The sequence below is a fragment of the Amyelois transitella genome, chromosome 22 (assembly GCF_032362555.1).
Source record: "Amyelois transitella isolate CPQ chromosome 22, ilAmyTran1.1, whole genome shotgun sequence".
Classification (NCBI taxonomy): Eukaryota; Metazoa; Arthropoda; class Insecta; order Lepidoptera; family Pyralidae; genus Amyelois; species Amyelois transitella.
In genome coordinates, this window is record NC_083525.1 from 2,028,381 (window position 1) to 2,510,737 (window position 482,357).

The window sequence follows — 482,357 nt, forward strand, 5'->3', positions numbered from 1 at the left end:
AGATTTTTTTCTTCGTATTTTTCCAGGATAAAAAGTATCCTATTTTATGCCCAGGATAATAAGGTATAATTATACCAAGTTGCATCAAAATCGAACCGTTAGTTTTCACGTGATGCCTGAACATACAGACAGACAGACAAAAATTTTTTTAATCACATATTTGTGTTTGGTATCGATCCAGTAACACCCCCTGCTATTTATTTTTTCAATATTTTCAATGTACAGAATTGACCCTTCTACAGATTTATTATATGTATATATATATATATATATGTATAGATAGATACAGAAGCCTACAATTTTCATCAGAGCAATATTGTAACTATATGTTTTAGGACAAAACTATAACTCGGTACCTAATTATTAATAAAAATTTATAAATTTTCAATTTTTCCTTAGTCTGAACCGTTGCTTCCTTGCTTGCGTTTCATGATTAATAAATTGTCTAAATTTCATTAATTTTTTCTCCTTCTATATTCTATTGTATTTTAGTTCTTTCCTTTTCTAAAATATGTTTACTATTATTACCAACAATTATTATGAGACTGCGAATACGCGTTGTTGCCACCCTTCCCTCTGGACAAATTTCAGGGTTATCTTTTTGCTGGGCTGCGTGACCACGGATGCTGCTGTGAACTCCAACTTCTTAGGCATGTCATCGGGCAACTCCATGCGATATCGCTTCAAGATCGTCATCAATGCCAGAATCATCTGCATCTTCGCGAAACGAATTCCTGTTGAAGGTATAGTTGACATATAAAAATCTTTATTTTTCTTTTTTTTCTGTTGTCTTTACCTAATTATCATCGTTAATACCCCGTGAAGACACAGGCTCCATGATCAAATCCAGGAGTGGGAAGCATAACGCCAAAAAGAAATAATTTATATGTATATGGGTTAGGGTTACTACATACAAAATTTAAATATACATGCATAATATCACGTCTATATCCCTTGTGGAGTAGACAGAACCAACAGTCTTAAAAATATCAAAAGGCCACGTTCAGATTCAGCTCTATGGCTTAGTTATGGAATTAAAATTCAAATAGTGACAGCTTGCTAGCCCACCGCTCACAAGAAGAACCCCAAGTTTAGTAGCCATTCTCTTAGTCGCCTTTTACCACATCTACGGGCAGAAGATGGATTTGTCCTATAAGAGCCGGGAACCACACGGCAAAGCTAAAATTCATTAAATAAATAAGTATACACACCTATACAGTTCCGGGGACCTTCTCCAAATGCGAAATAAGTGTATGGAACGATCCTTTTTCTGTTCTCAGCCAGAAATCGTTCCGGTTTGAATTCTTCTGGACCAGGAAAATAGCGAGGACTGTGATGTATATGATATGCAGGGATATGTATGCGTACTCCTTTGTCTAGAACAGCACCACACGGGAGACTGTAAGGATGGGTCACCTCACGTTTTAAGATACCAACAATAGGGTACAATCTCATAGTTTCTTCAATACAAGCTTTCAAATAAGGCAGTTCTGTAAGACATTCTATATTTAGTTTATTGTCATGATTATTTAAAAACTCATTTATTTCTTGTACAACTTTATCTTGTACATCTGAGTGCTTTGCAATTTCGTATAAAACAAAAGAAAGTGTTGCTGATACACTTTCTAAACCGGTGCTTGATAATACCATACATTGTGCAAGTATCAATTGATCGCTCACTTTTATAATCGCTTTGTTATTACCTCCTTTTAAGTTATCAAATGAATCTCCAACTAATATTCTGTCCTTATTCATTTTTCTAAGCAAATCTGTAAAACTACACTTCTTCACTGAACTATTGGCATCAAACATATTCTGCAGGTAGTTTTGATAGAATTTTGGCACAACGTCTGGTAGATTTCTTAGGCCCATTGGATAGAAATATTTGGGATATACAGACCGGCCAATGTTTCTCATGCCTCTTCCATTTGTAGTTTCAAACATAATATCAAACAAACGAACAAACGGATTATTCCGCCAGTCTTTGTCTAAAGAGTTGATGTCTATGCCAAGCATACAGTTGCCTGTGCCATTTAATAAAAAGCGTAATAAACAACTTCTTACTTCAACACTGTCACTATTTATTTCTTCATGTAGCATTTTCTCAAATGAAACAGCGCTCTGTTTGAAGGTTTCAAACATAGTATTGATGTTAGAAGAAAATATGGGGCCGAAATGTTGTCTCAACACTTTCCACGTGTCTCCGGTAGCGAAAAATAAGCTTCCGAGGAAGGGATCCATGTTAGAGTATTCACTATTTTCTCGGCCGCTAAAGTAATAGAAGTCTTTACTTAAAACCAACTTGATCATAGCTGGATCTTGGATAATAAGTGTCGGGTTTGTCCCAAAGAAAACACCAATGTATGGAGCGAATGGATAGTGATTGCATAGCTGTTGAACTAATTCTCCTGAACACTGTTTTAACAAAATGTACGGGGCATAATTTCCGACCAAAGGCGAGGGTTTTATGTTAGGAACATTTCTCTTTTCCCAATAATCTAAATTTTTTATCGACAAATGATATAGATAATAAACAAGAAGAACTATTGTTAGGAATATTGCAATCATCTTTAGATAAAATGCACAGATATGTATATGAGTGTAATTTACGTTAGTGTGTATTTATATTGTTGGTTTAAGTGATAAAATAGAACGATTAATAATTAAGGTCAAGCTCTTTATATAGGAAACTTATCCATTTTTCCATACTGATTATAGAAAAATGATGAATATTCCCTTGATTGACTTACAATTAAATTACTTAATACAATTTGCAAATTATTAACTTATAGTGTTTAATTTTAAAGATGATTGAAGCAAGCATCCAAAAAATTGCTAATTTTAACAAAACATGTTTGTAAATGTTGTATATTATTTGCGGCCAAAAACTTACCATCCACATAAAAACTGTTGTAAATTCCTTATGCGGTCTACGGGTGCAGAAAGAATCCTCTTCTTCTTCTCTTCCCGAAATTTCGAAATACATATACCTACCGGTTTTTTTATAATTATCGGATATTGATCGAAGTATGGAAATTGTTTTACATACATATAGTCACGTCTTTATCCCTCGCGGGGTAGACAAAGCCAACAGTCTTGAAAAGACTGACAGGCCACGCTCAGCTGTTTGGCTTAATGATAGAATTGAGATTCAAACAGTGACAGGTTGCTATAGTAGAACCGCCTAAATGAGTCCTCGCCCGCGGAGTACAGGGGCGCGGGGGTATGACGACGAAGGGGACCGAGAGAGGTGCGGGCGGCGGGCGCATTCTTGTAAAAACTCAGTTCGCTCGCTACGCGGTTAGCGATCACACGTGTTGACAGTTGCGGACGCCTTGTGAAAATTATACATGAGATTACATTCTCAAGATGAGTCGAAATATTTTCGGACATAGAATTAATAGTCAGTGCAAACAAATGGCGTTTAACGTATATGAATATTTTAGAAAAAAGAAACTCGACCCAAATTCTGATGAATATAAACAAGATATACCTTTAAATAAAACTGTAGCAGAAGTTACTGGACTATCAGAAAAGACTGTATCTAGAATTGTACAACAAGGGAAAGCATTAAATGACAACGAGAGATTTAAATCACCGAGAAAACCAAAACAGGTTCGTAGAAAAAGAGTGGAAATAGACGATTTCACAAAAGGAGTGGTAAGAAGAAAAGTCACTCAGTTTTACACAATTTTCAAAAAAATACCTACTCTGAAAACTTTGAACGCTGTACTTAGAGAAGAGAATATATTACACTGCGGCAGGGAATATTTAAGGCTATTATTACATGATCTAGGTTTTAAATTTAAGAAATGCGGATCTAAAAGGAAACTCCTTATCGAACAGCCAAATATCACATCGTGGAGGTGGAAATACCTAAATACTATTAAAAAATATCGTAGAGAAGGAAGACATATTTTATACCTTGACGAAACTTATGTAAACGCGTCTCATAACGTTTCAAAATGTTGGCAATCAAAGGATGAACTTGGCGTTCTATCTCATATTGGTAAAGGGGACCGTTTGATCATCGTACATTGTGGAGGTCAAATTGGATTTGTAGACGGAGCCCTTGTGATATTCAAATCCAAATGTAAAACAGGTGATTATCACGATTCTATGAATTTCGCAAATTTCAGTAAATGGATAAATGAAAAGCTCATGCCTAATATACCGCAAAATTCTGTCATAGTAATGGACAACGCAGCTTATCATTCGGTTCGAGAAGAGAAAAAGCCAACTATGGCTTCTACCAAGCCAACTATGCAAGAATGGCTACGACGACATAACGTGCCTTTTGATGAAAAACTTAGAAAGGATGACTTATATAAATTAATTAAAAGTAATTTCACAGAAGATATTTACAAAATTGACGAGGTATTGAAAAGAAACGGACACGAAGTATTGCGTTTGCCTCCATATCACCCAGACCTGAACCCAATTGAGTTGGTCTGGGGTGATATCAAAGGACAATTAGCACAAAAAAGTATCGACTCTAATTTGGACCAGAAAAAAGAAATATTAGAGAGATTATTTGCTGAATATCCCAAAGAGAAATGGGAGAATTGTGTTAAACACGTGATTAAAATCGAAGACGAATATTGCAAACATGATGGAGTCCTAGATGAAGTTGTTGATTTTATTATTAATGTGCAAGACGATTCTGATGATTCTGATGATGGCTGTTGTGAAAGTGAAGAATCAAGTTCCAGTGATAGTGATATTATGGACATAAGTGATTGATTTATAATTTTGATAAATTTTGCATAAATAAATATTACATACATAACTTTATTACCTTTTTTTTACCTACATATCATACCTATATATCATAAAATCACATTTTTATCGAATTGTTTTGTATGAAAAATAAAAATTTGAAAATAACAATAATCGAAAAATGCTTATGCTATTTAATTCATGTACGTGGTCTCGTTGATACCATGGAGTTATGGGATAACAAAAGGAACACGTTGTATAGTTTACAGTTGTTTCATTCAAATTTTGTATAGCCATTATTATTTTTTTAATAAAAATCTTCACCTGTTTGCCGCTAACCACTATGACGTCACATATCTCAAGAAATGTCCAGTAACATTTCGCCCCTTGTATTACACGCTACGCTCGACCGCCGCCCGCACCTCTTTCGTTCCCCTTCGTCGTCATACCCCCGCGCCCCTGTACTCCGCGGGCGAGGACTCATTTAGGCGGTTCTACTATAGCCCATCGCCTTAAAGAAGAATCCCAAGCCTAGCGGCAATGTATAATTCATAAATAAATTTTAATCCATTAATTTGACGACGGCCTCTGTGGCTCAGCGGTAGTACGCTTGTCTGTAACACCGAAGGTCCCGGGTTCGAATCCCGGCCAAGGCATGATGAGAAAAGAACTTTTTCTGATTGTCATGGGTCTTGGATGTTTATCTATATTAGTATTTATTATAAAATATAGTATCGTTGAGTTAGTATCTCATAACACAAGTTTTGAACTTACTTCGAGGCTAACTCAATCAGTGTAATTTGTCTCGTATATATTTATTTATTTATTGCATATTTAATTTGGATGGGATCAATTATCTCGTTTTCCTCATTACTGAGGGTGGTGACTCCGCCGCAAGTAATTTCCTTTCTGATGATTTCTCTCTTATCTCTCGGGAGGGACTTATAAAGAACAATATCCAGGGACGATCTATACTGCACTTTAAACAATAAAATGCTAATAGGTAGTACTCAATTTTATGTCATTTATATCGTGCTATATCCATACATCATATTGTGACTCGTGACTGTAAAAGTAATAAAGGAACTAGGCAAGTGCGAGTAAGAAAAAGGTTACACTGAAGGTTCTGTACTATATTATCTAGTCATCGTGTTGAGTTTGAGAATATTTACAAAAAATGGATAGGCAATTGGATTATAACTGACTGAACGTGGCCATTCAGTCTTTTCGGGACTATTGGCCCTGTCTACCCCGTAAGGGATATAGACGTGACTATATGTATGTAACTGGATTATATGGAGAAAGATGTCAAAGGGCCAGAGACGTGGATGTCGCAACTAGGAACACAAAGATGAGAGAGAGAATCTCACTTTCATTAATCTCCTGACTTTTTTTCTCGTCAGTTGCTAATTTTTTTAATAAGTTTTCAGTGTAGCAAAGTAAATATTGTCATTAGAGTTGTAAATGGAATAGGTGCGATACAAAAGTCTACCTACATGAAAAAAAATTGGGTTGGCATTTCCTCTCAGTTTTCTCAGTTGGCAACTCATGGAACCCTTGGATCCCAACATTATTATAAAAGTATTAAACAAGCATTCATACGCAGATTGCTGGACATGGGTAGTTTATTATATCGTTATTAGCTATGTAATATAGGCGAAGGAAGATTATATCTATAGACATGGACGTACAAATGTAACCGCTTTTTATTTACAATAAAAAATCATTTTTCGTTGTCTTAGTATTAAAACTAATTTATAGAAGGCAAAGGGAAATCGCTGAGCCATCCTATTCGGTCGATTCTTACACTGTTAAAGGAATTGCGAAAAAACAAAACAATTATAATGCATGCGTTTATAAAAATTAAAAAGAGTAAAAAAATATGACAATAAATTTTAGATGTAATTATTTTAATTCTATTCTACATCCCAATTAACTATTACTAAAACCCCTAAAATGATTACAATATTCAAACATAGAATTGCGCAAGTCATTGGATCCTTGTCCAATAGACACATTATGTCGACTCATGCGCAGTGCCCGTTTACAAGTGGGAATCGAGGTCAGTGAGAAAAGCGTATGTCTGATGTAGTGACTATGACAACTATAAGTCCTGGGGGGTAATTCTTAGGTCTTTGAAAATAATCACCTTCTCGTTATGTATCGAAAAAACATGGCGGATAACAAATAATTTCGACATTCGGTATTCATGTTAACAAACGCGATATTTATCCAATGGTAGTATTCGTTATTCATCAAGATGGTCATCAGGTCGAGAGCAGCCAATACAGTATTAAAACGTTCATCATATGAAACACTACACACCATCCAATATGGTGTATGTCCTGTAAAGGTTGCGGAGGTCAGACGGGAATCGCTTTGTGTAAAAATCGAAATTATCCAATACAGAATTATACCTACAGGTGCACCTCTCCAGAAAGGTGAGTATGCAACCGGAACTATGGTGGTATATACCAATCACACCACAATCTCTTCATTTCACCTCTGGTTGTGTGTGTCACACTCATATACTTACAGATTATTTGTTTGTTTGTTTGTAAATCTTTATTGCGCAAAAATTTACACAATTACAAGAAATATTACATAGTTATAAAATAAATAAATCACTTGCAATGGCGGACTTATTCCATGAAGGGATCTCTTCCAGTAAACCGGCAAACAATAAAGGAACTGCATAATTAAGTAAATTATTATTGAGAATAAGCAGACTAATATCAGTATTATGATGGCATTCCTTCTTTTTGGCTGTAGTTCCAGTTGCATCTTCACCACTCTGGAGAGGAGTGTGAGGAGGGTGAGTCAGATTTCGACACGAAGTGACTTCCGTCTGACTTATTGTAAATGAATTAGAATACATTCAGAACTTAAAAGCTTAAAGCCGTGAATGTTAAACTGATACTGACGTTGTAAAGGTTTTACGATTTAACGTAACTGCCTTAAAGAAAATTTCATGCAATAGTTGTTAATGCTATGTTTATAGTCACTGTTGATATTCGTAGTATAACGCTAACACCAAAAGGTTCTTATTGATTAGTAGCCACTCCAGAGTAAGGCTCGTTGTCTTAAAGATGATTTGGGTCGTTTAAGCACTGTATTGACGCTGCTGCCAGCCTTCCCTCTCCACGAACTTCAGCTTGATTTTCTCCTTTGGTAAAGTCACCATGGTCGTGGCTTCGAACTGGGTTACCTTCCGAGGCGTGTCCGCAGCCAGCTCCACTCGGTACTTCTTCAAGACCGTCATTATACCAGCTGACATCTGCATTTTTGCAAATCGCATGCCTAGAACGATAACAAATAATTATGTTATTGAAGGAATCAATTCCTAATATTGAACCACTATATAAAATTTCGCAAAATATGACCAGTAATTAGTCCTAGTGTAATGGTCTAAACTAAATAACTGTTATAAAATAAGGACGAACGGACAAGTGAAATGAAATTTTGAGAGAATACAAACAGCCATTAAAATAAAACAAATAAATTGACGTATAATCTTTTCTAACACAGAGACAAACTGCAATAGTTACTAGTATACCAAACACAATATCTATTAATAAGTCCCCCTTTTTTCTCTACCTTTTATGATCTAATCTCGGATATGGACTGATTTTGTTCCTGTTTGTAATGTTGGAAAAAGGTTTTCTAAGGAAACTTTATCTATAAATGCTACCCGTGCAAAGTCGGGGCGGGTCGCTAGTTATTAAATAAAATAAAAGATCCAAACCTACCATGCAGTTACAAAATTCATCATTGTGAAAGACACTAGTTTGGACTAGGGCACCAAAAAATCTGTTTGACATATTACCACCACCCCCAACAACACTTCTGTTGGTTAAATTTGTTTGTAAATTTCGAGAATATCTTTCTTGACTTAATTTAGCAGCGTTAGCGTTGGTAAATGTTTACTTACCCATGCACAGACGAGGTCCTTCACCAAATGGTATATAAGTGTAGGGCTTGATATTTCTCTTCTCATCGCCGTAAAATCTTTCAGGCCTGAACTCTTCCGGATCAGGGAAGAAATCTGGATTGTGATGCAAATGATGCACTGGTATATGAACACGTACTCCTTTCTCTATGACAGCTCCACATGGCAGGGTATAGTCGTCTACCACTTCACGGGTCAAAATTCCAAGAACCGGGTACAAACGAAGAACTTCGTTAAAACAGGCATCAGTAAATGGCAGGTCCGTAATACAATCAAACCCAATTTTATTTTTATGACGTAGTAGGTACTCGTCTATTTCATCTAATACTCGCTGTTGTGCCTCCTGATTTTTCGCAAGCTCATACAAAGTGTAATGCATTGTCGTAGCTGAAGTTTCATATCCAGCGGCGAAAAAACTAGAAATCTGACTTACAAGCAAGTCATCGTTAACTTCCAAACTTACTTTCTCATTTATATCTCCTTTCATATTCTGTATTTTATCTCCAGTTATACAGCTTTCCTTCTTCCAATTCAATATCAGATCAATGAAATCATTTCTGTTTGAAGGTTTGTTTTGGCGATCTGCAAACACTTCTTTCATTAATTTTGTGAACGACTTACCAATATCAATTGGAAAATTTTGCATCCCCAAACCGTAAAATATTGCTGGCCAAATGGCTCTGCCGATGTTCTTAATGTTTCTGTAATACGAGTCTGAAAATATCAGGGTTCCCATCACTGTAAAGGGATTATTTTCATAGTTTGGTGCCATTGTATTTGTTTCAATACCAAAAGCACATGATCCGATGCAATCCATGGTAAATCTTGTCATCAGGGGCCTCACATATTGCTCATTATCCGTTTTCAATTCACGATCTAACATATTTTCAAACACATGAGCACATTTGTCAATCAAGTGGAACATGTTCTTCATTTTTGCAGACGAGAAGATAGGCGTCAGGTTCTGCCTCAACACTTTCCACTTGTCCCCGTAGGTAAAGAATATGCTTTGTGTGACTAATTCTTTGTGAGTGTAATTAGCTATTTCTCGGCTGTTGAAGAAATAGAAGTCTTTGGTCATAACCGTTTTGATCATCTCTGGATGCTGTACCATCAGGGTTGGTTCCGTGCCATAAAACGCTCCAAAGTATGGTTCGTTCGGAAACTTCTCACATATTTCTTGCGCCGTGTGTCCGACGTATTGTTTCTGCATGATGTACGGCCCATAGTTCCCCACGATAGGTGCTGGTTGCAAGAACGGTACCTTCCTCTTTTTCCAGTAATTGAATTTCCATGTGGACGCATGGTATACGACAAATAAAAGTAAAGACAGTAGCGCGAGGACTGCACCGATCATCTTTATTTATTGCTATGAGACATCTCGCTTCGTGTTCAGTATATATTGTTTATTTAATAATTGTCATCAGAGGTTACAAAAATTAAAGTTACATTAAGTGATGAGTTCGATATAAAACACCTATATCTTTGGTTTCGATGATGACGCAGCGTTTTAATCAGTGTTGACTAGCGACTTCATTAAGTAAATAAAGTGTTATGTTTGTAATAAATGTACAAACATTATGATTAGATATGTTTGTACAAAATACATTACTATTATTTTATTCTGTTCCGGCAATTTAGAATAGAATCACTGATGTCTGGCGACTAAGAGATAGGCTTATTAACTTAGGATTCTTCTTTTACCTGTCACTATTTGAATGTTAACTCCGTCATGAAGACATATGTATAGCTGAACATGGCCTTACATTGTTTTCGAGACTGTAGACTCTGTCTTTAGTTTGTACCAGGTTGAAAAGTCCCCTTTGTAGTCCTTCAGAATCTTAATCATATAAACGCAAAATTTCAAGAAGATTGGATCAGAAGGTAACGCGTGAAGAGACAACAAACAAACTTAAATCTTACATTAGTATTTATAATACTGATTGGGATTACATAGTAATGAAAAATAAACAAATTAAAAAAATCATTTGTATCCAAGCAAAACCTAGGTATCTTATTAGTATACTTCAAACCCGCCAACTTTCCTTATCAACACAGCTCAACTTCGGCCTTCTTATCGGCATGTTGCTTAGTCATCGTGAATCTCATTATTCATTATTTATATTTATACAGGGTGACTTTTAATTCAACTTATGCAAATAAATTTAACTGTGTAGTGTACTCATCTAAAGGGTATTTAAAAAAGTTAAAAGTAAAATATCGGTTCATATTTCAGAAAGTACGAAAAAAATAAAAGTATCAAATCCACGATCCTAAATACGTCATATCACCCCGGCCGGCGGAAAAGCGACGAGTAAGATTCAGAGGTCAACGACACAATTCATTCAGCTGAGCGATCTCGACAGCTCTGTACTTTACTTGATCTTGATACTAGAAAAATAATTTATATTTCAGACATTTATTTACATGTTTAGTTTTAATTTCTTTTTGTAGTATTGGTCTTTAATAAAGCGTGTGACGTAGTTTTTGAGGGTTTTTTAAATGTGAAAATGATGACGTTTAATTTAAATAAAAATAGGCTCAAACAGCTCAGAAGCATGGGTGGGTATAGTCAATGTTTAAAAGTATGCAGTTGGTTTAAATGTCAACCTGTATTTAAAACTTTTTTATGAATCACTATCGAAAATTATGCTATTTTATTAGACAAATACATTTATAATCGAGTGACGGTGGTCGAATCGATATTATTACACAGTACTTAATTATCAAAAAAAAATTAATGCTTTGTGACGTGTGAAGTGATGCCTCTGGCCCACTGGATCAATTTCATTAACTAGCAAAAGAACCAGTTAGTGATGAAGGATAGCTACCGTGTGTTTAAATCTATTGAAAAATTGCGTGTAAAATTTTACAGAGAAACAAATAAAAAAAAATACTGGCATGCTGGTGGGTTACAGAATAATCGCAATGTTTTTAACCTTATTATTTGATTATACCTACTAATATTAAAGTTTTGAAAGTCTGTATGTTACTCTTTTTCCGAATGGTCTGAAAGTCTGTTGGTAAAGTTGTGCTGGAATTCTTTATAAATATTTAATTGTCTAAGGTCGAACTATTATAACGAAAAAACCCAAAAACTAATAAAAAATAGACATTAGTGAGTACTTTTTTTGGAATTTCCCACAGGAGCCAAGCCCCGCGCTAAAGCTAGTACATTCAAACATTAATCACGCATCTTTCCCGGAGGGGTAGGTAGAGACTACATCTTTCCACTTTCCACGATCCTTGCATACTTCTTTCGCTTCATTATGATCATAACTCTCTTCATGCAAGGTCGTCAGTTTCGTTTTGACCCTTTGTCAGACCATCTCCGATATGATCAAGGTACGTTCGTCTAGACCTTCCCACTCCAACAGTCCCGTTTACAATCCCTTTGTATATTGGCTTAGTGCCGTGTGGTTCCCGGCACCAGTACAAAAAAGAACAGGACTCCATCTCTTTCCTATGGATATCGTAAAAGGCGACTAAGGGATATGCTTACAAACTTGGGATTCTTTTTTAGGCGATGGGCTAGCAACCTATGTCACTATTTGAATCTCAATTCTATCATTAAGCCAAATAGCTGATCGTGGCCTATCAGTCTTTTTAAGACTGTTGGCTCTGTCTACCCCACAAGGGATATATATGTGACCATATGTTTCTATGTATTTGCTTAGTCAACCAAACCTTCTTTCATTAATCTAAGCATAAAAGCTATCTACATACCTATTTAGATTTATCTAACATAGATATATAACATAGATAATGTAATTAAATTAATACAAAATCACTTTTGATTTTGAATAACAACAGATCATTCAAACATTTTAGCAAAATCATTGTTTTATGATAAGATAGAACTGTCAATAAATTGAATTGCTATATCATCGCGTATCATAATTGACTTCTGATTACATATTGTTTGTTAATTTAGTTTCACAACAACTAAAAACATTGATAAAATAATCGCATCAATAAACGAAATACTGCCTGAGATATAACGAAGTGTGTGCGGTGTGGCTCCATCTCTTTCCCATGTATGTCGTAAAAGGCGACTAAGGGATAGGCTTACAAACTTGGGATTCTTGTTTAGGCGATGGGCTAGCAATCTGTCACTATTTTAAACTCAATTCTATCGTTAAGCCAAATTGCTGAACGTGGCCATTCAGTTTTTTCAAGACTGTTGGCTCTGTCTACCCCGCAAGAGATATAGACGTGATCATATGTATGTATGTATGTAGTTCAAAGATTTAGGCGTGAAAGCGAAACAGATAGAAAGACACACAGAGTAACTTACGTATTAATAATATTATTAAGAACTAGTAGCGATTAGTTAATTAATTAGAATTTAACATCACACCAGATTTCCTACCTATTTTTTCATAGCTAAATAACCATTTAGTGAATAGTTTAACTCAATCAGGCGCTTCAGAGGATTAAATTATGAAGTAAGGTCGCGGTCTGTCTATTTCATTAGAATTTAAAATCACACCAGATTTCCTACCTAATTTTTCATAGCAAAATAACCATTTAGTGAATAGTTAAACTCAATCAGGCGCTTCAGAGGTTTAAATTATGAAGTAAGGTCGCGGTCTGTCTATTTCAGACACAGAGCACAGAAGTCTACCTACGATGCTCTCTCACGTGAACAGAGGATGATTACTCCTGAGATGGAAAGTTATTTAATCAGATCTGATAATAGGAAATTGGAAAAACCAAAGAATCTTTTTGAATTTTCTAGGCAGTCTTGAGGCAGGTCAAGAGACTCGGTCACAGATTACCCCCTGGCCTCGGTGGTCGAGTCAGTAAGGTGACCTGGTTAAAATGCATGATGCGTAGAAAGGCACAGATTCGAATTAATATTTTTGAAAGTTATTATGTAGGGTACATACATACATACATATAATCACGTCTATATCCCTTGGGGGGTAGACAGAGCCTACAGTCTTGTAAAGACTGATAGGCCACGTTCAGCTATTTGGCTTTAAGATAGGATTGAGATTCAAATAGTGACAGGTTGCTAGCCCATCGCCTAAAAGAAGAATCACAAGTTTAAAAGCCTACCCCTTAGTCGCCTTTTACGACATCCATGGGAAAGAGATGGAGTGGTCCTATTCTTTTTTGTATTGGTGCCAGGAACCGCACGGCACATTTATGTAGGTACATTTGTTTGAATACTAACCGATATATTTTTATGTCGAGGGAAAACATCGTAAGGAAACCTGCACATTAAAGCAACTGAATCTGTAACCATGATCGACCCAATACGGGTTAGGTTCCCCTGCAAAAGTTTCGGAGGTCAGACGGGGGTCGGATCCATGGTCAAAAGCATATCCCGGGCTCCTCTTCAGAGAGGTGAGGATGCAACCGGGACTAAAGTCAGGAGAAAGAAGGAGTTCCGGAGGTAAGATAGGAGTCACTTTTTGTAACCTTGCGGGATAGACAGAGCATATCAGTAGCGAAAAGACCAATAAACCACGTTAGCTGTAAGGCTTAATGCTAGCTCAAATTCAAATTCAAATTCAAAATTTTTATTCATTATTATAGGATACTATTATATCGCTTAATAAATTGTCGTATAGTTTAACAACATTGGTTGACGTCAAATAAATTACTTAAAAACTAAGTTTACTGCCGCTTCCAAGGCGTCAGTGCAGCTAGCTAGCCCATCGCCCAAAAGAAGAATCCCAAGTTTATGAGCCTATGCCTTAATCGCCTTTTTCTTTTTTATATTAGCGCTGGAAATCACACGGCAAAAGTAAGTATATTTAGATAATTAATTTCGTTTGTCGATACCAAAAATTCAAATCATTTCTTTGTAAAGATTTTTATTAGTACCTAGATATGATCAATATGCTTTAGATTATCCACGTCACCTGAATCGGTGTCAGAAATCCGGCACGAGGTGATGGCAGACTGTTACTCAGAAACCATTCCAAGCACTCTCGATTACTATGCCATGTTCGCACGCGATTCTTAAAATAGTAATTTAGAGTTAAATCACAAAATGCCTAATTGGCTTTAAGTATTTGATAACTAAAGAAATCAAATATTTACATACCGCACGTAAACCAAACCATCATTGAGCAAAAATAAAAAACAATCAAAATTTAAATCTGTTGCAAATTTTAAAAATTCTTCATTCATATCATATCTTTTACATCCCTTGCGGGATAGACAGAGCCAGCAGTTTTGAAACTGACCGAAAGGCCGCGGTCAGCGGTATGAATTAATGATGGAATCGAAATTTATATAGTGCCAGGTTGATAGCCCATCGCCATAAAAGGATTCCAAGTTTATAAGCCTTACACTTAGTCGACTTTTACGACATCCATGGGAAAGATATGGAGTGGTCTTATTCTTAAGTATCGGGGTCACATTACTCAGCCTATAGGTATGACATGTACATAAGTATTTTTTTCTATATTGTGATGATATGTTTTTTCCATATTTTTTATAATACAAAGCTGAAGAGTTTGTTTGTTTGTTTGCGCTAATCTCAGGAACCACTGGTTCAAATTGAAAAATTATTTTGCGTTGAATAGACCATTTATCGAGGAAGGCATTGGGCTGTACGAGTATAACACCACGCTACACACACGCAACTACAAGGAGCAAAGAAATAATGGAATATGTGAAAAAAACGGGGGAAATTATTCATCCTTGAGGCCTTCAATGATGCCCAAAATAACTATTCCACGCGGACGAAGTCACGAACGCAGCTAGTTTTTTATAAAAATGTTCAAATTCAAAAAAATTCAAAATTCAAAATTGTTTATTTCTTCAAGCAAAGTATACAAAAAGGATGTGATTGGAGTCTCCTTTTAAGCGTGCAAGCCTGTACCAGGAGACCCCACTACAACTAACAAAGTAGTTACAATTTTAAAACGAATAATAATCAAGTCTGTTTAATTTTTAAAATTAAAAAAAACTTTAATTAAATGTACTTACCTATCTTATTAACCTGTTTGTTTTTGATAAACCGCAGGGCAAATCGGCAGAGTAGACGAATAGCGTCAGGCGGTCATTCAATACCCTGCCAACTGCGAGTCATGCCTAATCAGTAATTATACATACTTACGTACATATGGTCAAGTCTATATCCCTTGTGGGGTAGACAGAGCCAACAGTTTTGAAAAGACTGATAGGCCACGCTCAGCTATTCTTAATGATAGAATTGAGATTTAAACAGTGACAGGTTGCTAGCCTATCGCTTAAAAAAAGAATCCCAAGTTTGTAAGCCTATCCCATAGTCGCCTTTTACGATATCCATGGAAAAGAGGTGGAGTGCTCCTATTCTTTTTGTATTGGTGTGGGGAACCACACGGCACAATTTAATTATTAGTCATTGTATAATTACTATTACAGTCATTGTCTAAACACAAGGTCGAATACTTTCACTATCGTCAATCGTTTCCCGGTTCGTACGCGGTCACTCGAAACGAGAATTAGTATCTAGTGAGGAAAAAAACAACACTGTGTTAACTGAAATAAGTACCATCTGAACCTTGGATTTGATACGGTTCGGTCGACTTTTACTTGGGATTCCCAGAAAATGAATCATTCGTATCTCATTTTAAGGTTAGATGCTCGGGAAATGTCAAAAAATTGTTTTTATTATCGTTTACACGAACGTATCTGCGCAGTAGTAAATTTTTTTTATGGCGCGAAAATATTTCAGATGTTGAACCAATCAGAGTGCGCCATTTGAACGCGAACGGAACTCTGCGCATTATGAGCGAGATAGCAGGAGACATTTTGTTTTTGGGTTTTTAATTTTAAGTGTACTTATATTAAGGTCGTTATTTAACTGAGTTTTAATTCGTATTGAATCGGCGGTAAGTTGCGCTTAAACGTGGTAGTACTGTTCCGGGGTTAGAATCTCGTAAGTTCTGATTTATAATAAAAAGAACCCAAAAGTTTGGATGCCGTGTGTTTGCCGGCACTAGTAGAAAAAACAATATGACCATTCTATCTATTTCCCATGGATATCGTAAAAGGCGACGAAGGGATAGGATTATAAACTAGCAGTTGTCCGCCACTTTGTCCGCCTAATAAAATTTAACTTTTTATGTTATTCCAATGTTTTGCAATATGCAATCACTCCATCTCTTTCTTCGTGGATATTGTAGAAGGCGGCTAAGGGATAGGCTTAAACATTTGGGATTCTTCTTTTAGGCGATGGGCTAGCGACCTGTCACTATTTGAATCTCAATTATATCATCAAGCCAAAAAGCTGAACGTGGCCTATCGATCTTTTGAAGACTGTTGACTCTGGCTACCCTGGAAGGAATATAGACGAGACTATATGTATGTTAAATATATTTCCCTACGAATACGGATCTAGGCTCCGGAAAAACTTCCTACTGATCATTTGTTTTTATATAATTGAATTCTCGCATGCGAAAAAACACACATACACATCATCACGCATGTTTTCTATGCAGGTCATCAGACATAGATAACCACATCTTTATCCCTTACGGGGTAGACAGAGCCAACAGTCGCAAAAAGAAACGCTACGATCGGCTATACGGTTTAATGATAGAATACATACATACATACATATAGTCACATCTACATCCCTTGCGGGGTAGACAGAGCCAATAGTCTTGAAAAGACTGAATGGCCACGTTCAGCTATTTGGCTTAATGATAGAATTGAGATTAAAATAGTGACAGGTTGCTAGCCCATCGCCTAAAAAAGAATCCCAAGTCTGTAAGACTATCCCTTAGTCGCCTTTTACGACATCCATGGGAAAGAGATGGAGTGGTCCTATTCTTTTTTGTATTGGTGCCGGGAACTACACGGCACACGGCAATGATAGAATTGCGATTCAAATAGTGATGGCTCTTTACCATCCCATCGTCTATAAAGAAGAATCACAAGTTTATAATTGACTTCCCTTTTCCCTTAATTGCCTTTTACATAATTAATTCTCATGAATAATTGATTAAAATATTAAATCAACAATAAATATAAATAAATATAAAATATAAATATATACGGGACAAATTACACAGATTGAGTTAGCCTCGAAGTAAGTTCGAAACTTGTGTTACGAGATACTAACTCAACGATACTATATTTTATAATATAATACTTATATAGATAAACATCCAAGACCCAGGACAATCAGAAAAAGTTCTTTTCTCATCATGCCCTGGCCGGGATTCGAACCCGGGACCTCCAGTGTCACAGACAAGCATACTACCGCTGAGCCACAGAGGCCGTCAAATTCAGGCCGAGAACAATTGAAATGATAAGATATAGCTGACATTGTACCTACCCGGAACTGATCGGAAGGCAAACCCAGTTTATCGGATGTCTGTTATCATATCATAGAATGCGGAATAATATGTGACTATAGAAATGGCAGTCAGTAAATTCGATCAATTCTAAAGAATTGATCGAATTTACTGCCTGCCATTTTTTTTCATGAAAAAGAAATGCAAAAACAATAGGTTATAAATCTTAATTATTTAATTACTAAATAAAACGTTGAAAATATTTTGTCAAATAAGATGTTTTGATGATATGTTCCTATTTTTATATGAACATATATTTAAAAAGTTAATCGTTCTTTTTCAAAAATGTTGATTTTCATACAAAAACAATATGTAGGTCACAACAAATAAGTATCTATAATTAAACGAAAACTGCGTGCTTTTTCTGACGTCCGTTATTCCCATGATTTCCTAGTATGGCATTTCTATTGTCATATATTATTTTGATTTCTATGTATCGTAGGATATGTCTCGAACTAATAATTTGCACTACAATGCTCTGTTTGTGTCATTGTTTACTTCCGACATGGAATGTCGATAACAAATATGTAAACCTCCAATTAGAACATAATTATTGAATTTTAATACAACTTACGCACTAGGTTTTCTATTCATTAAGTCAGACATAACTATACTACGAGTAACTAACGTATTATAAAAAATCGATAAAATTAATAACAATTTTTTTCAGAGCGATACCTAAATGTTTTTTACTTAATACCGTGTGGTTTTTGGCGCTTTACAAGACGACCTAATCCATATCTGTTATATGGATGTGAGAACAAGCGACTCGAAGAAAGGCTTTCAAACTTGGGATTCTTCTTCTGTTTACATTTTGGTTATAGTTTACGTCGAATTTAACTTTAGCAATGGGTAATAAAATTTTAAACCCAGACCCAATGCTCTGGGTTCAAAATTAATGGTGATGGTAAGACTCATCATTCATAATCAATGATAAGACTCATTGGTGAACGGTCCGCAAATTGTGCTAAGTATACCATTATATTTCGTAAAGATTAATTAAATAAATTAATAAATAATTTTGCTTGAATCAGAACCACAGAGAACCACTCACTTATACATATAATAGATAGAAATAATATTGTCATGTTCAATTGATATATACGACAATGTAATTCATTACCTTATCAATTCGTGACTTGACAGCGGAAGTTCTGAACTTGACCGTGGTCAGAGGCTAGACATGTCGATGGTGACCCCGTGATCAGTAACAATACACACATATAATCACATCTTTATCCCTCTTACGGGGTAGACAGAGCCTAAGGTAACTTGCAAATGCTGAAAGGTCACGTTCAGCTGTAAGCCTTATTGCCAAGAACGGGATGAGATAATGAATACATCAAGAAAACGTTTTTTCAAGACTGTCGGCTCTGTCAACCCCGCAAGGGATATAGACGTGATTATATGTATGTTTGTGGTACGGATATAGATTAGCTTGGAAGTATTGAAAACAATTAAAAAAACAGTAGGTACTAATATACCACAATTAATACTATTCTTTACATGGGAGATATGGAATGTTAGTTATCTGATACATTTATAAGATAGTAATCGTTGTTTCAATAACGGAAATATAACGGCGGAAGTACTTTTATTGTAATTGATAATACTAAACTAAACGTTAGTAAAGTGCCGTGTGGTTCCACACACTTGAGAATAGGCCCACTCCATATCTTTCCCATTGATGTCGCAAAAGGCGACTAAGGTAAAGGCTTATAAACTTGGGTTTCTTCTTGTGGCTAGTAAACTCTCATTATTTGAATCTCAATTCCATCATTAAGCCATGCAGCGTGGGCTTTCGGTCTTATCAGGACTATTGGCTCTGTCTACCCCGCAAGGGATAAAGACGTGACTGTCTGTATGGTATTATTAAAATATATATATAAATGACGGTAACATGTAGACATTTAAAATTTTAACAGAATTCTTACATTGTAAGGTAATACCTATAACTTTCAAAATATATAAAAATAAAGTAATTATTAAATAGAGGCTCCCACGCAACAAAGGTTTGTTTTATAGATGGTACGGAACCCTTCGTGCACGAGTCTGACTCGCATTTCGCCGATTTTTTTTATCACGACATGGCCGGGTATCGAACTAGTGCAGTGCACAATTCAGAAGTCAGAACATTACCAGTAGGTATACCATAGATGAGGAATACATACATACATATGGTCACGTCTTTATTCCATGCGGGGTAGACAGAGCCAACAGTCTTGTAGACTAAATGGCCACGTTCAGCTACTTGGCTTAGTGGTAGAATTAAGACTCAAACAGTGACAGAGTGCCAGCTCATCGCCCAAAATAAGAATCCCAAGTTTAAAAGCCTATCCCTTAGTCGCCTTTTACGACATCCATGGGAAAGGGATGGAGTGGTCCTATTATTTTTTGTATCGGGAACCACACGGCATGAGGAATATCAATAAATAATAAAATATTCCCAACCAATTAAGTTATATCGTTAGGAATCCACCGGTGGTATTCCCCCTTTAAATTAATTAAAAATCAATTTATTATTATTAATCGGTGAATAATTACTCGTACATAATTATTAATTATACGTTATGACGTCATCGTATCGATGTACATATATTTAAATAAGTTCTCTTTTCTTCCTATCATCAAACTGTTCCTGCCGTGTGGTTGGAAGCACTTTACAATAGGACATCTTGGATACAGAGTATATTGGATGTGCCGTGTGGTTCCCGGCACCAATACAAAAAATAATAGGACCACTCCATCTCTTTCCCATGGATGTCGTAAAAGGCGACTTAGGGATAGGCTTACAAACTTGAGATTCCTTTTTAGGCGATGGGCTAGCAACCTGTCACCTGTGGCCTATCAGTCTTTTCAAGACTGTTGGCTCTATCTACCCCGCAAGGGATATAGACGTGACCATATGTATATATGTACATCTTGGATATAGATGTCGTAAAAGATAACAAGGTGAAAGATGACATGATTACATATGTGTTAGGTTCTCCCTTCCGTACTTATTGATAAATGGTTTTTGAATCTTTTGATTATTGCTCTGACTGCCCAGTATGTAACCCAGAAAGACTCACGAGCTTACACGAATAGTGTTATGAATAAAAATGCTGCAGCGCAGTTTGTTACCGCTTCTTCTGCACTGCCTTGGAAGCCGCAGTAAACTTAGGTTTAAGTAAGTAATTTATTTGACGTCAACCAATGTTGTGAAACCAAAAGATTTGACTATTATTAAGCGATATGAAGTATCCTATAATAAATGAATATATATTTTTTTAATTTTGATTTTTTTTTTAATTTTGAATGTGGATGATGGGAAAGAAGTATGAAGGGACCAAAATAAGGTCTAGGCGAAAGGCGTAGTGTCTACTTACCTCTCCAGGAAAGAGGCGTGATTTTTTATGTATATATACATATAATAACGTCTATATCCCCTGCGGAGTAGACAGAGCCAACAGTTTTAACCATGCTAGCCCCGTTGATCACGGAAAGTGTACATAACATCGAACACCACGTCCTCGTAAATCTATACTTATATTATGAAGCTGAAGAGTTTGTTTGTTTGAACGTGCTAATCTCAGGAACTACTAGTTTGAATTAAAAATTCTTTTTGTGTTGAATAAACCATTTATCAAGGAGGGCTTTAGGCTATATAACATCACGCTGCAATTTTTAGAAGCGAAAAAATATTCACCCTGGAGGGCTTCAATGATGCCCAAAATAGCTATTCTACGCGGACGGAGTCGTGGGCACAGCTAGTTTACTAATATGAATCACTTAACTACGAATGCACGCTACCACGAACATTTTAACACCGAAGTCATCGCAACGGTTTTGTATAGCTTCCATACAATATGCAGATAAAAACATCTGCACAATCAGTTACGTGTCATTCTAGAGTATAGTTGACTTTTTCTGGTTAAATTTTTCCGACTAAAAGTACCTAAGTAAGTATATTTTTTACGTTACAAAAACGTGCATCCTGATTTTTTCGCATATCAAGGAAATGTTTTTTTTTATATAGGTATTTGCTTTTTTACCCTCGACGAAATAAATCGAGGAAAGTTTATAAAAAAATAAGTTTTAAAATTTAAAAAAAGAAGACTTTGTCTCTGCCCAATTTTTTTGTCGCTGTGTGTCTACCCAAGCATATTCTACTTAGGATTTTCTTTTTGTTTCTGTTCATACAAATGATTATATCGAATGCTATTTGTGTCACGTTCGTGCGTTGATTAAAAAGTCATAAACCTGAGTTAAAATTATCCCATATGTACGGACGTTTTTGTATGCGATATATTGTCTGCGCTATTTATCCGAATTAAATGATATCCAAGAGCGCTTGCTCTTATTCTACGAAATAACTCATTTGCGTCTTCGGTGTAAAAACCAAGGGACCATACTAAGTTGATCTAATTAATTCTGAAGAATGCGATAGGCGGGCGGGGCTTTCAGAAACCATCAAGGTTGGCTAGGATATCAAACTAACTTAGTTTATACCGCGCACCGTACTACGGCGCACGCGTTCCTGCTACAGCCTAATAAAAAATATATAAAAGGCTGTATACAGAACGCTAAGTACTTAAAATAAATAATAATCTATGACACAAATTCGAAATTCAAATTGTGAATTGAACTCTAGTTTGAAGTTTGAATTTTCGCAAAGTTAATTCGAATTCCGCGCGCATTTATTGGCGGGAGTTTTGAAGTGACCGATAGTTAAAATTTTTAATTTGTGATTTCTTTCACATTCAGCAATCCTAGGTAAGTGCAGTTTTACACATTTAACATTTTTTATCTAATAACTACATACATAACTTTATAACTTCGGACTTTATTTTATTATTCTAAAAAAACTTTTCTTAAGATGTTAAACCAACGGAATTTTATAAACGTTGTTCTTGTATTATATTCAAGGTCCATATTTTTGGTGTCCCATATTCTGAAAATTAGACTGACGTTTTAAAAAAAACTTTATTCAGTGAAATTATTGCTACGGCCTCTTTTTTCACGTAAGTAGTTAAAGTCATTAAGCCCTTTAAATATTTTTTATTTATTTATCTGTTAGCCTCTGATAAACTGCAATTATTTATTAACCACTGACGCTGCTAACTCTACCGCGTATAATGCAATCGTCTATAAATAGACGCTAGTTTAATGGATCATGGATTGATACCTTTTGTTCCCCTTGTGAATCAATATTGGCCAAGGGCAGGTCGGCATGGGGTGGCATTTGGTATCTTTAATTATTTGTAGAGGCATAAGAATAACTATCAATGCACAAACAAAACTTGTAAAAAAATATGGTTGAAGTTATAAATAACTAAATAAATACCTACGAGACGAATTACACATATTGAGTTAGCCTCGAAATAGGATCGAAACTTGTGTTACGAGATACTAACTTGTAAAGATAAACATCTAAGACCTACGCCAATTAGGCAAAATTCATTTCTCATCATACCCAGAACGGGATACGAACCCTGGACAAGTTAGATTGTAATAATTTTTTCTACAAAAGAATACAAGTATTCGCTTTTAGATATATATATTATACTAAATGTAAACTAATTTTCGACGAGCGTACCTAGTGAAAAAGAATATATTTATAACTTCTAATTCAAGTGAAAAGTTAAATATAAGAAAAAACTATATAATTGTAAATATATACCCAATACATCTGAAAGTCGTTCGACGCGAACTTGGAACACACGACCACCGAACTTCGACGCTATCACTTTAATTTTTTACAGAATTATGAATATCTCAAAAACTGCTAAGCCAATTTTGATGCCCAATGAGCCCAAAAACTCTATTGACAGATACAACACACATTTCAAATTTCGATTTGGTGGTTCAAAACGTACTTTGGCCATAGACTAATCACTCTTACGCCGAATGAAAACGTCGTGAGAATCCTGCGCAGCCAGGCATTTATATGTAGAGAACTATGATCCGATGTGATTTAGGTTCCCCAGTAAATGTTGCAGAGGTGAGACGGGAGTCCTTTGGTGTAAAAACTTTGACTCATTCAAACCAGAATCGTGGTCATCAGCGAAGCCCGGGCCAATCTCTAGAGAGGTGACGACGTAAGCAGAATTAACGCCAGGAAGATTATGAATGTATGGGCTGTATGCTACCTTTAAAGAAAACATACGTACATATAACCACGTCTATATACCTTTCCAGGCAGTCAGAGCCAACAGTCTTGCAAAGACTGGAACGCCACGTTCAGCTGGCTTAATAATGGTATTGAGATTCAAACAGCGACAGGTTGCTCGCCCAGCGCCTAAAAGTAGTATGCCAAGTTTCTTTCCCTTAAACGCCTTCTACGACATCATGAAAGACATGGAGTGTTCCTATTCTGAAGTGACGGAAACAAGTTAAAAGGAAGCGATAGTCTTTTTATACTCAGTTATCACGGCATAATACATGGCATAATAAATAAATGCGACGAATAAGCTGTAACAAAACAATGAGTTATTATACCATTTATTATTATATTTATAATTATTATTTAATTCAAATATATTGCACAACCTGACAACAATCCACCGCGGAAGTATTAACCGGTATACCAGGTATTTTATGAGGCAAATGGCAATTTACTGTGGCACGATTTGCATAAAATTAAATTATAAATGATTTATAGAACAAAGGTTGTATGCAATTTGTAAATGCCCTGGTCATTTTTATCCTTGTAAGGCTACAATTCTATTTCGTCTAGTAAGAATATCATAAACTTTAATCTATTATACACTCCAGTATAACCTAGTACGCCTCTCCAGAGTAGCATGGCATATATCTGTATAAATAAGACGAGAAATTATTTCGCTTTTTATTATAACGTGAAAAGGAACATCGATAGTTTTTCGCGTGATAAAAATGGCATCGCACGTGTGTGCTACTTGTAAACTTTATACAATAAAATCTAGATTTTACTTATTAAAACCATTAATCGATATTCGTTTACCTTATTCTAAGCAACGAAATTGTAAAAGCTGTGCTACGAATTATTTTCTATGAAATTTTAAAGTGACTATTGTAAGTAGTTTAAAATTTGCAAAAATAAAACAATTAAATGTATTTTCTATTATAGTCTCGAACTTACTTCGAGGCTAACTCAATCAGTGTAATTTGTCCCGTATATATTTATTTATTTATTTTCTATTGAAAAGATATAAACGCGTTTAAATATTAAAATAACTTATATATTTTTTTCTTAATAAGCAAATATTTGCTACCAAGAAACATACCATAAAGACAGTTGAATACTGTTTTTGTAAAAAGAAATATATAAAAAATATCTCGTCCGTTCGTCCCTGAACTTCACGACTGGGCCTAAGTGAAGGGAGACGGTGTTATGCAACAGCGTACTAATCAGTTGAATTAACAAACAGTGTTAATTGATTTATTTTTTATGCATCGGTTCATTTATGTATTATATTTATTAAATTATACTTAGATATAAACCTTCGTCAGCAAACCCATGGCCAACATTTAAAACGGGAACAAAATCCGTTTACAACTTTACGATTCTAGCGTAAACATACAGACAGAGAAAATAGCGGGACTTTGTAATATATTGCGATGATGATGATGGTGATGAAGTGATAGTGATCATATGAATAAATAAAGCTTTAAGAATATTGGTAAAGAAAGGTGGAAACATTATTTTTGACTAGCTGTTTATTTATTTATTTATGTACCTACACAAAATTATATAAAGAGCATTTAATACAGCAATTCTATAAAAACATACATACGTATCGGTCACGTCTATATCCCTTTCTGGGTAGACAGAGCCAACAGTCTTGAAAAGACTGAATGGCCACGTTCAGCTATGTGGCTTAATGATAGAATTAGCTTACCATCCTCCATGTCGTGAGGCCCGGTTACATCATCTATGACCACGATCCGGGATTAAATAAGTCCGGTTATTACACGAAACGACTCCCGTGTGACCTCCGCAATAATTGCAGAGTTACCTTACCTTTAATGGATGACGTTTCACTAATCTCGTTGCTTAAATGTTCAGATTTTACGATGTTCACCCACACTTCAAGAGGATCGGTTAGCACTCAAACTAATGTACAAAACTCAGAAACGTGTTATAAGGCAGGATTTCAATTAGTACCTCCGTACGCATCATGCATTTAATGTGATCTTAACGGTTTAACCATCAACGCTTTTAAAGTTATTCAGATGACGTCGTTAAAAGTTTGTTTTGTATTTGTTACGTTTGCCACCGTCTTGCTTAATCCCATCCTCAGCTGCATACGTTTTGTTACGGTTATTGACCTGCGTGATACGATCAGTTAACTATCAATTATTGTATGTTTAAACCAGTGACCATTTTTATAATAGTTTCTTGAAATCCACCAGAAGATTCATACTAATGTGGTTTTAATGCAATTGCAAACTAGCTGTTGCCCGTGACTTCGTTCGCCAACAATTCAACACATAAAAGTTGATCCTCTGTATTGCCCCCTTAGATGGATGGAGGAAGAATTATTTGTATACCAGTTTTAAGTTAAACTAAGACCTCTAAGAAAATTCCATGACCATTCATGGGAAAGATATGGAGTGGTACTATTTTTTTTTTGTATTAGTGCCGGAAACCACACGGCACAAAAAAATACCAGCCACTCGTGTAGGAAGATATTGGCGGATGTCAAAAATGGTCAATAAGCCGACAGACCATGGAGGCCGCAACTCGAACTTGACCACAGTTAGAGCGTAATAATTAATGAGACAAGGTTGCACAGACAAACATACATTATGACACAGCATTGTGTTTGATGCAGTTTTTGTTATGATCGTCCGAACGGCCAGTTTCAATGCCGTATAATTTTATTAAAATATCAGTAGTTTGTAGAAGAAATTAATAAGTTGAAACCCTAATAATAGACCTTACTTGACGGCCTCTGTGGCGCAGCGATAGTACGCTTGTCTGTGATATCGGAGGTCCCGGGTTCGAATCCCGGCCAGGGCATGATGAGAAAATAACTTGTTCTGATTGGCCTGGGTCTTGGATGTTTATCTATATAAGTATTTATTGTAAAATATAGTATCGTTGAGTTAGTATCTCGTAACACAAGTCTCGAACTTACTTCGAGGCTAATTTAATCTGTGTAATTTGTCCCGTATATATTTACTATTTATTTTCTGCTTTCCTTCTGTCCTAAGCACTCTGGAGAGGTGCCCGAGATACGGCTTTTCATGTCCTGAGTAGGGATAAGTCAGGTTGTACACAAAGTAACTCTCGTCTGAGCTTCGCAACCTTTGCAGGGGACCTAACTTATATTGGATCAAAGTATGGCTCATATATATATATATATAAGTATCTTATGTGCCGTGTGGTTCCCGGCGCCAATACAAAAAATAATAGGACCACTCCATCTCTTTCCCATGGATGTCGTAAAAAGCGACTAAGGGATAGGCTTACAAACTTGGGATTCTTTTTTAGGCGACAGGCTAGCAACCTGTCACTATTTGAATCTCAATTCTATCATTAAGCCAAATAGCTGAGCGTGGCCTTTCGGTCTTTTCAAGACTGTTGGCTCTGTCTACCCCGTAAGGGATATAGACGTGATGATATGTATGTATGTATGTATAAGTATCTTATGCTCATAAATCACTGACTGACCAACATATGAATCATTTAATTAATCATTTAATACACCGCAAGAAATTCACCTTGACATTGGTAGCCAACAAGTTTAAGGTACAACGTTTTTTTTAAATATTGTGAGTTCAATGTCGGTTATAGCAGATTTTTTGTATTGTTTTTTTTTTATAATTATTTAAATAAGGAATTTAATTAATTCTTTAACTAACCAGATGTATGAATATATTTGTTTAACTAATTATCTGAGCGTCGTTACACGAGTGCGTGAGGTACCCTTGAAAGTGACCTAGGCAGGACACTTTATTAAGCTAAAAAAAAATTAAAGGGCCCTAAGTTATTCCTGAAGATCTAGTCTATCTGTGTGGCATAATATTTTACGAGTTTATGCATTACAAACAAAAACCATTTTTTTTTAATAAATATACTTAAGGCAAATAACACAGATTGAGTTAGCCTCGAAGTAAGTTCGAGACTTGTGTTACGAAATACTAACTCAACGATACTATATTTTATACAGATAAATATTAACATGGATTACGGAAGTATACATTTTCAAGTTAGTTAGTAAGTTAAAAGAAGTTAAACAATTTGAGACATGAGTAGCTTATGTTTTATCAGTATTATCAAACAGAACAAGCGTATAAATTCTACATATTTAAATCTGAACTCCCACAAGAAAATCTATATTCAAGCTATTAGTCACGATTAATAACGCTGATTTACGTAAAGCAGCGTAAATGAAGAATATATAATAATAATAAATTATTATTTGTGATCTTTTTAGTAAAGGAGACCTAACCAGATGCGGTTATCATAGAGTTTATGATAAAAAGACACTGATTAATTATAAAAAATAAAAATGCAACTTTAAAAACTCTATGTTGACGCATACATTTTATTTTGATTAATACTTACCTAAATTAATTTATTTATGAATTCAATAATAAAAAAAAATATTTTATGAAATTTTTTGATTTCCTTGTTAAATTTTAAATCAAAATTCTAAGAGAATATATTTACATGAATGCCTATATTAAACCTGGTTGGTATAAAACTATTAGGAGAGTAGACCGACATTCGACAAAGACCTTTATTGGATAAATCAGGTTTTACACGTACCTTTACCAAATAACTTTTGCATCCAGTTGCCTGAATGTGCAGGTTTTTTCAAAACGTTTGCCCTCACCATAAGAGCATCGATGTAGATGTAGATGTATGTAGTAGATAGATAACTTATTATTAAAATTAATAAATCCGATAAAACTAGAATTGAAGTTTATTAAGATTTATAAAAATTGTAACACAATTATTATAATTTGAATATCTATTCTTTTATGATAGCTATAACTATTATACCTATTGTATTCATCTGAGATTAATTATGAAATCACGACAGGACCGTTGACTTGTATGGTTATGCAATAACTTATTTGCACATAAAATCATATTAATTTATCGTTTTAATAATACCAGTTATCGTTGTTTATTTCAAAGTATTAGCATATTAAATCTTCATAAAATTTATGGCCGTGTGGTTCCCGGCACCAATAAAAAAAAGAATATTACCGCGTCATCTCTTTCTCATGAATGTCGTTATAGGTGACTAAGGGATGGACTTAAAAACTTGAGAAACTTCTTTTAGGAGGTGGGCTAGCAACCTGTTACTATTTGAATCTCAATTCTATCACCAAGCCAAACAGCTAATTGTGGCCTATCAATATTTCAAAACTGTTCGCTCTGTCTACCCCGCAAGGGATGTAGACTTTACTATATGTATGAATGTTACAAAAAAAACCCAACAATATCGGTTAATAATAGGCCGAATGATCGCGCAACAAACATGCAGACGAATTAAGAACCTCTTTTTTACTTCTAATAACAATAAAGTCATCCTTACAACAACATTTTTGTCGCACAATTTTTTTCTACACTCTTAAAGTAGACAATTGAATAACTACAATTATAGTTTTCATGATCAACAAAGAATGAAGTTGTATTATTATCTGCGCACGGTCAGTGTAACTATCCTTGACACAAATATAGTATATCACCGCGGTTTCAGCTCTTAATAATGCCTGGATGCCTGTTATAAAGTCCGCACGACATATTTTTCGCCCTAGAACATAGTTAAGAACAATGTAAAGACATAGTTAAAAACAATTGTTTATAAGTGACCACCTACATTTACAAATCCATGATAATTTAATGAAAAATATTACATTGTGTTTTTTTTTTGTTTGTAGAAAATTCAAAAAATAATAGACCTAGATTGCTAGGCCAACGCCTAAAAAGATATTACATTTTTTTTTTGTTTAAAGTTATGTAATCCTTATATTTTATCAGTTTAAGATCACTATTAAACATTGAAGCTGACCTAAATCTTTATAATGCTAAACTCCAAAGACATTAAGCGTTCGGAAGCGGTAAAGGCGGGAAAATAATATTTCTTTATTAATTAAAATCTTGAAATAATAATACTAGGAATTCATGACTACCTACTAGTAAACAATTAGCAATGACGCGTGGCTAGCAACATATTTAGTATTCGGGTGAAGGATTCAGACATCTCGGTACGTGCATCTCGAGAACAGATCTTTATCGTTGCAAATACTTCACGATTCCTAGTTTTTATGACTAGCTGCATACACTGGCTTCGCACGTTTACAAAGTAAAGGTTTACCGAGGCTTCTGTAATGTAATTGTGATATGTAGTCTTTTATTTATTTATTTAACTGTATTGCACAAAAAATGTGTTCATAGTGCGGTCTTAATGCCAGACAGAATTAATCTTCTTACGGTAGGTAATTACCAACTTGTATGATGAACAAGCGTAAAACGAAAAATACCGGTAATTTGCGCTCCCGTGGGAATTTCGGAGATTCCTGTCTTAGTGCACCGCTAGACTACATGAGAGACCTACGAAAATTCAAATTTAGGGTCTAGACCATCCACAAATCCAAAATTTTTATTCATTATTATAGGATAATATCATCATATCGCTTAATAATTGTCAAAATTTTACTTTCACAACATTGGTTGACGTCAAATAAATATCATAAAACTAAGTTTACTGCCGCTTCCAAGACGTCAGTGCAGAAAAAGCGGTAACAAACTGCACTGCAGCATTTTCTTTACCAACGTCAACTTCACAAATATGGGACAGTTGGGACTGTGCGTTGTCTGTCAGTCACTTAAGTAGTAACAGAAGAGTTTTATAAGCACCTTTAACTCGGTTCGAAATCATTTACCGCTTACTTTTTGCTATTGCAACACCCCAGAACAAACATGTAAGTACATAAATATAATAAACTAAAAAAAAATAAGTACTCCTAGATTTCTTAAAAGTTCATTTAAAAATAACACAACAAACAGGAAAACTTAAACCGCAGCCTATAAGTGTGTTTCCCCGACGACTGTGTATTAAATGATTCCATATTATTTTTCCATTAAACTTTCCACGGACATTCATTCATTTAAACAAATGCGTCAGACATAAGTTGCGGTCACTTAATAGTAGAAAAAATAAGCATTAAATTAATAGGTCATATAGATACTTTGTTAAACGATAAATGTTATTTTTTACTCGAATTAAAAATGGATTTTTTTTTTGGGAATTTTGCAAAATTTTAGTGCAAAGTAGTTACTGCTCTTATTTAGCTATTCATTGTGTGTTATCAGTTATTGAATAAAATTTATAAATTTGACTTAAAGATATAAAGATAATTAATTATAAAGAATATCAGCAAAACCTCTCTCAGTGCACTTCTAAACCCAGCGGTCAGAAACGGAGGAATTTTGTACAAATATATTTAGACTTCACCATTAAAACTGTAACTAGAATTCCTAAACATAACATAACAATAATTACGTCTATATCCCTTGCGGGGTAGACAGAGCCAACAGTCATCTAAAGACTGGAAGGCCACTTTCAGCTGTTAGCTTATTGATAGAATTGACATTAAAATAGTGATAGGTTTGCTAGCATATCGCCTAATAGGGAATTTCAAGTATCCCTTACTCGCCTTTTACGACATCCATGGGAAAGAGATGGAGTGTTCCTATTCTTTTTACTATTGGTGTCGTGGACTTAAAATCGTTTTTGTAATTTTTAGAAATTACATATTTAGAAACAGTCTCTTCAACTAGTGAAAGTGGATGTTTCACAATGGAGTCACATGATGGTAACTGCATCATGTGACTCTGAACGGGGTCAAGGTCACAGCTGATGACGGAAATGTGGAGGGAAGGGTGGCGTCGGTTCGGACTGTCGTGTTTATGTTTGGTCGATAACCTTATAATTGATTCCTTATCGTACAAACCCCGGAATCAAAAACATTCTTGACAAAATTGATCATTGGAGCATTTGATTCACTAGGAAGTTACTAATTTACTAATCCGAGCTAATAATACAGAGAATAGATTTGTATGTTTGTAACTAATGATCTCAGAAACTACTGAATTGATTTTCACGAAATTTGACTCAGTTATAGAATTGACCTTTGAAAGTGACATAGGCTAGGCTTCTTTTTCTGTTGCGAAGTGTCTTAGAAGTCTTAAACTTGCTACCGCCCTTAGATATAATGTACTAGAGGCCGCCCGCGACTTCGTCCGCGTGGAATCAATCCCGCGGGAACTCCAGGATATAAAGTAGCTTATATGTTATTCTGAGTCTTCAGCTACCTACATACCAAATTTCATCGTAACCGGTTCAGTAGTTTTTGCGTGAAAGAGTAACAAACATCCATACTGACATCCTGACATACTCACAAACTTTCGCATTTATAATATTAGTAGGATTCGGTACCTAAAGTAAATTTGTCATACGTTAGTATATTTTATTATCATGGCGACCTTTATAGCGGTTTGCGGTTCCCCCTTGTTGTGGTTACGTCACATGTTCTATTCTAGTTAACTGTCTTATTGGTCAGATAAATCTTTCCGTAACTGCATGCCTACACGACTATTGGCAGGAAATAACTTTAGCAATAATCTTTAAGTTGACTAGAGAATTATAATAGACTGGGAGTTTAGATAAAGACTTTTTGAAAGAAATAAAGAATTTTATATACTACTATTAATTGTTGTATATACTAATATTATAAAGCTGGAGAGTTTGTTTGTTCGTTTGAACGCGCTTATTTCGGGCACTACTGGTTCGAATTGAAAAATTCTTTTTGCATTGAATAGACCATTTATCGAGGAAGGCTTTAGGCTATATAACATCACGCAACTTTAAGGAGCGAAGAAATAATGGAGAATGTGAAAAAAATGCGGGAAAATTATTCATTTTTGAGGGCTTCAATGATGCCCAAAATAACTATTCCACGCGGACGAAGTCGCGGGCACAGCTAGTGTACAATAAAGTATCTACAAACAAACAAATATTATATTTATTTTACTCTGCGCCAACGCCAATCTCCTGTTTGGTTTCCTTCCACCCAAAATTTCATACAAAGTTGACTGGAAGAGATTGCAGTGATAAGTCCGCCTTTGTATCATCTCTGTCTGTTTTGTGCTGTTTTGTATGTTTTACTCATATGGTGCAACTAGTTGACGCCCGCAACTCCGTTTGCGTGTTATTGGAAATACGAAGGTTAAGATTATTAAATTTACTCAAATTTCGGTACATATTACAGTGTAGTTGGTCTACATCTGGCTATCTCTTCATCGTTTTCAATTATTTGAAAATATACTCAATGTACATACAATTTTTTTTTACTGTTTTAGGTATATGTATTGATAAGCAGTTTTATGTATCTAAATATTTATCTTTAATTGATGACATCACACAATTTAGTTATGTAATAAAGAAAGTAGGTTAATTATTAATTATATGAATGTCATAACAGGTCCTCGCTCATTGATATGCTGATCACGTTCAGCACTGATTTTCAGTATTTTTCAGTCAGGACTTATTGTGACATCACGTACATTGCAAAACAGGACTTACTGCGCTGGATTAAAACCTTATTTTAATTGGAAAACCTACCGAGGCTGGCTACCTAGTCAAGGAAAGCTTGACAACTTTGTATACTATCCATTATATCTTTACCTTATCATTAATTTATAATAAACATGACCAAATACATTATGCATTAGATAGGTAGTTGGAATATTATTGCGCTTATTAAGGACCTAATAGTTAATACCACAAAAGTGGTTGACCACGGAATTGATAACGTATTAATCAATAAATTTAAATAAAACTGCCGTAAGATCGTGGGGAACTATATTACATCCCAATTAATTGTATAAATGCGAAGTAGGTAAGTTTATTTGTTTGTTGCCTCACTTGCCTCTTAACGAGTTATCTACTGTACCAATCTTCTTAAAATTTTGCGTTTATATATGTATAATTAAAAGTCTGGAGAATATTAGGTTACTTGCCAGGTTCATTATAATTTTCGTGGAATGAGCGAAAAAACCTGTACCTATTCTATTTTTGGGGGCACTAAAGTCACGTGTGAAGGTGGTACAAAAAGTGTGCGGGCGAAGTTGCAAGTAAAAGGGAATTACATATAGGCCAAGAAGCCTAAACGCAAAAGAAGCCGCGGTCAAAATCTACTTACATGAAAATAAAGCCACGTTGTTGATCATACTGCAACGCAAGGTACATCCCATCACCGATATATATAATGGGTTAAGGAATTTGGAAAAAAATATATGTTTGGTAAGACCAAACATATGTTTTTTTCCATAAGGTTACATTTTTTGCAATATACAAAATTGTAATTGTTAATTGTAAACAATAGAAAAAACATAATATTGAGTCATTAAATTAATTTAATGTCTTATGATAATAATTGCCCAGTACATTTTATTTATTAGCTTCTTACAAATTACACATATAAACGTTTTTGTCCCTTGCAGTGATGATAGAGTGAATAGCTTGATATATAACTGACTATAAATAATAAATAAATAATCATTAGAAAAAAAGCCATCAGTTTTCCGCTTCATTTTGTCCCAAGAATCGGTTAAAATTTACAAAGAGTTCCAATTACTGGGAAAACATTTTTTACTCTTGATTTAAAGAAAAAAAAAGTATAACAATCTATTCTCGCGCTCACGACTAATTGAGTTATTGAAGCGGTAAGATAAATATTGAAGCGGTAAGACAAAAAAAAACAACGGAGTCTGTCAGTACCTACCACACTAGAATTGTTACAAATTATAGATAATCAATAGAGCAGACAGTTCCTGGTCCTTCATATTTTCATGAGGTCATTAAAATATAGGTTGATATTAAAAAGAAAAAAAATATTGGTCGGATCGAGAGCACCCGAAACCGCCGAGCTTACATAGAGAGAGTTATGAATGTGGATTAAGATCAAAGTTTGTATGGTTATAAATAAAGACAGGTACTCTATGAACTCTTGTTTCCTGCTACGTTTAAAAAAAATATATGCTGTTTAATGAAAATTTCAGAACAACTTAGATGTTTAATTATTAAATACAATTTGTATTTAATTTGAGCTCTAACAATAGATTTTTTTTATTAATTTATTAGTGATCTCAGTGTCTGGAAGAAAATATTAAAAAAAAAAGTATGAGGCGGGTGAATCCGCGTGTCCAGTTAGAAGCGGTCCCAGCTGATGGATTCGTCTTGTTAATAAATTTGCGTGCCACAGTCGGGCAAGCGTGCTCTGTTGTTGATTTAACCAGCGCAGGCGCAACAATTATTCGCCTCATTATGGATTCCTCGTAGCCCATTAAAGTCTTTGAACCAAACTATTCTCAGAAAGCTTCCCTCCATTATTTAATGACATAAAGACCACAGAAACCTAAAAGCCGTTTATTAATTGTCTACTTGCGGCTGCTTAATTCTCGGTGTATTAAAGATCTTATTAATTCGTGACTGTATCAATAAAAACGTATGAACTATGGACAATCTGCCTACATACTGTATTGTTCCAGCTACCTTTGCTCGTGAGCAAATGTCAATTTAAAAATCTACGAGTAACTAAATGTTATCTTTCTGGGCTAAATGTATACAATAAGTTAAGTCATCGACGAAATGAAGAGTGTGTGACTCAATCAAAAATGTTTTACTCATGCACAAAAAGCAATTGTAACTTTAGGCATTAGATACTGCATCGTCATCGTGTCTTTTGCATTTGTCGGGTTCAAGTAGACCCTGGAAATGAGCCTATTCCGCCTATTCATACACAGTCGGGTTATACCTACCGTTTAGCCTGCATCAGAATGCGTATAACAGCAGTCGGGTAAGTAAGAAGTAGGCAGCATATCTGTCAAACCAATTTTTTATACAGATACATACATAATTACATATTCTTTTTCTTGCGTCGTAAACCTCATTACTGAGGGTCGTGAACTCCCCGGAGACAAGTCAGTTTAGAGCGCACTACGTCTCTCCACCTTGCCCGGTCCTTAGCGGTGTGGAGCGCCTCATGTAGGTCCTTATCCAGAGTCGAACGTATCTGGTCAGTCCATCTAAGTGGGCTACGTCCCCTTGATCGTTTCCCCTCTACCTTGCCGGTGAGCATCAGCTGTTCCAAATTGTCGCCATCTTTGCGGGCTATGTGGCCAAAAAATTCCAGGATTCTTCGTAAACAGATGGTGGAAAGCCTAGTTTGGATGTTGAGTTCACGAAGAATAGACCTGTTTGTGCGAAATGCAGTCCATGGAATCTGGAGCATCTTTCTCCAGCACCACATCTCGAAAGCATCAATGCGGTTACGATCTGCTTGTTTTATAGTCCATGTTTCGGAGCCATAGCTAAAGATGCTAAATACTAAAGTGGTCACTAGCGAGATCTTCGTCTTCCGAGATATGTTGCGATCCTTCCAGATTCTTTCCAGCTGAGACATTGCATTTTTGGCCATGCCAATGCGTCTCCTGATCTCTTTTTCACATGAGCCTGTGTTACTAATATTAGCACCCAAGTAGATGAAATTATCCACCGTTTCCAGACCCAGAGCACCAGTCAGATGGAGTGAGTTAGCGCGGTCAACTACCATGACTTTGGTTTTAGAGTGGTTGATTTTGAGGCCCAAGTCCATGCTGATCTTTTGCATTTTAGTAAGGAGGCTCATCATCTCGGCCTCGTTAGCTGCCAACAAGGTTGTGTCATCAGCGTACCGGAGGTTTGTGATTCTGGTGCCGCCGATCGTGACACCACCTTCCCAGTTTTCCAGAGTCCGTCTGATGATAATTACATATAATTAAAGTCTATATCCCTTGCGAAGTAGACAGAGCCAACATCAGAGTCTTGAAAAGGCTGACAGGCCACGTTTAGCTGTTTGGCTTAATTATGAATTGAGATTCAAATAGTGATAGGTTCCTAGCCGATCGCCTAAAATAACTATCCCAAGTTTTTAAGCCTATCCCTTAGTCGCCTTTTACGACATCCATGGGAATAAAACGGAATAGTCCTATTTTTTTTATTGGTGCCGGGAACACCACGCACATACCTACATATTATCACGCCTGTTAAAGGTAGGCGAAGACTACGTTATATCCTTAGATGCCTCTTTAAAAAGCTAAGTATCACTGACCGATGTCTTTCGCAGAGCAGATCCCCACCTTGTAAAGACCGCGAGTGAGAAAGCAAGCTTTTATAAGAAAGAGAATGAAATATAATTAAAAAACAGCTGGATAATTCCACTATGCTTTTATTGCGTGTCAAGTAAGGGTGATAACCAGACTATTTGCATTGAATAGCTTATAATTATCGAGTTCTCATTAGCTGATAACGGTAAATATTCAATGTCGTTTTATTGTATACAATTATCATGTTACTGCGGCGCCTCGGCCTGCCTCGTGGTCCAGCGGTCATGGAGCTGAATAATCTGGACGTAGGAGGGTTCGAATCCCGTTTGATACATTTTAAATAACCATTATATTTAAAAAAAAAGTAAAGTAATATTGATTCACTGGAGTATTAACAAATATATATAGTTCTTCCACTAGTTAAACTCCTTTCGTATCTTCTCCCTTTGGGAACGATACATCCGTTTTTAGTCTCGAAACAAATTCGTAACTTGTGTTACGAGGTACTAACTCAACAATACTATATTTTATAATAAATACTTATATATATTAACATCCAAGAGCCAGGACAATAAGAACAACTTCGTTTCTCATCATTCGTGTCCCAGACAAGCGCAATACAGCTGCACTACACGGCACGACATGATATATTTATTTAAACTATGGATGCCAAAAAGCTGAACGTGGCCTATCAGTCTTTTGAAGACTGTTGGCTCTGTCTACCCCGTAACAAATAAAGACGTGACTATATGTTTGTATTATGAATATAGATAGATATGTATATATAGAAATGTTGATCCGTTCAATCACGTTACGCAAACAAACGTTGGTAGATTTTCATGTCGAAATTTACCTTTAGGTTAGTATGACCCGTATATAAATAAAAATCCCAAAAGAGATTATCCTAATTAAACACAGGTTATAACAGGATTAACAATTAAATCAATATCATGACAATAAATTTTCTGAGTGATTTTTAGATACTGCAAACGAGAAGAATTTTTTGTACCATAAAACTGATTGTCCCTGTCATTGAATGTAGTATGTAACTGTCACTGTTGGTGTATCAATGAAATAAATAAATAAATACACTCAATTGTAGATGCATCAAAAAACATCTTTATATTAGTGTTTTAAAAGAACTAAGACTAAGAGCAAATCTCGTCTTGGGGGAGGTTATTCCAATACTCTACTTTTTACTCTCTTGTATTTCTATATATATAAAAGTATAGTACAAAGTTTATATATAGATACACTTTAAAAGCTTCCCCGCGTTACAATAAAACTTAACACATTCTCCCGGTCCCGTAGAAAATTCAGAAAAAAATGGTTTTGATTAACATTGGATAATAAACAAAAACTTATTCATACAAAATTACACCAAAATAAATCAAAAAGTTCAGGCAAGAAAGTGTAAGACGGACAGACAAACTGCTTTTTTATATTAAAGTTTATGGGAAGTACGGATTAATATGGATTTACAAACACATATTATTGTGAATGATTGTCCATTGTCTCGTCATCCCAGCACTAAGTTGACAATGATGGCTGACACGCGAGCTCCACAATTAGGTCATTGCTGTGTTTTGTTACGCCTAAAATAGACTGACACAAGAGACTGACACGAAAATTGGACATGATAGGGACGGATCAGAAAATAAACCCTCTTTTTGGGATTCCGTAGGCATTAAGAAACACGTTGTGTCTGCCCGTAATTATTTATAATATAATATTAAAAAAGAAAACATGCATACATACAATCACGTCACTGTCCAATTACGAAGTACACAGAGCCAACAGTTTAAAAAAAACTGAAAGGCCACGTTCAGCTGTATGGCTTGATGATGGAATTGAGATTCAAATAGTGACAGGTTGCTAACCCATCGCTAACAAGAAGAACCCCAAATTTATTCTTTTTAAATAAATTAATAATAATATCATATTCAGATAGGTTTTGCATTAAAAATAAAATAGAAATTCGTAGTTTTCTTTAACGAATAAAATAAACTGGTTTGACACAGAAATAGGCAACAAAAAGAACCTTTTAAGAAATGATAAACGCTATTTAATCCTTATTATTCCGACGGTAGAGCTGTAGGTGATCCATATGTTATCGGGTAAGGCAACATATCGGTCAAGTTAGTAGACTTGAAAAACCAAAGATTTCGAACAAATAGAAAATGGCGTTGTTTACTATTCATTCTTATTTTTTTTTTATCGCAGCCGAAAAACCTACGTTACGCGTGGCCCAACATGCACTTGACGGGTTAATGAAAAAATATCTATTCTATTTTTAAATCATAGATTGGTACGCAAATTACTTTGTTTGTTATGTCAAATTTAAATATAATGCCAATTACCTAACTACATTATTATGTTTAACTTTTTTATATTTCATACAACCGAACTTTAAAAGAAGGATTGACATTTCTTTGAACAGCCTTTTCGGCGAAATGCTGATAGAACATTGGCTTTACTTCTTTAGCGACTTTCAACAAAATGTAGGCAAGACCTACACACACATAGGACTTTGGTCCTTGTGGTCTTCAATGCCGAAGGTTGCTGGCTCCGTAGCATGGCAGGAGCAATTCTGATGACCCTGGATCAATTAATAGTAACGCAAAAATAGGCAAACGCAAAAGACTCACCCCGGGCTCCTCTTTAGAGAGGTTACGATGCAACCGTGTGGTTCCCGGGCACCAATACAAAAAAGAATAGGACCACTCCATCTCTTTCCCATGGATGTCGTAAAAGGCGACTAAGGGATAGGCTTACAAACTTGGGATTCTTTTTTAGGCGTTGAGCTTCCACCTGTCACTATTTGAATCTCAATATTCTATTATTAAGCCAAATAGCTGAACGTGGCCATTCAGTCTTTCCACGACTGTTGGCTCTGTCTACCCCGCGAGGGATATAGACGTGACCATATGTATGTATGTACGATGCAACCGGGACGCAATGCCAAGAATAAGACACATCATTTTTACTTAATAATTGTTTTATTATTTGTTACAGGAATTAATCACAATGTTTCACGGAGGCATATGGGCGAAGCTGGAGGGCGTGTACAAGTGGTACGTCCTGGGGCTGGTCTCCATTGGCTACATCCTCGGAGAGTTGGGGCACTACCTTATAGGTAAGAATCATCATCATCTAACTGACTGTTGGCTCTGTCTACCCCGCATGGGATATAGCCGTAACGATATGTATGTATCATCATCGTCATCCAATCATTACTTAGTACATACTTACTGGAAGTTAAAGTACATACAGTATTACATCATCGGGGAGTTGGGGCACTACCTTATAGGTAAGAATCATCATCATCTAACTGACTGTTGGCTCTGTCTACCCCGAAAGGGATATAGACGTAACGATATGTATGCACTTTTACAATCAGCGTGTTTGACGTCATGATAATAGATCGGGTGAGGTTTTTTTCACGAAGCAACTCCCGTCTGACCTCCGCAACTTTTTCAGGGAAACCTGACCTATCATGATAAAAGCTGCGTTATATGAATGTGCCTATTCCTTTAGTTGTATTTTAAGGGAAAGTGAAGGAGCGTTTCTATTTTAAAGTACCGGGAACGGGAACAGCTCCAATCCTAACTTTTAAATTAAATACACTGTTCAGTTTAAAAAGTTATATATATGTATATCCTACTAATATTATAAATGCGAAAGTTTGTGACTACCTTTGTCAGGATGTCAGTATGGATGTTTGTTTACTCTTTCACGCAAAAACTACTAAACCGATTACGATGTATGTAGGTAGCTGAAGACCCAGAATAATATAAAGGCTACTTTTTATCCCGGAGTTCGCATTGATTGTTAAGTTATGATAGGGTTTCCACGCGGACGGAGTCGCGGGCACAGCTAGTAAAAAATATAAATAAACAACAATGTGCCACTAACCACGGCAACTTCTTACTAAGAATTGAAGATCGTTCAATATAAAAATGTACAGACTTGCTTATATAAATCACTAAGACCTAGTGATCTAGATAAAATTAGCCTTGGATGACCATACTCGTATAGATGCAGATTGCCTCTAACATATGTGAGGATAATGTTACACTAGCCACCCCACCCGGCTTTGCATAGATTTTAAAGGCATTCGGAGCGTACCCTAAATGTATTTTCGGAACGTACAATTGTAACGTACATACATTTTGGAAATGATAATCGTGTTTTAATGAACAATAATTTGAACATTTGTGCCGTGCCGGGATCTCGAAACTAATAAACAAAAAAAAAAATAGGACCACTCCATCTCGTTCTCATGGATGTCGTATAATGCGACTAAGTGATAGGCTTATAAACTCGGGATTGATTTTTTATTAGACGATGGGCTAGCAAACTTTTACTATTTAAATTTCAGTTCTCTTTGTCTACCCCGCAAGGGATATAGACGTGATTATATCTGTGTAATCTGGAAGATATTGTGAAACTACTGGGCATAAAGATCGCAGCAGAAACCATAGAAATAGGAATACTATACAATAATAGAAATGCCATGTTGTAATTTATTTGTGTTGAATGTGTTGAATAATTGTGTCATAATCAACACGTGTGACGTCACATTCTTTAGTCTTCTTTCTTATGACGAAGAAGTAACACGTAAACTAAAAGCACCATCTTTTGCGTTCAGGGGTTAAACTGGTATTCTGTTTCGTTTTTGCACTACACAATATTACGTCGATAGTTTATAAATTGCGTAATTTTCACAAGTGCGCAATGTCACGGCCGTTTGAACAAAAACTGTGAGGCGGTGTTCAATTAGCTTTGCTTGATTTGTAATTAACATTAATGAATGGTAGTACTAATAATAGTACGTACATAAAATCACGCCTTTTTCCCGGAGAGGTAGGCAGAGACTACATCTTTCCACTGGCCACGATCTCTGCATAGGTACTTCCTCCGCTTCATCCACGTTCATAACTCTTCATGCAAGCTCGGCGGGTAGGTACTCTTGTCAGAAGGAGTTCTTCTGCACAAAGACAATCTTTATCAGAACTAGTTTTACCGTGCCGTGTGGTTCCCGGCACCAATAAAAAAAAGAATAGGACCACTCCATCTCTTTTCCATGGATGTCGTAAAAGGCGACTAAGGGATGGACTTATAAACTTGGGATTCTTCTTTTAGGCGATGGGTTAGCAACCTGTCATTAGTTGAATCTCAATTCTATCATTAAGCCAAATAGCTGAACGTGGCCATTCAGTCTTTTCAAGACTGTTGGCTCTGTCTACCCCGTAAGAGATATAGCCCATGAAAAATCCAAAGATATGTCAATTCTTAAGTGATAACCCACAATAATTAATAAAATTTTTGAATTTGAATTTGGGAAAAACGCCTAACTCCGAAATCAGCCTTAAACAATAAGTCTCTCACTTAAATTCTTGTTCACAGGAACCACATCAAAAGTGACAGCCGATGACCTACATTACGGAGATAAGGCGTGCATGTTAAACGCGACCCATCTCTCTCTCAGCCAACTGCCTGTCATCTGTGAGGACGTCAACTCGTCTGATATGTTAGTTTATTTCTAAATAGTCGTAGAACTAGTACTGTCAGCTGCTGAGAAATTGTACGGTTCTAGATTGTATGAACGGAAGGTTTTGTTTCACTGACGTTGACTGTACATTTAATTTCCAACTAGTTTTCCAGGAAGAAGCAACCTTAAATCCTTAAAAATGTACAAACATACACGTCTAGAACCCTTGCAGGGTAGATAGAGCCAACAGTCTTGAAAAGACTGAAAGGCCACGGTTAGCTTAAGGTGGGAATGATATTCAAATAGTGACAGGTTCGCCCATCGCCATCGAAGAGGAATTCTAAGTTTTTCCCTTAGTCAACTTTTACTATATCTTTTGGGTATATACACTTGGGATTCTTCTTTTAGGCGATAGAATTGAGATTCAAATAGTGGCAGGTTGCTAAACCTGCCACTATTTGAATCTCAATTCTATCGTTTAGCCAAACAGCTGAACGTGGCCTATCAGTATTTTAGGCTCTGTCTTCCCCGCAAGGGATATAGACAAGACGTATGTAAGTATGAATTGAAATTTTAAATATTGATAACATCATATCATCTATAAAACTGGTATTTTTTTAAATTAAATACCTAATTAGCACTAATCTGTCTCAAGTTATAAAAAATAAACAATCGTCTTTTTTTGTATAATACCACTAAACTACACAATCAACCTGTTATACATTAAATTAGCTAAGTAATAAAAAATCTGAAATAATATCTGATTAAAGTTTGTTTTTTTTGTAATAAGTCTGCATTGACGAGTGTCATTATAATATTTTGACACGAACAATTTGAGTACATATAACTATGTTACCTAGTAACTAGTTTGATTACAAAGAAACCGGCAGTAATAAAAAATATATAGCAGTAGGTAATAGTTATTAAAAAAAGATCAAAAATAATACTGATACACGTGCCGTTAAAATTGTAGTAGGCTATTAAAGAAATGAATATCAACCCTTTATCCTTAGATCAGGAAAGCCTAACCCGTTTTCAATGTGAATGTGTTTCTTTCTTTAGTCGCCACTCACGACATCTATGGTGGATAAGGAATGGATTGGTTGGTCATATTTTAAACTAGCTGTGCCCGCGACTTCATCCGCGTTAAATAGTTATTTTGGCCATCATTGAAGCCCTCAAGGATGAATAATTTGCCCCGTATTTTTTCACATATTCCATTTTTTCTTTGCTCCTTATAGTTGCAGCGTGATGTTATATAGCCTAAAGCCTTCCTCAATAAATGGTCTATTCGACGCAATAAGAATTTTCCAATTCGAACCAGTAGTTCCTGAGATTAGCGCGTTCAAACAAACAAACTCTTTAGCTTTATAATATAAGTATATGTATATTAAAAAAACAATGACCGTTCATTATCATATTAACTATTTTTTAATACGATCTTCTCAGAATGTTCGGTAGCAAATATATACCTAAGTAGTTAACTCTTCACAATGTTTAAGATAAAATCGACGTACTATGATATCTTTATTGTTTGCCGACTGAGAACCCAATACGCACGCGCTGCCGTGATCATATCGCGAGCGTACAAATTGATTCTAATAGATCTAGACTAGATCATTAGTCATCTTGTACAATCGCGCGCAGCCCCCGTTGTATGGCATGCGCGACGCCATTTGATCGCGCGAAAAAACTGTCGATGTTTCGCTTTTTTATCATGACGTAAAATGGAACAGCGATAGTTATCGCGCGATAAATACGACGTCGCGCGCGTCATGCTACGAGGGTAAACTCTTGTTTCTGCTTCGAAATTTATTTTTCAAATTCAGTATGACGTAGACCTTGTTGCCGTGTGGTTCAGAGTAGGACGACTCCGTCGTAAAAAGTGACTAAGGGGTAGGTAAATTAACTTGAGATTCATCCTTAACGCGAACGCCTAGCAACCTTTGATTGGAAAAAGGGTTTTCTGAGAAAGTTCAAATGTATTAATTCTACCCGTGCGAATCCGGGCGGATCGCTATTATGCCTATAAAATTACGACTAGAATGTGACGTCATGCAAGTAGGATGTTGATTTTTAATTACACATTTCCTATAATAAATATCAACTCACCTTAAACGATAGGAAATAATTAATTAGAATTTTGAAAATTTTTGTAATTATTCACTGCAGTATACGACGTGACATTGAATTAATTCGTCATTAAATTGATGTGGACCAAAAAATTTTAATGTGATTGTCATTGAAGTTTGGGTCACTAAGTATATGTTTTTGTTCTGGTTTTTGGATTGGTGTGTGTATGTAGGTACATAAACTTATATATTTTGGAATGCGTAGGTTGATATAATTTAGCTTACCTAAGTAAGACGAACTACGTGGAGACCCGCAACAGAAAAAGTTACAAATGATTTTGTTTTAAAACCGATCCCATACATACATAAATACGAATGGTTAAATCATCACTTTAGAATAGAACCACTCCATCTCTTTCCTATGGATGTCGTAAAAGGCGACTAAGGGATATGGTAACAAACTTGGGATACTTCTTTCAGGCGATGGGCTAGCAACCTGTCGCTATTTGAATCTCAATTCTATCACCAATTCATACTTAGGTTCATGGTCAAAAGGCGCATCCAGGGTTCCTCATCAGAGAGGTGAGGATGTAAACCGGATCAATGCCAGGAGAAATAAGAAGGAACTGATGATTTATGTACACGCAAGCTCAAATAATGTCATGACATGATTAGACATGTTCTTACTTGTTCGGGCATTTTATTTACTTATTTATAATTAACCATTGTTTCAGGGCGAACCTATTTATGGCACAACAATTTTTTTTTTATATTTTAGTAAGTAAAAACATACCTACCTAAGCCTATGTTTATCGAGAAAACATTACTTGCAGAATCGACCAAATCAGCGTTAAATTGGTTGTATCTTATGATAATGACTGCCTGTATAGCTTAGTCATGACCTTGGGATGCAAGGTTAAGGCCACAGGATACCAAGGTCAGCCCTTTACTTTCAAACGGATGTTTGCGGTTCTCCTCATTATTGTCAGCATCAGCCCCCGAAAATCTATTGCTGTCCCGTTTTGACGTCATAATAGAAAGTGAAACAGCGATAGTTTTTAATGCTAGAAGTACGAGTCGGCTTGTTTTCTTTCCCGCCTTATACCAACTCTTTAAACAGGCGATATGAATTAATCAGCTTTCTTTTAAGTTTGGATTGAGTCCATGATGCCGGGTTGTCAAACCTGTCATAATTCTTGAACATCGTTATTTTAACAAATCAAGTTGATATTCAATTAAACGATAGGCTGTCTTTACATAAAGCACATAACTTACTTCCTACTCATCATCGACCACTTCTTTAGTTTTTTCTACTGTCAAGCCCGTAATTTTTCTTTTTGTCATGTGTATTTCCTGTCTATAACGTAATAATTTCAATCAATAGGTACATTATGTCAGAAATACACCTGTTTTTCAGTCGGTCAGTTTCATTCTAGACCATAATACATTCAGTCTAGATTTATAAAATATCATCATCGCACAAAAAGCTGATACAGTGAATTTTTTCAGAGCACAAAGAACCAATTCATTTGACTATTTATTACTGAAGTAAAAACTCCATGTTGCGCTAAAGAAATATTCATACAAGAAAAATCAAATCGAATATAGGAAGCAGAACACAGACAAAAAATAGTCTGGTTAAAATGCCTAGGAGCAGAAAAGCCATAAAGCCAATAAGTACGTAGTAAATTCTTAAATGGCAAACAGCACATTTTAATGATTGAGTAGGTACCTATTCAGTCCAATCTTATCTTCTTTTCATCTATACTAATATTATAAAGCTGAAGAGTTTGTTTGTTTGTTTGAAAGCACTAATCTCAGGAACTACCTACTGGTTCGAATTAAAAAAATATTTTTGTGTTGAAAAGACCATTTATCATCACGCTGCAACTATTAGGAGCGAAGAAATAATGGATAATGTGAAAAAAATCGGGGAAAATTATTCATCCTTGAGGGTTTCAATGATGCCCAAAATAACTATTCCACGCGGACGAAGTCGCGGGCACAGCTAATTTTGGATAAGGACAATTTCTTGCCCCCGTGGCATGGCACGAATGACGCCGTTATCGCTCGTATCCCGTTTCATTGTCATACTATAAAGCGAAACGGCGATAGTTTTTCGCGCGATAAACACGGCGACACGCGTGCCATGGTACGGGGTCTCTCATGTCTCTGCTGAAATTTATTTTTCAAATACAATAAGTCGTAAGCCGTATTGCCGTGTGGTTCAGAATAGGACGACTCCGTCTCTTTTTCATTTATGTCCTAAAAGGTGACTAAGGACAGCCCTACATTCATCTCTGTTTCTCGATAAAAAAAGAATTAGAAATCTTCATAGTATGAATAAGCATTAATTGAGATTGAGCGTCTTAGGTGACTCTTAATCTTAAACCACATGTTAACCACATGCTTAACAATTTTCTAAGATTAAAATGGGAACAAAATTTTAAATTAAATAAAAACTAATCTATAAACTACTTCCTGGATGTCAAAAAATGGGTCATTGTTAACGTTCTACTCGAAGCCTTGATAAAAATTAGTATGGTACAAGCCTGTACCACGAAATTAGTAGATAATACTCATTATTAGTAATGATCTAAGTACTTCTTGTTTTTTTTACAAGTTTCTGAGAAAATACGTTGGAAATTCCTGATTTTTCCGAAGGCAGCTTAATATTTGGGCCGCGTTTACATCTTAGGAAGACCTAAAAACAACAACATTGTACGTAATGCTCAAAGCATTGCCCACCAGTAAATTTCTAGAAAAGAGCAAACAGATATATCTTACAGGTTCATAATAATAATACTAGGTGTAGCGGGAGCGATGATTCGGCTCGACCGCAACCAAAGGGAAGATCTTCCGCCAGGCTAGGTGTTATGCCTGGGGAACCGCGCGACAGACGATGTTGAGACGGAGGTTGTATTTATGCCAATCCATGAAACCTTTGTTTGCGCGATTTAGATTCTTCGCTGCTATTGGCTGAGCGCGTCATTTTTTTCGCTATGATCGACAGTTGTTGTGTAATTGGCAGTTGTCTGTGTTGAAATGTCACCACACTAGGTGTCAATTTGAGATCGAGTTACAGAACAATCTCAAAAAAATGTATTTAATAGAAATCCTACTTATATTTAATAGATACATAAATATTATATTATTTTTATCCAGGTGTTGTGTGGTTCCCGGCACCAATACAAAAAAGAATAGGACCACTCCATCTCTTTCCCATGGATGTCGTAAAAGCCGACTAAGGGGTAGGCTTATAAACTTGGGATTCTTCTTTTAGGCGATGGGCTAGCAACCTGTCACTGTTAGAATCTCAATCATATCTTAAAACCAAATAGCTGAACGTGGCCTATCAGTCTTTGCAAGACTGTAGGCTCTGTCTACCCCGCAAGGGATATAGACGTGACTATATGTATGTATGTATGTTTTTATACAGATGCGAGACGCTAACGCTGAACGGCACGAGGTACTGCGAGTGGGGATACAATGGCCTGGGCATTGACTACCAGATCCTCGCCGGACCAGCCTTCATGGCTGTCTTCACTGTCGTCGGCGTTATACTGGGCGTCGTAGCTGATAAGTAAGTTCACGAATTCCAAGCTGCAAGACCTGGATCCTCCCGAACAGAAACTCTTAGTAGAAAAACGTCTAAATATCAAGAGTTTAGGGTAGAGACTACCAGATCTTCGTCGAACTAGCCTTGATTGATGTCTTTACTGTTCTCGGCATTATATTAGGCGTAGCTGATAAGTTAATTGACAAATTCTAGCCGAGAAAACCTATAGTGTCGTGTGGTTCCCGGCACCAATACAAAAAAGAATAGGACCACTCCATTTCTTTCCCATGGATGTCGTAAAAGGCGACTAAGGTATAGGCTTATAATAATAATAATAATAAAGGGGCCCATTTAGTGAGTGGCGAGTCACCACCTGCCACATAATAGTCACGTATTCATGATTATGGCAGGTGTCCGAACTTCTCCAGCAATAGCCCAGTTTAAATCCATCCAAACGTCAACTCCATAACCCATCATCCTTTTCCTTATTTTGTAATAGCTCCACCTCCTGCCGAGACCTGTTCATGGACATATCGTCTATTGGTATGGCCGGGAACGGGTTTTGGCAGGAGAACAACATAACATCAACTTCTCCAAAGGGCCTCTACGTGTTGGATTTATATCCCCACGCAAGCCTCTCAAAAATCCGGGGTGTATAGACCCGTGAAATCCAAGCGGAGAAACATAATAATAATAATAATAAAGGCGTCGGGACGTGACGACCCCATCGCCCTCTGTGGAAGGGTTTCCTTCCCAGTGCAGGCAGTCTCCGCGGGGCGGCTTGTGGCGAAGCCGTTGGTGAGTGGCGACACCACGGACCCTACCTCCTGGGGAACATACAGACATGCGCCATACACACACATACACACAGTGACACTTTCCCCGCCTCTGGCTTGCCTTGGCCGGCCGGCCAGAGTGGAGTCGCAAGAGCAGATCCTATGCTCCAGGATGGAAGTGTATTGCACGTAATGGCGTAATAGCGGGGAAACCAGCACGGGGTCATGCCTCGTGCTCGTGAAACCGGGGCCGCACCTCTCGGCATCCTATAGCTGCTTTTAACGTGTTGCGCCCTGGCCGCCGCATAGTGGCTTATTTAGGGTGCCCACAGGCTGCTGTATAGCCAATGAGCAGCGAGTCACCATCTGCCTAATCAAAATTATGTGAGAGATTTTCGAGGCAGATGTCCGTATCTCACTCCATAGCCCAGAAATCCAATCCATTAGCATCCCATCCGCATGACCCAAATTAAGTAAATCCCTTCCTGGCAATAGTTTGGCAGCTATGGAGGGCTGTCCGTTGGTGCATCCCAATGGTTCATCAAGGGACAGATCTCCACAGCTGCAGCCATCTCACTTTAGAACAAAAGGTACCAAAGGGCCTCTTCATGTTGGCTTCGGCCCCATGAACGCCTCCCAAATGACCGGGTCCCTATGGGCCCGTGCACATTTTACATGTACCAACATAATAATAATAATATATATCTTTATTTCACCATAAACAGAGTTAGGTAAATAAATATAAAAGGTAGGTTACAAAATGAATATGGTGGGTTGACACCTGAACTAGGATAAATCCTGTATCTCAGGTTGCCAACCCTCCACCCCATATAATGGTCTTAATAACTAGGTAACATTATTTCTGATCTTAATACAGTAATTATGATTATCATTTATTACAAAGCTTGGAGGGTAGCAGCACATTTGTTCATCAGTAAGTACCAGACATCGCATACACAAAGTGCGCAGCGCAAGTGACTTCTGGCGTATGGTACAAGTTATAAGCTGTTAGTTTTAACAAACATTTTCAATTTTTCTTTTAAGAAGTAGTAACTCAATTTACTACCGTTATTATTATTTGTCTTTGCAAAATTGACAAAGAGAAGAAAAAAAATATATAAAAATAAATAAAAATTAAACCATACAGAACTATAAAAATATATAATATACATAATAATAAAACAGTGAGTATTCAAAAATTGAAATTTGCACTATCTAAATTAACTTGTAATCTTAAGTATGTTTTCCGTTTCAAGGTAGTCCAATGCTATCAAGTTATTTTTCAATGACGTTTTTAGACTTTTTCTATTCATATTGAGAATTTTATTTAAATTATTTAAGTGTCTGTATAAGAAGGGACCAGTGAATGAAGCTTGCCGTTGGGCGAATGCAGATTTGAATGAAGGCACATTGGTTCGTATTCTTCTTCTATGTTGATTTATTTGGGAGGGTACAATTGTTTTGTGATGGCGGAGAACTGACTGAAGAATAAATAATTGTCTTACCGTAAGCATTTGAGATTCTTTGTACAGTGTATCTGTAGGGTATCTTCTGGGTTTGCGTAACATAACCTTAATAACAGCTCTTTGAGCTCTCTCTAACTCTGATAGGTGTGTTACAGCAGCTCCACCCCAAACAGGTATACAATAGGTTAAGAGGGATTGAACAAGGGCAAGATAAATATTTTTAATTAAGTTAATGTCAGCAGATTCCCTAAGATTTTTGAATATATGGAGCAGTTTACGAACCCGTTTACTGAGCTCAGAAATATGTGGTTTCCATGTAAGGTTTTTGTCCATTACAATTCCTAAGTATTTGTGGGTGTCTGTATGAATAAGATTCGGGCAGTGGCAGGTAGTGTTCGACTGGGGGTCTCTGGTACAGCTTAAAGTGTGGGCTTGAATATCAAAATCTGGTGGTGGTTTAGTTGCTTCTGAAATTCGAAAGCATATATATTTCGTTTTAGGAACGTTCAATGTTAAAAGGTTATGATCTAGCCATTTCATAACAGTAAGTAAACCAGTTTCTGCCGCTTCTTTTACTTCTGTCCACGAATCACCCCAAAACATCAAGGCAGTGTCGTCCGCGAATGCTAGAATATTACCGCTACTCAGTTTAAGATTACACAAACTATTAACATAGGCTAAGAACAGAGTAGGACCAAGTGTGCTACCCTGGGGTATACCGTATGTAATAGGTAGACTTGTGCTTTGAACATTAGACACTTTAACTACTTGACTTCTATTTGACAGGTAGTCGCGGAACCACTCGAGTGCCACTCCCCTTATCCCCAAACCCTCCAGCTTTAGCAAGAGTAATGGTATTGATACGGTGTCGAATGCCTTTTTTAGATCTATAAAGATGCCTATGCATCTCTTTCCACTATCCAAGGCTTTAGTGACAGTATCCGAAAGATTTGCGACAGCGTCCTCTGTGTTTCTACAAGAGCGGAATCCATATTGGTTATCAGCTAACAGTTGCTTATTTTCCAAGAAGCTGGTTAGCCGGGTGTTAATAACCTTTTCAATAATTTTACTAATGGAGTTCAATAAAGAAATCGGCCGGTAGTTCGACACCGATTCATCACCTCCACCCTTGTAGACGGGTACAACTTGAGCACTCTTAAAAATACTTGGGAAGACACCAGCCGAAATACCAAGATTACAAAGATGGGCAATCATCGTACATAGAATTGAATGAGAATTTTTAAGAATTGAGTTAGTTATGCAATCTGGACCAGGCGCACTGTAGTTTCTGAGATTTAGAATGATTTTATCTATTTCAATAGAGTCTGTGGGGTATAGGCACATTGAGTCCATATTTCCAGAAGAGGATGTAGCTTTTGTGAGCTGACTCTCAGTCATGTCTAATTTTGACAGAATCTCCGTTGCAAGATCTTTACCTACAGATGTAAAAAACGAGTTGACATGATTAAGTGACTGTTCTGGACTTGGTGAAATTTTTAGTAGAGGAGTTGCCTGTGAATTTTTCTTTTTGATATTACACATTTCCTTCACCGTGTCCCATGTGCCTTTGGTGTTTTTATAATGTTGGCTGAATTTATTTTTGTAATAGTTTATTTTGAGTAATTTTGCTGTTTGGTTGCAGACATTACGATACCTAATGTATGTTTCTTTAATAGTATCATCATTAGGATTCCGTTTAGAAAGTCGGTGTAGTCGAATTCTCTTCTGGAAGCATTTAACAATGCCTGGCGTAATCCACGGTTTTATGGGTCTTTTCCTTTTAGTAAAAGTTAAAGTGTTTGTGTGACAGGCAATCAGCTGTTGGAGCGTTTCGGTTAGAATTTTAGCGGCTTGGTCTGGATCCTTAGTTAACAGGTATGGGTTCCAATCTATTGTTTCAATTGCTTTTCGTATCGCTTCATAGTTAATCCTGGTCCTGGTTAGAGAAGATACTCCAGCAGAGTGAAGGCCAAGAGATGTGGAGATCGATAGAAAGATCGGTAGGTGGTCTGTCGTATCTGATAGAAGGATGTATGTTTTAAACTGACCTACGAGTTTGCACATGAAGTGGTCATAACAGGTACGTCCATGAGTAGGTTTATCTATGGTGTTTTGTAAACCATGGGAACCTACAATTTCAAGATAATCACTAACATGGGAGTTATTAGTGTCTAGAGTGTCAATATTTATGTCGCCTGTGAGAACAATATTTCGTGATCTGGTTGTGAGTAATAGGCTATCAAGAGAATCAAGGAAATTACTGGGGTTAGCAAATGCCCAGGGGCGATAAAGACCAAACACAGTTAGGTTACCTATTTTAGCGGCAAGACAATTTGCTTCTTGTAACTCAATTTCCTCGACAGAAGCTCTGATAGCCTCGCTAATGTACATTATGACACCATCATTTTGGTTGAAGCTTTTTTTGGTATAATAAAGAGAAAAGCCGTCAAGTGTTGGGGGGATAGAGTTCTCGTCGCACCAACATTCAGACAGAACTATTATGTGTACATTTGTTTTCAAGCCAGTGAGGAATACTAAGAAGTTGTCCAGATTTTTGTTAACACTTCTTATATTCAAAGATATGATATTCAGTTTATTTTTACAACCTGGTACAAGGTTATCCAGGTCAGCTGATAGTTGTTTGGGGTCCTCTATCAACGTACATGAGGGGGAACAAGCTAAGTCAATTTCTTCGGATAAGTCCGGGCTATTCATATTAAAAGTAATTGCGTGAGAAGTTTCTGTGAAAAGGAGGGTTTCTGGAATAAACTTCTTGTATGAAAAACAAAACTAATTGAAAAGAAGAAGTATCGGGAAGAATCTTGTGCGCTTAGGGTTACTTTAGAGTTGTATGGGTATGAATGGGGAGTTTGTTTTACTGCTTTGGAAAGAGTGTGCAATTTCGTGAAATCAATTGAGTGATGTGTTTTGCTGTGTATAAAAGTATAACAAATAATAATTAAAGTAAATTTTGTTACATGCATAGGAGAAACATTTAGATTGTAGTAAATAGTAAATACATTGAAACCTTTGGCTAGTCATTTCGATTTCAAAATTTGTAGTTGATCTTCACTTTTAACCAAGATATAGGGGTCGCCTTGTTTTTTACGCAAATAAACTAGGCCATTTGATGTCCAGCAGAAGTCATATCCCATGGTTTTTCGGAATTCCCGGGCTAGGTAATACAGGCGTGCTGCACGTGGGGTGAGGTGATCAGAGAGGTATATCTCAGTTTTCGGCCCAACCAAACCCATGTGCGACGTATTTAGTTGCTCCGTCTTGAATCGGATTGAATTCAGCTTGTGGTTTTTTGCTGCCGTAAGGATGTTAGTTTTTATAAACTTGGGATTCCTCTTTTAGGCAATGGGCTAGCAACCTGTCACTATTTGAATCTCAATTCTATCACTAAGCCAAACAGCTGAGCGTGGCCTATCAGTCTTTTCAAGACTGGTGGGTCTGTCTACCCCGCTAGGGATATAGACGTGATCATATGTATGTATGTATGTACGTTATCTAATTGTAGGTATTGAAAATAATTTTGTTTCGGTAACTGGCAGAATAAACAAAGCTGACAGCGATCTCCAAGCTCCGAAATATAACAGATGAGACTAGTTCAAAGAGGACACGCTAAGACGAGGGAAATTGTCTGCAAGTCGACCTGGCTGCCATTTTAACCCTCAACCATCATTTTGCCTCATAACCCACCCATTAGTCCCAACGAGCCGATCTTTTAGTACCACACCACATATTGTTTTGTTCAGTAGATAACTTACTGAACAAAACAATATGTGGTGTATAGCGGGGCGAGATTGAGAAGTAAACGCCAACTACGGGATAACAAATTTACTTCGGTAACTTATAAAAAGAAATACAAAACTCGCTCGCTAATAAGAAGTGCATACCGCACCGGTCCGCGCGTTGTTTAAAGACTGACTTGTTCAATGAGGCGCGCGGGCGGTCCTCGGCGCGGGCGCTGGGAACGGCGTGGTATGGACGAGGGGGGCGGAGGTTGACGCAATGTCTCCCCGGAAGAGCCTACAATGTTGCCCGCTATAGGTGCTTTATGAACCTCTTACTTCTTCACATCAACAGGTACAACAGAGCCAGGGTCCTCTCCGTCTGCACCCTGGTCTTCGCCATCGCTATACTCCTCATGGGGACAGTCACTGAGTACTGGCATCTAGTTGTTCTGAGGTATGTTATGTTTATTTATTGCTTCGACGAGTGGTACAAAAAAAGAAAAAAATAGCCGAAATTCTCCATAAGACGATTCTTTAATTTAATTAATATTGTGAAGTTGATGTTGTTGAAGAAAATGCTGCAGTGCAGTTTGTTGCCGCTTCTTCTGCACTGACACCTTGGAAGCGGCAGTAAACTTAGTTTTTAAGTAGGTAATTTATTTGACGTCAACCAATGTTGTTAAACCATACGTTTTGACAATTATTAAGCGATATATAGTATCCTATAGTAATGAATAAAAATTTTGAATTTGAATTTGAATTTGCTTCGACGACTGGTACAAAAAAGAAGACAATGGCTGAAATTATCCATAAGACGATTGATGATGCAAGGCTTTGATTTTTCCTGTTAAGGGTTAAAGGAATTTGGGCAAAAGTCTCTCCGTGTCAAATCCTTTTTTATTTGGGATATTCGTAATTTAATTTGGTTACATACATACATAAAATCACGCCCTTTTCCCGGAGGGGTAGGCAGACTATATCTTTCCCCTTGCCACGATCTTTGCATACTTCCATCGCTTCATCCACATTCATAACTGTCTCTCTTAATTTGGTTGACTGTAAGAAGAAGGCGACTGAGGGAAAGCCTTTAAACTTCGGATTATTCCTGAAGGCGATGGGCTAGCAACCTGTCTCTATTTGAATTTCAATTCCATCATTAAGCCATGTAGCTGGATGAAGCGTTTCAGAATTTTCAAGACTGTTGGCACTGTCTACTCCGCAAGCATTAAAGAAGTGACCATTGATATGTAGTTTGTTTAGTTTAGTATATATGTAAGAGAAAATCTTATAAAGTTATGATTCTTCTTTTGGGTTAGCAACCTGTCACTATCTCTGTATATCAATTCCATTCAAACGTTGCTTGTGACTATAAGCTCTGTCTACTCCGTAAGAGCTAAAGACGTGTCATATGTTTACCTATGTGTCACTGAAATGCCATATAACTAGGAAGCTTATTTTAGAAGTAATAATTGAAATAGTCCAATAAAAAAAACCGTTTTATTTTGCTACGACAGAATGATAATGGCAGCAGGAGAATCCGGGTGCAATCCGCTAGCTACCGGCATCTTGACGGATCTGTTCCCCGAGCACCAGAGGGCGCTAGTGCTGTCCATCTTCAACTGGGGCATTTACGGGGGATACGGGATCGCCTTCCCGGTCGGGAGATACATCCCTGAGGTCAACGCGTGGGGATTGGTGAGTTATTTTTATGTTCGTCTTATATTTATATTGTAACATTAATTATATAACTTTGAACCGTGACTTTTTGCCGTGTGGTTCCCGGCACAATTGAAAAAAGAATAGGACCACTCCATCTCTTTCCCAATTATGTCGTAAATGGCGACTAAGGGATAGGCTTATAGGCTTGGGACTGTTTTTTCACTATTTGAATCTCAATTCTATTATTAGGCCAAACGGCCGAACGTGGCCTGTCAGCCTTTCATGATTGCTGGCTCTGTCTACCTCGCAAGAGATATAGACGTGATTATATAGATGGATGGATTATATAACTTTGACATAGTCTTTTTTAGAGCGTAGGTATATGGTCAAATTCTAAAGTGTACCGGTTCAAAGTGTTCCATCATACGTTCAAAGAAAAAATAAAGATTCAGCGATTTTAACCTGTGAAGGTATCACTATTGCGTTTTCTTGTTAAGCCAATCTTAACTATTCGACCACTGAAACTTGTAAATCCTAAAAAAGTAACTACTTATTATACTTCCAAGCTTCATTATGATACTTCGATATCATGTTACATTTCCTGACTTTTTGCTATCATAACATATATACGTACATGTAAGTATATGTATATGAGTAAAACAATGTGGCTTACGACTAAGGAATGATCCGGTTATGATCAATCAATAATAACCATAGAGTTATCAATCGATAGAGCGCGCAACACGCTTATTACGGTGCAGTTGTCCGTTTAAACGGCAAAGGAGAAATAATAAAATACAGAAGTAGGTACTTTAAAAGACGCAAATATGTAGGTATCGCTAATAATTATATATTTGAACCTTTTGGGGTAGAAACTCTAGGACCGTGGGGCCTATCTGCCCATCATCTTTTCCGACAATTTACACATCCAGTTACCTGAATATTTAGGTTTCCTCACGATGTTTTCTCTTAATGTAAGAGCATCGGTTTGCGCTCTCTATAACACACATATTCATTACTCTATGCATAATAACATTCTCTTGTCTATATGGAATTTAAATTGTCATTAATTGACGTTTCCTTTTGCGATATATCGTAGGACGTTGGTTATTATTTACACCTGTGTTATATCCTTTAGTCTCAGATATATCATCCGCCAGTCATATGTCTTAGAAGGTTTTGCCCAAGACTCCGCTTCCGTTGGGATTTCCTCCCTTATATACCTACATCCTTGTAAATGTTTACTATAGATTCCTTTAAAATCAGTTAACTACTTAACCTACATACAAATGGTCACTTCTATATCCCTGTTTGTTGAAAGGTTTACCATTAATTTGACACACGCTTTTGCTTCTATATTTTCAGTCGTACGAAAAGTTATTTTCAATACTGTTGGCTCTATCTACCCCGCAAGGGATATAGATGTAACTAAATGTGTGCGTGTGCTTTTTTTTCTGTTTTAAAAAAGTTAATTAGCCCTATATCCACGTACGTTTTTGATTAGTATCCACAATTATCGACATTTTGTGTGTATAGATATAAACTTAATATTGGTGATAGCTTACATTACGTATGTAATCGTAATCCATCATTCATTCACCAAATATAGGATGATTAATTACAGTAATTAAGTCGTGTGGTTTCCGGTAGCATAAAAAATTAAATCGAAATCCTAAGTCCGTATCATGTAAATATGTATATAAGTTAAACTAGCTGTTGCCCGCGACTTCGTGCACCTGGAAAAGTCTATTACGGTACAGAATTCTGTATTTGGGTAAGTCAGGTATTTAAACGAAGCGACTCCACAACATTTGCAGGTGCTCACTTATACTATACTAGCTGTGCCCGCAACTTCGTCCGCGTGGAACAGTTATTTTGGGCATCATTGAAGCCCTCAAGGATGAATAATTTCCCCGTTTTTTTCACATTTTCCACTATTGCATTTATCTTTACAACTTATAGTTGCAGCATGATGTTATATAAATCCTTCCTCGATAAATGGTCTATTCAACTCAAAAACAATTTTTCAATTCGAACCAGTAGCTCCTGAGATTAACGCGTTCAAACAAACAAACTCTTCAGCTTTATAATATTAGTATAGATTGTTACGATTACATATTAAGTTTTTTGGATGTGGAGGATTTGTCACAATATTTTTATCGGCGATGTTGTTTCATGGGATATTGTTATTTATTTTTACAATTGAATAAAGCGACAGAACTATTCAGGAATCGTGGCAAGTCACCTCTACAAACCGCACACATCACGTCATATCACGCCTCTTCCCTTTCCCTGAAGGTACATCACTCATACACAGAGACTACATCATTCTATTTGTGACTTTCCCTGCATACTTCTTTCGCTTCATACTTATAGTTTCATCTTTAATACTATCTATAAATGATGATGATGATAATAATTGGCACAGAGTTGGCGAGTGTGCTACTACGGAGCTGGTATCGTGGGATTGATCATCGCTTTATTCACGTTCCTCACGCTGAGAGAACCGCCGAGGACCACAATTGGAGAAGAAGGTAATATTCTCATTCTTATTCCACAATGTATAAGTGTATTCCCCTTAAATCTAATTGTTTATTTTGTGAACATAGGTTATCACAGGATGAACATTGGGCATACAAAATTAATATTTTAAACTAAATAATAAATATTACATTGCCTCATATCAATTAAAAAATAAATATTTATTGGGTACTGTGTTTAAATCGGTTGTTTAATTGTTTAAAAAAGTTGATCAAAGGTTTATGTCTTAAATAATTTAAGATCACTAGCTTACACTATCGACTGAGTGAAATAATTTCGAATTAAATTTAAATAGTTTAGATAGTTACGATCATTTCAGATTCAGACCGCTTTTTCAGACCGACTTTTTGAGACAGAGAAAGCTACTTGACTCATACAGATTAAAAAATGAAACTGTTTTTGTTATAATAATGTAGGTATAAATACGAGTAATATGTCCAAAAATATCTCCAATTCTAAAAAAAAAACTTGTGTCTTTAAAGGTGCGGGCAACACCAACAAAGCACGCGATGCCGCCTTGGAGTCAGGCAAGAAGATGCCTCAGATCACCATCTGGCACGTGATAGCCCAGCCCAGGATCTTACTTCTCTGCTTTGCTGCATCTATCAGACATTGCGGTGAGTTCATTGTCTTGACATTATTTTTTTTAATTTAAAACAGATCGAGTTAGCCTCGAAGTAAGTTCGAGACTTGTGTTACGAGATACCAACTCGACGATACTATATTTTATAATAAATACTCATATAGATAAACATCCAAGACCCAGGCCAAACAGAGAAAGTTCGTTTGTCATCATGCCCTGGCCGGGATTCGAACCCGGGACCTCCGGTGTCACAGACAAGCGCACTACCGCTGCGCCGCAGAGGCCGTCATTATCATTATCATCACCATCGCCCTCAGAATGGACAGGACAAACACCAGAAGAATGATGATGATCTTCAAAATTAATAGATAAAAGTACGTCGCAGCCTTATAGGCGCAAATAAGGAAATTGTTTTTCTAGAATTTCAATTTACATAATAATACGGTTGAATTGAGAAATTCCACCTGTTTTTGAAGTCTGTAAAACAATGGGCAATAATTTTAATTGATTTTAACTTTAAATCTCCAGATTTTCCTGGTATAAACGGGTGTAAAACGTAATGAAGTAGAAATTTTTAATTTTGGGCGAGACGAGCTCACTTTCAAACATTTTCAGTAATTAAGCAGTGTTGAAAAAAATTCTCGGGTATAAAATATGAAAATTCGACGAAGTTCAAACTTTGTATCCCTCGCTAAAGTTTTAATGGAAACTGGAATCTGCTGTTGATTATGTAATTAAATACTTACTTAACCGGACTCGCTTTAAGCAACTCTTAGATGCGTCAATTTCAGTATATTCTGGACTTAATAATGGCAGGGCTATTATTAAATTAAGTGATAAGGAATAAATAGAGTCCTATAGACAGAACGCAGTGATTACACTTTGTGTTCTGTGGTCCCATAAATACATATACATATGTATCACGTCAATATCCCTTACGGGATAAACTGAGTCAACAGTCTTTAAGACTGAAAGGCCGCTTTCAGCTGTATGGTTCGATGGAACTTCTAAAATAGTAACAAGTTGCTAGCTTATTGCCTGAAAGAAGAACAGAAAGTTTCCTGGCTTTCCCTTAATCGCATTTTACGATATCCCTAAGAAAGAGATGGAATGGTCCTATTCTTATGTGGCGGGAACCACACGGTAATATATCACTTGGATTTAATTATTCCCACCGCATGTCCTTCTAAATCCTTGATTTTTTACCAGCAAAATGACGCTTCAATTTTTTTGCTTCTCCAAAAAATTTGTCACCTTCAAAATTTATCAACGTGTCAAATCTTTTACGGCAAAGTCGATTCTGTCTCATTACATTCAGGGTTTAAAACATTAAGTCTAGTTTTGAGACATATTTTGCATACTTGAGATCATTCCTTTCCAGTCACGGCTCCATACATTTCAATTCAAGGTTTTCTTGCCACCACGCTCAGATTTTGAGCCGGAAATTAGCACCAAATGGCCGCTCCCTCATGCTTTGTTCTGTTAGTAGGCCAATTTCTGTTCCGACCGTCAGAATCGTGACAAAATATTAATAATAAAATATATTCTGGTTTAAATAAATATAATTATTATGTTTGACGTAACTAGTCTGGCCTGACGCTAATTTTGTTAGCTCAATTTGTTTTTGATCTTCCAGACCCGATTTGAACTTTTGATTTGAATTTGAAAGGCTTCCCAATTCCAAGTTTACTCCATTCCCTTAGTCGCATTTTCCGACATCCATGGGAAAGATAACAGTAATCCATGGGAAGTTACACATTGGGTTGGGGAACATGTGGTAAAGATTAAGCTTTAACAGCGCTCTTGAATCGACTCCTTCCTTGGCCTTCAAATAATAGGTACATATTCATTCATTCAACAGGAGGTATGTGCTTCGCCTATAACGCTGATCTTTACTACCGCGACTACTTCCCAGACGTGGATCTAGGTTGGTGGTTGTTCGCCGTCACCGTCGGCATCGGATCCATAGGCGTAGTGGTTGGAGGGGTCGTCTCTGATAAGTAAGTGAGCCAGTTTATTTGTTAAAATCTATAATACTGCTGCAACAATTTGGGTAAGACTAACGTTATTTCGTTCTATTAGCTGATATATCCAATCATAGAAACATGTATATATTGCTAGTCCATCGCCTAAAAAAAGAATCCCAAGTTTATTAGGCTATCCTTTAGTTGCCTTTTACGACATCCACGGGAAAGAAATGGAGTGGTCCTATGTTTTATATTTTATACTAGCTGTGCCCGCGACTTCGTCCGGGAATAGTTATTTTGGGCATCATTGACGCCCTCAAGGAAGAATGATTTTCCACGATTTTTTTTCTCATTCTCCATTATTTCTTCGCTCCTAATAATTGCAGCGTGATGTTATATAGCCTAAAGCCTTCCTCGATAAATGGTGTATTCAACACAAAAATAATTTTTCAATTCGAACCAGTAGTTCCTGAGATCAGCGCGTTCAAACAAACAAACTCTTCAGCTTTATAATATTAGAATAGATTGGTGCCGGGAACCACAGTGCAATATATAATATATATAATATATACTAGCTGTCCCGGCAAACGCTGTTTTGCCATATAAATAATTTTAAGGGTAAAAAATGTTAAGGGTTGACAACCCTTATCACTAAGGGGTATGAAAAATAGATGTTGACCGATTCTCAGACCTACTCAATATGCTCACAAAATTTCATGAGTATCGGTCAAGCCGTTTTGGAGGAGTACGGGGACAAACATTGTGACACGAGAATTTTATATATAAGATCTATATATATATATATATCAATCTTTATCAATATATATCAAGAGTTTACAAACAAACAAACAATATGTATGTCATCCCTTCGTTTCAGATTCGTAGCAAAGATGGGCGTGCGCTCTCGAGTGCTGGTGCTGGCGCTGTCGCAGCTGGTGGCCACGCTGCCCGCCTTCGGCTCCGTCGTGTTCGGCCCGCTGTGGGCCATGATCACGCTAGCCATCTCCTACTTCTTCGGTGAGATCACTTTTATCTGTTCTGTAATTTACATTACAGAGTACTTACGTAAAGCTTCTGAATTTTCGCTTACGTTCGCAAATTCCATTAAAAAGTGGCCTATGTATTGTTAACTCTGAAGGTCTAATCAGGCTGGTAGTTTTTGAATTTATTCGTTACAAACATCCCTACGGAAATCCAAATCATTTTTCTACAAGTAAATCTGGTTTTTAAAGAAAATCCCGCCATGTCCGTGACAGGTTTGACATTGACATTTTTAATAAGCAAAGCTGCACTTGCACGATCGTTTTTTATAATTCTTATTTCACTCATCGCCCTGGAAAAGAGTTGGATGAGTCAGATTTTTACACGAAGCTACTTCCGCGTGACATCGACAACCTTTTCAAGGGATTAACCTTGCCCGTAGGTATTGGATCTTGGTTTAATCTGCACTAGATCATTGTTAGCCTATTCCCTTAGTCGCCTTTTACTATATCCATGGGAAAAAGATGGAGTTCTCAAATCCTGGAATATCCTGAACTCCCGAGAACCACAAGGTTAACAGTCATTTTAAAAAAATTCTGGTTTCAATGGCATGATCAACTTTACAGCTGAAATGTGGTTCGGCATCGTATTCGCTATCCTCGTGGAGATTGTCCCGCTATCGGTGCGCTCCACCACCGTGGGGGTGTTCCTGTTCGTGATGAACAACGTGGGGGGCAACCTGCCCATCCTGGTGGACCCTGTCTCCAAGGCCATTGGCTACAGGGAGGCCATCATGATCTTCTACGCCGGCTTCTACGGAATCAGTAAGTTTTTTTTTATTCAATTTTGGATTAAACATTTGTCTTCCATCTCACCTGATGTTAAGTGAAGTATATTCATATGTTGGCGTATAGATAGGGATATAGATCCCTTGCGAGGTAGACAGAGCCAGCAGTCTTGCAGAACCGATAGGCCACGTTCGGCTTAATGATAGAATTGAGATTCAAATAGTGACATGTTGCTAGCACATCGCCTAAAAGATGAATCTCAAGTTTACAAGCCTGTCCCTCAGTCACCTTTTACGACTCTATGAGATATATGGGAAAGAGATAGAGATGGAAGTGGTCATATTTTTTTTTCTATTGGTAACTTACTTAGAAGTCATATTAAATTACTTAATTTGACTTCCAGGCAGCATCCTCTTCTTCCTTACCATGTTCCTGATGGACGGTCCGGTGGAGAAGAAGCCTGAGGAGCCCAGCCGGAAACCTTCAGGGCTCGACAACACAGCGTTCACCCACGATGAGCTGCCCGCTAGAAACGGCGCAAGGAATCTACCAGCTATTGACAGTAGTAGAATGTAAAAACTACAATATACCACTTAAGTTAGGTTCGTTAATTGAATGAAAACAATAAACTACTCGTAACTTCGTCGATCGAATGAAGAATGTAATAAAATTGATGAGTGAATGACTGAATGAATTCAATTAGCAGTCAACAATCGTAAAACCAAATAAAACTACTCAGGGTTGCACCAAATCACTCTATAAGTATGACAAGCCGTCAAATCTCCGGATAAGAAAAAAATTGTGTTAATTTATACCGACGACGAGCTACCAACTCGAAACGGAGGGAGGAATCTTCAGGCGATTGATAGCAGAATATGAAAACAAGAAACTTGAATGTAAAAATGAGTGAATGAATTCAGTAGTAAATATAAAAATGAGTGAATTAATTCAGTACAAATAAGTAATCGAGAATCGTCAAATTAACTAAAACTGAGCACTCTGCAGAGAGTTGAGAATTTGCCCAGTACTAACCTAAGGACCTTGAGGTCTCCGTCCAAAAATGCAGTTTTTTTTTTAATGAATTATAAACTTAGATTCGCGATATAAATGAACTTTTGATACATAACCACAAACACACTAATATTAAATCGTTGTTCAAGTGACCGAATGAATGAATGGAAAATGAATGATTAATTTAAGGTCTAGAATAACACGTATTAAAAAAAACTTAAGATTTTATTCTTGAGTTCCTATTAAGTGCCTCACTTTACTTGAACTATTTATGTAAGTTTGCCTAAATATTAGTCTCTTTTTAAAAAATCTCTTATTTAATTTAGAACTCTTTAAGTTTTATAAGTAGTCCTAAGCATATCTAATAATATGTCTGCCTACATGATTATTTTAGACAAAATCTCAAAGGTGTTCTTAACATAAAAATATTTTCACTCACGAAAATTATGACAAAAGCAAATAATCAGAAATTTTTATGTATACCCCTCCGCGAAAGAGGCGCGATTTATGTATACATACATACATAAAATCACGCCTTTTTCCCGGAGGAGGGGTAGGCAGAGACTACATCTTTCCAATTGCTAAGATCTCTGCATACTTTCTTCGCTTCATGCACATTCATAACTCTCTTCATGCCAGCTCGACGTCATTTCGTCGATTTATGTATGTACCTATGTCTAAAAACATTACATTTCATGTAATCACGTCTATATCCCTTATGGAATAGATGCTCTAAACTAAAATAGAACTAAAGTACTTTCCATGACATTAAAAGTCTGTGTTCACTTAGTATAAAGCAATTCTAAACAATATTTAAAATAGGTCTGCCTCCGTAGCATGACACGCGCGACGCCGTTTTTATCGCGCGAAAACTATCGCTGTTTCGCTTTTTCTTGTGACGTGAAACGGGACGGCAATAGTTTATCAAATTCAAATTCAAAATTTTTATTCATTATTATAGGATACTTCATATCATGTGTGTCAGAATGGCGGGTGTACCTCACGGATTTTAATATCTGTTTTGGATTAAAAACGTACCTGATGTGTACCTCAGTGTACCTATCCTAAAAATCTGTGTACCTTCTTCTATGTAAAGATTTTTAATAAAATAGGTACACCCGCGGTCCTGACGTCAGGACCGCGGGTGTACTTCTAGTTAGCATATGTAGGTAAGTTAACTGTATATGTAGATTTGGTACCTCTTGTGTACCTGCAGAAACAAATATTAAATAAATAAAAAATATAAATATGCTGAGAAAATGTAAAAAAACATTTTTTTTCATGTTAAAATTTTCTTTTTTTTTTATGTAACTGGCCAGTTATGACACATTCTGAACAAAACAGAAAAGAAGTTGCACAATACAAATTATAATTAACATATATCAACAACAAAATGTTTATGTATAAATGATCTAGTTCTAGTTCATTACTACAGTATATACTTTTATGTAGGTATCCTTCCGAGGCAAGCGATGGGAGTGTTATGACGATCTTCGTAATAATGTAAGAAAAAGCTAAATGTATGATTTCAGAATGTGACCTTTATAGATTGAAATATTTTTTTGTAATATACATAAAAATATATTTTGTGATTTAGGAATGTTACAATTCTGTACATAAATGTGTAATCACATACAGACAGATACTAGAGTGATCCTATAAGAGTTCCTTTTTTTTATTTTATTTTTTTTTTCATTTTCTCAGCACCCTTAATATTTTTTATTTATTTAATATTTGTTTCTGCAGGTACACAAGAGGTACCAAATCTACATATACAGTTAACTTACTTACATATGCTAACTAGAAGTACACCCGCGGTCCTGACGTCAGGACCGCGGGTGTACCTATTTTATTAAAAATCTTTACATAGAAGGAGGTACACAGATTTTTAGGATAGGTACACTGAGGTACACATCAGGTACGTTTTTAATCCAAAACAGATATTAAAATCCGTGAGGTACACCCGCCATTCTGACACACATTTCATATCGCTTAGTAATTGTCAAAACTTTTAGTTTCACAACATTGGTTGACGTCAAATAAATTACTTAAAAACTAAGTTTACTGCCGCTTCCAAGGCGTCAGTGCAGAAGAAGCGGTAACAAACTACACTGCACCATTTTCTTCAATCCAGCCCTGTAGCAAGAAACGCACGAAGCTGTGTTTATCGCGCGATAAAGAAGAATCCTACAATAATGAATAAAAATTTTGAATTTTGAATTTTTTGAATTGCTTCACACAAACATAGATATTGAGCGAGTGACTGGACTATTATGACCAATAAAGGTTATACAGTATCGAAGAATAAATTGATGATTATTAAAGACGCCATTTGTAAAATGATTGTAGTTTAACGATTATGCAGTTATTGATGTGATACTGTTGTTTTGTAAATATTTAATTGTTAATTTAGTTAGTAGTGTAAATAAAACGTGTAACATTTATTACGTTAGTTTTTATTTTAGTTTTAGTCTGCTTACGCCCTTCTATCCATTATGGGAATACATATTTAATTATCCTTATTGTCATACCAGTATGACCAAAGAAATAATTTAAAAAAATAAAGGTACATAAGTATCTACTTAATCTTATTTGATTCCCAATTCTATGGATATGACAACCACGAGAAAATAGCGGTTCAATTATTTCCTTAATCGCCTATTATAACCATGGAAAAGCAAGCGTTTGGTTTCTACACAATTCTAGATTCCCTATATTGTCTCAAAGAAGAAAAGTTATATATTTTCAATATACTCGTTTATTCTACTGCCGTCAAAACATTACCATTTTCTTTGTATTTAAAAACTTTCTCTTTCCGCCTCGATTTCCAATGCTTTGTTGCTTCTTTGGATATTATATACGCGCCATCCAGAGCAACTGCTTTAATTTTGTCTGAAAAAAAAATAAAAAACAATATAACATATTCCCAGCATTAGAAAAAAGAATAGGACCCACACGGATGTCGTAGGAAGCGACTAAAGGTCGGGCTTATAAACTTAAGATTCTTCTGTTAGGCAATGGGCTAGCAACCTGTCACTATTTGAATCTCAATTCTATTACTAATCCAACTACCAGTCTACCCCGCTATGGATAAAGACGTGATTATATGTATGTAAAACATATATTTTACCAAAAATTTGCAATGTCAACTGTGCCAGGGGCAAAAAGAAAAAAAATTACAGTGAAATCCAGCTGTTTGTCTAACAGGCTAGATTGTAAAGTCAAGGCAATGGGGGTAGCAATCTGACACTATATTTCAGATTCAATTCCATCATTTGACCCATACAGTCAAATCTGACCTTTGAGTCTTGTGACTATTGACACTCTACCCCGTAAGAGATATGTGATGTGTGTCTGTGAATTCCAGCAGATTTAAAGAATCACTCCTCTTGTCCTTTTTTTGTCTATAAAATTCAGTTATATTAGTTTCACATAATCATTATGGTGGATTCAAAACAGGCATATTACGAATATTCTTATTATTTTTAATTTTATATCTTTAAAGAAATATACCAGTTAAAAATGAACATGACAAATATGAAAAGGTAGATACCTAACAGCCTTAGACCAATAATAACATACTACGATGCTACATAACTAAATAATACACACCATTTTCATTTTTATCATCTTCCTCAATCTTCCGTTTCTTCTTATTTTTCCTATACTCGGCATTGTGGACAGCCGTGTATGTATCCTTCGGATCTTCAGCGCTTAAATAACTTTCTGAATCTCTAAATAGCTTCACTCCTCCTTTTATTTTGCGATTTCTGTAAGAAAACATAATATAGAAATAAACACAGTCTATGATTGAAGGATTTCCATATAAAGTAGTACCATGTGCAATATGCATCAATACTTCAAATTGTAATGTTGTCACAAGAAATGTTTTTGATTAAGTGAATACAAATTTATATACAAATAGTATAAGAATAATAATTCTGTTACAAGTAAGCAAAGACAGGAAATTTGATACAAAATGAGTATTTATGTCAGTATTTGATACAAAATGAGTATGGCGTGCATTACTAGAGGCCTACATCCAGGAGTGGATGAATATGCGCTGAAGAAGAAGAAGAAGAGAGTATTTATAATCTAAATTATAATTTATGAACATGATAGGGTGCTCACTTGAGAGCAATAGGTTCTGCATCAACAAATTTAATATTTTTCCTTATCAAATCCGACACTTTAGCCCCAATCCGTTTCTGCAGTTCCTCGGGAACCTTCACGTCATTGTAGTGGCTTGCTTCCTCTAAATATCTTTCAGACTTTGGTTTAACTGTAATCAAATAAAACAAATGTTTAATATAGAAGCATTGGAGTTGTCTCTATTATATCTTCAGAAAAACTAGTCATAAGATTTGTTGTAATGGTTTTTGACACAATAGTATGCTTTCTCCATCTTTCTCAAGGCTAAGATGATAAGAATGAGGAAGAATGACAAGAGTAATAATTTTGGACAAGTGTAATAAGTTTATTAACACTGGACTACGCGTCTCCTGCATTGTCATACGCAAATGTGGGAGAGGAGTCAAACATACCAAAAGAATAAAGTGTACATCTATAAAAGACGGGTGGGTATTATGCATAAAGAAGCAAACAGTCGACCCCAATGCATACACGTAAAGGTGTTTTCTTGCCACTGTTGATGTTGAAACCAACCTCAAGCCCTAATGTTTCTAAATATAAAAAGAATACGAGTAGTCTGAGATCATACGAAAATTACCTGTGTCCGTGTGTGTTGTTGAAGTTTTATTTCGAGAGTCATTGATTAATTTCGTAAAAGAAGTGTCTACTGCTTCCCGAAATCGCGAGAGGTCTTCGTCCTCTGAAGAATCTGACATTATAACAAACACTATATCTGGGTTTTAAATTTTAAACCTAAGTTTTTAAAACATGTGCGCATTTATTTGTTTATATTTTGATGTTTGACATTTGGTTTGGTAAGGTTAGGTTAGGAATTTCGGATTGTCGATATCGATAAATATTATCATTTTATGAATGTATGTTTTTAATTAAATCAAAGAAGTGTACAAAGTTACATTAACTTATTTTTTTTTATTTTAGATTAAGTATCAAAGTCAAAAAGTTATTTTGTAAGTTTTCAAATTCAATCTACCTATTTGTTATTTCTTTTTTTTATTCTCAAACTCATTAATTATTATGATTATGCTCAATGGTTTTTATAACACATTCTAAGTTACCATAATAAAACTGAAATAAATCTTTGATTAATATTTGTTATTAGTGTAGATTAAAAAATAATTTCGTGGTAATTATACCATAACATATTATACATCTTTTTTCACAGCGACTTTTCACAAAATGTAGGTGACTAAAAACTGTAAACTGAAAAAACGGGAAATAACAACGCAGTCAACAAAATTCAAACCTTCAGCAAGGTTATATTTTGTTTAAAATATCTAAAAAGGGAATGTTTTATTAAAACTAAAATTGGTCAACACAATATGTAATTAGAACTAATTAATAATTTTTTTTGTACAATATTTATGATCCTCTTTGATGCATATAATAATCAATAGCTGTTGAGAATGCTGCAAATCCTGCTGCTCCAAATATACCAGCTTTCAGGCCACCTGAAAATAAAACATCATATAATTAAAGGTGACATACATAAAACAAAAATTAAATGTGGTTCCCAGTGCTTTTAAATAGGATATAAAGCTGACGAAGAAATAGCCTAATAAACTTGGGATTCTTCTAGTAGGCGATTCGGCTAGCAAACTGTAAATATTTTATTCTCAGTTCCATCATTAACCCATACATCTGAACATGACCTTTCAGTCTTTTAAAGACTGTAAGGTAAATGTAAGGTAGATGGAGCCACCATCTACCTTACAAGGGAGGGATATATATGTGATCAATGTATCACTACATATTATAAAGTAAATGATCTATGGCAAGTCTATCTTTCAAACTCAAATGAGATATGAGTGGTTGATTGGTACAGTGGCTGGAGCAGAGCACGTAAGTAGATTGTAAATGTTTTAGCTAATTTAATATTATGGGTATTGCACATTTATTTTAGCGATATTCACAATTTGTATGTATAAAAAATTTTGTATTTACAATGTGTAAATTCACAGCGATAGTTCAAATCACTTCACATACCTCTCAACCCAATCAAACCACCCGTAACACCTCCAGCGTAAGTACCATTCTTCCAATCGGATTTCCCCCTAGCTGACTCTATGCAGCATTCGACTCCAGAAAAAACAGCTCCAAGGATGGCAAAGTTCTTTGCGTAACTCAACATGGCTCCTTTCATTTCGCGAAGGATTTCTCTGGCAGTTTGCGTCTGTGGCGCTGTTGTGTCCGTAACGTTTGGCATCAGTGAAGATGTGAAGAGACCTACAGCTGCCCCGAGGCCATAACCTGAAGAAGAACAGTAGTGAAATGGAGACAATGTAAAAAAGTATTGAGCAAAAATTCTTTCAGGAAGAAAATGATGATGATGAAATTAGACATTTAAAATCATGAGAGAAACTGAAAATGAACTTATCCTGAGGATTGGATTATTTTACATCCTCACAATAAATGGGGATTACTTTAACTCTAAATATACTTAGCCCATTAATATAACTTTAATGAGAAGTGCCTAAGAAAAACGAAGTCCGTAATCGACTTACCAATAATGCAGCTGGTCAAAGATTTGAATGGACAGCTCTCAACTGTAGCTTCAATCATTTTCTCCTCATTTGTCTTTATTACGATGGGTCCTAGGATCCTCGGTATGATAATATTCTCACGGAAACGACTGTGGTTTCCAACTAAATATTTTGCAAGGGAATCGTAATCATTTTTCTCCATAAAGTCTTTCAAATCAGGATCCACGGGAACCTTTTTATATTCTGCCATTTTGAATATACTATTCACACTTATTAGTATTTTAAGTTCAGTTCACTTTATCTATTTCATTTTATAAAACTTTGCCTGAATATTTATTAAATATGTTACCTACTCATTCATAACCATTTTAACCTAAAAAAATATCTATATTGACAAAAACTCTTAACTGACAAACACTCTGACCGTGAAACTGTCGCCTCTGCGTCACTGTCAGTTTGAAATTCTTGGGGTTACTGATATCCCCCTAAAATCAAGGAAAATTAAAAAAAGATGTGTCGATATATCAATGCATTAAATAGCAAAAAGAAATGTCAACAATTTTGAATATTTTTTTATACACATTTAACGACGTGACAGAGATCTTGTGTAAAAATTATTAATTGATTATACTGTCAATGTGATTGAGTGGTATGTGGTGTATTTATGAAAGATGATCTTGTTTTTGTTTTACCCTGCGGTTAAACTAAAAGATAAGTCCAAAAAAAATTAAACATGGCCTGTGAATTAAGAGGGTGGTTAATTAAAAAAAAAAGGTAGTTCATTATAGTGCTTTGTTCGCAGTTTCTTTTGTTTAATAAGAATTATAATTAATATTTCGAGGGTAAAGAATTTGGAAGAATGTGAGGGTAACACTCGACTTCAGAAAGTCAATGTCAAATCACCAACCGTCGTTGCGGCACGGTCCGCACGCTAAACGCGTTGCGTGTACTATACGATTCGATTACTAAGTCGATTATTTCCGAAATAGATCGATTTTTAAATCACAAGCCTTATGTATCGATTAAAAAAAAAACGTTTTTTTTTCAAGTTAGAATTTATTTTGGACATATAAATTCATTATACATTATATGGATAACAAGATAGATAACATAATAACCGATCTCTCAACAGTAAAATCAGCTTTATTAATTCAGGGAATTCGATAATAACAATCATTCTATCTTATTGTATTCTATTATAATTCTATTACAATATCAAAGACAGATCAGGTATGTAAGAAGACATTGTAGCGGGAGCGATGATTCGGCTCGACCGCCACCAAAGGGAAGATCTTCCGCCAGGCTAGGTGTTATGCCTGGGGAACCGCGGCTCCGACGATGTTGTGTCGGAGGTTGTATATATAGCTCCAATCCGTGAAATCTTTGAAATCGCGTTCTAGATACTTCACAGCTATTGGTTGAGCGCGTCAATTTCTTCGCGATGATTGACAGTTGTTGTTGATTTGATGTTGTTGACGAGTGGCGTAGAGATGTCGCCACAGTACTCCCCCCCAAGACCGAAGGTCTGAAGTCTTGATCTTGCTGTGCAATCTGTGCTTCAGTAGCTTGCAAGTTGCCAGTTGTCTTCCAGTGAGTCGGAAGTTGCTCGAAGTCCTAGTGAGTCAGGAGTGAGCCGTTGCGTTGCTCGTAGTCTGCGGTGAGTCGAGACAGTAGAGAGCGAAGTCGACTTGTTGGCGCCGGGAGAAATCGTGCAGAGCTGCCACGCTGGAGAGAAGAGCGGCCGTCGAAGAGATCCAGGCGTGGGCTGCGGTAGATGCGTCGGTCGCTGAAGTCGATGAGAGCGAGTGTGGGTGGAGACAGGACCAGGTAGCTCGTTGCGTTGGCTGCGATGGACCTGCTGCGATACCCAGTTGCTGGCTTGCTGTGAGACTGCTTGCAGAGTGAGGAGTGATGCTTGATAAAGGCTGAGAATCGTTACCCGCAGTGGAATAGAAGCCCGCGTAGCACACAATAGATTTTATACTTTTATTTTAAATACACTACACAATATAATAGATATATTTTATTGAGTTATAAAGATATTAGAATATTCACACATCACAGTTTTTTTTCAGAAGTCACGAGTGACATGACAGTGTCTTTCTTTTTATTTCTTGCTTGTGCTATACAACCTTAATACTTTCCCTCACTAGCTAGAAAAGTTTGTAGCCCCAAGTTGGCTCTTAACTTGATGAGCCTGGGCTTTGGAACAGCCTTCGTCAATAAATCAGCTAATTGTTCAACTGAGCTTGTCTTCATAATATGAACCAGTCCCTCTTGCACTGTCTCTCTAACAAAAAAGTGTCTCACTCGGATATGCTTGGTTCGCTTATGAAATACGGGATTGTTTGCAAGCTGAATGGCTGCTTCATTGTCTACTTTTAATGTTGGTACATTTTCCAAGCATGTTAGTTGACTGAAAATTCTTTGAAGCCAGACCAACTCTCGTGCTCCTTCACTTGCTGCAACAATCTCAGCTTCAGTCGTTGAAATCGCTACCGATGGTTGCCGTTGGCTTAACCACGAAACAGCTCCTCCAGCAAAAAGACAAGCGACTCCTGTTGTTGAACGTCCAGTCATATCATCACCTCCGTGATCTGCATCACTATAACCTTCAACCAAGTTTCTAACAGAATTTGCTTCATATCTTAAGCCAAAGGATATTGTTCCCTTCAGATATCTGAATATCCTTTTTACTCTTAGCCAATCACTTTCGGTTGGGTTTTCCAGTTTTCTAGAAACTACTCCAACAGCATAAGCTATATCAGGCCGTGTGCCTGTCATAAGGTATGCTAAAGCACCTACTGCTTCTCTGTATGGAAATTGCTTCTCAGAATCTCCATTTCGCACTTTCCCTAATTCAGAAATCTGATTTCTTTCAATTGGTGTCGATACTGGATTACATTCTGACATTCGAAATCGATCCAAAATCTTCCTTGTATAAGCTTCTTGTTTAACATATACAGAACTGTCTTCAGATCTCTCAATTTCCAAACCTAGATAGTAAGAAGCAGGTTTTATTGTGATTTTTATTGTACTTCCTAATTCTTTAAGGAACTGGTGTGCCAAAGCTTCATCTGTTGTTGCTACAAGTCCATCGTCCACATAAAGAGTTATCAAAATTTTCTTGCCTTTCATAATCTTTGTGAATAGACAATTATCAGAAGAACTCTGTACGAAACCTTTTTCTAGCAGGATTTCCGCAAAGCAAGAATTCCAGCAGCGTGGTGCTTGCTTAAGTCCGTATAGGCTTCTCTTTAATCGACAGACTTTTGATGTGCCATCGCTAAATCCATCAGGCTGACTCATGTAAATCTCTTCTTCGACCTTGCCATTTAGAAATGCAGTCGACACGTCAAATTGCATCAGATGTAGTTTTTCTTTGGCGCTGACACTTAACAAAGCTCTTATTGTAGCCATCCGGGCCACCGGACTATAGGTCTGTTCATAGTCAATCCCTTTTCGTTGCTTGAACCCTTTTGCTACAAGTCTTGCCTTGTATTTGTCTATTGTGCCATCTGGTTGGCGTTTAATTGTAAAGACCCATTTACATGGAAGCGCTCTTTTGTTTGGCGGCAAATCACACAACGTCCAAACTTCATTATCTTCAAGAGACTTAAGTTCACTAGCCATGGCCTTTTGCCATTCAGCTCTATCTTCTCTCTCAAGAGCTTCCTTATAGGTCTCAGGAAATCTCTCTACACCCACAAAACACACATAATCATCAAACTTCTTAGGACGCAGAATTGTTGATCTATCTCTCAGATTATAACGAGGCTCCACTTCTGTTTCAAGAGGCTCTACTATTTCCAACTGATTTTGATCAGCATCAACAAATACTTCTTCCTCGTGTAAGCTTTCCCTTGAATTATAATGTGGATTGTCAATCATCGTAGGTGTTACTTCAGAGTTCTCTCTATCTTGAATTCTTTGATCTTGGTCTTCTCTAGTTAGACTATTTTCTCCCTCTAGACCATGATCAAGACGATCTGCATTTTCAGGCAATTCTTGAATGTTTTCACAATAATCGTTGTTTGGCGCTCCCTCTGACGAAATAGGATTATTGATGATAGTCTTGAATTCAACATCAGATTCAAACGTTATGTCCCTCGACTTCAACGTCTTGACTCCATCCCAAACACGATAGCCATCATCATTCTCGTAGCCGACTAAAATGCCTTTAATCGCTTTTTTCTCCATTTTCTTACGATTCTGTTTTGGAACATGTGCGTAACATGTACTACCAACAATCTTAAGATGGGATATCTTAGGTTTTTTCCCAAACCACAGTTCATATGGTACCTTATCTGCCTCTCTTGTAGGCCCGGTCCTATTTAGAAGATATGTAACTGTGTTAATTAATTCAGCCCATAGTACTTGTGGTAACTCTCCTCTTGCATGCATTATCGATCTAGCAGCCTCTACTAATGTCCGATTTTCTCTCTCACTACAGCCATTCTGCTCTGGCGTGTATGGCATTGTTAATCGCTGCTGAATACCATATCTCTGTAATATTTTACGAACGTTTTCATTATTGAATTCGCCACCATTGTCACTCAGAAGAGTTTTGACAGTATGCCCAGCATTCTTTACTTCTTGAAGCATTAAAAGGAGTTTATCTTTAACTTCCGATTTGTGTCTAATGAAGTAAACCATGCGATAACTCGAATAATCGTCCTTAAATAAAACGTAGTATTGATATTTCGAGATGCTTTTTGCGAAGGGACCACAAACGTCTGTGTGAATTAGCTCTCCAACTGCTTTAGCTCTTTCCCTTGTCCCAAACGGCTTTCGGTGAGACTTTCCATAAATACAACCTTCACACGTCATTTTATCTGGACTAAGTTGAATGCCTAACTCACGTTTTACCACGCGAATAACATGTCGTTTGTCCTGGTGCGCAAGTCGTTCATGATATAACTGTAGCAAATTAGAGCCTGTCACAGCGTTTATTTCTATAGCTGAATGCTTAGTCGGAACAATTGTCTTTATTTCTAACTTATAAAGTCCACCACAATGGGACCTGCTTCCAACAACTTTAGTCGTGCCGGCAATATCCAGCTTGCACTCTCTGGTTGTAGAAGTAAACACACTATTTTGCACCTTATCTTGTGCAGCCAATGGTGAAAACAGATTTTTCGTTAAGGATGGTACTAGCCACACGTTGTTCAAAGTTATTATTTCTTTCTGCCCATTGACATTTGATTCCACCTCTACAGAACCCGTTCCTAAAGCTGGTATTGTAGTTCCATCTGCCGTATTGACAGTGTGATCTGAATCAAATTCATGAAAATCATTGAAGAAACTTTTCTTGACAGCAATGTGTACCGTCGCGCCGTTATCAACGTACCAATTTTCTCTATCTTGCATCTGATTATTAGAGCAAGCATTTACCATTAACGAAATCTGTTGCACTTGCTTAGACTTTGAACTGGATGCTGATGTGCCTGAAGTTGGTTTTGGTGGCCTCCCGTCCTTAATCCACTTCTTACACTTCCGAACTCTATGTCCTTTTCCCGAACAATAGTTACAGATCAGTTGTTCATCCACAGTCTTTTTTCCTTTACGTTCATTAGGTGTAATCACTAGCGTCTCTTGTTTTGAGTCTGACTCTTGACTACCTAACTCTCTTTCGAACGTACACAGATGACTCGTCAAACTATCGATCGTTCTGTCTGACTGTTTGAGCATTAGCCAACTTGACTTAAAGTTAAAATATTTGTCATCAAGCGTATCTAAGACTTTACATATGAGGAACATTTCAGGGAGTTTAGCGTCAGGGTCGATTTTTGAAATCTCTACCTTTAATTCTGTCCATAAATTTTTGAGATGTGACATATGTGTTGGAATGTCATCTTCTTTCTTATGCCGAAACCCAAAGAATTCTAAACATAAATTATACGCTCTGTCGTCTGTTTGTCCATCAAATAGTCTATGCAGCTCTTGCCAAACTTCATGTGCGGTTCTAAATCTCATAACTTTTTTGAGTGTATCCTCTGACATATTGGTTGTTAACATGAGTAGAGCACCACTCTCAGTCCGCCTATATTTAGCCATCGCAGAATTATAGGTGCTGATTTCGGCGTCACCTGCTCCGTCATTAAGAATAGGTTTCATAAGCTTACCCTCTACTGCTTCTAAAGCACCTTCCGTGCCTTCAAGCATAATAGAAATTTTATATTTCCAGGTAGCCCAGTTTTCCTTTCCTGTTAACTTTCCAATTTCAATTTTTGTAGAAAAATCCATGATACTTCGCTTCGATCTTCCAGTGGGGCACAGAACCTGATAAAGGCTGAGAATCGTTACCTGCAGTGGAATAGAAGCCCGCGTAGCACACAATAGATTTTATACTTTTATTTTAAATACACTACACAATATAATAGATATATTTTATTGAGTTATAAAGATATTAGAATATTCACACATCACAGTTTTTTTTCAGAAGTCACGAGTGACATGACAGTGTCTTTCTTTTTATTTCTTGCTTGTGCTATACAACCTTAATAATGCTGAGGATTGGAGTTGATGATGATGGAGAAGGTTGCTTCCAATCACGTCGGGGTCACCAATGTAGCGGGAGCGATGATTCGGCTCGACCGCCACCAAAGGGAAGATCTTCCGCCAGGCTAGGTGTTATGCCTGGGGAACCGCGGCTTCGACGATGTTGTGTCGGAGGTTGTATATATAGCTCCAATCCGTGAAATCTTTGAAATCGCGTTCTAGATACTTCGCTGCTATTGGTTGAGCGCGTCAATTTCTTCGCGATGATTGACAGTTGTTGTTGATTTGATGTTGTTGACGAGTGGCGTAGAGATGTCGCCACAACATTTATTTCTAAAATGTTTTTATCGCATGAAAAAGTTAATACTCCCAACGCTTCATATCTAAATTTAAAAAAAAATTCTGGATTGAATCATTAACATATTGCTATTAAAAAATCGATATTTATGCCTTGAATAATCGATTATTCAATTAAACGATCTCAGATCGCCATCCCTAGCTAGTAACGTTCAATAAAATAACGGACGAACAAAGGAAGGATTTAAACAGTGTGAACTTCATGCAATTGATTTTTTGAAGAACAATTTACTGAAACCTTTGCTTATTCATCTATTATTCGGAAAGTATATAGTTAAATATTATTTAAGTGTTATTGACTCTAAATATCGCCTTATTACATTGAAAATGAAGGACCCTTTTGCATCGGACGCTGGGATCGATTCCCCATCACACAGCCTGAAAAATGTTGATGGATGTTATAATAATAGCCTTTTTAAGGGAAAAACATTCGCTAATTCACGCCGTGCCTTGCAGTCTGGCGCTGAGAAGATTTCCAGAACATTTAGGAGTGTCAGGAACACATTTGGGAACTTGTCTCAGGTAAGATATACCATATAATGAAATAATGAAAAAATAATAAATATTACATACATACATACATATGGTCACGTCTATATCCCTTACGGGGTAGACAGAGCCAACACTCTTGAAAAGACTGAATGGCCATGTTCAGCTATTTGGCTAAATGATAGAATTGAGATTCAAATAGTAACAGGTTGCTAGCCCATCGCTTAAAAAAGAATCCCAAGTTTGTAAGCCTATCTCTTAGTCGCTTTTTACGACATCCAAGGGAAAGAGATGGAGTGGTTCTATTCCTGGGCACCACACGGCACACATAATAAATATTGACGAGAAGATTTCTTAGGGAGAACTTATAAACTACCAAAGTACTGAGTAGATTTATGTAACATAGGTTCTCTGTTTTACAAAGCAGTTTCTTAAGAATTCAATAATGTAGTACAATGTGAATGTGGGATCCATCAGCAATCAGCTTTTTTGATTTTTGTTAAAAAAATCTGATCTTTTACAATAAGAATATACCAGTGAACTGGTTTGTTAAACAAAATCTTATTTGTTAATATGTTTTGTATGATATTAGCATTTGAGGCTGGCTGGCAGACGCAGGCATCGGTTAGCTGAGATGGGGTCACCATGCCGGGCTCCTTCTACGCCTGTTATGAAGAAAAAGGTAAATATCCATTTTTATTGAAATTTAACATATAATTATTTAGTGAGGATTCCCGTAAACCCCGCAGGAATGAAAATTATTATTAGGATTTTTCTAACACATACAGGCAATACTAGAGTTTGGATAAACCTGCCGTCTTACTGCCATCATTATTTTCTTTTTAATATTTCAGGTTCTTGGCAGAAGTCCAGCCAAACTGTACAGCCCGTTTGGCATTGAAACGCCTCACAGCCGCGACTTCAGGATGTCTCCGTACATGCCCGACACTCCAGAACATGGGTTTGTATATGATTTCGATTCTGGTATAAATATTTTTTATTTAATGTACCATCTTTATTTGTATTAAGTAATAAAGTATATTATTTAATATTAACTTAAATTTAAGTACTCCATTGTTTACTCCTGCTTTATGCATTTAATAGTTAAATATAAAGACCATAAGTGATTCTATCTGTACTTTACTATATGACAATTTAATAAATTAGATGCATCAAATGACAATTTATGGAGTGGACGTATAATTTAGTTAAAGCCACGCCCATCACGGTAATTGGTGGTTACTTATTCAAAAACTGGGCTCCATTCTGTTCTACTTAAGCACTTATTTTGTAACTTAAGGCTTATAAAGTTAGATTTATGAAGTTATGAACGATTTAAGTGATCGCTTGCACGCAATAACGTAGTTGAAATAAACTTGATTATTTTGTCACTTATTCTGATAAACAGACAAATAAATATACATAGCTCCGTACATGGGCAGGAAATACGTGTATGTTTTTATTTTTATTTCAAAAGTCGATTCCGGTGCGTATGTAAGTAGTCTTGCTGTAACTGGCACTATGTCACGCCTCTTTCCCGGAGGGGTAGACAAGTTATTTAATTTGTAAATTTTTCAAATACTTACCACTAACCTAGTTAATAATTTGCTGGCTGTTGTCTTTGATTAAAAAAAACTGGAATTAAACAAATAATGCGCAACATTACAACAAATATGTGATTTTTTCAGTTTATCGCCGAAACGTCACAAAAGCATAGCGCAGTCATGGCATCTGCTGTCCAAGAAACGGCCGCGGGTTCTCTTCCATTGATCCGTCTAATGTACCAAAACAAGAGGTGAATTTATATGTAATGTTTCCTAAATTTTGAAAGATTTCGAAATATTTCCAAACATTGTTACAATAAATATTATATAACATGAATACCTATTATCACGTCTTTACCCTGTAATGGAACAGGGTAGGCAGAGCCAACAGTCTCGAAAAGAGAGACAGATAGCTAGCCCATCGCCTAAAAGAAGAATCCCAAGTTTATTATATAAGTTATATAATATTAGTTGAAATATATACGGGAGAACAGATAGAGCTAGCCCCATAGTAAGTTAGAGACTTGTGCTATGGGTTACTGGAAATTATTTTTAGAATGTAGAAGTTTATCAGACAAAAAAATATTTTAAATGCATTAGATTTTAAAAGTTTATATCTTTTATATACAATGAGAAATCTTTATAGAAATTTAGGAAACTTACATCATCTCTTATAATATTGTAACCCACCGTTTAATTTAAGATGCTTTGAATGGTTTGTCGAGTGTAGTGACGTGCATAACATACAAACAGACTGGATCTACCCTATTCTACCTTTTATCCCTTATGGGTTGGACAGAGCCAATAGTCTCGAAAAATATAGAGACAGGTTGCTGGCCCATCGCAGAATATTTTACTGTAGAAACAAATTTTAATCCTAAGTATGTATAATTTATTCGCTTTGCCAAATATTTAATTGAAATCCAAATTTTCTCTTAGAAATGAAAGCGAAAACGATTTTTTTTGTCAAAGCAACAAATGGTAGATTTTATGCACGTCACAGGAAGGCTTGATAGAAGGCTGGAAGGAAATAATCTAATTCAAAATATTTTTATATAATTTTATTTATCATCAATCCCAAATGAACCTCTATTGTTCATTCGTGTTATTTTATTTCTGAATAAAAGTATTTTTTTAAACCATAATTTTAATGTTTTTATAATAGCTTCAAGCCTTCTATAGCCGTTTTTATGCAATTGGTGCTAAATGTCATGTAATTGTATTAGCTTCTCTGCTAATGCATCTGGAATGGGGCTTATGTAATATATATTATATTCTATATGAAAAGGACTGAACATTATTCTTCCTGAAGTTTCAAGTATATTATGTAAGTATGTAGAATTTTTATAATTCCCATTTTCATAATTTCAACAATTATTGTTCAATGTGAAAAGAAAAATGAATCAGAAATAACCGGTTATTATGTTAATGCCTTGTTTTTCTCATTGTGGCAAGTAAAATTCTAAATTTCTTGTGTTTGAGTAAAAAAATAATAACATAAGCACTTACACTAAATTACATCTGGTTTATAGCTTATTTTGCAAGCTGGCATTTGGCAAACTATAGAATATATTATTTTTTTATTAATATTATTATATGGTATATTAATAACAACAAGTATTAAAGTCATATCCAGTATTAAAAATGCCAAAATTGTATCGTAAAATTGCGAGAAAGGTGATGTATTTACTACGCTTCGCTACGACAATATTAGTCTGCTAACGCTTAGTTTTAAGTGGTATAAGATGCCTATAATATTTTATAATTGATGTAATAATATTTAGGTTTTTTAAAAAGTTATTTATTAAGAACAAAAGTAGTCGCAGGAAAATGTTTTTCCAACGCTACTTAACAGGTTTTAGTGTTTTTGTAAAGAGTGATTTTATTTCGTAGGTATCCAATAATAAATTGTGTAAGACTGATTTATCAGTAATCGATATACACATAGCATTTTTTAGATGTTTTTCAATAATTTGGCAAATTTATTTTTGTATAGATAGGAGTATGAAATACCAGTCATTAAATTTGTTTTTTTTTCTGATGCAAGTCTTCATTTATTCAAGACTTATTTTTATTCTTTAGGTAGTTGTCTAACTAAATATAATTACAATTTCACTATTAATTTCAACTATTTCTATATAATGCTGCAGAAACGATAATATAAATGTACCTAAATCTTTTCTTACAATGCTAGAGTAATACCAATTTATGTCATTATGTCGAAGGGTTTATTTAACCCTGCCAATGTGTGTATTTATTAATTAGTAAAAGGCGTCTTTATGAAAAGTACTTATCTAAATTTTCACAGCAAAATTATGAAACAGAATAATTTTCCTTAGAAATCGGAAGAATCGATTTTTTTATTTTTTAAATACTTACATAAAATCACGCTTTTTTCCGAAGGGGTAGGCAGAGACTACATTACTTATTATATTAATTACTAGCCTCGATCTCTGCATACTTCTTTCGCTTCGTCCACATTCATAACTCTCTTCATGCAAGCTCTGCGCTTTCGGGTTAGTACTCTTGACCTGACCTTTTGCCAGGACTCCACACTCTCCTTGTATATTTGCTTAGTCAATCAGCTTTCTTGCTCTCCAAATGACCAAACCCTTTTCTATTCCTTGTACTACATCTTCTTTCACATCACAACATCCCTTCTCTCGCTGTTCCTTATCCTGTCACTCAATTTAACACTGATCATACTCCTTAACGCTCTCATTTCCGTATTCTGCTTTCGTGCTTCTTTTGCCACACCCAACTTTCACTCCCATACATTAATGTCGGGATCAACATGCCCACATGCACAGCCAGGCGAGTCTTTTTGGACTATCTCTGACTGTTCGCAAAAGCATGTACCTAATGCTCCATTCACCAAGTTTACCGCGTTCACTCTCCTTTCAATATCTATCACACTTTCTATCTGATGTAAACTTTGATCTTAGATATACCTACAAACCTCTTTCACTTGCTCGACTTTTTCTCCTCCAATATTACTGCTATTATCTCCTACAATATGCTGAAATTTTCTTTTCCATTTAAAAAAAAATATTATTTTTTTGTATGGTATTTATTGATCTTCAACACACTTCTGTTTTTGAGTAATTACATATTATAGTTATTAATTTTGGGATGTCTTATGCACAGAGCTGTGAAAGTTTAGATATTGTTTAAAAGCCATCATTATTCAAGTTGAGGCTGCTCGTGTTTAGTAAAAAAAAGGCTGTATTTGTAAAGTAGCGGACTGTATAAGATATGCTTATTTTTTCAAAGTAGTAGGTATGTGGTATATGAGGCTCAACATCACTGATGTACTTATTTGTTTATTTCTATATTGAATATCTACAATGTAATAAGACATTTAATAATATAATGTTTTTCTACGATATGAATTGTTTTATTTTAAAAAAAACTTCTTTATATTATATATTTTTATTACAAATTATATCCAGTTTGGCGCTGATAAAATTCAACAATTTTTACGTCGATAACAAAAACACCTAACTAACGTAAACCTATCAAACATTTACTTTTAAATTTTACTTATAGTTAAAAGTATGGCAAAACGAAAACCACTGGCGGCCTGCATAAAAAAAAAATAGTACCTACATACTTTTGTTCGTAAGTGTACCACAAAATATGTTAATAGTTAAAAAAAAAAATACGAAATTTTGCCTTAAAATTACTAAATTCAGACGCCAGTGAATCTTCGTCCATGAACTGTACAACATAACATTATTTTATCACTGATTCCAGGCAAATATCCTTTACTTATTTTAATACGTATGTATAAAACTTAAAGAGTGTTACCTATTAAAGAAAACAGTATTTTTACAAATCTAAGAGTTCCTAATTAGTTTTTATACAATATGAAATGAATGATGAAAATATTATCAAACTGAAAATAATTACAAATGCTATAGTGACTATGAAAGTGAATATGAAAAAAAATATATTTATACTACCTAGTCATAAATGCGTAACCTGTGTCTCTCACAAACTTTGAGGACTAAACTTCTGAACAGTTATTCTGGAGTGGCAGTTGTAAATTTATTTTGTAACTATATGTAGCTTTTACTAGAAAACAGATTTTTCGCAAATTCCACTGGAACTTTATTACGCAACCATTTTGAGTATTCGCTGCGTGGCCGTTTTAAAAAACGTTTGCAATACGCCAGTGTGGCATGGCCCTTATTCATGATCAGTCCAAAAAGGCCATTAATTAATGCGTCTTAAATTTGATTTCTGATTTCTCACTGATGTTATTGTCACAAGATATCTTTACAAATTGAATAAATAAAAACGAATATTTTTGTTAAATGAACTTATGTGTAGCTGGTTCGGGACAAGTTATAGGTTTGGTAGAGTATCTTAGACTGCTTCTATTAGTTTTTCGTTCGTTTACATAAAACATGTTTACATAAATCACCGATTCATAAATATGCTATTGTAAAATAGAATTGATATATACTATAATAATATAGCTAGAGAGAGCTTTCTATATTATTATATTTCCAAATTTATTATAACAATTAAAGACTTCTTAGACTGTCTCAAACTTAAATCTATTTATAATTATGAAACATACATAATACAGCGTTAACAAATAAGAATATTTAAAAAACCACTAATTGGTACTAATGGTAAGAAACTATGCTCGTCTTAAAATAATGTCATTCTGTAATAATAGGCAGTTCTACAGTCAAAAGTGAATATACAGGGTGTCTGGTAAATCGCGTTTCATAATTAAGGACAAAGTAAACCCAAACATCATCAACCGAGTCTTTACAAAGACTGTTGGCTCTGTTTACCCCGCAAGGGATATAGATTTTATGTATGTATGTAAACCGCACACCGACTAACCGACTCTATTTAAAAAAATTCAATAAAATTCTCTCTAGTACATACATACATACATATAATCACGTCTATATCCCTTGCGGGGTAGACAGAGCCAACAGTCTTGAATAGACTGATAGGCCACGTTCAGCTGTTTGGCTTTTTGATGGAATTGAGATTAAAATCGTGACGGGTTGCAAGTCCATTGCCTACAAAAAGAATCCTTTGTTTATAAGTCTATCCCTTAGTCGCCTTTTACGACTTCCGTAGGAAAGACATATTACCCGAAACGAGAATCATATACTGAGTGTCCGCTTTTAATATGCGACACTATTTACCAGTACCACGTTATTTTAATAAAACGTGTTAAAAATTTGAGGTAGATTTATATTATGATACTTAATTCAGGCACCACTTCTTCACAACAGGTCATCCATAAAATATATGTTTTTATCTATAATATTGTTTAGAAAGTAACTGTTATATTGTGGAGAATTTTTTTTTTAATTTACCCAAATTGTGTAAAAATACTTTCATTTGCCAATAAGATCACTCAATTAAGAAAGTGTTTCAAACTTATAGCACTGACATTATGCCCGGTACAGTTGCCCACAGATAAACTTTACTCTCTTAGTAATATAGGTGCCAGTCTGAAACTTGTATAATACCAAGGATGTTACACTGATTTTCCAAAAATACAGTATTATAAGCTCAGCTTCAGACAAGTAAATTTTTCAACAACGTATTTTGATTCGAAGCCTTTTATCATAAACTTACTTTATAACAATTGCAGTTTGTACTTAAAGAATAGGATCGTATCAAAATATCTCGAATGAGATATACAAAAAACTTAAAAATAATTTTCTTAAAAATATATAGTAGGAACGTTAAATTAACGTAACAAAAATACATAAACGCTAAAAGAAATCCGGCCCGGGTCGTCTCGGGAAATTCTGAAACAAAATTTTTGCATTAGAATGTAATAAATGTCAGAAAGCGCACCCTGGGCCCCGTTATCATGCGCAAAAGGTCTTTTCGTAAAATATCACTTTAGCAAAATGTCTTTTTTCGCAGATTGTCTCTGTCGCAAAATATCGCGCCAGGGACTTAGAATAACATTTGATTTTCAAAGCACAATCATTTATTGGAGTCATCATATAAAATTAGAGATACATTTTGCGAAAGAGACATTTTGCGACCAGGGGACATTTTACGAAAGAGACCAATTGCATAATGAGCCGCCCCAAAGCATATTTTGGCGGCGGAGGGTGCAATTAGAAATAACTAATTATGAGACAGAAAAAGCAGTGTCCAGCACGTTTGTATATCTGACCAGTCGTTGATTAATACTCGACTTGAACAACATGGTAAAAACAAAATGGCGGCCTAGGCTTGATCTAAATCTTGTCACCACTGTGGGTAAGTCAACAAAATTACTGAGCATTTCATTATATAGATACTTAATTTAAAATCTTCGCAAGATAATAGATATGTATCAAAATATTTTAATTTTTATGATTATAAATGATTTAAAACTTTCGCATTGCATCACACTAGGTATTTATTAATAATACAGATATTAAACGCGCACGATACGAACCTTTATAAAAATAAATAAAGATACAATAAAGGTATGTTACGCGCGTGTTTAATACCTTTATTATTCATAAATAGTATTTTAATGACTGATACTAATGGTCCAAATTGTGATAAGAATATAAACACAGATATTATTAACAAGTTAAGTTACCTTTAAAGGGTCGTAGTTGAAACTTTATCAAAATACTATGACTCATTCATTCATTGATTTAGTGAACATGTTCAATATTTGTTGAGAAATTCATTGATTTAGTGAACATGTTCAATATTTGTTTATAAAAATAAATAAAGATACAATAAAGGTATGTTACGCGCGTGTTTAATACCTTTATTATTCATAAATAGTATTTTAATGACTGATACTAATGGTCCAAATTGTGATAAGAATATAAACACAGATATTATTAACAAGTTAAGTTACCTTTAAAGGGTCGTAGTTGAAACTTTATCAAAATACTATGACTCATTCATTCATTGATTTAGTGAACATGTTCAATATTTGTTGAGAACATTGGTACTCAATTTCCGGAGCTACTTACCTCATTTTATCCAAGTTTAGACATAATAAAATCAATGCACTTAGTGACTTCACTCAAATAACCAACATACAAACCACCTTTTATCTGTAGTCGGCTAACAAAAAGATATACATACGGAAGTCCCCCCATACGTGACCTGTCGATCCGTTCTTCGCTTCCGGTACCGCTGTGCGGAGCACTTATTGAATATACTCTTGTTCTTCCACGAAGCGAACAGATTACTAGGCTTGGGCGTTCGTGGGTAGTCGTCAGTGCTTTCGCTTGATGACGAATTGTAATTCGAGAATGTTCTATCGAAGTTTATAGTCCTCTTTATGACTGGCTCGTTTGTTGGTTTGTTCTGTGAAAGTGTTTTATATATTTGTTACATACATACATATGGTCACATCTATATCCCTTGCGGGGTAGACAGAGCCAACAGTCTTGAAAAGACTGAATGGCCACGTTCAGCTATTTGGCTTAATGATAGAATTGAGATTCAAATAGTGACAGGTTGCTAGCCCATCGCCTAAAAGAAGAAACCCAGGTTTTTAAGCCTATCCCTTACTCGCCTTTTACGACATCCATGGGAAAGAGATGGAGTGGTCCTATTCTTTTTTGTATTGGTGCCGGGAACCACACGGAATATATTTGTTTACAGAGATATACGAGCTTAAGTAGCGAGTAGCGTCGGTGGTCAAATCTGTAAGGTGTCCGGCTAAAATGCATGATTCGCATGAAGACATGACCAAATCCCACTTCAGCCATATGACCAATGACTAATTTTCAAAGTTACGTATATTATTATTTTTAATACTAACAGATAAAGTGGAGGGATAGGTCGGAGTGGGAAGACCTAGACGAACGTATCTTGATCTAAATAAGAACGTCCTGGTAAAGGGTCAGGTCAAAAGTATCCCGAAACCGCCGAGCTTGCATGAAGAGAGTTATGAATGTGGATGAAGCGAAGGAAGTATGCAGAGATCGTGGCAAGTGGAAAGAGGTAGTCTCTGCCTACCCCTCCGGGAAAGAGGCGTGATTCTATGTATGTATGTATGTTTAATACTAACCAATGCTCTTAGAGTGAGGGGAAATATCGTAAGGAACCTGCACATTCAGGCAATTGGATTTGTAATCATGATCGATCCAATAAGGGTCAGGTTTACCTACATAGGTTGCGGAGGTCAGATGGGAGTTGCTTGCTTCGTGTAAAATCCTGACTCACCCAACCAGGGTTTAAAGTCGGCGAAACCCTGGCGAAACTCTCCAGAGTGGTGAGGATGTAACCGGTACTAAAGCCAGGAGGAAGAACAAAGCAAGCATAAAGAAATAGAAATGTTTTATTTTATTTTAATTTATAAAAATTAAATTGGCAACTCTTAAATGTAGTCTTGAGTCTAATACGAGTACCACCTTTGATTTCGGTGACTGTATACATGCAACATAGGTAATACAAACATACATACATAAACTTCACTGTCACTATTTGGGTCTCAATTCCATTATTTAGCCCACAAAGCTGAGCGTAGCCTTTCAGTCCTTTCAAGACTGTTGGCTCTGTCTTCCCCGCAAGGGATAAAGACGTGACTATATGTATGTATACATAAAATCATGCCTCTTATCCAGAAAGGTAAGGTACTACAATTTTCCTTCTTTCAAATTTATCCACATCCCAGCTTGCCTGTTTATGGTAGAGTAACCTGACTTTATCAATATGGAAATTTAAATCTATTAATGTCAACTCACCATAGTGTCCAAATGCGTGGTATCCGGCGACGTGTACCTTTTTACCCCGTCAGGGTACATCGGGTTTGACATCGGCCGCTCCATTTCTTCTCGTCTCATCATAGAGGGCGCCACGGGGACATAAGGTTGGCTCACAACCGGCCGACTCATGCCAGCCATCTCTTTCACCATCATGAACTCCCGGTGCAAACCCTCATTTGAAGACAACTGCTTCTCAAACTGAGCCATCATTGAATTTTCAAATATCACAACATCCGTATGCTTTATAATACTTATCAACGCCCAAGCCAAAGAATCATTGAACGGCAGAATCGCCACGCGTTCCAATATATGCGTAGCGACGTCCAAACTGAACGCCCTCTGATTCTCAATCACAAAGTCGGTCAATTTTATGAAAACCGGCTTGAACCGCGTAAAATTCTGCGTGTTAGCTATCGTCTCCATAAAATAATCACACAACTGTTTACCCTGTATCACATATTTCAGTAGCTCTTCACAATTACTGAGGTCTATATTGTTTAAATGCAACAATGCCTCTTCTAAGACGTGGATTTTGAGCTCGGCATCGTCCTGGGAATTCGGATTTGCTTTTGTTACGAAATCTAGTGCCATTTCTACCAATAACTTAGTCAAGTCCCGTCTCTTACACTCATCAACGAAGCAGATACCGAACTTTCTCCTCAATACTGGCCAACACTTCAACAACATGTATTCTTGAATGAATACATCTTCACTAAGTTTGATTAATTTCGCGCACACATCGATTGGTAATGGCTCGACATGAGGAAATCGACATCTCAATTGATTCTTGCAACTCCCTATCAGAAAGAAGAAACACATTCCTTTGAAAACAACACTCTTCACTCCTGGAGACGGCTTGAACAACGTTGCTAATAAACAAGGCCCTTTTTTCACTATTGCTGGCTTAACACTGACATTGGGATCAGGTAACTTCTCAGTACAGTCAATTTGATTACTACCTAGTACTCCTTCTCTGACAACAGACGTAGAATCCGCATTTTGTTTTTCACACACTATTGTTGTTGGTTTCACATTTGGAACATTTTTAGGCGCCGGAGTAGTAACGTTAGTAATTTTAGTAGGATTATAGACAATAGTGTTATGAGGTACATCTCTTGTTACAGATTGTGGGATGTATTCCTCATATTCAGGATTATTGTATAGAGGTGGAGAACAAGTGCTGTTTCTATTAGATTCAAATCCTATACTCTCTGCATATAATGATAGAGCATCTTCATCATCATTTTGGTCGAAAGGAATGTATGCGATATTGTCTGAAGCAAAATTCTCATTTAAATCAAATTTACGATCTCCATAATCATTTTGGTCTCTGCTATGGTTACCATTGTCTAAACCGGAATGTTCAGCAGATTTATTTATATTTTTCGCCACGACAACATCGGTTGGTTTGACAAAAGAATCATTAATATTATCCGCTTTTTCTGCATTATTTACTTCCGTTTGTGTTCCATCTTCATTATCAGTCAAAACTTTATTGATATGTCTACACTGAAGAATAATATTACTTTCCTCTTGTAAACTTTGATGTATTTTGTCCTTTAATTTTTTAGAGTTAACATTGGTGTCTTCATTCTGGTAACCAACCCAATTTATCATTTCTAAATCTATTTTCTTCAGACTCATTGATAGTTTATCTAATGCCTTACTAATTTTACTAACATTGCTATTCATGGTGTTAATACTGATGTTTTTTTGAGTGATTATTGGAGACATATGAGATTCGGATGAAGTGCTCAAATTTAATGAGTGTTTACTTATTATTTCACTTTCCTTGTAAGACTTACAATTTGTGCTACATTCAGATTCAGAGCTGTCACTATCTGAAGACAAAGAAGACTTACTAGGAGTTTTAGGGGTAAGCCCTTTGGAATCTATTTTGGTCAATTTGACTTCTGGCAATTTTTTGTCAATCAGTACGAAATCTGACGAGGTGACGGCGTTCAAAGAGGTTGTGTTACTGGAATCCGATATATCTTTGGTCCATGATAGTTCTGAACAGACAGACGTTTTACGAGAATCTATTGCTCCAGCATTATCGAAAGTTCCATTGTCCTCTTTTTTTACTGCAACTTTTGGTTCATTATTTGGTGCATCTTTAGCTGCAATAGATGGTGTATTTTCTTGAACGCCTGCTATATTTTCAGCACTTTTCTTACCTCTGGGTGTTCTTTTCCTGACAATTTTTGGTTTAGCGACTGTGACGGTACGAGTTTTGTTGCTGTTGTCGCAGTCTTCAGAATTCCGTTTGACGACGATATTCATTTCCGTTATTCTGGATTGCGTCCATTTACGTTTGGGTGGGTTGACGATACCTGAGATTGAAGGAGAATTATATTGGAAAAGTGTCATGGGTGTTCAAAATATTTTGTTATCAAGAATTTTAATCTATAAGGATACAAGAATGTACAATGAGATTTTAGGACCTGGGTATCCACAACAAGTTATTTACACTTTATGAGATAGTTTTGACAACTTGATCACGCATAATACTCCTGACATTGCCTGGTTTCCGCATTTGACCAAAATTCGAGATTGGGAAAGACACTTAAATTCTGAACTAAAGTGACAGTGACAAGTTAGTTAAAAGTTCTAACTTAGTAAGATTCCATGCTGGTTTAATAACTAAGAAAAAATAAAGTGTACCAGCTACTTCACTTTAGGGAAACGCTAATAAACTTGGGATTCTTCTTTAAGGCTAGCAACCTGTCACTATTTGAATCTCAATTCCATCATCATTAGGCTTTGGCTCTGTCTGCCTCATAAAAGGAATTAATGTATGTCATAATTTACCCTCCGAAGGGCTGACTAGTTTTCTCTTCTTAGGACCTCTCTTGACAGGGTCTAGAGGTAGTTGCATTGCTGTTTTTTTCGTCAGCGTTTGCTTAACCGGGCTGGTAATCTTCCTAATAATCTTTTGCTTTGGCTGCTCAAAAACATCTGAAAAACATAATATTATTTTAACATGGTGGAGAAATAGAAAGAGATTTCAAAATAGGATGTCTCCATATCTTTCCCATGGATATCGTAACAGCGACTAAGGAACAGGCTTAAAAAACTTTAAAACTTTGGATTCTTGGGATGGCTAGCAATAAGCACCTTGTCACTATTTGAATCTTTATTAAGCCATACAGCTACACATGGCCTTTAAATCTTTTCAAGACTGTTGGCTCTGCCAACCCCGTAAAGGATATAGATGTGAGTACCTTCAGTGTCTGTACTGCCAGTGACTGGCGAGCTTGGACAAATATTCATGTTTGATGTTTCCGGAACATTTTCCACTTCTTCAACTTTCTTTTTTCTCCCTCGTTTCCTTCCCACTTTAGTCACAGTCTGGACTTCAGATTGCGAAGGAAAAACGATTGGCTCCGATTTGTTCAGTTGTGCTCTTGCAACTTTAAAAAAATAAGGATGTTTAATATATTTATATATGTTCTAGTTTTTGCGCAAGGCTTCGGAAGCAGCCGTAAACTTAGTTTAAAGTAATTTATTTGACGGCAACCAATGTTGTGAAACCAAAAGATATGACAATTATTAAGTGATATAAAGTATCCTATAATACTGAATAAAAATTTAGAATATTTTTGCTTTGCTCCTGTCCTGATTCCAGAAAAAAAGCAACAAATATACTTCCAAAGGTCTTTTCTATATGTGTGCCAAATTTTGTCCAATAGTTTTTGAGTTTATTTGTTACAAATATACAAAAATACCAATCTTTTTATTAATAGTGTGGATAAAACTCTTCCATTAATCAGTGACTGAGTAATGAGTGATGCACAGCTCACACCATTGATTTTAGTTAGTATGTTATTTCCCTTTGTATGTGGTAGACCACTAGGAGGGCATGAAGGGAGGGTTTCCCGTTTCTAATACCAATTCCAAGGTCCTCTTACTCTTCCTTGGAAGCCTTTAATCCATGTTCATAGCTAACCAGATACGGCCCCAGGCAAAACATGAGTAATAAACCTATTTAAGAAATTAGTGTAGTAAGGTTCCCAGCACTTTAATATGAGGACTCCATACACTTGCATGACTGTGCATGGTATATAAATATTTTTTTTTAACAAACCTTTATTTGCTAACTCAAGCTTGTCTTTGGATGTCAGATATTTGCTCTTTTTTTCCAGTAAACTTTGATTTGGAGATACTAGGTTTTGGACTGATCTGCTGAGGTCTGAAAAAATAAAACTAGTTTCAAGCAAAAAGCATAAAGAACAATCAGGATGTGCATTGTTCTCTTAAATCAAAGAGTGTTAACATTAGAAACATAACAAAATACCAAAGAAGCAGCTTTTTTGGTATACGATTTCGCTAATAGTCACTTACTCTTTTTAAACACTTTTATCTTGATAGCCGTTGGTGTTTTCAGTGTTTCCTTATTTTCTTTAGGCTTTTGAGGTCTTCCTTTAGCAACTGCTTGAACTGTTTCAGGTTTAGCAGCAGCTTTTCTTGGAGCCATTTTAGCACTGATATATTCAACTATCGATGAAGTCAAAGTTTCAAGACATATTTATTTACCATTGTAGAATCGCGTAATTAACGCCAATTATTAACACGTTTTTTTGGGGTATCTTACTTTCTCAGTCAAGATAAAATTTCTTCGAGGTTAGGTTTGGAATTTTGGATAACAAACTTTCATTTCAACAAGAACAAGAGAGAGAGAGAAAGAGATAGATATAGATACCGGAAACGATACCCAATGACAGCGACAGCAGAGAAAAATAAAATATTTTTAGTTTAAACTCAACTACGTAAAGTGGAAGCAAAAGAATTTCAATCTTACGGCCTTTGATCAAAATGAATGTGCATTTACAAAATTAAGTAATTTATTGAAACACCTGAGGTACATTTTCGTTTATACCTACCGTAGGTATTTATTTCAAAGCAAATAAAATAGCTAGGCTATCAGAATCGATGAATAACCGTAGAAAATACAAACGTGATATTCTTTACTCTGTGTTGTCGTTGTAATTAGTTTATTAATAATGCTGGCTACACCGACTAAAGGTCGAAAAGGTCGTTTCTGTCAAACTAATAAATTGTGAAGGTCGTCTGCTGAACCGGGGGAATTTATCAAAACTTTAAAAAAGTCTATCAAAAATGCCTGCAAAATATAAGATTGTGATGATTCGCCACGGCGAAAGCGAGTGGAATCAGAAAAACCTGTTCTGTGGCTGGTACGACGCTGATCTCAGTGATAAGGGTAGGTTGCTGTAATTTTCCGCTTTATTGTCACTTATTTAATATTTTATGAAAATAAACTGGCTGTAGGCTGTTGATGTTAATGAACATTTTAACCATTTTGTAGGGCGTGAAGAAGCCGTGGCTGCCGGCAAGGCCTTGAAAGCCGAAGGTTATCAGTTTGACGTCGCCCACACATCGGTTCTGAAACGAGCTCAGATTACCCTGAACACCGTTCTCCAGGAGATTGGGCAGCCAGACTTGCCTGTGAACAAAACCTGGCGTCTGAATGAGAGGCATTATGGTGGACTCACTGGCTTAAACAAAGCTGAAACGGCAGCCAAATATGGCGAGCAGCAGGTATACTTAATTTGCGTGGTACATTTTTTTATTGGGACCAACAGTCTTGAAAAAACTGATAGGCCAAGCTCAGCTATTTGGTTTAATGAAAGAATTGAGATTCAAATAGTGACAGGTTGCTAGCCCATCACCTATAAAAGAATTCGCACATGATAGAATAATATTAGAATTGTATAGTGGTGAATAGCAGAATACATTACAATATTTTGAAACAAATACCCTTACTTGACAAAACTTATAATAATATTCTTTCATGCTTGCAGGTCCAAATTTGGCGCAGAAGCTTCGACATCCCTCCCCCACCAATGGAGAAAGACCACCCATACTACGACACCATTGTAAATGACCCCCGCTATGCTGGTGATCCAAAACCTGAGGAATTCCCCATGTTTGAGAGCTTGAAACTGACTATTGAAAGGACATTGCCGTATTGGAACGATGTTATTGTGCCACAGGTAAGATGCTTCTCTAAAGGCACATTGTCAAAAGAATACTTACTACAAGTAACTGATAAATGGGATATTTTTGTCTCACTGTCATAATATCACTTATTTCTTTTTATCTGGAGCTGAAGCCGAAGAACACTGTTGTTCTTATTATCACTCTTCCTCATATTTTCACTGTATACAGAGACACCATGATAGGACTCAATTATTTTTATAATGTATCAACACTAATTAGCATATTTATTTATAACAGTCCACTTTCTACAGATCAAAGAGGGAAAGAGGATAATCATCGCCGCTCACGGAAACAGTCTCAGAGGCATCGTTAAGCATTTAGATGGTAAGCAAACAATTAATTTTTGATATTTGTTACATTATACATAGTGATTATTTTGTTTTGTGTGATAACAGTTGACCTTGGGTCATCAAAACAAACAAGAGCTTTTTCAACAATCTTAAAAATTGTTATCTCAGACATTTGGCTCCAGGAAGAATGCTAAAGCAGCCTTATTTTATGACAAAAAGGGTAAATAAATAAATAAATAAATAAATATATACGGGACAAATTACACAGATTGAGTTAGCCTCGAAGTAAGTTTGACACTTGTGTTACGAGATACTAACTCAACGATACTATATTTTATAATAAATACTTATATAGATAAACATCCAAAACCCAGGCCAATCAGAAAAAGTTCTTTTCTCATCATGCCCTGGCCGGGATTCGAACCCGGGACCCCCGGTGTCACAGGCAAGCGTACTACCGCTGCGCCACAGAGGCCGTCAAGGGTAATTCCAGTTCTGTTCAATGTGCATTTTATATAAAAATGTAATAATAAGCACCTTTTGTTTTTTCCTTTTATTAATTTACCAAATGTTTTTCCTACCCAGTAAAAGTTTTTCCTAAGACTTTTATGCAATATCTTATACACATTTGTACTCTTCAGAGCTCAGTGATGCTGCCATTATGGAGTTGAATCTGCCGACCGGCATTCCTTTTGTCTATGAACTCGATGAGAACATGAAACCTGTTGACTCAATGGTCTTCCTCGGAGACGAGGAAACCGTAAAGAAGGCTATGGCTGCCGTCGCCGCCCAGGGGAAAGCCAAGTAAACCATAGACAATAGTGCAACTATAGACAATCGTGTAACCATAGATAATAAGGATAATCTGTTATTTATTTAAGGAATGTGTCGCTGAACTTATTGTAATTAGAGTTGATCACAAATTTTAAATTAATCCTTTGAATTTATAAGTCAGGAATACAATAACATGGATTACCCAGTGATTTGAAAGCATAATTTTTTTTATAAAAAGATTTCTTAATGTGATAAATCTATGTGCAATTTTTAAAAATGTTTTCTTAAAAGAAATGTTTTAATTTTATAGCTGGATCTATGCCAACAGCTGTTACGATAGAATATTTATTCTAGTATTGCGCTTTCGTGATGATAATAAAAACAAATTGATGATATTTCTTGCTTTTTATTTTTATTTTATGTGTATTAAAAGATTAATCTATTAAAAAAAATTGCATTTAATATTTGTCGACATTGAGGTCCCAATCTAACAATGAATGTCCAATTAATGTAAGCTGGCCACTATGGTTGCCAGTTGTGAAATTTTTGACAGTTTATACCAATTCTCCACAGTAGTAGACAGTATAAACCCCCCGTCGTCGTCTTGTGAGCAAGATTCACAATATCCTGTTTTAAACCATTTTAGTAGTGCAGCAGTAGGATGGCCCGCGTGAACGCTTTTTTACCGCGCGAAAAACCATCGCTGTTTCACTTTTTATTATGACATGAAACGGAACAGCGATAAAAACGGCGTAGCGCGTACCATAGCATAGTACGGGGACAGCACTTAGATGCTCTGTTGAATGTCTGTGTAGTTCACAGGTCGGAGTAAAAACGAGGCCTGTTTGATAAATCACAATAAAGCCTATAGTTATAGATTTGATATATTTATATATGCTGATTTTCTCAGTGCGCGCGTAGTAACTACAACATTACTCTGATGTTACCTATAAATATGTTGTTTGTTGGCGCCCGGGCCCATAACCTGACGCGCCACCTGGACTTTCAATGCTCTGTGGGGCGTTCAAAAAACATACTTCGCCCATCTCTCTCTCATTGAAGTTAACCGAATTGCTAAATAGAGAGGGGAAAATATTTTGGTTGCCTTGTCAGCCTTCGTGAGTAAACCGGTTAAGAATCAGGTAGACTTTCTTTTAAGTCCTCCATCACCACATCTATATTAACATGTCTTTTTGATTTTTCTTCATCGTTTTTTGTAAATTTCCTGCCAGTATACGTGAATTTTTGCTTGCCATTTATAAAACTAAATTGTTTCTGGTCTTTTGAGCTTTCACCGTCCACCTCCATGGCTGATGACCTTTTCTTAATCTTTTTTTGTTTTTGAAATTTACAATTTGTCTCGAATCGGAAATCTTTTGGTAGTTTATGTATTTTTACGCAGTGCGATTTTCTCTCTTCGGCGTTAATGAATTTCTCCTTGCACTCTTCTATATAGCAGCAATACTGAAAATTTTTAACATGTTATGTTAAAAAAATGAAAATATATACTGAGCAAGCTGTCTTACTTCATTGGTAAAATTTAAATTAGCAATATCCATGGTGCCGGGAACCACACGGCACGGTATAAAATTAACCAATTGTGTGTGTCGGGCCACGCCCGTTGTATGCTTCCGTAGTTGGTTTTATCTTTTATCAGCTAAAAACTTAGTAAGTATTTAGTCAGGTCTGTTTATGCTTCTCTGCACAGATGCTCTCTGGACGATAAGCATATACTGACGACCTTACATCAAAACATTGATGAATGTGGCTGAAGCAAAAGGATCTTAGGTGCTTAACAATTGGCTTGGAAAAAAAAGCTTGAGCAAATGAAAGTTTTTTTTTTTTTTTTTTTTCAAAAAAAGAATGCTTACCGAAGGTTTTTTCTCGGCCATGACAGCGAAGAACGAATCGTGAGTCTCTTGTATATGCAAGTCTAATAAATGGGGTGACGGCATCACTTTCTTACATTGGGCGCAAGAGTATCTGTGTGACGAGTTGTAGTGGTTCTCAAAGGATAGCAGAGATTCTGTGGTGTAATAACATCCTGGGACTGCACACGTTGTTGTTATGCTGCAAACATGTGATCAGGAATTGGTAAGATAATAAAAAAAAAATATTTAAAATATATGTATATAATTCCGACGCCTTAAGAGGTAGAATATGTGTGCACAAAAACTGTAAGTACCTAATTAATTTAGACCTATATTGTAACCATATTCAATGAATAAAAAATATGATTAAATGCGGTTTGCACGTTATTTATGTGGTAGGTAAGTAAATGTCAGAGCAGTAGAAATCGAAATGAGAATTGCAATTTTGAGCAGATAACTGCGTACTAAGCAGTTATTGCCATTTCGGTATCCATCGCATTATGAGCATCGAACGATAGGATTCAAACCTGTGAATTGTGTGTATCACGAATTTTTAGTCGGTTAACTTAACCGTTCAACCGCCAACGATATCGAGGAATCCAAAAATGAGTTATTTTCGTAGCTATAATGTGCAAACATAATTTTAATCGGTCGATGGGTTTAGCCATGAAATCATAAGCAACAGACTTCCGAATTTATAATATCAGTATGGAACACTTACACCTCATGGCATAAGTCCTCGTCATCGACGTCGTAAACTCCGAGCCTGGGAAGCGGTGGATCGTCCTTGAACAAGTGGTCATCTAACTTCCGCCTACCGACGCCATATTTGTCCAGCTGTTCTAGAAGTGTGCTCATGTCCATGTTTCTGAGAAAATAATTTGGTATATATACATATAATATAAAGTCTATATCCCTTTCTGGGTAAATTGAGTCAACAGTCTTGAAAGTACTGATAGGCCGCATTCAGCTGTTTGGCTTAATGATATAATTGAGATTTAAATGGTGACAGGTTGCTAGACCATCGCCTAAAAGAAGAATCCCACGTTTGTAAGTCTATCACTTAGTTAATAAGAAGGTATATATATACCTATAATAAAATAATGTGACATTTCCTAATTTTGGATATAGTTACATCAAAAAATATAGTATTGCTTTAAAAGATCTTATCGGATACGCAGACACCGCGGCTAGATTATAACTTTATATCTATATATACCTAGGTACTATGCAATATTAAAACGATATTTCACCCATATAATCAATCATCGTCATACTTTAATATCTCCGGGAAAAAGAAAGAGTGACTCGTATTCTAATGTACCAGCCACCGGGAAGCACATGCTCCATAATGAATAATAGTATGTTACCTATACATACCATTATCCCTTATGGAGTGGATAGACTCTGAAGGTCACGTTCAGCTGAATAAATATATACCCGACAAAGTTAGCCTCGAAGTAAGTTCGAGACTTGTGTTACGAGATACTAACTTAACGATACTATATTTTATAATAAATACTTATAAAGATAAACATCCAAGACCCAGGCCAATCATGCCCTGGCCGGGATTCGAACCCGACACCTCCGGTGTGTGTCAAAGACAAGCGCACTACCGCTGCGCCACAGAGGCCGTCGAAATTGATAATCAGATCGTGATAAGTTGCTAACCCATGAGCTAAAAGAATAATACCCATGTTAAGGCATGGAGCTAGGCGACAGCCTGTGTTATAAGCATTTACCAAATTCAAATTATAGGGCACTTCATGGATAGATAGATAGATTCTTTATTGCAACATAAGAAAAAGAAAATCAGAAAAAAATAACTGGTAATGAGGTACAAAGGCGGACTTATCGCTAAAGCAATCTCTTCCAGTCAACCTTAGGGTGGGAGGAAATTAATTAAAATGGCAAGGCTATCATATTAATTGATAATTGTCATATCTTTTGGTTTTACAATATTTGTTTACGTCAAATAAATTACTCAAAACTAAGTTTACTGCCACTTTCAAAGCGTCATTACCTTCAGTGAGTAATAATCTGCGTGGAAAGAGAAGCAACTGGCACAGTTATTTCTTCGCTAGATAAAAGCGCTTATAACCATGATGATGCTTATGAGCAGATGGAGTGATACTCTTCTAAAGTGCCGCTAACCACACGGCACGTTTGTTATAGTCAAACATTTTGTATCTTATCTCTAGAATATAGTATACTCAACCTCACAGATAACATCTATACTAGTCGTAATGCCAAATCATTGTGATTAAGTAATAATAGCTTGTCTTTATACCTAGTAATCATGATGTGATGACATCATGATTTGTATGATCATTATATGTTAAATTCATGTTCATCATTGATGAACGATGAACATGAATTTTACATAATGATCATACAAACATACATGTAATCACGTCTTTATCCCTGCGTGTATGGCATTGTTAATCGCTGCTGAATACCATATCTCTGTAATATTTTACGAACGTTTTCATTATTGAATTCGCCACCATTGTCACTCAGAAGAGTTTTGACAGTATGCCCAGCATTCTTTACTTCTTGAAGCATTAAAAGGAGTTTATCTTTAACTTCCGATTTGTGTCTAATGAAGTAAACCATGCGATAACTCGAATAATCGTCCTTAAATAAAACGTAGTATTGATATTTCGAGATGCTTTTTGCGAAGGGACCACAAACGTCTGTGTGAATTAGCTCTCCAACTGCTTTAGCTCTTTCCCTTGTCCCAAACGGCTTTCGGTGAGACTTTCCATAAATACAACCTTCACACGTCATTTTATCTGGACTAAGTTGAATGCCTAACTCACGTTTTACCACGCGAATAACATGTCGTTTGTCCTGGTGCGCAAGTCGTTCATGATATAACTGTAGCAAATTAGAGCCTGTCACAGCGTTTATTTCTATAGCTGAATGCTTAGTCGGAACAATTGTCTTTATTTCTAACTTATAAAGTCCACCACAATGGGACCTGCTTCCAACAACTTTAGTCGTGCCGGCAATATCCAGCTTGCACTCTCTGGTTGTAGAAGTAAACACACTATTTTGCACCTTATCTTGTGCAGCCAATGGTGAAAACAGATTTTTCGTTAAGGATGGTACTAGCCACACGTTGTTCAAAGTTATTATTTCTTTCTGCCCATTGACATTTGATTCCACCTCTACAGAACCCGTTCCTAAAGCTGGTATTGTAGTTCCATCTGCCGTATTGACAGTGTGATCTGAATCAAATTCATGAAAATCATTGAAGAAACTTTTCTTGACAGCAATGTGTACCGTCGCGCCGTTATCAACGTACCAATTTTCTCTATCTTGCATCTGATTATTAGAGCAAGCATTTACCATTAACGAAATCTGTTGCACTTGCTTAGACTTTGAACTGGATGCTGATGTGCCTGAAGTTGGTTTTGGTGGCCTCCCGTCCTTAATCCACTTCTTACACTTCCGAACTCTATGTCCTTTTCCCGAACAATAGTTACAGATCAGTTGTTCATCCACAGTCTTTTTTCCTTTACGTTCATTAGGTGTAATCACTAGCGTCTCTTGTTTTGAGTCTGACTCTTGACTACCTAACTCTCTTTCGAACGTACACAGATGACTCGTCAAACTATCGATCGTTCTGTCTGACTGTTTGAGCATTAGCCAACTTGACTTAAAGTTAAAATATTTGTCATCAAGCGTATCTAAGACTTTACATATGAGGAACATTTCAGGGAGTTTAGCGTCAGGGTCGATTTTTGAAATCTCTACCTTTAATTCTGTCCATAAATTTTTGAGATGTGACATATGTGTTGGAATGTCATCTTCTTTCTTATGCCGAAACCCAAAGAATTCTAAACATAAATTATACGCTCTGTCGTCTGTTTGTCCATCAAATAGTCTATGCAGCTCTTGCCAAACTTCATGTGCGGTTCTAAATCTCATAACTTTTTTGAGTGTATCCTCTGACATATTGGTTGTTAACATGAGTAGAGCACCACTCTCAGTCCGCCTATATTTAGCCATCGCAGAATTATAGGTGCTGATTTCGGCGTCACCTGCTCCGTCATTAAGAATAGGTTTCATAAGCTTACCCTCTACTGCTTCTAAAGCACCTTCCGTGCCTTCAAGCATAATAGAAATTTTATATTTCCAGGTAGCCCAGTTTTCCTTTCCTGTTAACTTTCCAATTTCAATTTTTGTAGAAAAATCCATGATACTTCGCTTCGATCTTCCAGTGGGGCACAGAACCTGATAAAGGCTGAGAATCGTTACCTGCAGTGGAATAGAAGCCCGCGTAGCACACAATAGATTTTATACTTTTATTTTAAATACACTACACAATATAATAGATATATTTTATTGAGTTATAAAGATATTAGAATATTCACACATCACAGTTTTTTTTCAGAAGTCACGAGTGACATGACAGTGTCTTTCTTTTTATTTCTTGCTTGTGCTATACAACCTTAATAATGCTGAGGATTGGAGTTGATGATGATGGAGAAGGTTGCTTCCAATCACGTCGGGGTCACCAATGTAGCGGGAGCGATGATTCGGCTCGACCGCCACCAAAGGGAAGATCTTCCGCCAGGCTAGGTGTTATGCCTGGGGAACCGCGGCTTCGACGATGTTGTGTCGGAGGTTGTATATATAGCTCCAATCCGTGAAATCTTTGAAATCGCGTTCTAGATACTTCGCTGCTATTGGTTGAGCGCGTCAATTTCTTCGCGATGATTGACAGTTGTTGTTGATTTGATGTTGTTGACGAGTGGCGTAGAGATGTCGCCACAACATTTATTTCTAAAATGTTTTTATCGCATGAAAAAGTTAATACTCCCAACGCTTCATATCTAAATTTAAAAAAAAATTCTGGATTGAATCATTAACATATTGCTATTAAAAAATCGATATTTATGCCTTGAATAATCGATTATTCAATTAAACGATCTCAGATCGCCATCCCTAGCTAGTAACGTTCAATAAAATAACGGACGAACAAAGGAAGGATTTAAACAGTGTGAACTTCATGCAATTGATTTTTTGAAGAACAATTTACTGAAACCTTTGCTTATTCATCTATTATTCGGAAAGTATATAGTTAAATATTATTTAAGTGTTATTGACTCTAAATATCGCCTTATTACATTGAAAATGAAGGACCCTTTTGCATCGGACGCTGGGATCGATTCCCCATCACACAGCCTGAAAAATGTTGATGGATGTTATAATAATAGCCTTTTTAAGGGAAAAACATTCGCTAATTCACGCCGTGCCTTGCAGTCTGGCGCTGAGAAGATTTCCAGAACATTTAGGAGTGTCAGGAACACATTTGGGAACTTGTCTCAGGTAAGATATACCATATAATGAAATAATGAAAAAATAATAAATATTACATACATACATACATATGGTCACGTCTATATCCCTTACGGGGTAGACAGAGCCAACACTCTTGAAAAGACTGAATGGCCATGTTCAGCTATTTGGCTAAATGATAGAATTGAGATTCAAATAGTAACAGGTTGCTAGCCCATCGCTTAAAAAAGAATCCCAAGTTTGTAAGCCTATCTCTTAGTCGCTTTTTACGACATCCAAGGGAAAGAGATGGAGTGGTTCTATTCCTGGGCACCACACGGCACACATAATAAATATTGACGAGAAGATTTCTTAGGGAGAACTTATAAACTACCAAAGTACTGAGTAGATTTATGTAACATAGGTTCTCTGTTTTACAAAGCAGTTTCTTAAGAATTCAATAATGTAGTACAATGTGAATGTGGGATCCATCAGCAATCAGCTTTTTTGATTTTTGTTAAAAAAATCTGATCTTTTACAATAAGAATATACCAGTGAACTGGTTTGTTAAACAAAATCTTATTTGTTAATATGTTTTGTATGATATTAGCATTTGAGGCTGGCTGGCAGACGCAGGCATCGGTTAGCTGAGATGGGGTCACCATGCCGGGCTCCTTCTACGCCTGTTATGAAGAAAAAGGTAAATATCCATTTTTATTGAAATTTAACATATAATTATTTAGTGAGGATTCCCGTAAACCCCGCAGGAATGAAAATTATTATTAGGATTTTTCTAACACATACAGGCAATACTAGAGTTTGGATAAACCTGCCGTCTTACTGCCATCATTATTTTCTTTTTAATATTTCAGGTTCTTGGCAGAAGTCCAGCCAAACTGTACAGCCCGTTTGGCATTGAAACGCCTCACAGCCGCGACTTCAGGATGTCTCCGTACATGCCCGACACTCCAGAACATGGGTTTGTATATGATTTCGATTCTGGTATAAATATTTTTTATTTAATGTACCATCTTTATTTGTATTAAGTAATAAAGTATATTATTTAATATTAACTTAAATTTAAGTACTCCATTGTTTACTCCTGCTTTATGCATTTAATAGTTAAATATAAAGACCATAAGTGATTCTATCTGTACTTTACTATATGACAATTTAATAAATTAGATGCATCAAATGACAATTTATGGAGTGGACGTATAATTTAGTTAAAGCCACGCCCATCACGGTAATTGGTGGTTACTTATTCAAAAACTGGGCTCCATTCTGTTCTACTTAAGCACTTATTTTGTAACTTAAGGCTTATAAAGTTAGATTTATGAAGTTATGAACGATTTAAGTGATCGCTTGCACGCAATAACGTAGTTGAAATAAACTTGATTATTTTGTCACTTATTCTGATAAACAGACAAATAAATATACATAGCTCCGTACATGGGCAGGAAATACGTGTATGTTTTTATTTTTATTTCAAAAGTCGATTCCGGTGCGTATGTAAGTAGTCTTGCTGTAACTGGCACTATGTCACGCCTCTTTCCCGGAGGGGTAGACAAGTTATTTAATTTGTAAATTTTTCAAATACTTACCACTAACCTAGTTAATAATTTGCTGGCTGTTGTCTTTGATTAAAAAAAACTGGAATTAAACAAATAATGCGCAACATTACAACAAATATGTGATTTTTTCAGTTTATCGCCGAAACGTCACAAAAGCATAGCGCAGTCATGGCATCTGCTGTCCAAGAAACGGCCGCGGGTTCTCTTCCATTGATCCGTCTAATGTACCAAAACAAGAGGTGAATTTATATGTAATGTTTCCTAAATTTTGAAAGATTTCGAAATATTTCCAAACATTGTTACAATAAATATTATATAACATGAATACCTATTATCACGTCTTTACCCTGTAATGGAACAGGGTAGGCAGAGCCAACAGTCTCGAAAAGAGAGACAGATAGCTAGCCCATCGCCTAAAAGAAGAATCCCAAGTTTATTATATAAGTTATATAATATTAGTTGAAATATATACGGGAGAACAGATAGAGCTAGCCCCATAGTAAGTTAGAGACTTGTGCTATGGGTTACTGGAAATTATTTTTAGAATGTAGAAGTTTATCAGACAAAAAAATATTTTAAATGCATTAGATTTTAAAAGTTTATATCTTTTATATACAATGAGAAATCTTTATAGAAATTTAGGAAACTTACATCATCTCTTATAATATTGTAACCCACCGTTTAATTTAAGATGCTTTGAATGGTTTGTCGAGTGTAGTGACGTGCATAACATACAAACAGACTGGATCTACCCTATTCTACCTTTTATCCCTTATGGGTTGGACAGAGCCAATAGTCTCGAAAAATATAGAGACAGGTTGCTGGCCCATCGCAGAATATTTTACTGTAGAAACAAATTTTAATCCTAAGTATGTATAATTTATTCGCTTTGCCAAATATTTAATTGAAATCCAAATTTTCTCTTAGAAATGAAAGCGAAAACGATTTTTTTTGTCAAAGCAACAAATGGTAGATTTTATGCACGTCACAGGAAGGCTTGATAGAAGGCTGGAAGGAAATAATCTAATTCAAAATATTTTTATATAATTTTATTTATCATCAATCCCAAATGAACCTCTATTGTTCATTCGTGTTATTTTATTTCTGAATAAAAGTATTTTTTTAAACCATAATTTTAATGTTTTTATAATAGCTTCAAGCCTTCTATAGCCGTTTTTATGCAATTGGTGCTAAATGTCATGTAATTGTATTAGCTTCTCTGCTAATGCATCTGGAATGGGGCTTATGTAATATATATTATATTCTATATGAAAAGGACTGAACATTATTCTTCCTGAAGTTTCAAGTATATTATGTAAGTATGTAGAATTTTTATAATTCCCATTTTCATAATTTCAACAATTATTGTTCAATGTGAAAAGAAAAATGAATCAGAAATAACCGGTTATTATGTTAATGCCTTGTTTTTCTCATTGTGGCAAGTAAAATTCTAAATTTCTTGTGTTTGAGTAAAAAAATAATAACATAAGCACTTACACTAAATTACATCTGGTTTATAGCTTATTTTGCAAGCTGGCATTTGGCAAACTATAGAATATATTATTTTTTTATTAATATTATTATATGGTATTAATAACAACAAGTATTAAAGTCATATCCAGTATTAAAAATGCCAAAATTGTATCGTAAAATTGCGAGAAAGGTGATGTATTTACTACGCTTCGCTACGACAATATTAGTCTGCTAACGCTTAGTTTTAAGTGGTATAAGATGCCTATAATATTTTATAATTGATGTAATAATATTTAGGTTTTTTAAAAAGTTATTTATTAAGAACAAAAGTAGTCGCAGGAAAATGTTTTTCCAACGCTACTTAACAGGTTTTAGTGTTTTTGTAAAGAGTGATTTTATTTCGTAGGTATCCAATAATAAATTGTGTAAGACTGATTTATCAGTAATCGATATACACATAGCATTTTTTAGATGTTTTTCAATAATTTGGCAAATTTATTTTTGTATAGATAGGAGTATGAAATACCAGTCATTAAATTTGTTTTTTTTTCTGATGCAAGTCTTCATTTATTCAAGACTTATTTTTATTCTTTAGGTAGTTGTCTAACTAAATATAATTACAATTTCACTATTAATTTCAACTATTTCTATATAATGCTGCAGAAACGATAATATAAATGTACCTAAATCTTTTCTTACAATGCTAGAGTAATACCAATTTATGTCATTATGTCGAAGGGTTTATTTAACCCTGCCAATGTGTGTATTTATTAATTAGTAAAAGGCGTCTTTATGAAAAGTACTTATCTAAATTTTCACAGCAAAATTATGAAACAGAATAATTTTCCTTAGAAATCGGAAGAATCGATTTTTTTATTTTTTAAATACTTACATAAAATCACGCTTTTTTCCGAAGGGGTAGGCAGAGACTACATTACTTATTATATTAATTACTAGCCTCGATCTCTGCATACTTCTTTCGCTTCGTCCACATTCATAACTCTCTTCATGCAAGCTCTGCGCTTTCGGGTTAGTACTCTTGACCTGACCTTTTGCCAGGACTCCACACTCTCCTTGTATATTTGCTTAGTCAATCAGCTTTCTTGCTCTCCAAATGACCAAACCCTTTTCTATTCCTTGTACTACATCTTCTTTCACATCACAACATCCCTTCTCTCGCTGTTCCTTATCCTGTCACTCAATTTAACACTGATCATACTCCTTAACGCTCTCATTTCCGTATTCTGCTTTCGTGCTTCTTTTGCCACACCCAACTTTCACTCCCATACATTAATGTCGGGATCAACATGCCCACATGCACAGCCAGGCGAGTCTTTTTGGACTATCTCTGACTGTTCGCAAAAGCATGTACCTAATGCTCCATTCACCAAGTTTACCGCGTTCACTCTCCTTTCAATATCTATCACACTTTCTATCTGATGTAAACTTTGATCTTAGATATACCTACAAACCTCTTTCACTTGCTCGACTTTTTCTCCTCCAATATTACTGCTATTATCTCCTACAATATGCTGAAATTTTCTTTTCCATTTAAAAAAAAATATTATTTTTTTGTATGGTATTTATTGATCTTCAACACACTTCTGTTTTTGAGTAATTACATATTATAGTTATTAATTTTGGGATGTCTTATGCACAGAGCTGTGAAAGTTTAGATATTGTTTAAAAGCCATCATTATTCAAGTTGAGGCTGCTCGTGTTTAGTAAAAAAAAGGCTGTATTTGTAAAGTAGCGGACTGTATAAGATATGCTTATTTTTTCAAAGTAGTAGGTATGTGGTATATGAGGCTCAACATCACTGATGTACTTATTTGTTTATTTCTATATTGAATATCTACAATGTAATAAGACATTTAATAATATAATGTTTTTCTACGATATGAATTGTTTTATTTTAAAAAAAACTTCTTTATATTATATATTTTTATTACAAATTATATCCAGTTTGGCGCTGATAAAATTCAACAATTTTTACGTCGATAACAAAAACACCTAACTAACGTAAACCTATCAAACATTTACTTTTAAATTTTACTTATAGTTAAAAGTATGGCAAAACGAAAACCACTGGCGGCCTGCATAAAAAAAAAATAGTACCTACATACTTTTGTTCGTAAGTGTACCACAAAATATGTTAATAGTTAAAAAAAAAAATACGAAATTTTGCCTTAAAATTACTAAATTCAGACGCCAGTGAATCTTCGTCCATGAACTGTACAACATAACATTATTTTATCACTGATTCCAGGCAAATATCCTTTACTTATTTTAATACGTATGTATAAAACTTAAAGAGTGTTACCTATTAAAGAAAACAGTATTTTTACAAATCTAAGAGTTCCTAATTAGTTTTTATACAATATGAAATGAATGATGAAAATATTATCAAACTGAAAATAATTACAAATGCTATAGTGACTATGAAAGTGAATATGAAAAAAAATATATTTATACTACCTAGTCATAAATGCGTAACCTGTGTCTCTCACAAACTTTGAGGACTAAACTTCTGAACAGTTATTCTGGAGTGGCAGTTGTAAATTTATTTTGTAACTATATGTAGCTTTTACTAGAAAACAGATTTTTCGCAAATTCCACTGGAACTTTATTACGCAACCATTTTGAGTATTCGCTGCGTGGCCGTTTTAAAAAACGTTTGCAATACGCCAGTGTGGCATGGCCCTTATTCATGATCAGTCCAAAAAGGCCATTAATTAATGCGTCTTAAATTTGATTTCTGATTTCTCACTGATGTTATTGTCACAAGATATCTTTACAAATTGAATAAATAAAAACGAATATTTTTGTTAAATGAACTTATGTGTAGCTGGTTCGGGACAAGTTATAGGTTTGGTAGAGTATCTTAGACTGCTTCTATTAGTTTTTCGTTCGTTTACATAAAACATGTTTACATAAATCACCGATTCATAAATATGCTATTGTAAAATAGAATTGATATATACTATAATAATATAGCTAGAGAGAGCTTTCTATATTATTATATTTCCAAATTTATTATAACAATTAAAGACTTCTTAGACTGTCTCAAACTTAAATCTATTTATAATTATGAAACATACATAATACAGCGTTAACAAATAAGAATATTTAAAAAACCACTAATTGGTACTAATGGTAAGAAACTATGCTCGTCTTAAAATAATGTCATTCTGTAATAATAGGCAGTTCTACAGTCAAAAGTGAATATACAGGGTGTCTGGTAAATCGCGTTTCATAATTAAGGACAAAGTAAACCCAAACATCATCAACCGAGTCTTTACAAAGACTGTTGGCTCTGTTTACCCCGCAAGGGATATAGATTTTATGTATGTATGTAAACCGCACACCGACTAACCGACTCTATTTAAAAAAATTCAATAAAATTCTCTCTAGTACATACATACATACATATAATCACGTCTATATCCCTTGCGGGGTAGACAGAGCCAACAGTCTTGAATAGACTGATAGGCCACGTTCAGCTGTTTGGCTTTTTGATGGAATTGAGATTAAAATCGTGACGGGTTGCAAGTCCATTGCCTACAAAAAGAATCCTTTGTTTATAAGTCTATCCCTTAGTCGCCTTTTACGACTTCCGTAGGAAAGACATATTACCCGAAACGAGAATCATATACTGAGTGTCCGCTTTTAATATGCGACACTATTTACCAGTACCACGTTATTTTAATAAAACGTGTTAAAAATTTGAGGTAGATTTATATTATGATACTTAATTCAGGCACCACTTCTTCACAACAGGTCATCCATAAAATATATGTTTTTATCTATAATATTGTTTAGAAAGTAACTGTTATATTGTGGAGAATTTTTTTTTTAATTTACCCAAATTGTGTAAAAATACTTTCATTTGCCAATAAGATCACTCAATTAAGAAAGTGTTTCAAACTTATAGCACTGACATTATGCCCGGTACAGTTGCCCACAGATAAACTTTACTCTCTTAGTAATATAGGTGCCAGTCTGAAACTTGTATAATACCAAGGATGTTACACTGATTTTCCAAAAATACAGTATTATAAGCTCAGCTTCAGACAAGTAAATTTTTCAACAACGTATTTTGATTCGAAGCCTTTTATCATAAACTTACTTTATAACAATTGCAGTTTGTACTTAAAGAATAGGATCGTATCAAAATATCTCGAATGAGATATACAAAAAACTTAAAAATAATTTTCTTAAAAATATATAGTAGGAACGTTAAATTAACGTAACAAAAATACATAAACGCTAAAAGAAATCCGGCCCGGGTCGTCTCGGGAAATTCTGAAACAAAATTTTTGCATTAGAATGTAATAAATGTCAGAAAGCGCACCCTGGGCCCCGTTATCATGCGCAAAAGGTCTTTTCGTAAAATATCACTTTAGCAAAATGTCTTTTTTCGCAGATTGTCTCTGTCGCAAAATATCGCGCCAGGGACTTAGAATAACATTTGATTTTCAAAGCACAATCATTTATTGGAGTCATCATATAAAATTAGAGATACATTTTGCGAAAGAGACATTTTGCGACCAGGGGACATTTTACGAAAGAGACCAATTGCATAATGAGCCGCCCCAAAGCATATTTTGGCGGCGGAGGGTGCAATTAGAAATAACTAATTATGAGACAGAAAAAGCAGTGTCCAGCACGTTTGTATATCTGACCAGTCGTTGATTAATACTCGACTTGAACAACATGGTAAAAACAAAATGGCGGCCTAGGCTTGATCTAAATCTTGTCACCACTGTGGGTAAGTCAACAAAATTACTGAGCATTTCATTATATAGATACTTAATTTAAAATCTTCGCAAGATAATAGATATGTATCAAAATATTTTAATTTTTATGATTATAAATGATTTAAAACTTTCGCATTGCATCACACTAGGTATTTATTAATAATACAGATATTAAACGCGCACGATACGAACCTTTATAAAAATAAATAAAGATACAATAAAGGTATGTTACGCGCGTGTTTAATACCTTTATTATTCATAAATAGTATTTTAATGACTGATACTAATGGTCCAAATTGTGATAAGAATATAAACACAGATATTATTAACAAGTTAAGTTACCTTTAAAGGGTCGTAGTTGAAACTTTATCAAAATACTATGACTCATTCATTCATTGATTTAGTGAACATGTTCAATATTTGTTGAGAAATTCATTGATTTAGTGAACATGTTCAATATTTGTTTATAAAAATAAATAAAGATACAATAAAGGTATGTTACGCGCGTGTTTAATACCTTTATTATTCATAAATAGTATTTTAATGACTGATACTAATGGTCCAAATTGTGATAAGAATATAAACACAGATATTATTAACAAGTTAAGTTACCTTTAAAGGGTCGTAGTTGAAACTTTATCAAAATACTATGACTCATTCATTCATTGATTTAGTGAACATGTTCAATATTTGTTGAGAACATTGGTACTCAATTTCCGGAGCTACTTACCTCATTTTATCCAAGTTTAGACATAATAAAATCAATGCACTTAGTGACTTCACTCAAATAACCAACATACAAACCACCTTTTATCTGTAGTCGGCTAACAAAAAGATATACATACGGAAGTCCCCCCATACGTGACCTGTCGATCCGTTCTTCGCTTCCGGTACCGCTGTGCGGAGCACTTATTGAATATACTCTTGTTCTTCCACGAAGCGAACAGATTACTAGGCTTGGGCGTTCGTGGGTAGTCGTCAGTGCTTTCGCTTGATGACGAATTGTAATTCGAGAATGTTCTATCGAAGTTTATAGTCCTCTTTATGACTGGCTCGTTTGTTGGTTTGTTCTGTGAAAGTGTTTTATATATTTGTTACATACATACATATGGTCACATCTATATCCCTTGCGGGGTAGACAGAGCCAACAGTCTTGAAAAGACTGAATGGCCACGTTCAGCTATTTGGCTTAATGATAGAATTGAGATTCAAATAGTGACAGGTTGCTAGCCCATCGCCTAAAAGAAGAAACCCAGGTTTTTAAGCCTATCCCTTACTCGCCTTTTACGACATCCATGGGAAAGAGATGGAGTGGTCCTATTCTTTTTTGTATTGGTGCCGGGAACCACACGGAATATATTTGTTTACAGAGATATACGAGCTTAAGTAGCGAGTAGCGTCGGTGGTCAAATCTGTAAGGTGTCCGGCTAAAATGCATGATTCGCATGAAGACATGACCAAATCCCACTTCAGCCATATGACCAATGACTAATTTTCAAAGTTACGTATATTATTATTTTTAATACTAACAGATAAAGTGGAGGGATAGGTCGGAGTGGGAAGACCTAGACGAACGTATCTTGATCTAAATAAGAACGTCCTGGTAAAGGGTCAGGTCAAAAGTATCCCGAAACCGCCGAGCTTGCATGAAGAGAGTTATGAATGTGGATGAAGCGAAGGAAGTATGCAGAGATCGTGGCAAGTGGAAAGAGGTAGTCTCTGCCTACCCCTCCGGGAAAGAGGCGTGATTCTATGTATGTATGTATGTTTAATACTAACCAATGCTCTTAGAGTGAGGGGAAATATCGTAAGGAACCTGCACATTCAGGCAATTGGATTTGTAATCATGATCGATCCAATAAGGGTCAGGTTTACCTACATAGGTTGCGGAGGTCAGATGGGAGTTGCTTGCTTCGTGTAAAATCCTGACTCACCCAACCAGGGTTTAAAGTCGGCGAAACCCTGGCGAAACTCTCCAGAGTGGTGAGGATGTAACCGGTACTAAAGCCAGGAGGAAGAACAAAGCAAGCATAAAGAAATAGAAATGTTTTATTTTATTTTAATTTATAAAAATTAAATTGGCAACTCTTAAATGTAGTCTTGAGTCTAATACGAGTACCACCTTTGATTTCGGTGACTGTATACATGCAACATAGGTAATACAAACATACATACATAAACTTCACTGTCACTATTTGGGTCTCAATTCCATTATTTAGCCCACAAAGCTGAGCGTAGCCTTTCAGTCCTTTCAAGACTGTTGGCTCTGTCTTCCCCGCAAGGGATAAAGACGTGACTATATGTATGTATACATAAAATCATGCCTCTTATCCAGAAAGGTAAGGTACTACAATTTTCCTTCTTTCAAATTTATCCACATCCCAGCTTGCCTGTTTATGGTAGAGTAACCTGACTTTATCAATATGGAAATTTAAATCTATTAATGTCAACTCACCATAGTGTCCAAATGCGTGGTATCCGGCGACGTGTACCTTTTTACCCCGTCAGGGTACATCGGGTTTGACATCGGCCGCTCCATTTCTTCTCGTCTCATCATAGAGGGCGCCACGGGGACATAAGGTTGGCTCACAACCGGCCGACTCATGCCAGCCATCTCTTTCACCATCATGAACTCCCGGTGCAAACCCTCATTTGAAGACAACTGCTTCTCAAACTGAGCCATCATTGAATTTTCAAATATCACAACATCCGTATGCTTTATAATACTTATCAACGCCCAAGCCAAAGAATCATTGAACGGCAGAATCGCCACGCGTTCCAATATATGCGTAGCGACGTCCAAACTGAACGCCCTCTGATTCTCAATCACAAAGTCGGTCAATTTTATGAAAACCGGCTTGAACCGCGTAAAATTCTGCGTGTTAGCTATCGTCTCCATAAAATAATCACACAACTGTTTACCCTGTATCACATATTTCAGTAGCTCTTCACAATTACTGAGGTCTATATTGTTTAAATGCAACAATGCCTCTTCTAAGACGTGGATTTTGAGCTCGGCATCGTCCTGGGAATTCGGATTTGCTTTTGTTACGAAATCTATTGCCATTTCCACCAATAACTTAGTCAAGTCCCGTCTCTTACACTCATCAACGAAGCAGATACCGAACTTTCTCCTCAATACTGGCCAACACTTCAACAACATGTATTCTTGAATGAATACATCTTCACTAAGTTTGATTAATTTCGCGCACACATCGATTGGTAATGGCTCGACATGAGGAAATCGACATCTCAATTGATTCTTGCAACTCCCTATCAGAAAGAAGAAACACATTCCTTTGAAAACAACACTCTTCACTCCTGGAGACGGCTTGAACAACGTTGCTAATAAACAAGGCCCTTTTTTCACTATTGCTGGCTTAACACTGACATTGGGATCAGGTAACTTCTCAGTACAGTCAATTTGATTACTACCTAGTACTCCTTCTCTGACAACAGACGTAGAATCCGCATTTTGTTTTTCACACACTATTGTTGTTGGTTTCACATTTGGAACATTTTTAGGCGCCGGAGTAGTAACGTTAGTAATTTTAGTAGGATTATAGACAATAGTGTTATGAGGTACATCTCTTGTTACAGATTGTGGGATGTATTCCTCATATTCAGGATTATTGTATAGAGGTGGAGAACAAGTGCTGTTTCTATTAGATTCAAATCCTATACTCTCTGCATATAATGATAGAGCATCTTCATCATCATTTTGGTCGAAAGGAATGTATGCGATATTGTCTGAAGCAAAATTCTCATTTAAATCAAATTTACGATCTCCATAATCATTTTGGTCTCTGCTATGGTTACCATTGTCTAAACCGGAATGTTCAGCAGATTTATTTATATTTTTCGCCACGACAACATCGGTTGGTTTGACAAAAGAATCATTAATATTATCCGCTTTTTCTGCATTATTTACTTCCGTTTGTGTTCCATCTTCATTATCAGTCAAAACTTTATTGATATGTCTACACTGAAGAATAATATTACTTTCCTCTTGTAAACTTTGATGTATTTTGTCCTTTAATTTTTTAGAGTTAACATTGGTGTCTTCATTCTGGTAACCAACCCAATTTATCATTTCTAAATCTATTTTCTTCAGACTCATTGATAGTTTATCTAATGCCTTACTAATTTTACTAACATTGCTATTCATGGTGTTAATACTGATGTTTTTTTGAGTGATTATTGGAGACATATGAGATTCGGATGAAGTGCTCAAATTTAATGAGTGTTTACTTATTATTTCACTTTCCTTGTAAGACTTACAATTTGTGCTACATTCAGATTCAGAGCTGTCACTATCTGAAGACAAAGAAGACTTACTAGGAGTTTTAGGGGTAAGCCCTTTGGAATCTATTTTGGTCAATTTGACTTCTGGCAATTTTTTGTCAATCAGTACGAAATCTGACGAGGTGACGGCGTTCAAAGAGGTTGTGTTACTGGAATCCGATATATCTTTGGTCCATGATAGTTCTGAACAGACAGACGTTTTACGAGAATCTATTGCTCCAGCATTATCGAAAGTTCCATTGTCCTCTTTTTTTACTGCAACTTTTGGTTCATTATTTGGTGCATCTTTAGCTGCAATAGATGGTGTATTTTCTTGAACGCCTGCTATATTTTCAGCACTTTTCTTACCTCTGGGTGTTCTTTTCCTGACAATTTTTGGTTTAGCGACTGTGACGGTACGAGTTTTGTTGCTGTTGTCGCAGTCTTCAGAATTCCGTTTGACGACGATATTCATTTCCGTTATTCTGGATTGCGTCCATTTACGTTTGGGTGGGTTGACGATACCTGAGATTGAAGGAGAATTATATTGGAAAAGTGTCATGGGTGTTCAAAATATTTTGTTATCAAGAATTTTAATCTATAAGGATACAAGAATGTACAATGAGATTTTAGGACCTGGGTATCCACAACAAGTTATTTACACTTTATGAGATAGTTTTGACAACTTGATCACGCATAATACTCCTGACATTGCCTGGTTTCCGCATTTGACCAAAATTCGAGATTGGGAAAGACACTTAAATTCTGAACTAAAGTGACAGTGACAAGTTAGTTAAAAGTTCTAACTTAGTAAGATTCCATGCTGGTTTAATAACTAAGAAAAAATAAAGTGTACCAGCTACTTCACTTTAGGGAAACGCTAATAAACTTGGGATTCTTCTTTAAGGCTAGCAACCTGTCACTATTTGAATCTCAATTCCATCATCATTAGGCTTTGGCTCTGTCTGCCTCATAAAAGGAATTAATGTATGTCATAATTTACCCTCCGAAGGGCTGACTAGTTTTCTCTTCTTAGGACCTCTCTTGACAGGGTCTAGAGGTAGTTGCATTGCTGTTTTTTTCGTCAGCGTTTGCTTAACCGGGCTGGTAATCTTCCTAATAATCTTTTGCTTTGGCTGCTCAAAAACATCTGAAAAACATAATATTATTTTAACATGGTGGAGAAATAGAAAGAGATTTCAAAATAGGATGTCTCCATATCTTTCCCATGGATATCGTAACAGCGACTAAGGAACAGGCTTAAAAAACTTTAAAACTTTGGATTCTTGGGATGGCTAGCAATAAGCACCTTGTCACTATTTGAATCTTTATTAAGCCATACAGCTACACATGGCCTTTAAATCTTTTCAAGACTGTTGGCTCTGCCAACCCCGTAAAGGATATAGATGTGAGTACCTTCAGTGTCTGTACTGCCAGTGACTGGCGAGCTTGGACAAATATTCATGTTTGATGTTTCCGGAACATTTTCCACTTCTTCAACTTTCTTTTTTCTCCCTCGTTTCCTTCCCACTTTAGTCACAGTCTGGACTTCAGATTGCGAAGGAAAAACGATTGGCTCCGATTTGTTCAGTTGTGCTCTTGCAACTTTAAAAAAATAAGGATGTTTAATATATTTATATATGTTCTAGTTTTTGCGCAAGGCTTCGGAAGCAGCCGTAAACTTAGTTTAAAGTAATTTATTTGACGGCAACCAATGTTGTGAAACCAAAAGATATGACAATTATTAAGTGATATAAAGTATCCTATAATACTGAATAAAAATTTAGAATATTTTTGCTTTGCTCCTGTCCTGATTCCAGAAAAAAAGCAACAAATATACTTCCAAAGGTCTTTTCTATATGTGTGCCAAATTTTGTCCAATAGTTTTTGAGTTTATTTGTTACAAATATACAAAAATACCAATCTTTTTATTAATAGTGTGGATAAAACTCTTCCATTAATCAGTGACTGAGTAATGAGTGATGCACAGCTCACACCATTGATTTTAGTTAGTATGTTATTTCCCTTTGTATGTGGTAGACCACTAGGAGGGCATGAAGGGAGGGTTTCCCGTTTCTAATACCAATTCCAAGGTCCTCTTACTCTTCCTTGGAAGCCTTTAATCCATGTTCATAGCTAACCAGATACGGCCCCAGGCAAAACATGAGTAATAAACCTATTTAAGAAATTAGTGTAGTAAGGTTCCCAGCACTTTAATATGAGGACTCCATACACTTGCATGACTGTGCATGGTATATAAATATTTTTTTTTAACAAACCTTTATTTGCTAACTCAAGCTTGTCTTTGGATGTCAGATATTTGCTCTTTTTTTCCAGTAAACTTTGATTTGGAGATACTAGGTTTTGGACTGATCTGCTGAGGTCTGAAAAAATAAAACTAGTTTCAAGCAAAAAGCATAAAGAACAATCAGGATGTGCATTGTTCTCTTAAATCAAAGAGTGTTAACATTAGAAACATAACAAAATACCAAAGAAGCAGCTTTTTTGGTATACGATTTCGCTAATAGTCACTTACTCTTTTTAAACACTTTTATCTTGATAGCCGTTGGTGTTTTCAGTGTTTCCTTATTTTCTTTAGGCTTTTGAGGTCTTCCTTTAGCAACTGCTTGAACTGTTTCAGGTTTAGCAGCAGCTTTTCTTGGAGCCATTTTAGCACTGATATATTCAACTATCGATGAAGTCAAAGTTTCAAGACATATTTATTTACCATTGTAGAATCGCGTAATTAACGCCAATTATTAACACGTTTTTTTGGGGTATCTTACTTTCTCAGTCAAGATAAAATTTCTTCGAGGTTAGGTTTGGAATTTTGGATAACAAACTTTCATTTCAACAAGAACAAGAGAGAGAGAGAAAGAGATAGATATAGATACCGGAAACGATACCCAATGACAGCGACAGCAGAGAAAAATAAAATATTTTTAGTTTAAACTCAACTACGTAAAGTGGAAGCAAAAGAATTTCAATCTTACGGCCTTTGATCAAAATGAATGTGCATTTACAAAATTAAGTAATTTATTGAAACACCTGAGGTACATTTTCGTTTATACCTACCGTAGGTATTTATTTCAAAGCAAATAAAATAGCTAGGCTATCAGAATCGATGAATAACCGTAGAAAATACAAACGTGATATTCTTTACTCTGTGTTGTCGTTGTAATTAGTTTATTAATAATGCTGGCTACACCGACTAAAGGTCGAAAAGGTCGTTTCTGTCAAACTAATAAATTGTGAAGGTCGTCTGCTGAACCGGGGGAATTTATCAAAACTTTAAAAAAGTCTATCAAAAATGCCTGCAAAATATAAGATTGTGATGATTCGCCACGGCGAAAGCGAGTGGAATCAGAAAAACCTGTTCTGTGGCTGGTACGACGCTGATCTCAGTGATAAGGGTAGGTTGCTGTAATTTTCCGCTTTATTGTCACTTATTTAATATTTTATGAAAATAAACTGGCTGTAGGCTGTTGATGTTAATGAACATTTTAACCATTTTGTAGGGCGTGAAGAAGCCGTGGCTGCCGGCAAGGCCTTGAAAGCCGAAGGTTATCAGTTTGACGTCGCCCACACATCGGTTCTGAAACGAGCTCAGATTACCCTGAACACCGTTCTCCAGGAGATTGGGCAGCCAGACTTGCCTGTGAACAAAACCTGGCGTCTGAATGAGAGGCATTATGGTGGACTCACTGGCTTAAACAAAGCTGAAACGGCAGCCAAATATGGCGAGCAGCAGGTATACTTAATTTGCGTGGTACATTTTTTTATTGGGACCAACAGTCTTGAAAAAACTGATAGGCCAAGCTCAGCTATTTGGTTTAATGAAAGAATTGAGATTCAAATAGTGACAGGTTGCTAGCCCATCACCTATAAAAGAATTCGCACATGATAGAATAATATTAGAATTGTATAGTGGTGAATAGCAGAATACATTACAATATTTTGAAACAAATACCCTTACTTGACAAAACTTATAATAATATTCTTTCATGCTTGCAGGTCCAAATTTGGCGCAGAAGCTTCGACATCCCTCCCCCACCAATGGAGAAAGACCACCCATACTACGACACCATTGTAAATGACCCCCGCTATGCTGGTGATCCAAAACCTGAGGAATTCCCCATGTTTGAGAGCTTGAAACTGACTATTGAAAGGACATTGCCGTATTGGAACGATGTTATTGTGCCACAGGTAAGATGCTTCTCTAAAGGCACATTGTCAAAAGAATACTTACTACAAGTAACTGATAAATGGGATATTTTTGTCTCACTGTCATAATATCACTTATTTCTTTTTATCTGGAGCTGAAGCCGAAGAACACTGTTGTTCTTATTATCACTCTTCCTCATATTTTCACTGTATACAGAGACACCATGATAGGACTCAATTATTTTTATAATGTATCAACACTAATTAGCATATTTATTTATAACAGTCCACTTTCTACAGATCAAAGAGGGAAAGAGGATAATCATCGCCGCTCACGGAAACAGTCTCAGAGGCATCGTTAAGCATTTAGATGGTAAGCAAACAATTAATTTTTGATATTTGTTACATTATACATAGTGATTATTTTGTTTTGTGTGATAACAGTTGACCTTGGGTCATCAAAACAAACAAGAGCTTTTTCAACAATCTTAAAAATTGTTATCTCAGACATTTGGCTCCAGGAAGAATGCTAAAGCAGCCTTATTTTATGACAAAAAGGGTAAATAAATAAATAAATAAATAAATATATACGGGACAAATTACACAGATTGAGTTAGCCTCGAAGTAAGTTTGACACTTGTGTTACGAGATACTAACTCAACGATACTATATTTTATAATAAATACTTATATAGATAAACATCCAAAACCCAGGCCAATCAGAAAAAGTTCTTTTCTCATCATGCCCTGGCCGGGATTCGAACCCGGGACCCCCGGTGTCACAGGCAAGCGTACTACCGCTGCGCCACAGAGGCCGTCAAGGGTAATTCCAGTTCTGTTCAATGTGCATTTTATATAAAAATGTAATAATAAGCACCTTTTGTTTTTTCCTTTTATTAATTTACCAAATGTTTTTCCTACCCAGTAAAAGTTTTTCCTAAGACTTTTATGCAATATCTTATACACATTTGTACTCTTCAGAGCTCAGTGATGCTGCCATTATGGAGTTGAATCTGCCGACCGGCATTCCTTTTGTCTATGAACTCGATGAGAACATGAAACCTGTTGACTCAATGGTCTTCCTCGGAGACGAGGAAACCGTAAAGAAGGCTATGGCTGCCGTCGCCGCCCAGGGGAAAGCCAAGTAAACCATAGACAATAGTGCAACTATAGACAATCGTGTAACCATAGATAATAAGGATAATCTGTTATTTATTTAAGGAATGTGTCGCTGAACTTATTGTAATTAGAGTTGATCACAAATTTTAAATTAATCCTTTGAATTTATAAGTCAGGAATACAATAACATGGATTACCCAGTGATTTGAAAGCATAATTTTTTTTATAAAAAGATTTCTTAATGTGATAAATCTATGTGCAATTTTTAAAAATGTTTTCTTAAAAGAAATGTTTTAATTTTATAGCTGGATCTATGCCAACAGCTGTTACGATAGAATATTTATTCTAGTATTGCGCTTTCGTGATGATAATAAAAACAAATTGATGATATTTCTTGCTTTTTATTTTTATTTTATGTGTATTAAAAGATTAATCTATTAAAAAAAATTGCATTTAATATTTGTCGACATTGAGGTCCCAATCTAACAATGAATGTCCAATTAATGTAAGCTGGCCACTATGGTTGCCAGTTGTGAAATTTTTGACAGTTTATACCAATTCTCCACAGTAGTAGACAGTATAAACCCCCCGTCGTCGTCTTGTGAGCAAGATTCACAATATCCTGTTTTAAACCATTTTAGTAGTGCAGCAGTAGGATGGCCCGCGTGAACGCTTTTTTACCGCGCGAAAAACCATCGCTGTTTCACTTTTTATTATGACATGAAACGGAACAGCGATAAAAACGGCGTAGCGCGTACCATAGCATAGTACGGGGACAGCACTTAGATGCTCTGTTGAATGTCTGTGTAGTTCACAGGTCGGAGTAAAAACGAGGCCTGTTTGATAAATCACAATAAAGCCTATAGTTATAGATTTGATATATTTATATATGCTGATTTTCTCAGTGCGCGCGTAGTAACTACAACATTACTCTGATGTTACCTATAAATATGTTGTTTGTTGGCGCCCGGGCCCATAACCTGACGCGCCACCTGGACTTTCAATGCTCTGTGGGGCGTTCAAAAAACATACTTCGCCCATCTCTCTCTCATTGAAGTTAACCGAATTGCTAAATAGAGAGGGGAAAATATTTTGGTTGCCTTGTCAGCCTTCGTGAGTAAACCGGTTAAGAATCAGGTAGACTTTCTTTTAAGTCCTCCATCACCACATCTATATTAACATGTCTTTTTGATTTTTCTTCATCGTTTTTTGTAAATTTCCTGCCAGTATACGTGAATTTTTGCTTGCCATTTATAAAACTAAATTGTTTCTGGTCTTTTGAGCTTTCACCGTCCACCTCCATGGCTGATGACCTTTTCTTAATCTTTTTTTGTTTTTGAAATTTACAATTTGTCTCGAATCGGAAATCTTTTGGTAGTTTATGTATTTTTACGCAGTGCGATTTTCTCTCTTCGGCGTTAATGAATTTCTCCTTGCACTCTTCTATATAGCAGCAATACTGAAAATTTTTAACATGTTATGTTAAAAAAATGAAAATATATACTGAGCAAGCTGTCTTACTTCATTGGTAAAATTTAAATTAGCAATATCCATGGTGCCGGGAACCACACGGCACGGTATAAAATTAACCAATTGTGTGTGTCGGGCCACGCCCGTTGTATGCTTCCGTAGTTGGTTTTATCTTTTATCAGCTAAAAACTTAGTAAGTATTTAGTCAGGTCTGTTTATGCTTCTCTGCACAGATGCTCTCTGGACGATAAGCATATACTGACGACCTTACATCAAAACATTGATGAATGTGGCTGAAGCAAAAGGATCTTAGGTGCTTAACAATTGGCTTGGAAAAAAAAGCTTGAGCAAATGAAAGTTTTTTTTTTTTTTTTTTTTCAAAAAAAGAATGCTTACCGAAGGTTTTTTCTCGGCCATGACAGCGAAGAACGAATCGTGAGTCTCTTGTATATGCAAGTCTAATAAATGGGGTGACGGCATCACTTTCTTACATTGGGCGCAAGAGTATCTGTGTGACGAGTTGTAGTGGTTCTCAAAGGATAGCAGAGATTCTGTGGTGTAATAACATCCTGGGACTGCACACGTTGTTGTTATGCTGCAAACATGTGATCAGGAATTGGTAAGATAATAAAAAAAAAATATTTAAAATATATGTATATAATTCCGACGCCTTAAGAGGTAGAATATGTGTGCACAAAAACTGTAAGTACCTAATTAATTTAGACCTATATTGTAACCATATTCAATGAATAAAAAATATGATTAAATGCGGTTTGCACGTTATTTATGTGGTAGGTAAGTAAATGTCAGAGCAGTAGAAATCGAAATGAGAATTGCAATTTTGAGCAGATAACTGCGTACTAAGCAGTTATTGCCATTTCGGTATCCATCGCATTATGAGCATCGAACGATAGGATTCAAACCTGTGAATTGTGTGTATCACGAATTTTTAGTCGGTTAACTTAACCGTTCAACCGCCAACGATATCGAGGAATCCAAAAATGAGTTATTTTCGTAGCTATAATGTGCAAACATAATTTTAATCGGTCGATGGGTTTAGCCATGAAATCATAAGCAACAGACTTCCGAATTTATAATATCAGTATGGAACACTTACACCTCATGGCATAAGTCCTCGTCATCGACGTCGTAAACTCCGAGCCTGGGAAGCGGTGGATCGTCCTTGAACAAGTGGTCATCTAACTTCCGCCTACCGACGCCATATTTGTCCAGCTGTTCTAGAAGTGTGCTCATGTCCATGTTTCTGAGAAAATAATTTGGTATATATACATATAATATAAAGTCTATATCCCTTTCTGGGTAAATTGAGTCAACAGTCTTGAAAGTACTGATAGGCCGCATTCAGCTGTTTGGCTTAATGATATAATTGAGATTTAAATGGTGACAGGTTGCTAGACCATCGCCTAAAAGAAGAATCCCACGTTTGTAAGTCTATCACTTAGTTAATAAGAAGGTATATATATACCTATAATAAAATAATGTGACATTTCCTAATTTTGGATATAGTTACATCAAAAAATATAGTATTGCTTTAAAAGATCTTATCGGATACGCAGACACCGCGGCTAGATTATAACTTTATATCTATATATACCTAGGTACTATGCAATATTAAAACGATATTTCACCCATATAATCAATCATCGTCATACTTTAATATCTCCGGGAAAAAGAAAGAGTGACTCGTATTCTAATGTACCAGCCACCGGGAAGCACATGCTCCATAATGAATAATAGTATGTTACCTATACATACCATTATCCCTTATGGAGTGGATAGACTCTGAAGGTCACGTTCAGCTGAATAAATATATACCCGACAAAGTTAGCCTCGAAGTAAGTTCGAGACTTGTGTTACGAGATACTAACTTAACGATACTATATTTTATAATAAATACTTATAAAGATAAACATCCAAGACCCAGGCCAATCATGCCCTGGCCGGGATTCGAACCCGACACCTCCGGTGTGTGTCAAAGACAAGCGCACTACCGCTGCGCCACAGAGGCCGTCGAAATTGATAATCAGATCGTGATAAGTTGCTAACCCATGAGCTAAAAGAATAATACCCATGTTAAGGCATGGAGCTAGGCGACAGCCTGTGTTATAAGCATTTACCAAATTCAAATTATAGGGCACTTCATGGATAGATAGATAGATTCTTTATTGCAACATAAGAAAAAGAAAATCAGAAAAAAATAACTGGTAATGAGGTACAAAGGCGGACTTATCGCTAAAGCAATCTCTTCCAGTCAACCTTAGGGTGGGAGGAAATTAATTAAAATGGCAAGGCTATCATATTAATTGATAATTGTCATATCTTTTGGTTTTACAATATTTGTTTACGTCAAATAAATTACTCAAAACTAAGTTTACTGCCACTTTCAAAGCGTCATTACCTTCAGTGAGTAATAATCTGCGTGGAAAGAGAAGCAACTGGCACAGTTATTTCTTCGCTAGATAAAAGCGCTTATAACCATGATGATGCTTATGAGCAGATGGAGTGATACTCTTCTAAAGTGCCGCTAACCACACGGCACGTTTGTTATAGTCAAACATTTTGTATCTTATCTCTAGAATATAGTATACTCAACCTCACAGATAACATCTATACTAGTCGTAATGCCAAATCATTGTGATTAAGTAATAATAGCTTGTCTTTATACCTAGTAATCATGATGTGATGACATCATGATTTGTATGATCATTATATGTTAAATTCATGTTCATCATTGATGAACGATGAACATGAATTTTACATAATGATCATACAAACATACATGTAATCACGTCTTTATCCCTTGCGGGGTAGACAGAGCCAACCGTCTTCAAAAGACTGAAAGGCCACGTTCAGCTGTTTGGCTTAATTATATAATTTGGATTCATATTCATTACAAATTCAAATTCAAACCCATGGCGTAAAAGATGAATCCCACGTTTATAAGCCTATCCCTTAGTCGCCTTTTACGACATCCATGGTAAAGAGATGGAGACAAACAATTCTTCAATTATATTTTTCTTCTTCCTCATAGCGTTAATCCCGGTTATATCTTCACCTATTTGGAGAGGAGCCCGAGGTGTACCTTGACTATTGAATTCTTTAAACCCTACTTCTTATTATAGTGATGCAAAAGCAATTCTGTTACGCTTTCACGCTTAATTTTTTGAAGAATTGGTGAACAGATATAGAGTTCACCCTGAGGAAGAACATAGGCTTCTTTTATTGCCAAAAAAAACCACGCAGACGAAATTGCGGGCTTTAGTTTTGTATAACCCAAGAGTCTTAACTCGTAAAACGAAGTAGCTACGTAGCATAAAGTACCCAAACAATGACACTGCAAGATATCTATTTGATTAAACCTCTGGATTAAAAGGGGATCCCGGCACCAATACAAACAAGAATAGGACCACTCCATCTCTTTCCCGTGGATGACGTAAAAGGCGACTAAGGGATAGGCATACAAACTTGGGATTCTTGTTTTAGGCGATGGGCAAGCAACCTGTCACTATTTGAATCTATCATTAAGCCAAATAGCTGAACGTGGCCATTCAGCCTTTTCAAGACTGTTGGTTATGGTTGTATGTATTTAAAGGAAGTGAGATGCTCAACTATTCAACTTTTGACAAATAGCACTTTTTTATTTTTCGAACTTTAACATTAATAATAGTAACGCTGTTTACGACAGATATAATAAGCTTATAAATCAATGATTATAAATTTATGGCTCCATAATACAACATAGTATTTGATAAGACACGGTGTTATCAAGAGCGCGCTAAATACAGTAAGTATGATAAGTTTGAGACTTCTTCACAACCAGTTTTTAAATGGTGATTTTTTCAACCATTTTTTTAATAAACAGGTTAAAATAGATATCGACTAAATAGAGAGGGCTTGGTAATAAGAGGATCAACTCAAAATATCATTATGCGATATTTGTTCATGATAGTATTCCTGAATAAAGATCATGCATGTCGCATGGTTAGTAATGTCAATAGTTGACTTGAAGATATTTGTGCAATGAAGTTGAAAAAAATAAATAATACGATACGACCACAGTAATCCTGTGAATAAAGCAAGAATATGGGAATAAGAACTACACCATTATAATTATTAGAGGGGGCCATTTTGTTTGAATTGGACCACGGAACTAGCGCAAGGTGCTGTACTTATTCGCAATTTTTTTTTGTTTGGCTGACCCATTATACGATTAGTAGAATGGAGCACTCTGGACCACTGTCTCCGACGTGTCCATCTGGATTAGTAATATAGCCCAGTTTACTCAGTGCCATCATGACGCAACCCATCCCTTGACGGCCTCTGTAGCGCAGCGGTTGTACGCTTGTCTGTGACACCGGAGGTCCCGGGTTCGAACCCCGGTCAGGGCACGATGAGAAATTCCTGATTCTGATTGGCCTGGGTCTTGGATGTTTATCTATATAAGTATTTATTATAAAATATAGTATCGTTGAGTTAGTAGGTAACTTGTAACGCAAGTCTCGAACTTACATCGAGGCTAACTCAATCTGTGTAATTTGTCCCGTATAATATCTTATCTTTGTCTGCCGACTGCCTTCAATCTTAAACACAGTTCTCCTCTCACATAGGCGCCACTCGAATTTTCATAGGATTTCAAACACAAAAATTCAGTACTCAAGACTTCAATATGCGCGTAAATACAAGGAAGTAAGTTCAGCACTAGCTTTTCTCCGAGGCCTACTGGTAAAGGTATTTTCGTCAAATTATTTCGTAAGTGTCATAAGTTAACTAATGCCAGTGGGATTTCTTCTTTTTTTCTCTCTCTCTCTCTATTGAACAGAGAGAGAGCAAAGATAGAGAAAAATAAGGCATAGGATTTCAACTTTCGTAAACAGACCCACAGTGCACATTTGCTCCATTTTGGGTAACTAACTATACATGGGACGTTTGAAAACTCAAAATAAGGAGCGGAAAACTTTATGATCTATCCACGCATACTTCAATCCTTCCTCAGAACGGCGTCACATGAGACAAAAATACAAAACTTAATAAAAAAAAAATGAACAGTCTGAACTTGACCTTAAGTTGTAGATTACGGTACCACATCAACCAATGGCACAATCTACAACGCAGTGTCAGTCATTCATGTAATTTATTACGTCTTGGTCATTGGAACATAACGTCCTGCCTGTCCTAATGTTGTGTAATAAACTTGTTTAATCGTTGAGTGACATTAATAACTTTTTGTCTAGCATATTGTGAAAAGTGAATGAAAAATACTTTAAAATGACTGTACGACAAAGAAAAGTAAGTGATGCGATGTTTTTTTTATTGTACTAAGTCTTTAAATTATTTCGCAAGACAGGTTAAAATCTGTAAACATAACCTAAAATTAGTGGGTTAAAAATGTTTTTTTAATTTGTTCGGTTAGAATAAAAAATATTCAATCGAATATTATAAGTAAATAGTTATAGATATTTTAGCTTAAAAAAACCTTACCTTAACAAATGAAATAGATTAAAACCGAGCGCGAAGGAACTTTTGGTTTAGTTTAAGAAAACGTTTTACTTTGAATTCTTGTTTTTGTGATGGCTGGAATGGCGTTTAGTTTCGCGTTTTCTTTCGAGTTGAGTATTTTAAACACATTTTCCTAACAAAAGTACTAAGGAAGACTTGTCATATAGATTACTATTCTACTATCCGATTCTATCGGTCGATTTCAATCGATTTAGTGTTGTGCTTTGACTGACACGGATATTAGTTGAAACACTTTTATTGCCAAACTTTTACAGCTATTAAAGTATAACTCATATTAATTAATTTATAATAAAAAAACCTTTTCTAAATTACAGACAAAAATATTATTATTTAAATTTAGATTCCTAGGAAAATGTTAAATGTAAATAAGTGCCAAATGTTTAGTCCAGTTTTACAATTAAAAATAAACAAGTAGTCTCTGAAAAGATTAACGTTTGATTGATTTGACATTGACATTTAGTTAGTGTCATTGGTTGTCATCTGAACATAGCCTGTGAAAATAAAATAGCTTGTTTTCTTCGTGAAGGTGACATGATTTTTTAAATCATTTTTTTCTAAATTACAAAGATTTTTCATGATTAAATTATGATAAATGACTGCATTATAACAAGCACATTTATTCTTTAAATGTTGTTTTCTGGTTGTGATGTTATTTTTATCTCGATATGGGAAAATTCAGTACTTACAGGTATTTAGAAGTAAGTGCTATTATTATTGTTTGTTTAAATTAATAAACAGTATTATTTGATATTACCAATATGAACATGTATACAATAAAGAATGGAAGAGGTGAAGTTCTATACAATATATAAAACTATATTATGAAAAGTGCACAGAAAATGCAATCTTTTTGAAGGTACCTATCCAGGCAATTTACTACTGAGATTTATTACAAACCGTTCGCTTACTGATAAAAGACAATAAAAGCCATTGAATGCGACTTTGAGAAGACCTTGGCAAAGCATATTATTATCCTAATAATGTGTTTTGGTCTTACTATTTTAATATTTTTAAACATATTTGTTTAGTTTAATTAATGGCCTAATGATAAATACGAGTATTGGAAGGAAATTTTGGACAAAATCCAGAAGTAGGAAGTAGTACTGTCTGCAAACATTCATGAGTAGAATAAATGGGTAACTTTTGGATAGGTATGTAACATTTTCGTCTTCATCATCACTTACCATCAGGTGAGATGGAAGATAAATACCTAAGTAATCTAATATTGTATAAAAAATAAGTTAAAATAATCATGGCCTCAATTATCATGCTCCTGCCATGAGTTGTTTGTTCCCCATTGTATCCTCAACTCTCTTGAGAGTAACCCAGGGTGCACCTTTAACATGTTTTAACAAAAAGCAACTTGTGTCTAATGGCCACAACCTTTCCAGGGAACCTAACCTGATACAAATCCATATGCCTGAATGTGTTAATATTTTATAAGTAAAAACTTAATTGTTTTAAAAATATTTAAACAAAATAAAAAATAAGCATTTATTCTGTGCTTAGCTTTGCAATCTTAATACTTCCATTCTACAATCTGTGTTTACTATGTAAATGTTTTTTCTGAAAATGATGAGAATAGATCAGAATAAAAATTGTGAAGATGGTACTAAGGCAGGCCTAGAGATCTGTTTTACGCAACTCTTCTATGTCGCTATAATTTTTAAATGTCTTGTTTTCCAGTTAAAAGATGATACCTCAGCGCCACATATCAACGTAAGGTCTAGAATACTCAAGCAGCCTCGCCGCTTCAAGAAAGTATTCATCCTCCTCTTAATATTAGCATTATGCGCCACTTATTTATTGGGTATGTATTGTTTATTATCAATTATATGTAGGTATATTATTATTATTTATGTGTGCCGTGTGATGTCGTAAAAGGCGACTAAGGGATAGGCTTACAAACTTGGGATTCTTTTTTAGGCGATGGGCTAGCAACCTGTCACTATTTGAATCTCAATTTTATCATTAAGGCAAATAGCTGAATGTGGCCATTCAGTCTTTTCAAGACTGTTGGCCTGCATGGGATATAGACGTGACCATGTGTATGTATGTATTATTTATGTCAAGGATTATGTATGACTCCATAGTCTTAAGCAAAGTCTCTTCCCATGGCTGTCCTCATATATGTATGCGTCGATCTTTAAAACTACACAACAGATATAGAAGCAGATTTTATTTTTAAATAGAAAGAATGATTCAATAGTGATTTTTAAATGTATAAATGGTACCCATGCGAAGCCGGGGCGGGTCGCTAGTCGTAAGATATGTCACAAGGTACATCCAAGGGGATCCTATAGATTAGAGAGTTCAATTTCAAATTAAAATCTGATACGTAATTCGACTGAAATTCGATTTACGAAGTCTCATATTCGTTTTTCACGCTACTGGCCAGTCACGCAATGTCAATATTATCGTTTTATCGTTGTTTTGGCTATTGTGTTTTAAATCAATCAAGTATTAGATAAATGCCAGTATTTCAGTGAAGGTAAAAAGGGTTGGTTTTCTTTTTGGCTAAATATCAATTTTACTTCTTTGATCTGACACCACCATACGTATGTTTATGATTTTATGTTATTACTATAATCAGTTTGTCATTCTAGGGTTACGTAGCCAAATAGCGAAAACGACGCCCTTATATATACATATATTATATATATTACATATATTATAATATATATATATATATATTATATATATAAGCTGCCAATCTAAGGTCTGCCGCGCCGATGGATGCATGGCTAGGGGCGAGCCTAGTCTCGAGCGTGCCACTTCCGCCATGGGGTTGGGCGACCCCCAGGTAATGGCTAGCCTTACCCTGGCATGCGGGGCTCTGCTGGGGCGGACAAAATTTTTCCCTAGCGTCTCGTGGGAATCGCATGGATGCAAATTTTTTGAAAGAGCACCTAGATGGCGGCGATGGTGTCCGCACCCCATCACGTCTCGTTCCCGGCGGGAGCGGTATGCGGTCTGCTGAAAGCCGCTTTGCGACAAGGAATGTATGAGGAGGAATGAAGGATAAGATTGAGGAAGTATGCCAGATGATGGATGAAAGACGTTTGGATGTGTTGTGCGTGAATGAAACGAAGCGGTAAGGATGCGACGCGACGCAGCACGGCCCTTACACGGCGTATTGGTCTGGAATTTCCAGTACCAGCCGAGGCTGTCAAGGGGTCGGTCTAATTCTTTCTGCACGAATGGCTGAGTGCGTGAATGAGTATGAGTGTGTCAGCCCTCGTCTTCTATGGATTAGGCTGAAAGTTGGAATCACTCGGATCTTCGTTCTAGGTGTTTATGCACCTTGGGATGTGGGTTCGAGGGGTACAACATCAGCAAAAAGCGAAAACGAGGAGTTCTGGAATAGTGTAAGAGAAGTATTGAAAGTTACCAAGCCAAATGAGAAGATTATTATATTAGGTGATTTTAATGGATGGGTGGGTGTAAAGCGTGATGGATATGAAAAGGTGCTTGGTGCGTTTGGTGACGAAAAGGTGAATGATAATGGAAGAAGTGTATTAGAAATTTGTCTAGAATGGGATCTTTTTGTGTCGAACTCAATGTTTCAACATAAAGAGATCCACACCTACACAAGAGTGGAAGGTATTTTAAAAAGTATGATAGACTTTGTGATTGTAGATGAAAGATTGAAGAACAAAGTGCTGGATACCCGTGCATATCGCGGTGCTGGCATTGACTCGGACCATTTACTGGTGATATCCCGGATAAGGGGTATCTTCAATCGCTGGCGGCACAGGGTAAGGGAGCAAACCAGCGCTTTGGAAAGAGTAAAAGTAGAAAATTTGCAAGATATGGATGTAGGTAAGAAGTATATTAATAGACTGAAGGATGAATTTGAAGATTTAGAGGAAATGAGCGATATTGAAGATGGATGGAAGGAATTTAAAAAAAGAATTGTGAAAGTAGCTGTTGAAGTGTGTGGTGTAAGTAGAAGAAGGAAAGGAAAAAATCACAAAAATGCGTGGATGAGTAAAGATGTGCAAGAACTTGTGCGATTAAAGAAGAAAGCATGGCTGGATTTGTTAGCAGCAAAAGCTAACTTAAGAATGCAAGAGGTTATAGATGAAGATGTGAATGAAGCACGTAAGGAATATAAGAAAATGAAAGATTTGGTTAAGAAAGCTGTGATTAGAAAGAAAGAAGAGTATAAAGAGGATTTTGATAAAAGGCTATCAGAAGACTTTCAGTCAAATCTGAAAGTATTCTGGAAATCCGTAAGGTCAGCCCGAGGAAATACTATAACCAGAGAGCTGACTAGGATCAGATGCCAGGATGGTAGCGTTGTGAAAGGAGAAGAATGTGTACTAAAGATATGGAAGGACTATTTTGAAAGTTTATTTGAAAAAAAGGAAGGAAATAAGAAAGATTTCTGCTATAGCGAAGAAAAAGAGAATGAGATGGAAGGCGAAATTGAAATGTTTGAAATTGTGGAAGCACTTAAGAGTATGAAAGCGGGAAAGGCTGCTGGGTGTGATAGAGTGTCGGTCGAGATGCTTAAAGCAGGAAAAGGCGTAGTAGCTAGTCAGTTGTACTGCCTTTTCAATTTGTGTTGGAGAAGCGGCCGAGTACCAAAAGATTGGTGTAAGGCTGTTATCGTGCCACTTTACAAAGGAAAAGGGTCACAGCTGGACTGCAAAAATTATCGTGGTATAAGCCTGCTTAGCGTCGTCGGCAAATTGTATGCTAAGGTATTGATTAATAGAGTCAGGAATGAAACTGATGACAAAATATGGGATGCTCAAGCGGGATTTCGAAAGGGAATGGGATGTACTGATCAGGTCTTTTCCTTGCGGTGCATAGCCGAAAAGTTTTTGGCCAAGAGTCAAAAAGTCTATTGCACATTCGTAGATCTGGAAAAGGCCTATGACAGAGTTGAGAGGAATGAATTGTGGTCAGCACTTTCTATGCATGGGGTGAGCAGTCTCTTAATACGAGCACTGAAATCCTTATATGAGGATTCGAGTGCTTGTGTCAGGATAAACGGAGCGCACACTGAGTGGTTTAAGATTGAGAAAGGCGTTAGGCAAGGATGTGTTGCGTCACCGTGGCTGTTCAACCTATTTATGGATAGCTGTTTGACAGATTTGAAAGAGTCTAAAAGTGGATTAAGGATGAATGAGTTACTCGTCAAATGTCTGCTCTATGCCGACGATCAGGTTATACTGGCGTCATCAGCGGAGGAGTTACAGGAGATGGTAAACTGTATGCATGAAGCTTTAAAAGAGAAAGGAATGAAAGTGAACGTAAGTAAAACTAAAACACTGGTTTTTGAAATGGAGAAAGAAATGACAGCATGTAATATTTTGATTGGAGGAGAAAAAGTGGAGCAAGTGAAAGAGTTTGTATATCTAGGATCAAAGTTTACATCAGATGGCAAGTATGATAGTGATATTGAAAGGAGAGTGAACGCGGGGAACATGGTGAATGGAGCTTTGCATGCCTTTATGAGCAGTCAGAAACTATCCAAAAAGGCTCGACTGGCTGTGCACAGGGGCGTGTTGGTCCCGACATTAATGTATGGGAGTGAAAGTTGGGTATGGCAAAAGAAGCATGAAAGCAGAATAAATGCAGTGGAAATGAGAGCGTTAAGGAGTATGATGGGTGTGAAATTGAGTGACAGGATAAGGAACAGCGTGATAAGGGAATGTTGTGATGTGAAAGAAGATGTAGTTACAGGAATAGAAAAGGGTATGTTAAGATGGTTCGGTCATGTGGAGAGGATGAATGAAAGCAGGTTGACTAAGCAGATATACAAGGAGAGTGTGGAGGGAAAGGTCGGAGTGGGAAGACCTAGACGAACGTATCTTGATCAAATTAAGGACGTCCTGGTAAAGGGTCAGGTCAAAAGTACCCGAAACCGCCGAGCTTGTATGAAGAGAGTTATGAATGTGGACGAAGCGAAAGAAGTATGCAGAGATCGTGGCAAGTGGAAAGAGGTAGTCTCTGCCTACCCCTCCGGGAAAGAGGCGTGATTTTATGTATGTATGTATGTATGTATATATATATATATATATATATATATATATATATATATATATATATATATAGCATCCTTCGAGCGCGTGTTCAACTTGCACTTGACCAGTAATCGTCTCGATAGCTTTCTCGTAAACTAATATTAAACATATAATTCATTCATTCATATGATCACGTCTAATATCCCTTGCCAATACTAGATAGTAAGGGACAAAGACGTAAGTGTTGATGTAAGCTGGCATGATTCTACGTATGTTAGCTGTATTATCGTCATGAGTCTCTTGACGCCTTAAGTCCTGATCGCAATGATTTGCTATATCCTAAATCGTGACTAATGATTACATAAGTAATAAATCGGCAATATAATGATTAATTAGTAATTATAATAAAGCGTTAAAATTACAACACACGCTTTTTCTCTAGTGAGCAAGCAAGCATGAGGTAGTCAAAATTAGTTTCGGTCGCCAAGCGTCATAGTGACTCGTTTTATGAACATGAAATTATTTTTAATACTAGCATGACTATTGCATATGTTAAGATACGTATCTTATGAATTATATTATAAATTAACATATGTTATTGTAACTTAACGTAACATTTTGCCTATAATAACTAGAAAATCCGATTTGTTGACGGACTGTCATATCTACGGACATCTCAAGCTATGAGGTTTTTAGATTGAAATTTGGCATGGTTCCATATGGTCAAGGTTTTCACTGAGAGAAGATTTCCCGAAATTTCTGCGGAAACGCAAAGTTTGTACGGTTTTTCAGTTTACGCGGGTGGAGTCGCGGACGTACTCTAGTGCAAACATAAAATATTTATTTCTGTGACAAATTTCATGAACAACCATTGTGAATTACTAAAAACGTGTTCTTTTTATAGCTGTAAGATTATAAAACACACTCAAGTTATCATTTAGTTTTATCTTATCTGTATTTGTGAAATAAAAGACAAAAATTACTCATCCTAATCGTTATTAGTCGTATTTTTTTTAAAGTAGACACATTTTACCCTGTTACGACCCTATGGTCTTAATAGGGTATGACGTCATATCCTGACTCTTTTATGTCTGAGATAGGTACATTACTTTGAGTGCGAACCGCTTTTACGGTAAGGGAAAACATAATGGGTAAACCTGCCCATTCGAGCAACTGGATGTATTATGATGATACCATGATCCAATATGGGTGAGGTTCCCCACCAAATGTCGCGGAGTTCAGACGGGAGACTTCTTCAATCAGCCCCCATAGTACGCGACGGTGCTGTTTGTCGCAAGAAAAACTATTGCCGTTTCGCTTTTTGTTATCACGTGAAACGGGACAGCGATAGTTTTTCGCCATGGTTCGGATTATGGTGAAAAGGCTCATTCCGGGCTCCTCTCCACAGAGTTGAAGATGCTAACGTGACTAGCCAAGAGGAAGGAGACAAAAGAAGTAGAATTATGCTACCCACGGGATTTGAACCCACATCCTTCTAGGAATTTAAGTGTACGCCTAACATTGGACGGTTACTGCATCCACTAAACGCTATATCTTTTACGTTCTCCGTACTTCTATGTACCCGAAACCACCGGGGTTGCATGAAGAGAGTTATGAATGTGGATGAAGCGAAAGAAGTATGCAGAGATCATGGCGAGTGGAAAGATGTAGTCTCTGCCTACCCCTCCGAGAAACAGGCGTGATTATATGTATGTTTCTTATGTGTAGTTGAGGTCAGATAAAACTAACCTATCAGTATTTACCAAAGCTATGTCCAAACTATCCTACTTCATTTGTAAGGATGTGTTTGTTTGTTACTTATTCACGCAAACATTACTTAAATAGTTTTCGCGAAACCTTGCAGTAATACATTGAAATAACATACATATAACCACGTCTATATTCCTTGCGGGGTAAACAGAGCTAACAGTTATCAAAAGAGGGTAAGTTTAGCTGTGTGGCTTAATGATAGAATTGAGATTCAAATAGTGACGGATTGCTAGTCCATCACCTGAGGAATCTCAACTATATAAGTATATCCCTTAGTCGTCTTCTACGACATCCACGAAGAAAGAGATGGAGTGATTGCATATTGCAAAGCATTACATAATAACAAAAAAAGTTATTTTATTAGGACAACTGCTAGTTTTGTTTTTAAATACGTGTACCTACTTGATTAAAAGTTTATTAAATCTATTATAATCTCAATATATTTTATCCCAAATATAAACTGGCTGCCAGTTTAGCAAGCACATTTTACAAATCTATATTACATTTTATCTAAAATAAAAAGTATATACATATGCCTCCGACTGTACTTAACCGATTTCAATTATCGTTTAAAACCTCGTTAAGATGTAATTAATAAGTAAGTATTAAACAATATTAATATTTTTTTATTTGAATTAAGCAGTATTAGAAATTGTTCGTGCGTGTTCTATTAAAAAGTTTAATTCAATTTTTTATTTTTTTTATAAAGATGAATTTTATTACTGTGACTCTGATCATCTCAATGATGATTTCAGGTGCATTAAAGAACTCACCCAATCAGTAATTTAACAGTGTTTTCCCCTGGTCCCATTGAGTCGGACAATCCAATGGGAACCTTAGATGTTTGAAATCGCTTCTCAGGTGTATCTTATGCAATTTTTACTCATATCAATACTAGAATACATTTTGATAATAATTATTAGTATGTAATTAATTAATTAATGTTTATTAATAAACAAAGGAGTTCCTTTAATATTGTAGGTTATTACCTTAATAGCTGCTGATATATAGAGAAAGTTGATACATACATTATAGTAACGTCTATATCCCTTGCGGGGTAGACAGAGCCAATAAATAGTCTTGAAAAAACTGATAGGCCACATTCAGCAGTATGGCGCTACGATTGAATTGAGATTCAAATAGTGACAGGTTGCTAGCTCACCGCGGGGAATCCCAAGTATATAAACTCATCCCTAAGTCGTGACATCCATGGAAAAGATATGGAATAGTTATATCCTACAGTGCCGGAAACCACACGGCGTATATTAATGATAGATGTTGCTAAAATTAAAATAAAGTGTATAATTGATATTTAATTTAGGCTAAAATGAATACATATATGTATGTATAGACAAGGTGCGCGGCAATGTTATGATATATAGTGACTCATGATAATGAGCAGTTTCCAAATTACACAAAATATACAAAGGTTAAATCGCTGATTGTGATATGTGCAACTATTTTCGGTTAATCCGTACTTATAAATAACTTAATAAATAACTTACTTACTTATAAATAACTTATTATAAAATTAAGTTAGTGTGTGATTTTGTCACTAACTTATTTTAAAATTAAGTTAGTGTGTGTGTTCTGTTTTGTTTGTAATGAAAATGCTGTATCTTATATTAGGTCATTTATATGCCAGTGTTAGTTAGTTAGTTAGAGTTGGAATTGTAGTGAAATGCAATCAATAACTTTATTGATTGGGTTGAAAATAAAATTGAAATTAATAAAAAAATATGGAAACAGAAAAATAGATCCTACTCTGCATCGTACGCAATGCGGTCAATACAGTTGCAATTACTCGAATTGGCTTCTTAAATTACTCTGCTATCTTAAACCCACACAGTTACATATACACTAGCTTCCCGGCTTCTTATGTCGTATCATTTATTTATATGAACCTTCCGCAGAAAACGCTATCTATTCCCACAACTTTTCGAGATTAGCGCATACTTACAGACAGCGAAAAAACTTAATTATATCTATACTAATATAATAAAGTGGAAGAGTTTGTTTGTTTGTTTGAACGCGCTAATCTCAGGAACTACTGGTTCGAAGTGAAAAATTCTTTTTGCGTTGAATAGACCATTTATCGATAAAGGCTTTAGGCTATATAACATCACGCTACAACTGTAAGGAGCAAAGATATAATGGAATATGTGAAAAAAAACGGGGAAAGTTATTCATCCTTGGGGGCTTCAGTGATGCCCAAAATAACTAATCCACGCGGACGAAGTCGCGGCCACAGCTAGTGTGGTGATAAAGATAATTTTAAAATAGGAATCAATTGTGTAACTCTATATTACATAGTACGCAATGCAGCGTCAATGCAGTTGCAATTTACTTGCATTGGCGCCTTAAATTCCGTATCCGCGATCTTAAACCCACACTGTACAAGTCGTGCGGTCAGTTCCCCGAGATAATCGACCCGTGTCGCATGTTTTCACCGCGCGTTTAAGTTTGAATTTCGAAAAATGAATTCCACCGCAATGCACGTGATTGGCTCGATGATGTTGACAGGTGTGTTTGAAATAGGAAATTGTTCTTGTTTTTGAATTTTTGCTCGTATTTCGAAAACATTATGTTCTTTGTGTAGTTACATTATGTATTTTACAGTCTTTTTTTTAGAATCGAGTAGGGAATAACGGGAAATGGAACGGTGTGCAGTTGTTATCCAACAAAGAGGTACATAACAAGATGTTTTGCACCTTTTTTTGGTGGAATTGTTTGCGATTGCGACCACAGTAATATGAATTACTTAGAAATACTTTTGTAATGGTTTTAAATTGAATCGATTAATGGGATATTAACTAGGTATGGGATAGTGAAGGATTGCATTAAATTTTTGCGTTTATTTAAACGTTTATTCTCTCTGTTATTTCGTTTAAAAGCTTTTGCGATAATCACTTTAAATATATTCATAAAATCACGCATTTTTTTCCGGAGGGGTAAGTAGGCACTATCCTTGCTTATTTCTTTCGCTTCATCCACATTCATAACATTTAGTATAACTTAAACTTTTTTTTTATTTGATTCGATACTAGTAAAAGCGTTAGCAGTAATTGGCATTATTTGCTGTTTATATTAATTTACTTATGAAGTCATAATACCACTGTGACAACATATAATATTTGCTGTCATATCTTGGGTAAACTGTAGCCAAGACAATAATTTGAGCCGACCTTGAACTGTGTCAAGGTTTAGGAGAAATTCTTCTATTATTATGAAACCAGACGTAAATGGTTTGATTTATATTATTATATTCAACGGCCTCTGTAGTTTTTTAATGCCCAGCCATTAAGATTCTATGCCGAATCCACTTTAAAAAACCAGGTATTGGTCCTGACCTCCAGCGCCATTCTAGGCACTCTCCCGATTTTATGCCTCACACTGAAAGGCACACAGCTCTCGTAGTATTTGATAGTGAAGTCAGGGTGAGGGGAGTGGTGAGTTAGTATCTCATAACACAATGCTCGAACTTACTTCGAGTCTAACTCAATCTGTGCAATTTGTCCAGTATATATTTATTATTATTTTTAATTATTATATGGGTATGGCCTAGAATATGAATATGGCCTATAATGTCCGGGGTATGACTTTGACCATGGATTCTTAGATTGGGTGGGACAGTTTTTTACACGAAGCGGCTCCCATGTGACCTTAGTAAACTTTGTAGGGGTACCTGACCTGTAATGGATCCATAATGGTTACACATGTCCACTGCAGGATGTTTTCTCTTACCGTAAGAGCATCGGTTAGTATTCAAACTAATGTACACAACTTCGAACATAGTCGTCGGTACACGGCCGAGGTGGGATTTGAATCTGTTCCTTTATGCGCATCACGCATTTTTACCTTTACCTTACCAATATAAATTGGAGTAGGTACTACATAATTTGATTGATTTTAATATGGATGAATTTGTCTTTTCTTTTGTATTACGGGCCTATCAGTAGCTTGAAATAAATGGATTTTAATTTATTTTAATTCGACCACCGATGCTCTTACCTGAAAATACATACTTACATACATACAGTCACGTCTATATCCCTTACGGGGTAGACAGAGCCAACAGTCCCGAAAAGACTGAATGGTGACCTAAAAATACCTACTGTTTAATAGTTAATTTAGAAAAACCAATCTCATTACAGAAAATGAAAAGTACTGAGGAGAGAGAACGTCATAAAAACTTTATACCTTGTTATGCAACTAACAATAGCCAATTTATGGTTTTAGTAGTGTTATCTACATATCGTACACCCATAATATGTTTTTTGTTTTGCCTGATAGAAAAATAAAAAAATCTTGTCCTGTTTTCTTACAATTAAAAAAAAACCAGTGAAAACACACTTAGTCGCCTTTTACGACATACATGAGAAAGATGTTGAGTGATTCTATTCTAAAGTGTCAGGTACCACACGGACTTATAAGTTGTCTATTTAATATTATCATGCCATACAGCTCAACGTGGCCTTCGAGACTGTTGTCTCTGCCTGCCCCATAAGAGGTTAAGAAACTTCATACATATCTATATTGTTTGTTTGTTTGTTCGAACGCGCTAATCTCAGTAACTACTGGAAACTCGAATTGAAAAAAAATATTTTTGCATTGATTGATGCATGAATAGACCATTTAGCGAGGAAAGCTTCAAGCTAATCAACATCACGCTGCAACTATTAGGAGCGAAGAAAAAATGGAAAATGTAAAAAAAATACGAGGAAAATTATTCATCTTCAATGATGTCCAAAATAACTTTTCCACGCGGACGAAGTCGCGGGCCCAGCTAGTATATAAACAAAGTAATAAAAAGACCTCGTATGTGTATGTAAATAAATAACCCATGGAGTGTCCCATTCCCTGACTCAGGAACTAACCTCTATGAAGTTAGTTCCTGAGTTAGGAATTTGCATCGGTCAGGGGATAAGCAATGTACGGTAAAACACCCAATCAACGAACTCTAGTATTTTTACAATATTTGTTTAATTTTTATTATTTTATCATATTTTGAAGTTTTCAGTAAAATTTTAGGGTATTTTGCATGATATATTAAAGTAGAAATGAATGTGATATAAAAATTTACAAGATATACCAATATAGAAATATGGTATTTTTGGCCTAATATTCGACTGCAGAAATCCAATTACCGACAACCGGTTTTCGACATGTTCCAATAATCGAGATCTAGTCTAAATCGACATGTTCTATTTATGGACACCCAATATTTAACGGTCCATTAATCGTGCACCCAGCCTAAAATTTTCAAATGGTAGCTTTAAACCGAAAAAAGTTATGAGCAATAAACCTTACTCACCTCCTTAGTGATTTCACTAATAAAACTGGCTTTCCGTTAAAAACTTCTGCCGGTCGATATTTAAAGCTCCACCATTTTTTATCAAAATAACCGAATGTAGAAAGTGACACTTGCAATGAGAGCTGGATGAACCTTGTGTATAACCTATGCTTCATTTACGTTCAAATACACAACATTAGTATATCCTTTTTTTATTTTACTTTTTACGTGTCGATCATTGGTGGTCTGTCGGACATTGGGTACTTTACGCTATTTGAGAACAATGCTAAAAATATTCATATCTCCCTTTTGTAGGCATGTTCGCCGGTCAATCCCAATGGCTGGACGGCATAGCCAAAAGTCTGGGCTACGAGAGCGAACACCACTACGCCGTGATCATCGACGCTGGCTCCTCGGGATCCAGGGTCCTGGCGTATAAGTTTAGGGTACCGTTTACAGGTAAGTACATACATACATACATATAGTCACGTCTATATCCCTTACGGGGTAGACAGAGAAAAAAGTAATGAAAAGACTAAAAGGCCACGTAAATCCTTAAAATTTTTACGCTTAGTTTAGTTTGAACGCGCTAATCTCAGGAACTACTGGTTCTATTGAAAAATTATTTTTGCGTTGAATAGACCATTTATCGAGGAAGGCTTATAACATCACGCTGCAACTTTAAGGAGCACAGAAAAAATGAAATATGTGAAAAAAAACGGGGAATATTATTCATCCTTGAGAGCTTCAATGATGCCCAAAATAACTATTCCACGCGGAATAAGTCGCGGGCACAGCTAGTTAAATATGAACTGCTTATCATACATGGTATATGGCCCACAGAGCATAGAATACCAAAGTGACTTTTGATATAAGTCTTTAAGATAGAATATACATATAAGATAGAAGAAACAATTTACAGATTTTAACAATATATTTTTTTTATATTTCAGTATTCGGCCAAGGTAACTTGGATCTAGTAGAAGAATATTTTGAGCAATCCAAGCCGGGCCTGTCTTCTTTTGCGGACAATCCAGAACAGGTATTGTTATAATTTCAATGTATGTATATATATATATATATATATATAAATATAAAGACTGACACTTAAATAAAGACAATAGTATTGTTGATTGTCCTGATATTCTTGCAAAAATAGGCTTTAAAGTCCCACCTAGAACTATGCGTAGTAATCCATTGTTTAATACCCCCTTCGTCAACACTAATTATAGACAAAATTCTTATTTATGGAGAACCGCTCATCTGTACAATCGAATTTCAGTAGACGCTGATATTGATATCTTTGATTTTAGCATTCCTAAATTGAGGCGGACTCTTATACAATTCTTCTTTCCAAGCGATGTGGTTGATGGCTGACCGGAGATGATATCACAATAATTTATATATATTTAACTGTCGATAGAATTAAGTTCTTTTAAATTTAGTAACTAGACGTTAACTCATAGATTGTTATTGTTGATTGTTTAGAGATTGATGTTCCTTTTTTTTATTGTATTAGTGTTTTGTATCTGTGAGGACCTATAATTGACCATTTGTTTTACATATGTGACGCTATTTTTTGTAAACGGTTGTTGGTCTTCCAAATAAATAAATAAATAAATAAAATAAATAAATAAATAAGACTGAAAGAAATTCCAATTGAGATAAGTCAGCCATTGTACATGTTCTCCTAAATCCAATGACTGTTTTGTTATTCGGTATATTTCTTATTTATTGAAAGGAGAGTGAACGCGGGGAACATGGTGAATGGAGCTTTGCATGCCTTTATGAGCAGTCAGAAACTATCCAAAAAGGCTCGACTGGCTGTGCACAGGGGCGTGTTGGTCCCGACATTAATGTATGGGAGTGAAAGTTGGGTATGGCAAAAGAAGCATGAAAGCAGAATAAATGCAGTGGAAATGAGAGCGTTAAGGAGTATGATGGGTGTGAAATTGAGTGACAGGATAAGGAACAGCGTGATAAGGGAATGTTGTGGTGTGAAAGAAGATGTAGTTACAGGAATAGAAAAGGGTATGTTAAGATGGTTCGGTCATGTGGAGAGGATGAATGAAAGCAGGTTGACTAAGCAGATATACAAGGAGAGTGTGGAGGGAAAGGTCGGAGTGGGAAGACCTAGACGAACGTATCTTGATCAAATTAAGGACGTCCTGGTAAAGGGTCAGGTCAAAAGTACCCGAAACCGCCGAGCTTGTATGAAGAGAGTTATGAATGTGGACGAAGCGAAAGAAGTATGCAGAGATCGTGGCAAGTGGAAAGAGGTAGTCTCTGCCTACCCCTCCGGGAAAGAGGCGTGATTTTATGTATGTATGTATGTATGTATATTTCTTTTTATGTGCAATAAACAGTTTACAAAAAGTATGCAGAGATCGTGGCAAGTGGAAAGAGGTAGTCTCTGCCTACCCCTCCGGGAAAGAGGCGTGATTTTATGTATGTATGTATGTATGTATATTTCTTTTTATGTGCAATAAACAGTTTACAAACAAATATGTATAATAAACAAACAAGCAATAAATACAAATTTAGATATACATATAAATATATAGGTATATATGTGCAGTGCAAGTAAGTTGCCATGCTTGTCTGGCTGGCTGTAGCGAAGAAAACCATAGTGTGTGCCAAGCTGCCACTGTTTGAATTTCAATCCTATTATTAAACCATACAGTTGAACGCTTACAGTGCATTCGAGACTTGTAGCTGTGTCTACCCTGTAAGGGGAAAAAGACGTGATTGTATGTATGTATAACAAATAGAAATCTGTAAAGATGTAAAAAAATATATATAAAGATGTAAGCAAGAAAATGTACCTACTTACGCCTGCATGAAACAGGCGCATGTGTGTAGATTATGAAGAGGTATGATTCAGTTGCTTGTTGATTTACGTAAATGACGTGTCAGAATTAAAGGAAATTGTATGTAAGTAATTTCATAAATATTTGTATGCATGAATTGTGGTTACTATCCATGTTATCATGATCAAAATAATCTTGGACGCAAAAAGAGACAAAGTATTGCGTAAACATATATAGTATATCTACATACATATGATCACGTCTATATCCCTTGTGTGGTAGACAGAGCCAGCAGTCTACAAAACTGATAGGCCACGTTCAGCTGTTTGGCTTATTGTTATAATTGAAATTCTAAAAGTGACATGCTGCTAGCCCATCGCCTAAAAGAAGAATCCCAAGTTGGCGCAGAGCAAAAAGATTAAGTCTCTACTACCGCGATTAAAAGTTAGCGGTTAGTCGCTAATATTAACACTCTTGTTAACGCGATATGTATGTTCATAATGCGTAATTTATTATTGTGATGTTTGTTAAGTCTTCTTTCCTGTTTACAATATATGTTGTCTTGGTATATTAGAATGTTTATAAAGTGCCTGTATAAACGTATGCCGTTATTATGAGTAATTAATCCAAATAAAAGTTTTTAAACCATTAAAAATCAAGTAGATAATTATTTCTAAGATTTTTGTACACAAAAGAATATACAGGAGCATTGAACACAGAAATTGTAGTACAAAGGTGCTATTTATTTGAATAAAATTGTCTTCAAGTAGACGTGACACGTGACGTGAAATATCAGGATATTTATAGTTATAATTATAATTTATATTCTGTTAACATGTTCAACTAATTAATAATTTTAATGATCAATTGATTCTAATTATTTTTCTCATGAGGTTGACTGTCGATTCATGTTTTTACTGCATAAAGTTCACCTTTTTTCGTTTTAAGGCCAGCTAGTTTTAATTTAAATAAATAAATATATACGGGACAAATTACACTGATTGAGTTAGCCTCGAAGTAAGTTCGAAACTTTTGTTACGAGATACTAACTCAACGAATTATATTTTATAACAAATACTTATATAGATAAACATCCAACACCCAGGCCAATCAGAAAAAGTTCTTTTCTCATCATGCCCTGGCCCGGATTCGAACCCGGGACCTCCGGTGTCACAGACAAGCGTACTACCGCTGCACCACAAAGGCCGTCATCATTCATCATCATCATTTAAAAAAGTTTAACAATAAATTCTCTTACAGGGTGCCGACACGATAGTACAACTAATTAAAAAGGCTGAGTTTCTCATACCCGCGGAGAAGCGTAAGGTGACTCCGCTAATAGTCCGCGCTACAGCCGGACTTAGGTTACTGCCAGAGGATAAAGCCCAAGGTCTTCTTGACCAAGTATACAAGGCTATATCCAAGTAAGTCTAAACATCTGTACACTACAAAGTTTTTAATTTTACATTCATACATAAAATCACGCCTCTTTCCCAGAGGGGTAGGCAGAGACTACCTTATATTTAATTTTATATAAGCAAAGTTCAACCTGGACAGGGTTGCAGCATATTCACTACCGCCGACTTCAACTTTGAAGCCGCGGTTCCCCAGGCATTCAGTCTAGCCAAATAAGTCTAGTCATTCAGTATAGCGTTTTGTGGCGTTCAAGAACGAAACATTGTTCCTGCTTTATCTTCAATTGTGATTAAAATGTACTTATACATAAGACAACACTGAGTTTCTCATACTGCCTCAAGGTATTTCTCATACCAGATTTAAAAAGGCTGAGTTTCTCATGTTAAGCAAACTTTAAGTAATCCCCGATTGAATCTAAGTGATTTTTTATTCAAAGAAGTTGTCCAATTTTGATTGAAAATTTACTATGCATGAAAAAAATCTGAGTTCCTCATATCAGCAGAGAAGGGTGAGAGCATGTTTGCAAGAGCCCCCTTATCGCAGTACATGGAGACTATAAATTATGACCTGCAGGTTTATTCGCTTATGAGTAATCTTCGATTGTATCTAAGTGACTTTTTATTTAAAGAAGTTGTCCAATTTTGAGTGAAAATTTACTACACATACATGAAAAAAGTCTGAGTTTCTCATATCAGCGGAGGCGTGTAAGAGCATGTTTGGAAGAGCTCTCGACCTCTTATCGCAGTACATGGAAACTATAAATAATGACCTGCAGGTTTGTCTTATCTTTTCTCACTCTATCTTAACTCAACATGTGTGTGTGTGTGTTTGTTCCGTATATATATATATATATATATATATATATAAATATAAATACTTATTTCCTCTGTTTAAGGCTTGGTTTTGACGTGGCAAGCAACGGCGTCGCCATTATGGAAGGCTCAGACGAGGGCATCTTCATTTGGTACACACTTAATTTGTTGCACAGTAAGTATATGTTACACTAGCTGTGCCCGCGACTACGTCCGCGTGGAATAGTTATTTTGGGCATCATTGAAGCCCTCAAGGATGAATAATTTCGCTCCTAATAGTTGCAGCGTGATGTTATATAGCCTAATGCCTTCCCCGATATATGGTCTATTCAACGCAAAAATAATTTTTCACCAGTAGTTCCTGAGATTAGCACACTAATTTACGTTTAAACATTTGTTTGTTTAAACGAAAACAACAAACTCTTCAGTTTTATTTCGTATAGATAGTTCGAAGTGCGCATACTTCTTTTTCTTCTTCTTTCCACTGGTGTAAATTCCATTTATCTGTGAGCGAGAGGAAAGGAGCCCGGGGTGCGTTTATCCATGATCCTGGATTGGGTGATTCGGATTTTTACACGGAGCTAGTCTGACCTCCGCTACCTTTGCGGATAACCATATTGGTTAAATTGGTGAGGAAATTTTAATCTTCTTACCCTTACATACACATATATATATAGTCACGTCTATATCCTTTGCGGGGTAGACAGAGCCAACAGTCTTGTAAAGACTGATAGGCCATGTTCAGCTTTTTGGCTTGATGATAGAATTGAGATTCAAATTCAAATAAGGGACGTGATTATATGTATGTATGTGACACTTCTATCTTTTTTCCAGACCTGATGGGCGGTCAAACTATGGCCGCGTTGGATCTCGGCGGTGGATCGACACAGATAACTTACCAACTGGACGAGAGCGATAAAGATTCGTATCCGGCCGGCGATCAGTACATCGTGCCTGCCGGGGACAATATAACGCTATATACACACAGGTAACAAATAACTATTAAGTTTATATTTTGGCCATTTGCATATGGTCTTATAATTTTTCAGTGACTTATGCATATTATATTAGAAGAACTATATGTTTTTGTAACGAATAAACTCAAAATCAACAATTGTAATATGACTCATTCTTGCATAATAAATCATTCATTCATCGAACGATGAATGAATGATTTATTAATTAGCACTACTATTTTCAAGATATTAAGCACAAGATACAATGATTTCTTAAATAATTTAGTCCGATTTTGTTTTATACATGTGTACATTAAACATAAATATAAATACCTAATGTTGCCACATTGTTTAATTTTCGTTCTTTTAACATTTTTAAATAAATAAATGCCGTGTGGTTCCCAGCACCAAAAAAGAATAGGACTACTCGCATCTCTTTCCCAAGGGTGTCGTAAAAGGCAACTAAGGGATTGGCTTACAATATTAGAATTCTTTTTTAGGGCGATGGGCTAGCAACCAACCAGTCTTTTCAAGACTGTTAGCTCTGTCTACCCCACAAGTGATGTAGACGTGACCATACATACATATAATCACGTCTATATCCCTTGCGGGGTAGACAGAGCCTGACCATAGACAGAGACGTGACCATGTGTATGTATAAATAAATATGTAAATGTTAACATTATTGTCTGTATGTTTACACCCACAGTTACCTGAAACTCGGCCTCCTGGCGGCTCGCTACGGCATCTTTCAGCTGGAGGCGGGCGACAACAGCAACACGACGGAGTTCGTGTCCGTCTGTCTCGAGCCCATACTGACCAAGGAGCCGTGGACGTACGCCAACAAACAGTATTATGTCAGGTGAGCATGATTATCTTGATAAGAAATATTTTAGTGTTCTAACCCTCGAAGGACTTGTATCCACGGCTGTTAAAAAAAATAATAATTAAAAACGCTTGACGATGACTAAACATGTCTTAATTAAATAAAAAGCTAAAAATATAAACGCTCGACGATGACTAAACAAATCACAATTAAATGAAAAGTTTATAAGGAATGTAACAAATAAAACCTACTCAACACCTTAGGAACCGTAGTTCCTATGACGTTACATAGATAGATAGATAAAACTGTTTATTGCACCATAAGAGTAAAACATACAAAATAGCACAAAACGGACAGAGACGGTACAAAGGCAGGACTTGTCGCTTATTCAAACTATTCTAGTCAACCTTCATCTTATTTACATCCAGCCTGACAAAAAAATTTTTTTTTGGTTGAGACAAAAGATAATACTGGCCAAAAATACACTTAAAAAGACATTTTATAACTCGACAAAAATTTTGCCGTTTTTATTCGATTTTCAAATAGCGAACAGAAGAAAATTATTTGTTGTTTTATTGGTCTACTGGCCGCTCGATACGGTATCTTACTACTATAGGCGATAACAGTAACATGACAGACGTCGTGTCTGTCTGTCTGGAGTCCATAAAAATAAAGACTAAATACGCCACAATTAAACGAAAATCTGATTAGTTTGTATCTCTCCAAGCATTTCATCCAGCCTGACAAAATATGAATATCTGATATCTGATTTAAATATAAATTTCACATGCCGTGTGGTTCCCGGCACCAATACAAAAAAGAATAGGACCACTCCATCTCTTTCCCATGGATGTCGTCAAAGGCGACTAAGGGATAGGCTTACAAATTTGGGATTTTTATTTTTAGGTGATGGGCTAGCAACCTGTCACTATTTCAATCTCAATTCTATCATTAAGCCAAAAAGCTGAACGTGGCCATTCAGTCTTTTCAAGACTGTTGGCTCTGTCTACCCCGCAAGGGCCATAGACGTGACGATATGTATGTATGTTTCACATTTGCAGTGGAGCCCGCCGCAGTGAAGGTATGAAGCGAGAGGCGGCCATGGCACGTTGTTACGAAGTGGTGAAGCGTTACGTCAAGAGAACTTTGGATTGGGAACCTAAACAGGCGCCTAAGGGTGCTGTGGCAGCTATGTCCTACTTCTACGATGTGGCTGCCGATGCCGGATTGATTGGTGAGTCATTCAGTCATTCAGTCATTCATTCATATAGTCAACTCTTTATCTCTTTTAGGCGTGACGGAGCTAGCGGACTTGAAAGACTGATAGGCTATGTTCAGCTGTTGTTCAAGTTTGTGAGTATGTTTGTATGGATGTTTGTTAATTTTTCTCGGAAATGTTGCTGAACTAATTACGATGAAATTTCGTATGTAGGTGGCTGAAGACCCTAACACAGGCTACTTTTTATCCTGGAGTTCTGGAGCAGGATTGATTGTTACGTTAGGGATTCCACGAGGACGTAGTTGTTCAATTCAACTGCATAAATTTAACTGTTAAGTGTAAAGAAAAATATCGGTTCATATTCCAGAAAGTACGAAAAAAATAAAAGTATCATAATCCACGATCCTAAAAACGAGCCGGCGGAAAAGCGACGCGTAAGATTTAGAGGTCAATGGCACAATTCATTCAGCTGAGCGATGTCGACAACTCTGTACTTTACTTGATCTTGATACTAGAAAAATACTTTATTTTTCAGACATTTATTTACATGTTTAGTTTTAATTTCTTTTTGTAGTATTGGTCTGTATTAAAGCGTGTGACGTAGTTTTTGAGGGTTTTTTAAATGTGAAAATGATGACGCTTAATTTAAATAAAAATAGGCTCAAACGGCTCAGAAGCATGGGTATAGTCTATGTTTAAAAGGATGCAGTTGTTTTAAATGTCACCTTGTATACATTAGCATCAGTATATCATACTTGTTACTTATAAATAGTAAACCAACGCGAGAGTTTAAAATCGGAAGCTCTCGTATCAACGAAGAGCTTATTTGAACAGTTTGACTCTGACATTCTTTCTACATTTCTTGACCGTTTCTTTATTTTCATCTCCAGACGTAATGAAAGGCGGCACGGTTTCGGTGAGCAAGTACCGGGCGGCCGCGCTGCGCGCGTGCTCCGACTCCAACGTGGAGCAGCCGTGGGCCTGCGCCGACCTCGTGTACGTGCTTACGCTGCTGCGGGACCTCTACCGGATCCAGGACGACGAGCCGGTCTCGGTGAGTTGTTATAGTCGGATCGTGCTCCGACTCCAACGTGGAGCAGCCGTGGGCCTGCGCCGACCTCGTGTACGTGCTTACGCTGCTGCGGGACCTCTACCGGATCCAGGACGACGAGCCGGTCTCGGTGAGTTGTTATAGTCGGATCGTGCTCCGACTCCAACGTGGAGCAGCCGTGGGCCTGCGCCGACCTCGTGTACGTGCTTACGCTGCTGCGGGACCTCTACCGGATCCAGGACGACGAGCCGGTCTCGGTGAGTTGTTATAGTCGGATCGTGCTCCGACTCCAACGTGGAGCAGCCGTGGGCCTGCGCCGACCTCGTGTACGTGCTTACGCTGCTGCGGGACCTCTACCGGATCCAGGACGACGAGCCGGTCTCGGTGAGTTGTTATAGTCGGATCGTGCTCCGACTCCAACGTGGAGCAGCCGTGGGCCTGCGCCGACCTCGTGTACGTGCTCACGCTGCTGCGGGACCTCTACCGGATCCAGGACGACGAGCCGGTAGAGGTGAGTTGTTATAGTCGGATCGTGCTCCGACTCCAACGTGGAGCAGCCGTGGGCGTGTCTCGATCAGTTTGAGCGCCATCTATTGTTCCTTCGCGGTACCATTTAGTATGGCTAAGTGGATTTATAAAGCATGCTCGGACTGCAACGTGGACCTCGTGTACGTGCTCACCCTGCTGCGGGACCTCTACAGGCTCAAGGATGATGAGCCGGTAGAGGTGAGTTGCAAAAGTAGCCGTTACATAGCGAACAGTTTGAGCGCCATCTATCGTCGTTACGCGGTACCATTTAGTATAGTTAGGCGGCTCTCTAAAGCATGCTCAGACTGCAACGGTTGCGAGTAGTTTGAGCGCCATCTATTGTCGTTACGCGATACCATTTAGTATGGTTAGGTGGCTCTCTGTGCAGTGGGTTATCACTGCTTAGGCGCACTTGTCACTAGTAAGTCGCCTTTATTAATTCTGATCTCTTATGAATTACTAAGAATCTAAAATTTGTACGAAGTTAATCGATACTATGAATAAGTCTAATTAAAACGTCGTGAAGAAACTTGCACATTTTGGCAACTGTATTTGTAACCACGATTGGAACAACCTGCACAGGTTGCGGAGGTCAGATGGGAGTCGCTTCTTGTAATATACTGACTCACCCAATCCAGGATCCGGTCAAAGGCGTACCCCGGGCTCCTCTCCAGAGAGGCGGGGATGCAACCGGGACCGGGATGGATAAAGTCAGAAGGATGAAGAGTCAATATAGCAAACTTTTCTTTTTTTTTCAGCTGTTCAAAAAAGTGAAAGGCCATGAGGTGTCATGGGCTCTAGGTCTTGCCTACACGACGGTTATGAATCGCCTAGCGGCCGCCGCCGCCGCCGCAGCCGCGTAACAGTGAACCTTATGTCGTTGTAAATAAGGTATATTTTTTAACATAGACTCTCTTCTGAGAACAATGGTCAGTCTGGTGGTAAAAAAGGTTGGATGTATTGCATTTATTTAATTTCAAAAATTCAAGAAATATCTTCCTGGAAAGCTATGAATTTATTATTGAAAAAAAAAAATGTTGACATAAAAATAATGATGTGTAACCATGGTTGATTCCAGTACGGGCTAGGTTCCCCTGCAAAGGATTCGGAGGTCAGACGGGAGTCGCTTCGTGTAAAAACTTGACTCACCCAATACAGGATTGAGGTCACAAGACTCCGGTCACCTCACCTGAATATAAATAAATAACATAATCTAAAGGAATTCTTTAATTAATTAATTGACGGCATCGTTGACTCATCCAATGTTTTCAGAAGATGATATTTGTCAATCCAACTATTACCTCTACGGTTCTTTGTGATATACAAGTGTTATGTGATTTTTAGTATGTTTTGATTTGACAACAATGAAGGATACTGTAACGCGACATTGTAAATTTTCATCTATTTCGGAATAATATAAGCAATTAAATATTGTATTTGTTACATCGACGTTACTTTCTATAGATTCATAATGCTGCTGAAAAAGTGTCCGAAAGAAATTCATTCGAATATGGATCTAAATGTATTAGAATAAGGTACACAATTCTAAATATTATTGCAATACAATATGATACATTTTTGAATGGCAAATATTAATTAAATTACAAACTACATATTATAAAGTCCCCCTATTTTCTTTGTCTGTATAATATCCATCCTTATCTCGGAAAGTTGTGGACGAATTTTGTTCTTTTTGAAAAGAGGTTTTTCTGAGGAAGGTATATTTATGTCTAGAAATGTCATTGGTTTTTGAATTTTGTGCAAGTATATAAAAATAAATACAATATCAATTTATATATATTGACTGAGTATAATATATTATATTATATATTATCTCCAACTGAGTAAACTTTACTCAGTTGGACTGTTGATCTCTTACTTCGACGACAGTCGACTAAACGTATATGCTTTTAGTCGACTGTCGTCAAAAGGTCATTAATTAAATCACTTTCTTGTCTTATATTATTCCGACTTATATTTAGAATTATCTTATTTGAATAATTTTTTTGGGACGTTTTAATGTGGTCACTGAGTGGTCACATGATAGTCACACGATGATTCCTATAAACTCGGTTGTAAATCTGTACAACTACTTAAAGCCAATATATAATTATAATTTAAATATTTATTCTTGACTTTATTCTTTTGGTCTTATTCACGAATGTTGACGGGATATGCGTTTTGTTTTCTCTCCCTGTCTATATGTTCGGCTAACCCTAGTGGTAGAATGAGAGGGAAGCTTCTTCCATAATTTATATGGACCAAGAAAGTGTAACTGTATTTAATTTAATAACAAAATATATTATAATTTGTATTAATAACGCACTTTTGTTTATATTATGCACAATGTTTTTAATAATTATGAAGTTTAGTGGATGTTAGCCCGTGGGATACTAATATATTTCATAGTGACGTGCAAAATTAATATTTCACAGATTCACGATTAATTTCTTGAAGTATGTGATATAATTGTTTATTTGTGGCATACATACTCTTCCCTGGAGGAGTAGGCAGAGACTACATCATTCCACTTACCCACGATCCTTGCATACGTCTTTCGCTTCATCCACATTCATAACTCTCTTCATTCAAGCACGTTTAGGGCCCTCTTGATCCTGAACTTTGTTTGTTTGTAAGATATACATACATTTAATCTCGTCTTTATCTCTTACGGGGTAGGCAGAGCATACAGGCAATGACTAAAGGCCACATACAATTTCAAGTTTAGCCTATCACTTGATGGACATATACAATATGCATGGGGACAGAATTAGCACATTGCACATCAGCATGGAAACTTGCACTAAATGCATATGCGTGGATGTCGTAGAAGTCAACTAAGTGAATATGAGCATATTCACTTAGACGACTTTTACGACATTCACATTTTGCAAGATTTAATGTAAAAAAATTGAGTAATTGCCGTTTTTGTAGTGCCAAAGAGTGAATACGCTGGAAATCGTTTCCATGGACTTTTTTGGCAAATTACGATTGTTGTGATTAGAAGAATATGTGAATTTAATTTTTTTTAGCTCCAATTTATGCCGAGTGCAATATTATTTTATTTTCTTTTAATTTAATTTCAATAGTGCTGATATTGTTTATTGTTTTAGTTAATTCTATTTTTGTATCCTTAAATTAATTTATATATTTAAATTTTACAAAATGGTAACCCATTGAACAGATTCTAGTTTTAACAATTAGTAATTACATATACATACCTCATCAACTTCCAATATTATATTTCATGTAAGAAGTGGGATGCATGTAAATCGCTTCCAAATATATGTTTATCGTAAATTAATTTCATTACAGGATTAGCTCTATCGTGAGTTTTGTTTGTTGCCAGTAAATTGGATTTTTTCAAAATTGCGGTGAGATTGATAAGTAGTTAAATCTGCACATTCAGACAACTGGATGTGTAACCATGATCGATCCAATACAGGTTAGGTTTACCTGCGAAAGTTGCGGACGTCTAATGGGAGTCACGTTTGTGTAAAAACCTGACTCACCCAATCCAGGATTCATGGTCAAAGACATACCCCGGACTACGCAACCGGGACTAAAGCTAGAGAAGAAGTCACGATGGTTTACTAATAGCTATACTTAACCAAATCATGGTAACCTTAAATTTCATTCATAAAATAGTCGGTTACTTTTTTTTGTACCTACATCAAACGATTTAACTCATATGAAACTGAAACGAAATTTTTGATGATTTTGTAATAAAACCGTTATGTTATACGTATAACTTATATTTTTTTCAACAATTTGAGTTTTGAATTTCAAAGTCTTACTGAATATTAAATGTTAGAATTCCCTTACAATTTTTACCAAAAATGCAATAGTATCTTCAAATTTTGAATATTATATGGATCAATTTCTTTATAACATGTAACGAGTAAAATTTTTAAGAGCGCAAAATATATATATGTATAAATTTACAGAACGTATAAATTCCTTTTGTACTTTTACAATATTTTTAATAATGGTTGTATGGATGGTACTCATATAGTGTATTTACCTCTAAAGAGTTTGTTAGTCTAATTTGAGAAATATATTTTTAATAAAATAAATATATAGAATATATAAACGGTATAACAAATAATTTCTTCTTATTATATAAATGAAAATAATTCTAATTGATTTTAAACTTTCGCGTTGCATTAATCTATTTAATTATAAATAATACATATATTGAACTTGCATGTAACGTACCTTTATTTTAACTCGGACGTTTTGAATCATGTTACAATATAATCCGTGGCTACCTAGCGCCTCGAAAATATTTGAAACGACTGAGATAAAATAAAGGCACGATACGTGCGCGTTTAATACCTGTATTATTTATAAATATAAAAGTAATTTTGTTTATATTATGCCTAATTGTATTTTGAAATGAGTAGTAAAGGTAACTTTTTTGTTGTATCTATGTCATTTGTTATTTTTATTACGTAGGCAAAGACTACATCTTTCCACTTGTCATGATCATAACTCTCTTCATGCAAGCAATTCGTCGATTTCGGGTACTCTCGACCTGACCTTTTGCGAGAACATTCCCAATTTGATCAAGACGCGTTCTTTTTATTTGTTATTTGTGTTTCTTTATCAATGGAGTGAGAAAGAATATGTCAAGAGTATATGTATATTTTTCAAAATAGGCGCGCCGAACTCTTACTATAAAAAAGCTATCCAATATTTTTATGATCTATGTCTTTCCCATTTTTGACGCAATATATAAAGTTTTCTATAGCTTTCTGCACTTGGTATATATGTACCTAGCGATGTGATTGGTGTTAATGTGTAAATTGTACAAATTTAATAAATGTTGGATTTAAATTAGTGGTTTTATTGTGCTCTTGAAGTTTGTTTTTTTTTCGTTGGCTGCCTTTATGTTGTTGATGAAAGTTTTGCCGTGAGGTTCCCGGCACCAATACAAAAAAGAATAGGACCACTCCATCTCTTGCCCATGGATGTCGTAAAAGGCGACTAAGGGATAGGTTTACAAACTTGAGATTTTTTTTAGGCGATGGGTTAGCAACCTGTCACTTTTTGAATCTCTATTCTATCATTAAGCCAAATAGCTGAATGTGGCCATTCAGTCTTTTCAAGACTGTTGACTTTGCTACCCCGCAAGGGATATAGACGTGACCATGGTCGAAATAGTATTATAAAAAATCTGATTTTGTATAATTGGTTACTTGGTTCAGGAGATAACGCGTGAAAAGAAAACAAAAATTACTTTTATTATATTAGTCGGGATATGACTGATTGAAAGAAATAAAACACTTGGTAAATTTAATGTTTATTAAGAACCATTTAGTAGGTACAATAAAAATGTTAATCTAACACACTTCATACTTCACACTTGAGTCGTTCAGTCTCGTCTAAAATGATTAGCTACAGAGTCATACATCTTGCGTTTCCAAATAGTGCACAAATTACTCAATTCTCTATTTCTTTCTATTCCATTCTAGGATATTCTTACATTTAACTCGTAATAGGTAATGAGTCTCTGCCTACCCCTCCGGGAAAGAGGCGTGATTTTATGTATGTATGTAAAAAATATAAAAAACATACAAACGTACATATCGTCGTTCAAAGGACCTCCTTTTTAGAAGTCTGAAAATTAGTGGGTTACCGAAATGTAAGATTATATTTAATAAGTATCCAAAGGCGTTAATCTTTCGTAACTATCGCTGTTTTGTAATTGTGTAAGTATTTGAAAATACAAGACATCAACTTCGGATGTAGCACAGCCAGTTATTCTAAGGTTTTGATTACATAATCTAATTTATTAACGCATAATCAACGAAATGCATGATATTCTGAGATCGCTCATTTTCACTGAAAATTACCTCAAGCATAAACTCAAACGTTATTTGAAAAATTTTATGCGAAAAAATAACATATAAGATCATATAGAGTCTGTTGTTATCTACTGAAAAAAAAAGGTAAAAATCTTGATGCGAATATTTTTTATTGAAAAATACATTTTTAAATAAAAATTAGGATAAGGAAAAAAAATGCAAACTGAAATTTCACATTCCTCAATGGGTAATTAACAATATTATAATTAATTGAAATGTATTTTTCAATAGTAGAACGTAGGCATCACGATAGTTTATTTTTTAAAGAAAAAGTCTACGTTCTTAATTTCGTTTTGAAAACTACCGTACTTATATTAAAACTAGCTTCTACCCGCAGCTTCACCCGCGCGAATTTAGCGCCACTTACAAAAGAATAAACGTTTTTCGCAAATCCCACGTGAATTTTTGTTTTTACCGGAATGAATAGTAGCCTAAACCTCTAGACTCTTATATACACGCAAAAGAAGAATGAAGAATTCAAGAAAATTGGTTCAGAAGATAACGAAACAAACAAACTAACTTTCGCGTTTTTGTTATTAGTTGGTAGGTATCCTTTTAAATTCTGAATTGCGAATCCTTACCGGAATTCCTTACTCGTCTTGTACCTTGCCTAGTATCACTTGCCCTCAAACATCCTATTAATTTACCTACATGTTTTTCTCAGAAAATATGATACAATATCATTGATTAGGCGCTAGTATTAAAAGATTCAAAATTGAGAATTGCTTATAACACGAATCTAACAGCTATTTTACATGCTAGCTACCACATGCGAAGATATTGCTAAAAGACTAAAACATTGGTACTTTTATCGACGAATTCTTGTAAGATGGTCATTAAGAAAAGGTTTTTAATTATTACCTAAGTAGAATAAATGCATGAGGTATTACACACAATATAAGGTTACATTTAAATTACATGCATTGTGAATCTGAAACTTGAATGGAATAAGAAAAGGATGGCAACAGCCGTTATACTTTTCTGAAAGCATTGTATTTTGTAATTTTTAGGGATCATTCTCATTATTTTGCCAAGTCAAGATTCCACGTTTTATTATACATAGAGCAACAGGTATTTTATTGTAATGATACGATAAAAATAACAATATTTGAGTATAGTTTACAGTTAAAGCATTATTGCACTTGTCAAGTTTAAGTAAGTAAGAACTAGTATTACTTAATCAAATCAGGAGTGTAAAATGACACATATGGTACATTAGAAAACACAGTGGCGATTGAATTATATCAGAAGATTCCAATTCTGCAAAATAATCTTTTTCTTATTGGTAGATGTTATTTTTAAATCCGTCCCAAATGCCATTTTACAAAATTTTTATTATTTACAAAAATGTTTTGGGAAATGTCAACACAAATCAGCAAAATAATCTTTGGTTTTCCCTCTATTCTCATACTCATTGGCCTAAGAAATATTAATGATATGATGATATACAACGTTCACATTAATGAAGAAATAGGTTATAAAGCAATTTCTGATTAATATCACTCCTAGACGAACATATAAGTCCTTAGTCTGAGATTTCTATTACAAAATTTAACTTAAAGAAAAAAAAAAACTATGACGGGTTATTAAATAAGACTGCACCAGTTGTATCCATTCTATGCCAATTTCCTTTTTCAAAATTTGAAACTTTTGAATGAACTACTTTTTTTAAATTAATTTTAATAACCAACCACAGAAAAAAAACAAACAGGTTTCAGTACTACCGACGTAGTCATTGCTCATGTTCTATAATTAATTTCATCTTAAGTTTACTAAGGTACCTAACTTAAAATAGTCCTACTATTCTGAAGGTCTATCTAATGATCACTGGAGAGGAAGAAATAAGGAGTTTGATTGAAGGCTCTGGAAGCTTACAACTTCTTGTACCAGAAAAGGTAGTGTTCCCCGTCTTCTACCAGGAGATCGTCGACACCTGAAATGAAAAAGGAGTAATTAATAACTACGTCGGAAAAAATAAGTAAGTATCTATAAGTATCCATTATTGGTATCCATAATTGTCATCATTCATTTGGCGTTAGTTTAGGTTGCATCCTCACCTATTTCAAGAGGAGCTTAGAGTTCACTTTTGACCACGCTACCAATCACCCAATCCATGATATTCGGTAGCTAACGTTTTGCACAAACTCCCGTCTGACCGTCGTAACCTTTTCAGGGGAACATAACCTATCATCAGGATCATGGTAACACAATCAGTCGCCTGAATGCGTTAATCAGAGAGTGACTGATAATCAACACAGCCGTGCAATATGTGCATATTAGTGTAGAGTTCAAATTTTTACGGGATCGAGAAATTGAATTTTCTTTCTGTTTAAATAACTTACCAACAGGGGCGACCAACTGATTTCCTGGTGGGCTGAGAGGGTCTGGTATTTCTGGAAGGCGGTACAGCAGCCAGTAGTGATATCCCATGGGTTCTTCCTTATGTCCAGCCAGAGTGTGGACGTAATGCCCGTTCGGCCATTCGCTAGCTTCGAATTTGAATTTAGGGTTCTGTTCCGCCGCCATTTGCATCACGTGGTAGAATGAGACGTTGCTGTAAAATAGACAAAATGGTTATCGACCTTTTAGTAAAGATTTTCAACTGAGAACAGCGTTGAATTTAATGTAACATTTTATAAGAGCTACTGAACCTTTGTCTCTTTTGCTTCTTTTTCTTTTTTGACTTTATCGTTTAAAAATTGGTAGCAGCGGTGGGATTCGACCTTATGGATAAGACGGAATTTAACTAGAGAGATTAATTCATGGATTTTACTACAATAGTTTACTTGTCAGTGCTATTCCACTCTCCCCAAATTGCGTGGCTAATCTGTTTGTCTGTTTGTCATTCCCACGTCTTTGTACTAAAACTGAATGTACATAGATAATACAGTTTTATTAACTTAAATTAAAACGGTGTAGATACATACCGAGGAGCTACCATATGAAGGGTGAAGTTTTCAGTGACATTGGTGCCGAGCCATAAAGTGTAGGTGAAAGAAACATTGCGCGCGTCCGAGTCATTGCTAGTGTGTGATTGGTGATAGGCCAACTTCAGACTGCCGTCTCCACCGTTGCTGTCTGCGAAATAGTGGGAAATAATATAATAATTTGTGCAAATGTTGTCCAATACTCAATATTTTTATTTGTACATACATACATATGGTCACGTCCATATCCCTTGCGGGGTAGACAGAGCCCACAGTCTTGAAAAGGCTGAATGGCCACGTTCAGCTATTTGACTTAACGATAGAATTGAGATTCAACTAGTGATAGGTTGCTAGCCTATCGCTTATAAAAGAATCCCAAGTTTGTAAGCCTATCCTTTAGTTGCCTTTTACGACATCCATGGGAAAGAGATGGAGTGGTCCTATTCTTTTTTGTATTGGTGCCGGGAACCACACGGCACATTTTATTTGTCTCTTAAAAATTGCAGTAAAAGAATATAATCTAGTGTGACTTTAATAAGCAAAAGCCTGTCTACTCCATGCCTGGCAGTCGCGATGATAACATGGACTGGATGTGAGTATTGTATGCTAAGAGTAAGACTCATTTTATGCCACAGTCGGTATACTCAGGTACTTAAAGGCTCTTGAAGACTCTCAAGCAGCTTATCCCTGCAATGGGAAGGTCGCACAGTAGCCAAAGCTACAGAAGCGGGCGCTGCCACTGCGGGGGCAGTATTGGCCACATGGGCTTTGCTGTCTGGGTTTTGTCGCTTTACTCTTATCACGTTTAAATGTTCCTAGTACTTTTACTATCTTTGAGATAATAAAACAGGAATAAACTCCTCATAAAAAGAGTCTTCACAAAGAAAAAGGATAAAAATGATAGAAGAAAAATTCTGTTACGACGAATCTACCTTCGCAACTTTTTAAATGGCTTAATTACCTACAATGGTTACTCTATTGGACCTTTACCTAAAGGCTCATGGCGACTCTCAAGAAGCTTATCGCTGCAATGAGGCGGTCTCACAGCAGCCAAAGACGCAGGAGTAAGAGCTGCCACTGCTGCAGCAGTTTTGGACACGTCTCCCCACCCCCCGTCTGGGTTCTGCCTTTCTAGCAGCCATTTTCTTGCCGCCGGGAGACTCCAGTGTTGATGTGCCCCTGGACCGCTGTCAGAGTCTTCTAGCGCCTGAAAATTTTAAAACATCCCGTAAATATAGTTAGACTTGTCATTATCGTCAAAAATTAACACCACTTAAGTTATATAATAATATTTGAAGAAGAGTTGTCTTTATCCTGCAATAGATGATGAATAATCATTATAAATTATGATGTGTACCCGAAACCGCCGAGCTTGTATGAAGAGAGTTATGAATGTGGATGAAGCGAAGGAAGTATGCAGAGATCGTGGCAAGTGGAAAGAAGTAGTCTCTGCCTACCCCTCCGGGAAAAAGGAGTGATTGTATGTATGTAATTATGATGTGATAGGTCATTCGTGCGACTGGTGGGAACTAGTGTGACAAAAAGTTTATCAAAATCTTACAGACATACATAAATCCCGCTTCTTTCACGGAGGGTTAAGCAGAGACCACAACTTTCCACTTGCCTCGATCTTTACTTCTTTCGCGTCATCCACATTCATAACTCTCTGCAAGCTTGGTTTTAGGAGTTGCAGTGAACTGACCTGTATAGCCAGGGCGGTGGTGGTGAGACTGCCGAAGCTGCCATCAGGGTGCTGCTGCCGAGCGAGCCCAGCCATGGGGCGGCGGACGAAGTGGATGAGACTGCGGTGACGGTGGTCCTGTACCACGCAGCGGAGCGCCAAGATCACCATTGATATGGTGTCTGTGAAATAAGGTTTTCCAAGTTTATGACTGAAAATTAGGGTTCCCTAACTAATGTATCGTTGTCTTAAAAGAATCCCGGACTGACATCCAAAGAGATCGCAACCAGGATAAATGGTTGGATGTCATAATAATTGACTAAAACAAGGGTGAGTTGTAAAAACAGGATAACTGAAAAAGTTCAGCAAGTAAACTTGTATCAAAGGTAGAACTTTCCCACAAATATACTTAGGTTAGATGTCACGCTGGAGATACACTCAGGACAGAACAAAATGAGATTTCTGCCGTGGAATCCATGTAGATCTTTGGCTAAGATGGGGAATAGGTTTAGACAATATATGTATGTATCCAAAAGTTTCTCAACGTAGCACCTTCTAACGTGGAAAGATATACTATTGTCTGCCGTAATCCTTTGCAAATAGCTTCTTTATTAATAACTAAAGGATAATTTTCGGTGCCGTGTGGTTCCCGGCACCAATAGAAAAAGAATAGCTGAATGTGGCCTATCAGTCTTTTCAAGACAGTTGGCTCTGTCTACCCCGCAAGGGATATAGACGTTATGATATGTATGTATAATTTTCTTAGGTTACCAAGACTATGATCAGCAGCTGCGTTGGCGATATCCAAAAGTCTCCTAATGTGGCGTCTTCTAACGTGAGCCGCGGAAGAACAGGCGGCGAGGGTAGCGTAAGCGAACTCCAAGTCGTGAGGGGGTTCCCTGTGGAGTAACGCGGTGACCAGGTCTCGGCCGTGGAAGCAGCGAGGGTCCTTGCAGAGGGCGCCCAGGGCGAGGGTGTAGGCGGCTAAACGGCCAAGTGGTGGTGGTGATTCGTGATGTCTGAAAGATGATATAACTATAGAAGGAAGAATATAAATAAATATATACTTACGGGACAAATTACACAGATTGAGTTAGCCTCGAAGTAAGTTCGAGACTTGTGTTACGAAATACTAACTCAACGATACTATATTTTATAATAAATACTTATATAGATAAACATCCAAGACCCAGGACAATCAGAAAAAGTTCTTTTCTCATCATGCCCTGGCCGGGATTCGAACCCAGGACCTCTGATGTCACAGACAAGCGTACTACCGCTGCGCCACAGAGGCCGTCAAGAAGAAAGTTAATGGAACATACATGTATATAGTCAAGTCTATATCACTTGCGATGTAGACAGAGCCAAAAGTTCTGAAAAGACTGACATGCCACGTTTAGCTGTTTGGCTTTATGGTAGAATTGAGATTCAAATAGTGACAGGTTGCTAGCCCATCGCCTTAAATAAGAATCCCAAGTTTATAAGTCTATCCCTTAGTCGCCTCTTACGTTATTCACGGAATGAGATAGAGTGGTCCTATTCTTTTTTTATATTGGTGCTGGGAACCACTCGGCACAATAAAAAAGAAAATAAATAAAAAAGTATAGATACGGAAAGGCTGAAAAAACAAAACAGCAAACATCAAACAGCTAAACGTGGCCTATCAGTCTTTTTAAGACTGTTGGCTCTGTCTACCCCGCAAGATATATGGACGTGATTATATGTATGTATGTATGTAAATCTATCGGCTAGCACTTTATATCTGGATAGACTCATTAGAATTTAATATATATTACAATAATATATATTACAAAGATAATTTGTCTACTTACATAAAAACAATGTTTGATCACATACTTGGATATCATCAGTAGAATCTCGATCTCCATTTGCTTGGCGGACAGCTGCATTTCCAGACCCTGCTGCTCAATTTCCTTGCCGGTGTTGTTGGCCAGCTGAAACATTTAAAAGTAATAACAAAATCATTTGATCTAGCTTCAACAACAAACCTATATAAAGATCTGTAATTACTGAATAAATTCTTTTTTCATTTTCATTTTCAGTAATTTATGTTCCAGTATTTTTTTTATGAATATATAAATGAAAATACGTTTATTTGTTGTTAAACCAAATATTAGGAGATACGTAAATATTATGAAATAAATATTTTGGCTTCAAATCAAATTTGCCCTGATTTACTTAGCTCGTTTATTCAAAAAAGTTGTAGGTACGTTTATAAATATTGGTATACTAAAATCACTGGCAACGTAACATATCAATCAAAATTAAATTCTGAATATTTTTGTGTCGTGTGGTTCCCTGCACCAAGAGAAAAAAAAAGGATAGGACCATTCAATCTCTTTTCCATAGATATCGTAAAAAGCGACTGAAAGATAGGCTTATTAACTTGGGGATTATTCTTTAAGGGGATGGGCTAGCAACCTGTAACTATTTGAATCTCAATTCTGTTATTAAGCTATACAGCTGAACGTAACCTATTGTTCTTTTAAAGACTGTTTGCTCTGTCTATCCCTCAAGGAATATAGACGTGATTATATTTTTATATGTAAATTTTGAAGAGAACTAAGAATATGGGATATCGAGAAAGAATGCAGGGACAGTGGCAAGTGAAATAACGGAGACTCTACCTACCCCTCCGGATAACATACATACATACATATAATCACGTCTATATCCCTTGCGGGGTAGACAGAGCCTACAGTCTTGTAAAGACTGATAGGCCACGTTCAGCTATTTGGCTTTAAGATAGGATTGAGATTCAAATTGTGACAGGTTGCTAGGGTTATAAACTTGGGATTCTTCTTCTTCTCCGGATAACAGGCGGCATATTAACTCTAAATTACCTGCAAAGTAAGCATCACGTGGTGCGTATCATTCCCCCACCCCCAGTCCGGCTGTCGTTGCTGTAGCAAATACTGCAACGCTTTCTGTATCGCCTGCCCCTCGTTCAGAGTCTCCTCCCAAGCTATGGTGGACGTGGAGGTCACCACCGTGGTGGTAGATGGCGCTTTTGTCGTCCCTGTCGTCGGCGGCTCCGTCTCTGTTGGTAGGTATAAAAGTTTTGTTCGTTTTTAATAATAAGTATGTATAAGTACTTATATACGGGACAAATTACACAGATTGAGTTAGCCTCGAAGTAAGTTCGAGACTTGTGTTGCGAAATACTAATTCAACGATACTATATTTTATAATAAATACTTATATAGATAAACATCCAAGAGCCAGGCCAATTAGAAAAAGTTCGTTTCTCATCATGCCCTGGCCGGGATTCGAACCCGGGACCTCCGATGTCACAGGCAAGCGTCTCACTTAGCATTGTCTTGATGATATCTGAAACTTAATTTTTTGGTTTGAATGACAATAATTAAGAAAAAAAATAGTTACCAGTTTGCGCATGAGCAGTAGTTATGGCAAGAAGAACACATAACAATATGTTTATGTGGCCCATGTTTATCTGAAACAAAATAAAAATATAATCATTATTTAATTTTCATTATACATTACAACAGCAAATTTAACAATATTTTAGAGCCAATTACAGGGTTTCACATATAAAGACAGTAGATATTAAAAAATGTATTTGTCAGCAAATTGAAAATCTATACTAATATTATAAAGCTGAAGAGTTTGTTTTGTTTGTTTGTTTGTTTGTTTGTTTGTTTAAACGCGCTAATCTCAGAAACTACTGAACCGATTTGAATAATTCTTTCACTGTTAGATAGTCTATTTATCGAGGAAGGCTATAGGCTACATTTTATCCCGGATTTCCTACGGGAAACGTCAACAATGCTGGTGAAAGTTGAATGAGTCGGCCATCTGCGAGCTTTCCACGCGAACGCTGCGCAAACCAACGAAGATATAGTAAAACAATGTACTAAAGATGTGAAGTACTCATTTTTTGCCACAAAAAAGTCCGCGAGAGCATATATCTATCTCTTAAGGTTTACTTACAATAACCACTTTTATGTTCATTTTTTAAGATTATTTTTTCATTATAAACATAAGTTATTTTGAAACCAATTTTCTTTAATTCAGTATTAATCCTTATCCAAATAAATATGTTTATTACTTTCGGCTTTTCATGTAGACTAAAATTGCCATTTACAGTATATAAATCAGACGAATAGGTTTTGAGATATAGTCGTTATAAGCAATTTGCAGCGAAACATTTAATACGGCGAACCAGCGTTCTTTCTAATACGCGTGACCGCCCGCTATTAAGCCGAGGAGGATGTTTGCAAAAATAAATATGATGCCCAAATAACTATTCCACGCGGACGAAGTCGCGGGCACAGCTAGTAATATACATAAGTATAATTCTTTAAGTGCTACATACTACGAACAGAGGAGATTATCAGAAGATAATTTTAATTTTGCGAATTTTAAAGTAAAGTAAATAAATACTTTATTACATTAATATAGTCATGTCTATACGCCTTACGGGGTAGACAGAGTCAACGGTCATGAAAAGACAGGGCTACGTACAGCTGTATGGTTTATGATGGAATTGAGATTCAAATAGTGACAGGTTGCTAGCTCATCGCCTAAAAGAAGTATTCCAAATGAAGCCCATCCCTTAGTCACCTTTTACGACCTCCATGCCAATGAGATGGAGTGGTCCTATTCTTGTTTTATCGGTGTCGGAACCACAATGCATAATTGCTGATATCTATATGGAAAATTCCTGCCAATACATTCTGTAAGCCATTGTATAAGCTACCGAAGGAAAAACATAATAATCGACGTATTTCTTTGGTATTTTGTTGGCAGGTCGGAATGTGCAACGTCAGTGTTGGGGGATAAGGAGTAATCAATAATATTGGTGCTATCAGTGTTTTGGGTACATACAGCAAAGTATTTTTCTTTGTTTGTAGATAAAGTAGGGACGTATTATTAAGATTGGCAGAAAAAAAAATCACACAACTGTCGCCGTTTATAATATTATTTATTTATTTAAACTTTATGCACGTTAAAAGTACAATAGGTGGACTTAATGCCACAAGACATTCTCTGCCAGTCGAACCTTTGGACCAAACTGAGATGGATGTACGGGTGGTGCGATAACATTAAAAATAATATAAAAATGAATACTTAATAGGTAATTTTTCGAGATTTACCGATGAGGAGAGGTACCTGTATTAAATAGCAGGTACCCATCGCCTCATCTCATTCGATACAATCAACTTGTAAACCTTGAGTATACTTCAAAAATTGGTTTGCCAACAAAGCACGATAGTGTTAAAATAAAAAAGGTAATATTTATTAGTAGGATTGAGGAAATATGTATAAACATTTTTGTTAGTATCCCTGTAATTAGGAATGGGTGTACAAGTATTATTTATTTAATAAATAAAAAAGCAAGTTATCAGCAATAAACACCCTCAAATGACGAGAGAAATTGGCAAAGAGAATATATATTCTAATAACTTTTACTAGCTCCATCTCTCAGAGCCAGGTAAGTATGCAATATATATCCTAACGGCCTATTTCCGCCATGAACTTAACCAAACATTTCGACGGCTTATCTCGTTATATATATCTAAGTAATATACGGTCGTGTGTGTTCGTACGTGACGTACACAGAGCACGAAATTGGAACCCCGAAAATACTTATAAGTCCTTAGATCAAGATGGTATTTTTTGGATCTACGGGCGAGAACGCGTTTCTGAAGAAGTAATTCAAATCTTTTATAAAGAGGGAGTATCTGATAATCACGCATAATTTTTAATCTTCTAGACAAAGAAACTTGTGCCGTGTGGTTCCCGGCACCAATGAAAAAAGAATAGGACCACTCCATCTCTTTCCCATGGATGTCGTAAAAGGCGACTAAGGGATAGGCTTACAAAATTGGGATTCTTTTTTTTATGCGATGGGCTAGCAACCTGTCACTATTTGAATCTAAATTCTATCATAAAGCCAAATAGCTGATCGTGGCCATTCGGTCTTTTCAAGACTGTTGGCTCTGTCTACCCCGCAAGGGATACAGACGTGACAATATGTATGTATGTATGTAAAAAGAAACTTCTAGAAATTGTGTTAATTTCCCTTCTCAAGAAATACCTCGTCGATATGTCATTGGTGAGTGAGTCAGAGTTCAATGAAAAGTTATATTGTCTGATTTTATTCGTTAGACAAACGACCGTCGTAGTACTGTTTCAGATTTAAAGCTATAGTTACGGAACCGTAGAATTAAAACTGTTTTAGGAAGACATCGACATCATAAGCATTTTTACTATAAAGCCTATATCTATAAGTCATTATATAGCCTTATTCCCATATATTTATGTTCGTGAAATCTAAAGTGGAACCAGGGAGAATCACGTCAAACAAGAAAGTTTACTCATAATACCTACTGGCGTATTAGTTTAACACTTGACCCCGGTCAAACATTCTTCTTCGTGCCTCATCTGACCTGACCCGACTTGACTAGTCCAAGTTGCCGCATTAAAAAAAAACAACTCGTTAGAAATGCTTTTTTAATATTTTTAAACTCATGCGTGCATGCCTCTGTAAGTAAAGTTATGAATATGCATTATCACGATCGTTTCAGTGTCACAGTGATAATGAGCGGTTGATACATACATAAATACATACTATCATCACGTTATCATCATATAATATAATCACGTCTACATCCTTTGCGGGGTAGACAGAGCCAACAGTCTTGAAAAGACTGATAGGCTACGTTCAGCTGTATGTCTTTATAGAGGAATTGAGATTTACAATAAATGTGCCTTTTTGTACCTTACATACATACATAAAATCACGCCTTTTTCCCTAAGGGGTAGGCAGAGACTTCATCTTTCCACTTGCCACGATCTCTGCATACTTCTTTCGCTTCATCCACATTCATGACTCTCTTCATGCAAGCTCGGCGGTTTTGGGTACTCTTGACCTTACGGTGTAGGCAAAACCAACAGTCTCGAAAAGACTGAAAGGTCACAATCAGCTGGATGATTTAAAGCTAGCCCATCGCTAAAAAGAAGAATAACAATTGCACGTGAAGAGAAAAAGCCAGATAGCAAAGAAGGAACATAGTGTGTAACACACAGCACGCATGAAAGTTTGCACCAGATGAATAGAATAGAATACGACTTATTTTCAAAATTGGAACCAAAGTTTCACTTATTGACGTCACATCACTTAAATCTCATTATAACTACTACGGCTTCCAAAGCGCATGTGTTGAAGAAGCGGCGGAACAAACTACACTGCAGCATTTTCATCGGACGTCAATTTACAAATATAGATCTCTTAAATCAAAATCAAATGTGTACACTCCCTAACTAGCCTTTTACGGTTTCCACAGAAAAGTGATGGACCAGTCCTATTACGTAGTAATAGAAAGTATTTTTATCAATACCGGTAACGGTAATAAGGATGAAATTACATTTTTTTTATAATTTTCCGGTATGTTGATACCAAGGTAAACTTGTAAGCAAATGCTCAGCGCCCGACGTATTCACGGATGGTCGCGCAGACGCCCTCATCAGCTCAGCAGACGGAAAATTACCACTTGCTTTACCGTGGCGAGAGTTATTAACCGTTAGATTAGGTACACAATTTTAATAACGCAAGCTGTTTATATCACGTTGAAATTGTAAGAGGATTTTTAGGATTTCACGCGTACGCAAACTAAAGAATTTGGTTTAATTTATGACTAAATATGTGTAATTTTGAATGTGTTGTGTAACGTTGCTAATGACACTATAAAGTTTTTATCTGGTATCTTTTTTAAGATAGATAAAAGCGACTAAGGGATATCCTCATAAACTTAGGATTCTTTTTTTAAGGGGATGGGCTTGCAACCTGTCACTTTAAATGAATCTCAATTCTATCAATAAACCAAACAGCTGAACGTGGCCTATCAGTATTTTCAAGACTGTTGGTTACGTCTACGCCGCAAGGGATTTACACGTGATTATATGTATGTATGTGCCCTTGCCACCGAATATTCCATTGAAGTCGTTTAAAAAAATAACATGTCTCTATAAGAAAATAAAGGTACATTAGAACCGTACGACTCACATTCAGGAAAAAGGGAAGTAAAGTAGCAAAAAGGAACATCGCTTAATTCCATTGTAAATGTACACATGTAAAGATTAATCGGTCTGTCTTTCCATCCATCATGCTCACAAAGATAAATCACTTCTTCTTTGATATACCTAGTTGTATGTTATATTTCTTTGTGAGTATATTTAACAAACACACCGTATTTAATGTTGTTGTTATTATTTTAAATTACCCTACATATATATAAAATATAGGTTATACCTTTGAATAAATGTTAAATGTTATCTGAAACATATAAACATGGAGATTTCATAAAGTTGGCTCTAAGTATTCAGTATGAAGTTTACCAAGAGTACAGAAAACCACGCTTTTTAATGAAAAGGTAGGTATAGACTGCTATAGATACATAGGTACATAAATATATTCACGTCTATATCCCTCGCGGGGTATACAGAGCCAACAGTCTTGAAAAGACTGATTGGCCACGATTAAAAAGACTGCTATGATCTCCATATATTTCTTCTCAAAAACGGCTTCCGAGTTGCCAAAGTTAAAACATAACTCAGCAACTATCACGATCGATACCGCTTGTCTATCGCGACAAAACGCTATATACCGGATGGAAAATTTTAACTATGTTTTGGCAAAAAATATTGCATGACATTCAGCGACAGTATGTTTCGCAGATACGTTTCCGCCCGAGGGAATGTATGCTGACCATTGACATCAGTGGATATCCACTAGACTGAATAAATGCTAGGTGTGATACTCGTATACTACCATAGTGAGTTCGAAATTTAAGCTTTAAACAATTGTAGTCTTAAATTATATATTCCGCAAACATACTTATATATAATCACGTCTATATCCCCTATTATAATAATATCTCAATCTCAATATATAATCAATAATTTTGATCTGTATCTTATATATAAAATTCTCGTGTCACAATATTCGTTCCCGTACTCCTCCGAAACGGCTTGACCGATTCTCATGAAATTTTGTGAGCATATTGAGTAGGTCTGAGAATCGGCCAACATCTATATTCCATACTCCTTAATGATAAGGGTTGTGGTGTTTTCCGGGACAGCTAGTTTTGACATAAAATTATCTTTTTGCTATTTTTCAAAAGTTGATTGGTACATAATGATAATAGAATATAAGTTCACATGTTCAAATTTGATAAATAAATTGAAATTTTAATCTTTACCTTTAATTTTACATACAACTTCCTTTCAGTCTAAAAATTTGAACATATTATTAAGTTTAACATGCGTCCATGACTCCTATGGTCAAGGGAACAAGCTAAACCAGATTTTTACTTAGTCCAGCACACCAGAATAATTGAAATCAAAACCCGACCCTTCTCGACAGCACTCTGCTATTTCGACGCTTGCCATTTCATATTTTTTTTTGTTTATTCTTTTTCTGTTATAATTTCTAACAGTTAAAGATAAGCGGATATTTAAATAAGTCAAATTATAATAGATTCTTGGAAACGTTTATTTTATTGTGATTAGTACTTACTGGCGAGTTGGTTTGATTTTTAAAAAGTATTTTTTGAATTATATACATTAAATGAAACGAAAGATGAACATCTTGCTGAAGAACTTTTCAAAGAATGTATTTATAAGGTATTCATAACAAACAAAATAATATTCTATAGGTTTGTATAATAAATAACATTCTGTACCAGTTTATTTTTAGTAGATTTAAGAAAAGAAAATTATACGAGTCCAAATAATTCTGATTTCTATAAATGATGCCACTTTATAAATTTCCTACTAAAATATTATTTTTTCGCCATCACAATCCAACATTTGATGTTATGTACATCTCATTATTTATGGGCTAATAGAAAATCTCAGTCTGATAGACATTCGGGAATTTCCCCCGGGAGTTCTGAATTCGGGAAACAGGACGTATGCCACGCATCCTATCTCTAATTCGCCAGGGATTAGACAAAGGAACAAGTTTGTTTGCCGAACAAATTAAAAAAGCCACGACTTTCATTCATACATATTTATCTCTTATTAGTGCCGTGTGGTTCCCGGCATCAAAAACAAAAAGAATGAGACCACTCCTTCTCTTTTCCATGGATGTCGTAAAAGGAAACTAAGGGATAGGTTCAAATAAACTTGGGATTTTTCTTTTAGGCGATGGGCTAGTAACTTGTCACTATTTCAATCTCTGTCACTAATTCTATCATCAAGCCAAAAGGCTGAACGTGGCCTTATCTCTGTCTATCCCACAAGGGATATAGACGTGACTACGTATGTATGTATATTTATCTCTAGCGAGGTAAATAGAGCCATAGAACTCAAGTCTTTGAATGTTGGTATAAAAATATAGCTTAAAACCCGCGTTCTTTCTTTAAAAAAAGATAAAACCCAATTATACTAAAATGGGGGTTTGTATGTGTGCTGTAGTGCGAAGCCGGCGCAGGGCTAGTATCTACAGTAGTAGTACTAGTAATAAACATACACACATCAAAAACCAACATTAAAAATATAACACCCCTTTTTTCTGCCGCGGGATTTAAAAGGTTCCGAGATATGAATGAACTCGTTAACTTAGCGGTACAGACAACCGAACATCATGTTACCCCTTATGGAACTCTATGACGCAGTAATAGAGGCGAATTTGCAGTAAAGGGTAGGTTGATGTGCGGTTGGCTGTACCAGGGTACCATAACAGCGCAGAGAGTCGCAAACGGGGCGCATCACAAATGCAAATTGTCTTATCGACACACGTTATAATATGCAAAGTGTGCATAGAACATTCGACGTTAAAGCTTTTGACAATTTACATTTTTAACCCCAGAATTTATTTTTGAAACAGGTTTTTTTTTTGCAAACGTAGCGAAATTTTTATAGGTACCTACACATTAAGGTTCATTGTAGAATTGTCACTTTAAGTTTTAAGTACTTAATTTTTTTTCATGAGTGCCGTGTGGTTCCCGGCACCAATACAAAAAAGAATAGGACCACTCCATCTCTTCCCCATGGATGTCGTAAAAGGGGACTAAGGGATAGGCTTACAAACTTGATATTCTTTTTTAGGCGATGGGCTAGCAACCTATCACTATTTGAATTTCAATTCTATCATTAAGCCAAATAGCTGAGCGTGGCCCATCAGTCTTTTCAAGACTGTTGGCTCTGTCTTGCCCACAAGGGATATAGACGTGACCATATATGTATGTAATTTCGTTTCATAGCAATTTATAAGGTAGTCTCGCTCAATATAGGTTGTAATGAAGAATGCCCGCGACACCGCTCGCGTAAAGCTTAAAATTCCATTAATTTCACTCCTCACGGGCATTCCTACGGGAATGGTAAAAATTAAAATTAAATGCTTCAAACTTCTGGTAGCAAAGAAAAACTTCCTCTGCTTGCTTCTCTTCCCGTGCAGATTTTAAAAGCCTATAAAGGGAAAGGCTAATTAATTTGGGATTCTTCTCGAAGGCGGTAGGCTAGCAACCTGCCAATATCTATCATTAAGCTATACAGCTGAACGTGGTTATAGCCTTTTCCAAAGACTGTTGGCTCGGTCTATCCCGTGACGGATAAAGACGTGATTAAACGAAATGCGGCCGGAGGATACATACATAAATATAATCACGTCTATATACCTTGAAGGTCAGTGCAAACTGTTTGTTTTGCCTCGCTCCATCGTCTACAAGAAGTTTTTAAGCCATTCCCTTGGTCGCTTTTTACGTCATCCATAGGAAAGATATGGAATGGATCTATTCTTAAGTGGCGGGAATCACACGGCTCATACAAGCAAAGCTTCCATTATAGTTATCTACAAAATTTATATTAGACTAGAGGCCGCCCGCGACTACATCCGCATGGAAACACTATCAATCCCTCGGGAACTTCGGGATAAAAATGTAGCCTATATGTTATTCTGGGTCTTCAGGTACCTGCATACCAAATTTCATCGTAATCGGTTCAGTAGTTTTTGCGTGAAAGAGTAACAAACATCCATACTGACATCCTGACGTACTCATAAACTTTCAAATTTATTAATAACTAGCGACCCGCCCCGGCTTCGCACAGGTGCAAAATTCGGAAAAAATTATACATAAAAACCTTCCTCTTGAATCACTCTACCTGTTACAAAAAACCGCATCAAAATCCGTTGCGTAATTTTAAAGATTTACGCATACAGACAAACACACTAAAATAGCGACTTTGTTTTATACTATGTAGTGATATTATTAGTAGGATACCACCGATTTTGCTTGTAATTTCAAAACAATCACGCAGAATCTTGCATGTTCTAAGTGTGCATCAAGTAACTTACTTACTCTTCTGTGCAACGTTGCGAGTTATGAAGTTCTGAAATAATGTGCTTTCCCGCTAGTAAAGTAGGAACTTTTAGCAGAGTCAGCTATTTTGCGAAACTAACACAAATTTATTTGCGCGTTAGACAATGCTTTCAGGATAACATCTCCAAAATTTCTTAGAGTTATTGTTTTCAATTTTCAAACGGTTTAAATTTATATATGTATGTGCCGTGTCGTTCCCAGCAGTGCCGTGTGGTTCCCGGCACCAATACAAAAAAGAATAGGACCACTCCATCTCTTTCCCATGGATGACGTAAAAGGCGAAAAAGGTATAGGCTTACAAACTTGGGATCCTCTTTAGGCGATGGGCTAGCAACCTGTCACTCTTTGAATCTCAATTCTATCATTAAGCCAAATAGCTGAACGTGGCCATTCAGTCTTTTCAAGACTGTTGGCTCTGTCTACCCCGCAAGGGATATAGACGTGACTATATGTATGTATATCTGACTTGTGGCGTATAAATTAATCAAAAATATTTGCACCTTCCCGAATACTTTTTAAACATTGGACCAAATGCGTTCAAAGGCTCCGATTATTATACCAAAAAATATTTCCAACGATAGCATTTCGAACGTTATAATTGAAATGTTCTTCGAGTATTGGCAAGCTGAAATGAAGTTTGTTTTGTAAATCATTTTCTCGTGAAGGCAGACATTGATTGATGCTGAGACGGTTTCAAACAGATCGTAATCGCCGGCCGTTCCTTTGTGTATCACATTCAACAATTTTGGGGCATGCAAGTCATACTAGGACGCCATTGGAAATGGGAGAAAAAATTTGTCTTATATCCTGTAACTAAGTAAGATACTAAGGACATTTATGTTTAAGTTAGTTTAACATAGTATGTCTTCTATTTGTACTGTATGTCCCGGCTTTGCCGTGTGGTTCCCGGCACCAATAGAAAAAATAATAGGACGACTCCATCTCTTGCCTCGTGGATGACGAAAAAGGCGACTCAGGGATAGGCTTATAAACTTGGGATTCTTTTTTGGGCGATAGGCTAGCAACCTGCCACTTTTTGAATCTCAATTCTATTATTAAGCCAAACTGCTGAACGTGGCCTATCAATCTTTATAGGACTGTTGGCTCTGTCTACCCCGCACGGGATTAAAGTATGTATGTCTACTATACATAATGCTTGCAATATCTGAAAGAGTTAATATGAAAATCTGTTACATAAATTAAAAACCTTGTTGTACTCATAAAAATTTAAATTTAAAACATGTGTGGATGATGGATGAATACTCGTATAATGACTTTTGAGACGATGAGTTGACGGGATTCTGTAGATAAAACAAAAAGAAAATGGCCTAAAGAAAATCGCTAGCACATTGCCTATAAGGAATAGAAACATACTTTTATATTTTTAATTAATAAAAAAAGAGTAATGCACCGTTTCGAATCTTACCCCGCGCGACAATGGCGCCCAACATTTCGGGTAGTTTTCCTTTGTTCACGAGATAAAATGTGTCCTAAATTGCGCGGACAAAATGAAGTTTTGGCCTAAGTTTTAACGAGCTGGCTTCAGAGAACAAATTGACATTGACGAGTCAACACTTCGTGAGTGAACTGTTGGACGAAAAGATATCATGATTTCACGCTTCTAGTGTGTAGTAAGCATTATCTTATATATAAAATTCTCGTGGCAAAATGTTCGTTCCTCCGGAACGGCTTGACCGATTCTCATGAAATTTTGTGAGCATGTTGAGTAGGTCTGAGAATTGGCCAACATATTTTTTTCATACCCCTTAGTGATAAGGTTTGTCCACACTGAATATTTTTTTTAACTAGAATTTAGTTAAAAATTATTTATATGGCAAAACAACTATGTTGTATTTATTAAAATATCCCTTTAATTTCAGCTTTCGCAATAATTTCGAGAAATACTTTTTACATACAATAAGGATCCTAGACCTCATAAAACACCTTTAGCCCAAATTTCTAATTTTTTGGCCCAGAGATATGGCTATATAGATATGGGCTGTGCATTGCATAGGCTTCGTTCCCGTGGGAAATTTCAGAAAAGAAGAAGCCTATGTTACTTCCGATGGTCTAAAGAATGGACCGGATAGATTCGTGCAAAATTTCATGGAAATCAGTTTAGTAGTTTTTGAGTTTCAAGCTTGTAGTTTATATGGTAACATAGGCTGGGCGATGATGAGCAAGTCACTATTGTTCTTTTATATATCCTGCTAATATTATAAATGCGAAAGTTTGTGAGTATGTCAGGATGTCAGTATGGATGTTTGTTACTCTTTCACGCAAAAACTTAATGAACCGAATACGATGAAAATTTATATGTAGGTAGCTGAAGACCTACAATAACATAAAGGCCGCTGATTGATTCTACGCGGATGATGTCGCGGGCGGCTATTGAAGAATAATAGATAGAGATATTTTAAATATAAAAAGGTTTGTGTAAAAAATAGGCACACAAAAGATGTAGTATAACAACGAGATTCCAATAAACCAGGAACAAGAACAAACTCAATTCTGGAAAGTAAACAATATCCATCTCTTGGTGACGTTATTTCGCAAACAAGTCTTTAAGCGAACTCGGTAAAAATACTATATATATATATATAATCACGTCTATATTACTTGCGGGGTACATAGATCCAACAGTCTTAAAATACTGATAGGCCACGTTCAGCTGTTTGGCTAGCATATAGAATTGAGATAAAGTGACAGGTTGCTAGCCCGTCGCCTAAAAGAAGAATCTCAAGTTTATAGGCCTATCCCTTAGTCGCCTTTTACGATTTCCGTTGGAAAGAGATAGTGTGGTTCTATTCTTTTTTCTATTGGTGCCGGGAACCACATGGCACAAATAGTAGTTCTATTAATATATTGCTAGCTCTTGCTTGCGGCTTCCCTGGCGTATGTTTTTGTAAAAGGACATATCACGGGAACGTAGGTGTTTATTGAGATAAATAAATAATGCCTACCCCGTGGGCGACAGAGACGTGATTTCTTTTCTCATTTTGTTGTTATGCAATGTCTCTGAAAGCTGTCACTGTCCCAGGGTTTTACTTTACTCGCCGTGTGTCGTAAAAGCCGACGACACAAATTTTGCTATAACTCTAAATGTATGGCTGCGGTAACACGTTATGACTGCTTTTACTAGCGCCTCGAGGCAATTTCTAACTTTATCGCGAGATATGGTCTACATTAGGTATGTATATAGCTAAAGAAATAACTTTCATACATATCGTCACAGTTATATCCTTTGTGGGGTAGACAGGGCCAAAAGTCTTGGAAAAACTGTAAGGTCACTTTCAGTTAAGGTTAATGGTGGAATTGAGATTCAAAAAGTGACGACCAGCTCATCACCCATGAAAATAAAATAAGCCTGTGTCGTCTTTTACGACATCTATTGGATAGAGATGGAGTGGTAATATTCTTAAGTGCCGAAAACCACAAGGCACAGGGGAAAATAGTCTATTAAAAAGAACAAATAATGGGATATTAATTTTTTTTCCTTAGCAACGTATAAACAAGGGTTTTAGAAAACTAACAAAATCATTTTACGCAACCTTATCACATCTTCATAATATTAATCCGATTACAAAATAAAATAGTACAGAGAACATTTAAAAAACGAATTCTCAAATGAATTTTGATTTTTTCTTTCTTAATATTTTAATACTTCTAACTCAGTGAATCTTAAAACATCGCAAAAAGGTGAAGAGAAATTACAATTTAAAAGTTCCAATGTTCCGAATTCAGAATGATGTTTTTTTTCTTTTTATCTGTTGGAAGGTCACAATTTTAAATTTTATTCCAATGGAATATTCAACGTAAAGCTGCGTATACACAAGGAAGAGTAACTTATGGATTTTATTCGTCTTACCTACTTGTAAGTTTAGACGAATGGCAACCCCTTCATTCGCGAGCAAACGAACATGCATCGTAATGTTTGTTCGCCTTCGTCGGCCCGATATGTACGTTGCTTTATACGAAACTGTTAAAGTATAAAATAAGTAAGGCTAAAAGTACATATGTTTAAGTATAATAAGGGTATTATGCTTATAGCACATTTTAAGATTTAATGTTATTTCGCGCTTGAGTACTTAGCTTTATCTCTTAATGTTTTAATTAATAGAGTAGCTATATTTTTGTAGGAATCAGGTCAGGTCAGGTCAAAAGTTTAACCGATGAGATTGCAAAAACACGTTGATGAATGTGAACGAAGCAAAGTATGCAGGGATCGTGGTAAGTGGAATAAAGTAGTCTTGTAGAAGTATGTATGTATATTCGTTAATGGTTATATCCTCCATTATCTTCCTCCTGGTTTGAGTCCCAGTTGCATCATCACCTCTCTGGAGAGGAGCCAGGGGCATGCCTTTGACCATGGATCCTAAATTGATGATCCTAGAGTGAGTCAGGTTTATACACGAAGCTACTCCCATCTGACCTCCGCAACCTTTGCAGGTAAACAAACAAAAAACAACAAATTTATTAAAAGTAAACAAAATAATATGATAAAATATCGCAATTTAAAAAAAAAATGTATTTAAAGATTCCCATTCACACATTTCAAAATTTCAATAAGAATTGGTGGTGCTTGATTTTGTGTGGAAAAAATGTATTGAAATATTTATATTAACCGCAAACATGTGAAATTAAAAACATCTCAAAGGCGACTAAGGGATAGGCTTATGACATATATTATAACTTGGGATTCTTCTTTCAGGCAACCTGTCACTATTTGAATTTCAATTTAACATTGAGCCAATCAGCTGAACGTATCAGTCTTTTCAAGACTGTTGGCTCAGTCCACCCCGCAAGGGATACGGACGTGATAATATGTATGCATGTAGGACTGAAAAATATAGCTTTTTCCTTGAGCTGCGCACTTCTAAAGAAACAGACTTTTGATACTGCCTCTGTAGTAGCAACTAATAAACGGATTAGCAGTCTAGACCCGTATGTTGACTCTTTCCTCGTGCCATGAGTAAATTTTAGTATACCGAGGATATGCGTAGGTATAAAGCGTCTTTATATGCCGTGTGGTTTCTGGCACAAATAACAAAAAAGAATAGGACCACTCCGTCTCATTCCTATGGATGTCGTTAAAGGCGACTAAGGGATAGGCTTATAAACTTGGGATTCGTCTTTTAGGCGACGGGCTAGCGACCTGTCACAATTTGAATCTCAATTCTATCATTAAGACTAACAGCTGAACGTATCAGTATCTCAAGATTGCTGGCTCTGTCTACCCCGCAAGGGATATATACGTGATTATATGTATGTATGTATCGCGTCTTTATCCCTTACTGGGTAGACAGAGTCTTAAAAAGACTGGAAGGCTAAGGTTCGCTGTTTGGCTGAATTATATAATTGAGATTCAAATAGTGACAGGTTGCTAGCCTATCTCCTACAAGGAGGAACCAAAGATTATTCATCATTCCATTGGTCGCCTTTTACGATAGTGTAGGTGAAAATGACAAAAAATATATACATATAGGGCCAAATCGCACAGATTGAGTTAAGCCCTAAGTAATTTTGAGACTTGTGTTATGTATGTAAGTTATTATCCAACTGAACGCTGTCATGTTTTAGAGTAAATACATAGAAGAAATTATAATAGAAGATCTGGAACATGTGAAGCAGCAAATCATTCAGCCACGCGAACGAACTTGTGGGCATCAGCTTGATATATATACATACATACATATAGTCACGTCTATATCCCTTACGGGGTGGACAGAGCCAATAGTCCCGAAAAGACTGAATGGCCACGCTCAGCTGCTGACCTCAATGATGGAATTGAGATCCAAATAGTGACAGGTTGCTAGCCCATCGCCTAAAAACAGGATCGCAATTTTATAAGCCTATCCCTTAGTCGCCTTTTACGGCATCCATGGGAAAGAAATGGAGTGGTCCTATTCTTTTTTGTATTGGTGCCGGGAACCACACGGCACTTGATAAATATAAATACTTATATGAGACCTAGACTAAACAGAAAAGATCTTTGTTAACCATGATATGAAAGGGATGAATTTTAAAAATGCGTTTTGATTATGGTGGCAAGTAAGCGCGTAGCAGTGCTACGACTGTGCCTACGACGCCGAATCAGTGCTACGAGCCGTAGCGTTGCTACAAACGGTTCTACGAGATAAGCTTATATGCTTTTAGACACACCACATACACCCATGTTGTCAGGTCTATATGCCTTGCGGGGTAAACGGAGCCACGCACATCTTTATGATGGAATTAAGATTTAAGAAGTGAAAGGTTGCTTGCCCATCGCCTACAAGAGGAATCTCAATAAGCTTAGTCGCCGAAATCCTTGGCAAAGATATGGGGTGGTTTTATTCTAAAGTGCTGGAAACCACACGTCATCCTTTTAGACAGCATAATAAATTAGTAAATTAAAACATAATATGTTATATTTTTTTCACATACCTTTTTAAAAGTACATTCGTTGTCACTCAAAAAATAAAAACTGACACGTGAACAAACGCGTGTAAATATTTGCAACGTTGAAAAAGAAACCGCAGGACCCACTGGAACAAAATATGGAAAGAGTAGAAGTAACACTGTTTTCATTATATTAAGAAAAATATGTTAATCAGTCATAAAAAAAAAAAAACATAAAATCACGCCTCTTTCCCGGAGGGGTAGGCAGAGACTACCTCTTTCCACTTGCCACGATCTCTGCATACTTCCTTCGCTTCATCCACATTCATAACTCTCTTCATGCAAGGTTTCAGTTACTCTTGACCTGACCCTTTACCAGGATGTCCTTTTTTTGATCAAGAATCCGTTAATCCGTCATCTACAAGATAAAACCGGCCAAGAGTGAGTCGGACTCGTGCACGAAGGGTTCCGTACCACCATTACGTTTGTTACTGAAATATTTATTTTTTATATTCACGTTTATGCAAATAAAACAACTACCGAATATTTAAAAAAATAATTTAAGATAGCAAGTTTGTTTTTTACTTCTTGATCATACCACTTCATGGAATTTTGCATACATATATTGTGGAGTAGGTATGAAGAAGGGCATCATGTCACGCAGGTCGTGCCGCAAGCGACAACTAGTATAATTAATTAAGCTTCCTTTCTGTACTGACATTGTTTTTATCAGTAATCAAGCGGCGGCGGTGTAATTATATAAAATTGTACGACTAAAATTTAAATTTTAAAGCTTTTGTGAGCTTTTACTGCTTGTCTTTGTTATAAAATGTTGTACATATGTACATACATATGGTCACGTCTATATCCCTTGTGGGGTGGACAGAGCCAACGGTCTTGAAAAGACTGATAGGCCACATTCATTCTACTTGGCTAAATGATGATTAATTGAGATTCAAATAGTGGCAGGTTGCTAGCCCAAAAAAAGAATCCCAAGTTAGAATGTAAGCCTATCCCTTAGTCGCCTTTTATGACATTCATGGGAAAGAGACGGAGTGGTCCTATTCTTTTTTGTATTGGTGCCGGGAACCACACGGCACATTAAATGTTGTTAGGTTACTAACCCTGAACTTGATCTGTACAAACGTATATATTAACGTGTTGTTAAAATATAAAATGTTTGTAAGATCCGTCAGTAGAATTTTTAAGTTCGTAGGGCATCAAATTCGATAAAGTACATACATACATACATTATAATCACGTCTATATCCCTTGTGGGGTAGACGGAGCCAACGGTCTTGAAATGACTGATAGGCGACGTTCAGTTGTTTGGTTTACTGCTCGAATTGAGATTTGCCGAATTCAACGCCATCTACAAAAGAATTTAGTTTTTTCGCAATTCCCACGGGAATTATACTTTTCACTAGGATGAAGGGTAACCCTTTATCCTTAATGAGACTTAATTATGTGTACGTTATATTTCAAGAAGATTAATTCAGTAGATATCCCGTGAACAGGCCACTAACAAACAAATAAATTAACTTATATTCCCATTTTAACGAGTAATAATATATGTAGTTGGGATGGGGTGATAGGTAAATATGCTATAATTTACATCCCTGAAAAGTCTACATACATTCTATCATAAATTACTCACAATTTATAACTATTCGATTAATATTCACACATTCATTCGTCCTCGATGTGTACCTACATAATGGATTCACGAGTTCATTTGTGAAATGGGCAGCACGAAAAGTTAATCCTGAAATGATATTTTAATTGCATTGCTGATTGCATGTCATCAGTTTGTATTTATTTATTTTCGGCTTTAGATAGACTTGTTTATGCCAATATCTCCGGACGTATTATAATAACAGACATTTTGACATAACATAACATATAATCATGTTTATATCCCTTGCGGGGCAGACAGAGCCAACAGTCCTTGAAAGCTAAAAAGCCACGTTCAGCTGTTTGGCTTAATGATAGAATTGTGATTTAAATAGTGACAGGTTCCTAGCCCATCGCCTAAAAGAGGAATCCCAAGTATATAACCCTATCCCTAAGTCGCTTTATACCACATCAATTGGAAAGAGATGTATGAGTAGTCCTACTCTTTTATCTATTGGTGCCGGGAACTATACGGAAAAGACATTTTGATTAATTTTTGTTATTCTAACAAACATCGCCCAAAAGAAGAATCCCAAGTTATACATTCATAATCCTAACCCTTAGTCGTCTTTTACGGCGAATGAATAATACAATGTATTGAATCCTCAAATTTGCACAGTGCTCATATAATTTAATTTACAATTCACGAACCGCATTCAGAATTAGGATTTATATTATTCACGAAGTTTTTGGAAGCACTGCGTTGTAGTTCTAATTTGATGTAGTAAATGTTAATAATTCAGTATTCCGAGTGCATAAATGGGTTAAATTATTGCAGGGAGATTATGTTCTGCTCATTGAACTTGGTAATTTGAATGTTAGTTACGATGATGACGTCATATGACAGTATAATCTGGTGCTTGTGTTGGGGAATTGTTACAATTATTATTAGAAGTTACTAAAACAATTGTAGCTCCTTCTTTTTCCTGGTTTAAGTTCTGGTTTTCATCGTTACCACTCTAGATGGTAGTCCGGGGCATACCCCGGAATCCCACCTGGACCATATGGTCCAGGTGGGATTCGAACCTGTGCCTTGTGCGCAGCACGCATTTTAACCGGGCACCTTACCGATTCGCCCACCTACGCTCTAATACTAAAACAATTGAAACGTCACCTACAAAAGAATACAGTTTTTTCGCAAATTCCAAGGGAATTGTAGTTTTTGCCGGTCTGAAAGGATATATAAGTGACTAGAGGCCGCCCGCGACTTCGTCCGCATGGAAACCCTATCAATCCCGCGGGAACTCTGGGATAAAAAGTAGCCTATGTGTTATTCTGGGTCTTCAGCTACCTACATACCAAATTTCATGGTAATCGGTTCAGTAGTTTTTGCGTGAAAGAGTAACAAACATCCATACATCCATACAAACTTTCGCCTTTATAATAGTAGTAGGATATTTCAAGAAGATTAATTCAATAGATAACGCGTGAAGAGCTAACAAACAAATAAACTAACTTACGCATTTATAATTTGAAGCTGGGATAAAGATAGAGGATAATAAAAATTTAATTAAAAAATTAACAAAACCCCGACTTCAATTTAAGTTCCCTTTAAAAAATAAGAAATTATAAAAGAAATTCAATGTTAAGGCACATAAGTTTGTATTAAGTACTCATTTTTAATAAATTATATAATTTTTTTTTACATGCAATTTTTTTATAGGTAGGTAGTCTTTTAACCAAGTCTTATTAATATTTTTTTATAGTTTTAGTTATAGATAAAACTTAATTGCCAACGCTTTATTCGTTTGTGAGCTATGATGTCACAGACAGAGAACTCAAACTTATAGCACTCCTTATTTGTCGTCGGGGGTTAAAAGGAATATTGTGACTCACTTTAACTGTAAGTCTGTTTCAAAACACAGTTCTCGCCCGGTTGTTGACCCCAGGGGCTGGAACACTGAAATGCAGTTTCACAGGAAATTGCACTTCTGCACACTGCTAGGTACTTTTACTGGTCACCTTTTTACTCTACTTTGAAAGAAGGGGTATGGTTTTCTTGTGTGGTTTCTTGCCGTAAGTATTAGAAAAAAAAGTTGTTTGAGAGAAGCACTGTACACACTTACTTATTTCATTTGTAATATTTTCTACTAAAATTGGAATCTAGTTAAGAAAGTTTAAAAGTTTTAATGTCAATTTATATAGTGACAGGTTGCGAGCTCATCGTCTAAAAGATTAGTCATCTTTTAGGACATCCACGGGAAAGAAATGGAGTTCCCCAATTTTTTTTTGTATTAAATATTATTATTATATTAATAAATATATTCTATCACTAAGCCAAATAGCTGAACGAGGCCATTCAGTCTTTTCAAGACTGTGTTGGCTCTGTCTACCCCGCAAGGGATATAGACGTGACCATATGTATGTATGTATGTATTATATTAAATCTCTCTCTCTCGTCTCTGCGTGTTCCCGGTTGCACCCTCCACAGAAGTGTTTCGGGGCCCGGGGTCCGCCTTCCGACTGTTCTCTCTCCACTTGGTCCGGTTTTCGGCGTCCTCGGATTTCAGTCCATAGGCTCGCATGTCATCTTATGCGACGTCCAGCCGTGATCTTCTCGGCCTGCCCCTTCTACCTGGGCCCGGCGGTAGCGGCATGGTCAGACATCATCAAATATTATTATATAAATTATAACACATATATATACATACATACATTCGTAAAATCACGCCTCTTTCCCGGAGAGGTAGGCAGAGACTACCTCTTTCCACTTGCCACGATCTCTGCATACTTCCTTCGCTTCATCCACATTCATAATTCTCTTCGTACAAGCTCGGCGGTTTCGGGTACTTTTGACCTGACCCTTTACCAGGACGTCCTTAATTTGATCAAGATACGTTCGTCTAGGTCTTCCCACTCCGACCTTTCCCTCCACACTCTCCTTGTATATCTGCTTAGTCAACCTGCTTTCATTCATCCTCTCCACATGACCGAACCATCTCAACATACCCTTTTCTATTCCTGTAATTACATTTTCTTTCACATCACAACATATAACATATTAAATGTCTAAATTATAAAGATAGAAGAAGAGAAGAGGATTTAATTTTTGCTTGGATGGATGAAGTCCTTAAGTTGTACCACCTTAAGCCCATAACATTACATCCCCACTTGAGCGATATAATCCAGGCAAGATATTATAATTTACAACGGAAAAGGTATTTAAATACGGCAAAAAAGCCTGAACAAAGGCCTCTCTTCCCTTCGAAATCGCAATAGTATCGCCGGTTGAGAACGCCCGAGTGTACTCGACATGGATTCAGCGGGTGTACTACAGATTCTCGAACAATCAGACGCAACTCGAAACGAACTCACGTTTGAGTCGATGACGGGCATATTGCTGTTTGTCGTTCAAAGATTGGCGACGGGCTGTAACCTCATTTTCAATTCAAGAATTGAGTTGACACTGTCTACCGACTAAGGGATAAAGAAATGATAAATGTGTTTTGTTCCGTTCTGAGATTTGGATTATGCTCCTTAATACAAGTTTAGTTTAAAGTAGATTTTGAACCTGTGTATCATGCTTTTTAGTCGTAACCACAGGGCATTACAACGAACTCGAAAATTTTCAAATAGTATATTTTATTTTGGTACTAAAACCAATGGTAGCGTAGCTCGTTATAACGAACGTTTCTGGTACAACTGATGGCGGCACGAAGCAGTTTTCACAATCCTTACGATTGTTCGGGTAAAAATCTTTGTTGTACGGAAAAATAAATAGAAGCGTTAGAAGCAAGTATGGCGGGATCGTGGAAAGAAGAAACATGTTTCTAACTATTTCTTGGGAAAAGAGGCGTTAATGTATGTTAAAACTAAGTTAATACATAAAATTTAATAAAAAAAATATAGTAGTTCAGGATACGTGCTAACGTTGTATGTTTAGTCCAAATAAGAATTCTGTTATTATAACAAGAAAACGAATGAAGTTTTACAAAGTGAAAGTATTTTTGTTTGTCACGAATAAACTCACATTAAGTGCTGAAAGAAAAAAAACTACTGGAACGATTTTTAATGACATTTATATCCAGTAGTTCGTGCAGAGACCGGCAAACTTTCTCAACTAACATATAGGCTAGTTTTTTCTAGAATTTCTCACGAAGCCATACAACTTCACTTTGCTTAAATTATCTTGTTTAGATAATAACTAGCCGGGATAAAAATAAAATACTGTCAATAAAGAAAAACTGTATAAAATAAAACTTAAAACATAAAAAAATATCTTAACTTATTGCGTCTTAGGAATCATTGTTGTGAAAAATTAACAAAAGACGATCGTACTTTTTTGATACGTAAAATTGTAAATTAAACAATACATTTTTAAACATATCATATTGATTCTGTTTAAGAGGTTTTGCGTTTTGTTCCGTTTATAAATATGTTCGTTCGGATCTATGGATTATAACTATACTGAACTCGGCCTTAAAAGGTTAGGATGGTGTGTCGTCGTGACGCTGCGGTATCTCCTGGGCTGTGAAGAGAGTCAAGCATATAAAATAATCGCCTTTGGACTACTACAGCGCTCACCAAATTAAGTAGCTTGCTATACTCTAGCGGCTTGCTGGATCTCGTTATTGTTAAACCCACGCCCTCTAAAACATTGTTGAACTAGTACGCTAATAAAGGTTGTAGTTATTCTATAAATCTTTAAATTATCTTTCATCTCTCTTACATGCGATGTTTTACCTTAACGTCACATAGGTTAGGATTGAGAAAAGATTTATTTAGATTTTTTTTATCGAACTCTATACCAAACTTTAGCCGACTAATAGTTTCATCGGATGTACCTATATGTAGTTAACAAGACTAAACCAATTTCCCTGTAACTGTATAGTGTAAAATGCTATAGCATGACGTAACAATATTCCGGTAAAGCCTTTGTGTTGGCATTTTAGGAAGGCCGTTGTGGCTTGTTTGCTTTCAACGGTTATTGGAATAACATATTTGTGGAGGAGTCAGTGTGGAACTTGTGTACCCGATTGTAAATCCAATACCTCATGTGTATATGTGACCATATGTATGTATGTGTTATATGTATCATGTATAACACATACATACATATGGTCACATCTATATCCCTTGCGGGGTAGACAGAGGCAACAGTCTTGAAAAGACTGATAGGTCACGCTCAGCTGTTTGGCTTAGTGATAGAATTGAGATTCAAATAGTCACAGGTTGCTAGCCCATCGCTAAAAAAAACCCAAGTTTGTAAGCCTATCCCTTAGTCGCCTTTTAAGACATCCGTGGGAAAGAGATGGAGTGGTCCAACTCTTTTTTGTATTGGTGCCGGGAACCACACGGCATTTGTGTACCCAATTATAAACCTAATACCTCATGTATTTTAATCCGACTTCAAAAAAAGGATTTAATTCGGCCAGTAGTTTTTCTTCGAATATAATTGCGGCCGAGTAACAAAGATATGAGTTCAGTACATTAGCGACATTCTTCTTTTAGGCGATAACATAGGTATATACTTCACGTTTGCATGACATACGGTGTATATAGAGCCAACAGTCGAGACAGGATAATGACTTGATATATATTTTGTTCATTCCTTAAGGTAATAAAGGTGAATAATGTCTTTAGATCAAAAAACACATTTTTAAAATATCATTTGTAAGAAGACAGTGTGAGTTATTTATTATGTTATCTATTATTTCATATTGCTTTTCCATCGACTTATGAAAATAAATGTTTGCCTTTTGTTTGCCTCTTTTTGCCTTTATTTCGATACCTAAAGAAATGTACCATATACACTTACTAGCAACTCGCCCAGTCTTCGCACGGTTATAACATATAAACCATTGTCTTGTGTCACTCTATCTATAAAAAAAATCTGCATCAAAATCAATGTAGTTTTAAAGATCCAACCATGCATACATACATACAGACATAAATTATTTAAACTGGGATTAGACTAAGAATTGAAAAAAAAACCGGGCTCACTCGAGAGAAAATTAAGGTAAGAAAATTATTTATTTACTTTAAAGCTGGTGTAAATCTCTAAGTAAGATTTATAAACGCTCTTCTTCATGAATACATAAAAGCGGATCTTAATACTGCCACCTGCTAGAGTTACAGGTTAAGCTCTTACGTAAGTAACCGATATGACTCCCTTGTACGCCGTTTACGTTCTACGGTTTCTTTAGTAAAAAGCTTTATGTTAAAGATTATAAAACCTTTGTGCCGTGTGGTTCCCGGCACCAATACAATAAAGAATAGGACCACTCCATCTCTTTCCCCTGGATGTCGTAAAAGGCAACTAAGGGATAGGCTTCCAAATTTGGGATTATTTTTAGGCGATGGGCTAGCAACCTGTCACTATTTGAATCTCAATTCTATCAATGAGCCAAATAGCTGAACGTCTTTTTAAGACTGTTGGCTCTGTCTGCCCCGCAAGGGATATAAACGTGACCATATGTATATGTATGTAATACCTTCAATGTTTATGTAAATTACTACGGAATTTCATAGAAATTCAACGACTTATCCATATCAATACTCGTGATATAAGAAGATGTAAAATGACGTGAAAAAGTGCCTGCAAAGGCCTTTTTCTGGATAAAATATTGATTTTGATTTTGGATTAAAGTGATTGCACTCTTTCAATCATAATAGACTGTTGGCTCTGTCTTTGTCTGACCCCACAAGGGACAAAGTATGTATGTATGATTGTGAAAGTGCAGCATTTGCGGGAGATAAAGGAGAAGGAGAATAAAAACGGGGTAGAAAAATAGCGGCCCTATTTTCAAATGCCAAGAGCCACTTTGCACTAAAAATATAAGATCAATACATTGTACATTTCCAACAATGTGAAATGGTATTTCCTCTTAAAGATTTTATTCCATGTTTGTACGGAAAACATTTTTATATCCCGGTTGGTAATGCAAAACATATTCGCCGTCGATGTTTCTAAAATATGCTCTCAAAGCCGCGATATCTTTTCCTCGGAGATACTTTCAATAAACGTGTCGGGCACCAATGATATATTACTAAAAACGTATAGAATTGACGATAGTTTAAACATATTTGTGTGAGTTGATGCCGTGTTGGCATTAAAATATTAGTGATAAAGTCATCGGCCGAAGCCCATCGCAAACGTAAACTTACCAAGATTGTGACGTCTCTCTTCCCCGATTTAACTTGAATTTCTTTTTGCTTTGGGGATTTTCAAGGCAAGAGTGAATAGGCATTATTTGAGCTTGCGACATTATGTCTCGTCTTGCTTACCATCAGGCAGATAGTGGACAAATGCACTCAAATCTTTACTTAAAAAAAATTACCATCATTTTTGACGTAACTTTATGTATGTATGTACAATCTTTTCGTTACGGCTCATGTAAATAGGAATGAAACAAGAAAGTAAATGATGATCGCGGCGAGAGGAAAGATTCGTCTTTCAGATTAAGTCTGCCTTTTATTCCTTCCTCCAGGAAGTATAATATGTTATGTAACTACGTAGGCTGTCCGCCATTTTGGGAAATCATGACACGTCAATATTGCCCGTGGTTTTTCAGCGCTGCTATGACCTTATCGAATTGATTTAAAAAAAAAGTGACTCAAATTTATTTTATAATGGCTTCTCTAGCCGTCAGCACATTTCACCTCAATGGAATACCAAAAGGAAATAGAATGTCATTGTCGACCCTCGGCACGAATCGATAGGGCTGTTTATTTTAAATTACCCACTTCGAGCGGCTAATAATACGACGGAACGGGTAAGTGTGAGATTCACAGGTTTCAAAATGGAAGTTGTTCATTTATTTATCATATTAGATTCTTTTTTATAATGCCCGGTTTAAATGCTTGATGCTCAGAAAGCCACAGGTTCGAATCCCAACTCGGCCATGTACCAATGACTGCTTTTAAAGTTATGTACATTCGTTTCAATACTAACCGATGCTCTTACGGTACGGGAATACATCGTTAGGAAACCTGCACATTCAGGGAACTGGATGTTTAACCATGGATCTAATACGGGTTAGGTTTACCTGCAAAGGTTGCGGAGGTCAGATGGGAGTCGCTTTGTGTAAAAACTTGACTCACCCAATCCAGGATTCAGGGTCGAAGGCATACCCCGGGCTATTTTTCAAAGAGGTGAGGATGGAACCGGGATTAGGATTATAATCGAAAGTAAAAATGTAAATTCGGTCACAAGTACTTTTTTTTTATTTGTCCCAAAAAACGCCTGGATCGAAGATATATCTGTATTATACATACATAAATGTATCACGTCTATATCGCTTGCGGGGTAGACAGAGCCAACAGTCTTGAAAATACTGATGGGCCACGTTCAGCTATTTGGCTTTAAGATACAATTATAAAGAGGTAAACTTTGATTAAGATTGTTTATTTCAGAACTACTATCACGAAATTTTTTCGCAGTTAATAAGGACATTTGGGCGAAGCCGTGGCAGGCCGTTCTATATTCAAATTCGTGGGTAACTACTATTATTCTACGTGAACGTATTTTTTTTTCTATGTATTCGTACGAGGTAGCAGTATCACCATTTGTACTAGGCAAACATGAGCACAGCGGCGGTTCCTTTATTAGCGTCGTTAGGAGACTGGCACGAACTCTCGTAAAGTAGGTACTCGCGCGGTCGCGGTAATAGAATAATATACTAGTTGTTGTTGATGTCCTAGTACTTTCTCCCTAATTAACTTTAGGTTTTTTTTTGTAATTAAGGTAAAACAAAGTTAACAAAAATATTGTATTGATATATAATTTTCTGTCGGCTAAGCTTATACTTAATTTAGAAATTGTTCATACGTATACCTATTTTATTTTTTTACGTGGTTATTCACCTTTTTTTAATATTTCAGTCTATGTTAGGTTCACTAAGGTATTAAATATACTACTATTCTAAGAAAAAGTATAGTCCATAAATGTACGTAGGATATAAATGAAAGTGAAAAGTATGTGCCTCATGTCTCTTTAACATTTATGAAAAACATTATGTTATAATTTTGTATACATTTACGAAAAACATGATGCGAAAGTTTAAAAATAAAGGCGTGACAAACTAACATTCACATTTATAAATAAGTATGAATGGATATCGTTACATAAATTAGTATTTTGCCAGAGGCTAATTAAATAATACTAGTCGCAATCAGAAATTATGGCATCCAATATCGGTAACTAAACGTTAATCATAATATATTGCTAATAATGATATGTGTTGCTATGTGTCAGAGTGATTAATCGAGAGAATTATGTTCAGATTAACCAATTAGTATGCGCATGAATAAATTCAATTAAACATACAATATATCGATGCATTTAGGTCAATTTATATTATCACTAGCTTTTGCCTTTGGGAATTTCCCGATAAACCTTTTACGTGACCTCGGATCAATTATCTTTATAGAAACCCCGCAAGGGATAAAGTAGGGCTTATAATATGTATAATATATAAATGTCGAATCTTCTCTCTTCTGGCATTAGTCTTGGTTAACTTTTTTTTACCACCAAGTTTCAAGACGCCAACTACATTGTACGAATAAAACAAAAATAAAAAAACATTGCATTTCAAAATGTTGGCTCTTTCGTAACGGTATCTTCAAATTAACTTATTCGTATAAAATACCTGAGAAACAGTATTACCGAAGCAAGGTTTCCGACCCGCTGGCCAGAAACAAGATAAGCCTGCTTCTGCTGGGTGTATCGATTTTGGATAACACGCTCTTCACACTCGCAATAATCCTTGCAGTTATTACACTGTACAATTTTAGGAAATAAGTATCTATCAGTATTTTCAAGACTGTTGGCTCTGTCTACCTCACAAGGGATATAGACGTGAATTCTGCAAATTATTTATTTAATCACTGTTTTACCTTTAATGAAATCTATCAAATCTTTATGAACACAAAGATGTTCTGCCGAAAGGTCAGGCCAAGAGAAACCTACACCGAGGAGCTTGTATAAAGAGAGATGTGAATGTGTTTGAAGGGAAAGATATATACAGGAAACGTTGCAAGTGGAAATGTGTGGAGTCTCTGCTTGCAACTTCGGGAAAGAGGCGTGATTTTATGTATAAATATTGTAAAAAGTAATAATTAATTACAATTACTGCCTGTCCTACTCAATGTGACCTACGAGATTATACAAGACTTGTGGTTCTGTCTACCCCGTAAGGTATAAAGACATAACATAGAAAGGGGCACACTTCCTGATTCGAGTCATCTCACAAATTTATTTATTTATTTTAACTTCATTGCAACAAAAATAATGTTCAATACGGACATTCTTTTTAAGGCCAACCTTAACATCAAACCAAATTCAGGGACGAGAAGTCTTCCTTATTTAAATTCAGTGATTGTACTATTCAGTTCCCTAAATCGGTTCCTAAAAATTGCAGAGTGTAAGCCTTCAAATATATTACGAGGTATCGGAAATGCTCTTGATATAACTGATTTTCTTCGTTATCCTTCCCACAATGTGTACATTTTGTAGGTCTTTTTGCTAATATAGTATTCCTTAATTTTATTGGAAGCGTTATATCAAAAGATTTTTTTAAAATTAGATGGAAGAAGGGTAAAGACGTTTAAATCTTATCTATTGTCTTATTTCTATTTTAGCATCCCTTGCTAAAATTATGAATGTGGAAGTCTGTCTGTCTGTTTGTATGTTCAGTTTTCGCAGCTTAACCGCTGGACCGATTTGATGGTCGTGTGGTTTAAGAACATGGCATGAAAATGTGGTCTTTGTGGCAAAGACCTTTGTAGACCTATCAATATATTTTTTAAATATCGATGACTACATCCACTTAATTTAATAATTCATTTAAATTAATGCATATGCATATACTTAATACGTATTGAACTGAACAGACAGAAACTACTTAAATCAAAATGTTTCATTTACTAAGGAAAACTAAAAAAAATATGATTGTTTTTATTATTCAAATGAATTTTCGTAAGTACATTCAAACAGAATTTATAAGCCTCTGACCTAGTTTTTTAGCATATAATTCGCTTCATCTGACTTGAATTCAACGAAAATAAGATAAATGAAACACGGACGTCTAAAAATAAATCGTGAACCTTAACACTCAGACGTAAGAGTCAAAATGTTTTTAGACTAAAATCCTCACATTCACTGCAGTCTACATAAATATGCCTTTATAATTCAGAAGCATCGTATATAAAATCTACTAAGCCTCGAATTTTTCACCATTCTGAAAAGCGGTGTAGGAATAAAGGCTTCTATTATGCAATCCAAATATGATTTTTCACAAAATCTGCTAATATTAAAATACGTGAGTTTGTATGTATGATTGTTACAAGCTTCACGAAGAAACTACTCAACGAAAATGTATGAATGAAATTTTATTTCTTATACATATGTATGTAGCAATTAAAGGTAAAGGGTCAGGTCAAAAGTACCCGAAACCGCCGAGCTTGCATGAAGAGAATTATGAATGTGGATGAAGCGAAGGGAGCATGCAGAGATCGTGGCAAGTGGAAAGAAGGAAAGGTAGTCTCTGCCTACCCCTCCGGGAAAGAGGCGTGATTTTATGTATGTATGTATGTAGCAAATAACATGTAAGCCGCAATACACACATATCGCCGCAGTACATACATATCGTTACGTCTATATCCCTTGCGGGGTGGACAGAGTCAACAGTCTTGAAAAGACTAATAGGCCACGTTCAGCTGTTTGGCTAAATGATCGAACTGAGATTCAAATAGTGACAGGTTGCTAGCCCATGGCCTAAAAGAAAATCCAAAGTTTTAGCTTATCCCTTAGTCGCCTTTTACGACATCCATGGGAACAGATAGAGTGGTCCTATTATTTTTTCCATTGGTGCCAGGAACCACACGGCACACGGAAATAGTGTGGTGTTCTAACCGGAAATTAAAATATTACTCGTATAAGCCGTTGAACGGGTTCAAACAAAAATTTTAAGACAATCAACGAAGCAAGGGACGGGACGGGAGGAAGATAAAACCGCGATAAGAAATAAAAAAACGGTCAAGTGTGAGTCGTACTCGCAAAAGGAGGGTTTCGTTTCATCCATATCATATACGTACATTTTTTCATTCACGTACGTTTATATCCCTTGCGGAGTAGACAGAGTCAACAATCTCGAAAAGACTAAAAGGCTACGCAGCTGTATGGCTTCATGATGGAATTTAGATTCAAATAATGACAGTTTTCTAACCCATCGCCTACAAGAGGAATCCCAAGTTCATAAGGCTATCCCTCAGTCGCCTTTTACGATACATCAGATACACACATATAAACACGAAATTACTTTATTTATAACGGTTTAAACTGTTGCCATTATCTATATCGAGCAAAAAAAAACACGTTTGTCATATGAGAGAAATTTTTAGGACGAGTGTTTGTTGTAGTAGCGGCAATAGTAATTAAAATTGTGTTTGTTTGTATGTACTCGTATAGATGTATAACGGTTCAAGTTCACAGCATGGTGACAGAAAAACGGACAGCAAAGTCTCAATAGGGTCCCGTTCTTACCTTTTGCGTACGGAACCCTATAAAGAGCGTAATAATAACGATAACTCTCTTCCTTATTCTCACACCTGAGAGGTTATAATTATAAGCTTTAAAAAATATAAACCGTAGGACCCTGAAAGCCCTGAATAAAATAAGGAAGTTACAGAAATCGTACTGTTAATACTGTCTACCCCGCAAACGATATAGACGTGACTGTATGTGTGTAATACTGTTTTGGAAATGGTGAAATTAATAATATAATTTTTAAATCCCCCAATTAAATACGAAAGTTAAAACAACGAACTTGTATGAAAATATTGATATGTTTGGATGAAACACATTTATTTTATGCAAGGCGATCACAATTCTTTCGAATCAAGGCGAAGATAAGATCAGGCGAGATAAGGTAAGGTATTGGCATACATTATATTCTGGAATCATTTCAAAGTGATCGTCATTCAATTCCACCATTTAGCCATCCAATTGAACGTGTCCTCAGAGTATTTTCGATCAGATTTTCAACCTTTAAAGACATGATATATACTATTCTAGCGACCCGCCCGACATCGCATGAGTAGAATTTTATACATATAAACCTTCTTCTTGAATCACTCTATCTATTAAAAATACTGCATCAAAAGTAGTTGTGTCGTTTTGAAGATCTAACCATACATAATTACAGATATATGGAGAGACGCGAGAAGCGATATTTCTATGTAGTGATTAAAATAAAGTGGTATACACATGAGACTAACTTTCTGTTCCCTCTTTATGTTATAACCATTCCGTGCCCGCCGAGGTGTTTCACACACGCTCCGACAGATAATCGTGTTTGATCAGCACTCATGCGTTAGAACGCTCGTGAGCGCCTACCCTTATGTTCTATTTTTAAACGTTATACGTACGATGAAATATGCAAAGTGGTGAGAGCGGCTCATATACCTTCAGTGGATTATGATTGCCTGGTAAATGTTACACCTTTGGTATAAAACGTGAGAAAAATCCTTAAGTACCAACGACGATGAAAAAGGAGAGATACTAGAAAACTTACCTAAGAAAATTATAATTTGTTTGTTTGTTTGTAATATGTATCTTTATTGCATAGTAATTTATAACATATAAATTTCATAGTAACAAGAAAATAGTACACTTATTACTTGCAATGGCGGACTTATCCCATGAAGGGATCTCTTCCAGTCAACCGGCAAACAATAAAAGAATTAGATAACTCAGTAAAAAGTGACAAGTCACTGTGTTTTTAGCAACAATATAATAATATACTAACATAAATTAAATTTGCTGGTTTACTTGTATGCGAAATTTTTCTTACTTTGAAAAGGTCTATTTTTAATTATTAAACTGTTTCCACTGCTTAACTCTTACTCATTAACTTCCATAACTTTTTCTTACGAGCATACGATCTTTTACGATCATAGGATGACTAAAAACAGTAGATTGATTTAGTAAATATATAAGGGAAGTGTAAATGGTAACCAAGGAGAAGAAAGGTTTAGACGAACGTACCTTAATTAAAAAGGGACGTCCTGGCCAAAGGTCAGGTCAAGAGAAGCCGAAACCCACGAGCTTGAAGGAGTTAAGAAGGTGGGCGAAAGAAAAATAAATGCAGGGATTGTGGCAAGTTGAAAAAAGTTTTTGTCTACCCCTCCAGGAATGAGGAAAACAATGTACTCTCCTCTTAGGTACTCAAAATCATTGCCCATTGCAAACTGTGTCAAAATTATAACACCTCTATTTTGCTTATGTTATCAAAACCGCATTTACCAGGATAACATAAGCGCACAGGTGTTCATAGTTACGGTGCGTCAATATACGGACCGCACCTGCATTTTGAAAGGGTCAGCTATGAAAAGGGTTCTATCAACAAAGGTTACCAAAATAGTCGTTTGTAAGGCAGACAGGTCTTCAAAGTAATTAAATTGTCGCCTTAGGGAACAATTTGAAAGAAATGCCACTGACTATAGGGATTTTGTATCAGATTAGACTTTTGACCTTTTATTACGAGTATTTATCGAAAAATTTTAAACAGAAAATCAATTCGTACGAAATAGGATTAGTTAATATTCATGCCGTGTGGTTTCTGGCACTTTTCAATAGTACCACTCCATATATTTCCCATGGATGTCGTAAAAGGTGACTAAGGGCATAGGCTTCTAAACTTGGGATTCCTCTTGTAGGCGATGACCTAGCAACCTGTCACTATTTGAATTTCAATTCCGTCATGAAGCCATACATCTGAACGCTGCCTTTCAGTATTTTCAAAAGTTAATTAATTTAAGTTGACGTTGTTGAAGAAAATGCTGCAGTGCAGTTTGTTACCTGTGTGTTCTTCTGCACTGACGCCTTGGAAGCGGCAGTAAACTTAGTTTTAAGTAATTTATTTGACGTCAACCAATGTTGTTAAACCATAAGTTTTGACAATTATTAAGCGATATGAAGTATCCTATAATAATGAATAAAAATTTTGAATTTTTTGGTTTGATAAACACGTATAGTATGTATGTTATAGGAGGCGATAATTTCGTCGCTTTTTTTCGTAGATGGCGTCAAATTCGTCGCATTTTAGATTTGTAGGCAACCTTCTTGGTATACGCCATAGCAACAGTTGACATGGTATTGTTTGATAGAAAAATGTAAGAGTATAATATTATTTGTCAAATATTTATATTTTATGTTTAAAAATTATAGAAATTGTAAAACAACTTTGTGACTATACTTCCTACATATTCACCCGAACGACGCTGCTTTAACGGCCTCTGTGGCGCAGCGGTAGTACGCTGTCTGTGACACCGGAGGTCCCGGGTTCGAATCCCGACCAGGGCATGATTAGAAAAGAACTTTTTCTGATTGGCCTGGTTCTTGGATGTTTATCTATATAAGTATTTATTATAAGTAATAGTATCGTTGAGTTAGTATCTCGTAACACAAGTCTAGAACTTACTTCGAGGCTAACTCAATTTGTGTAATTTGTCCCGTATATATTTATATCAGCTAGTATAACACATAGGCCGCAATGTACACGGGAATAAAACCGCGGGCTGCTATTCTATTTTTAAGTGATCATGATAAAAAGTGCCCAGTCCCATCGCAATGGGGGGAAAATACGTGTTTTTCTCTGCGGCAAGGAAAAACTGCGAGCATTTTTAGCGATAGAAAGTTTTTACGACGCTCAAGTAAGCCTCTTGGCCGGAGCCTTTTGTTCAATTGGGATAACGAAGAGTCGTGAAATTTCAAATATCTCATTTCTTAAGCACAAAAAAAAAAAATTGTACATCACGCCAAAATCCCTTAAGGTAGGCAGAGCCACGTTCAGGTGTATGGCTTATTGATGAAATTAAGATTATAATAGTGACAGGTTGCTAGCTTGTCGCCTAAAAAAAGAATCTCAAATTCTCGGTCTTCAGCTACCTACATAGCAAATTTCATCATAATCGATTCAGTAGTTTTTGCGTGTAAGGGTAACAAACATCCAAACTGACATACTTACAAACTTTCGCATTTATAATATTAGTAGGATTGTAAGTACGGATGTTAAATCATCTATATTTATATATACATAGTATAGTTATAGAAGTATGAATTTTGGTGTCATTGACCTGTGCTGTGTGATGTGACCTGTTTGCATATGACCGCCTAAAATATTGTGTACATATCATTAACCTGATTAGTTGAGTTTCACGGTGAAAATTTAAAATGTTTGCGTACATTTTCATATGTCATACTTGTATTTTTAGAGGCGACGTTATGTTAGTATAGAATAGATTTATTTTCAAAATTGGATACAAGGTTGACGTCACATCACTTAGATCTAATTATATCTTTCGTTTCCAAAGCGCATGTGAAGAATAGGTAAGCGGCGGAACAAACTACACTGCAGTGATTAAAAATGGGAAATATTACATCCTTCCCTTAATATTTACGAATATATCAAGTTTAATAAAACATGCATACATATAGTCACGTCTATATACCTTGCAGGGTAGACAGAGCCAAGTCTTGAGAAAACTGAAAGTCCACGTTCAACTGCATGGATTTATGATGGAATTGAGAATCAAATATATTCACAAGTAAAATACTATATGAATAACAAAATTAAGAACAGCCTTAAAATATATCTACAATTCAACCAAATTTAACAATTCCTTCTTCCCAAGAAAATAAATGCAAAGATGAAAATTCAGTCTCAACTATAAGCCGACAAAAGCTGGCTTAAATTTTGAAACTACATTCAATGACGGCTATAATAATCCAGGCAGACTTATGATTTACGTCTCAAAGCTAGCCCCGACAATGCGGAGGAAATCTGCAAAAATATAGCGTTTGAAAGAGCGTTTCAGCCGCGTCTCAGCCGTGCCATTGTTAGCTCCGCAAAGTTTCTGATTTCCTGGTACAATTCAGAAAAGCAACGCTCCTTTTCGTTAACTTTTACCGCTGAAATTGGTTGGACAAGCTCGCGGGCGGGACAAAATTGCGGAATAATTTTCAGAAAATGCATTTTACTTATTTATGTATGTTATCCATTAAATAAATATTAATATATAAGAACAATTTGTTTGTATGTACGTATACTGTTAGCGTGACTTTTCCAAATAAATAAATTAAATCATACAAAGAGAAGACAAGTCATGCAAACATTAATAAAAGACAATTTATAGAGTAGAAATCTAACAGTATGGCAAAAGTGAGCACAAAGAGATATTAAAATAAAGAGAGATAATAATTTTTTTATCAATAGCATGAGGTTTTCTTTTACACTGAATGTTAGTTTTTTGGTTTTGTAAAATACTCAGATAAGCAGAGGAAACCGAGATGACGAACCCTACGTATTACGATTAATATAATTTTGTGCGAAGTTTTGTCAAACCAAGATTACAAAAAGGTATCAAGAAACGATAGTCCCTTGCCGTGTAGCTCCCGGCACATTAGAATAGGATATCTTTCCCGTGGGTATCGTAGAAGGCGACTTAGGGAAAGGCTAATAAACTTAAGATTCTTCATGTAGACGATGGGCTTGCAACCTTTCACAAATTAAATCGAAATTGTATTATTTAGCCATATAGCTGAACGTTTCAGTCATCAAGACTTTCGGCTCTGACTACCATGCAAAGGGATATAGACGTGACTATATGTGTGTACTGATAGGAATCAATCAGGCACATATCTGCCGGCTTCCAGCACACCGCACCTGCGCTCCTGGTATTAATTAATAACAAGACGCGTAGCCGCCCCGTTATTGCCAATCAATCGTCGAGCCTGATCCACATTGCATTTGCATTTATGATTCCCTGGTAGTTCGATTGCGTATTGTACAGGAATACATGCAGTATTCTAGGTTTTTACATAGTTTATCTTTTCTTTTTATTCGAGCACAAGAAAATTTAATGCCGTTACAATATCTAAATTGACAAAAACATTTTGGAAGTCTACTTTATATTATTTAGACACGAAAAACTATTTGAACAATAATAACGTAATAAAAAAAAATTCAACAAATGTAAAAAAAAAAATATTGCCTGCGTCTTCTTTTTCAGACACATAATTATTTAAATGTCGGCTTTTCTCCTCGCATTTTTCATAACGGTGCAGGCTAAGCCGCGAGCGAAAGTTAGTTTTAAAAGAAAACTTCTAACTAGAAACAATTACAAATTACGATGAAACAAAATGGCGTGCCAAAGGCAGCTCGTAAACAAACCGGCGATAAACAGTTTCATTAAAATCGGGAAACGAACAAATGGTTGAAAAAAAAATGTGGATTAATTTATGTCCGATTGGCGCAGATCTGACACGATGATTGATGTTTCGGGAGCAAACAATGAAATAAATATAGATTATTTTAAACGATCTCCAATCGACGCCCAAATGAATTATTATACATACATATAATCACGTCTGCATTCCTTGCGGGGTACGCAGAGCCAACGGTCTGAAAAGACTGAAAAGCCACGTTCAGCTGTTTGGCTCAATGTTTGATTTGAAATTGAAATAGCGACAGGTTGCTATCCCATCGCCTAAAAGAAGAATCCCAAGTTCATAAGCCTATCCCTTAGTCGCCTTTTACGATATCGTATCCTATCCTATATCGTGGAACCTGACTTACTTATCCACGGTCATGGACAAAAGGCGCAACCCGGGCTCCTCACCAGAAAGGTGAGAATGTAATCGGGACTAACAACAACAGAAGAAGATTTATTATAAGAACTAGCTGTGCCGGCGACTTCGTCCGCGTGGAATAGTTATTTTGGGCATCATTGAAGCCCTCAAGGATGAATAATTTTCCCCGATTTTTTCCACATTTCCCATTATTTTTCGCTCCTAAAAGTTGCAGCGTGATGTTATATAACCTATAGCCCTATTCAACACAAAAATATTTTTTCAATTCGAACCAGTAGTTCCTGAGATTAGCGCGTTCAAACAAACAAACAAACTTTTTAGCTTTATAATATTAGTATATATAACATAGTGAATGAACGATTGATAAAAAGAAGTGAGGATGTTGAAGATAGGTCATATGTCACTATGTTCTCTCCTAAAAATATCATCCCTGTCTTAGAGAGGAAAGATTTCTTGGAGCCCCTAAAAAGCACTAGGATTAGTTTAGTAGATTACTAGATTAGTAGTGGAAATCTTACCGACTAGAAAACGAATCCACAACAAAAATTATCATATTCAAATTAGGCCAATTACAAAATGATCATAATTTTTTGTTATCCGCAGAGTAGGTTGGCGGTAATTGAAATAACGATAGAGCGAAATTTTCAAGGCCATTTTTTTCCGTCTGATCTGAAGCTTGCTTATAATTTTTTTTTCCAGAATGTTTAAATTACCATAGACTACCACGACAATTAAAAAAGAAATTATCATAGAAAATTTTTAATCAAGCCAGTGTCACTCGGAAGCAGCAAGTTTATCTTGTCGGATAGAATAACTCCAAATTGGAACGTGAAATAAATTAATGCAACTGACAAGTCTGATTGTTTTTGTACAACTTCTGTGTTCAACTTTATTGGTATACAAATTTCAGACATAATGGACAAACGTTATCAAATAATACATAGATACATATATAGTCACGTCTTTCTCTCTTGCGGGGTAAGCAGAGCCAAGAGTTTTTAAAAACTAAAGGCATTGCTTACAAGTGGGATCTCAACTTTTAAAGCCTATCCTTTAGTCGCCTTTACGACATCCATTGGAAAGCATTGCGGTCTCTGCGGCGCAGCGGTAGTGCTAGTGTAGTCTGTGATACAGTAGGTCCCGGGTTGGAATCCCGGCCTGGGCATGATTAAAAACGTACTTCTTTCTAATTGGCCTGGGTTTTGAATATTTATCCATGTATGAATTTATTATATAAAGAAGTATCGTTGATTACGTATCTCATACTTTCATAACACAAGTCTCGAACTTCGAGGCTAACTCGATTTGTGTAATTTGTCCGGTAAAAAAGTTATAGAATGGTTCTATTCTAAAATGTCGGATACCACACGGCACTTCTTGTGATTACAATCTGCCGTCTAAATTCTGGAAAAATAAGTAGAGTATCAATAAACAATGGTGTTTGTTTTTCTCCAATCCGCCGGCAAGGGGCAAAATTTTCCCGGACTCACCCGTCATCGCCAGATGCGCGCTTTGCCCCTCCACATCCACGTCTATCACTTGCCATTTTATTAACAGAATAGTTTTTATTTGAATCTTTCTTTTTTTTTAATCGAAACTCCATGCTGTAATAGATTTTCTAGCTTATCTGTGTTTTTTCGTATTTTTCAAAACTAAGCCTTATCTTTTGTGATTCATACTTTGAGGTTATTATTTCTAGATGATATTCTTGTAAGGTAATAATTAAAACAAGAGAAAGAGAGGAAAAAGAGGCGACACTGCTTCTACTGTCTAAAATGATAATAGCATAATGGTTGTGAATTTATAACCGATTTCAAAAAAGAATGAGGTTCGCAATTCGACTGAATTTTTTTGTGTTAATGTATGTTACCGGATATCATATACACTCGTATTAATGTTACTTTAATTAGGTACAACTATACAATATAGTTAGATTAAGGAGTAGTTAGTTAATGAACTTGTATAAAGTTCCAAAATTTAAATTCAACTGTTACCAGGCGAACAGAGGGACGGAAGAATATATTAACAGACTGTCGCAGATAATTATAGGTACTATCTTTTAAATTTATTCCGTGGCCATGCTAATGAGTTCATTCTAGTGCTCTCGTGCCGCTATGATCGCCTGGTACATCTTGCTAATTGTCCTGGAAGTTTGGGAATTTAAAAAAGTTGATATTAATTGGACCAAAAAAGTACTTAAAATCCCACTTAAAAAGTACTTAAAATCTTTCACGCAAAAACAACTGAACAATAGATTACAGATAGGTATGTAATGGTTTAATTTGTTATTTTTTCTGTTTTAGGACCACTATTGATTCCCTGGTAATTCGATATTTAGCGGAAACGGAACACGCACCCTCGCTCAATTTAATTTGACGAGCTAATCAAGCAAATTGACGCTCAATTTGCAGTAAAATTTTAATCCTCTGTTAGGTTATGCGGACCTGGTAGCTCGATTTTCGCAGCTCAAGGTCATTTTATGTTTTCTCTGTGGCTGTAACCATTTTTTGTTTGAATAACAAGCAAATTTATGATATGACTAACTTTGTTCGTAAGGGAATTTTCAGAAAAATTATGCCAATTAGGTTTTGTGTGTCTTTGCGCTAAATATAATCAAAATAGGTGCAATAGATTTTGTGTTTATACATGAATACATTACAGGTGAAACCGAGAATCACCCGTTTTTGAAGGCGTTTAAAAAAAGTGGAATAAGACTAGGTAATAGACTACATGTTTTTACTTGCTACAATCCCCTGCATACTTCCTTTGCTTCATCCACATCCATCAATCTTTTTTTTTTTAAATATAGACGCGACGCGATTCTCTCCAAAAAATATAAATTAAAATCCTCACATCACAAAAGGGTGTGACTGCCGACTGCCCACGGGAAATCCCCGCTGACAGGACAAGGGGATCGGAAAAGGGGGGATAACGGGAACCCAGCGTAATTACATTATTAATTTGCCAGCCAGACAGGCAAACAACAATGACCGTTTATAAATGTTATAAAATGCAGCCGTTGCATCAGCCGGCCTTTCGGCGCATGACCTCACCTGATAATATTATATATTTACTAGGTTTTACCCGAAGCTTCGCCCGAGTGAATTTAGCGCCATCTACAAATAAATACGAAATTGCACCACCTAAAAAAACAACGAATTCGTCATTCACAAACGCGAAAAAGCCACATACAAATTTTTCGCAATTCCCACGGGAACTATAGCTTTTACCGATATAAAAGGTACCTGCCCGATTTCCTTTTCCAGACTCCTAATTATATATACGTGATATATCAAGAAGATTAATTCGGAAGATAAACTGTGATGAGGTAACAAACAAATACTTAAATAAACTTCCTTTCGCATTTAAATGTAAGTTGGGATAGACTAGTCTTTCACCGCGAACTTTGACCACGGGAACACGAAATTACCCTTCGAACTTGAAAAATGATATTGACAGAACTTATATACCTTTTAAATTTTATCAAAATCAGACCAGCGTTTCGAAAAAGTTAGTTTAATACAGATAGCTGATGTGTTACTTTCTTAAATCAAAAGATCTAGCCATTTTCGTAGTTCACTTCACGTTTTCGAGTCGTAAATCATGGAGAGAAAGCTGTTAAAAACTGCTCCGTATGAGTTTTACGATATGCTATAAATTTTATAAATTGTTTTAAGATATCTGTATAAAAAATAAAGGATTCCGTGTTCTGTGTTTAAAAGGGGATCCAAAATAGAAATGTCAAAGTAACGAAAATATGTAGACGTTAGTAATAATTAGTAAGTAAAATATAATACCCCGTAAGTACCAGCGGCTTTTCGATCAACTTAGAAAAAAGAAGGAGAGGAAAGATATTTTAAATAATACAGGTATTAAATGAGAGTTGGTACCTTTTTTGGACGTTAAGATCAGTTGGCAGATGGAGCAGTTTACTTTATTTTTTATCAATTCGGAGATGTTATGATCTCAAGTTTTTACTACGCCGGTAAGAAGGCGTGATTTTATGTATGTACAGAAATAATGCATTTTTCTCTTATTTATTTTCGATACGCACTGTAATAATATTACATCATCGATCGTAAAAGCCAGTTTAAAAAATACGTATCACATATCAGAACGGTAAAAGTGCCGTAAATATGAAAATACCTTTACGGAACAATTTCATGGGAAAACGTCGAAATTTCTTTTATTTACATGATAAAATAAAGTGAGTATAAACAGATAGGCTTCAGAAAGATAACATATATTGTAATTATTACGTATGTAAACTACGACATCCCAACTATATCAGAACAAGTTTAAGTTAACCTGCAATATACCAGTTGAAAACTTACTTCTAACCTAATTTAATTAATCCGTAACAAATATCCTGTTATGCATAAAGTGTGTTGCACCAATAGTATTGCCTTCCTGTAAACCGTAACGGCATTCGATTCCCGATTTTCCTATAAATCAAATTAAAGAAAATTTATTCTATTCCAAATCAGAAACAAATGAATCGATAAAATAAAGTTAAATTAAAAAAAAATACAGATTAGTGACAATGTGTAACGACAAACAAAAACACTTAATTTTTAGCTCTAAATTTGGTTTTCATTTTTGATCTTATAAAAGTACCCTTAATCGTCCAAAATGTATGAAGAATGATGAGAAAGATGGAAGAGGGATCTGTAGGGATCGTAGCCAGTGGAAACCAACAGCCAATGTCTTCTCACGTGGAGAACAGCCGATAGGTAGGTACTTTCCTTATTAATGCACTAGTCATGTTAGCTACACTATGAATATTTTATGTTAGTACTAGCTGTCCCGGCAAATGCTGCTTAGCAATATAATTTTTAAGTAATTTCTAGTTAAAAATATGTTAAAGGTGGTAAATACCCCTTATTACTAAGAGGTATGAAAACTTGATGTTAGCCGATTCTCAGACCTACTCAATATGTTAACAAAATTTCATGAGAAACGGTCAAGCCGTTTCGATGGAGTACAGGAACGAAAATTGTGACACGAGAATATTATATATATAGATTTTCCTGCACTATAAATATTTTGTGTTTCGCATCACCCACAATAGGTTATTTAAATGGAGAAGAGGTTGCCATAACGGTAAATACCTGTCGTGCCGTGTATAAATCTTCATGAGACGCCATCTTGGATATGTATTTTACGTAGCAATTTTCAGCCTGGCAACATTTTATCATCATTCGTGTTGTGTGGCCAGTTATATGATATGGTTTTCTTTTGAAAAATAACGCTTTTCAAATAACAAGGTAAACATAGATTTCAATTAATATTTATACTTTCTTCGATATAAAAATTGCTAGTTCTGTTTTAAAGAATGAGTGAGGTGTTGATTTCCATTCCATCAGTTAAATGTCGCTACTCGTTACCGCCTAGAAATATAGTTTCGATTAGATATTAATACAAATTATATTTAAATTAATTATCCCTTTAAATCTGCATCTGTATCATTAAAATAATAAAAAAAAACTATTTTATACCACGACCTAATTTTAAATCCTTCCCGGCACCAACAGAAAAAATAATAGGACCACTCCATCTCTTTCCAATGGATGTCTTAAAAGGCGACTAAGGGATTGGCTTATATACTTGAATTCCATATTAGGACCATAGAATTGAAGTGCAGGGCTCTGCGGCTAGAATTTCTGAGTGTTTGTTAAACGAATCCCTAAAAGCGCCCGAATATCAGTAGCTGAAAATTTATCACAATGCATCAAAAATACCATAATCCGAAATAGTAAAGAAGCTTGGGAATGCTTACTTACATTCCCATATCGAATTCTACATGTTGAGATAAAAGAATCATCCTGTAAAAAATCACTATCTTCCAAAATAAAATATAATTGTTCTCATGAGTCAATTCATTTGCCGACCACACAACCTTTTCAGCACTACAATAAAAATAATAATTCATCATTATCTCAATATGTAGAATCCAAAATAGGTGATGGTGACATCAAAGGAGCAGCACGAATTCTATTTTCCGATGATGCTGTCGCACCCAATACGCCGGAGACTCTCTCTGCTTTGCGAGATAAGCATCCACTTGCCGAAAATCTCAACCTTCCGGACAAACCTAACGACAGCGACACCCCTCTGTCAACTTCTCCGGAGGAGGTTTACCAGGCGGTGATGTCTTTCAGAAGTGGCTCGGCCGGTGGTCTCGACGGTTTGTCGCCTCAACATCTTAAAGACTTGATTGGCGGCGATTGCGGGACCGCCGGCAGCGAGCTTCTGAAAGATCTTACTAACTTGGTTAACCTGATGCTAGCCGGAGAAGTGACAGCTTCCATTACAGATATATTATATGGTGCCAATTTATGTGCCTTAAAAAAGAAAGACGGCGGCGTCAGGCCTATTGCCGTTGGGACGTCTTATAGGCGTCTCACTTCCAAAATTTGCTGCAGATCTATCACATCTACTCTTGGTAACTATTTTCAACCTTTGCAGGTGGGTTTTGCAGCCAAGGGTGGGTGTGAAGCCGCCGTCCACTCTGTCCGAACCTTTTTAGATAACCAACAGGGAGAGATGTTACTGAAAGTGGATGTAAAAAATGCTTTTAATTCTGTGGATAGAGGCGCTTTGCTGACAGAAGTAAAGAACAAAATTCCCTCCATATACAAATATCTTTGGCAATGTTATAGTGAAAATTCTAAATTAATGTTTAAGGACAACCTTTTACTCTCCTGCGTGGGATGTCAGCAAGGCGACCCACTTGGGCCAGCCATATTCAGCCTTGCAATTCACCCCATAGTTGAGCAGTTAAATTCTAAATTAAACATCTGGTATTTAGATGATGGGACCTTAGGGGGTGACTATGAGACTGTTTTGAATGATTTCCAAATTTTAACCACCAACCTTAGTAAAATTGGCCTGGATCTTAATTTTAAAAAGTGTGAACTATATATTTCGGATAGCTGTAATTACAAGGAAAAAATTATTAACGATTTTAATACTTTTGCTCCTGAGATCAAAATTTTAGACAAGGACTCACTATACCTTCTTGGGTCCCCTATTTTTGATGAATCTTTTTCACATTTTATAGATAATAAAATTCAAAATTTTCAATTTGCTTCTAGTCGCCTTTTGGATATACAGTCACAGTTTGCTTTCACTATTATTCGACATTGTCTTTTCGTTCCAAATTTTACATATAATCTTCGCTGTAGTCATTTTTGGCGGCATCCAGAGCTACTCCACAAATTAGATGAAGTTATCAAAAATTCCCTTTCGTCTATTTTAAATATAAATTTAAGTGATCGTAATTGGGAACAAGCCTCCTTGCCAATCAGGTGTGGAGGTTTAGGTATCCGCAAAATTTCCAGTGTAGCTCTCCCGGCTTTTCTGTCCTCCGTGTACAGTGTGGAAGATCTTTTTAAAAAAATCAACCGGAATTGCTCTTTCTGCAATATCTCGTATGCACTGGAGGCCAGGAATGCCTGGTCTGTTTTACTTCCAAATTCGAAATTCCCTTTAAACCTATCTTCGCAAAGGCAATGGGATGAGCCGCTCTGTAGAATTGCACAAGATAATTTACTAGAAACGTCTAGCAATTCTGTGGAGCGCGCTCGACTATTGGCCGTAGCGGAGTGGGAATCTGGTCTTTGGTTGCAGGCATTACCATCGGCCAACCTGGGCACTTTGCTTCATGGGGACTCTTTCCGTCTGGCAACAGCATTGCGTTTAGGTGCGTATTGTACGGTCCCGCATAGTTGTCCTTGCGGGGATACCGTTGACGGCTATGGACACCACGGCCTCTCATGCCCTAGGAGTGCCGGCCGTTTAGGGCGCCATGCCGCCCTAAATAATATAATCCTCCGTGCTCTTGCCACCATCCATGTTCCAGCCGTTCTAGAACCAAACGGTCTGGCTCGGGATGATGGCAAGAGACCGGATGGTATGACTTTGGTACCCTGGAGATTGGGGCGGCCTTTGGTGTGGGATGCTACTTGTGTCGACACACTTGCGCCGTCTCATCTTCAGGGTACTAAATCTAAGGCCGGTTCTGCTGCAAATGAGGCAGAAAACCTCAAAAGGCGCAAATATGTAGGTATCGGTAATACCTATACCTTTGAACCTTTTGGGGTGGAAACTCTGGGACCGTGGGGCCCATCTGCCCATCAGCTTTTCCGACAATTGTCGAAAAAGCTGATTGAGGTATCTCGCGACCGGAGGGCTGGAAATTATCTGGCTCAGAGAATCAGCATTGCCATTCAAATTGGCAATGCTGCCAGCCTTCTAGGCACACTCCCGCATGTTGATGCTATGCAGGGACTGTACAATTTATAAATTAAATTTTAGTTTGTAGTCATATTTTTTTTCTTTATTTTTATAAGTAGTTTTAGTTTTAAATTAATTAGTTTGTAAGTATCTTTTTTTCTTTCTTTTTATAAGTAGTTTTAGCTTTAGTTTTAATTTGATTTAATTATTATAATATTTATATAATTGTTAATAAAATATTATAAACTTGAATTCCTGTCACAATTTGAATCTCAATTCTATCATTAGGCCAAGCAGTTTAGCGAAGCCTTCCAGTCTTTTGATGACTGTAAGCTCTATCTTTCCCGCAAGAGATGTAGACGTGATTGATTATATATGTTATGTTACTATCTTATACCTACTATCACCAAATGAAAACTAGGATAAATCTTTCTGTAGGTGAGATTTCCGTCAATAAAAGTACACAAAAAAAGCATAACAGTAAAAAATCGGTAAAAGATTTTACAGTTATGTACATTCGACGTCACATAAACCCGAGCCCTCTTTCCAAAGAAAGTAACGCCATCAAAAATGGTGTCACTGGCATCGAATTTCTATCAAATACCTCAAAAAGAATAAAAGTATTCATAAATCACCTTAACATAAAACGACTTTACCTCACCAAAGAGCGAACATAGCGAATTAAAATAATGAAATATTCGAACCGCGCTTTGTAAAGGCGCGTGCAATTTTAATTCTTTCTTAAGAGGCAGTTTTATATATCCTCGTAAATTACACTTCAGAATTAATAACGCCGGTGTTCCTCAAGGAGCCTTTGTGAAGGAATTTAGCGGCTTTTTCCGCGGTTCCTGATGAAATATTATGAGGTTTACTTACGGGAACGTTACTCTCGGCTGACAGCTTAATACAGAAACTGATAACCTGCAAAGAAGATTTTTTTTATTAGATTTTTTGTTGTGAGGTAGGTGTGGTACGTAAATAACGCTCAGTAAGCACTTTATACAATTGAACATAATATCAATATCATATCACGACTTAGTCACGACACGATGAAGTCTCTGCCTACCCCTCCGGGAAAAAGCGTGAGTTTATTTATATTGGGTTAAATAGAGGCAATAGCTACAGTACACGATTAATTTGATGGTCTAATAATTGAATTAAGGTTTATATAAAAACAGAAACCCAAGCTTATTAGCTCTATCCGCAATTGACTTTAAAAGTCTATGTTTTCTGCGCTGCTAAACGAAGCAACATCGGAGAAACCATTTTCTTGCGCTTGGAATCGAACCTGTCTAGAGATTGTGATCAGCCCTCGTTTTTAATGCACGAAAAACTATCGCTATTCCGTTTCACGTTATAATAAAAAGCGTAATGGCGATAGTTTTTTCAGAAGATGTCGTTGAATATATCCGCCAAGTGTAGGCTTTTTATGAAAAGCTATTAAATTTATTATATAATAATAAGTCTCACAAATAGGTATACAAGGCGAGTATAAATGGGAATTTACCTTGATCAAACCGAGGACGATTTGATGATTGGTTAGGTAAAAAATCCCCAAAACTGACCATTTCAATGTAATCATCAACCCTTTGTGATGAAATAAATTTAAATAAGACAAAAGAAGTATGGACATATCGCGGCAAGTGGAAACATGTAGTCTCTGCCTATCACTCAGGGAATGAACCGTTCTGTATGTGCTATAAACCTAACATTTAAAATACTTATGACCTCAATTTACAGCGAGTTCACCCTGATTCCCCCGAGCTCAGATATTATGCCCGAAAATTTGAAATCTGAGTTCACAGTATCGAGGGTACATATGAGCCCTTCATTAATGATTTTCTTGATAATCATTTGTAAATTATCATCCTTTGTTAAGACCTCTGCTTTCTGCCTACAAAGATAATAAGAATTGATCCAAAGAAAAAATAATATAATTCCTTCCTCCATCCTCACCTTTTTAGAGAGAATCCCAGGATGCAGTTATAAAACTGGAATAATAGATTGGGTAAGTCAGGTTTTGACAGGAAGAGAGTCCCGTCTGACCTCCGTTACATTTGCACGACCGATATTTTTTCTGTTATCGATATTGATCATGGTTACAGCTGCACTAGATGACTGTGCCTATTCCCTTAGTCGCCTTTTATTACATCCATAGGAAATGTATGAAGTAGTCCTATTCTGGAGTAATGACAATCACTCGAAAAGATTATTGAATTGATTCTTTTTTGTATTGGTGCCGTGTGGCTCCCGGCACCAATATAAAAAAGAATAGGACCACTCCATCTCTTTCCCATGGATGTCGTAAAAGGCGACTAAGTGATAGGCTTACAAACTTGGGATTCTTTTTTAGGCGTTGGGCTAGCAACCTGTCACTAGTTGAATCTCAATGCTATCGTTAAGCCAAATAGCTGAACGTGGCCATTCAGTCTTTTCAAGACTGTTGGCTCTGTCTACCCCGCAAGGGATATAGACGTGACCATATGTATGTATGTGTAGGTATGTAGATTATTGAAATGACTTCCTAAAATCTAGTGCCCAATATTTTATATTTTTTCAATAATTAACTCATCAAAATATATTTTTATTCTTATTTAACATCTGTAACAACCTTATTTTGCAATTGAACCGACTGAAATTAAACATTTCAATGTTACACATCATGTTTAATAATAGGCTGAAATAACGCTCTGGGAATAGTTTTGATATTTGTTAAAATTTTATTGAAATTTCGTTTATTGCTTATCAAATTACAGTATCAAAGTGAATGACAATAAATGGCAAATACTTATTCTTCCTCCTGGCTTATGTCCCGGTTCCATCCTCCCTGGAGAAGAGTCCATAGTATGCCTTTGACCATTAATCCTAGATCAGGGGTGAGTCAGGTTTTTACACGAGGCGACTCCCATCTAACCGCCGCAACCTTTGCAGGTAAACCTAACCCGTATTGGATCCATGGTTACACATCCAGTTGCCTGAATGTGCAGGTTTCCTCCCGATGTTTTGCCTCACCGCAAGAGCATCAGTTAGTATTCAAACTAATGTACATAACTTTGAAAATAGTCATTGATACACGGCAGAGGTGTGATTTGAACCTGTGCCTTTCTGCGCATCACGCATTTTAACACCTTACCGATTCAACCATCGATGCTCCTTACCTTAAAAGGCAAATACCTATATCCTACATATTGTATCATGTCGTTATCCCTTTCCTACGGGGTAGACATATCCAATTGTTAAATAAAATTTACTTTGGCGCTCAATGTCAGTTAAATAAAGTTTGTATTATTTTAGGTTTCCTCTCTAGTCTGTGAAATTATGAGGTGTAAGCGTCCTGTAATTTTTAATCCAGAAAAATAAAGTGTTTCTCAAAGTAAAGCATTTCCATTTATTGAAAAGATATCATCAAAATCGAAATATTCGAAGGCCACGTTCTGCTGAATGTTCTTTTAAGGAAAATAACAACCTGTAACTATTTGAATCCCAATTCCATTATAAGAATTCTTATACATACATACATACATATAATCACGTCTATATCCCTTGCGAGGTAGACAGAGCCAATAGTCTTGAAAAGACTGATAGGCCACGTTCAGCTGTTTGGCTTAATGATAGAATTGAGATTCAAATAGTGACAAGTTATTAGCCCATCGCCTTAAAAAAGAATCCCAAGTTTATAAGCCTATTCCTTAGTCACCTAAACGACATCTATGGGAAAGAGATGGAGACGTCCTATTTTTTTTCTATACTTGAGCGTTGAACCACATGGCACAAAAAGAAAAATATCAAGTTTTTGATTCTAAGTCTCGTCTAAATCTGTTACTTACTAGTTATACTCGTAGTTTTGTGTTAATAAATGACTAAAAGTTTGATAACTAGTTAAATAATATTCGTGTAGCTATTATGATGGATGTTAGGGTGACGGGTACAAGCTCTCACATTATGGCGACCACAAACGACCATTTGGTGGTAACATGTTGAAACACGTCGTGTGGTTTCGTGGGTTTTACACATATTTCATTTAAGTACCTACATTTGTAATTGCAATTGGAAATATTGTTCGAAAATTATTTTAAGTCAACATTTTTGCATCTAGTAAAATTATTTTAAGTAAAAAAAATTACTATCTAGTACAATCACATTGGAATGTACTTGTTAGAAGTATACTCCTTTATTAGCGTGTATGTACATACATTAAAAATAGTTTCTCGAAACGTAATAAAAATACGATGAAAACGGAATTCTATGGAATTCAATTACCCAGGTGATTTTTAGAAATGACAATTATTGTTTTAGTCTTGTGGATTTTGATGTTCCAAGTGATTTGCCATTTGGTGATATTTCAGGACACAAAAATTTGGCATTTTATCACCCAGGTGATCAAAGTGGATAATTCCAACCTTTGGTATGGTAGTGATAACAAAACTGGTTCCCGTGTGATTTGTGAAAGTACTAGGACTAGGACTTTATAACTAGTTGATGGATGAGCTGGAATTATTCTTTTATATTTTTGTATTAACGGTTTCATCAGGGACATTATGTATTTCATTAGCTCAGAGTCCGCTAAAGACTGGACTCAAATGAGATGATGATGAAACCGTTATGTTAATTAGAATACAAAAAATAAAAGAAAAAAGCTCTTACTTTTCTAAAAGAAACTTTTAGGTACCAGGATATCATAATTTAGGAAGCGTTCGCATGAAAATCGATCAAATAAAATACGCCCTTGTCTGAACGGAACTGCGATATCAATATTTATTGCGCCGCGCGTGTGACGTGACGTCATTAATTGTAATGATACAGTTACAACAGTTTTTATAAAATAAAATCTCCCTGCAGACTCTTGAGTATATGATACAAAGAAATATAATAAACATACATATAGCCACGTCTATATCCCTTACGGGGAAGATAAAGTCAACAGTCTTGATAAAACTGATATGCCACGTACCTTCCCTTATCCCTTAGTCGCCTTATACAACATCCACGGAAAAGAAAAGGAGTGGTCCTATTCTTTTTTTAATTGGTGCCCGGAACCTATTTATTTACAAATTATGTCAATAATATTATGTCAATTATAATTATTTTACAGAATTAATGGTTATTTATAAACTTCTTGTTAAGTTTAATGTATAACAAAATGTACAAAATCAAATGTATATTTTTGTTTATATTTCTTTATTTAAAGAAAACATATAAACATTTTGAATATCCGCGTCTCTTTTGAAACGGATCTTTGTAATTTTTGTTCGCGCATTTTCTATAACCCGACCGAAACGTGTAGCAGCCTACCTTCATCGTATTTGTACGCGCCGACATGCTCCCGCATAATTCAAACTTTTATCGCAGCGCACACGGCTTTGTAAGGATTTGTTGTCTGAAATACATAGAATGAATTCAAACATTGTTGTTAATATAACCTTTCAGAAGACATAAGTGCGTTCTTTCATAAGTTTATTCATATTCATCAATCTTTCATGCGCAAAACACAGGTTCAAATACCACCTCGGCCATGTACCAATGACTATTTACGAAGTTTTATGTACATTAGTTTATATACTAACTCTTACAGATCCTTTTACGGTGAAGGAAAAGATAGTTTATAGTAGATAGTTTTATATCTCCTAATCTACAAAACAACTAACTTTAATATAAAATAGTTTTCTCTAAAGCTTCACTACCGCTTATAGTTCATCCCTATATTAACTAATTACAAAAGGAATTTATACATGAGAATAATAAATATTTGTAATTAGATATTGTTGAGCTGACCTTTACGTCCTAAGCCGATTACAAAACTACCACATCACGAATGAAGGTACCTACTCTTATTTAATTCTGTGAATATCATAGCAGGCCCTGAGGCTGAGGTCTTATTTATTATTTAATTTATTTATTTATCCACAGAGATACAATTACAAAATAGTTGCACTGCACTGAGAAAAGCTTTTAGCTCAGAAGTCCAAATGACATTTATAATTTTCTTTATATATAATTTAATTATAACAGAATAAGCTTGTTGGCGGTTATTTTGGGCATCATTAAAGCCCTCAAGGATGAATAATTTTCCCCTTTTTTTCACATTTTCCATTATTTCTTCGCTCTTAAACGTTGCAGCGTAATATTATATAGCCTAAATGTGATATTATAAAGCTGAAGAGTTTGTTTGCTTGTTTGTTTGTTTATTTGAACGCGCTAATCTCAGGAAGTACTGGTTCGAATTGAAAAATTATTTTCGCATTAAATAGACCATTTATCGAGGAAGGCTTTAACTTTATGCTCAACTATAAGGAGCAAAGAAATAAAGGAAAATATGAAAAAAACGGGTAAAATTATTCATAATTGAGGTCTTCAATGATGCTCAAAATAACTATACCACGCAGACGAAGATGCGGGCACAGCTAGTTAAAAATATGTATCTATCGCATTCGCTACAGCTATCAACAAAGCCGCAGCCTTACAAAGCATCTCAGATTAAGTATGTAAATACGAAAATCCTATTATACATTATTAAAATAAAGCTAGTGATCCATAAAAGGATGCTTTGATGTTTGCATGAGATATTACATAAACACAACCATACACATATTTCATATTTTCATACCTAGACGGGTAACTTTGACTTACAAAACTCGAAGGTCACAAGTTGTTGCAAAGATAGTGACAGCCCATCTCCTTAAGGATAATATATACATACATACCATTACACCTGTCTCCCATTGGGGTAGGCAGAGACTATGGATTTCCTCTTGCTATGATCCGTACAGACCTCTCTCGCTCCCTCCACATTCATTACACTTTTCATGCATATTAGACGATTACGGGTACTCCTTATACCTCAAGGATAAGTCCGAGTTTATAGCTTCGACTTTGATTAGCTTTTACAATTTGCACGGGAAGAAAGACACACACATCATATTTTTCTTCGCCTTGAGACCAGCATTTGGCCTTGATGAATGTGCTCCTAGAATAGATTTATTTTCAAAGTTGGATACAAGGTATCACTTATTGACGTCACATCACTTAAATATAATTATATAACTACTGCCGCTTCCAAAGCGCATGTGTAGAAGAAGCGGCGGAACAAACTTCACTGCAGCATTTTCATCGGACGTCAATATACAAATATAGATCTCTTAAATCTAAATCATGGACGAATGCATATTGTCTACATTAAAAAACATGAATGAATGTAGAACTAGTACATAAGTCGCCTTTTACGACATCCGTTAGTAAGATATGAAGTGGACCCATTCTAAAGTGACGGAAACCACATGGCACTGAACTTTTGTTTCTATGTTTAAAATAAACTGTTTTTAATGTATTTTTTTTTTACCAACTCGTTAAGTTCCGTACAATAAATAATCTTTTAACCCTCGCATGTCCCACACTGAAGTAATAGTCCCTTGCATATTCATGATCTCCTGGTAGCGGAGTGGCATTTAGCATTATTAATTACGGATTTTCTTCTGCCTCCATTTAAAAATTAAAAGTTTTTTTTCCTTTTTTATAACTGTACCACTTTTACAATTAAAATTCAAGAACCCGACCGAGTTGAAACTGACTGATATATTTTTTTAATCTATACATATAATAAATCTGTAGAAAGGTCAATTCTGTACATTGAAAATATTGAAAAAATAAATAGCAGGGGGTGTTACTGGATCGATACCAAACACAAAAATGTGATTAAAAAATTTTTTGTCTGTCTGTCTGTATGTTCAGGCATCACGTGAAAACTAACGGTTCGATTTTGATGAAACTTGGTATAATTATACCTTATTATCCTGGGCGTAAAATAGGATACTTTTTATCCCGAAAAAATACGAAGAAAAAAAAATCTTAATTTTTCAGTTTATCCATAGACGTTGTTCTGTAGAACCGCGAACACACGTTGCGTTACCCGCAGTGGATTTAGCGCCGTAACCTGTAGCGCCTAAAGTCGGCTTTAGCTTGAACGGTTTGCTGCACAAGCGGGCCGCTACTAATTACTATTAAAAAAATACTACATAGCTACATTAATTCCCATCAAGCTGAAAATGAGTATAATTATTTAAAACACAATCAAAAGCATTATTTCAAAATTCCCCATGATTCCGGTTTAAGGAAAAAAATTTACTCACGGTCAAAGGTAAAAAATGGGTGTATCGCAATTTTCTTTAAAACGGTAAGTTTTTCAAATCGGAAAATTACCTCAGACATAAATTGTAGATCATAAAGTTATCTATAAAAAAGGTATCAATAATTTTTTTCAACAAAGCTACCGTTTCTGTGATATAACGATGCAAAAAGTTGCAAGCGTCATAATATGCATCCGTTTCCTTGCCACCTCTGAGGTAGTGTACTATTAGCGCGTTTTTTTTTTACATTTTTATTATTAAACTTGAAAAAGTCTGAAATAGGTTAGAATAAACACGTGTTTTCACTACGCAGTGGCACTCAAGACTAACTTTCGTATTTATTATTAAAAAAAAAATAGAATAACCCTAAGTGAAGAAAATCATCTTAGGACAATAATAGAGGTTACAATTATCAAATTCAATGCAATAATCAAATTAAAACTAAAGCTACTTATAAAAAGAAAAAAAAAAGATGACTACAAACTAAAATTTAATTTATAAATTGTACAGTCCTTTCATAGCATCAACATGCGGGAATGTGCCCAGAAGGCTGGCAGCATTGCCAATTCGAATGGCAATGCTGATTCTCTGAGCCAGATAATTTCCAGCCCTCCGGTCAAGATATACCTCAATTAGCTTTTTCGACAATTGTCGGAAAAGCTGATGGGCAGATAGGCCCCCCGGTCCCAGAGTTTCTACCCCAAAAGGTTCAAAAGTAAAGATATTACCGATAACTACATACATACATAAAATCACGCCTCTTTCCCGGAGGGGTAGGCAGAGACTACCTCTTTCCACTTGCCACGATCCCTGCATACTTCCTTTGCTTCATCTACATTCATAACTCTCTTCATGCAAGCTCGGCGGTTTCGGGTACTTTTGACCTGACCCTTTACCAGGACGTCCTTAATTTGATCAAGATATGTTCGTCTAGGTCTTCCCACCCCGACCTTTCCCTCCACACTCTCCATGTATATCTGCTTAGTCAACCTGTTTTCATTCATCCTCTCCACATGACCGAACCATCTCAACATACCCTTTTCTATTCCTGTAACTACATCTTCTTTCACATCACAACATTCCCTTATCACACTGTTCCTTATCCGGTCACTCAATTTCACACCCAACATACTCCTTAACGCTCTCATTTCCACTGCATTTATTCTGCTTTCGTGCTTCTTTTGCCATACCCAACTTTCACTCCCATACATTAATGTCGGGACCAACACGCCCCTGTGCACAGCCAGTCGAGCCTTTTTGGATAGTTTCTGACTGCTCATAAAGGCATGCAAAGCTCCATTCACCATGTTCCCCGCGTTCACTCTCCTTTCAATATCACTATCACACTTGCCATCTGATGTAAACTTTGATCCCGATAACTACATATTTGCGCCTTTTGAGGTTTTTTGCCTCATTTGAAGCAAAACGGCCTTAGATTTAGTAACCTGAAGATGAGACGGCGCAAGTGTGTCGACACAAGTAGCATCCCACACCAAAGGCCGCCCCAATCTCCAGGGTACCAAAGTCATACCATCCGGTCTCTTGGCATCATCCCGAGCCAGACCGTTTGGTTCTAGGAGGATTATATCATTTAGGGCGGCATGGCGCCCTAAACGGCCGGCACTCCTAGGGCATGAGAGGCCGTGGTGTCCATAGCCGACAACAGTATCCCCGCAAGGACAACTATTAACGGTATTTCATGTGTTGAGCATTCTGAGATAAAGCAGCTATACGACCCTAGCCACGTACACAATTAAACAGAGAGACTGATGTTGTCTCAAGGTTTCACTACAGTATAAATGAAGGGACTGGGTTTCATTATACTTATGTATATTTTATATTTTGAATTCAAGTTAAAATTACCGACAGAACAATATTTTTACTTATATTACTGCTACAAAGAGTATATACGAGACGTGCTTATGCATATTATGACGCTTGCAACTTTTTGCATCGTAATATCTCAGAAACGGTAGCTTTATTAAAAAAATATATTGATTCCTTTTTATAGATATCTTTATGATCTACAATCTATGTCTGAGGTAATTTTCCTATAAAACTTACCGTTTTGAAGAAAATCGTGAAAATCCCATTTTCTTACCTTTGACCTTGGGTAATTTTTTTCCTTAAACCGGAATCATGGGGAATTTTGAAATAATGCTTTTGATTGTGTTTTAAACAATTATACTCATTTTCAGCTTGATGGGAATTAATGTAGCTTCATTCCTATTTTTTGGTCTAAATTGACCAGACTGAAAATAAAATGGAGAAATAAACCATCTACGCGAAGACCGACATCCGCGCGGACGGAGTCGCGGGGGAAAGCTAGTATGTAATAATTATGGACACTTTATTTATTTTTTTCGAAGATATTTTTTTAAGTCATAAATTATGTGAAAATTAATTGAACTATAAAGATTAGATTAGAAGTGTCTCCTCAAACTTGACTGTCTTATTTACTTGTATTTTACATATGTTCTAGATGATAAAGTTTAGACAGTAGGATAAAAGATTTTATTTCAATTCCATATTGGATGGAATATTCCATATTACACCATAATTGTTCGAAAGATCGATATCTAAAGAGCCGTCAGAAAGCAAGCACGTAGAAGAAGTTAGCACGTTTAGAAATTCAGTTAACAATGGGCTTTCTCGAATTTCCCACAGGGGCGGAGCCGCGGGCGACAGCTAGTTTAAGTACACGGTAGGACGAGAGGCAATGCACTGTAGACTGTGATTTATCTATTAGAGAATCAGAGATACGGCCCTGGCACTGCGCCAACGACTTACGTATTCATGGGGGACTAAACACAGTACGGATAGCACAAAAACCTGTATATAATCTAGTTTTTGGTAGTATACTGGTGAAAGGTCAGATTTAAACGAAAGTACATGAAAAAAAAGATGCATCGTCACGTAGCAGATGTTGATTCTCTGCCAACCCCTCCAGGAGAAAGCAAGGGGCGTGATTATGAACATATTTTTTTTTAAAGAAAACGTTATTTTCTATATCAATAACGGGCTTCGATTTTATTTACAGCAAATGCCAAGGGAAGAATACTTTTTAGGAAGGATAATATTACAAACCTTCCTTTTCCTCAGAGAATTTGTAAAAGAATACTGACCAAAAAGTTCTTGAGGAGATAAGAAAATATTTGTTATTGTGGATTGATAATGATCATTATCATATGGCAGTCAATAGATTTGCGTAAAAATGAGAATGCCGAAGACTGGATAAATTATATAAGACGCCGGCTCCCAATCATATCGGTGAAGAGTCCCGACATGAACAAAAATAAAAAACATTGGAACAATACTAAAAACTGTTTTGCGGACGCTACCTGTCTGCAACAAGCGTCACTATATACGAGTCTCAGACAATAGATACGCAAGTGGTGGTAGTCGAATGTTTAGCTCTCCACCTGAATGTTTGGATTGCCGACCTCGGTGGCGTACTTGTCAAAGAGATTGTCTGTTTTTCCTCCTTCTTAAAGTAGACCATAATGCTACCTAGTGTCGGGGTGGTCATGGCTTTATCAACCAGTAATAGGAGCCGAAACATGGGGGGAGTGCGATGCTCTCGCGTCTGTCCTCTTAAACAGCTTATTCTTCACTTTCTACAAAATCTTACCCAGCAGGCCAAGAACTGGTGGAGTACCTAGGTGACCGAGCGGTGCTCGGTGGACGTCAGAAAAACCATAAAAAAAGTAGTAAAAACAAAAATCGGAGGACGTCACAAAATCTTTCCCAGATCGCAAGTGTAGAAGTCGAATGTCTGGCTCTCCATTATAACCGACCTCTATGGTGAAATAAAAAGCTTGCCGCCAGCTCCACACGGTGTCCCGTTTCACGTCGTAACAAAAAGCGAAACAGCGATAGTTCCTCGCGCGATAAAAACATCGTCGCGCGTGCCTTGCTACGGGAGCTGTTAAGTACAAAAAAAAATAATTAAGGGTATAAACACACGTGTGAAGATCATTACCTACTCAATATAAAATATAATCACCTTAGTTTATCAGAGAACCAGGCTAGTTCTTCTGAAACTTTACACATGCCACGAATACATGCAAAGAAGTATGCCGTGCATACTCCTTTCGCATCATCCACATTAATCACTCACTCACTTCATGCATTTCGTCAGCTTCTTGCACTTCCGACCGGACCTTTCAAATATACCAAAATAAAAATAACCTATACCAAAATTGCGTATGGTCCCAGCAAAATTTATGAGCACAATTTCGTCTAGAGTAAAACATACATACACATTTTTCGCGCGCAAACGGTTTAAACCCGATAGTCGATGACGGCTGTCATAATTCATGAAAAAAAAGCGAAAAAACACCTATGAAATATGACGTCGTTAAATAAATATTGTTCGAACAACATTATATGAAGTTGTTAACGTTAACTAAAAATATACAGATAGAAAAATTAAAGAAGGTTGCTCATTTAATAACACAGATAAGAGTATTAATAAATCGCTCTTAATTAAAGGAGAAGCTACAAGAAGAAGAAAAGGATTTAAATGTGTGACAGAATACAAGTAAGTTTTAATCTAATATTAAGTGTATTTACCAAAAGACAATGTATGGTATTAAGTTGCGGCAATTTGCATAAACCTTTATTACCAAATTTTACAAATAAAATCCTTCCCTTTAATTTTACAAATTTTGAGAACCTAATAATGAAATCCCTATTTATTTAGAATTACGACCACAGAAAGCACATTTGTATTCACACAGCGCACTAATTAATATTTAATAATCATAGAATGTATAAACTTCGTAGACTGTATAATGAACGCTCTCTTCTGATTTAAATCTGGGAACATACGGGTGAATATGTTTATGACGAACGACTCAAAATAATGACGGTAGAAGGCAAATCATAAAAAGTGTGTGAAACCGTTTCCCGTTAAATAAATAAAATTATGCTTTAAAGTATTATTAATTTTATAAAATTTTCGACTAAATTAATTAAAAAAGCACTTTCAAATAACCAAACATAAGTAAAATCATACTATGTTTACCTATCGCTTTTTGAAAAATGTAAGTTGTAAAAATGTTTTAGTTTTTGGGAAAATATTGAACTAAGTACTTCCCTGTTTATTTTTTGTTCATTTTCAGGGATTTAAAAACCCGAAAATTAAAACAATTAGCAAAAAGTAAGTAAGTACTTCTTAAACTTTCTTTTTTTCAATTTGAAATTAAATTTCACACGCGCGCCTGTCCGCAATTTCTATTCGTATGTACCCACAGGGTATTTATGAGATTTACGTTTATCTACCCCGGGACCTGAGTCCGTCCTGCAAATCATAAATTATTCCCCGTTTGAAACATTATAAACTTTATATACAGCTACAGTTAAGTGTATATTCGTGTGTATTTTTGTGTATGAATTAATCGCGGGAAAATACAAAGCAACACATAATTAATGGCCACGTAAGTGCATTTGACGTTTTAATTGTTTGACTTGCAAATTTTATAATTTAACATAGAAGCATGAGGTACTTAATTCTTTTAAGATCAATATAAAATTAATTTTTCAATTTCAAAATCTTTTATAGCAAAAAGAATAGGACCATTCCGTTTCAATCCCATGGATGTCGTTAAAGGCGACTAAGGAATAGGCTTATAAATTTGGAATTCTTGTTTTAAGCGATGGGCTAGCAACCTGTCACTATTTGAATCTTAATTGTATCATTAAGCCAAACAGCTGATCGTGGCCTATCAGTCTTTTGAAGAAGCTTTCGTTCGCTCAGTCAACCCCGCAAGGGATATAGACGTGTTTTTAATTATTTTTTAAGTTTTTTGATTGTGATTTATCTTACAATATGAATAATATTGCTATTTGTCATACTTCAGTAATATTGTTTGAAAAAATATAGATATATTTTCATTAATATCATAGTCGAAATAAGATTGATCTTGTTTCTAGCAATATCTTTTTTAAACGTAATAATTATAGCTAATAAAGAAAATTATTAAAAATCTTCGTAATTTCCAAATCGGTTCATTGGTGTCTTCTATGCGACAATATGTTACCGACTTTAACGATACAAAAAACCAGTCAAGTACCATCTTTTATTTATCAGCAAACTAGCGACCCGCCCCGGCTTCACACGGGTGCAAAATTCGGAAAAAATTATACATAAAAACCTTCCTCTTGAATCACTCTACCTGTTACAAAAAACCGCATCAAAATCCGTTGCGTAATTTTAAAGATTTAAGCATGCAGATAAACAGAATAAAATAGCGACTTTGTTTTATACTATGTAGTGACGTTGTCCACTCCCAGGCCATTACTTACAGGCCTTAATTCCACATAAAGTGAGTTACATGCAATGTGCAATGTGCATAATATGGCGTAGTGAACGAGATTCACCGTAAATTGCAGCCGTAACTGAGCTCCCTTTGGGCGTATGGCGCGAGTTAGCAACTTTACGAGGTGTAAAACCGCTGAGCAAAAGCGCTCTGCGCTCTGTGTTTGAAATAGTTCCGAATTGCACCAAAACTTCGTTTGGATTTATGATTTAAATGTTTGTTCATTCTGAAGTGGAATTTCTCATCGTGCATGTTTAGCACAGTATTATAAGTACTAGTAATAAATAGTAACGTATGTTGTTTATACATTGGTGCCGTGTCGTTCTCAGCACAAATGAAAAAAAAAGAATAGGACCACTCCATCTCTTTCCAATGGATGATGGCGATAAGGTTATGAACTTGGTATGTATTCTTCTTTCAAGCGATGGGCTAGGACCTGTCACAATTTGAAACTCAATTCTATCATTAGGCCAAGCAGCTGAACGTGGCCTTTCTGTCTGTTGATGATTGTTGGCTCTGTCTACCCCGCAGGGGATATAGACGAGATTATAAGGTTATATGTTATGTGATAATGTATATAACGGACACTCAAAAACCCCACTTGTTCTATTCTGATGAGCTCCAAATGAATAATAGAATTCCTCTCGATATAATAACAAACATACATACCATGACGTCTCAACGATTATACAGCTAAAGTCTTGCGAGATTGTTGACGCTATATACGCCGTGAGGGAATATAGACGTGATTATATGAATGAATGAATGATCCCAATTTTTTTGCCTTTCATGACTTGTTCCATACTTCAGCATGTTACGCTGCAAACGAGATAAATAGCTAATGCAGTTAAGCGTCTCTCTTATTCCCTGCTCACATTGTGGAATCTTTAGCGTCGACACTGATTTCTAGGAATATCACAGTTATACATACATACATACCTACACATAGTCATGTCTTAATCCGTTGTGGGGTAGACAGAACCAACAGTCTTGAAAATACTGATAGGCCACGTTTAGCTATTTGGCTAAGTGATAGAATCGAGATTCAAATAGTGACAGGTTGCTAGCCTGTCCCCTAAAAGAAGAATCCCAAGTTTATAAGCCTACCCCTTAATCGCCTTTGACGACATCCATGGGAAAAAGATGGAGTGGCCCTATCCTTTTTTTCTAATGGTGCCGGGAACCACACAGCTCATGCATCTATATATACGGGACAAATTACACTGATTGAGTTAGCCTCGAAGTAAGTTCGAAACTTGTGTTACGAGATACTAACTCAACGATACTATATTTTATAATAAATACTTATATAGATAAACATCCAAGACCCAGGACAATCAGAAAAAGTTCTTTTCTCATCATGCCTTGACTATCTATCTACCAAATGTGTGATTCCCGGTAATTTAGAACAGAATTACTCCATATCTTTATGGTATAACCAGTTTTGCATATCAGTTGGTCCACGAGGAAAAAGTAATTTCTTTATTTACTAGCTGTGCCCGCGACTTCGTCCGTGTGGAATAGTTATTTTGGGCGTAATTGAAGCCCTCAAGGATGAATATTTTTCCCTGTTTTTTTTTTCACATTTTCCATTATTTATTCGCTCCTATAATAGTTGCAGCGTGATGTTATATAGCCTAAAGCTTTCCTCGATAAACGGTCTATTCAACACAAAAATAATTTTTCAATTCAAAACCAGTAATTCCTGAGATTAGCGCGTTCAAACAAACACACTCTTCAGCTTTATAATATTAGTATAGATATTTTTACATATGTTCATCAAGGAAAATAAGAATAAGACAGAATTTCTCTTTATGTTAAAGAGAAATTCTGTACAAGGGCACTACTTATTCCTAGGGAAATTTCTTCCAGCAGGCCCACGTGTTCCCACGGATGCCTAGAAAAAGGTTTACTCAGCCAACGGTATACAAAACCCAGATTCCTAACCAAGCGAACATCCGCAAACAAAGGAAGGCTGGCATAACTCAAATCCGAGACGGCTGCCGGTTACCGGTACCCAGCCGGTAACGGTACCGGTACCGGTTTGAGCGCTAGAGGGCGCAATATCCTGTTCCGCTGAGAAACTTGTATTTTACTCCGCTTATAACTGAAGTAGGTACCGATGGATTTTCATTTGTTAAAAGATCTTTGGTCTGTACTGAGAATTTAGCTGTGGTAGTTTGAGAAAGCGTCCGTTATCTGTATATTACTCGTACAAAGCTATTAGTTTAAAATGCAATGTGCTTTTTAGCTCATGCATTAGGCATTAGTTATATTTTAATTCATTCATTTAATCACGGCCATATCCCTTGCGATGTAAACAGAGAAAGCAGTCTTGAAAGACTATAGTCGAGATATAATTAGGATTCAAATATTGACATAGGTTGCTAGCCCACCGCCTAAAGGTATTCCAAAATTAAAAGCCTATCCCTTAGTCGCCTTATACGACGACATCCATGGGAAAAGGACCAGTCTATCTCACTGGTCCTATTCTTTTTTTGTACTGGTGCCGGGAACCACACGGCCTACCTTTTTTGTGAACCTATATTTGTGAAATGTATTTTTTTTTTTATATCAAAGTAAGTACCATGGCAAAGAAAACACTAAGTAGGACTGCCTATTGTCGGCTTTCCAGTGGATTGTGTCTGACGCGTCTAATTTATTTCCTTGCGGGTTTTCCCGCATTTCTTTTGTTAAAGGTTAGTGACCGCCATTGTATTTGATTATTATTTTTATTGTTGACTAGCTTTTTCCGGCGGTATCGCGTCTAGTAGTTGTTGGTTGTAAAAACAAGGAGGAGAGTTCTTTTTCCGGGTTGCAAAAGCACTTTGGCCTTTCTTAGCACTTTTGATAAGTTTAGGGAAACTCTTTGGATAGAGTATAAAGAAGTAACAAAAACAGATATTATAGCACTATTAAAAAAAAAAGTAAATGAATAGTGATACAAAGTTCAAACACTGGCTGTAAAAAATTCAGAGAAAATGATTAAAAAAAAGTTAGAATTATTTAAAAAAAGAAACATTAAATTGGCGCGCAATCAGGGAGGCGCTGGTATTCTACATTTTATATAGTCTGTGTTATATCAACAACTAAGATAATAATATTTTTTTTTAAATTATAAAATGAAAAATGATTGCAAAGAAGACATGTAATATGCAGTAATTTATTATTAAAGCGACAGAAAATAAACTACATTAACTTGACCGCAGCTGCGGGCCTAATCTAGTTACATAATTTTAATTACTTTTATTGTACCTTAGGGTGTATTTTTGCACACGTAAGAGCCCATTTCGGCGTTCTTGCTAAATTGTCGCAAAGAACAGACGCGAATCGCGAATTTATATCACCCCTCGTTTTGAGCCGGGAGTTAACAACCAATTGAAATAATCGGTGCGATCTTCGACTAGGCCATCCATCCACGCCGCGATTCAGGTCATTTGTCTCCCGGACTAACGTTCGCTTGAGTACAGCCGGCTGCATATAAACATATACACGTACAGTATAAATTCATTTCATTCTAAATAGTCGCTCATAATCTCAAAAGCTGAGTTAGATTGCTGTTTTTATAGGTCACGGAGGTCAGACGGGAGTAAAAAACTACTAGTAATAAAAGTGGGAATTTCCGGATCACATATGCAATCCTACATATATATATCCCTTGTCTATATCCTTTGCGGGATAGACAGAGCCAAAAAGATGAAAGGCCACGTTCAGCTGTATAACTTTATGATGAAAATGAGATTCAAACAGTGACAGGTTGCTTGCCTATCGCCTACAAGAAGAATCACAATTATTAGCCATTCCCTTACTCGCCTTTTACGAATGGAATCCTGCATGTTAAATTTCAAATATCTAAATAATAAATTTGACGAATTCAGCTGTGCATTGATATTGTCGTAAATTTTTCTTTCTTCTTTTATATGTTATGTTACGAGTATATATAATACTAGCGGCCCGTCCCGGCTTCGCACGGGTGGATCAAGCGCACGCACGGAAAGATTTTCGGTAGCGCTTTTTTTCCCGGATTACTTTATGAATGTTGAATAATCTACCTGAAAACTAATTTATTTCAAAACAAATTTATGCCTATGTCACTTTTGAAGGTCTATTCTATATTTGTGCCAAATTTTATTAAAATCGGACCAGTAGTTTTTGAGTTTATTCCACACAAACATACAAAAATACAAATCTTTCCTCTTTATTATTAGTGTGGATTAGCTTTTACACTTTTAAATTTAGCGGCACCTACAAAATAATTAAATCTCACTATTGTACCACGAGACATACGTACAATAACGTCTTTATATCTGGTTAGACAGAGCCAACAGTCTCGGAAAAAACTGAAAGGTCACGTTCACTGGATGGCATAATGCTGGAGTTGAGATTCAAATAGACCTTCATCGACCGGTCGTCCATCTGCCCACACTTTTTTTTATTAACGTTTTCGTTGAAGGTACATACATACATATAATCACGTCTACATCCCTTGCGGGGTAGACAGAGCCAACAGTCTTGAAAACACTGATAGGCAACGCTCAGCTATTTGTTGAAATTTCTAACAACTATTTATGTCTTAGGTCATGTTCAGGCCTAAAAAATATGACATAGTATATTTATGGATCCTAGGTCTGCTATCCCAAATTGGTATCATAGAAATTCATTTCCGTTACCAAAATATTTCATCTGAATGAATTTGTTCATGCTAGTAGCTCAATCGGCCCATACCGAAGAATAATTATTACAAAGAATTATTTATTTGAAGGAACGCTAGACTTGCCTATTCTAACTTATAAAAACGTACATACATACAAACCATCACGCTTGTCTCCCATTGGGGTAGGCAGAGACTATATACTTATCATATAACTTATAAAACGTACGTCGTATAAATTCGTAAGTTATTGACTCCTGAATGTCGTCTCGACCCCGGCAATTAAGAATATGACCACTCTCTATATTTCCCATGGATGTCGTAAAAGGCGAGTAAGGAAAAGGCTTAAACTTGAAATCCTTTTTAAGACGATGCGCTGTCACTATTCGAATCTCAATCATTAAGCCAAACAGCTGAACTTGGGTAGTCTTTTAGAGTATGTTGTCTCTGTCTGATAGATACGCGATTATATGTATGCAAGAGAAACAAAACTAACTTCACTTATTTCCATTTTCCACACCGGCCGTACAAAATTTCGATTCAGAATCTGTATTTAATGATAATGAAGACACAGAAGTGGTCTTAAACATTTGGAGTGCCGCCAGCGATGCACTGCTCAACTCGGCTTTTATAGCTAGAACCATACTTTATACTTTTTTTGTTTTTTTTTTTTTCACATTTTTTTATTAATGTAGACAAACAATATGAATTCGTCCACGATAAAGATTTTTAAGAGAACTGTATTTGTAGATTAACATCCCTTAAAAAAGCTGCAGTGTAGTTTATTCCGCCGCTTCTTCTTTACGTCTATATCCCTTGCGAGGTAGACAGAGCCAACAGTCTTGAACAGACTGATAGGCCACTCTTAGCCGCTCGGCTTAAGGTCAGAATTGAGATTCAAATAGTGATAGGTTGCCATGCCATCGCCTTAAAGAAGAAGCCCAAGTTTATAGCCTATCCCTTAGTCGCCTTTTGCGACATCCATGGGAATGAGATGGTCCCACTCTTTCCTTCCACTAGTACTGGGAACCACACAGACAATAATAATAAAACCTTTCCATCATGTCTCGTATCTCAGGCCTGCTAAAAAATATTTCTTTAGAAATAAGCAGAACCTTTGTAATTTGGTTTCATGTATTTATCATTCTCTATATTTTCTATGTGTACATAAATAAGTAAATAAATAAACTCAAAAAAAAGAATGAAAATACAAAAAAAGATTATCACCGCCATTTTGCATACTCATATGTTGCGAGCCCTTATCATATATTCAAGATAACAATTTTCCGGTCCATTTGCGTTCCCCACACAATGGCTGGCGGTTTTGAATTTTTGTCGGAAACGTCTTATATTTCCACCACTAAGGTTAAAATTGAGAGAGAAACTAAGTAAAAATCTTTATCTAATGTGGTCTAACTAACTGATTATGTCGAAAACGTTTACAGTTGCAGTGACAGGTTGCTAGCCCATCCCTTAGTCGCCTTTTACGACATCCATAGGAAAGAGATGGAGTGGTCCTATTTTTTTTTATTGGTGCCGGGTACCACACGGCACAAAAAATATACCTACACTCGTAAAAAAATCGTATTCACATTTAAATAAACGAAATAAAAAGACACAGCTCGTTCAGTCAAAACATCTGACAAAATACAAAAAGATCTGCTGTGAAATCAGCCTGAAATCATTCCGTAGATATCTCTGTGCTCTCAAAAGGGACGCCGTAACAATATTTCCGAAGTAAATATGTACAAAGGATTCCGACAATGCACCCAATATTTTATTAAATGGATTCGTCCGCGTTTTTTTTCCGTCCGCCCTGTAGGTGATATCCCTAGCGTTGCGTTTGACATACCAAAAAAAAAAAAACAATTTTCTTCAAATATTTTTTTTTTTCAAATTATATCTATTAACCTCTGCGCGGAGCTCCGCTTTCGTTATAATTACAGAAAAGAGTAGCGTATGTTATTTCTGAAAGTTTATCTGTTTCTGTGCCAAATATCATCAAAATTTCTCCAAGTTTCAAATTTATCTAAAAGCTTGATCTTTTCATACAGTATTTTTTGGATTTTTTTGTAATTGTAGGACCGAATAAATTTTTGTCAGTGAAATAGAAATACACCATCTTTTGCTTTATCTACATTTAAGAAAAACAAAAAGAAATTTTAAAAATTATACAAATTATAACAGCTGAACATGGCGTTTTAGTCTTTATGAGACTGTTGGCATTGTCTACGCAGTAAGGGATAAAGACGTGATAATATGTATGTATGTCTGTAAATTTGAAAATTACATACATATGTATTTGTCGCCCCACCGACTCTAAATCATGCTAGGACCGGCACTGCGATGAGTTTACGGATTTTTTGGTACCATTGCGGAGTTCTTTTAAATAATTCATTGATTATTAACAACTCATTACCTTTTGCGTTTATACTCTGCATTATATAAAGAAACTAGAGTACGCCCGCGGTTTTGCCCGCGTAAAACTAAAAGACCCGTTAATTCCCGTTCCCGTAGGAAGGTACCCTTAGACCTCATAAGTAACCTACATGCTAAATTACATACATACATGTAGTCACGGCTATATCTCTTGCGGGGTAGACAGAGCCACCAAAAGACTGACAGGCCACGTTCAGCTGTATGGCTAAATTTCAAATTTACTAAATAGTAGTTAATATAATAATAGACCCGAACGTAAAATTACTGGACCGGTTTTAATGATTTTAGCGAATTTACAAATTGAAGTAATTGGAGCTACAAAAAAAAAAATTAAATGAAAATAAGACTTCATGTTATAGGCGGAAGAAATTTTTCGATTAAAAAGTTATTTAATCCGAATACGATCTATTCAATGCGTAGGTAAGTACCTAACATCAAAAGGCCAGCGGGTTTTCAAAACCCCTTGCTTTTAAATTGACTTCACATAACGTGGTGAGGTTGTAAACTCTTGGTTGTATAATTAGTAAAGTAAAAAAGAATTCATTCAGAACACCATTACAAAAAGACAAAAAAGGAAACAATAATATGTACAAAAATAAACATGTAGTATGGTGCTCCTGAAAGGGTACCCCCTCAGCATAATGCTAAAAAAGCTAAAAAATAAAATAAATGCTAAAAAATACGAAATTGGGCGTTGGCAGGGCCTATTGTTAGCTATGCTATTATAATTTGTCCACAATAAATATTAGATAAGGTGTATAAATATAAGGTTATGTATGTACCACAAATATACCCTTTGCTAATAGTCTTAAGGAGACTCCGCGCATCAATAGGTACCAAAATATGATGATGACGTATAAAAGACCAAACTCGGTATAATTTCGGTTATTCGTTTTTTTTTTGTAAAACTAAGAATAATACACGTACATCCCAAACATAGATCAATATTACAAGTGTCCACTATAGCTGATATCTTTGAGAACAAACATGTCAGATGTATTGATTTACGACTCAAAACTTCTGAAGCAAAACAGCGAGGGTACAAATAGAAAGATAGATAGAATACCCTTGATGGTACTTACATAAAATTATACCGAGTAATTTTTCCTAAACTTATGTTAACGTTATGTACAAAAGACAGCTTCCAGGCAACCACAAAAAACATTTCGTGATAGAGAATTACTTACCCAGGTCATTCAGGTGATATGGTGATATACCTGAGTGATCAAAGTGGAATAAACCGATTTTATATAAAGATATGTATGAATTTATAAATATTGATTTAACATACATAGATACATACATATGATCACGTCTTTATCCCTTACGGGGTAGACAGAGCCAACAGTCTTGGAAAGACTGATAGGCCACGTTCAGCTGTTTGGCTTAATGATAGAGTTGAGATTCAAATAGTGACGGGTGGCTACCCTATCGCCTAAAAAAGAAATCCCAAGTTTATAAGCCTATCCCTTAGTCGCCTTTTACGACATCCATGGCAACGAGCTGGAGTGGTCCTATTCTTTTTTTATTGGTGCCGGGAACCACACGGCACCAATATTGATTTAACATTCGTCAAATTATGATTCTTTGTAACATGGTCACAAGTTGGACCCCACTGACCCTTAAATTGAGGGGATATGTTGGGAGAAAGGGCGATAGATTAATTAATTACTATAACTTTTTCTAACTATAGTTGTTCCCAGCCTGCTACTCCTTTTGAAATAAAAATACATATTTGTAATACTATGAAAGATGGCTGTAATTGTACAACTATCAAAAAGACTGATAAGATAAAATATTTAGGAGTCATTATTGACCAGCGTCTTACCTGGCATGACCATCTGGACCTTATTATGAATAGAATTCGCAAGATGATATGGATTTTTAAGTCATTAAGACATGTCGCAGGCTATAAATTATTAAAACAAATATATCTATCACTTGCCCAATCCATTATAGTATATTGCATCCCTGTATGGGGTGGTGCCACCAAAATGAAAATGTTGGAGTTGGAAAGGTCCCAGAGAGCGTTGTTGAAAGTTATGCGCTTTAAGCCGTATACCTTTTCTACATCCTGTCTATACGAGATCTGTGATCTCCTTACCGTTCGAGGGTTGTATATTTTGAATATCGTTCTAAGGTTTCATAGGACTACTGTATTTGATCCAAATGTGTTACGAAAACGACGGAATCATATGGTTGTGCCGCTGCCTGTTGTTAAAATTCAATTTGCAGGACGACAATATACGCGACAATCGGCACTATTGTATAATAGATTAAACAAAATGCTAAAATTTTATCCACATACTAAATATATTACTAAAAACATTCTGACTACATATTTAAAATCGCTAGATTACGACGAAGTTGAATCCCTATGTTTACAATTATAATTATAACTTGTATTTTACTACACACACAGTACACCAGTGCATTATACAGTTCCTAAACTATGTATGGGTAATGTTTTGTGTTGTTGGTTGTGTATTTGTTTATTGTATTACTATAATAAAATAAAATGTTAAATGTACTTATCTACACTAATTGTTACTGAAGAGCGGGATCTCCTAACACAGGTAATTACTTACTTAAAAGGAGATCCCGGTCACAAATATGCTCATGTAAACCATGGTACAGAAATAAAGATTTATTATTTATTTATTTATAATTACACATTGTGTGATATCTGTTCCCTCTTTAAGTTGATTGACTTCTCTTTGCATCGTGATTCGAATACCATTCAAAGACCTTAGACAAATTGCTTATATATTTCGATATGTTATCGATCATAGCACAATTTTCAAACTAAGAAAAAAGATCTCTTTATTTCCCTCAATACAAACTTTATAATTTGTTCTTAACATAAGCACGATTAGAAAATGGCAGGGAATCGTGTCTCGAAAAAATTAAAACGTTCAGCTATATGCTTTCTTGATGGAATTGAGATGCAAATAGTGTGTGGTTGCTAGCTAACCTTACCTCACTCATTACTTACTTAGTCGCCTTTTACGACATCCATGGGAAAGATATGGAGTGGTTCTATTCTAACATACATACATATTATCACGTCTATATCCCTTGCGGGGTAGACAGAGCCAACAGTCTTGTAAAGACTGATAGGCCACGTTTAGCTATTTGGCAGTGACAGGTTGCTAGCCCATCGCCTAAAAAAGAATCCTAAGTATGTAAGCCTATCCCTTAGTCGCCTTTTACGACATCCATGGGAAAGAGATGGAGTGGTCCCATTCTTTTTGTATTGGTGCCGGGAACCACACGGCACTGGGCACTGGTTCTATTCTTAAGTGTCAAAAACCAAACGTACTTGATAGAAACTATTTAGATTGAGTGACAATAAAACTGTGTGTGAGTTCTTATACAAAATTCAGTGAGCCGCGCTGGCTAGAACTTGCCTAGACTTCTTGAGACCGAGTTGAGAACTAAATAATGCAAGTCGATACACTCTCAAAGGATGAATGTAATAGACCGACTTGTTTGTAAGTATCGTTTACTAACCGTCGTCTGCGGTTTTGTCTGTGTTTCGTTTATTTGTTTACATACATACATATAATCACGTCTATATCCCTTGCGGGGTAGACAGAGCCAACAGTCAGATAGATAGTACAGATAGGCCACGTTTATTTAGATGATATCAGAACAATAGTGTTACTTCTGAAGGTTTTGTCTATCATCGTGGCGAATATTATCAAAATTAGTCTAGTAGGTTTGAGTTCGTTCGTTACATATAAGAATCTCTTTCTAATTACGAGTAGTTCACCGTGAACTTAGTGGTTTCTTTTTTTAAACTTATTTTTTGTTGCCCCATGAACTGTAAAATTCTAGTGACAGATTTTACGTACCTTTTAAATATCAAAATACCTTACACACGAAAAAATGTAAGTATTTAACGTAACTTGGTGCGAAAATATTTTTTTTGTATAGCAACAAATTTTTATACACCTTGCAATGAAATAACATATAATCACGTCTACATCCCCCGCGGGGTAGACAGAGCCAACAGTCATCAAAACACAGAAAGGTCACGCTCAGTTGCTCGGCCCAATGATAGAATTGAGATTCAAATAGTGGCAGATTACAAGCCCATCGCCTAAAAGAGGAATCCCAAGTGTATAGGTATATCCCTTAGTCACCTCTTACGACATACATGGGAAAGAGATGGAGTGGTCCTATTCTTTTTTCTATTGGTGCCGGGAACCACAAGGCACAAATAAATAAAATCCATACACACATATTTTCACGTCTTTGTCCCTTACGCGACAGACAGAGCCAACAGTCTTACAGACTAAAAGTATACGTTCAGTTCAGATTCAAATTTGTGCTAGCCCATCGCCGTTAAAGTAGAGTTAAGAAGAGTCATAAAAGTAGATACCCAAGTGTAATAAAATGCTTTACATAAACTTAAGGATACTTAATCCTTCCATTATAATTCGCTTCAGTTTAAAAAACCCGACTAACTACAAGTTAATAGGAGACTTGGTAGTTGAACAATACATATGAATCCGGAACCGGCCATTAGTCTTAAGTAGATGTAGACAGCTCTGTTAGTAGGTAGCATAGACTTAAAAATGTATAGAGAGATCAAAATCATAGTTTCGATATTACTGCCTGCTTCGTCCTCCTTAAAATATTTATATATTTTGACCTATTATATTATTAATATTTTAGGTACATTACAGCAAATTTGCTGTGTAGTTTTTGCGTAAAAGTGTAACAAACAAACGCAAATCCGCGGGAATTTCGGGAACTCGTCTATTAGTATAATATCGTAAACGAGATTGAGATATATAAGTAAAGTGTATACTTCCTACATTGTCAAAAAATTATAAAAAGGGTATTTATTGTCTCAGGTCACTTTTGGTAATTTTTAAAACGAATAATTGAACAATCAATAACATTAATAATAATTGTTTAATATTGATTTAAGCTCGTTCAAACAGACAAATTTTTGCTCTACTAGTATTTCTTCATCGACTAATTTTACTAATATATAATGTACAGAAATTTCGTTTTTACTGATATACTCGTAAGTATTACATATTTTAGAGAAACACAGCTGCCGATTCATTTAATGAGGACATTAACGACTATAACAATAGTATAACACAACTCAATAAAAAACATAAAAGTCATTTATTCCACATTTCTAAACGGCTCTTTACTCTATGGTCTGATATACAAAGGGGAAGCTTTGTTATAGTTGGCGTTTAATTCACAATCATCCCACGTACATCCCAGGATTTAAGTTAGGTATCGAAAGTTGGGGGTAAACTTTCTTACTGTCCGAAGGCTGATCAGGAATTTTAAAAGGTCCAAATACATTAACTCACTTCTTCTATTTGTTTTTATCACTTGTACATACATACATACATATAATCACGTCTTTATCCCTTGCGGGGTAGACAGAGCCAACAGTCTTTATCACTTGTAAACAACTATTTTAGGAATAGGAAGAGAATGATTAAATGATCATGAAAGGGTCGGTCATGAAAGGGGAACGTTGTCCATTTTTTTTGTGTTGAATAGACATTTATCGAGGAAGGCTACATAACATCACGCTGCAACTTCTAAGAGAGAAGAAGTAGTGGAAAATGTGAAAAAAAAACAGGGTAAATTATTCATCCTTGAGAGCTTCAATGATAATGAGGGCCCAAAATAACTATTCCACACGGACGAAGTCGCGGGCACATCTAGTACTTACGTACGTACATACATACATACATATGGTCACGTCTATATCCCTTGCGGGGTAGACAGAGCCAACAGTCTTGAAAAGACTGAATGGCCACGTTCAGCTACTTGGCTTAATGATAGAATTAAGATTCAAATAGTGCCAGGTTGCTAGCCCAACGCCTAGAAAAGAATCCCAAGTTTGTAAGCCCATCCCCTAGTCGCCTCTTACGACATCCATGGGAAAGAGATGGAGTGGTCCTATTCTTTTTTGTATTGGTGCCGGGAACCACACGGCACAGTACGTACGTAATATCAGAATTCTCAAACAGGATAAAATCATATGATACCCGTTTGCCGTGCACTTGCGATGACGTTCAAGGCCCATCATCTCATTCAGTGGTCATTTGCCAATTGCCAACTGTTGACCCCCGCTGAACTGGATTGATGGTCATTTCGTATGTTCGTTTGCTCGACTGACCCACTCGTTAAATATGAACTTTATTTCATCGAGAGACGGAGCTTATATTAAGTCAAATTATAAAAAAAAAATTGCCCAAATTATACTTAGACAGAGCTCACAGAGTGTAGAATTTGAAAAAAAAAATTGTTTTCTTTTCTTTGTAGGTTTTGCTAAATTAGCTTGGACGAAGCTACGGCTAAAAGGCAGTTAAAAATAACAGGAAAAATAAATCCCAATTTATATTTAAAACAAGACAGAGATGAAGAATTTATGGGTTGGTGGATTGCATAACACCACAGAAATTACAATATTTTTAAGACTAGAGGCCGCCCGCGACTTCGTACGCGTGTAATCAATCCCGCGGGAACTCCGGGATAAAAAGTAGCCTATATGTTATTCTGGGTCTTCAGCTACCTACATACTAAATTTCATCGTAATCGGTTCAGTAGTTTTTGCGTAAAAGAGTAACAAACGTCCATACTCACGTCCTGATATACTGACAAACTTTCACATTTATAATATTAGTAGGATTATGTTCCGATTTCTGTGCCTAACACACAGTTTATTGCGCATATGTTCAGTTTTATTATTATTCCATCGCATTTCCCAGAGGGGTAGGCAGAGACTACATCTTTCCACTTGCCACAAACTCTTTCGCTTCATCCATATCAATAGTATAATAGTGTTGATGATATTAAAAACATACTTTCTTCATGCAATTTCGTCAATGACGGGTACTCCTGACTTAGTCTTTTGTTAGGACGTGTCTGATATCGTCGGGGATAGTTCAAATCCGAGTAACTAGCATTGGATAATTCCGCGTATATGACAAATATAGCCATTTTAAGCTTTCGCGGGAAATTCACGAAAAAACTTGATAGGCTGCCACCGACTTGAAACTAGTTCATTTCGACCAAGAGATAGAACAAATTACAAATTACTTTTTGTGTAAAAATGAGCTTAAAATTAATTGAAGTAATAAAGTTATTAAGTTTTAACCTTCCCCTGTAAAACTGGATCTATTGCAGATACGCACCTTTTACGTATGGTAGATTCGCGGATTTGCACTATCCCCGACGATATACAAAATCAATTTTTCACAGATAAAAGTGGGTTTCTATAAAAACTTAAGGGTAGGGAAAATCTTACTATTTTTACCCAAACTCAACACATATTCGTAATGTACCTATGTTTCAACTATATATGTAATTTTCTAACGGCAATAAAGAAAATTAGTAATTTGTAATGTATGTATTTGTATTATCTGTGCTAGGCGCACATACATTAGTGATAGGAATAATTAATGATTCATTAAATATGCCATTACTGTCTGCATAGTTATGTTTATACTAGCTTTAGAATGCGTATTCACCCACTCACTTTGTCATTTATCGAAAATGACAGGTGGTAGTCTTTTTAAGATAAAAGGTACCCCATGTCCTTTTCACAACTAGTAAATTTCTACGTGTATTCTAGCTGTACCCGCGACTTAGTCCGCGTGGAATAGTTATTTTGAGCATCATTGAAGGATGAATAATTTCCCCCGTTTTTTTCACATTTTCCATTATTTCTTTGCTCCTTATAGTTGCAGCGTGATGTTATATATCCTTTAGGTTATTATCCTCGATAACTGGTCTATTTAACGCAAAAACAACTTTTTAATTGGAACCAGTAGTTCCTGAGATTAGCGCGATCAAACAAACAGACAAACTCTTCAGCTTTATAATATAAGTATAGATGATGGAATTGGAATTCAAATATTCTTAGAAGAAGATTTACCTTTCACCCTTAAGTTGGGATGGAATTTTTTAGAATCTGTCAGACTACGACTGTACAAAACCTGCAATATATTCGGGCAATTTTTTCAGCTACCAAGTTAAGGCTGTCGACAAATAGCAAAGGATTCACGGACATACATGTATATATTCCGCGGAGCGACGTAACTTCTTGCAAGCACCCTCATCATTCATTCTCTATGGTAATGGTGATAGGAATGTGCATATTTTGGTCAGGGCAATGAACTTTAAAGTGTTAAAGTTTATCTAAATAGGTATATCTTGAATATAAACTATATAAACGTGTATAAACTATATATACATATTTATATATAAGTGGCTCTGTCTACCCCGCAAGGGATAAAGATCTGACCATATGTATGTATGTATATAAGATCTAATGTAAGATCTATTAAGTGATATTTATTCATTTACTAGCAGTGCCCGCGATTTCGTTCGCGTGGAAAAGTTATTTTGGGCATCATTGAAGCCCTCAAGGATGAATAATTTTTCCCGTTTTTTTCACATATTACATTATTTCTTCGCTCCTAATCGTTGCAGCGTAAAGCCTTTCTCGATAAATGGTCTATTCAACACAAAAATAATTTTTCAATTCGAACCAGTTAGTTCCTGAGATTTGCGCGTTCAAATAAACAAACTCTTCAGCTTTATAATATTAGTATCAACACAAAAAGAATTTTTCAATTCGAACCAGTAGTTCCTAAGATTAGCGCATTCAAACAAACAAACTCTTCGTCTTTATAATATTAGTAGATGAATATAGAAGTATGGCTTGAAAATGGATTATTATTCCAACCGTAATACGAAACTTAACAGAACAGTGGTTTACTTAAAGCGATAACACGGGTGAACCAATTTGTGGAACAGCCATTGTCATCCCGTAAATGATGAGGGTTCGGGAATACTATCCCTGGACATTATCACACTTTGTTTTACATGCTGTTAGTTTAGTTTTTTTAATTCTGATTAACTTAATTTAAGAAAAAAAAATATAATGGGTCTTTTTAGGGTCAATAGAAGCCAAAACAATTTTTTTTAGAATTTTTGTCTGTCAGTCTGTCTGTCCGTCTGTCCGTCTGTCCGTCTGTCCGTCTGTCTGTCTGTATGTTTGTACGCGCATCACGCAAAATCTACCGAACGGATCTGAACGAAATTCGGCACAGATATAGTTAGTAACCTGGATTAGAATATAGGCTACTTTTTATCCTGAAATTCTATCCCAAGAGGATGAAATAGGGGGTGCAAGTTTGTATGAAACTTCGTCATTTTTGAATCGATTTAAAAAGCTATAAATAATTAATTATCTATTATATTTATTACTAGAAATTTCTTTAAAATTATTCATATGGCAAAACAACGTTTGCCGGGGCAGCTAGTGTCATAATAAATAAATATTTATCATATAATATATAATTTGGTCATGTGGTTTGGCACTACATTTTCACAAAACAAGCATCAAATTTTTTTTTTGTCGTTATTTAAGATTAATTATTTATACATCATGTCATCCAGAAGAAGATGGTTTTTGAGTATTTTCGAGACCTTACTCTGTCTATCCCATGTTAGTTTAAGACGTTATATATATATAAATGTTTTTACATATATGTAAGCCGTTAGCTAGACGTCCTTAAAAGGATTAGTAACAATAGTCTTTGTGCGCCGTAATGAGACAGAAATGCAATATGACCTGTGCAATCTTCCCTAAGAAGTGCAGTTAAAATTATTCAATGTCTTATGAAGTCATAAATATTGAAGTGTCTTTGTATAAATTGCATTGCATTTTATATAATTAATTTTATCCCGACTAATATTTTAAATAGCTCATTGTGGAATATCAGTCTTTTTAAGACTGATGGCTCTGTCTACCCCGCAAGGGATACAGACGTGATTATATGTATGTATGTATGTAATATTTTAAACCGAAAGTAAGTTTATGTGTTTGTTCGTTTGTTACCCCTTTACGGGTTAGCTACTGAGTGAATCTTCTTAAAATATCACGTATATATAATTCAGAGTCTGGAAAAGGACATAGGGTATCTTTAATCCCGTTAAAAGCTAAAGATCTCGTGGTATTTTTTGACACTTTTGTATAGAAACTATCTCTCCCATGAATGTCGTAAAAGGCGACTAAGGGGTAGCCTTAACAACTTAAAGATTCCTCTTCTAGGCTATACAGTTGAACGTGGCCTTTCAGTCTATTCAAGAGTGTTGACTCGGTCTACCCCGCAAATGATAAAGACGTTTCTGTACTAATGATAAAGCAAAAACAAAATTTCTGAAAGCAAGAAAACAAAATTGACATGAAAGTTCTTTCGGGAACGAAAAAATAGATTGGATTTTCCAGAAATCGCTTAAAACGGGAAAAAACGAGGATGACTTTGCCCGTAAGACTAGACATAGAATAAAATGAACAAAACTGTTGAAAAAATGCTATATTGCTACAAAGCCACGCTGTCCTATTGTCCTCTAACTTTGAAGTTCTATATTTGGACCTCTTAGCCTGCCAATGTCCTTTCCCGTCAAAGACCCCACTCAGAAATGACAGCAATTACATCGGCCACTCAGTTAAGTGAATATTAAATGCACATCAACCCTAATAAAGTCACAAGTCGGCCGTAAAATTTAAAATGTTCCTAGATAGCTTTTTAAATACCCATTGGAATACAACTTTTTTAATAAGGCCTCCCGCGACGGATTAACTAGGCAACTTCTGCCGTAAAAAAGTAAAAATTCAAATTAAGAAAGTGTACTTACTGCCAGTATGTGAGTTATACCTCCGTTTTAAAAAAAAAATGGAACACGGATTTAAAATTGTATTAGCAACTTTCCGGTGTCAGAAAATCGGGCACGCGTCCGCCCATCCGCGCGTCTGAGCAAAGACTGGAGGTTTGTAATTCAGCGAGATAGAATAGCAGGCCTTCTCTATATATCCTTTTGAATTGCAATACTCTTTTTGATGGCAATAAAGCGGTTATTCACCTAATTTCGGGCCAGAGTTTGCGCTGACCCTATGCGGTTCGGATACACGCTGTTTGAATTAATATGCGCATCGTATAATTCCCTAATTTGATAATTATTTATTATGTTTTATCGAATTTCATTGCAAACTTTGTTTGATTACGGCCTAAAAAAATATAAATTTTATGCGTTTCTATGTATGTTTGTGACATGACTGTAAAAGGTCAAGTCAAAAGTAATATTAACTAATTAGCTTATGTAAAAGTATTGATTAAGTAAAAGATCTTTATGTATTCTGCCTCTAAAAAAAGTGGTTTGTTCATAATGTATTGTTAAATGTATCTCAATTCTATCATTAAGCCAAATAGCTGAACATGGCCGATCAGTCTTTCAAGACTGTTGGCTCTGTCTACCCCACAAGGGATATAGACGTGACCATATGAATGTATGTGTGTATGTATGCTTAAATGTAGAAATATATATTACTAGCTTTTATCTGCAGCTTCGCACGCGCAAATTTGGCGCCACCTACAAAATAATAGGAATAAAGACGTGATTATTATTAGGTTTGTACGTTACTCAGTAAATTATGAACGCTTCAAAAGTACTGTTATTAAAAATTTTGATTTCATCAATAAGCCAATAGTGGCCTTCGAGTCTCTTCGTGACTTTTGGATTTGCCTACCCCGTAATACTGGAATTACGATAACAATGCGATAGAATTCCCTTAATTCCCACTGGGAACTAATTAGCTTTAAGCGACTGAATGTCCGAGTTGCGAGACTAGAATTATGCTCTTCGCAGTCGGTAAAAAGGAGGAGTTCTGAATATGCTAAGTGCAGACTGAGCAGGTGTTACATACCATTCTTTGTAGGGTTGTCGAGAATTTGTTTATTTAACATTTAAGAGTTTAAAAGATTGGGAAGGCCTAGACCTAAAAACGTACCTTGATAAAATCGGAGACGTTCTAGCAAAAGGTCAGGTCAAGAACCCAAAACCGACGAGCTTGCATGAATCGTCGATCGTGGTAGATGTGGTCTCTGCCTACCCCTCCGGGAAAAAGGCGTGATTTATATATATATACTAGCTTTCCGCCCGCGGCTTTGCCCACGTGTAATTCGGTTATATATATCTAGCGTTTTTTAATGATCTCGACAGGGCTTTTTCTTCCACAGGCTGAAATCTTGTTACAACTGGAATTAAATATAGCCTGTGTTACTCAGGGATGATGTAGCCTCGTGATAGTTAATAGAAAATAAAATTCGGGTGTTTTATTTATGCATACCGATTACGCCGAGATTTATGGACCGATTTACGTGATTCTTTTTTTGTTCGGTAGAGTATACTTTCAAGTTGGTCCCGTTGTTACCTAGTCAGGATCTGATGATGGTATTCCAGGGAAATCAAGGGCAAACCTCAAATTTACAGGCAATTACGTTTTTGACAATTTCATAGATCTGTTTAAGTATTTGCGTCTGATAGTCATCATCCCATGTGAATGAGCTGATGATGGAAGGTACAACTCCTCAACGGTTAGGAGTTGAAAGAAAATTCTTACGAAGTTATACGTACATGTGAGGCTATTAGGTTGACCTGATAATAAAAAGTAAATCTCATTAACGTTAAGAATTTAGGTGAAAATGGATGCGGACAAATTTCGTCTCTTCACTTGTTTCCTTTTAGCTGTTTGTATGGGTAGTGTTAACACAAAATAGGGATTTAAAGGCGTGATGTTATTAATGTTATGCATGTATATACATGTATGTTATTATGTATGTTAAAGAGACGACTGAAAGTTGTCATACAAAGTCTTTTTTTTTAAGGATGGGAAATCATCAAATGACCTCTCCCGCTCTGGGTGGAACGGAAGGGAGTGTCAGACTTTTACTGACTAAAACCCACCTCGTTCCTTCAGTTGCCCTTTGCGTTCCGGGGCAACGGTATCTCGTTAGAACTTTCCCGCAGCCCCGGCTCAGTTTATCCCGTTTCCCCCCCTTGGGGGTTGACATTTCAAAAATCCCTTCTTAGTGCTCACTTATGTTACTAAAGGAACCTCTGTTCAAAATCTCAGACTCCTATACCGAGCGGTTTCGGCTGTGCGTTAATAAATCAGTCACCCAATCGCACCCCCTAAATCACGATTGGAGGGTAGTTTGAAAAAAATTTATAATGTCAAACATATTTACTTGCCTATGTACGTGTTCATGCCAAGTTTCAAGTTAATAAACCCAAGGAATAAGATTTTTCATAGAAACGTTTTTACCCCTTTTCCCCCCCTTGGGGGTTGAATTTCCAAAAATCCTTTCTTAGTGCTCCCCTACATATCCCAAGGAACCTACATTCCAAATTTCAGCTGTCTACGACCAGTAGTTTCGACTGTGCGTTGTCTGTCAGTCAGTCACTCAGTAACGGAAGAGTTTTATATATATAGATATGTATAAAAAAAGATAAAGGATAAAAATTTCAGGAATAGAAACGGTTTAGATTCACAAAAAAAAGGCGAGTAAAAATGCAGAAGTTCAATCCTATCGTGGCTTTATCAACGACTACTTTCTGATTTTGTACAACATTAGTTTGAATGCTAATCGATCCTCATACAGTGAGGAAAACCTTCATTATACCTGCACATTCACACAACCAAATGTGAAACAATGGTTGACAGTCTGACATCCGCAAACTTCACCCTTTTTTTTTGAAGGCGGTCAAAAAGCTCTACGCGCCTACGCCGTAGACGTAATGTAGCTACGATGCTACGAAAATGTCTACAACTTAGCATTTATGTCTTCCATATTGCGATTTTCCATATTATCATTTCAGATGAAATGAGAAATGATTGCTCCATCCATTTTATCATCTATCGCATCTTTGCAAATTGAATATGTAACTTGTTGAAACAAAATCCCAACTTTATAAGCCCATCCCTTAGTCGCCTTTTACGATATCCATGGGAAAGATATGGAGAGGTAATTTTTTTTGGCGTCGGGAACGGCACAAATATATGTGGGAATGAAAGTGAAACAGTGCGGAATTATATCGTAAATCTTCTTATTTTATTGGACTTCTTAAAAACACATGTTATAACGTCTCACATCGTACCACAGACCCACTATCCTATCTCTTAATGTTGCCAGCGTAAAAATAAGTAAGAGGTCAGCTAACAAAAAAGATTTAAATAAAAGCACAAAAAAAAACACTTTATCCCACATATATGTGTATATATTATCATGTATTTATAACGAGCCAGCCCTAGCAGCGCCGGCGCAGACGGAGTCATTTAATATGTATGAGTGGAGACAATTTGCGTGGCGGCGGCTGTCCACCGGCCATCGTACACCTATTGTCTGCTATTCCACGCCAATGTCGCCAAAAGTACAGGGAATTGTATAAATTGAATGAATGAATTGTTAAAATATTCTCGCTACATACATATTTGGCCGGCCTATGTGACGCAGCGGTAGTACGCTTGTCTGTGACACCGGAGGTCCCGGGTTCGAATCCCGGCCGGGGCATGATGAGAAAACAACTTTTTCTGATTGGCTTGTCTTGGATGTTCATCTATATAAGTATTTATTATAAAATATAATACAACGATACTATACTATAGTTAGTATGTTGTAACACAAGTCTCGAACTTACTCCGAGGCTAACTCAATCTGTGTAATTTGTCCCGTATATATTTATTTATATCACGTCTCTGTCCCAGAGGGGTAGGCAGATACTACATCTTTCCACTTGCCACGATCTCTGCATACTACTTTAGCTTCATCCTCATTTGTCTCTCGTCCAAAACGCCTCTTACAAAACGCTACTCAAGTGTGACGTAACATTTTAGTATCTTGTTCGCGTTAAGAACTTTATTTGTAAAGCAATAGCAACCCTAATAACTACCTTAATTATTGCGTTTATTGATATGATGTCTTAATAAAAGTTATTCTATATTTTCACTCCTGGTATAGTTCTTCTTCTTCTTCTTCAGCCCATATTCATCCACTGCTGGTTGTAGGCCTCTAGTAATGCGCGCCATTCTCGACGGTTTTGTGCTTTTCCATCCACCTCCTTCCAGCAATCTTGACCAGATCGTCCTTCCATCTGATAGGTGGTTTACCCACATTTCGGCGACCAGTTCTGGGCCTCCACTCCAGTACCACTTTGCCCCAGCGGTCGTCTGTGCTGCGGCATATATGGCCCGCCCATCGCCACTTTCTTTGGGCTACTTCCTGAGCAATGTCGGTAAGCCTTGTCCGTCTTCGGATTTCCGTGTTTCTAATTTTATCCCGGATAGAAACATCAAGCATTGCCCGCTCCATAGCCATCTGTGGCGAAGTTATTATTAAATAATATTGAATTTTTTAAAAAGACTTTCCCATTGTACTTTGAATGAATATAAAACATTTAGGACGTGAGAATTAAAAATAAAAACTTACGTAACGTATTTAATTACGTGTATTCTATCATGTTTTTCACTGATTAATATTGTTTTAAGACCTTGTCATCATCCGTATTAGAATCTCAAGTTCATGAATCTATCTCTTAGTCGCCGTTTACGACGAAAGAGATGAAGTAGTCCTGTTCTAGGGTGCCGGAAACCACGCGGCAAACGTTCATTCATATTCTTACATACATATGAAAAGAAATGTATGGAATTATGCATTGATAGTATTGGAAGTATTTATATTATTATACATACATACATAAAATCACGCCTCTTTCCCGGAGGGGTAGGCAGAGACTACCTCTTTCCACTTGCCATGATCTCTGCATACTTCCTTCGCTTATCCACATTTATAACTCTCTTCATATTATTATTTCTAATAATCACCATATTATTTACATGCGCGACCTAAAACCAATCAGAATTAATTTTTTCCATCACGACCTGACCGGGGATTGAACTCGAGACCTAACTTAGAACAGAGAAACTTAACTAAATATATATCTTTTTTTTCTTTTTTAAATATATACGGGACAAATTACACAGATTGAGTTAGCCTCGAAGTAAGTTCGAGACTTGTGTTACGAGATTAGAATCTCAACTATAACAAAATAGAAACTCAACGATACTATATTTAATATATATACTGTTTTCTTATAATGTATTCGTATTACGGTACAAACTACAATACAGCATTGCGAGAGCGCCATTAAAGTATAACTTAACTTTGATTAATAAAGTTGTAGCGAGCATTCACACTTACAAGTTTGTGTATTAAGACTTGTGTTGGGAAATCAGTTGGTATAACATTATGTGTACAACAATTATTTAGCTCATCAATACAAAAATCTTTGGTGTGCCGTGTGGATTAAGGCACTTTGGAATAGGAACACTTTATATCATGCCTATGGAGGTCGTAAAATGCGACTAAAGGTGAGTAAGGCTTGTAAATTTAAGTTTCTTTTTTGGGCGATGAGCTAGCTATATAATTCGCAGTTATAACTGATTTAAATTTTATGCCATCTAACAGAAAAGCGAAGAAACCTACACGATGTTCAAAAAACATCATATTAAACGCCACCTACAAAAAGCGACGAATTTAGCGCCACCTACGAAAGAATACAAGCTTTTCGCTAATCCCGCGAAAACTGTAATTTTTATCGGAATAATAAGATATGTCCTTCTCCGGGCTCTTAATTACACATTCGTGGAATTTCAAGAAGATTAATTTACTAAATAACCCGTGAAGAGGTTACAAACAAACAAATAAACTTACTTTCGCATTTATAATATTAGTTTCGATTTAAGCATTCAATTTTTTAGCGAAAAAATATGATAATAATGTAAAATTTTAGTCTAAAACCTTTAAATTATTGTCATCTTCCCCTATTGTATCTGAAGCTTGTGGCTTCCTTCAGACTAAAACTAAAGTCTTAACTAAATTGTAAAGTACTTCGCGCAATTAATCTCAAGTTAGCAACGCTGTGATACTAAAACTTGAACTATCTAATGCCAGAAACTTTGCACGCGTAAAATAAAATCAAACTAGATTATTCCCCTTTGTCATGGGAACCACTGTTTGTTCCTTTTGTTTTCCAAGAAGAATCCCATGTTTATAAGTGTATCCCTTATTCGCCTTTTACTACATCCATGGGAAAGGGATGGAGTGGTCCTATTCTTCTTTCTACTAGGGAACCACACAACACCAATTCAGTTTTCAAAATCAAATCAAAAAAAAAAACAACATTCTGTGGCAACGCGTCTTTCCATTCTATACAAGGCCGGAACGCAATGGTATGAAACTAATCACGTACATATTGGAAAAAACTTTTCTACAAAATTGTTTCAATCTATACAGGAGCAGTACGCAAATACTCGTGTATACTTTGTAGTGAACTAAGTTAGTATAGAACTCCAAAACGTACAGCGTCAGTACGCATGCAGACTTATTGTGTACGTTTTAGAAAAAAGCGCGCTAATGTCGATTACAAATTACACGTGAGCAGTTCATGAGCGCCATTTTGATTACATACATACATACATGATCACGTCTATATCCCTAGCGGGGTAGATAGAGCCAACAGTCTTAAAAAGACTAAAAGGCCACGCTCAGCTGTTTGGCTTTGTGATAGAATTGAGATTCAAATAGTGATAGGTTGCTAGGTCATCGCCTAAAAGAGGAATCCCAAGTTTATAAGCCTATCCCATAGTCGTCTTTTACGAGATCCGTGGGAAAGAGATGGAGTGGTCCTATTCTTTTTTGTAATGGTACCGGGAACCACACGGCATTTTGATTACCTCTCATTCTATTTCATGGTAAAACTTTAAAGTTATTAGGGTTGCTATTACAATGACATTGAATGAATACTAGCCGATGCTCTAACGGTGAGAGAAAATACCTACATGTGTCATACATAGATGTAGCGATAAGGAACTCTGTCTACCCGTAAAGGATAAAAACGTAATTGTATGCGTATACAAATTTATTAAAATCAACTTTGTTTTATGTATTAAATTTATTGACTTATATCTAAAGTATCCATAATCATTCACTTAGGTACACAATTAATTTCTATGTAAAGTTAGCTTAAAAAAATTATATAATTATTAATTACGTTAAATTAAGTGTCGTATCTTTGGAACTGTATAAGTATTACTAAGTACGTAGTCACTGCTCCTAATATCTGAAACAAAATAAATTACATTAATCTTATATATAAAATTCTCGCGACACAATGTTCGTTCCCGTACTCCTATGAAACAACTTGATCGATTCTCATGAAATTTTGTGAGCATATTAAGTAGGACTGATAATCGAACATCTATTTTATATACATACATATATTACCCTAAATTACTTAAACATTATTTATATGGCAAAACAACGTTTGCCGGGACAGCTAGTACATACATACATACATAAAATCACGCCTTTTTCCCGGAGCGGTAGGCAAAGACTACATATTTCCACTTGCCGCAATCAGCATACTTCATTCGCGTTGTACTCCACTCCTAATAAGTCCAGAGAAATTAACTAGATGGCGCTGTCGATAGACAATGTTAGAGCGTTGGTTACCCGTGAAAATTACATACATACATATAGACACGTCTATATCCCTTACGGGGTAGACAGAGCCAATGGTCCTGAAATAACATATCTATTTATTTCAGGAAAGATTCCGATAGGTAAAGTAACGTGAAAGAAACATTGGTATATGGCCACAATAGGAAAACTGGTAAAAGAGTGATGGTAAAGAATTAAAAATCACAAATTAAATAAAAAAATATAAATAAATACAGGACAAATTACACAGATTGCGTTAGCCTCGAAGTAAGTTCGAGACTTGTGTTACGAGATACTAACTCAACGATACTACGTATATGTTTTAATAAATACCTATATAGATAAACATCCAAGACCCAGGCCAATCAGAAAAAGTCCTTTTCTCATCATGCCCTGACCGTGATTGGAACCCGGGACCTCCGGTATCACAGACAAGCGTACTACTGCTGTGCCACAGAGGCCGACAAATGCTTCCTTAGATCTGTTAAATTATTCATAGGCTCTGTCTTACCGAAGCAATCAGAGGTCTGTCCAAAGTGCACATGCCCATGGGAGCATAACATGTGGTCTGCAGCATCAGCTGTCGAGAGAACAGCTCTAATCTTGAAGGTAACGAGCTGGTCAGGGGGGAAGCCATCAGCAGGCGGCAGACCAGGTTTTCTGTTCTTCGGCCCTGTGACGGAGGAAGAAGGAATCACAGTTTTAATAACCTTGGCCCTGTGATGAAAACACAGTTTTAATAACCTTTGTAATGTGGCGTAGGCGCACTAATACAAAAAAGAATTGGACACACCACTCTTATCCATGGATGTCGTAAAAGGCGACCAATGGGGTAAGGTTATAAACTTGGGATTCTTTTTTTAGGCGATGTGTTTTCTATTTTCTAAAGGTTGACTGGTAAATGCTATTAGCATAAGTTCAGCTATTGTACCTTTGAGGCTCAATAAAGTTTTAAATAAATTATAAGGTTCAATGAAGAAACTATTTGAATCTCAATTCTATCATTAAGCCAAATAGCTGAGCGTGGCCCATCAGTCTTTGCAAGACTGTTGGCTCTGTCTAGGGATATAGACGTGACCATATGTATGTATGTTCAATAAAGTTTAAAATATGAAGTATTCATTAAGTCACCTCATAAATAGTGTAATGACAGGGTTCCACGACAACGATGAGCCTCATCATGTGCGTCACACACCACAGAAACTGCAGCACCAGGAAGTGTAGCCTGTGCGTGGAAACAACTGTAAATAAAGAAAAAACGGGAATTTAGCCTGTGCGTGGTAACAACTGTAAATAAAGAAAAAACGGGAATTTAGCCTGTCCGTGGAAACAACTGTAAATAAAGACAAAACGGGAATTTAGCCTGTGCGTGGTAACAACTGTAAATAAAGAAAAAACGGGAATTTAGCCTGTGCGTGGAAACAACTGTAAATAAAGAAAAAACGGGAATTTAGCCTGTGCGTGGAAACAACTGTAAATAAAGAAAAAACGGGAATTTAGCCTGTGCGTGGTAACAACTGTAAATAAAGAAAAAACGGGAATTTAGCCTGTCCGTGGAAACAACTGTAAATAAAGACAAAACGGGAATTTAGCCTGTGCGTGGTAACAACTGTAAATAAAGAAAAAACCGGAATTTAGCCTGTGCGTGGAAACAACTGTAAATAAAGAAAAAACGGGAATTTAGCCTGTGCGTGGAAACAACTGTAAATAAAGAAAAAACGGGAATTTAGCCTGTGCGTGGAAACAACTGTAAATAAAGAAAAAACGGGAATTTAGCCTGTGCGTGGTAACAACTGTAAATAAAGAAAAAACGGGAATTTAGCCTGTGCGTGGTAACAACTGTAAATAAAGAAAAAACGGGAATTTAGCCTGTGAGTGGAAACAGCTGTAAATAAAGAAAAGACGGGAATTCGTTTAGTGATTTAGTGCATGTAATAAAGGGGAAGACCTAGACGTACATAGGTCTTCTTCTTCGTAAGCTTTAGTGCCGGTTGCAACCTCACGTGGTTCCTAGTACCAATAAAAAAATGGGACCACTCCGTCCTACGGATGCCGTAAAAGGCGACTAAGGGATAGGCTTACAAACTTAGAATTCTTTTAGGCGATGGGCTAGCCACCTGTCACTATTTAAATCTCAATTGTATCATTAAGCCGAACAGCTGAACGTGCCCATTAGTCTTTTCAAGACTGCTGGCTCTGTGTCTACCCCGCAAGGGATATAGACGTGATTATATGTGTGTATTGATAAAATACTTACTAATCTCCATGATGAGGAAGTAAGGTGTGACAATGAGGTGCAGCAACGTAGATATTAACACGACTACGAGTGGTATTCCGTAATTCTCATCGATACAATGCACCACATCGCAAAGAGATCCGTGGAGTAAAGACAGCCGGTGGACGGCATCGCTTGGAGACATTAGGAGACGGGGCTCACCGTTGACTGGAAGGAATGAATTGCGTGTCATTGTACATACATACATACATAAAATCACGCCTCTTTCCCGGAGGGGTTAGCAGAGACTACCTCTTTCCACTTGCCACGATCTCTGCATATTTCCTTCGCTTCATCCACATTCATAACTATCTTCATGCAAGCTCGGCGGTTTCGGGTGTTTGCGTGTCATTGTAATGGTGATAAATGGTTGTCGTGAAAAGAGACTAAGATAAATGCTAATAAACTTGCGTGTTTTCTTGTAACCTGTCACTATTTGGATCTCAATTCTATCATTGAGCTAAATAGCTGAACGTGGCCATTCAGTTTCCAGACTGTTGGCTCTGTCTACCCCGCAAGGGATATAGACGTGACCATATGTATGTATGTTTTCTTGTAAGCAATGGGCTAGCAACCTGTCACTATCTGAATCTCAATTCCATCGTTAAGTCCTGCAGTTGAACTTGACCTTTCAGTCTTTTCAAGACCATATGATAGGCTTAATGATAGAATTGGGATTCAAATAGGGACAGGTTGCTAGCCCATCGCCTAAAATAAGAATCCCAAGTTTATAAGCATACTCCTTAGTCGCCTTTTACGAAATCCATGGGAAACAGATGGAGTGGTCCTATTCTTTTTTTATATTGGTGCCGGGAACGACACGTTATATGCTTATATTAAAAATACCGTGCCGTGTGGTTCCCAGCACCATTAGAAAAAGGAATAGGGCCACTCCATCTCTTCCTCATGGATGTCGTAAAAGGCGACTAAGGGGTAGGCTTATACTTGGGATTCGTCTTTTAGGCGACAGGTTAGCAACCTGTCACTATTTGAATCTCAATTCTTGCATTAAGCCAAACAGCTGAACGTGGCCTATCAGTCTTTTTAAGACTGTTGGCTCTGTCTACCCCGCATGGGATATAGGCGTGATTATATGTATGTATGTATGTTAAAATTACCTGCTTTCTTTATGATGACAGCATCTCTCTCTGGAAGACTTTCCATGAGCAAGCTGACGCTGGCGCGGGAGTCGGCTGGTGCTACGCGGATAGCGTAGATGTTCAGCTCAGTCGGGGTATTTTTGGGTTTCTCCACTGAAAAAAAGCAAAACAATAATATTTGTGCCGTGTGGTTCGCGGGACTAATAGAAAAAAGGATAGAACCACTCGGTTTCTTTCCAGTGGATGTCCTAAAAGGCTACTAAGTGATAGGCTAACATAGAATTTTCTTCATTTAGGCGACGGGCTTACTATCAAATTGTCACTATTTGAATCTCGATTCGATCATAATGTTAAACAGCTGAACATGCCTATCAGTTTTTCAATTGCATTAATTGCTGGCTCTGTCCACCCCGCAAGGGATACAGACGTGACTATATGTATGTACGTCCGGACCAACTGGTTTTCCTACAATATGCTTGTCGCCACACTATTATTCGCTATTCGCTAATCTGTCACTATTTGGAACTCAATTCCATCATTAAGCCGAGCAGCTGAACGTGGCCATTCAGTCTTTTCGGGACTTGAAGAAAATGCTGCAGTGCAGTTTTTTACCGCTTCTTCTGCACTGACGCCTTGGCAGTAAACTTAGTTTTTAAGTAATTTATTTGACGTCAACCAATGTTGTTAAACCATATGTTTTGACAAATATTAAGCGATATATAGTATCCTATAGTAATGAATAAAAATTTTGAATTTTGAATTTGAATTTGACTATTGGCTCTGTCTACCCCGTAAGGGATATAGACGTGACTATATGTATGTATGTATGTATGCTTATCGCCATTTCAGATCATGTTACCCCAAAGACTGTTGGACTTACATGGCACAGATATATTCTTAGCAGTAATAGCGAGTGCGTCGTTGACAGCTTGAAACCTCGCCCGTATGGACAAGGCTGTGAAGGCAAACTGTAGCTCCAGGAACATCACCACGTACCACAGCAGGTAGTAAGTGCTGTAGTTGATGATCACGGACCCTGGAAAAAGGAAGAAGGTGATTAAAAAGGTGATTACTTGGATGGATCATTATTAAACTATTTACAAGCTGCCGTGTGGTTCTTGGCATCAATAAAAAAAAGGACCACTCCATATCGTTCAAAGGCGATGGGCTAGCAACCTGTCACTATTTGGATCTCAATTCTATCATTAAGCCAAACAGCTGAACGTGGCCTATCAGTCTTTTGATGTATGTAGGTAGTATGTATGTATAATGTTACAAGCTGATCACCACGAATTTGTTCGCATGGCTGAACAATTCGTAAAAATGTAATTTCTAGATTTCCTATAGTTTGGCCGGACCATCATGGTGCTGCATCAGTTGTTCTAGATAAAAGATGATACATTACACATTTATACAGTACAAAAATGGGTGAGTCAAGTCAAAATATTACAGGAAGCGATGGCTGTCTGATCACTGCCTTCTGACTTACGAATGTTGAAAAGCAAATTATATCCACACTCGGGATGGTATAGAAGATGAGAATATTCTCTCTCTTTCTACCATGCAAGTTAACCTCAAAACTAGAAAGGGACACAAATAAGACAATTTCTACTGTCATAACATACATACATACATAAATCACGCCTCTTTCCCGGAGGGGTTGGCAGAGACCACATCCTCCCACTTGCCACGATCCCTGCACACTTCTTTCGCTTCATCCACATTCATAACTCTCTTCATGCAAGCTTGTCGGTTTCGGGTACTCTTCACCAGACCTTTTGCTAGAACGTCCACGATTTGATCAAGGTACGTTCGTCTAGGCCTTATTGTCATTATATTTTTTTATTACTGGAATTAAAGTCCAACTTACACTGTCTGTCCACCTTCTTAGCTTGGATCGCGTAAAAACAAACGTCATCCACAATCAGGATGGTGAAGAATATGAGAATCGACATCAGGATTGCGCAGAGCTTGCGTTCCGTTGCCACTGAGTATTTTCCACCTATACTATTGTCGACCTGAAAACGAAAAATATTCAGTTTTATGCAAAGAAGTATGCTGAGATGGATGCTGGACGGAAAGATGAAGTCTCTGCCTACCCCCTTCGAGAAAAGCGTGATTTAATGTACTTGTGTTATGTTTATGCAATACCAAGTTTTGTCAAGAGCTTTCGTTTTGTAAAAAGAAATTTCGCAGAGTGTGTTTACATCATCAATACCAAATACTTTAATGCAGTTATTGAAGATCTAGTTTTTGCCCGGGTTTGCGCGAATAACGCTTTATAGCACATAAAAAAAAAGAACAACATACTTATACTAACGTCTATTTCCCTTGCAGGATAGACAGAGCCAGCAGTCTTGAAAATACTGATAGGCCACGTTCAGCTGTTTGGGTTACTGATAGTATTGAGATTCATATAAAGTGACAGGTTGCTAGTCCGTCGCCTAAAAGAAGAATCCCAAGTTTATAAACCTATTCCTTAGTCGCCTTTCACGACATCCGTGGGAAACAGATGGAGTGACGGCCTCTATGGCGCAGCGGTATTACGCTTGTCTGTGACACCGGGGGTCCCGGGTTCAAATCCCGGCCGCCCTGGCCGGGATTTGATGAGAAAAGAACATTTTCTGATTGGCCTAGATCTTGGATGTTTGTAAAATATAGTATCGTTGAGTTAGTATCTCGTAACACAAGTCTCAAACTTACTTCGAGGCTAACTCAATCAGTGTAATTTGTCCGGTATATATAAAAAAAAAAGTGATCCTATTATTTTTCCATTTATGCCGAGAACCACACGGCACAGGGAGAAGAACAATGTAGTCGAAAATAACAAATATCGAGATGCACTACAATGATTGGAGATTATAAAACAATTTTTCCTACCGAAGCCACGCTGTCCATAAATTTAAGCATATTCCTCATTCTCCTCGGGGCTCCGTACACCCCGGCACTGGCCGTCATCACCACGATCATGACGTCACAGGTCGACACCACCTGGGACATTGGCGATGACATCCTGACGGACAACTTGACGCCAACGTTGATTTCTGACACGTGGCCGAATATCGTCGTTATGACTGAAACAGATTATTTTTATTTGTATAAATCCACAGTTTTGGTATATCTGGATGAGATGATGATACATACATACTTACATACATATAATCACGTCTATATCCCTTGCGGGGTAGACAGAGCCAACAGTCTTGTAAAGATTAATAGGCCACGTTCAGCTGTTTGGCTTTAAGATAGAATTGAGATTCAAATAGTGACAGGTTGCTAGCCCATCGCCTAAAAGAAGAATCCCAAGTTTATAAGCCTACCCCTTGGTCGCCTTTTTCGACATCCATGGGAGAGAGATGGAGTGGTCCTATTCTTTTTTCTGTTGGTGCCGGGAACCACACGGCTGCACGAGATGATGATGGAGCATCTAAATCCCAACTTATATTTTAAATGCGAAAGTAAGTTTCTATTTGCGAAAAACATGTATTCTTTTGGCGGTGCACGACTAGTTATATAATTGCTAGTTGATAATTATGTGCAATTATTTGTGTAATGGTTTGCATTAAACATTTGTCTAATTGCGTGTTCCAACCCCTCTACACGGAGAAAAATATATATGTACATATATGTATATATGTATATAAACTAATATATATGTGGCAGTCCAAGCATAAAGGTACCACTTGGGTGGTATTGAGTTAAGGCCATATTTGGATAGTTAAATAGTTGGTTGATCATATGGAATAAAATAAAAATTAATCATAATAACATTTATTGGAAAAAAAAATTTTCAAAGTTCACACTTACAAAAATCAAATTGTTGGGAAAGGGGCATTGAAAGTTTAAGCTGTATTATCTAAAGATCTAGTTGTCAGTTACATAGATTATGATTTATTATTATAGAGCAATATGTTTAGTATAAAATCAATTAGTTAATGTTATGGAAACATTATCGAATAAAAAAATAGAAGCTTAAAACTAACTTTATAATAAGTTTAGTAAAAGGGCCCAGTTGAATACAATAAAATTTTAAATTGTAATAGCTAGAGATCAAGATGTCAGTTACATAGATTCTTATTTATAATAATAGAGAAATATATTAAGTATAAAATCGACTAGTTTTTATTATGGCAACACTATCGAATAAAAAAATAAAAAATTAAAACTAATTGGTAGTTATGTTAAGTTTAGGAAATGGGTCGAGTTGACCGAAATTAGGTTATATTTCGCGTACATTGTAACACACATTTATTAAGAATATACTACTCGTAGGACATTATACAAAAACAGATTAAATTTACGTCAAAAGAATAAAAATTAATGAATTAAAAGTCATTAATACGACACATTACAAAAAAAAAAAGAATTAACCTATTACAGGTTTCAAAAGTCAGAATTAAATCTCAAATATTTTCTGACCTGCGCTTTGGACAAAAATATGACCCGTTTCTTACTTGATTCCTATGACCGACTTCCTTGCAGTATGAACAAGTTGGCGTTTTTCTAACACTCTTAGCAATTTGATTGGATGATGTATTAGAAGTAGAAGTAGGTAGTTGTTCCTTCTACTACACTACATTGACTAGGAGTGGATATGTCGTCTAAGACTATTGGTTTGGGACACAAAATATCTTTAGATTCTTCTTCGACAAATTTACGTATTTTGTTATACAAATACCATTGCCTTTCTATAGTCATACCTGACGGGAATATTTCTGTTGGAAGTTGGTCATATACTTTATTTGGATTTAAAACTTTTGCCACGACCGATGGTAGCATTTCAGAAATATTTTTGTAGCAAAGCATGTGCCCTTTGTTATTTGCGTTAGATTCAAAATGGGAAAATGTTAATAGCTGGCTTATGGTAGAAGCATCTGATTGAAAAAATTTTGCCCAGTCATACATTTTTATAAAAGTATCACCTTTCTCATTACCTGTGAGAACAGCTGTTAGCGTTAGCCCCTTTACTTGTATGACATGATTCAGGGATAAAATATATAAGACAAATTTCTTTAATGGCTCTACAGCAACACCAAATAAACTGACTTTGAACCCTGTCAAAAAATATAATGGCCCTATCTGTTGAGAGCTATGTGGTAAATGAACTTGCTGAGCAAAATCAAAAGAGTAATGCATAACACCATCGTAACGACAAGTAATATGAGGTCCAAGTATAGGGAAAGATTCAGAGAATGAATCCCTTACACATCTGATTATATCACTGTAATATTTTCTTTCAATTTGTACTAGGTCTAAATGTTGCTTTGATTTAATTATGAGATTTAATTTTTCTTCTTCACTCAAAGCGTTCATTTTTCCTAATGTTGTTACATTTTTTTGACAAACTGCGCAAAGGTCAGTTTTCGGTTTCTGCACAACAACATTTGGGCAAAATGTTTCCCAGAGGTCGTACCAAGTACTCCTACCAACAGGAATATTATTCAGTGAAATTAGTAAATCACAATATGTTTTATAAACGTATGATTTGGTCATACTGCAAGGAAGTATTACTAGATCAGAATTATATCGGTGACCTGGTAGACGGCCAGGTAAAACTAAACCATTATCATTGGAGTACTGTTTTATATAATTAACTGCATCAGCTCTGGTTTGTAAATTATAACAATTGTAAGGAGCTTTTCGTGACTTATGGACATTTGGCGCGACACCGTTAGAAGGTTAGAACATTTCTGGGGATTTCCCGTCTAATTAAATTACGAAATGTACCTATCTAAGTAAAAGTCCCCACTACTCGCCTAAATAAATGCCGGGGAAATTCTCTATTATAAAATATCGCTGTTGACAGTAGATGTCTTTGTGGTTGGTTAAACATCGACATTAGTTGTTATTTAACTCATTATCATTATAGAATTCAATTTCAATCATTCAATTTAAAGAGTGTTGATAACTGGTCCCTTTTCACTAAACATATAATTGCAATTTTCTCACGTTATGTTCGTTATTTACAGACGATTATTATACGAAAATGTAGCCCATTGCATGTTGCATTAAAATCCATTAAAATCGCATAATGCCAATTTTCCACCTTTTTTCACAAATCATCAATCAAATATCTCGGAAACTAGAAAGTGCTCAGTGGGCCCTTTTCGCTTGGACGGCCACATATTTTTTTTTCGTAATCTTATTATTAATTGTTTATATAGGTAAGCTTTAAATTAGTATAATTTGCCCGAATTCACACTCCCGTGGAACCTTTAAAAAAGTTAACTTTTTTTGACATCGGGTAATAAGGAAATTACCTGAACCAATTTCAGTGAAATTTCGTTCGGTAATTGTGCTTCTTATTCTTCCTCGTGACAATCACTATATACTATAACTACTTTCTAAGATATGTACATTAGTTTGAATACTAACCGATGTTAGTTATTCAGGCAACTGAGTTTGCAGCCATATGACCCAATACGAATTAGGTTACCCTACAAAAGGTTGCGGGAATCAGATGGGACGATAGGAGTCGCTTCGTGTAAAAGCCTGACTCACCTAGGGTTGCCATCTCTAAAATTTGGAAAACCGGACAAGACGCGTGAAAACCCCGGAATTAAGAGTCTGAAAGCCGGACGCCGGACATGTTAACAAGATCTTTTAAACATATACAATGCAATAAAAGACATTTGAATATTAAACAACAAATCAGAACATTTTTAAAGTTTAGACCTACAGTAATGTTTTTTTTTATTTATTAATTTTTTTTATTTATTAATATTTTAAAACCCGGTCTACAAATAAAACCTTCCCCGGACGCTCCCCGGATGCCCTCTAAACTAGGACAAATCCGGGGAAACCCGGACGGATGGCAACCCTAGACTCACCCAATCCAGGAACCATGGTCAAGGGCTTACCCCGAGCTCATCTCCACAGTGGTGAGGATGCAACCGAGAATAGTCCCGGTTTCTACGGTTTCTACTATTACTGTCTTGAAGTGTCGATTACTACTTTTGGGATTTTTAAAATAAAAATACGGAGCTGTTTTTGAATAAAATTAGACTATAATTCGAAAATCGAAAAGTAAAAAAAAAACAATCGTACGCGTGCATTGCGTCAATGCGGCACTAAGGAGGATGAATAGGAGCTTCAACAATTACTATGGTACTTTTTTTTTTCTTCTGGTTATAGAGCCAGGATTAAGAAGATAGTCAACTTACCCAGTACAGTGACCAGTATATAACTGTATATACACATAGGGTTTGATATAGACACCGTAAAGCCTGTGTTGCAGTTCTCAAACCTCAGAGGAGCCAGTCCGAAAAAACTTGATATCTGAAATAAAAAAAAAACAAAAATCTAAGTAATAATTGTGAGTTCGGAAGTGCCTCTGCATTAAATCTAAAAAAGATTATGTATGACATTACATATTTTGAGCCATCAGCCTATAGGTATGTGAGGAGATACATCTTCTGTGCTATCTTTAATCTAAGCCGTCAAATTGATTCATAAATAAATAACAGTATATTCTTAAAACTTTAAGTTTTTTTTTAATTTCATATTAATTTTGACCTATTTATGTTGTGTATACATGTAGGATTCTGACGTCAATTCGCTTATGAATAAATCGTTCTGTCGGCGACTCGTTCGTAGTAGAAAGGTTTTGTCGTTGAACAACTCATAAACGAACCATTCTGTCGGCTGCTCATCCGGCACAGAAACATTTGTCGAAGTTAAGTTTCAGACTCGATAACATTATATCCAATTGACTGTCATTTCGAGACTGTTGGCTCTGTCTACCCCGTAATGGAAAATGACGTGATTATATATATATTAACAAACTTCTTACCCTGAGTATGAAGGCATGCGCCCCACCGACCACAGAGTGAGAGGCGTGATCTCGCTGTCTCGTCGCCACTGTTACATTATCTGTGCCTTCTGTGTTTGTGTCAGCGCCTGAAACAGAAAAGGGGAGATGGAGTGGCCCCATTTCTTTTTTATATTAGTGCCGGGAACCACACGGCACTAATAGGCAGGGATAGGTTAATTAACTTGGGATTCTTCTTTTCACACCCCATCTGGAGGGGAGCTTGGGGTATTCGTTTGTGACACCAATTTATATTATTTGTACTTCTTACTCTACTTTATCTTCTTTGTAAATATTTCACAATTAATTAAGTTATCAATAAATGTCATTTCTGCGGTGAAACTTTTATTGAGTTGTGTTAATGTTGTTGTGTTAACAGAAAACTTTTAATTACTTTACACTTTGATGATGAAAGAACTTTTATTTTGCTCGTGTAAAGTATAAGTTAAGATTGATGAAAGTGGACGAAGCGAGAGTGTGATGGGTTCACGGCAAGTAGGAAGATAGTCTGCCTACCCCACGTGGAAAGCCTCCTACACACCTACCCTCTTGCGTCAGTCTCGGCTGTATCCTCACTTTTTTGTAAAGGACCCCGGGGTGCCGTGTGGTTCCCGGCACCAATACAAAAAAGAATGGGACCACTCCATCTCTTTCCTATGGATGTCGTAAAAGGCGACTAAGGGATAGGCTTACATACTTGAGATTCTTTTTTAGGCGATGGGCTAGCAACCCTATCACTATTTGAATCTCAATTCTATCTTAAAGCCAAATAGCTGAACGTGGCTTATCAGTCTTTAGACTGTTGGCTCTGTCTACCCCGCAAGAGATATAGACATGATTATATGTATGTATGTATGTACCCCGGGGTCCGCTTCATCTATATTTTGGAATAAATTAATCTTATTTTACATGAAGCAACTTACCTCTGACCTCCGCAACCTTTGTAGCGAAACCTGACACACATTGGATCATGGTTACACATCCAGTTAGTTACCTGAATAAGCAGGTTTCCTCACGACATTACCTCGTCGAAGGAAGATGTGTGATTTTATGTATGCATACATACATACATATGGTCACGTCCATATCCCATGTGGGGTAGACAGAGCCAACAGTCTTGAAGACTAAATGGCCACGTTCAGCTGTTTGGCTTAATGATAGAATTGAGATTCAAATAGTGACAGGTTGCTAGCCCATCGCCTAAAAGAAGAATCCCAAGTTTATAAGCCTATCCCTTAGTCGCCTTTTACGACATCCATGGGAAAGAGATGGAGTGGTCCTATTCTTTTTTGTATTGATGCCGAGAACCACACGGCACATTTTATGTATGGTTTTCATTAAGCGAACCGACTCGCACTTGGCCGATTTCTTATCTCTGGTAAACAGCTGAAAGTTCCCGATTCGCGGGTGGTGTAGTGCGTGAGTAATAAAAGTGTAATAAATGATATTACGATACTGAAAGTAATAAACACTCGAATCCACTCAACTATGTAGCAGATTGTGCGAAAAACAAGTCGAGATTATTCGGCAAACTTGTTGGTCTTGCGAAAAAAGGGTGATTAAAATAAATTACAATTATTTTTTTTAAAAGAAAAACTCATCCATGTGATACACTCCTTTTCTAAAATCGGTTTTTCTAAACCTCCTTAATGTAACAAACACTTTTCTGAAGACAAATCAAAATCGGTTCAGCGAAACGCGAGTTAATTGCGGACGGCGGACGAACATATTACAAACAGAACTATAAACCATCTTTTTTTTTGAAGTCGGTTAAAAATCAGACCTTACTGCCCTTCGTACAATTCATTCTTAGTTAAGTATATTTGACAAAATCATGAAGAAACTTGCAAATTTACAACTGGATGTTGCCTAGTGTGGGAAAAATGTCTATAGCAAGTGTGGTTTTTATATTACTGCCGTGTAGTTCCCGGCACTAATATAAAATAGAATAGGACTACTCCATTTTTTTCTCATAAAAAGCGGCTAAGGGATAGGCTTATAAACTTGGGATTCTTCGTTTAGGATTAAAATATTTTACTGACAATTTAAAGTTTCCTTGTTACTTTATGGGTGAAATCTTGATATAAACGATTTTTATTTATGTTTTTATTATATTCTAGTCTAGTAGGAGAGAACTACACCTAACCTAGAACCTAGTAGAACATGACTTTCTATGTCAGCATGCGTTCGAGAAAGACATAATACTTATATCACATGGTAACAGTAAGACTAAGAAAAATCTTAATAATAATTTACTCTACGCACTTAAAACGGCACTCCCCTTATGCGTAGCGTCAGTTAAATCAACATGCATTAGGGTTGTCGAAAATTTCCTAAGGCGACATTAGTCTAATCACTTCTCAACATACGTAGATATACCTCCCTACTGCCGTGAGGGTGGGAAGTCCTAATTGATCATAAGTATTTGTCGTATACGATACCCTCTCTATATTACAGATATTGTATTTGCGCCGTGTGGTTCTCGGCACCAATAGAAAGAGAATGGGACCATTTGTTTCCCATGGATGTGGTAGGGGACTAAGGGATAGGCTTATATACTTGGGATTCCTCTTTAACGCGATGGGCTAGCAACAGCTATTAAGCCAAACAGCTGAACGCGGCCTTTTAGTCTATTGAGGGCGTGATTATATGTTATGTTATTAACAGATATAATATAGGACTTTTGACTGTTTAAAAAGTAAGAAAAATAATTCGAAATTCAAATACAAATAGGAAAAATTAAAAACTTTCAAAATTTTCCGAAAATCTAAATTTTCTAAATTTGTCTTCACTTATATTCTTATTGCCGTCTGGTTCCCGGCACCAATACAAAAAAGAATAGGACCACTCCGTTTCTTTCCCATGGATGTCGTAAAAGGCGACTAAGGGATAGGCTTGCAACCTTGGGATTCTTTTATAGGCGATGGGCTAGCAACCTGTCACTATTTGAATCTCAATTCTATCATTAAGCCAAATAGCTGAATGTGACCATTCAGTCTTTTCAAGACTGTTGGCTCTGTCTGCCCCGGAAGGGATATAGACGTGACCATATGTATGTATGTATGTATATTCTTATTCTTATACATATTCTCTTTTATTATAATATTCAAACATTTTAATTTTGAGAGTGATTTTGTAGAGTAAGCGATAAAACTTACCCCTGTTTCTTCCAGTGTATATAGGCGTCAAGGTGAAGCAATATTTCTGCGCGTCTTCGTCGATTACCGCCATTTTTAACCGACTTCAAAACAGTAGGTTCTCAATTCGACCGTTTTTTAAGAACAATAATTTCTAAATATTGTATACACAGGCGTCCCTTCTTCCGAATGATATTATAATAACTTAATGAAAGTCGTGATACATGATTATATGATTTTCAATTATGGTGACACGCGGATGGCGAAATCGCGTGAGTGAATATTAATTTAAATAATTGGTTTATTTATTAATACCCATGACTTTCATTTATTTCACATACATACATATAATCACGTCTAGATACCTTGCGGGGTAGACAGAGCCAACAGTCTAGACAACACTGAGCTGTTTGGCTTAAAGATAGCCCGTCACCTACAAGAAGAATCCGAGGTTTATTAGCCTATCCCTTGGTCGCTTTTTACGACATCCGTGGTAAAGATATTGAGAAGTCCTATTTTTTAATGCCGGGAACCACACGGTAACTTTATTTTTCTACTAGCTTTAACCCGTAGCTTCGCCCGCGCGAATAAAGCGCCATCTACGAAAAGGGACGAACAAGCAACACCTACAAAAAACATCGAATTGAACGACACGTACCTTACGAGGTATTGGGGTGCACTAAAATTTATAATCCTGGAATTCCCTCGGGAATAAGAATTCCGTGCCGTGTGGTTCCCGACACCAATACAAAAAAGAATAGGACCACTCCATCTCTTTCTCATGGATGTCGTAAAAGGCGACTAAAGGGATAGGCTTACAAACTTGGGATTCTTTTTTAGGCGTTGGGTTAGCAACCTGTCACTATTTGAATATCAATTCTATCATTAAGCTAAATAGCTGAACGCGGCCATTCAGTCTTTTCAAGACTGTTGGCTCTGTCTACCCCGCAAGGGATATAGACGTGACCATATGTATGTATGTAATAAGAATTCACGGAAAAACGTTTGAAATACCTATAAATATAAGGGTTACCAAAGCATTCTCACACTCCGTAGGACACCGTTCAAATAGATCTTAGCATAATGAGTTTATAATAGGTGCTAGACCAACCTATAATTTGAAGATATTGACAGAAGTCGCAAGAAACAATTTACGTGTTAACTTCCAAACAATAAGACTGGTCTAATGTTGTTTACAAACATGCATACATACAGTCACGTCCATATCCTTTGCGGAGTAGACAGAGCCAAAATTCTTGAAAAGACATGAAAGGCCACGCTCGGGTGTATGGCTCGGTGATGAAATTGGGATTCAAATAGTGACAGGTTGCTAGCCCATCGCCTACAATAGGAGTCTCAAGTTTATAAACCTATCCCTTAGTCGCCTTTTTACGACATCCACATGAAAACTATGGAGTGGTTCTGTTCTATTCTATTTATCTCTAAAGTAACAATACTATATGGCATTTTTTTAAAACTCTCACATATTTACAAACATGATTTAGAGGATAAATATATACGGGACAAATAACACTGATTGAGTTAGCCTCGAAGTAATTTCGAGACTTGTGTTACGAGATACTAACTCAACGATACTATATTTTATAATAAATAAACATCCAAGACCCAGGCCAATCAGAAAAAGTTCTTTTCGCATAATGCCCTGGCCGGGATTCGAACCCGGGACCTCCGGTGTTACAGACAAGCGTACTACCGCTGCGCCACAAATGCCGTAAGATACATACATACATACATAAAATCACGCCTCTTTCCCGGAGGGGTAGGCAGAGACTACCTCTTTCCACTTGCCATGATCTCTGCATACTTCCTTCGCTTCATCCACATTCATAACTCTCTTCATGCAAGCTCGGCGGTTTCGGGTACAAAAGACCTGACCCTTTACCAGGATGATGCCGTAAGATAAAGTAAATAAATGAATTAAGTACAATCTAGACAGTTCAATCACTAATTGTAAATCGATAAATAGTGAAGCGCTTTGTTTAAGATTCTTTAACGTTAGCAAACTGTCACTTTCTGAATTTCAATAATATCATTTAAGCCGTCCAGCTGAATGTGGTCTTAGTATTTTCAAGACATACATACATTATAGACAACCTGTGACTATTTGAATCATACTCGTAATTCTATCTTAAAGCCAAACAGCTGAACGTGGCATATCGTATCTTTTCAACACTGTAGGCTCTGTCCACCCCGCAAGGGATATGGACGTGATTATATGTATGACAAGGTATTTAACTCGACGCATTTTATTAACGTACATACATATAGTAGGGGTAGACAGAGCCAACAGCCTTAAAAAGAATGATAGGCCACGTTCAGCTGTTTGGCTTTATGATAGAATTGCGATTCAAATAGTGACAGGTTGCTAGCCTGTCGCCTAAAAGAAGAATCCCAAGTTTACAAGCCTATCCTCTAGTCACCTTTTACGACATCCGTGGGAAAGAGATGGAGTGGTCCTATTCTTTTTCCTAATGGTGCCGGGAACCACACGGCACATAAATACCTGGACAATTCTAATAAATCGTATTTCGTTTTAAAAACAATGACTCATACTAGACATTTTCAAGTACCTAGTGATTGTATCAAAATGTTTTCTTTCGCATTCGACGTGTTACATTTGAATTGACACCCTATATGTGGATGTTAAGGCTAAATTTCCAGTGAAAGTTCATATTGTTTTGATCAAAGCCGCTATTTGCTTTGTTATGACTGGATTGACATAAGTTTGGCATTTGTAAAGTTGATAAACAGCGTGCGACAGCGACTTCGGTCGCACCGACTCGGACCGATAGGGTTAAACATGTATGATTAAATGGCTTAGTGCAGTCTGCTCCGTCTGACGACTAGTGGTCGTACGACCTGCAACGGCAGTCGAATCGACTGCCAGTGTCGCCAACTAAGCTCTTTCAACGCTGTCGTAAATCTGGTGTATTTTTTACTTTTGATATTCGTTTATTTTAAGACAGTTTCGAAGTTGAAAACGGAATACGCGAACAAAAAATAAAGGTCGTTGAAGAAAGATTTACTCTTTATTGTGATTAACTATTATTTTTGTATAAATAATGCCGTGTGGTTCCCGGCACCAACAAAAAAAGATAAGGACTACTCCATCTCTTTCCCATGGATGTCGTAAGAGGCGACTAAGGGATAGGCTTATAAACTTGGGATTCTTCTTTTAGGCGTCAGGCTAGCAACCTGTCACTATTTGAATCTCAATTCTATGATTAAGCCAAACAGCTGAACGTGGCCTATTAAGACTGTTGGCTCTGTCTACTCCGCAAGGGATATAGACGTGATTATATTTATGTATGTTTTCCATAAACTTAATAAATGCCTTTTTATACGCTTATCAAAATTTTTCAAAAAAATTGGCGCCTTTAAAGACAGATTTCGCGCTTTGTCATCAGTGACAGTTGGCAACGTTGTCGGTCGGTCGGAAGATGTCGCTGCACTGCTTTTGGCCGCTCGAGTCGATACGACCCAGGTCGTAATAAGTCGGCGCCATGCCGTACGAGCCCTTATATCGAAAGTAGAATAGAATGACAAAGGTAGCTTTGTTGAATGAAGAAAAGAACCAAATCTACAACAATATCACTTGGATCACTCAATAGACTGGAACATACATATATACATACAGTCACGTCTATAATCCTAACGGGGTAGGCACAGCCAACAGTCTTGAAAAGGCAGAAAGACCAGCTGTATGGCTTAATATTAATAGCACATCGCCTACAAGAAGAATCTCAAGTATTTTAGGCTTTCCCTTAGTCGCCTTTTACGATATTCACGGGAAAGATATGGCGTGGTCCTATTAAGATAAATAGAATAGCAGATTAATTAAAAATCAACTGAAATTTACAAATTTGGACCTCAACATCTCCAAAAGCGTTGGTACAGATTTCAAAGGATTCTTTTACAGTTACTGAAAGCTGATCTTCCACAAAATTTAAATTCAAATTTAAAATTCTAAATTCTAAATTTTTATTTATTAAGTATTATATTAAAGGACACTTCATATAGCTTAATAATTGTCAAATCTTTTGCTTTCACAACATTGACGTCAAATAAATTACTTAAAAGTAAGTTTACTGCTGCTTCCAAATCGTTAGTGCAGAAGAAGCGGTAACAAACTGCACTGCAGCATTATCTTTACCTCCTACCTACCACCGATCTTTTTGTATGTTTGTTGTATATTATTCTACGTAATAAGAGGCACTCCCCCTCATCCAATTCTTCCCTCAAACATGCCAATCACAAAGTGATATGACCTTTTCCGTTATAGATACGATTCTATATAGCTCGAACATTTAATACCATACATACATTTAATCACGTCTATATCCCTTGCGGGGTAGACAGAGCTAACAGTTTTGAAAAGACTGAAAGTCCACGTTCAGCTGTTTGGTTTAATGATAGATTTAAGATTCGAATAGTGACAGGTTGCTAGCCAATCGTCTAAAAGAAAAATCCCAAGTTTGTAAGCCTTTTTCTTAGTCGCCTTTTACGACATTCATGTGAAAGAGATGGAATAGTTCTATTCTTTTTTCTCTTGTTGCCGGGAACCACACGGCATATTTAATTTAATACCAATACTTCCTATTATTGCACTTTTGCACACAAAGCATTTATTGGTGTATTTTTTTTTATTACCTATACTTTCCTTGTCTCTGCCCGCGTTAAGCTTAAAATTCGTGAGAATTTCTATAAAAAAGAAGCCCATTTATGACCTCCTATATACATATAATGTAGTTTCCTTTTATATAGAAGATATTCTGAAAATTTTCGCTGGCGCTTTTCATTTTACGCGGGCGCGGCGACTCTAGGCGTGAAAGCGTATCAGACAGACAGACAATTTTCACATACAGACTAGATATTAAAATCGGTGACGTGTTATGTTTGATTGATAGAATCTGTTTATTGATGTGTTTACACTGAGAATTCTAGCTTATTATAACCATTACTGAAAGTAGCCACTGTCTATTTGTGAAACTACATTAGCTCGCGACTTCGGTTGTAAAACTTATATTAAAACTTATGGTAGGTATATAAAAAAATATTTATTATTACGTCTTAAATAAAAATTAAAAAAAAAAGTTTGGATTCCGACATTCGGGAACTTTAATAAATTTTTAACATAGATTTCGTAAGAGCCGTGTGGTTCCCGGCACTATTACAAAAAAGAATAGGACCACTCCATCTCTTTCCCATGGATGTCGTAAAAGGCGACTAAGGGATAGGCTTATTAACTTAGGATTCCTCTTTTAGGCGATGGGCTAGCAACCTGTCACTATTTGAATCTCGGTTCTATCATTAAGCCAAATAGCTGAACGTGGCCATTCAGTCTTTTCAAGACTGTTGGCTCTGTCTACCCCGCAAGGGATATAGACGTGATCATATGTATGTATGTGTATGTATTTCGTAAGAGGTGATTAAGGGATTAAGCACTTAATCTAATGTAACAGTAATATAGTTACGTCGTTATCCTTCACGGGGTAGTCAGAGCACACAGACTCGCAAAAACTAAAAGGCCACGTTCAGCTGTATGGCTTAAAGATGGAATTGAGATCCAAAAGGCCATATTGCCTGCAAGAATCCCAAGTTTGTTGTTAGGCTTTCCCTTAGTCGCCTTGATTACATTGGCACGCTATTGCTAAGGAACAAAATATCCTTCAATTACAGGAAAATATCTCTAATTGTATGAAATCGCCAGGAGTGTAATGATGAAAAACATAGATATAACTTACCCATTATTCTAACAGTCGATCACAAATTAGTTTAGAAACTAGAATCAGTTGAGTTTATTACAAAATCACATAACATTACATAAAATAACTTTAATTTTACTATGTTATTAAAAACGCAAAATTTTTTACACTTAATTATCCAAATGTTTAGTCCAACTTTATAAAGCTATTAGTAGAACTGACGTTATAAATTTTTATGAAGAAAAATAATAAATTAGTTAATAAGTATTTAGAGATTAAATTATTTAAGTAACAGAAAAGGCGTTCTCCTGTTGGGCGGGCGGTTGGCGTACTAACGGATGTTTGTCAAAATAAGGTACAGATAGCAAAAAAAACACTCACTAATTTCTAAATAAGATGTAATTTCCGCCTACCTTTCCAGGAAAAGATGTAGTTACCACCTCTCTCTGTGCCGTGTGGTTCCTTAGACTTTGGAAAAGAACCACCCCTTATATATTTCCTATGGATCTCGGGTATCACGATCTTTCCCAGAGGGGTAGGCAGAGGCTACATCTTACCATTTGCCACGATCCCTGCATACTTCTTTCGTTTCATCCACATTCATAACTGTCTCCATGCAAGCTTGTAGGTTTAGGGCACTCTTAACCCTACCTTTTGCCAGATCGTCTCCGATTTAATCAAGGAACGTTCGTCCAGGATTTCCCACTCCAACATTCTCGTTCACACTCCCTTTGTATATTTGCTTAGTCAACCTGCTTTCATGTACCTAAGCATTCCCGTTTCTATTCCAGTAATTATAAGTTTCTTCTTTCACATCACAACATTCCCTCTCTCACGTTGTTCCTCATCCTGTCACTCAATTTTAACATGTAAATTACTATAACTTAGCCATATTATTGAATTAAAAATAAATCCTCCTTTCTACTTCTGCCAAGAGGAAAGAGGTTTTTTGCAAATCCCACGAAAACTTTAATTTTTACACGAATGTAAAAAAAGTTGCCCTTTGTCCTTCTACATATCTACTCTTAGTTATATATTTAAATATTTATTTATATATATTTGAATAATTATAAATATATACTTGCATAATTTCAAGAAGATTAATTCAGTAAATAACTCGTCAATTCATAATATTTGTTAAGATTTGAATAGATAATATTTGCGTAAATTGGAATGTGGAATTAGATCTATAATATCTTATCATATCTATATCTTATCATTTTTTAAATTGAGCTTTTCCAAGCGCCATCTGTCCGCCATAATACACATGAAAAATATCACTTCTTTACATTCGTTGTTTTTGTTATGTATGTGATGGCGTTTTTGTGAAAAAACCTTTATTGGTATGAGTAGATGTCGCTACTGTCAACATTAATTAGAAGTAGGTTGATTATAGCAATAAATTATTATTATTTATTTTATGTCATCCGATTTTAATTTGTTTGAAAGAAGTAACAATAACAGCTCTTCTCTCCACGCAGATTTCAAAATCCAGCAAGGGAAAGGCTATATTGGCTAAGTAGGTACTTAAACCTTTACTAACTATAAAGGTTTTTTTTAAATAAATGTCTTATCGAAAAAGCCTTATACTTTTTCAATGATTCAGAGAGACTTTTATTCATGCACTAATTTTTATCGTTGTCGACGCGTGACAATATTTTATGAAGCTATTTTATTTTCGTAAAGAACTGTCTTTTCCTACGAAAAAAATTAATAATGAATTCAAGGTATAAGATGGGATCTTAAATAAACCCACACATCTTAACATAAAGAAAATATAAACAAACTTATATTATTCAGATTGCTATAATTTGATGAAAATACTTCCTCAGTTTTATTGCAAGATCATAATCTATCACTATTAAAGAGTATGAAAAATACCAATCTCAAAAATTTTCTTCATAATTTCTTATTAAAAAGTCTAGTGGAGGAGTGTTAGTAGTACAACTTTGCCTCTACAACCCCCCGATTTTACGTTTTCGATGTGACAAACATCGATTTGTGTCTTTCGATGTAATAAATTAGTCCCTAGATTCCATTCTGTACTATGTAAGTATTATTATATTTTATGATTCAGACTGAATTCCATGAATCCAAAGCCTACTAATTACTGCATCTATTTCAAACTGTAGTAGAATTTTCAAACAAATAAGCCATCCAATTACATAGTACTGTACATATAAATTACTTATTAGTACATAAAACATAACATTAACCTACGTTGTCCATTTTTTATGCTCGTGTGTTTTAAACACATTCGAGTTTTATATTAAACAGGTAAAGATTTGGAAACTATGTCGAAGATAGATACATAAAAAGTGAGTGTTATTAGGAATATTCCAACCCATCATACTCCTTAACGCTCTCATTTTCACTGCATTTATTCTGCTTTCGTACTTCTTTTGCCATACCCAACTTTCACTCCCATACATTAATGTCCAGTAGAGCCTTTTTGGATAGTTACTGACTGCTCATAAAGGCATGCAAAGCTCCATTCACCATGTTCCTCGCGTTCACTCTCCTTTCAATATTTCTATGACACTTGCTTACCTTATTGAGAAACTTATTCTCAAGGTATTCAGAGAAATAGCTACTTTTATGAAAGAATGACGACGAACTTCTGCGCAGCATTTACATCTTCATAGTGCGCAGGTTAACCTTGTGCCGTTTCCAACTGGCCACGTGTCACTATCGTAAAAACATTTATGGACTTGGATAGCTTATATCATCATTGGCTATACCTGCTTAAGTTCAAATTCAAATTCAAACTTTTATTTGCATAATATGAGTACAACAAGGTCTTAAATATTATGTATAACAGATCTTCATATTTACCCTTTCGGATGTTGCAAACATTAGCTTAAAATAGACAAGATATTTATTCTAGAAATGGATACGGCAAAGCCTAAAAAATCAGTCTCACCACCACACCAGCCTGAAAGTGAACAGTACTTTGTGAGCGGTGCCTACGCCTTCCTACTTAGGGTAAGAACTTCAATGTGATTCCATAATATAGCTACATACATACATAAAATAATCATGTCTATATCCCTTGCGGGGTAGACAGAGCCAACAGTCTTGAAAAGACTGATAGGCCACGTTCAGCTATTTGGCTTAATGATAGAATTGAGATTCAAATAGCGACAGGTTGCTAGCCCATCGCCTAAAATAGAATCTCAAGTTTGTAAGCCTATCCCTTAGTCACCTTTCACGACATCCATGGAAAAGAGATGGAGTGGTCCTATTCTTTTTTTAATAAGTGCCGGGAACCACACGGCAAAGTGCCTATTTGTACATAAATTTATTAGAACAAATTTTGTTGGTCAGACCTTCACTGTTTCAGGTGTCGAGCGTCTTCGGAGTAGCTCCTCTGCGGTTCAAGTCTCAAGGCAATGGTTATGTCGTCTCTCTGTCTATTCCTATGTGTATATACAGTTACACATTGATGACTATTATCGGTAAGTTACTTAATCTGGAATACTCATTAAGATTATCTGTGACCATTTCGATTAGTATAAAAAGTATTGAATGCCATATAGAATTCGTGTGTTATGTCTATATAACTACTACTATGAGTTAAGTTGAGTTGAGCATGGAGTTCTTAATATTGAAGAGGTAAAGGTGATTGCTGCATCAAACGGACTGTGGTTAGATAAAATTTGACAGGTCTTCCCTCTAACTAGAGAAAAAGTCAAATACATATCTTCTTAAAATACAGACTATCCAAAAAGTAGATTAAAAAAAGTGGACATAGAAGAAACAAGAGAAAGAAAGGCTATAAACTTTTAGACCTCAGCCCTATAACACAAACATTATTGAGGTAGAAACATTAAAAAAATATATTTATGGTGTACGCCATAATGTTTAGTTTCTTTGTTTAAATGCCTTGCTTATATATACTTGGTAAGTATAACAATAGCTTGTTCCCACAATTTTTATAAGGCACTAGCTGAACCCGCGACTTCGTCCGCTTGGAATAGTTTTTTTCCCTTATTAGTATATATCCCTCAAGGATGAATAATTTACCCCATTTTTTTCACATTTTCCATTATTTCTTCGCTCCTTATAGTTGCAGCGTGATGTGATTCAACACAAAATGAATTTTTCAATTCGAACCAGTAGTTCCTTAGATTAGCGAGTTCAAACAAATAACCAAACAATCTCTTCAGCTTAATAATATTAGTATAGATAATTGTAACAGCTTTGATTGTTGATTATGGTACGGAAATAAACATAATTCTTATTATTTTATTATTATCTCAGTTTCTGAGGAAACGGTTATATTTTATCAGCAGTTTCATCATTCATCAATGCGCTGGCAGGGCTTCGGTCCGTCCATTTCTCCACACACTTGTCACGAGTTGTAACATTTAGTACCAGAATGCTTCTCACTATCACGGCAAGTATTGCTGTTTATGAAGCACCTAGTCGTATGAAAAAGGTGCTTAAATTAATGAATACCATTGCCACGGTGAGTATGTGGGGATATGTCGCCATTAACTCTTTGATTTTTAAAAGATACATACGTAAAGTCACACCCTTCGGGGGTGGACAGAGCTAACTGTCTCGAAAAAATTGAAAGGCCACGTTTATCTCATATCATAAAGCCAAACATCTGAACGTGGCCTTTATGTCTTTTCAAGACTTTTGGCTCTGTCTTCCCTACAAGGGAAAAAGACGTGATCATAAGTATGTATGTAACAAATAAAGATGAGATAGAGAATTATACACCAGTAAGGGAATATTCCTTATATTTACGAGATAAAAAGTACAAAAAGATGTTTTATATCGATTTATTTTTAGAGTTGTTAGGTATAGATAGATAGATAGATAAAACTCTTTATTGCACCATAATAGAAAACATACAAAACAACACAAAGCAGATATAGATGGTACAAAGGCGGACTTATCGCTAAAGCAATCTCTTCCAGTCAACCTTTGGGTGGAAGGAAACCAAACAGGAGATCGGTATAATGGCATTTTGTCCTAAGAATAAAATTCAAGTCTTGTCCGTTTACAGGTGGATAAGAGTATATGCGCTCAATACTCACACGAGAAGGAATATAAATTGTGGCCTGCCCTTATTTTGTTCTCTTGCATTTTCTTCGTCAAAGCTCTTGATGAATTCTGCGAAGCCGCTGTGAAAGCAATAGTTGACAATAAGGAATGTAAGTCTAGCTATGGAACAGTCCGATCATTATTCATTTATTCCTCTTAATGATTTTGTTCTTTCTTTTATAAGGGAAGTTAGTTAAGCCGTGTGGATCCCGGCACCAATAAAAAAAATAGATAATAGGCATCTTTATAATATAAATCACTCCATCTCGTTCATTTGAATTCAATTCTGTCATAAAGCCAAACAGTTGAACGTGGCCTATCAGTCTTTTCAAGACTGTTGGCTCTGTCTACCCCGCAAGGGATATAGACGTGATTATATGTATGTATGTATGTTTATAAGGGAAGAACAAACAACAAACAAAAGAACAAACAAACATAATATCAGCTTTATAATATTAGTATAGATTAGTTGAAATTGGGATTAAGATTAGTGCCGTGTGGTTCCCGGCACCAAATAGAAAAAAAGAATAGGACCACTCCATCACTCTCCCATGGATGTCGTAAAAGGCGACTAAGGGGGCTTATAAACTTGGGATTCTTTTTTGGGCGATGGGCTAGCAACCTGTCACTATTTGAATCTCAACTCTATCATTAAACCAAATAGCTGAACGTGGCCATTCAGTCTTTTCAGGACTGTTGGTTCTGTCTACCCCGCAAGGGATATAGACGTGACCATATGTATGTATGTATGTGGGATTAACTTCTCAATTATTCATTCCTCAGGGAAGGAGGCGGTACCGATCCTGCTCTTTTATCTAATTTGGTTTCCGGTGATGATTCAGGATGTACAGTTTGCTTTCATCTCTATGTCGGTGTATTTAAGGTTCAAAGCTATAAACAACGTTCTGGATTATGCTGCCCAACATGTATCCGACCCGTTTGGTATGTTTTATACCTCTTGAATGATGGTTGTCGTGTGTGTGTGTGTTGGTGTCGTATATTTATGCCGTGTGGTTCCCGGCACTGCCGTTTGGTTCCCGGCACCAATAAAAAAAAGAATAGGACCACACCATCTCTTTCCCATGGATGTCGTAAAAGGCGACTAAGGGATAGGCTTATAAACTTGGGATTCTTTTAGGCGATGGGCTAGCAACCCGTCACTATTTGAATCTCAATTCTATCATTAAGCCAAACAGCGGAACGTGGTCTATCAGTCTTTTCAAGACTGTTGGCTCTGTCTACCCCGTAAGGGATAAAGACGTGATCATATGTATGTATGTATGTATGTATGGATATTGGTTCAAAAGCTATATGGATCTCAGGCTTCGAAACATTGTGACAGAGGGTGAAAAAGATGGAAGACAGTTTGTTGAAAAACTGATTTATCATATCATTTATCAGCCCAACGTTTCTTCAATTACTGCTGTCATGGTAAACTTTCAGGGGAGGTGAAGAATGTGGCTAATTCAACATATTACCGCGACATTTCCTTACACACTGCAATAATTTACATTGCTGACTTAGTCATCCTGGCAGGGTTGCCTTGAAATATCTTGAAGGTGTGCGTGTGGAGAATTAATAGAAATCCATAAGAATCAATTATGAATTTATTCGTATAACCATATCAAAATAATATATCTGGAACTAAGTTTAACGCTTAGTGGCGGTGTAAGTAATTGAAGGAGTATTGAATCTCTATGATATAATTCTGCTGCGTTGTATAATCACTAAACACTTGACGGCCTCTGTGGCGCAGCGGTATTACGCTTGTCTGTGACACCGGAGGTCCCGGGTTTGAATCCCGGCCAGGGCATGATGACAAACGAACTTTTTCTAATTGGCCTGGGTCTTGGATGTTTATCTATATATGAATTTATTATAAAATATAGTATCGTTGAGTTATAATAGTATTTCGTAACACAAGTCTCGAACTTACATCGAGGCTAACTCAATCTGTGTAATTTGTCCCGTATGTATTTAATTACTTTTTTTCAGTTCAAAAAGTGATGAATTTAGACACACTGAATATTTTGGCGATACAAGTGGCTCCGGCTAATGCTGAAGCTGAGCCCAAGGAAGGAGTTATCGTGAGGAAATCTGGTAAAACTTATTCTATGAACTCGATCAGACAATTTAGCTAGTTTCCATTTACTCGAGTCTAAATCTGTGGTTGCTCATAAATTATACTATTATTATATTTATTTATTTATGTACACGAAATTATAAACAGGAGCATTCAATACAGTTATTATAGTACAAAGGTGCTACTTATTTCAAAAGAAATCTCTATATATTATACTTTGCAGCAAATGGGGAACCTCGTCTCATAGTTCCCCTGCCTGATGCCGTGCACCGTATAGCTTCTCTGCGCTGTTTTCTCTGCGAGGTGGTGCATCAGTTCAACAATTATTACAACATTTCCTTAATCTTTATACTGCTATCCATTATGATACATCTTATCGTTACCCCGTTCTATAGCTTTTGCGAATTTGGTAAGCGAATTTTGATAAGACATATCATTTTCTGTTCGCGTTATTATTCACTTCACAAATTAGGTATATTAAGAAATGAGAAATAAGAAATATTTATTTAGAGCACAAAAAATACATACATACATATAATCACGTCTTCAATACAAGTTTTTCCAAGACAGTTGGCTCTGTCTTCCCCGCAAAGGATACAGACGTGACTGTACGTATGTTCAGTTATGTATAATGTGAGAAGATCTTGCAAGTTACACGAGAAGAATTTCTTTTTGATACACTTATAGAATTGACCTTTTCAAAACATTTCACTCTCTCTTACAGTTGTATACGATAGAGTGTCAGACATCCGCGCTTCTTTGATAGCCATCCAATGTTTGATCTGGGGATTTGTTAATTTGCTAAGGATTATTGCGTTAGTGGAGCCGTGTCATTATACTGCTGCAGAGGTGATTACATTTAGCTGCTTTATAAGTTTCTCTGAGGATTATTCAAGTCATTAAAGGTGATCTCGGAAGCAGAGATAAAACGAAACGTGTTCGCAACTTCTCAGTATTTGAATCTTAATTCCATCCCGGCACCAATAGAAAAAAGAATAGGACCACTCCATCTCTTCCTCATGGATGTCGTAAAAGGCGACTAAGGGATAAAATATTATAAACAAGGCTTATAAACTTGGGATTCTTCTTTTAGGCGACAGGCTAGCAACCTGTCACTATTTGAATCTCAATTATATCATTAAACCTTTGGCTGTATCTACCCCGCAAGGGATATAGACGTGATTATATGTATGTAAGTAATTAATACATTTTATTTTCTAAATGCAGGGTCAAAGAACAGAAACAATAGTGCGTAGGATGCTGACTGTGTGCCCAACGAAGGGCGAGCTCGCTGCCCGCCTGGACCTCTTCTCCCGTGAGCTGATGCTCCACCCTGTCTGCTACAAAACAATGTCCTTTTGCACTTTGAATCGAAACCTTTTGATAACAGTAAGTGAAAACTTTAATTATTAACTACTAGCGACCCGCCCCGGCTTCGCACGGGTGCAAAATTATACATAAAAACCTTCCTCTTGAATCACTCTACCTGTTACAAAAAAACGCATCAAAATCCGTTGCGTAATTTTAAAGATTTAAGCATACAGACAAACAGGCTAAAATAGCGACTTCATTTTATACTATGTAGTGATAGTGATATGTGAAAACCCACGCTCTTATCATGATGGTTTAAACTAACCACAGTATTATTTTTGCAGATGCTTGCAACAGCAATTTCGTACCTGGTGATTTTGCTTCAGTTCCTGAAAGATGAATCGCAAAATTAAGAGATATAATCTGTATGAAGAAAAATATAATTAAAAGAACTTTACTTATTTACTAATTAACTTATGTACACAGAAAACATCGAGAATGATAAACATGAGAAACAAAATTACATAGGTTCTGCTTATTTCTTAAGAAATCTCTTCCAACAGACCTGCGATAGGAGACATGATAAGAATTTTGTCGACACACTTTATAAAGAATTATTTTTAAAAAATGTTTAGTTTTCTTACTCATGTAAAAGAAGGTTATCGTGTGACTTAAGTTAGTTATAACAATGTAAAAGTAATAATGTAAAGTTTTACATGTCGTTTTAAAAATACTTCGGCTTAAAGCGAAAATGTACTTTAATATAACCACTGAATTTCAAGCATTAGATTTGTTTATGATATTAAAAATTTGTCGTTATTGAAATCACTTTTTTTCAGAGGTTAAAGTACTCAACTCAGAAGCTGGAAGTGTTCCAATGACCCTTTCCAGAAAAACGTACCTACAGTGATTCGCTTGCCGGCTTATCGGCTCTCAGACACACATGCTCACTGTACCTTTTATCATGAAATGCTGTCCGAAATTCATCATGGTAACATGTGTGCTAGAGACGGCATAATACTTTCTTCCCTTTCACTCTTATAATGCACATACACTACAGTACCGTCAACGGCAGAATCCATAAATCGAGGCAACCTGAAGAAAGTCTTGTTTGTGCAGTGTAGTTTGTTTCGCCGCTTCTTCTTCACATACGCTTTGGAAGCGGTAGCAGTTATAATAAGATTTAAGTGATGTGACGTCACTAAGTGATACCTTGTATCCAATTTGGAAAATTAATCTATTCTACTCTATTCTTGTCACCGAATATTTCACATAATTGTAGGAAAACTTATCGTGGGCGTTAATAAAAAGTGATAGCCTTTTTTGGTAATAAGAGTCTATTTCGTTTGCTTGTTAATTTGAATGCTTGAGAGAAAGTCGCAGTAGGGGAAAATATGTGATGAAAACCGCATTATATAGAATAACTAAATAGAATAACTTAACTAAATTAATAGATACAAATAGGAATAGATTTATGCGCAATTATTGACGTATACATAACTTAAGTATAATTATATCTGTTACTGTGCCGTGTGGTTCCCGGCACCAATAGAAAAAATAATAGGACCACTCCATCTCTTTCCCATGAATGTCGTAAAAGTCGACTAAGGGATAGGCTTATAAATTTGGGATTCTTCTTTTGGGAAAGACAGAGCCAACAGTCTGCAAAAGATTGAAAGGCCACGTTCAGCTGTTTGGCTTAATGACGGAATTGAGATTCAAATAGTGTTTTAGAAGAATCTGACAAAATTGAAACATGAAAATAATACACGGTTCAGTTAACATTGTAATTATACCCAACGAAATTTTAATTAATGTGGATGTGCATTGTAAATAATCGTTTTATTATTTCGTGTAGATTTTTTGTTTTTACAGTATCTACTCATCTAATTGGCACTTATGTTCCCAACATTGAGTAATTACGACTTATCTACGGCATGTTTAGTAAACAAGCTAATAAATTTAACTATACAGGTAAAAAAAGAAAGCAGTTTTATGGTCAGTTAGTCATCTACGAGTTCGATCGTTTATATGTAATTGAAGAATTTAAATGTAAGTACTTTAGAAATGGACCACTCCATATCTTACACATGGATGCCGTAAAAGGCGGCTAAGGGGAAGGTTAATAAACTAAAAATCATTATTTGTTCAGCGACTTTCACTTCTAATAATATATATGTCATTTAGTATATAAGCTCTTCCCCTTCTTACTTTAAGACACACATATAGTCGCGTCTATATCCCTTGCGGGGTAGACAGTGTCAACAGTCTTGAGGAGACTGAAAGGCCACGTGCAGCTGTATGACTCTAAGAATTGTAATTCAAATAGTGACCGGTTGTTAGCCCATCGCCTAAAAGAAGAATCCCAATTAATAAACTTAGTAGCCTTATAAAACATTCTTGAGAAAGAGATGGAGCGGTCCTATTCTTTTTTTTTTTATTAGTGCCGGAAATCACTCAACCTTTTTGCTGATTTGAAAGTTGATTTTTATTTTGGTTTTATTTAGAATGGACACAACAAATTCCAATGATCCATCTGCAGATACAATCACTGACAAGGAACAGTTTAAAGTGGCTGGTGCCTACTCCAATCTACTGAGGGTGAGTAATTTCATGATCGATCACAGAGTTATTTTCTTTCCGTCTTAATTCTGTTATTGTATTATAAAAGTCGGAATTATACGCATTTATGAGTGTGGAGACGGCGACATAACTAACGTTACATGCCATCTGTCAATCATAGCGAAGAATGTGACGCGGGCAGCCAATAGCGGCGAAGAGTCTAAATCGCGCTAGCAATGTTTTGACGGATTGGAGCATAAATTGAAACTCCGACTTAACATCGTCGGAGCCGCGGTTCTCATAGCATAACACCTAGCCTGGCAGAAAATCTATCCTTTAAGGCGGTCCAGCCCGACTTACTCGCTACAATAACATGCAATGCTTTTCTCTGCTACACTGATCGCCTTTTATTTTAAAAATGCTTGGCTATGTTGTCACACATAGACCTCATATTAATATATGCTTTATTGTGTCATTCTGCATCATGTTCTATATATTGTATATCAAGACTCACTCTGTCTTGCTGCGATGTACTTACGTGTACTAGACATTTTCAAAATACAAGAGAAAATCATACTATCGCAATATGTCATGAATAACGCAATTTTATCGTAATTTTTTTCAGTTATCTGCCCTCTTCGGGTTAGCTCCACTGCATTTCAAGAAATGCGGCAATGGCTATAATGTGTCCTATTCAATCCCAATGTGCATATACAGTTACTTTCTGATGACCGCCTTGGGTAAGTACATTTACATAGTGAAACAACATACGTTCTTACGATAGTCACGTCTATATCCCTCGTGGGGAAGAGAGAACCAAAAGTCTTGAAAAGACTGAAATGCCGTTCATCTGTGTGGCTTTATGATGAAATTGAGATTCGAATATGTATCTCATCGCCTACATGAGGAATACCAAATTTATAAGCCTATCCCTTAGTCGGCTTTTACGACATCCATAGGGGAGATTGGTTTCTAAAGAACCAGAAACCACACAGCCCATACTTAGATTATGTTACCGGTCTGTCATTAACAGTTGACGCGATGGGAAACCACTCTCTCTTTCTTTTTTGCTTTAGGTATACTATGAGTTAAGAATAAGTCTGAAAATCATATTCTTAACATAAATGTAGAAACAATAAATAAAATTAACTCAAATTAAAGCAAAATATACCAATAAAAAAGAAAAAAAAAGATGACACACTCTTTTAATTTCAGGATTAACATCGTTCTTCAACGTACTGGTAAGGGCGAAATTCGGTAATGGTTATCCAGTCCGCATATCACAAGTGGTGGAATTCATTAACAGCTCTCTCATTATATTAACGGCGAGTACTGGGGTCTACGAAGCTCCCAGACGTATCAAAAGCATGCTCAAACTTGCGCACCGGTTGGAATCAGTGAGTCTTTTTGTGTTTCTTAATCTTTGTTCTACAGAACAGCCTGGAGGCAGCCCATTAGTGAATCCGACAAAGAATTTAAGGACGGACACAGTCTTCAGTAATGAAGAACACGATAAATAAATATATACGGGACAAATTGCACTGATTGAGTTAGCCTCGAAATAAGTTATAGACTTGTGTTACGAGATACTAACTCAACGATACTATATTTTACATACAATAAATACTTATATAGATAAACATTCAAGACCTAGGCCAATCAGAAAAAATCTTTTCTCATCATGCCCTGGCCGGGATTAAAACCCGGGACCTCCGGTGTCACAGACAAGCGCACTACCGCTGCGCCACAAAGGTTTTTCATATGCGAATGAAAATCTAGAATCAAGTTCGAGACTTTTAATGTGGATTGTGGATTGCTTCAAGATACTTCGTGTTGCATCAAATTTATATTTAGGTATATGGGTATCCAAGGAAAAGGTCATCTTAAACAGACAAGGCGTGGAACGCAAGATCTTGGTGGCAAACATACATATACTTACATATAGCCCCTTCTATAACCCTTGCGGAGTAAACAGAGCCATTCGTCTCAAAGAGACCTAAAGGCCACGAACGAATGTATAGCTTGAAATTCAAATAGTGACAGGTTGCTAACCCATCGCTTACAAGAAGAATTCCAAATTTATTAATCTTTTAAGGAGTGGTCCTATTCTAAAGTATAAATATTTATTAGAAAATATATATATGTAGATGGGTTTATATGCCATAAATTAATTAAGGGCTATGTGAATCTAGCTTTCTTTTATTTCTTTTCATGAATGTTTGTTTGTTTGTTTGTAAACTCTTTATTGCACATAAAAACAAATATAACAAAATCAGAACAGTCATTGAATATAAAAGAATATGTACAATGGCGGACTTATCCCAATCGGGATTTCTTCCAGTCAACCAAAATAAAAAGGAAAATCCATAGTCAAAGAGGCAGCGCAGATTAAAAGCATTGAGGATGCGTTACAACAATGAATGTTTAATTATTTGGTGGGAAAGATTAGCCAGCAGTGGTCTTCATGCAGATAAGATTAAGATGTAAATTTTCAGGTGGATAGAGATATCGGTGTTCAATGTTCAAAGGAAAACAGAGTGTGGCTTGGCATAGTTTTTTTCTTCCTTTTCTTCTTATTGATGGCTTGTACGGAAATTGGCTTTGCTTTAGTGAATAATGTCGATAATGAATGTAAGTACTATATTATCCACATAGATTTCGTAACATACGTATAATCGACACTAAAAATAAAGAAAACATATTTGAAAGAATGATGGGAGCTCTCGCGGTAACTGATCATGGCGCGCTGTCGTATTTTCTTCCTTAAACTGCGCACCCTTTCTTGACTCCGTATCAAATCTCTTTAGCGTCTCTTTCCGCAGAACTGTGTCAGTCGCTCAGTCAGATGTTTTCGATCAAGGGAAAAAATAAAGATACCATATTTTTTTCTATTGCAGGGTATATATCTGTCTCGTATATAGTTTTCTTCTGCAACTGGTTTCCGATTATGATGACCGAAGTGCAGTTTGCCTTTATGGCAATGTTGGTGTACACGCGCTTCAAAGCCGTCAATAAAGTTTTAAGATTAACTATAGAAAAAACAACCGTATCGCATGGTAAAAACTATTTTCAAATGCACCTACGTGCCAAACAGAAAAACATCATCCAAATACATAGTTGGCCCTGTCAAGTCTTTGAGCTCAATTTGAAAATCTTATGATATTATTTATAGTTTAGAATATTCGGACGATTGACTTGATGTTTTGATAGTACCTAATCCCACAACATTGTCCCTCACTATACAGTATATACTGTAAAGATTTTAATGAACATAGTGAGTAAGATTTTAATGAACATAGTGAGGGTAAATGATAAAACCCTACGTAATGGCGGATGGAGAACAAAGTGATAATCCTTATATCCAGACTGATTTATGTAATAACTTTATCATATTTTAATGTTAAAATTCAGACAAACCCCCTGATGATCCATCTAGAATAACACAAAATGCCATCATAGGAAATTCTGGTAACAGATATGCTTGGCTGCCCCATCTGTCTGTTTGTTCATATTACACTATGTCTACGTGTGTGTGTGACATTATGATCTAAGTCTAATTAAATTTGAGGTCATAAAAGTAATAGTGTTTTATCACGTCTCATATGGAGTAGACATAATCAACAATCCCTTAACTCGAAGACCTAGTTTCAGCCCATCGCCTTAAATTATCATAAGTTTATAGCCTTCCTCTTGATTGACTTTTACAATTGTTTGGAAATTGGTTTTTTATTTTTAATTTATGTAATGTATTAATTAATATATTTTGATTTAAGTTGATTAGAAAATGTTATTGCAGATTCTGGTAATTCACATCTAGAGGTTCCTCTCGCAGATGTTATTAATCGACTTGCTTCTATTCATGATATTTTGTGTGAAATGGTGCATATTGTAAACAGCAGTTACAATATATTTTTAGTCTTCATTTTATTGACTATAGTGCTCAATCTTATTGTCACGCCGTACTTCGCTTTTCTGTTTATTGGTAAGTACTTCTTCATCTAATACATTTCTGTAAAAGATCGTAAACATTAAAAATTTGTTACCAAAGAGTATATATTTTTTTTGGACAAATTACACAGATTGAGTTAGCCTCGAAGTAAGTTCGAAACTTGTATTACGAGATACAAACTCAACGGTACTATATGACAAATCGCCTTTTTATCAAATTAGAGGATCATCGGTGTTGCGAGGTTAAACTAAACGTTACCAACAATTTTGTCCATTTATACTAATATAATAAAGCTGAAGAGTTTGTTTGTTTGAACGCGCTAATCTCAGGAACTACTGGTTCGAATTGAACTTTTTGTGTTGAATAGACCATTTATCGAGGAAGGCTTTAGGCTATATAATATCACGCTGCAACAATAAGGAGCCAAGAAATAATGGAAAATGTGAAAAAAAAACGGGGAAAATTATTCATCCTTGCAATGATGCCAAATTTCAATGATGCCCAAAATAACTATTCCACGCGGACAAAGCGGACACAGCTATAATTTATAAGTGTTTAGCTAATGGAATTATTGCTGTATAAAAAAATATAGTGTGGTTTGTTTTATTTTTCATATTGCTTCTTTTAGTAAACCTATTATTTTTCATGTGTTTCATGTTTTATTGGTTTAGTCGATCGAGCCTAAGATTTATCCGCAGTCAAATAAAAACACATTTCTTTTTCTGTTATAGTATCATACGATGCATTTGAAAAACGTACCCTTGTGGTAATCGTCCGACTGTTCATATGGGTGTTTATGCATCTGCTGAGATTATTTGTGGTGATAGAGCCATCACATTATACTATCATAGAGGTATTTTACATACAAACATACATATAATCACGTCTACATCCCTTGCGGGGTAGACAGAGCCAACAGTCTTGAAAGACCGATAAGCCACGTTCAGCTGTTAGGCTTAATGATAGAATCGAGATTTAAATAGTGACAGGTTGCCAGCCCATCGCCTAAAAGAAGAATCCCAAGTTAATAAGCCCATCCCTTAGTTGCCTTTTACGACATCCATGGGAAAGAGGTGGTGTGATCCTATTCTTTTTTTTTTGGTGCCGAGAACCACACGGCACATATTATATTTATTAATCGACCACTACGACCTACGCAGGATGAAATACAAAACAGAACAACATCCTTTCAGGACCACAACACGAAGGCTCTCGTATGTCACATGAAGACAATTCACCAGCAAAGTGACGGCACTCTCACCTCTCGTCTGCAGATGTTTTCTCATCAGCTGAAGATGAGGACCCCCTGCTACACGGCTAAGGGATTTTGCATTTTAGATAGGATTTTTTTTGTGACAGTAAGTAAAATTCCCAATAAAGCTTCCCCTAGTTTTTTTTACGTAAACGTACGTTTTTTTCTTAAAGACTAGAAAGTTAGTTTAAGTAAAGCTAAAGGTTGAGTTGTTAGCCTAAAAGTTATTTTATAGATAGTCTGCGCGGGATGAGAAACAGCTGGTACGCACTATATTTATTTTCTTTGCCACCAGAGCAACTAGTTCCCGGCACCAATGGAAAAAGAACAGGACCACTCCTCCCATGGATGTCGTAAAAGGCGACTAAGGGAAAGGTTTACATATTTAAGATTGCACTTTTAGGCGATGGGCTAGCAACCTGCACTATTTGAATCTCAATTCGATCATTGAGCCAAACAGCTGAATGTAGCTTTTCAGTTTTTTCAAGACTGTTGGCTCTGTTTACCCCACAAGCGTAGTATACCCGCGTAGACGTGATTATATGTTATGTTTACAGACCAACTATTTTATTAAGACTACAGCCGATGCGATATTAATCAAGGCTTAATTATTTTTTACTTAACTTATTAGGGGTTGAATCCCCGTAAAGGTTATAAAACAGTTGATATAATAACATTTCGACAAAAATTAAGCTTAGCCGATAAGAACTAGGTGTTATCAAAAAATTATAAATAAATAATAAATATATACGGGACAAATTACACAGATTGAGTTAGCCTCGAAGTAAGTGCGAGACTTGTGATACGAAATACTAACACAACGATACCATATTTTATAATAAATACTTATATAGATAAACATCCAAGACCCAGGCCAATCAGAGAAAGTACTTTTATCGTCATGCCCTGGCCGGGATTCGAACCCGGGACCTCTGGTGTCACAGACAAGCGTACCGTTGCGCCACAGACCCCGTCAAATAAATGAACCGCCTTATATTTATAAGATTTTATTTCTGTTTTTTTTTTATGACAGGTGACAGGAATCGCCACTACGTATGTCTTCACACTGATACAGTTCCAGTTGGACGCATCACAAGAAATATCTCACATAAGAAACGAACAATTTTGATGCAATTTGTAACAATAAATAGTCATGTATGATTTATTTTGCAATGAATGAAGGTGGTTCCCGGCACCAATACAAAAAAGCATAGGACCACTCCTCCCATGGATGTCGTAATAGGCGACTAAGGGATAGGCTTACAAACTTGGGATTCTTTTTTAGGCGATGGGCTAGCAATCTGTCACTATTTGAATCTCAATTCTATCATTAAGCCAAACAGCTGAACGTGACCATTCAGTCTTTTCAAGACTGTTGCCTCAGTCTACCCCGCAAGGGATATAGACGTGACCATATGTATGTATGTATGAATGAGTCATATTACAGTTGTCACATATGTTTTAAGCACTAAACACTCAGCCGCAGTTGGTAAGCAAAAATATAGTAAAGTCACTTAATGTGTTGCAACTGTTTTTTCATTTGAGAATACCTATTCCATCAAAAACAACATCGTATATTATTACAGTAAATTCAGAAAAGATACTAGAGTCACCGTTGGATTACAATATTGTCGCAAATAATATGTGGGGCAGCGGTAGTACGCTTGTCTGCGACACCGAAGGTCCCGGGTTCGAATCCCGGCCAGGGCATGATGAGAAAAGAACTTTTTCTGATTGGCCTGGGTCTTGAATGTTTGTCTACATAAGTATTTATTATAAAATATAGTATCGTTGAGTTAGTATCTCGTAACACAATTCTCAAACTTACTTCGAGGCTAACTCAATCTGTGTAATTTGTCCCTAAAAAAATAAATAAAAAAAAATCATTACGAGAAAATTGGCCCATGCAGGTAACCGGATATGTAACCGTGATCCAATACGGGTAACGCTGCGGAGGTCAGATGGTAATCGCTTTGTGTCAAATGCGTCAAACTTTATTAAGAAGAAGAAAATAAATAAGTGCAAGGTGACCCCGCCAGGATTCACTTCCTTCAAATTAGAGCAAAACTACGTTGTAATAAAAATTGAGACATGCAAAACGTTTTTCTCGTTATTATACAAAAAAAAATTAAATAGTCAACTTTAAATACATAAATAAAAAATAATAAGTCACAAGATTTAATTACAAACAAATAGTACGACCATTAATTTAATGATTATATACCACAGTTGATTTTAAGTATCACCTGTTTTCAAATTAGTATTTCAGTTTCAAATTTGTCTTTGATACTGATCAGGCATTTGCATAGTACTACATAGAATTTGGAATGTCATTTCCATAGTACTCGTATCTACTCGTATCTCCCTTGAGGATTATCCGTTGGCTTTAAATTAAAATACGTGTAACAAATTAAGATTTGTTCAATTACTAAAAACAATATAATTGTGCCTACTGATGGTGAACTTACTACAAAGGAAAGGTAAAGAAAAGTCAAAGTTCTTTGTCACGCCTCTTCTCGTTTGTACTAAGATTTATCGAATCGAATGATTGAATTGAAATTCTGACAAGTATTATAAACTTCTTGCTGTTGGTTGAAATGCTTGAACTTCATCGCTAGATGCGAGTAGCTTACTTGGTTTTGAAATTAAATAAATTTTTCAGGTGTTCAGTTTCGTCGGCTTGGCTCCATTGCGTTTCAAATCGTACAGAGCGAATATACCTACGACATCCATGGGAAAGATATAGAGTGGTGCTATTCTTTTTTCTATTGGTACCGATAACCACATTACACTGTTCAAAATCTTTTCCTTGGAGCCAACATCATTAAAACTTACGGAATCCCAGAAAAAAAACATTCACAGGCATTTACTATTTCAGATAAAATCTATATACAAAGGCGGAGCTAGCACAGTCGGGTTTTTTGACCATCCAAATAATGTTAATAATATTTATAATACTTTCAGAACAAGCTGATAAACAAGGATATCCATCCTTAAGCGAAGGTTACTTAAACATATTTAAAAATATGCCGTTATTATACGAATATATTCACGCTACGCTAACTAAAAATCCTGAATGTTTTAGAATTTAGCCAAGCATATTATCCAGGAGCGAATATTTATGATTACGTTGTGAACAATGATGAACCAGTAAACGATGATGATGATGAAAATATGAATACCGAAAATAATGCTAAAAGAAATGCAAATATTGATTTGACACAAGAAGATATAAGTAATAGTGATGCAGAAAACTATTTTGATGAAAGTTACGACGATGTGTCAAATAGCAAACATTTGGAATTAGATAATTATAAAGCAGATTAATAAACGTGAAAATGACAATCATGATGAAGACAGCTCTGTTGATCCTAACGAGATTAAGGAAAAAGCGATTTGGGCTGAGGAAGAGCTGGAGAAAAATAATTCCTAGTTAAAGTACCGAAAGTAATGAAGTTTTAAATAAAATAATATGTTTCAATTATTGTGATGAAGGAACGTAGGTGTGTATTACCAGAATTAGATCGTCATTGCTTGATTCGTAATTGTTATTTTGGTAGGTTCATGTTTTTTTTTAATTATACAAGTAGTACCTGTTATTCTGTATTGAACGGCGGAGAACTGGCATAAAATGAAAGAAAATAAAATATTTAAAAGCGTCGTTGCATTATTTTCTAAGGTCGGTGCAGTTTCGTTAAAATTTCAATCGTGGGCGTTCTAATTATGTTTGAATATTTAATTAATCGATAGCATTTTTATCTATAAGAGCGCTTTGTTTAATAAGCAACACCAAATTAAAGAAAAATGGTTTTCTTATCACGCTATACCAGTTAATATAATGCATTAAGCCCTCATTATTTTTAAAACGCCCTGTGGTGGGTATTATGATGATTTATTATTGATCTCCATAAATTCTGTCTACTTTTCTTTCTTCTTCTAATCTTTACTGGAAAGATAGAAAGAGACCATTTCTTTCCACTTGTCGCAAGCCCTACAAATATATTTCTTTCACTTCATTCTTTTCATGTAATTTCGTCAGTTTGAGGCAGCCTTAGCCTTAGCCTTATTCTTCCAACCTTCTCATTCACACTCTGTAAAAATTAACATTGCTAACAAGGTCTTGCTCGTACTAAATGTTATGTCTAAAATGAAACACAAGAGTTAAAGATACTTAATATTTATTGCTACAAATTCCCACCCTATTCCTATAACACGTGATCGAATCACCTAACCATTGACTAGGATAAAGTATGATGCTAAAATTTCCCGTGAATGTGAAGTCCCATTAAAAACCGTGCGGTAATTTTTACATAAAGAAAAAAGCATAGAATACTCTTACGGTGTAACTAATAGCTTAAGATGTTAGTTATTCGTGTTCTGGAACTGTATTAGTACAACCAGATACGAAATTGCTGCTCCAAGGATCTGTAAAATATATTAAGTTTTAGAATGAAAACCATCCTTAGGTACCTGTTATAGTGGGCCTGCTGGAAGAAATTATTAATATATTCTCTAGAAATAAGTAGTGCCCTTGTACTGAATTTCTCTTTATTTTAAGTTTTTTTTTTGCTAATTTTTCTTGATGTACATAAATATATAAATAAATAAATAAATAAATTATATAATTTTTTGAAATTAGAATTCCTGTATAATATATTTTTTGCTTCACTTACTGAAGAAATCAGCCGTCGATCAATAGAGCACAACCCCATTGGCCTGAAGCAGGGTGATTGCATCTTGAGCTGATGAGAGACCAGCTCCAGGCGAGAGGCCAGCGTGCCGGTAACTGGGGATACCGTCGTTATGTGGCAAATTAGGCTTTCGGTCATCGAACCCTGGAAGAAAAAGCGGTTTGACTGGATTTTAGTATGTAAGAATAATACTAATCAAAAACTAAAAAACTATATACATATATACATGTACATATAATGACGATATCCCTTGCGGGGTAGACAGAAACAAACTTTTAAATCTGATTTAAAATAAATCATTAGGATTTCTACAAAAGGAGCAACAATAAATAAATTAATATCACCTCTTCGACGATCCGATGACACGGCTCCACTAATATAAACAAGGTCAGAGAATTCATAATGACCCACAATGCACATCGAATGATTGAGTAATAAATGTTGGTGGTGCGCACTTCATGACCTGTAAGAAAAAAATTTAAACTCTTTAGGTCATACACAAAGTAAACCAGCAGTATGTGTTTCTTTGAGAACACGTAAAAGTGTGCGTGTATAAGAGAGCTATCTGAACAAACATAAAAAATACGAAAGTAAGTCTTTGTTTGTTTATTTGCTGTCTCTTCACGCATTATCTACTGAACAATCTTATATTACATATATAGATAGTAATTTAGAGTCTGCAAGAGGACGTTACTTTACTCGTACCGGTAAAAACTATAGTTGTCGTGGGATTTGCGAACAACTTGTAGGTTCTTTTGTAGGTGACGCTAAATTGTGCGTGTAGTTGAATTTCCCGCTATAAATTGAACTACTCACTTATGTCCATTAAGCTGAAATATGGACCAGTGATAAAGTGGAGCAATAAGGAGATCAGCATGAAGATCAGAATAATGCTGTAATTAATATTGATGCGATGCACGACGTCACACAACTCGCCGTAAAGAGAAGCAACGCGCTGCACGGCGTCAGTCAGAGGCACTACTAGACGACGGTCGCCGTTTACTACAACCAGTTATATTGAGAATCAGTAAATCAGTTCAGTATTATAGTCAGCAAGACGACTTATGCAAAATTATACCTTATCAAACCCATTAAAAATTACATAAGAGAGAAGACGCAACGTTCGTAAATAAGTTTTTTTTTCTGATTATTTCAATGATGATGGGCAAAATATTGTAGAGGAGCCGCCGTTTGGAGCAGCCACATCTACAACACTCAGGATTGATGACCAGACACTGCATATTTCCAAATGTCACGACTCTTCTTGCCTCACCGGTTTAGGGTACTTTTGACCTGACTTACACTAGGACTTCCCCTGCTGTATAATTGTGGGAACTTTTGGGTCACATTTAAAATCGGCGCTTTTCTTATTATAAATAAATTAATTTTCTTTTAAATATAAATAAATATATACGGGACAAATTACACAAATTAAACATCCAAGTCCCAGGCCAATCAGAGAAAGTTCGTTTCTCATCATGCCCTGGCCGGGATTCGAACCTGCGACCTCCGGTGACACAGACAAGCGCACTACCGCTGCGCCACAGAGGCCGTCAAAATTTTAATTAAGTTTTTTCGAAATACCATGATCTAATATACGAAAGGGTTCCATGAAAAGGTTACGGAGGTGGTCGGGAGTCGCTTCGTGTAAAAACCTGACTTACCTAATCCAGGATCAAGGATTAATGCCAGGACAAAAAGAAGTATCGGTCAAAATATGTATTCTTCTTTATCTTACCAGATGTCTTTACCATCGCTGTATGGGTTTTTTCAAATGTCGATAGATTGTCTACTTGAATCGCGAAAAAAGGTAATGTGTTTGGATTCTTTTCTCTATCAACTGAAAAAAAAATGTTCATTGTGCTGGATTATTATTAGGAAATTTTTACAGAACAAAAATACAAAATTTGGCAGTAATATATAATTATAATTTTCCCCTTAAATGCAGAGAAGCTTTGCATCCATGAGGTAAAGGTGGAGAAACCAGAGAACTTAGCGTGTTGTACACCGTCTTCTGTGCTTCAGGATGCTGGGAGGGCTGAAGCAGAACTGTTCCACCCGAAATCTTATCCATAAATCGAAACGAATATTGTAAAGACAAATGATTTGTATTTGTCGTCTTTGGTTTGTAACGAATAATCTCAATAACTACTGAATATATGTATCATAACATCCACAGGAGTAACATAAGCTACTTCTGTTTATTCCATGAGAGTGACGCCTCGCGCAAGAAGTAATAAGGAAAAAGTCGTACCGTTGCGTCCAGATAAGCGGTTGGCTGTGAAACTCAAAATTTCGTTTATAGCTTTGAACCTCGCATGTACTAATGTCGTGATGACCGAAAATTGTAAATCTTGCACAAATATTATTAAATACGAGCTATATGCCACGATGAAAAAGATAACTGAAACATATAAAAGTTAATGTGTGTAGAACAGACTTTTTCTAGATTGAAATTCATCTGCACTATTTAGAGATTGGAGTAATTATTCTTTATAACAAATAAAATCAAGAAAAAATAAAACATACTGTTTTAAAAGTCCGTAAGGTTAGAATTGAGATTAAAATACCACTTCTACTTACTTCTGATATTAAATTTTTGCTCCCAAACAAACCGCCGCATATTAAAACATAAGTCACTTGTGGTCACCGCGATGACAAACAATGCGTAGAAAATGACGCCGGCCCAAAGTCCACGTTCTTTTGTCTGAGAATATGGAGCACCGATATTTCTATCTACCTGAATCAACAAACATCATCAATATTATTAAAAATCTTGCGTTACAAATGGGCGAGTGCCGACTTACGAAATCATCCATTTATTCAGCGCGCGGTCGTGTTGCACAGCATAGACATAGAATCGCGTCTATATCGCTTGCGGAGTACACAGAGCCAGTTTTGAACAACAGTCAGGCTATGTTCAACTGTTAGGCTTAGTGACTAATTAAGTGTATAGATAAAAATAAAATTCAAGCAACGTTTGACGGGTATCATATGAAGCTTTCGTAATTAGTATTCCTATTTCCGGAACACTAAGAGAATATTTCCCACGGAAGGCGTTTTATCCTACTACTATTATAAAGGCGAAAGTTTGTATGGATGTTTGTTACTCTTTCACGCAAAAACTACTGAACCGATTACCATGAAATTTGGTATGTAGGTAGCTGAAGACCCAGAATAATACATAGGCTACTTTTTATCCCAGAGTTCCCGCGGGATTGATAGGGTTTCCATGCGGACGAAGTCGCGGGCGGCCTCTAGTGTAGTTATATTCTAGTAATTTTATTACATGTTTGGTTATCTGGTAAAAAAGTCTATGGACCATCGTTGATATCAATACTTACGCAAGCAATTTTGTCCATATTTTTCAATAAGCTCTTCATACGTCTTGGAGCTAAATAAACCGCAATGGCGGCCAAAATGGTTATTATGGATATTTCCGAAATTATCACTATTTTTAATAAGTTTGAGGACCAGTGCCCTAAATCTTTATTTAAATTCAGACCAAGGTATGTTGTCAGAACTACTGAAAGATAAAAAAAAACATTTAAGTTAAATTAGGATACAAATAGCATAAAAAGAAAGAACTGTCAACAAATTTATTTTCTTAACTAGAGGCCGCCCGCGACTTCGTCCGCATGGAAACCCTATCAATCCCGCGGGAACTCTGGGATAAAAAGTAGCCTATGTGTTATTCTGGGTCTTCAGCTACCTATATACCAAATTTCATGGTAATCGGTTTAGTAGTTTTTGCGTGAAAGAGTAACAAACATCCATACATCCATACAAACTTTCGCCTTTATAATAGTAGTAGGATTAATATAAAATTGATTCATGAAGAATTGAAAATGAAATTCTATATATTTTGAAGTCTATTTCTGTCTCTATTAATATACCAAGTTGCAATCCAGCGAATAATAGCCAAAAAATTTCTGAATATGTTTGAGAAATGGGAGCACATAAAGATTTTCTTAACCTAATGTTACATTCATTACTCTAGTTGTACGCATATCATCATTTATGGCTTTTTGATGAATGAACAAAGAATAATATAAATATGTTATGTCTGGAGGAAGACCTCGTGGATATGATTGATAGATTTGTGGGTAGAATAACTGATTTAACTGATCCATGACTTGTCGCAGTTTGTCTGGGCGGATCAGGTACACTGAAGGATATAATATATGTTTGTTTACCTATAGTTGTTATCAATATGTAACCGTATATGCACATAGGGGTAGATATAGATATAACGTAGCCATTGCTGTGCCGCTTAAACCGCAGTGGAGCCAACCCTATGAAGCTCGACATCTGAAACATTTCTTATTTTAGTTAAATGCTGATGGTCACAGCATAATGTGAGGCTTGTGTATGTTGAGTTATTTCAAATAAATCTTTTATTCATCCATTCATCCATACATCCATCCATCCATTCATTCATTCATTCATTCTTAATTTTAACGGTGATATTTTGATAAAAATCTCTGGATTATTTACTTACCCTAAGTAGAAAAGCGAAGGCGCCACTCACGATAAACTGTTTATTGTCAGTTGAATGATGTTCTGTAGGAAGTGAGTTAATGGGGTGTGTTTTATCCATAACTAGAAAAAAAAGACTAATTAAAATATGTATATTGTACAAAGTTAGAATTATACTAAGCATGCTTGGCAAGCTTTCTCAAAGTGGTCGCAACCGCACTAATACTGTTGGACTGGACTAGACCTTCGTTATCAATGAATCTCTAGAATGAATCATCAATCACTTTATATAAAACTCTTCCGTTACCGAGTGATTGACTGACTGAACAACGTATAGCTGAAACTACTGGGCATAGGAAGCGGCAATTCGCTGTGTAGGCCCTCTCTTGGGGGGTAGGGGGAGTGAGCATTACGAGGGGTTGTACTGAAATTCCCGTGAGAACGGAAGTTAACGTGCCGTGTGATTCCCGGCACCAATTTAATGAAGGATTCCATCTGGATGTTGTAAAAGGCGACTAAGGATAGGCTTATAAACGTGAGATTCTTCTTTTAGGCGATGGGCTAGCAACCTGTCACTATTTGAATCTCAATTCTTTAATTAAGCCTAAATGCTGAACGTAGCATATCAGTCTTTCAAGACTACCGACTCTGTCAACCCCACAAGGGCTATAGACGTGATTATATGAACGAAAGTTAACGTGATTTCGGAGCCGCGTTCTCTAGTAGTTACATATGTAAGTTCCCAATAATTTCAATTATACGTTATTATCATACGGGATACTAACCCAGCTCTTTAAGATATATCGATGGGAAACGATTTTGTGTCTGCGCCGACGCATTATTGTGAGCCATTTCAGCACTACAACTTTCCCCTAATTGTATCATCGATATTTATTTTCTACTTTTTGGTTTGTATTTTACTATTATTTAGAAATATTAAGATATTCTTATGAACAATTGTGCCAGTTAGCTTAGCCACGAAATAAAACTGTGTGTCTTTATTCTATCCATCAAATAATAAGCCAATGCTACGCCAAATGACACCTAGTAGGTACTCAACCAATCCCAAATTATACGACCTACTAATCCCAACACACATTATTATAAAATTAACTAGATATGAATCATGTTATTGTTCTATTTGTTTTAGATGGTTCGTAACAGATAGTTATGGAACGGCCGTGACAAAATGATTAGTACATACATGTATTAACGTCTATACCCTTTCCGAGGTAGATAGAGCCAGCAGTCTTGAAAAAACTGAAATACCTTGTTTAACTGTACGGTTTAACGATGGAATTGAGATTCAAATAGTAACAGGTTGGTAGCCCATCACTTACAAGAACCTCAAAATAATTTGAATTCTTCAATTATGCCGTGTGGTTCCCGGTACCAATCAAAAAAAGGATAGGACCACTCCTTCCCTTTCCCATGGATGTCGTAAAAAACGACTAAGAGATAGGCTTATAAACTTGGGATTCTTCTTTTAGGCGATGGGCTAGCAACCTGTCACTATTTGAATCTCAATTCTATCATTAAAGCAAAAAACTGAACAGGCCCGTTCAGTCATCAGTATTTTCAAGACTGTGTCTACCCCGCAAGGGATATATGTCTATATGTATGTATGCATATATGTTTATCTGTGTAAATAAATGATTATCTACCAAGTAATGGCTTCCAATGTCGGTATTGTAAGTATTCATCATTGGTAACCTAAATTAGTTCTAATGCAAACTGTAAACAAATTGTGAACTTGGTACTTATCTAAAAAAAATCAAATAGATTTTTTTTAGATAAGTACCAAAAAGGAAAAACGCGTGTTGTCTAGTAAGAACTTGTTTTAACTGATATTTAATTTTGAGCATTAGTTAATTCTAGTTTTAACAAAGGCATTTAGTAAAAACTAGTTCTAACTAGAAAAAACGCGTTCTATCTAAAAACTAGTTTTAGCTGTAACATATATAAATGAAGCCAATAAATAATACAACTGTTCTTTTAAAACATTTATTTTTTTATACTGAAAGAAGAACGATCTATAATAATAATCTATTAGTTATCTTTCAATAAGTTTCTTTTCAAGATAAGCTATAAGTTGGCTGTGAAACGTGCTTTGTGAATTACGCTGAAGGAAACAAAAATATATTCTGTATCCTATAAAAAATGTGCCCTTTGCTATAAAGCTACAAGTCATTTTAACAATTACGAGTATTATTTAAAAGAGGAATTTAAGATGAATAAACTTATGTCTCAAATTGCAACAGTAACACCAGGTAAGCGATCACTGCTCCGAATATCTGTGAAAATACAAGCTATGTTTTATTTAAAAATTGAACAATATAAAATCATGAAATGATGATAATATAAAACAAGATACATATATCCGATTTCTGTGTCTATAACTGAGTTCAGGACTGTAAATGACAACAAATGATGGGAAGCAATGTTTGTTACTTCATTTTCTATGAAATCAGAAGATAAGTTATAGACCAATTAAAGGAAAAATAGTTATTTTGGGCACATTGAAGCCCTCAAGTATGAATTTTTTTTTCACATTTTCCATTATTTCATCGCTCCTAATAATTGCAACGTGATATTATATAGCCTAAAGCCTTCCTCGATAAATGGTCTATTCAACACAAACAATAGAATTTTTCAATTTGAACCAGTAGTTCCTGAGATAAACAAACAAACTCTTCAGCTTTATAATACTAGTATAGATAAGTTGAGCTCATGACAAACCATAAACACAAAGAAATAAGTTTTGTTACAACCATGTTAATACATACAGAAGTTACAAGTGGTCGATCGAGTGTGCAGAAACCCATCGGACTGTAAGCGGCGGGCTGCAGTGTCAACTGGCGAGCGAACAGCTTCAGACGAGTCGCCAGCGTGCCGGTTGTGGGGGAGACGGATATCAGGCGGCACACGAGGCGCTTGCTCCAGTTGCCCTGGGTTTAGGAGAAACGGCTAGTCAAAGGCATGCTCTTACAGTGAGCGAAACACTAATTAGACAACTTGCGTATTCAGGCACTAGAATGTGTAGCTCATGAATTGACTTAAGTTACGACTGCTCCATCCCCGGATTCGGTCTTAGTCCCTAGCAGTTTGTTATTTCTCTTTGCTGTACACTCATAGCATGGAATTTTAATTTCTTTAATAGCTATGTGAGATAAAAGTTCATTAGCTAATCAATACACACTATTCAGTTATATCTTGTGCAAGTATTGGAATAGGGGACAGCATGGTCGGTGTTCCAATCGTTTCAACCTTGTCAGACTAGTTCAAGCTTTGATAGAAACAATAGCACATATCCAACGATAAATTTATCTGACACTAAGTAAGTAGTGTCAGTATATATGGTATAGTAGTATTTAGTAAAGGTTTATACGAGTAGTATATATGGTGTAGTAAGTATGTTTATTATACATTATTATTATCAACAATACACAGGTTCTCTGCTTAAACCAATTAAGTCCGCCTATGTACCTACTTTAAAAAATTGTAATTGTTACAAAAAATTAATATTTAAAATAAGTTCCTCTCTCATCGAGTTGCTGATAGAACCGTTGTACGCAATGTGTCAGTAACTGATAGCTTTTGCCTTGTCTTTGTTTTTTGCTAAGCCAGTATGCTGAAAGCGAATATTATACGTCAATTGTCACCTCTGTAACGGTGTAGTAGCATGGCTCTACCAACATAAATAGTCTCAGCAAGTGAACGATGCTCCAAGCGAATTTCATGATTGCAGAATAATGGTAATTGAAAGAAATTCTTTCACCTATAACATAAATTGAACATTGTTAGGTATTGATAATTACCTTCTATTTTACTGCTGTGCATAAACTTTCAGAGACTTCATTACTTTTTATTTGCCTACCATAAACAATAATACTCAAAGTCAAGATCTTTAGACACCCTATTTAATTTTATATGAATTACAATGTTAATGAAAATTAAAAAAAGAGCAAATTTAAGGATGCAAAAGGTAATTGATGAAGATGTGAATGAAGCACGTAAAGAATATAAAATAATGAAAGATTTGGTTAAGAAAGCTGTGAATAGAAAGAAAGAAGAGTATAAAGAAGAATTTAATAAAAGGCTATCAGAAGACTTTCAGTCAAATCTGAAAGTATTCTGGAAATCCGTAAGGTCAGCCCGAGGAAAAACTATAACCAGAGAGTTGACTAGGATCAGATCCCAGGATGGTAGCGTTGTGAAAGGAGAAGAATGTGTGCTAAAGATATGGAAGAACTACTTTGAAAGTTTATTTGAAAAAAGGAAGGAAATAATGAAGTTTTCTCCTATAGCAAAGAAAAAGAGAATGAGATGGAAGGCGAAATTTAAATGTTCGAAATTGTGGAAGCACTTAAGAGTATGAAAGCGGGTAAGGGTGCTGGGTATGATAGAGTGTCGGTCGAGATGCTAAAAGCAGGAAAAGGCGTGGTAGCTAGTCAGTTGTACTGCCTTTTCAATGTGTGTTGGAGAAGCGGCCGAGTACCTAAATATTGGTGTAACGCTGTTATCGTGCCACTTTACAAAGGATAAGGGTCACAGCTGGACTGCAAAAATTATCGTGGTATAAGCCTGCTTAGCGTCGTCGGCAAATTTTATGCTAAGATATTGATTAAAAGAGTCAGGAATGAAACTAATGACAAAATATGGGATGCTCAAGTGGGATTTCGAAAGGGAATGGGATGTACTGATCAGGTCTTTTCATTGCGGTGCATAGCCAAAAAGTTTTTGGCCAAGAGTCAAAAAGTCTATTGCACATTCGTAGATCTGGAAAAGGCCTATGACATAGTTGAGAGGAATGAATTGTGGTCAGCACTTTCTATGCATGGGGTGAGCAGTCTCTTAATACGAGCACTGAAATCCTTATATGAGGATTCGAGTGCTTGTGTCAGGATAAACGGAGCGCACACTGAGTGGTTAAAGATTGAGAAAGGCGTTAGGCAAGGATATGTTGCGTCACCGTGGCTGTTCAACCTATTTATGGATAGTTGTTTGACAGATTATAAAGAGTCTGAAAGTGGATTAAGGATGAATGAGTTACTCATCAAATGTCTGCTCTATGCCGACGATCAGAAGATGGTAAACTCTATGCATGAAGCTTTAAAAGAGAAAGGAATGAAAGTGAACGTAAGTAAAACTAAAACACTGGTTTTTGAAATGGAGAAAGAAATGACAGCATGTATTATTTTGATTGGAGGAGAAAAAGTTGAGCAAGTGAAAGAGTTTGTATATCTAGGACCAAAGTTAACATCAGATGGCAAGTGAGATAGTGATATTGAAAGGAGAGTGAACGCGGGGAACATGGTGATGGAGCTTTGCATGCCTTTAGACGAGTCAGAAATTTTCCAAAAAGGCTCGTCTGGCTGTGCATAGGGGCGTATTGGCGCCGACATTAATGTATGAGAGTGAAAGTTGGGTAAGGCAAAAGAAGCACGAAAGCAGAATAAATGCAGTGGAAATGAGAGCGTTAAGGAGTATGATGGGTGTGAAATTGAGTGACCGGATATGGAACAGCGTGATAAGGGAATGTTGTGATGTGAAAGAAGATGTAGTTATAGGAATAGAAAAGGGTATGTTAAGATGGTTGGGTCATGTGGAGAGGATGAATGAAAGCAGGTTGACTAAGCAGATATACAAGGTGAGTGTGGAGGGAAAGGTCGGAGTGGGAAGACCTAGACGAACGTATCTTGATCAAATTAAGGACGTCCTGGTAAAGGGTCAGGTCAAAAGTACCCGAAACCGCCGAGCTTGCATGAAGAGAGTTATGAATGTGGATGAAGCGAAGGTAGTATGCAGAGATCGTGGCAAGTGGAAAGAGGTAGTCTCTGCCTACCCCTCCGGTAAAGAGGCGTGATTTTATGTATGTATGTATATCATATCAGCTCAATTCCGTGCTAACATATAGTGATAATGTCAGACAGATAAAAAAACAAAAGAACAAAATACTTACTGATATCCTTCAGGAAGTAGAACGGAGTGACAATGAGATGGAGAAGCAAAGACATCTGAATCAAAACTAAAGATATCCTGTAGCTGGTGGTGATGTGATGCGCCACGTCGCTCAACATGTTGTGGAGAGTCGCGATGCGGTGGACGACGTCACTGAAGGGCATTGCTAGACAAGTCTCACCAGTCACTAAAATTTCAAATGAACTATTGTCACAAGAAAAGGTTATGGTGTCCTGCCACATTACCCGATTTAATTGTAAAGAAAACGGAAAATTTTGCCAGTCTTAACGGTACTTTACAAATATTTTATCAAACCAATAAACGGATTTCGCTGTAACAAAAATCAGACGCCACGCCAACAACGGTGTTACGAGTAGTTAGAAGTTAGATTTAGACAAATTCTCATGGGGTACAAATCATAAAACGACAAAAAATTAACAAATAATGTAATGTTATTTTACCAGATTTCTGTATGATGGGCCGCATTGCTTCAGATTGTACATCGGTTGGCACCGCCCGGATCATCAAAACGTTCAGTGTATCAGATCGCATTGTTTTCTGCTCTGGAGGGTTAAAAATATATCATCGAGTTAGTTAAAAAGATGATATGTGATAAGATAGACAATAGTCTATCTAGTTAAATTTGAGGTTAATAATAATTAACCTCAAATTTAAATTTGTTTAAAATTGTAATTTAGTTACCATTTTAGGCACCTTTCTTAGCAAAATAGAACTTTCTACAGATAAACACAGTAGTTTCAAAATAAGCTTACCATGCAGTGAGGGTATGTCTTTAACTGTGAAATTCAAAATTCTGTTGATAGCTTTAAAACGAAAATAGATTGAGAACGCGGTGTAAGAAAACTGTAACTCTAGGAGTATGACCTGAACCCAGGCAACGCTGAACCACACGCAGCAAACTAACACAAGCCCTGAAAAATATCATAAAAAGATAAGAAAATTACTATATTTCCATAATTATTCTGTTTTGCTCCCGGTTCAGTCCTAGAAAGAATCCCAGGACTGGCTTCAGTTACCGTCCGAGTGGGATAGCCATCGTTTTACCGAGTATGAGTGGTTATGGAGACCAAGACTTTTCCCTCTTTTCTAACGTATGGAAAATAACAACGAGCTTGGTTTGGAATAAACCTTCGATCTTAATCATAATGAAACAAAATATTGAAATTTATATAAAACTTACAAACTCTAAGATCGCCTTGGACTTGTAGCACGTAGAAGCAAACATTGCTAAGAAGCAATATCCAGTACAAGATCATGAATATAGTGAGCCCAGCCCGCAGCTTGGTTTCTTTGGCGCGGCTGTATTGAACATCAATACTTTCGTCCACCTGAAAATCATTTACTGCCATCATCATCATCTTATAATCTTTGCATTTTGTTTTGCCTCTACGCAGGAGAGAATCAGAGTTCTACTAATAGTAAATTTACAGAAGTAAACGAAGTTCGATTGAAATTTTACAATGGCACTGGATTTTCTGACAACATTTAAACATGTAACTCATTTAATAGTCATTGATAGGGAAAAATTTACAAAGTGCCATTGAAATGTTCAAGGTCGCAATTATATAAAATCGATGATTATCTATCATCGGCTTAATGCAAGTAAAGACGTATATTTGATTGTACGTCGATATTGAATTATTAATCTTAAGACACTATTGTCGTTTTGAAAAAAATAACCCAGAGACTTGTAATTAAATACCCATGACTTACCGCTACTATAGTACTCACGGCCCGAAGAATGTTCCTCGTACGATTCGGAGCAGTAAACACACCAATGCTAGCAATACAGATAAGAAAACCTAGATCAACACACGTCACTAGATGCGAATTGTTCAATAAGGAATCATTTTCAATATGCAGCTCCGACACCAAGCCAAAGATAGTTATTGCGGCTGAAAACACAGAAAGTTAATTTAAATCTACTACAGATAGTTAATGCTGCTGATTATCCTGTATTCCCCTTGGTCTGCCCGAGATCCATTATCGTGGATTGAGTGAGTTAAGTTATTACCCGAAGCGATTACCGTCTGACTGCCTTAACTTTTGTAGGAAAACCTTTCATATATTAGATCCTGTGTACACATCCACAAGAAGTGCAGATTTCCTTTCGAAGTTATCTCTCACCGTAAGAGCATTGGTAAGTTTTGCAATCACACTACTGAACATGACCCAGCAAAGAGTCATTTGTATATGGGTGCAGCAGGGATTGCACGTTTGTGGACTGTATAGGAGTCAACAGCCGTCGGACTACTAAATCTTTTCACAACAGTTAACGCCTATATTTCGAGATATAAATGTAATCGGCATTATGAGAATAATAGATAGATCTGTCTTTACACTTAAAGGGTGTGATGGAGGTTTACCCGTAATGGTTACGAGTGCATAACTGTAAATGCACATCGGAGTTGATATGGACACAAAATAACCATTGGCATGCGATTTGAACTGCAGTGGAGCCAGACCGCAGACACTTGAAATCTAAAACATTTAAATTTTATTTTACGTGACTCAGTTAGATATTACTAAAGACGCAAAAGATAACTTATGCTTTACTCATAAAATAATTGAAAATATTTTTTTAAATTGGGTTAGCAACCCTTCATTCACCATCTTATTCTGACGAAGCCATTTAACTAAACATGTCTTAGTCTTTCTACTTTTCTACTCCTTAGAACATGTTAGTGACAGACTAAATAATACGTGTGTAGTACAACTTTTGGAATCGAGTACCCTTAACAGATAAGCGAAGGCACCTCCTACGATGTACTGATCATTAGTGGTTGGATGAGCTGATAAATCTGCATCATTAAGCGCTCTATGAGTAGTATCCATTTCTGCCAAAAAATGAACGAAATAAGAGACTGAAGAAAGAACAATTGAACAAAAGACTAGTTCTTTTGACTTCAGTAAAATGATGACTGTTTATTTCAGAATTCTGTAATAACCTTGACATGCTGACAGTTCCATACATTATCTATTGGGCGATATCTAAACAAAATAAGGATAATTTCATAGCATTATGAATAATTTTCCCTCCCTTCAAAACACATATCTATTCATTCGCATGATAATCACGTGTACTTTTTGATATCGTATCTGTGATTGGCAATATTCCATTTCATACATATATACATATTATCACATCTTTGTCCCTTACAGGAAAGACAGAGCCATTATTCTTTTGAATGACCGTTAGTTTTTTTTCAATTGCTTCTGTCACTTGCCATCTTGCCTTTCCTATTCAAAATTACCTTTACGCTGTCCATCCATCTCTTTTTCGGTCTTCCCCTATTACTAAAACCTTTCACTTCCATATTTAAAGCCCGTAATGTGTTCGTAATAACCCAACCTATCGCCATTCAGTTCTTAATTTATTAGTTCTATTTTCATACTTAATCTTCATCATTACAATCGCTCGTCTTCCATCCAGGGTTGATCCAAGGGTAACTTTCAAAACTCCTTACTTTGGAGTCAGTGGATATGCTTTATTTTCCTTTGCCATATCACAAAACGCAAAATTTGCTGGCAGGTTCTAGAAATTCCCCCTTGATGGTGTCATGCTCAAAACATCTGTAAACCTATTTGTATATATAATTTGTACGTGGTTGTGTACTTCAACGTGTTCTTTTTTTTCTTCAAACATTAAAAAAAACATGATGATAAAACCTGTACTATTAAAATGTATATATGGTATAGTCGTAAATACAGATTCGATGTTTTCTCCGATGGAAAAGCATAATATTCAAATAAAACATGTGTGTTCAAGCAACATCAAAATTTTATTATGTACACACATCAAACCACTCTTGTTATTTAAAAGCAATTTTTGATAGTTTCGCGGTGCATTTTAAATATTCTAAACGGGAAACTGGAATAATATCACCAGATATGTTATTACTGCTCCAAGAATCTGTAAAAAATGCAAAAAAATAAACAGGCTGCAATGAAAATTGACGAAAGAGAATCGTTGGGGTCAAATGAAGTTAAGAATAACTTTGAAAACAAAAAAGAAAAAACGGTTCTCTTTGTCGTTTTTTCTTTTTCTAGAAATATATATATAAGATATTGTTTCTTTATTTAAATAGGTTGATCTTCTTTATGCTTCTATATGCGTACCTATACATTACGTGTGTGTTGCTCCACTATTGATATTCAAACCGTGACAAATTATCAAATTCAATTGGGGTTTCACTATTTTATTAATATATTATATTTTCAGGGTATGTTCTATATTGTTACCGCTAAAGTCAAATTTAAATGTTGCAATTCATACTAAGCAAGACTTACATACACTAGTATGTATGTTTGGTATAAACCAAACGGATAGAAATATTGCACACATAAGAGTGCCGTGTGGTTCCCGGCACCAGTACAAAAAGGAATAGGACCACTCCATCTCATGGATGTCGTAAAAGGCGACTAAGGGATAGGCTTACAAACTTGGGATTCTTTTTTTAGGCGATGGACTATCAACCTGTCACTTTTTGAATCTCAATTCTATCATTAAGCCAAATAGCTGTGCATGGCCTATCAGTCCTTTCAAGACTGTTGGCTCTGTCTACCCCCCACGAGACTATATGAATGTATAAAATTTATATTACAAATCAACTTACAGAAGTAATCAAAGCTCGATCTAGAGTGAAAAATCCCATGGGTATATAACAGATGGGCTTCAACAGCAACTGAGTGGAAAACAGTTTTAGGCGAGAGGCCAGCGTGCCAGTGGGAGGGGACATCGTCATCATGCGACACACAAGGTGCTTGGTCTTATCTCCCTGTAAGTATACCAACTGAAGTGGCAATGGGCAGGCCACATTTTTCGAAGGTTTGATGGCCGATGGGGATTCTCATAGGCGATGGGCTGGCAACCGGTCACTATTTGAAACTCTGTTCCATAATTTAGCTATACAGCTGAACGTGGAGTTTCAGTCTTGTCAAGACGGCCAGACGGGAGTCGCTTCGTGTAAAAACCTGACTCACTTTATCCAGGTTCCATAGTCAAAGGCATACCTCGGGCTCTTCTCCAGTGTGATGAGTATGCAACCGGTTCTAAAGCCAGGAGGAAGAAGAAACCAATGACAATACTGAGAAGTGCCTGATGGATTGCAAGACATACACCTCTATATGAATACTGAATCTATATACCAAATTTATAAACCCTAGACTCATGATTTCTCATCAGTCTGCCCAGTCAACCAATATCCTCTATTAGATTTAATTTTGACATTACAACTAAAAGTTTACCTCTCCAATGGTATGATAGCATGGCTCTATCATCAGGAATAATCTCAAGACGTGCAAAATGTTCCAGAAAATAAATGTGCTTGTTATATAAATATTGGCAGGTTCACCTCCAAAGCTGGCTGAAACACGAATTGGATTTCAAAATTTCCACCCTTCTGATGATTGTTTGTGGTTTTTTCATTTCGTGATTGGATGAAATGATCTTTTAACAAATATTGTTAAGAGCCTATTATGTTAACAGGGCATTTAACGCCTTCAGCTATAGAGCTTCGTAAATTTTCTTATTCTTAAATAACCACGAGAGAGCTCCACTCCCCATTATAACATGAGATCAAATACTTTACAAAAGGACACCTTTTTCTTTAAATAAAAATTTAATTCCTTACTTGTCTCCGTGATGGTATGGTACCAGATGACAATGACATGGAAAGTCAGAGATGTCAGCACCAATATCAAAGCAATACCGTAACTGCCGTTAATATGATGCACAACTTCAAACAGCTTGAAGTGGAGGGAAGCTATGCGTTGTATAGCATTAGTGAGAGGCGTTACTAAATGAGATTCACCAGTTACTGCAACAGCGGATACAATTATTTCAGAAAGAAAAATCAGAGTACTTAATTCAGGATAATATCATATTGCACTTAAAACCCATTGGAATGATGTGTTTTTTAAATAAGGTGAATACGTAATGGTGCTGATTACCATCAGATACATTCACAAATGCTTACCACTTCTATAGTCTCATATTATTCCGAATCTTATGTCAGTAATGTATTTTCACGCTTGGTAAAATGACATATAATTCATTAAAGACATAACAGTATTATGAAAGTTACAATAATGATACTGGAATCACAATTACATATATCACAACAGATAGTGTCCGGCTTAAGGGCGCCCATTGAACTCACGAAGTACTTTTGCACCATCGATTTGCCATTCCAAGCTTTCGATTTTGTGCACTCATGATGTGGTACACTTTTGATTCTATAATCCCTCGGTGCTCATATTCGTGCCTCTGAATGTCATTAAGTCTGACCACAATGCCATTTAGACATTATGGTTAAAAAGAGTTACTTTTTCGAACCATAATGTCTGATTGGCAGGTCTCCGATTAGCATTTAATACTTTTGTCTGTAACTATAGTCGTGTCTTACCAGACTTCCTTATGACGACTGAATGAGTATTTTCAAATTGTACATTAACAGGCACCACTGGGAGTGCAAAAATGTTCAAGGTGTATGTAGGCATGGATTTTTGCACTGAAATATAGAAATTGCCAAAATAATATTTTGCAAATGGAGAGACAATTTTTATTATTACTAGCAATTGCGTGCATATAATGACGTGATAAAGATAAGTATTCAGTTTTTGCGGAGATTATAAGTCAATCAAGATAGTAAATTTACAATTCTTCTGTTAAGCAACGAACTAGCAGCCTGTCACTATGTAATCTTAATTTAAAACTGAACGCGGCCTTTGACACTTTTAAAGACTTTTGGCTCTGTCTACCCCGTAAGGGATAAAAGACATGATACTTTTATATTTTTTATTATAAAATATTCCAAACGGGACTCACAATAAGGTCCGGTTAAGTGCTGGACAGTTAGACTCAAAACGTTATTGACAACTTTAAGACGTCCGTAAATCGACATCGCAATGAAGGCAAACTGTACTTCCAGTACCAAAACCAGGAACCAGCAGAAATGAATGCTTATGACATGAAACATTACGTTCCCTAGAAATAACTGAAAGTTAAAAATCAAGGTACTCGTAGAGACAATAGCACGCTCTTTTCTCAGAGCACAGATAAATAATGCACATTGATTTCTGTGATGTTGAGTTTCTTTTTGTTGTACAGAGTCAGATAAACTAAATAACTGTAACTATGTATATAAAAGAGGACATATCGAAGCACATCCCGAACCGCTAAGTATAGAAATTTTTTTAATCTGGCATGTAGGTACTTTATGTGATCTAGACTTTCTCACTCGAAATTTAATAACAAGCAGCCACAGACATATAAGTCTAGTTATTATATCAAGCTCTAATGAACATACATTCTTCACTCAAGTCATGAAATTCCAATGAACATAACAAAATGCTGCTGACGATAAACGCAGCGAAGACAAGCAAAACAATGATGAGACCTATCAACAATCTGGCTTCTTTCACACGAGAGTATCGAGCATCGATACTTTTGTCCACCTGAAAATAATTTTATAGATTACTATTTAAATCAATGAAATAATATCAACTGCACATTTTAAATCACTCTTAACTTAATAATGATCTAATATAGATTAGGTTCCCCTGCATAGGTTGAGGAGGTCAGAAAAGAGTCGCTTTGGGTAACCATCTAGCCACCGAGGAGGAAGGAGAAGAAGTGTTCTCTTATCACATTAAAAAATCTACCAAAGCTTCAAAAGCCATATATATTTATGAAAAACATACACCGAGTCAAGCGCTTACCAAAGCCATCGTAGACATTGATCGAAGAATAGTCCTCATCCGAGTATGGGCTCTACACACTGCAACGATAGCAGCCAACATAATTACAGTTAGATCACAGAATGTCGCAGATTGGGAATTTCTCACGAAAGACCTTTCGCTTTTCACGAGCCCTTTTTCAGTTATTATGCCGAAGGCTACACATGTTGCTGTAAGAAAATAGTGTTGTGTTAGTTACAGCTTTGAATATAATGATTTATAAGATAGACTTTTAACTTTTAAAATATGATAACATTGAGAATGATCTGAAGAACGCATATGATACACATGGTTATCTAATTTGGTTTCTGATTGTCTCTCTTTTTCCTGGCCTTTGTCCCAAATGCATCCTCACCACTCTGCCTGGGATATGTTTTTTTGATCAGGGATTCTGAATTGGGTGAGTAAGGTTTTAATACGAAGTGACACCGATCTGACCTCCGCAACCTTTGCAGGGGAACTTAACTCGATACGATTATGGAATAACTAAAAATTGGGTCTTGAATGATTTTAGTTTTTTTAAATATGTAACAATGTCGATCTTTAAAAAATCGCTCAGTAACAATCTTCTTATTTTAATTGGCATACCCATTAATGCTCCCAAAACGTAGCTATATATACACATTGGTGTAGATATAGACACAATGTAACCATTTCTGTACGATTTGAAGCGCAACGGAGCCAAGCCGACGAAACTGGACACCTGAAAAATTTATTATATTTCAATACCAAGTAAGCTATCTAGCGATGAAGTTCAGGCGTTTCAGGCAGGCATAATACTTGTCAGAATTTCAATTCAATCATTCGATTCGATAAATCTTAGTACAAATGAGAAGAGATAAATGCTAGATTTCAAAAGTAACCCTTCTTCTTATGATGCCTTCTCCTGCCGGTTGGCTTTCATTATAGCTATTCTAATTTTCATTGCTGCTCCTCTTAACAGCTTAACTTCCTTAGGATTTTGAGCCATGAGGTACGTCTTCTTTCTTGAGGTTTTCTTTCCTGGATTATTTCTTTCATTAATGTAACGTGTGATGTCATAACTTGGAAATGTCTTACCCTCAATAGAAAAGCGTAAGCACCAGCTACGATAAACTGTTCATTGTCTGGTGACTGTGGCTGTACTATTATAAGAGGGTCCTTCAGTTTTGTGGTAACCATGTCTGTAAAATTATAATAATAAGAGGGTACTTTAGTTTTGATAACTTAAGTTTGGTATCAGTTCTCTTCATCCAGAAACTTTATAATTCATTGAAGAGTTCCACTCGTTGATCACGGACTCAGACTCCTAGAGTTAGTTTCATATATTTATAGATTTCTATGATTAGCGTTGACTTGTAAACCTGGGCAATGAATGATTATGGATAGAAATGTCGGAAGCAGAAATAGATAGACAGATGTCGTAAAAGGGAACTAATACTCAATAATAAGGATAGTACATAGACGTAGAAAAAAAGGCGGACGGAGTTTTATTATACGGCAAAATGAAGCACCAATAATATGCCCACTGTATATATATATATATATATATATATATATATATATATATATATATACATTCGAAGCGCTACCTACAAAAGATTACAGGTTTTCGCATGGGAACTTTAATTTTCACAGGGGTGAATGTATACCTATATCCTCCTCCAGACTTTTAATTATATGCACGAAAGAAGATTGGTACAGTAGATAATGCGTGAAGAGATAACACATAAAACTTTAGCATTTATAATATCAGTATATCTAGATTAAAAATGTGCTGTACAAAATGCAGGTGAGTAGCACAATAGGCGGACCTAATGCTAAAAGCATTATCTACCAGTCAACCATTAGGCGTGACACAGAACTTTGACTTTTTTTTACCTTTCCCTATAGTAAGTTCACCATCAGTAGGCACAATTGTATTGTTTTGAGTCATTGAACAAATCTTACTTTGTTACACGTATTTTAATTTTAAGCCAACGGACATATCCTGAAGATAGATAGATACTTTGGAAATGACATTCCTAATTCTATGGAATACTATGCAAATGACAGATCAATATCAAAGATAAATTTGAAACTGAAATACTAATTTGAAAACAAGTGATACTTAAAATCAACTGTGGTATATAATCACTAAATTAATGGTCGTACTATTTGTATTCTTGTAATTAAGTCTTGTGATAGTCTTGTGACTTATTATTTTCTGATTATGTATTTAATGTTGACTATTTAATTATTTTTTGTATAATAACAAGAAAAACGTTTTGCATGACTCAATTTTGCCGTGTGGTTCCCGGCACCTTTAGAAAAAGAATAGGACCACTCCATCTTTTTCCCATGGTTGTCGTAAAAGGCGACTAAGGGATAGGCTTATAAATTTGGAATTCTTCTTTTAGGCGATAGGCTAGCAACCTGTCACTATTTGAATCTCAATTTTATCATTAAGCCAAACAGCTGAATGTAGCCATTCAGTCTTTTTAGGACTGCTGGCTCTGTCTACCCCGCAAGGGATATAGCCGTGACCATATGTATGTATGACTCAATTTTTATACGATGTAGTTTCGCTCTTATTTCGACGGCAGTAAATCCTGGCAGGTTCGCTATATACTTACGCCGTTCGCCAGTTTTTCTTCTTTTTTAATACCGTTTGTCGCATTTTACACAAAGCGATTACCATCTGACCTCCGCAGCGTAACCCGTATTGGATCACGGTTATATATCCGGTTACCTGCATGGGCCAATTTCCTCGTGATGATTTCCCTCATTGAGGTAGTTCTAGGGTCGTGAAGTGATGGAGGCGACTTTATAAAACGACGCATGAATTAAGATTACATTTATTGTTATACTAGCTGTTGCCCGCGACTTTGTACGCGTGGAAGAGTCGCAAATCCCACAGGAATTATAGTCTTTGTGGCATTTATGAAAAGTACCCGACGTCATTCTCCGGACTGTTCTTAGTCCACGCAAATAATAAACCTCGCAAGCCACGCCTCTGTTCCTGGCAGCGTCATGTTTTGCACATCATGCGGCACGGGTGAATTTTATATCGGTGTTATCTCCATTGATTCAAAATTCACTCCGCGCATTTAGCGCCATCTATGTAAGAGTGCACAGGTTTTTCGCTAATCCCGCGGGAACGATAGTTGATTTCAGAATGAAAGGTACTCTATGTCCTTCTCCATACTCTGAACTATATATGTATGTATATGTGAAATTTCAAGAAGATTGGTTGGGAAGATAACGCGTGAAAAGAAAACAAACAAACAAACTTACTTTCGCATTTATAATATTAGTTGGGATGGGATAGTTGGGATTACTAGTACAGGTTTCAATATCATGTTTTTTTTTCAATGTTTGAAGAAAAAAAAACACGTTGAAGCAGTGACTACCACGTACAAATTATATATACAAATAGGTTTACAGATGTTTTGAGCATGACACCATCAAGGGGGAATTTCTACAACCTGCCAGCAAATTTTGCGTTGAACATGGGCAAACGGTAGCCTTGTGATATAGTCCAAGATCCCAGAGCCGTAAGACACAACTTATTTTCTAAAGAATGGATCATTCGGTTCTCAGTAGTCTTTCATGTACTTTTAATACCTGCATGTTTGTGAGACTTGCCCGGTGACACCTGCGCAGGTACCAGGCGAGAAAGGTAACTAAAAATCACAGTTACTTAACTTAAATTTTTATGACTGATTTTTATATATATTTTATAGACTATAACTCTGAAGTCATATCAGAGAAGTCAGACGCTTTCCATGCGCCAGAACTTTTGTCAGACGCTTTAAAGCTCTATAAAAAAGAATTAACTTAATTTATTTTTAAATGTCTGACTTTTATATATGTTATTCAGATAACTATTACAAAGTTGTATTAAATCAGTCAGACAGTTTGTAATGACCAAACACCCCTTAAACACAAGAATTACTCAGCCTCGAGTATGAGCGCGATAGCACAATGCGCATGCGCGTCAGAGTAAAATATCTAATATTTGAAAAGTACTTACTGTTTTCAATTTCATATTTTTGCATATCTATTCAAATACGATGAAATTTATAATTAAAATAATAATTAATCATTTTTAAAATAATATAATATATTGCATACTAGCTGTTGCCCGCGACGTCGTCCGCGTAAAGTTCGAGTTGAATCTTAATCATACAGTCTGATACAGACAGACAGACAAAAAATGTAAAAAAAAATTCTCTATTTGTTTCAGTCAAAATATTAAATGTACAGACAAAATATTTTTACCGTATGATTATATGTAGTATTTTGATTTTCAGTTTTTTTAATAAATACTCAAACAACACAAAAAAACACATTTTTAACCTTTAAGTACCGACGTGCTATTTTAGTTACTTAAGTACCGACGTGAGGTCTGCTAGACCACCATAGCTTTAATAAAGAAATCTTTTATGTTTATTAATATTATATGTAAATAAATATTTCTCAGAATTCTATATGTATTTAGTTATTGAATAAATGAAAAAAAAATAGTAGTACAACCATTATTTATTAATAATTTAACTACTAAATTACAGTCTCAAATTCTTTGGATGAAAAACGTTACTTTCATTTTACTAATTATTATTAATCAAACAAATATAAAAACATTTTAAATGTCCTTTTTTCTTAAAGATAAATAATCACATAAGCAAAATAATATATAATATTATATGTTAAAGACAATTTTCTTGTAAATCACAAGGCACCAAATGGTAGGAACTATCAAAGTTTACAAACACTCTTTGCAAACAGGTTTGCTGCATTGTAGGCACACATGTTTCTTACAAGAGTCACATTTGTAAGGTTGTGACAGAGTTTTCTGGTGTGACTACCCTCTTCTTCATTTTCTGTTACATTGTCTGGTTTTGCTGACCTAAGAACCCTTTTTACGGACAAACGTAACTCTCTTGGTAGATGTTTATTTAGACAGCGGCGCTGCATTTTTGGAACGACTAGAGATCTTGCGAGTAGTTTCAAGAAGACAGATCTGTCTTCTATTTTTTTATGCGAGTTGAAATTGTACGAAATACCTACATATATGGCGCTTAGGTCTAACATTCGAAAAAATATTGCCATTGACCAACGCCGTGTTCGCCGACTAGTATTATAAATGGAAATAACTCCACCCTTTGTGGAATTATAGTTAGATATAATTTCCGGTTTATTGTTTTCTTCATTTAATTGTTCGTTGTGATGCATAGATGAAAGGGTTTTCGGGTCAATTTCATCACAGTCGGATTCTGAACTCTCATTTAGCCATTCCGTTAAAATTTCTTCATGGTCTTTATTTTGAGGCCTTGTTTGGTAAGTTTTCTTCATGGGAGGAGCACTTTTATTTTCGCTAGTGGTTGCTCATTTTATGCCCGAAGTACCTGGTTTATCCATTTTTATAAGCAACTGTATAGAAAAGAAAAAAACTATATTATCTGACAAAAGTCATATTCAAAAATAGTTACACAAGTACAGACGAGTGGTCTGACAGACCACTCGCGATCTTATAAAGCCATTAACTCACCGGAACCGCTTGCGCCGACATAGCCACTCTCCATGAACGCTGCCGGGCGACTGACTGAGGGGTAGAGAGAAGCGCAGGGAGATACGTATTCGCTAACCTATGTAACTAGACTTCCTGACCTACGAAAGTGTCTGTCAGACCACACGTCGGTACTTAAAGGTTAATAAACATTAATATATATCTTGTTATTGTTGGGACTCGAACTCGGACCGCCAACTTCACAGTCTCACGCGCTAACCACTGGACCATCGAAGCCGTTGCGGTGGTGTCGAAATTAAAGTAGACTACATACATATGGTCACGTCTATATCCCTTGCGGGGTAGACAGAGCCAACAGTCTTGAAAAGACTAAATGGCCACGTTCAGCTATTTGGCTTAATGATAGAATTGAGATTCAAATAGTGATAGGTTGCTCGCCCATCGCCTAAAAAAGAATCCCAAGTTTGTAAGCCTATCCCTTAGTCGCCTTTCACTTATATTTATATGTTATAGGTTTACTATTACTATACTATTTTTTAATTGTTTATGATTTTATTTTTACGGAAAATTCTGCCAGCAACGACAATCTAACTGATGATGAGGACGATGACTTGAGTGGACAGTATAGAGATTTAATAAATGATGAAAATTCAAATGATTATTTTGATGATGAAGATGATAAAGAGACAATAAAATAATTATTCAATTGATTAATCATAATTAATTATTTTTTTATTGAAATTATTATAATAGATATATTTTTTAAATAAAATAAAAATCATTCCTTTTGAAAGGCTATTGCTGCAAAAAAATTCATTTTCCCCTATTTATATGCAATATATTATATTACTTTAAAAATGATTAATTATTATTTTAATTATAAATTTCATCGTATTTGAATAGATATGCAAAAATATGAAATTGAAAACAGTAAGTAATTTTGCAAATATTAGATATTTTACTCTGACGCGCATGCGCATTGTGCTATCGCGCTCATACTCGAGGCTGAGTAATTCTTGTGTTTAAGGGGTGTTTGGTCATTACAAACTGTCTGACTGATTTAATACAACTTTGTAATAGTTATCTGAATAACATATATAAAAGTCAGACATTTAAAAATAAATTAAGTTAATTTTTTTTTGATAGAGCTTTAAAGCGTCTGACAAAAGTTCTGGCGCATGGAAAGCGTCTGACTTCTCTGATATGACTTCAGAGTAATAGTCTATAAAATATATATAAAAATCAGTCATAAAAATTTAAGTTAAGTAACTGTGATTTTTAGTTACCTTTCTCGCCTGGTACCTGCGCAGGTGTCACCGGGCAAGTCTCACAAACATGCAGGTATTAAAAGTACATGAAAGACTACTGAGAACCGAATGATCCATTCTTTAGAAAATAAGTTGTGTCTTACGGCTCTGGGATCTTGCTCTAATATGGCAAAGGAAAATGAAGCATATCCACTGACTCCGAAGTAAGGAGTTTTGAAAGTAACCCTTGGATCCACCCTGGGCGGAAGACCAGCTATGACGACATTATTATGTTTGCTAATAACGATTGTAATGATGAAGATTAAGTATGAAAGTAGAACCAATAAATTAAGAACTGAATGGCGATAGGTTGGTTTATTACGAACACATTTCGGGCCTTAAAAATGGAAGTAGGAGGTTTTAGTAATAGGGGAAGACCAGAATAGAGATGGATAGACAGCGTAAAGGAAAGTATGAATAGGAAAGGTAAGATGGCAAGTGACAGAAGCAATTGGAAAAAACTAACGGTCATTCAAAAGACTGATGGCTCCGTCTTTCCTGGAAGGGATAAAGTCGTGATTATATGTATGTATAATAGAATACTGCTAATCACTGATAGGATATCAAAAAGTACACGTGATTATCATGCGAATGAATAGAGATGTGTTTTGAAGGGAGGGAAAATTATTCATAATGCTATGAAATTATCCTTATTTTGTTTAGATATCACCAAATAGATAGTGTATGGAACTGTCAGCATGTCAAGGTTATTACAGAATACTGAAATAAACAGTCGTCATTTTACTGAAGACAAAAGAACTAGTCTTTTGTTCAACTGTTCTTTCTTCAGTCTCTTATTTCATCCATTTCTGTTTTTTGCAGAAATGGCTACTACTCATAGAGCGCTTAATAATGCAGATTTATCAGCTCATCAAACCACTAATGATCAGTACATCGTAGGAGGTGCCTTCGCTTATCTGTTAAGGGTACTCGATTCCAAAAGTTGTACTACACACGAATTAACTCTTTCACTAACATGTTGTAAGGAGTAGAGAATTCGAAAGATTGAAAGAATTGGACGACTTCGACAGAATAAGATGGTGAATGAAGAGTTGCTAGCCCAACTTAAAAAATGCTTTCATTTATTTTATAAGTTATCTTCTTTAGGAATATCCAACTGAGTCACGTAAAATAAAATTTAAATGTTTTAGATTTCAAGTGTCTGCGGTCTGGCTCCACTGCAGTTCAAATCACATGCCAATGGTTATTTTGTGTCCATATCAACTCCGATGTGCATTTACAGTTATGCACTCGTAACTATTACGGGTAAGCCTCCATCAGACCCTTTAAGTGTAAAGATAAAGACAGATCTATTTTTTCTCATAGTGCCGATTGCATTTATATCTCGAAATACGGGATCCATTAATATAAGCGTTAACTGTTGTGAAAAGATTTAGTAGTCCAACGGCTGTTGACTCCTATACGGTCCACAAACATGCAATCCCTGCTGCACCCATGTACACATGACTCTTTCCTGGGTTATGTGCAGTAGTGTGATTGCAAAACTTACCAATGCTCTTACGGTGAGAGATAACTTCGAAAGGAAATCTGCACTTCTAGTTCTATGTTTACACAGGATCGAATATAGGAAAGGTTTTTGTACAAAAGTTAAGGCGGTCAGACGGGAGTCGCTTCGGGTAATAACTTAACTCACTCAATCCACGATAATGATCATGGGCATACAAAGAGGAACAGAGGATAATCAGCAGCGAACAATATCAATACGAGACTTGGTATCTTTCCTGTCTGTCGTAGATTTCCATTAACTTTCTGTGTTTTCAGCCGCAATATCTATCTTTGGCGTGGTGTCAGAGCTGCATATTGGAAATGATTCATTTTTTAACTATTCGCAACAACTGACGTGTGTTGATCTAGGTTTTGTTGTCAGTATTGCTAGCATTGGTGTGTTTACTGCTCCGAATCGTACGAGGAACATTCTTCGGGCCGTGAGTACTATAGTAGCGGTAAGTCATGGGTATTTAATTACAAGTCTCTGGGTTATGTTTTTCCAAACGACGATAGTGTCTAATGATTAATAATTCAATCTCGACGTACAGTAAAATAAACATCTTTACTTGCGTAAAGTTGATGATAGATAATCATAGATTCTATATAATTGCGACTTTGAACATTTCAATGGCACTTTTTAAAATTTTCCCTTTCAATGACTATTACATGAGTAACATGTATAAATGTTGTCAGAAAATCCAGTACCATTGGTAAAATTTCGCTCGAACTTCGTTTACTTCTGTAAATTTAACTCTGATTCTCTCCTGACTAGAGGCAAAACAAAATGCAAAGATTATAAGATGATGATGGCAGTAAATGATTTTCAGGTGGACGAATGTATTGATGTTCAATACAGCCGCGCCAAAGAAACCAAGCTGCGGGCCGGGCTCACTATATTCATGATCTTGTACTGGATATTTTTTCTTAGCAATGCTTGCTTCTACGTGCTACAAGTCCAAGGCGATCTTAGAGTTTGTAAGTTTTATATAAATTTCAATATTTTGTTTCATTATGATTAAGATCGAAGGTTTATTATAAACCAAGCTCGTTGTTATTTTCCATACGTTAGAAAAGAGGGAAAAGTCTTGGTCTCCATAACCACTCATACTCGGTAAAACGATGGCTATCCCACTCGGACGGTAACTGAAGCCAGTCCTGGGATTCTTTCTAGGACTGAACCGGGAGCAAAACAGAATAATTATGGAAATATAGTAATTTTCTTATCTTTTTATGATGTTTTTCAGGGCTTGTGTTAGTTTGCTGCGTGTGGTTCAGCGTTGCCTGGGTTCAGGTCATACTCCTAGAGTTACAGTTTTCTTACACCGCGTTCTCAATCTATTTTCGTTTTAAAGCTATCAACAAAATTTTGAATTTCACAGCTAAAGACTTACCCTCACTGCATGGTAAGCTTATTTTGAAAATGTGAATTTTCACAATTTTTGTAGTTCTTGCCGTACTGTGTTTATCTGTAGAAAGTTCTATTTTGCTTAGAAAGGTGCCTTAAATGGCAACTAAATCCCAATTTTAAACAAATTTAAATTTGAGGTTAATAATATACAGAACATTGACATTTTTTTATTGATTACCTTAATCATCTTTTTAACTAACTCGATGATATATTTTTAACCCTTCAGAGCAGAAAGCAATGCGATCTGATACATTGAACGTTCTGATGATCCGCGCGGTGCCAGGTGATGTACAATCTGAAGCAATACGGCCCATCGTACGGAAATCTGGTAAAATTACATTACATTACATTGTTTGTTTATTTTTTTGTTATTCTATGATTTGTATCCCATGAGAATTTGTCTAAATCTTACTCCTAACTACTCGTAACACCGTTGTTGGCGTGGCCTCTGACTTAATTGAAAGATCTTTTGTTACAGCGACATCCGTTTATTGGTTTGATAAAATATTTGCAAAGTACCGTTAGACTGGCAAAATTTTCCGTTTTCTTTACTATTAAATCACTCACAGCTTGTGGTGCGCAGATGTCACTTCGGGTAATGTTATGTGGCAGGACACCAAAACCTTTTCTTGTGACAATAGTTCATTTAAAATTTTAGCGACTGGTGAGACTTGTCTAGCAATGCCCTTCAGTGACGTCGTCCACCGCATCGCGACCCTCCACAACTTGTTGAGTGACGTGGCGCACCACACCACCACCAGCTACAGGATATCTTTAGTTTTGATTCTGATGTCTTTGCTTCTCCATCTCATTGTAACTCCGTTCTACTTTCTGAAGGAAATCAGTAAGTATTTTGTTCTTTTGTTTTTTTATCTGTCTGACAATATCACTATATGCTAGCATGAATTTAAGCTGATATAATATACTCATTCAATAACTAATTTTCATTAACATTGTAATTCATATAGAATTTAATTAAGTGTCTTAAGTTCTTGGCTTTGAGTTTTATTGTTTATGGTAGGCAAATAAAAAGTAATGAAGTCTCTGAAAGTTTATGCATAGCAGTAAAATAGAAGGTAATTATCAATACCTAACAATGTTCAATTTATGTTATAGGTGAAAGAATCTCTTTTAATTACCATTATTCTACAATCATGAAATTCACTTGGAGCATCGTTCACTTCCTGAGATTATTAATGTTGGTAGAGCCATGCTACTACACCGTTACAGAGGTGACAATTGACGTATAATATTCGCTTTCAGCATACTGACACCATATATATTACTCGTATAAACCTTTACTAAATACTACTATGCCATATATACTGACACTACTTACTTAGTGTCAGATAAATTTATCGTTGGATATGTGCTATTGTTTCTTTCAAAATTTGAACTAGTCTGACAAGGTTGGAACGATTTTTAAGCAAAAGGTTGGAGCAGCGACCATTCCAATTATTCCAATGCTTGCACAAGATATACCGAAATGAATAGTGTGTATTGATTAGCTAATGAACTTTTATGTCAAATAGCTATTAAAGAAATTAAAATTCCATGCTATGAGTGTACAGCAAAGAGAAATAACAAACTGCAAGGGACTATGACCGAATCCGGGGATAGGGCAGTCGCAACTTGAGTCAATTCATGAACACATTCTAATGCCTGAATACGCAAGTTGTCTAATTAGTGTTTCGCTCACTGTAAGAGCATGCCTTTGACTAGCCGTTTCTCCTAAACCCAGGGCAACTGGAGCAAGCGCCTCGTGTGCCGCCTGATATCCGTCTCCCCCACAACCGGCACGCTGGCGACTCGTCTGAAGCTGTTCGCTCGCCAGTTGACACTGCAGCCCGCCGCTTACAGCCCGATGGGTTTCTGCACACTCGATCGACCACTTGTAACTTCTGTACGTATTAACATGGTTGTAACAAAACTTATTTCTTGTGTGTATGGTTTCTAATGAGCTCAACTTATCTATACTAGTATTATAAAGCTGAAGAGTTTGTTTGTTAATCTCAGGAACTACTGGTTCAAATTGAAAAATTCTTTTTGTGTTGAATAAACCATTTATCGAGGAAGGCTTTAGGCTATATAATATCACGATGCAATTATTAGGAGCGAAGAAATAATGGAAAATGTGAAAAAAAAATTCATACTAGAGGGCTTCAATGTGCCCAAACTAACTATTTCACGCGGACGAAGTCGCGGGCACGGCTAGTATGTTGTTTACAGTCCGGCACAGATTTAGAATTGAATCACTATTACTAAAGTTCAGACTCAAACTAAAGAATCTCAATAGTATAGCACGCACGAGTTATGAATGTGGATGAAGCGAAGGAAGTATGCAGAGATCGTGGCAAGTGGAAAGAGGTAGTCTCTGCCTACCCCACCGGGAAAGAGGCGTGATTTTATGTATGTATAGCACGCGCGACGCCGTTTTTATCGCGAGAAAAACTATTGCTGTTGCGCTTTATATTATGTCGACCGGGACAGCGATAGTTCCGCCGTCGCGTCCAGACTCCGAGATGGCAGTTTGGTCTGTTGAAAGCAGGCTGCATCTAACAACTTCATGTCAGGTCACTATGGATGGTTTTCATACATTGCGCGTTCCTTTAATTGGTCTATAACTTATCTTCTGATCTCATAGAAAATGTAGTAAAAAACATTGCTTCCCAATATTTGTTGCCATTTACAGTCCTGAACTCAGTTAGACACAGAAATCGTCATCGTTCGCTAAGCGTGCAGAGCAGACGTGTAGCAAAATTATTTAAAATGATTTAATCAAGTCGTTAATTGTTTTGAACTTTATTGCATTAAGTTAAGACAGTGTTAACATTGACGGACATCAGCTTGTGGCTATTTTTAATTGAGCGTGCTCCCCGCACTCCGCTGTGTGAAGTTGGAAGTTACTCACCAACATGAACATACATCGATCGCCTACTAGAAGTGGCATGAACGTTGAACGCAGTGGATCGCAACCAAACTTATCTACTGCAGGTATGTCTAGTCCAACTGTGTCCGAAGCATCAACTATCACATTTCGGAATAAGCGGAAACATTTGGTGGAGGATGATGACGTCCGATCGCAGCTTACAAGTATGCAAACACAAATGACAGCAATTATGGAATTATTGCAAACATCTATCAGTGCGCAAAACGAAAGTAATGCAAAAATCAAAGAAGACATTGCAACAATCAAAGACCAGATGATCGATATCACGAAAGGCTTAAACTTAAATGAACAAAAGTTAGCAAAGTTGGACAAGGAACAGACAGGGATTAAGGAAGAAATAAAAAGCGTTGTAAATTCCATTCAAAGCACAGATACAAAACTTGCCTTGTTGGAGTCTGATGTACATTCATTGAAAATATCAAATAGCTCACTCCACAAAGTCCCGCAATGTGAAAAACTTCTAGCTGAATTTCATGATCAAAATTCTAGGAAAAAGAACATAATTATAGCAGGTATCCCAGAGCCAAAATCTAGTGATAGCAAAGAACGTCGAGATATCGATAAGGCAGAAGTAAACAGCGTTATTGAAAATATTATAGAGGACCGCTGTGATTCTATTAGAGTTATGCGTGTTGGTAGGTACAACCCAGACAAAACCCGTCCAATTAAGGTTTGCTTTGAAAATGAAGAAACGGCCAGACGGATACTCCGTTATAGAAGCAAAATTAATAACACCGAATACAAAATTTTCCCTGACCATACACCTTACCAGCAATCCAGATTTAAAGATTTGAAACATGAACTTGCTCTTCGAACCACAAATGGAGAAAATAATCTAACCATCAAATATATAAAGGGCATGCCTCAAATTACTCAAATCTCTTCAAAAAACTTTGACAAGGACAGAACTCCCAATCAGAGATAACATACCATACTCTTACTACCTACGACAAACTCAATTACAATAATAAATCAAATTTTTAATGGTGTAAGATACAAAATTTTAGACCATTAAAAATTAATAATATACCAATTAATAAATCAGATAGCGAAAAATTTTTAGGAGTAACTTTGGATAATCGACTCTCATGGAAATATCATATTAAAAATATTAAATCAAAATTATCATCCTTAATAGGAGCCCTTTGCAGGATAGTTAAATGTTTGCCACTTAATGTACGATACAATATATACAATTCAATGGTGAAGCCACACATTGATTATTTGATTGAACTCTGGGGATCCGCGGCCAAAACTAACCTCCAAGGCATTCAAAGATCTCAAAATAGACTGGTTAAAACACTATTTCATTGCGATTACCTAACGCTGACAATAAAAATATACAAAGAAACCAAAATAATGGACATAAACTAAACATATAAATATTACTCATGCATCCTAATTAAGAAAATCTTAATGAAAGAGATATTGAGTAGTATTACTTATAAAACTAATTACGAACGTCCCTATCTAAGACGACTAAGAAATTCCAATAAGTTAATTTTGCGTCTTCCACGAACAAAATATGGTAAAAATAATGTAACATATGACAGTGTCCAGCTATATAACAAATTACCGAATAGTATACAAAATTTCAAAAGTACAAAAACATTTAAAAGACTTCTTAAAACTTACATACTTAATACTAACTAAATTCGCCACAATAATTGGTTACTTCATTTTTCAGATACCTTATTACTATAATATTTTATATACTATAAAACAAAACGTGTGTATATATATATATATTTAAATACACATATACTTATTATTATATACCAAATTTAAAAAATATACTCATATCGTAACAACTTTATAACACAGCACGCTAGTCACATCTAGTCGTGCTTATCTTTGTATTATTGCGATCATAAAACATCGCTGCTTAGTACCACTGTTTGGTGAGCCGTCCAGTTGTAATGATTACTTACTACCCTACATGTTTTTTTTTTTATTAATTATAAACTAAACTTGTTTCTCAATTTACCTTTAAATGTACTTATACTGCATCTTGCACGCAACGACATACCTACATTTGTATATTCTAAGCCTAGATTCTAAGTTCTCATGTAAGTGAATATTTTTCTTATGAGAATAAAGATTTCTTTAACCCGAACCCGAAATCGGATATTATATCTTGTTTTTTATTATCACGATTTTATGATTGTATATTGTTTAATTTTCTAATAAAACATAGCTTGTATTTTTACAGATATCCGGAGCGGTGATCGCTTACCTGGTGTTACTGTTGCAATTTGAGACATAAGTTATCTTAAATTCCTCTTTTAAATAATAATTGTTATAATGACGTGTGGTTTTATAGCAAAAGGCACATTTTTTATAGGATACAGAATATATTTTTGTGTCCTTCAACGTAATTCACAATGCACGTTTCCCAACCAACTTATACCTTGAAAAGAAACTTATTGAAAGATCGTTCTTCTTTCAGTAAAAAAAATAAATGTTTGAAAAGAACAGTTGTATTATTTTTTGGCTTCATTTATATACACGGTTCGATTAACTATAGAGTTATTTAATTTAGGAGGCTATAAGAAATAAATTGTGTACCTATAAGTGTATGGAATAAGCTTATAAACGGGATTCTTCGTTTAAGGCGACAGGAACCTGTCACTATTTGAATCTCAATTCTATCATTAGGTAAGCCAAACAGCTGAACGTGGCCTATCAGTCTTTTTAAGACTGTTGGCTCTGTCTACCCAGCAAGGGATATAAACGTGATTATATGTATATATTGGGTAAATAGACAATAGGATAAGAGTCGTTGAAGGTGGTCTTTGTAAACGACTCTACATTCTTCAAATGGGTTTCAGAGGCCGTATGCCCACTGCGGCCAACATCCTGAATTCTAGGTGATGTCACACGAACTAAGGCACTTAGTGATGCAACTATAAGATTTTACTAGCTTTTACCCCAGTTCTGAATTTAGCGCCACCTACAAAATAATACAGGGATTTCGCAAATCCTAGGGAACTAGCATTTACCGAAATGAAATTAATTATACATATATGTATACGTGAAATTTTAAGATTCGTTCAGGAGATATTGCGTGAAGATATAACAAACAAACAAACTTACTTCGCATTGATTAGTTAGGATAAGAATAATATATATAGGAGCTCGAATAAAACATTTTGAGGAAGTAATTATAATAACAAAAAATACAGGTTATAAATGAAACAGTAATTTTCACTCTCAAAAATCAGTAACATTTATTTATCAAGAAAACTTGTTAATAGAATAAAATAAAGGTTTGCAACCTTCTGTGCATTCGACAATTTATCGATCACTGCGAAAATTGCCAATGAATTATATTAAAGAGAAATTCAAACGAAAAATAACAGTATTATCCGTGCTAACTTACAATACAACATTCGGTAGCAATGAGCTGAAGTCGAAAAATACATCAATTGTTAGTACTGAGGTAACAACTCCTCAAAAGTTACTTGAAATATTTTACTTAAGAATCACAAATATTGATAATGATGATAATGAAAAAAGCAGTGGGTATACCAGTGTATTTAAGTTTCATAATTTTGAAACTGTATCAGCATAACCAAATAGGTGATTACAACTCCGAATACCTGTAAAATGGAAGCAATGATTTTCTTTATTTTATTTTAAAGATTAAGAATGCCGTGAGGTTTCCGGCAGGTTTAGATGGTCGTAAAAGGCGACTTAGGGATGGGCTATAAACTTGGGATTCTTTTAGGCGATGGGCTAGCAACCTATCTTATTTATTTGCCTATATCATTAAACCATACAACTAAACGTGGCCTTCTAGTGTTTTAAAACTGTTAGCTCTGTCTACCTTGTAAGAGATAAAGACGTGATCATAAGTCTGCATGTATTAAAGCTAATAATTTAAGCATTCAAACTTCTATCATCTATATTTATATAGGTATTTATAGAAAAAATTCATGAACTATCTTCGAGGTGTATGGAACCAAGTAATAACTTTATAATCATTTTATACAACATATTGTCTTAAGTAGGCTTGAATACTTACTGCAGCTAAAAGAGGTCTGTCCAATGCACAAGCAGCCATCGGCCTATAGGAGACTGTCCTCATCATGAGCTGGCGAGAGAGCACCTCTAGATGGAACGCCATCTTGCCAGAAGTCGGGGCCGCCGTCAGCATGCGACATACTATACGTTTCATGTTATTGCCCTGTATTGTTCAAATGACAAAAGATCTAGTCAATACGGCATTTTGTAACTCAACTCCATTCTGGAGCGAAGTCCTTTTAATTTTCTTTAATTATGTATGTAATATATATAAATTATGGCAACAATATCTTTCTAAAATAGCGAAGGATTTAGCGTTTTGTTTTTTGCTAGATAATATCGGATTGCTACTCGTATATCTCTCACTAGGAATTTCATGTGCACAGTGCCGTGTGGTGCCATCTCTTTCCAATTGAGAGATAACTTGGTTACTTACTTAATAAGGCTTATTAACTTAGGTAACTTCTTTTAGGCGATGGGCTAACAATCTGTCCCTATTTGAATCTCAATTCTATCATTAAGCCTAACAACTGAATGTCGCCTGTCAGTCTTTCCAGACCAACCCGAGAAAGTTGGTTTCTCACCATGCCCTGGCCGGAATTCGAACCTGGGATCAACAGCGACACAGACACGCACCACCGCTGCGCCACAGAGGCCGTCAAGTCGGTTGGCTGTTTATTATTACCTACTATACAAATGTGTTAACAAGTCCCCAGGTAAAGTGTAACTGAAACAAATGTAAGTTTCAAGAGACTATGTTATCTCACCTCTGCTGTGGTGTAGTAGCACGGCTCCACCAACATCAACAACCTCAGCAAGTGGAGTGAACACGACATAGCTTGCAATATAACAAACGTCATCATGCCATTATCGTTCACATCTGGAACAAGTTTTTTAGGTAAGTCTTATTTTTCTTTACGTGCTTCACTTATTCTTCCTCTTGCCTTTAGTCCCGGTTGCATCCTCACCACTCTTAAGCTTATAAACTTAGGATTCCTCTCATAGACGATAATCTAGGAACATGTCACAATTTGAATCTCAATCCCACGACGAAGCCATACAACTAAACGTGGCCTTTAAGTCTTTTCATAACTGCTGGCTCTGGCTATCCCGCAAAGGAGATAAACATGACCTATTTGTATGTAAGTACCTATTTATGTACATGAACAACTTACTGAATTGTGTAATGCCAAAGTAGACAGTGGTGATGAGGTGAAATTGCGATGAAATAACTACTAGGACCAAAGAGATGCTGTAGCTATTTTGGACTTGGTCCACCAAATCGCACAAGATGCCATGAATCGAAGCAAATCGCTGCACGGCGTCAATGGGAGAATTGGACAAGCGATCTTCACCAGCAACTTGAAAATAATAAATTAACGACAATTTAATATATCTTTACTTGCAACTTAAGAAAATTATGTTTTCTGGGTTAAGTTGTTCTGAATAAGCTCTGTCTGAATATAGTTCTATTTTGTCTTCTACTTCTCGCACTATGTCATTTTTGTACGTGTCCTTTCTTGTTCGCAGAATGATGGCACACTCTTTGACTTTTTTATAGCTTTTAATAAAATATGAAAAGACAAAGAAAGTTATGAAATACAAAGAAACTTTAAAAATTCAAAACCAATATTTTTTCCAGTAGTTAAGCAAATTTACGAATGCTACTAAAGAAATAAAAATTATTATAGGGTAATAGTTGATCATAATTTAAAATTGGTCGGAGTAAGCAAAAAGATCATGTATCCTAGCTCGGGTCTGCTGGGAGAGTTTTCTTTTGAAATAAGCAGAACCGTTGTAATTTTATTTCTTGTGATTATCAATCTCGATGTTTTCTGTATGCATAAATTAGTAAATAAATGTTTATTGAACTCACAAAATATACATACACATTTCTTGAAATATGATTTGTAGGCGTCGTGAAGAAAACTGCAGAATAAGCTACGTAAATTGCACTGTATTATCGCAACACTCTTAAGAATATTTTAACAATATGTACTGATGAACTAACTATTCAAGTTAAAAGGACTTGAAATAATAATAAAATAAGTTAAACTAAACAATAAACACGAACTTAAAATTTGGTTTGGATCTAATAATCAATTTTTTGTTCCTTTTTTTAATTTCATTTGCTTCCCAGCCAGTAATAACTACTATCCAATGAGATTGTGTTTCATTTTAACTGCCTGTTTGACCAATAAATTATGATCTTGAGTAATTATAGCCATTTACCATACATTTATTTATTCAGTTTGAAATTGACACCTGATTAATTTATTTGTTTGCTAATTACTAAAGGTTCACTGGTAGAGAATGCTATTAACATTAATTTCACCTATTGTACCTTTTAGGCTTAATAAAAATGTTTAGAAAAGTCTGCGTTTTGGCTTGATATATAATTATTTCCATAATCAAAAGAAGTCTTACCATATGGTTTGCACAGGATTGTAGCAGTGCGACTCAAACTTTCATTAATAGCTTTAAATCGGTCACATACTAAACTCACAGTGCAGGCAAACTGGGCATCAAGAAGAATCATGATTTTCCATAAGATACAGTACATTAGGTAGTACAGTAAATCAACTGAAACATAATTGAGGTTATAGCAAAGTGCACAATTCGGAGTTGCAAAATTAAGCCTAACATTATCATAACGAGCTCATAATTTATTGAAACTAGATGAAGGAAGAACGGAATAATAATATGCAGATTTCTGTGGATGGGAATACAGTTTATAAAATTTTAATAAACATCAATGTTTATACATAAATAATATCATCTAGGTTTGGTGATGACATCTTACTGAACCCTGCTAAAAAGCAACTAGAGCATTATTTTGACCCGATTTTATATTATTGAAGTTACATTCTTTTACACTTTACCAGATATTATGCAGCCACTTACTTGCTTCATACTTATCTTCATACCTCGCCCAGATACTAACAAAGTAACAGGATAAAACAATGAAACACCACGATATATAGATTATAAGACATGCGCTCAGGCGGCGTTCCCTCGCGCAAGAGTATTGAAAGCGAAGGTTATTGTCCACCTGGAAAATTTCATTAATTCAGTCATATAATCACTTCTTTATCCCTTGCGGAGAAGATAAAGCCAGCAGTCTTGAAAGACTGACCGGCTACAACTATTAGGCTTAATGATATAATGAGATGCAAATAGGTTGCTAGCCCATCGCCTAAAAGAAGAATCCCAAGTTTACAAGCCCATACCTTGTTTATCACCTGAAAATTACTCATAATTGCCTTGAACTTTGGTCAAGTGAGTATAAATATCACTATTTCAGGACCGAAACCGCCGAGCTTGCATGAAGAGGGTTATGAATGTGGATGAAGTGAAGGAAGTATGCAAAGATCGTGGCAAGTGGAAAGAGGTAGTCTCTGCCTACCCCTCCGGGAAAGAGGCGTGATTTGATGTATGTATTTTAGGACATGATTAAGTTAATTTATAAAGAGAATCCAGAGCTAGACCTAGAAACGTGCTTTTAGCAAATCTGGGACTTTCTGGCCAAATGTCGATCCACTCAACCCGCGAGCTTGCATGACAGGAGTGTGTGACCTTACCAATCAACTAAAGAGCAGTGGACCCTGTTTCTGAAGCAAATAATTTATTATATGTATAACTAGCTGTCCCGGCGAACGTTGTATTGTCATATAAATAATTTTTAAGTAATTTCTAGTTTAAAAAAAATGTTAAGGGTTGTCACGTCTATTTCCCTTGCGGGGTAACAGAGCCTTGAAAATACTGATCGGCCACGTTCAGCTGTTTGGCTTACTGATAGAATTGAGATTCACACAAAGTGACGGGTTGCTAGCCCGTCGCCTTAAAGAAGAATCCCAAGTTTATAAGCCTTTCCCTTAGTCGCCTTTTACGACATCCCATGGGAAAGAGATGGAGTAATTCTTTTTTCTATTGGTGCCGGGAACCACACGGCATACTATTAGAAAAGATTATGAAAAAGAAAGTACTTACCGAAGCAATGGTGTTCATAAACTGAATCATGATTCTCATACGACCGGGCGCTCCGAAGACCGCAGCGCTCCCCATGAAAGCGGCCATTACGGTATCAGAGATTAACAAGAATTTGGACAAAAGTGACGACGCGTAGAAGTCATTTATGGCGCTCTGCATGTCTGCTATCAACCACGTTATACATATCGCTACTGTGGATAAAAATTTAATTTACAATCAAGACACTATGATATTATCTGACAAAAACAAGTTCTCTATGTTTCTTTGTCAGCCGGCCGCCGTATTTTGCTCTCGACATTAATTCAACAAGGACCAAATGAAAAATGTTAATTCATCATTTTCGATAACTAATCTTTTACATTCTAAACACAAAGAAAGCTTAATTATGACTTGGTTTCATTACTTGAACCTAAAAATATTGTTCTAGTGTCAAGAATGCTTATAGAAAAACCCTTTTTACAGTGAAGAACTGATCTAATTAATAGTATTAAATCAATTAATAGTTTTTTTTTGTGCCGTGTGGCACCAATAGAAAAAATAAATAGGACCACTCCATCTCTTTCCTATGGATGTCGTAAAAGGCGACTAAGGGATAGGCTTACAAACTTGGGATTCTTTTTTAGGCGATGGGCTAGCAACCTGTCACTATTTGAATCTCAATTCTATCATTAAGAAAAATAGCTGAACGTGGCCATTCAGTCCTTTCAAGACTATTGGCTCCGTCTCCGTATAGACGTGACTGTATGTACATATGTATGCAATTAATAGTTTATTCTATGAACTTACTCATAACTGTTACAATAAGGCAGCTCCATATGCACTTGGGGACTGACAAGGAGACGACATAGCCATTCTTATGAGACTTGAACCGCAGTGGAGCTACGCAGAAAAAACTCGACACCTGTCACATTATCTCGTATAAAAATGTTATGGCCCAAACACAAGTGAATGGTTTCTATGTAGGTAGATGCCTTGTGGTTACCGGCACTTATTTCAGCTAGTGACCTTTTTCTAACAGTCGAATAGCGACTTACTACATTTTATTAAATAAGACAATTGTGTGGTTTCCGGCACCATTCGAAAAAAAAGAATAGGACCACTCCATCTCTTTCCCATAGATCTCGTAGGCGACTAAGGATAGGCTTACAAACTTGGGATTCTTTTTTAGGCGAAGGGTTAGCAACTTTTCACTATTTGAATCTCAATTCTATTATTAAGCCAAACAGCTGAACGTGGCCATTCAATCTTTGCAAGACTTTTGGCTCTGTCTACCCCGCAAGGGATATAGACGTGACCATATGTATGTATGTGAGATTCAATTGTATTGACTTTCTTCCGCAGACGTGTGTATTCTCTTGAACCTACCCTCAGTATCATCGCATGAGCACCAGTCACGGCACACTGCTTCAGCTCGGTCCACTGCTCAGACCGTGATTTCCAGCCGATGGGCGTTGTCATACTTGTACCTAAAAATAAGGTAGAAATTCCAAATCATCATCGATTGTCCTCCCAGGGGACGCTGCCGTGCGGTTTCTAGCAGCTTTGGATTTTGGCGATAATCCTGGATTGATTAAGTCACTCCCGTCTGACCTCCGCAACCTTTGCAAGAGAACCTTACCCATAATTGATCACGGTAAAAGCTGCATCAGATGAATGGTCCTGATCTATTCCAATGACCTATTACTTTAGTCAATGCCTTTTCTTTTAAGACATCCGAGGTAAGAGTTGGAGTTATTCTATGGTTTAAAATCATATTTTATTACAACCTTAAGCCATACAGTGGAATTTGGCTTTTCAGTCTTTCGAGACTTGTGCCTCTCTACCCCGTAAGTGATAAATGCGTAGTCATGCATTACAATTTTAGTGATGGGGAAATATGCAAGCCTGCATTCCAATTAGTCAGATTTTTACCCATTTCTTTTCCATACAATTGCGATTTATTCCCGTACATTATAATTATACGAGACTGTCGTGTCCTTATGAGCTTTCAATAAAATGTTTAGAAGTATTTCGACTAACGTGAACTCAAAATGATGTACTTTGAGTGAGTAAAATACAATTTTTACCAACGTCATGGAAATTATTAGTAACGCTATGAAATTATTTGATAATTGTTTTTAGATAAGTACCAAGTTCACAATTTGTTTTGTACAGTTTGCATTAGAAGTACGAATTTAGGTTACCAATAATGAATACTTACAATACCGACATTGGAAGCCATTAGGTACTTGGTAGATAATCATTCATTTGCACAGATAAACATATATGCATTCATACATATAGTGACGTCTATATCCCTTGCGGGGTCGGCAGAGCCAACAGTCTTGAAAATACTGATGACTGGAGCATGTTCAACTTTTTGCCTTAATGATAGAATTGAGATTCAAATAGTAACAGGTTGCTAGCCCATCGCCTAAAAAAAGAATCTTAAGTTTATAAGCCTATCTCTTAGTCGCTTTTTACGACATCCATGGGAAAGGGAAGGAGTGGTCCTATCCTTTTTTTGATTGGTACCGGGAACCACACGGCATAATTGAAGAATTCAAAAGATTTTGAGATTCTTCTTGTAAGTGAAGGGCTAGCAAACCGTCACTATTTGAATCTCAGTTCCATCGTTAAACCGCACAGCTAAACATGGTATTTCAGTCTTTTTAAGACTGCTGGCTCTGTCTACCTCGGAAGGGGTATAGACGATAATACATGTATGTACTAATCATTTCGTCCCGGCCGTTCCAAAACTATCTGTTACGAACCATCTAAAACAAATAGAACAATAACATGATTCATATCTAGTTAATTTTATAATAAGGTATGTTGGGATTAGTAGGTCGTATAATTTTGGATTGGTCGAGTACCTACTAGGTGTCATTTGGCGTAACATTGGCTTATTATTTGATGGATAGAATAAAGACACACAGTTTTATTTCGTGGCTAAGCTAACTGGCACAATTGTTCATAAGAATATCTTAATATATCTAAATAATAGTAAAATATAAACCAAAAAGTAGAAAATAAATATCGATGATACAATTAGGGGAAAGTTGTAGTGCTGAAATGGCTCACAATAATGCGTCGGCGCAGACACAAAATCGTTTCCCATCGATATATCTTAAAGAGCTGGGTAAGTATCCCGTATGATAATAACGTATAATTGAAATTATTGTAAACTTACATATGTAATTACTAGAGAACGCTGCTCCGAAATTCCGTTAACTTTCGTTCATATAATCATTCATATAATCACGTCTATAGCCCTTGTGGGGTTGACAGTACGATATCTGAACGTAGCATATCAGAGTTGAGATTCAAATAGTGATAGGTTGCTACCCCATCGCCTAAAAGAAGAATCCCACGTTTATAAGCCTATCGCTTAGTCGATGGTCCTATCCTTTTTTAAATTGGTGCCGGGAACCACACGGCACGTTAACTTCCGTTCTCGCGGGAATTTCAGTACAACCCCTCGTAATGCTCACCCCCCCTACCCCCCAAGAGAGAGCCTACACACCAAATTGCGCTTCCTATGCCCAGTAGTTTCAGCTATCAGTCAGTCAATCACTCGGTAACGGAAGAGTTTTATATAAAGTGATTGATGATCCATTCTATTGTGCCGTGTGGTTCCCGGCACCGATACAAAAAAGAATAGGACCACTCCATCTCTTTCCAATGGATGTCATAAAAGGCGACTAAGGGATAGGCTTACACACTTGGGATTGTTTATTAGGCGATGGGTTAGCAACCTGTCAATACGAGAATCTCAATTCTATCATTAAGCCAAATGACTGAATGAATGGTGACCATTCAGTCTTTTCAAGACTGTTGGCTCTGTCTACCCCGCAAGGGATATAGACGTGACCATATGTATGTATGATTCATTCTCGAGATTAGTTGATAACGAAGGTCTAGTCTAGTCCAACAGTATTAGTGCGGTTGCGACCACTTTGAGAAAGCTTGCCAAGCATGCTTAGTATAATTCTAACTTTGTACAATATACATATTTTAATCAGTCTTGTTTTTCTAGTTATGGATAAAACACATCCCATTAACTCATTTCCTCCAGAACATCATTCAACTGACAATAAACAGTTTATTGTGAGTGGCGCCTTCGCCTTTCTACTTAGGGTAAGTAAATAATCAAGAGATTTATATGAACTTTTCGCCGTTAAAATTATGAAATAATGAATGGATGGATGGATAAATGAATGAATTAATGAATGGATTGATAAATGAACGAATTTATGAATGAACGATTGTAACAGCATTTAACTAATATAAGAAATGTTTCAGATGTCGAGCTTCATAGGCTTGGCTCCACTGCGGTTTAAGCGGCACAGTAATGGCTACGTTATATCTATATCTACCCCTATGTGCATATACGGTTACATACTGATAACTACTATTGGTAAACAAACATATATTATATCCTTCAGTGTACCTGATCCGCCCAGACAAACTGCGACAAGTCATGGATCAGTTAAATCAGTTATTCTACCCACAAATCTATCAATCATATCAACGAGGTCTACCTCAAATATAAATATTATTAATTGTACATTCATCAACAAGGCATAAATGATGACGTGCTTACAACTACGGCCTCTGTGGCTCAGCGGTAGTATGCTTGTCTGTGACATCGGAGGTCCCGGGTTCGAATCCCGGCCAGGGCATGATGAGAAAAGAACTTTTTCTGATTGGCCTGGGTCTTGGGTGTTTATCTATATAAATATTTATTATAAAATATAGTATCGTTGAGTTAGTATCTCGTAACACAAGTTTCGAACTTACTTCGAGGCTAACAAAAACTGGACTAATAAATGTCAAAATAGGTTAGGAAAGTCTTTACGTACTCTCATTTCTAAAATATCTTATATAAAATATATTCGCTGGATTGTAACTTGATAAATTGATAGAGACTGAAATAGGCTCAAAGTAATATAGAATTTGTTTATACTCTTCATGGATCAATTTGATATCATCACATGTCACAGCATGTTTATCAATTTTATGATTTTTTTTATGTTACAGTAGTTCTGACAATATCCCTTGGTCTGAATTTAAATAAAGATTTAGGGCACTTGTCCTCAAACTTATCAAAAACAGTGATAATATCAGAAATGTCTATAATTACCATTTTGGCGACCATTGCTGTTTATTTAGCTCCAAAACGTATGAAGAGCTTGTTGAAAAATATGGAAAAAATTGCTTCTGTAAGTATTGGTATCAACGACAGAACGCCTTCCGTGGGAAATGTTCTCTTAGTCATTCAGAAAATAGGAATAATTATTATGAAAGATTCATAGGATACCCGTCAAATGTTGCTTGAATTTTATAAAAAAAATTACAATTAATTAGTCATTAAGCGTAACAGTTGAACATGGCCTGACTGTTTTCAAGACTACTGCCTCTGTCTACGCCGCAAGTGATATAGACGTAATTCTATGTATGAATGAGTCAGTCGCAAATGTAGTCATTTTCAATTATATGCTGTTTAACACAACCGCGCGCTGGATAAATGGATGATTTCGTAAAACGGCACTCGCCCAATTATAACGCAAGTTTTTTGATATATTGATGATGTTTGTTGATTCAGGTAGATAGAAATATCGGTGCTCCATATTCTCAGACAAAAGAACGTAGACTTTGGGCCGGTGTCATTTTCTATACATTGTTTATCATCGCGGTGACCACAAGTGACTTATGTTTTTATATGCGGGGATTTAATTGGAAGCGAAAATCTAATATCAGAGGTGGTAAGTGGTATTTGAATCTCAACGGACTTTTTAAGACAATACGTTATATTTTTTCTTCATTTAATTTGTTATTAAGAATAAGTAAAGGACTCCAATCTGTCAATAGTGTTGCAGATGAATTTCAATCTAGAAAAATCTGTTCTACACACAATTACTTATATATGTTTCAGTTATCTTTTTCATCATGTCAAATAGCTTGTATTTAATAATAATTGTGCAAGATTTACAATTTTCGGTCATCACGACATTAGTACATGCGAGGTTCAAAGCTATAAACGAAATTTTGAGTTTCACAGCCAACCGCTTATCTGGACGCAATGGTACGACTGTTTACTTATTACTTCTTGCGCGAGGCATCACTCTCATGGAATAAACAGAAGTAGCTTATGTTACTCCTGTAGATGTTATTATATGTATATTCAGTTGTTTTTGAGATTATTCGTTACAAACCAAAAACGACATACTTATACTAATCTTTTGTCTTTACAATATTCAATTTGTACAGTAAAAATTTCTTAAGAATAATCCAGAGCACAAAGCTCATTTTTTTTCAGTTGATAGAGAAAAAAATCCAAACAAATTAACTATTTTCGCGATTCAAGTTGATAATCTATCGACGTTTGAAAAAACCCATACAGCCATGGTTAAGACATCTGGTAAGATATTTTGACCGATACTTCTTTTTGTCCCGGCATTAATCCTTGATCCTGAAGGTTTTTATACGAGGCGACTCCCGTCTGTCCTGTGTAACCTTTTCATGGAAACCTAACGTGTATAAGATCATGGTATTTTGACAAAACTCAATTATAAGAGAGAAATTGATTGATAATAAGAAAAAGCGCCGTTCTTAAATCTGACCCAAAAGTGCCCACAATTCTGCAGCATTGCTCCTTACATAGCTAAAGAAATTAATTGATTCAGACTTAAACCTAAATAGTTATAGAAAATTATAACAGCAGTATTGAGAACTGATCAACAAGACAAACATACAAGACCAATTTTTAATTATTAAGTTGAAAGGGGAAAACCATAAAGATTAAAAGATTAAATGGGGAAGTCCTAGTGTAAGTCAGGTCAAGAGTACTCTAAACCGGTGAGGCAAGAGGAGTTTAAAGAAAAAAAGGGGGATCGTGACGTGACGAGTGTCAGGTCATCAATCATCAGTATTGATGGCGGTTCCTATACAAATTTTTTGTCCATCCTCCTTTAAATAATAAAAAAAAAACTTATTTACGAACGTTGCGTCTCCTCTTTTATGTAATTTTTAATGGGTTTGATAAGGTAGATATAATTTTGCATATTTCGTCTTGCTGACTATAATACTGTACTGATTCTCAATATAACTGGTTGTAGTAAACGGCGACCGTCGTCTAGTAGTGCCTCTGACTGACGCCGTGCAGCGCGTTGCTTCTCTTTACGGCGTTTTGTGTGACGTCGTGCATCGCATCAATATTAATTACAGCATTATTCTGATCTTCATGCTGGTCTCCTTATTGCTGCACTGCATCACTGTTCCATATTATACCTTAATGGAAATAAGTGAGTAGTTCACTTTATAGCGGGAAAATCAGCGCCTTATACACGCACAATTTAGCGTCACCTACAAAAGAATACAGGTTGTTCCCAAATCCCGCGAAAACTATAGTTTTTTCCGGGACGAAAAGTAACGTCCTTTTGCAGACTCTATATTACTATATCTATACTAATATTATAAAGTTGAAGAGTTTGTTTGAATTGAAAAAATATTTTTGTGTTGAATAGACCATTTATCGGGGAAGGCTTAAGGCTATATAACATGACGCTGCTACTATAAGGAGTGAAGAAATAATGGAAAATTTAAAACAAAAACAGGGTAAACTATTCATCCTTGAGAGCTTCAATGATACCCAAAATGACTATTTCACGCGGACGAAGACACGGGCACAACTAGTGCATAATATAAGATTGGTTCAGTAGATAATACGTGAAGAGACAGCAAATATACAAACAAAACTTACTTTCAACTTACTTTCGCATTTTTTATGTTAGTAAGGATAACTTTCTCACACACGCACACTTTTGCGTGTTCTCAAAGAAACATATAGACACTGCTAGTTAACTTTGTGTATGACCTAAAGCGTTAATTAAATTTTATTCATACAGGTCATGAAGTGAGCACCACCAACATTTATTACTCACTCATCCGATGTGCATTGTGGGTCATTATGAATTTACTGACCTTGTTTATATTAGTGGAGCCGTGTCATCGGATCGTCGAAGAGGTGATATTAATTTATTTATTGTTGCTCCATAGAAATCCTAATGATTTATTTTATTTCAGATTTCTTAAGTTTTTTTCTGTCTACCCCGCAAGGGATATAGACGTTATTATAAGTATCAATGTATGTATATATACTTCCAGTTTTTGATTAGTATTATAACCAAATCTATCCGCATTTTCTTCCAGGGCTCGATGACCGAAAGCCTAATTTGTCACATAACGACGGTATCCCCAGTTACCGGCACGCTGGCCTCTCGCCTGGAGCTGGTCTCTCATCAGCTCAAGATGCAATCACCCTGCTTCAGGCCAATGGGGTTGTGCTTTATTGATCGACGGCTGGTTTCTTCAGTGAGTGAAGCAAACAAAATATATCAGGAATTCTATTTCCAAAAAATTATAAAATGACAATGGTTTTCATTTTTTTTTTTTCAATAAGAAACCTTTTATAATACTACCCACTTTATGTAGATGTTGTGAAGGCGATTGAAATAATATAACATTAACAAATAGTGAGACGACAATAATATTTCTAGACAACTTGGTGCCGTGTGGTTCCCGGCACCAAAAGAAAAAATAATAGGACCACTCCATCTCTTTTCCATGGATCTTGTAAAGGGCGAATAAGGGAGATGCTTATAAATTTGGGATGCTTTTTAAGGCGACGGGCTAGTCTAGACTGTCACTATTTTAATATCAATTCTATCATTTAGCTAAACAACTGAACGTGGCCGATCAGTCTTTCAATACTACTGGCTCTGTCTACCCTGTCTAACTTGGTATCAGGCAATCAGATGACCATAAAATACATAGCCGTAATAACAAAACTTTTTATTTTACAGATCCTTGGAGCAGCAATTTCGTATCTGGTTGTACTAATACAGTTCCAGAACACTAATAACTAACATCTTAAGCTATTAGTTACACCGTAAGAGTATTCTATGCTTTTTTCTTTATGTAAAAATTACCGCACGGTTTTTAATGGGACTTCACATTCACGGGAAATTTTAGCATCATAACTTTATTCTAGTCAATATTTGAGTGATTCGATCACGTGTTATAGTAATAGGGTGGGCATTTGTAGCAATAAATATTTAGTAACTGTAACTCTTGTGTTTCATTTTAGACATCACATTCAGTACGAGCAAGACCTTGTTAGCAATGTTAATTTTTACAGAGTGTGAATGGGAAGATTGGAAGAATAAGGCTAAGACTACCTCAAACTGACGAAATTACATGAAAAGAATAAAGTTATAGAAATAAGTTTGTAGGGCTTGCGATAAGTGGAAAGAAAGAGTTCTTTCCACTTATCGCATATATATCTTATATCGCATATATATCGCATATATATCGCATATATATCTATATAGGCAGAGGCCTATCTTTCCAGAAAAGAGGTCAATTTAAGGAGGTCAATAATCATCCTGATACCTACCACAGGGCGTTTTAAAAATAATGAGGGATTAATGCACTATATTAACAGGTATAGCGTGACAAGAAAACACACATTGTTCTTTAATTTGGTGTTGCTTATTATACTTACAAAGCGCTCTAATAGCCTACCAAGATAAAAAAAAATGCTATCGATTTATTAAATATTCAAACATAACTAGAACGCCCACAATAGGCTATTTGACTGTATTAAAAATATACATTTCTTTTATGTCATCAGTCTTAATATTATTTTTTTGGAGCAATTTGTAATAACGCGAGATAAAAATATTGCATTATTTAAACAAAATCCGTCTCAGAAAATTAGGTTTTTATATGCAGCTGTCACGTGACTAAAAACGAACGTGATTGGCTATTTCTATTATGACGTCAATTATCCATAAACAGACTGTGGATCGTACCGTTCCTTAGTGTTCGCTATTATTTTTCAAGATTTTATAAGTGTTTGATCGCTCAGGATTACTCAGATAACATAGGTATTTAATAATGGAAACCCATTCCGCGAAAGCTGACAGTCGAAACCTACCAAAAGTGGACGCAATAATGGTTGGAAGAAGAAATCTGGATTGTCTTCTTCAAAGACAATCCAGATTTCTATGCTGAAATACGAACTGAGGAATGTGAAAACATCATTGTAAGTATATCTTGGTAACCACTGATCTTAGATCATGATCTGAAACCACTTCTAGCGAATATTCAAATCCATCGGCATAGAAAAAACAGTTTCGTAGGAGATTTTATTGTTGTATTAGTGCATTGAGGCACTGCACAACATTTATAGGAACTCATTTTAATAATTTTCACACATATGACGTGGCACAAGTTAAATAAAACAAGAGAAAATCAAAACTTTTCGAAACACCAACAAACTTTGTATGATATTTACACGGAATTTACGTCACTGCATGCCATGGCCGCCATATTGCTAAAAGTCGCGTTTTGGCGGCATATTTAAATATTTCATTTTCTTTTTCGATTTTTTAATAAAATAGCTGTAATAAAGGCAGAAAAGTATTTTTGTAGGGCTCCTTATAAACAAATAAATACCCTAAGATAGTTTTTAGAACTTTGTCAAATAGCCTATTGGAATTTGAACGAAAATGCACCGACCTTTGAAAATAATGCAACGACGCTTTTAAACATTTTATTTTCTTTATTTTTTGTTCCATTTTATGCCAATTCTACGCCGTTCAACACAGTATAATAGGTACTTCTAATGTAATTAAAAAAAAAATACATGAAGCTTCCAGAATAAAAATTACGAATCAAGCAATGACGATTTTCTTCCGGTAATACACGTTACGTTTCTTTATCACAATAATTGTAACATATTATTTTATTTAAAACTTCATTACATTCGGTACTTTAACTAGGAATTATTTTTCTCCAGCTCTTCCTCAGCCCAGATCGCTTTTTCTTTAATCTCGTTAGGATCAACAGAGCTGTCTTCATCATGATTGTCATTTTCACGTTTATTAATATCTGTTTTATAATTATCTAATTCCAGATGTTCGCTATTTGACACATCGTCGTAACTATCATCAAAATAGTTTTCTGCATCACTTTTATTTATATCTTCTTGTGTCAAATCATTATTTGCATTTCTTTTAACATTATTTTCGTTATTCATATTTTCATCATCATCGTCGTTTACTGGTTCATCATTGTTCATAACGTAATCATAAATATTCGCTCCTGGATAATATGTTTGGCTACATTCTAAAACTTCAGGATTTTTAGTTAGCGTAGCGTGAATATATTCGTATAATAACGGCATATTTTTAAATATGTTTAAGTAACCTTCGCTTAAGGATGGATATCCTTGTTTATCAGCTTGTTCTGAAAGTATTATAAATATTATCAACATTATTTTGATGGTCAAAAACACAACTGTGCTAGGTCCGCCTTTATGTATAGATTTTATCTGAAATAGTAAATGCCCTTATCGAAACTGGAATTTTCTAGAATTCCGTAAGTTTTATGTTGGCTCCAAAGAAAACATTTTGAACAGTGCCATGTGGTTATCGGCACCAATAGAAAAAAGAATTGCACCTCTCCATCTCTTTCCCATGGATGTCGTAAAAGGCGACTAAGGGATAGTCTTATAAACTTGTCATTCTTCTTTTCGGCGACGGGCTACCAACCTGCCACTATATGAATCTTAATTCTATCAAACAGCTGAACGTGGCCTACATTCAGTCAGAAAAGTATCGGGAATGGATTATTTATTTATGGTTCCAAATTCAAATTTTTGTTTTTTTTGTTGTTGTTAGATTGGCACAACTGTTTTCCATTTTGGCGCGGAGTTTGAGTTGCATCTGTTGTTTACATTAAATACAGTGCTATTTTTAGTTATATCATATCTAGTGTGTATTGCTAATTTCATAATGGATAAAAACATCGAACAAAGAGTTTGTCTTAAATTTTGCATTGCCAATGGAATATCGTGTTCGGAGTCACTGAAAATGTTACAGAAGGCTTACGGTGAATCGACTTTATCAAAAACTCGTGCTTATGAGTGGTACAAAGCGTTCAAAAGCGGTCGAGATGTGATGGAAGATTTGCCTCGCTCTGGTAGGCCATCAACGTCTGCAACTGAAGTTAACATCGCAAAAGTGAAGGAAATAGTGACTGAAAATCCTCATTCAACTTTGAGAGAGATAGCCACCGAACTTTCTGTATCTCACGAGTCGATCCGTACCATTTTAACTAATAATTTGGGTATGAAACATGTTGCCGCTCGGCTAGTCCCAAAAGACCTGAATTTTTTTCAAAAACTCAATCGCATGAGAGTCGCTGAGGACATGCTAGAACGAGTCAATTCCGACCCAACATTCATGAAACGCATTGTTACTGGTGACGAGACGTGGGTTTACGAGTTTGACATGCAAACTAGTCAACAAGCTTCGGAGTGGCGCCTTCCAACTGAACCGAAACCGAAAAAACCACGCCAAGGTCGTTCAAAAGTCAAAGTCATGTTGACTGTTTTCTTTGACTATCGCGGTGTTGTGCACTCGGAATTCTTGCCGGAAGGTCAAACGGTAAATAAGGAATATTATTTGAGTGTTATGCGGCGTTTAAGAGAGCAAATCCGACGAAAAAGGCCAGATTTGTGGAAAGAAGATTCTTGGATTTTGCACCATGATAATGCACCTTCGCACAAGGCCATCATTGTGAACGAATTTTTAACCAAACACTCAACAAATACCATCGAGCAACCACCATATTCACCAGATATGGCTCCAGATGACTTTTTTCTTTTTCCTAAACTCAAATTACCACTTCATGGCACCCGTTTTCAATCGGTAGAAGACATAAAAGAGAATTCGCGGCGAGAACTGACCTCAATTCCGGAAACAGCGTTTAAAAAATGTTTTGATGATTGGATTATTCGTTGGCGTAAGTGTATCGTTTCTAAAGGAGCATATTTTGAAGGTGATAAAATAAATTTGGATGAATAACAAACAGTTTGTGTATTATTGATCTTTTCCTGCTACTTTCTTGACAGAGTAGTATCAATCTTTTCAAGACTGTTGGCTCTGTCTATCCTGCAAAGGATATAGGCATGATTATATGTATGTATGTACAACAAGAACAAAAATTAAGAGTTTGTTAGGGTGTATTACGGTAACGGACAATATGTATATAACAAGCATTTTAGTGAACACGATTATACGTCAAATTTTTATCAAATATTCTTACCATCTCCTGACACCGCGAGCAAACTAAATGTATAAAAAACACAAAAACGAAAAGATCCCATTTTCATTATTATTGTAGCAAATAAATATTTTAATATATCATCTCACCCAAAATTAGAATTGTATAGTCAGTTATGCCGCCTTACACGGTATGAAGTTCAAACACTCAGGCCTATCTGAAATGCTGAAATTTAGGTCTAAGAATGATGTATTGTTGATGATAAGCTATGTTACAGTTTCTTGGAATAGTTTACTGAGGCTAATAACTATGTAAATTGAGCACTGTGTAAAATTGTAAGAGATAGCAACAATTTTGGTAACAATTGAAGTGGTTTTTCCGTAATCAGTGTATGGATTTTCTCTGCTTTCCAGCGAAGGAGGAAGTAGGAGGTTCATTTTAGACACCCCTATGATTCAAAATCCTAAGGTATGTCCCATTCTGTATGAAAATTTTATGAAACAAAGACAAATAATATTTTTACTGAACACAATAAAGTTTCATAACTAAAAATTTCACATTCTTAAATGCAACAGAAGCCATACTTATATTTTATAAAGAAAACGATTTGTGTTTTTGAATTTTTGTTTGTAATGAAAAACCTCAAAAACTAGTGGACCGATTTTGACGTATTTTGGCACAAAATTATATATACCTTCAGGAGTAACATAGACATTTCTGCTAATTTAAAACGCAAGGGCAAAGTCTATTGTTTTTTTAGTTTATCATCATTTTGTGGCTAGTTTCAAAGTATTATTCTTCAAAATAGTCACGAATAATGTTTCTTATTATATTTTCGTTTGCGTGATGTGAAACCCGTTATTTGAAGTTTCTTTAACTGACGTATTTACTACTATCTCATTTAATAATACGGCAAAACCTCCTTTATAATGAATATCAGAAAAACGGCCAGCACACTTCACAAAATGAAAGACCGTCATTCAACTATGAAAGAGATTAAAATAATGATATACATAATTGTAAATACCATAGGTGTTTATAAGTTTTAAACTTTTTCGTATCAGATTAAACAATTTATGTAATTGAATATCAAGGGTTTTTTAATACTGATACTAGCTTTTGCCAGTAAAAACAGTTACGCCAGGAGTAAGGCTAGTTTTGACGCCTTAGTTCATTATCGTTTATAGCACATTCTGCAATAGGCACCTTATGATCTTCACAGTACTTACTTGTATGTGTATGCAGATTTATTTTTAAGGCTTGTTGAAATATTTAAAAAAAGCGAGTATAGGAGACAAACGAACAGTTGGGATAAGTCCGCCATTGTACATGTTCTTCTAAATCCAATGACTGTTTTGTGATTTGTTATATTTCTTTTTATGTGCGATAGAGTTAACAAACAAATAAACAATGTTATTGTATGTGTTTTTTGTTTAAAACTATAGTGAAGCTATCACTATTTTCCACTAGCATATATACGCTCACTTTGTAAAAAAAAATACCTTGATGAATAAAAAAGAGATTGACTTTCAAATATTTATTATTTAAAATTTAGTACAATGACAAATAAAAAAACGTACACAAAACACAAATTCGACTAGCAGATCTTTTGGTAACTTATCACCACAGAACAAAGGGCCGCGCCACGAAGCGCTCGCTCTGTTCTGTGTTTCTTAATTCTATCTTATTCTGTATCGTTCTTTCCTATTCCTAGAAGATTCTGGAAAAAACTGCCAATAGGGTTGCCTCCCTGCTGTTCTGCATTCTCGGCTTGAACTTGGGAGCCACTGGAAATAAGACGTGAAATTTTGTTTTATTAATAAAAGCAAGTTGACTTAGAGAAACAAATATATTATATACGGTCGAATTGAGAAACCTCCTCCTTTTTTGAAGTCGGTTAATAAACAAGGAAAATGAAAGTTGGAAAGTATAGGCTTGAATAAACGTACCTATCTTGATAACATACATACATATAGTCACGTCTATATCCCTTACGGGGTACACAGAGCCAACAGTATTGAAAAGACTGAAAGGCCACGTTCGACTGTAAGACGAAATTGAGATTCAAATAGTGACAAGTTGCTAGCCCATCGCCTACAAGGGGAATCCCAAGTTTATATAAGTCTATCCCTTAGTCGCTTTTTACGACATCCAAGGGAAATATATGGGAGTGATTCTATTCCAAAGTGCCGGGAACCACACGGCACCGAGACTTACGTTTTCTTGCAATTGTACATGGCGTTGACTTTTTTGACGTCACCACGGCTTAGACCTTCCCTCTGACCTAACTTGAAGCCTCCCACCTGTAACATTAAGATTTTTAGGCTTTATGACTGATTGACTGACATATCAACTCGCAGCTCAAACCGCTAGATCTACATAATAAATAATAATATACATATATATACGGGACAAATTACACAGATCGAGTTAGCCCCGAAGTTAGTTCGAGACTTGTGTTACGAGATACTAACTCAACGATACTATATTTAATAATAAATACTTATAAAGATAAACATTCAAGACCCAGGCCAAACAGAAAAAGTTCGTTTCTCATCACGCCTTGGTCGGTCACGTCTATATCCCTTGCGGGGTCAACATAGCCAATATTCTTTAAGGATTGTTTTGCCCCATAGACTCCAAATTTTCACAGAATATTTAGTTGTATGAAGTTAGTTACCTTTCAATATAAATAATAAAATAAAAATAAAGTAATTATATAATGGTTATGGTAATAGAGAATAAAAGTATAAGAAGATTAAGGTAATAAGAGTAAAAAAATTACGGATACTACTTTTAGAAGATTGAATAGCATAACCTGTCACAATTCCAACATTAAGCCATACAGCTGAACATAGCCTTTCAGTCTTTTCAAGACTGTCTAGCCTGCAAGGGATATAGACATGATAATATGAATGAATAAAGTAATTATTGAAGGCAAAAGTTCTCCTATACAACGAAAAATTTTTTTATAGATATATATCCTATCGTGCTCGAGTCCATCTCGTACCGAGTCGGTTTTTAAAAGAAATTGTTTCTAGCGGGTATGTTAGAGCCTACCTTTGGCTCGATGGTCTTCTGCCGGTTCTTGGAGAAGGCGTACTCTGAATAGTGCATCACGCTGTTGTAGTCGTAACCCACGCCGTAATCGTTGACGCTCTGCTTATCCGCTTTCTTGAAGTTATTCTCCGACCCTGATTAGAAATGAATATAACGGGTGGCCCTCTATACATACATAAAACCACGCCTCTTTCCCGGAGGGGTAGGCAGAGGGTTTAGTTGACAGCTCGTCATTTTACGTATTTCGGCATTACGTCGCATTATTATCACGTCTCTTGACTTAACTAGACAACATCTTCTACTTGCTGTATTTCGTCACTTTCGCAATTCGTCCGACGAGCATGTGCAATCAAGTTTATAATTGTTAACCATTTTTTCCTATTAATCTAAGAGACTACCTCTTCCCACTTGCCACGATCTCTGCATACTTCCTTCGCTTCATCCACATTCATAACTCTCTTCATGCAAGCTTGGCGGTTTCGGGTAGTTTTGACCTGACCCTTTACCAGGACGTCCTTAATTTGATCATGATACGTTCGTCTAGGTCGTGAGCCTCTACCCTTTTTTTTGTTACCAAAAAAAAAATTCAATCATAAAGCCATACAGCTGAACGTGACCTACCAGTTTTTTTTTTAAGACTGCCGGCTCTGCCTTCCCCGCGTGCGATATAGACGTGATTATTATGTTTCTTTATTTGACGAAATATTCGTATTGAAACAATTAGTTCTACATTCATTCATGTTTTTTAATGTAGATGTGCGTTCGTCCACGATTTAGATTTAAGTGATCTATATTTGTAAATTGACGTCCGGTGAAAATGCTGCAGTGTAGTTTCTTCCGCCGCTTCTTCTGCACATGCGCTTTGAAAGCGGTAGTAGTTATAATTAGATTAAAGTGATGTGACATCAATAAGTGATACCTTGTATCCAATTTTGATAATAAATCTATTCTATTCTAAATAGATTTAAGTGATGTGACGTCAATAAGTGACACCTTGTATCCAATTTTGAAAATAAATCTATTCTATTCTGATTTAAGTTATGTGACGTCAATAAGTGATACCTTCTATACAATTTTGAAAAAAATTCTATACTATTATATTGTATTATATGTATGTATGTCGTGTGGTTCCCGGCACTAATACAAAAAAGAATAGGACCACTCCATCTCTTTCCCATGGATGTCGTAAAAGGCGACTAAGGGATAGGCTTACAAACTTGGGATTCTTTTTAGGCGATTGGCTAGCAACCTGTCACTATTTAAATCTCAATTCTATCATTGAACCAAGTAGCTGAACGTGGCCATTCAGTCTTTTCAAGACTGTTGGCTCTGTCTACCCCGCAAGGGATATAGACGTGACCATGTGTATGTATGTTATTTTAGAGATCATATATACGTACCTGGCTTAACATTGCTGTACCAGACGGTGACGAAGTCGTCTCTCTCAGGGCGGCTCTGCTCGTGCATGAACCCTATAGCGTGGAGCAACTCGTGGAGGACGGTGCCCTTCTTCGTGAGGCAGCCGGGGGACTGCAGGTTCACTTCTTGGCGACCACCTGGCATTTATCCGTTTTTGGTTAAATAATAAGCCAAATAGCTGAACGTGGCCTATCAGTCTTTACAAGACTGTTGGCTCTGTCTACCCCGCAAGGGATATAGACGTGATTGTGTGTGTGTGTGTGTGTTAAATAAATAAATATATACGGGACAAATTACACAGATTGAGTTAGCCTCGAAGTAAGTTCGACACTTGTGTTACGAGATACTAACTCAACGATACTAAATTTTATAATAAGATTTATAATAACATCCAAGACTCAGGCTAATCAGAAAAAGTTCTTTTCTTATCATGCCCTGACCGGGATTCGAACCCGGGACCTCCGGTATCACAGACAAGCGTACTACCGCTGCGCCACAGAGGCCGTTAAAATGCCAACCGGGTGTTACTCTGGTCAACTTTCGCATTTATAATATTAGTAGGATTTGCATCATGACCTGACCCCAAAGCATTGAACGCGCGATGCCGTTTATATCGCGCGTTAAATTACCGCTGCTGCGTTTTTTTGTTGACGTGATTCGAGACAGCGATAATAACGGTGACGCGCGTGATATTTGGGAGTTAGTCAGTTAGTTTTGAGAGTTAGTTAGCGATAGTTTGGGAGTATGTCAGTATGAATGTTTGTTACTCTTTTACGCAAAAACTACTGAACCGATTACGATGAAATTTGGTATGTAGTTAGCTGAAGATCCAGAATAACATATAGGCTACTTTTTATCCCGAAGTTCCCGCGGGATTGATTGCACGCGGACGAACCTGCCATGCCTTGTCGTATACCGGGAACCACACGACACGGCAGGTTAGTAAACGTGTTCATTATCATTGGCCGTGTGGTTCCCGGCACCATTGAAAAAAGAATAGGACCACTCCATCTCTTTCCCATGAATGTCGTAAAAGGCGACTAAGGGATAGGCTTATAAACTTGGGATTCTTTTTTTAGGCGAAGGACTAGCAACCTGTCACTATTTGATTCTCAATTCTATCATTAAGCCAAATAGCTGAACGTGGCCATTCAGTCTTTTCAAGACTGTTGGCTCTGTCTACCCCGCAAGGGATATTGACGTGACCATATGTATGTATGTTCATTATCATACCAATCCGGCCTACGGAGGACCAGCAGCCGGTGTTCTTGTTCTGTATGACGATGTAGTCGGTCTGCCTGCTTCTCGGCACGAAGTGGAGGCAGGTCATGCGGTGGTAGTCGTCAATTGCTTGCATGATCAGGTCGCGTTGCTCAGAACCTACAGGTATATATAGTGTAAATATTATGTAAAAATATATAAGGAATAATAATAAATATATACGGGACAAATTACACTGAAAGAGTTAGCCTCGAAGTAAGTTCAAGACTAGTGTTACGAGATACTAACTCTATTTAAGTAATTAACATCCAAGACCCAGGCCAATCAGGATATATTAATATATTTAAGATTCAAATAGTGACAGATTGCTAGCACATCGCCTTTATATATTTTTTAATTTACGCGTTTTTATATTCTGTCAACTTACTGAAATACCCCTCGAGAGAGTAAGGTATGACACCATCAGGCCACCTCATGGCTTCGTGTCGGATGCCGTTCCTCCCCTGCGCCGATGTCTTGGGGATCAAGATGTCGCCCTCGGCATACTCCCCCATCTCCTCAGGGTTCATTAGAGAAGTCTCGTTCCATGTTGAGAGACTCTCTCCTGGAAAGATATAAAAAAGGAATAAAAAGGTAGCAAACACATACATAAATCACGCCTCTTTCACGGACAGAGACTTCATCGTTCCACTTTCCACGATCTCTGCATACTTCATGTAACTCGACGGTTTCAGGTACTCTTGACCTGACTATTTGCCAGGACTTCCTTAATTTAATCAAGGTACGTACGTTCATTCACAGTCAACCTGCTTTCATTCATCCTCTCCACATGATCTTACCATCTTATCATAGGCTTTTCTATTTCTGTTACTATATCTTCGTTCACATCACAATGTGTGGTTTTATTTATTTTATAACTACTTTTTTATTGTTATTCTGAGGTCCACCGAGCACCGCTCGGTCAGCCAGGTAGGTACTTTAATTTGTGAAGAAACATATCCTTTTAAAATAACTTCACTGCCATAAAACTTTTGTCTTCTTCTTACTTCACAAAGTTATTTATATGTTGTGACCCAAAAACCCGAATTACAATGCAACTGAAATGCAGTTAGGATGTCATAACAATAAAGGAAATAGACCTCAAAGAGATATCAAAAGTAATATTTCAATACTATCAGACCACTGTCACAGTAACACTAACGTTTGTTAACAATAAACGGAATTCCTAATCTTTCGCTAATGAGAAAAGGTGCTAAAATGTTTCTAATAGTAAGAGTATGAAGTTCGGTTTTAGGAAGAAAATTATAAAGATCTCATCATAGTGGCATTTTTACTTCCTCCTGGCTTTAGTCCCGGTTGCATCCTCGCCACTCTGGAGAGGATCTCAGGGTATGCCTTTTGACTATGGATCTGACATGACAGCCAAACAGCTGAACGTGGCCTATCAGTCTTTTTGTTGGCTCTGACTACCCCGCAAGGGATATAGACGTGATTATATGTATGTAGATATGTATCTGACATGATAGCATCTGACCCGAAAAGCTTAACTCTGATTCTATTTTAAAGACGCTCTTGCGCGGAGCTATACTCCTTGCAGGAATTTACAGAAGAAATAGAGCCGCTTACTCTTGTAAATCTTTTCTATCTCTGCACCAAATTTCACTAAAATCGATCCAGTTGTTTTTGAGTTCATTCGGTACAAACTAAAAATCTTTTCTCTTTATAATAAGTATGGTGATCTTATCATTTTTTTACGATCATCTTCCTTCAAAGTGGCTATAGTGATATCATGAATCCTCTACCTCTTACCCGTTTTTGGGATATTTTGTACAATTTTACACGTTTTCTTTAGTTGCCACTTAAGGCAACCATGGAAGAAACGATTTAGTTCTCTCTAGTATCTCTACTCTATGATGAAAACCAAACTGATTAAATTTTAAGATTCTTAAGTGCCTTTGTACCTCATAAATTGTATTTTTTTTCTGATTTTCTTTATCTTTTGATGCAATAATGATTGTATCTATCTATCTAATTTTAAGAAACAAACAAATCAGTAAATCGCTTGAATTTTAGGAATACCAAAAATTACTTATAAAAACAGTTGCTCGGAAATTGGAATATATACGTAAATTATTCAGATTTCTATATGATGATGCTATATACAACCCAAGGCTTCGTTCGCGTACGGAACTGGAAAAAAAATAAGTCCGTTATAAAAATAAAAAAAAAATCACTTACCACTCTTATTACTGGGCGATCCAAAAGCTTCTGGTCCCAACTGAGTTAAATCTATCGTATCACTGTCAAAATTATCAATACTGTTATCATCCATTGGAATTAATTCAACCGTATCCACGTCCCCCACTGGCCAAGAATTTGCCGCCAAAAAGCAAGCCAATAATATGGCTCCATGTATTAATTTCATGGCTTACTATTTAAAAATTAAAAATAAATTAAAAGAACGATTCTTTTTTTTTTTAATTCAAAAAGAATGGAAGTATGATAAAGCAAAAGACGCTGGTAAGGTACCAGACGTACAGAAGTCTTGAGAAAATGTGAAATGAAAATTCTTGGTGCTTGTATTTATATGGTGGTGGACGTGCCATAGGGTAAACACACGGCAAGGTTCGTTACTCTTCCTGATAAAGGATACGAAAATATGTAAACTAATCGATAAGGCGAGCCTTGTTTTTCCGTTTACATTTCCTATAAAATTTATGTTTATCAAGTTTCAAGATTGTACATCCGCGTTAACATCGGATATATATACGTTATTTTGATAAGAACAAATAAATCTTTTATGATTTTTACATAAGACATTATAACGAATAGAAAATGGTTTTCGGGTGAGTACCTACAAATATAGGGACAACTTCCTACTTCTTACCTCTTCGTGGTGTTTGCGTCTTGCGTCTCGCCTCGCCTCGCTTTTTTATAAACGTCATCTCCATAAATTTAAACTAATTTTAATAATTCAATGTCTAAGCTATGTTACTGCAAATTTTCATGAAAATCCGTTTCATATTTTTTGTGTGAAAGTGTGACTCACCATATTTATATCATACATCAATATAGTCACGTCTTTATTACATTGTTTTGTGATAGAATTGAGAATCAAATAGTGACAGGTTGCTGGCCGATCGCCTACAAGATGGATCCCAGGTTTAAAAGCCTATCCCTCAGTCGCTTTTTATGACATCCGTGGGAAAGATATGGAGTAATTCTATTCTAAAGTGCCGGTAACCACACGGCAAGGCGATTTACATCAAAACAATAACTATCAGACGACGTGGACCTTGTATCGGTTGATGCAATATGAGGTAAGCAAAGCAAACCTTCTTATCACTCCGCTGACCAATCTGTGAGATTTCCTGACTTTTCAAGATTGAAGATAATATTAATTTACATAAATATATAACTATTATTATGGTCATACACGGGATGAAAAAAAAATGACAGCATGTAATATTTTGATTGGAGGAGAAAAAGTTGAGCAAGTGAAAGAGTTTGTATATCTAGGATCAAAGTTTACATCAGATGGCAAGTGTGATAGTGATATTGAAAGGAGAGTGAACGCGGGGAACATGGTGTATTGAGCTTTGCATGCCTTTATGAGCAGTCAGAAACTATCCAAAAAGGCTCGACTGGCTGTGCACAGGGGCGTGTTGGTCCCGACATTAATGTACGGGAGTGAAAGTTGGGTATGGCAAAAGAAGCATGAAAGCAGAATAAATGCAGTGGAAATGAGAGCGTTAAGGAGTATGATTGGTGTGAAATTGAGTGACAGGATAAGGAACAGCGTGATAAGGGAATGTTGTGATGTGAAAGAAGATGTAGTTACAGGAATAGAAAAGGGTATGTTAAGATGGTTCGGTCATGTGGAGAGGATGAATGAAAGCAGGTTGACTAAGCAGATATACAAGGAGAGTGTGGAGGGAAAGGTCGGAGTGGGAAGACCTAGACGAACGTATCTTGATCAAATTAAGGACGTCCTGGTAAAGGGTCAGGTCAAAAGTACCCGAAACCGCCGAGGAAGTATGCAGAGATCGTGGCAAGTGGAAAGAGGTAGTCTCTGCCTACCCCTCCGGGAAAGAGGCGTGATTTTATGTATGTATACACGTGATAATTTTAAAAAAAGCCATTCTTACGTTCGAGACGTGCTCTGGTGAGACCAGATATTTAATACTGGCTCCCGTGGGCACTTCGTAGTAATGAATACCCTCTATGTTGTTTCAGGTAATATTCTACCCGTGTACTCAATATCATCAAAATCCGTCCAATTTTGCGAGAAAGAGAGACACGTCCTTCCTTACAAACTTTCGTATTTATTATATAGTAGGATGAGTTTTTATGAGATTGCGAAGTCATTAAACCATTACAATGTGCATTCGTCCACAAATTAGATAGCAGAGATCCATATTTGTAAATTGACATACATACATATGGTCACGTCTATATCCCTTGCGGGGTAGACAGAGCCAACAGTCATAAAAAGACTGAATGGCCACGTTCGGCTATTTGGTTCAGCTATTAATGATAGAATTGAGATTCAAATAGTGACAGGTTGCTAGCCCATCGCCTAGAAAAGAATCCCAAGTTTGTAAGCCTATCCCTTAGTCGCCTTTTACGACATCCAACATCCACATATTGTAAATTGACGTGCGGTGAAAATGCTGCAGTGTAGTTTGTTCCGCCGCTTCTTCTGCACATGCGGTTTGCAAGCGGTAGTAGGTATAATTAGATTTAAGTTATGTGACGTCAATAAGTGATACCTTGTATGCAATTTTGAAAATAAATCTATTGTATTCTAATTAACAAATCAATTATCTTAACATTTTCTTTTTAATTAACATGACCCCACGGGTCAACAAACGCGAGTTTTTGTCAACATCGTTCAAGATCATTAACTATTGTGAATTACACAAAAAGTAATTTTAACTATTATCTATTTACTAAAACAATTATGGGGGTTCATATCTTGGGTAATTAAAAGTTCGCTAAATTACTCCGGTTAGTAACCTAGCAATAATGATACAAACAAAATCTAATAAGATGTCTATTTTTTTTTGTTACGGCTAGGAAAATTACACATACTTGGAACTACTATAGAAAATATAAATTGACCCCACCTATGTTTGCATTTAATACATACATAAAATCACGCCTCTTTCCCGGAGGGGTAGGCAGAGACTACCTCTAATTAATTTAATTTATTTTTGCATTTAATTTTTTAACAAATTTCAATGCATATAAATCCAAATAATATAGGTATTCTTATTCTTCCTGGCTTTAGCCCTGGTTGCATCCTCACCACTCTGGAGAGGACCCCGGGGTGGTCAGTCAGGTTTTTACTGGAAGCGACTCCCGTCTGACCTCCGCAACCTTTGCAGGGAACCTATAGCGTATTGGATCGATCATGGTTAGACATCTCAACTGGATGTCCAGGTTTTCTCCCGATGTTTTCCCTCACCGTAAGAGACATCAGTACCTCTACCCCTTAATAAAAACGTGATAGTGATGAATGATATTTAAATGATATACTTGATCTCTGACGTAATTGCACTGACCTTTATGATACACTAAACTAAGTACATCACCGTAATCGAGCAATGTCTGCACTGTCAACAAAATTAAGTCCGTTATATTAAAAGGAAGGTAAAATGAAACATAATAAATATGTAATTCTTGTGTATTTCTAACATATTATTACTTTATACACTACGTCATTTTATGTACATGAGCATTTTCGCTTCATAATATTACAATTAAAATAAAATTCTCTCTTTATATTTATTTATACACATTTTCATACAGCCTTTATTTAGGCGACCTTTCAAAACTCTCGCTTCTAAAAGCATGATACATAAAAATACTGCTTCTTTATTTGTTAACATTTAAAATCTCGATCATGGAGCGGGCCTCGTTACAAATAGTTTCAAAGAAACATTTTTATACTTAGATTTGAGTTTGGTGAGTAAAATTGTTATAATCGATTTGGCAATGATTACAGGCATGCCAAGGGTCCAATTTTCATATTTACATCATTATTAGTTTTATATAGAATGAGAATTTAATCTTTATTGATTGGTTTCTGTATAAAAGCATTTCGCCAGTTTTGGGCCTGAATTGATAGATATTCAATAGGAAATTCACAAACTAATAATTTAAAAAAATGTAAAGTGGAGTAGAATAAAATTGATAACAATAATTTTGATAGATTTGTAACAAGATATTTATGAATAAATAGAATTGTAATGATGTTAATGTGATGATCGTTATTGTTATCATTAATTTCACAAACAAATTTCTTGCCAAAGACAAATTAACGAAAAATAAATGCTGTTACTCACTGAAAATCATTGACAAAAGATATTACTTTTGGATACTACTTTAATTTTTTTTTGTTTTGAGTAGTTTTTTGAAGAATTATTTGTGTTGAAATTTTTCCTTTTTTTTAATAATTTGAGATTTACAGAAAAATACGTTCTACTTCGAGTAGTTCATTATTCGGTGTTGAACGATTTTACACGCGTCAACAGTTTTAAAAATGGTACTCCATAAGTATGAAATTACTTGCCAGCGTATTACGGCAAGCTACAATAGATCCTAAAACATACAATTAAAGCTCAATTCACTTTAACTTCTTTTTGTTATCTGCTTCGTACACATCGTGCTTTATTTATTTTGTTACAACATTTTCTCTTTTATTAGTACATATTAATGTTCATTTAATTCATTTTTATTACATCATTTTAAAGTACTCTGCATCTTAAGTGTAAAGCCGAAAAATAAAATATAAAATACAAAAAAATATTGTTATTTGATTTTTAATTAATGTTCATACAAGTTTGTATGGCGATGTTGACCATTCAAACAAGCGTAAGCGTCACTATTTTGTATAGCCTGTCTCATCTTACTAGAAGAGTTATTAAGGGACATCGTTATAAAAAAAATCGAATAAAAAAGTTCAAATATACAACGTATTCATATGGACAATTTAATACAAAAGAGGCATTAACAGATTGTTAGCACTGTATCGGTTATGTGGCCCTAGTACATGAAGCGCAAATAGTAACACATTCTCATGAATTTGACGTCACAGCTAAAACAGCCAGGAAGCATAACCATAAAGAGCTAGTTTTATTTAAGATAGCGGGTTAATCTTACTTTTCATCAAATAAAATTACATTTAAAAGGGTCCATGGTTGACCGGCCGTTAAACCTTGGTGTGGCAAAATACATTTCTTTTAAAATCATCACAAACAGATAGACAGTACAGATTATTAAGATTTTGCGCTATAAAAAATCTTATCAATTATAATCTTCAATAGTTAAAGACAGACTAGGGCTAAACACACACTTAAAATACGGTAATTTAAAAAGTAAATAAAATTGATATAGCTAAGTAGGTAGTTAAAAATTGATATAAAAGTACCATTGAGCAACGTATTGTTTACTTAATGTTACTCTAATTTCAATTTGGAAAAATTTATTTTACTGTAGAAATTGCTCAAGTAATGCGTAATTACGAAGAAAATTTAAAACTGACTGAAAAATATTCAAATGTGTGTATACCCCAGTCCAGTAGGGCTATTCAGGAACTATGGCATATATCTCCTTACTTTTTTCGGTTCCTACATGGTTCCGACAGCAAAAGATATGCCTTATCTAAGTCCTGAATCACCTGTTTTCAACATCGCAATAGATGATCAACGTTGACAGACAGCAAAACTTAACAACGTAAAAACAGAGAGCTTAATCATAAACATCCAAATCTACGTTCTATTAAAAAAAAATCGACTATACAGAAATTAATGTAACGCCTGTTCTTTTTGCGTTAAATAATTTCTATAAAAGTCATAGTCACAAGTTTCATTTCAGCCAAGCTAAACTAGCTATCGAAGTACTAAGACAACATAAACTACTGATAGGTAACACTATCATATTATAATTTTTGTATTCGAACACTACAAAATTAACCTACACGCAAATTCAATGTCTACGACCTTAAGAATATAATGTTTTAAGAAAATATATAAAGAGTTTATTATTTCTGAAAATAACTCTTTTGTAGGCCAGAATTTATTTTTTTCTTCTATAAGTCGGGTGTCTAGCTTGACTGAGTGAATTACATGGGTAAAAATTAAGTTTCAAAAAGGTAAAATAGGCACACAGTGAGGACGGCCGCTTGGCCCGTGCCAGCGCTAGAGGCCAGGGGTATTCAAATATGAAATATCAAAATATTGCCGTCTCTTTTTATTGCATAATAAAGATACAAATTGAGCGAGATGCTATCTCTATACATAAAGCACTTTCTGTAACTTATTGTGGAATTATTATTCTGTTTATTCAACATTACCTATAGGAAGTGACAGTTATGACGTCGTTAATGAAAATGTATATAACCTACCATACCTGGCCTCCTAGTGCTTTATGCCAGCTATCACATGAATTTTCATTAATATTGCATTTTACACGTATAAGCCACATATTTTAAATTTATGTTCCTAATCATTATTGACTTTTTAACACACGTTTGTTAGAATTGACAACACCTATAGATTTTTGTACAGTTTTGTTTTACCTACAAGTAACTAACTGTGAACATCACAGATATATTATAAAAAAAATAAACTTTTCTCCCGTTTTTTTTTTCTATAGGTACACAACAAGTACACTTCTGCTCTAAGTCTACATTTTCACAGTTGATGGAAAGTGATTTTCAAATTAGAACGGCTATTTGTCGTCAGATAAGCCTATATCCATAACATGAACTGTCGAAGAAAAAATATTTAATTACTCTTTTTACTTGAATAAAATTAAAATCAATAAATTTCTTTTAAAATCACCTTACAATATTTTGGATATCATGAAACGTCATCAGATGGCGCAATTTTTGATTTTATTTTTTCTACCATCAAATCGTACTTAATATCGACGAAATTCGACGTATTTTTAAATTAAAGGTATGGCATAGGCTTATCTGCCAAGTATTATTTAAAAAATGAGTTTTGGTAAATCACCAAAGAATCCCACCAATCATTAATTCCATCTTTTGGCACGTGAAAGCAAAGAGATAATTTATTTATTATACACAATTCTAAGCTTTAACATTATGATATTAAGATCGTCAAGATAACAAAGGAATCCGCTCCAATCCATATAGAAATTTCGTCTAAATTTTTGCTCCCTATTACTCCTAAGAATAAATAAAAAATTATAATTAAATAAAATTGTCAACATTCACTCCATTCTATAAAATATGCAATTAGATTGCGAAATTGAAATTATTTATATATGTTATTTTTATGCATTTAGCCTTAAGAAAGTATTCTTGTTAAATTGAAAACATGAAAGCTATTGATGAAATATATATGGGGAACATTCATAATAATTATTTTTGGGAATATGAAATTTACATGTCATACTTTGAGGCTGTAAGCGTACTTTTCAACGTCTACGCTCTAGCACGATGCGTCAAACGAATAATTTATTCAGATAGACCACTGATTGGTTTACTTTAAATGTATTGCACAAAAAATTAAATATATACAAAACACCGACTTAGTCCTTTATATGTCTATCGTAGCTTACGTCATCATTCCCAATTTAAAGAGAATACTTTGTAATTGTTAATTAAAAAAATAAATATGTATTTACTGACACTTTTTGTCCATGAATGTTAGGCATCACATGTCACTTCGCAAGCACTCCTTTTATAAAAGTGACCATAAGAAGATGTGCATTTTTAATACATTTTAACAGACGCGATCTTCACTTCAGATGCGTTACGTTAGTCTCTATTCACACTTAGTTTTACTGTAATCTCTAAGAACTTACCGACGTACTGTGGACAAATAACTTTGTATAGAAATGGATGGACCTATTGTCATTACGCAACTTGTCATTGACATTTCCCGATTCGCGGCGCAAGTGTTCGAATACGCTACCAGAGGTCATTAATATTGCGCAAGTTATCAAACATGTAGCCATCTCTTTCTAGAGAATATAAGTGTGAATGAGACTCATATACGACCGATGCAGACCTTTTGACCGGTGTTCACGGAATGATTGCAGTCACATCCGGGTGAGGTAGCAAACGCACAGATATTTGTATGGATGTGAAAATAGAATAGACGCATATTTGTTTATCGATATATTGATGTCCTAGACAATGTACTTATAAAATAAGGCATAAAAGTTAAAAAAAAAAACAACTAATCGTAAAAATAAAATTACTTACGTCTTACATTTTAATATGTCTATTTTTTTACAATTATATTATAATAGATTTTGCAAATTTATCTGAATTTTCAAGAATATGGTTTTCAATTACTGACAATGTAGACTGAAACAAGATATAATTCGTTTTATGTCTGTTAAAAAACGTACACAAATGTAGTTTATTGTGTTTTTTTTATTAACTCATTCACCGCTTAATACGTACCTACAGTGATTTAATTGGTACTAATGATTTATCATAAGAATTCAATATATATCGATAAACAAAACCGTGCCAATACAGAGTAACATTGTAAGTATTCAAACAGTTCAACCATTATTCGCAGTCTGAATTATTGCTAAAAAAATATTGGCAGTACATATTATAAGTTCCTAACCACGTAGATAAACGCAGGCACTGTCGGATAATTCCAACGTAAAAGAGCATCCAAATTATAATTCAGAATCACTATTTTAATTTCACTATATCAGTTAATGGTTAACTCACGCGAATCGGTCGAGTGAGTTGATCTTTAACAAATATTATGAAGGTCTTAATATTAACTGAAACTATTTTGAAGGTAAGTTACAACATTTGACCTGAACATTTTCTTCATACAGCTAATTGAAAACCTCTCCTTGTTTTATCTTCTCAATGCTTCGTCACCTCCACGTGGCCATTCCGAACTTCGCAGACTGTCTATCTCCTGAACCAACCCTAACGAGACTCTGTCTACTCCGTCAGGGTGACTTTCACGACGGACCCTCAAAATAGTATCATCAACATACACTGTTTTCACATGACTTTCAATCACTTTCAAGTCTCAAGTACCAGGCGCCTATAAGACGCCAGGAGTTTGACACGGGCGGATCACGTGTTGTGCGAGGTGGCGGGGGTGGGGAGGGGAACGGAAGGGGGGGTGGCGTGGGCACTGGACACCACCACTACGGGTTTCACTATAGTGGTCGCGCTGAGGTACTGCGTGCTCACCGTTAGCGGCGCCACTGGGCCTTTCACCATTTGGGTTTCGACCATCTGAAAAGAAAACATGAACGATCATCATCTAGTTAGTCCCGATTGCATCCTAGCCTCCTTGGAGAAGAACTTCAGAGACCGCTCACTGACCACGATGTTGGTAGGTCACTCAAGGATTGTAACGAAATCCTTTTTCTATGAACCACAAATTTTGCATTTTACAAGCTTTTTTTACTTTAACACTTTATGTAGCGCACACTTAATTTAGTTTAGTATTAGAAGAAGGAGCATTGAGGTTCAGACACAGTTGCAAATTACTGTACTATTATATTAAGTACGAGCTGTGCCCGCAACTTCGTCCGCGTGGAATAGTTATTTTGGGCATCATTGAAGCCCTCAAGATTGAATAATTTTCTTTGCTCCTTATAGCTGCAGCATGATGTTATATAGCCTAAAGCCTTCCTCGATAAATGGTCTGTTCAAAGCAAAATTTCAGTCTAGTAGTAGTCAGTCATTCACTTCAATTCGAACCAGTAGTTCTCGAGATTAGCACATTCAAACAAACCAACAAACTCTTCAGCTTTCTAATATTAGTATACATGCACTGTTTGGTTGGTCAATAAAGAAATCATTATATAATTATACCTTGTGTGTTAGTGTGTGCGTTTGTAACAAATGCGGCTGCGACACGACTATAGGTGTAAGACCGCTCACCACCACGCTGCCGGCTTCTGAAACCAATTAAACCAATTAATCACCCTTGTCACGGTCGATTTTGAAGAATGTAGATAGATAGATAGATAAAACTCTTTATTGCACCATAAGAGTGAAACATACAAAACAGCACAAAACATATATGAAGATATATGGAGTTCCATAAAAATAGAATAAAATTAAATATATATATAAGCGTGATTTAATATATATATCATTGACGTACTATAAACAATGTTGTTTATTGTTGATCGAAGATATATAGATATTAAATCACGCCTATATCCCTTTTGGGTAGACAGAACTAGCAGTCTTGAAAGCAGATAGCTCAGCTTTTAGGTTTAATGATAGAATTGAGATTCAAATAGTGACAGATTGCTAGCGCATCGCCATAGCCATGTGGTTTCCGGCACCAATATAAAAAAGGAAAGGACCACTCCATTTCCTTCCCATGGATATCCTAGAATTCGACGTAGGGATAGGCTTATAAACTTTGAATAAAATTTAATTGTTAAAAAAAATACTTTTTAATGTAATAAATAAGTAAGTATATTTTATGGGTCTGTCTGAAGAAGTACAAAAGAATCACTACATAGTATAAAACAAAGACGCTATTTTAGTCTGTTTGTCTGTATGCTTAAATCTTTAAAATTACGCAACGGATTTTGTTGCGGTTTTTTGTAACAGGTAGAGTGATTCAAGTGGAAGGTTTTTATGTATAATAACATTTATAATTTTGCACCCGTGCGGGTCACTAGTTTATTATAAAATCTAGTATCTTTGAACTAGTATCTTGTAACACAAGTCGCAAGCTAACTTCTAAACTAACTCATTGCGTTTCATTTATTTCGTATACATATACATATTTATTTATTGACTCACCAGTGGAAACGGGCGTTGGTGAAATAATCCCGTTCTCTTTGGGTATCCGACCGGGGTCATTCGTGGTTATACCTGAAATGCACAATCACGTATTTAATTTAAGGCAACTAAGGGATAGGCTTATAAATTTGGAAAGTCTTGAAAATACTGAACGTGACCTATCAGGCTGTTTCAGACTGTTGGCTCTGTCTACCCCGCAAGGGATATGGACGTGTTTATATGAATATAAGAATGTGACATACCTATTTAACCTGCATATTGTCGGTAAAATTATGTCAAATTTATTGTTTGGATTCCAAGACACTTACACTCAAGTCTATTGGTTTTGGGTCGATCCCATCAAATTTAAGTAAATTGATATGAAGATACCTCATTCATAGACGTTGAAAAAAAGGCGGATAGAGTTTTACTATACTTACAGCAAAATTAAGCACCAATAATATTTATTAACGCCTCACGCACCCAATACTGAATACTCCGCACCACCCATAGATGCGTCATAGATTTATCTCATTATCTGTCACTCACACATGCGTACAATGCCGCCATTACGATGCTTCACTTTTTTTCAAGTCACACAACCGCCTTTTTTCTACATCTATGTCCAAATTATAATGATAAAGATATAACAAACTTACATAACATATCATAATACAAAACAAACTCACCATTAGTATGGATGGTCGGCGCCTGTAAGACCCTAAGACCTCCACTAGTTGACAGAAGCTGTAACGCCGCGGGACCCACTACAAGGCCTCCACTGCCTACCATCTGAAAAAAAAAAAAATTTGACATTCATGTAATTATTTTTCATCTAAGATATTCACAAAAGACCTATTCTACAGCCGAAGCTTACAATTCTCAACTGCTACGTCAACAAGCTTCAAAAAAACATAAGATTTACATACATTTTTTTTAACAAATAAATGACGTTATCTATCTTTTTAACCTTAGTTCTACATGTTCGTTACTCGTCTACATATTCATTATACATAGATTTTGTTCATTAAATAAATAAATATATACGGGACAAATTACACAGATTGAGTGAGCCTCGAAGTAAGTTCGAGACTTGTGATACGAGATACTAACTCAACGACACTATATTTTATAATAAATACTTATATAAGTATACCAATACAAGACCGAGGCAGGACAATCAAGAAAACGTTCGTTTCTCATCATGCCCAGGCCGGGATTCGAACTCTAGGCAGACTGTGTCCGCTGCGCCAAAGAGGCCGACATATCCGATTAAGATCTCATGAACTTGCGGAAACAGATGAAACTCACCTGAGATATAGGTAAATGTATCTGAGCAGGATGCACTAACGTCGTGCCTAAACCATTTGTGACTCCATTTTCTACAGCTTGTCCGTTCTGGAAGATAAAGAAAAAAACATTTTGTAATTAATTTGGAAAAATGTATTGTATTCAAATGACTTAATTTTTTTATATACTATAAAACCCTGGGAATGGCTTTATAGTGTATTAAAATACATTCAATCTTTGTCATATCTATGCACAACGTATAACGCATGCATTTGAAATGACCCCAAGCTGAGAATACTCGTATAATTGGAAATGCGCTACCCTAAAAGAGTTTTGTCGTTAATAATCTATAACCTATCAAAACAACTAATACACCTATGTATAAACCATAGATTGTTTCAAGATAAAAAAAATACAAAGGGTAAATTCGATTAATGTAATGTACTTAAACTTATGCCGCAATCCAAAACTTCGACATATTTGCGCAGACGTCGCAATAATGTTGAAACAAAAAACAAAACACATTGTAATCAAATGAAAACTTTGAAAACAACAATCACAGTGCGCTTAAACATTTCTACGAATAGGTAATTGACGACAAGCAAACCTTTCAACAATTCAAATTTCATTGATTTCAAAATTTTTTATATTGAACTTTGATTTTTACAAAGGCACACAAGTTAACATTTATGTTTCTATATAAAGTTCACTTGTGTGTGCTGTGTAATACTATGTGCGGGAGGGCTAGTCACTGAGTTTGATAAGATATACGTTTTATCTTATCTTTCTTTCTACCCCTTGTTATGCTAATTGATAGAAAGAGTGAGATGATAAGTTATAATGCTTTTTAATGTTCGTGAATAAGGGGGTTGAGCTTTAGAGTCTTTAAATCTGACTGCAGCGCGCATCTTGCTCGTAATTTTTATTAACTTAAATATCTCACAACTGTATGAGTGGATAGAAATAATCTTTTTCAGGTGGGGTTCTAGACAAATGTTAGCTCTTTATTTATTGTGCTAAATCTTCCTCCTGGCTTTAGTCCCGGTTGCGTCCTTATCACTCTGAGAGGAGCTCGGGGTATGCTTTTGACCATAGACCATGGATTGGGTGTGTCAGATTTTTATACGAAACCACTCACATCTTACCTCCACAACCATCGCAGTTAAACCTAACCCGTATTGTATCCATGGTTACGCATCCAGTTGTATGAATGTGCAGGTTTTCTCACGATGTTTTCCCCTCACCGTACAAGCATCAGTTAGTATTCAAACTAATGTACTTACATAACTTCGAAAATAGTCAATGGTACATGGCCGAGGTTTGGATTCGAACCTTTATCTGCGCATTACTCATTTTACCGACTTTACTGTGTTAATCTTTACTCAAATTTATCGATAATTAAAGTAAAAGGTTCCGCCACCTTACTCACAGTATCAAGTAACGAATCAAAATTTAACAAAAAAAACAACAATATTTAGACATACCTACAATACAATTGCTAGTTTAAAAAAATAATAGTTTAAAAAAAACTAAAAAACTACGCTTTTATTGCTAATCAAACTAAAAAATAGAAAATAAAAATTAATGACAAAGGAATTCAGTAGTAGCAAGTCGAACAATCAGTTATAGTCAGTTGTAGTAGTAATTACCTCGGATTAACATATAACAAAATTAAATTTATAAACAAAACAATTTAAATCAGAGTAAAAAGCGTGGGGTGCCTGATGTAGTAAATATTAAAATCATTCTATTAGCATATATTTATGACAAGAGAGTTATGAAAATGAAGTAAAATGCACCCCACGCTTTTTACTCTGATTTAAATTGTTTTGTTTATAAATTTAATTTTGTTATATGTTAATCCGAGGTAATTACTACTACAACTGACTATAACTGATTGTTCGACTTGCTACTACTGAATTCCTTTGTCATTAATTTTTATTTTCTATTTTTTAGTTTGATTAGCAATAAAAGCGTAGTTTTTTAGTTTTTTTTAAACTATTATTTATTTTCTATTTTTTAGTTCGATTTGCAATAAAACGGGTAGTTTTTTAGTTTTTTTATACAATTATTTTTTGGAAGTTAACACTTCTGGTATAACTATCTTACTAGAAATGACTTTCGCGACCATGCGCCCATCGCCGGAGGTTTTCACAACTAACTTTCTTAAAGTTATATGTGGCCTGATTGGATTAAATCTCATAATATTCTCATCATCATGATTCTTTTTAAGGCGATGGGCTTGCAACCTGTCACTATTTGAATCTCAATTCTATCTTAAAGCCAAATAGCTGAACGTGGCCTATCAGTCTTTACAAGACTGTTGGCTCTGTCTACCCCGCAAGGGATATAGACGTGATTATATGTATGTATGATGATTGTTTAACCCAGTTGAAAAGAATTTTATAGTGATAAATCACTGTTAATAATATTTTTGACTATCCAGCAAACGTAATAATTTTCGATTGTGGCCTTGCCAGGAATCAAACCACAAGATTAAGAGGCAGATTGATACAGGAACAAAAATATTTCAAACATACCTCCACTGCCTTTACAACCAGGAACGCAACAAAGTTTATCTGAAGACATCGTGGCACTTTTGTTGTAAAATTTGTCTTTCACAAAAACAAACACAAACTTGGGACTCCTATCTCAAATAATAAGGTACTTTTTACAGGAGTCCTATCTCAAAATATCTGCACAACACAGTAAACACAGTCAGAGTCCAATCTCAGATGATAAAATCACACGAATATCCGAAAGAACAAAGCTCGACTCAACGGAAGATTCCAAACTCCAAATAACGACAAGTTATCAGCACAAAACAAAGTGCAAATAGGTAAATACACAGGCACCGGTAAAAAACAACAGAAAGAAAGTTTACAGGTGTTCGAATCGAATTCAATCAAAACTTACTGCAAAACTTATTTGACATAAACTGTCACTCATTTTCCAAACGAGTATTACAGTGTTGCTATTATAAATAGGCAAAAGATACCTAATGTTAATTCAAGAATTGCATTAGTATGTTAAATACGTATTAAATATCGCAAAGTTCTGTAGGTAGTAACTTTATTCTTGTATTATTGTAAATTTAGTTGTTCAATTTTCATTTATTACTTTTGTTTTATTACTTATATATTTTTTATTGTTTTAAAATATTCTACTAATTCTACTATTGTTTCTAATGGTAATTCTAAATGGAGCAATGCGATGAAATAAAGAAGCCTCAGGTTAATAGTAACATTATGTGGAAATATATTACATCTCTTTTTGACTCATTATACGTCAGAACTTCTTGGTTTCTTGTATGGAGATTACTGGCACTGGTGCTATATCTGTCTCTCTTACTCTCATACAAAGGATCTAAAAATGAATTTATTAATCCTGGCAGTTTTAATAAGGATAATGAGAAACTTTTATCAAAATATTGCATTGTCATCGGTCCTTGATACGTGTGCAAAGTTCCAAGTTGATCAGACGTTTAGAAATCAGTGAAAATTAAGCTCAAAGATTCCGTTACATACATACATACATACATACATACAACCCAAGCTAATAAAAGCGTAGTAATAAAAATTAACAGAATAAAAATGAGGCATTTGCAAAGCAGAAGGCTAGAAGAAATACAACAGAAATTTGCATGTCAAATGGACTAGGCACGAGTGCGGAGTAAATTGGCACGTGTGTGTATGGTAACTCGCCTGTATACGTTTGTGGCTGCATATTCCTCTCGCTCTACATTTCATTTAATATATTGTATGTTAAACAAGGTTACAGATCGCTCTGTTCGCTTTGACGTCTCTCCCGAGGGTACGGGATTTCTCGAGGCGAGAATTACTATTATTAGTTGACATGAGAAATACTTAGTTGCTCAAAAATTCAAGAAATAAAATTAAAAAATTTTGCGATACGCTTTATATATAAAAGCTATTCTTTGTGCCCTCAAGAAATATTGGTTAAATATTCTCGTGAATCTTGACTATGTTGACTACAATAAAATACTTACTACCTTTTATTAATTTTACAATTATTTTAATGATCTTTAAAGATTCATGTACCTACGTAAACGAGTTTGAGTATATTTATTTGTAGCCGCTTCACACATTGTTTTAAAATCGGCATGCACAATTCTATCTAAAAAAAATATCCTAGCAGTAAGGTTAAAGTGATATTTTCGATGAAGCTACTACGAGAGAAGCCGCGGGCAGTTGCTAGTTAATAATGTTAAGTACCTGAGCGGCTTCAGCTGGGGCTAGTGTGGTCAACGTGAGGGTGTTGTGTCTCGTGCCGTATGATGTCCTCACTACCTAACGTACAGAAAAAACAAACGGTTTTCACACAAATATCGTATTTTAGAAAACAAATTTTTATTCAATTGCAGAAAACAACGATGCGCATTCTAATCGAGATTAAGAATTCTGAAATTAAAAGTTTCGTCAACTTTTTAAATCTTACTTGTGTGTACCATTTATTATAACATGAATATTACAGAATTAAATTTTGGAGCTTTGTTTGGACCAAATTGAGGCAAAGCCAACTTTATAATCTTTAAGCTTATTTAGAAGATTTATTTAATTTTATAGTTTAGTATCAGAAGTTAATTTCCATGTCATAAAATTTTTAGCAAATTCACAAAAATTACTTCGGATTGTGTACACATCAAACAAAACCCTATTTATAAGTGGGATAAATAACATTTAGACCGAATGAGACAGGATCTGTTGATTTATCTAAATCATTCAACAACACTTTCTACTCAAACGCCATCTACAGTAGAATTCAGATAGTAGGCAGAGTTCCCAAAACAGCTGATAGGTGGCGGTAAGCTATCTAAACGCGAACACGTGGCGACTAAACCCCTCCTAATCCAAGATTAGGTCAGCTCTGATTTCTAACGTTGTACTAGGAGAGCATACCTGTGAAGTGGTCGGTGTTATTTGTATAGGCAGCGTACGCAGCTTCGTACTCAGGTTTAGAGATCGGGGTGGAGACGCCTCCATTCTTGTCACTACAGTATGTGGCGGTGAAGAGGTAATCTGAAGATTAAATTGAAATGATTAGAAAACTTTTTCAAGTTTAATTATTATTATAAGGTGATAAACTAATACAAATTTACTTACGCTTATGGGAATTCCTATAACTTGTCCGTTGATATTGTCACCTTGCTCTTCAGACGCGGAATCTGTAATAAGAAAAATCATAATTAGGTCATTGAAAATAATTACAGTGCCAATGTAAGTACTATACAAACAAATACAATTAAATTATTATCAGTATAAAAATAACATTATGACTTATCAAATCAGAATCTGTCTCCGTGATACATGTCACAATCGCAACAGTCAAACAACACGAAGATGGCAATCATATTTTGCGGTAATGCCAAATATTAAATATTCCCGAGTGAATGTACTAGGAGCGCATAAACCGCAGTAGCTTACCTATACTGCGAGGCCGCACAGTCGCGCGTACCGACACCTCTCTCTTCAACGCAGCGAGTCTTTGTTGGGCGGCGATCTTCTCGCGAGCCAGCCGCTCCATTTCGTGTTCGCACTCGCGCTCCTTGCGTCGCAGCACCTGCGAACAAAAGTACCAGGCTGTCAGGAATGCTGAAGAGGTTCGAGTTGCAAAAATAGTCGTTGTAGACGCAGAAAGGTTACATAACAAAACATAACGGTGAATCAGTAAACAATAAATATAAAATCAAAAAAAATATGTATATTTATTTATGAGAAACATTCGATGAACAAATGCTTGAAGCAATGTAGACATTTCAGATAAATTAGTACTCAAAATCGTATTGAGTCAAGGATGTTCTAGTTTGTTTTTGTGTCTTAAATTTCATTCCAATCTATTGTTCTTGTATTATACCTACAACAAAGCCGTCAAACATCGTGCTATTACCAATCATTGCGTATAGATGGCGCACTATACCGTTAAGGTTAGTGTCGCTAGTTTGTCAGTGTATTTCCATATGACCATATGTGAATACTATTGATACAGTACTAGGTGTGAGAAGACCTGTACTTATATGCTGAAAAATGAATTAAGGTTGCAAATAATTACAATACTTTTATTAAACTTCTTGACAGGTGTACCTCCATCAAAGGAAAATTTGGTAAAATAATACAAAGTGAAGTTGACAATCGCAAAGTTTCGAAAAGCAATGGTCAGAGTAATACAAACGATGTGGTTACGCGATCAAGAAGTTTTGCAACATTTTGCGCGCTCTGAACTTCGGAAGCCATACGCGCTAATTTCATTATGAAAAAAAAACACAATGCAGCGACTGGCGTTAGTAAACTTTTCAACAGTAAGCCGTACAATCTACAAAGAATAAGATTGCGGATGACATGGGCTTCTGAATCGCCACCCGAATTTTGATGGAGCTTTCAAAACTAAGTTTTTGTGTACAAATAATGAACTTTCGAAAGCTTTGTTGTAAATGAAAAAGAAAAGCAATCTATAGCGAAAAGTTGAGAAACCCTATTTCTCAATAAAAAACGAAAGCACGTTTGTGTTTCACAAGTCTTTGCAATTTTACTCCCTATTTTTCTTGTAAATGTAATTTCGTTATGATTTTAGTGCATACATTATAAAACAATTGGGTCTTGTAGTGTCCATTTTCATAAATTAATTAATTACTTTCCTAAGATTGAAAAAAAATTAACATAACAAATAGATATTTATTACTTATGATGAAGCGAAATTTCAAATTTCATTTGCATTGCATGAAGAGTTATTACTTAAACAGTTTAAATGTGTAGTGAGAAGAATACCTTGATCTATAGCAATTTTATACTCCAAGTTGTTGCGATATGAGCTAACACTAAAATGAGAATTACTTTATTAATTGCCATACATAAGACTAACTTACCTAATTGCGGATCCTAGTATCCACAGATTAGAATATTTTATTTGAGGTAACAGTTTGAGCAGTTCAAAGCATGCTTTCAGACGAACTCTCCTGTTTTTCTTTTCGTGGTTAGAATTACGACAAATTATTACAGGATTGAGGAAGAATTTCCTTTATATTTTGGTTGACTGGAAGAAATCCCATTGGGGATAAGTCCGCCATTGTACATATTCTTCTAAATCCAATAACTTTTTTGTAATTTGTTATATTTATTTTTATGTGCAATAAAGAGTTTACAAACAAACAAACAAAGAAACAAACAAAAATAGGAAGAGAAATGATTGAGTTACCTGTATATATCTAATTGCGGACCCTAGTATCGACAGATTGGACGTCTTCTTGTCATCAGGGGTGCCTGGTAATTGTCGTTTGAGCAGCTCAAAGCATTCCTTCAAGTGTGCCCTCCTGTTCTTCTCCAACTTATTGTGGACTTCCCTAGTCCCCGCCCTGGGGACGCTGCTGTTGCTACTGCTCCCGCTTCCGCTGCCATTGCTGCTGACCGAAGGTGGGGAGGGGATTTGTGGAGGCCTGTTGACAAAGAAAAATAAAGATAAGAATTTTTGACGCCAGCTCTTTAGGTGATACCGTCATAGTTTTTACTTTTGTCCCAGTTGGACACTCAATGGGAAGGAATCTGGTATCTACTTTTGACTGAGATGCAGGAATAAGTAAGTCAGATTCACACAGAAAGACTCCCGTCTGACCTACATGACCCTGCTTGGATTATGATTGTTGCACTAGATCAAAGTGGTTATTCCTTTATTTTTACGACGCCTAATATAAAATAAATAATATATAGTAATATATAAAAAAAAATAGTCTTAATAATTACGGGAACTATTACACGGCAACATGAATTTTTTAATCTAGAATCATTACAAAAATGTATTAAGACGTTGTAGACCTTGGATTACAACAATCCAATTATCAAATTCATTTAGAAGATTTATCTAAAGTAAGTATAGATCCAAAAAGGTAAACTTAGCAAAATATACTTATATTTGTTGAAGGCAACGCTAAAAGCGGTTCTGAAGTCAACGACATTTTTCCTCCCCAAGGTGCAATTTATTGTTCAAAGCGAGTTAGTAACGTTGCTGTTACTATGTGGACCACAGAATTAGGAACAATATAAGACTATAGAAGTGATAAGGACTGGTAAATGTGTCGTCGCAATCGCAACTTATGGTAGTTACCACTAACAGTCAGTCGCCGTAACGTTTTTATATTACATCTCAAGTTCTCATCTTATTTTTTTTTTTTTTGGTAACTTAAGTAATACATTTATTTTCAGACCAATTACCATAGGGTTAGTGACACTTTCTTCAGCTTTACAACAACGCAGAAAACAGCGTTTCAAGGCGGCGGTATATGAAATGGCATTTCTTTCAACTTATATTATTCCGATTACTACGACGAGAACGGATGAGCGTGGGCGGTGCGTTAAAGCTCCGTTGAGAGCTTTCTAGTACCAGGGTCGTATGAACGCTAGGGAGTAGTCTGTCTGCCCATTGATGTGCGGGGGAATATGTGTTACCATGCTTTTGAACCACAGACAAGACTGTATTGTGTTATGAACTGATCAAGTTGATAGTAGCATGTTTGTGTGAATGAATTAATGTTGAATTTCGAACAACTGAATAGTCCTTATACTTTCATGAATTAATGTTTTGAACAGAAAAGAAAAAATGTGTTTTGCGTTTTTATTTTCGTTTATAGTATTTTTTTTTTTATAAAATTAATTAAAGATAACATAGTGCAAAATGCAGATCAGAGAGAAACACCCAGAAAAGCATTTATAAATCGTTAATATTGTCTTTAATACTCTAATGCATATAAACAAAGATAAGGAGGTAACTCCTAATCTAATTGTTTATTCAACTCACATGTGTAAAATCGGTGCCTTGAAAAACATGCCTGTAAGTACTGGACAAGGATAAATTACAATTACTATGGTGACCTGTTTACATTTGTGTATCCATGTAAGACCTAGAAACAATATTAACTATGTATATAGAACGCGCTATGATTTGTCCTTGCGTAAAAGAGTGCTAGAAAATATCTGCTTCAAAGGATAAATTCTATATATGAGCTCAATATCACTACACCAAGGGGATGGCTAATAAACTTGGGAAACTTTTGGTAGACGATGGGCTATTTTAACCTGTCACTATTTGAATCTCAATTCGATCATTAAGCCATGCAGCAGAACCCTGCCTTTTTAATCTTTTTAAGACTGTTTGCTCTGTCTACCCCGTAAGGGACATAGACGTGATTTTATGCACGTATATCGCTGGAAGACTGATTCTGCAATGAGGGAGTGTGAAGACTTTACTGTTAGAAATTATGTCTGGTAAACCCGCTGATTACGGAATCAGCCTACTGTGAATAAATAATAAGTAACAATTAATATTTCTTTGTTTCTCACCAAAACATTTGTTACATACGAACAAAGTGGGTAGGTATCCTATATTGGCTAAAATTAAACATGTTGCAATCAAAATTTGATGCGAGTGAGAATGTAGATACGAGTAGAACAATTAATTTTGTGGGATCCTTAAGCTGTAAATCTGATAACTTTTATTATTATTATGATATTTTGTCTAAGCCTAATTGTAATAATATAATAATTATTAACACTCCACAAAACATAAATGAACAATGTGACTTTTATCCACCTTACTCATCTTTCATTTTTAGGTTATTTTTCACCTGAACTACTGTTTGTACTAAAATATTTTTTATTTCAAGAAATAGATAAAGTTAACTTTTTGTTTATTTATTGTCTCCTAAGGAAGTCTATGGAGAGGATTTTTTGTCCCCTACTGTACAAGCACATCGATTTTATTAATTATGGCATACCCCGGGTTCCTCTCCAGAGTGGTGAGGATATAGCCAGGATTTATTAATTATTATAATAACTCATATACATAATTTCCTAATAGTTCAAGCAAACCATGGTGTTATATAATTGTATTATTTATACTTTATTATGCATACGCTCTGAAGGTCCAAGTATAATTGTGAAACATTTTTTATACATTATTTATTAGTTTTGTTAAGTGGCTACGCAAGTCCTTAAGGCTATGCACTTTGTCAACATGTGACACAAATGATACCACCATCTTGTTTGAAAAGGATGATAAGATGCCTGCCTACAATACGGCAATATAAGATAGGAGTGTGATGATCGATTCTTTTATAAAGATTATTGTATAAACTTATAAACGTTGTACATTTATAAACTTGCATGTCTATCATAACGTAACATAATAATTTTAAATGTACTTCTGATGAAACAAAGACGTGCAAATCGATTTTTAATAAATGGGTCCCTCAAATTCTTAAATTCTATAATGCAAACATTATTTAGAAGTAAATTCTTAAAAAAAAGTAACATGACCCGCGTGTAAAATTTTTAAGCATAGGCTTGCTGAAAATTAAATGGATGTAAAAATTTACATCTCAGTAATATCTCTCAATTGGCTTACGCAATTGGCTAATTATCGGGTAGGATCATATAATCAGGGACCAAATCATTAGGTACCACCTAATTACACAATTACTTCAACATAAAATCAACAACAACAATCGATTTAACCGCAAAAAACAATACTTGTGCGAATCCCCAGCTGTTTTAGACACCGCGTGTACCAGGAGAACATACCCGTGACTGTTGCTCGTAGTCCGAGGCCTGGAATGTTCTTGTACGAATTCTACGGGCGCGGGCGTGGGCGCCGGCTCCACGGCGACCGGCGGCGGCACCGGCGCGGGAAGACTTGGGGGCGCCACCGGAGGCACCGGCGACAGAGGGCGAACCACGCCGTTGATACGAGGAGCCACCGGCACTATTCTCACCGACACCGGCGACTTTGGCTTCTCCTCTGTGAACAAAACGTTCAAATTTAAACGCGAAGTTTAAAAATACATAATTTCATAAACGTCACACTATACTGTAATAAAGTCTATTTTGCAATAGCATGGCACCATACGGTGTCGGCACTTGTCTCAGTCGTGTCAACCGCTCGTCGGCGGCTGCAATACGTGGCGGTAAAGTACCAGGCGAGCAGAATAGAGCAGGCGTTGTTTTGATACCGCGGGAAAGAGATAAACTCAGCGATAAGAATGGACAAACTATACAAACACCAAATCGCTTAAAACCATTCTCGTGCAACAATGAATCTTGTAATTAGAAGCATAAGATCGAAATTTGAAAAAAAATAATGTAATCTGTCACGCTGCATTGGCGAGCGAGACGGATCGAGAAATGTTAGCGTGGTAAAAGAGACAGATATATGGGGCGTGGCTTGAGCGTCGAATGACGTCAGTACATGTGGTTGCGCGCGTGTCTTTACGTCCGTAGTTGCCACGCCGAAAATCAGCTGCTTAAAATGTCACAAAAACTTTAGGCGACAGCGGTCGGTAACCGGTTACACCGTTCAGTTTATTTTCCTAAATGAATATATTTACTTCATGTCCAATTAGAATGATTGATGACATAATTGTTGACAATCATATACTCATTTTATCTATGAAATTACGTGTCTCGCTACCATATTTGTTACAAAATATAATTCATTGTTGTTAAGTATTATGTTATTGTTGGTATATCTACATCCTATTTTATGTGACTTAAACCTTTGTACAGCTATATGAGAAGAGGTACATTCTGTACTGCATATGAATCAAACTGTTACCACAGAATATATAATAGTAGACGTATACTTTAAAGGTTTATGGATAATTCAGTGAAGAACATCTATTTATTTCAAACAACTAAGCACTAAAATACTACTGTTAAATTAAATTATCCAAAAGTATCATTCCACCTTAAAATGATGGTTGAAGTGCACATTCCTGGAAAAATAAGACAATTAAGACCAATATGTTTATGGTCTCTAGTCTTGAAGTGTAATGTAAACTGAAATAAACTGACTTACTATAGATAACAGCATCATTAAATCACAAAAGTTATATAAGATGTTATTAAAAAATATATTTAAACGTTAAGCAATATAATAAATACCGGTTAATACAGGAAAGAAATGTAATAAAGTTACGTTGGAAAATAAAACACTTGGTTTTAACTATAATAAGCAGTATAATAACTATAATACTAATCGACTTTTTTTTTACTTTTTTTTAAGAACATCACGATAAATTCCGAATTGAATATTTTTTAAAGAAAATTTATCGTCACGTTCCTATAACATGTAAGTATAAATCAATAAGGGCAATTTCTCTTTAATCACAATTTACTTTCCGTATCCCAAAAGGAAACAAAACAAGCTTATAAACTCATGTGACTTTTCTTTATTTGACTTGACTTTATCGAAATCTAATGAACCGATTGAGTTACAAGTAAGTACAACCACAGAATGAATCTTGGTAAATGCCTATGTACATATGATATTTCAAGAAGATTTGACTTAACAAACAGTAATGTTTAACAAAATTTCGATAGGTGTGAATTACTTCAATTCTTCCCTGTTCTTTTTCAGATTGTATTTCTTTATAAAATATATATTGCATTTTTTTTAAGACAAATAAGAATATTTGAATTCCCAACACAGTATACAGGTAATCGTCCTTCCCAAGAATTATTTAACCGCGCGCAAAGGTGAGTTAGGTCTACGACTGTTGCACTTATGACTTTCAAAAGCACGCCATTGCTTTATCTAAATTTTAAGAAATGTGATATCTTAGTAATCTGCTTCATTATAAAAAAAAAACTTTTAAAACATTTTCAAGAAACCCTATACTTCCCTTTCGTTTCGCATCGCACGAAATAAAATCTACATTATTTTCTGTATCGCGTTGGCAATTTAAAAGTAGGACACGCGAATATTAAGCGCAATAAATTAAAAAATATACAATCTCGAATCAATATTTTCGTATAGCATGTTTTAACGAAATCACCCGATATCTGAAGTTCAGGACGAACAACACGCCATTTTAAATACATAATTATGTAAATGTAACCTGATCAGCTCCGAGAAGATACAGTGAACTAGAAAAACAACAGGTTTTTTGCAATGCTTTTTGAGAAAAAAACAAAGAATTTTTCTTTTAGTAACAAAATAGTTTTTATGTTAATACGTAATAACTTTAATTTTCTGTTTTTATAATACCTAAATACAACACATACAAATTAATGTTTTTAGTTATACGGTACAAATTTAAGTTATATTGTAACCTTAATATTTAAATTTGTTATAATATTTTAACAAAATAAAAAAGTATGCTCAAGTATGCTCATATCACGATGTCAATTACAAGAATCGCTGTCAAACACAGACGAGATGAGTACCAGAGTCACATAAAAAGAAGAGCAGTTACGTAACTTGTACTATGGAATAACTTGAATTACTTTATGAAATTTTGAACCTGAAAAAACTATGGAACTATTTTTCATTTAGTTTTTTAATGCAAATTGATATTTCATTCCAAAAATAAATCCTCAGACTACCTATAATAATTACAAACCGCAACTGTCCCAGAAACTACAAAAACGCAGATAAGCAGACAAAGCCCTCTTGTACTACGCAATAATTGTTGATAAATTTACGTTTGTATTACTATTTAACAATGATCCCAAAAATGTAAGTGTTCATTTTACATTTAAGGCTAGACTGACTAGTCTCTTACCATTTCCTTACACCTCAAACACAAGGTTTTGTTATTTAAACTGATCTCATTAAAATCAAGTTTAATTTCTATCTAGGTATAGGTGACATTGTAAGCAGTATTGAATAATACCTACGTATTATATTTAAAAAAAAAAAACAAGACAACACAAGATTTCGAAATTCAATTTGATAAATATAAGTCTGCATATTGTGTGATTGTAATCACTATTGAATAAAACATTGAAATTAAAATAAAGTCATCCGTTCTAACAAGTCTAAACACAAAACAAAACCTCTTCACAGTTCATGGGCGCCTGGTAGAATAGCGTATGGCGGGCGCGCGCGGTTGCGGAGAACCTTGCAAACAGGCGGCCGCGGCTCCCGCCAAGCGGAACGACCACACGTGCCGGCTCCAGACGTGAAAACCAGACCAATAGAATAAATTTATCTATTGGCAAAAAAAAACATGTGGCGTTTGATGATCAAGGGCAAATATAACGGAGAACAATAATAATTAGGATAAGTTAATGTAACAAACAGCATGTAATTTTTAATTTAATGAAGTAAAAGTAAAAATATTTTACCAAACGACTCGGGGTTTGAAAAATGTTTATAACTTGTTTTGTTTATTTAAATTCAGAAGAAAGTAGGACCTGTGGGAGTAACAGTGTGCATGTACAAAACACAAATGTAGTCTACAAGCGAAGTTATTTAAAGCCTTGATATTAAAGATTGCAAAATGCATAGGTCAAAAGTAAAATTCTAAAGTGCCGAATTACAGGTAAAAACACGTCGCAAATATGTGGTACAATAAAAGTCTTAAACCAGCGATCCCAACGGCATCTCGTATCCAGGTGAAACCGGTATCCGGCAGATACCAAATGATGCAGAAATACTTATGACGATTACTCGTGAAGTTGCAACACTAGCTACTCGTACATCAATGCAAAAAGAACCAAACCAGACCAAAACTAGTTCTAAAGATTGGATACCTTATATTGATATACATATTTTACGACTAAAACAAAACAAACATATTGATGACACAAAAATATGCCTACCAGAAATATCCACAGTTACCGAATTCATTTAAAACAGCCGACATGATGCAAACAGAAGACTTAGAAATGCTTATAGAAGGAAATAGACCAAACGTAGGAAGGTTGAAAGGCGGATATAAATTAATGTTCAATAACAACAAACCAATAAACCAAACAGATCTTAGAATTAAAATTAATATGCGTAAATTGGCTAATCTGTGTGTGATTTGAAAAAATATGGGAAATGCAAAAGTGCTCATTTTGAAAAGAAAATAAGCTAATTCTAGAGAGAATACAAACTGTAACCAACAGATGTAATAACTTACATAATCCAGCATGATATAGGAAAATATATCTAAGGTCCGCAGGTCATATTTGGGAAATCCAAAAAAAGTTTTCGTACAAATTCAATATTGCGATATGGGTGTGAGTGGGGAGCCAAGGGAGGGAGGGAGTCTGGTAGTGGTGAGAGGGGGAGGGGGAGGGTGCGGCCACGTGACAGCACGTCACGAGGCTCGGTCGGTTACCCGAACACACAGCCAGTCGATGCAACGATGTAGCAGAGCTTACTTTGAGCGTTCCATGGAGATAAGGGTATTGAAAAGCTCTACAATTTTGGTTACTACAATATTAAAACGTTCTATTCAGATAACTTCTGAAACACTAGCCAGATTTTTATAAAAGCCGTTTACACATATAAAATCACTTATCCTGGAGGGGTAGGCAGAGACTATAACTTTTCACTTGTAATATAAAATACAAGTATAAAGTAGTTTAAAAATATTAATTCCGCCTACTTACAGTACTGATTAAAATAAACAAATTTATCATCCTGCTCTGAACAAAGAAAATTACAATCACAACAACAAAATTGCCGAATAATCATTTCACTAGATATCTGAACATTACAGATTGCATAAGTTAATCTTATTTCAAACACCATGTAACGTAATAAGTTGACATCTAAAGTAAGTTTGTGTCACTGACTGAGAGACCAGTGGGATGCTATTGTCAGATGATGGAGTTATTCGAAACAGCACAAACAAACAAAGTATATATATCAACTGCTTTTCTGCTAACGCAATGAAAGTACTGCGGAAGAGAGAATTTTTGTGATTGAAGCTAGAAAAAAAAACATTACAACCAAAAAAAGAAAAGAGCTAAGCAGAGCCTCTGTCAAACAACCTGAATCCCTCTCTCATAAGGGTTAAAGACGTGACAATTACAGTGATGTATTTCTTGACATCTTAACTTTCTAACATATCGATTATGTAGGTCATGCGATAAAATCGATCTAAGCACAGGAATTGATTAAATGAAGTTTACGTAAGAAGCGATGTGTTTATCATGAAGTCAATAACCCTAAACATTGAAATCTCATATGAAACGGTTGCGTTGATTCGCTATTTATGACGCCACGTGGAGATTTCGTCATTTGACAATCAGTTTTAGGTAACATTTGCCAGTGACAAACGTGATGTGTGTGGGCGAGATGATTCTACTTAGCACTAATTTGAGAGAACCACTCGTCTGAATGATGAAGATGATGAAGACATTCATTTCTCACCCGTAACGTAGTAAGAATAAATAAAATATATATAAATTGTGAAATACAATAACAGAAGATACCTATTTCTCATTATAGAAAAGAATAAATATAGTGCCGTGTGGTTCCCGGCACCAATACGAAAAAGAATAGGACCACTCCATCTCTTTCCCATGGATGTCGTAAAAGGCGACTAAGGGATAGGCTTATAAAATTGCGATCCTTTTTTTTAGGCGATGGGCTTGCAACCTGTCACTATTTGGATCTCAATTCCATCATTAAGCAGAGCAGCTGAATGTGGCCATTCAGTCTTTTCGGGACTATTGGCTCTGTCTACCCCGCAAGGGATATAGACGTGACTATATGTATGTATGTATGTAGAAAAGAATAACATACGGATACGCTTAATAACTTGACGTGTGTATAATAATCGCTACTGAAGTTACGCAAGACATGCCCCAGAGAAGCCGAGACTAGCTAGATAGAGACGGAAACTCGTGCGCAAGGTCGTCGATATCCGTGTTGTTGCGTTGTCACAGAAATTAACTTTTATAGTGACAGCCATAAGACTGCAATTGATGAACCAAAAATACGAAAACATATAAAGGGAGAAAATAAAAGACTCCAAATAGATAGGAGTTTTTTAACCGACCTGATACAAAGCATACTCTAAACTCAAAACTAGGAAATAACAAAAGAAAATTTAATACAAAAATGTATGCGGCTTTGGAGTTGAATCCGAAAAAATACTTTATCTCAAAGTAGTAAGCCCTACTAAACTAGGTAAGAACCAAAATATCAAACCACAAGTATTAATCATCAAAATGCGTATATAAAATTAGTCACTTCATTCAGCGCGAATAATTCGATTGGTGCACTATCGGAACGCAGTTTCTAGAAGCTGAGTCACAGCAACACATCTCCGATATGTAATAGTTTGTTAGCCCTTGCGTGAACAGAAAATTTTCCTTAGGTTCCATTGAAAATAGTAAACACTGATCTTAGAGAGATAAAACTAGTAAAATGAAGTGAAACAGGCACAGCCTCACGACAGTTACGGCATGTTTATCATTTTAAGAAAGCATGATTTACGCTGATAAGTAAAGCCTACTTTACATAAATTTCTTGAATCCTGCTTACCATTTACTCGCGAAAAATAACAATTTGAATCCGTGTCCCAAAGAAAATTTTCCTAAACATTATATAAATTGGTAACCACAATGTGTGTGCGAACGCAAGTGCCGTCAAGCATTCAAGAAACATGCGATATAAATCAAAGGAAACCCAGCTGTATATTGATATAAATAAGGTACACAACGAAGAAGGGGACAATGTGACGTGTATGGCCAGGTAATCACGTTCAGAACAAAGAACTCCGATAAGATATACAAAGAGTAAAAACAAAGAGCTACGATAGGCGTGAGTTTTGGCTACCTTGACGATAAGCCAGTTACAAACATAATTATAGTGGCGACTGAGACAAACAATGATCGAATTTATTCCATCACGCCTAATGAGGAATCGAATGAATAAAGTTGAATTTCAATCATATGAAAATCTGAATAAATATCAAAGCGACATTAAATAATTACAGAATTTTGCCTCAGGCAGTACTAGATTAAAATTTTATCGTTACTAATAAGCTTAGGGCATATGCTGGCGACGCGCTCTAAATTGTTTTCTTTACTTGGCATCTTTTTATTTTATATTTACTTTTTTTATTTACTATGACTTTTAATCGTATCCTTTAATACTAAACTTTCACGTTGCATGATTACTAATGTATGCATCATCATACGAGTACATATAATAATTAACCTATCACCACGGTTAGTGCAACCCGGTCGAAAAATCAGGAAACAATAATATCCACAAATGTAGGTATAAAATTGAATTTTTGTGCAAATATTTTCCGATTAATATGAACAGTTATTGTTAATTCATCCATAACCGTTGTATCATTAAAAACATTAACATTAACGTTACGTTTCTCATCAATGTTTTCGAGAACGTGTTCGATATGAATAATGTCTGCGATAACGCCGTCACAGTCTCGTAGTTTATCACGACGGCTGTTGTTTTCATTATTATTATCATTATTATCTGTCGTTAGTTAACGTACACAACTAGTTGCTTAGAGGAGACAATTTAATGTCACCCAAAAATAAAATACGACTGATAAAATTTTACACATGCTGGTACGGATAAATTTATCAACACGAAGTATAAATAATTGGAAAGTATCTGAATTTCGTATACTCAATGAAGTCACTTTTTTGAAAAGTAAGCGAAAAATTAAAGTAACGTATTAAAGAAATAGTTATTATATATTTTTTTAATTTTTGTATGTCTGTACTTTCTTCTGTGAAACAACTACAAAACCGTAAGAAAATGTTGATGAATTCTAACCTAATTCATATTTTATATCTAGTAAAAGCCTGTTTCCTTTTATCTCTTCCAGCAGAGTAAACATGATAAATTGTTTTCCTCTTCTGAGTCTATCTACAGAAATAAGCAACAGCACGACTATCTTTGTTAATGTATTACCTCTTTTAGTCTGTGTTGAATAATTTTTTTAGGTATAATGAAGACAGATAAACCTGACCTCCTGTTTTTATCAACACCAAGGGGTTCAGATTTATTGGCTTCTGACTGTACCTCGGTACATACGGCATCGTACACACGTGTCGACAATTCAATTAAATCCATTCTTCAACGAGGTCACTTCTTGGAATCATTTCATCCTTGCGTTAGCCATAAAAAATATTTTATGGAACTTATTACTACGACGTTAGTTCAATCCACATGCTTTGTATGGTATTAATATTAGACAGAGGCAATACAATAATGAAACAATCATATTTATCTTTTTTCTTTGTGTTTCTAGTCCAAAAAGACCAGCCGCCTGACTGTGGATAAAGCAACAGTATGTAAGGGATTGCCAATCTAAGGTCTGCCGCGCCGATGGATGCATGGCTAGGGGCGAGCCTAGTCTCGAGCGTGCCACTTCCGCCATGGGGTTGGGCGACCCCCAGGTAATGGCTAGCCTTACCCTGGCATGCGGGGCTCTGCTGGGGCGGACAAAATTGTTCCCTTGCGTCTCGTGGGAATCGCATGGATGCAAATTTTTTGAAAGAGCACCTAAATGGCGGCGATGATGTCCGCACCCCATCACGTCTCGTTCCCGGCGGGAGCGGTATGCGGTCTGCTGAAAGCCGCTTTGCGACGATGAATGTAAGAGGAGGAATGAAGGATAAAATTGAGGAAGTATGTCAGATGATGGATGAAAGACGGTTGGATGTGTTGTGCGTGAATGAAACGAAGCGGAAAGGATGCGACGCGACGCAGCACGGCCCTTACACGGCGTATTGGTCTGGAATTTCCAGTACCAGCCGAGGCTGTCAAGGGGTCGGTCTAATCCTTTCTGCACGAATGGCTGAGTGTGTGAATGAGTATGAGTGTGTCAGCCCTCGTCTTCTATGGATTAGGCTGAAAGTTGGAATCACTCGGATCTTCGTTTTAGGTGTTTATGCACCGTGGGATGTGGGTTCGAGGGGTACAACATCAGCAAAAAGCGAAAACGAGGAGTTCTGGAATAGTGTAAGAGAAGTATTGAAAGTTACCAAGCCAAATGAGAAGATTATTATGTTAGGTGATTTTAATGGATGGGTGGGTGTAAAGCGTGATGGATATGAAAAGGTGCTTGGTGCGTTTGGTGACGAAAAGGTGAATGATAATGGAAGAAGTGTATTAGAAATTTGTCTAGAGTGGGATCTTTTTGTGTCGAACTCAATGTTTCAACATAAAGAGATCCACACCTATACAAGAGTGGAAGGTATTTTAAAAAGTATGATAGACTTTGTGATTGTGGATGAAAGATTGAAGAACAAAGTGCTGGATACCCGTGCATATCGCGGTGCTGGCATTGACTCGGACCATTTACTGGTGATATCCCGGATAAGGGGTATCTTCAATCGCTGGCGGCACAGGGTAAGGGAGCAAACCAGCGCTTTGGAAAGAGTGAAAGTAGAAAATTTGCAAGATATGGATGTAGGTAAGAAGTATATTAATAGACTGAAGGATGAAATTGAAGATTTAGATGAGAGGAGCAATATTGAAGATGGATGGAAGGAATTTAAAGAAAGAATTGTGAAAGTAGCTGTTGAAGTGTGTGGTGTAAGTAGAAGAAGGAAAGGGAAAAATCACAAAAATGCGTGGATGAGTAAAGATGTGCAAGAACTTGTGCGATTAAAGAAGAAAGCATGGCTGGATTTGTTAGCAGCAAAAGCTAACTTAAGAATGCAAGAGGTTATAGATGAGGATGTGAATGAAGCACGTAAGGAATATAAAAAATGAAAGATTTGGTTAAGAAAGCTGTAATTAGAAAGAAAGAAGAGTATAAAGAGGATTTTGATAAAAGGCTATCAGAAGACTTTCAGTCAAATCTGAAAGTATTCTGGAAATCCGTAAGGTCAGCCCGAGGAAAAACTATAACCAGAGAGCTGACTAGGATCAGATGCCAGGATGGTAGCGTTGTGAAAGGAGAAGAATGTGTGCTAAAGATATGGAAGGACTATTTTGAGAGTTTATTTGAAAAAAAGGAAGAAAATAAGAAAGAGTTCTGCTATAGCGAAGAAAAAGAGAATGAGATGGAAGGCGAAATTGAAATGTTTGAAATTGTGGAAGCACTTAAGAGTATGAAAGCGGGTAAGGCTGCCGGGTATGATAGAGTGTCGGTCGAGATGCTTAAAGCAGGAAAAGGCGTCGTAGCTAGACAGTTGTACTGCCTTTTCAATTTGTGTTGGAGAAGCGGCCGAGTACCAAAAGATTGGTGTAAGGCTGTTATTGTGCCACTTTACAAAGGAAAAGGGTCACAACTGGACTGCAAAAATTATCGTGGTATAAGCCTGCTTAGCGTCGTCGGCAAATTGTATGCTAAGGTATTGATTAATAGAGTCAGGAATGAAACTGATGACAAAATATGGGATGCTCAAGCGGGATTTCGAAAGGGAATGGGATGTACTGATCAGGTCTTTTCTTTGCGGTGCATAGCCGAAAAGTTTTTGGCCAAGAGTCAAAAAGTCTATTGCACATTCGTGGATTTGGAAAAGGCCTATGACAGAGTTGAGAGGAATGAATTGTGGTCAGCACTTTCTATGCATGGGGTGAGCAGTCTCTTGATACGAGCACTGAAATCCTTATATGAGGATTCGAGTGCTTGTGTCAGGATAAACGGAGCGCACACTGAGTGGTTTAAGATTGAGAAAGGTGTTAGGCAGGGATGTGTTGCGTCACCGTGGCTGTTCAACCTATTTATGGATAGTTGTTTGACAGATTTGAAAGAGTCTGAAAGTGGATTAAGGATGAATGAATTACTCGTCAAATGTCTGCTCTATGCCGACGATCAGGTTATACTGGCGTCATCAGCGGAGGAGTTACAGGAGATGGTAAACTGTATGCATGAAGCTTTAAAAGAGAAAGGAATGAAAGTGAACGTAAGTAAAACTAAAACACTGGTCTTTGAAATGGAGAAAGAAATGACAGTATGTAATATTTTGATTGGAGGAGAAAAAGTTGAGCAAGTGAAAGAGTTTGTATATCTAGGATCAAAGTTTACATCAGATGGCAAGTGTGATAGTGATATTGAAAGGAGAGTGAACGCGGGGAACATGGTGAATGGAGCTTTGCATGCCTTTATGAGCAGTCAGAAACTATCCAAAAAGGCTCGACTGGCTGTGCACAGGGGCGTGTTGGTCCCGACATTAATGTATGGGAGTGAAAGTTGGGTATGGCAAAAGAAGCACGAAAGCAGAATAAATGCAGTGGAAATGAGAGCGTTAAGGAGTATGTTGGGTGTGAAATTGAGTGACCGGATAAGGAACAGCGTGATAAGGGAATGTTGTGATGTGAAAGAAGATGTAGTTACAGGAATAGAAAAGGGTATGTTGAGATGGTTCGGTCATGTGGAGAGGATGAATGAAAACAGGTTGACTAAGCAGATATACAAGGAGAGTGTGGAGGGAAAGGTCGGGGTGGGAAGACCTAGACGAACATATCTTGATCAAATTAAGGACGTCCTGGTGAAGGGTCAGGTCAAAAGTGCCCGAAACCGCCGAGCTTGCATGAAGAGAGTTATGAATGTGGATGAAGCAAAGGAAGTATGCAGGGATCGTGGCAAGTGGAAAGAGGTAGTCTCTGCCTACCCCTCCGGGAAAGCGGCGTGAGTTTATGTATGTATGTATGTATGTATGTATGTAAGGGATCGTGGCAAGTGGAAAGAAGTTGTCTCTGCCTACGTCTTCGAGAAAGTTCGTGAGAATACGCACGTAATTTTGGTTTCATCCAACAGTTGTATCCACATTTCTAAGCTTTTCTTAGTCGGCAACGTTCGCTTTGTGACAGTCGCATTATTTCATATCTCGTAAGGTTTTACATTGTTGCATCAATTTGTAAAACTCATTTCTTAGTTCTTTATGAAAATAGAAATTCTTTTGTGGTTTCGCTAACTTCATTTCTCTTATTGGGGGCAAAGCTATATTTTTAACACTACTAAAATTAGCAGGAATAGAAAAAAGAATAGGAACACTCCATCTCTTTCCTATGGATCTCGTAAAAGGCGACTGAGGGCCTATCCCTTAGTCGCCTTATACGCCTCATAAACTTGGGAATCATTTTTAGGCTTTGGGCTAGCAACCTAGCCTAATCAACCAAGCCTAAACAGAAAATATTTTGTTTTTTATTTTCATACTTTGAAAATGAGATTCAAAAGAAGAATCTCAAGTTTATAAGCTACTAAGGAATACTTATAAGTTTTATACTAGTAAATTGTTAAACTAATTTAATATTAATCGCTTCAACTTAAAATTTCACGAATATTGTTATACTGGCTAATCGCTTCCACGCACATTTCAACGTGTTTGAGTTAATCTTGTTACGTCGTTACGCAAGCTTCCAGTCTGTCATTGGATTGTGGCTGTCGATGTATGCAACCATAATAATTAAATAAACAATGAATAATTACCGTAATAAGATATCTATTTAAGAATTAATAACACAGTTGATAATACCGACATCATCAATCTTTTCAATTGTTGTTCATATTGCCTTAAAATATAAATCCAGTGCGGTAATTTAGACTAGGACAACTCCATCTCACTTGTGATTTTTAACGTGTTTAGAAGCAATATAATCTAGTTTCTGTAACCCTTCTCGATCCCAATTATTCAAACGATAGATATTCTGATAAAGATTTTCCACAACTCTACTCAAAAATGTATCAACGCTGTCTTAAATTGAAAATATAGTATATAAAAATTCAAGAAAAAGGGATGCCCCGTGTTTATTCTTGCAAGAAGTGGCACAGAATTTTTACTGTGTGGTGATTCAATCAAGGGTAACCTAATAAACTTGATTCTTCTTTTAGGCGACGAGTTAGCGACCTTTCACTATTTGAATCTCAATTCCATCATTAAGCTATCCAACTGAACGTGACCTTTTAGACTTTTCAAGACTATTGGCTCTGTCTATCTCGAAAGGGATAAAGACGTTATTATATGTATGTGGTGAATCAGTATAACCCTAGTGTCACTGTGCTGTTCAACCGTGTGTACAACCGTAAGCGTGCAAGCCTCGACCTTGCCGAGAGGACTGCCTTGAAGCATTTCTGGCCACTAGACTTTATGTTTTCCTGTTACCTGACTCCAAGCATTTGATCCTTCGCTATTTTTTTTTTGTTTGTTTTCCTCGTATCATTTCAAATTTCATTAGATCACGTAATGCTTTGGAGGATCAGAAAATGTTCTGTTTTAAAATACAAGAAATATGTCAGTTATATCAGCAGAACAGTGACTTTTGAATTTACCAACTACCAAAGTGCATTATTAGTTTTATAAAAAATGGACTACAATAAATATGTTATAAAATAGCATTGTGGCATTGAATTTATCTAACAAAAACGAAAGAAGGCGAATCTACCGAAAAATTACATCATCGCAGTCAATGCAAATGGCACATTTGATGCATAAATAGCGATTTGTTTATACTGTTGTGCAAAAAGAATGGATAAAACAAGGCCATACATTCCAACTACGTCAAATGTTTTTGACCTGAAAATATTAGAATTCATTGTTGTTGTCTGCAGTTGTATTTGACACCATGATTAGATATAAGAATACTGGCTTTATTTTTTTACTTTACTTACCTAAATATTCTTTGATCCACTTCTTCTTAGGTGGGGGTCGAGCAACGCTTTCGTTTACATCTTTGGTTTCTTTTATGAATGATTCTTTGATGGGAGTCTGAATGAACGTAGAAGTGGAGGGTAATTCAACTTCAGGCACGCGGGGAGCAGCGACTAAAGAAGTCAGCATTTGCTGCGGGGGGTAGCCGTACCCGTTCATAGAATGTCCATGGACATGGAATGGTTTGTACGTTTTGAGCGTTATCGGGATCGGCTCGACAATACTGCCAAATTCTGTTTGTCTTGTATTTATAGCGATGGTGTGCAATGTGTCCGTGTAATACTCTGCCGGCGTCTCCATCGCGCTATACAGTTCCGGTTCCCCTTTTCTCCGGCAAATGGCAGTACCCAGAATCCCTTGGGTGATTTCCATCTGTATACCCATTCTATGATGGGAAACAACTTGCGTCAACCACAAATCTCCATTGTCAACTGTTTTGCACTTTCGTCCTGTTCATTTTACTGTATTTTAGTTAATAACAGTTCACACAACAAATACCGAGAGTTTTGTTTATCACTTCATAGTAAGGATTACAACAGCGCGACGGTAATTTGTACCTCTTTCACCTAAAATCAATATAATTCAGCGGATGCCTTCACAAGGACTGTCTGTACTAAATATGTAATTGGCGTCCGAGCCAATGAACCATCACTTTACGATCATGATCCCAATCGAACAAATAAAAAGCCTTTAATAAAACGTAATAATTATAATGAACTCCAAGCTCCATATGATCGTAGCGAAGAAATACATTCCACAACTTTTTTCGCAGAAGATAAAGAAACCTACTAACTTGGACTAAGACCAAATATGATTAATGAAATCAATACGATAGTCTGTGTTGCTGCCTACGCATACCAATCTTTCCGAGAAAGAGAGAGAGCGGCGAGCGAGGCTGCCTGGAGAATGGGTGATATGAAACAAGTTAGCATCGCCGCCGTCGGCAAAGGACGCGGCAACGCGGCGTTCAACAAGTAGGGAGGGCGCCGAACGCATGGCAGAGCGCGCCGGCACGTGCACTCAGTGTCGCCCTCCCCCCGCTTGCCACCTGCAGACACTGACAGTTACACTACCTCCTACTATAGCATGCGACCCTGGTACCGCGGCCGACTGAATTGGCAGACATAGTGGATTTTCTAACAAACAAAGGAAGTTTATTTTCATTTCAGTAGATGTTAAAACAATTTTTACAAATATTGTGAATACAGATATTGAACGAAACTGCAATGTCCACTAGTTTCATGAAAATTTGTCTTAAACAGATTGATATGATACTGTTTGTCATAAATTACCAAAATATTGAAAATATGAAGCTGGTGATGCGATCTTAACGCCAGTTTTATAGGTAATATTATCGGTTTAGTCAGACTTCAGAGTTTACACGTGCTTAGAAGCCATTGCTGATATCGAACAATAACATATGACGAAGTACAACAACGCTGAAACATTCTAGATGGACGATAAAATTGTTATTGGCCGTGCCTGAAAATGTTGGGTTATTTGGACCTAGCAACATTGGGAAAGTAGGTCGGTGATGGAAATGTAAGATAGGAGACGAGTATAAGGTCTCGGACTTCCCGATAGCGAAATGTATACGACCATACACGCGCCAGTTATGTAAGAGCAACGAGCGTCGACATGTGCCCGTGTTTATATTATATAACTAGGTACCGACCGGAGTTCCAGCGACGTACTATGCGCAAGATTACAATTCTATCGCTCGTGCTATGCGATAATTGGATTGCGATGGTAACAAGATTTTTCTAGAACCCTCGTCAGACTATTAAAGACGTCAGACGCATTATAAGTAATTTCTCAAGATTTTTCTGTAATGGACAATTATTATTTATGTCTGATGAACTATGCAACAAGCCGACTGAAAGGAAACCAACTTTAAGTTGCGCAGTACACATACAAATAAAGATTGACGATCAAGAGTTATCACGGATACAAAATTAATGAAATGAGGTTACCAACACTGAGACAATAGTGAAATATAAATAACATTAACTGCATGAAGTCATTAAAAAATATTATGGACAATTGAGAACGAGTAAATAAATTGAAATCGATACACAAATAAATATATAATTTACTGCGCCGTCGTAGTATTGACTCAGCAGAGAGATGTGACGTCGGCAATACAACAGATTGCATTTAAAACTTGAATTGTGCAATGCAATTTTGCACATCCAGTAAATTTTAATTTCAACAGGTCAAATACTTAACAATCTTCTTAATATTTAAAAAAGATAGATCTTTTCATTTCAAAATTTGAAGCTTTAAATAACACCCCAACAAGAAGTTAAATCATTAAATGAAACTATAATTCAAAATAAAAGTTGGGCTGCTACACATAAAATCAACATTTTAACTTAGCTTGTTTTCCTGTCTCAAAGAAAGCATATGTAATCAGGTAAATTAGTTTTATATTGTACTACTAGCTTTCAACATTCAGAAATGTGACTTAAAAAACATATTAATCATTGTAAAGCCAAAAACGTTATCATGTTGATAAGCAAACAACTGCAAGGTAACATCAATGCAGTAACCAAACAATATCCAATTAAATATGGGTAATTAGCAGAAGAAAGGATTATAATATCGGAAATGACAAGCTGCTTTGGAGCAGACATCTTGGAATAATATCATGATATGACACAGAAAAAGATAAGAGAGGATTTGTTTTCCTACGAGAAACGAAATGATAATAACATCACTTAATGACTGACAACAATTAAAGTGACTGCTGGGAATTAAAAGGACAAACCAATACCAAAAATTAAGAGAAAGAACACACAAATACACAAAGATTTGCAAAACTTCTGTGAAGATCAGAACAGGTTCGTATAAAACCGAAAAATTATCTGAGAAAGTTTCTAAATTTGATAGAAATTGAACGTAATTCTTCCACACAATTAGTACAGACAGGTGACTTATTTAAAAGAGCCGAAAAAATTGTTGTAGACAATATCTTTGATAATGTTCAGGATGCGAGCGGCGAAAGGTGGAAGAAAGGAAAGAGTTACGAGTATCAAAAGGAAGTTTCCGAGTGGCGAGGCCGTTCGCGGGGGCTTGCAGAAGGATGCAGGACGGAAGGAGGCGTCGTCGTGAGGCTCCCGCTAATTGCTGCCTGCATCGGCACGTGGGGTGCGGCGCGCAGGTGCCGCCGACCTCACACTATCTCGTCTCGCCACTCGAGGCCGCAATGATAACGCACGCTATTTTCAACCGTCGTCGACGACCCGACCGCCGAGCCCATCGCAAACACAAAATTACCACAAAATCTCCCGGATCGAAAGCGCTGTCAGCTGAATCCTCGGCGATTCACGCGAGCCGACTCGGCAATGGCATGTCGCGATAGCGGATAGATAAGACAACGATAATCGGTCGCGAAGTCGACCGTCGTCGACGCAATCCGCTCGACGACTGAGTGACCGAGGATAGCGAGCGGCTCCGTCTCGGAGGAGGGAGGGAGGAGCGCGACCTCCGGAACCCCGCGCCGCTGATCGTCGCGAGTGAAACCAGCGGACGAAATTGCGAGGAGGAAAAGGCGCGGGGGGCGCGCACGCGGTCGAGCGCAGCGCTCACTGCACCGCTCTCGACTTTACATAATGCTACATGGACGAGGAGCATGGACGCACCGCGAAACGAGGTCGCCTCGGCGGCCGCGGGACACCCGAAGAATTTAAAGAGGCGCGTGCGTGATCGGGTATAGGTGATGAAACGGCAGCATTAGCACGCAGATGACATGTTCCTAGGAGTAAGTCGGTCGCCGACGGTGTCACTGAACCTCGTGGCCGGCCAATAAGGTGAATGGAACATTGCAATCGAACCGAACGGCACAACGGTGCAAAACGTAGGTGTTGACTGCCGCGTAGCAGAACCAACATTTCTCATGCACAAAGCCATATAGCTTTCTAATGAGCCGAGCGAGACGTGGCTGACGCACTCACCAACTAGGTATTGACGAAATACAAACAAATGAGCAAATTGAGTTTGGGAGTAGTGATTTTCACAAATAGTAAGATATGAAGCAAACGGAGTAAACATGTTGTTGCAGGCAGCACACATAAGCCGGAACATTTTACATTACGTCATGTATCACTAATCTCAATAGGTTTTCTACATGTTAGTACTGTTTATGTGTGTTGTGTGGATTCGTTCTACTCCGGCCTCCTACGCGTTCAGAGCGTATGGCACGTGTGGAGCTCTCTTTTATCCGTGCCTATTTTACTACAACACCAACTTTACATAAAGTCAGCTCAGAGCATGATAATGTGAATAAATTGCTAAAACATATTCAAAAAACCTATTCAAAAAACCTTTAATGTTACCTACTATATTGTAATAGAGTTCATTCTAGAATAAAGGAAATTTCAAAAGTGCTCGAGTGTAAGAGGGACACGACACCACGTAAGCAGGCGCATAAAGCTCAACATTGTCGAGGGAGTGAGCATTATTTGGAGTGCAACACACAGGAACACAAGTACGGGTGCAGGTTCCGATAAGGTGGCCGCCGGGGGGTGGGAGTGCGGCGTGGTGGGGGAGGGGGGGACGGGACGGCGACGCATGCGTGCGGCGGATGACCTTGGTGCGATTGCAGCGTGCAGCCCGGGCCGCGTCCCCCGCCCGGGGATCTCCACACAAACACTTCCCCCGCCCTACCGTGCCTTGAAACCACACCTGCCGGTTTAGCAGGTTGTTGCGACCTAGCATCGAGCCTAGATCCTATTTCTGGAACTCAGGGTTCTGATTCCGTCAAACTTTTAGAAACACTGGCGAAAGTTCTAGAAGCCGTATCGATACGATACAACGTTGAAGTGATTGTTCGACAAGGGCACCGGGAGTCATCAGCAATCGATAATAAAACATTAAGCGACATGAGAATCGAAGTGGAAATATCGTGGAGGTAGGACCTCCCACCGGATGTAGAGATATGAGCAGTCTGGGTCGAGAGCCTCGGGTTCAATGCAGTCAATTTATAAATAAGGTAATTTAAATAGAAAGCATACATTTTTTACCATTAATGAATGATTTATAGAAATAGTTCTAGAAAAACAAAAAGGCTACGAATAAAAAAGCTTAGAACGATCTAACAAATTGTAAGTAAATGAATTTGAATTACAGTACATGGCTTGAAAGATCTCTGTATGGGGATTCACGCAGTCTACAAGCTATTTTTAATCAAGTACATATAAATGCCGTCAAAACGACGCTTTTACCCGTTACGATTACTGCAAGAGAATCGTTTTTTCGTTTAGGAGTATAAAACATCATATCCAATTAGAGCTCATGGACTTAAAAGAGATATCGAAAGATCATTAAAAATGTATTAACGTATCAAAATTCTACCAAATCCCCGTGACTTTTTGAATAATTTTAAAAATTTAACATTGAAAATTTTAAAACGTAACGGTACTTGAGTTTAGGCACCGTTGGAGGTCTTATACATAGGCAATAAGTATTTAATGTGAAACATTTCATTTTATTTTCTTCAGTCCCGTCTATTTACAATTCTAATATTATTTGCCAGAAAAGTTTCAGAAAAACAAAGTTAATGTGTAAGATGCTGTTTTGCAAAGTTATACGCTATTATGATGAAAACAATTTGTTATTCAAAATCCGAATAACAGTTATTTAGGTAACGGCAATGATAATGCAAAGAAGAAATGCTTTTTCTTAACATTGAACAGTAATTATTTTCCTAAACCACCATTGCTATTAGATAATTTTAAATCAGACGAACTAAACGCACTCACAATAAATTAAGCAACAAGACCAAATCAAGAACAACAAAACGCAAAACTAAAACGTTGCAACAATTCGCATTCGTATTACGCGAAAAGCAGAATCAAATAAGACGTCTGCGCAGGTTCAATATACTACAAGCGGTACAACACGTCCTCAGTCGAGATGGCGAGGTCAGATCCCTTTCACCGTTCTGAACGCCCGGTACCGACCTTACTTACAATTACAAGCCTTGATGGTGCGATTGTCTGTCGCGCCTACGGTAGGTATTTTGACGGTACTAATTAGAAACGCGTTAAACAAGAACGGAGGGGTGATGGGACAAATAACAATTAAGGTAGTAACAATGTAGTGAACGTAGTTACAGTGTTTCATATACGTGACACTGAAGTATAAACTGATACAGGCTACTGTTAGTGGCCGATTTGACCTCACACAGACAGCAATGCACAACAATATTGCAAAAAAAATTAATGGTTATTTTTAGATATAATTGTCTCTATTTGGGGACAGGAAAGGTGATGGTTACATCAAATGCAATCAGACGGCTAGCAATAATGATGAATCATTGATCAATCAAATAATTTAAATTCAAAAGTGTTAGGAAGACATGATTTCGGTTTAAGACAGGTTTAGACAATTTACTTCGTAATATGTAACTACTTACAGAAAACCGGGAGGAATCTAATCAAGTATTTAATGGTCGAAAATAACATTATTATAGAAAACCAGCGCGTGACTCAGACAATTACAAATTGACATTGTTGGATGTGAACACATAGTGCCGACATTATTGAAACTTGTTAAATGTAAATTAAGTTACCTTGTTGGTATCACGAGGACAGCGTTCAAACAGCTATCGTTTTAAATATCTGATATTCGTTGAAGTAATAGGAAATTAGTCATAAATACTCGATTGTTGTTTTCTTTAATATTGAATAAAATTCAAAAAAATACTCAATAAAAAAGGGGGAATTTGCACAAAACGAAATTGAAATTCGGAATATAGTCAAAATGGACATAAAATCATGACTCGATCTCCGAGGGGTAGGTAGAGACAGTTATTTTGACTTGCCACGAATCCTGCATTCTTCTTACACTTACATCACTCTCTTCATGCAAGTTTGCTGAATAAGAGAATTATTCTTCACGCTCAACAAGTATTTATATATAAAAGTGAAACAAAAATAAGTAGAGATAAAATAAACTTCCTTTGGTACAAACTTCATCGGTTATTGGAAATTCTCTTATAAAATAAGTTTATTAGTAGTTATTATATCGATTCAAAATAGAATCAGTAATACCTAATAGCCCATATTCTGTCCAAGACATGTATTGTTTATGCCAGAAACAATAAATTATGCATTTGTGAAAACACAATTCTCTTCGAAAAGTGCGAAAGTTTAACAGTGTACAAATAATTGACAAATTTCACACGACAAAGTACACTCGGCAGCACATCAGGCTACTCTTGCAAACACCTCTTTGTCGTAGTACCTATATACCTTAGGGTGTGGCCAGACTCATCAGTCTCGAAAAGACTCCTAGGCTAAATTCAGCTGGATGGGCTAGTGATGGAATTGAGATTCAGATTCTGATAGTTAGAAAACCCATCGCTTACAACGGTATCCATTATAGTAATAGATGGCAAATTAATTTAGAGACCACTCGATACGCTTTCGGCAAAATTTACTATAGTACAATCATCATCTTTTTACATATACCGTATTGCCACAAAACTAGATATCAAACCTAATGTGCTGTCACCAGTAAACAACACATCAACCTATCCAAATTTACTGCAAATTTGCACCTACCGCGTCATAGTTCCAAGCAACTTGATATTCAGTTGACTGTACGATTGGCGCTTGGAAACGCATTTAGAAAGTGGCCTGCGTCTTGTCGCGTCGATAGCCGCTGCGTGGCGGCTGATAAGCGAGTTAAACACGATAACGACTGCCGTCTGACACGCTTCCAAATACACGGGGCTTATTTTGATGATTATTTCATGCTTTAGATTTTGTATATTCACTATATAAAAGTACAGATTCATGAAAGACACGACTTAATGACGCTCCAAGATCATTGTGAAAAGGAACGCTCCGGGCTCCTCTTCAGAGAGGTCAGGACGTAATCAGAACTAACGCCAGGAGCAAATATAATAAAATTTCTGAATTTTAATATTAGATCGGTATGAAAATGGGATCATTGGATTGAACGTCGCTAATAATGTGATGAAGCATTATTAAAGGAGAAGTGCTTGTAACCGACGTGCTAAGGCAAGGAGAGAGATATTTGGTCACTCAATCTCAATATTATAATATTATAGCTCTGTCCACCCCGCACGGGATAAAGACGTGATAATAAGTATCTATATTATATCTTTGCAGATTATAAAGGCGGAGACTCGTCTTCATTATGTCACTACACGAATTAACGACAAACAGTGTACTTGAGCCAACATTTTACCTCTTCTATCCATTACAATTATCAACCTACACAAATCCATTGCAAGTTCACCTCTAAAACCGCTTCATAGAGGTATTATATACATTCCATATAAGGTAACTTTATATGTGGTTGACAGTAGGTACTTTTAATAATTCTGTATCTATACTTATTAGTATTGTAGTGAAAAGGGTATTTTTTATAGATTTAGTAGTATATCATCTAAATTCAAAAGGCAAGATACCTTTTGAATCCGTACACTTCCATAATTAGTTAGAGACAAATTATAGAATTATTGCATTGAGAGAGCATCTATATTAGAGCCACCTACGATGTCACGTTGCAAGCAAACGATAGGCTAACGTTCGTGGCGATAAGACTTCAATAAAGATAACAATACTCGTTAATGCAGTAATCCAAATTGTAGTATCTATTTTGTTTGATCATCGTCCATCAGTATTTTTAAGATGAGAGGAACTGTTTACTCTAAAAACCGCTTTAAATTGAAAATATTATTTTATGGTTTATGGGGGTATCAATGTGATTAGCCTGAGAGCTTCAAACCTAGTGCATGCTGTGTTCGCTCTAAGAAGGTAGGCAACTTTATGCCATATTATGTATATGTATGTTACTCACCTTATTTGTTATTTAGCCAGTTGGCGGACCATAAAATAAAAAAAAACTTTTATGATGCCTTAGATAGAAGTTAATCACTTATAAATAAATTTATCTCATTAAAAAAAAAAAACAGAAAAATCCGTTTCTTGACTGAATTAAGTTCAAAGAAGATTGGGTCCAAGAGGATGAATTAAATACGGTTTTGGTACAAGGAAAATTATTATATTCATTCAAAAAAAGTCTATATCAATGGAATATTTGTAAAGAGGATGTATTTTGAATCCTTCAAATTGCATAACATGCAGGACAAATAAAAATCATGCATGAAGGAATATGGAATTCATCTTTCATGATTAATCCTTCCTTCCTTCCTTAGATGATTTATATGAATTTATATCGAATTGTTGCCACTAATACGATCAATTCATGAATCTGCAGTATTAGTCATACCAATGGCCATGTTTGGCATTGTACGATCATTGTATAAAGGAATTGATGACTTGGCTTATTAGAAATTAATGTAATTTAGTATGACTGGTAACAGAGTTCGGTGTTTTGTTAAACAACTTTGGAAAAGTTTATAAAGACAGATCATTAAGAACTCGTTTTGCGCAGTAAATGTTAACAGTTTTTTCTCATACAATATATTGTGTTCATCGAACAGAATAGCTACTAAACAATGGATAGGCACCAGTGAGGCACGCACACGACCGTTACGCAATCACGCCTTGTGCCAGTTTTTCTTGAGGTACGAGTAAACATACTCTAAAATCTGTGTACTTGAGTCAAGTGACTAGGCATAGAATGCATCGAGTTAAACGCATTTGCCGGGCCGTGGCTCACGATGCGTGTGCACATGGTCCCCCCGCCCGACCCGCGCCCCGCGATCAGCTGACCGCACTCCCGAGCGCCCCCTGCCTGCCTCGCCTCGACAATGCGTCATGTTCATGTTGACTAACCACGCTTCACGTACACAACGCTCGAGCGCTTACCTGCCACCAAGGTGATACGCGACACGAGGAGCTCTCCTATAGTTTCGATACATTTACGCCTAACTTCTGCGAACTCGGGCACGCAAACAAATTTTACGACTGCGTGGCTACGAGCAATATGCCGAATGTAGACGTAAAGGTGTCGTAATAGGGGTAATTTAACGAATGTCGGATTATGTACAAAGTGTGCGGCGTGGCGAGCGGTGAATTTCAGGCTTCCTTTGTTTACGTGGGGCGAGGCCGGGCGGGGGGCGGCGGGAGCGGCGCGGCTGCGTGCTGTTCAAGGTCAAGAGCGTCGGGCGTCGGCTCGCTGCACCGGCGCGCCGGCGACTGGACCGACTCGCGAATCGGCGCACGACCAGGGACCGGTTTCACTCGTGACGTGGGCCGGCGATAGCGGGTAAACACTATATCATGTACCGGCTGCGACTCCCCGGGACGTATACGGACATAATACGCGACTTACCGGCCTGGAGGCGCCGCTCCTCCTGGAGCTCGATGAAGCGCGCCGCCTCTAGTAGCGTATCGAGGAGGCTCATGTTGGGAAGCGGCACAGCCGCGCGCGATACGAGCGCGCCCGCTGTCACGCCGCGACTGACCACGCGCGCCGCGCGCCGCTCACGTGGCCGCCGCCACTATCGGCCAATGGCGGCGCAGCGCGCGAGTCACGTGACCGGCGTTATCGGCCAACCGCGGCGCGAGTTGTAGCGACGTCGCATGGGGCGTGCGCGATCGATGCCATTGCAGCGGCCGGCGATCGAATGCATGCGCCCGCCCGCGCTGTGTGACGTGGCGAGCGGCACGCTCTACACATTGCCGCTCGCTCCTCTCGCTACTGAAATTGATAATAAGCACTTTATGTTCTGAGCGGCAAGGGTTTCGTTGTAGCAAAATAAAGTTTGTTGAACTTTTAACTTTGTTTATCTAATACTTTTCCTGTGTAGCTAGTTGAGTTTTATGAAGTAAGCGTTGTATTTAGGCACATGTTGGTGAGTGAAGATGGGCATATATTCTTGTTCGGTGTTGTAGACGTGGCCGGCGGTAACGGTGTCGGCGACGCCGCGCACGTGCTGCGGACTTTCACTTCCTCTCCGCACTTCACAAGTTGTTGGACTCAGTTTTCCTAACAACGCGGCACATTTTCTTTTGCATGCGTGGTTGAATAGCAGGTATATTAAAAGCATGATGTTCTACTCAAATGTATACGTCTGTATCGTTTCTTAAATTACAATATCTTAATTTTGAAATCTTTAACCAGTTTTAATAAATAAAAAAAGACAATAAAAAATTGTATCTTCCAGCATCAACTCAGAACAAAAATTTATAAAAGTAGATGAAAACGTTAAATTCAATTATAAAAAAAAACTAGCCAGCAAAGCTTGCTTCAAAAAATCACTACTCCAAAGTAATAAAAAATAAAGAAAAATTTGTCAATGCAAAAAGCAATAACAGTTATATCGGAAACTTTTATCTTAGGTAAATTAAGTTTGACTTGAGCGAAGCAATCATTAAAAGAATATTTTTCAAGAAAGCCGCCTCTACTCTACTGCATGTATATTATAACCTGAATAAGCACTATTTATAAAAGTACAATTTAATTTTTTTTGTGGTTTAAGAACTTTATTTCTCATAAAGAATTACATTCACTTACAATGAGAACATTTAAAAAATAACAAACATTTATGTACAATGTTTAAGTGCGCTTACTTAAATAAAATCGAACACTTAGTGGGTAGAAAATAAAATAATTGTAGTTCAAACAGCAAAACATGAATATTAACATACTAGATGTGGCAAGTAGTCAGTACCTATCTTAACATAGCGGAATTACTTTGAATGTGAGATTTTAGTGTTTTTTTAAATAACGAAAGTGTTTTGATTTCTCTAATATCTAACGGTAATTTATTATACAATTTTGTTCCTTCATATAATAAAGATTTTTTTCCGTAATGTGTTCTGGGAGAGATAAGATACAAATTATTTGCTCGACGTGTAATCTTTTTCTGTATTTGTGAGTTTTTTTTAAAAGTGATATTACAGTGTAAGTCTTTAGTCAGAATTTTTCGTATTAATAAACAGGTATTATAAACGTATGTTTGTTTGACACTCATTAATTTAGTCTTAGCATATACTTGCGAAGTAGGCGTTGAAAAGTCGAGGTGAAAGAGTAGTTTGACTAATTTATTTTGTGCTATTTGGATCTTGTTCAAGTTTGTCATTGCGGCAGTTCCCCATAATTCTATTAGGTAATCTCTGTTTTTATAAATTATATAGATTATATATAATTACAGCATGCTATACATGTATTATAAGTACCTACATGGGAAAGTGAGTTTGTTTGTTACCACATCACAGTTAAACCTCTTAACTGATCTGCATGAAATATGCATAGGTACCTACATACATAAAATCACGCCTCTTTCCCGGAGGGGTAGGCAGAGACTACCTCATTCCATTTGCCACGATCTATGCATACTTCCAAGTAAACTTGGATGAAATATTGCACTCATATAGTGTGGAGTACAGAGAAGAGCATACCTTACATCCTGATAAAAAACTATAGTTGCCGTGGGATTTGAGAAAAACCTTTATAACATTGTAAGTGGTGTAAATTTACGTGGGCGAAGCTGCGAGCAGAAGCTAGTTATCAAAAATTTACAAGTTATCTCCCAAGGTTCCATGTTTCTCATCATAAGTTTTAAATAATCTGAATTCCCCTTATTCAGATCAAGTCTAAAAACCGAGATTTTATCTAATTTTTCGGAGCTAAAAATAGAACCGCAATCATATGGAAGTAACCTTTTCGCTCACTTTTACAGGCCTGTGGCAAGGCCGTTGCGTTGTGTACATAGCAAACTGAACTTTATTCTTTTAACATTTAGATCTAAATCCTCTAATAGATATATAAATGCGTAGTAGTAAATATTGTTAGCTAAACATAATAAATAGGTAGGTACCTACATATATTACTCCATTTTGAAAGTTTGTATCATACAACAATATTAAATATTTTTTGCTTATCTCTAACTAAAATTTGTCGGGACAGATATTTTGGAGCCATTTAAATTTCCTGGGTTAAAATATAGGATACAGCTGCCGTGTGAGATAACAATTTTACGCGAGGGATCGCGCGAATATTTGCGCTAATACCGGAATATTGTGTACTGATTTGTTCCTGTTTGACATGTTGAAAAGAAGATTTTCTGAGAGAGTTTTATATTTATAAATGCTACCCGGGGCGGGTTCCTAATGAAATATATGGTCGTTGTGTTAGTAGGTATAAGTATCACACAACAAGTGTTGAACTTACTTTGGGTCTAACTAAAACTGTGTAACTTGTCCCGTATATACACATATATACATACATACATATGGTACCGTCTATATCCCTTGTGGGGTAGACAGAACAGAACCAACAGTCGTGAAAAGACTGATAGGCCACGTTCAGCTGTTTGGCTTAACGATAGTTGCTAGCCCATCGCCTAAAAGAAAAATCCCAAGTTTATAAGCATATCCGTTATTCGCCTTTTACGACATCCATGGGATAGAGATGGAGTGGTCCTATTCTTTTTTCTATTGGTGCCGGGAACCATACGGCTATACACACATACCTACATAAATAACGCCTCTTTCCCGGAGGGGTAGGCGTAGACTACATCTTTCCACTTGCTCTCTTCGTGCAAGCTCGTCGGTTGCGGGTACTCTTAACCTGACTTTTTGCCAGAACGTCTCCGATTTGATCGTCTGTCCCTTATATAAGTATTTTTTAAGGTTCTGTCTCCGACTTACCCATTCCTAAATCGTTGTGACAGGCGGACTCCGGGTTCGTCTCCAGACAGGACGCGCCCAGGAATTACCCCAGGAGGAAGACTTCGCTTGCAAAACCTAGACGGTTATCAATTTAAGTCAATTAGTCATGAAGTCGGAGGACGTTTTTTCATGTATTAAATCAGGAAGTCGTTTTTCAAGCTCTATAGTGCTGCGATTTCCTTGTGACTATTGTTATCAAACAGATCTTTATAATACTAAGTACATTAGTAGTTATGTTTTAAATGTTTTTATTAAATTGTTTGATTATGAAAGCCGTTCTGAAAATTTATCTACATACATACATTTAATCACGTCTATATTCCTTGCAGGGTAGACAGAGCCAACAGTCTTGAAAAGACTGATAGGCCACGTTCAGCTTTTTGGCTTGATGATAGAATTGAGATTCAAATAGTGACAGGTTGCTGAAAAAAGCACAATTCAAGCTGCTTTTCAATCACCGCAGATTGAAAGACACTCAAGGGTTTATAAACTGAACGTTGTTCTTGTAGACGATAGGCTTGCAACCAGTTTGTATATCTAAATTTTAATTCCATCATCAAACCTTCAGTCTTGTGACAATTGGCTCTGTCAAGCCTGCAGTGGGAAAAGACGTGATGTTTGAAAATTTATTGCCTTTAATATCTTATGGACTTTTTTTATTCATAACAGTCCCATTGTCAATTTAAACTTGACTATGAATTTCATGAAAGAAAAACATTTAACTTGCCCGTTTTTTCTCTCTTAAGGCTGTCTAATAACTAATGATAATGTTTAGTAGTATTTTCAGGGATAAATACTATTTGAAATAAATAAGCTACTATGTTTTACTAACTATGCTATCAACTACTAAAAATATTTAGAAGTTAACAGTGGAGTTCGCAACTTTGCTGTTCATGTAAAATCTGTCAAAATCGCCAAAATACGCTTCTATGCATCACCGCGCTCGAGTGGTGTAAACGTGCACTCCGCACAGGTAAACTTACATGCCGACCACTCTAAAAGATTCACCCTCTTTGATAACTCATGGATTGAAAGGAACAAAATATAAATTACCTATAGTTTGATTTATCGTATAAATTTTAAATACCCCTCATGGGTTTTAGAAGTAAAACAAATTGAATGCACTAAGTTGGAAAGAAAGCAATGCGTTAATACTCTTATCTCAATCATCAATGATAACTAAATTAAGTTTGGGCAAAATTTATTTCCTTTATTATTGAGACGTTATCCAAAATATATGTAACACTTCTTTCTCAGTATATATAATAAAAATTATCATGGGTCAACTGCAAGAGGTTTCTATTAAAATAAGTAGCACCTTTGTACTACAATTACTGTATTAAATGCTTCTGAATATAATTTTGCGTAAATACATAAATAAATAAACACAAAACATTAAAAATGCCAAACAATCGTCGTGTATTTATTTTCAAATAATGACCAAACAATCTCAGCAATGAGGAAAACAACTAAGACACAAGTAACATCATCAGCAATCGTTTATTTTCTATTAATGTATAGGGTACAGTCACCACAACCCCATTTTGTTACAGTTACAATGAACAAGGGGTCATGTTTTTCTGCAGACGACTGTACTTACATGCAAATCAAGAACAAATTTTTTTAAAGATAGATTTAAACAAATAAACTCACCTTTTTTCTCCCATATTCAAGAGAAGAAACAATTTTTACTATTTAAATCAGTTCTTATACATATAAATTAACAAAAAAAAAATTGTTAGGCTGGTATTATTTACGGTTTTTTTATGATTTTTTGATTAAAAATATTCTATGCTGACCCACGCTTTAAAATATTTTGTACTTGATTTAACCGATCCTTATATAGGACGTAACAAAAAGAGTGTCTTACGTCAGTGTAGGCACTCATTAGAAAAACAACTTTCCCTTGCAAAATCACTTGAAAAAAAATACATATGTCAAAAACATACATTGTTTTTGACATATTTTTAACAGTAAGTTGACTTCATTTTTTTATGTCGATATTTTCGCTCCCTTTTTGTTATATCTGTAATAATTAAATCAAGATCTGTGCAGACTTACTCTTATAAACAGGGTAAAACTTTTGTCACAAAGTTATAATAGTAGGTGTCCCAGATCACTTAAATTATTTTTGACTTGTAATTTTTTTACATAATACAGGTTATTTACAAAATATATTATCGCATACATTCAGAATCGGTGCAGATGGAAAGTTCAACTTATTTCAGTAGCTACTTTCGGATCAGGGCGCTTATTCGTGATACTTGACAAGGTATACGTCTTATTTAATCTCTCTTTCTATCGTTTTGGCTATTCGAAATGATAGAAAGGGAAAGATGATATGACATATGCATTGACAACATCAGTGAATAAGGAAGAAGGGTCACATCAAATGCTTTGTAGAAAATCGTGATTTAAAAAAGTAGAAAGATTATACGCATAAGTACTACCGTCTGCAAAGACCTTGAAATAGTTTACACCACTGAATAAATATATAGTGATTGTTTTCAATTCAACCTGTCTTCCTCTATAAAATTTACTTTGTGAAAAAACCTAGAGTTATGTTATGGACAACACCTATTTTAAAATTACATAGGTGACAATCACCACTGGTGTTTTAAAAGGCAAATCTCACAAATTCGTATCTACTAATAGCATTAAAAATGTACTAGACACGCAAAATCGATATCGTTAATAAGTCTATATTTACAATAAATATGGCATATTTGCATTAGTCCCACTGTCCTGAATTGAGACACGATATCTTTCCTAAACTCAAACCGGCATGCCTGAGCGAATTTCGGTAATAACTGGCAACATTGATACAATGCATGTACAGAATAACTTTTTAAACACGATCCATCAATCAAGTTCAATAAATGTACGATGTATTTTGTATTAAGAGAACAAAATTTATGTGGAACAAAAAAAAACATGCTGATCACATTTTAAACATGTTCCTGAAATTAGGTTGTTTAAAAAATCATTCTGTATATATTTAAAAAAAAAGTTGTTTTGCCATGGCGGCGTACCGTGGATGCTTGGTTTAAAAACACACTCTCAATTCTTAATACGATATTTTTGCACCGAGAACTTAGAAGGCACCTTACTATGAGGTCTCGTAGGTTTGAAAATTTGAACATGAAATTTTTGTACACCTAGGACTTTTGCGATAATTTCTGCCACCAGAGGTTGAGAACAGTTTCAAATATTTTCAACCAAATTTTTGACCAATGGCAATACTGCATTGGATATGATGCTTACTTAAGTGCTGCCATTTGGTATTCTTTTTATTTAAAAAAGAAACCTTCATGTGGCCTTCTATGGCTGTTGTAACGTTCTTGTCTTTGAGCCTCATGACACCCGGGTCTTTTTTTCTAATTTAAACTGAAAATACAGTCGCCTGAAGAGAAAAACCATCACTTCATATAATTAAAAACCATTCGCGGTGAAGTTTCTCGGCTAGCGTCTGTACATATTTATTTATAATACATAATATGTACCTATTACGGTTGAGTTAGTCTCGTGAAACATACTTTGAAGCTATCCCAAATCTTCTATTTGTTCCTAAATCTTTTGATAATATTAAATACTAAAAAGATATTTTAAAATCTCACTTTCTGCTGTGGGCTGCTAAAACAACAAAGTTGACATTTGTATTATTTATAAAGCAGTTTGTTTAAACCTCACAGTGAATTAAAATTACCACTGAAAATGTAAAGCTGCCTTTAAATCAAAAGGTGAAAATTGTTTTGACAATTTTTACGTGAAATTTTTTTTTTGGGGGTAGCCTTAAGAAAATCAAGGAAAATTTTGATCAATTAGTGCCCTGTGATTGATGATTCGTGGGTCATGAGTAAAGGCAAGCTAAAAAAATTTTTTTGTAAGACCAAAACTTACTAAGTATACAAACAACAAACAAATTTAGCAATTTGAATTACTGTTATTCTCAAAATTAAAATACCTTTTCCGTTTGTCTTTTTACGAATATTGTTAAGTAAATTTTTAGTTTGATTTAGAGTTATAACACAAATAAAATCATCTTTATAATTTTGTTACTTAAAAACACACTTAAAAAATCGGTTTTTTCCACTTTGATCACCTGGGTGATCAAATTCCACATAATCACCTAGTGTCACAAAACAATTTACAAAAATATAGGTATCTACGTCTTTTGATAGTTATTTACTATAATACAATAAACAGCGATTCATATAAAAGATTAAAACATCATCTACATCAAAACAACGGGGCATGTTTGTGTAACTCGAATTCAAAATAATACTAAATTACGCTTAAACTGTGAACCTTATTTAATGAGAACAAAACTCTACATCTCTAATCTTTGATTTCGAATATAATGCAATTATTGCTTCACAATCACACTCCGTTTGTAAAACTTATATAAAAACATACGTTAATCAACGTACTGTTATAAATAATAACTGCTGTAATTAAGCAGTCGATATCGAATAATACAAATTGAACTAATGTAGTAGGTCTACTACGTGGGTTGGTAAGTTTCTACGTACGGCTAACCTACAAATCGATGACGCGATTCGTAGCATTTTGACGAAACGCCTCCTGCTGTTTCTGCTACCCTGGTATGTGCGATACTCCTGTAAAAGAAAAGACACAGACTGTTATGTCGAGAATTCATAATTTCTCTGTCGTTTGTCCCTGTGAGGTTATGCTCTTACGGTAAAGGAAAACATCGTGAATAGAATAAAATAGATTTATATGATTTTATAGACGTTGTCATAAGTTTCGTTTATGTTTGGTAACTATTTCCGTTCTGAAATAAAATAGGATGTCAAAGATCGACATGAGTGCGGAATAGCGATACAATAGACTAAATACGATGCGGTTCTTTAGGGTACGGCAGGGAAACTGCTATCAGTGATTAGTCCATCATATTCTTACGTGTACGAAGTGTTCCCAAAGAATAGTGCATGAAAGAGCAGCAGCCTTTGGCTCAGGTTGCTCACATAGACTTTTCAACACGACTTCACTACTGATAACATTCTGACCTGATGAACAAGGAGATCAAGAGTAGCAAGGAAGTGAATACATACATCACACCTTTCTTCCGGATGGGCAAGACCACCGTGAAGCGAGAAAGCTCAGTCTCGCAAGGGGTAAAGGCGTGCTTATATGAATAAATGAATCTTTGAATACTTCTTTTGTTTCAACTCAATATCCACCTTCATCAATTCATCATTTCACCCAAGCGTATCGAGTGATATTGACCTGACCTTTTACCAGGACGTGATAGATTTGATAAAGGTATGTTCAGAATAATATAAATAAATATATACGGGACAAATAACACTGATTGAGTTTGCCTCGAAGTAAGTTCGACACTTGTGTTACGAGGTACTAACTCAACGATACTATATTTTATAATAAATACTTAGGTATATAGATAAACATCCAAGACCGAGGCCAATCAGAAAAAGATCTTTTCTTATCATACCCCGGCCGGGATTCGAACCCGTGACCTCCGGTGTCACAGACAAGCGTACTGCCGTACCGCTGCGCCACAGAATCCATCAAAAGAAAGTTCAGAAAGAAAGTACCTAAGTGCCTGGTCCGTACAATCCTTACCTGATGACTAGGAGATCAGGAGCAACGAGGAAGTGCCCCGGGGGTGCAAAACAGAGCAGCTATCGGCTCAGGTTGCTCACGTAGAGACTCTTCAATTCCGTCTTGGGCGTGTTCTCGAAGAGAGCCGCTCGGTTCTGCCCTTCGCCCTTCTTCACCCAGTGGCCGTAGACTCGGAACGCGCATCCGTCAATGACCTAAAAGATAATTGTGTGATTTTAAAAACCCACGCAATTGATGAAAATTGCCTTGTCTATTGAGCAAAAAAGGAGCATATTTTTATATATAGATTTCAGTGCGTTCGACTTCAATTTGACTGGTAGTAAGCAAGATGAGTACTAAGGTGCTCGCAAGCTCAAATAGTGCTACTATTCATTCTTGCCTTGAAAATTCCCAAGATCCTTTTCCTGTGCAAATTGTAAAGTCAATCAAAGGAAAGGCTAATAAACTTGGGATATTACTTTAGGCGATAAGACTAGTCGCTATTCAAATCTTTATTTCATCAATGAGCCAATTGACGTGTCTTTCATTTATCTTGAAACTGTTTGCACTATCTGCCCCATAAGTTTCTCTTTAAGTACCTTTCTCAACACTACACAATAACATTGAAACAACATTTACAACAATTTATTGTATGTAAACAAACTGTACATACCTTTCTCAGCACTCGCATAGTGTACGGATCCCGTAGTGCATCATGCAGCGGTAGTGCCCTCGTCGAAGTATGCGGCAGTCTTTGTAAACGCACCGCGGCACGAACGGTCACTAAACCGACGCGTAGTTTCGCGCGAGCATTGAAACCGCCCGATTTTATTGCCTGTAAATTTATAATTAATTACTAACTTAACCAATAGCCTTTTTATTTATAATTTCTAGTTTAACCTTTTTTGTTTGCTTGTAAATTTATAATTTCTAACTTATCCTTTTTTGATTGCCTGTAAATTTATAATTACCAACTAAACCAATAGAATAATAGTATGGTGACCACATCTGTATTTATTGCACCGTCTGTCTGTGAAGAATCCTAACGCAATTCATATACATATAGAAAATCTAACATAAGACTCATGTTGGATTTTCAGCCTTGTTAAAAATGCTAATAAGATATAAGTAGTAGCCATAGTAGTAGTAATAGCATTCACCAATTTTTAGGATAAAAAGAAATATCTGATAGAACATTTTTTTAATAATAAAAAAAACAGGTTTATTATTCTCCGTTTGCCTGTCAAGAATATTTGTCTAGTTAAAATTCAAAATTAAAGTTAAAAAAAACTAAATAAAACTGCAGTGAGATTTCTAGCTTTCATAGAAAAATCAAGCATTTACATTATATATTGCAAATCCAAATAAAGAAGACAATTACAAAAAGACATGCACAAACATGCAAATAAAAAAACCCAAAAATTGCTTGCGTGAAATTAATGTTGTGCGTGTAAACGTGTTTAACCCTTAAAAAATACATTGGTAGTCAATAACCCAAACTTATTCATATAACATTTCTTAATTACGAAATCTTTGTGGAGGCCAGGATTTGAATCAAGATAAAAAGCCACACGAATACACCTTGGCGAATACAAAATTGCTAACGCTACACATAGTTTAACCCATCATTAGCCATAAATAGTGAAATTTGTTGTTCCTTTTTAAAATAAACGCAAAATCCAAATAACCCCAAACCACCATGGTAGTTACTACATAAGGATCTGGCAATTCTTTCTACCTTACAGCAAAAGCTATGATAAAGGACGAGATAATATTCTATGGATAAGTTTTACCCAATAAGCTACCATTTTATTGTGATGTAAACAAGAAGAAATATGTTATGTGGTTCGTTTGTGAGAAGCAGTTTAAATGCAGATTGTGTATTATTTGTAGCTAGTATTTAAATTTTCCCAGTAGTTTAATTACATCCCAGTTGTTTTTTAGAACCTATGATATCAATGACTTTAATAATTCCAATTCATCTAGCGATCTGATAACAAATAATTTAACACATCTGTCAATGAAAAAATATTATTGCGCGCCATTTCACTCCCACTGCGTCGACTGCTCAAATTCTAAATAATGCATTAAATTCGTGATTTTTTTCCAATACATTCATGCATGTACGCATCCGACCATCAAAACCCATAACCAGCAAAATTCCCTCTGAAAAATCACATATAAAACCCCGCACACAATATTACCATGGTCAACTGTTCGATCCTCGACATCTTCCGGCTGGTGGAAGACAGCGACCTCTTGAGCGGCGTCATGTCCTGCTCCCACAGCTACCAAGGGGCGGAGAACATTGTAGTAGTGTCATTTGATATAACATGTTTTTGGGTTATGCGATCCTAGTTCAAACGTATCCAAAAAAAATGCCGTGGAAAATATTGTAATATTAGTTATTCTAAATGGTCGGCTTCCTGCCTTGTGTTCCATAATTTTGAAATTTAAATGTCAACTCGACGTTATGTCAAATATGACGTTTCAAATTTTGACGGTCACTTATCCAATCAAAATCGGAGAGATCAAAACACTTTTTTGTGATTGGCTGATATGAAAACTGATAATTATGGTAAAAAAATCGTTTGAACTAGAATCACATAGAAAAAAGAACGTTGTCTTTACAAGCTCTACAATGCTTCATACACTTTTTAGTGTATTTTCGAAGGATATAAGCCAAGCGAAAAAAATATTCGTATATTAGTAACTACATTTGAAATAAAAGGAAGCAACAATTAAAGAAGCCTAGAAATTAAAATGAAACTAAAAATTTTTAAAAGCGGGGTAAATATTAAAAAAACCTACTTATTACAAATAAAAACATTTTAAATAAATGTAAATGTAACGTGTAAATCTGTGGTTAAAAGTGACACTGAATGCACAGTTCTAACTATTCCATATTTATGTAATCAAGTTTTTTCGTAGAAATTTAACTGAACGTGGCCGTTCAGTCTTTTCGAGATTTTTGGCTCTGTCTACCCCGCAAAGGAAAGGCATATAGACGTGATTTTATAAGTATGTATGTATGTAACCTGAACTAAAATAAAAGACCGTTCTCAAAGTAGGTCAGTGCACATATCTATACTTTTTATTTTTGTCACCATTAAAGTTAGAGTATTGAGTACCAGGAGATAATAAAAAACAAAGAGTTACTCACAACGGTGTTGAAGAAGGAGTGGTTCAAGGCATCTTGTATGCCGATTCTCTCGCTGGGCTCGACGACTAACAACCGCCTGATGAGGTCTTTCGGGTCCTCTGCAAACACATTATTTACTTATTAATAACTATAAAATTGGTTATACATTATTATACTCTCTTAAATGACTGACTGACTTAAAATTTTGATTGTAGGTTCCTTATTTGGTCAAGAGGGATGCACTTAGGAAGGATTTCCTGAAATTGCCGCGGGAACGGAAGTTAACAGGATTTTTCGATTTACGCGAGTGGATCTGCGATAATTCTCCATAGATGCTACCAAGGAAAACAGTAATCTGTTTAACATCACTTAGAATATTTCTTACAAAACCTTTTTGTTTACTTGTTTTTAAAATACACAACCGCCTTGCGATATAATTGGACTGTAATTGGTAATTTTATGGTTATTACGAATTTAATTTAGTCATAATTAGCTTGTACTTAATCGTTCTAACAATTGTTAAATAATTTATCTGTTAATCAAACAGCAATGACTCGTTAACTCATCGGGACGATATTAAACATACAAATCTGTAAGAAAATTAGTGCACCAATTGCTTTGAAAAAAAAACGTAACGAAACGTATATCTATATCATCCACACTCGTAACTCTCTTTCGATTTTCGATTACTCTTGACCTTACCTTATGCGAGGACGTTCTTAATTTATTTACAAGTTTATTTACCTGATATATCAGCCCACTCGGGACTGGTGAAGGAATATTTCCCCTCCATGATGTTCCTGAGCATGACCATCTGTTTGCGATGCCAAAATGGCGGACAGCCCACCAGTCTGAAAGTTTACGATATTTTTATCAGCTTCAGTTTACACAACTTCCCACAAACGACTGACATGCACTCGATATAAACAAGTTGCCACTTATTGTAACTTTTGTTGTTTTTTCTATATATTTTTTTATTGCAAATTATATATATTACCGTCACTTTTTAGCTTAATCCTATAGTATACTATTGTATGTTGATGCCTTGGATTTATTTAACTTACATATGTAATTATAGGTCTACTTTAGAAGAACGGATACTCCGAACACAAGCGCATTATGCACTATAAATGGAGGCGCCAGCCACTAATTTGTTACCCGCTTGTAAGTATAAAATTTCCTCCTTATCCGTTCAGAGTTTTGGCGGGAATAGACAAGTCATTCATTTTTTATTACAACCACGATCAGCTGATCTAGTTCCGCCATTTTATTAGCGTTATCTTTCAGACAAAGGACTAATGTTATCTGCAGGGTCCGAGCAAGCGACAAACATGTATAAGAAACGTTCATTATACACTTAATTTTTAAACGTGATTGTTTTTGGACAAAATATTTAAAAAAACTTACAAAGTGAACATGATGACTCCACAAGCCCATCTGAAATAAGTAATAATTTAATTAAAATACATTGTGTAGCTACTTAGTTCCTATACTAATAGGCTATTTGACTGTAATAAAAATATACATTTCTTTTATGTCATCAGTCTTAATATTATTTTTTTGGAGCGATTTGTTATAACGCGAGATAAAAATATTGCATTATTTTAACAAAATCCGTCTCAGAAAATTAGGCTTTTTTATGCAGCTGTCACGTGACTAAAAACGAACGTGATTGGCTATTTCTATTATGACGTCAATTATCCATAAACAGACTGTGGATCGTACTGTTCCTTAGTATTTGCTATTATTTTTCAAGATTTTATAAGTGTTTGATCGCTCAGGATTACTCAGATAACATAGGTATTTAATAATGGAAACCAATTCCGCGAAAGCTGACAGTCGAAACCTACCAAAAGACTTTTGGTAGGTCCACTTTTGCCAAAAGTGGACGCTATAATGGTTGGCGTCTTCTTCAAAGACAATCCAGATTTCTATGCTGGCGAACTGAAGAATGTGAAAACATCAATGTAAGTTCTTATAATATAATATCTTGGTAACTAATATCTTGGTAACCACTGATCTTAGATCATGATCTGAAACCACTTCTTGCGAATATTCAAATCCATCGGCATAGAAAAAAACGATTTCGTAGGAGATTTTATTGTTGTATTAGTGCATTTAGGCACTGCACAACATTTATAGGAACTCATTTTAAAAATTTTCACACATATGACGTGGCACAAGTTAAATAAAACAAGAGAAAATTAAAACTTTTCGAAACACCAACAAGCTTTGTATGATATTTACACGAAATTTACGTCACTGCATGCCATGGCCGCCATATTGCTAAAAGTCGCGTTTTGGCGGCATATTTGAATATTGCATTTTCTTTTTCGATTTTTTAATAAAATAGCTGTAATGAAGGCAGAAAAGTATTTTTGTAGGGCTCCTTATAAACAAATAAATAGCCTAAGATAGTTTTTAGAACTTTGTCAAATAGCCTATTGGGACTAGGAAGGTACCTATATGTATATCACAGAGGTCTAATATCAGGCTAATCTATATATATATATATATACAGTACGTCAATATCCTTTGCGGGGTAAACAGAGCCAACAGTTTCGAAGAGACTGAAAGGCCACGTTCAGCTGTAACGCTTCATGATGAAATTGAGATTCAAAAAGTGACAGGTTGCTAGCCCATCGCCTACAAGGGGAATCCCCAAGTGTATGCCATAGTCGACTTTTACGACATCCATAGGGAAGTATGGAGTGGAGAGTTGGTGGTATATATAGATAAACATCCAAGACCCAGGCCAATCAGAAAAAGTTTTTTTCTCATCATGCCCTGGCCGGGATTCGAACCCGGGACCTCCGGTGTCACAGACAAGCGTACTACCGCTGCGCCACAGAGGCCGTATTCTTCGTTCATCTAATAATTTGTTTTTACAGAAGATTGGTGGAACTTACCGCCTTACTTGTGTGTAAAAACGTTCAAAAAAAGAATCTTGTTCTCATAACAACAAGGATGTCAAGATTTTTTTTTAACAAGGAAGTCTCAGTATTAAACTGCCAAATTAGGAAGACAGACAAACGTGCCCGTCTTATCTTATCGTTTAAACTTGACACGAGCGCCGTGTCGACCAACAGCGGATAACCCGGGGGCTCACGTTACAAAGTTCACCAGACTATACCTACCTACTTCAGATATTGTGAAGTTGACGTTGTTGAAGAAAATGCTGCAGTGCAGTTTGCCACCGCTTCTTCTGCACTGACGCCTTGGAAGCGGCAGTAAACATAGTTTTAAGTAATTTACTTGACGTCAACCAATGTTGTTAAACCATACGTTTTGACAATTATTAAGCGATATGAAGTATCCTATAATAATGAATAAAAATTTTGAATTTGAATTTATACATATAAAGGAGTAACTCCGGACGTCAAAACCGTCGTACTCGTAATCTTTGAGTTAAATTAACCCTTATCTACACTATTAAATCGGATAACTAATACAAAAAAAATACGACCAATCCATCTCTTTCCCAGAGATGTCGTTAAAAGCGACTAAGGGAAAGGCTTATAAATATAGGATTATTTTTTTAGTCGATGAGATAGCAACCTGTCGCTACTTGAATCTCAATTCTATCATTAAGCCAAATAGCTGAACGTGGCCTATCAGTATTTTCAAGACTGTTGGCTCTGTCTACTCCACAAGAAATATAAGACTTGATTATATGTATGAATGTATAAATTTGCAACAAACAATAGTGAATAATTAAATTAGATTTTATTGCGATTACATCTTCTTATATAAGTGTTATTTTATACCTATTACATTTTACCATCAGACATTGTTGAGTCACAGTATGTACCTTTTGCCGGAGATTACGCTTCCGCGGGCTTTTTCACTCGTGTTGAATCATAACTAGGTAATACTCATTATAAATGCTAAAGTAAGATTATTTGTTTGTGTGTTACCCCTTCACGCGTTATCTACAGAACCAATCTTCTTGAAATTTTGCGAGTATATAATTAAGAATCTGGAGAATAACGTAGGGTACTTTTCAACCCTTAGAAAATAAAGTTCTCGTGGAATTTGCGAAAAGCTAGTATATTTCTTTTTTGTTTTGGTGCCGGGAACCACACGGCACTTTAGATGCAAATGCAAAAAAAAATTGCAAATTTAGTATATCAAAAGTATCTAGTTAAAAGTTATAATAAAATAGATATCACGACTGTAGTTCGTGACATTCTTTTCATTTTTTTTATTTTACTTAGCGATATTAATTTTTTTTATCCTCTTATCAATATAAGTTGTTTATTTACTGATGATTCGAGATACAACAAGTTTTTTTTTGTGTGCGTTTCTTTCCACGTGATGATACCCGCCAAGATATTAATAGAAGAAAACTAAATAAATAAAAAAAAACATCTTTCAAATTCAGCCATCTTAAATTAATTATTTTAATTTACATAACTCGAACAAACAGACAGACAGCGGAGGCTTAGTAATAGATTCCCGTTATTACCATTCAGGTACCGCTCCCTAAAAAAATTTACATAAAAACTTAGTGGTACTCACATATCGACCTCCAGACCGTAGCCCTGCGCGTCCTCGAACATGTTGGCCTTCAGCGTCTCCGGGGCGAGGTAGCCCGGGGTCCCGCATAGTTCTGGAGGCGTTAAGATATTGTTACAGCCATTGAAATACAAACATCCACACATACAATACTACTACATACAAACATATAGTCTAGCCTTTATATTCCTAGTTGGGAAGAGCATAGTTCTGGAGGCGTTGAGATATTGTTACAGCCATTGAAATACAAACATCCACACATACAATACTACTACATACATACATATAGTCTAGCCTTTATATTCCTAGGGGGGTCCCGCATAGTTCTGGAGGCGTTGAGATATTGTTACAGCAATTGAAATACAAACATCCACACATACAATACTACTACATACAAACATATAGTCTAGCCTTTATATTCCTAGCGGGGAAGAGCATAGTAATGGAGGCGTTAAGATATTGTTACAGCCATTGAAATACAAACATCCACACATACATTACTATTATACTATAGTGTGCATACAATACATATAGTCACGTCTTATTTATTGTGGGGTAGATAGAGTCTTGAATAAATTGATAGGCCACGTTCAGATGTACAGCTTAATGATGGAATTTCGGAGATTCAAATACCACCATTCCCATAATATGTTCTTCGGCAGAAGGGAGTTTGCTAGCTCATCCCCTACAAATCAATCCCAATTTGATTCATTCATTCATAGGAAAGATATAGAATGCATCTTTTCTTTCTTAAGTGATGGAAATCACATGGTAAAGTAACGGCGCTATAGTGTAATGGGATACTAACTCCATTCGTCTTCATTCACATCGTCATTTTTAGATATAACAAAAACAGACTGTACCTATAGTGGAAGGCCCCATACATTTTTGCATAAAATATCCGAGACCGATGCGGGTAATAGATTAAAAAAAGAAACTATTACCTTGACCAGTATATTTCAATGTTATAACAATAATGATGTTCGGTACTTAATACTATGGACTAGTCTTTGTGTCCCTATGTAGCGTGTCGTATTGTTTTCAAACTAGTTTGGAAAACAACACCGTATTCATGTCAATGTGAAAATAAAACCAGTGTAAATAAATGAGTAACATTTATACTAGACTAGACTTCAGCCAGGGGCTTTGCTTCCGAGGGAATTACGACAAATAAAATCAAACATATGTAAATTCAGACACAGACAAATTGCTAGCATATCGGCTTAAAGAAGAACCATCAGTTTGTATAAGCCTTTGCTTTTTAAAATCAGAAACGCAAAAGAGCTCCTATCCCAACTAATCTCAACAAAAAAAAATATAATTTCGAAAGTATGTTTGTTACTTTTTCACAGTAAAACCACTAGACCCATTTCTATGACATTTTACATACAAATACTTCTTACGCGGGCGAAAGCTACTTGAATATATACCTATACGTTACCAGACCAGCATGGAATCTTGTAGTAGAAAAATATCTATGCTAATTCTCCCGCCTTTTAAATAACATAGAGACCGATTCAACAAGTCGCGCGAACCACACAGCAATTTTGCTCTTTACTCACCAAAAAGTTTCTCCCCCTCTTTCAATATCTTCGCGAAGCCAAAATCGGTGATCTTGACATTGAGCTGGTCGTCCAGCAGGATGTTCTCCGGCTTCAGGTCCCGGTGGACTATGGACTTGCTGTGCACGTACCGGACCCCCTCCAGCACTTGCCTGTAATAGAAGATTATGATAAGGGAAATTGCCGATTCGAAATACTCTAAGAATGAGAAAAAGGGCATTATTTTTGGTAAATATAACTGGCAGACTAATACATGGATATACATGGAGAGTGTGGAGGGAAAGGTCGGAGTGGGAAGACCTAGACGAACATATCTTGATCAAATTAAGAACGTCCTGGTAAAGGGTCAGGTCAAAAGTACCCGTAGTAGTAGAAGCGAAGGAAATATGCAGAGATCGTGGCAAGTGGAAAGAGGTAGTCTCTGCCTACCCCTCCGGGAAAGAGGCGTGATTTTATGTATGTATGTATGTATGCAACTGGCAGACGGCAAAAATATATTTATAAGCATTGTTTATAAATAATATATACATGTAAATTCTGGATTTTCATGTTCTCTCCGTCATTCTATATGCGGATTGGTAGTAAAATTAAAGATCGGAAAAGTAAAAAAAAAAAATACTGGCGAAATTGAAAACCTCTTTTTTTTAAAGTGAATGTATAGGTCCGTTACCCAACCACACCCACAGACCCTGAAACAAAGTGGGTGAGGTTGCACCTGGAAAAACGCAAATATAAGACAAGACGAGAGTCTATGACTTAAAAAATTAACGTTTCAATCCCACTACAGTTAGTTCTTATTCTGTAATACCATTGTTCGATGAAATGCTTTAACATAATGAAGGGATATTAATTTGAACACGACATACGAGTACATGAGGAGCTTAATACAAAGTTCAAGGATTGAACCTTTATGCTGGGCGTCGACAAATCAGGCGTAAAGGGCCTTGTTCGGTGTTATAGTAACCTTTGCATAATCATGGTTATTAAAATTTATATTATGAATTTCAGCAAAAAACCTGAATATAGAAGACTAATAATAACGCTTCTTTTTGTCTTAATGAGATGAGGTTTTATAAGAACTGAATTATATTTTATTTTACCCAGATATCAATATCACGACAAAAATAATTAGTTAAGTCAAATAGTTTGACACAAATTAATTTATAACTCTTATATTCACCTCAGTCATCGTATAAACAAAAACTAAAACTACATTTAAAATAAATTCAACACACTCTAATGATTTCCTCCGGCCGTAGAACTTTTCACTCACACCACCGTCAAAAACACTTAAAGCCATTGTTCGAGAAATACACCAAAGTGTATTTTTTATTTATATCAAAACGAAAATATAACGAAACGTTTTTTAAAATCAAAAGAACTTTATATACTTTGATACTCTAAGAAAGAACTGCGTTAGATCCACAATATTTTTTTTACACTTAATATTCTACACACACCAATTCAGATTAACAAACGGAGAATTAAAAAAAATATATTTTCTTCAGAAAACACCATCATTCTCGCGCGCTATTTCCACTAAAAGTACCAGGAGCTTATGACAGCCCAAGAGAGGTGATTTACAATTGTGGTAACCAACTAGAATTTACGCGAATCTCGGCTGTCGACGATCGCGAGTAACACAATAATGCTGTTTACATTGGACCGTGGTCATATGCGTTCCTATCTTGTATATGGAATATATACAAGATAGGATGAGATGATACTAGATTAAATAGGTAGGTACTTTAGCTCTCGGAAACATTCTAGAAAGATGCTGTAATAATTTATCTTGAGGTCTGTCCATTTGTGACTTGTGGCTAACAAATAAGACCACTCCATCTGTTTTTTGACATGGATGTCGTAAAAGGCGATTAAGGAAATAGGCACAATCATCTAGTTCGGCTTTTACATGCAAACAAATGAAAAACCGTTGTTTACGAATAATTACGAACACCAAGTCAAACATAATAATTCACACTTTGTTTTCATCTTTGTAATCAGTTTGTAGACTAAAGTCCAGTGATATATAATATTGCTATATAAAGAGATGCTATTTCGTTGGACAATTAGGTGTATTTTTATCTGCTTTCGAGTATTTCACTGGTTGAGAAAAGATTTTGTCACAATCAAGATCTGAACAATTTTTATATTTGTTTCTTAAATGAATAACAACAAATTAACACACAAATATCAACAGAAATAAAACATTACGATTCTCATTAGTGTGCGTTGCAGTATGGAATATCATACACAAACTATACCTAGTACTTTACTGCTCAAATTGATAAGTTTACGTGACGTATACGAGTTGATTTAAGTGTGCAACGACCAAAAACTCGAAAAAATCACTTAAAATGAGGTCAACTGGACATCCTACAAGTTGGAGTAATCGTGGTCTCAAAACAATGATAAAAATTTAACATACTCGTATACGTTTTATTCAAAACAAGACCCAGTTTCTTATCTCTGGCTATCATCAATTTTAAATTTTATGCAACAGGAAAAATGTAATAACGCACACGTTACCCTTGGTATAAAAAGTAGGTCAGTAAGTGCATACAAAAATACTAACTTGTATTTTCATTGAATTTTATGATACGACAAGCTGTTCCCGCGACTTCGTTAGCGTGGAATAGTTATTTTGGGCATCATTGACGCCCTCAAAGATGAATAATTTTCCCCGTTTTTTTTTCACATTTTCCATTATTTCTTCGCTCCTAACAGTTGCAGCGTGACGTTATATAGCCTAAAGCCTTCCTCGATAAATGGTCTATTCAACACAAAAATATTTTTCAATTCGAACCAGTAGTTCCTGAGATTAGCGCGTTCAAACAAACAAACAAACTCTTCAGCTTTATAAAATTAGTATAGATATCATTTTAGGTTTCTGTAGTTGACAATAAACCATTATAGTTTCGACATGTCTGTCTTGTCTATAGTCTAACTCTAACTAGTTACTAGATCTTCTAAGGGTCTGCGGCCTTTGGCTCCTGTGACTATTGGCTCTGTCCCCGTAATGAAGAGGTGACATGTGTGTACATTTGTACATTAAAAGTTTTTGAATCTACCTGAAAAATCAAGAAAAGCTAAAATAGCTACACTTTTAGTATATCTTCCTCGTCTTAGCGTGTTTCCAGTTGCACCCTCAGCTGTTTCGCTTTGGGACCTTAATCTGCTTAATATGATATAACTCTTAAAATAAAGTAAAAAAAAATAACAAAATACCTCATAATGTATCTAGTCTTCTTCTCTGAGAGCGTAACAACGGACGTGAGGTAGTCAAACAGTTCACCGTTCTTGCAAAGCTCAAACACAAGGAATATGAAGGTCTCCGACTCAAACACATCCTGAAGTTCAACTGGAACAATACGCTGACATTTTAAAAGGTTACAAAATGATATTGTATAGGTCAAAGGTTACATATTTTATTTTTATTCTGTGCAGAGGCTGCTATTTAAGGATAACAAAATTGACCCTTGTGATTGGGTGAAAAGGTTTTATAACAAAATTTTAGCATATTTTAAAGGGTAAACCAATTTTTGCGCTTTTACCCAGCTGGGTAATTTCTTGACCTGACACACTATTGAGGATCCATGGTCAAAGGCATACCCCGGGCTCTTCAACAGAATGGTGAGGATGCAGCTGAAGTAAAGCCAGAAGGAAGATGTGTTGTGTATTATATTAATATTAAATCAACTGGATATATTAAAAAATTGATTACAATGCTATAAATATTGTGTTTTGTTATACTACTAGCGACCTGCCCCGGCTTCGCACGGGTGCAAAATTCGGAAAAAAATATACATACACAAAACCTTCCTCTTGAATCACTCTACCTGTTACAAAAAACCGCATCAAAATCCGTTGCGTAATTTTAAAGATTTAAGCATACAGACAAACAGACTAAAATAGCGACTTTGTTTTATACTATGTAGTGAAATAACATCATCATCTTTATCCTTTGAGGGGTAGACAGGGCAAATAGTATTGAAAATACATTCTGCCGAATAGCTTAAAGTTGGAATTTAAATTAAGATAGTGACATCAGTAGAAATAATAATAATTTGCAAAAAATATAAATTTTGCCTACAGATTCTTTTCTGAAGCCCAATGTCTTATGATGATGAATAATGTAAGAAACTCCTGACCATATCAGACAACTGATCATAAATTCATTCATATAATCATGTCTGTATCCCTCTATAAAATATTCTTTTTTAAATAATGTATACATAATTCAACTGTTAGATTCCTCTTTTTTAAAACAATGAAGGCTAAAGGGAAACCCAGACTTTTATATTCCTCTTTTCCGTGGAACGAAAATACCACCAAGAGGTGAGTTTAGTTATAAATAACAACCTACTTATAGCTATGAAGTGTCCAGCTACCATCATAAGAATTAAAAAAAAATCCCTACAGGACTAGTTAATAAGGCTAAAGATACTATCTTATACATAATAATGTTTTGGTTGAAATTTAACAAACTTTTAAACTTTTCCTCAAATACCCTCTGTTAGTTGACCATTTTTTTATGTGCAATAAAGAGTTAACAAACAAAGAAACAACTTACTTATATAAGGGTGCCCAGCGACCATTCTCAGAATGTGTATCTCCTGTCTAGTCGCCTCCCTCATGGTGTGGGTGTCCACACCGTCTTGGGACTCCTGACTAAGGTCAATGATTTTGGCTGCATATTCTTTACCAGTTTCTTTTTCTATGCATCTTCTGACTGTTGAGCTTATGCCCCTATAAACATATATATATATTTTGTGATATGTCAACAAAATTATATGTGATATGTCACATGGCATAATTGATAAAGGATTTAGTGAGCTTTGTGCAAATTGTATCATAAATATTTAAATTACCTATTACAGTTTCCACTATTAATAAATTTTTCAACTGAATTATAAGGTTTTCTTTTTCATAAAGCCTTCATAGTAACAGCGGAAGAATCTCTTCAAGACCATTAAGAAGTCCGCGAACTTTTAAGCAAAAACAATACCTATGAAAATTCCGACAATGAGTAACAACAGAAAATTGGCAATAACGCAATTCGGAAGTCACGAATTCACATCATGATAACTATTACCTTACCTTCCTATTATCTCTTTTGGCTCATATTTTGCATAAAACTCTTTCGCCGCATCTTTATCCGGTAAATTATCATCGTCTTCTTCTTTTGCCATATTATTCACTATTTTGGATATACTTTCTTTATTTAAGCGTACTAATCAACAATATCCACAATGACGAAAGGTTATTGTAGTTGTAAGCATTCAACGTTCACGTTAAGAAAGCAAATAAATGTCTAGGAGAGTCGTAAAAATATATTGTTTCGTCGGAAATAAAGTTAAATTTAAAATGAAATTTAAAAATTGGCTAATTCGAATAGGTCAAGCAGAGCAGTAAATTAAAACTAAAGAAAAAGAAACGACGTAAGTTGACTGTTGTTGGTTGACAGATAACTAAATGACATAAATGACATAACGTAAGTGACATTTCCTTCGCAATATCTGTGTCATAGACAAAGTTTTAATTATTCTCATGCCAGTTTCTTGCTCAATAAAAAGATTTTGCAGCTTTGGAAATGTATTTATTTAGGCAGTTTAAATGTACTTACCAACATCCACCATACAAAAGAAATCCTCGCAGTGAGCCGAACCAGGGCTCTGGGAGGCTTCCAAGTTTGCCAGCCGGCTATTGTAAGGTCCTTGATAATACGAATCACATCTATTGTTTATATTTCCACTTCAAAATCAAAGTAGAATATGACTAGCGACTAAGAAAACTCATTTATAACAGTCCCAGACGAGAAATTGTGATAAGTTGGAGATAAGAAAAATCGGTAGATTCCGATATTAGAGATTTTTGACGTTAACATTTTAAAAATAACACATGCGGCCAGTCACTCGTTTTACTAAAAAGGGCTTTTGCATTAAGTTTTAGTAGGTGGAACCTAATGCTAGCCTTGAATGAAGAACTTAAAGAAATGGATAAATAAAAATAATAATGAAAACAAGGGACCTATCGGGCCAAACATCCTCCCGGGCTTGGAAGTTCAAAGAACTTTCATTTTCTGTTTTTGATTATTATTAGTTCCACCGACTTTTGCAACGATCAAGGCATTAAAATGGCAAAAACTAGTAGAACAATTAATAAATAAATAAATAAATAATAAATATATACGGGACAAATTACACAGATTGAGTTAGCCTCGAAGTAAGTTCGAAACTTGTGTTACGAGATACTAACTCAACGATACTATATTTTATAATAAATACGTATATAGATAAACATCCAAGACCCAGGCCAATCAGAGAAAGTTCGTTTCTCATCATGCCCTGGCCGGGATTCGAACCCGGGACCTCCGGTGACACAGACAAGCGCACTACCGCTGCGCCACAGAGGCCGTGTAAATTACTTATTATTTCACATCGCCAATAATTTATTGACCGGGTAAGAGAAGCGAGTGGGGTCAATCGACCCACGGTTTATGTATCAACCAACTTGGGACGAAAAGGCGTTTTGTATTTTGTTATCTTTGAGATTCAGAGTATAAATACCTAGCGGAAAATATCCACTTAATTTCAATAATCTTATTGAAGGAACTAAACAGCTGAGCAGTTATTTGTCTATGGATATATAGCTTTCTTTGTTCCACAAGTACAATATGACATAAAAGTTGGAATTCTTTTCTCTTTCATACATTTAATTTGTTCGTGTATTTTTACGAACGTCAAAACGAGTTTTCGCTTGTTGTTCCGTCCGATGTCAGATTGTCTTGCATTTTTGGAGTGCTATGAATTTGTTTAAATAACTTTATTTGTGCCATTATAAAACATTTTCTCAATTGAATTGGATTTCGGTGTTGAGATCTAGATTCGAGTGCTACGTAGAAGGTAAGTTGTTATTGCGCACTCAATTTTAAGCCAAATGACATTTGTGATAGATACGTACAGTTTGGTGCTGCTATCATCATTTTCAACCTTGAGACTGTAAAAAAAGCAATTTCTTTGTTCTACTCCTATGCCCAATTTGATTTCTTTTCAGTTAACCTGTAGCAAAAATTTAAAACTACCCTATTTGTTTCCTTGAAAAAAACATTGATCGTCCATTTCGACCCTATATTGGTGTTATTTATCATTACTGCAGTAAAATCCATCTTCCTAGATGAATACATGAACTATGTACCTTTGTTTAATGCAAATCCCAAAACGATTAGTTCAAAAATCCTGCTCTTTAATCAGAAAATAATGATTTTTGAGACAAAATATTATTTTTCTACCGTCGTTATATGGATGTTATGACCGCGTGATTCTTCTATTCGTAGATATAAGTATGTGCTTCGTAAAAATGTCAATTTTACCAAATTACTTTTACCTTAGTCCAATTGTTATTTTTGAATGTTTTTATGATTATCTGACTGTCCGTTATAAATTGAAACCTTTGCTAGCGTGTCTCTATTTAAGTATTTATTTATTATATATGCTACAATATTTAACACAATAAGAAAAGTTTTAATCATAATCATGTTAACAATATATTCCATCACACCTATTTCCCATTGGGTAGATAAAGACTATGAATTTCCAATTGGAAACAAATTTCATTTTGTTATCTTAGTTCAAGTTCATATTATAAATGTGTGATTGTATTTGCTTGTCTGTCCTTGACAACAAAACTGCTTAACTGATCTACATGAGATTTTTAATACAAATAATGTGGAGTACAGAGAAGGACTTCATGTGGGTAGAACCACAGGCGAAAGCTACCGATAGAATAAAGAAGTAAGCAGACTGTCATACATAGGGGTTATCATATTTTGTAATTAACATTAAATTAGCAATCATTCGAGTGATAATTAATTATGTATGTTTAAATGTCATGTATTACAGGACTACTTAATTCATGAAAATTTTATTTTTTTAATGATAGGTAGTTCATAAAAAAAGTTTGAAAATTGTTGTTTAATGAATATCCATTGTTGTTTAATGAATATCCATACTGCTGAAGATATTGCTATTAAAAATGTGAAAGTCTCTGCCTACCCCACCAGGCAAGAGGCTGATTACTACCTGTATTATTTTTAAATAGTAAAATGCAACACTATATTTTAAAAAGTTTCACTGTACCTACCTAACATTCTTAAATAATTGGCACAGATAACTGATGTGATGAGCTCTGGTGGATTTGTAATTACTGATATCATATAGCATGAAGATATTTTTAAATTGTTGCTTTTAAATGTAGAATGTGAACAAAAGTAAACATAAGACTTACCCCTCCAGGAAAGAGGCGTGATTTTATGTATGTAGTAACATAAGAGTATTTTGGGCAGACATCTTGGTTGACCTAAAACAGTGACTTGGTCACAATATTATTTTTTTACACCTATATAAACATCACACATACATACAACCACGTCTTTACCACTTACAGGGTAGACAGAGCCTACACTCTTGAAAAGACTGAAAGGCCACATTTAGCTTTATGGCTTAAAGATGGAACTAAGATTGAAATGGTCACATCTTTCTAGCCCATCACCTTAAAGAATTCCATGTTAAATTACGTCTTAAATTAATATTTAAGGATAAATTAAAAAAAGCCTTTAAACATAAACTTACATATAACTGAAACTTTAAACATTTTTATTCACTTGATATAACAGTTCTACAAACTTTAGTGTCTTTTAATAGGTATTATTTTTCCGAAAATAATGACGGTCGTCAGTTATATTCGGAAAGGCACCTTAATGTTTATAATTAGAAAAAAAAATTTGCATACTTATACCTACTTCGTTTTTATGCTTTTCAAAATTTAACTATGTATATGTTATTATGTATGTATATATCTCATACCATCATTATCTTGCTTTCTAGTCTTGTAACTACAGGCTCTATTCATCTCGTTAGTGTTTAAACGTGAGTAACGAAATGAGATGTTGATCAAGCTACAACGCCTTTCGTAATAAAATAGTTATTACGCAAGATAGCGGTTATGCGCTTATAATTATAAAAGGTATTTATTACGTATTTGTCTTCTTCCTCCTGGCTTCAGTCCCATTTGGATCCTCACCACTCTGGAAAGTAGCCCGGAGCCTTTGACCATAGACCCTGGTTTGTGTGAGTCAGGTATTGACGCGATGCGACTCCTATCTGACCTTCGCAACCTTTATAGGTATACCTGACCCATATTGGATCAATCATGGTTACATATTCAGGTGCCTGAATTAGGACCTTAAGAGCATCAATTAGTATTCAAACCCGACTTATCCAATCCAGTGTCATGGTCCAGCGATCCAGTTTTCAGATAGTTGAGGACTTACACCAGAAGGAAGATGATGCAGAATAAACTGATATTTTCAGTGCCTAAAATTAACAAAGAGATGGTCATCTTTTACATCAGTCCGCCCATCGCATCGATCCCCGACCTGACCTCTTGGCAAACTGCCCACTAGCACAAAAGTTTTTGTATTCTTCTTTGTTTAAGTTAAAGCAGAATTTCCGCCCAATGGTTGAGATTCAAATTCTAAGCTTACATAGATCGTCAAAATCTTCATGATGAGACGAGTTAGCATATGGCTTACGTTTTTTCTTCGCAAGGAAACCATTATGGTAGTTACGGTATAGGTATTGTTTCATTACTCCCATACAATTTATTTATATTTAAATTCCAGGCGTCTGGAACAAACAGATTAGTAATACGGTTATTGTAACAGCGTGAACTGAAATGCGTACGGAATACTTAGTGCAGTAAGGAAAGGACGTTGACCCAAGGTAGATCTATTTTCTAACAGCGTAGAACTAGTTTCTTATGGATATATTGAATTTATTTACGACGCCTTTAAAGTTCGAAATGCGTTAGGTAGCTATAGCTAGGACAAGAGATGCACCTTATAAGAGGATCTTACACCAACTAATGCTTACCGGTCTGACTCTGATATGAGTGAGAATAAACACATATGTTTTCTCCCATAAATATCAAAGCCGTATATTTTGCACATAAAATTACCCCTCTTTCCCGGAGGGGTAGGCAGAGTACCTATTTCCACTTGCCACGATTCCTATCCTACTTCGCTTCATGAGCTTTCATAACTTCATCCAAGCTCGGCTTTTCGGATACTCTTGACACCTTTAGATTTCATAGCTAGCTCATTTAATGTGGTTTGTCAGTATGTATTTATTTCAATCGCTAACTCACCACGGGTGACCACTTCTCCTAAATGCCAATGTCCCTTTCTTACGTCCTTTGCTTTCGCTCTGATCATAACTGTAGCTTTATAAAAGAATATTTTATGCTTCACTTGCATGGTTTGCTTTAAAGATTCAGTACGTTCACAACGAACTTTGTTTGATTAAGTCGCTAGCGACAGTCGTGAATTATTTGTATAGTAAAAGCAAGTTCCTTAACTGTGTTATTAATTTATTGAAAAAACTACGGCAAATCGTAAATAAGTTTGTTATTTAGGTCGTTTGTATCTTTTTCTTAATCCAAAATAAATCCAAAGTCATTCCCGGTTCTGATGCCTTCAAACTTCGGCGTCTGCTAAAATCTAAGCCGAGTGATATTTTCTTGGAATGATTTTGCTAAGTATCACAGTGCCAGTTGAAAACGTTATTGGTATCCTTCTGATACCAATAACGTTATCAACCCTTGGGAAGACGACATGATTTGCCTTGACCCAAATTTTGATATAGCTAATGACATGAATTCACCAGCACGTGTGTTCCGCCAACGGATTTCAATAACAAGATAATTCAGTTTACAGATTACAAAGCATATCATTGTCAGTGCATGTGACCTATCGTAACATAATTGTTGTGTTCTCTACAAATGCTATTTTTAACCGACTGTGTACTAGTCGTTATCTACTACATAATATAACATGGCGTCACGTTTCCCAGTCACAAATGTATTTACATGAAATATGTATGTAAATTGATTCACGAGAGTTTACAATTATCGAAGAAGAATTAATATTAACCGACCGATTGGAAAACAACAGGCTTTTTGAAAACACTTGCGATAAAATACTTTTAATTGACACTGATTTGAATGCTGCTATGACCATTTCTTCAGGGATGATCATCATCTTCCTAGCGTAAGGCCTTGTCTCTAAAATAAGCACAGGTTTTTTCAATACGCTAACAGCTCGACCAGCGATTTTCAACCAATTTTTAAAATATATTTTCATAGGCCGATGGGCGTGAAGACCCGAAGCAAAGCAGTGGAAGGTGCAATATAACCGCAATCAACAGAAATTCTAAATACTGCTTGTATTTTAATTAAAATAAGGAAACGTTGCAGTTTTATATATAGCTCTTCTCCATTGACGATCTATGTAGTTTAATTAGTCCTCCTCCTATTTCTTCTCATCAAAATGATACCAATAATGTCCTATCCACTCCGTTTCCGGTCAGCTCCGCAGCCTGCAGGCAACGATCACTATATTTGTACCGAACTATGCATTGCAAAGTATGTGCTCTGTAGTTTCCGATGCCCGTGGGCTCACTGCCTTCAATTCTGACCACGCACTATCTATAAATGGCGTTGGATCGCAGCATATTTTATTAATTGCATCCTTCACAGCGTTGAAAATATTGTGAAAACCGTGACGAATTTCAGTAGATATAGTAAACTTTAGGACCCTATTATGAGTCCCATAGATTTTCCTTATTTGAGTCTCAAAAATACATTTAAATTATCGAACTTGTTTCCTATCGTGTTTACTATTGATTTTAATTGCTGTGATTCTTGTTTTCCCCACTACGATCATTCTCTTAATACAATCTCAGCGATTTATAATAGAATTTATATAGTAATTGTCCTAACCTGCATCTTTTGCTTTAACGCCTCATTTCGAAGCATTATGTAGCCTGTTACAATTTATTGCAACGATATAGGCTACCGCCTTGTTTATATCATAAAGTGCATCAGATATCTCGAAGCAGTCGCAAACAAACGCATTTTCATTGGGGCCATTAAACACTGCACTTGAGCGTCGCAACTGAGTAGCACGGCTATAAAAAGCATCAATTAATATTCGAACTCGCTCTCCAGTGGTGCGCATCCAAGCAATACCGATCCAAGGCCACCGCATCTTCATTATTCCCATTGCATTGGGTTTAGGGTAACCAGACAGCAGGATTTTAAATTTAAGACATGAGGACAGCCAGCTCTATCGCGTAATAACTTGAAAACACAATTGAACCTCGATCGTTCTGAATTTTTTTACCGTATTAGAACCAGGACATAGTTTCATAGATTCCACTTACCTAATATGTAAACTAATATTCAGTCATTGGATTTAGAAGAATATATACAATGCCGGGCTTATCCAATTCAGGATTACTTCCAGTCAACCAAAATAAAAAAGATATTACAGAATCAAAGAGGCAGCACACATAAAAATGGTTTTTATTGTTACCTTTTCCCATTCTTTACATGAGTAGGTACTGCTTATTTTAGTTTTTCCAATTGGTGTCCAATCGGCAGAACTTATCTCACTAGTCACTTTTTATTAGCACTCCCTCTAGCCTAAATCCCCGAAACTTTATTCTGTTTACAAGATTTCTGTAAAATCTTTGGCAGTAAAGTCTTAGTATTTTTAGTTTATGTATTTTTAAAGTAGTCCTTTAATCTTTTATTACTGTTTTAACTAAGTACAAGTCCGGTAGTTTCTGAAAGTGCATTTGTTGTTATTTATGTGTGGAGTGTCTTAATAACTTATCAGTTTACTGTTTCTATGTTATTGTCTAGTTTTCACAATATTGAGATTGATCAATGATATGATCTCTACTTGAAGTCACCAGCTTTAGGGTGTGGATTGGCAAATTTAAATTATAGGAATAAAGTCTTTGGATTTTGTATTGTATTCATGGGTCCTAAAAAGATGGCTGTAAGAATAATATTAACATTGCCATTTACTTCGGAACCATGCTGCTTTTTTTAATTTATAAACAAGTTTCCCCTCCACATCTAGAGCAGACTTTTAAAGTATCGCAACTTCAACAACAGCTTTAACTTAACTGACATTGTCATTGAACTTTACAATGAATCTCCGGGATCTTTTTCATATTTACCAGTGACTTGGAAATTTTCTCTTGTCACTGTTTCTCTCTTGTTTGCATGATCTCAGTTTCACCCTCTGCTGTCGTCATTTGGAATCATCAATTATCCAATATCATTTAATCGACGTCTTCTCTATTTTAAAGTCCCTTGGTTCGGCTTAATCATCATACATGATATCAAGACTTAGATATTATATGATCTAAGTACGAGTATCATGCATAAAATACTATTGTATTAAGTATGACAGTCTTGAACAAACTTTACACTACCCAAAACTATGTGATTTGTCCGATTGTCTTTCATCTGGACCTATCGTTTCTCCTTTAACATAATCATTGGCAGTAACAAGTCTTGAATCGACCTTCGGACTTCCACCCTATAGCGTTACTTAAGCGCATGCCGCCTTGAATGCAGCACCGTACGCAGGTTATTTTTATCCAGCCGGTCTGCGTGAGGCTCCATATTTGTTACGAGTGTATAGGAAATTTTGGAGTTAGCAGTCTGGTACATTAGTTCTTTGGTACATCACTTAGTGGCAAGAGTGAATAAGCATTATTTATTTGCGTGTCAATATAGACTGCATCTTGCTTACTGTTGCTGATTAAGCTCAAATGAAACATACTCGAAATTCCAATAAACAATTGTAGATTCAACAGATGCTAAACACGCTATGTCAAACATTCTGACTTTTCTAAAGTTACTTACTTCTTATTCTGACTGATCATCCAAATGAAGTAAACGCTAAGAATAAAGTTGGATGATGATAATGAGTTCATGAAGTAAGACATCACTTTCTTAGGGGCACATAAGTTTGGCTGTACACGTAATTTGATAGTTTGAAGAATCTTGTTTTTGTTGGTTACTTTTTACTTTATTTGCAATGCTTCTTCAATTCCGTTCGTTATCCCTTAAATGCTTGCACCGTTATTAACGTAAGCCAGCTACAATTTTTAATTTGAGAAGTGTATAAAACAAACAAAAAAAATTATCAAGGTTATATAAGTAACGATAAGTGTAATTTAATCAAAAGTAACATAAACAAATAATTCTAGCCAATCGCCCTTGACTAGAGATGCGAAGGTCATCGTTGTATACATACTACAGATAAGGAGTGATAAGGCTTATCACAAATTATTTGCTTCAATCGAAAATGTTTGATTCGCTTTACAAAGTAGGTATGTCAGGTGTTCGTGCAAACATTTGAAATGTTCTTCGAGTTTGTCTGAATTGTTTGTTGTACAGTTTTATACATTGATTAGATTCTGCCAGTCAGATAGTTATCCTAAAGATCTGTTAAAGTCTAAGACAAGCATACGTAGTGTGTATCAGATGCTTGATATATATTATCTACCCGCATTGATTTTTGTTTTTTTTAGTACATATATAAATGTAGTGACGTCTATCTTTATCTAATTTACATATTTTAAATGTAGTTTTATTTTAGTTTATGTTTATACGATGCTTGAGGTAGGAATATAAGAGTTAAAACTAGTTAGCTAGACTAATTATTTTTGTCATCATGTATATAATCTCGTTTATAACCCTTGCGGGGTGGACAGAGTGAACAGTCTTCAAAAGACTGATAAGCCACGTTCATCTGTTTGGGTTAATGGTAGAATTGAAATTCAAATTTTAACAGTCTTTTTTTTGTCGCCTTTTACGACATCCATGGGAAAGAGATGGAGTATTCCATATTCTTTTTTTTTTATATTGGTGGTATCTACAGGTTTGTACTTTCACATTTATAATATTATTGTAGAATTCTTAACGTGTACCGTACACAATACATATCGACCTTTTTTTTTTGTATTTAATATATTGTGAGCGAATCAAGTACACAATTTAATATATTCATTCGTTACAAAGCCCAAAGCTACCATAACGTGCCGGTTATTTCAGTGTTGCTAGCCTTGGTCCAGACTTATCGCACGCGACGTGCCATTGAACCCACTGTAAAATGTGGTGTGCTTATTGAAAATAACAATGTTATTATGATATGTAACATATAAAGAAGAAAAAAACATAGAAAGAAAGAAATTTTACTCTTGTCGTAGGGACAGGTTGTAAATCTTAGTGAACCAAAAAAATATAATCATCAAAGAAAGCGGAGTTATCGCTAAAGCAATCCCTTCTAGTTTCAATTTAAGGGCTGGAAGTACTTTGAATCTCGGATAAGTCAAATTTGTTTTACGTCCACCACCTTAATTGTTCATACTATGCAAACCATTATTGTTATCGCTAAATTTATTTCTTATACAGTACAAACCTATTACAAAAGCAAAGATTCGGTTGTAATAGGTAATTGTCATTATTATAGCGCCCCCATTTTTAAATACAAAACAACACTGATATCAAATAGATAGGTTATTATTATCTATCTAATTGATAACATTTATCTATAAATTTACGAGTATTTTGATAACTGATTTGACTGTTTTTATTTTATCTATCGTGGCGCCATTGCGGTGTGTGCCTGAAGACATATAGATTTAATTTTATCACGTATTATAAATCGCATGGCATAATTTTAATATGATGTAGATAACGAGGAATGTTTCTCAAATGTTACAGCTGAACTGTTGTCTGTTGCGGTAACTTATTATAAGACCTCTGAGGAACATTAGAAGGGGACAGTTATATTATGAGTTTACTCTACAACACACAAATGTTTATTAACGGCAGTAATTAAAGTTATCCTAGCATGCTTAAACCCCCTAAACCCAGTACTGCTAACAAGTAGTCTTAGTTCGTAGTTTAAGTACTTACTTGGATTTTTATAAAAATAACGAATAACGAATTCACATGAATTTCTGAAATTTAGGGAATTCAAGCTAACCGCGAGTTCTTGTCCTTTAGGCAGTATTTTGATCTAACAATACGTACTATTGAAATTAATTCTTTTCTTACAGGTAAGCCTCGTGTTTCTGTTATCGCTTAGGTAAGTTGTGCGTGCAACCGGCGAGCTAGCGACGAGGTGAGTAAGTATAACTTCACGCATTCCTGAGTAATGCCGGTTATGCCATGGAATTCTTAACCGATAATTTCGTTTTTTTCATACCATCTGTCCTTAACTTCGATGGAAATTAAAATAAATATTATTTGATCTGATCGGGCAACTGCGAATAAAAACAATACATTTGCTGTATTGCAAACTGAAATTAGATCATTGTTTAAGCATTTTCTGCTTTAAAAGGTGATACAAAAATATACCTGTTTGAAGACAAAGTTAGGTTTACGTTATCGTAGACAATAGTAGTGCTGGTATTTTAACTAAAGTAAGTTATAATCACTAAGGTAGGTACTAAAATATTGTACATTAGACTGCTAATAACCTTTAAAATAAGAAAACCAAATTGTAAAAATACTGACTAGGTTTTACCCGCAATTTAGCGCCATCTATAAAAAGAATAAAAAGTTTTGTAGCAAATCCCACGGAAACTATAGTTTTATCGTGATAAAAGGTACCCAATGTCCTTCTCCAGACTCTTAATTATATATTTATTTATGCGAAATTTCAAGAAGAGGTTCAGTAAATAACCCGTGATGGAGAAACAAACGAACACAGTTTCGCTTTTTGGAATAAGTTGAAACAAAGACCAGAGTAGTATTACAATACAATGTTGTTATTACCAATAGAAATAAAAGCACAATTCCCTGATCTCGCTTATTTACGTCAGACATTCAATTTTTCTCACTCCAATCGAGAGTAACCTGACACAACGACCAAGGTCACATCCACATCTGCCGCTATTTGTGACGCAGTTCTCAGGACAAAGGGAGGGAGGTTCGTTGTAAACATGAGGGTTCGTTTGGCGCTTTTATTGAATCTTGTTTCAACTTATTTTATTTTGATTAGAAATAGCTTTCTTAAACGATTTAATTGGTCCTTAATTTTTATTCATTTACTACAGGCCGCCCCGCTTCGTCCTCGTAACAATCAATCCCGCGGGAACTCCGGGATAAAAAGTAGCCTATGTGTTATTCTGGGTCTTCAGCTACCTACATACCAAATTATGTCGTAATCGGTTTAGTAGTATTTGCGTGAAAGAGTACCTTACAAACTTCCATTCATATTCACAAACTTTTGCATTTATTATATTATGAGTAGGATTACTCTATGAATTATTACACTCGAGTATTTTTTAATCTGTCATATATCTGATTTTAACTGATATTTAACTTTAGCGTTGCATTACTCTGTATAAAATAATTTAATATATCTACCTACTTTATTATCTTTACAATTACTTTTTAATCTAAAAGAGAATTTGGTTTATTTTTAAATTTATTTTAATCTTCAATCAATCAAATTGGTTTTTCCCCTGATTCTTTGTCTAATCTCTCATATAACTTTACTACTTGGACTTAAAAATTAAGTTTGGCTGCTTGCGGCACATCAGGAAATTTAACGTAATTCTAGTAGACATGATCTGTTTGTTTTTGCTCTAACTCTATTTATGTGGTGCGTTCACGTGTATTTTGCACGATTTTGATAACCTTTTTTTCCTCAATCCTCGTGTAAGTAAACGTTCGTAACCCTGAAAATCGTTGCGTATATTTATATCCACTTTTTTATTGGGTCGCACTCGCACCCCAGACGCCAGACGTCCTTCGCGCGTCACAAAATGGCGGCCGTTATATTGTGACTCGTGTCCGAAGTTAATCAACTCATCCACGGTTGGAGATTGGTCTGCTGAAATCTGTACTTGTCTGTCATCTGTATGTCAGCAATGATGTACTAATCTCTTAACAATATTTTCTGCTTTGCCAGTTATTAAATTTTCATAATTTAACAACTTTGTATTCCGATTGCTTATAAAAATTTCTTTTAGTCCTCCACCCTGTACGGAACATTGTAAATTTTTCACTGGAACCTTAGTCATTTCACAGATAACATTCTAAGAAGTAGTTAGCGTATGCGTCAGTTTTATCAATTAGTATATGACAGTTCACTCCACTCGGTTGTTTATCATTCCTACAAACCATACCTATATCATCAGCGTAAGGACTTACATAATCCTTCTATCTATATAATCTTTCTATCCTCTAATTAGTACCTTTGAAAATTATATTTTGATTGAGTTAATTGATTGTATCGAAAGTCACTCACTTTTTTATATTATCAGACCTAATTATACAAGTGACGATGATGATCATTAAAATCTTACATTCAAGCGGTAATAAATTATCGTACAAATAGGTTGTTTACAATTATAATCTGTGGGAAAGTGAGATGTTTCCCATACTCCATACTTTCACTGGAAAACGGCGACGATGATTTAATGTAAACAATGTTGAGAATGTGTTAAAAACTAATGAAGCAATTAGTTTAACTTAATTAATTAGTGGCTGTTAATTACTATAGAAGTGCACAAGTCAATCTATATTCACTTCATTCACGTAATGATAAAATCGATTGAAAATTCTCTTTGTTCTTTTGTTGCTATTGTGTTTCATTAATAAACTAGGTAAGCAGAGGTCAGGATCCGTGAAAATTTCAGATTTAGGTACTCATTTAGGTAAGCTAGGAGACCCTGGGCTCTGAAGCGTTACCTACTCCTATTATGAAGAAGGTATGAACTGTTTTAAACGTAACATTCTTCTGCGGGGATTCCTTGTACACGTTTATCTAAGTTGTATTGCATCTCACCCTTCTACTTTTTAAGTATAAAGCAAAAATATTTGCCTAGAACATCTTCAGTCAAACGTTGGTCCTCAACAAAATTCATGTTGTTAGTTCAAAAGGTGAAGGTGACCCATGAAACAAGTTATATAAACAAACATACGCCCCGACACGTGACGTGAAGCCGCATAATTCATACAATTTGTTATGCCTTCCAACAATGTCAGACTTTTTTTTATCAAATTCAAGGGTATCTGCGAAATCCTTGATCTTGGGGTCGAAGTAGGCTCTGTCAATGATAAACCAACCAACCAAAGTTACAACTAAAATTTTGTTTTTAAACATAGAATTTGTATCGAATAGTTGTAACCGTATTTTTGGATGTTTGAACAGATTTGTCAAGGTTTACATGTTTTGCTCTTAAAAACATTTCCGATTCTTAATTTCATGTAAGTTTTGCCAGTCTGCCTTGATTATTATTTACCATGTTCAATTATTTATCAATTCCTTGCACAATACGAGTATTATTATTTTTTTGGCCAGTGCTTTCGTGATCTTAGGGATTTTTCCACCAGTTCGCTATTGTTCTGTGAAGGACCATGCCTTGACCATTTATTGTGTTCTAATTCTAGTAATTTGTCTTCTATTGTGATCTTTCGTTTCTATAGTTTTAATTGTTTTTGCAACGAAGGTTGTTTGAGATAATTTGTCAGTTCTGATTTAGGCAACAGTTACTTTATTATTATTTTCCTTTATGTATGTATATAATCTAGCACTGGACTTTTGGAATCTAGGTTGAACTGAGAATTTCTCGTGAATCATTGACTATTATCACCGCATGTTATTGTATGCCGTAATGCCGTGTGGTTCCCGGCACCAATAAAAAAAGAATAGGACCACTCCATCTCGTTCCCAAGGATGTCGTAAAAGGCGACTAAGGGATAGGCTTATAAACTTGGGATTCTTCTTTTAGGCGATGGGCTAGCAACCTGTCACTATTTGAATCTCAATTCCATCATAAAGCCAAATAGCTGAACGTGGCCTATCAGTCTTTTCAAGACTGTTGGCTCTGTCTACCCCGCAAGGGATATAGACGTGATTGTATGTATGTATGTATGTTATTGTATTCTTTGAATTAGTCAGTGTACTCGCACAGCTGATCATAAAAACTGTCAATTTTTATCACAGCCCCCAAAAGTTACCTGCTGCAAGATGAAATTTTCATTAATTTTTAAAGACACATTGGATTTAAAGCTGAAAAATAGTACTATATTCTTCAGATGATGAAGTCTTAAGAAAACATTATGTCTTTCGCTGACCCAGAGTTCAAATGTCAACAGTTGAAAATGTAATTATGAAAGAAAAAGATGATAATGATGGCGGTGAAATATGATACGAGTAACTGAGTATTCCACTATGTGTCATTGCTTGCTTTGTATGGAGCGCATTCGATACATATCAGACCATGAACAGAACGACTTTATAGCCTTTTGCTACTTGCATGCAAATCGGATCACAGAAGTTTATAGAACTCTGAAATAAAATCGCACTTTTTGCGGTAGCAGGAATACCTACCAGTAAATAATATAGTTGCATGTAGTATATACTCGGCGAGGTTACTCCACTTTTCACAATTTACCTTAGTATATAAGCTGTTGATTAATCTTAATACATCATTAATTCTTCCCATATTGTTAACCTGTCTTTGAGGTTAAATTTACCATCGCCATATCACTATTACCTAGTTGAGTTTTTTAATCATAAAATGATAATCCCATCTGCTGTGAAAGATAAATCGCTATATATATACATAATTTCTGAATTCATTTTATAAATTCAGAAATGTACTATTACTCCCTAAGAAAATGGATTTAGTTGATCACATATAGGCAGGCCGCATTTTGAATGGTGAGCTACGAGCGTCACTTGTGAGTCGATTCGGGGTAGCACGACTAAATTATCGTTACCCATAATGAAAGTAAGAGGGAGGGTTAGGTAATTAAAAATTTGTCCTAGGGCAAAGATTTATAAAATGGAAAAAAAAAACTTTCAAATGCAATAATATCAAATTGTAATAAACTTCCGTACCGTGTGGTTTCCGGAACCAATAGAAAAAAAAATCGGGCCAATCCATCTCTTTCTCTTCGATGTCGTCAAAGCCAACTAAGAGATAGGCTTATAAACTTGGGATTCTTCTTTTATGAGCTCAATAAGCTACCAACCTGTTTAATTCCATCAGTAAGCACTTCCTATTCATTTTTGGCTCCGTCTACCCCGCAAGGTATATAGGCGTGATTATATGTATGCATGTATGTAATAAACTTCCTAAACAAACAAACAAATAAACACAATCTTAAACCACAACACTACACGTCGAACATTCCATCTCGTTGACCCAAATTTTTCTCGTGAGAATGGGACAGATATAGGATTGAGAAGGTGCGTGGCAACAAGCACGTACGCATGGAGACGGTTCTGGTTCTCTAGGGCAAGGCCGCTAAATCCGATTTCGGTTGTTTGTTTTCCTCGTGGTAAGTATTGGACTTAAAAAACTGTAGATAATCTGTGTAGTTTACATTTAGTTTTGTTTATGTTGCTCCTCTGTTGTCTATGAATTAATAGATTCCCTATGTAGGGTAGGTACATTAAAAGGATTGTGATCTTGAATTAATCTTGTTTAAAATTATTTCTTTTCCCATTCTTTTAAAAAGACTGTGAATTATTTTAATTGTAATTTTTGTGTAATGGCAACATTACTTACCCTCTCTACTCTTTTATATCTTGTACATTAAAGTACGTTTGCACGGTTAAATTAAATTGAAAATATATTTTTGTTATTTTCTTGTTAAAACCTGACTAACTCAATCCAGGATCTATGGTCAAGGGTTTACCCCGGACTCCTCTCCAGAGTGGTGGGGATGCAACCGGGACTAAAGCCAGGAGGAAAAAGATATTTTTGTTGTATTTTTAACAAAGTTTTGGTGCCGAAACAATTTTATTAAGATAGAATGCATTATTGCGGAATTTCTTGAAATTTTCTTAATAAATTGTCTCAACAACAATAAAAACAATGCATCAAAATCGAAGTTAGTAAATTTTTGCGAAAGGCAGAGATGGTGGGCGATTTTGTTTTAAATACTATGTACTTAATGATAAACAAAACATACTTGCCAAAGTTTACTTACATACACCCAAGGTAAGTACATACAGGTAGTAAAATGTAGTAATTGCTTTAAAGTTATCTCTTTTGATTCTTTATTCCTCTGATTAGATAAGACATTGATAAATGAAAGAAAACAAGGATCTCGTCTTCGTAAAGCCTCTGCCTCATCAAGATTATTATATATATATATATACGGGACAAATTACACAGATTGAGTTAGCCTCGAAGTAAGTTCGAGACTTGTGTTACGAGATACTAACTCAACGATACTATATTTTATAATAAATACTTATATAGATAAACATCCAAGACCCAGGCCAATCAGAGAAAGTTCTTTTCTCATCACGCCCTGGCCGGGATTTGAACCCGGGACCTCCGGTGTCACAGACAGTGCGTACTACCGCTGCGCCACAGAGGCCGTCATTATTAATCATATTATCAATGTCTCTCAATTATAAGCAGCAGCTTCTGCATAATATTTCTTGATTTTAAACCTAATTTCTTTTGAACTTAAGTTTTATTATTTAGTCTCGCTTTATCGAAGTTTCAATCACGTCTCAACATTGTATCACGTGCTAACCAAACAATGCATTTATGCTAAACGTTCCGTGAGACTGGGAATTTGTGGCCGCGATAACTTATTAAACGTTCAGATCTTAATTTCTTTGGAACTGAGATTAAACATTTTAATCTTGAACCGACTTCTTATCAGTGAGTACTGCAACAATAACGTACGTTTCTAAATTCTAAGACACAATAAATAAAAACAGGAAAAATATATTTTTTTCTGTGTAGGTATCTAAATGCGGACATATCTTTAATTCAATAAAATCCTTGAAAAGTTGATTTCAATAAAATCTTTGAAAAACATTGGTTGGCTGGAAAATATCCCAGTTAGGGATAAGCCCGCCTTTGTACTGTAAAACTGTTTTATATTTTTAATGAACTACTCCTTTAGTGACCAATAAAGCATTTACTTACTAACATTAATGGAATTGTGTTGTGTAAACAACAAGTATTTTTAACTGATTATACTACCAAATCATCTGATGCAATGACCGTGTGGAATTTTTTAAGGAACGAAACAGTTATTTCCATGTAGGCATTTGAGTTCTTTTCAATTTTAAGTTCATTATCAAAATGTTACTTTTGAAAAACGTTTTTATTATTTTTGTTTTATTTCTTTTTTTTAATAACTGAAATCTGTCCAGATGTAAAAAAATGTATGTTTTTCATGCCGATTTGTTCTTCATCATATTAAATTTAACAAAATTGGCGATTCTATGACCCAATGTAGTTTTATTCTGTTTCTACATAAACATACATACCTATAACTTATTATCACGTCAATGGGGGTATATACCGTTGCAGGGTAGACAGAGCTTAAAGTCATCGAAAGACTGAAAAGCCACGCTCAGCCGCTTGGCCCAATGATAGAATTGAGATTAAAATAGTGATAGGTTGCTAGCCCATCGCCTAAAAGGGGAATCCCAAGTGTATAAGCCTATCCCTTAGTCGCTTTAAACGACATCCATGGGAAAGAGATCGAGTGGCCCTATTATTTATTCTAATGGTGCAGGTAACCACACGGCACTCACTTTATAAACTGTTGCTACCAATACTGCTATTCATATGTAGGTTAAGTTTTCTATTTAGTTATTTATATACAACTATTTTCTACTACATAAAAAAAACGCAGTGCAGTATCGATCCAAGGTCAGGAAAACTTATTCCACTGTTGACTATGATGTCTCTAACAACACCGTACTTAACTTCTCATGTGTCGTGAGGGTCATTATTTTCTATGTTAGCAGGTTGTTTACGGAAGTGCGATAGGAAATGACTGTTCGCAACCAAAGTGAGCATCATGTGTGCATTGATTTGCACCTGGTCTCACGGCCGTGGCAGATTGTCTTATATGGAGACCTTGTTTGTTTTTTAAAAGAACATAATTTTGTGTTTTATACGGAGACCTTGTTTGTTTTTTAAAAGAACATAATTTTGTTGATCACCGTTGTTTTAAGCGGTGATATAATTTATTTAGGTATAAGAATATTTTCAAAATTTGTTATATTTCTTGATTGAAATAATTCTAGAAAAAAGGTTTCTTGCCAAATTGATTGATTGATGTTGCCGGTTGTTTGGTCATGATAATGACTTCCTCTAAATTTAATTTCAATATTTATTAAAAATCTAAGAAGTGGTAATCCACCCGTCATTAGGATTAGTCCTTAGTATCCTATAATGGATAAAAGGATATTATTTCCTTTCATTTATATTTAACCGACTTAAAAAAGGAGAATGTTCTCAATTCGAGCGCCTATTTATACGTTTAACTTATACAGATATAACAACATACAGACAGCTTAACATAATTGAAACGGAAATTTGTATGCCATCATAATTACTGTAACTCAACATGAAAAATTAAAGATTCTACCAAACGGTCAGAGATTACTAACGACACACTAGTTCAAACAAAGCCACCAATGATCTGGGCATGCTCGTGAATCTAGAATATGCAGCCTACGCCCAAAGTCTTAGGAATTGGGGCCAGGAAAATCGATACAACTCTATTGGAAGACGCCTACTCGTTGTACTTACTGACATCTAATACCATTAACGCCTACTTTGAAACGAGTATTTTCCAATTAATGAAACAATCTACTTGGTGGGCATTACAGTAATTGGGTTTTAGAAAATAAATTTACTTCAGCACGAGGCACCAAAAGACGTAATATGGTGTTGTAAGTAACACGTTAATGTTAAAGGAAAAGACTTTCTTTGTGAATCTGTTACACAAACAAACATGACATAACAGTTATACGATAAACATTTTATAATTAACTTTCCCCGGCAAATGTCGTTTTGCCATATAAATAATTTCTAGTTTAAAAAAATATATTATGGGTGGACAACCCTTATCACTAAGGGGTATGAAAAATAGATGTTGGCCGATTCTCACACCTGCTCAATATGCACAAAATTTCATGAGAATCGGTCAAGCCGTTTCGGAGGAGTAACATTGCGACACGAGAATTTTATATAGGTATAAGACTATATATTATGTACTTGTGTGTCTAATAACTGAGCATTACATTAGTCCAAAAGCGATGGTTCAATTGCTTATTTCCAGCTGGCAAAAGACGTCTTTTAAATAAGAAAAGAAAAGTATGAGCTGGTTCTTGTATTAATTCAACGTCGATCACATGATCATTTTTTTGGAAGATTACTGATTTACCAATAAGTTACCAACTACTCGTCACTTTCTACTCATCACTATTTTCTTCCAAAAAATGGCAGATATCGCGGTGACAATAAATGAAATGTATTGTCACCAATTTGCGTTATACAAACAGGCACATTAGTTATTTCACTAAACACCGACAGTGGGCGACAGTGTGGGCGTACAATCGGACCCACGTTCACTGTTGGTCCACCCACGTTACTTGCATTTCTAATTTTCTCAGTTCTCTCTGAATTATATACAATGCTTTTCGGATTTCACTCTTCGTTTTCAATAACGAAATAAAACTTGCAATCATAAGGGTACTACTACATTTCGTATATATATTTTGTTGAAACTCGCTGTTCTTTTATCTATGGCCTTTATTTTATTTTTGCTGTTATTCTCATTAACTGTTTGATATCTGTTTTGTTCTTGATTAACTTTATTGCGGATTGTTTTTTTTTCTTTTCATTATTTCCATCTCCTATATTATAATAAAAAAAATAATAATAATTTAGGTGTCTTAAATTGGAATACCAATAGGTAATATCAATGAACCACTGGATAAAATATCACAGTGTCTACAATAACATCGGTTGGTAATTATAATGCCGTAAGATATAAATTGTAACTGAACAAAATATACTAAACTTTTTAATACGGTGCATAAAACTGTCGACGTAGAAAAATTGCACGTTGCACACACGTTCGTTATCGAAAGTTATAACAGTTATTTTGCAATAAGCCATCGCCATAGCGACCGCAATCGTGTAACCTTGGTAAATGAAAATTGATAACAAAAAGAAATTCCACTGCGTTTCAAGCGTCGAAATCGGTTTGTAAACTCTTTCAGTACTGAAGATATATTTTTTTTTAATTTTGTTTATACAGAGTTGTTTTGTTGACATGTTTGACTAGTAAAGATTTCCCGGAGGCGTAGACATCTTTCCACTTGATCCATGCATCCTTATTTTGCATCGTTCACGTTGATAACTTTCTTCATGCTCGTCAGTGTAGGGCATCTCTCCGATTTGCATCATCATGTGTGTGTTCGTCTAGGCCGTTCACTTTCAACAGTCCCATTCACATTCTTTCTGTATATTTGCTTTCATTCGTCCTCTCCTTATAACTAAACAGTCTGAGCATTCCCTTTTCATTTCTCTATACCTTCTTTACAATACAGCAATCCCTTGTCACACTCTTCATTATCCTGATATCAGTTTAATAAAACTAAATCAGCGATGTTAGAAATAGTGGCGATAAAGATTAAAGAATTAAAATGTTATTTGCGATATTTATGTAATTGGTTTTATTGAACATACATACTTATCACTTTATCCCTTACAGGGCAGACAGAGCCAACAGTTAGTTGTAAGACCACGCTCAGCTGTAGGGCTTAATGAAATGTTGTTTTTTTATAGATATCACAATTTCAAATCTATTCTCAAACACGGCCTGACCGATTTGGCTGCTCTTTTCACTAATGCACACAATAAGAATAACACACTTTCCATATGCTATTAAGTTCATGGTTTTTCTTATCAAAATCAATTACGGTTCTTACACTAAGGTATTTATTGTTTCATAATTCGTCATTGCTTTTAAAACACACATTCTTGTGTTATGAATAATTTAGGTGAGGCTTTAAGTTTAGGTCCGTTAATCATCATGAAAATTCTTATTTTTCATTCAGATCAAGAGTAAGCTTTTGTAAATCAATAACATGAAGCTTTGGAAGATGTTATATTATTTCAAATGAAGACTGTATTAAATAAATCTGCAGTTCAATCACTCGTAATCAGTGTAACTAGAATTGTCCCTGCTGTGGCGCCATACATTCAATTTAAAGTTCATTTATGCTGTCATCGATGCTGTCATCCAAATTTATAAATAATCTCGGTGCACAATCAATGGTGACAAATTCTGTTTGTAAGCGTTAGCGTCACTTTCAATAGAATTTTGGTATTACGTTTTTAGTTTTAATAACAATATCAATTGATAAATCAATATTGGAAGACATCAATTTGGTAGGATATATCGAAGATTGTTCCAAGTGTAAAGTTTTGTGAAAAATTTGTCTGAAACGGCTTAACTGAAATTCATAATTCAAAAACCATTTTCCATTTCCACATTGCTCTTCATGCGAATTTAATCAATTGCTTTGTCGTACTTAAAATGCATAAACTGTTTTGAAAAAGAAATACTATTGTCTGGAATGACTGGCACAATAAGCATCTTTGATTGCAACATCCTTCAATTCTTAACACCGCATATCCGCTCGATGTAGTAGGGTTTTCGTATTTTTTGCGAGTTGTTCAATCGTTAACTACAAAATGCTAGTCATTATTTTAACCCAAAACATTGGTGCTGAGGCTTACAAAGGTTATCAGACTGTTGTGTGGGTATTCGTGGAAGCGGATGAGTCTTCGAAGTTTTTTGTGTCTCCGCTGTTAATCGTGCAGTCTCGGTGTCGCATGTCGGGGCGCCAGATGAGGTAAACACGAGTACGCACGCGCCTGCTGACGTTGCACAATTCACGGCGGCCCTACTAGCGACATGGGAGACTCGGTTCAGACGCGGCCCCCTCGCCGGCGCCCGCCCCCCGCGACCCGCGACTCCCGCCGGCGCCGCGCCTTCAGTCGCTCCGCAGCTGCCGCGCGCGTCCGTCGCATACTCCATGCGACTCCGTTGTCCCTCTACCGTAATATGGATATACAGCACACCCGCGCTCTTATCATCATCAAGTTCTCATATTTGTGGTTTCGCGAAGTATTCGACAAATATAAATGGATTATATTGTAAAGTGCCACAGACGATTAGTACTATAAGGTTCGCATTGGTGTTTGTAAAAAGGCATTCATGGCGCGCCGACGTGTGCGGCACATGGCTTCATAAAAATATGTTGCTGGTGTAATATTACACTTGAATTCACTACTGGCTGGTCTATTTGGAGAAAAGGATGTAAATGGTGTAGTTTTGATCATGTAAAGTTCAAGTTGTCTCTAATATTGAATATGAGTGTCGCGACGGCATGGCGCACTCGTGGCGTCTACGTCCGCGGTCCACGCTACGTTATGGCGGGTTTTAGTTTCAATCTGCCCGTTTACTGTAGGAATGTCTAGCGGTTTTATACATTCGAGAGCTCATAAAATCGACGTGTTACATTAATGTTTAACTTTAAACGGTTACTTTAAAAATGAATAACTTCTACCAACTTACCTTAATTTTTTAAGTGGCTCAAAATGTTAACTAACTTTGTGTTCTACCGATTTTTATAGCAATCGTGATGCTTTGTTCAAAGTACGATTTCGTCCGAGGTCACTGGCTCAACAAAACATTGCCTAATCACTTTGCCTCAATGAATGAATCGCTTGCCTTTAGTCACGATTAAAGTAAGATCTCTAACTTTATCATTGTCTAGGATTTCCTAGGTCGTTCTGCTTCTAATATAATATTAATTAACCAATTGACATCTATATCAGGTGTAATTGTTTTAAAAAATGGCGAGCATACTTTGCGCTTTTTTATTCTGTCACGTCAATACACACTGCCTGAGCAGGTTATGATGCATGTACAAGATGTGTGCATGTGTAGGTGTTGTCATAGTGCAAAGTGTGGCAATATATCTAACAAGTACCTCTACATAGTAGGGCCCTAGGCGTGGCTAGAGACATTCTCTTGATAGTTGACTTCCTGGTTTCTACCGGTTACATGTTTCCTATTGTTTTATGTAATTGTATAAAATAATATTTTTTTTAATTTGACTTAATTATTTTATTTTTGGTAAGCATTAGATATTTATTATTGTAAGTTCAAGCATACGGGGTTGACTTGGAAACATCTTAGTCTTAATAGTACATTCTTATTAGAGTGGATAGAAAATTTGTCATGAGATTTTCTTGCTGTCGAAAATCAGAATTCGGAAAACAGTTAAAAAAAAAATTCTCTCTAGAATCTTTTAAAAAAATCTGATGTAGGTACCCTCATTTCATTGAGTTAAAGGTTATGCAACGGGATTCTGCCACGTGGCCATATCATGATTTGTGCGCATGCCCGTGCAAAAGATCTATGAACTTGCTCTAAATTTCCAGCACGTTTTAGATTTCTAGAAAAAACCTTTAATAAATTTAAATAAAAATCTGCAGGATCACGACAACACCACTAACAAAATTTAAGTTAGGTATCTGGTAATTATGCTAGGAATCTAAATCGGCATAATTTATTCTTATAAGAACATATATTCCAAACAATAAAATACATATAAGAATGGGTAATATGGCAAAAAGATCCCATAAAATATAGACGCTGGTAATCCTAACATTACTACAACTTAATACAATTAGTAGATTGCCACGTGGTGTCTAGCCTTTATGCGCATGTCCACAAATAACAGCTGTGTCTAGAAAATCGTTACCAACGTCTAACGCGTTCATTTTCGCATAATGCACATCTTTAATGATATTTGGGTTATTATAATTTCAGTCATTATTACCACTGTCCCTTACGATTCAATCTTATTTCACTAAACGCGGCCTAACAACCCATTAAATGGATTACTTATTTGTACATGACCTTTCTTTTACTAGGCGTTAATGTGATTCAGTAGTTCTTTTTTATGATTTAATGACTTACTTCATTTTTCATGTTCCAAATTTATCTTATCTTAACAATCTTTGTACACACAACATGGCCCACTTTAATAAGATTACGATAATGATAAAAATTAAAATAATTGTTTATGGTTATCTTATATAGTTTGTACACCATATTTTACTTGAATTTCTTAACAACTTAAACTTAAAATCTTGGAAAATTAATCTGTGATATATTTAACAAATAAGTTTATTTATATGTATGTAGCAAATAGATTATAATAAAAAATTGTACTTTAAATTTATGACAGTCATGAATCATGATATCTCTTCGTAGTAACAATGTATACACCTAGTTTATTGTCTTCAGGTATCCATTGATTTAATTTGGTTGCTATTGAGTGCATTACCATATTATTGATCAAACTATCTGCATATTCATTGTCATTAAAGATTTTAGCCTTCACAGTTACTAAGTAAATTTACCATTGTAATTTTGATAAAATTCAAGTTCTTATCACTGTATTTTTAGGGCATAGTTCCATCAAGAGTCGTCATTATCTCGTGATATTAGCAGCCTATTTAAAAAAATATATATTATCTGTTTACAAGTTTGCAAATTACACAATGTGACATACTATTTTTAATCACATTAAGGCTATTGTATGTTTTGTTTGACCTTAAACGTTGCCAAATTATTTACAGTAGTACTTTTATCATCTTTCACGTGATTTATTTTGATTTGTAGTATGAAACGCTTTTCACTTGTGCTGTGATCGTGTGCCGTGCCAAGACTTTCTCCCAAAGTATCAATTTCAATTTCAATAAATTATATAAAGCTAGTTTGTTATAAATCAGATTTGATCATAAGCAAAGGCTATCGGGACGTGGCATTGTGGTTCATAAAACCAAATGGGAATTCACTTGATTTACGATACCACACCACGTTTATTTGACGTAGTTCTCGATTTATTGTCAGAAAGGTGCGACCTATATAAGATAAGAAAGCAGCTTGGCTATAAAAGGCAATAGTGCCTTCGCCGAGATCTAGCTACGTAACAAATATTTCATTATGTATCATACTTTCATAAACTATCTCCGTTCTTTACCAGTTCTCATGTTTTGGTGATACTATTTCGGCCTTGCCTTGTTGTATTCAAACGACCTTGCCATCAGCGAATGTCCGTTCTACGTCCGTATCAATTATAGAATCTCAATCTAGCTCTGCAATACTACTGACATTTAGCAGGCCGTGAGACTACTTTCCAGAGTTAATTAGAATCAGTCGTTCTGCGTTTTATGGCTGATGCGGAAATGTCTTATTTATACGTCGGCCGTATTAATGTTATTTCATCTCATTTTCACGTTTGTGGAAAATGTGCAGCTCAAAATGCAGCTAATTAAATGGATATTTCAATTTATTTGTTGTTCCTTTTGTTCCAAGAAGTAAATCAAAGACACATCAGCAGTGTTGTCATAATATTAACTGTTCCATCAAAAAGTGTTTTTTGTAGGAGTACTGGGGGTAATAGTTTTATACAAGTTTCTTTCATAGCGAACACTTTCTAACAATCAGTATTGGTTACTTCACAGAAATCCGTCAGTTTTGTGGTGCACATAGTGGTGGACATGCGCGTCTAACCGCCTTTTCCTTTATACTTATATATTAAGATTGTTCTTAGTTCCAAGATCAATCATGAAAACTTTTAAGTCACTTTTGCATTCACTGGCATAATGGTATGCGTTGCAGTCGGGCGAAGGTCATGGTCGGCCCCGGCGCCGTGTGTCGCTCGCCATCACATGACTACGATACGTGTATCCACGTCATTGGTTGTTCGCACTGAGCTTCAAGTATGTGCGATCGTATACGTGTGAACGTCAAATTTGTACCACACTTAGATATTGAACTTTGTTGTTAGTCGGCTTGAGTTTACAATCTTTTAAATTTGTTTGATGTTACTATGCTTGTTGATGTAACCAACAGTTCTCGTATTTTGAGACGAGTCACTGGACTCATAACATAACTTTAGTAATTAGAGAAGTGTCTGATATAACGGCAGCTATTTAAGCCGGTACTACGCCCTGTAATTTGAATCCCAGCACATCAGTCAGAACATAAATTTTTATTTCGCCAATCAGACAATATTATTGTGTGCCGCGTGTTATTTTCTTGTTGACAGGTCGATTTATATGTAATTATCTATATCACAGTTAAGTTAAGGAACCCTTTCTTTTTCTGGATTTTCAAGTTTTTTTTAAACGATTCTGCGACGTAGAGACATATATCTATGTTTGTACAAAAAATACAAATATTATTGTTATATCTGTATGGTAACAAAGGGCGTCGAAACTCTCATTTCGCAAGGTTGTTCATTTCAGGTGATTCCTAAGGCTTTGCCCTGCTAGCACATAAAACAAGTAGGTATACCTACCTGCCTGAAAAAATTGTTGACGTAAGAACGAGCACAATACATTGTTAAATATGTACATATGTCACATTTTTAAAATGAACTACAAGGCGGATAATACAGTAACTGGACATTTACTTTAAGATAAATTTATGTATGTTAACAAAATTAAATCTCTTATCGCTATCTAAGGCCACTAAAAGTTCATGATCTTTGTTTATTTTCTAGTTTTAATTTTCTGTATTATTACATAATTTTGACTAAATAATGTTTTCATAGCCGTTTGGTTCCCGGGCACTTTAGAATCCCTTTCCCGTGGATGTCATACAACCGACTAAAGGGAATAAGATGATTAATTTAGGGCAAGCTTCCGTGCGAGGCTGATTGTAAGGGCCAATCAAAGGCTTTTAAAGTTTACAACTTTTTTTTGTCACTATTTTTAAATCTATCTTAAACCAACCTGGAATTTGATTCTTTAGCTCCTTCCAGTCGTAAGAGATAAAGACAAGACGTGTAAATATGTAAGTACAATGTACGGTTTGTAGTTTTTTTTTCAATTATCTGTCTTTATTACATCATTATGTTTATAATGATAGGATCGCGAACAATTAAACTCTCCATAATGAGACATACGAATGATCTATGTCGCACATTTCCTTCTTATTGCTTATTCAATATCAAATTCCGATACCGTAATAGCCATAATGTTGCATTATAAAGCTAATTATCACGGATCTAAATCATGCACAGTTCAGTCCACTTCTAAGACATGTAAACAAGTATCAAGGATGTCTGTCCTGGTTTTTTGGTTGTAAAAAAAATGTTTATCCAACTTGTTTCTCATACATGCTTCAGCTGATTGAGTCGGTAGTTGGTTGAAACTGAAATATAATATTACTACTTTTTGTTGATTTATCAAATTTTTTATCACTCTGGTATAAAATTCGTTATAACTAGTAAAATATGCTTCGAATTTACTCTTTATCTTTGCTGTGTATTATTCCACCTCTCATCAAAATTTGCCAATATCATTATGAAATTGAAAGTATGAGTATGAGATTGAAAATGATAATCAAACCTCCAAGAGTTAACTATTTGTAGAGCTTTTGTCTGGAACTATCCACAGACTTATACCTATCCTATTCTGCCGGAAACCGCATATCTAACTTGATCATATCAAATATCTGCATAAAAAAAAACAAATACAGCTCTATGCCATTCATGCGTTCCTAGTATATCACGATTCTAATGCCGACAAAAAGTAGACGCCGCCAATCTACGTCTGTGGCGCTCGTGAGAACGACCTTCTCTCTGCACACTCGTAACATGCGGGTTGGCTAAATACATTGAACATTTCGTTCACTCGGATTGGTGATGTGGCATGTGAAGCAACCAATGGACATTTAACGGCTGTGGCTGCACATTTTGAATACCATGTCTGTAAAAGGAAAAGTGACTGCTTTATTACTGATGGTCGGTCAGTGTATCTTTATAAATAATGTTATTGAATTTAAATATCTATCTATCAAGGCGCAGTAGAAACTATTGAATCAAATGAAACTTACGCTTACGGTTTGGGTAACCGCTAAGAAATATTTCAATAGGTATTTTAGAATAGGCCAGGCATATTACAACAAGCATCTAATACACCAGTTTCCTAATGAATTATATTCGTATCGCCAACCATTCCGCATTTTCCTTTGCTTTCAAAATCGTGTACTAATTATTCATTAGCGTCATTCTTGTTCCTTGTTGCACTGAAATCTTTTACGTTGAGAAACATTTACGTGATTAATGCGAAACTCTCAACCGTAATATCTTCCTGGTTATTGCATTTTATATTTTCTATATCATATTATACTGATATACTTTGCATGTCAATTCATAAGATCGTGTTACATGCAACCGTAAAATAAACCGCAACATATAATTTTGCACGATCATTAATGGATTTTCTATATGCGACACTCTGTATCTGTTGTCTAAGAGCGAATTTTGAAGGAAGTCCATCTTGTTTTGTGATGTTAACATCTGGGCCGGAGGTAATGTGAGAATGTTGGCGAACGGGCGACAGTGTACGCAGTTGCGGTCCCGGAATACGATACGTGTGCTTTGTACCCTCTATCGATTTCATCATATTCAAGTATTTCTAATAAATTGAAAAGATTGGCTGTATTTCTTAGTCCTATGTTCTCTATTGCTGTCTGTGCTATTTGCATCAATGGATTTAAGTTCTTTGTCGTCTTCATCAAATTAAAATTGTGTTTCTTCGTCGCATTTTCACTGTTATGTGAGATACGGCAAGAATAATGTACTGTCCAATACAGACACCCCACAGAAGGAGTCTTTCAAAATTTCTAAATCTTACCATTTTCCTTCGCATCTAATAGTAACTTTCATACATGCATTGTTACATAAGTTATTGAGATTTAAATACCACTACCCACGATCGATGCCACTAATACTTAAAATTTTACAAACATTGCACAACTTTTATGCAGGAAATATATGTCATATTCATATACATAACTAACATTACTTAATACGTGTGTTCAGAGTCCATGGATATTTAACTTCGACCTTGTACAATATTTTTATGGTAAAAAATTTATATTTAAGTGATATTTTGAAATGCTTAAGTTTTTAAAAGTACACATACAGCAATATTCATAAAGGTAAACAAAGAAATATATTTACTGCTGCAAATGTATAAATTCATTTCGAGTTGACGATTAATTGGCATTTTGCTTGCTTACGATTGCTTTCACTGGACATGCAAGAATGAAGACTAGGACAATATAAATTAGCAGATGTAACACTCGGTGGACTGCGATGGCCGCATTCCGCATAGTGCCTTCTATTCCGAAAGTAGAGCAAGCATCCGTCGAGTGCCTATAAGATTCGCCTTGCTACGTGATACCACCTCTTACTTCGTGACAACGTCTTTTATTTAATTTACTGGTGGATAAACATATAAATTTTGTTTACCAGTAAAATAGCAATTATACTCGGATTGAAGAGACTTCAATCCGAGTATAATTGCTATTTTAGATAGATAAATTCCGAACGTTGTGTCTTAAGGGTTTCCTTTTGATATCTTAAGACTTTTTGTGTTATTTTTTATTTGTATACAAAATTATTATGCATTCTGTTCAGGCAAGTCATTGAGCAAAGTGCATCGATCGAATAAATAGCAACTTAAGATTCATGAATGAAATCCTGCCTATTGTTTACAGCATATTAATATTCCCAATGTACTAGTTTTGTATGACTTTTTGACTTCCATATGTTTTTTTAGCTATTTTTATTCCACTTCTGTGGGTTTCCAACAATGGCCTAGAAAGTTACAGGTTTTTTTTTGGTTTATCGTTCTTGTTGTGCAAAAAATATAATCAAAGCGAGGCCGGACAAAGAACAGTCAAAAATTTGGTAGGTTCCTCTTAGAGTGTTAGAGATAATTAAGAAATTCTTGTGCTAATTCGTGGCTTAAAACATCCTACAATGTTATTGTTTTCATTCCACCTGCACATAAACAAACGCATTTCTTTGTTCGAATTTTGTTTTGGTTTATTTAGAGATTGTGATTCATCATTATCTTCCTGAACTTGGACTTTCATTGGACAATAAACACAAGGAAAAGCCGCCTTCGTCTCAGCTACTGATTCACATTTGTTTTCACATTCAATGGTATCAGTGTCTGGCGGTGTAGTATCGTTTATCTCACCATCAATACATGTCACTGTTTTTGTTGATACCATTGTTGTTCTCTTGTTATGACTATCCTTGTTATATCTGATGAATGGTATGTTGCTTTAATTACTGTTTTATGACATATATATAGATCAAATTGCAATTTGTGCGTCGGTGGTCGAAACAATAATAATCGATTTTAACTTTATACACATATGGAGTCACAGGTTCATATTCCACCGCAGCTATGCAATGACTCTTTTCTGAATTATGTACATTAGTTTGAGTGCTAACCGATGCTCTTATGGTGAGGAAATATAGTGGAAGGAGGAAGAAGCCTGTATATTTAGGCAACTGAATGTGTAACCATGATCCAAAACGGGTCAGGTTATCTGCTTAAGTTGCGGAGGTCTGATGGGAGTCGCTTCGTGTAAAAACTTGACCCATCTATTCCTGGATCATAGTCAAAATGGCACACCCCGGGCACCTCTCCAGAGAGGAGAGGATATAACCGGGACTAACGCCAGGTAGAAGATTTGAGAAAATCCTTCTTTAGCAGTGACTTATACACTAGAGCTTCTTCCGCATTATAAACCGTGTTCCCCGTTTGTTTCAATGCAATTACATTAATTTTTGTATGTGTGTTGCTTAAAGTGTAATGACCTGGAATCGGCAAATAATGCAATTTGTTCCGATCGCTGTGTGGGGTAGTAAACAAAAGATTAACAACGTAAACACCGAGAACGAAGTTCAATGTGCAGTGTTTTCTTGTGGCCTGTTGCGTAACTGTTTTATACATTGATTTGAAGGAGTATTGAAAATGAATTGATTCTCGTTAGCGTACAATAGAGGTTAATAAATAAAATCTTTTTTATTTTTCTTCATATATAATTACTGAAAGGAAAACAAATTCAACACGGTCGAAATGACAACAATTACGTTTCGCCCTATATACTTTTATCCAAAAGTTGGCATTATTAGCGACTTTTTGAGGTTGTGTGTTCCTAAAAATACTTTCTGCATATTTGCCGTCATCACGGTAACAATAAAAGTATTTAAAACAGTACAAATATTACATTAGACTAAAGACCAGTACAGTTGAACAAACAGCAACATATTGTTATGATTGACGTCAAAAGCTAATTTTGTGTGTATTCACATTGGATCATTCGATGATAAATAATATTTACATTTGACTGTATCTTACCATGGATACCATGGGAACTTCAATAAAATCACAATGTTGTGTGATATCTATGTGAATATATCACAAAACAATGACAACACGGCAGTGTAGTGATGTGGAAACGATAAATTGTGACGCATTAATTTTATGGATGCAAGATCTTACTATATATACTTCCCTGTTAATTGGGTAATCCTGTGGGTTTGTCAATGTTTCCATGCCACTACTTTGTCATAACATGAAACATTCAATTTCAGATAATTTACACCTCTACGGTCCCGTTGTTACTAAAACTGTAGACATAAGATGGAACGTAACAAATCGAAAATGTATCGATGGTGTGTGCTTCCTAAAACAGTGATGTAATATATTTCTAGTGTTAGTGCCCAAAGTCTGATCTTTAGACTGCGTTAAGTTATTTATTATAGATAGTTTTATATAGTGTGGATTATGCTGATCAATACTTATTTGGACACGGAGGATTTCGTGTATTTACATTACCCGGAGGATGAACCGCCGCAGACCCAAGGGTGTGGTGCTGGCGCTCGAATGGCGTCCAAGTATCCACCAAGACCACCGTCGCCGGAGTATTCTCAGGTTTGTAGCGTTTCTTGTACTTGTATAACCACCTACAATCTTACTTACTTCAACTTCAATAAAACTTCTTAACTGACGACAAGTACTTTTCGTTCAAGAGTGTAGAACCACTACTTGTATAATATTTATTTGCTAATGTTGGTTTGATTATAACAGATTATTCTTAGGGATTCCCCGAACAGTTTTTCTTAGTTTAATAATTGTTATGTGGTTCAAATTAATCTTAATAATTCTTTGCATTTAGACTTTACTCATGCATAAATTATGCTATCTAATTACGCACGCTTCTTTTTCAAGGCGACTGCTTGCATAAATTACAGACTTGGAAATTAATTTGAATAATCATCTAAAAACAATCGGACTAAATCTGACGTATCTTTGACGACAAAGAGATACTTAATCAGAAAAAGGAATTACCTATTAACTGTTACCTTGGAAACTTTTACATGCATTATGCATTAGTACATTCAGTCAGAAAAGTATCGGGAATGGATTATTTATTTATGGTTCCAAATTCAAATTTTTGTTTTTTTTGTTGTTGTTAGATTGGCACAACTGTTTTCCATTTTGGCGCGGAGTTTGAGTTGCATCTGTTGTTTACATTAAATACAGTGCTATTTTTAGTTATATCATATCTAGTGTGTATTGCTAATTTCATAATGGATAAAAACATCGAACAAAGAGTTTGTCTTAAATTTTGCATTGCCAATGGAATATCGTGTTCGGAGTCACTGAAAATGTTACAGAAGGCTTACGGTGAATCGACTTTATCAAAAACTCGTGCTTATGAGTGGTACAAAGCGTTCAAAAGCGGTCGAGATGTGATGGAAGATTTGCCTCGCTCTGGTAGGCCATCAACGTCTGCAACTGAAGTTAACATCGCAAAAGTGAAGGAAATAGTGACTGAAAATCCTCATTCAACTTTGAGAGAGATAGCCACCGAACTTTCTGTATCTCACGAGTCGAGCCGTACCATTTTAACTAATAATTTGGGTATGAAACATGTTGCCGCTCGGCTAGTCCCAAAAGACCTGAATTTTTTTCAAAAACTCAATCGCATGAGAGTCGCTGAGGACATGCTAGAACGAGTCAATTCCGACCCAACATTCATGAAACGCATTGTTACTGGTGACGAGACGTGGGTTTACGAGTTTGACATGCAAACTAGTCAACAAGCTTCGGAGTGGCGCCTTCCAACTGAACCGAAACCGAAAAAACCACGCCAAAGTCGTTCAAAAGTCAAAGTCATGTTGACTGTTTTCTTTGACTATCGCGGTGTTGTGCACTCGGAATTCTTGCCGGAAGGTCAAACGGTAAATAAGGAATATTATTTGAGTGTTATGCGGCGTTTAAGAGAGCATATCCGACGAAAAAGGCCAGATTTGTGGAAAGAAAATTCTTGGATTTTGCACCATGATAATGCACCTTCGCACAAGGTCATCATTGTGAACGAATTTTTAACCAAACACTCAACAAATACCATCGAGCAACCACCATATTCACCAGATATGGCTCCAGCCGACTTTTTTCTTTTTCCTAAACTCAAATTACCGCTTCACTTACACTTCGTGGCACCCGTTTTCAATCGGTAGAAGACATAAAAGAGAATTCGCGGCGAGAACTGACCTCAATTCCGGAAACAGCGTTTAAAAAATGTTTTGATGATTGGATTATTCGTTGGCGTAAGTGTATCGTTTCTAAAGGAGCATATTTTGAAGGTGATAAAATAAATTTGGATGAATAACATACAGTTTGTGTATTATTGATCTTTTCCTGCTACTTTCTTGACAGAGTAGTATAATATTGTCCTGAAATAATTTGAACTTTTTATTATACAGTCGCCTGCAGATAAACATGATTCATACAACACGAAACCATTTATGAGTGGATCCGTTCGGTAGATCAGATCGGAATGACTCACCATGTGAGGGCTTTCTCAGCAGGCGACTGTAAGTGCATCTAAGGTCTGTGTTGAAGTAATCAACATCATGGTTGACTGTGGCAATATACTGTGGCTGGCTCATAATCATGACTCATTACTTATGCATGCATTGTACTGAACCTTACTATATATTAAGAGGGATATAGTCTCATTATGTTTATTAATTTACTTTGTACTGTTCCTCTTGTTCATTGAAGAAATGATTATAAAAATTATAACTTTGTACCAGAAATACTTTGGTGTACTTGGAAGATCATTTGCTTCCAGTAATTTTGTATATTCATTTTTCTTTTATTGTTTTTGTGTTTCAATTGTTATGGAGTTAAATAAATTTTTTTTATAGCCGGAGCTGTAGCAGGAAATAATCATATCTCAAAAAAGTTAACATTATCCGCGTAGACTTTTTTTGTGTATTTCTTAAAAAAAGAAATATAATTATATAAAGTAATCTGTGTGCGTTTGATATTATGTTGCTTTTTTATTTTACTATTTCATAATGTATTTCATTGTGACGTTCAACCACTTCACAGCTAACTGTATTATTTTCTAACTGGTGGTAAGATCAGCTGCGCACTGACACACCACGACCATGTACCGGAAGTCGCCTTTTATTGTAGTCGACAATGTAGATGGACACAACAGAGCGAGACGACGCTATTTTAATTCACTGCATAATCTCCTATCTCACTTGCAGTTTAATTCAAAACATGAGATATCTCGATCTCAACCGTAGTGATCGGAATGTGAGATAATAGAAATGTCATATAATCATATTGTATCTGAAACTATAGGAATGATAGCACGCAGTTTTTTGCGCAGTTGATAGGGTAAGCTACTGTTCAAGAAATCTCAAGATTGAGATGCAATATTGTCATAATCATCAGTTGTGTTGGCAGACACAGTCACCCTTACTTACCAGTTCTTTAGTCTTAGAATTATTTTGAACACTATGCTCTCGACCCTGAATGAGTCTTTTAGTTGCATCCGGCGGCCTCTTGTCGGGTGAACGACTCGAAACGTCATAGATCATTCATAACATTCTCATTCATAAAAAAGGCAGGGTGACTTAATGTAAATACAGTTGATGAATTATTGTCGCCCATTGTCGAGATAACAGCTGCTTCTGTGTGGCTGATAGATCTCGTTACAGATTGTTTTTTTAAATGCACCACTTCCTTTGTATCAACATTTGATATTTAACTATTCCATTTGAATAAATTTTTAAGTTAATTCTTAGCATCACACGGCGGTTAATATTTGATTATTAACTACCATGACAAGGAGTCCTGCAAGGTCGTTTTAAATCCTTTAGAAGTAAAAGTAAATTGTTTCTCACAATACTCAAATCAAAAACGGTGCATGAGTTGGAACATTTATACGATTCGACATTAACTTTTTCATTGAACTATAAGTGTATGTTGGCCAACAAATGAAACCCATGCGTCGACCTCAAACGACCGCGATCTATCTCCTACGCATGTCGTATTAGTCATGTGCATGGTGTTATGCAAGAGAGGCAAGCCCCTAATGTATCCGTGGTATCCGCTGTTGAGCAATCTATGTAGTTGCGTTCGGCAAGGACGCTGCTTAGTTGATGAAGGAAGTTAGCTGTATTTTCACACACTACTTTGTTAATATCGATCGCAGTATCGTTCCTGTTCAATTCGTTTATTACACGTTTAAGACTATTTTTATAAAGAGCTACAAATTCATTTAAAGGACATACTGGTTTAGGAATTTCTGTATTAACGCTTCTGAATAATTTAAATGATGATTCTGACGTGACGTCATCCTATTTTTCATTAGTCAGGTGCATCTGATTACTCTAGAAATTAAATTTGACCTTGATTTTGATTTCTCTTAAAAACAATAGATCAAACATGGTCACTTAAAGTTTCACTTTTGTCGTTAAAGTGTTTTAAGAAGTTGAGATTTGTTTTCAAAGTAAAACGCTGTGATGACGTGTGCTTTGATGGTGTTTAAACGAATGAATCTAACGCATGAAGCACGCTCGCCTCCTCCGAGCCCCTTCAAAAGCTCGATGGTTTTTATGTTTACTCATAGTCCATTCGTCTATGAGGTGAACGACCCATTAACTATTAAGCCACCAATAGATGCACTACGTTTGACTAATGAAATTTTATGATGCGGGTGCTTATTTTTAACTTGGTCGGTTATCTGTGCCTACACCATTACTGCCACTGCTCCCCACCAATACAGTATGGAAGAATGTTATAATTATGGTGTCGTAGATTATTTCTTACTGGGAGACCGATGTGTTTAGTTTGTGTTCTGTGGCATTTATAGTGATGATAAAATCTTGTTTTTCCTGTTCAGTTCTCACGTATTCTCGCACATAACAAATTGACTGTCGTTTATCACACATAGCTCAGATACTTCTTGAATTATGCAATACAATTTAGTAATCTTTGTGTTTAGATTCAATACTCTCTATATTAAGGCATTTGTTACTGATTATTTCACTATTACACATGTGACTTTCGCTTTACGTTAATACTATGCAACATTCAGCCAGTTTCACTCGTATTCTTTTGAAATCGGATTATCATTAATGATATCAATGTTTTTACTAACAGTCATATGCGGACTATCAGATCCGAAAACAACTTAGTGTTGGGCAGTTTCTTTAGAGTTGTTGTATTCATGAATGTGGGATCATCCAACTCTGGAAAGAGACTTCGGAAGTGTACAAGGCCGCTTTGGTGTGGTACGCCAAATATGCACGAAACGCTGATATTGTGGGCCTGTCCTTTTTTGGTGCGATCACGAATACTGTTCAGTGGCCTGCATAGGGTGAATGTGCTGCCAAACGAGCTGTAGGCGTAAAACCCACGCATTATAACATTTTAAGTTTCGTTGGCCGAACCAACTTTGTTGTTCCGTTTGACAAAGTTTGTAATACTCGGTATTTTGTAAAGTATTTCATTATTTACACAGTCAAAGTTCATATATTGATAGTAAACTTATTCTATTTATGAATTTTGAAATTATTTTCGTCTAGACAATCATCCAACAAAAAACTAAAATAATCTAGTTGCAACACTAGTTTCACCGGTCTTTCATAAATGCCTAGCAGCAATTGGTTTAAAAATAGAGGAGCCATTGCAAAATGATGGCTGTCCGATAATAAGTGTTCGAATAGAGTGATTCATGACCGTGTAGGTAAGTGTAGGTTCCATTGCGCTCGGAATCTCAGGCCGCGACACCGTATTACATCATTACTCAGGAATGTTACCAATTATAGCTTATGTAGACTGGAGTTTATTGCCTCCGTTTATATGTTTTAATAGTATACTAGTAAACCCATGTTGTGTTAACATTTTTCTGAATACGTCACGCGATTCATTTAGTATTATTTTGACTTCAGAAGTGCTGTTGGGAGTGTTCGGATTTTTTTGATGATACTGTTTGTTTACTTGTTTATGTACACTTATTGATAATTGACATTGGGCAATCATTCCTTGTGTCTCAAGTGTATATTTTATGACCTTATTTTTTTAAATTTTGGTACACACGTGATGGTGATATAAGAATTTAGTCTTCACGTTTGATTTATCATTCTGATATGCTTCAAGGTAAAATTCAAGTCAATTAGGTAACTAATGTGTTAGGCAACTGAAAGTATATAAATGAAAATATTATCACTTTTTATTTATGTCCGTTGTTATCTCCACCCACCATTCGTTTATTATGCTCATTATATTCATGTCAAAATTATATATTCATATCTACAGCATGATTTTGTTCTTATTCTTCAGTTGCTTCGAATGAACCTTGAGCTTATTGATGCGTTAGTAATTATATTAATTTAGCGGGGTAGGCAGAGCCTTCAAAAGACTGAAAGGCTACGTTCAGCTGTCTGGCTTAATGATACAATTGAGATTTAAATACAGGTGACAGGTTGCTAGCCCATCGCCTATAAAAAATCCCAAGTATGAAAGCATATCCTTAAGTCCCCTTTCACGACATCCATGGGAAAGAGTTTGAGTGGTGGTGTACCACACGGCACAACCGTTCACACATATCTGTTACAGTTCACACATGAGAATAATTTTTCTTGATGAGTGTAATGTTTTTAAGGCAATTTATACGATCCGTCATTACTTGTACCACACTAACAAAACAATGTACCTAATGAGTGTTATCGAAGAATTTTAAGTGTTTTACGACATCTCTGATAGTAAAGAAACAATTAAACATAAGTACTCTCGTTATGTCAGAGTGCTAGCTATACTTTCATGGTTTTAAAAGTATCTATATGTCTTAAAAGTTATGCCTGCATGACTGTGAATAAAAATCATAGAAGTTTGTCAGTTTGAATAGAAATCAACAGTGTCTAAGTTGGCTACAGAGTGACACGTAGATATAAAACAAACTGGCTATTAAAGAGAAAAAATATCGCAGTTTTTGACAGTCAACCGCACATCAACCTACCCAAATCCTCTTCAATTTTGCCTCTATTACGGCGTCGCAGTTTTCTATGCAAGGTTACTTGATGTGTGGATTTAAATATTTTAGGTACCTATTGATAGGTACTTCATTGATTTTCAATAATTAAAAAAAAAATGTTTGTGTCTTCATTTAGGTATATACATAAAAAAAAGACAATACAGACGACGAAAAAGCCCTTTGCTCTGCTTCAACGACTTTCACTGCTCCTCCTTAGCAACTATTGCCTTAGTACTTACTTTCACATACAAATTAACAAAATACAATGTAAACGGTAGGGAAGCAAATTATTTCAATTGGTTCCGTACGTAACATAAATAAAACGCGCCTTTCTCCCGGCGGGGTAGGCAGAGACTACATCTTCCAATTGCCACGATTTCTGCATACTTCTTTCGTTTCATCTACATTCATAAGTTCATAACGTAAGTCATAATGAAAAGAAACTTGAGTAATAGTTTTAATAAAAGTAGTAATCTTTTCGTTGTATGTATCCTTCAGCGTAGAGGAATTAATTATATTGCAATTGCATTTAATATAAAATACCTACAATAGGTAAACGGCGTTTTTAATTGTTTGAAATTGTGTAGGCCGAATTTATGTGTCTCTCATTCAATTAAACATTTCATCACCGATTTCTTCAAAGCAATTTGCTTGACAAGTGAGCAATTTACTTACCACTTGTCCATTCGCACATGGCCAGCAACACAAACATTGCTTCACCTTAGTGTCACCACCTTCTCTCGTTGCATCAATAGGCACTGTGTTATCATGCTTTCCCAGTACTCCATGTAACGAGCCGTGAAGTTTATGCAAACAACTATAAAAACGTTTGTTTAATGGCCCCGCTGATGCCCAAGCGTTTAACTTGTTGCAAAACGTTGCGTGCCCGTTTATTGTCTGAACGACGTGAACGGTCGCCGACAAATTGTTTTTGTTTGGTTTCACTCGACCGCCAAATCGAAGTGTATTTTTTTCTGAGTTTACTATGAATTTCGGTATTACTATTTTGAATTATTTTGTCCGGGAACCTTTTGTCGATAAAATAAAGAATTTACCCAAATCATACTGTTTTTGAAAAAGCTTATCAAACGAACTAAAAAGGAAGAAAATGTACGGTCAGTGGCAGATAACAAATGTGACGAGTTTTTCCCCATATGAGGGGTAAGTTTTATGTCCAGGGCACATACATACATACATACGGTCACGCCTATATCCCTTGCGGGGTAGACAGAGCTAGTCGCCTTTTACGACGTCCATGGGAAAGAGATGGAGTGGTCCTATTCTTTTTTGTATTGGTGCCGGGAACCATACGGCACTCGAGGGCACATATGTGGACTATACATGTGATTGAACAAAAGAAAATACACAAGATCCTTACATATATTATGAACACTAATTTCAAACACAAATCGCAAACCAAAACATACGCTGTCAGATATAGATAGATCGTAAGTAATGTCAAATAATTGACCTCTACGTCACATGCCAACACAATATGATGGACGATTAGCGCTAACCACAAATAACTGACTATATGTTATTAATGCGCATTATAACAAAATAAATTCGGCCCACTAATTAATCGCAAGCTGCTACACGCAAGAGCGCTGTCGGATTTGGAAACTAGAGGGAAATAACTGAACGTTTGAAAAATGAAATTTTTAACCTCCTTCTTTTTTATAGTCACGTTAAATGCCAGTATTCCAGAACTAATGAAATTTCAATTGTTTGTCGGACAACGGATGCCTGACGTTCAAAGAATTAATTAGAAATAATACATACATACATACTTAAAATGACGACTATATCCCTTGCGGGGTAGACAGACCCAACAGTCTTGAAAATAGTGTTTTGCCACGTTCAGCTTCTTGGCTTAATGAATAGAATTGAGATTCAAATAATGACAGGTTGCTAGCTCATCGCCTAAAAGAAGCATTCAAAGTTTCTTTCAAATCATTTAACTGATTTCCTGTCAACAAAATATAACATAAGTACTAATAATTGATATGTTCATTGAACAAAGACAAAACATGTTAAAAAGAAATAAAATATATGGTCATAACCTGTACAAATCGTAATTGCATCGTGTGAAGATACCCTCAGCAGCGCTACGGCCGTGTACGGAATGCCTGAACGCATCATATTGTACGCAACAGCATACTAACTACGTGCAAGGTCGCTTTCTCAACAGTGGGAACTGTGGAATGCGACTCGACCTGTCGCGTGTACCGCAGGCAGTACTCGTGAACTGAATGCAGAGAGAGAATTTCAAGAATAGAAATAAAAATATGGAGAACTTTCAATTGGCAAATGTTTGGCAAAAAGTGTACTCGTATTTGCTTGAAACTGGTTTTGCTCAGCTCTGCTTTGCTTTGACAGTGCCGTATGGTTCCCGGCACCAATACAAAAAAGAATAGGACCGCTCTATCTTTCCCATGGATGTCGTAAAAGGCGACTAAGCGATAGGCTTACAAACTTGGGATTCCTTTTTTAGGCAATGGTCTAGCAACCTGTCACTATTTGAATCTCAATTCTATATATTAAGCGAAATAGCTGAACGTGGCCATTCAGTCTTTTCAAGACTGTCGGCTCTGTCTACCCTGCAAGGGATATAGATAGACGTGACCATATGTATGAATGTACATATGTGGTTTTGCTCGAGGCTTGTTTCTTTTAGGTTCCTGTAAAATTATTTTTAGTGTAATATAAATCTGTGTAAGTTTTATGATAATTGCAAATGTTTGTTAAGTTATACTTGGTTGTTTTGTACGAGTACGGGACTAGCCATAGAAACTTTTTCACAACAACATAGTTGCGTAACTGAGTTGCCATGGCGGCCGAAAGGTAATAATTAATCAATAATTCATCTTGGTGAAATTAATAAATGGTGAACAAAAATTTCACGGTTCACTTGTTTTTTAACTGGTTACGTCATGTTATGTTTGTCACAAAATAGGACAAATGTTTAAATTAAAAACCTGTTGTTGACCAAATATACTGGTGTATAAATATCACACTAAGAATATCTACCAGTTGATGTCATAAACAGGAAACACGTACGATAACGTATTTGACGGAAAATTTAACTAATCTTTAAGCCAATAGGCGAAGGAGAAAGCTGTTTCTCTCTCTAGTACCTATTTCAATCAACTTAGACTCCTTATCGAAATGTTCCAATAGTCTGCAATTGAATAATTAGGAAGACAAACGTGTTCTTTAGTTGTGTTATCCTGGTATCTAGTGATGTGTAAGATCACTTTAGTTGTAATGATGTATGTAAATGCATCTCAAGGGACATGTACTGATATTGGATGCCTTTTGAAAGTTTTGTGCGGCTGGAAAGTAAATATTTCGGTGTTAATTAATTTTATTTTTCTTTGTTTTTTCAAGAAAATTTTTGATGATTTTCTTGAAGTCATATACTGTTTAATAACAATTTTACGAATATCACAATGCCTTTCTTATAAGTGGAATTTGCTGGTTGAACCTAACAATTGTTTTTTATTCGAAACAAATATTTATCTCAGAAATTCAGTCAGCAACAACTGTTAATTTTTTTTTTCAAAATATCGAACTTTTTACTTTCGTAATTTTCGTAACACTAAAGTTAATTAAAAAAAAAATTAACTTAGTCCTTTTTGTCAGCAGGTGACGGCATCTACATCAAGCGAGATGGGTGATCGGGGCCGCTACCGCGCACCGCCGCAACCCGAACCCCCGCCGCACAGGGTGCGCGCCGCCGACTTGTTCCCCAAGGGCCGTATGCATTGCGACGAGCCCGGACTGGAGATCAGCTTCACGCCCATTTGTGGGGAGTTCGTTAAGGTATGTATTGAGACTTCGAGAATTTTTTTTCTCTGGTTTTGTGAAAGGACTGCTCGTTTTGTTGTGGATGTTGTGAAGCGAGATAATCCCAGGCAAAGGGAGCCACTGGGAACACGCAAAGATGAGAGAGGAAGTGACTAAAGATGAGAGAGAGAGACAAATACCGTTTACGGCTACAGGTTACCTTAGAAACCTCAATAATTACATGGATAGAACCATTAACTACGACTAATACTCGTACTAACCTTAGGGACACTCATGTACGAAGTTCTCCCAGTGCTAGCTAACAAGCAAACAGCTAAAATTTTAGCCAAGAAAACGTGATAATGAGACACCTCGTTTGATTTGGTATTAAATCTTTTATCCTCACCTTTAATGATTATATCATTACGATTCTTATTTTCCTTCTAATGGTTGAACACATGATCTTGAATGAGGATAAATTCACAATGCTTTTGTATTGTGAGACATAAAACATGAATCCAATACTCATAAAGCTCAAACAATGCATTGGTGATAAAAATATGATGACCAGACTGAAAGAAACTTTACGGCATTATAAAACTAGATGAAATTGCTTAAAATAGAGCAGTGTTCGTCGTTATAATAAACATACCTCTCTTTCTTGGGACTATTTTGGGCCTTTCTTGGAACACAATTGCTTGATTAATCTCTCTCTTTCTCTCTCTACTAATAGTAATCATTTTGGAAATCCTTTTAGCAGTGATTAACCCCAAGCTGCAGACATTGTGTTAGTCTGAAAGATTACTTGAAGTAAAGATTTGTTCTAATTATTCTTACCATAAAATTCAATTCCATTTAGCTCGATTAAATGTATTTCCGTCAAAACCGGTTGAATTACGTTCCTGCTTTCTATTGCTTTAGTACATACTTCTCCTCATCTTAAGACAAAGGGTTCTAAAGAAGGCTCACGTGCATGACAATGCGTTAGTATAAGTAATTTAGCAGAACAGACGTAATAGATAAGCTGGCATGCGGTAGTCTATAGGCCATCGGGTCATATGCATCGGGTTGAACGAACTGTGTAGACGTAGGACGTGTAGTAGGACGCGTAGATAAATTATACTACCACATACCTACTGGCATTGCATTAGCTCATTTTATGGTTTGTTAATTAATAAATTAACAGTGTCTTAACGACTATCCCACTCCCGGATCGTGATCCCTGAAAGGATGATTAAAATATCAGCCATGGCATTCCTTTATTTCCATTACAATATACATTAACCATCATCAACAGATTGGCTATTTTAATATAAATTTTATCAAGTCTACATACTTTCTAAGCTCACAATCTTCTCATCTTCATTATCTAAAAAGTGATTTTATCAACAGTTGATCGGGCGCACAGTAGATGGCGGTACCATAGCAATCTCAAACTACCGACTGCACATCCAGCCGCGTCGCAGTAACGGACCTGGCGCGTCGGTGCCACTCCGGCTCATAGATGCAATGGAGATCCGGGACCTGGTGCACTTGATCGTGCTCTGCAAACACGGAAGGCAGCTCAAGTAAGAGCTCTATGGCATTTATGGTATCCTAGTACTTGATAGTGCCGTGTGGTTCCCGGCACCAATAAAAAAAAAGAATAGGACCACTCCATCTCGTTCCCATGGATGTCGTAAAAGGCGACTAAGGGATAGGCTTATAAACTTGGGATTCTTCTTTTAGGCGATGGGCTAGCAACCCGTCACTATTTGAATCACAATTCTATCATTAAGCCAAGCAGTCTTTTCAAGACTGTTGGCTCTGTCTACCCCGTAAGGGATAAAGACGTGATCATATGTAGTACTTGATATTCTGGATCCGGCTATAAAAACAACCACACGCAAACACGTACCCTTGCTACTCAGTGTTGAATTCAGCTGATGCCTTATTCACAAGGCTCATATCACAAACAAATTGGCGTTTACTTGCTAATTTGATTAATTTAAACTCGCACTTACCCTTTTAGTGCACTTGGCCGTGCTCTGCAAACACGGGAGCCAGCTAAATAAGAGCTCTTTGTAACTTATAGCATCCTAGTACTTGGTGTTGAGTGCACCAGTGGAGCTTTTCACTAATGTTCTTCCTCTTAATCCTGGTTACACCCTCACCACTCTGGAGAGGTAGAGATTCCTAAGCAATATTTATTTTTCCTTTATAAAAGTTTTAAAATTATGGATTTTATTTAATTTAGAATGAGAACAGGCTCAACTGACATGGTGTTTAAATAACATTGTCATATGATATACAACCGGTGTAGATGTTGTTTTAAGTTTCACACGTTAATATTTCCTTTTCGCGGCTCGCCAATTCACCGGAATGTTTGCCAGTCATGTAATATTTTGACAAACATTATAAAATGACCATAAATTGTCCTTTAGTGGATTATATTTTTAGTGGTGTATGCTATGATGGTCTCTCCTCAAACAAGTTATGTTGACCTACGAGGGTGGTTTGAAAAATTCTCGGCCCGTCTAAGAAAACAAAGATAAATAAACAAAAAAATATTTTTATTTTTCTACATAATCCCCTCTTGTCTCAATACACTTATTTAATTTATATTCTAGCGCTTCTATGCCACTCTTATAGGCCGATTCTTCCAACTCGTCGAAAAAACGTTCCGCCTCAGCTATGACCTCTTCATTTGTGGAAAATTTCTTTCCAGCCAGGTGTTTTTTCAAATTAGGGAACAGATAATAGTCTGATGGTGCTAAATCCGGTGAATAATGGTGATGGATCAATACTACAAAACGAAGTTCATGGAGTTTAGCCATTGCAACAACTGACTTGTGCACTGGTGCATTATCCTGATGAAAAAGGATTTTTTTTTTCGCCAATCCCGGGCGTTTTTCACGGATTTTTTCTGTTAATTTATCCAACAGGTTAGCATAGTATGGGCCTGTAATAGTTTGTCCTTTCGGAAGGTAGTCAATAAAAATTATTCCCCTGTAATCCCAAAACACGGATGCCAGAACTTTTCCTGCAGACTTTATCGCCTTGGTCTTCTTTGGAGGCGGAGAACCTCTATGTTTCCACTGTTTTGTTTGTTCTTTTGTTTCAGGAATATAATGATGTATCCCAGTTTCATCGGTGGTAACAAATCTTCTCAAAATATCGGCGGTATTTGACCTAAACAAGGCCAGAATCTCACTTGAAATTTTAACTCTGTTGAGTGTTTGTTCGGCGGTCAGCAAACGCGGCACCCATTTTGCCGAAACCTTTTTCATTCCAAGTTCATTGGTTAAAATATTAAATACCCGCTCGGTTGAGATCCCTATAGTGTCACTTATCTCTCGCACTTTTAATCTGCGGTCGTCTAAAACCATTTATGGATTTTATCGATCATTTCTGGCGTGGTGGACGTTGAAGGCCTTCCGCTCCTAGGGTCATCTTCGACGCTTTCTCTGCCTTGTTTAAATAAAGCTACCCACTTTTTTATCGTCGAATACGAAGGCGCAGATTCACCTAAAGTGTTATCCATGTCTTCCTTAATTTGGCTAGGTGTCATATTTTTTTGACAAAATATTTAATCACGGCTCTTACTTCGGTTTTTTCCATTTTTCCAGTAGAGAGTCAGATTAGCTCAAACAAAAAATCGTAAAAAAATAATCACACAACCTATCACAATGAAATTTAACACAAGTGTATATAAAGAATCAATCTATCGAATGAGTATATTCTTATTTTTTTTCTACCCTCAAATCTAGGTTAGGCCGAGAACTTTTCAAACCACCCTCGTATATCCTATTTTTAAACTGCCGCAAACACGTCACTTTTACAACACCCTTGTAAAATGGGGCCTATAGCTGAAAAATAATATTTTGAAAATTTTCCTAAAAGCCTGACATATTTATGATTGTTAGCATTATAACTCCAGGTCTACATACCTACATAAAAAATTATCATTATCAATGAGAATCCTTTTAATAAGATCTTTACGCCTGTGCCCCACAGGGGTAGGCAGAGACTATGATTTCATTTTCATATTCAAATTTATCAATATTAATAAGAATATTTTTTTTAACTAGTCTACACATTTCCACTAATCTAACAACTAATCCATACATTTTAAAATAAATTTCATCACATAATAAAAATTCTAAGGTAGTAGAGAGTCTTATTTGCAAAATATAAAAAAAAGAAGTCTGTCACGCATGTCAAGCTCACATAGCGCCCCCTAGCAGAATAAATGCCAAACAACGTCGACAAGTTTAAATGCATCCTTTATTAGCGGGGCCTCAATATTTGGATAACGCGTTACGCTTTCCGATAACAGTTGTCATAAGAATGAGGTCATTGTCTGATAGCACACTTAGCAACAGCAATAAGAAAGGCGAACAAAAATTTTCCTTAAAAACATTACGAATGTTATGCCACCTGGGTGTGTATGACCGAGTTAAATGTTGTTTTCGATATGTTTTTGTTTTTAATTTAATCGCGACCTAGTGACCAAGGATGTGTCATTCAGAACATAAGTTTAAATTTTGCTAGTGTTTTGTTTCCTTGTTTTGAATTTAATAAATTGATAACAGGGCATTGCCATTAAACTAGAGTAAGGAGCGATGACGGCTGCACATGGCTTGCGCTTCATTACTTTGTGCGTACAACACTATTTTATAAGATTTTCGATTTCCCGAAATGTCATGCGACTGAAGCTTTCTAATGAAACCAACATAGTTTCAGGCAAGCGAAGGTCTATGTTAGTGCTGCCAGTAACCAGAACCTTCAAGTATGCTTAAGCAAGGAGCTGATCGTAAAACCAGGTGCATTACACAATTTTTTTCTTTCTCTTTCTAGATGTTCGTTCGCCAACAACGATCAATGCGTAGAGTGGTGGCGGAGGCTCGTCTCGGCTACAGCTCCCATGAACAATGTTATGGAGACTTTCGCCGCAGCCTACGCCGCATGGGCTAAGGAACAACCTCCAATGTCCGTCCACAGGGCGCTGATGAAGGCGACACATTCCCAACAGAAGAACTGGTTCATACCAGAGGTAAGTTTCACTGCTTAATGTTTTATGATTTCCTGGTAGTGTCATTTACTTACAGCCTACGTTGTATGGGCTAAAGAACAACCGCCCATGTCCGTCCACAGGGCGCTGATGAAGGCGACACATTCGCAACAGAAAAAGTAGTTTATACCAGAGGGGAGATTAACCGCTTCATGGTTCATGATTGTCTGGTAACTGGTGCCCCAGCACTCGCGACGTATACGTCGCATGGGCTAAAGAACAGCAATTCGAAATGAGAGATCTGCAACCAAATTGTCTGTTTGTTGCCCATTATAAGCAGATGGCGCTTTTTTTCAATCAAGCTTATTCGTTTCACAATCTAAATTTGAATTCGTCCGAATTAAGTTTCAGGTCCATTCAAAGAAGTTCGGTTAATATTTTTTTTAATAAAAAAAGTATATTTTTTTTAATAATTGTTAAACTAACCAGTATTTCGTTTCTTCAACAGTTGCAGCGCCTAGGATTCACAGCCAAGAATGCGTGGAGGGTGACTAAGGCCAATGCGGACTACTCGCTGTGCAATTCGTATCCACCTCAGTTGATCGTGCCTTCGAATATTGGCGATGAGGACCTTGAATCAGTTGCACGGTATGTTTTAATTTGATGTTAATATATCATAGTTTTATTTAGTTATGTTTAGATTTTTTACCTCTTTATATTTTGCAGAAGAATATTATACCACGTCCTTTAAAGTAAATGGACAAATAACGAAAAAAGAAACGGTACGCCTGCATACTATGCTAAAATATGTATACTTATTATGGCGGTCGAGCAGATTTGAGTTAACTTGTTCTAGAATCACTTTATTGGCCAATTCATTAATATGCTAAAACCGTTGTAGACTTAATTATTAAAAAAAAAATTATGTCAACAATTTTGGCTCGCTCTCTAAATGACTTCTGTAAAATTGTTAAATATGTTTTATTCTCTTATGATTCATGAATAAATAAAAAAAAATTGATTTCCTTTCTCAGGTTTCGTGCATTAAGACGGATACCGTCTGTAGTGTGGCGTCATAGGGGCAATGGCGCCGTAATCGCCAGGTCTTCTCAACCCGAGGTCGGTTGGTTGGGATGGTACCGCTCGAGCGAGGACGAACGACTACTGGCGGGATTCGTCAGCGCGTGCATGGCGGACAGGGGGCAGATGCCCCCAGCCACCAATAACAAGGTGAGACCTCTTAATATCTTATGCTCATCTGGTATTTACAAAGATCTAGTTCGACTTGGTTCTAGCTAGTTTTGTTATAGCGTGTGTGGCGAACAGGGGGCAGACGCCTCCAGCTACCAATACCTAATTAATGTGAGACCTTCCGAGTGTCTCATGTTTTCCTGGTATTTGCAAAGTTTTCGTCATCCTTCTGGCTTCAGTCCTGGAACTAGGAAGTTCTAATTAATTTCGTCAGCGCGTGCATGCCTTATGCTTTCCTGGTAACAAAGCTGGCAATGTCTTCGTTTCGTGCGTGGTGAGATATAGTCTGCGGATCCTGTCACGTGCTATCTCGGAGGATGGTAGATTGAGATGGTATCGCTCGAGTTAGGACTACTAGCCGGTTTTTTCAGTGCGTCAATGGCAGACAGGGGCAGATGCCTCCAGCTACCAATAATAAGATGAGACCTCCTAGTGTCTCATGTTTCTCTGGTAGTTGCAAGGTCATCTTCGTCTTCCTGGCGGTAGGTCTGGTTGCGTCTTTATCTCTCTTGGAAGACAATATTTCTAGTCAGTTCCAGCGTTAGACTGTGGTTGAATTGGAATGCTGAACTGGAAAATGACATTCCTACAATTTAGTAGTGAACGCGCTGATAAGGAAACTATGTTCAAGCCAACATCGAAATTAAGACACAGGAATGACCTAGTGACTCGTGATTCACTCCAAAAATAAACCGAAAGCCATCTTTTAAATTATTTTTGGCAATAGTAGTAGCCCGAGATTGCCAGATTTGCATGTATTGACGTCACGAAACAGTTGTTTATACAGCCTTGGCCAAAAGTATTAGGCACCCCCAACTTTTATTAAAATAATGAAGTAAAACAACTTTTAATTTCTATATTTATTTATTTCTTAAAAATTAGGTTAAGATAAACAAGAAAAGCTTTGACCTTTAAAATAATGTCACATTTTAAAGGTCAAAGGTTTAGGACAAGCTTCATGATATTATCTTTTATTCTCTATCTTTGGTGGTACAGTCAACAGCATAACAACTTACCCAAATTTTCTGCGAATTAGATTTATAAACTTATAAAAAGTAAACTAAAAAAATTATCTTAATGAGAGTATTTTTACAATTTGTTTTTTTTTTCCTTCTAGCAAACAAAGCTTCTCATCGTGGACGCTCGATCGTACACTTCGGCCGTGACGAATCGCGCACGAGGCGGGGGCTGCGAATGTTCCCAGTATTACCCGGCGTCAGACATACAATTCATGTCAATGCCTAATATACACAACGTGAGAAGAAGCTTCTTCCAAATGCGACAGTTAGCGGCGGAACCGAGCGACCAGCCTAAGTGAGTGCTCTTTGGAATTTATGATAGCCTAGTAATTGTAAGGAGCAATTCGATTTTCGAATATTCGAGAGAAGAATTCGAGTTGACATAATTTGTAGTGTGTACATATTTTATATTATCTTTATTTATTTGACGAAGTATTCATATCGAAATCATTAGTTTTACATTCATTCATGTTTTTTTAATGTAGACAATGTGCATTCGTCTACGATTTAGATTTAAGAGATCTATATTTTTAAACTAGAGGCCGCCCGCGACTTCGTCCGCATGGAAACCCTATCAATCCCGCGGGAAATCTGGGATAAAAAGTAGCCTATGTGTTATTCTGGGTCTTCAGCTACCTACATACCAAATTTCATGGTAATCGGTTCAGTAGTTTTTGCGTGAAAGAGTAACAAACATCCATACATCCATACAAACTTTCGCCTTTATAATAGTAGTAGGATTAACATCCGGTGAAAATGCTGTTGTGTAGTTTGTTCCGTTTTTTCTACACATGCGCTATGGAAGCGGTAGTAGTTATAATAAGATTTAAGTGATGTGACTTCAATAAGTGATACCTTGTATCCAATTTTGAAAATAAATCTATTCTATTCTAATAAACCTCTTGCATTGTCTTACTAGAGTACTTACTTGTACGGAGCTTAAATTTTCGGCCAAATCTCTTAACAATTTTCAACTGCAAAGATATATATATATATATAGGTCAAGTTACGTGCCGGATATTGTATGTTGAACTCACGTTGGACTGTAGCCAATTTATTTCAAATGAAAATCTTGTAAAAGTTACATGGCGTGTGGCGATATTTTTTTGCGTGTGTTGATAGGACTTACAAAGCGTATATTCTGTTTATTATGCAAGGAAATGGGTTATGATGATTTTATCGTACCTATTGGTCATTGTTAACGCCTTGCATACGTGTGTTACCCACGTACGCGCAAAACGTAAGTACATATTCGATTTGACGAATGCAATAGCAGCGACGCCCCTCCCGCGCGTCCTGTGGCGTTTTCCTTCCTCTCGGAGACATTGCGTCTGTCGATCCGCATTCACAGCTCGGGCGAACGACTATTTTCAAAAATTGCAGTGCAAAATTATCGTATTAGAACTTAAATAAATGTGTTGTTTAACTTTTCATCAATTTATTCATTAATACATACATACATACATAAAATCACGCCTCTTTCCCGGAGGGGTAGGCAGAGACTACCTCTTTCCACTTGCCACGATCTCTGCATACTTCCTTCGCTTCATCCACATTCATAACTCTCTTCATGCAAGCTCGGCGGTTTCGGGTACTCTTGACCTGACCCTTCACCTTATTCATTAATATTTTAACGAAGACCACACCAGCACAACCGGATCTCATCACCAGCCATTAAAGCTATGTTCCTTTCACAGTTGGCACAGCAAGTTAGAAAGTACTCTCTGGCTTCAATACATCAGCGGCATTCTCCGTGCGGGTGTGTTGGTCGCCAGGGCGGTGGCGGGCGGTCGTCCGGCCCTCGTCCACTGCTCCGACGGCTGGGACAGAACCCCGCAGATAGTGGCCACTGCCCAGCTGATACTGGACCCTCACTATAGGACTATTGAGGTGAGAACACTCTGAAGAGGATTCAACTGCTAACTTGATAACATACATAAAATCACGGCTCCTTACCGGGGAGGGGTAGGCAGAGACTACCTCTTTCCACTTGCCACGATCTCTGCATACTTCCTTCGCTTCATCCACAATCATAACTTGATAACGTCTCCATTTATGTAAGTGTCTAAATCCTCCGCCTATTCAATGTTATAACGCACAATAATTTTCTTCAGATTGTTATTACCTAATATTTAAAAATTATTAGTTTGTTGGAGAAAATGGCACAAACGAAGCCTTTATTTTCGGATTGAACTAAATTGAGTTTGAATTGTCATAAACATCACGAACAAAATCAATATTTTATTTTAATCTCTTTTACTCGAATGTTATTTTAGGAATTTATTTTTAATTAACAATTGTTTCTTGCAGGGATTCCGCGTTCTGATCGAACGCGAGTGGATAGACTACGGTCACAAGTTCGCCGACCGATGCGGCCACCAGTTCGGTTCCGACGACCCCAACGAGCGGTCGCCCATCTTCTTGCAGTGGCTCGATGTCGTTCACCAGTTGATGCTGCAGTATCCGTGCAGTTTCGAGTACAATGAGGCTTATTTGGTAAGAATATTACGATGTCCCCTTCTCTCTCATACCCCCCTCTCTTCTAACTCCACTTTCATCTAGACTAAGCTACAATTATATATTTGACAAACACAATTAGCAATCTGATACCTTTATTTTGGTTTCGAATGGGAAATCTTTTTTACGGGCAGCCTCCCGGATATTCACCCGGGAGAGTGTGGGACTCCTGGCATCTAATGTGCCATCCTACCCACTAAAACTTCTCCAGTACCCTTCTCGCCATTTAGAGGACATAATGAGATCAGATGTTTCAATGTATCTTATTTGTACAGTTTGGTATTATATAAAAATCTAGACGCAAACTTAATCACTTCTCCGCCATCACTATTAATATCTCTTAATAATCGCATTTTCCTTTTTCAGATAAAACTAGCGACACACGTGCATTCGTGCATGTTCGGCACATTCCTATGCAACTCCAACTACGACCGGACCGAATTGCGGGTGCCCGAGACCACGGCTCAAGTCTGGCATTTATTGCGCGCCCCGGCTTACAAGAACCATCTGTATTCTCCACACCATGTGGAACAGGTGACTGTCTTTATGTTTCTGATATCCTGGTACTCGATAGCGAATGGCCTTGTCGCAAATTGATGCACTCAAGTCTGGCATTTATTCCGCACTGGCCTACAAGAACCATCTACATTCTCCACATCATGTGGAACAGGTGACTATCTTTATGTTCATGCTATCCTGGTACTCTATAGGGAATGGTCTTGTCGCAAATTGATGGACTCAAGTTGGTACCTATATAATTTGTATTCTCCACACGACGTGGAACAGCTGATAGCTTTTATTTTATGATATCCTAGTACTTAGCAGCAGTTTCTACTATTGGCATTTTTTAGAAATAAAATACATTTCTTTACAGGTAATATGGCCAGAATACAGCGTGCGATCCCTCCAATTGTGGACCGCTATGTACATCGGGGAGTTCGGAGAAAGAGAGGAGCCGTTGGACGAACAAACCGACACTCCACAACACGTACCACCGCAACCTCATAATGGTGAGTGTGACTGTGACGCGGTTATGTTAACCTGGTACTTTTTAGGCTTAATTTTGCCCCCTAACGTTAGACCCAGTCACATCTTCACCTCTTTAAAGAGGCAGGAGCCCAGGGTTCTTTTTTACTGATTGAGTAAGTTGAGTTTTTACACTAAGCGCCTCTCATCTGACCTCCGCAACCTTTGCAGAGTAACCCCACTCACATTGGATCATTACACATCCAGTTGCCTGAATATGCAGGTTTCACGATGTTAAGAGCATCAGTTAGCACTCAAACCAATCTATACAAAATTAAGAATAGAGTCATTAGTACATCGCCGAGGTGGGATTTCAACCTCCACGTGTACATCGCATTTTATTCGAGCACCTTATTTCCTTTGATGACCATCGACGGTCAATTTACTTTCAAATATGTTATTTAATTTACAAATGTTGGTGAACCTTCTAAGATACATGCATACATATAGTCACGTCTATATCCCTTGCGGGAGAACTGGAAGACTGATAGGCCACGTTCAGCTCTACGGCTTGATGAGATAGCCTTATAAATAACAATAATAATTACATTCAATCGATTAATCATCAAGAACATTTTTATTTCAGTGATGATGACCAAAACTCGTTCGTGTGACAATCTGTTGGGTGAAGAAAAGAGGACAACACAGAGACGCTCTAGTGATCCGAGTATTGCGCCCGATGTCATGTAAGTGTTTCACCAGAATACCAATAATCGTTATAGTAACCGATATATACCTTCTATTGAACGGGTCACAGTAAAGTCAGGTCATAATAAAAGCACCAGATTTTTAGATTCGTTCAAGGCGAGTGTCTTGTCTATTCGTCATCATCGTCTAATCACATCTACCACCGATTCCAAAGCGCATGTGTAGTAGAAGCGGTGGAACAAACTACAATGCAGCATTTTTACCGGACGTCAATTTACAAATTTTGATTTTTTTCTAAATCTAAATCTTGACCATTTAAGGATGAGAAATCAATTATAGGTTTTTTTTTTATTAAATTACGTAACTACATGATTGGTAATTGGTTATTTATTTTCAGGAAACTGTCGATGGTCGTGTCGGAGTCTGATCGCCGGCCATGTCGCGCGCTGACCGACAGCTGCGTGGATTCGTTGCCCACGCTCAGCGCCCACGACGACGACGGCAGGCAGGCGGGCTCCCACACCGACGACCGGGTGATTATTATACATTATATCATTGTCTTTGGTACTTACATACATATATATGTACATAAAATCACGCCTCTTTCCCGGAGGTGGAGGCAGAGACTACATCTTTCCACTTGCCAATTGTCTTTGGTAGTGAGAATAAATATATATATATATATTCAGGCGATAGGTAACCAGTCAATATTTGAATCTCGATTCCATCATTGAGCCATACAGCTGAACGTGGCCTTTCAGGATTTTTCAAGGCTATTGGCTCTGTCTACCCCGCAAGGGATAGATACGTAACTGTATGTATGTATGAATTATCGTAGAAGTAAGTTTGAGACTTGTGTCACGAGATACTAACTCAACGATACTAAACGTCCAAGACCGAGGCCAATCCTAAAAAGATTGTTTCTCATCATACCCTGGCCGGGATTCGAACCAGCTGTGTCACTGACAAGCGCAATACCGCTGCGCCACAGGGGAGAATGTGAGAATGTCAGATTTATAAGTGTAGCTTTTACCATGATTCAGTTTAAGTTAGGCTTCTCCTGCAAAGGCTATAAGGTATGACCTATTATCTATCTATCCTTTCCTCAGGTCGATGGCCTCCACCCAGACCATTTTGAGGGCATGAGGCCACGTGACATCGCCAGTAACTCTTCATCACTAGAACGCGAACTTGCCGGTCCGCTGCCACTCAACGAGGTTCCTTGCGGTTCTCTAGTACCACTAGACATGGGCGAGAGTGTGGACAGAGTGCCCAGTACCTCGGAAGTTGGTACCCCGGAAGAACCACCAGTTTTTATGGGGGATAACTACACTGATGTACTCGGGATGGCAGAGGTTAGTAGGTGGTCTTTTGATTTATGTTTCTTTGGCAATTACTCCTGATATAGGTGCAGTGTGGTTCTCCAGTATCACTAGACATTAATAAAAGTGTGGCCAGTATGGAATTAATAAAAAAAATTTAATGTCTTTGTAAAGTTATCTATGATCACTTTAAAAATGTCCTATTTTAGACTTATAGTTCACAATCTTAAAGTCCATATCACTTCACAGATGACCCGAGAAATGACCCGCACTCGCAACATCAGCATCACATGGCGTTCCGTGTCTGAATCGAGCAACCAATCATCGACGGGCTTCGACATCGCCGAAGCCAGAGATACGCGGGATCCGTCATCACGCCCCTCCCCCGAAACTCACACCACCGAAGACGTGGCCAATCACAACTTGATAGAGTTGACCAATCACAACAGGGAGAATGGCGTCAACGGTTTAAGCGAGGAGGGGAAGTTCTTAGAAGTCGATTTGAATGGTGAGTTGTAATCGTACATGTTCTAGAAAGTTCTTCTCCGTATTCCACGCTGTATGTTTGCGAAATCTCATAGTAATCGGTTGAGTGGTGTTGACGGTAAAGATGGAAAAACAAACAAACAGTCACATTTGTAATAATAGTATGCAGCATGATATCATCCCATTATTTTTGAATTCATTATGTTTGTCCAGTATATATTAAGGCATGTTGTGAAATGAAATGTGTTGATTGAGTATAAGAATGGTAGGTCAGGTAGTCATTTTCTCTCAAGTTTCACAACATTTTATATAAAAACTAAGTTTCGTGATGTCGAAAGTTACATTTGATGGCGTCCGCTGAAGTACCGAAGTATGTTTATCTCATCTATTGTTCCAAGAAGTCTGGAGGTACTATAATTCTAGGGTAAGGATGAATTATTCTCCGTTTGTCCTGGTAGCGTCCCCTGGTGGCGAGCTCGGGTTCTTATCTTTAAAATACACAAATAATTTAGGCAATTGCATGCAGCGATATCAATATGACATCCTTGAATAAAAAATCCTAGATTTATTGTTTGGATCTTAGTTATATAACTCTCGATCTTGTCTCTTAATCATTTAGCATCAGTAACCATCCAAAGGCACTATTTCATTCACAAATCATAATGAACTTCTTTCACCTCATCACCAAACCAATCACGTGTGAATAACCGCACAATCTCGACACCAGGGGGCGCCACGTCCAGCAGCATCAGCTCTGAGAGCGAGGGGGAGGCCGCCGGGGTGGCCGCTCCCAGGAGGAACGGTTCCAGGGCCAGGGTCGCCAGCCAGCTGACTCTGTGCCCCACCTCGCCCAGGAGGCTGGCGTGCTGCCATTGCAGCAGGCGAGCCAGCACCACCAGTGAGTAGTCTCTCATCTCCCTCCTACAATGTTATGCCGCCCTAGTATGTTTATACAAGAGGGCGCTGTGTAGACACCAAGGCGTGCTTCGTAAAAAGGGACTTCTCCCGGGCAAGGGTTTCCAGAGATATTCAACATGGAAAGAAGAACCAAGACTGCTAGGAGACTGGCGTGCTGCCATTGCAGCAGGCGAGCCAGCACTACTAGTAAGTAGACTATTATCAATCTCCTCTAATGTAATGCCGCCCTGGTATGTTGGTAAGAGAGCGCTATGTAGACCAGTGGGTGACACATCAATTGATCCCAGGCGAAGGTCTTCATATAACCCAGGAAAGGTGGTACATCCTTGACGTCATTGCAGCATTCGTGCTAGTGTAGATGCTTAGTTTTTACTAGGATGCAACTAGGGACACAAACTCTATTTTAATAACAATTTTTTTTATCTTCCTCAGGTGGTGTAGAAACCTCAGGTGAATCGGTGGTCAGCGGCGAAGGTTGTTGGTGTGGGGTTTGCGGTGGTAACGTGGACAGCTCCACGACCGGGGCACGCTGCGTTTGCGGTGCCGCCGGGGCTCTGCCTGACCCGTTAGATGGGTTACCGCCAGCCACAGACCCGTTACAAGCGAGGCTTCACCAGATCATATTGTATCAGAAGGTGAGAATCATGGTATACTCTTGATTTGATAATGTAATTAGCGGATTCGTTCTACGGCGTTCTTTTCCGGACGACGTTGTTGAAGCATACGCCGCTCACTGTCTTCAGTTTGCTTTATTGCACATAAAAAAAATAACAAATTACAAAACAATCAATTCATTTTAAAGAATATGTATGATGGCGGACTATCCCAATTGCGATTGCTTTCACTCAACCAAAAGAAATCAATCTTCTTTTTTTTTGGAGTTCTTGTTCTGTTTAGTATTTGATAGGCAGGATTAAATGGACTTCTGTTAATTATTTATGCCATCATTCCAGAAAGTGGTCGAAGAGCTAAGCGGGCAATTGCGTTCGGTCCGCGAGGCGCTTCGCCTGGCCTCGCCGCCGGCCAGGCAGGACGCGGCCGCTTCGCCCACGCAGGTAAACCGCTTGCCCACCACTAGCCCACCAGCGGGCGGAGCGCCCACCGTTAGCCCACCAATGGCAGAAGCTTACACACTTAGCCCACCGAGGGGCGAACCGCCCACCTTAAAAATTAAGACACCCGAAGCCAAGGCCGGTCGATAGCGCGTGAAACCGTCGTAAACACTAGGTAGGTGTATTTTGATTAGTTTGAGGCTTGTTATAATAATGTGCCGTCTTCGGTAAGGTGTCTGTTTTAGTGAGCAAGTAATTACCTATAAACCAATAGTGTTTTTTTTCTGTATGTTTTGGAAGGATAACTCAGGTTGTCGGTAGATGGCGGTTGATATTCGTAAATTATAATTAGAATAACAAATACTCATTTACTTGGGATTTTTTTTGTTTATTTTGGTGAGGTTATTCGTTTGTTTTAGTACAGTACCTACTAGTTAAACAAATAATGAATGTTTATAAAAAAATCATGCCGTTCGGGAATGTAATTTAACATGGAAGATACATAATTAAAAAAAATCTTTTAGTATGAGGTAGATAAAAAACAACAATAGTATAATATTTTTATGTAATGATGTTGGTTCATTCTTACAAACAGTAGAATAGTAATGGAGGTTATGCATGATTGTATAAGTCCTGTCAAAGTCCCCAATCAAAGCCACACTCAGAAACATTAGAAGAGTATTTAAGTTTTTATAACATTACACATGCAACCCAAAGCGACCGTTAAGACAGTCCTTCTTTTTTTTTAATATAATTAGCTGCTTTTTTTTAAATACTAATAGATCCGGCTCGAAGGACCAATGTTAGAGCTATAACCTTCGAGTCTATGTTGTGATAATAAGACTTGATAACTGTTCAAGACTTGATTCTAGAATCAAAACTTACGCTTTTTTTATGAAAGTTTAATGAGTACGCGCCGCGCTCTTGCTGAACTAAATGCGAACTGAATATAAAACAAATATAAAGCAGTGAGTACTAAGTAAAATTCTGATACTGTACACTGCTAATTCGTACAAATTTTATCAGATTTTTGATGTCGCAAGAGACACTGCCTCTGTTTTCTGCGTGTGACTTTAACCCGGTGTAGGTACCTCATTGTTCCTTTTAAAAAAAATATATAACGTTCAATCACTACCACCAGCCAAGCAGCGGCAGCGCCAGCGCCAGCGTAAGCGTGCGTGGCAGCGCCAGCGGCAGCGGCAGCAGCAGCAGCGGGTCCGCCTCCGAGGTGGAGGTGGGCGAGGAGGCGCGGGGGGTGGTGTGGCTGCCGGACAGCGCCGCGCCCAGGTGCCAGTACTGCAGCAACCATTTCTGGCTCGCCCGCCGGAGACACCATTGTAGGTGAGTGTTTACCTCCTGTTTACGTCTGATCTCCTAGTAACTTGCCTCGTTTACCTACCAATGTGACAGTCGGTGTAACCACCCTTTTTATCTGATCTCCTTTTTATATATACCTATATTGTATCTACTACAAAGTAGTACTGACTAGTCCCAGATTCAATCTCTGAAAACATACTTTATAAATTCGTATTCCACAGACGTTGCGGCGGCATATTCTGCGGCTCGTGCTCCGAAATGAGTTCGTGGGGCGACTGCGGCGCAGTGCGCATGTGCAGGCGGTGCCGGGCGCAGCGGTGACGCGAGTCCGCCGTCGTCGCCGCGCACGTCACCTCGCTGCTGAAGCACACGCTACACTGACGCCGCTCCCCGCCCCCCACCACCACCACTTCTGCCGCCCTGGTACTCGTAAACGAATGTGGGGCTTCCATGGCGGTGGTTGGAAATAACGCCGTCGATCTGCTCGCCACTTCTGCTACCCTGGTATCTCTGTGCTCTCCGGAATAGCGCCCTGCAGTGCAGTGCATATTTGAGTGGATAGTCACATCACCATATAAACTTCTCGCCACTTCTGCAATCTTGGTATCTTCATGCTCTCCAGATAAAGCGTTCTGCAATAAGTGTATGGCTTGGGTAGTTCCATCACAAAGACCGCGTTGTCTACTCGCCATTTTCGCCCTGTTTCCTTTGTGCACATTGAAGATCATAAAGGCCAAAGATTTGCCCACCACTTTTACAAACTTGGTATTTGGTGGATTCTGCTGCTCTCCAGATAAAACAAATCCAATACAGTGCGCACTGAACGAGGCTGGTTTTCAGCAATCCTATCGCCTAGTTACTATTGCAGTCATGGGAGCCGGCATATCTGGATGAAATTGTGAATTCATACCGTGACCTTCTAGCAATCACTGCTGTATATTCCTGCAAATTAGTAACTAGCGCAGAACCTTCTGAATTGAACTGTGAATCACTACCGAAGCCGCTGATCTGCTCGCTTACTGCTGCCCAGGCATTCATGACATCTTCAATTACGACTACCACCATATCTGCTGCCTTTGGTTCAAAGATTTTGAACTAATGTGGAAACCTTACTAGCTACCTCTAGAACCTGGCTTGTTTCCACGCCAACCTGTGAATAATACGATAATTACGAAGTTGATCTCCTTATTAATGTTGCTATCCTAGTGCATGTGCTGAGCAGCTAGACAGTAGAAAATGATTCAATCGTCCATCTTGGTACCAAAATGTGATAACGAATGTTATAAGATTTTAATGCCGATCAACCATTCTGCGTTTGGTTTTAAAATATGTGCTTTGGATATGTAACGGAATCTTGTTATCTTTTTGCTATATGTGAATGGATGAAGGTTACTGAAAGCGATCCTAAAGTCATGGTCTTTGATACATAGTTGACGCGTTATAGGTTCTCATTCCAAAAAATATATTACTCATTCCATTTGCTCATAGTTGACAACTTTTAAACTTCACAATATTATATCGTTACATTCACGAGTCAACAAAAAGCTGTTAAAAAGTGTTTACGACGACGACTAAAAAAACAATTGATCAATAAATTATATGACCATGATGCTAGGACTGTTTAGACCTAAATATTCGCTGATTGTATGAATAAAACAGTTACATGTAACGCCACAATTAAATGATGTCTAAACAGTTTTTAAGTTTTGCTCTGTTACTAGTCACACCGTTGCGATATCATGAGATCATTTCAATATGTATGTACAATATAATTTCATTGTATGGTGAATGTAAATTTTTTAACCCGATAATTTAATAATCAGGGCATTTTGACATGATGAATTAATTTATTTAACTTTAGTGCAAATGAGAAATAGCCGTTTGGAAGTTTCACTATTAAATGTCAGCATTTGAAATTGTCGTTCGGAGAATTAATACATAGAATCTAGTCTTTCGCGAGTGAATGGCAAGGTTTGACCGCTACGCGGGTGTATAGCTAGGAAAATGTTATAGTGAATGATACGCGAAGGCTGATTTTTCTACGATAGTATATACGTTTTTGTTTTATTAATGTATAATGTTTGAATCGCGTGTGGTACGTGAACCATTTTCATGATAAATGACAAGGAGTTAGTCCGAACCGAAGACAAGTAAGAAACTTTTTGTTAAGATGCTGTTTATTTTATTTTTTTCCTATTTTATTTTGTAAAATAGTGTTTCAATTGTGTTCTATAATTTTGTACAGTAAGTTTTGTTTCACATTGTCAGACGTCCCTATTAAGTTTGTTGACAAGTAAGGCAGATTTACTGATAATGATTATGATGAAGACTTATGTTCAGTCAATACTTAATAGGGACTGTCACGTATACTTTTTGTACCTATATTCGACATGACGTAGGCATATTCCGTAGCGCAATTAATGTATAAAATACATTTTGTACATGCGCTACATTTATATCGTTGGTACTGATGTTGATTATATAAAATTGTCATAATGTGATTTTTTTAATTTGGTTATTTTGACATTATTTGGATTTGTTTGGTCATATTGGACAGTAATCCCCGGCAAGCGCCGTATATACGTATTTTATTTGTGATATACTTTATTATACTAAGAGTCTAACAAGCTGTTATTTGAAGTATATGTCACTGGCGAAACTTTAAACCTCTCGCGGTGTGTTCTCGTTATTTTATGGTTGACTACTGTTTTTATTGCGGTTGTCCTTTTGAGTTATATAAAAAAATATTTGTCTACAATTATATTTGGAGAGTATTCAGTGGGTTATTTTTATGTGTGAATAATTACATTAATAGACACTGTCCTTTGTCAAAAGTATCAGAAGCTTTTAACAAACGTGCGGTGTCTCATCTCAATGATTATTAAAAAAATATTACACAGTTCTACTACTACAAGATATTTTTTATTATGTATTCTGCCTGTTCCATATCATAATATTATTCTACAATTGTTTAAAATTTACGACCTCTAATGCAGTAGTCAACAGCTTAATGTAAAATGATTTGGTATAACTGAGGGGATTGTTGTTAACTTGATATATTTTATATTGCATCGAAGCCGAAATAAGTTCCACTGTCGAAGTGTAAGGTCGTTTGTGACCAAGATTATTGACATGTGAAATAAAGCATATTTAGTTTTATGAATTTTATCTTTTATTTGAATATCCTGATGTTCTGTATATATATTTTTCGAAAACATACATATATCACGTCTGTATCCTTTGCGGAGTAGACGGAGTCAAGTCTCGAAGGCCATGTTCAGCTGGATGGCCGTGATTAGATAAGATTCTCAGTAACACCTTAGATGATAGTCAGCTCTCGGCACGTTAGGTTTTACTACCGGAATGTCCAGTTTCCCATACATACATATAATAACGTCTATGTAGACAGAGCCCTGACGATCAGCTGTTTGGCTAAACGGATTATATATGATAGTTTCTCGTATTATGACTTAGTTCGTAACTAGGTACTTTGATCACCACTTGACACAGTCTATTGACAATCTTTATTGGGTTCACGTTGAAGTTGAAAAGATAGGAAAGAACTTGCTTTGCCAACGACAAATAACAGGCCTTGAATCTGTCTCAGCTATACTCAAAATTGCAGCTATCCCTTAAAATAAAACACATCGTAAAACTTCCGTCCAAACTTTTATTACAAAAACATTGAAAACCATTTATTGTATAATGTCGTTGTTTAATAACAATTACAATGGATACTTTTTTTACTTTCATTATTTTTATACACACAATATTTCAAAATGTGTATAATTTTGACAAATAGTTGAAGATCATAATTTATGATTAAAATATCTCGTCCCATAGGAAGTAACGAGAGAGAATACACGAGAAACAATAACAAAAACTGGCAAAACGATCAACATGTAAATAATTACGCACAACAGGAGGAATTAAAAATAATTAGTATAATGTATCGCGAAAGTTTACAATGATTTATAATTAGTAAAGTCAACAATATAAATAAGTAAACATAGCTTATAACAAAAGGAAATCGCAGTATCTGTTATTTACTAACACCTAAATTTGACTAGAAAATCATAGCGACCTTCTTTTAGCGGATTCAATGCAAGATGCGATATAAATTCACTAGATCTAAGTACCTATATTATAAAAAATTAATGTGAGCCTAATAATAACATAGGTATAAATTAGTAACAATGTAAATGCATTAGATACCTAATACTTTTAAAGAGACATTCGATGAGTCAACTCTGGAAAATTAGGCCAAATTTAAAATATTAAATTTATTTTAAAATAGTACACGCTTCTAACATGCCATACTTTTAAGGAACTTGTTTTTTTTAAAATACAGACTGATTTTTTTTTAAACATTATCGGGCTTCATTGGAATTCTCGCGAGAATAGAGGCCAACAGCTAGTATACTAAATACACTTAATACCGTATATAGTTTTTAAATTTTGTTGCAAACACATCACAATGTGAACGCATGCTCCGTAAAATGGTTGCAATCTAGTTGCAAGTTCTGAGCGATAGAAAGTAAATTTCTACACTTGGGATGCTACGAGGGGCGTTCAATGTATTCTCGGTATTGAGGTGATATACTAATGTTAAGGGTAATTAAATTATCTCACTAAGTAATAATACTCTTTGAGGGTATACATAAAAACAATTATTTAATTGTCACCGTTAGTATTCAAGATATCATTGCGAGAAGACAATTTAGATGACTGATTCGACAACGATGAAAAAAATCGAGCATCGCGCTGTGATAAAATTCCTCACAAAACAAGGAAAAACTCAAAAAGTAATTCACGAAGAAATGGTGGCTGTTTACCAAGATTCTGCGCCTTCATTATCTACAATTCAGAAGTGGTCAAGTGAATTTAAACGGGGTAGAGAGAGCATTGAAGACGATCCCCGTGCCGGTGGGCCGGTTAGTGCCGCTACTGAAGAAAACGTCAAATTAGTCGAGAAACTTGTACTCGAAGATGCCCGTGTAAGAGTGAAAATATTATCAGAAAGGACTAAGCTATCCGTAGGTACTATTCACACTATCCTTCATGAGCGTCTGAATTTGTCAAAGGTCAGTGCAAGATGGGTGCCGCGAATGCTCACAGCGCTTCAGAAACAAGTGCGAGTTGACTGTTGCAAGGAGTTTTTGGAGCTTTGTGGTGAAAATCCACAAAGTATTTTCGATCGGATTGTTACTGGTGATGAAACGTGGGTTCATCACTATGACCCTGAGAGCAAGCAAGAGTCTATGCAGTGGCATAGAAAAGGAACAGACCCACCGAAGAAGTTCAAAGTCACCCCGTCCGCAGGAAAGCTCATGGCCACAGTGTTTTGGGATTCCAAGGGAATCTTGCTAATCGAGTACACAAAAAAAGGTCAAAGTATTACTGCTGCATCTTACGCAAACACCCTGCGTAATTTAAAGGAGGCAATTAAAGAAAAAAGACGTGGAAAATTGACCGCAGGTGTCTTGCTGCTTCACGACAACGCTCCGGTCCACAAGGCGCGTATCGCCAAGGCTGCTGTGCAGGAGTGTGGGTTTGAAGAAATCAATCATCCACCCTACAGCCCGGACC

General features: G+C 36.1%; 25 protein-coding genes across 43 annotated transcripts; 9 read left to right on the forward strand and 16 right to left on the reverse strand.

Moving 5' to 3' along the window:
• Nucleotides 1–362: 362 nt before the first annotated feature.
• On the reverse strand, nt 363–2,568 carry LOC106133195 (cytochrome P450 6B1-like). The gene is made up of 2 exons (XM_013332842.2): nt 1,212–2,568; nt 363–734 (listed from the first exon to the last, which is right to left on the reverse strand). Exons 1-2 carry the CDS (start codon nt 2,566–2,568, stop codon nt 538–540), a joined length of 1,554 nt encoding a protein of 517 aa, XP_013188296.2. The 3' UTR covers nt 363–537.
• A 3,839-nt stretch (nt 2,569–6,407) lies between these two features.
• On the reverse strand, nt 6,408–10,058 carry LOC106133241 (cytochrome P450 6B5). Its single transcript, XM_013332892.2, has 2 exons — nt 8,651–10,058; nt 6,408–8,019 (listed from the first exon to the last, which is right to left on the reverse strand). Exons 1-2 carry the CDS (start codon nt 10,023–10,025, stop codon nt 7,823–7,825), a joined length of 1,572 nt encoding a protein of 523 aa, XP_013188346.2. The 5' UTR covers nt 10,026–10,058; the 3' UTR covers nt 6,408–7,822.
• Nucleotides 10,059–22,540: 12,482 nt separating this feature from the next.
• LOC106133194 (putative metabolite transport protein HI_1104) lies at nt 22,541–64,698 on the forward strand. Its single transcript, XM_060950658.1, has 12 exons — nt 22,541–22,731; nt 40,127–40,247; nt 42,521–42,644; nt 48,117–48,260; nt 54,571–54,672; nt 55,733–55,913; nt 58,306–58,411; nt 58,901–59,035; nt 60,863–61,001; nt 61,846–61,985; nt 62,576–62,773; nt 63,141–64,698. Exons 2-12 carry the CDS (start codon nt 40,139–40,141, stop codon nt 63,311–63,313), a joined length of 1,551 nt encoding a protein of 516 aa, XP_060806641.1. The 5' UTR covers nt 22,541–22,731; nt 40,127–40,138; the 3' UTR covers nt 63,314–64,698.
• A 1,311-nt stretch (nt 64,699–66,009) lies between these two features.
• LOC106133232 (uncharacterized) lies at nt 66,010–68,706 on the reverse strand. Its single transcript, XM_013332883.2, has 4 exons — nt 68,478–68,706; nt 67,880–68,030; nt 67,361–67,518; nt 66,010–66,640 (listed from the first exon to the last, which is right to left on the reverse strand). The coding sequence occupies exons 1-4, from the start codon at nt 68,593–68,595 to the stop codon at nt 66,507–66,509; spliced, it is 561 nt and encodes a 186-aa protein (XP_013188337.2). The 5' UTR covers nt 68,596–68,706; the 3' UTR covers nt 66,010–66,506.
• A 399-nt stretch (nt 68,707–69,105) lies between these two features.
• LOC106133234 (mitochondrial import inner membrane translocase subunit Tim22) lies at nt 69,106–70,818 on the reverse strand. The gene is made up of 3 exons (XM_013332884.2): nt 70,402–70,818; nt 69,884–70,147; nt 69,106–69,348 (listed from the first exon to the last, which is right to left on the reverse strand). The coding sequence occupies exons 1-3, from the start codon at nt 70,628–70,630 to the stop codon at nt 69,260–69,262; spliced, it is 582 nt and encodes a 193-aa protein (XP_013188338.1). The 5' UTR covers nt 70,631–70,818; the 3' UTR covers nt 69,106–69,259.
• Nucleotides 70,819–77,401: 6,583 nt separating this feature from the next.
• On the forward strand, nt 77,402–80,838 carry LOC106133218 (uncharacterized). Its single transcript, XM_013332864.2, has 4 exons — nt 77,402–77,760; nt 78,320–78,409; nt 78,582–78,688; nt 79,416–80,838. Exons 1-4 carry the CDS (start codon nt 77,566–77,568, stop codon nt 79,495–79,497), a joined length of 474 nt encoding a protein of 157 aa, XP_013188318.2. The 5' UTR covers nt 77,402–77,565; the 3' UTR covers nt 79,498–80,838.
• A 4,045-nt stretch (nt 80,839–84,883) lies between these two features.
• Nucleotides 84,884–92,768, reverse strand: LOC106133258 (uncharacterized). 2 transcript variants are annotated; one of them, XM_060950625.1, is made up of 7 exons: nt 92,531–92,768; nt 92,082–92,186; nt 91,219–91,407; nt 90,806–90,952; nt 87,974–90,327; nt 86,364–86,588; nt 84,884–85,063 (listed from the first exon to the last, which is right to left on the reverse strand). In XM_060950625.1, exons 3-7 carry the CDS (start codon nt 91,265–91,267, stop codon nt 85,028–85,030), a joined length of 2,811 nt encoding a protein of 936 aa, XP_060806608.1. In that variant the 5' UTR covers nt 91,268–91,407; nt 92,082–92,186; nt 92,531–92,768; the 3' UTR covers nt 84,884–85,027. The 2 variants fall into 2 exon arrangements, with proteins under 2 accessions (XP_060806608.1, XP_013188376.2); XM_013332922.2 differs by having other exon boundaries at nt 92,339–92,767.
• A 245-nt stretch (nt 92,769–93,013) lies between these two features.
• On the forward strand, nt 93,014–95,474 carry LOC106133210 (phosphoglycerate mutase 1). Its single transcript, XM_013332855.2, has 5 exons — nt 93,014–93,215; nt 93,321–93,553; nt 93,817–94,008; nt 94,267–94,339; nt 94,947–95,474. The coding sequence occupies exons 1-5, from the start codon at nt 93,113–93,115 to the stop codon at nt 95,111–95,113; spliced, it is 768 nt and encodes a 255-aa protein (XP_013188309.1). The 5' UTR covers nt 93,014–93,112; the 3' UTR covers nt 95,114–95,474.
• On the reverse strand, nt 95,010–99,255 carry LOC132903175 (protein lethal(2)k10201-like). Of its 2 annotated transcripts, none has more exons than XM_060950682.1 (4): nt 98,974–99,255; nt 97,672–97,818; nt 96,951–97,149; nt 95,010–96,543 (listed from the first exon to the last, which is right to left on the reverse strand). In XM_060950682.1, the coding sequence occupies exons 2-4, from the start codon at nt 97,812–97,814 to the stop codon at nt 96,211–96,213; spliced, it is 675 nt and encodes a 224-aa protein (XP_060806665.1). In that variant the 5' UTR covers nt 97,815–97,818; nt 98,974–99,255; the 3' UTR covers nt 95,010–96,210. The 2 variants fall into 2 exon arrangements, with proteins under 2 accessions (XP_060806665.1, XP_060806666.1); XM_060950683.1 differs by lacking the exon at nt 98,974–99,255 and adding an exon at nt 98,041–98,129.
• Nucleotides 99,256–101,931: 2,676 nt separating this feature from the next.
• On the forward strand, nt 101,932–107,152 carry LOC132903166 (uncharacterized). Its single transcript, XM_060950572.1, has 4 exons — nt 101,932–102,290; nt 102,850–102,939; nt 103,112–103,218; nt 103,946–107,152. Exons 1-4 carry the CDS (start codon nt 102,096–102,098, stop codon nt 104,025–104,027), a joined length of 474 nt encoding a protein of 157 aa, XP_060806555.1. The 5' UTR covers nt 101,932–102,095; the 3' UTR covers nt 104,028–107,152.
• Nucleotides 107,153–109,411: 2,259 nt separating this feature from the next.
• LOC132903165 (uncharacterized) lies at nt 109,412–117,294 on the reverse strand. Of its 2 annotated transcripts, none has more exons than XM_060950571.1 (7): nt 117,059–117,294; nt 116,610–116,714; nt 115,747–115,935; nt 115,334–115,480; nt 112,502–114,855; nt 110,892–111,116; nt 109,412–109,591 (listed from the first exon to the last, which is right to left on the reverse strand). In XM_060950571.1, the coding sequence occupies exons 3-7, from the start codon at nt 115,793–115,795 to the stop codon at nt 109,556–109,558; spliced, it is 2,811 nt and encodes a 936-aa protein (XP_060806554.1). In that variant the 5' UTR covers nt 115,796–115,935; nt 116,610–116,714; nt 117,059–117,294; the 3' UTR covers nt 109,412–109,555. The 2 variants fall into 2 exon arrangements, with proteins under 2 accessions (XP_060806554.1, XP_060806553.1); XM_060950570.1 differs by having other exon boundaries at nt 116,867–117,293.
• A 247-nt stretch (nt 117,295–117,541) lies between these two features.
• LOC132903190 (phosphoglycerate mutase 1-like) lies at nt 117,542–120,002 on the forward strand. Its single transcript, XM_060950781.1, has 5 exons — nt 117,542–117,743; nt 117,849–118,081; nt 118,345–118,536; nt 118,795–118,867; nt 119,475–120,002. The coding sequence occupies exons 1-5, from the start codon at nt 117,641–117,643 to the stop codon at nt 119,639–119,641; spliced, it is 768 nt and encodes a 255-aa protein (XP_060806764.1). The 5' UTR covers nt 117,542–117,640; the 3' UTR covers nt 119,642–120,002.
• Nucleotides 119,538–126,785, reverse strand: LOC106133249 (protein lethal(2)k10201). 3 transcript variants are annotated; one of them, XM_013332908.2, is made up of 4 exons: nt 126,582–126,785; nt 122,200–122,346; nt 121,479–121,677; nt 119,538–121,071 (listed from the first exon to the last, which is right to left on the reverse strand). In XM_013332908.2, exons 2-4 carry the CDS (start codon nt 122,340–122,342, stop codon nt 120,739–120,741), a joined length of 675 nt encoding a protein of 224 aa, XP_013188362.2. In that variant the 5' UTR covers nt 122,343–122,346; nt 126,582–126,785; the 3' UTR covers nt 119,538–120,738. The 3 variants fall into 3 exon arrangements, with proteins under 3 accessions (XP_013188362.2, XP_013188363.2, XP_013188365.2); XM_013332909.2 differs by lacking the exon at nt 126,582–126,785 and adding an exon at nt 123,502–123,843; XM_013332911.2 differs by lacking the exon at nt 126,582–126,785 and adding an exon at nt 122,569–122,655.
• Nucleotides 126,205–154,118, forward strand: LOC106133248 (nucleoside diphosphate phosphatase ENTPD5). 4 transcript variants are annotated; one of them, XM_060950777.1, is made up of 11 exons: nt 126,205–126,389; nt 128,307–128,430; nt 139,977–140,120; nt 140,615–140,703; nt 143,732–143,895; nt 144,783–144,874; nt 145,534–145,687; nt 146,365–146,517; nt 147,543–147,715; nt 148,591–149,135; nt 150,038–154,118. In XM_060950777.1, exons 1-10 carry the CDS (start codon nt 126,369–126,371, stop codon nt 148,893–148,895), a joined length of 1,419 nt encoding a protein of 472 aa, XP_060806760.1. In that variant the 5' UTR covers nt 126,205–126,368; the 3' UTR covers nt 148,896–149,135; nt 150,038–154,118. The 4 variants fall into 4 exon arrangements, with proteins under 4 accessions (XP_060806760.1, XP_060806763.1, XP_060806759.1 ...); XM_060950780.1 differs by lacking the exon at nt 126,205–126,389 and adding an exon at nt 127,129–127,146; XM_060950776.1 differs by lacking the exon at nt 126,205–126,389 and adding an exon at nt 127,158–127,318.
• A 2,090-nt stretch (nt 154,119–156,208) lies between these two features.
• On the reverse strand, nt 156,209–239,339 carry LOC106133212 (uncharacterized protein CG3556). The gene is made up of 11 exons (XM_013332858.2): nt 239,242–239,339; nt 207,887–207,931; nt 163,163–163,232; nt 162,622–162,818; nt 161,615–161,712; nt 160,529–160,776; nt 159,779–159,939; nt 159,067–159,283; nt 158,077–158,227; nt 157,492–157,703; nt 156,209–157,082 (listed from the first exon to the last, which is right to left on the reverse strand). The coding sequence occupies exons 3-11, from the start codon at nt 163,224–163,226 to the stop codon at nt 157,021–157,023; spliced, it is 1,410 nt and encodes a 469-aa protein (XP_013188312.2). The 5' UTR covers nt 163,227–163,232; nt 207,887–207,931; nt 239,242–239,339; the 3' UTR covers nt 156,209–157,020.
• Nucleotides 239,340–246,498: 7,159 nt separating this feature from the next.
• Nucleotides 246,499–267,160, reverse strand: LOC106133193 (gustatory receptor for sugar taste 43a). The gene is made up of 11 exons (XM_060950667.1): nt 267,029–267,160; nt 258,109–258,215; nt 257,480–257,594; nt 253,197–253,390; nt 252,187–252,334; nt 251,197–251,352; nt 250,335–250,469; nt 249,199–249,384; nt 248,073–248,182; nt 247,453–247,614; nt 246,499–246,561 (listed from the first exon to the last, which is right to left on the reverse strand). Exons 1-11 carry the CDS (start codon nt 267,030–267,032, stop codon nt 246,499–246,501), a joined length of 1,380 nt encoding a protein of 459 aa, XP_060806650.1. The 5' UTR covers nt 267,033–267,160.
• Nucleotides 267,161–271,370: 4,210 nt separating this feature from the next.
• Nucleotides 271,371–275,854, forward strand: LOC106133192 (uncharacterized). The gene is made up of 6 exons (XM_013332839.2): nt 271,371–271,460; nt 272,010–272,157; nt 272,831–272,989; nt 274,043–274,147; nt 274,855–274,979; nt 275,786–275,854. The coding sequence occupies exons 1-6, from the start codon at nt 271,371–271,373 to the stop codon at nt 275,852–275,854; spliced, it is 696 nt and encodes a 231-aa protein (XP_013188293.2).
• An 18,760-nt stretch (nt 275,855–294,614) lies between these two features.
• LOC132903198 (gustatory receptor for sugar taste 43a-like) lies at nt 294,615–301,673 on the reverse strand. The gene is made up of 8 exons (XM_060950827.1): nt 301,611–301,673; nt 299,537–299,684; nt 299,109–299,267; nt 298,797–298,898; nt 298,337–298,522; nt 296,037–296,152; nt 295,170–295,322; nt 294,615–294,668 (listed from the first exon to the last, which is right to left on the reverse strand). The coding sequence occupies exons 1-8, from the start codon at nt 301,671–301,673 to the stop codon at nt 294,615–294,617; spliced, it is 981 nt and encodes a 326-aa protein (XP_060806810.1).
• Nucleotides 301,674–307,861: 6,188 nt separating this feature from the next.
• LOC132903199 (gustatory receptor for sugar taste 43a-like) lies at nt 307,862–321,027 on the forward strand. Its single transcript, XM_060950829.1, has 8 exons — nt 307,862–307,867; nt 315,231–315,378; nt 315,648–315,806; nt 316,038–316,139; nt 316,470–316,655; nt 316,928–317,043; nt 317,553–317,732; nt 320,974–321,027. The coding sequence occupies exons 1-8, from the start codon at nt 307,862–307,864 to the stop codon at nt 321,025–321,027; spliced, it is 951 nt and encodes a 316-aa protein (XP_060806812.1).
• A 948-nt stretch (nt 321,028–321,975) lies between these two features.
• On the reverse strand, nt 321,976–326,054 carry LOC106133227 (gustatory receptor for sugar taste 43a). The gene is made up of 7 exons (XM_013332877.2): nt 326,030–326,054; nt 325,692–325,839; nt 325,215–325,370; nt 323,963–324,148; nt 323,555–323,667; nt 322,789–322,950; nt 321,976–322,363 (listed from the first exon to the last, which is right to left on the reverse strand). The coding sequence occupies exons 1-7, from the start codon at nt 326,042–326,044 to the stop codon at nt 322,301–322,303; spliced, it is 843 nt and encodes a 280-aa protein (XP_013188331.2). The 5' UTR covers nt 326,045–326,054; the 3' UTR covers nt 321,976–322,300.
• Nucleotides 326,055–337,515: 11,461 nt separating this feature from the next.
• LOC132903214 (transcription initiation factor TFIID subunit 11-like) lies at nt 337,516–340,076 on the reverse strand. Its single transcript, XM_060950867.1, has 2 exons — nt 339,936–340,076; nt 337,516–338,072 (listed from the first exon to the last, which is right to left on the reverse strand). Exons 1-2 carry the CDS (start codon nt 340,000–340,002, stop codon nt 337,603–337,605), a joined length of 537 nt encoding a protein of 178 aa, XP_060806850.1. The 5' UTR covers nt 340,003–340,076; the 3' UTR covers nt 337,516–337,602.
• A 1,402-nt stretch (nt 340,077–341,478) lies between these two features.
• LOC106133191 (zinc metalloproteinase nas-4) lies at nt 341,479–348,121 on the reverse strand. 3 transcript variants are annotated; one of them, XM_060950716.1, is made up of 7 exons: nt 347,832–348,121; nt 346,021–346,197; nt 345,606–345,752; nt 344,354–344,509; nt 342,954–343,087; nt 342,111–342,196; nt 341,479–341,680 (listed from the first exon to the last, which is right to left on the reverse strand). In XM_060950716.1, the coding sequence occupies exons 1-7, from the start codon at nt 348,016–348,018 to the stop codon at nt 341,578–341,580; spliced, it is 990 nt and encodes a 329-aa protein (XP_060806699.1). In that variant the 5' UTR covers nt 348,019–348,121; the 3' UTR covers nt 341,479–341,577. The 3 variants fall into 3 exon arrangements, with proteins under 3 accessions (XP_060806699.1, XP_060806701.1, XP_060806700.1); XM_060950718.1 differs by lacking the exon at nt 347,832–348,121 and adding an exon at nt 346,733–346,821; XM_060950717.1 differs by lacking the exon at nt 347,832–348,121 and adding an exon at nt 346,640–346,789.
• A 3,145-nt stretch (nt 348,122–351,266) lies between these two features.
• On the reverse strand, nt 351,267–387,464 carry LOC106133245 (max-binding protein MNT). Of its 3 annotated transcripts, none has more exons than XM_060950738.1 (13): nt 387,306–387,464; nt 383,987–384,592; nt 370,239–370,455; nt 366,865–367,102; nt 365,100–365,235; nt 364,779–364,840; nt 364,575–364,694; nt 363,891–363,965; nt 359,677–359,763; nt 359,055–359,157; nt 358,387–358,458; nt 357,436–357,518; nt 351,267–356,850 (listed from the first exon to the last, which is right to left on the reverse strand). In XM_060950738.1, the coding sequence occupies exons 2-13, from the start codon at nt 384,408–384,410 to the stop codon at nt 356,686–356,688; spliced, it is 1,782 nt and encodes a 593-aa protein (XP_060806721.1). In that variant the 5' UTR covers nt 384,411–384,592; nt 387,306–387,464; the 3' UTR covers nt 351,267–356,685. The 3 variants fall into 3 exon arrangements, with proteins under 3 accessions (XP_060806721.1, XP_060806720.1, XP_060806722.1); XM_060950737.1 differs by having other exon boundaries at nt 357,436–357,521; XM_060950739.1 differs by lacking the exon at nt 363,891–363,965 and having other exon boundaries at nt 357,436–357,521.
• Nucleotides 387,465–399,040: 11,576 nt separating this feature from the next.
• Nucleotides 399,041–417,919, reverse strand: LOC106133246 (phosphorylase b kinase gamma catalytic chain, liver/testis isoform). Of its 2 annotated transcripts, XM_060950740.1 has the most exons (12): nt 417,554–417,919; nt 417,027–417,202; nt 415,682–415,814; nt 412,454–412,605; nt 410,895–410,985; nt 407,781–407,810; nt 407,118–407,224; nt 406,395–406,492; nt 405,436–405,519; nt 403,905–404,066; nt 403,253–403,446; nt 399,041–402,264 (listed from the first exon to the last, which is right to left on the reverse strand). In XM_060950740.1, exons 1-11 carry the CDS (start codon nt 417,643–417,645, stop codon nt 403,312–403,314), a joined length of 1,260 nt encoding a protein of 419 aa, XP_060806723.1. In that variant the 5' UTR covers nt 417,646–417,919; the 3' UTR covers nt 399,041–402,264; nt 403,253–403,311. The 2 variants fall into 2 exon arrangements, with proteins under 2 accessions (XP_060806723.1, XP_060806724.1); XM_060950741.1 differs by lacking the exon at nt 405,436–405,519.
• A 1,225-nt stretch (nt 417,920–419,144) lies between these two features.
• On the forward strand, nt 419,145–479,931 carry LOC106140756 (myotubularin-related protein 4). Of its 6 annotated transcripts, none has more exons than XM_060950530.1 (21): nt 440,177–440,374; nt 449,679–450,018; nt 460,076–460,255; nt 461,612–461,787; nt 465,059–465,254; nt 465,721–465,860; nt 466,247–466,442; nt 467,581–467,777; nt 469,180–469,372; nt 469,793–469,978; nt 470,366–470,533; nt 470,874–471,009; nt 471,612–471,711; nt 472,071–472,206; nt 472,783–473,028; nt 473,245–473,503; nt 474,209–474,379; nt 474,832–475,034; nt 475,353–475,454; nt 476,593–476,792; nt 476,990–479,931. In XM_060950530.1, the coding sequence occupies exons 2-21, from the start codon at nt 449,872–449,874 to the stop codon at nt 477,087–477,089; spliced, it is 3,432 nt and encodes a 1,143-aa protein (XP_060806513.1). In that variant the 5' UTR covers nt 440,177–440,374; nt 449,679–449,871; the 3' UTR covers nt 477,090–479,931. The 6 variants fall into 6 exon arrangements, with proteins under 6 accessions (XP_060806517.1, XP_060806518.1, XP_060806513.1 ...); XM_060950531.1 differs by having other exon boundaries at nt 460,079–460,255; XM_060950534.1 differs by lacking the exons at nt 440,177–440,374; nt 449,679–450,018 and adding an exon at nt 419,145–419,358.
• Nucleotides 479,932–482,357: the final 2,426 nt, after the last annotated feature.

Coding starts and splice junctions, on each gene's coding strand:
- LOC132903165 (XM_060950570.1), bottom strand. CDS start 116,999: ATGGCTCCAAGAAAAGCTGCTGCTAAACCTGAAACAGTTCAAGCAGTT. Junction 116,715..116,866: donor GATAAAAGTGTTTAAAAAGA/GTAAGTGACTAT, acceptor TTATTTTTTCAG/ACCTCAGCAGATCAGTCCAA. Junction 114,856..115,333: donor ACTAGTCAGCCCTTCGGAGG/GTAAATTATGAC, acceptor CTTCAATCTCAG/GTATCGTCAACCCACCCAAA.
- LOC106133234 (XM_013332884.2), bottom strand. CDS start 70,630: ATGGCAGAATATAAAAAGGTTCCCGTGGATCCTGATTTGAAAGACTTT. Junction 70,148..70,401: donor TTTGACCAGCTGCATTATTG/GTAAGTCGATTA, acceptor GTTCTTCTTCAG/GTTATGGCCTCGGGGCAGCT. Junction 69,349..69,883: donor TGGTTTGATTGGGTTGAGAG/GTATGTGAAGTG, acceptor TTTTATTTTCAG/GTGGCCTGAAAGCTGGTATA.
- LOC132903198 (XM_060950827.1), bottom strand. CDS start 301,673: ATGGAAGTGAAAGGTTTTAGTAATAGGGGAAGACCGAAAAAGAGATGG. Junction 298,523..298,796: donor GCCCATCATACAGAAATCTG/GTAAAATAACAT, acceptor TTGAAATTTTAG/TGACTGGTGAGACTTGTCTA. Junction 294,669..295,169: donor GCACACTCGATCGACCACTT/GTAACTTCTGTA, acceptor GTATTTTCACAG/ATATTCGGAGCAGTGATCGC.
- LOC106133192 (XM_013332839.2), top strand. CDS start 271,371: ATGCTTCTCACTATCACGGCAAGTATTGCTGTTTATGAAGCACCTAGT. Junction 272,990..274,042: donor ACATGTATCCGACCCGTTTG/GTATGTTTTATA, acceptor ACTTTTTTTCAG/TTCAAAAAGTGATGAATTTA. Junction 274,980..275,785: donor GTCATTATACTGCTGCAGAG/GTGATTACATTT, acceptor TTATTTTTGCAG/ATGCTTGCAACAGCAATTTC.
- LOC132903214 (XM_060950867.1), bottom strand. CDS start 340,002: ATGAAAATGGGATCTTTTCGTTTTTGTGTTTTTTATACATTTAGTTTG. Junction 338,073..339,935: donor GCTCGCGGTGTCAGGAGATG/GTAAGAATATTT, acceptor TAATACTTTCAG/AACAAGCTGATAAACAAGGA.
- LOC106133194 (XM_060950658.1), top strand. CDS start 40,139: ATGTTTCACGGAGGCATATGGGCGAAGCTGGAGGGCGTGTACAAGTGG. Junction 42,645..48,116: donor GACGTCAACTCGTCTGATAT/GTTAGTTTATTT, acceptor GTTTTTATACAG/ATGCGAGACGCTAACGCTGA. Junction 48,261..54,570: donor CTGGGCGTCGTAGCTGATAA/GTAAGTTCACGA, acceptor TCACATCAACAG/GTACAACAGAGCCAGGGTCC.
- LOC132903190 (XM_060950781.1), top strand. CDS start 117,641: ATGCCTGCAAAATATAAGATTGTGATGATTCGCCACGGCGAAAGCGAG. Junction 118,537..118,794: donor ACGATGTTATTGTGCCACAG/GTAAGATGCTTC, acceptor CACTTTCTACAG/ATCAAAGAGGGAAAGAGGAT. Junction 118,868..119,474: donor CATCGTTAAGCATTTAGATG/GTAAGCAAACAA, acceptor TGTACTCTTCAG/AGCTCAGTGATGCTGCCATT.
- LOC106133232 (XM_013332883.2), bottom strand. CDS start 68,595: ATGTCAGATTCTTCAGAGGACGAAGACCTCTCGCGATTTCGGGAAGCA. Junction 68,031..68,477: donor AACAACACACACGGACACAG/GTAATTTTCGTA, acceptor ATTTGATTACAG/TTAAACCAAAGTCTGAAAGA. Junction 67,519..67,879: donor GCAGAACCTATTGCTCTCAA/GTGAGCACCCTA, acceptor GTTTTCTTACAG/AAATCGCAAAATAAAAGGAG.
- LOC132903175 (XM_060950682.1), bottom strand. CDS start 97,814: ATGGACATGAGCACACTTCTAGAACAGCTGGACAAATATGGCGTCGGT. Junction 97,150..97,671: donor GAGGACTTATGCCATGAGGT/GTAAGTGTTCCA, acceptor ACATGTTTGCAG/CATAACAACAACGTGTGCAG. Junction 96,544..96,950: donor TGGCCGAGAAAAAACCTTCG/GTAAGCATTCTT, acceptor AAAAATTTTCAG/TATTGCTGCTATATAGAAGA.
- LOC106133241 (XM_013332892.2), bottom strand. CDS start 10,025: ATGATCGGTGCAGTCCTCGCGCTACTGTCTTTACTTTTATTTGTCGTA. Junction 8,020..8,650: donor AGGACCTCGTCTGTGCATGG/GTAAGTAAACAT, acceptor TTATCGTTCTAG/GCATGCGATTTGCAAAAATG.
- LOC106133191 (XM_060950716.1), bottom strand. CDS start 348,018: ATGAAATTAATACATGGAGCCATATTATTGGCTTGCTTTTTGGCGGCA. Junction 344,510..345,605: donor GTCCTCCGTAGGCCGGATTG/GTATGATAATGA, acceptor GATAAATGCCAG/GTGGTCGCCAAGAAGTGAAC. Junction 343,088..344,353: donor GTACAGCAATGTTAAGCCAG/GTACGTATATAT, acceptor ATTTCTAATCAG/GGTCGGAGAATAACTTCAAG.
- LOC106133212 (XM_013332858.2), bottom strand. CDS start 163,226: ATGGGCCACATAAACATATTGTTATGTGTTCTTCTTGCCATAACTACT. Junction 162,819..163,162: donor TACTGCTCATGCGCAAACTG/GTAACTATTTTT, acceptor ACCTACCAACAG/AGACGGAGCCGCCGACGACA. Junction 159,284..159,778: donor CCACCGCCCTGGCTATACAG/GTCAGTTCACTG, acceptor TAAAATTTTCAG/GCGCTAGAAGACTCTGACAG.
- LOC106133210 (XM_013332855.2), top strand. CDS start 93,113: ATGCCTGCAAAATATAAGATTGTGATGATTCGCCACGGCGAAAGCGAG. Junction 93,216..93,320: donor CGCTGATCTCAGTGATAAGG/GTAGGTTGCTGT, acceptor ACCATTTTGTAG/GGCGTGAAGAAGCCGTGGCT. Junction 93,554..93,816: donor CCAAATATGGCGAGCAGCAG/GTATACTTAATT, acceptor TCATGCTTGCAG/GTCCAAATTTGGCGCAGAAG.
- LOC106133248 (XM_060950776.1), top strand. CDS start 127,286: ATGGGAAAATTCAGTACTTACAGGTATTTAGAA. Junction 145,688..146,364: donor ATAACGCTATATACACACAG/GTAACAAATAAC, acceptor TTACACCCACAG/TTACCTGAAACTCGGCCTCC. Junction 146,518..147,542: donor AACAAACAGTATTATGTCAG/GTGAGCATGATT, acceptor TCACATTTGCAG/TGGAGCCCGCCGCAGTGAAG.
- LOC132903199 (XM_060950829.1), top strand. Junction 317,044..317,552: donor GCTACTACACCGTTACAGAG/GTGACAATTGAC, acceptor TCCTAAACCCAG/GGCAACTGGAGCAAGCGCCT. Junction 317,733..320,973: donor CTGTACGTATTAACATGGTT/GTAACAAAACTT, acceptor GTATTTTTACAG/ATATCCGGAGCGGTGATCGC.
- LOC132903166 (XM_060950572.1), top strand. CDS start 102,096: ATGAAGGACCCTTTTGCATCGGACGCTGGGATCGATTCCCCATCACAC. Junction 102,291..102,849: donor CATTTGGGAACTTGTCTCAG/GTAAGATATACC, acceptor GTATGATATTAG/CATTTGAGGCTGGCTGGCAG. Junction 102,940..103,111: donor CGCCTGTTATGAAGAAAAAG/GTAAATATCCAT, acceptor TTAATATTTCAG/GTTCTTGGCAGAAGTCCAGC.
- LOC106133246 (XM_060950740.1), bottom strand. CDS start 417,645: ATGGCAAAAGAAGAAGACGATGATAATTTACCGGATAAAGATGCGGCG. Junction 415,815..417,026: donor CGCTGGGCACCCTTATATAA/GTAAGTTGTTTC, acceptor GTATTGTTCCAG/TTGAACTTCAGGATGTGTTT. Junction 410,986..412,453: donor AGAGGGGGAGAAACTTTTTG/GTGAGTAAAGAG, acceptor TAACGCCTCCAG/AACTATGCGGGACCCCGGGC.
- LOC106133245 (XM_060950737.1), bottom strand. CDS start 384,410: ATGGGTATACAGATGGAAATCACCCAAGGGATTCTGGGTACTGCCATT. Junction 370,456..383,986: donor GTGGATCAAAGAATATTTAG/GTAAGTAAAGTA, acceptor TTTTGTTCACAG/AGGAGAAGCCAAAGTCGCCG. Junction 358,459..359,054: donor GCCGACCATCCATACTAATG/GTGAGTTTGTTT, acceptor TGTGCATTTCAG/GTATAACCACGAATGACCCC.
- LOC106133218 (XM_013332864.2), top strand. CDS start 77,566: ATGAAGGACCCTTTTGCATCGGACGCTGGGATCGATTCCCCATCACAC. Junction 77,761..78,319: donor CATTTGGGAACTTGTCTCAG/GTAAGATATACC, acceptor GTATGATATTAG/CATTTGAGGCTGGCTGGCAG. Junction 78,410..78,581: donor CGCCTGTTATGAAGAAAAAG/GTAAATATCCAT, acceptor TTAATATTTCAG/GTTCTTGGCAGAAGTCCAGC.
- LOC106133195 (XM_013332842.2), bottom strand. CDS start 2,568: ATGATTGCAATATTCCTAACAATAGTTCTTCTTGTTTATTATCTATAT. Junction 735..1,211: donor AGGTCCCCGGAACTGTATAG/GTGTGTATACTT, acceptor TACCTTCAACAG/GAATTCGTTTCGCGAAGATG.
- LOC106133193 (XM_060950667.1), bottom strand. Junction 253,391..257,479: donor TATACTGGTCACTGTACTGG/GTAAGTTGACTA, acceptor AATCTGTTTCAG/TCATAACGACGATATTCGGC. Junction 252,335..253,196: donor TTATGGACAGCGTGGCTTCG/GTAGGAAAAATT, acceptor TTTCGTTTTCAG/GTCGACAATAGTATAGGTGG.
- LOC106133249 (XM_013332908.2), bottom strand. CDS start 122,342: ATGGACATGAGCACACTTCTAGAACAGCTGGACAAATATGGCGTCGGT. Junction 121,678..122,199: donor GAGGACTTATGCCATGAGGT/GTAAGTGTTCCA, acceptor ACATGTTTGCAG/CATAACAACAACGTGTGCAG. Junction 121,072..121,478: donor TGGCCGAGAAAAAACCTTCG/GTAAGCATTCTT, acceptor AAAAATTTTCAG/TATTGCTGCTATATAGAAGA.
- LOC106133227 (XM_013332877.2), bottom strand. Junction 324,149..325,214: donor AATCCTGTGCAAACCATATG/GTAAGACTTCTT, acceptor ATTATTTTCAAG/TTGCTGGTGAAGATCGCTTG. Junction 322,951..323,554: donor GCTACTACACCACAGCAGAG/GTGAGATAACAT, acceptor TGAACAATACAG/GGCAATAACATGAAACGTAT.
- LOC106133258 (XM_013332922.2), bottom strand. CDS start 92,471: ATGGCTCCAAGAAAAGCTGCTGCTAAACCTGAAACAGTTCAAGCAGTT. Junction 90,953..91,218: donor TGGCAGTACAGACACTGAAG/GTACTCACATCT, acceptor TATGTTTTTCAG/ATGTTTTTGAGCAGCCAAAG. Junction 90,328..90,805: donor ACTAGTCAGCCCTTCGGAGG/GTAAATTATGAC, acceptor CTTCAATCTCAG/GTATCGTCAACCCACCCAAA.
- LOC106140756 (XM_060950530.1), top strand. CDS start 449,872: ATGCTGATCAATACTTATTTGGACACGGAGGATTTCGTGTATTTACAT. Junction 474,380..474,831: donor CAGGCGAGCCAGCACCACCA/GTGAGTAGTCTC, acceptor TATCTTCCTCAG/GTGGTGTAGAAACCTCAGGT. Junction 476,793..476,989: donor CGCCGGAGACACCATTGTAG/GTGAGTGTTTAC, acceptor CGTATTCCACAG/ACGTTGCGGCGGCATATTCT.